At 37.4% G+C, this 576,716-nt stretch overlaps 5 protein-coding genes across 15 annotated transcripts in view; 3 read left to right on the top strand and 2 right to left on the bottom strand.

The window, feature by feature from the left end:
* Positions 1 to 138,224: 138,224 nt before the first annotated feature.
* Positions 138,225 to 140,376, bottom strand: LOC134528923 (uncharacterized). Its single transcript, XM_063362591.1, has 2 exons — positions 140,053 to 140,376; positions 138,225 to 139,959 (listed from the first exon to the last, which is right to left on the bottom strand). The coding sequence occupies exons 1-2, from the start codon at positions 140,175 to 140,177 to the stop codon at positions 138,225 to 138,227; spliced, it is 1,860 nt and encodes a 619-aa protein (XP_063218661.1). The 5' UTR covers positions 140,178 to 140,376.
* Positions 140,377 to 141,138: 762 nt separating this feature from the next.
* Positions 141,139 to 403,279, top strand: LOC134529460 (dedicator of cytokinesis protein 7). The gene is made up of 39 exons (XM_063363592.1): positions 141,139 to 141,375; positions 146,164 to 146,257; positions 148,847 to 149,025; positions 161,865 to 162,084; positions 174,063 to 174,224; positions 193,550 to 193,671; positions 200,921 to 201,200; positions 208,181 to 208,349; positions 213,634 to 213,827; positions 222,810 to 222,990; positions 237,444 to 237,569; positions 241,833 to 241,971; positions 252,725 to 252,866; positions 260,304 to 260,492; positions 261,730 to 261,833; positions 268,265 to 268,433; positions 289,723 to 289,883; positions 292,929 to 293,023; positions 300,126 to 300,249; positions 303,057 to 303,225; positions 303,851 to 304,012; positions 306,591 to 306,847; positions 312,540 to 312,721; positions 330,291 to 330,430; positions 331,768 to 331,944; positions 335,073 to 335,199; positions 337,775 to 337,962; positions 341,562 to 341,696; positions 351,066 to 351,218; positions 356,054 to 356,209; positions 356,300 to 356,476; positions 365,343 to 365,603; positions 373,458 to 373,552; positions 378,546 to 378,717; positions 394,766 to 394,946; positions 395,142 to 395,287; positions 397,840 to 397,966; positions 398,067 to 398,193; positions 400,369 to 403,279. The coding sequence occupies exons 1-39, from the start codon at positions 141,335 to 141,337 to the stop codon at positions 400,520 to 400,522; spliced, it is 6,177 nt and encodes a 2,058-aa protein (XP_063219662.1). The 5' UTR covers positions 141,139 to 141,334; the 3' UTR covers positions 400,523 to 403,279.
* On the top strand, positions 163,771 to 167,390 carry LOC134529462 (uncharacterized). The gene is made up of 2 exons (XM_063363593.1): positions 163,771 to 164,670; positions 164,997 to 167,390. The coding sequence occupies exons 1-2, from the start codon at positions 164,310 to 164,312 to the stop codon at positions 166,406 to 166,408; spliced, it is 1,773 nt and encodes a 590-aa protein (XP_063219663.1). The 5' UTR covers positions 163,771 to 164,309; the 3' UTR covers positions 166,409 to 167,390.
* A 9,437-nt stretch (positions 403,280 to 412,716) lies between the features above and the next one.
* On the bottom strand, positions 412,717 to 451,942 carry LOC134529459 (SPRY domain-containing protein 3-like). Of its 10 annotated transcripts, none has more exons than XM_063363582.1 (10): positions 451,843 to 451,917; positions 448,265 to 448,375; positions 446,631 to 446,879; positions 443,223 to 443,426; positions 438,604 to 438,760; positions 427,476 to 427,661; positions 418,072 to 418,221; positions 414,984 to 415,162; positions 414,325 to 414,469; positions 412,717 to 413,342 (listed from the first exon to the last, which is right to left on the bottom strand). In XM_063363582.1, exons 3-10 carry the CDS (start codon positions 446,765 to 446,767, stop codon positions 413,208 to 413,210), a joined length of 1,293 nt encoding a protein of 430 aa, XP_063219652.1. In that variant the 5' UTR covers positions 446,768 to 446,879; positions 448,265 to 448,375; positions 451,843 to 451,917; the 3' UTR covers positions 412,717 to 413,207. The 10 variants fall into 10 exon arrangements, with proteins under 10 accessions (XP_063219652.1, XP_063219660.1, XP_063219659.1 ...); XM_063363590.1 differs by having other exon boundaries at positions 443,223 to 443,382; positions 451,801 to 451,885; XM_063363589.1 differs by having other exon boundaries at positions 443,223 to 443,382; positions 451,685 to 451,873.
* Positions 451,943 to 537,769: 85,827 nt separating this feature from the next.
* The window catches only part of LOC134529458 (tetratricopeptide repeat protein 39B-like), a 207,871-nt gene continuing 168,924 nt past the window's right edge, over positions 537,770 to 576,716 (top strand). Inside the window, exons 1-2 of one of the 2 annotated variants that reach the window (XM_063363579.1) lie at positions 537,770 to 537,943; positions 558,614 to 558,679. In XM_063363579.1, coding sequence (XP_063219649.1) covers positions 558,653 to 558,679 — 27 coding nt within the window. In that variant the 5' untranslated portion in view covers positions 537,770 to 537,943; positions 558,614 to 558,652. Of the gene's footprint in view, positions 537,944 to 537,972; positions 538,377 to 558,613; positions 558,680 to 576,716 lie in introns of those variants that run through there. The other variant, XM_063363578.1, reaches the window with a different exon arrangement.

Here is a 576,716-nt window from a genome sequence, read left to right as displayed (position 1 = left end):
CTCAGGCAGGGTATATGAGAGTCCAACCATTACAAGAGGCTTCAAAAGGATCCGAGTTGTTGCCGTTCCACCTCAACAATCCGTTTATATTCCTTAAATATGTTACAAATGAAAAGTGTCCGTCAGGAGTCGTAAGGGCATCTTTGTAGGAGACTTGTGTATGAAGTGGTAGATGATGAAGGAAAATCATACGGGTAGCATGTGGACCATTTCTTGCACAGAAAAGAGATGACTACCCCAAAACAAGGACAAGATACAATCCCCAAGCACCCCAGTCTAACTAGGCGGACATTGATGGAGGGCCCAGAAGGTTTTGGGAAGAGTGCCCATGCAAGATTGTTAGAGAGTTAACAAGCAGGGTAAAATACGTCATGGCTTTTCCTTAAATAATTAATAATATTCAGAAAATGGGATTTTTTGAACACTAAAGACGTTCCTCTATTTGGTCTGAAAACAACATTTTCAAAGTTTTACTGGTTCCTGAGACATTATTATTTATAGGTTACATTAGGTAGCCGGTGCAGTGATGTGGCGGCCGCTATTGCGCTTTAGGATAGCAACTTTATCCTGCGGCTCACGATATATAAGTACCTGTAAATTTTGTATTTGGATTTTGTTATGCAGTTGAAGGTAAATAAGCATTAAAAATAATTGTAATACCCTACTGTGCATACAAACTTAAGCGTCACCCTTTGACAGGTTTTTTTTTATAGCAGTATGGAAGCATGAAGCACCAACTTGTTCGTGTGATAGCACGTAACCTGATGTAAAAGAATTCTAATTACGTGTATCAAATGTAATAATTCCTTTTTGTGTTAGGTTAAGTGCTATTCCACGTAGCAAGTCAGCGCTCCGTGCCTCTATACTGTTAAAAAAATCCCTGTCAAGGGTTGACACTTGGGTTTGGATGTTCGGTGGAGATTCACATAATTTTCTTAATTTTTATTTTTCTTCCATTGTGTCACAAAATCCAAAAACAATATATACATGTTCTTACATACGGAGAACCACAGGATTGGCAATACAAAGCAAAAAATGGTGGTGGCCAGGTAAATACATAGAATTTTTAACGTAAACAAATGGTAACTCTGTTTTTAGAGTAAATCAGAGAACGTCTGTAATACTGAAAAACATCATTTTCGGAATATTATTATTTTATTTGCGAAAAGCCACGACGTAAGAATTTTACCACAAGGAGACACACGTTCATCAAGGACCAACGATGATGAACAGCATGGGACAAACAAGGAAGACAATCATGACAGCAGCCAACAGTTCTAGATGAGTTAGTCAAGCCAAGTTGAGTCCAGGATCATGTCCGTACTGAGGATGTGCAAACCCAGATACAGCAGTGGAGGATCAGTGCAGGAAGGTAACATCTCACAGATGCAAACCAACTAGATTTAATGACTGTGTTTTAAATAACTTAAAGAAGGAGGAGATGATATGAACTGTTATACTAGTGTGTCTAAAAACTGTTTGTGTAATTTGGTGGGCATGTTTTGATGATCTCTGGAAACTGTCATGGGCATGAATATAAATGGTGGGAACAAGGGAACAATTCAGCCTAAGTGTAAGTAAAATACAACACTTAGTTTCCACTAAGGATCAAGTTTCAAATTTGTGACAAGCTCGTGTTTGTACTAGTAAACTACTTGAAGTATTGCAACACCAAGTTAGAGAATTATTGGAAAACATGTGCAAAAGTAAGAAAATGCATCTTTTATTTTTAGAAAAAAGTTACGCTGCTACAAAATTACCATTATTTATTGTTAATAGTTACAAAATGTCCTTGTCCACACTTTATACACCTGTCTAATATCCCATATTTGTTAGAAATGTAACCAGCATAAAACATTAGAAAAAAATTCCATCATAACAAATAATTACATTCTTCTAATACAATTAACATATTTATTACTGTTTAGTGGTTTGTGGTGTGATAAGAATATAAGATACTACCCACTGTTTTCTGACTTTGATAGTAAACTTACATAATTCTATATGTTAAAATGTGGCCAATCGATAAAGAAGATGAATTTGACTGTGCAGAAATACAATAATAAATAGAAACTTTTTTCTTGTAGGAAGATGCATAGTCTTTAAAGTATTCTTTGAGAGAGGGAAAGAAAGTAATTTGTAACGAACTGATAGTGGTGATTAAAAAGGGCTAAATAAAACTTGAATACAATTTTTTGAAGACTAACCATGAGAGACTGCTAAACAACCTCAAAAATACGTTCCGTTTCTAAATGATTCATCTGATTTCACATGTATTAAATAGGACCTTCAGGTAACTTTTAATACAGGTATAAAAATACCAGGGTTTTATTTACCTTTCACAAATGTTCAATGAGCCCTCCATCGGAAATAGCGGCTTACGTCTAAACAGTACTCACTCCTCCCACACTCTTGCAGCATTTCAAGTTTTACTGCAGCCATACTTCCATTGCAATGTGACTTTCCAGTTTGCACATAGTTATTTGAAGGGGAGGCACAGAGATGGAATCTTTGACAAAATCCCTACGAGAAAAAATCACATTATGAAATCAGGTGACCTTGGAGTCCAGTGGTGCAATGTGCAATCTATACTCCCATTGATTGAAATGTCTTGCTCAGGCACATGGGGGCATCCTGTGAACTATTCCTTATATAAACAACTGGTTTCTTCAAACCGTGGGAGCGGTAGGAAGTTCACTCCTGTAATATCAACAGTAATCACACTGAGCAGTTGCAACTGATGTGCACTTGTTGAAATGAAGAACCTTAAATGCTTTTTGTTGCTGTGTTATCGCCATCTTGATGCATACTGAATGTGTGTGCAGTCATGGTTATTGCGGCACCAAGGCGACACCTATTTGCAATAAAGTGAATTGCAATATGCGGCATGTGTCTTGGATCACTTGTTGTTTTGATGTGTGGTTTCACATTTGTGACAGAATTCTTTATTTATGTAAAAGCTATAGTGTTGTGAAATCTCATGAATACTTTAGGAACATAGTGTATTATTAGAGGGGATATGCAAATTATATATTTTTTATTTATTTATTTTATTTATTTATTTGTTACATGCCACACCAACAGCACAAGGCTCCAACGGTGGGCACAACATGTAAGACATGTAAAAAAAACAAATACAGTAACAGAACAGAACAATAAATTATAAGAACAACAAAAAGTAGGACAAACAAAGACAAGACAACATAACATACAAATATCCATATGAGTGCTTAACTTCTGAAAAGTACTTAAAATAACAAAAATTTTTCATGAGAGTAATAAATGTATAAATACAGAACATATAATATTATGTGGAAAAATACAGTTGGTATCCTTAGATTAATACATCTGGTATTAAATAATTTAGGTAATAACATTAGAGCATAAAGATAATTAATCTTTGGATGCCGAAATAATAATTTTTTTAACAAGTTTTTTCTCTCTGGTAGGTTGTAAGTGATTAACATACATATTAAAATTGTTAACAAGTCTATATATAATATCATTTGTATTTAAAAGTGTGCACAAAAAAGGTGGGTTACGGCTATTAAAAGAAGGAATTTTAATGCCAGTAACATCAAATATATGAGGACATATAAGATTACCATAATAACAATGGAAGACAAAAATGGCATCTAAGATCTTTCTTCTAGTTGATAATGAACCAAGGAGGGAATTTAAATCTATGTTATTGATGGTATTTAATTTTTTGTTAATATAGTCAGATACTTTAGATTGAATCCTGTCAAGCTTTTCAATATCAGTGTTATTGATGCTGTTCCATATAATAGAACCATATTCAAGTTTTGATCTTATTAGAGCTGTATAGAGGGAGAGAATAGAGTCAATATTGGAGGTGTTAAAGGTGATAAATTTAATTAGACCAAGTATTTTGTTAGATACCGAGATAATGTTTTCAATGTGAAGATGAAAAAATAGTTTTTGATCCAGTAAAATTCCTAGGTCTTTGACATGTTGAGATTTTTTAATAGGTGAGTTAGCAAGTTTGTATTCATATTGCAATGGGTAGGTTTTTCTAGAGAAGGTAATGATAGCAGTTTTTTCCATGTTTAGATTGACCAAATTATTTGTGCACCAATTTGCAATTTCTGTAATATCACATTGTAGAAGATAGCTGTCATGATATGAAGAGATTTTTCTATATATCTTTAAGTCATCGGCAAAAAGAGTGCCAACTGAGTTCTTTAATCCAGATATTATATCATCAATGTAGATATTGAAAAGTAAAGGAGATAGTGTGCCACCTTGCGGGACGCCAGAAGGAGTTGGGTGGAGATCTGAACTTATATTCTGTACTGAAACATAAAAGTTTCTGTTATTTAAATAGCTTGTTAACCATGATAAATATTTATCACTTAGCCCAATTTTGGAACATTTACTTAGTAGTATTTGATGATTAACAGTGTCGAAAGCTTTAGCTAAATCAAAGTAACAAACATCTACTTGACCACGTGTGATGACTTCTGAATAAATAGGATTAAGAAAGGAGACTAAGTTTGTCATGGTTGTTTTACCTGTTCTGAACCCATGCTGTGAATCAGACAATCTATTATTTACGTTAAACGCTAAGTGTTTAAATATTATTTTGTCAAAAATTTTGGCAAATCCATTTAACAGGGATATAGGCCTATAATTTGAAACAATAGAAGTTTTGCCCTTTTTGTGTACAGGAATAACCTTGGCAATTTTCCATTTATCAGGGTAGATGCTATTTAGAATACTGAAATTATATATATATGCTGTAAGAGAGGAGCAAGGATTAAGGAGCAACCTTTGATGATAAAATTTGGTATGTTATCAGGTCCTGTGGACAATGTAGATTTTAAGGTTTTTATACTCCATAGGACTAAACTAATCGAGATATTAGACATTGGAATATTGTATGAACAACAAGGAGATATGTTTTGGTTATTTGTGTTATTTGTAGTAACATAGACACTTGAAAAATATTCAGCAAAGGAATTTGCAATTAAATAATTATTATCCGTAATTGAGTTATTAATTTTAATTGAGGGATGCTGACTATAACCCTTTCTCATTATTTTAACATAATTCCAAAATTTTTTAGGGTTTTGCTTAATTTTATTGTTAATATTACAAAGCCAGTTTGTTTTATCCCTACACATAAGTGATTTAGTTTCCTTACGGTAATCTGAGAATAATAAATAGTAAAAAGGATTCAGATTTCGTTTATATAATTTATGATAGTGCGATTTCTTCTTAAGAGATTTTATTAGTTGGTTGGAATACCATAGGGGATATTTTTTAGCCTTTTTAATAGTAGTAGGTACAAATAAATCTATAAGATCATTCATTGTACACGTTAAGTAGTCAACCATGGTATTTATATTTTTAGAATTGTATAAAATTGACCAGTCATGGTCCCTAAGAGCAATAAAAAGGCCGAGATAGTCACCAATCTTATAGTTTTTATATGAAGACGGTGTATTATCGTTTATTGACATATCAAATTGGAAGTTTATCTCTAATGCAGGATGAAAGCTATCTTCTTTAACTAGTGGTTCCAGAGCTTTGCTAACCAGACATGATTCAATATTAGTGAGACATAGGTCCAAGAGTTGGGCCGAAGGTTGAGTTTGATTAAGCTGAATTAAACCTCTTGCTGATACAAAGTTGATTAATGATCTGGCTTTCGACTTAATATTTGAATGAACTATATTTTGGGTATGTAATTGAGGCCAGACAATGCCTGGAACATTAAAATCACCAATTATTAATAAAGAGACATCAGAATTCACAAACTTATCTTCAAGGGCCTCAAAGTATGAAGTGTAAGCTGAAGGAGTTGTTTGAGGGGGAATATAGATATTCCCAATGATTAAAGGTTTATCATGTGTTCTTATATTTATCCAGACAGCTTCTATTCCTGGATAGTCATATTCATGCGTAGATGTTACATTTTTGAATTTATGTTTATTAACAGCAGTCAGGACACCACCACCTCTACTCTTCAAAGTTAATACAGGGTCCCTATCAGATCTGTAAATAAGGTAATTATTGTTGAAATAATGAGAATTCAGACTATTATCGGTGAACCAAGTTTCAGTTAGACATACTAAATCATTATCACTACGCGAGATGTTTTCAAAAAATTCAATTGCTTTGGTTCTCAAGCCTCTTACATTCTGATAAAATAAAATAAACTCCTCATTTTTAAGTTTCACACTGAACTAGTGAGAAGCCCCTCCAGGCGCTAAGGCAGAAGTAGGAGCAGATGTAGGCTTAGAAATAGCAGTAGAATTAGTTGCGATGTTGCAGGTAGAGGTGTTTAGTTCCTCGGTAGTGGATGAGTTGCTCAAGATTTGTTCTGGGTGTAATTTACCATAGAAGGGGCTTATTAGGCAGCCGCTGGGCCAAAACACAATGTTATTAATTCGACTGAAGTCCTCTTCTAAAACCTGAACATGGAAGGAGGCATATGAATTGAATTTAGTTTTCATCTTCGTTACTTTAATATGATCTAAGTTCAGTTCACTTGAGATGTATTCTACAATTTCTTGTTCTTGTACACTTGGGTCGAAACGAGTCACAAAAAGAGCTTTCATTCTTTTGGGTGCTGGTTTGGGTATCATTTTAAGTGTGGAAATGTTACGAATCCCAATTTTCATAGGAGTTTTCTTCATTTCCGTTGAACGTTTAATGTCACTGGTATCTCTTGTGTTGGACTTGCGCCTATGTTCCACTAACGTGAATGGTGTACTGTCGACACGTTCTTTGTCATCGTGTCTCATGACGCATCGGGATTCCTGCTGACTGGTAAGTAGGTCACGCGGCTGGCTGCGGTTTACCGTGTCCCGTTGAGAAATTACACGTTCCGCTGTCTTGTGAGTGGAAGAATTCTTAATTACTTGACTATAAGTTGCATTATGGTCTTTACCTGATGATAAATGTTCCTTTATTTGTATCATTTCTTGCCTAATTTTGACAGTTTCTTCTCTGGAATCAAGGAGTAGCGTTTTTAACACGAGGTTCTCACTTTTTAGTTCATCAACTTTGACACTTAGAGAATTCACTAGATTATATAGAGCTTCCATATTTATTTGATCTGACTTTAATGGTTCGATACGTAGCTCGTACATAGGTTTATCACATGATCCCGTCGCATTAGTAGGAGTTTTTTTCGTGGGTGATCGAAACATACTCGGATGAGTTAGATCGTGATTAAAAGTACACGCATCATTTAGGGTTGAGGGGAACCCCAAGAAGTCAGACTGATTAAGTAGCGAATTATTAATACTGATTTTGTCACAAAACAACAGATATACACGGAGCGCGATCGCACACACACGACCGTCCGCTTTGAACACACGGCGGCTACTCAACACACGGCGGCTACTTCTTATTACTGTCATAAGTACGTTTTTGGTATCAAAAATATTAATGATATTAAGGTAGTACAAACCACTCAACGATTATGCATACGTTGTCCACGGGGTACCAAACAACATCTAATATAGCCTCTGATTCTGTGAGCAGTGTTGGAGAAACTCACAGTTAGGAATTTAGATATTACATAATATCTCTCAAACATAGGATAAAAACATGCAGCAATACAATTATAAAAAACACTAAAGTGATTCAATCACAAAAAATACAGTGTTTTTATCGCATAATTGTCGCACCGTCATTTTAGGGTGTCAAAATTTGGAGATAAAAAATTCTCGCCTAATAGTTGCATTATGTTTTTGGTCCCGCTGTTAGCTTCCAAGCACTTTGTGTAGGTAGTTTTCACGTATAAAACGACATATTTTAAAGTTGAAATCTAATATTCATTCGGATATTATCGCTTACTTATTTAATTAACAGAAATACAAAATTGTCTGATGTGTAAATTTTCTTTTAATGGCATTTTCAAATGTTATAACCTTTATCTGTTTGTCTTCGTCACTTATAAAAATGTACGTTGATTCCCATATAGAGTGCGCACGTAGTCGAATATCAATATCGATAGCTTGCCGATTGCATACAGTGTGCGTGCTCTTTCTAGTGCCGAGTTAACTACAGTTGATAACCCCCACTATTAAACGGTAGTGTGTACTACAATAGTGATACGTTAGTTCCGGCTCACGTTCGGGTCATGGTTTTTTGTTATTCTGTTTAGAGTTGAAGAAAATGTTTTTGTTGCATGACTTATTAATTTAAATTGTTTGGCGTGCTTTTGTATACACTACTTTTTAAAGAAACGTACTTTACATGAATAGATTTTGTTTTTATGAATAACTTTACCTAACAAACAATGCTTTTTTGCATAAAAGTTGTGCCCCTACTATTCAAACTTGATATTAGTATAAAATGTGCGCCGATTATGTGATAAAACACAATTAGTAATGGCTCCTTGAAAGCAAAATGCATGAAACACTCTTGTAAGTGCAAAGAAAATTAAAACCACGAGGCTCAGACTACATAAAAAAGTTAACATGCCAAGACACAATAACCCAGCACATGGCTAAATTTTACCAACTCTTTACAATAGTTTTAAAGTGATTGCATGCCATAGAGGGGTTAAATTCGACAACACAGAACTCGTACCCTGCCAGACAACTAAGTCGAGAAGAATTACTATCAGGAACAGACTAACAAAATATTACTACAATGTTACACTATCAACAATTCAATTATCATTAAAACAATGAGACAGCTGGGAATTCTCACATAGTGTCCAACACCCCTTAATGGGGACAATCATGGCATCCCGAAGATCTATAAGGGAAAACTTAACACAGTAGACTTGCTTTCTTGAGGTTTTTAGGTCATTAGGACACTTAACAATACATTATTTATTTTATATTTTATTTATTCCATTCTTTAGTATAGGTACTGGTACTGTTAGCTGAAATGCATTTAGAATAATTTACAATATATATTTAACTGAAAAAGGTTTTTTTTAATAGTTAAACATAAAAAAAAAAAATTTTTTAATGCTTAATTTATTAAAGTACTAGAAAATAAATTATAATGCAGTGAAGTAAATAAATTTAGCTATGTCTACTGTCAATATTTCAAATTGACTGTCTATATAAGATTTCTAAGCTAGTTGTATGTGTTCTTGTCATGTTGTTCTGGTCAAAGAAAGTATTTTATGGTTTAGTTTTATATATAATTAAAAATTAATCTTTTTTTAATTATGTTGTGGTGGCATGATATGGTTTATTGTCATAAAGGCATATGACCTTTATGGTAATATAAAACTATAAGTTAGTAGCTTGGCTTCTGGGTTGTAGCCGTGTCCTTGGCAAATAATTCACCAACGTTTCGGTCGACATTGCAGTCGCCATCATCAGGAAGCAGTTACCTACTGAGTAGGTAGGTAGTAGGTAGGTCAGTAGGTAGTAGGTAGGTCAGTAGGTAACTGCTTCCTGATGATGGCGACTGCAATGTTGACCGAAACGTTGGTGAATTATTTGCCAAGGACACAGCTACAACCCAGAAGCCAAGCTACTTCAGACAATGGCCGTGAAAGCCTGCGAACATTATTAAGCTGTAAGTTAGTTAGTTCTGGAAATAGTGACATTATCTGAAACTTAAATGCTTTATGAGCATTAAAATAGTTGTTTTTTTTTTATCGCATTATTTTATGAACATTGTTTTTGATTGATTGATTGATACATCTGTGTTTGGGCCTCCGCCCGGTGGCAAAGTGTTTCTTATTGCAGCTGAAAAAGCTTGCAAAGTCTAGCTAAATAAGTATCTATGTTAGTGGTTTTTGTTACACGTAAAAGGCTTGATAAAGCAAGAACATGAATGACATTAATTTGTTTTCACTATGAGATATTTTGTACATCAGGAGAAATTCAAATGTGCAAGTTTCTTTAGGTTGTTTTTTCTATGAATAAAATCTATCATCTATTATAAATTTAATATAATATCCATAATTAGTAAACATATAACAGATCATGATTTAAATTTTTTCTCTACATAGTAATAGTATTGTCGTTACATAAAAGTCCTTAAATTCCTGTTTGAATATCCTTAAGGATTTAGTTTTACAAAATCCTGTGTTAACCTAGCTCATTTTCACATTGATTACTGTTGGTTTATATAAATCAGTGAAAGAACTTATTAAATCTTATCGCCTCCGGCTAGCTCAAAATTAGTTGATGAGTGAACATACAGGTTGGTAGCAGGTCTCGAAGTAATTCATAAGCAGTGTTTGATATATTACCTGTTTTTTTTTTATTCATGTAAAATCAAAATATCACAGTCAACTGAACAAACACAAAAAAAAAAAAAAACAAGTAGACTCTTCTTACGAATTATGTCCTGTGGTTGTGATAACTCACGGTACATTGCTGAGATAAGTTCCGGGCAGCAACGGCTAGACAAAAGGCTTTTGTCGCCTCGCTGAGGGTTTTGCCTACGACTACGGTCAAAGAAAGAAAGTTCTAATTGATTAAAATGTCTGAAAATAAATTATTTATTAGGCATCGCCCGGACTGTAGCCGTTAAGTTATGTTTTAATAAAATAACATCACTATGTTACTCCAGCCATCGCCCGACCAGCACGGTGCTCGAACAATGACTGCTCGGCACGGTGACCGGACAATGACTAACCATATAGCCTTCCTTTCCTTTGTGTGGGCAGTGTCCTGGGCTCACTAACGTAATTCTCAGCCAATCACGGTGCATGGCATCAGAAACTTCCACGAAATTCTGAAATCTTATTACGTTCTTTGTGTGGCCCAGCTAAGCACACAGAGAAACGTAACAAAAGACAAACAATGTTCTTTAGGAATTTTTCATTACGATGGTTGCGTTCTACTTTTTTTTTTTTTTTTTCAGTTATAATTTTAATTTGGAAATAAAAGAGTTTGTTAAATTACCTTTGTATATTTCTTTCCAAAAAAAAATGTTTTTTTCTCATCGTTACATGGCATCAGTACACAATTTTACACATGAATTTAGTTTGAAAGCTTTGTTACTTGCACAGTTTTTTTGTTTTTTCTTATACAAATTTTTACGAGGTCTTTGAATTTTGATAGGATGAGGTCCAGATACATACCACAGCACCATACATCTTGCCGTTGATGGTCGAGGAGTCTTGTCACTCGCCAAAAAAAAATATTTTAGTAATGTCCCTTGGTTAACTACATAACTCAAGGTACTGTCGATCGTGGACCGGAATCACACGAAGTCGGGCCGATGCCGACGCATAGGGCCTAAATTTCCAATTAAATTGTCCGAAAATCAAGAATTTAGGTTAAGAAAATGCGGCTTGGCCCCAGCCCCTAGGCATAAAGTTGTCCCTTAGTAACTTTCCATAATTTGGCGTGACTTGCCGACGACGTAACCGGGTTCTGCGACGATCAAACGACAAGTGGCTTGGTCGACGAGACTACCTTCCCTTGTAAAGGTGAAGACAAGGGAAGCAACCCCGTGGGCCAACTGACCAATCAGAGTACAGAATTCAGAAACATGACCATATAAGGAAATTCGGACGGGCGCATCACTCCATGCCAGGGCTCGCCCTGATTGGCTGGCTAGTGGTAGCCTCTAGATAACCTTCCCGACGGTCGCTACGGCTGTGCGTCCATGTGATGTGTAAATCCTAAACACGCATTTACAAGGTGAAAAATAACTTTCTGGCGCCAGTGTGTCGCGCCGGTCCGCTCTTCCTTCTGTACCTTCCAGACTATTCTCGAAATATTACACTAGCAATATCCAATAGAATTTAGAATTACCCAACAAATTTAAATACAATGTTCAGAATTTAGTAATTAAAGTTGAAATTCATACTGTATTAGAAATTTTAGTTTAAAAATTAGGTCCTGTAAAATTATAGTCAGTACTGCTTTAAATGAAACAATTACTGCAATTAATTATCAAATATCAAAATTAATTATTATGAACTGGAGTTAACCCAAAAATTAATTAAGTATCTCAAGGAAATAAGTATTTTAAGGCTTTCCATGAAATTTAACCACAGTAATTAATAACAAATCGTAACAGCTCTGAACCATTATCCTTATCTACATATTAAAAAATTATTAACCTTCATATCAAAGTTATTCTTAATCAATATTCTTATGACCCAAAATATATATATAACAAATCCTCATTGTGCAATGCGACAATCTGTTCCCACAACCCTAGCAATTCTCTCTCTCTCTCACAATCCCGTGACCATGACTCAAACGCCTAGCATGTGAAACAAAGACTCAGTCGTGGAAATAACCAAGGAGAATTACGTCAGCACGCCTTCCCACACAAAGAAGCCAGCAAAAAAAACTTAAAAAATAAATTTGTGCATTATAAAAACAAAAGCATTAAACCATGTAAATTCATTCACAATACATGCCATAGTCGGTTCAAAATTACTTCTAAAAGGATAAACTTTACATCGCTTGATAACCTAACCTGTAATATGACAAAAATTTATATCAAATTATTATTACTGGATTGTCATGGGTAAGGCTGTAATCTGGGTTGTTACAAACTGTTCTTATTATGTATATGATTTTCTTTCAGTTTTGTTTTTGTTGGTCACAAATGGCATTACCAAATGAAAAGAATGAACGTACAGAAATGTTTTCAGTTTTTCCACTATAGATGATTAATCAAACCGGTATTCATTTGTCTTGAGTTAACAGCTAAGATTAAATGCAAGTAAATTCTAAACAAATGATATTTGCGTGTACAATTTTGTAAATTATGTAATTTTGTGTTTCAGGTATGGGACCTATGCCATGGACAATAAATTCTGAGATATATCCCACATGGGCACGAAGTTTTTGCAGTAGTGTGGCAACTTCGTTTAACATGTTATTTAACCTCTTTATTTCAATGACATTCCTCACCTTCACTGAATTGCTTACTAAAGAAGGTACAGTAACTTACAATATGCCTGTAAAATCTTTTACTCTTTTGTAATTTACTAAGGTAAAGAAAATTCTTTGAAAAAAAAATTTTCAAGCTTGACAAACACAAAAATGTTTTTTTTTTTTTTAAATTAAGTATTTTTGTTTTATTCCTTATTGCAAACAGACTGTTAATGTGAATGAAATTGCCTGGAGGTTTTTATTGTGTGGATCAAGTATAGAAACCAGTTTTATAGTTGTAACAAAGAAGCCCAGAAGTGAGCTTTAAGTATTTTCTAAATAAATAAGAACAATTGGAAAGAACTAGGCCTGTGCGAATATTCAATTTTTCGAATACGAATATGAATAATAAACTATTTGTATTCAATTCGACCTCAAATACTAACACTGTGAAATAATGAATAGTTATTTTCTAACAAATATTGGCCATAGCATACCTCGTTAGTTTGTCTTATGCCAATGTTCACTGTAGAGGTTGTCATTTCTGCTATATAAATACCCTTTTTTGATGTTTTAATAGGATTTCATTTTCAAAAACATAAACAATAAGCAACATTTTAAACATGCAATAAGTATTTATTATGTTCTGCACATATCTTTATTTATTAGACACAACTCTTAACATTGTAGGTTCCCTTTCACAAACATGGCTATAGTTCAACTGTCACATACATAATACCAACCAGACAACACAACTATCTTAACCCAGATAATGCCAATCTTGTCATACAAAATATCTGCATAATTTTAAAAAAAATTATTTCATGATTTAAATATTATAAAAACTTTTTTTCTTTGAATTATTGTAGCTGACTTAAACTAACCAACCTTTCTCTTTAGTATTATTTGTCTAATTGTCCAGAAGTGAAAAAAAAGATTTCACATGGTGTGAAAAAAACATTTTAGTGATAATTCTATTTCTTATTGTTACTATTGAAATTCAATATTCGTATTCGCAAATAATTTTATTTTCATATTTGATTCAATCCAAAGAAGTTATATTTGCACAGGCCTAGAAATAACTATTCATTAATAATAATAATAATTGTTCTCTACTGTGCTTGTGTATTTTGATTTGCCTCCAAGTCAGTATGTGGAGAAAACATTAATTTGGGTGTACACAGCAGTCAGGTCAGCAGCTGTGCTACAATTATTAGAGGTCATGTAAAAGCATTTGAAGTATATAGCCACAAATAAATGCTGTAAACACGTTTATTGGAGATGAAACGCTTTAATATATCTAATTGGTGAATTTCATTACACATTCATTTCCACGCTTGTTTTCACAGTTGGTCTAATGTTTGTTTATTTGAAAGCCATGGCCATAGATAAAAATAACACGTGAACATAGTTAAATCGATGCTCTCTTCTGTGAACAATATATTGATTGCTGCAGAAAGATGAGGTTTAAAAACATGACATTATAAATTCATGCTGTACTTTTGTGCAGCATGTGCCATGTTGTACAAATCTAACATACGTATATCTATGATGTTTATGTTGCTGCGGAAAGAATGCATGGATTCAGGTTAAGGCTAAATCTACTACAAATTTGGAATATAAAGTTTGTAAGTTTGGCACAATTAAATATTCAACCATTCTTAGCTTGATGAATTTTTTACATAAATTTGTAACCCTACATCACATTTAAAGCTGTGTTTAAAACAATACTAACTTAATGATTGAAATTATTAAATAAATTAATGAAATACACCTGAAATCCAGTGCCAAGGAGTCCTTCCGTACTTTGCTCTCCCATTACATTGAGCTTTCTCCGTAGGTCTTTCACGCCCCTCACTTCTAATATCTTCCTCAAGTCTATTCCGTTCCTGCCCTGTCCTCACCAGGAATGTTTCCCCTCTTTCTGTTCGTCTCCATTCCCTCGGTATCTTCCACTCAGGTCTCCTCTGCCTCTGTACTCACCTCTGCACAGCCTAACTCCCAGCTTACCCCAACCACCCTCGCCCTTGAACACCTTGAATAGTCTGAATAGCCTTTCTACCTGACTCCTCCCCTGTAGTGTTTCCCACCCCAGCTCCTTGATCTTCACTGATGGTCTATGTGTCTCCCCCTCTTGCCTTTCCCTTTTTCTCCACATACTGTTACCCAATCTCACTGCCCTGTGCTGTACCATCTCCAGCTCTCTTATTTCAGTCACCAGATACAGATCCCAAATTGCTGCCGCATACTCCATCAACCTCACCAATGTGGAGTATGCTTTTGCCTTTACCTTCCTTTCTGTTCCCTGTCAGTCAATCCCAGGTGGTTCTGTAGGGTTACCCCCAGGTACTAGTAATTTTTTGGCTGCTGTATTCCTGCCCCTTCCAGCAATAAACTTTCTACCTAATTACCTAGGTCTTGTTTACATTTAATGCCACCCCATTCTTAATTGACCAGCACTTAAGCCTGTTCATCGCTCTTTGTAGGGTGCCCTCCCCCAATTATTCATATATCACTCGGTCCATAAACATCCGCAGCTTACCTCCCATTTTGTCTCTAATATCGTTCATCATCATCAAGCTCCCCTGTGGTATCTGTGATATCAATTCCCCATCTTCTGATCTTTCCTTTCGAGCCCTCACCCAATCTTTACTATCACTAAGGAAGTCGCCTGTCCAATTTACCACCCTGCTTTACGTTACCAACTTTTCCACCTTTTCCATCAGCCTCCTGTGCTGCATCTATTAAATACCTTCTCAATATCAATAATGATAACATCTACCTGTTTTCCCTCATTCATGGCTTCTACCAGGTTCTCTAGTATCTAGTAGCCCATCCATCTGTGTCTTACAAGAGAACCCTCTGTAACGTACGCTGGGCTGCAGGTAAACACTCAAAAAATGAATTAGTAAAAAAATAAGGCCTTGGAAGCGTCAGCCCAGAAACAAAACAACAATTATTATCACAGAGGTGCCCAGACGTCGTACAAAGGAAATTACTTATAACCTACTAGCAACTCTAGGAGGCTATGTGGATCGAGGATGAGTAATAATGAAATAACAAGAATGCTGTTTTGATTTATATAACTGCCCTTTTACTAAAATTATTTACTTAGTCTTTTCTTTTATCTTTATCTTTAAGTACACATGTATTAAGATACATCAATTACAAACAAAATGGAGCCCTGGGGCAACAAAATACATATAAAAGTAAACAACCATATCTCTTAAACTTGACGCTGGTTTTATGTGAGCTCGCAGGCTTAAAAGAAGGACAATAACATTTTGTTTTTAATTTTCTTTTGAAATGAATCTAACCAAATCCTGTGTCCTGAAAACTGGCGGTCCTGGCACTGAAGGTTTTCTGTAGATTAAAGTTCAGAAGAATTCGATTTATGAAGAAACTTGTATGTCGACCGGTGTGGGGAGAAAACTTGTGATTGGATGAGCCCAATCATGGACTGCTAATTTTGGTAGTGAAGTTCCATTCTAATTCTTCTACTTAATTCTTGCACCCCGCCTGTAACCAAAGTCCCAAATTGCTTAGACTGGTTAACAGGCGGCTAAGTCTGGGCAATACTATGCCCAGGGATAGGCAAAAGAAAGGGGGGGGGGGGGGGGGGAATATGACGACCGCTTACCCAAACAGCGGGCTCCAGGAGTAGAGTTGGCAACTCCCGGCGCGGAAGTCCGCGGTAGCCATGACGAGAGAAGAAAGAAAAAATAATTTAGATTAAAAAAAAACTAGTACGGGCAGCCAATATGAAAGATAGGAAAAATAAGGCATCTATGCCTTGATGTTCGAGACTTCATGTCATAGTGTCAAGTATTGGAAATACAACTGAGATGGACTCTCGCGGGCGGACTAAGGTCGCAATCGCACCATGGCTGCTTCCAAAGTCGATTGTGACAAGCTGTCTCTTATGGGAGGGATGAGTAGTGCGCTCTGGCGGCCAAGAAGAGAAACTGCCAGTAGGGTCACAGAAACGTCCGCTAGAGTGCACTGGGCGCACTCGCAACCAGCGGACAGAGCAAAGTTAGGGATTTTTGCCGCCGCTAGGCTTCGCTGATGGCTCTGTTGGACGAGGGCGTATGTCCTTGGAGAGACCATGTAACCTGCGTGGGTCGCTGCTCCGGGTTGAAGTTCCCAAGAAGCCACAGGTGGGAGATGAAGGAAGGGGGGGGTCAAAACTTGCTAAGTCGCCTGGGAAAGGCGTCGTCTGGACCATCCCGAGGCGTCGCTGAGGACTGTGTAATATGCTCCTCGACGTGCTGCCAAACAGCTTACCTATGCTTGCCTCCGAGAAATGAAAGATGCTAGCGCAGGGCCTGGGGTAGCGTTTGCTAGCACGAAAAGTCATACTGTTACAGGGAGAAAATGTGATGGAAACTGCGGCCGAGATGCTGCGATAACCAATCGTCAGCAAAAGTATCTAATTGGGCCTGTGAACAAGCGCAGGTGCACTGGGTTGCACAAGATCACGTCAGAGAGTACATTAATGGAAACAAAATTAAATGAAATTAAAAATGCAACTTTATTTTTTGGTTTCCTTCTTTAAAAAGGAAAAATTAAACATAAAATTCAAAACTTGTGCCCAAAAATTATGATAAACGGCACACCTCTCCTAAAACCATGTTGCCCCTCATCCATTCAACCCAATAGTACATCTATTTCTCTCACCTCATATGTGGTTACCAGTCTTTGCATTTCCTTTCCCACACTAGATGTTAGGTTGACTGGCCTGTATCTTGCAGAATTTGCCTTTTCCCCTCCTCTTTTTAAGATAGGCACCACCACTGCCTTGGCCTCCTTTCCTCCCGAGATTCGGCAAACAACAACTTTAAATATTTCCATACCTCGTTGCATCCTAGCATCAGGCCCAGTTTCCTTCCTCCCACTTAACCTCCTCACCTTCCTTATCATATCTTTCATCCCTATTTTGAACCCTCCCTCTCCCTTTGGCTTTTCTCCTTTCGCCCCATACCATACTTTGCCATACACAAAAGCAGAAATTGTGCCTTCTCCAGGTCCCCCACACACTCCTACACCTCTCTACCCTCAGTACAACTAGTCCCTCCTCTCCCTGCACTTTTCCGACAGATTCCCTTCATTCCTTCCTCCATCAGCCTTTCCATGTAAGCATCTCTTGCCTCCCTTGTTTTCTTCACCAATTTCTTTTCCAGCTCCTTCATCTCTGCTTTTATCCTCTCCCCTTTTAGCTACCTGGCCTTAGCATGAAGCCTGTGGCATGTTTTATACCCATAGTAGGGAACAAAATGCTACACCACCTGCACCACTATGCTTCTCAAGGCTACCAATTTGTCATCTAGTCCCTCAATCCCTTTTCACCTACCATACTCTGCCATTAAGTATGTTTTCGCCCCAACTTTGTCCACTCTATAACACATTTTTACCACTTTCTCCTTCATTTTCTGTTCATTCTGCCACCTCATTTCTATATCAACAGTGGGACCCTATGTTTGCTGATCCCCTCCATCAACGTACAGCTTACCACTGCCTCCGCTTGTCTCACCACCACCAGGTCTAGTAGATTATCATTCTCTCCTCTACCCTGCCTAGTGTACTCCACCCCCTGCTCCAGTCTTATATTTACCATTGGAGATGCCCATCTCTGTTCCCTTGATCACATCTTCACCAATCTCTGTTCTTGCACCACCCCCTGGCATGTTGAGATTGCCAGCTGCAATCACTCAACTCTCCTCTCCCAGTATGTCTAGCCTATCCCAGGATGGTTTCTTCCCCCTTGCCATGGTGGTCTTTACACTGCCAGCAATCTTATGTTCCTTCAATCCTCTAACCATCAACTCTAACACTTCTGCTTGATCCCCCCATCCATTCAACTCTACCATTGTGTCAGTCCTGCAAGCATACCGTCACCTCTCTCCCAGTCCTATTTCTGTCCCTTCTAAATACCTCATAATTAACCCTCCTTAGTTTTCCATCCCCAACTTCCTCGTCCAACCATGTCTTAACTGCTATGACAATATCAGCGCTACTACCCCTCTTCATTCATTAGATAATTTGCCCCCCTCCCCCTGAAAGATTATAGTTCTCACCCACTCCTCCCTCTTCATACTTCTTATTACTTTTGTTAAGCCTCCCAACCACCTTCCTCCTCTGTATGTGCAGTGCATCTCACACCCAGCTCCCTTTAACTCATCTCCCCTCACCATGGGGTCACCTATCATGAAAATGTTTTCTTTCTCCCTTATTACTGCAGTTCTCTCTTTGACATACCTTATGTCCACTGGTATCTTAGTTCTCCCAAACTGCCTTGCTCTCCTCCGTACTTCTGACCATCCTCTTACCGTCCTCTCCACTTCTACTACTTAACTGCCCCTCCCCACTTCTTCTGACCCATAACTAATCTTTGCCCTTGCTTTAAAGCCTCTGTCTGCTACCCCTTTCCCCCCCAATATCTGACTATAGATCAGCCCTCTTCAGTACTTGCTACTCCTCCCCCCTTTTCATATCCTTTCTTACCCAGGTCTCATACCCAGTTTGATTCACCCCTTCTTAATTATGTCCCATTTCTTCCAAACACCTCAATTTTTACTCTAGCTTCACCTGCATTTGCTTGTTCATGTCTTTTTCTGCATTGATCCTCTTAAATTTTTCCCTCTTTTCTTCCTCCAGCAGTTTGCTTATCACTGCTCAAAGTACTCCACTAACATTCTCCCTCAGTTTTTCCTATTCCTCCTCCATTTTTGTACCCCAGCCTTGTTCCAAATTTCAACTGTGCCTTCTTCAGCAATTCCACCATTTGTTTCGGCTTTCTCACTTCCTCCTCCATTGTCTCCTTTCACTTTTTTTTCCAATCCTCAGCAAATCTAAATGTCTGTTGTTTTTTATTTGTCTTGCAAGGTTTTTCTCCCTGTCTGTTAGCTCTTTCTTCCATCTACTCCACTCTTGGCATGTTTCATGTTCCTCTCTCAACAATTTTCCCATAAAAGATTTCCTTTAGCTAGCCCTGCATCTTCATGCCACAGATGGTGAAGATAACACAAACATGGCTACATACGAAACTTGTCCCTGTTTTAGAGTGGTTAGCAGCAAGTCTGTATCTATCTTCTAGAGAGAATATTTAGAGAATTCTCAAGAGGAAGATGGCCCAGCATTGTCCCTGCAATATACAATTATTATCTGTGGCAGGAATGGGGAAAAATTCCTACAGACACATTGACCCGTTTAGTGCCGTTCATGGCTAAACGTCTCAACTGCGATTATTCGCCGAAACGGTTATGTCACCTCTTGGTAATCAAATTGAACAAACATTTTGGACTTGCATCAGTGCAAGGAAATACACCTGGATTTCTTATCATAACTATTTGTTTTTCTGCAAACTAACACAACATACCAGATGTTAATAACATGTTTCTTTTGCATTTACATTTCATTGTGTTTATCAATTCCCTCATTTAAAGTTATTTCATACGTAAACAAACTTTATTGACTTTGACTTTTGGCGGGCCATACAAAACAACGCGGTAGGTCGAATCTGTCCCGCAGGCCACCAGTGGCCATTATTGGTCTACATTATAAGTTTTTATTCTCTATGCTTTCATTATATGTGTAGGAACGGTATTGATATTTTGCTAATGAGTTTTCATTTTGTTGCTAACCAGTTTGATTCTCAATTCTAATAGAGTTTTTTTATTATTCTTCCTATATCTCTTAGGATAAAGTGGTGTAGCTTCAAATTTGTCTGGCAACTATATTGTCTAGTAACTTGGTGGCTTTTTTTATTGGAGTTCTTACGCCTCATCGCCAAGGAACTGCTTAGAGACTGTAATAAACAATGATACACACAAGGCATGTCTGGACAGAAATCATCCTTGGCTTGTTGTAAGGAATCATCTCAGCATTTCTGGAGTGATTTCTGGAAACCATCAAAAACCAAAGTCATGATATTTGGACCCAAATTCGAACTTGGGTCCTCTGGAATACCAGTCCAGTGTCTTACCTTTGCTCCATATCATTCTATAAGCTTTGTTTCGCTAAACCAGAAATGGTAGAAATCATTCAGAGTAGTCTCATGTACGTTTCAGTTGTAAAATGACTTTACTACATCACACACATATTTCTGTAATGTGATGCTGAATTTTCACTCTACCAGGCAGTTGTATATTGGTTTCTTATCAGCTATGTAACTTGAAACTAGGTGGAAGCTACTGGGCTTTATCACAACCTTCAACCAACTATGGCACAGAAGGAAGTTGTTGGCAGTGAAATTGATGATGCACCATTTTTCTTCAGAAATCATCTGTTAAATTTAAAATCCATTGAATAATGTTTTCAGTAGATAGTGACACAGCAATATTAGTGGCTTCTGAACCATTCTTTGGTTAGTTTTGCTGAAAACATTGGACTTTCTCACTCTTCTGCCCAATTCCTCCAAAAAAAGCCCTGAGCAGTCCAGAATGGGTTACTGGGGGTGAGGGAGAAGGCTCAGTTTATGGGTGCCTTTATTTATGTCAGAGATGAAATTGACCATAAAGGTCAAATTAAATGTTCAACACCTGTACACTTACTGTTTTTTTTTTTTGTGTGTGCCTTTGTGCACTTTAATCAGTAGAATTAAACATATATTATTTAGGCTTTTCTACCTTTGGCAGAGTTTCACCTATGAATGAGTAATCATTACTGTCTTATCCACTTTGCTTATAATTTTACCATTTTCTGTATGTGAGTGAAATTTATATATGACTGTTTATAAAATAAATTAAAAGCACTTTAATATATTTTGATTTATTTTTCAGGTGCTTTTTACCTTTATGCTGGTCTTGCAACAGCATGTTTTATTGTTTTACTCCTGATTCTTCCTGAAACAAAAGACAAAACATTGGAGGAGATGGAAGTTTTGTTCACTGGTGCCTGGTGCTCGAGAACCACAACAACAGATGCAAAAAATATTCAGTACGTACATATACGTGGTATGAACTGGGCTGAGCGCCGAGATGTAGATGACAGTGGTGAAAGTGATAGTTAAGGTGGTCATTAGTTGTGAAGGTGGCATTGTGTGCATTTTCATTGTGCACCATGTTAGTATTGACAAAGCAGAGCTAAACAGCAGCAGTTTTATCAAGTGCTTGCTCCTTGCCATTACCATAATAATGGAGTTTTATTTATTCACCTCCTATTTCATATTATTTTAGTAAAGTTTTAGTTTCCCTAGAAATAAAAAAATGACGAGTTGTTTCAGTACCCAAAAATAGCATATAATTGCTCCAGTATTAATTAGTATTATTTTTCAGTTTAGAATGTAGAGCAACTCTCATTTTCTTCTATGCATGAGCATGCCCTTGTGCATATATCTAACATAATATATAGTATTAATGGCTATACATTGTTGTACTTGAATTTGAAAGAATTAATTTTGAAACAGCTCTTTTTTTTAACCACCTTTTAGCAAAATTTTACTTGTTTTAAAGGCATATGTGTTAAAATTATGAGTGGAACAAATGCCATTAATTAAACTACTTTTTTTTATGATTTAATTTTTAATAGTAAATTCATATATTGTTTTATCATCCTTGCAACATGGTTTGAAAAGATAATATAAAAATTATTCTACATAAGTGTGTTTGTTTGTGTGCTCATAAATGTATGTTTATGTTCTAATTTGTGCATGTGGATCTGTGTGTGTGTGTTTGTGTGCACCCATGCATTCTGTTGTGTATGGATTCACAGTTTACATTAAAATTTTTAAAAAAATTTAAAATTCAATTTATTTTTAATAAAAATTTTAACATAAATAACTAAACGATTCTCATTTACAGAGTTTGTTCGAATTAAGATTTCAGAAATAGTTTTTTGTATATGAAGTTTAGTCCAGTATAAAAAGTTTTAATGTAGTTTATATTAATGACAGGTAGAACTACTAAAGGTTTTTTGTTTTTTTTTTTTTTTTGACCAGCATCTGTAGGCAGTAGTTAAAATAAATTTCATAAAGATTCTAGATTTTCATATTTAGGCTTGTATCAAGCATTTTTAAATTTATATTTCTCTGTGTTACACATCCTAGTTTCTATAAGTGATCCCTATTTTGGACTATTTTTCGTAGTTATGTGTTTAAATATTCATTTGGATTTTTTTAAATATATTTTTCTTTCAAATAATTTAAGAACACTATTGAAATCTCCTTAAGAGATAGGAGAACTATAGCCATTAATACGTAAGTTATACATATTACTGTTAAATAGTAATTCACATTATTATATTTTAATAATAAATAAGTGAAACTGATAGTTACTTTTTTTTTAAGAAATGTGATAATTGTTATAATGTGTTCCTTAAGAATTCCACGACAGTACTTATAAGCAACTGTAATACCAGCCCATTCCATGAAAATCTGAACACCATATACGAGTCATGATGCATTTTTGATTCTCATAGAATACATTTGTTAATTAGTACTGGAGAAATAATCAGTATTTGTTTCTCATTCGTACATCATATGCAGAACAAGTTAATAATTGGTATATTCAAGAGACTAATTGATAATTTGGTTGCTTCCGGGGTTTCTCAGATATTGCCGCCTACTTACCTCCTTTATACTTTTAGTACAGTGAAATAACCAATCACTATTACCTCCCCTCCCTTCTTTTCTTGAAATCATGCCCTATGTAAACTTCAGACTTGATGAGAGACAGAAATAGTGTATGAATGATAATTATAACCTGCATTAACATATTAATATACTTAATAACTCAATTATAATATTTAAAAGTACATTGCAAAATAATTTTCCATTAACTCACAGGACATATATGCCTGTTGAATTATCGTAGTTCACTGATTTTTCCACATTAGATTTAATCTCCAGGACTACTCACATATTCAAATCATCATGAGTCATTGCTGACTGAAGAGATTTTTTTAATTTTTAGTTCTTAGCATGGCTGATGAGGATTCTTCTGCTGAGCAGTCATACAAATGATGTAAACCAGTGTGAATCAAGAAGTTGGTGAAAGAGTGGGCTCGTGTTTAGAAACTAATGTTTTTCTCTTTCTCAGTTTTCCCCAAAAAAAAAAGTTACAGAGGCTTTTGCCCAGCCTTGTAAACTATTTTTCCAATAAAAATAAGTGTTTCATTTTTGCCATCTGGTGAATTTGCTGCCCTGACCCCTCCTGTAAACATACCCTTCATACAGCTACGCCTAGCCTGTATAACTTTCCTGCACTACTTAGTGTATCAAATAATGCCTTAATATTGCCTCCAGGAATAGCCATCCATGAACTTTTCATTCATTTGCAGTGTTGACATGTAGATGTTAATGTACAGCCATATTTCAGTATGTATTTGTCATTTGAACATGTCTTGTATCATTTTCGTAGATGAGAATAAGTAATCTTACCAGGCAAGGACACTGCTAGTCCTTTATTTTTAGGGAACGAATTTTGGCGTCCTATTCGTTACCTATCTGTTGCCCATACTTCCGCGCATGCGCAGAGCTAATTTTTTCTGCACTCCATCCGCATCTCATCAGCCTTAATCGCCTATTAAGGCACCCCGATGTCGACGAGAAATCAACCCCCAACTCTTATCTAGTCACTTTTGTACACTTTATTGGTCATGACAAGAAATAATCGCAACATAAAATGTACTTGTGATAATTAGAAAGGCAGTTCCATTTTTGTGCAATGGTGCCTCTCTCTCTAGGATTTTTGCCATAACAATTGTATCAATAGATGCGAAACGTCCACTAGGATATGTTGAAACCAGTTTCTAGCCTTGTGCAGGGTATTGTTTATTAAAACAGTTGCCAATCTTTTACCTTACTGGGATTCGGTTTGGACATGTATTCTGGAATATGGCCCAGTAGTTAGATAACAATTGTAACCCAACAAGGCAGTACTTATTCACTACCTTACCCGAACGTCTTGGAATACTGCCTTAATAGTGTTGAAACAGGCATACTTAATAACATCCCAGACCAATAAATACCCTTAGCTTTGTTACTTATCATAGTGCATCTTATCAGGTTATCGGTAGGTATGAATGTTACTATAAAATTTTCCTAAACATTAGCTTCATTCATCCAAAAGCATTTATCATTTATCACAGCACATCTTTATTTAGTGCACCACTGTATTGTGACATTCCTATGTTGATTTGTCAAAGGAAAGTTCAGGAGTAGCAAGTGGGCTTGGAGCTCAAATGTAAAAAGATTAAGTGTTACAACACACAAGGAAATGATATGTTAGTTTATTGTAATGAATTTTAGTTTATGATAAAGATTATTACTAATTAAAATATCAAATAAAATTTATAGTTTCTTGATATTTTTTTCTGTATGGTAACCTTTTTGTTTGTAACCATACTTTGGTTACATGTTTTGTTTAAAAAAATATATTGTATCCAAAATAAGTTCCAATTTCCTTGTCAAACTCATGTATTTTCTTTCCTGACTATGTGGTTTGATTAATTACTGATTAACCAGCATTAGTAGTTTATTCAAAAATGCTATGATTTTTTTTTTTTTTCGAAAAAAAACTAACTATTTACATGTAATTGGAGATATGGCACCTTAGTGAATGAGAACCAAATGTGACTCATTTCTTCAGCACTTAATAACAAATTTATTGAACGGGGGGGGGGGGGGGGGGGGGGGGGGGGGGAAATTGAGATCATATATTTTTCTGTGTCTTTAATGTAGTTTTAAAATAGCACTTCATAACACAGTCTTTTACTTGGGGAAAAAATTTATTTTCACAGGATTTAATGTTTTTTCTAATAAATTCATTTTTTCCCAAATGTTTTGCGCTATGAAGAAAGCGTAGCACTTTGTATTAGATAGAACTTCAAAATAATATTAGTAAGTACCATAGTATGTTATGTTCATGGATTATTGGATACTGGAAAAGTAATATTGTATTATGTGAACCATTGTGTACGTTCATGCTTTTGCTTTAAATTATTTTTATTGTTCTTTGCTTTATTTATGAGGTGCTATCAAATATGTAAATGTCAAGCTTTTGCGGTGGTTTTGGTTTAAATAGATGTTGATACTGCATTAGAAGTAGGTAGCCTATTTTTTTAACATACTGAACATGAATGGACAGACAGGCTTTAAACTCTTGAATTTTTCACCAACTGTATGTTAACTTTGAAGAACATAAGAATAACTTATGCTGAACGTGATTTTTTTATATATATTTTTTTTTTGTCATTTTAAAGTACTTATATAATGCACAGAGATAATGAAATTGTTTGGCAAAATAACAATTTTGGTTCTTTGAGTACTTGACTCAAGCAAAACGTATTTCAATATTCTTCATTCACAAAATATTTTTTTATTGAAACATTTTAAAAAGGATGTCCACATGACAAGATATAGATTAAAATGTTAATGTGGTACATATTCTGTGTTCTTGCATAATTTACAGTATTTTGCTAGTATTTGATACAGCACTTTAAAACTTAAAATAGACATAGGTCTTCTCTTGTGATTAAGAGTGTACATTGTTTGAAATGTAACATTTTTCAATGAATTTTCTTACCTTATTTTTATTTACATTCTTTAAATGATGCACTTAAATTTCGTTGTTCTTTTCTCAGGAAAACTGGTTATTTACTCTAAGCAGTGGTCTGATTATTTTTTTTTTTTTTCCATTTCAAACATTATCTTTCAGCAGATATTAACTGTTAGCTCCTCATGATTTAAATTTCAATAATGTTCTTATCCTAGTCTGTTGGTTCATGTACCCTCACAATGATACCATGATTCTCCATATGCTTGGTGTGACACTTGATTCTTAATATGCCCCACAAGATGAAATTAAGTTGCTTTAAATTGGGCAGTGTGAGGATTAGCAACATGTTCTCTTACTCTCATGATGGTCAATATACCTGCCAGGTGTTAAACATTGTTTTAAATTGATTTTATTACAGTCATCTCTATAAATTGTTGAGCTATCAACCGCAGAAGTTTGACTCTGTGGTTCATAATCACCTAGGACACTAGGTGCCCAACTGCTGTTTTACTTATTTACTATAGTAGCTTATATTTACATCATTTTGCACATCTAGTTTACAAATTTTGAAGTTTTTTGAGGTACCTTTCATTATTTTTTTTATTTATTCAGATTTACCTGGTGATTAATGTAGCATTACATCATACAACGTACAGTTAATGGCTCAATAACTTGGAATATGTCAGATTTACTATTCATAGTTGTTTCATTTTTTGTTATAAAAACTAGTATGTGGTGTACACATATTTGGTTTTCTTTTTCTGCTTTTGCAAGCATTTGGGTGCACAAATGTTTTTTTTTTTTTTTTTTGTGTTTTTTAACTTTAGACAATGCAATAAAATATGTAAGCCAGTTTTTTTCTAGTAAATATTGTAAGCAGCTGCAGCTCAACAATATGTAATAATTTTTAACTTCAAAAATTACTAATGTTTAAAATGTTTTGATTTCTGTATCCATGTAAAGAGAATGTTTATTAAAGATTTATATTTGTATTAAATATTTAAAGTAATTTATTATTGTGACCAAGCTACATAAACCATTTTCTCTTTTCAATTAATGCAAGAAATTTCCTTTCAGCTATTAGTGATAATTTGCTGCTGTTCTATGTCATGTCATTAGGGTTAATATATATGTACAGTCCGACAAGCAAAATGTGATTTGTTACATTTTCTTTATAGGTCCATAAACTTAGGAATAAAAATGCAGACACTTACAAAACTGAAAATGAAGATAATTTTAAGTTGCATTTCAGTGCTATAACCAAATTTATTATGCATTTTGTATAAGTATTCATTACCATGTACCATGACTTGATAGGTTCTAAATTATTGAAAACTGGGAATTTGTTTATCTAGTGATTTTTAAAGCAACTTCCTTAAAAAATTATATTTTGAAATTATTACTGACCATAAATTATTCTATTGATTAAAATTTTTTGTCACTTGAATATAACATTATAATTAGTCATTTTATTTAGTTATAAGTTTTTAAACAGTGTCCTTTAGACACAGTTTCAATAACTTTCTTGCAATTAATTTTGTGGTTCTTTTTTTTGGTCATGTAACATAAAATCATGTAACATCAATCATTTACAAGTTGCACCACGTTCACTCTGAAACTCAATACTGACATGACAATAAATTGCTTTTGATAATCTCGTTCTAGATGTACCTTCAGCATGACAATCTCATTAGAACTATTTGCTTATCATTCATATTCTTATATCTGTGTGAACAATCTGTTGGTGTGGAGTGTCTGTAATACTAGTCTGTTTATTGTTGGGGTTCACTCTCTGTTTAATGTAGCATTACTCTCGGTATGAAAATGTAACTTACAGCATGCAGCATTTTGAAAATGCACAAGAAAATATATTGCTTTGCCTGTCATAAATGTTGAGTTAATTTTCAAAATATTTTATCAATATTTATTTCCATGCTTACAATATTTCTTTTTGTAAATACATATCAGCGATAACAGAAAAGATATTCTATTTTATTACATATATAAATTGCATGCTATGTAGATTTATAGTTTGTTGCATTACTTATGTATTGAATTATTACTCATTTTTGAGATAGACCAAATTATATGAATGTAAAGAAATTTAATCATATATTATTATTGCATGTGGTTTTAAGCAATATGACAAAGCCTGCATGGTTCACAGAATTAAATTTTTTTGTTACTAATGGAATAATGTGGTTAATGTTTACTTCTCCAATAAGCAATAGGAACTAGTTTATTTATGTGGTTACTGGCTGGAAATAGTATATAAGCTATTTTTGTACTCGTCTGGAGAGAAGGGTGGTTGCAAAAGCAAGGTAACAGACTATTGAAACACGAGAAAGATGCATACGTCCTTTTTAATTTTTAAGAAACGTGATTCATTGTTTGCTTAACTCTTTGTTTTTCTATTAACATTACTATTACAGGCATGAGTCTGCTTGTTCTCCAGAGTGTCTAGTGAGCTGAAAAAAACTTGAAAACTGGTGATTGTGTAGGGCTTTTTCTGCCCAGGAAAAGTACTGAATTGTACGTGATTTTATTTGAATACCGGAAAATGTTTGGGGCTGCTAAATTAAATCAAAGGAGTACACATTCAAAACATCAAAATATAATATACTGTGTAAATTTTTCAGTGCCATGTCTGTGCTTTCAAACCACTGTTCTTGTTATATATATATATATATATATATATATTCCCCCTTGCATTAAAAGAGAATGGAGCAAAAGCCACTCTCTTTTGGGGCTACTGTTTAGTGTTTATGCAAGACTGAAAACGAGAGTTGCAGGAATGTGTCGATGGACTGCCAGCTAGACCCCGGAAGTTTATGCCAGGAGAGAAATTTGGATCTGAAACTGCCTTAGTGAGATGATGTAACTTCTCTTTATATTGGGAGAAAGGAAGCTCACAGCTTCAGTGGTGCATACACCATATTTACGTGGCAACACATTAAGGCTACACAATTTTAGTAATTTTGACATTACATATTTAATCAGTTTATATTTTCCTGAAAAGTTATCTTGAAAAATAAACTGCAAATGTTCACCTACACAAACAAATAGTTACCTCTGTGTAGTAAGTTCTGACTCCACCCTGTTATCATGTAACCATATTACATCATCACCTATTGTGCTTACGCCTAACCCTAGCCCGAAACACCTATGATGATGGCTTGACGTTAGGTGTTAATGGGGCATGTATTACAGTACTTGAACTACAATAGGCAACAAACCAATCTTTCACACATAGCTACGACTAACATATTTCACTGAGTATTTTTTACGTCCTGCTGTAAGAAAGAGGAAAAACTGTAGGTGTCTAAAGTAAATGGTGTTCTTGGAGTGTATCACAATTTTATCACAAGGAGACCTGTGGGGTGTACCCATCACTTTATGAATTATGTCATTTTAGTGTCTTACCTTTTAAAATGGCCCTAGCTTCCAAGATTGTATTCATATTCATACATTTACAAGGTTTTCAAATATCTTCCATTGTAAATGAGGGTATCAGCTTTGATAGAATGTGATTTTTAATTGATGTCAAACTTGTAAAATTTTGTCATTTCATTGCTTTTTAAAACTTGTTTCATTGAAACATGCTATATTTTTTAGACCTGCTGTAGCATTTGGACCAACTAACATCTAATTTCTGCAATTGTGACATAATTTTACATTTATATGTACTTCTGGAATATTTCTTTAATGGTAACCCACCTACATTTTAAAATGTTAATGGTTTGTTAATGAAAATAATATTTTCTCATAAGCACTAATAACTATTTAATTAAATACTCCATTTTAGGTGAATTCTCATTTTTTTAAGTACATTTTGGTATTGATTTCTACACATCTGGATTATCATTTTAACTGGAGCAAGCCTGCATGATATAATATCCCTTCATTAAAAAGTAACTTCTTACATTCTGAAAAACAGTAGAACGGTAACTTATATATTTGGGTGCAATTGAATCAAGCCACAACATGGAACACTAATTGCGATGCTGCATGTTAGACAACCCGTGCTTTACTGTTCAACATGAAAGTAAGACATTAATTTTCTAGAAAAGTTTAGTTGTAAATACTGATAAACGTTCAAAGTAACAAAATACTCAGCTGCAACTGTGTATGTTGAGGTTCCCTGCACATTCCTGTGTTTTACTGTGTAATGAAAAAATCAGATGACATTTATTAATGAAACTTTAATATTTTAAAAGGTAGGAATGTTAAGGTGCAAATTATGTATTGAAAGAGTAGATACAAATAATGATGAACAACCAAATTGGCGAGGGACACATGTTGCAATTCTGTGCACATTGAGTCCTGGGTTTCACTGTGGAATGAGGAAATTAGACTTTTTTTGTTTAAAAAACCTAAATATTTCAATAGGTATGCTCGTTCCAGTTATAAATTAATGTGCAAAATTCACAGTTGCAGCACCGCTCCTGGGCCTCTCAGTCACACACAGTCACATTCATCAGTGAATTTCAATAAAATTCATTGAAGGATAATTTTTTGTATCATCTCAGGGAAATTAGCTACACAATTCAGGCAGCATTTAACAAACACAATTTACCTTTGTTGCCTTTATTTTTGTGTGTTGTGATGACTGTGCTTAATTAAATATACAAAAAGGGGGAAAGGATACACTGATATTTGTCTGTGCTTGCTTATCACTTCATTTACCCGCATATAGCAGTCCAGTTAGTAACTCTAGCCACAGAGAGAGAGAGTAATGTACAATGTCAGGAAAGCAGACAATCCTTTAAACAATAATTTTCATAGATTTTGCCATATTTTTTTCTCACAATTTTCATTTTATCTGTTAAGATAATGGTTTTGCAACTTCAAAAAATATAGGGCCCTTGGCATTGAATCCGTTATTGCATTGCACCATAATTAAAAAGTAAAAGTTAAATAAGAATTTTGACAGAACTGTACAGGAATGTATGGGATTGTACAGGAAACTTTTAGCACTAGATACCTATTTCTGTGCCTTTATTTCTATAACAATTAATGTACTTAAAATATACAGTAATTATTGGCTTACCTGTGAAAAATTTCATTAAAATATAAAGACACTGGTGATTTTTCATTATAATTACTTATTAAATTAACACTATATGGTCACAGTGGTTAGCATATCCTTTTGCTTCATTGTGACCTCTAAAGGAACATTGTGAATAAAAAATATTACACAGATAAAATCTTATAAGTTACTGTGTTTCAATCACTAGCCTCAATGTTGTTTTATGATTATATTGGTACAAAATTGGTTATGAAAATTTTAATTGACCTGGATTATTTCAAACATTTTAAGTATACACATGTTTGACAAATGTCTTGTGAGAGTTAATATTTGGGAGCAGCCCTATGAACATTATCTGTCACTAAATTCATACTTAATTATCCTCAACTTCTTGTTGAGCAATAAACATAAATGGTAAAAAAAATTAATTTTAGTTTTTTATTTATAATCCTTAAGCTATTTATAAATGTTGTAATAACCTATTTTAATCCATGTTTTTGGATTTGGCATAGTCAGCATGTCTGTTACAGGTCATTCACTCGAAATCAGATTCCGTTTTGTTTCAAATGTTTTGGTTTTTTTCTGGAAGATCTTGAAAGCAAGTTTTACAGTACCCAATCACAAAATCCAAATTTTTTTTATCAGCAGCGTGTATAAAGGAACATCTGTGAATGATTCAGAAATTTTAATAGACATTTCGCTGAGGGAGAGACTATTTTCTCTTGGTTTCCTAGAGTATTCATCTTTATTTCTGTAGTTTGCTTTTTGTACCATTGATATGCATTCATTTTCATCTAATAATATGTTCAGTTATCTGTGCCCTTTCACCAGCACCTAGTTAATCTGAATTTTGTGTGCATTCTAGGTGATATTTCAATTTCATTTGTCCATTTGTTTCTTAGGGAGATGTATTTTACTAGGTGTTAAAATTGTTGAAATTAAGTAAAATCTTTAATCTGAATTGACCCAAAAGTTTGGCATGGTAAAAATCAACTTGGCACAATACGTATATATTATATAAAAATCTTATATTGTAGTTTGTCACTTGTGTAATACTTTATCTTTTGAAGCTTCTCAATTTACAGGTGAACATATTTCTGCAAACAGCAGTTTTAAGTTAGAAAATATTTTCCAAACATATTATACATGTATATATATTTTTTCAGATGTTATTTTCAAAGTGAATCACTTTGTTAAAAGATGTTCACAATGATATCCGTGCTGTAGAGTTTTGTATCTGAAATCCAAACAATTCTTAAAACAGTGCTATGGAGATCAATCAGAATGAGTATTTTTAATGATAACTGTTTGTTAACTAGTGAATTGATAATCTTAATTGAGATTTAAAATAAAAATGTATCGTGAAATACTAAGTAGGGTAATTATTCAAGTATAAATTACTTAATGATGAGTTATAGTCCATTTCATGTTACTTCACTAAATTTTTTACAGACATAAAACTATTTCTAAATGTACGAGGGACATTGTAAAAGTACATTAAGTATTTTTTTTTTTTTTTTTTTTAAACCAAATGGTACACTGGGTGAAACAAACAATCGCCATAAGAATCCACGCCCGTTGCTGGTTCAACGATGGAAGTAGCGTCAGCATAGGAGAAATGGCACATGTGCAGAGTGCTGAAGAAGAAAGAGTTTTACCAGAGTGGTTTCTTCAAACTCATTGCATGCTACGACAAATTTCTCAATGTCGGTGGCGACTATGTCGAAAAATAGTGCAAGGTGTATACTTTATGATGCCATGGTTTTTTTTTTTTTTTTTTTTTTTGCAATAAAGATTCCTTGTGGAAAAAAATTACGAAACTTACTTTCGGAATGTCCCTCGTACAAACATGAAACTATTTCTAAATGTATAAATAAAGCCATTTGAAAAGTATTATATCATGTGATGAGTTATAATTCTTGGTTGTATGTTGTTAGGTTGACAGCACTTTCGAAAAAATAGAGCTCAAAAACAAAGTTAGAAACTGTTACAAATTTTATTATAAGTTTGGGTTTTAATATATTCTTTAAAACTAAGATTTACTATTCTGGAAGATAAATTTATAATCTGAAAAATCATAAAAAAAAAACACAAAATGACTACATCATGTTTATTTAAAATGCCTGTTGTTGAGTCTAGAATTTTCAACATTATGGCCTGCGAGTCATATAATAATTTGTAGTATGTGATTGCCGGGGGACGAATGCACAACCATAGACCAGTGACTATAAGCATTGTGTACTATACTGTAAAAGATTATTGTACAGAACATACAACAGTATCTTGACAATTGCAAGTGTTAACTGTTAGATATCATTATGATGTCGTGCAATGACATCCTACGAAACTCGAGTTCCCGACTCCCATTTATTTACACCACTCCCCAACAGCATGTACACAAGTTCCGGCCATTCTAGAACTAACATACACATGATGACAACACTACAGCATACCACCCTATGCTCAGTACACAACATTAACTTAATTCAGTTATTCTTCCTTAGTGATAATGATTCCATTATGGCAACCTAAGTATCACCTGAAAGTTTCACAGTACTACCAAATAGTTACAATTCCCCTAGGCTATGTGGCTCTGCTAGCATGCACACCATAGCTAAATATTTGTTTCCATGCAAGTTTTGTGTCTTCATTTGTCCATCACTTTCAAAATTAAGTTTTACTTTCTTCTTTTTTTTAAAGTAACATGACCACACCAGAGCCATGCATTCTACAGAAACAATGAGTGGCTCATGCAGCATGTTTGATTCACTGGTGACAGCTATAATGAAACGCTACATCACTCCGCACTTCTTTACTACTGAACTTTCAAAATTGAGTGAAGTTACATAATATTGACTTTATAAATGAAGGTTCAGCTCAAGACTTGAGATTTCATACATATTCCTTTTAATAGTTACAACAACGTAATTTGTTGCAAAGCTCAATTGAATGCATATGTTTTTTTTATTATTTTAATCTTGATATGTGCCACTAGGCTTCTTGTAAGTTTAGTATCTATTTTTGTGTATGGGATCTTGTACACGTTTTCCTTCTAGAGTTATCAGAGTGAAGTGAATTTGGAAAGCTGAGACCTTGTTCACAAGTTGGTCATAAAAGTGGATCTCCACACCACAACCCAGCCAGCTTTCTAAGACATATGCGGTGAGGTCATCCCATTAACCAATCTGAAGTATGCTCCAGTATTCTTGTGTGTGGCTCGCATATCTGGATTTTCTTTGGATGGGATTTGGTTGTGCCTTGAGCTATACAAGACTGACCCTTTAACATAAAAAATCCTTATTAATGAACACATGTTGTGGTGCATGATATGTGCTGTATGTTTCTATTCACTGGGCATTGTACTTTGGAGTAGCTATCTAGAATGGTTTTCAGTTGTATTGTTTTTGTAAAATCAGCTCTTATTTGTGTAGGACTTCCCACTTTAATGTATTTTGGTTAACAAATTAAAATTATCTGTTTATATCTCATTGAAGTTATGATGAAATTCAAATCAGTCAAGTTCTTTTTTTAACTGACTACATTTGCTTAGAAAAATTAAATAGATTTATAAAAATCATTAAAAATATTTGTGACAAATTATTATTGCTATATACTGGGGGTATCCACTTGCAAATAGTCCTGAGTTTAACTGTTCAAAATTAATACTTGGTTGATGACAAAAATTGCTTGTGATTTTTATTTTGCCATATATTCACATTCTAAATTATCTTCTTAGTAAAAATTCTGCTCTGGGGAATAATCTAATAAATATCTCTGATAATTCTATTGTGAGAAAAAATAGCTTTGACAGTACCACTGCCTTTAGAAGAATATGAGAGTATCTGGTTGTGCCGGAAATTAGGTTTTTCGACACGTTTTTTCTTAATTTTACTATAATTTTAAATTATTTTTGGAAATTTTATTTGCTATATAATTTAGTTACAAAAGGGTGATTTACACTTTGTTATGCTGGTGTACTCTACGTAGTTAAACTTTGTGCCAGTAGACTCAGGCACCCTTTCTCAGGGACCTATCTGATCTTTTGCAAATCTAAGACTTCATTGGCAGCCCGTTTGACATTTCTCTCGCTTGCAGTCACGTCCCAGGCCTGTAATATTAATTCCCTTCATGACTAAAACTGCATACAACAGCTCTGGACGAGTTGTTACCATTTCTCAGAGACGAGCTTACCATAGCCTTTCCCGTCACGCATACGTCTTAGGTTCTCTCCTCGAAAGTCACGTCATGGACGCTCGTTCCCAGCGTCGTTGCGTTTTTGTCCACCCCCTCCCCTCTCGGTTCTAATAATTTAGCCCAGGACCATTGACCGGTCGTGAACCCGGCCAAGCGTTGGCTGGCGTCAAGGACATTTTGCCATAGAAAAAATATGTGCAGAGATGGACCACACACGACATCTAGCGGCGGACATAGTAACTTCTTCTCGTGTCACGAGCCCATGGAGCTGACCTCCGCAACATCTGGTGACAAACTTGCTAACCTCCCAGCTACCTTCCCCTGTAGGCCGCCAGAGTGCAGCACCAGACTGTGCCATTAGCCCCTGGTTTTAGTAGACGTCTTGGGCGAGTCGATTCTTTTTTATTTCAGACACCCCTCAACAGGTAGCACTAAAGTCGGCCAGTGCTACCAACTTCGAGACATCAAAGTCAGAGTTTTTTATGATGCCCACTCGGGGAACTTAGGAACCTTTCGGTCCGGACGTCCCAGTCTCCCCCTCCACTTTTGTTTGAACATTTACTTTTAATTACGAGATGCGGTTCTTCGCGTCGCGACTGCAGACGGACCGTTTGTGATTATCGGCGGATCGATGAGACGCACTACTGTACTTCCATCCAGCCACAACCGACGATGTAGTCGCTTAAATAAGGGATGCTATCCCTGTAATCTTCTTTAAGTAGTTCAGTCCATCTGCATAGTACAAAGAATATTAGTTATTTACTTTTAAATAATTTTTTTTTTTTTTTTTTAAATAATGAAAACGTCCGTGCCAGCCGCGTATTCGCGGGCTCCAGATCCGGACTGGCGACGCATCAGAATAGAAGCCAACTTCCCTGTCTGGTGAGTTACGATCCGCGACATTCCCCAACCTCCCCTTAACTTTTGCGGGCATTCTCTGCCCAGTTTGTTAACTGTCTGTGTACAAGTTCTGATCAGTTTTGATTCGGACTGTTCGCAGACAGGGTCCGAGAGTCGGACGCCGTATTGACATTTTCACCACCCTTCCTCAACAACACACAGGCGCCCTGGCATCATGTTCCCGATTGATCTCCGGGAAACGAAGCCCCGACCTCCGGTGCTACTGTATCTTTCAACCTTTTTTTGAACTTTCTTAAATCACGCCATCAGACGAAGTTCATCAGATAAACATCATTTCTGGACTTAAGAATATATACTGGGATGGTTTTAACATATTTGTATTTTGTATTGGTTTATGTATTTTTTTTTAATGAAACCTTTTTATAATATAGTTCAGGGCCGGCCCATATTTTTTTCTTATTTCTGAATATACCTCAGAGCTGTTTAAGTACGTAATTGATAGATATTGTATGTTAATATTTTTTTTATATCTGTTATAAGTTTCCTAAGTATAGAGTAATTATATTCAGACGGAATCACACCTTTTTTCTTTTCATTTCTCATATCCTTGTGAAACCTTAAAGATCCCCAGCACATGGTATATTCAGAAATAGCTTGGTTCATGAAATGATACTTGAATCTTGTTTTGTTTGTTTACCTTTTATTTTCTGATACATCATTTGTATTTACACTGTGCTACTGGTTAACAGCTTAACATAAAGATATCCTGACCATACTGGCTTCACCTAACGTCGCCATCTTCACACTGGTTGCATGCCTACGCTCTTTGTAGTACCAACCTATTCATAACACCTTCCCCTCCCAGAACTGTAAACAATTAAACAATGTCCTGGTACAGTATATACTTCCAGACCCACTTAAGACAGTTTGCTAAGCACAATACAAGTATACACACACCTGCACAATAATTACTAAAGAGACACAACCAATGGTTTACTGTCTATTCTGGCTATTCTACTGGAACACAACATTATTTTAACATTATTTTACTTTCCCTTCAAAGCTTACTGAAACTTTAAAGGTTTCCGTATTATTCGACCTGTTTTGGTTACATACACACTCTCGTGAGAACTGTTATTCACACTGTGAGGACCACCACCAGTACTCCACTCCTTATGTCTCATCCTTCCTTGGGTTTCCCCTTTATCGAAACCTTTAAAATCTGGTGATTTATTATTTGTGACAACTAAACTGTTCTCAGATTGAGATGTTTGCCCAACTTCACTGCTACTGTGAGTCACTGGTTTGTCTTTCCTACTGCTATTTGCCTCCGCTGTATTGCCCGTTTCATCCATGTTACCAAGACGGTAATTTACATTTGTTGACCGACAGGAATTATGGGATGGCTTTTAGTGTTTTGTATTGCGACGAAGAACTTTACCTGTCTGATCACAAATAATGTAAGAACGTGGTGCTACATGTTTTTCCAACACGGTAGCTGGTTCCCATACTTGACCCTTTTGCACTACTACTGTTTGACCAGTCACATACTCTGTGGGTTTTCTTTGTGCAGTCCTGTCATAGTAGGTCTTTACCTTACGTTGCTTTGCCATTAACTGTGCTTTTACCTATGGCTGGACTTTTGGAATTAGGTTATTAACAGTTACTGGTATCCTAGTTCTGGCTAATCTACTCATCAAGATCTCTGATGGGGAAACCTCCATACCTGACAAAGGTGTATTTTGATACTCCATCAGTGCCAACCAATATTCCTGGCTATCCTCCTTGCTTTTTCTTAGTATGCTTTTGGCTATTCCCACCCCCTTTTCTGCCATCCCATTTCATTGTGGGTAATATGGACTGGATGTATGAATTTCAAGGTCAAGTGCACGTGCAAAGCTTGCACATTCGTATGACTGAAATGGCATATTGTCAGCAACTATTATTTTCGGTATTCCATGAGTACAGAATATACTTTTTAGGGCCTTTATTACACTACTTGCTTGTTTACTGTGTAACAGTACTATCTCTAGCCACTTTGAGAAGTAATCTACTACAACTAAGTAACTCTTTCCCCCAAACTCAAGGATGTCTGCTGCTACTTTCTCGAAATGGAGTGTTGATACTGCATGTGGATGAAGTGGTTCTTTCCTGTTTGTGGTTCTGTACTTCTCACAAACTCTACATTGTGCCACAAAGAGTTCAATGTCACTTGCCATTCCTGGCAAAAAGAATAACCTCCTAGCTCTAGCTTTAGTCTTACCCACACCAAAATGACCCTCATGAACAGTCTTTAGCATGTCAGATCTCAACATTTTTGGAACTACTAGTTTATCATTTAGGAACAACAAATCATCTTCCACAAAAAGATCATTTTGCACTGACCAATAGGGGAGACAGTGAGGTAATAACTTGGACTTTTTACATGGCCACCCTACTTTCACTAATTTTATGACATCACTCAGCACTGTATCTGAAGCTAGCTCTCTTCTAAATTCTTGTTTGCGAACTTCACTCATTGGGAGGTGCTTGCTGACACTATGCACAATTTCACACATTTCATCATCTTCCACTTTGTCATTGCCATGTGCCCGTGACAACAAATCTGCTATGTGCATCAACTTGCCAGGTAGATATTGCACATCCAAATGATATATGAGTAGTTTGAGTTTCATTCGTTGAAGTCGTGGTGACATGATCTTGGAGACTTGCTTGTTCATAATTGACACCAGAGGTTTATGATCCGTTAGAATCTGCACAGTACGACCGTATATATAATAGTGGAACTTCTTCGTAGCGAAGACAATGGCTAAGAATTCCTTTTAAATTTGTGCCCAGTTCTTTTCTGTGTCTGTAAGGCTACGAGAAGCATATGATATTGGTTGACCGTTTTGGAGTAGACAGCATCCAAGTACCTCTTGTGATGCATCACACTGAATTGTGATAGGCTTTTTATCATCAAATGTACCTAGAGCCGGAGCCTTACTTATAGCTGATTTAATGTCTGTTACACTTTCCGAATGACAGTGAAGCCACTGCCAGGTACTGTCCGAACGCAGTAGTTTTCGCAGTGGTGCGGTAATGGTGGCCATTTGTGGTATGAACGATCGAAGGTAGTTGACCATCCCAAGAAATCTTTTTAGCTCCTTCTTGTTTTGAGGATCAGGTAAGCACTGAATTGCTGCCACTCTTTCTGGATCAGGTCCAATTACACCGTTTGAAAACATATGACCCATGAAACTGACCTTTGATACTCTATACTGGAGTTTGGCTGGATTAAATTTTATATTATGATCTCTTGCCCTTTGTAGAATCTTGTCAATAATTCTGTCATGCTCATCAGGAGACTCTGCTGCCACAAGAATATCGTCAAAGTATACCACAACACCATTAATGTCTCCAAATGCCCGTTCATTTAGCTCTTGAAATTTTTCTGATGCACAGGACATACCAAACGGTAGTCTCAAGAACTTGTAGCACCCTCATGGTGTAGAGAATGAACATAAATCACTTTATTCCTCATCTAGTTCAATTTGCCAAAACCCATCTTTGAGGTCAAACACTGAAAAACATGTTTTTCCTGTCAATTTTTCTGTCAACTGCTCAATTGTGGGTATTTGATAGAACTCTCTTTTAATTTCTACATTTAACTGCTGAGGGTCAAGGCAAACTCATAACATGCCATTTGGTTTCTCAACAACCACCAAGTTGTGGACCCATGAGCTTGGCACTTCTACTTTTTGTATAATTTCTCTTTTAACCAGGGATTGAAAAGTGTCTCAATTTCTTTGTTTTGTATTTGCTTTATTTATTTCATACACTAGCCACATACATTCACAGCTATTGTCTGCCATCATACCTACTGCCTACCCTCTACAGTCCTGCCAACCTGGCCCTCCTTACAGTCTCTCTGCACAGTCACTTTCCCTACACTTATACACTACACTCCATCTTCTCTTAAAACTTTAACAACACAGTACAACACTAATACCAGCAACTCCAATGCAGAACTCACACCTTACCATGTCAAATACCCGACTTATAAATCAAGCCTATCTGGAGCCTTGACCATCCTCCCAGAATGCCTGACTACGCCCCTTTGTGGTAGCTCATGGGAGAATCCTTGGGAAGGTGGAGCAGGTGTGCTACCAGTACCCCATCCTCGGAAGGGCGAAGCAGGCGTACTGCTATCCCTACTACTTGACCTCCTTTCTCTAGTGGGCGAGCTGCTACCACTTCTCTTACTGCTCCATATCTTCTCTAACACACAACTGTGAGGAGGAGAGTGTTTTATCCCAGTACCACAAGTCCCAGCCAAGTCTAGTGTGGGAGGGCCAACCGGGCCTCTAGCTGACGGAGACCCAGGATGACGCTCCTTGGTCAATTGTGACTTCTGCAGTTGTTTCCGGCGCTGTTCTCTATCCTGCAATACTAGGTATGTCATGGGACTTAAGATTTTCACCACCCGACCTGGAAACCAATTTTGTCCCTTTGCTTTACACCTTGTACCCAGACCTTTTCCCCGACACATAGAGTGGTACTGGATGTCGAGATCCCTGTCTACTCAGTTGCCTTTTCGTCTCCTTTGCCGCCGTTTTCCTGTGTGGTTTTAACATCGTAAGCCGTGTGCGAGGTTTATGTTTGAACATGATTTCTGCAGGACTCTGCTTGGTTACGGAACATGAATTATTCCGATATGCAAATAGAAAATTTTGCAATCTGTGTTGCATGTCAACTATTTTACTGCATTTTTTGTTGTCGATGACCTGTTTTTTTAAGTTTTGTTTAAGGGTTTGCACCGCCCTTTCGGCTAACCCGTTAGATTGTGGGTGGTACGGTGGACTTTTCATTTCCCGAATGCCATTTGCTCGACAATAGGTAGTAAATTCTCCCGAATTAAACGGTGGCCCATTGTCAGACACTAGAGTCAATGGTATTCCAAAAATGACGAAGCAAGATCGTAGCCTTTCAATGACACAACCTGCAGTTTTCTGCATTACCCAAGCTTCAATCCATTTGGAAAACTGATCACACAAAATCAGCATTGTTACTCCTTCATGTTCCAGAAAATACACGTGGATCCTTTCCCATGCCTCAGAAGTGTCAGGCCACGCCACTGTTGGAATATAATTCCTCACATTCATCACACACTGACAAGCTTCACATCTCTCCACTGTTTGTTTTATTTCATTGTCTAAAGTGGGCCACCATACCATAGAACGAGCCAGCATTTTCATCCGTACGATACCTGAGTGTTCGGCATGTAGGAGTTTCATAACTTCGTGTTGAAGCCCAAATGGGATAACAACTCGATCACCCCAGGTTAAACATCCCTCTTGACAGCCTAACTCCAGCCTCCTACGAAAAAAGGGCTTCATGTTTATGTCAACAACGCTATTAGGCCAACCTGATCTTGTTGCATTCAATACTCTGGACAGTACTGGGTCTACTTTTGTGGCTTCTGCCACTGCCTGCGCATCAACTGGGCTAGTCAAGGTTACACTGAACGAATACACCCCTTCCTCTGCTGCATTCAACACTGGCAAACGGGACAGAGCATCCGCATTTGCCATCAGAGACCCCCTTCTATACTCTATCACATAGTTATATGATGCTAGTATGACCACCCATCGCTGTAATTTAGTATTGGCTAATGTAGGGATCCCCTGCTCATGACCCAAAAGCCTTCGTAAAGGTTGGTGGTCTGTGAGCAACGTAAATTTATGTCCATACAAATATTTGTGAAATCGTTTTACGGCAAATATAATGGCCAATGCCTCTCTATCTATTTGGGAGTAGTTTTGCTCTGCCTTGAATAAGGTGCTGGAAGAAAAGACTACTGGTTTCTCTTCTCCGTTTACCCGGTGACTCAAGACCGCTCCTACTCCGTAAGGTGAGGCATCACAAGCCACTACTATCGGTAGGGTCGGATCAAAGTGCGTTAGCAATGTTTCAGATGTTAGTGCTTGTTTGGACCACTCAAATGCTGTTTGACACTCAGTCCAATTCCATACCCTGTTTGATTGTGTCAGCTCAAAGAGGGGTTTTAGCTTACTTGACAACATTGGGAAGAATTTGTGGTAGAATTGTATCAGTCCTAGAAATGATCTTAGCTGCTGTACATTTTTAGGCACCACTACCCTTTCCACCACCTCAACCTTCTGAGGGGTTGGATGCACACCATCTTTGTCCAATCTATGCCCTAAATATTCTACTGATTCCTTAAAGAATTGGCACTTTGACATATTGACTATAATGTTAAAGCTACTGATACGCTCTAACACTTGTTCCACCTTATGTTTACAATCTTCATATGACTTACCTATAATCAAGACATCATCAATATAACACATCACCCCCTCCAACCCTTGTAACACCCTATCCATCACAGACTGGAAGATTGCAGGTGCACTTGCAACACAGTATGGTAGACGAGTCCATTGAAAGAGACCCAGGTGTATGTTTATTGTGAGGTATTTCCTAGATTCCTGCCCAACTTCTAGTTGCTGATAGGCATTACTGAGGTCCAGCACAGTAAATATCTGTCCTCCAGCCAACTTTGCAAAAACATCATCTAGCCTTGGCAGTGGATATGAATCTACATTTAAAACTTTGTTTAATGACACCTTGCAATCAACACACAGTCTAAAAGCTCCAGATTTCTTTCTGACCATTACAATTGGACTCGCCCACTCACTGTATTTCACTGGCACAATTTTTCCTAACTTCTGCAGGTCCCTCAGTTGGTCTTCCACTTGCTGTTTCAATGCATAAGGTACTGAGTAGGCCTTATGAAAGACAGGTGTTACATCCTTCTTTAGCACTAGATGCGCCTGGAACTGTTGTATAGCACTCGTCGACTTCTCTTCAAATATTACAGGAAACTTTTCTTGTAGTTCTTGTTCCCAGGACTTCGTTGTTATCCCTACAGTTTTGTTTACACTGGCACTGTTATTCGGAGGTGTCAGTGCTTCCTCCCTAATGATCTTATCTGCACCCATACACAACTGTTTTCTCCAGTGGGGTAATATTTTATCTAGCCAGTCTCTACCTAAAAGTGGGGCCGTTTTTCGGCGCGATGCTGTCACTACAAGAGGCAAACTGTGCTGTTGTCCATTTTCGCCTACCACATTTACTTGGATTTTGCCTACTTCTTTCAAACAATCTCCAGTGACCGCTTTAAGTGTCAAGTCACAGTGCTGCAACTTGACTTTGGGAAACATAGCCTTATATGTTGCTACTGACACAATGGACACACTTGCCCCACTATCGACTTCCATTTCTAACCTATGGTGATCAACCGGGACAACTACTGTGAGCGGATTATTCACAGCATTCATCTGTGCCCCTTTACCACGCACCTGTCTGTGCAGGTGTTTAATTACCACTGATCCCACTGATTCGTCACCGGAGCTGCCTGTTTCGATCACTTTATGAACTTGTTTACTCCGACATACATGCAGTGTTGCCAGATTGCAACATTCCAAAAGTCGTACCGAAGACTAGAAATAGTCGTACATTGGAGCAAATAGTCGTACATACTATAATTTTTAAAATAAAACGTTAATGAGTACCAACTTTTATTTTATCCGGCGATTTTTTTGCTATTCATTTTGGTAGTATTTTATTGGCATGACACAATCGTGAAGGAAAAAAATTACATGGAAACAATTACACTAAGGAAAAAAACTACACCAAAATTAACACATGTTAAGTTAAAAAAAAAAAAAATAAAAAAAAATAAAAAAAAAATTTCTTAACAACTCAGTCATCCTTTTCGAAGAGAATATCCACAATATCGTTTTCTGGTGCACTGGATGCATACAAGTTTGCTGATGTCATGCGCGATAACATTTCAGCTGTAGGGCGAAACAATGCACAGGTACCACTTTCCTTCACACACTCGGAAGCAAGCAAAGCTCCGTTCACTGTTTTTGGAAGGAGGCGATTTCGTACTTTGGTTTTCACTAGATTTACCTGTAAAGTAAATACACATGCTATATTTTTCTAACAATATTGCAGTTAACAAAAACTCAAATTTTAAAATAAGAACAGTAGGTAACAAAATAGTTATTTATGATGCATATATTTTCATACCTGACTGAAGACTCTTTCACAGTCTGCATTAGAGTGCGGGAGACTAAGCACATGAAGTGCAAATGTAGCCAATTCTTTGAAATGAGCTTCTTGTGTGTCACAGCTTGGTTTCAGAAGCATATTCCAGAAAATGTCAGGACTGTTTACATCATCAATATCTTCTGGAAGCCTTGCCCTTGAAAATGGAAGCTCCCTCCACTGATCATCAAGACGCTGTAAAATTGCATCATCATCACAAGAAACAATTCTTGGGACTACTTTTACTAGTGGAAGAAGGGAAGAGCAGTTAACCCTGAATACTGGTGAAAGAGCTGCTTTAGGTTGCAGGTAGCTAAGTTTCGACAGAACCGGATCATTCATATTATATCTTTTTCTTATTTCTTGCGCAGCAACCTGAAAAATTATGACAAACATTTATCATTATTTCAGTTACAAAAATTAAAATTAAATAACAATGAGGCTTGCAAGTGATTCAACTCACCGTGAGGTAGGCATGGTCGGGCAGAGAAATTTGACTTCGGGCGGGCTCGGGCGGATAATTGTCCAAAATTTTCGGGCTCGGGCAATTTCGGTCGGGCATCAAAATCAGTTAATGAAATAAATGAACATAAAATAGTCGTACTTAAGTTTGCATTGACAAACCTGAACTGTTTTTATTTATTTACTATACCGCACTGATATGAAAGTTAAACATTAAACTAAAAAATAGAGTGCATATTAATCTTGGAAATAAAGTGCTTATTAACTAAATTGTGTTTGGGTAGCTGCTTGAAGGTTCATTGTCACTGCTGATTGACCTACACTTCCACTGGTATCCATTTTGGTAAAATAATGACATGAATTAAATAGAAACAATTCACAACCACTTTCTGCAAATGCCACGCAACTACAATGTGTGTAATAAAGTCAGCTTATAATCCTTCTCGCGCACAGCAAGCAGCTCCACCGGCCTCGAACACTACTTTGTGACTATTGAGCAGTGAGCATCGGCCGCGCGAGAGAGAGAGCGCGTGCGAGAGAGAGAGAGCGCGCGAGAGAGAGCGCGTGCGAGAGAGAGAGAGAGCGCGCAAGAGAGAGAGAGAGAGAGCGCGCGAGAGAGAGAGAGAGAGAGCGCGAGAGAGAGAGAGAGAGAGCGCGAGAGAGAGAGAGAGAGAGAGCGCGAGAGAGAGAGAGAGAGAGCGCGAGAGAGAGAGAGAGAGCGCCCGAGAGAGAGAGAGCGCCCGAGAGAGAGAGAGCGCCCGAGAGAGAGAGAGCGCCCGAGAGAGAGAGAGCGCCCGAGAGAGAGAGCGCGCGAGAGAGAGAGAGAGAGAGCGCGAGAGAGAGAGAGAGAGAGCGCGAGATAGAGAGAGAGCGCGCGAGAGAGAGAGAGAGAGCGCGAGATAGAGAGAGAGCGCGCGAGAGAGAGAGAGAGAGAGAGAGAGAGCGCGTGAGAGAGAGAGAGAGAGAGCGCGCGAGAGAGAGAGAGAGAGAGCGCGCGAGAGAGAGAGAGAGAGCGCGCGAGAGAGAGAGAGAACGAGCGCGAGAGAGAGAGAGAACGAGCGCGAGAGAGAGAGAGAACGAGCGCGAGAGAGAGAGAGAACGAGCGCGAGAGAGAGAGAGAACGAGCGCGAGAGAGAGAACGAGCGCGAGAGAGAGAGAGAGAGAGGCGGGCGACCAGCTGAATCGTTAGTCAGCCAGCGAGAGTAACGGTAAATGTTGACCTTGACCACTTCCGCTTGCTGCAGGGCTCGCTCTCTTATATCTGTCTCCCCCTCCCACAAACACACTTGCTGACCGGGCACCTTCTTTATCTTATCTCTCACGCACACTCACTTCACCGGCTGGTGCCGGGACGGCGGCGGCGTGGCATGTTCCTGCAGCTGCCGCGCGTTCCAAAAAAAAGAAGCTTTGTTTACTTGCGCCGTGCGGTATTGCCGTTTTCCAAGGTGCCCGATATTTTCGGGCACTGAAATACCCGCCCGGAATTTCGGGTATACTTGATACCCGAAACACTGCCCGAAATTTCGGGTACCCGACCATCCCTACCGTGAGGAAAGTTCTACACCTGTGAAAGAAATGACAGCGAATATCGGGCTTGGAAGTGATTTCTGGTTTATCAATGTGCTGCAGGACTTTAACTCCTAAATACATCTCAGTGTCTGGAAGATGATACTTCTCCAGGGCAGGATCGACTTCCTCGAGTGGTGTTTTCATGACATAGTCCCTTTTCATGAAACTAAGGAGAATGTCAGTATAGAGATCTCTTAATTGGGTATGTAGTTCTGTAATAACAACATTCTTCGTCTGGAAAAATTCGTTGAATTTTGTGAATTTCGGAAGAACCCATGAAAGGAACATGAAATACAGTTTCAAAAAAGGATCGTGAAGTGCATTGAAGATGTTTTCTGCACTTAAGAGTCTCTGTGACAACCAACAGTCTGTAAAATACAATTTCAAAGCATCCCACTGCTCCAAAATGCGTTGAACAACTGCCACCAAAGACAACCACCTGGTCTGCGAGGGATGAAGCATTTTCAAAGGTTCCATGTCAAGAAATGTTTGAAACTCTTTCAGCTCACTCTGTCGTTTAGCACTGCTCTTCAAGAAATTGTATATTTCACGAGCCATATCTTCACAAGACCGAGGAAGCACTTTACATGCTTCACTAGCACACAGATGTGCCGAATGACAAATGCACTTAACCACCACGATCCCAGGACAAGCTTCTTTGAGACGAGATGATACTGAATTATGTTCACCCATCATCACATTACATCCATCTGCTCCAAATCCGATCACATTTTCCAACGGAATTCCAAACTCTGTGATTGAAGCAACCAAGCCACGAAACAGGTTTTCTGCACTGGCGCACACAACTTTATTTGAAGAGTCAAAAATTTCTCTTAGTTCCCAGAATTTGCTCTCTATCCTTCCAGACTGGAAATCATGGTACCTTACCACTATGCACGACATTTTTATTGTCCCTATGTCTGTTGATTTATCTGTAAGGATGCTGAATTTGGTGTTCTTTAATTTATTCGCCAACTTCTCCTTATGATCGGCAGCTATTACATTATTTACAATACTGCATGTTTTTGTTCGTTTAAGAGTCAATTTCTGTGCAATTTTATGGTCAGAAAAGATATCTTTTATGACAGCTGTGAGATGGTCTGCAACAGAAAAAGCAACATTGTGCTCCGCAATGAATGCCGAAAGTTTTATTTCAGCAGATGCAACTTCTTTGTCTAAATCAACTTTAGGTGCTGCAATAAATCTAGATCGATGTTTGTCTAACAGTAGCAGACATTCTAAGTGCTGTATGTTTCCCACCGGTTGCATGCCGCTTTAAGTTACTTATTTCGGTAACAAGTGTTATCCCACAAAATTTACACTTAGCCTTGTATTCGTCTCCATGTACAGGTAACAGCCACTCTTTAAATTCTGTTTCAGACAACCACTCTTTTCTAAATTTTTGAGCCCTGTGTTTACCTGCACTTTGCTGAATACACACCTTTTTTGGTGGCGAACTTGCCCATCTTCTGCGTCACTCATATTTACCAAACAATGTAAACAACTGTTAAATTCTTAAATTGTTCGTACTGTTCCAAAGATGATAGGTACTTACAGAATATCACACATATTTTAATAATGTATCCAATATGATATTGATTTATGTGCATTCTGTTGTCATTCCTCTCAACTATTATAATGAAGCTATCGATTGTTTCTTGAATTGGATTAACATTCAGATCGATTTCATTACAATTTTCGATTTTGGCTTCTTTAGAACTGCATATATTGTGTTTATGAGACCAAAATATTTAACCATAACATCTTAACCACCAAAATTTCAAAATAGTCGTACAAATAGGTGTACGACCCTATGTTCAGACGTACGTCGTACCGAACTACGAAATAGTCGTACATGTACGACTATAGTCGTACGTCTGGCAACCCTGCATACACGGGCTACGTGTCCTTTTTTTCCACACTGGAAACAACTCCAATTTAATGCTGGGCACCGCTCATGTGCGTGTTCCCAACCACAACATGAGCACCGCGATTTTTCTGTCGATTTTACCTGCCTCGTTGCCTTGCCATGGCCTGAGGCATGGACGTTCGGTTGATAGATGCCTCATGCGTTGTTTTTGTCTGGACGTCTTGTTGATAACTTGTTTACTGCATCTGCCGGTTGCAGTAGTTTCGTTTGTGAAGTCGCTAACTCCATGCTGAGTGCAATAGTACATGCCTTCTTGAAGTTGAGGTTCGGCTCAGTGAACAGTTTCCTTTGTGTCATGTCAAAACTTAACCCACAAACAAGGCGATCACGCAGCGCATTGTCCAGAAACGTTCCAAAATCACATGGCTTTGAACACTTCTTAAGTTCCATGATGTATTGCGACACCGATTCCATTGCCTGCTGGTCACGTTTGTGGAACTTATAGTGTTCAGCGATAATCATCCGCACCGGTGAAAAATGGCGAGTCAGCACTTCCACTAATTCAACGAACGACTTTGATGTCGGAGCTGCCAGAAGAAGCACATTTTTCAAAATTTCGTAGGTTTTTGCACCTACCAAGGTGATGAACAACGGCACTTTGTCAGGGTCTTTTGTGTTGTTAACAAGAAAGAATTGTTCTAGTCGTTCTATGTATGAGCCGAAATCGTCATTATCAGGATCAAATTCCCCGATGTGTCCTATCAACCCCATCGTTTCTGCTCGTTTGTTTTTTGTTGACATTTATATAACGTTTGTTTTTATCCTCGTCGCCAATTTTGTATTTTATTTATTTATTTCATACACTAGCCACATACATTCACAGCTCTTGTCCGCCATCATACCTACTGCCTACTCTCTACAGTCCTGCCAACCTGGCCCTCCTTACAGTCTCTCTGCACAGACACTTTCCCTACACTTATACACTACACTTTGCAACTGTTTGAGGCTGTCTCCTCGGGGGCTGGGCTTGTGGTTGAACATTATCTTTCAAACTAATTTTACATTTGCCAGGAAACTTTCCTAATCCTGTTAATACATCATTGTTGTCCTCAACAAACTTGCTATTGTGTAGGTCTACCTGAACAGGTTCATGACTCAGAATTTTCAGAGTGGGGTCATCAGCACCAATCAGATCGACTCTTTTAACCAACTTCAAATCCACACATGCTTGCAGGCCCAGAATTGGAGTGCTGTCAGCGTCTGCAATCCTAAACTCCATGTATTTCACTATGTTGTTTACTTCACATCGCAAATTAACAATTCCCAATGGCCTAACCTTAAATCCTCCATAACATTGTAGCACCTCACTTGTTTCTCTTACTTTCAGTTGTTTATCAATTTTCTTAAACACCATGTTTGGTATAATGTTTACTTCTGATCCAGTGTCCAGTTTGAAGTTCACCTTCCTCTCTTCAACTACTATAGTTTCATGCCACTTTGTTGTGTTGTTATGCATTCTTACACTTCCAACCTGTTTTAGATTATTTGGCTCACTCTTATACCATTCACAACATAGTATTCCTCATCAGAGCTATCTAGACCCGCATTCTCTAGCATGCTAACATTTTTATCTTTCTTAGGGCCTCTACACATTACTGCAAAGTGATTGTCTTTTCCACAGTTGTAACATCGTTTGCCATATGCAGGACATTTGTTCTTTACATGTGTATAATTACACTGTTTGCACTTTATACCAACGTTCCGTTTGTGTTCTACTTTATGACTAAACTCGTTCTTCTTTGAGGTGTTCACAGTATTTACTAACACTGGGGAGGTTGAAACTGGAACGGTTGAGTCTGGTATCTGGTCCTTTTGGGAGTCCCTCTGCATACACTGAAGCTGTTGCATGCTTGTTTCAGCTACCTTGCCTAACTCACATGCCTTCTCCAAGCTTAAATTCTTCGTTCGCAGCATTTCTTGTTGCAAGGTAGTGTCTCTGATACCCATAAATATGCAGTCCCGCATAGTATCATCCGCCTGTTCGCCAAACTCACAACCGCGCACTAATTTTTTTAGGTCAGTTACAAATTGCTGGAATGGTTCTTGCTCCTTCTGCTTTCTTGAGTACAGTATGAACCGCTCATATGGTACATTTTTTCTTGGCTTACAATATGCTTCAAAAGCTTCAAGCACCTTTTCGTAATTTGTTCTGTCTTTCTCGGATATCTTAAACGTGTTGAAGACCTCCACAGCATCTTCACCTACGAGGTTAAGTATAATCGCCGCTTTAATTTCGGACGACTTTTCAGATTTCCCCGACGCCATCATGTATATTTCAAAGTTTTGTTTGAACTTCCTCCAATTTTCACTTATGTTGCCCATTAATTCCAAACCGCTTGGTCTGTTCATATCCGCCATTATAATGTCGCGATCCCGCGCACACACGCTTAACTTGTTATTTCACTTGAGCCGCGAATTCAGTCCTTGCAGACTGCGCCATGTTTTGTTTACCTTTTATTTTCCGATACATCATTTTTTATTTACACTGTGCTACTGGTTAACAACTTCACATAAAGATATCCTGACCATACTGGCTTCACCTAACGTCACCATCTTCACACTGGTTGCATAAGCTCTTTGTAGTACCAACCTATTCATAGCAAATCTATAAGTATTTTTATGCTAGTTTTAAAAATGTACTTTTTTTTTTCAAAATGGGGAATATTAACTATGAATGAGTTTTTACATTAATTGAAAGCCATTTAATTCCAAAAGTCACTTTCATGCCTTCTATTACAGTTTGTTTAAACTAATTTTATAATTATAAATGGTATCAGATATAAGTTGCTATACAAATTCTTTAGAAATGTAACATGGTTATCTTGGTACTATTACAGGAAAAGCTAGGAAAAAAATGTAAGTAATGGTGTAAAAGATGCAAAGTATTTATTATCTTTGTAAATTGCACACCTTAAATGAGCCACAATGAATAAATAATAGAGATCATTATTTTGTTAAGTTAAAATAAGGGAAAATGGCTCAGAAATATTTGAAAGTTTTATTGAGTGGATATGAATATTATTTTTTTTTTGGAAACACTGCCGTGATGGGTAATATTACCAAAATTATAGTAATAAATCATTGTAGGATTTGTTTAAATTATTATTCCAAAAATTTCAAATGGGCTGAAAACCAGTTTTTAGGCTTTGGTGGGTTTTGGTCTGATTTTGAGATCTGAAATGCCAGGTAAAAGGTATTTAGTTTAAAGCTTACAAACTGAGAAATGCATAGGTGATATTGATGAATAATAGTTTATAAATGCAGTGGCAAGCTACAAGTACAGTGGTTTAGAAGTTAAGTAAGATGTGTCTACCTCTCTCTAGCTTTATGAGTCAACCCATCCCTCTCCCCAATGTTATCACAGTGTAAATAAATTTTCTACATTTTACATAATCTCTTGCTAGGTTACTGGTTCATTTTACAAGTTTGTATCAGGTATCAGCATGCCACTGACAGAAGGCACACATACATACGAAATACTTCAAAACAGTGAATCTTGAGGAGCATTAATTTACACCCATTTGGAAAAGAAAATTAAATCAGGGTTTACCAAGTTCCTAAACTATTTCAATCATTTTTTCTTCACCCTTTCCTTTCCTCCCCCCTTGGTGGGGACCACTGCCAGTCATCAAATAGCCCTTGTAGCACTTTTTAGAAATGATTTTAAAAACGATCTAGAAGAATACATCCAAGCATGTGGCAATAAATGTATATCTCTTTTCCAGTGACAGTTTCCTCTGGGTAAAAATGTAAACAGTAAATTACAACTGAATAAAATCACCAAAAAAAAATTGCAGAAACAGTTTGTTAAAAATGTCAGCAAACACACTTTCAGGAATTTAAGTTCATAGCCACTTAGTTATAATAATTTTATTTTTTTCATTCTTTTGTGAGAGAAATATTTAACGAAATCTTTAATTAGTGAATTTTGATTAACAGTGTTACCTATGTTCTTATATTTCATCTTTTTAAAAGTATTCCATTAACATATGTATATTTTTTCTCATGAGAATGTTGAACATGTTTTTTTAAATAGGTACAACAAAATATATAAACAGTACTTTAAATTACAATCCCACTGTTAAAGATCAAGAGAAAGTTGTGATTATTGACATTAAAATGACTTTGTAATACATTTAAATAGGAAAAATGGGGGAAATTATAACTTTTGAAACTTGGTCGACATTACTAGAACCCAAATATTTATTTTAACTTGGGAGGAAGGTGCCAATGTCTAGTTCTGCCCCTGGCAAGTAAGAAATAATTTTGTGACTCTTCTTGCATTGCAGTCATTCTTTCAGTAAGTAGTATATTTTTGACTAGTTTCCAGAATTTAGATAAACCGAGTTTTGTACAATGTTAATTAATTTTTGGGGAAAAAGTTCTTACAGAAAACCAGTAACAATTATATTTAGCTAGCTGATAATTGTTAGTGATTTACAACTATCTTGTTTAAATAGTTAATAACTTTGATTAAAGCTCTGCTCACTTTGCACTTAGTTTTTGGTACAATATTGTGTATAGTTAACTTGGCTATCCTTGAGTCAAGTTCTGTATAAAGGCTCATTCTCTCTTAGTGTTGCTTGACAGGCATGATAATGACCTGTAAGTGTGCTACCAGAAAAAACTCTGACATGAAAAGAACTAGTTACTGTTAGAAGGCATGGTATTTGTGATCAGATGTACATGTAAATAAATGTAAAACTATTTTATAGCACACATCACTTTTATTACTGACTTTTAATAGCCGAGAAAAACAACACAAAACATGGTTCTTTAAGGATACAACCGACTTCACCATAATAATTAAAAAACACTTCCTGTACCAACATGACAAACATTAACACAAACTAATATAAATGTTAGAACCATACATAATAACAATAATCATGTAAACTAAGTCATACATAATAAATTGTATTGTTTTCAACACCCTCCTCAATTTATCTTCATATCAGACTGATGTATGACTAGCAATTCCCATTATTCCTAAATTTTCCCTATGTTTAATGAAATCTTGACTCGCTAGACCTTTGATCAGTATGTCTGCCTTTTGCTCTGCTGATGGAATGTATACAACATTTATTACATTGTTCTGACACAATTCTTTAATGAAATGGTACTTAACGTCTATATGCTTTAAACTGTTTGGTCCCAATTTCCTACTGCACAAATACATGACTGATTGTCTTCTAACAAAGTTATTGGTTCACAAACTTGAATGCCTAAATCTGCAAGTAATTTTCTACTGTTGCTGAAGCCAGGGCTACAAACTCTGACTCTGTAGTTGACAAAGCAACTATCTGCTGCTTCTTAGTAGCCCAACTGACTACGTCTCCATACATTTCAAAGAGATACCCTGTTACAGATTTTCAATCTGGTCTGTTAACAAAGTAAGCATCAGCATAACCAAGCAATTGAACATCACTGTCCCCCTTAAAACATATCCCTAGATTCAAAGTTCCTTTAAGGTTTCTTAGTATCCTTTTCAAACCTAACCACTGCTTCTCTGAGGCATTGGTCTGAAATTAACTGTAAAAATTTACTGCAATACAAATATCAGGCCTGGTATTCAAGCATGCATACATGACATGAGACTGCCAATAAGTTCTCTATAAGGTTTGATATTAATAATACACTTGTTGCTAACATCATAACTCGGATGTTGCTCCAAGGGTTTTTGGACAGGTTTACAATTTTCCATTTGGAATTTTGACAGCAACTTCTTGAGGTAAGAAGTTTAACTTAGATACATGTTTTTACATTCTCTTGTTATCTGTATACCAAGAAAGTACTGAACATCCTTTAGATCCCTCATCTTAAATTCTAATAAGAACTTTCCCTTCAACTCTTCAAGTTTATGTAATGAATCACACGCAATTAAAAAAATCATCAATATATAACAACATATAAACAGTACAGTCATCATTTTCATACATGTATACACATCTATCAGCATGACACTGATTAAAACCCAAGTGATTTTACAATTACATCAAATCTCGAATTCCATTCTTTTGAAACTTGCTTTAGACCATACAATGTTCTCTTTAGCTTGAGAACTATACCCTCTTTGACGTGAACACCTTCAGGATGTTGCATATAAATAACATTCTTCAGTATTCCATGCAAAAAGGCATTCTTGACATCTAAGTGATGTACATGCAATGACTTACTGTTAGCTAAACTCAAAAATACCCTCGCAGTAGTCAACTTTGCCACGGGGCATAAGTATCAGCAAATCATAACCATTTGTTTGTCCACAACCCTTTAAAACTAATCTAGCCTTATATCTCTCCAAATCTTCATTTTTATCTTGTTTCATTGTAAAAACCCTTCTGCTTTTGAGGAGTTTCTCACCTTTTGGTAATATGACCTCCTCCCATGTCTCACATTCTTTGAGAGCTTTTATTTCTTCATCAATGGCTTTATACCAATTATTTTTGTCACTCCTATCTTTTAGTTCTTCAAAGGTCATAGGCAGCCCTTCGCAATAGCTATTGGCATTCATAGCAAGCTGCACATCATTCACAGAAGACACAGTGACAAAGGCTTCAAAATTCTCAGATTGCCCTGAACTTAACAAGTCTATACAATCACTCACCCCTTCTGCAGATGTCATCCCTCTCTTTACTTTCATTCTCTTTAGAACCCTTTTTCAACCCACTTACTACATAATCTTTAAGATATTCTGGGGTCTTTATAACTCTGCGTCCCTTGCGTTCATCTACATTTACAGGTATTTTCTCAAAACTCCTGAAATTTTCAAGTTCCCCTCCTGAATCAGGGTCCTCATAAACTTCCTTTGGAATGTTTTCTCCTTCTGTCTCCTGCCATTCATAAGTCCCATATTTTCCCTCAAAATTAAATTTGGTTTCTTCAAATTTAACACTTCTAGTTGCCAAAACTCTATTTAAATCTGGACACCACAAATGATACCCATTGTCACAATAACCTAACATAAAACATTTTTGACTATGTGAATCAAGTTTACCCTTTCTTTCACACTTAACTTTATGTGCATATGCAATGCATCCAAAAACCCTAATTATTGTCATATCAGGTTTCCTACCATACCATACCTCTGCTGGTAATTTTCCCTCTGGTAATGCAGATGTGGGACTACGATGAATTAAGTAAACAGCTGTCAATGCTGCTTGTAGCCAAAAGTTATTTTTTTAGATTGGATCCACGTAACATACACCTGGTTTTATCCTAAATGGTCCGATTCATTCTATCTGCTACCCCATTCTGTTCAGGTACCCTAAGGGTGGTGAGTTCATAATGAATACCCTTCTCTGAAAAAAAATCTCTAACACCCTGGTTTACAAATTCCCCTCCATTGTCACATCTAAAATTACAAATCTTTTGTGAAAACCTATTTGAAACCATAGCTTCATACAACTTGATATAATGCAGTACTTCATCTTTTGACTTTAAACCAAAGGCTACTGCAAAGTGAGTAAAATCATCTATTAAGGTTAACAAGCGAGGTAGGATTTATAGGACCACACAAATCACTATGTATTCTTTCTAAAGGTCTCGATGCCCTTACCCTAGTGTGATTATGTGAACTTGCTGTTTGTTTACCTTCCACACAAATCCCACATAAAACAGTTACTCCTCCAACTTTTCCAATATCGGGTACAATCACCGACAGTTTTTGTAAATTCTGATTACCTATGTGACCCAATCTAGCATGCCATAGTGTGGTGTTACCTACAACTGAACAGGCTTCAGTTTTACTATTGACAACCTTTGGTACAATGGGTAGTTTGTACAAAGTCCCATCTCGCTTTCCTATCCCAACAATACAATCACATTTAGTAATAATGCACTTACCTCTTTCAAAGACAATTTTAAAACTTTGCTTTCAAGCCTTGGTACTGATATCAAGTTGTACTTCAAATTCTCTACTAGTAGTACATTTTTGATACAAATATTTTTGGTTTCTCCATTGACCTGTGTTTCTACTAGCACATCACCAACATCTTTAGCAACTAAAAATATTTTAGATTTCGCTACACCTATTTGCACTGGGTCATCTAATTTCTTATTACAGGAACACTTGCCATCGCAAGATGATCAGTTGTACCCGAGTCTATAACCCAAACGCTATCATCACCAAGGTTATCTTCCATCACACAACACTGATTAACTGAAGTTAAGAAACTGTACTTAGGAACTTCTTCTTTCTTTTCTTGTGCAAGGTGAACATTCTTTGATGAATTTACATTACTTGACTGGCCTCTTCCTGTATTTTGTGCTTTTCCACACATCCCACCTCCTGGTCTCCAACTCGTTCTTCTTGTGACCCACTATTCCACAGTTGTGACATTTGAATGGAAATTTAGTCTTCTGGGCTGTGTCCTGTGATCCCTTACTATTTCCTGGTCTGGTACGTGATCTTGCCGGTCATCTTGCTCCTGAAAATGTGACAGGTTGAAAGTTGTGTCTACTTCTGCTCCCTTTTCTTTCCTTTCGAGAATTGTCTTCTTCAATTCTTAGCCTGACGAATTCCAGTGACAATTTATCTGCACCAAGTGTCTGAAGTCCAGATACAACCCCTTCCATTTCTTCTGACATAGTGAGCAGAAATCTTATGACAACCCCTTCTTCATCATGTAGACCTAGCTCTCCTGCTGTCTTGAGTTCTCAAACTAATCTGTCGAACCTCAGGCAGTACTCGAATGTTTCGGCACTGCGCTTGTATTTCATTGTATGCAATCTCTTATTTAGTACCATCCTACTTGCTGCACATTTTTTTCAAATCTTCTTTGGAGTCCAGTCCATACTTCATACGCAGTTTGTTTAACCTTGACATGTTCCAACTGATTATCCTGGATCTGCTGCACGATATAGTTCTTACATTTTCTATCTATGCGCCTGATCTCCAATAATGCCTTCGTTTTCGAATCTTTAGTTTCCTGTTTATCACCATATTCTTAAAGATGTGGTGTTTTCCATTCATACAGTGGTTTAGTTAGATATTTCAACACTTCCCTTTCATCCAGGAAAACTTCCATTCGAAATTTACAATCATCGTAATTCTTCCCACCAAATAACGGTATCCGGAATTTTTCATCTTCCATCTTGTTTCCGCAGTACACAAAGCTATAAACTTATTCTATTTTGCTGCATACTGTCCTTTCCTCTGATCCGTCCCTGGGCCCATAACCTGTTAGAAGGCATGGTATTTGTGATTGGATATACATGTAAATAAATGTAAAACTATTTTATAGCACACATCACTTTTATTACCGACTTTTAATAGCCGAGAAAGACAACACAAAACATGGTTCTGTAAGGATACAACTGACTTCACCATAATAATAAAAAAACTTCCTGTACCAACATGAAAAACTTTAACACAAACTAATATAAATGTTAGAACCATACATAATAACAATAATCATGTGAACTAAGTCATACATAATAATAAATTGTATTGTTTTCAACCGTTACTAGAGAAATGGTAACAAAATTAATAGTTTTGAGCCATTCTTAAATTTTTTTTTAGCTTCATGTATTTTCAAGCACTGCCTTACAACATTATCACAGCCATGGCTGATTTCGTAACATGTATCCTAGTCTATGTATCAGGATATTTGATAAATAATGCAATATGTTTTAAATTTGGAGCTTTAAGTCATTTGTAAAAATGTCCTTTTTATTGTTAAAGTAGCTTTAAACACAGTGTTTGTGTGTTTATTAATTAGCATTCATAATTTGTAGTTAAGAATAAATTATAAGGTGGAATAGTGCTATAAACCTATTTGAGAATCATAATAAATTTCTCACATTGAACACCATTTTTGTGATTGCAGCAAATTGAGATCATGAAGTTCATGTTTGTTGGATTTATTAATGCAACTTCTGGAAAGAATGTAAATATTTTGGCACCCAGTAGTTTGGTCACAATACATAATAGCAGAAGTATTGTTTTGCTTCACATACTTCTTAACAGTAAGTAATTGTTAGGTTGTTTGAAAATGACTAGTGAAATGTGCATGAAGAATGTTTTTTTATGTGAAATATTAGTACAACAGTACAGATGAATGTCTGTATGGAAATGTTAAAAATTACTTAACAAAATGTTATCAGATTATAAAACACTAGAATTGTGTTTCTGGGTATGAACATAACGTGCATCAGAAAGGAAAGTAAATGTTTGTTGCCTGCTGTAGTTTTTTTAATACATTATTCATGCAATGAATATTTATCTCACCAATATCATCATCTTCAGTTGTATCAATAATCTCATGTTTCTTTGCTTCTATTTCTGTTTCTAATACTTTTCATAAACTTGTATATGTTGGTTAATTGCTTACAGAGAAAAAAAAATTATGAATGTTTTGGTTTTGCTGATTTATTTTTTCTGTAAATGTGCTTATTGCGATGTACTTAATGTTGCTTAAAATCTTTGTACGTATTTAGAATATATTTACATACTTTACTAATACTATCAAATTATTTCCATTACAGATTAAAATTATCATCATTGGATTTATATTTCACAAAAAATTTCCTTACTGAAGAACCCTGCAAATTTTTATAATCAAGACAAAGATTGCTGTCTTGGATGCATAAAATTTCCACACTTTTTTAAATAGTTTATGTGTTTACATACACAGACATAATGATGAATTTCCCTACATTCCATTAACAATTAACAGTTAAACTTACTTCTACTGACGTAGTGAAAGAGTCTTAACAAAATTAAAATGCTAGGCTAATGTAGAGTATTTTACAGATATTATCAAGCTTAGATTGTACATTTTTTCAAAAGTATCATGTATTTTGTAAATTTCTATTGCATTCTGTAGATATGTTTATTTAACTATATTTCTATGATTTTCATTGCTGCTACAAGGCTTTATTTTTCAGGGGCCTAAACCACATTTGTAGGATAGCTGAAAAGGTTTGTTAATTAGGTAGCCATCGTCATTTATGTCACCCCACGGATGCACTAATGCACAAATATCTCATAAAAACTAAAAAGCTTTTCTATACATGGAACTAGAAAACCTAACCATATTGCAAATCATCAGAAAACATTATTCTTTACAAACATTTTAAAAGTCTGCTAGGAAGAGGTATGTTTAAACTAAGAGACTGCCATTGTTTTATTTGCCACTAGAATATGCTAATGTACTGGTTGTTGGCACCACATTTAAAAATGTAAAGGGAGCCACATTCAATTTAAAAAAAAACATTAATAGTAAAAGAAGCCACATTTAAATTTTAATAAATGTACTGGAATAGGGCTTCACATTAAATTTCAAAAAATGTAACTTTTAAAGAGTACCACAGTTAAATTTTTAAAAAGTAACTGGTAAATTATGTTCTGGAGGGTGTCAGGTCTGCGTCCTAAGCACACTAATGTGTGTATGTATGTTCATTGCAAAATATTTTTAGCCTGTATCCACAAGGTAATGAACTTCATTATGTGCCACGTTAAAGCTTGTTTGCTGCTGATCTGCATGCGTCTTTCCCTATCCGTGTTTGTAATGATGTGAGATGGATTTTTTTTTCTGAGAAATATTCTATAGCAACTGTAATTTCTATTAATATAAGATTCTTAATAACCAAGCTTGGTGTTAGCAGGGAAGAGTTTGACCTGTTTTCTTTCACTAGCTGTTTGGGAACATGGAATGTGTAGAACCCTCTATAGATCCCCAGTGAACTAAGGGGTAAAGTGTCTCGATGCAATGCGTGTGACGTGGGGCATTGATAGGGTGCTCCAAATGTGTCACTATCTATATCTATTATCTCCTCAAAAATTGTGTCATTGGTTCTCTGCTACAGCTAATTTAATATCAAACATAGCAAAGATAAATAACAAAAACTACCAAATCTCCTAATATTTCCTGACTAAGTTTGTCGTATTACGTGTCCTACCTGCAAATGCTGATCGTTTTTTCCTTAATTTTGGGAAGAAATTAATAAATATATTATAGCTACACTAAATAAATGTTTTCGTATGATTATTCCATTTATAAAAATATTCCCATTGTTTATCTACGAAACATAAAAAAGAAATTAGTTCCACCTTGGAAATAGCGTGTTGCATGCTAACATACTGTTGTTGTTCAGTACATCTGGTATGTTTTGTAATGTTTAAGACTTTGGAGTTGTTTCGGATTGGCTGTGAAGACTCTCAGTTAGTATAAATGTGTGTCTGTCACATGACGTGTACGTGGGTTTGTGTTAGATTTACTGAACGAGTCATCTCTCAAGTGTTTAAAAAAATCATAGTTTTCCCTATGGATTAATAGTTATAATTTGGAACATTTATTTAATATATGCTTATGGTTTGGTACATGAAACCTTGGAATTTTAAACATATTGCAGAAAAATGGATAACATGACATTAGATAAAACACATTTTTTTTAGCTAAAATTAATTATGAAATAAATTTTTCTACCGATTTTTCTATGTATTTTGCATCATATTAAAAATTAGAAATCTGTACGTACAGTATGGATATTGGTTTTTATGATTCTTATACTAAAAATTATTGAATGTATTTTGTTAATTTTACATTAATTATGTTTTAAGCTCTGAAAGATGTGTTTTTTAAAGTTTTGTTTCACTCTCCAAAATGTTCTATTGTGTGTGTGTAATGCAAAAAGAAAACATTTTAAAGGTTTTTTTATTATTCAAAATTCTTGTTTATAATGTTTTCATTATTCTGGCATGGTTTATATCTGATAGGATTTAAAGGATTTATCCTTCAATATAACTAAAGAAATTTCAACTATAAAATAGATGCGATAGCATGTTATAAGCACCGACGAGAGCAAGGCTTCTCAATAAATATTTCTAAGATGGCTAAGTTGAAATGCGTTAACTACATCAATTTTGATTACTATTTTTAATAATCACAATTATCTTTCTATCCTGGTTAGATATAAATATACAAAATAAATTTTAAAAAACAATATATTTTTTTGACAACTTTTGTGATGCATTTTTACGCTTCAAGTAACACTCTGAATACCTGTGATATTATAACTTTTTATTTAAGAAATGTTACTGTAAGCTGATTTTTTAAAGGCGTTAATTGAAATGTTTTACTACGTGTATGAGAATCGTAAACTTTCTTAACGTTTGGGAAAATTTATTCCAGATGGTAATATAAGCTTTGTTCATTCTAACAAGATTATGTTTTTTCTGTCTTAATGTTTGAAAGGATTGTATTTACGTTATTATTATATGACATTTATCTTGCTGGATTATTACGGCCAGCATGGTAGCTGTTCTTACTGGTGTAATTCTTTCTCGTACAGCATTTGTATTTGTGTGTAGTGGGTTGCTCCAGCGCGGGCTGCGAGAGGCTGCACATCAGTTTTAAAAGAGCCCCATCCCACAGGGTGCAGACCATGTATCTGTGCTCGCGTCTCGCACAGCGAGGCTGGCTTGGAATACTGTTACTGTTAACACTAAGTAAACATATATAGTATCTTTATTTCAATTACTAAACAAATTTCTTAATATATTAAAAATACTAAACAACTAATATACTTAACATAGCTATTAAATATTAATTATAAAATATACTATAGCCAACAATATAGAGTATCCCTAAATATAAGTACACCTTTTTACTAACCAAAGTATAGAGGAGAGCGATCCTTACAAACCTATCACTTATTTTAATACAATAATGAACAATAAAATGTATGCCGATATAAGTATACTTACATACAGCCAATCAAAACACTGTAATAGACAATTTAATGGAGTTATTTATAAAATATTTTATGCCTATAACCTACTAACCTTTCATATATTACTATAAACAAATTAAATGTCATACATATTTAATAAATATAGAGTGCCTTAGCTAACCTTGCATGTATTACTAGAAACATCTTTTAAATAAACAAGATAGCGCTATATATTTATTACTAAAATTGTAGAGTATAGGCATACATATTACTATAAGGATATTTTTAATTCATGTCCTTGGGTGCACTATGCCAATCCAAATCGAGTAGGTATACGCCCTATGCGCGACTTTACTACTAGTACATACAAAGTCATTGGCGTCTTTTACTATTTTGAAATCAAAATAGGTATTATCCAGTTACCTTTTTTTTTAAATTGAATTGTGGTAACCATTATTATTACTAAAATGTTTTTAAAATGCATTGTGTCACCCTTAACATTTTTAATGTGGTGCCAACAACTAGTACACTGGCACACACTAGCAGCAAATAAAATGATGGCTGACTCAGAGTTTGAACATAGCTCAGGGGACAACACTCTCGTTGGCATCTTTTGAAATTTAAATATTGCGTGCTCTGAATTTAACTTAAGTGCCTGCGGCCAGTACAAAAATAAAAAAGATGGCATCCTCTGACATTTAAAATCAATAACAGACGACAAACTTGTTGGCGTCTTTTGAAATGTGGCGCACTCTGAATTTGATTTTGGTGCCACCAGTCAGTAAGATATATTCCTTATTTATATCTTCATATCCCAACTAACTTGCTTTCCTGGTGGTTAGCGTCTTGGCCTGCCGAATCGCCAACCCGGGTTCGCGACGCGCCCGCGACAATATATTTTTACTACGATGAACCAAGATGGCCACTGCCAGTAGACGCCTCTTGCCCTGGAGTCCATGGCCGAAGAGGGTTATATTGCTGCAAGCAGCCGAGAATAACACAGTCGACTAGCATCCTCCTTCCCCCGCACCTGCTCCTATGTTTAGCATGGCTCACTCCTGCCTCGCTCCTTCCCCACCCACCACCATCTGAGGGACCTATGTTTAAAATACTGATCATTAGCTCGTCCCCTCTGCAGCACTGTCCTAGAACTCTCGCTACCCCTATTTATATTCAATGTGCTCTGCCTGTTTTTTTTTTCTGCTGGCAAATATATTTTTGTAATGAATCAGTGTTATTGCAGTACACAAACTTGGCCAAACATGCATGATAATAATTTGCTTTCCAATTTGCTAACACAAATAAGGTATGCTTCTACATATGCTTCAAAACATTATGTCATAGTAGCACACAAATAGTGAAAAGAATACATATGAAAATTATATAAGTAATCCTTGTGTTTGTGAGCCTGGTTTTATTAATCATGGCAAAATAAGAAAGAATAAAATTAAGGATTCATTTCTTTACTGAACTAAAATGAAATAGTTGATGTATTAATGATAACTTCATACTATTGCACTTAGTACAGTTTTTAATCTACATATGTTCCTACCATCTTTACTCTGTATAAGTCAGTTATTTAACATTCATGAATTAAAAGTTTTCATTGTAAGAACTGACCAATGCATGGATTAGTAACAACTGTAGTAGAGGATATTCAGATTACACTGTTAATAAGCCAATGTTCAGTTTTATATTGCATGGTTATACATAAGAATTCTTAAGGTGACAATATCATCAAGAATATATTAGGGGTGCAATCACGGAGAGTCAAATCAGTGGCTATTAATTGAGGACAACGTCTGCTGGAGTCTGCTAATCTCGTATAAAAATCACTAAATAATAAAAAAAAACAGTGTATTGAACATGTTTACTAAGACGGACTAAATATTATGCTTAATACAATTATATGTTAAGCCAAAATTGAAGTTTATCTGTAAAAAAGCAAAATTGGTTTCTTCAAAATTCTTACTGAAATCAGTTTTACTCATATCATCCCCATCTCTCCCCAAAAAAACTTTCCCATTTTCTATCTTATACAAACATTCTCATCCTAACTGTGCATGATCTGTTATTTGTTGTTATTTTTATCATTTACCAGCAATAGAGTTATTGCATGCCTTTGCATGTGTGGATTGTAATTTTTTGTGGACATTATTTTTTAAGTTTCATCAAAAAATGTTAAAGCTTTTTTTTAACTAGGCTTCCATTTTAATTACACAATAATAAAATATGTATTCCTATCTTAATTAATAATTAGTTGAATCATATTTTTAGTTCCAAGAAATAGTCATTTTCAGACAATCTGATTATGTGTTCACTGTTAAGAAGTTCCAAGTGTTCTTGAAAAATATATGTGTTAAAGAATATCCTGAATGATTTCTTAACAAAATGCCACAAAATTTCAGGTGGTGCATCCATTGATTTCATTGAAAACTGCTTGATTAAAATTTATATTGTATTTTTTTGTATATTTTGACTTGCTTTTGTAGTTTAATTTGGTATGTATGTATTTTCATTTACTGTGCAACTATCAATATTTGTGGTTATACCAAAGATTGCTTTAGTTGCCTGGAAACTTTTTTGTTTTAGCTATATATGCTTTGGTATGCAGTATTATGTAATGCTGTTTCTAATGCAATGAACTGCATTGTGATAATGTGATTTGTTTGTGGTGATGGGTTATTTGTAATTAATTTAAATAAAAATTATATTTTTATGCTTGAGTTTTGAATCTATAACATCATTGTTTGTGTGTTTAACATTGTGTTTTATGTATAAATTAAAACAAAAGGAATTTGGAACAGAATTTACATCCAGGTAGGTATACTTATACTTTAGTAGGTAAGATAAAGTTTACATTTTTGTTTTATTACTTGTGTGCCAACTAACCTGGAAATGAAACTGTTCTGTCATTTTGTATTACTACTATCATGATAATTAATACATTAATAATTTAATTTTTAAGAAAGTTAATAAAAATATTAAATTTATATTTTCTCTTAAACAGCTGTTTGCCACAGCATTAATTTTATCTTTTTTGATTAAGCTTTAACTGTTTGGCCTATTTCCAAAATCATTCAGAAGGGGCATATCCTTGAAGCATAATCTGTACTAATAATAAAATTGTCCGAGGTAAAAATTCTGTACATTGGATTAAATTATGGGGGAAAAAACTATTGGAAATGACTATTAACATTATTTAGAACTCAAAAATATAGTTTTTGACATTTTTATCTGTTAGTCTCTGCTTGTTTGTTTCTTTGTTTCTTTGTTTGTCTGGTTGTTCCAGCATCAATTGAAAACTTTGTGACAGAGCTTGATGAAAATTTTTTTAATAGTAAGGTAATCGGCTAACTTCCATCCCTAAGGGGGTGAAAATGAATAAATATTGTTTTAAAAAAATTATCTATTAGAAGCTAATCAAGCATAAGAAAAGATATTGCATATTAATAACAAACATATCAAAACTTAGTAACTTTTTTTTACCATTTTGCAAAATTCCACTCATAAGGGAGGTAAAATGAGTATTTTTTATTTTATTGTAAGAAGTAAATGCCTACTTCCTTTAGCCACAAAAACTAGAGATAAGCAACTAATGGAAAACATGCGTGTAAAGTGACGCTTTTTTTTTTCCCCCATTTTTCTAATTTTGTTGGTTATGGGTGAAAATGGGAAAGTTTTGTTTTATTTTAAAAAAAATTGTAAACCTCACAGTATTTTTTACCATTTTATGAGATTTTACCCTTTAGGGGTAAAGGGAGTTAAAAATAAAAATACATACTTCCAAATTTACAAGAACTAGGGGTATGAAACTAAGAATGAACATCATGTATATAGTTTTATATATTATGTATTTAATTTGATTGTTTTTTTAGGGGTATATGAAAATTAGAGTGAATAGAGTTAGTTTCCTTGCATGTTTTTATATTTTCTTAAGATTGGACTGCAAAAGGATTAAAAAAGTGAGAGTTAGTTTTAAAAGCAACAAAAATATATCCAACAAAAATAAAGGATAGGTAAGAAACTGAGCATGAAAGAATTAACATAATGAGTAATGTAGCGTGTTTTATATTTTTATTTTTTTTTGCGAAAATTTAACTGAAAGTGCATGAAAATTATTTTTTATTATAATAAATCATATCTCCTAAACTAATAAAGCAGGAGGAAAGAAACTCAACAATAATGACCTTCATAGTAAGTTGTGAAGCATGGTTTTATTCGTTTTTGCAATTTGACTGCAAAATGGGTGAAAAAGCATTCAGTTTTGTTTTTTTATATAAAAAATATCACAAACTGAACAAGTGGGAGGTGAAGTATTCAGTATGATTTGTTAATATACAAAATCTACCAACTCCTTTTTACCACTTTCTCAGTTTCTGCCTCTAAGATGGTAGTAAGTGTGTGTGTGTGTGTGTGTATGATTTTATTTATTTTTCTTTTCCATCATATCTATTAATGTTGATGTCGACTGCAGCTGTGCCCTTCCTAAGCCCGATGTGCCTCGCCCCACTCCAGACCTCCTCTCCACTTACCAGCACCGTCTATTCAAACCTCCAGCCACCAAGAACCAGTGTTAATGTGCATGTGTTTGGACGTCCCACAAGAGAAGCGCATAGAGCCTGTGCTGCGTAGCCCTATTTTTATATAAAGCAATAAAGTGCTATTTTTTGTATCATTTCCCAGTCCCACAAGCGTAATTATGTTTGCAGGTAGCATGTCAGTACGAAGCAGCACCATGCACAAACTTCAGAACACACCCTTACACGGGCAGTTTATTTTTGAACTTAATGATTATTATTAATACATGTCAATGTTTGTAATGCTTTATAATTAGTTGTAATTCTTTACTAAGAGCTTGGAGGATTTTTTTTTTTGGCGCTAGTTCTCTCATATAAAGTAACCGTCACCTAACTGTAATGCCGTCACTAAATAGGGCTTATAATGCGCTTGTTGTACACTAATTTCATCTATACCAAAATCAGAATGTAATTCACGTTCAGAGCTGAATTATAAATAATTTTTAATAATGTCGCTTGTGAATGATCAGTGATTTTACTTTCTTAGTATAATTATTTTGACTCGTACAGCATTTTAGTGTTGATGAAATCACTTAAATGTTTTTTTTAAATAAAGATGTGAATCAACAAATGATACACTGTCAGGTTGGAGTCCTTGTTTTGTTTAAATCACGCTCGTTAAGAGATCGTTGTGTTTTTCATATGCCTGTCTAATGCTTATATTTAAAAAAAAAAATAGGATGCATATCTATTTAATAATGTAAAGGAATCGGGAGACCTTGGTAATTTTTTTTGTTTAAATACCAATATTTACGTTAATTTTGTGTAACCGTGTGTGTTTGAATTGTCGTCCTGCCGATGTTGATGCGTGGTTGGGTGGTGTCTGAGGGCGCCAACTAACCTTTAACAGGGGGTGGTTGCTGTGGGCTAGTTCACAGCACGAGACTCCGTCTCTCGGTGGTCGTGACGTCGCCACGTGGCAGGCAGGAGTGGTAGGACCACACACACGACTAACGTTGTCGGCACGCACACGACTGTCCGGTCCGCACACGAACACCGATCGCCGAACTCCGCGAGTCGCACACGACTGCTCGCGCCGAGGGGTGAAGGCCAACTGGCGCGTCCTGGCAGGTCCCGTTAGGGCTCGAGTCGATCTCCGCTCTCCATGACAATCGACCTCCACCCGTTCGAGACACTACCACCAACCACACACGCTGACCGGTGAGGCACCGAGGTGGCATAACGACCTGTGCGAGCCACGGGAGCACCTGGGACGACGTCAGAATGTATCAGTTGATTATTGAAGGCACTAGTTAATGGTACATTCCTATTTGCGTATCTGTGTTGATTGTTGCTACCACTTCAAATAAAGCCAATTTGTGTGTATTGCATTAGATGGGCATTAATGTAAATTAATAACATGGTTTTACGAGCCAAAGATGGTTATGTATTGTGAAACAACTAGTTTAACTTAACATTGTTTTAGACCACCAATGAGAACCATCATCTCTAGTAAAATCTTTTTTTAAAATTCCTTAATTTTCATGTCATTAAATATCAAGACACTAAAATACAAAATAAGAAAATATTTAATCAAAAGTGTAAATGTATTATAAAGAACTAGATCCTTGACCCAAGATTGCTAAGGGGAACCTAGATCCTGATTCAGTTCACGACAAATATATATATTTATTTATATATATATATATATATATATATATATATATATATAATATATATATAATGCTTTGAGGTTGTTTGTGAGGCTTCTTGGTCGCCATGACACCCGGACCGCACCCAGTCGCTTTTGTTCCTCGCTCGGAGCTGGACACATCGCCGCACCTTGAGAACATCACCATTTTGCAATATCTGATCAGCTAACATCCATCATTTTCATTATTACTTTAACCTTTCTATTGTTTTCTCACAATTTACATCATCTGGACACAGTTTTCCTCAGAGTACCAAGTAAAATCAAGAGTACCAAGTAAAATCAAGAGTTTTCATTAGACAATGACAACTTGTGTGGTATCAACAGACTGAAATAATTACCAAATATTTAACTAATTTTTGATGATTTTTTGTATTTTTTCTTTATTTAAATAATAAGTGTTAACAAGCCAGCATTTTGTATCTTAATTTCAAAATATATATATAATTTTCTTCTAACAAAACATTCACCCAAAAGTTAATTTGTCCAAATTAGTTTTTAAATAAATATGCATTTTGTTGTTGACAGATTTATCTGTTTGAAAACCTTGGCCTTTACAACGAGTGATAATTAAATTAAACAAAATTACAACAAACTGGAAATGAATTCTCACTTATTAGATCACCTTGAACTGGGTTCTTTGTCTTGATTACAACAAAACTTTAAGCCAGATATAAAATAATTTACTTAGGCATGTGATATATGATCCACTCAAACAAATTATTACTCCCTGTGTATCTGTTCATTTCAAAATTTGTGTGACTTACCCAGGCTCCAACTCTGGACTAGCTATCGTTGAAAAGGTAGTCCATGGTATCAGTATACCTTAGTACCCATATAGGAGCCTCAGAGGATCAGATAACTATGACCCAAAATATTTTATGTAGAATACACTCATTGTTAAAAGTTTAATCATGGTGCTCATGAATGATTTTGAAAGGTTACTTTATGATTACATCATTTCAGACAGAATTTGCAGCACAGGTATACGTACTGCTGGTCCCAAGTCATTAGGATATAGTATAGAATATAGAACCCCTTTGGACCTGAAAACATTTGTTGTTTTGATTAGGTAGTTACACAGCTTTTGTGTCTTCTTCTGAGGCAAGCTGATCCACAGCTGCTGTAATAGGTTCTTTATATCCTGCACTGAATCTGAGATAATATTCGAGCTGTCTCACACATGTTTTGGACATGTTGGAGACAAGTGGAAGTATCTTATCATAACTCTGGCTGTCCATAGAGAAATTTGCTGTGTTTGGATGAATGTTATCTCATTGAAAAATTGTACCTGGTTGCAGCCACATGAGAAATAACATGACGATGTTGGATGTCATTGATGTATCATTCCACCACCAAGGTGAGACCGGTATATGTCTCTATAACATTGGCAGGATTTGCCCTTTCTTCAGCACCACCATATGCATGCATAATGGTTATCTGAAGAAATGCAGAACTGAAAATCATTGGCAAATTTTGATGCCACATCACTCGTTAGTCTGCCTCCTGGCTAGGGCACCACTCCAAATACCCAAGTTTGTGTCCTGGTGTATTTGGCAACCTAAAAATATGATGATAAACTATGGATTGAGGCATGGTGCAGGATTACAGTGTGTTGTAGAGAGTTCAGAAGCTGTGCCCATATGGCAAGCACAGCATCATGGGACTGTGGGATACGTGACAAACAATATTGCAAACCTCTCTTGGTTTTGTATTTGTTGGTTGACATAGACCTTCAAGATCTGTGTATGTGGTATAACATACCCATTGGTTTCAACATCATTGCCATTGTGACTTCTTAATGTCACGCATCTGGCATCTATAAGGCATACTCAATGGTGTTTTTGAACACTACAGACCTTCCTTTATTTACCTTAGAACAGCATTTGAAAATTCCTACTGGATTCTGCCCCATGTGTTAATCTTTTTGTATATCTGTTTTGCTACTACTTGTATCAAGTGTAACATTTTATTAATAATGATAATAGTTTTATATGTAATCCAACAGGTATTTTCATAATTGCATCTATAAAGATGAGTTAATTTAGGTAGCCAGTGCAAGAGTTCCTCTCCTGTGCTTGCTATAATGATGTAATTTATGTTGTGCTTCAATAGAGCTGTGGAGACTGTTTTCCATGAGAGATTGCCCTGATTGTCATTGCTGCCATACTGATTTTTTAAACTAGCTGCAACTTGATCCTGTGGTTCTCAGAAGATCCTTAGGAGTATGGCGTAGCCGAAAATGTTTTCAAAAGACAGGGATTTTAATGTCAGTATGTTACGGCCAGGGCTAAGACTGTTTTCCACCTTAATTTGTTTTCCAATTCAAGTGAATGTTGTCAACATTGTCCAGTTTTGTTACAGCCAGGGACAAGGGCCAAGCCTGTTTTCCATCTGAAGTGAATATTGTCAATATTTTTAATAGTCAGGACCAAAGGTCAAGACTGTTTTCCATCTTGATTTGTTTTCCCAAGTGAATACTTTTTTTTTCCCATTTTGTTTAATATTCAATGTTTAATTATTTGAACTGTAAAACAAATTAAGGTAGAAAATAGTGTTGGCCTCAAGTGTAACATACTGACATTAAAGTCTCTGTATTTTTAACAGTCTCGTCTAAGCTTTATTCCTACGGATTTCTGGAGACCTACAGGATCGATTTGCAGCTAGTATTGAGAAAACAGAAGGGTTGTGACAACAAATAGGACAATCTCTCATAAAAAAAAACAGCTTCAGCTATGCTATTAAAGCACAAGATAAATGTACATCACTATGTTTACATTATAGGATTTGGAAATTGCAGCAAATATCTGTGTTACATCAGTTGATACCTATTGAGACCATTTATTTAAAATAGGCCTACCACACTTGTCACAAATAGTAGCAGAACTGAAACACACACATAATTAACGTGGAACTATTGGTATAGTGATGTGGATACATAGCAAGTATAAATAAATAAAATGTAATAAACTTAGTCTCCTGTCTTAAAGTAAGCCACCACAAAGGTTACAACTAGGAAAAAAAATTGATTTGGGAAGTTTTTTCCCCATCAGCAGTTTAACTAGAAATTTAACACTTTCCGGAACCCAAATACCTCATTAAAGGGCACGTAACCCTTAAGGATTCTTGAAAAGTGGATCTTTAAGGATGTCAAGTCAGCTTTGTTGATTTTACAAATAGTTGCTAGGATACTCACAGAATCGCTGATGCAACCTTTCGTGAAAGGATGAGTTAGGTGCATCTTTTCATGCATCCATGTGGCCTGTAAGAGGTCTGAGGTGGTGTTTCAGGAAAAATAAAATAGTAGCCTGTTGCTTAGTCGGTGCCTTTTTACGATTCATCTATAGGCTAGCTATCAAATAATCAACTTTAAAAAAACAAATTTTTTTTTAAGATTTTTTAGACAATCAACTACTGTATAAATATTTTTTGATACACCATGTTGTCTTAGTATTGAAATATTTTTTTCTGAGCTAGTTTTTAACTGAATGCAGCCTTGAACCAAACGATCCTTTGGTTAAGACTGCATCGGTAAATGACACGTCCTTGCTATTCCAAAACAATAGTTACTTTTTCACTTTTAAAAAAAAAAAAACAAAGCAAAGCCATTGATGAGATATCACGCTGCACTTAAGCATTGCCGCCATGTATTTTATTAGTAAAAACGGACGATACAAGAAAATACTAAAATAATCTAACTTCTTTTTTCAGCACTGGCATCTGCACCCAAAGCAAGTAAAAGCCTACAATAATTAAACTTAAATGTTTCAGTTGAAGGCTGTTTATAAAAGCGTTCGTAACATAAAGTCCACTCTGCTTTATAATAACTTGAAGATGACAATGCACGACTTTAATTAGTGTTCAAAATTCGCGAAACATTAGCAACGTTACAACAAGAAGACTAAATTAATTTCAAGATAGTGACGTCATGTAGTTCCCTAGAGTAAGAAGATAAAGAGAACATTTGTGCAAAATTTTTGGCTCTTACTTTCCCAAATATGGTGCTCGATTGTAGCATAGTACTGCCTATTCTGTGATCAGTTTTATGTAATTCCTGGGAATATAGTCACAAACATTTTAAGGTTATATTTCAAAGTAAGGCTAAGTAGCTATATTACTATCAAATATTTTCGGAGCTATTCTATATGCTGTATGGTCACCTTCTCATGCATTATGCTGTCCGAAGAACATTAAAGTATATTTACACTGTCGAAATAGTTATGATCATGGTCATATAGATAGGTCTGGCAAACTTACTTTCATTCTCCGTCGGCATAGTAAATATCTCGGCGGCCAGCGAACTAACGGCGCTAGTAGTAGTACACCCATTATTTACATTCTATTAAATGGGAGTATCAATTGAAAGTGGGCATTTTTTAAATTTATTTGGGACCTTTTTAGTAATCAAATGCAATCCCATATCTTGTAACTTTGCCGCAGTTGTCAGTTAAAAGTTTTGGTGTTAAGGATGCAGTTCCCAAACTGGGATCTCCCATTATTATGCATGATATAAATGTAAAATGAGTATTTAAATCAAAAATTTTATTTTCGAGAGCTTTAACTCGCTTCCTAAGGCCCACTAAGGCAATATATTTTAGGATGTTGAAAGGTACACCTACCTGCTTCTACTCGCACAGTTTAAGCCAGAATCGGTGAGCCCCGACTCGGACCCTTCCCTAGAAAGAGTTCAATTCTAAATTTTCCTGGTTTTAAAGCTTGTTTATTTTTTCAACCTGATTATTAGGTAGGTACAAAAATGAAAAATAAAAATTGACTTTTTAAAGCCATAGTCTTCATTACAGCCAGGTGCAATACAAAAGCGAGGCATTCTCTCTCACCACTTCAAGTTAAGTAACAAATGAAAAAATACAAAAATTGAGATAAAATTAGGAATAGTATCGTAAATATATGAAACTCGGATGAAATGGTCGTGAAAAGACAAATTCATTCGCTGCTCACTGAACCGCGTGTCGTAAAATTGAAACAATTTTGCAATCATTTGTTTGTGTTTCCATGCTATTTTCAAGCAATGGTTAGTTTTAAACATTCAATATAAATGATTAGCCCTAATAATACAATTAAATTAATTAGACAATATAATAACATATATGATGCCATCTTGTTTAAGCTATAACAATTTTCTATCATTAGATTTTCATAATTTTACTTTCTTATAGAGGTCATGAAATTTTAAAAAAAAACCTGAAAATAAAATTGACTGAATGTCACTGGTATTCAGAATTTAATTCTGGGATTTACTACAACCTTAATAATACCATTTATATTATGCAAAGACAATTCATCATATAATAGTGGCAAACTATCAAAAACAAACAATACAAATAATAGATCCTCAAAAGCAGTTGAAACAAATATGGCATTAATATATTTCTCTCTTTCGTCCTAAAGGCTGTATGCCACAGTTGGCTGGGAAAGCAACAGATTATAGTTACATTTTCACCAAAGGCAGAACCAAAACCACCTAAAGGTCACGAGTTTGCTTGTAAGGATGCGAGATACTCGTCCTTACACGAAAGGCTGTATTGGTGAATCAGGAAGGATCATTCACTATTCGTAAGATCAACAACCTAAAATTGTGTTCGTTATTGAGGTTAAACTAATGGCCAATTTCACCATGAATGATTAAAATATTGTGTTTTGCTTAATGAACAGTTGAATACTGTAACACACTACCCGATGTTTAGTAGGCAATAAAATATTTGATTAAAACAATAAACATAGATCTCTAACTTAACATTGTCAAGCACGATAAAATTATGTAAATATTATAATTATTTTATTATAAAGATTTAAATGTGTGTGTTTTTATAAAACTGAATAAGGAATGTGCCAAATAAAAATAAATATCTTGTTTACATCAAATATAAGTTGCACATAATATTTGTTTTCTTTAAATATTTTCACATATTCTTGAATGCAGTTATAAAATTAAGAAGTGGATTTCCCAATTAAAAATTAGTTCTCTCTCGTGATTAAAATCATTTATAACCAATTAGGTAATACTTGTTGAGGTGACTAAATGGCCATTGAAAGTAATAGAATTATAGTTAACATATAACTATATCGATGGCATGTAAATTTTCCACGCACATTCAAAGACATTTTCATAATTTTCTTGAGCAAGGTCTACGAATTTGTCAAACACTAATAACTTAGATATAAAAATATTTGTTCTTCGACAATTTTTGTTTCTTTAATTTAAAAATGTCCTAAATAATTAAACTAAAATAATGCATATTTCAATTGTCGGAAAAAAATAAATTTTTTAAATTTTTCATAGTTAATAAATGAAAATTCACGAATTGAAATATGCAAATGCATTTTCTTAGTCACCTTATTTCGCTTGTTAAGAATTATAAATAAATAAAATTATTGTTATAAAATTACATAATAAGAAAATAATATATTGAATATTAACTAATTTATTAAATTTTGTTTGTTTCTGAACTATATTAGTTTGCAAACATACCGTAACTAGATTTGACCCCGGAAAAAAAAAGAATCGCCATCACCTTTGGTTTTTCTAACATCAAATATTTTAATAGAGATAATATAGGAAATTGACTAGAAATACGCGAGACAAGTGATGCCAGCTAACCTGGCGGTGTGTAGTGTACTTACATTTTAAGTAGGTACATAAAAATTGGTTTTCAGCAATGGGATCTAGTGGCATGGAATATAAAAATAGCTTTAAAGCATGCTGTTTATTGTCTCGTGTTTCTTCAATGCAAATGATCTAGAATTTCCCATATTGTTCTATTATTATATTTGCTAACACCAATAAAGTTAATCGGGCTGTAACCACATGATATAAGTGGAATATGAGGAATGTCTGGTAAAATTAAAACCTTTAAGCTAAAACTTAAACAGGGCTTAGCTACCTAGACACAAAACTTTTGAAGGTTTTTGTTAATGATTACATATTATTTTATCTTTTTTTTTGTTGTTCGTCTATTCGATTTTTTTTTTAATTTCAAGGCTACTTGTATGTTCCACAAATAAACAAAATTTATGAAAAATATCTTAAGTTTCAACTATATAGAGCGATGTTAATTTGTGCTACATTATCTGCTGCTGTATTAATAAAACAATGTTTGAAGCATTGCATAATTCTTTTTCATACATAATTGCAGAGATTAGGGAAATATACAGATGGAGCATAAGATCCGATTCTTACATAGAGGGGTGAAGCCAAAAGGGGAGGGGGATTTCTGTGTACTATACATACAAATATGGCGGCCATTTGTTTACAAATGTATTCGCTGTACCTACTTGTATTGGTGATTAAATTTGAGAAAAATATCAACTCATATCTTTCTATTTATATTATAAATAATCTTTTTGGACTGTATATAATATATATAAACATTTGAAAGGTAATATTTTTTATCTATTTTTCTTGCGAATAGCTTAACTACAGTCGTTAATAAAAACAGGCTAGAACAGCTGATACAAATATAAACAAACATCCGCCAAAATTGTATGTAAAAAACAGAGAGAAAAAAGGGAAAAGGTTTTCATGTCTGATGGCTATAATGCTCCATCTGTATCATTTACTAATCCCTGCATAATTATGTTATTATAAAAGCTAAACTATTTCATACTATATACTGTTTTCGTTATGAGAGGTTCCATGAATTAATATTTTTATATTTTCCACTTTTTCTTAATGTGATTAATAATAAGAAATGGTTTTTTTTTGTAAATTTGTATAGCTTATGTTTTAGGTTTATTAGTTTATTTATACATAATGCCTGATCTTCTTTAAACATAGTTTCTCTTTATAGTAAACAAGAGCATTCCCTAATTGTCGCAGCATATTTTTCTTTTGTTTCAGGCTTCATAATTTTGAAGAAAGAATCCGATACTAAAGAAAGGAAGATGGGATCTTTTATAGGTATTAATTTTGTTTGGGTAGAGGAAAATAATTTTATTTGTATTGATAATTATAAAATAATGCTGGCCATTATGTAAGATATGAAGCTTTATTTTTTTATCACACAATTGAAATATGACATGTATTGCACACTCGATATATTTGTTATCGTTAGTTTGTTGACTTGTTTTGTTGTTTTTTGGACCTGGCTGTATTCATTGTAATGTTTTAATTAATTAAATCTAGTTTCAGAATGCTTTGATTATTTAGTACGTACCTACAAGAAGCATAATCAAATCGATATGTTCACATTATTGCAGAATATGTAAGTGATTATTTTAAAATTAAATTAAAATATATTTATGGGTGTGTAACTGACACATCGTTAACTGTAGCAGAACAAATGCACACTATTATTATACATATCTATCTAAATAGTGGAATATACGATTCTGAAGGAGATATAGGTACCATAGTTCTGAAGGAGACTTTTTTTTTTTTTTGGTTAATCTGTCCCAATTTTTCCGATATATTATTATGAAACTAGCATCCTTTAAAAGTATATTATCTTAAAGTAATTTTCCTGCTCCTTTGTTCACTAAGGCGGTATTCCAAGATGTTGGGGTAAGGTAGCGAATACTGGATACAACAGCACCGTTGCACAATTTAAATGGTGTTATTTTAATTTTTTCGTGTACGTACTTCTTATGTTGCGATTATTTCTTATGACCATTACAGTGTACACAATGTATTTCAGAATAGTTTCACTACCATAAAGTTTAACTTGGCACACCAATACATTTGGTACATCCCCCGATATTTACATGTTTTACTATATACATGTTAATTTCACCAGAGGCTGGTCTGCCATCTGTACAAAACCAACGAAAATGTGAGCTCTGCGCATGCGCGGTATTTAGACCACAGATCAGCAATGGATGTGACACGAAAATCCGTGTCCTAAAAATAAGGGACTGGCTGTGTCCTATAGTGCATTTGGAATACTGTTAGGGTACATGTATAGCATATTCAACACCTTAACCCTTATTTTTTTGTCTTGGGATACCGGCCTTAAGTGATTGTTTCCTTAAACTCATTTAGTAGAAATCCATGTATTGAATTTTACAACATTACTTAAACCTTCGATCTATATATTTAAAAGTTCAAAATTTGTGGCCATATTTTCTTGTTTATTTACATCAATTTTCACTTATGTGTGCGAAAGTGTAATTCTTAAAACTTGCTTACTGAACTATATCCTAACTGACTAAGCTACTAATAACATACTGCCTCCTTTGCACTTTTATCTATATTTACATATCCACTTTTAATATAATTTTGTTTGGCAGTGATTGAAATTTTTCTTTAAAGAAAATAGCTGTCTTTATTGTAATTTACTAAATACTATAAAAACAATGCAAAAATACCCACAAAATCAGAAGAAAAAACAAGTTAGTTAAAGTTTCCTGACTTCCCTAATTAATAAAACTTAAGTTATTTAGGTACATTTTGGAAACCAATCTTAACATTTCTCAGGCAGAGGAACAAATATGGATTTATTATTCTCGAGATCCTGTGCCCACCAACAACTCAGTTTGTTCGCACAAGTTACATTACTCAGTCGCCAATGCATTTGTATTATCACTCAGCGTAAGTGTGCAATTATGTTAGTACCAAAGGCTATGGAGTTTGGACGAGATCGTAGTGTTGATAATGTGGTTAGATCAATTGTAAAGTGATTTTATTTGTGCCAACATGTAAAATAAACATGTTTAGATAAATTGTGTATTATTAAATATAGAAATCCTACAGTTATTATTCAGTAGCCGACTCACCCATTTACTCTCTTTTATATGGTCTCACTTATCAAAAAATCTCTTTCATAACACAACTTACTCTTTAAATAGGGATGCAACAATTTGGTTGATTGTAGTTGAGTCAAAAAAGGCTTAGGCATCCTCTGTAAAATTCACAAACCCTCTTTAATACTAATATCATCACAACAAAGTATGGATCCCCTGCATCTTCCTGGGGCTTATCTCTTGTATTAAATTCATGTGGTGTAGGAATGAAATGTATTTTCCTATTTGAGATTTTCTTAGAGTAACCCAAAAGAAACATTAATTTTCATTTCGTGGTGCTTTGGCTTGAATAAGCAACAAATTCCCGGGGCACTATTTTGCTTGAAGGGGAAGTATTGTCGTGTCCTGCATTTGGCCTCGGCCCCCTTGTGCGAGTGCTACATGCTCATCCCTGAAACAAACATGGCTGCATCCCGAGATTCAGTAATTAGCATATGATCAGGACAGTCAGTGACATCTTATAGAACATGCTGCAAAGGCTAAATCTGTAAATATTGACTGTAATGATAATGTAACCGATCTGTATATAAGCTTGGCTTGTACTGTACCAGTCGGAGATCCTTACCCCAGACGGGGGGAAACGGGGGAAATATAGCAGGAATCTAGAATTGGGTGTATTACTTTTTGCTCTCCTCTTCTCCCCTCTTATTCCTTCTCTCTCTCTTTCCTCTGGAGCGGCCTTCGGGATTACACTCTGGAATCCTTCGCTGGAGTGGCCTTCTGGATTACGCTCTAGCATCCCTCTTCCCCTGGAGTGGTCTTTCGAGGATTACTCTCTTGGACCCTCCCCCTGGAGCGGCCTTTCGAGGATTACACTCTAGGGCCTTTCCCTCCTTCCTCTTCCTCGTTCCCCATGCCTAGCAAGAGGGCAGGTCGCAGGCATCTCCGACAGCGCCAACATCCAGGAGACAAGGAGGAGCAGCTGCCAACTTACCAGCAGGGCTACTTCACCAGCCAACCTCTTTTGGTCGAGCCGAGCCCTGTCTACCTCCCCAGTCATTCCTACCAGTTCTCCCCTATCCCTTACTCTCCGGACTCTACCCCAACCAGGTCCCCGCGTTTCCCACGCCCCCCCCCCCCAAACCCTTCTTTCGCCCATCAAACCCCACAAGAGTACCCTGATTCTGGTCGAAATTCCCACCTCCCCGGCTTGCCGACCTCCGGCGAAATACTCAGCGAGCGAACCACCTTGCGACCCGAGGCCGCAGCCCCTCTCTGCCCGGCTGACCGCCCGGCTGCAGGAACTGTTCGGCGGTGACGACTGAGGTCGTCCAACCCCGGGGGGTTTTCACCCCCCACCTTATCCACTCCAGCACCGGACGCTGTTGCCGGGACACGTCATATAATGCAGGCATAGGGATGACACCATTCGCCTTCTTATATAGTCGAAACTTCGAATTGCGAAGAAATTACATGGTCCTGCCCATAATACTCAATAAGATTTAAGAAGCTCGCCATCGCCATCGAGATGCCTAGTGGGAAATTGCCATGCCACATCAACAGAGGTATGTTAGTCTTAAATATTTTTTTAAAACGGTATGCTTTGTCGGCCGGAAGAAGGCACTTTTGTTCAATCTTATCACCCCATTGGTGTGATGCCTAAAAAGTGCTATGCCCTTCAGGCGAAATTACTTCCTAGGATAGGAGAAAATGAGAATGTTAAAGTGTAGGAGGATGCATATCAAGAAAATCTGCTAAATTTGGTAATTGGTGAGCAAAATTTATCGGCGGATTGAAAATTAAATTATTAATGTCAATTGTTTCAGTATTCATAAAAATTTACATTAAAGTTACAAGTCATGTATGTTTCTTAGTTTAAAATGTATTCATAATCTCGATTCCAAAAAACAATATTTAATTTTAAAATGGCCACACATTAAAGGAGATTCTAGAGACTGAAAAATATTTCATCTTCATGGTTCTATTCTATTTATCACTAAACTGAACAACTTAAGTATGCAGTATTTATAAATACCTATGTCAAATGAGTGCAGCTATATAACACTTAGCACATTTCTGCAAAATAAAATCACTGGCTATAAAATTTGCTGAGCCATGTCTTGCAGAAAAGTTTATTCACGTATGTGCTGTTTTAAAATAAACAGTAGGTATGTCTGTGCAAAATAATACACTGAAAGACTACTGAATATTGAATATGCTTTTCCAAAAATTTAAATGGAACAGAATAAGAAAGTCAGCAAGTATTTAGTTCTCGCCAGTGATGTGTAAACATTTAACCTCTGTAACAAGCAAATTCGTGTGTTCTCATGTGGCCAATAATCTTATAATACAAAACTCTATAACACAAAATTTAATGTAGAATTCTTTAAAATAATGCCAAGCATGATAGATATACAGAAAAATGTTCATTTAAGGGAAAAACTGCAAAAATTTTTTCTTTGCACACCCATCAGTGTGGTGGCCAGTGCTGTACCTGGTGCATGCCCATCAGCGTGGTTTTTCTCATGGATGTGAACGATGTACTGTTCATTGTGCTGCGACAACCAAATTCAGTTCGGTGTACCCCAACATAAACTGAGCCTACATCCTAAAACACATACAATCTCGGTATATGTATATGTGATATTTTAAGTATTACTATCACACAGGGTGTTGCAGTAGTTGGTACTACTGCTTATGCAGGGGTTGGTATCACATGTAAAGAGGAGCGAGAGTGTATGTGTCATGGCGGAGCTGTAAAGATGTGGTGTTACTTAGAGATGTGATGTTACCTGTAGCACAAGAGTAATAAATAAGTGTCAATTTTGTACTATATTCATTCAGTACTTGTAACATGGCACAGTCGTGTGGAGTATCAGCGCATAGATTACTTCGTGCCTTTGCTAACACTCAGACCACAGTCAGGACAAACCAGCTATGGTGACGGGCGGGAATGTAAAACTACCGCCGGACCTGGATCTTCAAGGACCGACGGTGTATGTGGAGTGGAAACTTTGGGAGACACAGTTTGAAGATTATTTAATCATCACAGGACAAGACCAGTCACATGACAAAGTGAAAGTTTCTCTACTACGAAATATGATGGGAAGTGAGTCTGCTCGAATCATATCAACGGTTCCTATGTCCGACGCAGATCGTGCTGACTACGGTAAGGTCAATGCAGTGATTGAAAAATACGTCAACCCACAGGTTAACGAGGTTTTTGAACACTTTTTGTTCAATCAGATCAGTCAAGAGGATGGGGAGAGATTCGACCATTTCTACACATCTCTCAGACAAGTGATCCGGAATTGTAACTATGACGGGGATCCAGCGTCCTAGGACCAAGAAGACAGCATAGAAAACAAGATGCTACGTAACCGCATAGTCCATGGTGTACGTGATAAGGCGGTGCAGGAAGCGCTGCTCCGAATGGAAAATCTGACTCTTGAAAAGGCAGCGAGTCACTGCCGAGCATGCGAACAAAGCAAGCAGCAGGTTCAGCATATACATAGCAAAAGTGGTGGCTCACCGAGTGAACAGGCGTGTGTTGATGCGGTTTACAAAACCTCACAAACGGTGGGGAAATATGAGCAGCGGAAAAATAATAAATTGGGGGACCTAAAAGAATTTAAGTGTAGTAGGTGCATGCTGACACATGGTTACAGAGCCTGCCCAGCATATGGAAAAAAAATGTGCCAAGTGCGGGAAATATAATCACTTCGCAAAGGCGTGCAAGGTGAAGAAAGTGGGGAGCGTGGAAGGTTGTAAAGATTATAGCTCGGATGACTCTCTGTATTGTGATAGCAGTCAAGTATGTCTAAGTGTTAAGCTTAAGAAAATGAGTAAGAAAAGCTCAGACATCAACAAGACGTACCCCAATGAATGGCATGAAAATATAGTCATTGAACAAAAGGATCTCAGGGTGAAATTGGACACAGGTGCCCAGGTTAGTGTCTTGCCTCTTAAAATTTTTAAAAGGGTAAACAGTCAGTTTAGAGTACACAAAACAAATATAAAGTTGAAAACTCTGAGTGGAATTATCAAGCCATGGTGAAAAGTTAATCTTCAATGCAAGACTAAGGATAAGGAAGCCTACATAGACTTCATGATTGTAGATCTGGATGTCATGCCATTATTGGGGTTGTCAGGTTGCTTGGCCCTCAACTTACTGCATAGAGTAGACTCAGTGACTAGCCAAGAAACGCCTAAGGATAAGTTTGTAGCTAAGAACCATGATATATTTAATGGTCTAGGGTGCTTCCCACAGGAGTGCACCATACATACCAAGCTAGGGGCAGAACATGTGTGTAGGCCCCCTAGAAGGGTCCCTGTGGCTATAAAGAAACAGCTGAAAGAGGAGCTAGACAAACTAGAAAAGAAACATGTAATCGAGAAAGTGAACAAAATAGATATTAAGGCGTGGATTAGTAACCTTGTGGTAACAGATAAACCAAATGGCAAGCTGAGGTTATGTCTGGACCCTTCAGACTTAAACAAAAACATCATACGACAACATCATGTAGTACCCAACATGGGTGAAATCAGTGGGAAAATTATGGGCAAGAGATTCTTTACTGTATTTTATTTAAGAGAGGGATTCCATCAAGTGCTGTTAGATAAGGAATCCTCCTTGAAATGTTGCTTTTCAAGTCCGTATGGAACGTACAGATATCTCAGATTGCCATATGGTATAGCGAGTGCTCCTGAATCATTTCAGCAATTGGTGGAAGAAAACTTTGCAGATATACCCAACACTGTCATTTACTTCGATGATCTGATGTGTATTAGAGATGCAGAATAGTCACGATGAAACAGTCCGCCTGGTAGTAGAGAGGGCAAGAGCACTTAATGTCAAATTCAATAAGGAAAAACTTCAGTATAGGCTGACTGAGGTCAAATATGTTGGCCATTTGTTCTCGTCTCAAGGGATGAAAGTTGATCCTGACAGAGTGAAGACATTAACAGAACTACCCCCACCCACCACCAAAAAAGAATTACAGAGAGTGATTGGTATATTTAACTATGTACGATGCTTTGTACCTGAAATGTCACACAATGTATTTACTCTGTGAATTTTTGAAGATAGGGTTTATGTGGGAGTGGCTGCCAACTCATCAGCAAGCATTTGACAAACTAAAAGGGAAGATGTCGTCAACCCCAGTGCGAACATTGTTTGATCCTAACCTAAAAACCACACTACAGTGTGATGCTTCGCAATATGGGTTAGGTTGCTTCATGTTTCAAAAGAGTACCAAAATTGGTAAACTGCAGTTGGTCACCACTGCATCTCGTACTCTAACCGAAAGTGAAAGAAATTATTCCCAAACAGAGAAAGAGTTATTGGCCATCTATTATGGTGCAAGTAAATTTCATGACTTCATTTATGGGTATGATATTGATGTACAAACTGATCACAAAACATTAGTCGCAATAATGAATAAGAACATTGCAAAAATTGGCTCAATCAGGCTGCAAAGACTCAGATTGAAACTTATGAAGTACACCCTCAATGTATACTATGTGCAGGGTAAACTTTTAAACTTTGCAGATGTACTGTCGCGATCATGTTTGAAAGATACCGGTAATTATACAGAGCTGACAGAAATGGTTCACACAGTTACTGCACATCTACCCATGAGTGAAGAGTAACAACTATTGTTCAGAGAGAAAACAGATAAGGATGATGAGATTGTAGCTGTGAAAAAGTTGTACTATGATGGGTGGTCAGACCGTGTCAGAGTACCAGAGCAATGTAAACAATATTACAATCTTAAAGAGGATCTGTTTGTGCAAAATAGAATTGTATTCTTAGGGCATAAAATAGTTGTACCAAAAGATCTTAGAACATATGTGTTAAGGGTAGTTCATGAAGGTCACTGTGGTGTAGACAAGACACTGGCTAGGGCCAGGCAGTTATTCTATTGGCCCGGAATTACAAAGGACATAGAGGGGATGGTAGTCAGGTGTGGTACCTGTGAGAAATTTAGGTCTGCTAACTATCAACAGACCTTGATTCCTCATGAAATTCCAACACTCCCGTACATAAAAGTAGGAGCAGACATTTTTGACCAGTTGGGTAACAGTTACCTTATACTCATTGACGACTACTCTCATTGGATAGACATATGCCCCTTGAATAATAAGACCTCTAAATCGATCATAGATGCTATGCAAAATGTATTTAACGTTCATGGATTTCCAAAAGATCTAGTAACAGATAACGCACCGTTCCTGTCCTACGAGTGCAAGGAATACTACAAGAGCAAAGGAATTACCGTTACGACCAGCAGCCCTCATTATCACAGTAGTAACGGAATGGCGGATAGAGCGGTAGGCATTAGTAAGAAAATTTTAAAGAAAACTACATTAGAGGGCACAGACTTCAGGGACCTACTAGGAGAGCACAACAATATGCCTGTAACAGGCTTGCAGGCTTCTCCAGCTCAAATATTGTTCAGTGGTCGAATTAGGAACAAGATGCCTATTACCACAGAGGCCCTTAAACCAGTAGTACAAGAGGGCATACATGAGACACTCCAAGCGAAGCAATACAAAGTAAAGGGGAGGTATGATAAGACAGCACGGAGGAAAGACCTTGAACTTAAAGAGGGAGATAGGGTTGTTATTAGGACAGAGAATGAAACCTGCTGGGAACCAGGCGTAGTGGTAAAAAAAGTAAGGAACCTAGGTCATACTGGGTTAGGAAGGACCAGAACGACAGAGTAGTGAGGCGAAATACCAGTCAACTAAAACCAACTAAGACTAGGATTGTAGAACTTCTGGGTAGACAGATTCCTGAAGCTGACATGTCAGCAGAGACAAATAACAAAACACAAATGGGAAACATCACAGTACCGGGGCAGATACATCAGCCTAGGCCTGAGGTGGAGGAAGCTACACTCACAGGTGAGGTGAGGGGCTGTACCAAAACAGCAAATAGAAGGATTAATGACCCTGAAGAGACAAAACATAGTAGGACTAAGGATGGAAATGTAGGACTTCGGGGGCTTGAAAGTGATGACGAGGGGGATGTAGGGTTTCCAGGGTTTGATAGGCCTGAACATGAGGCAAAAAATACAAGAGTAACAACTTCACAAAACTATGTAACGAGAAGTGGACGACATGTTGTTGTAAAGAAACCCTATGACCCATCGGTCAAGTAGTAGTGTATATAAAAAAAAGAAGAAGATGGGGAGGTGTTGCAGTAGTTGGCACTACTGCATAGGCAGGGGTTGATACCACAGGTAAAGAGGAGCGAGAGTGTATGTGTCATTGTGGAGCTGTAAAGATGTGGTGTTACTTAGAGATGTGATGTTACCTGTAGCACAAGAGTAATAAATAATTGAGGGTCAGTTGTGTACTATATTCATTCAGTACTTGTAACACAGGGTCACACAAAATTGTAATATTTTATGTGGGGATAAGTATTAAAAATATTGTATACACTAAGAAGATAACAAAAATCTAGCATCTTAAAGACAGGGATGGAACAATTCAACTGTAACTAATGACAAGTTTCAGAAAATGTGGCAATAGATTTAATCCAGTCTAGATAGTATATGTCGCCCATATCGATGTGTACTGATGACCTGCTGCCTTTTGCCGAGAAGTTGTTGATAAAGATGTTGAGGGTGCCAACTATCATTACAAGTCTGGAAATATGTCCGCAAGTAAAACTGAGACTTTCTGAGGGGAAGCCATCACCATGTGGTCGGCAGATGGTAGGTATTGGCCCAACAAAGGACTCCCGGCTGTTTTAGTCACCGGGGATGCTATAGTAATGAGGTCTGCTAATTACTGAATTACTACCATGGTAGCTCAGGTATGATTGTCTTTATTGGTACATGACCCTCTTACATGTGCTGCCCGAGACATGGACAATCTTAGTCCTGGTGTCTTTGCTGTTGCGACATATACCAGTGGTCAATGGTCGTGACTAATGGTAATGATTCGGCAGGGAAGTCAATGAAGGACTCTCTTGCCTTAAAGCTAGATTGCAAATGGAACTATCGTGGGTGACATGCTGCATACCGTAACACAATTATACAAATTATACAATGGTGGCAGTGATTGCACATGTCTTGACTGAGCATACATAACACCACATATAACACTTAAGCATAGTGGCTATTCCCCAATAGCAACACTACATAAACAATCAACTTAAATAGCATATGTATGGATACACAATAGGCACCACTTAAGGCAAATAGTTATGTATAATGCATTAACTATCCTACCTGGCTTTGAGACTTAAATTAGGCAAAATGCACATGGAATAAAAGGTGGTCCCGGATGACCTTGGAACATATTAAATGAAAGTATGTGTCAGAAAATGTTAACTGGTAAGGGGGATGGTGAGTGACTCCACAGTGTGTGGATGTGGCTAGCCCCGGTAGCAGATGAAGGCGAACTGGCCGGGCTCCTAATCTCGCATGCCACTAGGAGCTGATTTTCTGTGAAAAGGGTTAGTGAACTTTCGATTAGTTAAGGTCATGTTTTGAGTATAATTGTTCTAAGTCAAAATTAGTTACTTCTTAATAAGTGTATGTTGCAGCCAAGGAGGGTGGCAGCATCGGCATTATGTGCCTGTGTGGGCTGTGTCGACAGTCATGTGGGTGGCCGAGGTGGGTGGTGACATCGGTATAGTGATGCCTGTTTGGCCATGTTGGACACCATGGGGGTGGCTGAGGTGGGAGGTGGCTTCATATAATCGTGGTGCCTATGGGCCACACCGGCAATCATGGGGGTGGTTTAGGTGGGTGAAAGTATCGGTGTTGTGGTGAATGTGTGGGCTGCATTGGCAGCCATGAGGGCGGCCGAGATAGGAGGCAGCAATGGTATCGTGGTGGCTGTGTGTGCTGTGGCTGCAGCCACAGGGGTGGGCGAGGTGGGTGGCAACATCGGCATCATTGTGCCTGTGTGGGCCATGCTGGCAACCATGGGGTGGCCGAGGTCGGTGGTGTTATCGATGTCGTTGTGTCTGAAACAAGCTATGTCCTCACTGCATCACCCACTAGCAAGTTGTTAATGGAAGGGATGGTGTCATCGGGGCTGGCAAATCTGGGTGTGGGCCATCAATAACTCAGCAGCCTGCTGGCCAACCATCCAATGTGGCAAACTGGCTGGTTTGAAATGCCACATTGTGCCAGCAGCCTTATCGACAGCTATGGGCAGTGGCATCATCGGGGGTGGTGCATGCCAGCACTGCATCAGGGACCTGGCAGTGCCAGTCAGTGATAGTGATGCAGCATGATATTGCTCCAGTAACATTTAGGGCAGCAAGGGGTGGCAGCATTAGATGTGGTAGGTTGGGCTAGGTGTGGGCCGGCACTGTGTCAGCTTCCTGTTAGCCAACTGGGAAGTGTGGTAAAATAGTGTGGTTGTGACACCACACCAGTAACCTTCTCGGCAGCTGGGGTCAGCAGCAGCTTCAGGAGTGGTTTGTTAGTGATGGAATGGGCTGGCATTGAATAGGCAGCCTACTGTCAGACTTAAAACTGATTTTGGACAGTGGAGTTGCAGCCTGTTGCCTCGCCAGCAGCCTGCAGGACAGCCAGGGGTGGTGGCATCGGCAGTTGTGATATGGTGGAGGTGTGAGGGGGCACTGCATCGGTGGCCTACTGGTCAAATGGAAAGTGCGACCATGTTGCGTTGTTGTGACACAGATGTTAGTAGCCTTCTCTGCAGTTAAGGTTGTGGCACTGGGTTGGCATGTAGGCCACGGAGTGGGCTGGAAATGTTTTGGCGGCATGTTGGCCTGCCAGAAAGTGCAGTAGGGTGGCATTGATGCAGCCCGACGACGCAAAGCAACTTGCAGGGCAGCTGGGGGCAGTGGCATTGGGGGTGGCATGTCTAGGCAGGTGTGGGCTGTCAGTAGATCGGCAGCCAGCTGGACAACTGGGAAGTGCATCAAAACTGTGTTGTTGCAATGCTACTCTGCACCAGTAGGCTTTTCGGCAGGTGGAAGCAGCATCACATGATATGCGATGCATGCCGATACTGCACCATGAACAAGCTGGCTTACCTGGCATTGTGGCTCAGTAATGGTGGTGCAGCCCGATGTCTCGCCAGCAACCAGCAGTGCAGTAGGGGTGGCAGCATTGGGGGCAGCACATGGGTAGTCAAGAGGCCCAGCAATAAATTGGGAGCCTGTTTGCTAGCCAGAAAGTGGGGTGACATTGATGCAGTCCGATGTCATGATGGCAACCTGCAATGTAGAATGGAGCTGCGACATCGCGAATGTATATTTGGGCAAGTGCAGGCCATCACTATGTCAGTGGCATGCTGGTCAACTGGAATGTGTGGTGGGGTGATGGTAATGCAGCTCAAAATCGCGCTAGCAACCTGTGGTGCAACTGGGGGCAGCATTATCGGGGGTGGCATATATTGTTGGCATTGTGACAGGTCCACCCACTCTTTTTGTTCCATTGGTACCAGAGAGCAGGTACAATTGTAGCAGCTTCCCAGGGCATTGATATGTCATCAGTGGATGCCTCAGTCACATGTTGCAGGGGTGGAGTCATTACTGGGGCAGTGACCTGCCAGCCAGCCATGCATTGTGGTAGTCGTGTGAATTGTGCCATAGTGCAATCAGGTGGTGGTAAAGTCATGAAGGTGTTTCGCAGAATTTTGGTGTCGAATGGTGTAAATATTATTTGCGCTGTGAAGGTCGGCATTCCAAACATGAGAGTCGTATGATATGATTCAAATCAGAGAATACTGCAGCAGCAAGTAAAAGTGTGTACTATAAGAGGTAGGTGGGTGATGTAATGTCAACAAGTGCTGTGTTGCTTTTATTAGATACTGCTGATTGTTGGTTACTGGATTGCTTGTATCAGGGATACTCGACTCTGATCTTATGTGCAACCATATATCCACACCTCTTCTAAGTCATCAGGGATTAACACTTTGCACACTGTAAGTCCATGCAGTAATTGCAGCAAATACTAGCAGGCGATGTCCCGACAGAGAATCCCTGTCTGTTGTAGCCACTGGGAATTCTATATAATGAGGGCTGATAATTTATTACTGAATTACTATCATGGTAGCTCGGGTATGATTATCTTTATCGGTACATGCCCCTCGTAAATGCGCTGCCTGAGACATAGTCTTTCTTAGTCCTGTAGCTTTCGATCTTCGCGAAATGGATTGACGTCGACCCAAGTGTCTCCCTGGCTCCTTCAGGCTGTTATGCCTCGTCAGTGCCCTCTCTTGCATCATTAGTGCATCGGGAGTGTGGTGCTGTGCGACGCGCAACATTCTGTCAAGGATTTGACGTTTATTTTTATTGTATACATATTTTGTTTTTAAATTTATTTTATTTATTTTTTCATTTGAAGTTTTATGTATTCTCTAAGTTATATTTGTTCACCAGGCGCCAAGGCCGTGGTCTCCGCCTGTGACCAATCCGCGTGTTCCGCGGGCTCGTGGGAGAGGAGAGAAACGCGGGCGCTCGGGCGTGCCAGGCGGAGGAGAGTAGTTGTCATCTGGATGCGAGAGACAGCGGTCCGGGAGTAGCTTCGCTCCGCGCTAGTGGGAAGGCAGTCGTGGACCCGGCATAAGAGGCAGCGGATGTGTGAGCGGCGTCGCTCTGGGATGGTAAGAGAGGACTCGAACGGGCGCTGTATCATCAGTTGCCTTGAACTGTGTCGTGCAGTAATAATCACAGTTTTGCGGTCGCACAGTTTTCCAATCGCGTCTTAGTCATAGTCATTTTCTCACGCGTGTTCTGAACCCAAGTTTCGCGAGGCGTGGAGTTTTTGCAAACTAGACGTTCGCAGTCACAAGTACTGTTTTCTTACGTGTCCCCCCAGTCAATGTGTTGTACAGTTGGACAGTTACCATATTGAATGCGAGTCATTGCGTATTTAAGTCTTTGCTGCTTGGGTATCTATCGTAACGGGCGGGACGTCTCGTATTCCATTATAATAAAAGTGCGCGGAACCGGGCTACGCCCTGTAGAGATTGTCGAAGGCGGACCCACGGCAGCCCCATGTAAAGTGTTTGCCCTTATGTGTATAAAGGACCTGGAAACTTTATTTGATTTTTTTTAAATTCTGGTGACTAGATCCCTCGGCTACAAGGCCTGAACCCCCCTCTACTGAACCCCTGAGTAGCCGGCAATTCCGAAGCAACTTCAGGGACTAGTCCCCAACATACGACTGTATGAGTGGTCACATTGTCTTGACTGATGGTGATGTACTTATTCCATTGGGGTCAAGTAAGGGCCCTCTGGCCTTGAAGATAGATTGCAAACAGCGACTGGCATCGGCGATGCACTTCGTTGAAGTACTACATATACTCCTTCTTCATTGGTGTAACATAAATGTCCCCTTAAAATAACTTTGTGAGTCTGGTGGAATTTTTAGTTTCAAACACAAAACAATAACACACGTGATTTCTTCTTAATATAAGTGCCTCTACATTTATTTTATGTTTAATTAATTTAACATAAATCAACAAAGCATGAATTCAACAAACAGGTTAAAAGGTAACTTAATTTACATATATGTATTGACAAATATATTAAAATTATAACATTTAATGAATGGGTTGACAAATATATTAAAATTATATTATTTTATGAATGGGTTGGCAAATATATCAAAACTACAACATTTAGAGTATGGGCCGGCCCTAATTAGAATATTACTATTAAGCTTCATTTGCCATAGTAAAACAGAATCATAAGCAATTGTTTAAAATAAACAATCCCAGACTTTTAGATATTAGTGCTTAGAGTTATGAAAGTCCCGTAAGGAAAATTTTTCGGATGTTCCAGTCTCTTTAACGTAGTTATAGAATTGTCACGCTGTATATATCACTAAGAATTTGGAGGACTGGAGATTTGATGTAAGCTGGCCGAAAATGACGTGTTACATGGTACCAGGGCACCTTAGCTGTCCTGGCTCCCCGAGGAAGGAACGCTAGTCATGTCCGCACCTGGCTCTTGAACCCTGTCTGTGAACAACTCCAACCTAACATGATAAGAACTGGTTCACAGACAGTCAGTAAACTGACAGAAAATGCCCACCAAAAATGGTGATGGTCGGGGAATAAATGTTTGGCAAAAACTCACCAGACAGGGAATGACTCCTAGCACTCAGCAAGGTAGCTTTCCAGGATGCGAAGCTCGCGAACACGCGCGGTTGCCACGGATGTTTCCATAAATTAAGATCATTACTAAATTTAGCGAAGTTTAACTATTTTCTACTCGACACGCTGACTGACTAATTACTGGTTAAGAAATGAGTTTAGGGAGATCATCGCTTGACTAGCCGACTACATTTTCGTACGATGACCGGACTGAAGTCTTCCTATACTGTTCGCCGAGGATTCGAGGTGGTCAGTCTGCTGGCGCGGTGTGGAGTGTCTGGATGGTGGTAGCGACTCGTAATTAAAAACAGGCGATGGCTCTCGATAGAAATGGGGGAACTTCGGCTTCCGGACCGAAGGGTTCCGAAGATTTCCGAGGGGGTGGTCGAAAAATACTGAATTCGATATCTCGAAGTTGGTGTTTGTGGCCGATTTCAGCACGACCTACTGAGGGGTGTCCGAAACAAAAATAGATCTACTCGTGCATCTCTAGCACGAGACGACTGCGAACGCATCGAGCTTATGGAGGGGACTAGTGCAGCACTTTGGTGGTTTGGAAATGAATTACGGGGCACTGATGGTTGCTTGAGGTGCCAGGGGGAAGGCGTTTAGCAGGTGTTCTAACACCCAGGGGAAATAACTCGCAAATCCACCATGAGAGGGCAGAGGCGGTTAATTCGAAGATTAGTGTCGAGACCTTGAGACAGGCCAGAGTTGGTGGCCGGTCAGTGCCCAAGGAAATGTTCCCAGGAAAGCCTTGAGAAGGAGGGAGGGGGGGGGGTGGAAATGTGCACTACTGTGGGAAATTAAGCCAGAGATGTGCCAAAATGTTGGTTAAGACGACTCGCGGGTGTGCCTCTAGGTGCTTAATTCAGGAGAGCTCCGAGAAACAGTGCTCTGGGAGAACGCCGAGATAAGCAGTCTTGATCACAGCTCGGCGGAGAATTACAGGCGACGGGCTTGCATCCAAGCGGGGATAAAATGAGCGCACTTGCTAGCTCACAAAGACTCGGCAAAATCAGAAGTAGTGCTGGGAATAGGATTGGGGAGACTGGCCTGACAAAGATTAAATGGGAGTGTACAGAGAGCAGAAAAGTTTAAGTTTTAGCAACAAAATGACTGGTACATTTAATGTTTCAAAATTCAAATTCAAAATTGTGCCCAAAAAAAGGTTAATTGGTGGCACAGAAGTGAACTGATGCATAACACAACACAGTTATACAGTGGTGGCAATGATGACACACAGCTTGACTAATCATAAATAAAACTACATATAACAATTATGCATAGTGGTTAACCCCTAATAGCGACACTACACAAATAAGGTACTTAACTTGTGGGCATATAATTACACTTACTGCCCGACCCAGCATCGCACGGCTATACTAATGGAAAAAAATTAAGCCACATCTCCCATTTACAGTAATGGTAAATTAAAAAAAAATCAGTGAAAATTTATTACAATGCTGTATAATGTACCGGAGAGAAAATGAATATCACTGATGGTTTCCCGACTCGTGCATGCATCGTACAACTGATGTACCCGTACTTCGCTACGGCAGTCTACAGGCAGATCACTCTTGCGCCGCTCATTATTCATGCCCCTCCTTGTGGGTATGCCACTGCCGCGCGATGCCCGTTGCTATGGAGACACAGAAGGCATGAACAATGCAAAATCCTGTTCTCATGCAGACAAAGTACCCACTGTTGCCTGGTTTTAACCACCCATGGGATCTAATTTTCGGAAAATGTCATCCTGCGTAACATAAGGAACATTACTGTGAAGTTTCAAGTCTGTAAAATATATATACTTGAAAAAGAGGGCAATAAAAAACAAATTAAACACAGAGAGAGGAAAAAAAACAATAGTTTAGGTTTGCGTTTTAAAGTGATAAAAAGTATTTAAATACTAATTGAACTCTTATGAGGGTACTGATTGCTTCGTTGTTAATATCACACGGGTGTTTTTTACTTGTATGGGAAAATTAAGAATGATAAGGCATCTTTTGCGTGGCAAAAATGTTAATATGCAATAGCGCATTTGGCATTAACACACACTTCGTACGTGTACTGCATGTTGTATCTAAACCCCTCCAATGCATTTGATTCTAAATTGGACTTTTAGTAAGGATCTCTAATGTTATTGATAATATAATATAGCCTATAGCCTTCCTCGATAAATGTACTATCCAAAACTGAAAGAATTTATCAAATCGGAACAGTGTTTCCTGAGATTAGCGCGTTCAATCAAACAAACTCTTCAGCTATATAATATTAGTATAGATATATAGTACTCCCTCTATAATCCAGCACTTCACTTATCCCTCGCTGCTTGTAATCCGGTGTTTTCATACAAGCAAATACCAAGCAGGTAGCTTGTTAATTTCGAGCATGACTTGGAGAGAAGTGACTGCTTGTCTTTGGATCAATGACTGCTCTGTGCGATGTATGTTTCTAATTTGTCTGCTTTACGCCAGTCTGTTCTGTGTTGTGATCGCTCACTGATGTGCTATAGTTCATCAGAGTTATAATGCGTGTTTGCAGTGCTGTAGGTTGAAAATATATCTACAGTGTAAACATAAACATAAAATATTATCACTTGTGGATAAAAACAAGAGTTTGAAACAACTTGGAAAGGATTAAATGTTAGTCCAACTAAAGAATATGGAGTTGGTCGGACAGCAATTCACTTCATAAGGAAGAACAGTGACACGATAAAGACTTTCTTTGAAAAACATTTTAATGTGAAAAGTGCACAAAAAACACTAAAAACTGGCGAGTTCCTACAAAATGAAGATAGTCTTAATTTTTGGTTTTTACAAGAATGTAATAGGCATACGCCTATTTCTGGATCAATTCGAAAGGTAAAAGCTAAATTTTTCTACTGAAAAATCATGAATAAGAATGACTTTCAGGCCAGTGATGGTTAGTTGGACAAAATTAAAAAAATGTTTTGGTGTATGGCTGATGAGTATGATGGGCGAAAAGTTGCCATGTGAAGTGGATGTGGTCGAGCCATACAAAGAAAATTTCCAAAAAGTGATTGAAGAAATAGTTTTAACTCCTGACCAAGTGGCCAATGTGGAGGAGAGTGGTTTGTTTTGGCAGCTTTTACATTAAAATTTTATGTACACCATGCTGAAGATAGTGCTCCTAGATAAAAACTAGCAAAGGACAGAGTCACTTATATGCTTTGTTCAAATGCAAGTGGTACAAATTAGATAAACATGTTGATTTTTTGACAAAAAAAAAAAAAAACCAAAACAAACCATGGATGACTAAGTCCTTGTTCTTAGAATGGTTTGACAGACAATTACATCATAGAGGCTGTTGAACACAATAGATGATAATGAAGAGGAGAGTGGATGAAGGCAATTGACACCAGCTGTTTAAACAATACCTCACGACACAGCCATTGATTCCTTAGCTACATCTATTACCTGGGCATAATAAAATAGTGTCTCCACGAGTATTATTCTTGTATTGATGTGACCTCGAGAACAAATGTTCAAAATGGTATTTAAAGTGAAAAAGTATATGAAAATAGAAAATTATTTTATGCTTTCCTTTTCAATTGAATAATGTAGACTATTGGACTATTTTAACAAAATTACAGTAGTACTGTGGTATAAATTTAATTTTTTGTTTACTTTAGTTTTAGTTTGCATGTATGTACTCACGAGCATAGCCAGGTTTCAGTATTGGTGGACATTTTTTTTTTAAATAAAAAGACAAAAAAGTGCAATGTTAATAGTCATGTGAAAAAAATGCAAACTAACTATAGAATTATTCGTCTGTTTTTTCTTTTTAAATATATCTACTTCTTCATCCGCATCATTTTCTGTTTCATAGTGTATATTCATAAGAACCAAACCGTTCAATCTGTTTTCACTGGTTGTGTTGCATAAGTAGTTTTTTTAGACTCCTTAGGCTTGAAAAAGTCCTTTTTTTGGGGTAGCAGTGGAAACAGGTATGGTGGCCAAAATGTTTAGCAATGTGTAAACGTTTGGATATAGTTTTTTATCGCACTTATCTAGGCATTCCGAAATATATTTTGGAGTAGGGGTGGTGCTTGTCAACAATGCTTTCCACACATCTAGTTCTGTTTTAACTACCGATGTACTTCTTTAGGGGATCACTGGCGAGTACATACAAATTGCCTCAATTTCAGAACTGGCCGCGAAATTTGAAAGTAACACACCAGAAAGTGCCGTCACTACTTAACAGTGCTTCGTAAACCTTTCATTAAATTGTTGAATTGTATGTTCAAGGAATGGAATGAAGAAGTTAATTTTGTAATGCGAGCATATATCCAATGCAGGAATGTTTGAGCGGTTCAACTGCCTTCCGAAATGCATGGCATCTGCAGTATACCACCATTTTCTTCGAGAAAAACCTTTGGTTCTTCATATAGATGAGGATACTCGTCATCAGAGTTAGTCCTCAGAGGTTGCAAGGCATTCATAACATCATCCACGTGGTTGAATGTTGTGATAAGGTCGGTGTTAGTTGCTTGCAGCTGTTTCGATAGCGACAATGTGTAACTCATGACTTTCTCAAGAATCTCTAAGAACATCACAAAATTCGAATATCGAAGTGTGTTAAGCATTTGGATGGCTTGTTACGATGTTTCCTTATTATGGCTATATTGGAGTTCTTCGAGGGCATTCACAATCGCTGAATAAAGTTCTTTGAATCTCATGACAGCTTCATGCTTGTGGACCCATTGTGTTTCGCACATTGCAAGCAGACATTTTTGGTGATTGGTGGGTAACAGCTCTCGAATTTGCCATTCAAAACAGCAGTGCTTTGAGCATAATGTCTGAAATACGAATTGACAAACTGCACAATCCCAACACTTTTTCGGATATCTGATTTTGAACATGAGTCAGCAGTAGCAAGGTTGAGAGTGTGTGCATTACAGTGCACATTAAGAGCAAGAGCACATTCCTGCCGAACATATGCCTGGGCACCATGCAAATACTCACTCATAGCTGCAGCCTCGTCGTAACCTTGACCAACCACATGAGAACATTCAAGTCCATGCTTTTTCAAAGCTGTAATAATAAGATTTGCTAGGCCAGATCCTGTGATGTCAACACATGGACTGTACTCAAGAATAATATCCTTAACTTTATGATGTTTAGCATATTTTAAATCAACATATCGCAAGCACTTCGAGACTTGCTCCACACGCGCGATGTTAGTCGTTTCGTCAGCAAGAATAGAAAATAATTGGGCTTTCTTTACTTCTTCGATTATCTTAAGTTGAATTATTTCACCACAAATGTCTATTATTTCGTTTTTATCTGAGGGCTTGTGTAAAGAGAATTCTTCTGAGAAGCGGCCAAATGCTTAGAAAGATATTTATCCCCAGACTCATCCCCATACCGCAACAGTGCCCGAAAAGTACCATCATTCTGCAGTGGTTGTTCGGGATCTGGTATAATGTGAATCCACCCCGAATCGGTTTTACCCTTTAATGGGATGCCTTGTTTGCCGCAAAAAGTTATTCTTTTTATCATAGGATTTAATTTCTTTCGATTTTCGTGTTGCTGCCTCTTTCTCTTAGAAGACAACTGCTCAGTTATTAAAACAAAACAAAAAAAGCCTGCGAAGACATTTCTTTAAGGAAGTTATCTGCAAGTTCCGAATTTAGTTTGTGATATCCTGTTTTTGGATGAGTATCAAATATTGCTAGTGTATTTTTTCACTTGCAGAATGGCTCGGTTACGAGCTGGCCAATTTGATGATGGCCGCCTCTACCTTCATCTAATATTTCCAAAAATTCTGGAATGGGTAAAATTCTACAGCAATGCAAAATTATCATGTGGGAACCAATGCACGATGGCTCACAAAAAGTCACTCGAAGCACTTAATCGCACTCTGCAATATTAAAGAAGCAATGATAGCCCATTTAGTGGAGCATTAATTTTACTAGCCGGAGATTTTAGACAAACTCTACTGGTAATACCAAGATCAACACCAGCATATGAACTCAATGCCTGTCTAAAATCATCTAATTTGTGGAGACACATTATGAAGCTAAACTTAACAATCAATATGCGTGTACACATACAAAACGATGCATCTGCCGCAACATTTTCTGAACAGTTGTTAGATATTGGTAATGGAAACATGCCAATCGATAACACTACTAATTGCATAACCATTCCTGAAAACTTTTGTTCCATTGTGCAATCACTTCAAGAATTAATGGACAAGGTTTTTCCACAAATTATACTAAATTACAAAAACCATCAATGGCTTTGTGAACGCGCCATTCTGGCTCCAAAAAAAATGATGTTAATGAAATTAATCATACAATTCTCGTAAAAATTAATCAAGAATCGCACACGTACAAATCATTTGATTCTGTGATGAATAGGGATGAAATTATCAATTATCCTGTATAATTCCTAAAATTATTGGAATTACCTGGCATTCCACCACTCAGCTTAAATTTAAACGTCAAGAGCTCCAATTATTTTTTTAAGAAATATACATCCACCAAATTTATGCAATGGCACACGTCTTTCGATTAAAAAAACTAATGTTAAACTGTATCGAAGCAACTATAATCAATGAAAAATGATTCCAACTGACATGCCATTTGAATTTAAAATATTGCAGTTTCCAGTTCGTTTGGCTTTCGCTATGACAATCAACAAGGCCCAAACTCAATCTCTTCAATTATGTGGAATAAACCTGGAAAATTATTGATTTGCACATGGTCACTTGTATGTCGCGTGTTCCCGCATCGGTAAACCGACAAGTTAATTTGTTTTTGCTATGGATGGCAAAACCAAAAATATTGTATACCCAAGTTCTTTAGAATAACAAAAATCATTTACAATTAATTTTTTTTTTAAATTTACGTATTAAAAATTGTAATTTTTTTTTAGGTGAAGCGAAGTGCACCGGACACCAGCTAGTTGTAAACATAATTCATATTTTTAATTGAAAATGTGTCTTTTAGGTCATTACTAATAATTTAATTCATAAATATTTTTAAAAATTAATAATTAGTGACAGTAAAACACTGTACATTTGTTTATTTATAAATTAATTACGAAATTTTGATGTATCTATTGTATAACCTAAAATATTTGAATTCGATTATCCGTGCTGACCCCTCACCACAATTCAACCAGTTTATCAAGGTTCTACTGTTTGTAAATTTACAGCATAATTCTGAATTCGACTGACAAAATTCAGCTGTAGGTTCATTAAGTCAAAACAAGATGGACATTTTTATACGACTTATGGTATAAAGTGCTTCCTAAAGTTAGTTCAACTTTGAATTTGGGGCTGAACAAAACTTTTATTGTAAATAATATTGCAAATATTCAACATGTAATATGAGTGTCTTAATGTTGTATAAGTGATCGAAGTACTACAGTCACTGCATATTTTGTAGCTGTTGCAAAATTATTTAATTTAATATCTTCCAGATATTTTGTGGTACCTATACTACACTAGCGGAAAATAAAATCCCAACACCGAGAAGATATTATTTTAGAGGATTGCAATTTAGGCTAAGCAATTGTTTAGGTAAAATATTTAATTAAATTTTCCAGGTCACATGTTCAAGTATGCACAAAGACACATGATATGGTGGAACATTAATTACAGTGGTACTTTTCATCACTTCACCTAGCCAGCGTGAATAATAGCCCTCTAATACGAGCTGCATCTAACATATGTGGCACAAACATAAATAGAAAGTGAATGAAAATGTTAAATCCGCATTAATTTTCTGATTTGCTCTCGCACCAAAAAGAGTGCTGGTAAATTCAGAGTAAACAAATTGAATCCTGGGAATACACAGTTCGTGGTGTCAACAAAAATACAAAAAATATATTCCTTAAATTTACTCTTTAAAAAACCCACAAAATCATGCACATTATACAGAGCACATGGTTGTGAGTTTCATTTCACGAGGAAAACAGTAAATTATAATCACCATTAAGTATATAATTTAGGCTCATACTTAATAAAAAAATACATTAAAATAATCTTACTAATATTATAATACAATAATATACCTTTAAGCCCAGGCTCATAATAAAGGTAAATAAATACTTTATCGTCTGTGCTGGATTTTTTTTGAAACTTTTGTAAAATATGTAAAAGAAAGTTTGTCAAGCTTTTCAAAGTCTTTCTAAATAAATCGGTTTTAAAGTTACTAATACATTTGAAGGCGCGCTTATTTTCCACTGTGTGAAAATCAGTCAAATACTGAACATTTGTGTTGCTGTGTCAGTTCCGTGAAGAAAAGTTAATTTCGCTGCTGGTAAAAACAGCTGAGATGTTTCTTGCGTAAAGGGGTAATTGTACAGGACAGGGCCAGACTTACTTGAGTTCCTGCCAGATGTCATGATTTATCCTTTCGATTGTGCACATCCAAACTAGCACAGGCTATGCCGGTGGAAATTCCGTGCCTTCTGGGTAGAGCAAGAAGTTGAAAACATTTGCTCAGATGGTGCACAAACAGCATGGCACTTCGCAGCCCCAAATCACGATGACACAGTTTATCAGCCACAAGACCCGCATTCCGGGGAGACACTCCCATATCCATGTAGCCCGATTTAAGTATGTGGAGCGCTCAAGATCGAGGCGCTCTCGCCTCAGAAATCCGTTCTGTCCGAAGTCGTGTCTCAGTTTTATTTTGTACGGTAAGGAAATTAAAATAAACTAAAGGCAAAAGTAATTAAAACAAACTTTAAAAATATTTACTATTTGGCAACACTGTCACATACTCACCCCGAGTTTGAATGCAAGCATGCAAATCTGCGTGCATTGTGTCATACAGATGCTGTATGTCATTTTGTGGGATGGAGAACTACACATATTGCACTTGGTCAGTCAAATCAGCAATGGTTGATTCTGGTTGCCGTCGTCCGCGGTCTCGTGTTCGAGTCCGGGCGCGAGTTCTAGCGGGGTGGCTGGTCTGACTAACGTTTTATGTTCCGGGAGGGCGCCAGGCTAGCTCGGTGTCTAACCAATGAGGGTTCGTGGTTCGTTGCCCCAGCGTGGTCTGCTAGAACCGTCGGCGGTCTTGCCTGGGAATTTACGTTAAAGAAGAATGCGTGGGATTGCCGTAGTAGCGACGTGCCTTTATTCAAGGGATTGACGTCACACCATACAATTACTGAGTACAGACATGCCCCTGAGGGCTACTTGTCCGTTGCGGGGTGCAGGCCGGTACATGTTCAATGTTTCGGGGCACTGGTTTCTCGGGTAACAGTATGCAGGCCAAGTACACTTGATGCAAGAGAGGCGCGCACAGATGACGTGGCGCAAAGTTACGTTAACAAGTACACTTAATGAAAATTAGGCGCGCACAAATGACGTGGCGCAAAGTTACGTTAACAAGTACACTTAATGAAAATTAGGCGCGCACAAATGACGTGGCACACAGAGGTTGTGGGCGACTGGAGTCGGCCAGTCCCGTAAGCGATTGTTTCTACGCTGGTGCTGTGCCCACTGGGGTGGTACACGCACCGCCACTAAACTTGGCGAAGTTTTCCTTGCGGGTTTGTGGTCAGCGCGAAGGCGCGTGGCCTTAAGAAAAGTTCTGTGGTTTGCGGGAGACGGCCCGTGCCGTATGCTGAAGAGCGACCCTGCGCACCAGGTGTGGTGCGGGACATCTTTACGTTTACGCGGTCGGATTAGGTCCTGAACCGTAAAAAACGGACCGGGCACGCACGGAGAGGTGAATAGAAAAAGGTTTGGTTTATGCTAAATGACTATATTTACCGGACGTTACTTGCGATGAAGACAATGGTTGTGGTCTCTCCGTGGGACGTAGGTCCGTCCCGGTCCGCGAGTCGAGTTGAACTGCGGAACTGGCATGGCGTCCGGTGGCGCGTCGGCCCCTGCCGCGCCAAGCTTGACCTCATTACGTTAAAAACTAAATGACTGCGTCTGGAAGAGACTTTAAGGTCGCAAAATTCGTAATTAATTGTTTGAGGGGGAATGGGTGTGGTTCGTCTCTAGTCCACTCGGATTTAGTGTGCTTTATAATAATAATGTCTGGTTTGGCCGTTCGGCTCGGTGGCTCGCTCGACTCGGGTGGGCCACGACCAGGGGTGCGTTCCGTTAGCGGGAGAGTATACTGGCGGGTGCAGGTCGGGCTTAGGGATGGTCGTCGGTCGGACGACGTCAAACGCCCCCCCCCTCGAGAAGCCCGACCTTGCGCCGCTTATGGTCCCGCCACGTGGTAGCACCCCTAGCTCCGGCAGCCCTGTCCAGTTGCTGTTCGCGGCTCTGCAGCTGATAGGCCCCGCGTTCTGGAGCAGGTGTGCGCGCCCGTGGGTCGGCAGCTGGTAGGGTCGGCGCTCTGGACCTGCTGTGCACGCCACCCCGGCTGCCGCGGTGGTGGACCGGCCGGGGGCGGCGTCGTGGCGCCTGTGGTGGCCAGCGGCTGATAGGGTCAGCGCCCTGGATCTGATGTGCTCGCCACCCCGGCTGCTGCTGTGGCAGGCGGGCCGAGGGGCGACGTCGTGCTGCCTGTGGGGGCGGCGGCTGATAGGGCCAGCGTCCTGGTCCCAGGTTGTCCCACGTCGATTGTCCGGGTGCTGGCCTGTTGACGTAGTCCCTCGGCACCTGGTACGGCGTGGATGGGTACAGCCTCCTCTCCCGTTCCGGTGTGCCGGGCGGGTTTGGAGTAGAGGCCTCCTCGTCCTCGTCGTCCAGTTCCGTCACCATGGGGTGGTGTCGGCGTGGTCTTCTGCGGTTGTGCCCTAAGCACCTCCCCGGACTCGTTCTCGGGGGGTGACAGTGGTTCCGAGTGTGGCTGCGGTGTCTCGCAGCGAGCGGCGGTGCGGTGGTGGCCAGGGTGCCGGCCGGCAGGGGCGGCGACGACCAAGGTCAGGCGGTTCTCGGCAGGCGGGCAGCAAGCGCGGGCGGCACTCGGCATGGCCCGGCTCAGCCTTGCCGACATGTGGGCGTTTCGCGGCCCGTCGTGCCAGACGGATGACAGGTGTCATCGGCCAAGTGACGGTCACGTGCGGTGGTGGGGCGGTCGGGCGTCCAGGTGCTGTGGCGTCGACCTGCATTGCGTCAGGCAGATGCAGGGAGCTCAGGCGACCCGGTAGCCGCGGTGACGTCACGGTGTTGTGGCGCGGCGCCTGTGGCGGCTTGAGCGCGCGTCGCCTCGGCGGCTGCTGTGGCAGGCTGACCGAGGGGCGGCGTCGTGGCGCCTCTGGCGGCTTGAGCGCGCGTCGCCTCGGCAGCTGCTGTGGCAGGCTGTCCGAGGGGCGGCGTCGTGGCGCCTCTGGAGAACAGAGTGCGCGCCGCTTCGGCAGATGCTGTGGCAGACTGTCCGAGGGGCGGCGTCGTGGCGCCTCTGGCGGCTTGAGCGCGCGTCGCCTCGGCTGCTGCTGTGGCAGACTGTCCGAGGGGCGGCGTCGTGGCGCCTGTGGCGGCTTGAGGGCGCGTCGCCTCGGCGGCTGCTGTGGCAGGCTGACCGAGGGGCGGCGTCGTGGCGCCTGTGGCGGCTTGAGCGCGCGTCGCCTCCGCGGCTGCTGTGGCGGGCTGACCGAGGGGCGGCGTCGTGGCGCCTCTGGCGGCTTGAGCGCGCGTTGCCTCGGCAGCTGCTGTGGCAGACTGTCCGAGGGGCGGCGTCGTGGCGCCTGTGGTGGCTTGAGGGCGCGTCGCCTTGGCAGCTGCCGTGGCAGGCTGTCCGAGCGGCGGCGTCGTGGCGCCTGTGGCGGCTTGAGGGCGCGTCGCCTCGGCGGCTGCTGTGGCAGGCCGGCCGAGGGGTGGCGTCGTGGCGCCTGTGGCGGCTTAAGCGTGCGTCGCCTCGGCGGCTGCTGTGGCGGGCTGACCGAGGGGTGGCGTCGTGGCGCCTCTGACGGCTTGAGCGCGCGTCGCCTCGGCAGCTGCTGTGGCAGACTGTCCGAGGGGCGGCGTCGTGGCGACTGGGCCTCGAAGCCAGGCGGGCACCGCGGAACGAATCCAGGCGGCGGGGCCTCGCACAGGCGTCTCGGCGTCGTGGCCCTGGGCGTTGCCTTGTCCAGCGTCCCTTTTGAGACCGCGTACTCATGTGGCAGTGAGGACGGCTGCATGACGTTGAAGCTAGGCGGTGGCGACGGTGTGGCGCGACGTGTCGTTGTCGAGTCTGGTGGCGTCCCGGATGAGGCGGGTGTCGGAGACGATGCGGGTTGCATCGGAATGGTCCTTCACGGCATGGTGACGGTGGTCAGGTGCGGTGGCGAGGTCATCCCGGCGTCGTGAGTTGTCTCCGACACGAGGCGGGTTCGGGACGTCGTGACAGACTGCGGTGGGACGGTCGGCGTCGTGCGTCGTTCGGTCGGCTTCGGTGGGTCAAGCGTCGTCACAGTCATGTTGAGTGGCGTCTGGTCTGCGAGGGGTGTTGAGGCTGGTGGCTTTGGGCCCGGAGGTGGAGGGAGCGGGATTGGCGGCGAGAGGTTGACGAGCGTCGGCGTCGGGACGGAAGGCGTCCTTGGTGAGGCGTAGTGCGTCGGCGTGAGTGGCGTCAGGTCTACGAGGGACGCTGAGGTTGGTGGCTCCGGAACAGGAGGCGACGGGAGCGGGATTTTTGGCTGCAGGATGACGGTCGTCGGCGTTGGGATGGTTGTACGTGACGGTGCGGATGTCGTCGGGGCGTGCGTTTGTGATATGTCATGCGTCTGCGTGAGTGGCGTCTCGATGTCGTGAATCGTCGCGGCGTATCGTAGGGGAGGAATTATTGGCATTGCTTCCGGATACTGCACTTGGGTGGCTCGTTCTGCGGTACATCGCGCGCACGTGAACGTGAAGGACTCGCGCCTCAAAGTCCCTTCACGCTCGTTGGTGCAGTCACGATGCCATAGGCTGGCACACTCGTCGCAGTGGTAGCCCCTGCTACTTCCTCCGGGACACGACAGATTTCCACACATCGTCATCCCGTATGTGCGATACTCTTGACAATAGCCACACTCGTACCCCGCGGCGATCCTGCCGTTTAAGTACCATCTCGGGTAGGGGTGGTAACACCCGCTGCATTCATCTGCATACATCTCTTGTTATCGTGCGTGTTCAGCTGTGTCGATTCGTGTTTTTCACTCGTGGCTCTGTGCGCGCTGTGCAAGTCTGCGCGCGGGGTCGCGCTCGCCGGCTGGGCAGGTGCCCGGACAGCCGCACAAAACAGAGGCCGAGAATGGCCGCGGCGCGGGCGGGGTTGCGGATGGGTGTGCGAGGCGATGGCCGAGAGCGCCCGGACAGCCGCACAAAGCGGACGGGTGGAGGATTGAAGCGCCGGGGGGGGGGGGGGGGGAGGGTGTTCGGTCCTTCACGCGAAAGAGAAAGCGGGATGGTGCGGAAGTGGAGAGGGGTTGGGGGTGGCCGCTGGGCTGTGATGTTCGCCTGCGTCGCACGCTCTGCTGGAATGTCAGCGCTGGGGGTGGGGGTTGATGGATCCTTTGTCCGCCGCTCTTGGTGCGTCCAAGATGGCCGTTTTCTTGCCGTTTGCTCAATTTTCACGTTTTTTTGCTTAAAATTTTGCCACACGCAGGGGCGCCATTTGCCGTCGTCCGCGGTCTCGTGTTCGAGTCCGGGCGCGAGTTCTAGCGGGGTGGCTGGTCTGACTAACGTTTTATGTTCCGGGAGGGCGCCAGGCTAGCTCGGTGTATAACCAATGAGGGTTCGTGGTTCGTTGCCCCAGCGTGGTCCGCTAGAACCGTCGGCGGTCTTGCCTGGGAATTTACGTTAAAGAAGAATGCGTGGGATTGCCGTAGTAGCGACGTGCCTTTATTCAAGGGATTGACGTCACACCATACAATTACTGAGTACAGACATGCCCCTGAGGGCTACTTGTCCGTTGCGGGGTGCAGGCCGGTACATGTTCAATGTTTCGGGGCACTGGTTTCTCGGGTAACAGTATGCAGGCCAAGTACACTTGATGCAAGAGAGGCGCGCACAGATGACGTGGCGCAAAGTTACGTTGACAAAGTACACTTAATGAAAGTTAGGCGCGCACAGATGACGTGGCGCAAAGTTACGTTGACAAAGTACACTTAATGAAAATTAGGCGCGCACAGATGACGTGGCGCAAAGTTACGTTAACAAGTACACTTAATGAAAATTAGGCGCGCACAAATGACGTGGCGCAAAGTTACGTTAACAAGTACACTTAATGAAAATTAGGCGCGCACAAATGACGTGGCACACAGAGGTTGTGGGCGACTGGAGTCGGCCAGTCCCGTAAGCGATTGTTTCTACGCTGGTGCCGTGCCCACTGGGGTGGTACACGCACCGCCACTAAACTTGGCGAAGTTTTCCTTGCGGGTTTGTGGTCAGCGCGAAGGCGCGTGGCCTTAAGAAAAGTTCTGTGGTTTGCGGGAGACGGCCCGTGCCGTATGCTGAAGAGCGACCCTGCGCACCAGGTGTGGTGCGGGACATCTTTACGTTTACGCGGTCGGATTAGGTCCTGAACCGTAAAAAACGGACCGGGCACGCACGGAGAGGTGAATAGAAAAAGGTTTGGTTTATGCTAAATGACTATATTTACCGGACGTTACTTGCGATGAAGACAATGGTTGTGGTCTCTCCGTGGGACGTAGGTCCGTCCCGGTCCGCGAGTCGAGTTGAACTGCGGAACTGGCATGGCGTCCGGTGGCGCGTCGGCCCCTGTCGCGCCAAGCTTGACCTCATTACGTTAAAAACTAAATGACTGCGTCTGGAAGAGACTTTAAGGTCGCAAAATTCGTAATTAATTGTTTGAGGGGGAATGGGTGTGGTTCGTCTCTAGTCCACTCGGATTTAGTGTGCTTTAAAATAATAATGTCTGGTTTGGCCGTTCGGCTCGGTGGCTCGCTCGACTCGGGTGGGCCACGACCAGGGGTGCGTTCCGTTAGCGGGAGAGTATACTGGCGGGTGCAGGTCGGGCTTAGGGATGGTCGTCGGTCGGACGACGTCATGGTATTGATTAACACTGGATTTGGCTTCCCATAATATCACATATGATCTCGATGGATGAAAGATCTTGTAATCTTGCAGGCCAAGGAAACTGGTTGACACTCTGTAGAGCATGTTGGGCGACCGCAGCAGTATGACAACGAGTGTTATTCTGTTGTAAAACAACCTCTTGAATACTGCAAATATTGGTTCAATAACCATTCTGACATACAAATCCACTGCCAAGGTTCTTGGGATAATGATGAGAGTGCTTCTGCAACCAAAGGAAATCGCTCCCCAGATCACAACTCCTGGTGTGGGTCCAGTGTGTCGATGATGCAGATAACTTTTCCAAGCGCTCATCTGGCATCAATCTCGCCAACCTATGGCAATCACTGGAGCCAAGACAGATAATGATCTCATTTGAAAACACAACAGACCTGCACTCCGCACTACAATGAGCTCTAGCTTGACACGACACAAGTCGCTTATGGCAGTGATTCGGAGTTAGTGTCACGAACACTACAGGACACCTGGCTCGGACTGTTTCTCAATAAATCTATTTTTTACCTTTCATTGCCTCTCTGATGATAACTGAAGCTTTAATGGCTTATGATCCACCACAGCAATAATTCAATTAAGGTGGTCTTCTCTCTCCATAGTGGTCAATGTGCAGCTTGACCCTGGTCATCTTGAGAAAGTGCCTTCAGGTGACCTTTTCTGTCAACACCGATTCAATTAGGTAGATCCCTGCCAAGTCTTTCTGCAATATCGTGGGAAGAATACTTACCTTCTCGTTGCCCTATTATACAGCCTTGTTCAAACTTATTAAGCTGCTGATACAGCCTCGTTCAAACTTATTTAGCTGCTGATACAGCCTTCTTCGTCTCCTTACGGCTGTTTAAGAAGCTAAACAATTTCGTAAATACTGCAATTTCCAAATTAGGTCTCTATAATAAGTTATTTACACTTGCCAAAGAATTATCAAATTTGAAATTAAATAAAAAATATAATTTATCCATACATTTTTATTACTGTAACTACATTCAAATAATCAAGAGAATCTACTTAACTGTGGGTAATGCAAAACATAATATAGCTCCAAAATATATTTAAGAATATTTTGGGAAAATTTCAATTCAGGGTGTCCCAAAAGTCCCGCATCATAGGAAGAACACTAACTTGTTACAGTAGTGTGAAACAATTCATAAAATGTGCTCCACATGAGTGCCTGAAAGCTCACAACACAGCTGCAGGTGATCTTTCATGTTTCGCAGAATGTTTTGTACCACAATTGGCGTCATAGCGCGGCATTCGGAAGCAATTCGCTCACACAAATGGTGTATGTCCTTGATCTTCACACAGTACACTTTGGATTTGAGATATCCCCATACAGAAAAGTCCATTGGGTTTAAATCCGGAGATCGAGGAGCCCATTCCACAGTTCCCCTTCGGCCAATCCACTGTGGAATGTTGTCGTCTAACCAATGACGAACCTGCGCGCCATAATGGGGCGGAGCACCATCCTGCATAAACCATTGAGGTTTAGCACCAATTATGTGCAAATCAGGCATCAATGAATTTCCCAACATGTCCAGGTACTTTTCACTTGTGACAGTTCCCTCAAAAACGTAAGGGCCGACGACTTGGTCATTCCATAAAGCACACCACACCATAATCCGGGCAGCTCCTTGTTGTTTGGCATCGGTATTCCAATGTGGATTTGCGTCGGACCAGTAGCGCACATTTTGGCGGTTCACCTCACTATTCACGTAAAAGTTTGCCTCATCGGAGAACATCACTGTGGACAAGAAGTCTTCGTCCTGCTCCAGTTTTTCCAGAAACCAATTGCACATTTCCACACGTCGGTCCGGATCATCTTCCGACATGTGGTGCAACAATTGCAACTTGTAAGGGTGGAAGTTGTGCTTTTTCAGGATTCGCTGAACGGTTGACCGAGGAACACCCAATTCCAAGCTGGTTCGTCGAATGGATTTCTTAGGACTTGCTACAACCCTCGCCAAAACAGTTTCCTGCACCTCTCTTGAAGTGCTTGGTCGTCCAGATCTGGTTGCATCAGCCACACTTCCTGTTTACTTGAATTTTCCAAGCAGGCTGTCGTTCAGGGTACATCTCATTGAAATGTGTTGCCACGTCTCTCTGGGAGTATCCCTCTCTTCCACAGAGCAGGATAATCGCAACACACTCTTCCTTAGTCAGCATGGTTCACCTGCAACATGAAAAAAAAACACTTGCAGTTTAATTGCCTATGATGCGGGACTTTTGGGACACCCTGTAGTATGTAAATGTGGCTCCTGGCTAAGGCTTCAGACTATGGTGCCGACAGCCATCTTGGATTATGATGGCATGGTGGCAATATAGGGTGCCATTGACCTTGACCTTTAAACCTTGACCCCGGCAGCCATCTTGGATCCGCCATATTGGTCTGCGATTTTGTTTTTCAAACTTTCCACCATCTTGGATCTCCTATTTTGTTTACTCGAACTTTCTGACATCTTGGATCCACCATTTTGTTTTCTTAAACTTTCTGACATTTTTACATCTGCCATTTTGTTTTCTAGAACTTTCTGCCATTTTGAATTATGATATAACTATTGTAATTTTTGTTATGGTTCCTATCTTGAAAATCCATAGTTTTTATGCTAGAAATTGTGAAAAAGTTTAAAATTAATAAAAAAATAATTAAACAAATTTTAATCAAATATTATTTAAAAAATGCACTAATGTCATGGAACTCGAAGTCCTCGGTTCGAACCCGGTGAGGGCAAAATAAAAACATTGTGACCGATCCTTCCCCCCTGAATGCTGCTGGCAAACTGACTCCCACCACTAATACTATTGCATATATGAACTACACCCCCACCCCTACCCCAACCATCCTACCTCCTACTCACCCCTTTACTAAAAAATATTTTTTCTTGAAATTTTGCACTGCCACATCTTGCCACCACCCTTACCAATTATTTTTTCTTGCAATTTTCTCTCTCCTCCACCCCTTCTCTAAAAATTATTTTATTTCTCACAATAAACCCCCACCACCACCCCAACAACTCCCCCTACCCTTCTTTCCTCCACGAAATATTCACCACTCCCCCTCCCTCTTCTTACCGACATTCCTACCCAATTATCTAACTCCCCACCCCCTCCCCATCCTTTCAGGCTATAAATACCGACCCGATATCCCGGGAGCCTTCAGTTACCTGCGTTTACTGCATCGACCGAGATCCTTACCTATACCTGTATCACATCAGTATATGCATATAGTCAGTCTTTGACTTGATGCGCACAGTCGGACTTAGCTCAATTCGCACATCAGACAACCGGACTTAGTTCGAATCCCACAACCGACAACCAAAATTAGTTCGATTCTCACAACCAACAGTTTTGACTTCCTGCATTCCGTCGGACCAGTTCGATTCTCACAACATGTCATCCGTTCAAGATACCGATGTAGACTTGGCTACGAAGCAGCTTTTACTCATAATATTAGTCCTTAATGGCGGCAGGCCTAATCCAGCATCCACGCTGGCCTCCGGCCAGGCGCCTAGTTCAGCATAAAGGTCAGGGTCCAGCATCGAGGCCCGTGCAGCACCCACATCATAATCACCCGCTCCATGTATCAACCAACATTTGCCTACAACCAATGGGCCACGTCAGACCTCCTACCAGACACCGACCCCAGTAGAAGGAGCAAGGAGGTTCTGGGACAGTGTAAACATTGGCAAATGTAAACATTGCTCACGCAATGTTGACGCCTTGAAAAGATGTCAACATTACGCAAACACTGTTATTTAAACACTGCGCCAGAACCCCCCCTGAGGCCACCATCTTGCTGGTCTGTAACCTTGACAACCAAACAGCATCTGCTGGAGGCCGCCATCTTAGTTCTACCTTTAGTTACCGGAGCGCGCCACCGTCGCTTCGAAGGCAGGAGTTGTATACAAAAAAATCCTGGGCGGTGTGGGGATTCGATCCGTGGGACGCAAACAACATCGAGATTACAAAGCAGACACCTTACCTACCAGACCACTAGACCATTTGAGTAGTAGAGAATTAAATAAGGAATATAACCTTAAAAGGCGGCATACAACCAATGTTTAAATTTCGAAAAAAGAAATAAAATGTCGCCATGATGTATGCTTAAAGCAAACCCCAACCACTCCAAAAACACCGCCATGTTTAAATTCCTAGTATGCCGAAAGCAAACCCCCACCACTCCACAAACGCCGCCATACTAGCTATGACTTAATACAGCTCCCAGGGAGCAACATAACCTCAAAAACCACACACAAAGAGCGACCACCATGTTGTCGCCGCGAGGACATAATGTAAAGTGAGAACAAAAAAGAAACCTCAAGCCATCTTATAGTACTTGTCCAGAAAGAAAAATGTAATGTAAAATATGCTTTAGTGGTAGCACTTGTGCAACATGCCAAGTAATAAGCATAGTGTAAAATAAAAATGTAATAAGCATAGTTTAAAATGTAGGATCTCTATTGTAGTAGATCACCGTATAATAGTACGGGACCAGAGAGAGATAAAATATGCCATAACAATAGCATGAATAAGCATAGAAATGTATTAAGCATAGTTAGGACAATGACTATTACTTCTCTTCCACTACATCAAGTAAAATAAATACTGTACAAAGGTCGTGTAGTAATTGGCTCTCTACAGGTGTGTTAAGTAATAAGCATAGAAATGTATTAAGCATAGTTAGGACCCCTACAGTTAACACGTAGCGTTAAGTAATAAACATATTTAAAATAAAAAAACCGCACGGAGTGGGCGAAGACACAGAAAAAATAAGAACACTGGCCCGCTCAGCTGCGGCACGACCGCCAGAAACAAATTTACATATGTTACCGAGGTAATAAAAATCATAATAAGTACTAGCCGTCCAAATAGCGCTCTGTGACACGTAGCAAATAAGCATACATTAAATAAAAGACAGTGTAGGAAAAACTCACCGGAATGCAACCCCACCACCCTGGCGACGTGTAACAAATAAATAAAAACGCAGAAAGAAGACATATAAAAAATAGGAACGTTATGTAAGCCTTGTAGAGTGCAACACTTCTACCCAACAGCGTGTAACGATAAGTAAATTTATAAAATATATTACAAAGCGGGAGCTTTAGAAGAACACGTCTGTACGCTGTGTAGGCACTCGAAAGACTGTTGACGTAAGCCAGGAGAAGTCAAAGTTGGATTTTAACACTGCCCCGCAGCGTTCTATAGTATCTTGCAGTAGAGTGACGGAACTCGCCTAAGCGTGGAACACAATAATTAAAAACGTACCTACAGCCCAGTAATACATGTAGGTAATCAAATGCCGAACTATAACTGTGACAAAAAATACCATAAATAAAGTGTAAATAACAATATAAAAAGGTATTAATAAAGAAATTAAAACAAACCACGTAAAATATAACAAAATGCTATAGCAGACACACAAAATCACGAACACAATACAGCGGAATGCAGATAAAATCGCCAATCACAGATTATAAAACATCAGCAGCCTAAACCCCATGAAATAATAGAACACACATCACAAAATAACTCGCTTAATGAGACATCATGATGCAAAGAGTAAAAATCCCTATACATAAATAGGAAAAAATAAAACAACCGCGGAACCACGAGAAAACAACCATAAGACGTAATAAAATAAACAAGCAAAACCATCAAGAGCAGGCCACACCATAATAATATTATTTATATTATAAATGCAAGAAAGGTAATAAAAAATACTAATCCAGTAACATATTGAGGAAATAAATAAGGACGGAAACCCCTATTTCCCCCCAAAAAAATTATACTACTAGGCTAAACACAATACATAAGTAAACACAATAGAGCCCACACAGAAAGCCAATAAACCAAAACCAGACTTTTAAAAAAATCTATCTACGAGAACAATATTATAAAACTACCACACTCTCAAGTCAACACACCAAAAGGCATTGCCCGAGAAATGACAACACAAATAAATATAAATAACCATAAATACCTACATCCTCAAAATATGTTATTAAGCAACCGAAACATAAGAAACATACATACACAACAGGAAAGAACGACCATAACACCAAACCCAGGGAAAGATCCGAAACCAAGAACTGTCGACTGAGACCTCCCACCCCGCAGCACATACCAACTGAAGGAACAAGCTATATCTCTACAATAATTAACGAAGCGCTCATGCGACACGAAAATAGAGAACATAAACACTGCCAAACGAAGACAGAAATAATAAAAAGCTAGCGGAACAAACCAAATCACACATAAGACCTCGCGAACGAATGGCACAACACCAGAGACAAAACATGCTATTCCTTTGTTAAAAAAAAAATAAGACGCACATATGAGTCTTTAGTGCTAGCCCAGCTAGTATACATTCATTAATAAATAAAATCTGTTATAGTATTATGTGTAGGCATACTGTACTATAGTCATCAAATAGGATGTACAAAGCGATATGCCACAAGACGTTGTTAAGTAAAAATATATAGTAAAAAATTGTAAGTATAGCGCATGCTTATAGCCAATAAATAATATATATGTAAGTAAAACGTGTTATACCCATACCGTATTATCTAAATATATGCAGGTTTAAGCTATATAGTCATTAAACCAGATACTTTGTGGGAATATAAACATAAGTTGTTTCTAAATAAAACAGTCTGTGTAATACATATGCATATAGGTAGATCATCAGCTCTGACTAATTTGTCCTTCATATAAGTAAACTAGTTCCCGGATATAAACATAGCATGTTATTCTAATAATAAAATAAACTATGTATCATTGTAGTATAAAGACCGCAATATACTGGTAACTCGTTTGAAATAGTCATACCACCGTTAATAAATAATGATACCTACTATTTATTTATACAAAAAAATATTAACAGCTTTCCATTGACGTCGACCCAAGAGTCTCCTCGGCTCCTTCAGGCCGTTATACCTCGTCAACGTCCTCCCTTGCAATACTAGTGCACCGACTGTGAAGTGCGGCGAGCAGGGACGCGCCCGCATGCGCCCTAGCATGCCAGTGGGCTTCTTTCTGTGTTAACAATGTCTTGTGGCTATATCGCTTTGTACATCCTATTTAATGACTATAGTACAGTATGCCTACACATAATACTATAACAGATTTTATTTATTAATGAATGTATACTAGCTGGGCTAGCAATAAAGACTCATATGTGCATCTTATTTTTTTTTTAACAAAGGTTTAGCATGTTTTGTCTCTGGTGTTGTGCCGTTCGTTCGCGAGGTCTTATGTGTGATTTGGTTTGTTCCGCTTGCTTTTTATTATTTCTGTCTTCGTTTGACAGGGTTTACGTTCTCTATTTTCGTGTCGCATGAGCGCTTCGTTAATTATTGTAGAGATATAGCTTGTTCCTTCAGTTGGTATGTGCTGCGGGGTGGGAGGTCTCAGTCGACAGGTCTTGGTTTCGGATCTTTCCCTGGGTTTGGTGTTATGGTCGTTTTTTCCTGTTGTGTATGTATGTTTCTTATGTTTCGGTTGCTTAATAACATATTTTGAGGATGTAGGTATTTATGGTTATTTATATTTATTTGTGTTGTCATTTCTCGGGCAATGCCTTTTGGTGTGTTGACTTGAGAGTGTGGTAGTTTTATAATATTGTTCTCGTAGATAGATTTTTTTAAAAGTCTGGTTTTGGTTTATTGGCTTTCTGTGTGGGCTCTATTGTGTTTACTTATGTATTGTGTTTAGCCTAGTAGTATAATTTTTTTGGGGGGAAATAGGGGTTTCCGTCCTTATTTATTTCCTCAATGTGTTACTGGATTAGTATTTTTTATTACCTTTCTTGCATTTATATTATGGTGTAGCCTGCTGTCGATGGTTTTGCTTGTTTATTTTATTACGTCTTATGGTTGTTTTCTCGTGGTTCCGCGTTTGTTTTATTTTTTCCTATTTACGTATAGGGATATTTACTCTTTGCATCATGATGTCTCATTAAGCGAGTTATTTTGTGATGTGTGTTCTATTATTTCATGGGGTATAGGCTGCTGACGTTTTATAATCTGTGATTGGTGATTTTATCTGCATTCCGCTGTATTGTGTTTGTGATTTTGTGTGTCTGCTATATCATTTTGTTATATTTTACGTGGTTTGTTTTAATTGGTTTATTAATACCTATTTGAATTTTATTTACACTTGATTTATGGTATTTTTTGTCACAGTTATAGTTCGGCATTTGATTACCTACATGTATTACTGGGCTGTACGTTTTTAATTATTGTGTTCCACGCTTAGGCGAGTTCCGTGACTCTACTGCAAGATACTATAGAACGCTGCGGGGCAGTGTTAAAAACAACTTTCACTTCTCCTGGCTTCCTTCAATAGTCTTTCGAGTGCCTACACAGCATACAGACGTGTTCTTATAAAGCTCCCGCTTTGTAATATATTTTATAAATTTACTTATCGTTACACGCTGTTGGGTAGGCAGGTTGCACTCTACACGGCTTACATAACGTTCTTATTTTTAATATGTCTATTTTCTGCATTTTTATTTATTTGTTACACGTCGCCGGGGTGGGCGGGTTGCATTCCGGAGAGTTTTTACCTACACTGTCTTTTGTTTTATGTATGCTTATTTGCTACGTGTCGCAGAGCGCTATTCGGACGGCTAGTACTTATTATTATTACCTCGGTAACATATGTAAATTTGTTTCTGGTGGTCGTGCAGCAGCTGAGTGGGCCGGTGTTCTTATTTTTTCTGTGTCTTCGCCCACTCCGTGCGGTTTTTTATTTTAAATATGTTTATTACTTAACGCTACGTGTTAACTGTAGGGGTCCTAACTATGCTTAATACATTTCTATGCTTATTACTTAACACACTGGTAGAGAGCCAATTACTACACAACGTTTGTACAGTATTTATTTTACTTGACTTAGTGGAAGAGAAGTAATAGTATTTGTCCTAACTATGCTTAATACATTTCTATGCTTATTCATGCTATCGCTATGGCATATTTTATATCTCTCTGGTCCCGTACTATTATATGGTGATCTACTACAATAGAGTTCCTACATTTTTAATTATGCCTATTACATTTTTATTTTACACTATGCTTATTACTTGGCATGTTGCACAAGTGCTACCACTAAAGCATATTTTTCATTACATTTTTCTTTTTGGACAAGTACTATAAAATGGCTTGAGGTTTCTTTTTTTTTCTCACTTTACATTATGTCCTCGCAGCCACAACATGGTGGTCTCTCTCTTTGTGTGGTTTTTGAGGTTATGTTGCTCCCTGGGAGCTGTATTATTCATAGCTAGTAAGGCGGGGATTTTAAGCATAGCGGCAAATGATTTAGACATAGCTAGTATGGTGGCGTTTGTGGAGTGGTGGGGGTTTGCTTTCGGCATGCTGGGAATTTAAAGATGGCGGTGTTTGTGGAGTGGTGGGGGTTTGCTTTAAGCAACTCAAATGGTCTCGTGGTCTGGTGGGTAAGGTGTCTGCTTTCTAATCTTGACATTGTTTGCGTCCCACGGATCGAATCCCCACACCGCCCAGGATTTTTTGTATACAACTCCTGCCTTCGAAGCAACGGTGGTGCGCTCCGGTAACTAAAGGTAGAACTAAGATGGCGGCCTCCAGCAGACGCTGTTTGGTTGTCAGGGTTACGGACCGGCAAGATGGCGGTCCCCAGTGGCGGCGACGGTGGCGCGCTCTGGTAACCAAAGGTAGAATTACGATGGCCGCCTCCAGCAGACGCTGTTTGGTTGTCAGGGTTACGGGCTGGCAAGATGGTGGCCTCAGGGGGGAGGGGTTTCTGGCGCAGTGTTTACATAACTGTGTTTGTGTAATGTTGACGTCTTTCCCAGGCGTCAACATTGCGTCAGCAATGTTTACATTTGGTAATGTTTACACTGTCCCAGAACCTCCTTGCTCCTCCTACTGACCCCTCCCCTCCGCCATCTCCGATGTAATTGTTCCATGGTGGAGCAGTTCAGATAGTGTCTTGGATTGTTACGAATACATAATCATGGTTGAAGAAAACCCAGTGTCCTTTCAAACTAAGCACATTAGTATTTACAGCGAATTAATTGTCGGTCATAGACAATGGTGTTAAAAAAACTCAGTTTTGTAATAAAAAGGTTCTCATGGTAATTTCCAACGACTCCTTTTATGAGTGTGATATTGTGTACGATAGACCATGTAAGTCAGAAGATTGCTTATATATCACCTCCATCAGAAGAGTGCACTCCCATGTACCTCGAGGACCTGTGCACACAAAGCCGAGAAGAGTCATTGGTGGAAATGCAAAGGCACGACACGTTTTATTACGAACTGCATCGTCCGAATTCAAACAGAGTACTGAGTTGGTCGGAATGATATAATGGTTTGAGTCACCTAACATGCATATGCGGTAGTCAGGTGCAAATCACGAAGTGCATGATGTCCCCATGCATGCTCTTCAAAGAGTCTAGGCCTACTCCAATCACGTACACCACAATGCACAAGCATAACGGACTTTAGCCCATAATGTTCAGCCCATCGCAAGTTTTCCAATGCAACATTTCTATGCTGCATGCAGTGACATACATTTAGGAGCCACCAGGTGGTGAAGAGGCCGTGAATCACGCCGAGAGTTGTACTAGCGACATACATTTCCATATTCAAAACAACCTGTTTGACGAAGGAGATTCAGTTACTGTCAAAGATTGTGTAAGCAGTGCCTGTGCAGTCAATATGTGCCGACCAGAAATGAAGTTTCTGTGTTCGTTGGTTGAAATGAAAAACATAACTTTACACCGGTGCACCATAAAAAAATTCAAAAGTGATACCCTCTCTTTAAAACACAATATTTTTAATCCACAAGATTCGACGCGATGTCTAGAATACTGCGACGGAGCCATGCATATGTTAGAAATAAAACTAAACAACAAGGAATTGACTCATATAGAATCGTGTATGTGTATCTGAGACCTCTGTGACGGGTACTGCAATATGAGACTCTCAGAATGTAACTTTACACAATTGCAGCACCTCAATACTCAAGCTGGTTTTAGTAATAATAAATAAACTCCTAATGTTTAATTTATTATTTTTAAAACTCTTATGTAAATTCTGATGTAACTTTTTCAGGGCAAATGTAATGTAAAAGTTTTGTGAAAAAAATGTAAAATCACACTGTGAAAAATATTATTATAAAGGTTTTGTGGGGAAACAAATATTGTAAATGTTTTGTGAAAAAAAATTGTAAAATCACTTTGTGAAATATTGTAAAAAAAAATTTTAAGAAAAATTGTAAGATCACTGTGCGAAAAAAATATTGTAAAGGTTTTGTGAAGAAAGTAAAATTTAAAATCACTCTAAGTATCGCAAAGGTTTTGTAAAAAATTGTAAAAGTTTGTGAATAAAAATAAATGGTAAAATCATTACTGAAAAATTTTTGTAAAAAAATTGTAAAAGTTTTGTGAAAAAAAAAAATTTAAAATCACTCTGTGAAAAAAACAATGTATTAAATACCCACATATGTAAAATATATTTCAAAAAATAAATTCGTAAAATAAAACAAATTGGAAAAATATAATTTACTGTGTGTGTTATCATTTCAAACAAAAAGAAATTTGTGAATTATTCGTAAGTATGAAAAATAAATTTCCAAGTTGTCTAATAAAAAGGTCTTGTAAAAAAATATTAATACATAAAGAAAAGTTAGGTGAGTAAAAATAAACTTGAAAGTTGAACATGAAATAATTACTTAGCAGAGTAATCTTTCAGTTTACAAAAAAAAAATAATGTAATATTTATCTTTTAAGTTGATAAATGTATTCTTATATTTATAAAAAAATCTCCCAAGTTTTTCAGCACACCTGCACGTGGAGCCGTGATAGAGCGGCCAGTTTGTTGCGCGGTCTAATGGTCCTAGTGAAGCCTGGAGGGTGGCTTGTGCACCCATGGTGGAGAGGAAGAAACTGCAAGCACAGACTGGCATGTGCGATGCGCCAGAGGACAGCTGCTGGTCGACAGGCTCCACCTCTTCTGCGAAAGCGTGGTGGGGGGAAACTGCCGGCACTCCTCTGTTAGACATCACACGGAGCACTGCCATGGGGACGCTGCTCCAGGCATGCAAACAGTTTACAGAAATAAAAAACTTTAAATTGCATTTACACAGAAATTTTATTTACACATATACGAAATACAGACGCACAATTTCTACCGAAACCTGGCCGACAATGCTGCTATCATGTATATATTCGACATGACTCTTCTTCTTGCGAATCTGAGGTACCAGGTGAGACACTTTTCTGCATGCTTTCATCAGCAAGTATAGCTAATGCCATCACGAATTTCTGCCTCTGTGAGTTCTAAGGGGATCCCGTACACCAATCCCTGTCGTTGGATCATAGAAAGAGGGATAGTGCCTCATAGGTTATGTGTTTCAGTATGTCCTGTGTCACAAGCTTGTTAGCAGCCGAGGCCATTATCATAGTAACCTTGAGCCGGTTGGGTCCCGCCCTACGAATGTCAATGATGTCATTAGACAAATTGTGTAATTTTTCCCCAAGGAAATTGGATGTAAATTCCCGACATTTTTGTCGATACTCTCCACAAAAACAACATACGGTCCTAAACTAGCTCGACTGTAGAATGAAACGGGAATATTCGGTGCTTTATTGCGGTCCAAGTCATGTTCATAGTCATTAGCAGGGAATTGCTTAGGCAGTTCCTGCCGTGATGCTAGTGGATTGTCTTGAGCTAGGGGATGCTCTGGTGGAGAAGTCATGCATTCAATGTACTTACATACCGGGACTTCCATGTCGCCTGGTGTATCCCCCATTTTACTGGGGGTTTCAGACCTCTATTGCTAGGTTCCACCTGTCGGATCAACGGTCTCTGGCCGATGTCAATCTGCGTTGTCAGTTAAGACGACGATTTGGTAAATTTATACTCTTGATCACTTGTAGCGAAATTATACACAACTGTAGATCAATAAAGGAGCACCAGACTCGCTGTATCTGTTCATACAAACGTCCGAACCCAATCGCGAACTTCGATGGAATGATGCTGATTCCTGACTGGGTTAGGGAAGTTCACACAATAACATACACAGATTCGGTTTTGCACTGTCGTATACACGTCGCGCACGGAGTGTGCGGAGTGGATGTTTAATTGAATCGAACAGTTACACTTGCAGTTACAGTTACACGATGCACATTGAATTTCCCTACAAAAATTACATTAAATTGACACTGGGCGCTCTGATGCGCCGTCACTAATATTAAATCCTCACGCCAGTCGAGGTTGAGGGGGGAGGTCGATTGGAGGCGGCCAATCCCGAAAATTACAAAACAGCGACACCCGGGTCCACATGTGTGGACCGCGGCCCGTTATTAAATTTATTACAAGTCTTTACGTCGTTTTTGCCGGTGCCTGTGCACTCGGCGATTATCCAAAAGTCCTTGGTGGCAGGAGTCGGCCCGTGCTGTATGCTGCACTGCCCCGCATAATTCTTTGTGCGGGTAGTTTATGTTTAAGTGGCTGGGTTAGACCCTACACAGTAAAAAGGACCGGGTGCACACATGGAGTTTAAATACGAAAAGGATTTGAAGAATGACTATAGTTACCGGTATTGAATTTCAGTGAAAACAAAGGCTGAGGTCTCCCTGTGGGAGGCACGTCCCCTTCAGTCCGCGAGTCGCACGGTACTGGCGTTTTCCCTTGGCGCGAGGGGAGGCCTCAGCGTCCTCTCGCGCCAAAGTTTCTAAAGTTCCGTTATTCGTAAATTATTAAATTAACAAGAGATTGAAAGTGGCTCTAAATTCATACATTAAATAATAAAGATTAACCTAATTTGCAGATACTCTCTAAGAATTAGATTTAACAAGTTTACATTAATTAAGTTTGAATAATACGAGTCACACTGGAGACTGTTCGTCACTTGTTGACTACTCCAGTGGCGAGTTATACACAAAAAATGGGGAGGTCATAATTACATTACACAATACTTTAATTAATTTAGGCTGAAGGCCGCAAGGGGAGCACTCACAAATGTATTAACGTAACTTCACATGTGAGTGACCCGGGCACTCCTACGTCGCACTTCCCTTGGACGGGATTTTTAATAAAAGGTGACGTTGCCATTAAATTGTATTTGATTTATAATGGCTTGGGGTCGAGATGGCTGGTTAATTAGGGCATGGTCTTTGATTCTACCTGTTGTTCCGGTGCTCGCCTGACTCGGGTGGGCCATGGCTAGGGGTGCGTTCCATTAGCGGGGTCGGATACTGGCGGTTGCAGGTCGGGCTTTAGGGTGGCCTTCGGTCGGACGATGTCATGGTTGATTAAGTTAGTTTAGATACACTAAAACTATAATGAAAATGATGTATTAGTTTAGGTTAGCAACATAAATAATATGGTCAAATAGGTTAAACTTGACGTCGTACCTCCTCTTTATTAAACAAAAAACCCGGGTCACAATCCTGTCCGCGGTGCAACACTCCAGCCATGGCCCTGGTAGTGCTACCACTCGTCACCAGATGGCAGTGTAAATATAAAGAGACAATGTATCATAGTTATTTTATATATGTTATTATTGTAAATATTTAGGTAGATTATTATGAAGTGTATACTGGAAGTATGTTTTGTAGATGTGGAAATAATATTGTAAAATGCAAAAGATCATCATCATGCAAAAGAGATAGAAATATGTAAAACTTTAACACAGATGGTTCTAGAAGAAACTTGTATAAATTGTGCGGGCTAACAAGCCTAGACAGCTTTCCTCTCTCCCAGCCTATCTGGGAGAATAAATATTACCTCAGTCAAAAGTTGTATCATTGGCTTGAATTCCTCATCTTCCTTTCCTCAGCTAGCGACTCTTCATGAGACCGCGGGCTTTCCTTCTCTCTTTCCTTCTCTCTCTCATTCTCTCGCACCTATCCGCTAGCGACTCCAATTGAGACCGCGGGCAATCCTCTGCTAGCGACTCTTAGTGAGACCGCGGGCTTCCTTCTCTCTCTCTCTCATTCTACCTCTCTCTGCCCACCCATCCGCTAGCGACTCTTCGTGAGACCGCGGGCAATCCTCTGCTAGCGACTCTTAGTGAGACCGCGGGCATCCCTCTCTCCAACTTCCATCCTTTCCGCTAGCGACTCTTTGTGAGACCGCGGGCATCCTCTCTTCTACACCCAATCTTCCTGCTAGCCACTCCTTGTCAGCACGTCCTCGGTCAGCTGCACTGGGCCGAACGGTCCACTCCCGCCTCAGAGTGTGAGGCTGCTCTACCCAAGAGCTGGCGCCGGGCAAACAACACAACTGAACGACCGAGCGACGTCCACCCCGTCTCCACAGCTTCACCAGAGACGAGGCCGCGACATTTGGCGCCCGAACGTGTGGCACTCCATCATCGAGACTACCAGAGTTCATGAACAGTCAGCAGGATTCGGCGACCCGAAGTGTGTATATTCACTAAACAAGTGTAGAAGAATGTGTGCAGGACAGAACTTGTAGAAATTCGTGACACAATGCTACCACACAGACTGACAACCACAGGCGAAACAGGTCAACCACCAAGTGACTTGGACCTAATGACAGGAGAGGAACAGTGGCACAACACATCTGAGGGCAAACCAGTGAGAGCAGATTTAGCAATGGGTACATTGGTTTGGGATACAATAGCAACACCAAGGCCCACACAGGCACCAACACAGAAGGCAGGGGCAAACCTCATAGACTGGGAGGTACTTGCAAGCCCAGCAGTGCAACCAAACGTGCACATAGGGCGGACAGCTACCGCAACAAGACGCATAGTGCTACCAGAGTTCAGTGGGCTAGCGCATGAGGACCCATGCGAGTTTGTGCAGTGGTGTCAGGGACGGTTTACACAATGCGGGGTGCAGATTGAAGAATGGACACAACGCACGAGTGAGCAATTACGCGGGCAAGCTCGTGAGTGGTGGAACCTGTGGGGACGCTATGACATGCAGTGGCAGGAGTTCGCTACCCGCTTAACACGGCGCTTCGACGACCGCATGGCAGTCATGAGCTGTAAGGCTCGCTTCTACGGCGAGACCCAAAAGGACTCAGAGTCAGTAGAGCAGTTCGTGGCAAACAAGCTGCGGCTGTACCGGCGCATAGCCCCAGGAGAAGACCCCGAGCAAGCTTTGCCAGAAGTTACTGCATTAATGCGAGAAGAATTGCAACCATTCCTCAGGCCATACTGCAATGGAACAATAGAGGACTACGTACGACAGGCAACAGCTACGGAAGGCAACCTACGACACCTCCTGGGACGTCGGACCGGGACAACTATCCCCGAACGAGGACCCAGACATCAGGTTGGAGCACCTGCAGGGACAAGCAGGGCCATACCGCAGGAACGTCCATGGCGGACAGCAACACAGGCGATCGAGGGCCCACCTGGTGGGACAGGCCAGAACACATCTCCAGGATGGCGAAATGCAGGCAATCGGCGCGATGGAGGCCGACCACCACAGTGCCGTCTTGGATGCCCACAGGGCACGTATCACTGGCATCAGGACTGCCAGAGACACCAACAGCAACAACAACCAGCGGGAAAATGGGCAGTAGGGGGTGTAGGACCTACAGACTTAACCCCCGTGCCAGCCAATCCCCTGCCGCAAGCCACAGAGAACAACATTGAACAACTGGGGCAGCTCACCACGCTAGAAAACCGACTGATGCGGATCCCCATCACCCTGAACGGGAGACATACTGCCGCACTTATAGACACAGGGGCGAGCCATGTATTCGTCGCCCAGCACTGTGTACCACCCGCAGATATCACACCCAGACGCTGTGCCCTGCGCCTTGCTACAAACACTGGAACCGGGACAGCCATTGGAGATGCCATCATCACTGTGGGTATACGGGAGATGGTGACCCAAACTTCAGCGGTCGTGGTAGAAGGACTCAGAGAAGATTTGGTACTCGGACAGCCATGGTTGGTAGAGCAGGGTGCCTTGATTTCACCAGCATCAGGCCTGGTAAATTTAGGTAAACGTGAGCGCTTGGCAGTATATACACTAGGAAGCATACCACCTTACCACAGAGCACACGACCACAGGCCAAGAGACATGACCTGTCGCCTGCTCACTGTGGAAGATAATCCACCCCCAGCGGACCTGATCGAACTCAAACAACGAGTTCTCGACGCCCAATGCACCTCCTCAGATGCTGAGCATCGACGAGCAAAGCAAGCAGAAGGACTGGATGAGATACGGACCATGCACGGTGAATGGACGGCCCACGGAATGACAGATGAAGTGGAAGACCCCGAGGATCGCTGTCGGTGGCAAGCGATTGAGCTGACAACAGCGCGAGAACCCCAGAGGGCCTACACTCAGCAGATAACTCCGCAGACCACACGACAACCACCAGAGCTACAGCCAGGTGACCATGTGTATGTCCGCACACATCCCCTATCCAATGCAATTAGGAACTACTGCGCTGGACTGAGCCCCAGGTGGTCGGGACCACACCGCATCCTGAAGCATCTAAGTCAAAGTACGTATTTGGTGCGCCGGGGTAGGCAAAGGCGAAAAGTACACCGGGACCACATCCGGAAAACAGCACTCCCAGAAGGGCGCAATGCCATGGAGGACCCTACTCCAGATGTGATAAGACCAATGCCGGACAACCACCGATCTGTCACACCCCAAGGGATGCAGCATCTGTTCCAGGGAACACCGAGCCCAAGGACAAGAATGGAGAGGCCTGCAGAAACCCCTGCCACGACCCCGAGGCGACAGCACCGGAGGCACCCAGCACGAATTCTGATCCTTGATGTCACGGGGACACCAGAGGCAGGCGTAAACACCACAGAGGAGCAGCCCCTGGTGACAGAACCGGAAGACATTGAGACAACAGAACCACCCTCCCCTACCCGAGGTGGGTGGGGGCATGGAGCCTCCCTCGCCGATGCCGAATTCCGGGTCAACGTGGAGGAACCAGCTGAGGACAACCAGAGACACCGCCGACGACGCCGCCGGCCCCCACTGTACCTGGCAGATTACGTCACAGGCAGCGAACTGGACACACTGGTGAATGGCGACCCAGGGAGTCCGGAACCAGCAGGCCGGCCCTGACGCTCGCAACTACGAGGAGAGAAGGCATCATGTGCCTGCTGGAGGGCGCGCGGACGGCCTAGACCCGGGCTTTTCCAGGGGGGGGCGTCTGACGTCGTACCTCCTCTTTATTAAACAAAAAACCCGGGTCACAATCCTGTCCGCGGCGCAACACTCCAGCCATGGCCCTGGTAGTGCTACCACTCGTCACCAGATGGCAGTGTAAATATAAAGAGACAATGTATCATAGTTATTTTATATATGTTATTATTGTAAATATTTAGGTAGATTATTATGAAGTGTATACTGGAAGTATGTTTTGTAGATGTGGAAATAATATTGTAAAATGCAAAAGATCATCATCATGCAAAAGAGATAGAAATATGTAAAACTTTAACACAGATGGTTCTAGAAGAAACTTGTATAAATTGTGCGGGCTAACAAGCCTAGACAGCTTTCCTCTCTCCCAGCCTATCTGGGAGAATAAATATTACCTCAGTCAAAAGTTGTATCATTGGCTTGAATTCCTCATCTTCCTTTCCTCAGCTAGCGACTCTTCGTGAGACCGCGGGCTTTCCTTCTCTCTCTCATTCTCTCGCACCTATCCGCTAGCGACTCCTTGTGAGACCGCGGGCAATCCTCTGCTAGCGACTCTTAGTGAGACCGCGGGCTTCCTTCTCTCTCTCTCTCATTCTACCTCTCTCTGCCCACCCATCCGCTAGCGACTCTTCGTGAGACCGCGGGCAATCCTCTGCTAGCGACTCTTAGTGAGACCGCGGGCATCCCTCTCTCCAACTTCCATCCTTTCCGCTAGCGACTCTTTGTGAGACCGCGGGCATCCTCTCTTCTACACCCAATCTTCCTGCTAGCCACTCCTTGTCAGCACGTCCTCGGTCAGCTGCACTGGGCCGAACGGTCCACTCCCACCTCAGAGTGTGAGGCTGCTCTACCCAAGAGCTGGCGCCGGGCAAACAACACAACTGAACGACCGAGCGACGTTCACCCCGTCTCCACAGCTTCACCAGAGACGAGGCCGCGACAAACTGTTCCTTACATTTTATTAGCAAAAATAACTGTAAAAATTAAACAGCTATTTTAACAGTTTAACCTATTTTATTGTATTATTTTGAAAATAGAATATTATTTATTTATTAGATACATTATGTCTTCACATTCAACTCAAATCACACATTGAGATGTACTAGAGGTGTGCATCTTTGTGGTCGCAAAAACTTGATTTTCCAGTTGCCATTCAAGAGTTTTAAAACTATAAAAAATCTTCTTAACCTCAATGTACAAACACACATCGAATGAAGTGATATATACTCACAAAAACATGCTACTGTAAATATCCTCAAATTCTAGGGTTTCAGTGCTCTGTGTAAAAAGTAGCAGACATTTTAACGACAAGTCCAGTCGGCAAGGTTCATGTATGCTCGTGTATTTTCGGCTATCTCAAGTAAGTGCTTCGTCAAGCCATATGTACATAAAAGAGCCCTTGCTTGAGCACACAGTATTCATGAAGCTCATCTTATTTATGGACTATGAAACATGGATATTGAAATCGCCGTCTTGAGATACTAAACAGTCTTCACCAATATGGTCTCAAGACATCGCTCAAGACATGACTATGAATACGAGCCTAAGTGCTCATGTGTGTATTAATAAAATATCTTTTAAGCTTAAACTAAGTGTCTTGTCTAACAATCATAATTCATTAGAGTTACTAAGCTTATCAGTAGCATTGCAACTGAGCTTAACAATTACATTTTATATTTGCTAATATTTGGAATAATTCACAATAACATACTAATATCATATTTAAATAACATTTTTGCAATAACTTGCATAAGGTTTTTGTCTTAAGCATAAGATAAACATTAAAATTTTAGTGTGTTTGTCTTTAAAGTGTGTTTTTTTCTTTTTTATCAGCATGAGCGCTTCGCTACGCAGGTGTCTATTCATTGAACTATTTTGTTTTATGCTCCATTTTTTTTTCTTTTTTCACGAGCGCAGGGCTCGGCTTTATTTTACTCATTTTATTTGCTTTCCGTCTGGTTCAAGGATAAAATGACAGAACATCTGTTTCCTTTTCTTGAAGTATCACATGCCTGCGGGGGCTGCTTCAGTTTTCAGCTAATCGGGTCATTGTCCTTCATAGGCTACATTCCAATGATGTACAGTCACTACCACAGTGGCATCACTCATACTTATTGTCCCAGTGGATAGCAGCCACTACTGGTAGCTCACCAAGCTAATGAATCGTTTAGTGATTTGTCATGTCTAAAAATAAACTGCTGTTTGCATTTGCGAAGTTACGAGGCACATCGCGACACTAAATACATTATCTTTCAACATGTCAACTAATCTCCAATAGATTAGACAAAAATAGAAATAGCATCGACCTAGGATCAGGATTTTGTACGAGAATTGAAACCGTACTGCCCTATTAGTACACACAATGGCATGTACCACTTTTAAGATGGTTTAGCTAAGAAGAATTCACAAGAAGAAAGTGTGCGTGTGAATTTTCCCCCCTTCAAAATGCTAAAATATTGTGCAACATAATTAACATAAACCAGGTAACTAATCATCGACTAATTATGCATGCTTCGAGTATATCCTTATTAATCATATGTCATACAAAGTAGAGAGAAATCGCCTTCAGTATAGTGTAATGACTATCTACAGGCTGGGTAAAATAACAATACTTGCATAGAATAGACGCGAGATTCATTGAAGTTATACATGTTGAGGCTTTAAACCACCCCACAGGGTGGGCCTGAAATTAAATATTGGGTGTAGACCAGATGTAATCTCACAAAAAAATCGACCAATCAAACACGCTGTCTACACCCACGCAAACAAGCAGAGTAAAAAAAAACATTAGCGGAGAATATTATGAGAATAATTCGCGCAACGTTAGGCCCTACAGGATGTACAAACAACTTACAATGAATTGTTCTTGGATTCTGACTGTGATACATTTATTTTCAAACAAAAAGCTTGACTTCACAAAAAGCAGCGGATTTACAAGCCTGATATTACACGTCTGAATACAAAATAATTTACAACAGTAACAGAAAAAAAATATTACAGTACGTTCAAAGATAGGGTCCAAGTCCGTGGGTTCCACTCGTGCCAAGATTTTTTATGGAAATGCAAAATCTGAAAGGCTTTTGATTGTCTATTGCAAGTTTACTTGTTGGGTGACATAGCGTAAGGATTTCTCCACAGCGTTTCCCAGTTGAAAAGGTGCGCAGGTTACACGTAGTGACGTCACGAAGCGTGCACAGCAACCGGTGTTAAATGGTTTGAGCTCGTTATTAACGAAAAAAGCTGAAGTGGAGAGATTAAATGATTTAAACAAATCTTCCAGTCTTTAGCATTATGAGTTCTCTTAATTACGTTGTTCGTGAAAGCTAATCTTGCAGTTAATAAACTCTGCAAACGTTAAAGTCAATGTAGAAATATCACTAAATCATTTAAGAGATCAAAGTTCGGGGACCGAATCTTTCAGAGGTGGTGCTCAATCAGCACAGATGAGTATAAAAAAAGGTTCTTCAAAAATCTCAGCGACTCCTTATATTGCATGGGAGTGCATTAAAGACGAGTCGAGGTGTGGGCAAATGGCGACGACCTTATTTGAATGTCTCGTAGTTTGCAGTTGTCGAAAGGCCCCAGCTCAGGTCCCGTTGGGTGTGCTAGCAGCCGTCTGGGTCGCGTGTGCCTTGCACACGACTCCTTCCGCTTTGTCCTCAGCGACCACACACCTTGTCCGGTAACACGCTCCCCTGCTCCCGGGCATTCACTCCCGTCGCGGATCACGCCCAACTCTTAACTGCCGCGCGTCGGCCCACACACTCGTCTCGGTGTCAGTCATTGATGTCACAGCCACCAGTAGCGCACTCGCGCTACGCGTCACACGATACTGCTACCAATTCTTACAAAAAAGTACTGACCACTGCCAACTGTCACGTGTGCTCACTCAGGTACTGACACCCAGCCAAAGTCTCTAATGTGTGGCATGAGTGTAATAAATATTTGCCCCACATCTCTGTGCAAATTAATTTAAATTAAATTAAAAGGAATATAAATAACATATATTTACTGTCCGAAGTGTTCCTTGCTGGGCAGAATCTTCTAGGGCTCTCGGGAGCAGTGGGGGCCTGGTTCCACGGCAGTCGGTCGTGTGAAGGTTTGTCCTGGCGATGGTAGTTAGGGGATTTGCGGTGCTTCCTTATCCTGTCGTACTCGTCATCAGAGTATGACCTCCTCTTCCCCTCCACAGACTTCCAGGGTGGCCATTCTGTGACATGCACTGCCTCTGACGATCTTGTTGCTTCTCGGAGTGATACCTGGTGTTATCATCCTTGTTGCTGTAGTACCCATTTCCACTAGACCTCCAGGTCTTGATTTTGAAGTGGGCTGTATGCTTCGGTGGGTAGCCTGATCACTTGCTGTTGTAGCTGCCGCTAACCTTGTAGTTCAGCTGGTTGCATCGGGGCTCCTCTTCTCGCTCCCATCGCAGTGTGTTAATGACAGCTTGGCCGTCATCTCTCGGTTTCCCGTCGCTCTGTTGCCAATAGTTATGTACTGGCAGTGGTTTGTGGCAGTTCGCTTTCGTCTCTTGTTCTTCTTTGTGCAGCTGTGATCTGTTCAGCTTTTCCAGCCTATCGAGCAATAACAACTGTTTATGAAAATCTATTTTATTCCTGTAATTTCACCTGCTTAGCTACATTTAATATTTTAAAGGAAGATGTGTCGACACCATTGCGATGAACTCTTCATCAGTCATGGCAAGGTCTAAGTATTGTGTCCTTTCGAACATAGTAGAAATATGTGTTTCTAGTGATGTTCCGCACATTGGATCATATTGTTCTGTATGCCGTTGTTCACTAAATTACATTGGATTCTTAAATTCGAATATTGTTGATTAAATTGTTCCTAAAAATTTTCATAGGAGTTTGTCGAACTGGCATGCATCTCCCACAAAAAGTATGCATGGGGCTTGAGTGCATCACTCAGACATCGCAGTCCCTCTGCATCTGACAAGTTTAAAGTTTCTACATACTCCTTGAAATGATTTAGGTATCGTATCTGGTTTTCAGTCAATTTGCCTGCAAAAGACAACATCGACTTTATCCAGTGTTGTGCCGGATGATGTATGATCGTAGCTGGATCCAGGCTTGCTAAGATTATGGGCATTTACAGGGGTCTCTTCTCTGCAACTGGTGTAGCAGGAACAGCCTCTTGATGCCATGCTCTATCGTGTAGCTGCTCCTCTGCACCTCTGTCTGAGTAATTTGTCAAATCGTCGATGAAGATCGCCTCTAATGTAGATGCCGCTCCAGCTCTTGCATGTGGGTTTCCACCTGGTGATGCTAAATAGAATAGATTTTATTGCTGAGTTACAATTTGTGTTTACAATTGCTGGAACCAATCATATTTTTGACTTGGCTGATCCCTGACATGAGTTCTGAAAACATATGATGCAAGCATTCCATAGCACCTTGGTCAAGCATAGAAATAGAACGTTCACTAATACTCGCAGTGCATGGAGGGTCTGTCGCTTCCCCTCCCATGGATAATCTGGCTAAGGGTATTATTACTGGTAGAGATATATTTGATGTACCCGCGACTACCACAGGGATTGCAGTCTCATGAGTAGGTTCGCAGTAGAGAGTATGCTTGAAACTAATGTTCGCTACAAATTGTCACTTATCTGGGTGGGTGAAGTGAGCAGGCTGTCAATTTTTGCCCCACCCTCAGGTGAGCTCATTACTTCTGGTGTGGCTGTGATTGTGTCGCTTACCAAACTCCTAACCTCACTCTCATTGGCAACCTCCATGATTGTATCAGTCCTGTTATGCAGGCAGTAGCTACTAAGAGTCTGTATCCCTGCCATGGGATCCGACTCAGGACTGTTGCCAGAGCAACCAGGAGTCGGGGATGGCTAGTGTAGGTGGCTTGCTAGTGTGACAGTAATGGGGAATTGGTAGCCCGGTCCCAAGATGCCACCGAGTCGCGAGCCGAGATCTCAATACCACTACTCGATGACACATCTGCAGGAACCATGATCAATCCATGCACCAGCCCGCTCGACCCAGACAAACAGGGCTCCAGCCTACCTGCGAGATTACCATTAGGATACTCCCTTTTCGCCACCAGACGACATGCCGGTGGTGAAAGCAGTCAACCCTTCTGAATGGGGTTCGATCCGAAAATGTAGAACACCAGGTAACTTGAGAGACTATAAGTGGGTTTACACACAGGAGCAGCTCCCAAAATCTGGCCTACATTGTAGCATTATGCAATCTTTACCATATTTTGTGTGGTCACATTTCACTAGCACACAGTACATTAGCCTGGAGCCCGCGCTCCTGATCGACGACCCAGTGAAATGACCTGGTGCTCCGATCCAGTTTGTATGATGGGAGGTGTCAATGACATAGCAGCCTCATTGGAGGGTGGTATTTGATGCCAATAGTCGGTGCTCCTCTGTTGCATAGGCCATTATGCCGGATAGACATTTGCCCCTTGAGAATATGTGTGCCACAAATGCACTGGTAGTGTAAGTAAGTGCAACGAAAGGAACAACCCCGAGTCGATAGATTGATAGCTGCCCACATGGTTATCAGGGAGTGCTGATGTATATGTCCACTGCTGTAATGTATATATTCGTCCACTGGATATAGATACCAAACATTGTTATGTAATTATGTAATTAGTATTTCTAATTAAGGTAACTTCATTATTTGTTTTTTTTCTAATTTAAAAGAATATTCTTCTCTATGCTACTACACTGCGAATCCCAATTCGAGTGTTACTCGTACTCTGCATACTTCATGCGGGAAACATGGCCCTCGGCGGTCCAGGTGCTGTCAAGGCCACACTAATCGCTGCTCTTTAGGCACAGGGGTTGGACTCGTCCGCGCATAATTGGGTCTACAACATCTTACCATCACCATCTGTAACATCCATAGTGTAAGTTTTCTAATCCTTTTGTACCTGTCCCGTGGCCGATCCCACTTTCGGTGCGGTTTGAAGGAACCCGTCACATAACTTCATTATTTTGTTCAGAATAATGTGTTTACGAGTCTTATGGTCCTTTCCTTTGTAGTTGATGGGGCTGAGTTCGAGGCCCTATTCTCAGATAGGACGTATTATTTGTGAACTTTCCAACATCGCCCACACTGGGCCGTTTACGGACCAAATGTGTCAACTCGCTACATACAATCTATCTAATTCATTAACCATGGGCATATGTAGTAGGCCACATTCATCATGTGAGAAACATGCTTACGAGGGCCATCCACCCATGCTTAAAGCCAGAGACTACTCTTCTCTTGCGAAACATCACCACCAATCCGATGTGTAACATAAATGAACTGAATTCAACTCCTCGCGAGACATTTTAAGCTGCCTACATCCACACCTAGCAACACTATGCATAAACTCTGTGTGTGTAGTATTAACGTAATTGTGTAATGTTCAATGTTCCATGTTCTTTCGCTCATATAGTGTTTGCCATTTTCTACACCATGGACATGACTTGTTAGCAAGACTGTTTCCTGATATCATAACCTGCTGACCTTCACACAACGTAAAAGGACCCTCGTTATCATCGCCACGCCCCTTCTTAAGTCGTAATTGTGACACTTGGATACCATAAGTACACAGAGACATGCTCTGGCACCAACATTATGCAGGATGAGTGCTGTGGTAGCACCATGCAAAGTATTATCTCTTCTGTATTAAATCATCATAGCTTTGGAGTTACTTCTATCATTCAATCCCTGCTGATTCCCACCAAGTGGCCAGGAAACCCCCTTGACACCTTACCGGGCATAAACTATTAGTTACTTCAACCACGAGACAGCCTACATGACAGCATATAAATATAAGTATTATATGAGTAACAACTACATTAAGGAATTTTGGGTGGTATTCAAGACACAAAAATAAGGATTTAGGTGCTGAATATGCTACACCTGTACCTTAAACATATAGTACACGATAGGAAACGACTGGTGCCTTATTTTTAGGCAACCAATTTTTGTTTTTTATCTGTTGCCATTCTGTTGTCAAAATTATGGCCATGCACAGATCACATTTTCGTTGATTTCATTCTAATGGCTGAATCGCTTCGGGCACCCTTAACTCGTATTTAGTTATTTTTATTATTTTTGGGGGATTTACCAAGTGTGTTGGTGGTGCCAAATGTACCTTTATGATAACGAAACTATTCTGGAATACATTTTGTACTCTTTAATGGTTATAACAAGAAATAATTGCAACTTTAAAAGTACTTGAGAAAATTGAAATTATTATACAATTTAATTTGCACGATAATGCTGCTATCTGCAGGATATTTAGTGTAGCAAATGTATCGTTGGTTGCCAAACATCCTCTAGGATGTATTGAAATCAGTTTCTAGCCTCATGCAGGGCACAGTTTATTAAAACGGTTGCTTTTTCATTACCTAGCAGAGATTGGGTTTGGACCTGTTCTGGGATACGGTTTGCGAGTTTGGTTACAGGTGTATCTCAACATATTTGCTACCTTACCCGAATGTCTTGGAATACCGCCTTTAATTACACAATAAAAAAAATTAAAATATAAAACAAAGCAAATTGTGGCATCCATGTGCAGATAGGTTAAAAACATTTCTTTTAAAATAACACAATGCGAGTTAGGTACTTATTGTGTATCATCCTGATATTAACTTTATAACATTTTAATCACATGGTATCTACTCTCTTTATAGAAATCTTATGGATAACATAATTTATTAAAAAAAAGGAACAGTTTCCACATGTTTGCATGCCTATGTGCAGTAGTCATCGACATCTAATTATAACAAATAAAAAAAGTAATTTAAATTTTTTGTTCGGTTTTTACATTGACAAAAGTATTAATTTTTTTACTTTCTTATGAAAAGTCACTCCCGGATATTTTTAATATTTTTTTTCAAATTGTGCATCCAAACGTTTCACATGCATCCAATTATTCAAACAATGTTTTGGGCGGAACAATGTGGAAATGGTGATGTAACAAGTTGATTCTTTTACGTCATAGCATGCCATCTTCTTATTGTTAGGGATGCAACATCGCTCTTAAAAACATCGATATCACAAACATCGATGTTCAAACGAAAAAGCATCGATGTCAAAAAACATCGTTCTGACAACCGATACATCGATGTTTTAACAGATGTTTTTAAATATCAGGAAAAACATGTCAAAATGATTTAAACTATAGTATGTAGCCAAAAACCATACCTACTACAGATTCCTGACCACAATATCCACATCCTATTTACAGTCGTGTCTCGTGCAGAACAAAAACATGTATTAAAAGCAAATTCTGCTACCAAAAACTTAAAAATCCGCATGAACTACTTGACCAGCTCTCAGTAAACTTCAAAGAGTTGTGGACAAATTTAAATGACTACAACTTCAAAACATTAGCAGAAGTAAAGGTAAATATTAAAACGGCATGTCCGTAATTTAAATGTATGTAAAGCTGGCCATCTGTTCGGGGTTTGTGTGTGTCAGTGAGGCGGGATGATAAGCGCGACGCTTGCTGGTGCTTCTAGCACAGTGTCTCCTCTGGACTGGCGCGCGGTCTTCTCGTCGCCACAGGATAACTGAGAGAACTGATCGGTGACCGTGACATTATATGGCCGAGAAATGAAGATAAAGGTGTACTGCACTGCCCTTAAGTGGTTTCAAGATTCTGTATCGGTTGTTTTATGCCTAAAAATTATTCCGAAAACACACCTTTTAGCCATTTTCACTCTACTATGAACACAGTTTAAAAACTTAATCCGAATTCAAAAGTACCTTTCGGCATTCAGCGAACACTTAAATGCTTTTTGTAAACAGACCCCACTCGGGTATCTTGAGAAGTTTTCAAATCACGTTGGTTTTTCCTGAAGCTCTGCGTACCGTGTGTGTGCCCGGGCAGACTGCAGCCTTAAGACACAGGCTTACTTAAAATAAAATTACCCTTGTTTTTTATGTTTTTAGTTATCATTTCATGAATATATTGTAAATAGTACAGATCATGAGAGATCTATTTATCCAAAAACCATTGCGATACGACATTTAGTTTTCAAGAAACTTTTTTTTAAATTTTCGATACTTATAAAACTTACATTTTTAAGTATAAATAAAAGTAGGTAAATGCTTAACCAGTTTGGTTGGTATCCTTATCATTTTTCCCCAGTATTTTAAGAAGTCCAAAATCGTTTAAAAAATAACTATTTTTTTACAAAATTTATTTTTAATTGAAAAAAAAATAGGGAAAAAGCATAAAGTGTGAGTGCAGGTTTAAAATGTAACATTAATTTTCTCTACAGAGCTAGCGAGACCGTATCGGTACCAATCAATAGCTTGTATGTACAACAGGCTATGAAATTGTCCATAAAGACTCGCTATTTTTTCTCTATATTTTTCAAAATTTTAAAGAAAATTCTTATGTAAACAAATTTTTTAACGGTATTCATTTTTTCCAAATGACTTTACACATCTTAAAGTACTGGGAAAAATTTATACTTAAATCAACCAAATAGTTACCTACCTACTTAAAAATGTAGGTTTTTATAGTAAGTATAGACAGTTAAAAAAATTGTATCTTAAAAACTAAATGTCGTATCGTAATGTTTTTTATATATATATTTAATAAATATTCATGAAATGATAGCCAAAATATTATAAAAAACTAGGGCAATTTTAATGATGAACGTTGTCGATGTTTTTGGACATTTTCGTCGATGCATCATATTAAAAAGTTATTTGCTAAGCAACGATAAATGATTTTACAGTATTTTTAATGTAGCTATACCCTATACCTAACTAAGATAACCAACCATCCAAAATGTTTTAAAGTATTCATAATGTAGCTAACCTATCCTAATCGACCGCAAAATTTAATGCCACACCGGTTTATACAATGAAATAGAACGTCGTATGACGTATGAGTAAGCTACTAGTGATGGGTAGTTCGTGAACGATTCGTTCAAAAAGAACGAATCTTTGAGAGAACGAAATTTTGCGATTCGTTCGCGATGTAAAGAACCGGCTCTTTGAGAGCCGGTACCTTGAAAGATTCGGAAGAACGAAAACGCGGAGAGAACGAGAGAACGAGATGAGAGAACCGGCCACGCGCCCGGTCCGATTCGTTCGTGAAATGATTCATGACGTCAGGAGTCTGAAGAATTAGTAATCACAGCGTGCGCATGTTCACATGAGCAAACGATAACTGATCAAATAAAATAGGGTAACATGAAAAGTATCTATACCTGAAAATGTCAACTGTTAAGTAGTGGTTTAAAATTGTTTTTTCACATTCACATACACAAATTTGGAAATAAAAAACTAAAAAAAAAACAGTATGAATTAAAAATAACAGGGAAAGTAACTACAAATGTTCACACTTACCATTTTTGGGTTAATTAATGTACTTCATTTGTTTCTCTTCATACTGAATCGCAGTAGTAGTATTAAATTTTTGTCTTCTTTTCTCTAAATGTGGTCTACATGTAAACACTTTACTGTCACTAGAGTGTAAATAGCCTATATATTAATATTTGTAACTTAAAAAGTAATAAAATATAAATAATCTTGTTTCATATACGCAACTGTGATTCACTGGCTACGGAAAGCTATGTTCAAATTCAAATACAAAAACACGTATCTAATACTCTAAAGAATGAACGAGTTACGACACCTGATAAAAGAGCCAGATCCCATACACAGAAAAGAACGAATTGACCGAGATGAACGAATCGTTCTGAACGAATCATTTCACGGAACTGATCCAAAAGAACCGACTCGGTCAAAAGAACCGTTCTGCCCATCACTAAGGGCCGGTCTTACCATCCTCTGGGCAAACTTCCAGGTAGCTACCCTGTGGATAAGCTACCCGGACCCTTTACCCGATGGTCCTGTCTTACCATCCCATTTACACCTCCGTGTAGCTAACTGGAACTTGCCCTGTGGATAGCGAGGATGTGTGTTAGGTTGGTATATTTTTGACAGAGATATTGAAGAAACGATGATTGTGATTGGCCCTCAGATTTTTATTTTATCTTGCTAAACATTAGAGTACCGAAGGCTTAGTGTATTTACATTGTGATGAAAATTCGCCCGGTAATTTGGGTATATAAATAAACACTTGTCAAGGAGAAGAGGTTATGGTAGTTTTAATTAGAATTTCCTTTCTCTTTAAAACAATTCTTGTCAAATAAGGCTACAGCTGTAATTCACACTGTGACCATAGTTTCTGTTTACCAAGTGCAACAAAGGGGGCCAGCAAAACGTGCAAAAAACTAAAGCTCATGTATATGCAAACGTATGCCCTATTATAGTGATGAAACATGATTTTTAAAAAATACCCACCTGGGGACTTAAGTCTTACATGTGTGCAATCAATAGCACAAATTACTTTTGGAAACTAGGCCATTTCGTATAAATTTGTCTGAGCATTTCTTATTTCTTGCTCAGTCGATGGCATCCTAATATATGCAGGTCTCAATGAAGCAATTCCAAATGTCACTTGTTTAATTATTCTAGAAGCTGTTGCTTTACTGACACCTACAAAATCTCCAACACTGGATAGCATTGTTCCCAGGGCATAAAACCGCAGTGTCAGCAACAGTTTGTTCAGTGGCGAGACTGCGTGATTTCTGGGGGAAATAAAAGCAACAAGATGACAAACTGTTGTTTACATGTAGGTTAGGACCCTGGGGTAGGAATACAAAAAGGCACTTTGAGAATTCAGAACAGCCAAAATAAAGCACATTCTGAATGTAATTTACAAAATAAAAGCAGGAATATTTTATTGAAGCGATGCTGACAATGTAAACATTATGCACATGTTATGGTCCGATATAACCTATAAACCTATCAGTTTCATTCAATTTTACAGAATATATAGCATAAGAATACATTTGTAATGTAAAAACAAATGCATTTTTTTTGGTAAAAGCAATCGCCTGTCTGTTCGCGATCTAATCAGTGGTTCAAGCTCTTCCAAGTGCAGAACTGTATATTTACTTAGCCTGAATCTCGCTGAAAACTTCTTTATCGTTCCATTAGTTCAAATGGTCTGGTCTTTCTCTAAAAATATGTGGACCTCTTGCTAAAGCATTGATTACTTCAATGATATCTTCATAGTCGTCATCGTCACCAAAAATCTCACCAACATTATTGACGACATCGACGAACCCTGCTTCGGCCAATTAGATAAACGAGGGAAGAAAATTACAGTCCATGCACCACGTTTTGCTAATGAACACAATTCAACACATTGTAATAAACGTGCCACGATGTGACGCACAGATTATATAGTTATCTGCCGGGTAGCGATTTACCCAGAGCTTCAACCTCCCGGTAAAATCGACAATTACCGTCAAACGGGGTGAAATTGTGCCACTTTTTGTGTATTTGTTAGAATAATTCCAAAACGATTGAATTGTCTCGTTAGTAAAATACTGTGTTAGGTAGGCACATTCTTCAGCTTTTATTAGATATTCAAGGAACATTCAATACCTATTTCCATAAAGGCTTAAATGTGAGAAAATTCATGGCACAATCTCACCCCTCCATAGGGGCGAGTTTATGCCAAGTGTTATTTCAGTGTAATTTGCCTAAGAAAATTATTCTGGCATAAACTCGCCCCATTAAAGGGTCACTTTGTTCCACATTTCAAGTGCATAATATAAATAAACGTAAATAATGCTGTAAATTTACCTTCTAATAGCTTTTTGTATACTTATTCAAAAGGAGAAATTTTTGGGTAACACAAATTTTGATAAAACATACATATATTGAAATTATGTTTGCCAATTAACAAACACGGTAAACAAAGCTATTACTACTGCAAAAAAAAACATGTTACACATAAAATACTAGTGCCTAGCGTGACTTTACAAGGATAATTTTCACAAAATTAACATAGGTTTACCAAATCACATTTCTTTACCTACTTGGAAATGATACCATATACCGGTACCTAATTACTTGTGTACATACAGTAGGCAACAAAATTACATTTACATAGGTAAGCATAAACGATTCATTTTTTTAGATCCACCAAGTGATAATTGTTTTGGGTGAGGAAGCATCTTGATAACAGCTGTTTTCTTATACCAGATTTCATCTTTTTTTTCAGGCCACTTCCAGTATTTACCAGTCCTGCTCATAGCACTTATTTTGACATCTGATTCGTCTATCGCTGTAACTGTCCCAGGATAAACTATGTCATCATAAAGAAATGCTACAAAGTCCCCAATACTAAGATCTTTCGACAGAGAATCACACACACTTGATGCCAATGTGTCTGTAACTACCACACGTCCATTTGAATCATTAGATTCAGAGTCTGACTCAATAAGATCTTCTACACTGGCATCAGTATCATCATATTGCACATCATCTTCTATATCACTGCTACTGGTGTCTTGTTGATCTCTGGTTTTCTGTTTCTGATTTTTCCGACCTGTTTTCGGTTGACTGGTACTAGGCTCATTTTCATATGCATTGCTTGACAAATCATTTGCACAAACACTTTTTCCTGGTGGTACAGTTAATTTCCGCCTTCTTGTTTTCCCATGTGTTTTCACTTCTTCGTGCCTTCTTTTCTTCAGTTCCTCTAAAAAACTGTCACTGATCCTTAAGGTTGGAGAGTTATCAGCATCTGTAACTTCTTTCATTACACTGTCACACAGTTTTGCTAGAACTTTATTTCTGTCTAGTGGCACAAGCCCACATTTCTTAAAGCCAGACTTCAAATTTTGTTGTCCTCTTACTGCAAGGTTATCCAACAAGGTCTTCAAAAGATGTGGAAACTGATCTTTTGGTATAGTAGCACATCTGCTTCCATAGGATGTCTCTTTCCACTCACTCAGAATCTTTCGCCACTCACCTTTCATGGAGCGAAAGTATGCTACGTCCAAAGGTTGTAGTAGATGTGTAGCATTTGGAGGTAACAAAATGAACGAAATATTATATTTCTCACAGAGATTTAGAACTTCTATATTCAAATGGGCACTCAAATTATCTCCCATTATAATTTTCTTTCCTGGTTGCTGTTTAAGAATTGGGAGCATAAGTTTTGTGAACCAGTCCTCAAAACACGCAGCATCGAACCATCCGGATCTGGTTCTATTGTAATGAGCCCCGTCTGGTCCCCCCTCTGTCCAAGTCTGCCACAGATTCTCAGCTTTGTAATTAATGTAAATGTGGGCAAGAATCCCTTCTGCATTTCCACATAACATTATAGTGGTACATGCTTTCGTAGCATTTCTAATTTTTTCAGGGTACTTTGTACCTTTCTTAACTATAACCTTTTTACAGCCCGGATCGTCTACCAAGTTACTTTCGTCGAAGTTCCATATATTAGAATGTGGAACTCCTTCCACCTCTTTGGAAAAATTATCAAAAAAAGTATTGATGGTCCCTTCATCAGAACGAGCCCTAGCATGACTGATATTTCTTGCAAGTCTTGTACTTAAATCTTGTTTGTGCCTTTTGAGAAATGATTCTACCCAATCCCGCCCTGGGACATTGTTTTTAAACTTCTTTACATGTCTACCACATTTGTCAAGGTAGTTCTTTACAGTCATCTGCAAATCAAATGCAGTCAGTGGGAACCCATAAGTTGACATAGCAATAATGTACTTCGCAAACAAGCCTTCTTCATCGCTGGAAAATGTTGTCTGCCCACCTGAAGCATTTGGATGTTTACCATGGATTTTTCCAGAAAGTGTGTTTCTGTGAATGCCATATCTGTAACAATATTAACCAAGTATCAGTATAGACACAGGAAATGTTATTGCACAGAAAAAGTGTAAAGAAGTTACAAAATTTTTGGTAACTTACTTTTCAGCAGCTGCACGAACAGAAATCTTCTTTGCACGAACCTCATTCAAAGCTTTTTCCAGATTTTTTTCTGAATAATTTTTATATTGACGACTTCCACGCTTTCTCACATAGTGCCGCACCATTGTTAATGAACCTAAAATGAAAAAACAAAAATACCAACATGCATTACTCTCGTTTTAATAAAAGTAATTCTGCAATGTGTTCTTTCGGAATGGTATTGATGGAAAAAATTGAGCTAGCAGTTTTTTTTATTATTTATTATTGTTGGTGTGAATTATATTTATATAATTGTTGCTTTAACTTTGGTATTTAGGCTAGATTGTTTTTATGTTGATCCAAGATGGCGTCGATTGTTCTACTCAAGGTAATGATTTTATTGTAAATACTACAAACAAAGGGGTGACTTTGTGCCGAATTAATAGGCACAAAGTCGCCCCAATAATTGTTGTGCGAAACAAAAAAAAATTAATTCATAAAAATATTTTTTACCTATCTTACTATACATCACATCAAATTAATCATAATGAAATGCACAACAAATTGGTACTTACAAAGTTTTGTTTCAACCACTTCAGTATTGTGTTCCAGAACAAAGTGTCCAACATAACCTGCAAATGCTACTCAACCTCACAATAAACAAATAGTCACTACTTAGAAAAGGCGGGAAACAGAATTTCCAAAGATATGTACAATAGTAAAGTATCCATAGGAGCATCAATTTTCTGTCATAGAGTCGTCGTAAAACTAACACGAATCGAGGGACATTAAGAAATACGATTTTGAACAATTTCGCCCCCTATGGCACAATTTCACCCCATTTGACGGTATTTATCTTCCGGGTACGCCTACTCATAGGTGGTAAGACACATTTTGTCATTTGCCAAGGAGATAAATTTTACCCGGACCTTGCCAAGGGATGGTAAGACCGGCCCTATAAGCTACATCCCAAATAAAAGCACCTGTTGTGGTACGGAAAAAAAATAGGGGAGCATTATCTTCGTGGAACTTCGGGTGTGGCTTTCTCATCTTTGAAAGGAAGGCTTCCCATACCTTTGCCGCTCTGTGGCGGTGCTCTATGTTCTTTGGAGTTTGATGTTTTGTTTACATCTTTTTATGTCCCATAGCAACCATGCATTGTTTAGTGGTAAACTCCTAGGTGAAACAAAAGTCGTTGTTATTTTATTAATTTTACAATTTTTCCGTCATGAACTGTCCAAAGGACAATGCTTAAAAAAATGTTTGAGTGTTGTGTGACTACAATAAGCTAAGCTGCATCACTATGTCTTCAGTTCAGCGTGCATTCGCTCATAAATTATCTAAGTAAGTTTTATACATACCATATTAATTTTATATTTTTCATTTAAGGCATATCTTGAAGAGCTAGGCTTTCCCTGATATGGTGTGATTTAGTTCTTCTAATTATTCTTGTTAGTTATGTAAAACGGTATTGTGGTGTTTCGAGTAGCTTTTCGGCAGTTAACCTTTTTAATGGTTCGTTAGGTTAGCTTCGTTTAAGTTAGGCCTACTGTAAAATCGTGTGTTGTTGATGGTTGGTTAGGTTAGTTTATGTGAGCCTTTTATGCATCTTGATTCCATTACATTTTATGACGTTTTCATCATGGCGTTGTTTATGTCATTACAACTCCTACTCTCTTAGGCTGGATTTATAAACTTTACGAGGAACACAAGAAAATCATAGTCGTTTATAAAGCATGCAAGTGGCAAGGTGTCACCAACACTTTAATTGAAAATTTTTAAAACATTAGAAAACATAATGGTAATTCCCAGATATCATAGCTTTCTAGAACGGAAAGAAAAACATTGTTTTCACATACCTACTACACACGTCTCTAAATTTACTCTGTGGAGATATTTTTGTAATTCCTACTAGTTTGTGAAAAAATTATATTTTTATATCTTATATTACAATACCTGTGATTTTACACTACCACCGCAATTCATTGTTTTTCATAAAACCTTCAGACTGAAATTACCATTAACACAAGACTCAGTCTCAAGTATCAAACCTAACTCATCGAAAGCCAGAAAATTATCAGAAATAGATATTTTTCTCATGGATGAAGCTTTGATGCTTCCAAAATATGGATTGCAGAACATTGATCAACTTTTGAAATCTATTGGAAATGCTGATCTTCCTTCAGTGGAAAAGTTATAATACTTGGAGGAGATTTTCGCCAATGTCTGCCTGTATGGCCATGAAATAATAAAACTGAGTTATTAGATATTTTTATTAAATGATGTTCCTTATGGTCCCTTTTAAAGACATTTACACTAGAAGAAAACTTGCATCTTTATATAGAGCAATGGGAATTTGTTGATTATTTACTTCAGTTAGGAAACTGGCAAACTGCCATCAAATAGACTACAATGGAAGAAATCAAATTGCCACAAAATATCATTTCAAACAACAATGTAATTGATGTGTTTGGTAACTGCTTTGCCAGTGAAAATTATGAGGGTCTGAAAGACAGAGCAATACTCGTGCCCCTCAATAAAGATGTTGACAGAATTAATGATGACATAGGTGCCAAACTTCCTGGAGAGTACAAAATATATTATAGTAATGACTCAATGAAAGACCAACCTGAAGGAGCACTCAAATTCACAACAGAATTTTTAATACCATCAACATTTCAGACTTGCCACCATACGAACTGAAATTGATAAATAATTAATTAATAATGCTGTTGCATAATTTGGATGTATCAGAAGGTCTGTGTAACGGTGTAAGACTCATTGTGACTAGTCTGTGTAGTAACATACTTAACATCATCAGTTTTTATGCATGGCATGTTGTAGGTATGTGGCATTTTCCCGAGTACAGCGACCAAGTACATTAAAAATACTCCTTCCAAATGAAAATTTGCGACATACCTGCAACATAGTATGAAGGAAAGTATTAGGTTAAGTTCAAAAACTTATAATAAATATTAACTGTGAAGTGAAAATGAATAAAAAAAATAATATAGCAGATTATTTAAAGCACAGTGTTGAACTGTGAGCATTAGTGATTTTTTTTTTATTTATCCGACTGAAGTTCTTATGTAGGTAGATATGAAGTATAGTGTGGATTGGAAAATATTTATTCAATATAGCTTATATGTAATCAATCTCCTCTTATATCCCGTGATCAGAGTAGGCAGAGTTATAGGTAAACTCTAATAGGTAAACTCTACTTATTCTGATCACTGCGTAAAGCATTAAACTTTAAAGTGCTCGTATAAATAAATACTTAAATATTTTTTTTATAAATGTATAAAAACCTAAATCTATCTCTGAAACGGCTCTAATGATTTCAAGGAAAATTTATATTTACTTAATGTTTTGCTTTTTTAGTTTATCTAAATAGGTTTCTTCCCTGAAAAACCACGAATTAAAAAATGCTGAGTAAAGCTCAGTCATCCACGTACTAATCTTTACTAATATTATAAAACTGAAGAGTTTGTTTGTTTGTTTGTTTGAACGCGCTAATCTCAGGAACCACTGTTCCAATTTGAAAAATTCTTTCAGTGTTGGATAGTACATTTATCGAGGAAGGCTATAGGCTATATAATATTATCAATAACATTAGGGTTCCTTACTAAAAGTCCAATAAGGTAACCCAAGGTGTAAAAAATGACGCGAAAAAATCCTTACACTGCGTGCGCTGCGAAACCTATTGATTATAGAACAAAACAATGTACTACCACTTTGAAGAACATATAATTGTCTTCAAAAAATATCACTTAACCATATGTCTAACTATTGTAGTTATCTCACAATTAGTGTTTCTTTTATTTTTTTAAATAATTAAAATGCCGTCACTTCAAAAACTCTGTATTGTGTACCTTGGTATTAATCCTTATAAAAATAAATTACTGCATATTCAAGACGAATTCAATACCTTTCTAGAACTTTTTGAATTATTCAATTCGGACGTTTCATTCAAAAGATATCGCAATATTTAAAATGTAAGTATTAGTGTTGCAGCCAAATAAGTATTAAGTATTGCACGCGCATGTGGTGGTCGGTCATGAGGGGCGAGGGGGCGGTAGCCTCTGCGAGGTACCATGCCGCGCGGCTCACTCGCGCGGTCGGCTCCTTGTGGAACGGTTGTGCTTAACGAACAACATTTTTTAATACTTCTTAGACAAAAAATTTTTTGTTTGGTTACTTTTTTAATTATCTTTTAGGGTTTGATTTTGGTGTATTAGGCAATATCTCATCATCGTATAATACTTTAATTAGAATTTGTAGTATTTAATTATCTTTAGGGTACCTATTGTTTTTTATTTTGTAGTATTAGGTGATATATACTTATAATACTTTCTAGATATAGTAAGTTTTGTTTTAGTTTAGTTATTTTTGTGAATTACAGTGTCTAATTAGACACATAAATTATATTTTGATGTATTTTAGGGTAATTCTTCTACCGTGTCTCATTGTAAAATAATTACTATTTTTTAAGTAATAATTTAATCTATACTATAAAATTATAAAGCTGAAGAGTTTGTTTGTTTGTTTGTTTGAACGCGCTACTCTCAGGAACCACTGGTCCTATTTGAAAAAATCTTTCAGTGTTGGATAGTACATTTATCGAGGAAGGCTATAGGCTATATTATATTATCAATAACATTAGGGATCCTTACTAAAAGTCCAATTTAGAATCAAATGCGTTGGAGGGGGTTAGATACGACATGCAGTACATGTACGAAGTGTGTGTTGACAATGCCGCAGGCGCTAGAAGTTTATTTCCTATTGCCTATTAACATTGTTGCCACGCACTAGATGCCTTATCATTCTTAATTTTCCCATACAAGTAAAAAACACCCGTGTAATATTAACAATGAAGCAATCAGTACCCTCATAAGAGTTCAATTAGTATTTAAATACTTTTTATCACTTTAAATCTTAACCTAAACTATTGTTTTTTTTCCTCTCTCTGTGTTTAATTTGTTTTTTTATTGCCCTTTTTTTCAAGTATATATATTTTACAGACTTGAAACTTCACAGTAATGTTCCTTATGTTACGCAGGATGACATTTTCCGAAAATTAGATCCCATGGATGGTTAAAACCAGGCAACTGTGGGTATTTTGTCTGCATGAGAACAGGATTTTGCATTGTTCATGCCTTCTGCGTCTCCATGGCAACGGGCATCGCGCGGAAGTGGCGTACCCACAAGGAGGGGCATGTATATTGAGCGGCGCAAGAGTGATCTGCCTGTAGACTGCCGTAGCGAAGTACGGGTACATCAGTTGTACGTTGCGTGCACGAGTCGGGAAACCATCGGTGCTATTCATTTTCTCTCCGTTACATTATACACCATTGTAATAAATTTTCACAGAATTTTTTTTAATTTACCATTACTGTAAATGGGAGATGTGGCTTAATTTTTTTCCATTAGTATAGCCATGCGAAGCCGGGTCGGGCAGCTAGTGTTTAATATGTGGTAGTTTTTTTTATATTGGTAAACTTTGTTCTGGGGAAACTACCTATCATCTCTAATAAGAAGAGTACTAGTAAATGTTCTTGACTTTTGTATGTTACATTTTTTATAAAAATGTGCTTGATTTCGATTTTACTTTTTTAATCATTATCTTACAATAGTATGACAGTTACCTTTTAAAAAATCACCTATATATAAGTATCATGGTTATTCTGCCAAATTTAAAACTAGGAATTAATATAAATTTACCACTTTTTGTGTTAATTTTAATTTGAAACCTTCACTCTATACTGATAGCCTTTGCTGTAGGTATTAAATTTACTATGTGGGATTACAATATTCTAGAAATTTTGTTATCATTTCAGGCATTACCTAATGTCTTAGGTAACAATATTAAATTATAAAAATATTAATTTAATTTTTTAATAGTGTTTTGCGTATGGCTTTAAAATTTTCTCTTTCATATAGTGAGAAAAGAGTCAAGAATATACCAAGTACTTACTAAGTTAGTGACCTCTGTTACTATGTACATGAAGAGCTTTGATTACTTTGTGTAGTGCTACTTTGTGTTAACATAACTGCTTTCTTTGTACTCCATGCAGCCCAACAAGGGTATTTTTGTATGCTGTGGCTGAATTAATAATTGTTGTTTGATAATAGGCAACATGCAGCAGACGTTAGAAAGCAAATAGCATCGTCATATTCCCAAGATCTAACAAAAAGTACCACAAATATTTCTGGATTTTCATCATCTGTAAGTAATTCTTGAATGATGTATTATATAAATTAGAAATATTATATTTGATTTATGTTTTGTGCATTGAGCTGAGTATAGGTTGGTATATTTCTGAAGCATGACAACGAACATAAATGATGAACAAAAAGTGAACACAAACTTTTAAAATAACCGTTGTGCATGAAAAATAGTTGACAGTATCCATTATAGAAATTCTACATTTTTTGTTAAAAAAAAATTTAGGCAGGAGTTTTCATTTATCCTGAACTTGATGTTTAATTTATAAAATTTAAATAAAGATCTCCAACATCATTTTAATACTTGCATGTATGTAAATTCATTTGCAATTAAAGTTGATATTGTCTTTTTTATGCATTCATAATTAAGTAAATCATACAAAATATGTCATAATAACTTTTGCTATCTTTGAACAAAACAACACTATTATAATAGCAAAAAGATGTGACAGTGCTTTAAATCTAGTCTCCTAAGGTGAAATTACATTTTAAATGGAGGGAATATGAGCAAAAAATGTTTTTGAAAAATAACTTTTGCAGGCTTGTATTTTTTTTGTTTTTATTTTTTTATTTTTTTTTTAAATTTATCTTTTCTAGGCATTATTGTTACCATGTTAGATTGCTTCTAACTTCTGAAGGTGAATTATTACTATTTTAGAATAGTTTGTTGCTACTGAAGCTTTTTGACAGCTTTATTTACATTCATGCTTTAAAAAAATCACTTAAAAAAGTTTTGTTTAGTTCTTTGTGTAATAACTCAATATTTAATAGGCATTATAATGATACTTTAGTTATTTCAGTATATTGTGAACACGATTCATTGTCTAAGCCTATTATTAAAATACATGCTTTAACTACAAACATCTTTATTAGCCATCTTTACAAATCACTGCTGACAACCTTTCAGCTACATATATCTTCACATCACTACCAACATAATTATAATTCTTTACACTTTGTGTGTTTTATATAGTTTACAAATACCTGAATTATTTCTTTTATGCTTCACTTCCAATTGTTAACTACTTAACATTGAGAAAAACAGAAAGTAATGTTTCAAATGAATGATCAAACATAAATGAATTATTAACACACCTTTTTAAAGTTTCACAAATATTATCTAGATGGTACTTAGTTACCACACAATATATAATTACTCACATCATAGAACTAAAGCATATGTGGTTGGTTGTTTGGGAAAGAGCAATGTTGAGAAGGAAATGTTTTGAATAAAGAGGTTGTGTTCATCAGTTTACATTCTGTTACTGTTTTGGAACAATTTGTAACAGACCCTTAGCTTTATTTCTGACTGCAAACTATGCTCACAACAAAAAATTGTTATTAGATGTACCTAATATAAATTAACTAGTTTAGCCATAGTATGTTTGTTTTAAAATTAAATTTTAAAGCTACCTGAATATTATGTGCTGTCATTTACCTGATGAATACTAAAATAAAATAAAAATTGCTGCTTATCACTTCTTAAAGTGTAATATTATGATTATGTGCACCTTCTTTATTAAAACATTATTTATTTAGTTAACTATGAGTAATTTAGCTTGTTAATTGCCTGTGACATCTGCATCTGAGAAGTGGAAAGGCCCCAAGTGCTAGCATAGTGAGTAGGGGAAATTTCATTAACCATTTTGTGGGTTACGTGTACATGTGTGTGAATGAATTGATGTAACTCGACTTTTAATCAACTAGTGTACCTATGAGGCAAAGGTAACACTGTGCAACAGGTTATGGTCATGTTGCTACTCATTTCCCTCATCTTAGAACTCTCCTTATTGCTGTAAGAAAAGAACAGGTGATAAGTGGTGGAATAGCAGAGAATATGTTACCTTGTTTACATACTTCCCAACTGCACATATCTGGTAGTTGAGCAATAAATATTTTTTCAGTAGCATCCAGAAATGTGGATTTCCTCATTAAAAATTGTGCTGCTTTTTGACTGCTTTAGGAGCTTTAATGTAGGCCTACCATAAGCTACGTCAAAAAAATACTATAGAAAAATTAAAAAAAATATTTTTAGCTTATCATGCAACGGCACATACAGAAACAAGGTCAGTTCTAATGTCAGATGTAGTATGTTTGAAATTGAAAACAAATGCTCTTTACTCTTTACACTGTATCCAGTAATCCAAGATTAAGCCACACTATAGTTTTGAGTATATATGGTGGTCATTCACTAGACACAAATTTAGGTGTACAAGAGGTGTCGAAGGTGTATCCTGGGTGGGGGGGAAAAAAACCCTCATATAAACAAAAAAATTCTGAAATATTTATTAACAGGTTTGTTGTTGGTATTTCAACACTTTTAAAGAAACTTATTACATACTATTGTTCAAATTTTTTTTTTTAGTGAATGATGTTTTTCCTTTTATTGTTGTTTTATTTTATGTCACCATGGACCCTTCTATCGCATGAAAGAGGTTGAATTCTAAAAAATGCCTCTGTTCCCTTCTATTTTGAGCTGGATACATCCTTGCAAGATGTTCACCTTGTTGCCTACTTAAGAAACTTGCATTACTAGGCTTAAGCTTGTAATTAGGTGATAATTTTTTTATTCCTAACATTTATATTGCAGGCATCATTGTATGATGTAGTTGACCCACTGGACTATGAAGAGTTTATACAGCAACATCGCATGTTGCTGGATCATGATGCCTTACAGAATGTTTTGGATTTCCCAGAGAACGACATAGTAGTCCGGATAATACCACGAAAAATCAGGACTCTCTCATCAATACTTCCTGAAGAATCTCTGTAAGTTACATCTATTTCATCTATTACCAGATTTTCATGCCTCACATTTATTAAAAATTCAATAAATTTCTTGTGGAAAAATATTCTTACATCTAAAACACTCAACATTTTAGAAATACTGTGTAAATTGTCCAGTATTAGTACTCTTAGTGGACTAAGTGTTCAAAAATCAATTAGAAATTACATATTGCCATAGATTGGGCATCAGAGCTTTTGGCATGTAATTTTTCGTAAACTTTTTTTTTTATATTAATGCCACTGTTTCTCAAATTGGTTTTTCTTATTTACTTTTTGAGATTTTGGAATTTATAATTTTTTTCATTGTATATAGTACTGACTTAAGGGCATCCTTAAAATAAATGGGCCAGGTGCTTTGAATCGTCAAATTTGAGATATTCAAAAATAAAATTTTAGAGGGATTTGCTATAAACATATCACTCATTGAGGGTGTGTATGTGAATGCTCTGTACAATTGTACAAGTAATTAGGCTCCTCTTAAAGATATGGTTGTTAAGCATTACTACCCTAATTGTCCTCAGAGGCACGTTGGAGATGGAAAGAATGTTTTTTCTACATGGTGTTCAAAAGCATTACTTTACAAGTGTAGTACACTCCGTCAGAAAGTCTTAGCTTGGTTTCTCTTTTCTTAAGAGCTTATCCAGCCTCAGACCAAATAAGAGGTGTTCTGCAGATACCTACCACAGATATCCAGAGTTTTGCCATGGGAAGTCTCAACTGATATTCTTTGGCTGAGTAGAAATTGCTTCAAATGGAGAAGAAAACTATGAAAGTCAGCCATTCATTGTTTACTGGTACAAATTCATGATTCTTAAAAGACTTTTGCAGCACTGGTTCTAAGTATCCTACATTAAGAAAAAATAGTTAAGTAGCACTGTCACTCTAACTTGGCTAAGGCATTGCAAATTTTAAAAGAATGTTTTAATTTTCGTATGTAATGCTGACCAGTGGTCCACCATTAAAATTTGAAATATATCCAGTTCCTATGACAGATGAACTATTGAAAATTTGATGTATAGCTTTTAAAGCCAGCCATGATACAAAGTTGTCAAGATGGCTGACCTGCTTGTGGCAACATAAACACATACATAATGCCTTTTGTGAACATTAGGGGATGTACCAAATGTATTGGTGTGCCAAATGAATCTTTATGATAGTGAAACTATCTTGTAATATATATTGTAAACTTAACTAGTTATAGCAAGAAGTAATCACAACTTATGAAATACGTAAGAAAATGGCATTACTGCATTGATTAATCAAAGTCTCTTCTACTGGTTCATAGAGTCATAATAATGCAGTGGCAGAGTGTGTGACTTTGAAGTAAAAGATATATTATTAATTTGGTTGAAATCTCGCCACTGGGAAAATTTTTTTAAAATGCAGTAGAACACCCCTCAACCGTAATTCCCACAAACGGAACTCCCGATATCCGGAACTAATTTCCAAAAAAAAATTGAAACATTACAAAACATCTCCAAAACATTTCCGCACTGGAACGAGGCATTTTTGCTTTTGCCTGACTGTACATGTCTTGTAGGCGCGCGCGCGCACGTCTGTCAGAGAGCTAATTATAGCCAGTCTTTCCCGTGCATTGCGTAAATACACCGCTGGTTTTTGCGTCGGACGTGAATTACTATGAAGATGTTTATGCTATAAGTAGTTTTATTGTTTCACTATGTCAAGTAAACGGAAAATTCCGGCCGGCCCGAGAGTATGTACACCGACTCCCACTATACTCACTGACACACCTGATAGCGAGTAACATTTACTTCCAACGTGTGATGCTTTCAGTTTGTAGACAATAATTTAGTGTACAAATATGTATTATGTACATATTTATACGTTAATATATGGTTAAACAGTCTACATTTACCTGTATTTCTCTATCTCTGTGTTTTCAAACGAGATGCTTGAAGTGTTATTCTTGTGTATATGAAATGTAAACTGTGCGTGGCAGTGGCTATACACTCTCCAGGAAGTGTGAATCACTAGCACGTCAACACAGAAGTAACACAACACTGTAGCTGTAGTCCTACTACCTCCCCCGAACCCTTTTCATCATCCTCTTCGCTCACGCACGCACCCACCCACAGAGATAAGAAACACGTGCCTGCCAGCTTGCTTAAATGAAGGTCATTCAACCGGCCCGGAGGCCGGCCCTACCGCAACTCCCCTTACCCAGAATTTTCCCATAACCGGAATAGACCTCCCCCCAATGATTCCGGTTGAGGGGTGCTCTACTGTAATATGTTACGGAGTTATACAAATTGTGCTTTTTGCAAAAATTAATTGAAAGTGTATATTTGTTTATCGAATTGCTATAATTGGTTTGGGCATTTCATACCTGGTAGTACTATAACCTTTACCTTTTACTTATAATAAAAATAAATTTAATGATCATAATTAACTGAAAAGAAAAAAAAATAATTTTCTTATTAAACACCTATATTCATCAGAACAATGAATATCCATTAATTATTGATTATTAAATGAACAATTCTTAGGAACTGCACACCTCTTAACCTAAATGAAAATTCAAGATGGTTTTCTTACACTTAGGATTTAAGTTTATCATGGGAACCACTATGATCTTAAACTATGCTTATTTCTTTGTGTTGCTTGGTAAAATATATTCTTAATTACGACTTCTCAAAGTAGTCTAGTAGCTTAGTAATTATTCAATTTATATATTTAAAAAACCTGAATTGGTAGTATTCTGAAATCTTAACGATGAAATTAGGACAATTATTTCTGCGAATTAGTGCTATGAGCTGTCTTATTAATGCAATATTATGAATATATCATAAATAATTTACATTAAATCAAACCTAAATTCTCTTGAATCCTTTACATTTTATATTATTTCCTAGATTTTGAAACTAACCTACCAAGAAAAATTTACTCTTATTAAGTATAAAATTGCACTTTTTTTTAAACCAAGAAAACTTATATTTTTTTACAAGTTAGTATAGAATATAATATTATTTGCCAAGTTACATAATTTTAGAATAAAAAGCGGCTTTCTTTCACATATTTTTAATATTTGGTCAAATTGACAAGTTTATTCCTACCCTGATATGCTTGCTTTAGTCGGCAACTGCATTGTCTGGTTTTCTGCTCGCACACCAAATATTGAGTGTATGGAGTAACACATTCTTTCTCTTCTTATGCTAGAGAAACTGTCAGGCCCATGTTTATACCCATGGGTATAACAGAAGGCATAGCAGAAATGAGGTATTGTCTAGGGTGGACTTATGAGCTGATGTGCTTATTTTGTAGAGGAGATAAGAAGAAAACTCTGAAAATAAAAGGAAAAGCAAAATAAACTGGAACAGAATTTGGAAATTGAGGCAGAAGAGTAAAAACAAAACAAAACAAAAAAATCAAGGAATGAGCATGAAACTGAAGAAAGTGGCTTAAAACTTCTAGATGAAGCAGTTAAAGGCTTATTAAAACCTTTAGAAAACAGATTTCTAAGTACATTCTTGTATTGGCCCAATAAATTATTAATGGAGGCAAAAACATTCAAGCTCAAGCTATTGGAGATAAACTTGTTTTTATTAACTTCTATGAAATTGATTCTACTGTCTGAATGTTTGCAGGCACTATTTTAGGGTTGCTATAGGCATGGAAAACATTAGAGGGTCAGTGAATTCCCATATATAATTAGGAATATAGTTGTATATGCTTATTGATTTAAAAATAAGTATTGCCTTTCCTTGGCGACTCTGGAAATTGACAAAGTGTAAGTTAAACAGTGAATTAAACTTTCCCATAATGATGAGCATTTGAATAAAAATAATAAATGTTATGTTATTATAATTTATTTTAGTTTGCATTTTAACATTATAAAATATTCTATGTTACTGCTTAAGATGGAGATGCAGACTAATACAATTTACACTTTGATACTAAGCAGAAAATTTTAATGAAAATAAATTGAATGTCTTGATTAACTGGGGACAGTGACATGTTGAATGTTTCTTTCTACAATAGAAAATTTCCCACAAGCTAACGCTTGATGAGGTTTTAGGTTGGAACAACTCTCATATTGCAATTTAAATGCTGTAAACCCACTTGCTCTTAAGCTGTTACACATAAAACAATTTCTAGCATATATTAAAATACCTTATATCTTCTGGAAGGGATTACAAAAATTTTGAGCAAATATAACAAATTACCCTGCAAATATACCCACATTGAATCAGGTTTTTTAAAAATAACTATAGAGTAATATTGGTTACTACACCATATGTTTAGGCATACACAAAAGATCCAGACAGGTGATTATTTTAAACACACCTCAAATATTCCCGTCAACATTCAAATTTGATTGCCAAAATAATTGTTAACATTTTCTCATCTGTGAATTTACGAACTTATCATACCACTATGTAATCAAATGGCATGCACAAATATCTAGATTATAAGTGTAAAACTATGGTAAAACATAATTAGTAAATAAAGCATCAAAAATTATTCATTTTCATTTCGTAGTTTGAGATGGGAAGCATAAAACTAGTATCAGGCAAGTAATTATTGAAAAATTGTTGCAAAGTTCACGACGACGACTTGAGAACGACAGAGGGATGCAATATCAGTAACTCCTGGAGTTTAGCTGTGATCTCATTGTTAGTATCAATTGTTTTGTTTAACATTTTTTTGAACATTTACAACCATCAACCTTCCGTTAAATCTCACTATGGGGGCGTTCAAGTATTACGTAACTAAATTTTTGAACATTTTTGACCCTCCCTCCCCCCATGTAACATGCTATAACATTTTTCTGTACCCCCTCCCCCTCCTTAAATGTTACGTAACACCCAAGTGACCATTTTTACCTAAAAGTCATAATTATGTTGCGCAAAGTACTGGAAAGTTGCTAAAATACCTTTGTTAGTGTTTTAATCGAGTTTGCGGTAATAATAAATAAAACAAGCAATTTCTAACTCGCAATAAATGCGTATATTGTTTATTTTATTTATTTATATTGTTATTTAATAAACAATCACACATAATGTAATAAAAAATTTTCCTAAGTTTAAAATATGTTAAAATGGGCTCAAATTTGCCTTAATAAACTTTTACTACAAATTCTATATTTAATTACGCCGTTTTCCTGACTAGGCCCTGTCTTACATACATATTTGGCTTCATCCAGCATTGTTCTTTTCATGCATTCTCCTATTTTACTTTTTTCTACTAATAAACTCTTAAAATAAAATAACTTATTTAGCTTAACCTTTGGCAATGCAATTAGAAACAGAAACCTAACTGAAATAAAACATTTTTACTAAATTAAATTGTATTCTTAATAAAAATTTTTAAATAAAATCTATCATAATTTAAATAAGTAGGTATATAAAAAAAAAAACAATTTTATTGGAGTTACTGCTCCTCTGTCCATGGGTTTGCCAGCCACTCAGACTCTTTCATTACTGGCATCCTGAAAAAAGATGAAGAGGTTTCCGGAATTGTTAAACCACTACCATCAACTTCGTCTTCTTCGAGCCAACCAGCATCCTCCGACAATGTTTCACAGCAGCACACAATGCAGAGAAGCTCATTTGCCCTTCTGGCAGCAAGTCGCTGTGACCTTACTCTACTTTCACGACGGTCTTGGGGAGTCTTGCCATGCATGTAACGACTGTGCATTTGCACACTCTTGTGAGATGTGAAATTGATCCCACAGGTTGCACATATTATGTTCTTGAGATCGAGTTGTATTGATGGTAAAAGAAATCATAAGGCATCTGCTTAAACCCTTCTAGAGGAGGTGACAGATCAACGGACAACCTCACAAGAAGTGGTGAAAACTTGCATGAACCTTTGTCTAGCTGACTAGGTACCACTAGCTTTCTTGGGGTTTGAAGGATTGGGCAGGATGGCGGCAGAAAAGTATCCGGAAAGACAGATTTCAATGCACTCCTCGAGCAGGAACAGCAGGATTCGTCCGCACATTTAATCAATTGCAAGAAATAATGCGATTCATGGACGTGAGCACTATACCATGCTAGATTGAGTTCTGCTGGATCCTGAAAGCTATCTTTGGGCTTTCTATATTCTGCCGAAACATTGTAGTTGTCAATTTTCATTTTCCTCCAGACCTTAGCAAGTGTCTCCCCAGCGTGCTGAAAATTTGGTTTTTTCAAATCATCATCAATAGTAATTCCTTTGTTGTCGAGATGAGAACCAAAATTTTCATGCGGCAGGATGACGCCTGACAGTCGTTTGCTGACGGGGACCATGCGTCGCTCAACTCGGTTTAATGCACTCCGCCCAGGAGCATTAGTTGCTATGAACAGGGCGTCCAGGTTTTATTTTTTGAAGTTTTGTATGGTAAAGTTCTTGACTTTCCGATAATGCGGGCTTTCATCCGGCCCACCATCTACAAAGATGATGTTCACTGGCTTCACGGTGTTCGATTCTGTCATCATTAAGGGTTTGAATGCAGACACTGATAAAAGTGATTCGAAATCATAAGCATGGGTGTTCGCTGTGGAGGATGCAAGTTTCCCACTCATTATGGATATGTGTGTTGGCCCGCTGTAACCAACAGCTTCTTCCTTACCGAAACCATCAAGATCCACGTTGACGCCGGCATATACAGAAGGAATAAGTTTGTGCAGCTTTGCCACGACCCAGTCATGGTCAGGTAAAAGTACTCTGTATTGCATATGCATTAAAAGAGGGCTCTGACTTTTCACTGCGGGTAAACCTATTGGTACACGGGCCTTATCGTCTTGAGACAGAACATATACTTGCTGCGGTCCCAGAAGCATGGCGAGAGATTCCAAGGACCTAATTGTAGCAGTGCAGAATTCCCCATCCTCGTGCTTTTTTTTGTGCATCTCGGACTGTGGTTTTGCTAACTTTACGGGTATGATGCGTACGTGCCTTCTTCCCTCTTGAGTGTTAGAAACATGTGGGAGTAAATGAAGATATGTGCCGCTTCGAGACATTTGGAATCTCATCAACAACAACCTCTCATGCAGGTCGGACAGAGTGAGACAACTCCTAATCATCTCTGTTCGGCGGCGTTCATCAGCAGCGCTGCAATGAATGGCAGTGTTAATTATGGTCTCCAGGAGAGCAGGTTGCGAGTCAACCAAAGGGGGTTGCCCAGGGCCAGATCGAGGTTTTACTGCAGCAGGATTGTTTTTCTGATGTTCAGCTTTCTCAAGTTTTTCTTTGGCTTAGAATTTTTTTTGCACACTTGGCAATGTCTCTTTTTTCTTTAAACATTTTTCTTCTTCTTTCAATTCTTTCCGTAGTTTTTTATTTTTTTATGAACATTATCTTTGGCTATACCAGTGTCCCTTGCTTTAGTAAGAACATTTCGCGGGTGCGCGGGAAAAAGGGGATATGTCAAAATTACTTAAATTAAGATATTAAACATTTAAAGTTCTTCCAAGTATGCAAGATCAGTAATTAATCATTCCAAACGTCCAGTGCCATAGAATAATAACACACAAGGGTGCTAGACTTAACCCATTTGGACCAATTCGTAGAGCTTGTTCTCCTTTATTCATACCGGTACCATAAAAAAAACATTTTTGCCAATATTTGACTTATCCCCTTATTCCCGCGCACCCGCGATTTATTCTCTGTTGAAGTATGTCAATTTTCTTTATAAGAGTTTCTTGAGCTGGTTTGTTTGGACATTTTTAGTGATATCCAAAACAATCAAAGTCGTATGTGCTTCCGCAGACCGGGATGTCCAGGTTGTCCACAGTTTCCTCATCAGTAATCTCACTTCGCTCATCATGGGTATTGCTCATCTTTCGTTTGACGGCAGTACTCTCTCTTCCAGCGACTCCGACAATCGATTTCGTAAGAGATAAACATGTGGATGAAGTTACCACATCCGAATCCTATAAACAAAGTAAAAATAAATTAAGAATAGGTATAATTGAGACATGCAATATAGAACATATACATATATATAAGCAGGATAGTGTGTTAAACAATAAAGCGTATATAAAAACTTTTTCAATGTTAGAAATCTTAATTTTTTTTTATTTAGTAAAATTGACTTAAAATTTTCATAAAAATATTCCCCTACGTTTAATTAATAATGTTTGGGGCGACCACTCATAATGAACATCTAAGTTCATCACATAAATGTTTGCCCCTAGCAGGAATTGAATCCGCTACCTTCAGCTGTTAGCAAGAGTGTTAACCTCTTAGGTTACCGTAAACTGTACTGAAAAAGTGTATTTACGCACCTGTTTTTGTTGAAGTGTACGCAAAGTCGGTGGGACATTAGACTTTGCTGACAATAGTGTTGCTGGCGTGCTTGATGTTTTCGTAGGTAGCTAAAAATACATAATACTTATGACCAGTTCTTTTATAAAAAATCTAGGTTTGGTTTATATATTACATACCTAACCTTGACGTCAACCGGGCCTGCGCCCCAGAAGCCTGATCAGCCTCTGTCACTTTCCCCTTGCCCCTCGTCCCACTTCCCGCACTGGCAGTTGCACCGTCATGAGTACGTAGTCGTGTGTTTAAATAGCGCGCCACTAACTACCTCTAGAGGGCGCTGTAGCGGCAGTGCGACGTTCCCCATAATTTGTAATAATTATATCGTAAAACTTCTTATTTTTTCCCCATTTATTTGTGTCACCACTGACGGACGGGAGGGCTTTTGTTTTGTTTAGTATGTAATTTTAAGTGTGTAAGATACAGACGTTGCCGGGCGGACCCGAACGTGAATGAAGTCGGCATGTATTTAAATATTAGAAACTAATAACTGTATGTTTAATAATAGTAGAGCCGTGAGAGAGCGTGCCTTAAGTTTGGAAGTGTTTTTGTATTTCCGTATGTAAGATTGCAAGGCACCTAATTGGAAGGGCGTAATGGTAATCTGGCAAGGCGGGAAGGCGCCATGTTGTTCCGAGGGTGCCCTTCGCTCTGCCAGTTCTCCGCTGCCAACGACCGAGGTAAGACACTGCCTTCTGCACCCAGGGACTTCACTCTTTGTTCACTGACCATTAGTTCCGTTTTTTCTTAATAAATTCAAATCTCTTTCACGCTATCCCCGGGGCTTGCCTCGGTTGAGGGACTGTTTATTTAAATCATTTTCGACTCTTAACGAGATTTTTTAACGCTGCTTAAGTAATCGCTTGTGTGGCCACGTGCGTGGTCCTTATTCCCATGATCCAATTAAGTGCCTTGGGTCTTGGAACTGTATCGTCGTGAAGCCGTGTATGGGAGTATGCACACACATTAAACACCTTAACTATAACTGTCTTCTTTTATTTTTTCACCAACTACGTGGCAACCTATACCTCGTGAGCAGGCGTGTGGGACGCCTGGAGAACCCACTGTTAATACGTATAGCACAAGTGTGCCGGACGCTGAGAGTGGGCCAGGTCTGGGCATATTACGGTAGGTAACCGAGGGTCTAGTCTAGCCTCACACGGGCGATGTCACGCTCTGAGACGGATCTCAGCCGGGTCAACGTGCCCTTCCACCTGGTGGCGGCCATTATCTATAAGCACCGCAATGACCCTCATGAAACCCGAACCACGACAACCTATATGTAATATTATTACATATTAGGAGTAAACTTATCTGTGTAAAATAATTAAGCATTGTTGCTTTCTTCTTCGTAGCCTTCACCTTGAACTCTTGTATACACCTATCCCTCACTTAACACGTCTTCAGATTGCGCGGATTCATTTAGCGCGATGTGAATTTTACTGCCCCAGTCTTGAATAGCACGTCTGTAAATTTCAGTTAGCACAAAATCTTGGCAGGCAAAAAAAAAATAAAAATGTTGAACACGACGCCACAAAGTCTGTTTCAACTTCTGTAAACAAAAGATGTGCCGTGAGATACAGTTAGCCAAACAAGGGGGGGAGAGATGTGTCCGCGGGTCTGTCTACGCTATCGGCTGTTGTACAAACATCAGCTATGGCAAGTTAAATTGTGGCTATGGAGTGTAAAGGACAAAATGTTTTTACATCCGCGCGTATGCCGCCGTGCCGTACCGTACCGTTGTCGCCTGGCCACAAACCGGGCCGTGAACTCAGTCTAGCCAGTGGCAGAGATTTCACTCAAACAAAAGCAACGTCTGCCCATTCAGCTGCCGGTAACTGTACGTGCTTGATCACTCGTAATGCATCGTGTTCAAGTATTTGAGACAAAACTAGAAGTATTATGGCACGTAAATTGTCATGAAGGCCACGCTTATGTTGGTCGCACTTTAGTTTTAAGCTAGTCTACTGTGCGCATAATCATACGAAATAAGGACTCTTACCAAATTTTATATAAGTCTGATGCTGTTGGTTGTACTAGCGGGAATATATTTGACCGGAACAGAAATGAACAGATGATTCATGTGGAGAAGGTTGTTAAATGAATGTTGCAATGAAAAAAATAATCATTGGCCTGACTGGATTGGTGTGAACCAGGTGGTGATACGCAAATAAGCACTTTAATTTTTGAAAAATTAAAATGTAATTATCCGAACAGTAATATCGGTTTCACTGTCAATAAAGGATGGTTTGGAAAGATACGCGACGTGAGTTGAAGGTCTTGCCCGGGTGGGCAAGTCAGCCAGCCGACTGACGATAAAGTACATAACCACGTTTCTTCAGTTACGCGGTGTCGTATTTATCAAAGTGCGATGGTAGGCATATAAAGATAAAAGGTATGACATATGTATTTATAGTTGAGTGTTATTCAACGCATATATATTACGTAAAGTATATTTTCCTACACAATTTTGGAACACATTAAATAAATTAGCCTTGCTATTTATGGAAACTAATGCTTCAGAATACGTGGTTTTGAATAACACGAGCATTTTTAGGAATGAATTAGTCGTGCTAAGTGAGGGATAGGTGTAACATCATTTATATGTTCTATAAACTTTTCTTTATTTTTTAGTTTTTCTTTAGCCGTTTTCCAAATTTCGTTGGCATTTTTTTGGCCAAGTTGCGCCGGCAAGTCAGCATGTGAGCTTTTATAGGCCAAGAACAGCTGATGATGCAAATCTCCCTCTTTTGAGGACATTACAGTATAAACTCACTTTAACAATACTGACTACAGCAATGTACTTCTGCGTACACACTAACGAATACTGACAACAAAAACAAAATAAAAATGACGTACAATACAATCGAGGGAATCCCCGTAAAACATCAACGAAAAGGGTTGCGAACGTGGGAAATTTTAATTGCCTAGTTTTTTGTTTAAATAAAAAAAAACAATGTTACGTAACACATTGTTCGAACCCCCCTCCCGCCCTTGTAATGCATCGTAACATTTTACAATTGCATTACGTAATACTTGAACGTCCCATATTCTGCTATCACCCTCTCAGACCTAGTAAACCACATTAAAGAATACATATTACTAAACGTCACACTTGTTCCAAACGTAAACCTAACTACTGAGGTTATCTATGTTAAACTGGTTAATGACTGAACGTTTAACACAGTTCACCATAGGCCAAATTAATATGTAATTAAAAATTTTCTTTAATGCAGTGGGTTTCTCATTGTGCTACTGTCCTCTAATATGTTGCCTGATCTTCCAGTGGGTGATGGCCTTATGTTAGTTTCTGTTTAAAAAAAAGCTTAGGTCTCAACTCGCCATTGGCGGTTCTAGTTCACATATCATCTATAACTAATTTGTGAAAACACATGCCAATGATAACTGCGGCCTTATTTAAGAAGTCTACTCACTTGAAAATCCCAGGTACCATTCTCACTCAGCGAGTCTCACAGACATCCTTCCGAGCTGGGTGGAGCAACTTTCTTTCTCGGGAAATGATAACTCGTCCTGAAGATCCAATGACCCCTGTTGGACAGCATGACAGCAATCTCTCTCCACGGCTGCCTCCATTGTGGTGGTGTCAGCAAGCCTGGTAAGAATTTGGTACTTGCCCAGCAAGTTCTCGGTCGTTTTGCGAGCAAAGTATCGGGATGTCATTCCTCCCCATGTTGGGTCCCACAACTACCTCCGCCGTGGTGTGGTGTCAGCGAGTCTCACAATGATTCGTCACTTTCTTCGCAAGCTCTTACTCTCTTGGCAAGTGGAGCGTCAGGACGTCGTTCCTTGTGGCGATAAGCCTTTCTCCCTCGGTTCTCCACCAGCAGCTAATCGTTTGTGACTTGCTCCTGAAATTCACTCAGCAAGTGACTTACTATTGATGGCTAGTAACAGGTGTCTCCTATTTCTCCCCTGAGCCAGATATAATCTTCGTTCACTATGACAGATGGCTCAGCGAGTCTGCTTTGATGCCAGTTTGGCACTCGCTACAGGCATACATCCTGTTACAAAGTGACTATTTTTATACCATCCTGTGTACAAAATCGATCATAATAATAACTGTCTATAATCAAATGTTTTGTCTATACTCTTTGACTCTATTTTTTTTATGCAGAATGCAGTCATTACTATAAAAATTTTTGCACAACAAAATGTTTGGTTTTAATAACCAGTCAGAATCTGCAGTGTCCAATTTTTCATAAAATGATGACAGATTCTGGGCAGTTACCTAGAACATAAAAAAAAATCAGTGGGATGGCACTATTGATAGATAAGGAGTTATCTCTATTTTATGGGCAGTTATCTGTTGGTTTTCCAGGAGAATGGGGCCAGCTGGTGCCTTTTCTGAAGACATAAAGAAAAATGAGTTCCTAAACACATGCACTGCCTTTATATATACAACATGCCCAGGCAGCTCCATCATGATTTTAAGAAACATTATATGGCAAATGCTGCTTATATATGCTTGAGTGTAGATGTGATGGCATTATTTCACAATTGAAAACTTGCAAGTCAGTTTTGCCTTTTCTTAGGAATGATTTACCACCTCATGTTCGGGACTGTGTGCATTGCTACTCAGCTGACTGGATGGTCATCAGTTATCAGTATCGTATACACTCAAGTAGCAGTTGGGTACGCGATCACACTGAAGAAAAGCATTCTTTAGTGAAAACAATCCCTCGCCAAGAATTTGAAGTGGACTATGATGAACTGCTTCCAATGGACAGTTCAATGGACATTAGCGTGTTCAAGGTAAGTGTCTTGGATTGGCAAATGTGATTAAACATGTTAATTAATTTGTTTTACCATATGGTCATAGCACTCTCTAGTCTTGGGGTTAAAGCACTCTTGTGATGTTTAACAAGTTAAAAGAATGGAAATATGTTTGTATATACAGATCTTGACAATCCTCAGCAGGTGATTTCTTAATAGAAAGAAAATGAAGACATTCTTACAATGTGCCATTAAAATGAAATTTCAGAACAGCTAAGCAACAAATTGACAAATATGTTAATTAATTATAACAGAAATCTTACACCTGCACAAAGAAATTTACGGTATCATTTTTCTTCATTAAAAGAACATCTTAGTGCTATAAAATTACAACTGAAATGAGGATGGTGATTATTATTTTGCAGACCCAATAAAATAGTGTCATAACTCAAACAAAGATAGCAGATTTATGACAGTGTTTTAATGTGTGTGCAAATATTTAAGGAAGGGAATGATATTTTTTTTTAGCTATTTTTCCCTCCCTCTTGTTGTACAAGATGCCCATAAAAGAATGTCTCAGTTTCAATGATATATTATAACAGTTCAATTTGGACTATTTACAACAAATCATACATCAAATTGAAGGTAAACTAACTTAGTTTTTCTTACAAATGTTCAATATGTGCACCTTTAGTTATACAGCACACATCCAACCTAAAGTTAACAAGTCTGGAGTAATGGAAGCAATAGCCTCTTCAATTCTGTGTCTCAACTTTGGCTAATCATTAGGTAGTGGCGGAATGTAGACACAATCTTTTATAAAGACCCAAAGGAAAAAAATTGCCTGGCATTATGTGAGGAGAACATGAAGGCCAGTGAAAAAGTGCTCTGTCATCTCGACCATTACCACCAATCCAATGGTCAGGGACTTCGACATTCAACCACTCTCATACAAAGAGATTCCATTGGGGAGGAGCTTCATCCTGTTGTCAAATAAATTATATAGGTTCACCCTCTACTTATTGGGAAAAGAGCCATTCTTTCACATGGGGGGCACTGCAAGCGAGAAAACAACAAAGCAGTATTGCCACATGTGCTTATCTAAAACTGAGTTACTCTTTAATTGTGACCTTGAACCAACACACTAGAATTCTTAAAGTTGATACTATTAAATTTTTTAACTGGGATATTCTTTTATGGACATACTGTATTTGTTTGATCTTGACTCAGAATTTCGAAGAACAAAATTGTTTGCTTTCACGAGAGTTTTCATTGATATATAATCTTGCAACCAGTTTGTGATCTCATCACATTTTTTATTTGATAGTGTTATATTTTTTAAATCAGTGATTAAACAAACAGCCAACTTTCTGAATGGTGACAGCAAAATCTTAAAGGATGTTTTATTTAACTCATATATAATTGTTAGGGACTAGAAAATTTCGCGATCGCGAAATTTTCACGAATTCGCGCGAAATTAAGTGCAAAACGCAAAAAATACCATTTGTTGCGAAAAAACGAAATTTCTACGAATTTTAACAAACTATGCGCGAAAAGGTTTATTTATTATAAATTTAGTATCATAATCATAAAAATAAGTCGCAGTCACACGCATCGACGCAATTCACAAACAATATGTTCGTTTGAATAAAAAAATGTAAGGAAATAAATGTCCTAACCAAAAAAAAAACATGAAGGGTAAAACTTATAATTAATTATTATTATGTATTATAATAATTAGCGATGCTAATCATTGCTAAGTAATTTACGATTTTCTATTTATTAACTAACATCCGCTTTAATATGAAACACTTAACGTGACGTTGATTCATTTTAATTAAATAAAAGTCCGCCGGTGTAAACCATTCCTTTCGCCAGTCATCGCAGCCATTTTTTTTGCTGCTATGGCCTACGGATAACGCTCCTAGCCAGTAACTTAAATTCATGATTAAAATTAACACGCCATTGAGTGGGACTTTGGGACGTAATTACGGAGAACATAATAAAATTACTTAATACATCGGGCAAAAATTGACGGTAAAAAAAGATAAAATTATTTACATGGAGACTGCGGGGGATATAAACACTTTTATTTTTAATTCCTTGGGATCCACGGAAGAAAAAAAAAATTAACTTGAAAGAGAATAGTTTTCACTGGTGTGCAACTGCTGCTGTCGTCATGTTCACTTTGGCTTCTACTCCGACGGGCAAATCGGCAAGTTAACAAGATTATTAATTGGATAGTGACTAGTGAGTGAGTAAAAATGCGGAATAAATTAAGTGCAAGGGATCGAGCATTTCAGTATAAGAAGGAGGGGTTTTACTGTACAGATAATAGCACGGTTATGTGTAAGTTTTGCAACACGAAAGTTTCGTGGGATCGAAAAGACACGATTGAAAAACATTTAAAGTCGGCAAAACACGTGGCGTCATTAGCAGCAACAAAAGAAGAGACTACAAAACTACAAACATCAGTTGCATCATGCTTTAATAAAGTTGTCAAAGACAAAAAATCGGCAGATTATCTTGGAAAACGTGTCACAGAAACATTTGTAAAGGCTAACATACCACTTGAGAAACTTAACAATGAACACATGGTGAACTTCATGAATGAATTTATTGAAGGTAAGTAAAAATTCAGATATAACAGGTCTATTGTAGTTTGCGATACCGGACTGTTTTTAATGTACTTGAACTAACCAATCATCCCCACTACAATTAACTTTTTTTTAAAAGTAGCTGACCTAACCTAACAAACTTTTCATTTTGTTTTCAATACCTGAACGAGTGTAGTACTAACCTAGGAAATAAAACGTTTTCCTGAACTACAAATGTCCAGTATTGTAAATTGCAATTGACCCAATATACAACAACAGTTAACTTGAAGTACATAGTTATGCCAGTAAACTATGCTAATGGTGTTCTTAATTTTGAGGAAATTTTTTTTTCAGGATCTGGCGCATTGCCTTGTGTAAAGACTTTGCGAGAAAAGCACCTTCCCAGATTAAATATGGAAAGGGAAGAAAACATCAAGGAGAAGGTCAAAGGAAAGCACCTTGCGGTATGCTGCGATGAAACAACAGACAAACAAGGTCGGTGTGTTTTCGTTATAATCTTCAAGATTATAGAAGCCAGTCACCAAGTTGAAATCGTAGTAGGTGATGTCCACATTCTTGAAACAGCTGATGCAAAAAGTTGTTCAAGAGCTATTCTTGATTCTTTGAACAAATATAACATTAGCTGTAACAGTGTCCTGGCCTTAGTATCAGACTCAGCCCGATACATGGGGAAGTGTTTTGACACACTTACCAACTTGATGTCGGACAATGTTGTAGTGATTCAGTGTTGGGCGCACAAACTCAATCTGATTTTGAATGTTCTGGGAAAGCACCTTCCTGAACTTCAAAATGCCACTTCCAAAATCAAGAGTGCGTTCCTGAACACTCGAAAGAGAAAGCATCTGTTCCGGCAATTTCTGGATGATAAATATGAAGCTGGAAGGGTTCCACTGTTCCCAATGCCAGTCCTCACGAGATGGTCTTCGTGGTACGAGTCTGTAGCCTATGTATCCGACTACATAGAAGCTATTGTTGAGTTCATGAAGAGTGACGACATAGCATCAGTTAGCAATGTTGGAGTTCAGTATTTGGCAAGTTTGTCACAGGAACAGGTCCTTAATGTTAAGGTGCAGGCTGCCTTCATCAAAGAAACAGCAAAGGGAATTGTTGACTTGACGAAGTTGTTGGAAGGGTCATCATATCCTTGTAGCAACATTTTGTGTGGTAACCTACGCAAAGTTGAGCAAGTTTTGCAGCTTGCTGAAGCAGGAAATTTTGGCGAAGAAACAAGTTTAGCACTGCAGTCGTGTGGAAGAGATGTTGCAAAAGCTCAGGTTAAATCTGCCTTAGTAAAAGCTGCATCACATGGATACACTAAGCTGCTAGCTTTAATTTCAAGTGATCCTGCAAGTCATCTTTATTCTGAACTGAGTGTTTTTGACCCTGCACAGATTTTAATTACGGAAGTAACAAAAGATCTTGGTAAAAAATTGAATAAAATGGCATTGTTCAAGGACTGCGATGAAAGTCAATTGCTTCAAGGCTATAAAGAGCTTCAGTTCTTGGTGAAGAAACAGTTAGGAGACAAAAGTGATGCATCACTGGATTTGATTGCAATATTATTGTCTCTTTCTGTAAATCATCCAGAATTTTCTAAGGGTGCTTTGAAAAGTGTATGGTTGCCATGTGCAAATGCAGACTGCGAACGATTTTTTTCTAAGTACAGTTCTGTTCTAAGTGACCAACGACAGCGCCTTAATGCTGAAAATGTAGCTATTCTCAGTGAAATCTATTTTGAAGGTTGAACACTGTTTTAGTGTGTTAGTTGTATGCCATGTCTATGTGTTTAGTGTTACATATGTATTCAACTTTGCAGCTGTAAATATTATGTATTGTGTTTTATGATCTGTGACAAGCAGGAAACTGTGAATTTTTTTGATAAGAGCATTACTAACAAATATAGAAGCTAAAATTATGTACAGATATTACGATAAGTAAATAATAATTTCCTCATTGTAAAGGCTTTAAGAATGTTTTTACAAGTATCTCTGTATCAATATATAATGTTCATATTAATTTTGACTGTTAATTTTAGGAATCCACAAAAAAATCACATTGGTGAAAACACCGAAATGAAAACACCGCTTTTAAGAATTCAAACCACCGCTTTTTGCACTTTCAAAACGACGACATTTTCCAGTCCCTAATAATTGTACAGTAGAACCCCGATTATCCGTGTTAATGAAGGGGACGAGTGAGTCGGATAATCGAAAATCGCGGTTAGCCGAGTCATGCTTGCCTCAAAGGTCATTAGCCCACAGACAACCATCTGTGGACATTCGGAGATTACATATAAATAACGACCCTAATCTCGGGAACCGTGAGGGGTCGTATCTATTCTCCGTTCACTCTTAGCTGAGTTTTGAAATAAAAAACACCGTCGTATCACTGCGCCGCGTCAGCTAGTGATAGGCTGAATTTATCTTGCGTGCCAAGCACTAGTTGCAACACACACAAACTTCAGTACAGTCGGTGCTAATAAAATAACGGAGAAGTAATATAACAGGAAAATGGTGCCGTGACCTTTCACGACACAAAAGGAAACAATGTTTATTTTTTGAATAATCGATAAAATAGCACCGTAACGTAAGACAACAATATGATAGTGTTACGATTTGGTACTCACCTAATCACTATCTGGCAGTGGTGCTATCCCTTCCAGACTTGAATCAGACCTACCACCACTATCTTCGACACTACTGTCGTCACTGTCAACGAGAGGAATGATTTACTGGCCCCAACAGCGTGACACATTCACAGTGAGGAGTTGAAGTGGAGCGGTTTGCAATTGAAAACAAAGGAATTCGGTACAAACTTTTACAAAAGTTATCTTAAGAACATTATAAAACTAGATGTTTAGAACTTTGAACACATTTTAAGCATTTTAAGGAAAATATGTTAAGTCTTCTACAGTTTTTTAAAGAAGTCTGTTACTTTTTTCTGTCGCGACTTGTTTATTTTTCGTTTGATGTTTAATCTTACTTTTCTTAATGTAAGAATATCTGAGAACTCACTATCTTCTTCCTGTTCCATAAACTGTAAAAGTGTTTCTGTTGACTCTAACGCAGTTTGCAGATTCACACGTTTTGCTGGAGTCAAATCTTCCCCGTCGCCCTCATCACTTGAACTGACATCGGCGGCCGCGCATGTGTTCGAACTGACAATGTCGTCATCACTTTTAATTTCATACCCAGGAAGCAAGACGTCAGTTTGTAGCCATTCCTCTATGTTTTCTTCATCAACATGAGCAAATTGCTCATTGTTTTTTATAGTCGATTGAAGCGACTCAGCAAAGTTTTCCTTCTCAATGTCTTCTTTTTCAAAGCCGTGGAAGTTATCAGCTGAACCTTCAATGTCACAATACAACTTCCTCCAAGATCTGACTATGTTTACTTTCGAGACCATTCCCCACGCCTTAACAACAAGATAAATTGCTTCCTTTAAGTTCATGTTTTTCCAAAACTGAACCATTGCCCTATCTTCCTCCAGCAGTAAGTTTAAGAGTTCTCGTCGGTAATGCCTCTTTAATGTTACAATAACACCTTGATCCATTGGCTGAATGAGCGCAGTCACATTTGGAGGCAAATAGGATACAAAAATATTCCCATCTGCTGATTTCAACTCGTTTTCATTTGGATGAGATGGTGCATTATCTAAGAAAAGCACTGCTTTGACCGGCAAACCTCTTGACTTCAAAAATTCAGAAACATGTGGTATGAATTTGGAATGGAACCACAGTTTAAAAATTTCTCGAGTCATCCAAGCAGATTTATGTGATAGTAATCAGCTGGAAAATATTTCATTTCCGTGCCCTTAAATGATCGTGGCTGTTTTGCTTTCCCGACACACACTAATTTTAGTTTATTTTCTCCACTAGCATTAGCACAACACATGATTGTGATTCTCTCTTTACACGATTTGTGGCCAGGCGCAGACTTTTCTGCTGATGCTGCAAGTGTTTTACTTGGTAAGCACTTCCAGTACAAACCAGTCTCGTCTCCATTATACACTTGGTCTGGAACTAAGTTGTGTCTGTCAATAATCCGCTGGAACTCCTTTTTAAATGCGCTTGCCCCTTCGGTATCGCCGCTAAGTTTTTCACCTTCCAAGGACAATTCTCTTATTCCATGACGATCTTTAAATCTTGCCAACCAACCTCGCGATGCACTGAATTCTTCTGTCAGGCCTAGTTTTTTTTAAAAATTTGAGCCTACTGTGATAAAATTACGCCACTTAGTGGTACACCCTCCGACCTTTTCTGTTGAAACCATTCAAAAAAACAAGCGTCCAAGCTGCTAAATGTGGATTCTTTCATCGTCTTTCGTTTATTTAATCCACTTGAAGTGTCAGCCTGTGAAGCAAACTGAAGGATTTTTTCGCGATTTTTTATGATGTCGCGCACTGTTGTGTTACCGACATCAAACTCAGTCGCAAGTTTTGCAATCGTTTCTCCACTCTGAAATCTTTCTATAATTTTTGTTTTGCTGTCGATTGACAGTACCACTCGCTTTCTTTTCTGTTCATTTGATGACATGATTAAATGTTACGCTCAACACTTCCGCACAACACTACGGTATAATCCATCGGAATGCAGATCACTGTTACAATACATAAAATTATCACCACCTTCACGCTTCAACAACGTACACTAATGGACTGTCTCCATGCGCCGGGTAATCTCTGTGGCACGGCGCCGTGCTGCGCGCGGGAGTGTACAGTCCGGTCATGCGGACATGGAATCGCGCACCGGTGTATAATCTATTCACGTAACACGGAACACAAAAATAGTATGTACATACGTATGTATCGACTAGTATTTTTTTTTAACTTTCTTTGTATATAAACATGACTGAGTCAAAAGTACTTTGCCCAACATACATTTTGCAAAGTATTTTAACATTTACATACATATTGAGTCATTGGTTATATGTAACTAAAAAATTGGACTTGATGGACATAAATCGTGGTTAATCCGCGAATCGGATGATCGAGTTGCGGATAATCGAGGTTCTACTGTATTATTTAAAAATAAAAATAAAAAGTTTTTGAGTCTAAACTATTGTTTCTTTTTGATTGTAGGCTTTGGTGGCCAAATTTTTCAACTACTTTGTTTCTTTGTTACTTTTTCTTTCTTTTTAACTTTCTTTGTTCAACTATTGTTGCGAACCTGTGACTTTAGTTTGATTAATGCAACTACTTGGTTATTGTTAATGTATTACAGTTCAGATATTGATGAGCTGAGATTTTCAGTAGTCTACTGCTGTGGACTGTTGTTTGTACCACAAAATATCATGTCTGCAAACCTTAGAAGAAGGATGAGTGGTATCAAATATTGACAGTAAAATAAGAAGTATAGAAAAGTTTTATTTCAGGAAGAAAACTACGAAACTTGCAGATAAATGTTAAAAATATTTTAGAACACCATTTAAAGTTGTAAATGTAAAATAGTGTAACAATTAATAGGGGCACTGGGGCATTTCGGTATATCATCACAGGTTTTTTTATGTTTTTCTTTAAAAAAAAGCAATACTTTAATTTGAACCGTAACATATCATCAGCATTGATTCTGTATTGTTTTACACAGAGTTGTACGTTTGTCCATCATGATGCTGCCATAAGTTGAAAAAGCATGCTTGCTGTCAATGTTGGAAATTGGTATCAACACACACTATTGCATTAACTGCATATGTTGGAGTATCATTTTACAAAGACAACAGAACTGACAAGATGTCAACTTCGCACTTTTACAGATTACAGATTGACGAATAACCCTCGACAAACTGTTTGAATAGTAGGTCAGACAGTAGTGGTATGGATTTTACTCAGTTTTTAAGATCTGTGGATCTGGTTTTGCCTCTGTGGCTAAGTTTTTTTGATTATTGCACAAATATTCCATGTGTTCGACAAAGGATTTGGCTGGATCAGTTTTCAATAATGAATATAACTAAAGAAATGATTTATGGCCAGTGGTTCTATGTTTTGCCCTGGTAGCTACTTTGAAGCATGCTGTGAACTGTGCAATTAAGAAGTTTCTTCTCTGAAAGATTTGGTCACTTAAAAAACTTGAACCCATTCTTCAGATCCAAAAGCTTGGCACGTAGTTTTTTGTGTATAGAGGTACAATGAACCTTCCAAAGTGTTTAACAGACCTGGTGTTGATTTGCAACGTTCCATAACAAACTTGGCTGTTTACTGTATAATTGTTACCTTGTCAGCACTAAGTTGCTTGAAATACTTGGTAGTAGTAGATAATTACAACCTACCTGTTTGACAGATTCAATGAAAAGAGGTACTGGTCTAGGTATTCCACAGAGATGAGCCACGAGTTCCAGCAAGTTAATACTTGGCATGTGAAAAGCTTCAGGTTCAATAGTGATGCATCTCTCAGGAATTGAATTGTGTTGTGAAGTGTCATTTTGGTTTTAACAACACATTCATTTAGAAAAGCTAGTTCCAATTTTCGAAAACCAGAACTTCAACATTCCTGCATCATGTATCGTGCTGAATCAATTTATCGTGCTGAATCAAGGATGCAGAAGTGATTTATACTTAACAAGAATATCTAGGATAGTTTATGAACACTCCATTTAATTTGCAATTGCAAGAAAAGTTGTACCTGCCACTAACAATGTATCATCCGTATTAAGTGTCAAACTTTGAAAAGTACAACAAACACTCAGACACCTTAAGGTTTGTTTCATCACACATTAACACAGTGTCTCGATCTTGAACAGCAACCTAAATTTTTTGCTTTTCTTCATCTTGTAGAATATGTAAATATATGCTGTGCAATGTAGGAGCATGAGGTATATCACCAGATCCTGGAACAAAATGATTGTAAAGTATCAGTAGAGAAACATTGAAAATAAAGTGAATTATTTTATTACAACTGCATGCTTACTGTACCTATGAATTGGGTTTGCAGCTATGCTCAGTGAAAAAATTACAAGACTGTGAAAACCCTTTAAATGTTTTAGTAACCTTTTATGTACTTGTTTAGCCATTCTCTTGTACTCGGAACATCTAGTTTTTCGCGAGGTATGTTCGTCTTAACAAATTCACAAGTTATTTCTCTTGCAAATTACTCTTTTTTGTTGCTTGTCTGTTTGTTTGTGGTTGCATTATCTTTGAGAGTAATTAGTCTCTTGATGCCCAAACTTGAAGCTGATTTGCAGCTTTGCCTGTAACATGGGCTGCTAAAAATTTACAGGGTTTCTCACAAGTATCCTTTCTTTTTCAATCAACTATTATGTTACAGTATTTGTAAAATGTAATTTTTTCTTTATTTAAAATGTATAATCTTTCTTTTTTGTACTCTATCGCTAGTTCATACACTGAGATTACTTTCAGTATTTTCACTTGCCGTGTTAACGTCTCTGAGAAACAGTCACCAGTAAAAATGGAGAAAAAATTTTTACACCTTCGGGCATCGCTCCAGAAATCAGAAAAAGTATTGAATGATGAAAAAATTTTGAAATAAATTTGTTATTCACATCAAAGTCAGATAAAACAAACTAAAAGTTAATATTTTTGCTTTTTCTTATTAACTGATAACTAAAATATAACATGAAAATTTAAAAGATGGCTAATTATGTTTTTACCGTTGGGCATGGGCTATGGATGGTGCTGTAGATAAAACAAATGAGAGTGGTTTGTTTACATTTGTATGCAACAACAAATCATTTTTAAGTTTGGTTAGTTTGTGGTGGTTTAAAATAAATACTGAGAGGAAAACACTGTAGAACCAGGTACACATTCAAAATAAATTTAGCATTTCACAAGAAAACATATATATCGAGTTATAAATGTTAATTTAGTTTTATAATTTTTTTTTTGCATAGTCACAAATTTTGTGTAGCACACCAAATTTCACAAAAAAAAAATGTTTTTATATTGGATCAGTTACAGATGTTCTAAAGTAATTTGTGTATAAATGACCAAAGTATTACATCGTGTAAAATTTTACGAATTTGTCATAATCTACATTTGCATCATGCCCCTAACAACTAAGCATAGCAGCCAGGACACTTGTCTGAAGAACTTCCTATAGAAAAGGGCAAAGTTGTGCCAATTATTGGTGTGATTATGTAGCAGCAGGCTCAAGAAGAAATAATATTATTGTTAGGTTGGTTCACAAGTTTTTAAACAATCATATATTTTTAGACAGGTTAAAAACAATCACATGATTCAGTAAGGTAATGATATCAAAAGTTTGGCAGTTAAAAAAGAATTTCAGCATGTTAGTGATGGGTACAATCTTGTGTCAGATCATATGTACAATGCAGATGAGATAGGCTGTACTGAAAATGCCTACCCTGAAAAATCCTTGGGTTACTCAAAAGCACTTAAGATTATGCATAGAGGTATCATGACAAGGAAGCATGTTTAAGAAAGACATGGTGTGGAAAGTTTTTATGTACTCTCATTGCATGTATGTAATATAGTTAAGTACTTTTATTAAAAAAATTGGCAACATTTCTCCCATAGTTTTCAAAAGAATCTAGTGAAGAACTATTTTTTTTTTGAAAATAGGTTGTTTTTATTGGGTTATTGTCATATAATGAGGTGAATACAGTTAGATGTGATAGGTTTTTAAGCTACTGCTGATGTGTGTGTGCTTTTTATTTTTGAATTATACTTCTTTAGGCGCGTTAATGAAAAAAATTACAAGAGTGAATTTTTATGATGCCCACACACCATACAACAAATTTTCGCAGGTTGAAAGGCAACATACAAATAAAAATTATATATGTGCTTTTAAATTATATATTTTAGTGATGGATATTAAATACTGGTCTGTACAATAAAAAAAAAAAAAACATTTATTTATTGTGAATATAAGTGATAGAAATTGTTTTTATAAACTTTTTCAAGTGTACTTTCAAGTGTAATTATATAAGTGAGGTTATGTTCCTGTATGTATAATTTATTTGCATTATAAAATATAATATTGTTTGATAAATAATTAAAATTAATAAATTAGAATAAACATTCAGCATATTTATCTTCATTATTTATTAAAATTTATTTTGGTATTTCACTAAATTAAATAGGTAATTAATTTTATACATGTGTTTATTTTAATTTTAAATACAGAGTATTTATTTAAATTTTTTAATTTGATTGAATGTATACTTTACGTACTATATACTTACTGTATTTACAATATCATTTCAGTCCTTTTTTATTTTATTTCTATTAATTATTTGCATGCAAAATTAAAGTTATTTTTTTTACTGCACCAAGTAAGTGTAACTTCTAACGCGACTACATAAGTACACACACTTTTTTTTCCTCAGTTTATGCATGCAGCCTACTTAAAAAGTGTTATAGTTTCTGGTAAACCTCTTAGTGCAGTGTCATAATTTATGGTTTGCTAATTGTCTTGAATTTTTACAGTCAGAGCAGTCCATCAACTCAATTGATGTCCCTCGTGGCAGTTGGGCTAGCTTTGATCTACGTAATTCTGTGAGTGATCAGTTGATCACGACGTTGCTAGAACAAGTCCCACCGGAAACCATGGATCAGTTGAATGAGGCTTGCAGACAGGACCAAAGACAGGTAGGTGCTCGTGTTGACTGTTGGTCTTTACTTGATAATTTGAATTAGTATTTGTATTTAAATGTTATGATTATTTTAAAACTCGCTGTGGGCTGTTATTGTCAAAGAGATCACACTGGCAACACCTCTGTAGAATGTTAAAGGGGCAAAAATGAAAAGGAAGTAGACTGAAATTATTTCAGAAATAAACTAAACACCCTTCCTTGTGGAAATGGTCGACCTAAAAGTTATCAGAGGTAGGATGGCCACAGGTTGCATAAATATTCAGATCCTGGAAAAATAATCAAGTTCAAATAAGTAAATTCTCTTAAAAATGTTATTAAATTAGAAATGGATGCTAGTTAGATTGATATACAAATACCCCTAAATAAAAATCAATTGGAGAAAATGGTATGATCATGCCTAAACAATTTCATTATTATAAATACAATTTCATATTAACTTGAAAACTTAAATATTTTAAAATGAAAATTGTTAATCATATTACTTTCCAAACAAGTAATAAATAAGAAATCATGCTCTTATAGAAAATAATTTGGCTAAAGTATACTAAAAAAATTTGGAACCCCTTATGTGTAGATATTTTTTAAAATTAACTACCTTTATTGAGCTAACTGTTGACACTTTCTTGAATCATTGCAGGGATGGCAACTCATGTAACTTTTTTCTAAGTGTATTGAGGGAGGCGACATTGACATTTCCTTCTTGAAAAATAAATGGGTGCTACATTTGCAGCGAGCCATCGTGTAGTCTATATTCATCAGCAAGATGATGATGTCAAAGTTGCTACCTGGTACCTTGAGTAAACTTCTGAAAAGGCTATTTGTTAAATTGCATTCTTTGAATGGAAATCCAAAATTTAAAGGTGGAAAGTTTGATATTCCTGAGAAATTTACTTTGTTCAACTGTTTCAAAATTTCACTACATTATAACTTACCCTTCAATTTTTTATTACAGACCACATTTATGTGTATTTATTGTGTAGTTTCCTACACTCATTTACATTCAAATTATTCTCCATGTCCCATCTTATATCTCTGCCATAATGTCATACCCACATCTGCCAACCTTACACACTGTGCAATGATTTACGTATACTAAATTCCCATCTTTACAGTATAAAAATTTATATTTATTACACTAAATATCACCGGTTAAATCTCTATGACTACACAACTCTTCACTCAACTTCACAGATTTAATCTCTTTGGCTACAGAACTCCTTGCCCATTTTTTGTCCTATATCTGTCTTCACTTCTTGTTTTAGATGTGTCTTCTCATCTTTGCTTGTCCGCAGAAAATCCTTAAAGGGTGGCTCAGAATGGAGACTGCAAAATTTGATGCCTATCCTGCTTTCTACTGTAACTTGATACGGGGCCGTGGCCTCCGATCTTTAATAAAGCGGGGGTTTTCGTTGAATGCTCGGAATTTAAGGGCGCCACCGTGCAACGGGCACGGACCTATGAGAGACTCTTCGCCAGGGTCGTGACGTCGCCCAAGTGGGACGTGATTTTAATTTCTCCCTGAAGCCAGCCTAGTATTAATATCTGCCCGCTCTCAGCATCGAGCACGCTAGTTCCCTACGCCGTGGGCTCTTAGGCGTCCCACACGCCGTCACACTCGAGATGGTCACACAGGTTTAGAAATTGAATATAGATTTAAATTTACACACCCTTATTTATTTAGCCAACTTCGATTACACACGCACACAATTTAAACTGTAACAAATGCCCGCAGACGAATCGGTTTAGGTGAAGTGACCAACCACGTGGTCACACATCGACTTACGTATAATACTTAGGAAAAAAGACCAGTAATGGTCACAATGTAATTATTAAAGCAGTCCCCCAACCGAGAGGAGCTCCGAGGACTAAACGAAAAAAGATTTAAATAGAATTAGTGACGAACAGAATTACTATGCAGAGATGAACAAGCGGTGAGGTCCCCGGAGTGCTGAAGCGTCTACTCTTGGTCGTTGATGGCTGAAGACTGGGGCGATCTCTCAGCTACAAAAATCCACAATGGCGTACTCCCGCCGAAACAATTGCCGTTAATGTTATTTGCTATTCCGTGCCACGGGGAACTAAAGTAACATGAAAAAAATTCTTAAAAAGTTACGTGACATTTACTGAATATTAAAAAGGGATAATAAAAATTACAATTATTAAGGGATATATTTAAATAGTGTCTGGCTTCGGTTTCCTTCGGTGTGCTTCGTGAATGTCCGGAAACATCCTTATAATTAAATACACAACTCTAAATAAAAGTACATAAAAACCCTCCCGGCCGATCTGCCGTCACGTCACACTCGGGAAACAATAAAAACAATTTACAATGATGCATTTAATTACATATAGGGGTGCAGCACACTGGCTCTACGGCGCCCTCTTGCCGGGCGACCAACACACTCACACATGCACACACTCGTTAGCGGGAGGTTTGAATGGAGGGTTGTGGTGTTTGGGCGGTGGCATATCGGACTCAAAGGGGCCGCAGGCCCGGACGATGTCAAACTAAAAGGTTTCTGTTGGGAGTTTCATTGCAGGTGGGTGATCTGAAGTATTTTGAATCTCACCAAATATTTTCATACCTCAATACCTGGTTCCAGAGGTTCTATTGTTGCATGTCTTGTATCAAAGATACAAGACATGCTTAAGACATGCTTAAGAAGGCTATCATGTTCCTGAATTGTCTACAAAATATGTTCATCTCAATCTGGTCTCAAGGTATTGGATGTTGTCATTCCACATGCGTAGCTGTATAAGCCAGCAAACAAAGATTTGGTCCCTTAATTTAGTCAGGAATATCTTGGTCACCGCTACAGCAATTTCTGCAGAATGGCATAAATATAAATATTGCCAGAACACTCGAGCATCTGAGATATTTCTCATAATATAAATCACTGAACTTTATTAAATGGGCAAAACATTGTTTTTTGATTCATCTCATTAATTTGTTGCATTGTGTTTAATGCTACACAAGTGTTATTGCCATTGTGCGTGCACAAAAATAATATTCACGTAAATGAAAAAAAATTATCTACTTTGAATCTGACTATGCTATTTCAAATTGTGCTGTAATTTATTGGCATCTTTACTTTGGATGAAGGGCGGGTGTACTCTTATAATCTTTTACATGCCCCTACAATCTCAATTTGTGCATAAAACCTCTCTACTGTACTCAAACTCCTTAAAGTACATGCCACTGATTTCAATATTCCTTCATTTCATTGGTTTAGCATGCCACATAACCCAAATGATGAAGCGTCAGCAGATTTGTTTCTAATACTCAGGCGCGTAGGAACCGGGGGGGGCGACCCAGGCGACTGCCCGGCCATAACATTTCATGGCCGGGCAAAGTGATGGTTTTGCCCGGCCATTGCATCAGATGAACAAGAGGCATTGTCTTCATTGCAATGTTAAGTGGTTTTGTGGGTTTTTCTTGTCTGTGCGTTACTTTATTCTTAAAATAAATTAAGACTTTTCGATATGTGTACATGCACAATAAATAAGGCAACTGTTCTTGTTCTATTCTAAATATTCACATTTCACAGTGCTGATAGCGGAAATATTATTGTGGGATATAAGTCCAGTATTTTTTTCCGCTCGTTGCTTACGCTCCGTTTTTGTCCACCCTTGTCTATTGACCTTCATACCCTTGCATTCACCCCGCCTCGTTTCTATCTAACGGTAACGACCTGAAGTGCAGAGCGCTTTCCACATCAGTCATCATTCAACAGCTGTACGTCTTGCTTTTAAGTCCAAGAAACTTTGTGAGCCATACTACAGAACTGTTTAAAATAAACTTAGTTATCTGTAGTATCGTGAGTGAGTAGTGCGGAATGGCAGTGATGAAAAACATTTAGGGTTTAAGGAGAAAATTTATAACAGTATTTTAATTTTTGCGGCGTACAATTACTCAGAAAAGCATCAACTTTTTCTTCAAGAACCGTTCTGCACAGTCCTGCAGTTCATCACAACCACCGCCTAAAAAGCAGTGCACATTAGGCTGTAATGCCTGTGAAGACAAAGATCCTAAAGAAGAGTTGGATTCCTTTAACTCAGGTATTACTTTTGAGCAGTTTAGACAGACGAATTTTTACATGATCCCGAAAACCATATGTAATATACCTATTTAACATTAAAGTTTAGTATGTCGGTACATTATTTTTTTCCGCTCGTCGCTCGTGATATTTCCATCGAGTAATAAAAAAATTTCTTTGAATCTACAAATCATTGAACAAGAATTTATCAAGCAGATTTGCAGTTATTTTTAAGCATCTTCACTCGCCTATTCTGTGGGGTTCGCATTTTAAACTTATTCTTAAGGGGAGTCTTGACAGTAAAAAAATTAAAATATTGACTTTTTTATTTTTTAATACCAAAATAAAATTTCGACTTTCCTAAATAAAATGATATTAAAGTTATTGCGAAAAGCTTTTTTCCATCTTTAATTTTAATTTTTTGAAAGTTGAATTGCATTTTTCGAAAAAAAATTTTTTTTTTAATTTTAAATGCTAAAAAAATTAATTTGAAGGTGCTTGTAATTTATGTACTCTGTGGAGTGGGAAATATCAACAAATTGCCTTTAAAATGAATTCTACGAGGCGAAAACTGAAAAGTGAACACTGTTTTGTGATGCCGAGCCTTAAGTTAATTTGTTATAAAAAATGTTAAAATTTCTGCTAGTAGTACAGTCTATTTTTATGAACGAAAGATGCTTAAATAGCACCATTTTGCTCCTTAATATACAATTTTTTTTCTACCGGGGGAGAGCCCCCGGACACCCCCTTTGTTAAATCCACCACTTATAATGATACTCTCATTTGTCCCCCCATTAAATATTTGCTTCCTACGCGCCTGCTAATACTCTAGTGTAAAGTGCTAGGACAGGCTTTTGTGCTATTTTTTTCTTTCAACTTTCTGACTGCTTGTTGAGCTGCACCCCATACCCATTATGCATCCTAGTGCAGTAGGATCCTCAGTGGTTGCCTTTTCTCTGCCAGTTGTGGAATGAATTATATTAGGTATATGAACAAACCTAATAATCTCCTGAATTCCGATATGTTTGTAGTATATGGCATATTAACTATTACACTAGTTTCTCAGGGTCGTTTTGTACTCTGCCCTCTATGATTGACCCAGAAACTTAATCTTTCTAAAACTGTACATCTCTTAGTTAAGTATGACACCATTTAGCTTCAACTATTCTAGGATTTTCTTCCAACCTGTGGTTATGTTCATCTATAGCGTTATCACTGTCTGGATCACTACTTTTGGCCAACATCTGACAGTCTGTTGCATCTGGCCCTGGTAGTGTTAGGGTCTTTAGTTATTTCAAAAGGCAATCTGTTAAAACTTAACCATCTAAAGGGTGTTATGAATGTGGTGAATAGTATACTGTCCTAGGGGTGGTGTATTTGCCAAAACCCCTTCATGGCATCTAGAACCTTAAACCACCTCTCATTCTGCAACTGGGCCAGCAACTTCTCTACGCATGGTAGTTACAGCCTCTCGCTATTAATCTCTGTGTAGTCCACACAAAATCTGGTTGTGTTGTTTCTCTTGTTAACTACGACTATCGTTGAACACTCTTCTGTTGGAGTAGGGAGTAGGGTAATGATCCTCTCCTCTAACATTTTTTATAGTTTCTCTCTTACCTCCTCTCGAAGGGGCAATACAGCACATAAAGAAGCCACCACAGAAAAAGGAACAGCCCCTTTTTTAAGTAGTGTGATGTGATACATCTGACTAAATTTACTGAGACCCTTAAATACAGTCGTGATTTTGATAATATTTGCTGCACTCGCGTATTCTATTCTGCTACATCCCTCACAGAAACAACATTCAGAGCCTTTATTGCAGGGTGACTCAACAATATGCAATGGACTGATGTTTCACAACGTAAATATCTAGGGTTGACATACTTTTCTTCAAGCGATAGCAGCATGGATACTGTTCCTTCCACATAATAGATGGGATAGATTGGAAAGGTAATCACTATTTCAATATTGCTCGTGCACATGTCAGATCCAAGGCTCAGTGCCTACTTGATTTCATATCTAATTTGGATTTAATTCAGCACAACCTAATACAATCTTCCAATAACCTTCTAGATCTTTGTTTTTCTAATCTATCCCATTGTGTGGTTGAAAAAGCTGTTGAATCTCTGGTCAAAGAGGATATCTATCATCCTACCCTACTTATTAAACTACTTATTGAGGTGACCTCACACAATTTTACTCCAGATTCTATTTTCAGAAACTACAAAGCTGGCGATTACTTAAGCCTATATAACTCTCTAAAAACCCACAATTGGGATGAATATTATAACACCACTGATGTAGATGCTCTTGTAGATCAACTTACATCTTGTATCTGTGATAAAATCAATACTCACATTCCATTATCCACACGTAAGGCCTCTAAACATCCTTATTGGTTCTCTGGTGATTTAATTCATGCCTTAAAATCTAAAAAACACTTTCATAAACTCTATAAAAGAAACAATAATACTCAGTATTACCTTCTTTTCTCTAAATATAGAGCACTAGTTAAAAATCTTATTAAGCGTGATAAAACTAATTGGAATCGTAGTATCAATAATAAGGTTAAGAATAACCCTAAAAAATTCTGGAGATATGTCAATGTTATGAAAAATGGTTATAGTGAATCTCATTCTCTTAATGTCAATGGTGATATCTGTAATGATCCAGGTATTCTATCTAATGTCTTTGCTAAGTACTTTGCTAGTGTATATGTACCATCCACCAACCACCCTCGTATCATTGATCCCGATATTATTCACGATTCAATTCCTGTATCATTCTTATCAGAAAGCCAGGTCTTATGGGGAATTAAATCATTAAAACCAACTATGTCTACTGGTCCTGACGGTATACCAAATTTCATTATTAAAGGCTGCTCTTTTATTCTAATGCCTCTATTGTTGCATCTATTTAATACAAGTCTAAAATCACAAGTATTTCCCACTAAATGGAAAATAGCTAAGGTTATTCCCATACATAAAAAGGGTAGTAAACTCAGTGTATTTAATTATAGGCCTATATCATTATTAAATGGCTTTACTAAAATCTTTGAAAAAATAATATTTAAACATATTAACTTCCCAATAAACAACAGATTAGCTCCTAATCAGCATGGCTTTAGAAATAGTATGACAACTTCTACTTATCTTCTCTCATTTATTAATCCTATATACAATAAAGTTACAACAAGGGGGCAGGTTGATGCATGTTATTTTGATCTGGCTAAAGCCTTTGATACTGTCAATCACTCCATTTTACTAGCTAAACTTTCTAATTTCGGTCTCTGTAATAATTATATAACCTGGTTTACTAGTTACCTTAAAGATAGATGTTTCTTTGTTTCACTTAATAAAAACACTTCTACTTTATATCATGCTACTTCTGGTGTGCCTCAAGGGGGTACTTTATCTCCCTTATTATTCAATATTTATATCAATGATATTTTTAAAGTTCTTCATCATACTACTGGTTTTCTGTTTGCTGACGATCTTAAAATATCCAGAGAAATTTCCTCCTTAAATGACTGTCTGCTTCTTCAATCTGATATTACTGAAATTGATAATTGGTGTAAAATGAATTTAGTTTCACTTAACAAAGATAAAACAAAAATTATTTCTTTCACAAGGAAAATTCATCCAGTTAAATATGATTATTTTCTTGACAACTCAAAAAGTTCCAAAGCTCTTAGTATAAAAGATCTTGGTGTTATTCTTGACTCCAAACTATTCTTTCATCAACATGTTAATTCTTTAGTATCCTTTTCCCGTATAACCTTATTTTTAATAAATTATATAACTTACTATGCATCTAATACTGATTCCATTCTTACTCTTTATTTGTCCTTAGTTAGAAGTAAACTCGAATATTGCTCAGTTATCTGGAACAGTATTAACACCACTGATAGTGACAAAATTGAATCCATACAAAATAAATTTTTCAAAATAATTAGTTCTAGACACCATCAATTACCCAAATTAGAATCTCTTTCAAATCGTCGCATCCATCTGGATGCCCTGTTTGTGTTTAAGTGCTATAGTTCAAAAATTAATTGCTTATACTTACTTGATAACTCTGGTATTCGAGTCCCGCAGTTCAAAAGCCGCCTTCGATCCCTATTATGTTCCTTACACAATAATAATGATTTAATTTACAGACTTATCTCAAATTTCAATAAATATGAAAATTTTACTAAAAACTTTAAATTTTAATTTTTTATGATTACCCTAATATCTTGAGTAATTTTATAATCCTGTTTATTCTTCCCATTCTTGATCATTTAGTTAAGATTATCTCAGTTGCTGTTTTGTTTTGTTTGTTATTGTGTCGTCTTTTATTATCCTGTGTATGTTGTATTTATTCGCTTGTATGTGTCGTCTTTTATTATCCTGTTTATGTTGTATTTATTCGCTTGTATGTGTCGTGTTTTTATTACTTGTTCTGTGCACACCTCCAAAGCTTCGGCTGTTGGTGTGCATGTCACAAATCTAATAAATAAATAAATAAATAAATAAATAAATAAATAAATATGATTTTTATCTGCCCCAAAAAGCTTCTTGCCAGTTTTTTACACTGGTAATTCTAAAGGTGGATTCACCATTGAAAAAATAACATTAACATAGAACATGGGTCATGTGCACAAGATTTGATTGCCATGTTTTCCAGCTTACTGATTCACAACAATGCATAGTGCAGTCATGTGCATGTGAGTGCTTGTGCGCATAGGAGGGAATGAATACATTTTATTTCTGTTATGGATGCATGGGGAAATAGCCAATAAGAGCAGAGTAGGGAATTTTGGTGAGAGTTGGGAACTGTTTTCATTTATTTATCTATCATAAATAGTGGCAAGAAATTTTTGAAATATTATATTTTTCAGGTAATTCCTGCTTTCAAAATAAAGTTTGCCAGTTATTTGCAAACTGTAACTAATAATAAATGTTACTGAAAAAAAAAATTTAAAGATTTATAATTGCTCACTAAAACTTTTATGTAGTACATCATAACCTAAGTTATTTATGTATTGAATAACTTTTTTCATAGTCTGCTGGTTAAATGTGTCAAGATAGTTAAAATATTTATTTACAAACATTACTAATAGATGTTGGATATAACATGAAATTTCATTGGTTATAATTAGTGCATAAGCTATCAATTGTGAACCGATTTCGCACAGGTCGTGCACACAGTCTGCTATGTACTTATGTTTTTTAATTGTGAACTCATCTTAACTTGTTATGTACTCAGTTTGTTGTAGTCACATCCACCCAGTATTTATTTACAATGTTTTAATGCCTTCTAGTTGTACCATTATCACAACCCAGACCACCTCGGCTAGCTCACAACTCGGTCTGGATTGGACATACATAAACACTTGTATTACTATTTCGGGTCCTGAAAAATTACTCAAGTTCCAGAAGAAAATGTTGCTATCTTCAATTAGTTTACTAAAATAATGTCATAAGACACAATTGATGTTAACGTAATTTTATTAATACTTGATTATTCACAGTTAACATGGCAGCCATCTTGGAACCATGAAAGCTAGTACATTTAGGGTATACAACTTTAGCAAATAACCTCTTCCCAGACTTCAACAAAAGAAACACATACGTTGACTTTTTACAAGTATCAAAGAATAGTTATTACTTTAAAAGACAGTTCACAGTTATGTCCCGTGGATACTCACAAACTCACAGTACTGCTAAAAGACTGTCCTTGGAACAACAATTAAAAGCAAAGCTTAAAGTCTCGTTGTGGGCTTCACCGACGACTTTTGTCAAATTTTCTAGCTGAAAAGTCCAAATGATAAAAAAAAATGATTGATCTTACATGGTGACACCCGGACCACAGCCGCAAAATTCTCTCTTCCATTACATAATTTTTATAATTCGTGTGCCCTTGCCCGGCCGCGAACCTATTCAGTACCTCGTCCAGGCAAAGACTAATGATGAGGCTAGGCAGCCGCATCTGCCTAATGTAAGCTGCAGGTGCGTACCTCTCCAGGCAATCACAGCACAGCACTCATCAAACCGTAGCAGAATACAATTTGTTACCCTTCAAAGCGAGGTGTTTTTTTGACAAAGATTACATTAAAAAAAATCTTTAAATTATACTTAAAACCAACCAGCCAATCATGGCACATGGCAACAGCCGCCCGACGCCTTCCAAAGCTTTTTCCCACAGTTACCGAATTTTCCATCCCTCTCTCTCATTTCCTTCTTATGCAACAGGCCAAACTATTGCATCAGCTTTTAGTCAAAGAATCATGGCAAGAAACAAAGTACAAAAAATTACGTTAATCCTCTCATTTAAGTACAAAGAAACACAAGCAATGACAAACAAAATATGTTAAAGCACATAAAATAGTAATTTAACCACCAAACACGTAAAAATATTATCTAGGGGCTTATATACCACAAAGTCAGCAAATCGTTAAAATAATAATTTAAATATTATAAATTGTGATCATAAAACAATTGGTGAACACATAAATGCTCCTTAGAAAAAGAATTAGCTGTTACTTAAATTATATCAAAGATAACTAACCTTAAAATTTACATTAAGATAACATGATAAATTGTAAATTAAACTATTTATCAAGTGGGAAGGGCAGTAACCTGGGTTGCTACACCATGGTTCATACTAGTAACTTTCATTGCTACTTTGCCCATGTAATATTGTTATCTGTAACCTTTCCATCCCCTAATTCATGCACTAGAAAATTTTTACTTTTACAACACCTTCCACAATGACCAACACACTCACACCAAAAAAATGTCACATTTCTTGCTGAATAGTGATGATATATTAGTGCAATTTTTAATTTGGTTTTTGTAAAACATTCTGAGAACCCACCTACAAACACTCGGATGTTTATTAATAAATAATTTATATGATAATTTGGGTTTGAAATTTGCAAGAAAACACTTGAAAATGTCAGTATGCATGGCTTTTTAATTATTGTTTGAGTTTTATCCATTCTTATCATCTGTTGTTTAAAAACATGGAACCATAACTAAAGATAATTCGCTTCTATACTAAAATATGCCAATATAAGAAGCAAGATGCTAACAAATATAAAATGAATAGTTTGGTCAATATTTTCAGTTATCAATGTAGTCGTTTTGTTTATGACCAGCAACCATTTGACTACCAAGTGCTTCTTTATCTATGGTTCAATGGAATCTTTATTCTCATTAAGTTTACATGAAGTGGGTTTACATGTAGAATTTTTGTTATAATTATATATAACTGCAATTTATGTACATTTTTACTGGCATATATAAAAGGAAGCAACTTGCGCAATTTGTTATGCACTACCTGCTGGTGGTTCCTTAATTCTTTTGTAACAGTCCAGACCTTCGGCTAGCTTAATGTAAATGCTTGTGGAAAATTTGCTAGATGCTGCACATGGGAAAGTGTAAGCTCTGAGTGATGTTAATTATTATATTTCTTGATGGGGGATTGACTTTTGATTGTGATAAAATGGTTTTGAAATATATAGGTATTTTGATAATACTGTTTTCTTGATCCAACATAAAACATGGTGCCCTTTTAAAATGAAGAAGCTTTTACATGACAATGTTAAAGTCTGCAGAAAAAACTTTCCTTGCTCAAAAAACTAGTTCATCATTCAGAAATAATATTTACTGAATGACTGATGTTATTTTTCTTATGCTATGTTAAAATCCCCGGGTCGCTGGCAATGCATGGTACAAAGGCTGAGTGGATTTCTAAGCAATGACTAAACAATAACAATCAAGAAGTTCACGCCTTTGCTCTTGTAGGTAAGCAAAGCCGTCGGCCAATCACAAAATCTCTTTAAAAATCAGTCAATCCTTGTACAAGTTACAGCTCATGAAACATTTGTGTGTACATTTACCTGGGGCCTTCTCATTCTCTTTCTAACACATTGGAATTGTCCACGGGAACATGTGTAATCACCATTCTCATTTTTTAGTTACTATTACATCATTCAATTGTTCTAGGACAGGGGTCGGCAACCTTTTGAGTCGGAAGAGCCAAAAATTACAATTTACAAAATTTCAAAGTTTTTAAAGAGCCACAAAAATTTTTCTTGCCAAAAATAAATAGTACTTGCATAAATAGTTTTTTGATAAAAAAAAACTAATCTATTTATTCATAAGAAAAATTTATTCATATATAAGTAGTGTTTTTTCACAACAAATTAGATAATATATAAAGGTCTTATTAGATAATCACTTATTATATTAGTAAAATATTAAAACAATTAAACACTTACTTACAGCACTAACTTGTACTTCAATAACAATTAACTGCGCAAACACATTCAATGGGAGCATTGTCTTGGCATGGTTTTAGAAAGTTTGGATAAATTTGGCTCATAACTTGTTGTTTTAAGTTTCAAACACGACTCTAAACTTTAATTTGTTAGTTGGCGTATCACTTTAATTTTAATTATATTCATGCAAGAGAATGCTTGCTCGCACGAATATGTCGATCCGAAGATAGTCAGCACTCCAAATGCCAACTTCTTCACCTCACTGTAGCAATCAGGAAGACTATTCAATGCGTCGTATATAAGTGCCTCAACTCGCGGCATTTCTTTTAAAGCTGTCCACTTTTGTTGCGTTACGTACATACATTTCTGGACCTCCAACTCTTCCAACTTGCTTTTCAACTCTGTAAATTTTCCACTCCACAAAGCTTTACTTTTTAAATCAATCAATTGCATTTCTAGAGATCCAGTATCAACTCCAAATGGCTCAATGTGGATTTCGTTACCATTTGTGTTGAGAGGATTTACTATGAATGCTAGAGTGGTTTTGTTGGTTTTGAATTGTTGAAATCTGTCAGAAAATTCATCTTTAATTTTTTTATAACTGTGCTGAAGTATTTCGTGTCAACAGTTGCACTGGTTTTATCGCGATATTGCTTAGAAATTGAAAATGAAGTAATTTACCGCTCTGAATATCTTCTGCAAAAATAATTAATCTTTCTTCGAAACTAACCAATTCTTCTACCAAAACATAGGCTGGGTTTCCCTTTCCTTGCAGTTTTAGATTCAGCTCATTTAATTTCGCTGTGATATCCACCATAAAGTAAAATTTTTGCAACCATTTGCCATCCTCTAATTCATGCCTTTTTCATTGAGGAATGAATTTATTTAATTCAAGCACAAAGCAAAACGTTTCAACACCTTACCTTTGGAAAGCCATCGCACTTTATTGTGAAGAAGGAGGTCGGAATACTGAGTCTCCATTTTGTTTAAGAATTCTTTAAACTGACGATGGTAGAGTGCTTTTGACAAGATGCTGTTAACAATCATGATGACCAAATTCATGACCTCAACTATTTTGGCCAGAAATGTTTGGGCACAAAGTGCTTCTTGGTGTATTATGCAGTGAAACATAAGAATTTCGTGGTTTATTTTGCTCTGAAGAATCGTTGTTGTCCCTTTATTTTTCCCGTCATACTTCTGGCTCCATCAGTTGCTATTGAAACGATTTTATTTAAATCGATCTTATTATCTTCGAGGAATTTTTGCACGGCATTCGCTATATCTTCCCCTCTAGTTTGTCCCGAGAGTGGTAGCAATCCTAGAAGTTCTTCTTTTGGACCTTGGGAAGACATATACCTAACAAAAAGGGCAATTTGTGCCGTGTCTTTTATGTCGCAAGACTCATCTATAGCAAGTGATAAGGCAGAAGCCAGTTGAATGTCTTCCACCTGCAAATATGTTACATTTGAAGACATTTTTGCTATTCTGTTTTGTACTGTTTTAGCGGATAGAGGCAAATCTTTGATTTTTTTTTTTTAAGATTACTGGTTTGTTTTTGAAATCACGAAACAGTTCTTCAGATGCACGTATGAAGCAATCTTTGATATACTCACCATCTGTGAATGGTTTGCCTTTTTTTTTGTTGCGATTTCTAGTGATACCGCGAAGCTTGCTAGATTAACATTACTTGTAGATTGCGTCCAGTTACTTAACATGGAACTTGATTGAAAACAGCAATGCATTGGCGTAGCTGTGTTCATAAAGTTGGGGGGGGGGGGGGGGGGGACAAATAATGATTTTGATGTCATGTAAACCCATTCCCCTCTTACTAAGACAGGGTGTCCGGGGGTTCTCCACCGGAAAATTTTGATTTTAAAAGTGCAAAATAGCGCTTGTTAAGCAGTTTTTGTATCTAACCATTGGATACATCGATGTTAAAATTATTATTGTTTCCTTAAGATAAAATTTGAGAGTGAAGAAATTACAAATAAAGTTGGGCAGAATAATATTATAAAATAAAAATATCACGGTCTAGAAAGTTGGGGGGGACAGTCCCCTCCACCCAAAAAGTTCAGGGGGACATGTCCCCCCTGTCCCCCCCGGTTCCTACGCCTCTGGCTGTTTTTGTTTTTTGAGCTCGTCGACAGCTTTTTTTCGTTCTTCACCGACGGACCACAGAACAAGGAGGGAGATATAGAAGTGCGACTGATATGTTGGAAACTGAAACCATGTTTGCGCGTCAAGTGGCGCTATCAGATGGGTAAAACGATTGGTAAAACGAAAACCTCGGGCGGATGGATAGCTTTAAATTGATAATTTAACTGGTTGATGACATATTTTTTTAGTAAAATATAACAAGCGTGGAAAAAAACAGGCTTACTACTAGTTTGTAATAAAAAAAGTATTTTCTGTATAAATGACTTGGTGATGCAGTATTTCTTGTACGGAACTAAAGAGCCGCAGCTTCACATCCAAAGAGTCGCATGTGGCTCGCGAGCCGCAGGTTGCCGACCCCTGTTCTAGGATATTAGAGAACCAATTCAGTACCCAGACTTTGGTTAAACATAGAAAATATAGCAAATAACACCCAAAAATATACAAGAGCACACATGCAAACTTATATCGGTAAGTAAAACTTAGGTAAAAATAACATCCATAGCTTTACGAAATTAAATAAAGTAAATTATTGGAAGTACTTGAAAACATGAACTAAAGTAAAATATGGTCACAAAAACACATTGCTAGAAGTATGAATATTTCCAAAGCAAATAATATGTTATTTACAATATGCCAATAAACTTAATTGAGTTTGGAATCTGATCATAAAGCATAATAAGTCTTAAACATAATGTTTTATAAGTCGGGAGGGTAAAGGCTTGCACCACTACATTGTTATCATCTCTCTGCCTTTAAAAAATGTGAGAACACATGATCAATAGATAAAATTTCATTAAAGTCTTTCAGTACTTGCCAGTGATGTGTAAACATCTAACCTTGGTAACGAGGAGATTAATGTGTTCTCATGTTGCAAATAACTTATAATAGAAAACTCGGACACAAAATTGAATGTAGAATTCTTAAAAATATGAAGAGTATTAATTTGAGGAAAAAAAGGTAAAATGGTTCCCCTTTTTAAAACCTAACTGTAATTCTGTTTAACAAGATGGTAGTAACCTAACCAAACTCAACCCAACCCATCCCAACCCAACCCAACCCAACCCAACCCAACCCAACCCAACCCAACCCAACCCAACCCAACCCAACCCAACCGAGGTTAGGTTAGGCTAATTTTTTTAATTACTCAAAATTTTTCTCAAAGGTGGTGCATTTGCGCTTTGGGTATTTTGGAACAGTTATGATGCAGTTTGTGTGTTGGAGTAGGCAGATTGGCTTAAAAGAACAAAAAATAAATTTAAAGGACTTGTAATAATTTAATTTTTTCCTGAGATATTCTTATTTCATATATACACGTTAACAAGACTGTTGTATTTCATGATGTTATGGTGGCCAAGCGGGTAAAGGCTTATGCTTTAGTTTGGACTATCATCAAAGTTAATCACCATCGAGCATGGCTGGTACTTTGACGGATAACCACAATTTTTATAGAACTATATATGTGTATATACGAATAAATCATGGGGGTCCGCCATCTTTTCAAGGTTTCTGAACTTTTGCACAGATGCAGCACCATGGTTACAAATTTCCATTTCTTATTCATGAAATTACTTCTTCCAAATGCCGTATACTTAGAGCTAAGATGTTTTCATATCGAAACCCAAATGGCAAGTCTCTACACATCATTAATGAACATACCCACCAGTTCACCTTCTTGTTGGCGACATTTGAAAAATCCAGTCCTTTCGTAAACAACATTCTTCTTAACCTTGAAGAACTCACAAAATTTTTGTTTTGACGGGAACTTACTTGCTTTGTTTTGTTGTTGTAAGTGTGAAGGACACTAATAAATTGTCTGATCTGATTCCAAGCCTGTGCAGTCCAGCAACATATTTACCTGGCTGTCTTCTGGCTTCATGGCCAGCTCAGAATCAACTCAATATCACTGAAACCTCTTTTAAGCCATTTGTCCCATTCTTTTGGCCTTTGAAAATCAAAGTTTTTTGGTTGCTTAATCTTTAATTGTGCAGCCATTTTTGCACTAATTATTAACTGTCTGGGAACTATCAAATACGGTTTGCAAATATTGGTTTTTTACACTTACCATATAATTATCAGCTTATCTCTCGACCTGAAATCTGACACCATGTTGTGTGGTTTCCTACACTCATTTACAATAGAAGTGGTTCCCAATGGTCCATCATATTCTGTATCTCTTCAGTACAGCTTTCCTATGTCTGCCAACCTTACACACTGTCCCCTTATTAACTACAACACTATGTATGACACTGCAACAGATTGTCTATAGATTATACTAATGTAGTACTTGGAAAAAGTTTTTCTAATGATTTGGTTTAGATGTTTATTTTTAATATATCCTTTTTTGAAGTGAAAACTTTTTTAGCTGCGTTGAGCAATTTGTGGTAGGGGCAAAACTTAAGGGGGTCACATCACCGATATGCTAGTGACGTGTTGTGCCAGACTGGCAACTTGCAGTGGCCTGTGTACATGTGTATGCATATATACACTTGAGGGCGTACCGGTGTTGAGGTGAGAATATCGGTGGAAATTAATGGGCGCCACCACGTGAGTGGGAACGTGGACCTGGCTGAAAGACTCTAACTCTGGGCATTACGTGGCCCGTGTGCGGCGAGATATTAGCCCTCCAGATGTTATACGCAGCTCCTGTCCCCAACTAAGCCCGCTCTCAGCGTCGGGCACGCTTCTAATTACCGTAGTGGGCTCTCAGGGCGTCCCACACGCCGCTGACCAGGTTAGGGACCCACGTGGCCCCCCGAACACAAAACACGTAACACAGTTAATTGGCTTTTATTTTACTCACAGTACACGCCCTTACACGATCCTCCGTTGATACAGCTTTAAACGCCCGAGGCACAAATTAGATTAGGTGAGGAGGCGAACCACGCACGTGGTCGCCTCAAGGCAGAGACACGTCCGCCCTCGGCCGGCGGGAGAGAGAGACTGGGCTGAGCTCATTGCTTGCAGGTGGCAACATGGCGCCCCTTCGCGCCGAACACAATTACCGTTACACTTTGCTGTAGCGTGCCCCGGGTTACTCTTAGAAAATACATAACTAATTTTACAATAATTATTAAATTACTTCCATGTCCCGACCGTCTGTAATAATTACTTATAAACATAAAACAGGGTTCAAATGAGTTTCATGCTAGTTCCTCCGTCGCCCGCTAGGGAGCGTCCTTGTTCGTGCTTAAGATCATGAAGTTATTAATTAAAAACACATACATGCATAGCCATCGTTACACTGTTTTGGGGCGGAAAGAAAAAGGATTACAATATTAATTAACATATTTTAGGGGTGCGGCGCACTGCATCTAAGCGCCCTCTTGCCGGGCTAGAAACACACGCACACACGCACGAGCGGGAGGTTTGAACAGAGATGGTGGTTGGGCGGTGTCATATCGGGCTCAAAGGGGCTGCAGGCCCGGACGACGTCACACTAATACATTTTATATACTCAACTGTATCATGTGCGTGTTGGACTTTTTTTGGATGGGTAAAATCTTGTGATTTCATGTCACAGACATGTTGTAGTAGCAGTTACTGAAGTTAAATTATTCATGTAAAAAGTTTAGTTTCTGTATATTGTGCATTGCCCAGTGAACACATGACCTGGGTCTGACATCACTGGTAAGTCATACTGTTGTGACTAAAATTTGATGTAATGATAAATGATATCATGCTGACATCATACTGATATAATGCCAATATCATACCAATATCATTTTCTTACGTACATTTGACGTAGAAATTTATTTATTTATTTATTATTAGATTTGTGACATGCACACCAACAGCCGAAGCTTTGGAGGTGTGCACAGAACAAGTAATAAAAACACGACACATACAAGCGAATAAATACAACATAAACAGGATAATAAAAGATGACACATACAAGCGAATAAATACAACATACACAGGATAATAAAAGACGACACAAGAATAAACAGGATTATAAAATTACTCAAGATATTAGGGTAATCATAAAAAATTAAAATTTAAAGTTTTTGATAAAATTTTCATATTTATTGAAATTTGAGATAAGTCTATAAATTAAATCATTATTATTGTGTAAGGAACATAATAGGGATCGAAGGCGGCTTTTGAACTGTGGGACTTGAATACCAGAGTTATCAAGTAAGTATAAGCAATTAATTTTTGAACTATAGCACTTAAACACAAACAGGGCATCCAGATGGATGCGACAATTTGAAAGAGATTCTAATTTGGGTAATTGATGGTGTCTAGAACTAATTATTTTGAAAAATTTATTTTGTATGGATTCAATTTTGTCACTATCAGTGGTGTTAATACTGTTCCAGATAACTGAGCAATATTCGAGTTTACTTCTAACTAAGGACAAATAAAGAGTAAGAATGGAATCAGTATTAGATGCATAGTAAGTTATATAATTTATTAAAAATAAGGTTCTACGGGAAAAGGATACTAAAGAATTAACATGTTGATGAAAGAATAGTTTGGAGTCAAGAATAACACCAAGATCTTTTATATTAAGAGATATGGAAATTTTTGAGTTGTCAAGAAAATAATCATATTTAACTGGATGAATTTTCCTTGTGAAATAAATAATTTTTGTTTTATCTTTGTTAAGTGAAACTAAATTCATTTTACACCAATTATCAAATGGTGTCATATTACACATTTAAAAACAAAGTTTTCACTTATGTCGACTGCCTTTTCGTTTTTTTTTTCCCTTATGAAACTTTTACACTTTTTACTTAATACTCCATACGATGGTTCCATAAAAGTACTTAGTAAGCTCATTGAGGTTATAATAAAATTGCTCATATGATTTTGCATTATAATGTTGTACGTAAAATAAATTATTTTTGATTTCAGGATGTACTGTTTTCCTTGTACCCGGCTCAAGACGACGAAGAGTTTGTGGAAAGACGTATCCCAGCAGATATGCCTTCTGAGCCAATAGCTCATCGTATTCTAGTCAAATGTATTAGTCTGAAGTAAGTTATGTTTTGTGGCACCTTTAATTGATTTTGTGCATGAAGTGTGTGTTCATTTCTGCTGATCTGTCTTGCTGATTGAGCACCAGAACATAAAATAATACTGTATAAAAACAGCTATGGACTACAGTGGTAAGTGGGACAGGAGTATACCGAGAAAATTAAGCAGCCATTGACAATGTCCTCCATCTTTTTCACATGCAAAATAATGACTTTCAATCCACCAAGAATTAACCTGTATCACAATTTTATTAGATTATTTCACCAATTGCAACATATCTTCTTTCTCATTCCCATGATTCATGTAGTCAAATCACTTATAAAATACTTCATCAAGAAAATAAAAAACATATATTTTATCTTAGAATTTTGTAGTCCAAGCTGTTTATATAGTCTTGTTACATTAAAAAAAAAAAATAGAAACCTACATGTTACAAAAAAAGTTAATTAATGTGGCCTTTTTAGAAAGTCACACAATTGAAAATTTGAGAAGCTGCGTAGGTGCTCTTTGGTGATTCTCTCTAATGAAACCATATTATTTGGAAGCTGCATAGTTCCAGCTCTACATGTTTTATGTGAGTTGCTGGCTTAAATTATACACAGTGTTTAGATAGTTGACTATCTAATAATCAGGATGTATATTTTATTGAAACAAACTTTTTTGTCAGATGAAAATGAGGATGATCAAGCGAGCAAAAAATGAAGGTTATTGTTCAGTGATTTCTCATTGAGTATGCATGCAACTGACATAGTGTGAATTTCTCTGCATATACTAGCATGTTAGACAGTGTGCAACTGTTTTTCATTTGAACATGGTGTTGGGGCACTTTGGGGTTACTCAACAACTTAAGTACAAACAAGGGGCATGCTGTGCCAAAAAAATATTTATTACAAATTATTATTACAACACAAATAGGGAACAGAATCAAGCTCACTTTGTGGGTTTTTGGGTGTCACCTGCAGTTTTCAGAATGGCGTCTGCTATCCACTTAAACAACCAATGACAGATATTTAGATTCCTCACATTTCAAAATTATTTTCACAGAGATAGCATGGAAATTCAACATTATGCTTATTATCTGAAATTATATATCATTTAATCATTTAAATAGTTTGTGCTGTAAAATATAAAATGTGAACCCAATTGATAACAGGCAATATTATCACAATAGAAATACACTGGATATTGCTAGCCAGAAAAACAACAAGATAGTGGCAAATAAAATTACTTAACTTCACCCTGATGAACATCCTTTAAACATATATCTTAAATGGTAAATGACATGACTATATATAAAATGCAGAGTTACTGTTGTTTTTAGCAGTTGTTTACTACTGCACACCATCCCCCCAACTGGACGCAAATCAAAAACCTGCCAATATGTAATGCACTGACGAGTTGTCCTGACAAGTCCCTGACTGGTGCTGCAGCGCCCAGTGCCTGAAAACCTGGACTTGTGAGGCACCTCCTGCAGGCTCGTTCCACTTAGTGGAACTTGATCTAGCTACCAAACTTATAACTCAGCACACCAACTATCCCTACGTCCGAAGATACCATGCCGTCCACGTCTCAAGACATATAATCAGGACGAGTTCCACACTCGCTGCCGACCATCTTTCTGAGTGGCAGACTTCGGCATCACTCCCAAGTTGCCACTCGTGAACAAACTTCAACCTAAGTTCGGGTTTAACATCTCCGCAACACCGAACAGGCTTACGATTACTGAAACGAGTACCACTTGTTCTGTCGCATATAGTTCAGAGTACGAGTACCAAGATGTCATTCATATGATGCAACACACTGGCAGTCATCAGTCACATTTGGGGAAAATTTTTCATTACATGGGGATAACAGTTCCAACACCCACTTCGAATAGACCACGTCTCGCCTTACCATGTGCGCCCTCTTATTACAAAGCAGCACCTTCCCCACTTCAATTCGTCTACCCGTCACATGAGCCAACCCAAGTACTCGCTCCCCGAGCATAATTACCAAGACTCCCAACAGTGGCTTGTGTAATCTTAGTCTCTAATGTCGGGAGCGCTGCACCTTACACTGCAGACCAGGGTTTCCGAGTCAAAGTGTGGTACTTATAGGGTTCGATGAAGTCTTCTGCTCCCTCCTTACTGCAGTCAAGGGGGTATATATACCCCTACCTTCCAACGGTTTTTAGCTTCTAAATTAATTGAATAGAGCTTTTGCTAGGAGCACAACACTTCCGTGCCACGTGACTATGAAATGGTCTGGCACCTTCGAAGCAAAGTGAGTTCAAAGCTGGCGGGCTGCCTAGCTTGCAGGGATAAAGCATGCCTAAGGTGGTGTACAACTGGTTGTGGATACTTCAGGGATAAAGAAAGCCTAGGTGGTGTACAACTGGTTGTGGATACTTCAGGGATAAAGAAAGCCTAGGTGGTGTACAACTGGTTGTGGATACTTCAGGGATTAGACACGTCCAGTTTTGGAAACACTTTGTTAGTGTTACTTTCCAGTGTCATGGAACACTGGTAACAATGGTGACCATGATTATAGTAGGTTACATATTCTTACCAAAGAACATTTTGAATTAAGAATGGCAATCACTGTCTGAAATGCAACTACCTACTTGATTTTTGACAAGGCATATGATTCACATGTTGTAACAAATGCTGGCTTGATGTTTACAATTTTTGATGTGTAAACATCTTAGCTCTCCATATACTGCATTTGGTAGGAGTAATTTCGTGAAAATGGAATGGACGTCAAACGGAAATATGAAACAAATATGGCGGATCCACCTGTAGCAACCTAAACCAGTATATAGCCACTTTCTTAAACATTAGGGACATACAAAATGTTTTGGTGTGCCACCTGAAACCTTATGATAGTGAAACTACTCTGGAATATATTTGGTAAAGTAAATTGTAAACTCTCGATTATCCGGGCCTGGATTATCCGGTTTTCGGGTTATCCGTGCTTGATTTTTTTATGAAGTTGTAAAAAAAATGACGGGGTGTAGCTACGCCGCGACTGCGCTGCGCTTTTTTTTTTACTGCTGTGTCAGAAAGCTATTTACCTGACCCTTCAGACCCTCATTCCCCCCGCCCCTTCACCCATCAATTTGTCACACTTTAAACCTAAAAGGAATGCCTTGACTGCTGCTTCCGGCTGAACTCCCCCCCCCCCCCCCCTTTTCGTTTTCTTTTCAAGCGTTCTTTTCACAGCGCCCCGCCACGCTAAAAAAAAGTCCCTCTACCTCTTTTATCTTCTCACACTCCTGACGGCTGGAAGAGGCATTTTTCACGCAGTTATTTAAATCAGTTCTCCCAGGCACATTTGTTTTTGTAGTCATGTCTGGTAAAAGGAAACGTAAAGTGCTGACAATAGCAGAGAAGTTAGACGTTGTGGACAGGTTAAAAAAAGGAGAAACTGCCGTGAAATTAGCACAGGAATATGAAATTGGAATCCAAACCGTGCGAGACATTAGTAAAAGTGAAGAATAACTTTTGCAGTTCGCTAGTAGATCAGACAGTGTGGCAGGGCCTTCTAAACGTAAAAGCATGAAAACATCTACCCTGCAGATGTTGACAATGCTTTGTATGTTTGGTTTAGGTCGTTAAAAGGGTGGAGGGAGATGCTGAGTTGGGACTGCCGCCGCTCTCCCTCCGGTAGCAATAAAGGGGACAGGAGAAGGATGGCGGCAACACAGTGCCAGTATTGTTTACGGTCCAATAAGCTGGGACACGGTATACAAAGCCTTTGCTTGTACTCAAAATTCTACTGAAGAGACACTCTTTTGCCAGTAAATACACCATTTTTAAGTGGTGAAACGGATTATCCGGGTTTTATTATGGGCATTCAATTATCCGGGCATCGGAAGGTCCCAATTAACACGGATAATCGAGAGTTTATTGTAGTTATATTAAAAAATAATCTCAAGTTTTAAAATACCTAAGAGAACTGGCATTACAATGATTATAATACATGTTTTATTTCTAAATTCTCAATTGGCTTAGTAGCAATGCGATAGAGCACATGCTTCTTAACCTCAAAGGACATGTATCAAATCTCGTCATTGTGAAATTTTTATAAATTTTTTAATAACATAATATAATAATGTTCTATAATAATTATGTTGAATAAGCTCAATAAGGTTATGGTTTGTTTGTAGGAAGTATTTACAGACTGATTTCTGTTGTTTAAGCAAAAACAAATAGACATACATTGACTTAGTTTTATATGTGTTTTAAAAGTTTCAGGTTAATATTTTAGTAATGCTGTGGAAGTATAACTTCCATTGTTTGTGGAAACTTTATAGTATTAACAGTTTTGTGAATTTTAACAAGATGGGTAGTATTTTAATAAAATTCCTTGTCGAAATTCATGTTCAAAGCTGGGATTTTATCACAGCCGTTTCTAATAGTTTAATATTTCAGGTTGTTTCATGGTGCTGTTAGAGATGAGCAGCATTTACGATAACTTTTATTTACAACTGTTATGAAACAGTAACCATTGTGTTACGTTGCTGAATGATAACTGGTTATCAAAAAAAAATTTGGTTGTCTGTAAAGTCGGTTATGGACGATAGTTTAACGTGGCAACGTCATAACAAAACATTGATGAAATGATTGCATATGAATAAAATTGAATCATTTTTATTGAATTATCACTATTTTGTATGGATACAAAGAAGGAGTGAAATGAAATCTACAATTTAATTAATAAATTTACTTTTATTTGCACTCATTAATTCAAATATGTTTATTACTTTAACGAAGCGATTATTTTAACTATAACTTTTATACATATTTGCTATTTAACTTCTTCTAATCTGTGTTATTCTGTTAAGGATAGGACGATGATAGGAAAAGTAGGAAACGAATGGGAGTGTTTCAAGTTTAATGTGCCTCGAAAAAGTCAATTCGATGGTTGTTCCAATCGAGTGGAAGAGAGATAGATGCGGCGCAAGCGTACAATGAGCGTAATGGGACACAGCGCAACAGGACAATGTGCGTAACAGGATACTTTTTCGTGAGTGCAGTCGGCATTCATCGATTTATTAGACGTCACGTCAAAAAAGAGAATCTAATTCTCAACTGTGCTTTAGCGTACTTTGCCTGATCTATCGAGCAAATACAATACTAAAACTTCAACTCTTGTGCTGCTGTAAGGTATTGTGATATTTACATTTCATTAGCTAAAGACCAGTTCTTGCTATCAACAGTATTAATTCTCAAACAGCAACATCTATTTTGTGAACAAAATATCTACACTGTGTTTTCCCTTCAAACAGTTCTCGGTTATACAATAATCGTTAAGCAGTTGGTATTTTTTATTTATTCAAGCAATTAAGCTGTTTTTAAGTTCTTCAATTGATAGCAGAACTTCAAAGTAACATTTTATACCAGAGTTCACTGCTCACAATTGAAGTAAATATATCTGTGCTCGCAATTGATAGAAACAGTTCTGTGCTCTTGATCGACAGAAATGATTCTCTGCTTACCATCGACATAAACCATTCTGTACTTGCGATCAAAATTTTAACCAATTCTTAGTTTTTTGACAACTATCAGAGAGTGATAGTTATTCATTATTTTGTATATTGGTTTTAACAGATTAACAGTTTAAGGTGGTTTCATGTGTGCATCAGTTAGCTATAGCATCTGCACGTCAAAGTTAAGTAGAATATAAGCTAAATTATATAAAATGTGTCATTTATTCAGTCAGTAAAAATTTTTTAGTAATTATGTTACTAAATAAGGTTCTTGGATAAAATTATATGTCATCTGCAACCACAACAAAATATTCTTTTATTTTGAATAAAAAAAAAGTAAATTACAATGCCAGTATTAAAATAATGCCATGATTTAATAGCGGTAATTATTTTTTATCCGCTCTTTGGAGTTGGAATAGTGAATGATTGTAAACAGACCTTAATGCCCAATAACTGATAACGTTAACCATCTGAATAACCAGTAATTAAATTGGAACTATAACTACCATAACTGGTATTGGAAAATAACCATTTCACTCATCCCTAGCTTCTATTTACGTTTAATGGTGGAAAGCAATGTTTACGATTGAGGCAGTGAATTCTAGCGGCGAGCACAGAAAGTATGTGTGTGATTCACATCCAGAAATTTTGGTATTTGAAGAGCAAATGTTTTTTTATCAGCTAGTTTATCACGCTCAGAATTATTTTAAAGCATTATCCGTTAAATTTCATGTCTGAGTTTTGTATTATAAGTTTATTTGCAACAAGAACAACATGAGAACACAGTTTGCTTGTTACATAGGTTAGAAGTTTACACATCATTGGTGAGTACTGAAAGACTCTCTTAAATTTTTTTATATTGGTACATATTCTACCATTAAATGCAGCAGACTGTGCTTAACATAATTTGGATAGAGTTTTGCAATCAACCAAATGCCATTCCTTAAATTTGGGGTATTTGTTAAAAAAAAAAAAATTAATATTTGTCAATTACTTTTTAAAGGAATTATTATGAAAAATAATGCTGCTATATAAAAGTAAAATTGTACTGGGTGGCTGAGTGTTTTATATTTAATTCCTAATTGCATGACAGCATCCATTTATTTATGCAAAGAAATGTAACCACAATTTTTGTTGTTTTTTTTGCACACTTGCTGTTGGTTTAGTTTATGTTGTCACAGAATTGTTTAAGTTCAACATGGGCTGACATGAGGCTCATTTGTGCACACTTATTAGATATGTGATGACCTCATGTTTGCAGTGGTTGGCTTAGCAAACTCAAGGGTAGTTTATTGCAATTGAATCAAAACAAGACTGTATCACATGTGCTCTGGGTGATTGATATTAAAGCAAAGTGCAAGGGTGTATCTGGCTCAAAACATTTTTCAGATTTCTGTCTTTACCTTGGGGAAGGGTGCCATACAATAATGAATAATAACAAAAGGAAAAACCTAATTAAATAAAAAAAAAAATACTTTCAACAACAGTTTGTGAGGAATAGTTAAAATTTTCTCTAAATACAGCTCCTTGCTCCTTGTTTTATTTTTATTTTATTTTCCACTTGAGAAAGGTGGGAACTGCCTCCATGGATACACACTTGGCAAAGTGATAGGTTCTCGCTTGAGCCCAAATAACATAGATAGGTTTTTTTGACCAAAAAAAAACTATTTGGCATTTGGTGCTTTTTGATTTTATCAGAAATGATTCTCTTTATTTTTGAGAATAATTTTGTCATTTTAACTTTTGAACATTTCTGAGTTAATTGTTTAATTTTCCAGGTTGGAACTTGAAGTGGAACCTGTTTTTGCATCAATTGCATTATATGATGCCAAAGAGAAGAAGAAAGTGTCTGAAAACTTTTATTTTGATATGAACCCAGAGAACTTGAAGCGTATGTTGACATCTCATATACCATACAGCGATGTCAGCACATTGAGCCGCTCATGTGTATTCAACATTACATATCCGTCTTCTGACATGTTTCTAGTCATTAAATTGGAGAAGATTCTACAAGGGGACATAAATGAATGTGCTGAGCCATACATGAAAGATGACAAGGTAATGTACAGCATTTTACATGAGTGTATCATACAAGAATTAACAGTGTTGCTGATATTGAAATTGTCTGCCTTTAATAAATGTAATCTAATGTTGTCAGCTTCATTGAGTCATTGTGTGCATCCAAGATTATGTTTGAAAATATTTTTGTGCTAGTATAAAGAGGAATGCGTTGCTCCAAGTATTCAGATTAAGTACAGATGCTCTTCAGTAAATTATTAAGTATTTTGTTGTAATCACAGAAAGAGATGTTTTCATTCTCAAATAGTGTATCCATGTGATCTCTTAGATATTCTCCATTGTTTAAAAACACATCTTTTTAAAAACTCCAGGGTTTCAGACAGTGTCTGTAGTGTTATAATTATATATGTATTAGTGGTTATCCTTCCAAATACTCAATGATGAGCTGCATTGCTCTTAATGAATAGATGCTATTAGAGATAAGAGAGACAGAGCACATTTAAAACTTTCTTTGACTGCATGTGATCAAACCTAAAGACCAGTATTAGCCTCACATATTTGTGACTTCCATCTTAACACTGGGCTATAATTTCAAATTAAATATGGAGAGTATATAAATATTTTTTTCATGGGCTCCAGTCACCATAGTTCTCCCCCCTCTAAATAGGTTCCAGGTTATTTGTTTTTTGTGCATACCTACTGTATTTAATGCAATGAAAAACTAAACAATTGCTATAGGATTTTCATGAAAATTAAACCAAAATAAATTCTTTCATTATTGATTATTGCTTGTAAAATTTGCTTGTAGAATTATCAAAAGTACTTTGTTCTTATAAGAATATAAAAAAATGATTTTAAAATAATTTTACTTAAAATATTCCATTTTCACCACTCTTTAAACTTTTGAAATGCCAGTAGAAAAATTACAAAACTTGCAAAGAAATGACATTGTATTCGTGCATAAAAATTATTAAATACAAAATAAAAAATATGAAACTTGTGGGACTTAAATTAAAATAATTTTTTTTTAGGAAAGCTTGAGTTTAGGAAGTTTTACTTGATTAAAAATCATAACATTTTAGTTATTATTTCATAATGTATTGGTTTTGAATATACACTCGTCTACAACTAAATCAGTCCACCCCTCCAGTGTTTACAAAATGGCGTATTTTTTTAAAAATGGGTTAACGGATTTTCACAAAACATTAAATTTTTTGAAAGCCTAATATTTTGTTCAGTATTTTTTAATTTATAATGCATTAAGATTAAAAATTCAAGAAAAATGCAGTATTAGGAAAAAAAATATTTGGAATATTTAAAATTAAATTACAACAAAACAAACAAAACTGCAATGATCGATACTTCATATTACCTCCCCTTGCCAATACAATGGCTCGCATGTGGTTCCTCATAGACCTTACTAAGGTTTTGACAAAGTCTTGAGGGATCCCACTCCACTCCTCCTTCTCCAGAGCAGTCTTGAACTCGTTGATGTTAGATGGTGCCGGATTTCGGGCTCGGATACTTCGTTTGAGCTCGTCTCATAAATGCTCAATCGGATTCATGTCGGGACTGAGGGCTGGCCAATCCATCATCTTGAGACCAACCTCCTAGTTGCGGTATGACACGGGGCATTGTAATGCATCAACATGAAGTCTTCCTCTATATATCCAGCTTAGGGCACATGAACCAGGAGAATGTCCTTGAAGTATCGTTCAGCAGTCAGACTCTCCTCCCCCCCTCCGGCTTCCACCAGGTATGAAAACAAGATCTGTTTTTCCTTCAAGAGATATGCCAGCCCACATCATGCAGGAACTGCTGCCGGACGAGGATGTTTCAGCAAAACAGAACCATGAAAATTGCTCTCCTGGACGCCGGTAGACCTGGCCTCTCCTATCACTTCCTTGGAGACTCATTCTGCTCTCAACAGTGAACAGGATGGGCCGCCATTGCTTGATGCTCCGATTGACTTGTGCCACGGGCGTCTTATACTTCAATATGATCCTTTGCTAGCATGTGCAAGTCATGAAATAACAGTGTGGGCCAGGCAAGGTCAATTGTGAAACCAAATCAAATGAAAAGATTAGAGAAAACTCATACTGAATAAATGAATGGACTTGGATTGATGAATACTAACGTTGAAGTGTCCCATGGTGCATGAATACGTGCGACCTCTTTGAGAGCTGGAAGACAACTGACGGTATCCTGCTGGCCGACATGGCAGCAGGAGCAAGCTTCTTGCTAAGAGTGCAGTAATTGATATTGCATTGGTGTGACTATGTCTGCTGAGCCTTTCATATACGAAATCGAACCCTTAAAATGTTACACAAATAATAAACTGCAAAATGTTTTGGATATCTGCTGTGGAGGAAAACAGGTTGCATTTAATTACTTTTGATGTGTGCAGATCATTTTGGTGCATAGGGCATGTTCCCTAATTACATGGCAGCTCATTATGAGTTTGATCAGACCCAATAGGAAATGGGGGTCAGCAAGTTTAACATAGTGTGGGAAAACGCTTGTATTACTAGAATTATATTCCAACAGTGCTGACTTGAGCTATAATACAGGCTCATCTGATCTTACCCCTGTGCCTGCCTATAATTAGTTTGACTGTATAAGTTGCATTTGAATTTTTACATTTTTCAGAGCCTCAATTACTTCATGCTACCTGCCTATGGTCACTCAACCAAACACACACCTCACAATGTAGGCTTAACATGATAATTTGTACAAGGATTTCTTTTATTATTTTTAATGAATAATATTTAAGAGTGTTCCCAGTATGTTATTTTAAAAACATTCATTTGTAATTGCTGTGTCATGTACCTAATTTAAGTACTAGTAATAGTAAGTGCCCATATATGATAGGGTTTTAGCCAGTGGCCATAGTGTCTCAGGGACAGTTGTAATATTTATTAAATGTAATTGGAAAGTATAATAAATATATTAGGATAAGTTGAATAAGAGACAATTGGACATAAATTTAAATACTCTGAAGTCTAGAAAGTAAAAGTTGTTTTTGTATTAACAACATCTATTTTAAAATGGAAGAAGGAAAGCATGGCTTCGAGAGGTTGTGGCGAGAACGAGCGAGACTGTTAGTCGGAGATGCGCCACTTAGGGCGGCGGACACATGTTGTATGACGGAAGACATTCATAATTTTTCTTAACTCTGGATAGCTGCAATACACTAAATATTTATAAAACCTGTTTCTTTTCTCTCATGAATGTGTGGCCCATTCCGTTCTCCTTTTGGGGGAGGGGGGAGGGGGGAGGGCTTAGGTAAACTATATATATAATTCGGGAGTTGTGTTATGTACGTACATCAAGTGGGTGTAAGTTTCAACCACAAGTAAATCAGTCACCATGAACAGTGAGTATTATTTCAAACCCTGGCTCTTGGCTCTTGTGTAATTAGGGCATGGGTGGAGCCTAATTATCATACAGTGGATAGGTGTTAGAGCAGGCTAGAAGCAGCGGGTCAACAATAGGCCAAGTACTGGAGATGGCCTGGCCAAAAGATCCATGAACCCCGAGATCTCTTCACACTGCTGTACCAGCACCGGAGTTGGAATGGACATATTGATACAAATAATGTTATGATCTAATTTAAACTAAGGGTTTTGTAATATATAGACAGAAATGTTTTTAATTTTTGGGAAAAGTATGAGGTTAATTTATATGTTACTGGATTTGATACATGTATTTGGTCAATGTGGAAGAGTAGTTAAGTACGAGTAATATTTAGCGGTATGTAATAGCACTTAAGGTGAACCAAGTAGGGGCTACTCTATAAAACAGGTGATGATAGTTATCGGTCTGCTGTAGGGCATAGATAAATTATGATATATTACAGATACCAACTACTTTTTGTGTTATTAAGAAATAATCTTTACAAATAAAAAAAATTGTAACATTTACTGGTATTCTACCTATAATATTTTAAAAGTAATCATTACATTTTAGTGATTATTATATTTTTGTTATTTTTTTAGTTTGGCAATGTACTTGCTATGCTATAGTAAAACTTTCCATGCTTTCGTAACAATATTTGCACTTCCACGTACATTTAAGATTTTTTTTATTTGAGTTCTATGATTGCACATAATTTTTTTTTTCTCTAGTGAAGTGTTTCTATTTGGATTCATTGTACTTGGCTCGTGTGCTTATAAAATGGGGGGAAAATGTGTTGGAAGATTGATTATTGAAATGAAATGATAAAATGGAGAAAGAGTATGAAATTAACTATTTATTTACATTGTTACACTCCAAAGACCGCCGGACTAGCTCAGATATTTTACGTTTTGGTCTTCAAAAGTGTAACTCACAAGGTACACTTGCATATTCGGATGCTGAAAAAGTGAGTTTATGTTTCACTCAGGAAAATAGTTATGGGCAATTGTTGAATTCAATTATATCTCTCGTACACAAAATGTTTTTCACTGATTATTTATTTATACCTTACTAATTCACGAGACATTTGCCGCCATCTTGCGACAACATTTACAAGTTGAAACAGTATTTTACTTACTCACAAACAAGCTTCATTAATTTGATTCACACGCTGATTGGCCGAAAATTGAATATTAAAACCGTTCGAAGTTAAGTCCCGCAGTTGCACTCAACTTTCGGTACAGTGCCAAAGGACAATGTCCTCGGAAACAGTGACCAACTTTGGTAAGTCCTGTTTTGGGCGATTACCGACGACTGTAGTCACTAAATTCTAATTGTGTCAGAAAAAACGAAAATAAGGTTGATTATAAAACCGGTGACGCCCGGACCACAGTCGTGAAATTTACTCGTTACATCTTCATAATTAAGTTGTGAGCCACCTACTCAACTAACCACCTCCTCAGTCGCTGTTCAGTAGATGACTGAGGAACCAAAACGACACACTGGTCTCAGGAGAGACCAAGGATTGCACCATGATGTAACTTTCGGCCAATCACAGCACAGTATCCAGCACTCCCTCCAACACCAGCCAATCACAGAACAAATTACAATACATGAAAAAACCCTGTACGCACAGAACTCGGGGCTTCCCTTGATCTGTCTCTTTTCAATTTCACATCAAAATCGGGGACTCCCATTCTCATTCTCTCTCCCACACCGTGAGACAGCAGTTATCACTCAGTTCCCACGCAGTGGGGGAATTACCGTCTTTATCTCGGTTGGCGGGGAAGCACTGTTTCTTTCTCACTCACACTTGCAGACCTCTCATGCCTCTCTTTCTAACCATCACACCAGACACAGTCCCTTGTTCTAGAATTATGCAACACGTTAATTAAAATTAAGAACAGCAATCATTATACAAATTACTTGACAAAATTCAACTTATTGAGAAAAACCTGAAAAAGTAGGCCTGAACAGGCAAAAATCTAGTACAACGGCTCATTTGTGAATAATTACATAAAAAATAGGAATGATTAAAAATGTGTTAAAATACAAAATACCTTTTTAAAACACGTAGTACGAGCAAATAACATATATTAATATTCATAATGTCTGATTATACTGTTTCATAACATATACACCACTCAAAAAACATTGACTTATTAATACTTACATATACAGAAAAGAAGTTTAAAAGAAAATTATTTAGCTAGGAGGGCAGGGTCTTGCAACGTTACAACATTTATTACTTAACTAATGCTTCTGTTTGCACAAGGAATCCACTGAAGAAAATATGGCGGTGAAATAAATGTTACATTTCACATGAGTCTAAGCTAGATGCTGACGGGTGTAGCTATCTCAAGCAACATAAAACTCTCAAAAAGCAATCGTCAAATTCAACCCAGAAATTAAATCGAGCACACCAGTTAAATGCTATTTTAATGAAAAGAAATCTCCTGATTAATAGCTTTGAACATGCAGTTATTTTGTAGACTATATAAAATATGGATATAATATTTCTCTCTACATATGTTAAGTGAATTAGAAATTTTTCTTTGTCAATTATATTGATTTTGTTCACTTTTTGAATGTTCTTTGTTAATGAATTACTTAATGTTTAAATTGTACCGTATTTACCCGAAAATAATATGACTCTGGATATAATGCCACCCAAACATTTTGGTTACGAGTTTATGAAAACTTTACTTTACAGGTAAAAATCACAATTCAAACACACAGAAATTTAAAAATTATTCCATATCTGCTACAGTTTTTCTGTTGCCACTTTGATCAGTAGAGTGATTTACATAGTCTTTTTTGAAACGAAAAAATTGAGTTTTATGATTGTAGTTCAAAAACCATTCGTCAGAAAGCGAATAATGCTGTTATAGATGGTAGTTGCCTGGAAGAGTGAAAGAGAAGGGGAACTTGGCTAGCAGCCACAGTGAACTGACTCTCACTTCCCTTTCATGGCATTCAAAAGTGTTGTTCTGTTTATCTGTCAGGCCAGCTGACATCCCCTTTCATTCTCCCGAGTACCAGAAAGCCATAAACTTGAGGGGACTAAAGTGGGATAAGTGATGTAGTTCACAGGCAGATCGTGTAGTCTTTCAACTAAGCGTAGGTTCAGAAGGCAGTAATTAACAGAAGTCTAAAGTGGCTTAAGTGACACAGTTATGAGTCAGAGTGTGTGGTTTGCAATATCATAATGCGACTCAGTTTTGTTCAAAATCCTCACATATTAGTCAGGTAAATACGGTATGCAAAATGGAAAATAAACTATGAAAATGAAATGTTTGTATGTACATTTTAAAACAGACTGGCAGTTCACATATTTCAGTTGACAAAATATTAGTAAATTTTTCAAGTAATAATGTTTTTTGGAAGGTTATTAGAATTATTATAACTGAGTAGTTATAATCTACTTGTAATTTTAATTAGTTACATTTTAATATCAGTAATTGGTACTTGTAATCAATTACAGAACTACTAAGGTACTTGTAATTGAGCTGAATGACAATTTTCCAGTACTTTCCCCAACACTGTTTATGGTGTAGCTTAGTAAGTTGTGAAAATAATTCTTTAAACATGTTTAAACAACAGGTGATTTGTTATGTTTTCAGAATAGGGAGAAGGTGAAAGCAAATGTGGTTGCCGCAACTGAGAGGTTGGGGAAGTACAGGATGCCTTTTGCTTGGACAGCCATCTACGTTGTGAACATCATCAATGGCGTTAACAGCATGGAACGTGATTCTGCAAGTGACAAGGAAATAACTGGTTCCAACAGTTTAGGTATTTAAAAATGGAATTAGGTACATTTATTTATGCATCATTCCACTATATGAAAAAACATAATCTTCATAGCCAAGTGCCAGTGGTCCAACATTGTCTTCTTGGGTCTATAAATAATAGGTAGAAAAAAATTGGGTTCTATCCAGAAAAAACAATTTTTAAATGATGTGGCAAGAATTTCTGGTTGTTTTATTGCTAAATGAAATACATTGTTCTGTTGTGAATTTTTATGTACTGGATCAATTAAATTACATTAAAATTTTTAATTGTAATATCTCCTTGGCGTAGGTACACCACAAGCTGCTCTTAAGGCTGTAAGATCATGGATAGGTTCTGTTATTTTAAGAGATTTAAGTTAATTTAATTTTAAATAGATCTAAAGGCACATTGCTACTGTCTAAGTTTTGCTGACTAAGATGTTCATCCTTATCTCTATCCACATTACTTAAGTATTATTTTAACCTGAACATGTCTGCCTGATTATGTAATCACCAAACATTGTTTTTTTTTAAATTTTCGACCTTGGGGTGCTTGAAATATATGTTCTGCTGAATTATGATCCTGTTTTAATTTTTTATACTGTGATCTTTATTCGTATTTGCTTTTCTAGAGTATCATTTTAACAAGAATGATCTCAGCTGTTACAATAAAACTGTTTCATAAATAAATAAGTAGTGATTGGTCGGTCCCTGTACTCAGTTCTCGGTTCCGCCGGTTCTCAGCCAATTAACTGGCACAGAGAACTAAATATAATCCCGGTACTGGTACCACGGAAAGTATAACAACTAAACCTTTTTCCAGTGAAAATACAATAGACTTCCGATAAATATGCCATGTGGTATATTGCCGGTGGCCCACACTCACATGTCTTTTAACTTTTCTTCAAGCCCCATGTGACAAGTGAATGGCTTGTAATTCTTTGAATATTGCAGGCGACAATGACAAAGGGCAATTACCCTTCCCTTCCTTCATCGCCTTGCGCTAGCCAGCCCACCTAGATGGCAATATACTTTTAAAAATTATCAAAAAAATAAACTACCATGATTTAAATTTGTCTAATACTAGTTAACTGTAGGTATTACATACATCATTTGCAGCTTTACATCACTTATAACTAGAGACCCAGAAAAATCGCAACTCATGAAGTTGCGAAAAAAATAACAAACTATTAAATAGTAGGAAATATCGTTTAATGAAAGTTAAGTATGTTTTAAAGTGTTTTTGATTTGGAAATCACTCTTGAATTTATTTGTAAATGTTTTTTTTTTTTTTTACAGAATTTTGTATCTATTCATGAGTATCCTCAAATTTTTAGTTACTTGATTTTTTCTTTAATCATAAAATAAATAGGCACAAATGCACTAAAACAATGGTATGCTAAACCATAGATATGGTACACTGTCAGATATTATGGTACACTATATATAATTCAAAATTATGGTATGTTACTGCAGATTATTACTGTAGCACTGCATTGACAGTGGGTGGCAGAACTAGCGTTTGAAAAATTATATATCTCACTTGTGCACTTTTTTTTTAACTTTAAGAAAAAAAATATTTTTATTAACACCTGTTATATAAGTAACGAAACATTTTTAAAGCGTATCAAAATGAACTCCCGTCACTGGTGTACAGAAGCTGCCTTCAAGCAAGAAAGGAAAGATAACCAAATATCTTGGAGGCCCCGTGGTGATTGAGCACTAATAACAAAAACTTACTTTGTTCCGTCCACTCACCTATGCTCAAAAACCCTTTAAGGTCATAAGACTGGTAATTCACACCATCTCTCTCATTCTTTCAATACTGGCTGGCCGTTTTTTAAACACTTCTACCCCCTTCTACAATAGGATGTTTTTCCCTTGTTATTCCCTTCTGACATGCCTGGTAACACCAGCCTCAGCACTTCCACCCCAGTAAACTACATTTTTCCCAGCCACAGATTTTTAAGCCAAACGACCCAATGACAATAATAATTATAGTATTCTGAGGGGTTGGGTTTTGAAAGACAAATTCATTATTTCATTGATATAAATATCTACTCGCTTTAATTCAATAAGTACCAATTAAAATTAACTTCTTTGAAAATATTTTGCTGTAAGTATAATATAAATGGGATTAATTGTTTTACATAAATTATTATGTTATATTCATATAAATTAACATTTCACTTGGTTTTTTATGTATGTATTTTGTAATAATGACATTTATTTTTTACTAGAATATTTTTTTCAGTTTTACCCAAGAATTTTTGGTGTCTGTTATCCAAAATTTTATAAGACTTAGTACTCATGAAATTTCTGGGTCTGTACTTATACTTATAATTCATACACCATATCATGTATTAATATATAATATTACTAGGAATGGGACGAATCCACATTTTGGTCGAATCCGAATCCTTGTTCGAATCCTCAGTGTTTGTCATCGAATCTCGAATCCAGTCCTACACTAAACTTCACCACATGTTTTTTTTAAAAAAAAAATCACACCTTTATTTTAATAAATTACATAGGCCTATGTATTAAAAAAAATCACATGTGTATTTATAAAATTATAAAATAAGTGCATAGTGTATACACCTGATATAAAATAGAGACAAATAACCTCAAAAACCACACACGTAAGTTTGCATCTGTCTAATTCTCTGTTAAATTAATCCTTCCTATGTTTTCAATAAAATACGTTTGTATAACAGACACCATTTAAAAAAAGTTACATTTTTTTCTGAAATGTTATATTATTGAAGGTTGGAAATGATCAAGTAGTTATGCTAACTGACAAAATGCAGCGTAGTTTATCTTATGTTTGTGCTATTTCCGTTACCTTCATAATATAGTTTAGGTATACAATTTTCTAGAGCTGGGCGAACCTCAGTTCTCTGGTTTCGAACCGAACCGAACCGAACCTAACCGAATCGAACCATAGCAAAAAAATTTTGAACCGAGCCGAGCCGAACCGAACCTCATACAGAAATAATTGTTTTGAATTTAAATGAACTGACGACCAGCACACATATGTTTAGGACTGAATCACAGACAGTAGGTGAAGTAGGCAAAAAATGACCCTAGGTACGATGACTGGTGGGGGAAGGGTGGTGCTAAAAACTCACAAAACAGGGTGATGTCTTCCACGGTCTGCCTGATGATTGACCAGGCGAAGCGCGACGTGGATGATCTATGATTCTCAAAACAAAAAAAATCATCTACAATGACTTCTACATTACTACTTCAGCTATATTTACGTGGACTGACTAACGCCTAAACACTACTATGTTGGGAAACATCCCTTGGCTAATCTGATCACATCTTCAGAGAAACGGCGAGGCATCCCGATGACGTTCGTTCTATGCAGTCAGTCCTGAATCGCGGCGCGCAGTACAATAAGTTAGAGATGCTGAGACTCGTAATTAAAAGCGTCGTTAACGGAAGAAAGGGGGTGGCTTCTGCTCTCGAACTGAAAGGTTCCGAACATTACCGAGGTGCTTGTCGAGGAAAGGCAGACTTCGATACCTCGAAGTTGTTGGTACTGCCCGATGTCAGCGCGACCTACCGAGGTGTGGCTGAACTGAGTAGAGATCAACTTGCGCGGGTCAGCTGATAGTAGCATTGAGGCTTATGGGATGGACTAAGCCCGTGCTCTGGCGGCTTGAAGGGTGACTACTTGAACTGGTTCCTGCGGGAGGCGCCAGAGGGCAGGCGTTCCGCGGGCATTCAAACTCTCAGGGGAAGAGATTTGCAAAACTGCCGCTAGATGGCATAAGTATATACTTCATGTACTTCAGTCGTGGCCTTGGGGAGAGGTGGCGCCTGGCCGGGGTTACCGGCCGGTCAATGACCCGGGGCTACGTTCCCAGAAAAACCTGGAGAGGGGGAGGGGTTAAAACTACGGTGCCAGTGGGAAAGTCGGTCTACAAGACCCGTAGGCGTGACTATACTTTGGCGAAGATGATTCGCGATCATGCTAAGGAGTGCCGGCGTCAGGCGAGCTCTTGGAACTGCCCAGTCTTGAGAGTTTGCAGTCCTTAGCAGTTCTCGTCACGAATTGGGGACGAATTACAGGAGACGTCCGTGCGCCAAGGCGGGATTAATGGGATCGTCCTGCTAGCTCATTGAAAAGTAGCTGCTGGGAAAATTAGGGGAGACGAATCTGACAAAGGATGGATTGGAGTGTATAGGAGGAGGAACAAGTTTAAGGTCATGCAGTGGAGGAATACTTGGAAACATTATTTAAGTTGAAAAAAAAAATTCAAATTTGAAATTGCGCCAAAACCACTAGTTGGCGGCACAAATGCTGTTTGTTAGGTTGTGCGCTGTCTTAAACTGAACAAAAAGCATTTTATTACCATAATCCTACCATCTATACAGGAACTGTACATTGAATCAAACTAAAAAGTGAATATTTGGCATAATTATAGTTACTTTTTTGCTAACACATTTAAAATTTTTTTACGTGAACATTAAATAAAATGTCTACAAATATTATCCGGAGTTCCACATCAACGAGGGCTGGATAAACAAGATTTTACTGTATTTATTACTAGATATTGCTGCGCCACAGGATGTCGGTGCAGTGCTGCTCCAACATCTAGTAACACATGAAGCAACTGTGCTACCTAGGAGCTAGGTGACTTGTTTGTGTTCTAATTATGGTAAAGTAGGGTGCTGATAAGTCATGTCAAATAAACACCATTTATTAGGGTCTACTGTATATTTGGTGTGACTTGAAATAGTGTGGAAGCTAACCTAAAACTGAGAACTGAGAACCAGGAACTGATTTTTAAGAACCGGAACAGAACCGAGAACGGAAAAAAAAACAGAACTGACACTTCACTATAAATAACTACATATTTTTATTTGTAAACAGTGAAAAACCACCTCATAAAATGTATTTGTGTAGTTTGTTATCATTGTACTTCTCAGAACATGTTAACATATCAAACAAATTATATTACATTAGTAAAAATTCTAATTGTTCATCAAGAGTCCTGCAAACATTATTTTTGTGCAACCTCGTGATTAAAATAAACTATCTGTATACAATTTTCTCGGTTTAAGTCCAAATGCTGAAAGATATGGTCATATATTTTCTGTTAAAATTAAAATTATGCAACATGCTAAAGAAAATAAAACCATTGTATAAGTAGAGGCATACTTTTATATAATTTTATAAAACCTGATGTCATTGCATTTGTATTTGTTTCAAGGTGTGATGTGTTTCTTTCTTTTTTGACAATAGATGTTAAAATGAAAGTACAAAAAAAGATTTATTTTTTTATGTTTTGCAGACAGAAAGTCTAGTGGCAGCAGCTTTGACCAGTTCAGGAAACGTGCCAGTGATATGGGTTCTCTGACACGGCGAGGTTCTCTTGAAAGGCGCACAAATTCAGAGAAACGACGGAGCTGGTCTCCAGAAGACTGTAGTTTGAGCTTGGATACTTTTCGCCCTGTCACTTTAACTGTTTCAAGCTTCTTCAAACAGGTTAGTCATGACACAGCTGGATATTGCCAGAGTAAAATTTATTTATTTGGTTAAGATGCATCTTAATCTAAGAAATTAAACATTATCTTACAACACTATTTTCATTGTTTGTAAACTGGATATCGTTGGCCCTGGTTTTCTTAGATTATTAAGAGGCATGGAACTGTCGTACCTTTTGAGGCTTTGGAGCAGGCAATAACAAGGATACTGTAAAACCCTTTTTTACAATAATTCAAAAAAAAATTTTTTTTAGTTGGCTGCCATATGATATAAGCAATTTGACTTCAAAACATGTTTTCTATTTAACTTGACCTTGTAACTCGTAGCCGGTGGACATGTGTGTGCATGCTTACCATTATTTATGTTTGTAAAATTAATAAACGTCACTGATAGTGTACCCGAGTCAGTTGTTGATACTTCTATCGCTGATCAACCTGAATTTATGTAGTTTTTGTTGCCCTAGAATAATGAAATAACTTTATACATCATACAAGAAGACTCCATGAATGTCTTTAAATCACCTTCCAAAAAGACAGGATCAAAATAATCGGTAAGTCAAGATCACGTTACCATGGATAATTTAAATTTGATGAACTAATTAAAACTGTAAAATCACTTAGCACAAAAGTCTATGATCTCAAATGTAAGAATTTAGTTCTTGTGTTACTGCTTATTAATGCAAGATCAGAAACTAGAAATTAAGCATGAAATAACCAATATCAAGAAAATTCTTCAAATCAAAAATGGGTCTAGTACATCATAATGCCAAATAATCAAGCAAAACAAAAAATCTGATTGTGTACTGTCTACAGTTGTCGCCGGTATCAGTGGCCTGACCAGTGACTCACTTTCAACATAGAGAAAATGTGTGACATCATCAGTGGTAAGAATAAACAGCGCGTCAACGAAGAAGGTTTCATCTTGGTGCAACACTCGCACAAGTCTACGACCAATGGAAACTCAAAGCCAAAAACAACCACTATGAACTTAAGAAAACTCCCATGAAAGTAGGTATGAGAAATATTTATACGCTGAGAACCATTGCCAAACCAACATATAAAAGAAGAAAAAGCTCTCTTTGTTACTAGTTTCAAGCCATCAGATCAAGAGCAAGAAGTTGTCGGTTACATCACTAACGAACTTAATCTTTCGCACCAAGCGTAATACACATGCGTTGTTCCATATACCAGTTCTGGAAGAGGATTTCAGTAGAATAAACAATATTGTTTTTTGGCCCAACAGCTGTCTAATTAGCTCATTCTACGGGAAATTGCATCAAGATCAAATTGCCATTCTAAACATATCAAAAGATGTCCATGAAAAGCCAGTAATACTAGCCAGATGGCTACCATAATGTTAGAGTATTTAGAACCAAATCCACAGAATTTTATAAATTCCCAATATGACATAATTTGTATTACAGAAACCATTCAATGATTGTAGTATAAACTCTTACTATTTTATGGATACTTATTATATATTTAAAAAATACAGGAATTTGATACTCACTACGATGGAAAGAGGTGGTGGTGTATTGATTGCAGTCAATAAGCACAAATTCTCATCAGTAAAGTCTATTCAGAACTATGATAACCTTGGAATAGAAGTTGTGTGAAACAAAATTAAAACTGCTCGGAACAATTTAATAACTCTAGGCAATATCTATGTCCCCAAAAAACAACTCAACTACTAATACCTATGCAATGCATTTTGAAGCCCTAGGAGAAAAACTTGACAACTATTACGATAATCTGATGATACTAGGTGACTTTAATGTACCTGGTATCAATTGGTTCAATGATCATTCTTTCAATGATCATACTTTCAATGCCAAGGCCCATTATTTTCATGATTATATTTATAACATAGGATTGTTACAGTATAATAGAACCCAGTCTTCCAAAAACCTATTGAACCTCTGTTTTTAAAATCTACCTCAATGTGAAGTGCTGAAAGCAACTGAAATACTTGTCAATGAAGATCTAATCCTTCCTGCTCTGACAATCAAAATCTTCATCAGTGTTAAGTCTACAAATAGTACTACAGACTCCATCTTTAGGAACTATAAAAATGGTGATTCTATTGGTCTATATAATTCTATCAAAAATCATAACTGGTTCAAATTCTACAATATATCTCATGTGAATGCTCTAGTTAAACAGCTAATTTCTTGTGTATTTGACAAAATGAGTTCTTTCATCGCAATATCTAAAAAAAAAAAAAAAAAAAAAAAGGGCTCTCAAAATATTCGTATTGGTTTTCCAGAGAGTTAATTCACCTCTTAAAATGAAAAAAAAAAAAAGAAAAAAATATATATTTTCATAAAAACTACAAAAGAAATAAAAACATAAATGTTATACATATTTTTCATATGATTGAAAATTATTAAAAAATCTAATCAAGCTCGATAATTTACATTGTACGTAGAGGATGAACAATAATGTAAAGAATAATTCAAAAACATTTTGGAGATATGTAAAAATTATGAAAAATGGTTACTGTGAACTTCAGTCTTTAAATTTGAATGGGGATGTCTCAAGTGTTCTGTATTTGCTATCTAATGTCTTTGTTAATTATTTTACAAGTTCTATGTACCTTCCACCAACAAACCTCACTTTGCAGAATTTAATGAAAATTTCAACACTATTCCTGTTTCTTACATTTATGAGAGTCTGGTCCTTTGGGCCATAAAATCTTTAAAATTTATAATGTCAACATTCCCTGATGGCATAGCAATTTACATCTTTAAAGAATGTTCTAGTTTATTAATACCTCTACTTAAACATATTTTTAATACAATTTTAAAAACACAAGTTTTTCCTTCTAAATGACAAATAGCAAAGGTTCTTCCAGTCCACAAAAAGGGAAGTAAATTCATGTTTTAAATTATACATCCATCTCATTACTAAATGGTTTTGCAAAAAACATTTGAAGTAAATTATTTTCAAACAAATTAATTTCCAATAAAAAAATAGATTATCCTCCAATCAGCATGGGTTTAGAACTGATATGACTACCACCACAAATTAGCTCACTTTTCTCAATCCAATGTGCAATACCAGGGAGCTGGTTGATGCCTGTTATAGGCCAGGAAACAAAGATTTCAACCTTGAAAAAATTTGTCCAAAGCTGAATTTTTGCACCATGGTAAAATCTGCTATGCTTAATATCATACCAAAATTTTACCGCTGTAGACCTTGTGCATTTCACGGAAATTGTGCAGTTAAGTCCTAGATGACAGCGACATGCAGCAGTCCATTAAAATTCTTCCCAAATACATAGTTTTTAACGTAGACTCTCCATAATCCTACCAAAATAATCTAGAAACACTGTTATACAAATTCATGTTAAAAAAGGTTCTGAATTTTAATATTAAAGGTAAGATATAAATTGATTAAGTAATGAAATAAGTTTCACCTTCTTAGGGGTAGAGTTCTGTAATTATATATAGTCTAGTGTTTATGCTATGCGCCACATATTTGCGAGCCTGAGAGGCCTCAAGGAAAGGACTTTTAACTGTCAAATTCCACAGTTGTAAGGGCAGAGAGAGAGGGTAGAAACAAGCCTTTGAGATCAGTGGTGAGGTGTGAGGTTTACATGAGGGGAAGCAACAACTCCATTCACATCAAAACATGATTGGGGTGGGGGGGGGGGTCCAGGGGCCCTCCCCCGGGAAAATATGGATTTCAAGGTACAAAATGGTGCTATTTAAGTAGTTTTCTTAACTGAACATTGACTATTCCACAGGTAGAAAAATTGAAATTTTTTTTAAAATAAATTATTTTTGAAAAATAATGTTTGACTTACATTATTCTGATAGTAAAATACCTACTCTACATTACTTATATACTAAGTGGGAGTGTAGTATCATCGATATCTGGTACAAAATATATAAACAGACAACACATGGCAAAGTAAGTACTTAAAGACAACCTCATAAAAATGTACTAGAATAGTAAAAATTAAATCTTGGTATTTTTCGTACCAACACAAAAGAAATTATCTTCATACGTGATCAGAAACTCTGTTAACTGGTACGTATACCAAGAAACTGGCACGTCAATCATTCCTGAAACGCCACGATTTTTTTTCCTATCCTAAATTATTCTAAGTGTGTAAGGGGTGGGTCCAGTTTAGGGGAGGACCTAAGTGTGTCTCAGGCCGAAGCCTATACACTCTACCATGCGGGTTTTTAACCATGCAGGACAAGGGCGCGTGCATCGTGTGCTATTGGGGTTTACTGGCCAGCCATGGCTGCGATTGGCGCCATGACTGACGCCCCATTGGTCGCCTAGCTTAAAAGCTAGCTAATGTGACCCAGGTAAAACCTGCATAGACACAGGGAAAACCCTGGGCCGGCTCATGCGGGGATCAATTAACATGCATTAAGCAAGCAGGTAACTACTGGACAAGAGGGAAGAAGGGTCCAGGTAAGAAGAGTTGGAGGGGCTGAAAAATCAACCATGCTGGAGTTGGGTGCTTGGGCATTGCGGCCCACATTTAAATGTTTGATACTCCTGGGTTATTTTTAACCAGGGGCTTTTAACCAGAGGTTCTTCTCTTTAAGTACTTACTTTGCCATGTGTTGTCTGTTTATATATTTTGTACCAGATATCGATGATACTACACTCCCACTTAGTATATAAGTAATGTAGAGTAGGTATTTTACCCAGGGGCGGGCGACTTCACTCGTCAGCCCAGCCCAGCTGCCCAGGCAGCCACAGTTAAGACAGAAGTGGGCAGACGAGCCAGTAAACCGGCTCGAACTGCGGGCGCACGGGGCTAAAGGCAGCCTGACATTGCGCCATCTTCATCTTCCTTCTTCCAGTCAACAGCCAACAACCTTTCAAGCCAGGGTGGGGGTAAGTCGTTCAGGCGAATTAAGTATCTTGCGAGTCGGACCCTCTTGTCCTCCAAAATCCCGGGACGGTTGAAGGTCGTGCCGCCCAGGCTACCACTGGCTCCAACAGGGCCCCAACTGATAGGCGCCGCCATCTCTTCTTTCAGAGTTACGATGCTGTTCAGTTCCGTTGCGCGCACGGCAGTTCACAGCTCCGCAATTTCCAGCCTTCAGTTCATTGCATCTAGGGCACATCGAGCTCCCCTGCGGTGCCTTCGCCGACGGAACTGCTTTCTGCCACGCGCCGAGCTGCATTCAGGCTACCTTTCACCCCGATAGCCGTAATAACGACTCCACAGGCCGGCCATTGGTCCGCGGACTGCTATTGGTTATTCACAGTCACCCCAGCGAGATTGCAACTCTCGAGCTGGGATCCCGTATCCGCCACCCGCGGGACGCGGTCGGTAGCAGTTGGCACTGCTAGGCCGCCTCCCGTACGCCCACAAATCCCCCACGCACTGCCAGCCAACAGCCCGCGAGAGAGATGTGCGCGCCCCAAGAGACGACCGCCGACTGAAACGCGACCTCGCCACCTGCCCTGCCGAACTGTAGCGGACATAGCCGAAGCAGTTGGCGGAAGAATTCCACCATCTGCTTCGGCCATGTTCGCTTCAGTTCGGCAAGAAAGCGCTACCTTCGTAGCTTCTACCACGTGTTTTTACAGCCAATCCCCTCCCTGAACCTTTGTACCATGCCACCCCCCCTTCCGAAAGGAAACTACTGGGGCAGCCTTCCTGCTGAAAGCGGTCCTACCAGCGCTTCTAAACCTAGCAACATTTCTAAAACAGCATGTTTTGTGTGTCAACGAGTTCTTTTCTTATAGCGCACAGCGCACAGTACTGGGTCCCAAGAATATAGTGTAAAAAATATATACACCTAACGGCATGAGTCAAAGTAAAATACTATTATAAAATACAATGTCTGGAAACTGCCTGGGCAAGCACTGCTTGCCTTGCTTGCCCTGACGAGACGCCACTGTTTGAGATACTGCCACATTATCTCCAGCATAACGGAACACGTTTACAGTGGTGACAAATTTCTTTCTTGTGCTATTCAAGCTTGCAGTTATTTGGCATGCAGCGGCCAGTGACCTTACTAATAGAAAAGTTTAATTAAAATACAAGTAGACAAACAAGTAAACAAACCAACATAGTTAAATAAACTGACAAAAATAAAAAAAAACTTTAATTTTTAGTTCTAAGTAGGCCTGTGCGAACTTTCAAATATTAAAATGAATAGTTCATTACTCATATTCGATTAGATTTAGAATAATAACACTTAGAGAAAAAACGAATATTCATTTGTTTATGAATACGGCTGTGCGAGATCTCTAAAGTCTGGAAAAATTTCTGGATCACAGAAGATTTTCTGATCTGGCAGGCAAAAATTTTGACAGGAGTTTCTTAATGTTTTAGTGTTATTTATGTGGAGTTTTTTTTGCTACATCTGGCCACGTAAATTTTAAGAAGACTAATATATATAGTAAAGGCGGATTTAATTTGATTAGAACTACAGTATACTGATAAGGATAAATACGTGTCCCTAAAAATCAAAACTGCACGGTGTTAAAGTTGACAGTTCTCAGATCAGAGGGTAGAAACATGACATACCAGCTCTATAATCCAGAATGGGGCGGGGAAGAGAAAACACTTGTATAGATCTCGTGGTATAAACATCTGGTTGCACACTCACAGTAAAGACTGCTAAAGCCTAACACCCTACTACAAAATATTTCTGGTATATAATACACAGCGAAGAGGGGGGAAAGGGGGAGGGGAGGTCTGTGACAGCTTGGTGACAGCTCAGGCAATCATCTTCTCCCAGAGTGGCCCAAAAACAAAAAGTCACACAAAGGGAAAAAAAAAAACTTTGCTTCTTTTACCAAGCACACATATACTGGATAGAAAAAGAGAGGAATATTCTAAGCAGCTATTGTGTTCCTACACTTCAATTAAAACAAGCCAAAAAATATAATCCATAAATGTTAATATATGTTAATATAAATAATGAATTGTTTTCACATAGTGAAAAATATAAACAAGTTTTAAATTATTTTAGACTTGCATCATATTGAACTATAGATTAAAACTGCTCACTGTACATTCTTTTTAAACCCTCTCTCTTGAAGTCTTCACACATACTGCAATTGCCTTACATATTCGCTTTGCACTGTTTATTGAAATTTTTTTTTGCAGATCCTAATTTTACTACCATGAAAAATAATTTATATTTTTTCCTTTCAAAATTTGAATATTTCAACAAATAGTAATATAGTAATTGTAGCTGCCGTAACCTTACCAACCTTTCACTTTAGTATTATTTATTGAATTTCCCAGAAGCGTCTACATTACACATTTATTTTTCTTTCAATACGTATTTGTTATATGTGAAAATTTTTTTTAGTCGTATTCTATTTCTTACTATTCGAATTCAATATTTGTATTAAAGAATAATTTGATATTCATATTCAATTCAAACTAAAAAACTGATATTCACATAGGCCTAGTTCTAAGCAGTTTTAATAGCCATTTTGAATAGTTTTTCAAAATTCTATCTAATGTAGAGACTTTTTACTTCATACTGTTTTATTATTAGTATTATTATTACAAAAAAAAATTTGTCCTATTTGATATTTTTGGTTTTTATTATTATCATTTTTAAGAGTTTCATAATCACTTAATATAAAGAAATACATCAGGAAGCACAGGAAAAATTAAGGCTAAATCTAATTTTATAAGGGTACACATAGTGCTACTTTTAGTAGTGCACTTTGTGTGTGGACTTTGCTAGGTATATAACCCTTTGCTTTAATTATAGGTGAGTGATTCGACCACTCAACCATAGTGGTATCTTTGTTAATATAAAAAGTAGATTAAAATTGATATGGCTGTTTAGTATTTAGTTTCACTGAAATTGTTTCGGGAAGAAGTTAAAGTATTTAAAGGGGTTGGGAGAGTATATTACAGACACACAGATGAAAAAAATAGGTGCATGGAGTCCACACTTGACAAAAGTGCTTAGGAATAGATAAAAATAAATTAGTAGAATTTTTTTATTGAAAAAATAGATAATAATTGAGAATAGTAAAGATGCGAGTATTATCTGAAATGAAAAACAATGCCTTTTTCCCCGCCCTATACTCTCGCATCAGTTCACTGGCACTTTTTGGCGCCTCTTTTAGTGGTTTATTCCCACATTGCCTTTGATAATACATCTTTTTTACTTCTGCCTTTTCATAATTTTTAGGCATGATGTTAAATCATGAATTGCAGCTGAATAAAATGAAAGAAGAAAAAAAACTACTCCAACCGAACATAAATTACACTTATAAAGTCTATCTTGCAAGTATGTAAGTCTTTTAGAGTTTTCAAATCATTGGGTTCACATACCAAAAGAAGAAATTACACTTATAAAGCTGACCTCTTAAGTCTTCCTTTTTTTTTTTTTACATTTTCAATCACATAAAAATTAATAATACCTGTAGAGTTAATTGCACGAATCAATAACTGTTTTCCACACAAATAAATTGTAGATACTTGTCAATTGTTAGCAGTTACGAAAACTGAGGAGTAGACAAACACAAGCAGCGTTATGAGATTTCCGTAGCATCACTGCTGCGTCATTTCTAACTTTCCCCTGCCTACTCCCCTTCTGGCTGCTACAACGAGCATATAGCATGCTATGCTACGTACCTATCCCCCCCCCTCCCTTGCTGTCTTCCCATTCCACCGCTAGTGCATGCGTTGGACTGGCGTCGCCATTGACACACTCTTCTCTTCTACTGGTTCCCCCATCACGTACCTGACTATTCCCTTCATGCAATTGGAATTTTTGTAATGCTCGAAAATATTGTAGCCCCCTCAGCAAAGAAGTTTCAATTTAAAAGTGTTTCTTTCATCACTTTTGACCTGTGACAGCTGGTACACCATTTGTAGTGTTTGTAGGTAAAATTTTCTTATACTTATGATAAGGTAATGTAAAAGTCTTAAGGTATAGCATACTGGCTTACTGATTATAGAAAACATGTAATGTAAAAGTAAAGTTAATGGTTGAGAAAATACTGAACACAGTTCTTTTGTCAGGAAAGTGATCGTTTGAGTGACGAAGACCTTTACAAGTTTTTGCAAGACTTGAAGAGACCATGTTCTGTGATGAAGAAACTCAAGTGCATTCCAGGAACTTTAAAGCTGGACATATCACCTTGTCCAGATGAGCTGAAGTATTGTTTAACTCCCGAGTTGTCTCGACTTCATCCATATCCTGGTAAGGAGAATATATGGGTATGTTTTATTTGTTAGTTTCTTGTCTTTGTTAAGAATTGTAGGAATATTATTATTTTCTCTAGTCTTGATTATTGTGGGTAAATATCTATAATATACTATTTTTTTATGCAGTTTAATTTAAAGTTATCAATAGAAAATTCTCAGCTAACGATATATGTGTGGTTTCAGAGCAAGGCTATAAGAGAAGAGGTATAAGTAGGGAAAGGGCAAGAACAGTGCCTGGTTGGTACTGATACATTAATTAATATTTATGTGCCATTACACACTATGAATATATTACATAATGTTGCTATGGTTTTCAAAGTTACCTATATTCAACTCATTATTTTATATTTCTGAAGTCCTGCATACTCTGTTATATTTGTTATAAACCATATGCTAATTTTGAATGCATAAAGCATAGTGCACCTTATTTCTCACATGACTTTGACACACAAATGAACAATTTTGTTGTCTGTTTTGCTTGTAAATATTTCTTTAAACTTATTTAGACTCTTGCAAAAATCAAGGATGAGAATTCTTCCCGCAGTAATTTTTTGGATACAGATGATTGGAGGACTATTATCACCCTTGTGATTGGCTTCTCTTCTCGTCCCCCGCAAATAATAATCTCAGATTGACTGTTAAACCTCTGGCTGCTTATATGTAAGTATTGAAGGACCAAGGCTGGCCCCTCAGCAAGCCATTCATAGCAAAGGAGGCTTTCCATAGTAAAATGGAATATAATCAGTGTAATTTATAATGATGTTTTGTGATAGTAAAGTAATAAATAATGTGTACATGTGCACAATTTGTAGTCTTATAAGTAGTTCAAAATATTTTTAGACAATGCAGTACTTGACAATAAAAAAATTTTTTTATTAGAACCCAGCATTAAAAAAAATCAGGTAATTTGTACACAGATCCCTCACTTAGCATGACTAATGCATTCCTAAAAAGTTAGTGTTATTCAAAATCGCATACTCTAAAGCATTAATCTCCACAAGTAGCAAGGCTAATGTACTTAATGTGTTCCAAAATGTGTAGGGAAATAATCTTTACATAATTTAAATGCGTAGAATAACACTCAATGATAAATATGTTACACCATTTTTCTTTATAAGCCTACCATTGAATTCTTTGTATGGTAAATACAACACTACATAACAGGAGATTGGTGGTTATGTAGGCCTATTTATCGTCAGTCGGCTGGTTGACTTGCCCGCCTGGGCATACCTTTTCAAGAACATTTTAAAACATCCTTTACTGGCAGTGAAACCGATATTACTGTCCTGATATTTACATTTTAATTTTTCAAAAATCAAAGTACTTATTTGCGTATCACAGCTTGGTTCACACCAATCCTGTCAGGCCTGTGATTATTTTTTTATCGCACCATTCATTTAACAACCTTTACCATGTGAATCATCTGTTTATTTCTGTTCTGGTATCTAATGTCAAATATATTCCCACTAGAAAAACCAATACCAACATATTTGTATAAATGCTTGATAGAGTCCTTATTTCGTATGATTGTGCACACAGTTGACTTGCTTAAAATTAAAGTGCGACCAACATAAGTGTGGCCTGCATGACAGTCTGCATGTCATAATACTTCTTTTTTTTTGTCTCAAATACTTGAAAACGATGCATTATGCTCTCACATGGAAGCCATGATTCCAATATGATTCCAACTGCAGGTGCTTTTGCACGTACAGTTACCGGTAGACGAATGGGCATATGTTGCTTTGTGTTGTGTGCTTGCGAGTTACTTGCCACTGGTTGGACTGAAGTTCATCATGGCTGGGTCTGTGGCAAGGCGACAATGGTACGGCTCGGCAGCATACACGTGGATGTACAAACATTTGATCCTTTACACTCCATAGCCGCAACTGAACTTGCAATAGCTGATGTTTGTACAACAGCCAATAGTGTAGTCAGACCTGCACGTACATCTCTTCCCCCCTCGTATGGCTAACTGTATGCCACAGTACATCTGTTGTGTACTGAGTTGAAGCAGTCTTCGTGGCATCATGGCCAACTTTTTTTTGGCCCGTGGCGATTTTATGCTAACTGAAATTTACAGATATGCTATTCAAGACTGGGGCAGTAAAATTAACATAGCGCTAAATGAATTCATGCAATTTGAAGATGTGCTAAGTGAGGGATTGGTGTATTTTTAAATATATTCTTATCAAAAACAATTTTTTGTTATTACATTTTATGTAAGGCAAAAAAAACTTACTATGCAAAATCTGTAAGAATATGCATTATTTTCACCAAACAAATTTATATGACCAATATTTTTTTTCTGATATTCTAAAAATAACCTTAATATTTTATAAAGGATTTAAATGAGTAAACATATTTTTATAAATATTTTTGTTTTAATTTATATATTTTCCTTAGTCTGTAAACTTTAGGTACTTCCCATAGTAACTACATAAATGGTTTTGTAAAATTATTTTTATTTACATGAATAACATTTTGTTTCATTATATTTTAGACCTTTTAATAGACAATTTTAATTAATTAATTTAAGTTGTAACATACCCAAAAACAATGAATGACATACATAACTGTATGAACATAACATAAAATATCATAATAACATAAAACAAAATTTGAATGGTCACTGCATGTGTGTGGATACTCACACAACGTCGCTACCGAGAGCAGCCAAGCAACTACCTGGGATGGGAACCCCAGCAGGTAGGCATCACCGCAAAACGCCTACGTACGGGAGGTAAGTAGCCACACAGAAGCAGTGACAGGTTCCTGGCAAAACAGTTATACATATATAAAATATAAACTAGATACAAGAATAACACAATTAAAGAAATTATATGCCTTAGATTACAACAGAAACATTTTATTATACAATAATGTAAAAAATAAAGTTAATAATAAATAACAGCATAAATATTATGACAAAGAAGTGTATGTGTATATATACAGTAGAGCACCCCTCAACCGGAATCATTGGGGGGTGGTCTATTCCGGTTATGGGAAAATTCCGGGTAAGGGGAGTTGCGGTAGGGCCGACCTCCGGGCCGGTTGAATGACCTTCATTCAAGCAAGCTGGCAGGCACGTGTTTCTTATCTCTGGGTGGGTGCGTGCGTGAGCGAAGAGGCTGTAGAAGAGGGTTCGGGGGAGGAAATAGGACTACAGCTGCAGTGTTGTGTTACTTCTGTGTTGACGTGCTAGTGATTCACACTTCCTGGAGAGTGTATAGTCACTGCCACGCACAGTTTACATTTCACATACACAAGAATAACACTTCAAGCATCTCGTTTAAAAACACAGAGATAGAGAAATATAGGTAAATGTAGACTGTTTAACCATATATTAACGTATAAATATGTACATAATACATATTTGTACACTAAATTATTGTCTACAAACTGAAAGCATCACACGTTGGAAGTAAATGTTACTGGCTATCACGTGTGTCAGCGTGTGTAGTGGGAGTCGGTGTACATACTCTCGGGCCGGCTGGAATTTTCCGTTTGCTTGACATAGTGAAACAATAAAACTACTTACAGCATAAACATCTTTATAGTAATTCACGTCCGACGCGAAAACCAACGGTGTATTTACGCAATGTGCGGGAAAGACTGGCTATAATTAGCTGTCTGACAGACGTGCGTGCTTGCGCCTACAAGACATGTACAGTCAGGCAAAAGAAAAAAAGCCTCGTTCCAGTGCGGAAATGTTTTATTTTTTTATTTTTTTTGGAAAATTAGTTCCGGATATCGGGAGTTCCGTTTGTGGGAATTACGGTTGAGGGGTGCTCTACTGTATAACAAATAAAACAAATAAAATATCATTAAATAAAAGGATGTATTGTAGTTAATGACAAGTCTGTAAATAAGATCATTTTTTTAGCAATGTACATAGGGTAGATTTCAGACGGCTATTGAATTGAGGGATCATTAATCCGGTATTTTCAATCATTTACTGACATTTTAGTTTGAACAGTAGCAATTATTTTCAAATAAAGCTTCTAGGTAATTTCTTTGATCTGAGAGGGAAATCAAAGAAGTTAAATTAAAAATATTTAAGTTGATTAAATCAATAATTTTATTTTGAATGCATTCGTTTATTGCTGTCAGTCAATGAAATATTGTTCCAGACTATGGAGCTATAATCTAATTTTGATCTAATCAGAGCAAAGTAAAGAGAGACAATGGAATCAGAGTTATTTGCAAAAAAGTTATATATTTAATTAAGGCAAGAATTTTACATGATTATGAATACACATGGTCAACAAGTTTGTGAAAGAATAATTTATAATCTAATTAAATACTAAGATCTTTGATGAAATATGTTTTAGAGATTAAGTTAATTTCTAAGGTGTAAACAAATTTAATAGGGTGATATTTCTTGGAGAAGGTTTGTATTTTTAAGTTTAACCAGATTATCTTTACACCACTGATTAACAAAATTAATGCCATTTTTTATTAACAAGCAGTCATTTAAAGTGGTGATTTTCCTATACATTTTTAGATTATCTGCAAGTAGCGAGCCTATTGAGTGATTAAGGACCATTATTATATTGTTGATGAAAATATTAAAAAGCGGGGGTGATAGCTTACCTCCCTGGGAAACATCAGAACTGGCATTAAATAACGAGAAATTATATTATTATTATTTGGGACAAAAAATTTTTATTTTCTAGATAGATGGATAACCAATTAATATAATTATCACATAGACAGATGCTCTATAATTTAATAAGTAGTAGAGAATGGTTTACAGTATCGAAAGCTTTTGCTAGATTGAAATAGCAAACATTGGCTGTTACTATATTGAAGATCGAATAAAGAAAGTTAATTTCGTAGAGGTAGACATACCAGAAAATTAATAATTTTGAATATAATTATTTAAAACAACTTAAAAAAACCATTAAGTGAGGATATTGGTCGATAATTAGCAACATCAAGTTTGCTTCCATATTTATAAATTGGAATAACCATGGCAGTTTTCTAGTTGGTAGGATACACTTGTAATTTCAAACTAGTGTTAAACATAGGTTGTTTTAATAGTGGTGCTAGTAATTGAGAGCAACCCTTGAAAATAAAATTGGGTATACCTTCTGGACCAGTTGATTTGGAAGTTTTAAGGACCTTTATTCCCCAGATTACAAGGCTTTCAGAGATGAATGTTATAGGAATATTCCCAAGGCATAGGTCAGAGACAGGCATCTTAGGTTTAGTACTGGCATGTACATAAACACTAGAAAAAATTGAGAAAATACATGCATTAACACAGCCGGTTCATTAGATACAGAACCATTTACTTTAAGAGATTTTTGTTCATAATAACCATCTTTCAAGAATTTAACATATCTCCAAAATTGTTTAGTGTTCTGCTTGATGTTTTTATTGATCGTCCGAGTCCATTAAATTTTATCATGTTTGATTAGAACTTTCACATTTTTTTTGATGAGAGAATTAAGAGTAGTAAAACCAATTTCTGAATCTTTTATATAATTTTATTTATTTTGTTTTGTTTTAGAGCTTAAATTAACTGATTTGAAAATCATATCGGATATTTAGCGGGCTTTTTCCTTGAAGTTGGTATATAGATGTTAATTTTTTCAAATTATGTAGTTGCTCGGCAATATAATTTACATCAGAAGAGTTATAAAAGTCAGTCCAATCGTGATTTTTAATTGAATTGTAGAGATTGAGATAATTCCCTTTTTGTAATTGCAAAACTCAGTAAATGAATTATTCTTGTGCGAGAAACCGTTAATTGAAATAATAATGTTTAAAGCAGGATGGTACAAGTTTTCTTTGATCAACACATCGTTCGCAAAAGTTACAGAACGTGGAATAATATTAGAGAAGCAGAGATCAAGAAGATTCTTGGATGGTTGGTTATTATTAAACTATATTAGCCATAGGCTAGTTGTAAAATTAAGTAAATGCTGAGTCTTGATTTTAATGTGAGGTTGAACAATGTTATCAGCTGAGTTGTTCGCCCAGTCCACACCAGTAACATTAAAGTCTCCAAATATCAGTAAGTTGTCAGAATAGGTAGAAAGTTTATCTTGCAAGGCCTTAAAGTATTCATAGTAAGCATTGGCAAGTAGTATCAGATGGCAAGTAAATATTTCCAAGAATTAAAAACTTGGAAGATGAGTTTTTAATTCTTATCCACACTGCTTCAACTTCAGAGGAGTCGAATATATGATGAATAGGGTTAGCTGAAAAAATTTCTAAATATTTTATTCTGATTGGTGAAATAATGAGAGTTTTATACTGTATTCATTTAACCATGTTTCTGTAAGACAAATGAAATTCATAAAATTTTCATTTGATTTAGTTCATGACAGTTCATGAGATTATCAAATCTTAAACGCTAGATTGCACTGGATTATAGTAACAATGCTCCTTGTAATGTTGCAGAACCCTGCCCTCCTAATTAAATAATTTTTCTTTTAAACTATTCTCATGAATGTAAATATTTCTTTAAAAAGTCTTTCTAATGATATTTTACCGTTTGTTATATATTTTAGGGTTGATATTTTTCACTTGCTATGTTTTTAAGAAGGTATTTTGTATTTTAACAGACGTTTTTAATCATTATTATTTTTTATGTAATTATTCACAAAGAAGTCGCTGTTCTAGATTTTTACGTGGTTAGGCCTACTTATTCATGTTTTTCTCAATAAGTTTAATTTTGTAAAGTAATTCGTATTATAATTATTGTTCTTAATTTTCATTAACGTGTGGAATAATTATAGAACACGGGACTGTGTCTGATGTGTAGAAAGAGAGAGGCATAAGAGACATGTAAGTGTGAGTGAGAAAGGAACAGTGCTTCCCCGCCAACCGAGATAAAGACGGTAATTTCCCCCCTGCATGGGAACTGAGTGATAACTGCTCTCTCACGGTGTGGGAGAGAGAACGAGAATGGGAGTCCCCGATTTCGATGTGAAATTGAAAAGAGAAAGATCAGGGGAAGCCCAGAGTTCTGTGTGTAAAAGATTTTTTCATGTGTTGTAACTTGTTCTGTGATTGGCTGATATCTGTAGAGTGAATGAAGCGTGCGTGTGATTGGTCGGTGAGGTCATGTGACGTCTACTCCCTGCGTGGAGGAGACGAGTTCATGAGATCACCAGTCGTCTGTCGAACGCTGGACGAGTAGGTCGCGTTCGATGGCTTCTCGCTAAATTATCATGTAATTTACGAAGAGATCATTTCACGTTGGTGGTCGGAGCCAGGCCTATATTTAAATCAACTAATTTTCTTTTTTTTCGTTTTGGATATAACTTAATTAGAAATTGCGGCCACTTTCGTAGGCGTGTTGGCTCGGGGCGGAATTCGTTTTCGCTGGGTGCGGTCCTCTTCGAGGTCGTTCCATTTTCTTGTACTTGCAGTAAAACATTACTGAAGGACTCAATCTACGCGATTATTTTCCGGTAATTTCTCATCACGCGAACTACGAGCATCTGTTCGACGGGCATATGTATGTGGAATGAATGAGTAACCTCTTTTGAAAGTGTTTGGAATCGTCTGTGAAACATTCTATTAAAATAAAATAAAAACATCAAAATTTACAATCTGCGTTGAACTGTTTATTTTGTATATAACGAACCGTTATATTTGGCGCCCAACGTGGGGCTTGAATTTGGACACGACCCTGAGAGCAAGACGGACATTTTCGGCGGTAAACAAAGATGATCTCCCAGAACTTTCGGCACAGCTGAGCGGTGAATGCAGTTTTTCTCCGTGGCGAGAGACAACGGGCCGCTTCAGCGAATGAAGTGTTCCAGAGAAACGGCGAAAAGCAGTACATCGAGGGACAGAGCGACCCAAGGCACCATGGGACTTCAGGCCTGTCTCAACGAGGGACTTCAGGACCTCGACCAGACATCGAGATCGTCACTTCGCGGGACATCGCGGGATGAGTCGCCGAAAATAGCAAGTCGAAAAGTGGAATTAAATTAATTGTTTGCATTGTTTTTCTTTTGTTGTGAGCATTCGAAAAAGATTTGTGGTAAAATTTTTGTAATTTGCATAATTCATTATGACGATTAGTAGCCCAGTTAAGGTTATGGGGGGGTCAGACCAAATCATACAATTACTATTGTCAATGAACCAGAAAATTGAACAATACAATCAGGAATTAAAACAGGATCTTACTAAGATAATTGAACAGGGATATAGGGTCATGACAGAGGAAATAATACAGGAAATGGCTCAGGGACAGAATGAAATCAACAACAAAATAGATCAGGCAATTCACAAAATTGAGGGAAATTCACAAGAGATTGCTAAGTTAAGGAGCGAAATAGGCACACAGTTGCGTCAGGAATTTGGCAGGGTGGAGAACAAACTTGATGACTTTAAAATTAAATTTAATGAACAGGTAGCCACGTGTACAAACAAAGTAGATGAGTGTGCAAATAAAGCAAATGTAGAAACATGTGAAATGGAAATAATAGTGTCAAAAGAAAATGTTGAATTTATTGTGCATGATGTACATGAGCAGGTAAACATTGAGAATGAATGTGAAAAATTCCTAGATGAGGTAAACAGTGAATGTTTGGACAATGTGGTTGAAAAAATTAGTAAATGTAGAGTTAATGGACATGTGAACAGGTTCTTGTGTAAACAGATGGAAAGAGTGGAGAATGAGATGAAAGCATTCTCAAATACACTTAAGGATGAATTTGATGAGGAAGTATTCAGTGAATTGAGTTTTGCAGATTGCAGAGAAATGTTAAAAGGGAGAATTTTTCCAAGTGTAAGCGGTAATGTACCAAGATGTGGGTTGTGTGTACCGAATAGGTTACAAACCAAAACTTTCGCACTGATCTATGTGAGAAAAAATGTGCAACATGATCAGAGGTTTTTTGTGTGGAAGCATGTGTCCAGAACTATCGCCGAGATAGTAAACAGTTTTTTGTTCTGTTCAAAGGCAAAAGAAAGTAATAGTAAATGGACAGGGGTGATGCAACCTCTGGAAACAGTGTGTGTTGACTTGTTTGGCCCACTGCCAAGATGGAAGGGTAGAGTCAAAACCAGTTTTGTGGTGTTTGATGTTTTTTAAATTTTATGCATTTTTTTTGCCAATTTTTGTAAATGTTTTTCAGATTTTTTATTTTTTGAATTGTATACTTTTAATAATGATTGGTATTTTGTAGAGTTTTTGTATTTTTTGAAGAATAGTTATAGTATAATATAGGAATGTATATGTAAGATTTATGACTACAAGTTTTTGAGATGAATAAGGTTTTTTAAAGAGAAGGAAGGTTATACACACAAATTTTTAAGATAAATAACTATTTTTAATGTGAATGTTTTTCTGTTTTAGAAAATAACTATGATAATATATATATATATAAATTCTGAGTACACAGTTACTAAAATGCTTTACATTGTGAGAATTTCATTGCACTTGGGTAATGAATGTTTGGTTTGTTAAATGTTGTGTCATGGGAAGATGTTAACTGAAATTTATTAGGAGTTATTTTTTTTTGGAAAATGATATATGTTTGAAATGGTTAAATATTTTAAATGAAAATACTACACATATTGGTAATACTAAATGTTTGTTTTGGATTGATGACAGGGTGACAACATCCTATATTAAAGGTATGAAGTGTTATGCTAAACGTTAATGAATAACAGTCGTCGAGTTTTGAAGCTGCAGAAGCAGTTGTGTGTTCATGATGGCCAGAGTTTAGGTGAATTTTTTGTATTGCCCTAAATAAGCAGCAGATGTTTTGTTTTGTGTGTGAGGCAGCTGGGGGGTCAGGAGGTTAATTTTAAATATGTTTGCCGGCATGGAGTCCGATGTTTTTTTTTTGCAAGGGTGTGTCCCTTCTCCTTGATCGCTCCCACCCCTCATCAAGGTTAATTTTATGTGCGATTGTTGCTGAAAGGGGAGATATGGTTTGAAACCTAAGGAAGGGCATTAGTTCATGTAATTTGTTTTTGAAGAATAGAAACATACGATTGTATCTTGATGAAGTATTTGTCATGCCATGACTGTAGAATTGTCAACTTGTTGTTTGTGGAAATTTAAGTGAGATATCTAAAGCTTAAAATTTGATGTGTAATGACAAGTGCAGTGTATATTTGTGTATAGCTTTGTATATTTTTTTGTTTTAAATTTGGTAATAGGTTAGCCGAGCTGACTAGCAGCTAAAAGGGTTGTAATTGAGCGCCCCTTACCTTTCGGTTAGCTCAGGAGCTAGGAATGATGGAGGAGGAAGTTGAAGGAAATGTGGATAATTTTTTATGTGTGATAATGATGTTTTTGTGTATTTTTTATACTATGGTTAATGATACTAAAAATATATAAGTGAATAATGTCAACAAAAGGAAATGCAGTGTTGATAAAGAATTAAGTTTGTGTGTATTTTGGTGTAAATATTATAAGGTTATGTAACATTTTAATAAGAAAATATTGAATATAAGTGAAGAGGTAGTGTGTTGTATAAAAGTTTTTGAAGTTTCAAATAACTAATTTAATGTTTTTTAGAGTTGTCTTTGTGGTGGAAAGTTTACTATGTGAGTTTCAGTGTATTAGGAAGTTGATGCATCTGTTCAGAAGTTAGTATTTCTTGGGTTATCAATGTTGAGCAGACTAGTTCTAATTTTGAAATAAGTGTTGTCCAGTGGTTGAAGTTATGATAGAGGTATTGGTGAGATTCTTAAAATGTTAGAAGTTGTTTTTTTTTGATGGAATTTAGGAAAATTTGGTGTCAACAGTTTTGAAGTGATAGTGTTGTCAATGTTTTGTTGGTGCAGATATGAGGAGTGGAGATATTGGTGGATTTGTGAGTTAAAGTGGTTATTTCATGGGATTTGAGGAGTTTGTCAGAAGCAGCAGAGAATCAGAGTAACAGCGGTATTTTAAGGGATTTTAAAGGAGATAATTTGTTTTGAGGTTATTTGTCGTCGTCATTGAGGTTAGAAGTTTTTATCGTCGTTGAGAAGTTTTATCGTCGTCAAGGTGGTCATGGAGACGTAATTCCTGGAGTTGAAGATTTGTTGTCGTCGTCGAGGTTTCTGCCGAGTTGTAAGTTTTTGAAGATGTTGAAGTTTTTGTATTTGTCGTCGTTGAGGTAGTTATGGGGGATATTACAGCTGGTGTTGAGGTTCCACGGTTGTAAAAGTAAGTTGTTCAGAGTTTTTTGTTGTTATTGAAGATTCTTCGTTGACCAGGGGGTGTCTGCTTGAAGCTTATAGAGAGACCAGTTTCAAAGTGATTTGTATTTTGCACTGATGAGAGAGAGATAACCATTTGTTGAGAGTTGTTGACACTTTGTAGTAAGAGATATGTTTTTGAATTTTTGCTTTTTAACAAAGAATTGATGTTATAAGTAACAGTTTTTTGAATTTCTATATAAACAAGGGTAGTAATTACTGGATGCATTTATTTCTCAGGATGTTTTTGTATTTATTTTGTACAAGTTAGTTTTTCACTTTTGTAACTTTTAAATTAAATGTAGTGTTAATTTAATTGAAAAGTTGGGGGGGTAATGTAATGTTGCAGAACCCTGCCCTCCTAATTAAATAATTTTTCTTTTAAACTATTCTCATGAATGTAAATATTTCTTTAAAAAGTCTTTCTAATGATATTTTACCGTTTGTTATATATTTTAGGGTTGATATTTTTCACTTGCTATGTTTTTAAGAAGGTATTTTGTATTTTAACAGACGTTTTTAATCATTATTATTTTTTATGTAATTATTCACAAAGAAGTCGCTGTTCTAGATTTTTACGTGGTTAGGCCTACTTATTCATGTTTTTCTCAATAAGTTTAATTTTGTAAAGTAATTCGTATTATAATTATTGTTCTTAATTTTCATTAACGTGTGGAATAATTCTAGAACACGGGACTGTGTCTGATGTGTAGAAAGAGAGAGGCATAAGAGACATGTAAGTGTGAGTGAGAAAGGAACAGTGCTTCCCCGCCAACCGAGATAAAGACGGTAATTTCCCCCCTGCATGGGAACTGAGTGATAACTGCTCTCTCACGGTGTGGGAGAGAGAAAGAGAATGGAAGTCCCCGATTTCGATGTGAAATTGAAAAGAGAAAGATCAGGGGAAGCCCAGAGTTCTGTGTGTAAAAGATTTTTTCATGTGTTGTAACTTGTTCTGTGATTGGCTGATATCTGTAGAGTGAATGAAGCGTGCGTGTGATTGGTCGGTGAGGTCATGTGACGTCTACTCCCTGCGTGGAGGAGACGAGTTCATGAGATCACCAGTCGTCTGTCGAACGCTGGACGAGTAGGTCGCGTTCGATGGCTTCTCGCTAAATTATCATGTAATTTACGAAGAGATCATTTCACGTTGGTGGTCGGAGCCAGGCCTATATTTAAATCAACTAATTTTCTTGTTTTTCATTTTGGATATAACTTAATTAGAAATTGCGGCCACTTTCGTAGGCGTGTTGGCTCGGGGCGGAATTCGTTTTCGCTGGGTGCGGTCCTCTTCGAGGTCGTCCCATTTTCTTGTACTTGCAGTAAAACATTACTGAAGGACTCAATCTACGCGATTATTTTCCGGTAATTTCTCATCACGCGAACTACGAGCATCTGTTCGACGGGCATATGTATGTGGAATGAATGAGTAACCTCTTTTGAAAGTGTTTGGAATCGTCTGTGAAACATTCTATTAAAATAAAATAAAAACATCAAAATTTACAATCTGCGTTGAACTGTTTATTTTGTATATAACGAACCGTTATATCCTCTTGGCATCTGATTAGAAAAAGACGCACTGTCCATGGAGGTACAAGTTTAAATGTTATTGTCAATTGCCGTATCCGCAAGGGTGGATTCGTTGTTTGCAATTTTCTCAGGATGAAGCTTCCCATAGTAGGGGTAATAAGACAGCCGCTAGGCTTGATAACATGTTGTTAATACGGCTGAAGTCACCTTCAGGAACCGAGACTTGGAAGTAAACATAGGTATTATGTTTTGTTCTCATGTTTGTCACTTTGACTTGTGGTAAGTTTAGTTTATTGGAAAGATAATCGATGATTTCCTGTTCCAGCATGGAGGGTTCAAAGCGTGTGACAAACAAAGCTTTAGACTGGTAGGTTTAGATATGGTTTCAAGAGAGGATGTGTTAATAATACCAACTTTCATTGGTTTTTTTTTTCTGAACTTGGTCATGTTTGGTGTCAGCATTGCTGTTGGTGTGGGACTTGTGCACATATTGCACAATGGTAAAGCCTTCTTGGTCATTAGTTTGATAGTTGGTGTTGTTGGAATTCCTGACGACGTGTGATTCTTGCTGTGTCGGAAGCAGGTCACAAGTCATGTTGCTGTGGCCGGACGTGACTGGCGCTTCAGTGTGGCTTGATAACTTAGTGTTGGAAGAATTTTTCACTGCTTGACTGAAAGATTTTTCGTAGTTTTACTTGATTTTGAGGTTTTGCTTTGACTGGGATATTTCTTATTTTAATTACATAGGTTTCTGCTCTAGAGTCCATGAGCAAAGTTTTTAGAACTGTATTTTCATTCTTTAAATCATCGACTTTTTCACAAAGTCATTTCACAATGCTGATTAATTCTTCCATGCTTGAGAATTCAGGTTTAGAAACTTCACATAAGGAGTGGTTTTCATCGGTTTTTTAAGACCTTTTTTCGACATTGGCCATGATTGGGTGCATGTCCCTCACTAGCTCAAGCTCAAAACTAAAAGCATCATTAAGGGGTGCCAAAAACTTCTGAAAATCAGGCTGATTATGTAACAAATAAATAATTTACACTACACGATCACAATAGAGTAACATATGAATTGCGGAACACACATGAAACACATCCGACAGCTAGGAACTTAATGGCCGCTGTCAAGTGTTGAAATTGGTCGTCCCTAGTACAGTTGCAAAATTTGCAATGTTGATGCAACTTCAGGTAGACATTTTCTAAAATGCTACATGTACATATTTCCAATTTTGTTTGCTTGTCTTCTGAATCCTCGTGATGTTTCATTTATTCACGTACATTATGTAACTATGTACCCTTGATGGTGCTCCGCAGGAATTAATTGGCTGGCTTAAAGTGTGTTGACCTGAGTCAAAGGCAGCATGTTGCTCAAGCATGCTTCATGCCCTGCCTACCTTCTAGGCATGAGGTACTGTTTTTATTCTGATGCCTAGCACTGTGATAAGGTTTGTAAGAATATATTAGAAGGTGATTGCAGTGGTTCAGAAACACTCCGTATTCAGCAAGTAAATGGTTTAGCTTTATTTCACAGGGAATGGAGCCACATTCTGGAGGACTTGGTTTCATTCATACTGATTTTGTTTTTCTGCGGTTTCCCAGAAAATATTCTACACAAATGCTCTGTCGTAGAGTCTTTCTAAGGACCTCTCTCTTGATGAGACGTATAGCCAAAATAAATAAATAAACTGTATATTAGAGAAAGTAATTTTTCAAACTATAAAAGTCACTTGTATGTTTTATATTTCACAGATGATAAAGGACGGCCCACCAAGGAAATTCTGGAGTTTCCTCTTCGAGAAGTTTTTCTGCCACACTACACATACAGAAATCTACTCTATATTTACCCTAAAGAACTCAATTTTTCAAGTAGAGCAGGTACGTACCGTATTGCCTGTGAAAAATTAAAAAGGTACTTATTATCTGTGTTATTATGAACTCCCTTATTCTGTTTTCCCGTATGTTGAAGTTGTTAGTGCAATACAATAATATTATAATGTACGTATTGTCCTTTCTCTGATATTTTAAAGGCCAATTTGATGATGTAATTTTAAAGTCTTTGTTTTAACAACACGGTTGGGGTCACAATGTACATTTAAAATCTTGGTTATCTGACCATATGATATATTTGAACAAATTCTCTAATCTATGAATAGTTTTCAACTGTTTCTCTACTTGCTTGTACCAGTAAGATGTCAGTGTTTCGGATAAATGTGGCAGCAATACAGTGAGGTTTCACAACCTGATTGACCTCATACTATTTTTTTATGTCACTTAACAATATAGTAAATGTCAACACTTGCACTCGTGCAAAATTTCCGTGACCTCAGAAAAACCATTTACATTTCTTATGTGATATTTTATTACATTTATAGTTAACACAAACTATTTTTTTTTCACTTTTCAAGGGATAGTGAAAAATACAAATCCAAACCACAAGAAAGTTTAAGTTCAGGAATTTAAGACCACCAAAAGTATGACAAATTATGAAGAAGTATAAAATTGCAAATGGAGCTGGTGTTATTAAGGGGTTCTATTATATTTAATTTAACATACTTCTGGCATGCTGTAAAATAAAAAAAAAACACTTGGGTGTGTGGCCGCCATGCTGTGATAGGTAAAAACTTTGGATTCATGTTACACATTCTGTTAAGTTTTGGTGTTCATCTGATGCTTATCTGTATTTATGTATATTAGCAAAGAAGGTAATATTCTTCAAGTTGTCTATTGTCTGAGTGACTGCTGCAATCTATGATCAGCCGTGACAATCAAATCTACCATGGTGAGAAAAAATTGTTAATGACTAGTGTTTATTAGGAATTTTACCTAGTGTGAAAATATTTGTATCTAATTCCTAGTCGAAAAGAATGTGGAATGGCAGAGTCTTGTATTTTTCCATTTCATAGTTGACAAACTAGCTAAAATTTATTAGTTAAAAATTATAAGGTTTTTTTTAATATCATTTGTCTAGTTTTCTGTGCAAGAATCTTTTTATGATTAAGTTTAGGTGTGAAATCTCCCAACTATCGTAATTGATTCTGTATTTTGTATTTATTAATATTTGTTGTTTCGCTGCATTGCTTGATGTTAAATATCATGACCGCAATTGCAGTGCAATATAGGTGAAATGGCAGTCTAGTGATGCAGTTATTGTCATATGATCGGGGCAGGATAACGGTAACCAAACATATGAATGCAGAGCTAAAGTAATTGTAATAACTTTTAACAAATGTTATGAAATCTACAAAACATTTTATTAATTTTCTTGTCAAAAATCATATAGTATGCCTCAATCTCTTATTTTTTCATTTTTTACAGATTTTTTTTTTTCTATTTTAATTGTCTGTCTGGCCCCGCACAGTTTTTACTTGCAAGTTAAGTTTTATTTCCAAGGAGCAACTTTGGCAGGATACAGTGTTTTACTATAGCATGCAAAATATCTACTTGACCTTTGCTCAGCTGGATTTTACATACAGGTAATCCATAAAAGAATGTCTCAGTTTCAATGGTATAAGAGTTTAATTTAGAATATTTACAACACATCATACATCAAATTGAAAGAAAACTAACCTATTTTTTCTTACAAATGTCCAATATGTGCACTTTTAGTTATAAGACACACATCCAGCCTTAGTCCAATTGTGCCCACTGTGCTGCCAATTAGCATTTTTTGGCACAATTTTGAATTTGAATTAAACCTATTCCGCTGTCTGCACACTCCCACTTAATCTTTGTCAGGCTAGTCTCCCCAATCCATTCCCAGCACCAGATCTGATTTTTGCCGAGTCTTTGCGAGCCAGCATGCAGACTCGTCTTATCCCCGCTTTGATGCATGCCCGCCGCCTGTAATTCTCCCTGTAGCCGTGGAAAAAACTGCTATGCCCTGCGAGCTATCAGAGCAGCTCGGTTCTAAGAGCCCTCCTGACGCGAGCACTACAATGCATGATCATGAGTCAGTTTCCTCAACGTCCCGTCACGTCTCCGGGCTCTGTAGAGCTAGTTTCCCACTGTCTTTGCAATTTTCACCTCCCCCACCCCTGCAGCCTTATCTGGGAACACTGTCCAGAGCATTGACCGGCCACTAACCCCGGCCTAAGTCAAGGCTAGCCATAGGTCTTTAAAAGTACTGCCTCTGACCTCTAGCGATGGAGGTAGCAACTGCTGTGAGTCTCAGGCAAACTTAGCCTGCCCCCTGGTAACTCACGCCACAAGCAGTGCCCTGTAATTCTTCTACAAGCCACTAGAGCACCCCACTAGTCTCATCCATAAGCCTCATGCTCTCGAAATAGCCTCATGTGAGATATGCACAAGTCGATTTGTTTTCTATTACGGCCACCACCCAAGAGATTGCGCTCCGCTTGGGCAGCTAATGACAACATCGAGAAATCAAGGCAGGTGTTTCTTTGCCACCCACTCGGAAATATTCGGAAGTACGAAGTTCCGAAGTCCCGAAATCCCGTCCCGTCCCCCCCTTTTCTTTCGAAAGCAAGTGCCTGTTTTAATTAAGAGTCGCTCCCGCCACGCAGAGACTTTGCGCCGTGCTTTCAGACTGACCACTTTGCATCCTCGGCCAGCCCACAACAAGACTTCACTTCTGCCATTATACGAGAATGTAGTCGTCTCGTAAAGGGATGTTTTCCCTAAGTTTTTTTAGACCTTAATTAGTCAGTCTGTGTTCCATGTAGAAATAGTCATATTTTGCTAAATTCTAATTTCTATTAATGATGAGTGCGTCTGTGTCAACCGCACTTGTTCGGGACGGTCTTCGCGCACCTCCCAGCGGGCACACGTTCTGAGTGCTACGAGCTACACCCTTTTTTGGTGAGTTTCAACAACCTTTCTCTTCCCCGACCATCACCGTTTTTGTGGGAATTTTTGCCCTTTTAATGACTGTCTGTGAACCAGGTCTAATCATGTCGGATTTGGCTTGTTTACAGACAGGGTTCAAGAGCCGGAGCAAGCATGGCGACTGCACACTTTTTTCCCGTCCTCGGACCCAGGACTGCTATGGTGCCCTGGTAGTCCAACTACAGCGTGAAACATCATCTTCGGCCATCTAGTTCCAAACATCATATTTCCAAATTCTCCGTTAGACCTCCAGCATGCCAAAATGCGATAATTAGAGAACTTTAATTACACAATGTGCCAATCATTAGAATCCTGGGATTGTTTATTCTTATTTTTAATTGTTTATTCTTATTCTTAATTGTTTATTCTTATTGTTCACTATAGTTTAAGTCATCTCGTAATATTTTTACAAAGGGACAACCCTACAAATCAATATTAATCCCAATTTGTGTATTAGCCACCATTGTAATGGCTAACGAATAATGTATTAGTCAAATTATGTATGTCAAGGAACTAACTTCTTTATCATGTTTATTGTTATAAGGTTTTGTTTGCTCAGTTTCCAGTAACTATAAAAGTAAAATAAATAGGTGCACTGATATAGATGAAATTGCATTTGTTATTTATGTATTTGAAACTGAAAGATCCGCCAGTCTCCCAAAGTTTTTCCAATGAGACATTTACGTTACACAAGTTTAGAGAGAAGAGTTTAACACCACACTTTGGTTAACATGTCTAGAGTAATGTAAGCAATAGCCTCTTCAATTCTGTGTCTCAACTCTGCAAACCATTAGGTAGCAGGGGAACGTGGACACAATCTTTTATAAAGCCCCAAAGGAAAAAATTGCATGTGTTATTTCAGGTGAATGTGGAGGCCAGCGAAAAAGATCTCTGCCATCTCAATCATTACTACCAATCCAATGGTGAGGGACTTCGACATTTAACCACTCTTGTACAAAGAGTTTCCAATGGGGAAGGCTGAGATTACAGATTCGCTCATAGCAAAATTGCAGAACACAAAATGCTTTACACTCAGTATTCACCATTTTGCGTAGCTGGCGCTGCAAGCGAGAAAACAAATCAGCCCTAATGCATGTACTTATCTAAAACTGTTTAAGTTACTCTTTGATTGAGACCTAGAACCAAAACTCTACAATGCTTACAATTGATACTATTAAAATTTATAACTGGGACATTCTTTTATGGACATACTGTATTTTATCATAGAATGAAAATGTTTATACTAACCATGTAATGTCTGTGGTTTTAATTTCACATTATTTTTATCTTTAGGCTCTGCAAGAAACATAGCAGTGAAAGTTCAGCTCATGTGTGGTGAAGATGAAACCTCTGCTCTGCCTGTAATTTTTGGTAAATCATCTTGTCCAGAATTCACAACAGAAGCATATACTACTGTTAGTTATCATAATAGGTAAGTTTGAGTAGCAGATGAGAGAGTTTGGCTGTCAATATATGGATATTTAATATCTGTGTTCATTTACAGTCTGTTATAACTTTACTGTACAAAACATTTTCCTGTTTAATAAATTACCTTCATTTGTTCCTCACACATTATTTTCAATGCTATGTAGTGTATCTTGTTATAGAGTTGAAATTCCTTTGTCCCTTTCAAAATGTTTTAATATAGTTGTACTGTATATTTAAAATATTTTCTCTAAATAATTCTTGCAGCCATAATTTTGTGTACTTTATTTGGATACAGATGAATACAAAAACTAATCTGCAAATAAAATTCCATGATACAAATTAGACGCCCAAATTAACATGATTTGGTATACTGCATATTTGGTTATACCGTAGGTAGAATCATGTTTCCCACCAAAAAAAATATGAACAATGCAACAGTGCAAAAGTTTTTAGTACTTACACCAGCAATAATGATCGCTCTTTCAGCTCCTGGCATCTAGATGAGAGCAATGGAGGAATAGTCTGTGTGTTTATGTTGCTGGGAATAGCAGATGTGCACTTTTTATACTTAGTGTTTTATTGATTACCAATATCAAGCAACATAAAATCTTAGTTTTGATGGACTCTAAAAAGAAAGCATACACAAAAGAAAGTACTTGTTATATGTGATGGATGAGTGTTGTAACCGTAAAAGTAAACCGTCTGAGGTTTGATAAAAGAGGAATTTACACATAAAATTAGTTGGTTGACTCAAAGTGTTGTAAGGCGGCAAAAATGGTAGCAAATACCAGCAGTTTATTTGAAGTAGATATTTTTAAACTCCGGTAGTTTATTTTGTGTTGTTTTGTTTTCCAATGTCTACTTTTTGTTTAAATAATCATCCATTTCTCCTAGTGAAAAGAATCACAAAATAAAAAGTTCCCAACCATGGCACAAAAGACCTTTCTGTTTACCAGTTGGTGGAGTAGGAGTGGACAGCACGGGATGTAAAGTTGAGTAAATGCTGTTTAAAGTAAATTTACAAAGATGTGTGCCTGTTACCCGGGCTTCTTGCTCCTGCCAGATACATACAACACTTCCATTCACTTAAATATTCTAATTTTTGGCTGGATGGGATCACTCCCCAATAAAAAACAATCAGTTTTTGTTAGAGGGCGAGTTATGCCCTCAACAACTGAGGAATGTGATCCTTTGGTTGGTGTTAGCCTCAAGACTTGCAAATGTTTTATGCCTTGGTGAAAATTATGTTGTACAAAAACAATATATTTACTATTAATATTTTTGCAGAATTAAAATACCTTTAAAACAAATGACTTGGTACACCTGAAATAAATAACATTGAAATTTCTTTCTTTTAACTGGCTTTTTTCTATGCACAAAGCATTATGATGTAGTTACCGATTAACTCAATAGTAGTGGATCTTGCTTGGTTTATATCACACACTGTTCTTGTGCAGGAAACACACTTGTTGATTGTGGTGCAAGTTTATTTAGTATGTTGAGTATGTTATGTTGAATTTACTTGTGCCATAGAGGTATTGTACAAACTACCTCTTACAGTTGACAAACTGCTCGACTGGAGCTGTTCATGAACACCAGCTGTTTGAGACCCCATACGCCCTTGTACTCGTTGGTGAGCGCATAGCACGAACTGTAGAATTACTACTCGCTTGGCTATACCCTGCTGTCATCAATGTGTAGGATTTTAGTTTTGCGGGACTACTCGAGTCCCGACAATCTACAAAAACTGTTACGATCGATGAGAAAATGCTATAACGTAAAGTTCTGTTACCTTCAATTTACATAGCTGTAATGGTGAGTAGGGAGAGTAAGAGAAATAAAATAAATAAAAAGATAAAGACACATTATATTTCAAAGTATTCAGTAAATGATATGTAATCATTTTCTTTAGATATTCATTCAAGATAAAAACAATTGGCATTCGCTGTGACAAGTGCTTTGAAGCTACACTAAAACTATTTATAATTCTTACAAAGACGTAATCCCTAAGGATGCTTGTAATCATTACGTTAATCAAAATGAACTACGTGAATTAAATTCACCAAGTAAATACAAATGTTACATAAACAATCTTAAGATGAAAACTCAATATTAAATTTTAATTGTGTAGAATCAAATAAATAAAATATATGTATGTATACTTCTGATTACCAACTATACTATGAAATACATACATAAATTTTATTACTAACAATTGGGGATCTAATGCATACATGAAATGCGTGAGAGACAAACGTAAGTTATTACTGGCAAAATTCAATATTATAGAATCCTTCAAATTATAATGCAAAACATGCATTTTAAATTGTATCAATCAACAATAACTGTACCGCAGCACATAAATTACAAAGTTAATTATAAAGAGGCTTAAATGCAAATGCATATATGAGCCAGCCTACCTCCAGGGAAAGAATCTAAATCATGCAAGACACTAATATTTATGACACGCAGTAGCTTCGCAAATGAAAATTTAAATTTAATTTACAGGCATGTCAAATGGACATAACAGTAATCCTTTACCAGGCACAAGAAGCATGTAAGAAATATGACAAACAAGAAAGTAAATTTTTACAAAGCTATTATAAGTTTATGAAAATGAAAGATAAAATAAAACATACCAAAAATTATGGGCATCCAGGACACGCCCACACTTTGAATTGCCTCATGGTTGTTGCCGAATTCAGTGCATAAGAATTACATGACAAGACATGTCCAGAATAATGGTTTGGATTTTAAAAGTGGTGATCTAAACCAAATAGAAAATTGAAAAAGCACTTGAAGTATAAACTACTTTACTCTGGTGAAGCCATCCTGCACAAAAACATACAAACGACAACTTATGAAAATTTACCAACACGTGGCCATGCAAAACCTGACGTTCCTGTCGCCAGAGGTTACTACTGCACCTACGACCTCAACCTAACTAAAACACATTACTGCAGAGACTGACAATGAAAGAGGCGGAGGCCTCGCCAACACCCGTACTTAAGACTAAAGCAGGCGCAGGGTGCATGCGCCAAGGACAAGAGAGACACAAAAAAGAAGACATCATAGCACTAGAGTAGTAGCGGAGGGGCGGACAAGGAGAGGAGGCAACTAGCATCCAAGAACACATCTTCCTAGCGGTTTCCTCTTCAGGTTCATGATGTTCTTGTGTCATTCTTCCCAGACACACACCAGCCATCATCCCGGCAACGTAACTTCAAAGTCTGCTGCCCGTTTCTCCGTGGCCATGCATGCTATGGGCAACTACCTCCTCATAGCTTGGGTCACTCACGAGTTCCTTGTCATTGCCTTGTGCCTCCGCACACTCTGACTACAGCGCTGCAGGCGACTCGTGACGCCATGCGGAGCATGCGGACAGCGAATTAAGAAATTAACCTTCTGTCGTCTCAGTATGCTTCTATACAAAATATAAATAAGTCCCATAGATTATAAAAAATACTAATATTATAATATACAGGATGAATCTGAACTCGACTGACAAACTTAGGCTGCAGATTCACCACGACAAAATAAAATGAAAATACATGCATGACTTATGATCTAAAGTGCTTTCCAAGGCTGGTAATTATATATTTTTGAAGATGGAGGTGAATAATATTTTAATTGTAAATAATAAAAAAAATATTTAAGATTCAACTGTGATTGTCTGGATTATGTTTAATTAACTGAAATTCTACAACCACTACAGAGTTTGCGCTATTGCAAAATTATTGAATCAATATAATTGGGGTAGTAAAATGACCTGATTCTGAATATGACCTCTATTTACTCCCATCACTTAGCATTTTTGAGGGAGGCCTCCCCCACCTATTTTTATCACTTTGATAAATTGGAGTGATGAAAAGGATTATTTTAGCCTTTACATTTCTTCTGAAGGGCTAGAGAGGTGAAACGTTCTAAAACATTAACATTTGCAGCAAGAAGGTAGATATGGGGAGATTCGGCCCCCATAAATTGTAAAACTATCTTTATAATTATCATTTTTCCAGTTTTTCCACAATTTTTCACTTATTTTCTACATATTCCAGTGCTCAGCCCCCTTATCCTCTCCCAAACACCACCAAATAATAAAGATATATAGCAACAATAATAAAAATGTATAGCAACCATAATAGCAACAGTTTGAAAGATCCACTGTACCATGTCGGTGCTGTCAATACCTCGTGTGCACAGGTTTGCACAGAAATGTTCATGTTTTGACAAATTTTAAACTTGCATTGCTCTTGTCACTATAGATCTGCACTGTAATCCTTATCTTCCCTCAGTACATCTATAGCGATCGTAGAGTCAACTTGTCTGTGTTCTAGGCGGGTATTTTTTTGCCAAGTTGGTTTTATTGTGTAAAACAGTAGACATGTTTTTACTTTGGCCTTTTCAAACTGAATTACAGTATGTGAGAGTGAGTTGTGTGGTAAATATGGAGCATTGATTTACTGTTTAGTTATTCCATACAAATGTAAAAATTATCCTGACTGCTTCTGCTATGTTTGTGGGGAATTGACTTTAAAAACGCAACGAAAACCACTTCCCAGCTTCTTAAAATTGCTTATAAATTTAACTTTGATTGCCAAGATGGTGATAAGGGCAAGGATTGGGCTCGAACAGTTTGCTGCAATACTTGTTACAGTAGCTTGTCAAAATGGCTCAAAGGTACCAGTAACTCAAGTCTATTTATTGTTCCCATGGTTTGGCGCAAACCTCACCATCATCTCACAGATTGTTACTTTTGTATGACTTCCACCATCTGGTTCTCTAGCAAAAGTAAGAATACAGTTCAGTATCTTAATATCCCTTCAGCCCCAAGACCAGTTCCTCACAATGAATCTTTGCCAATCTCAGTTCCCCCAAATACCTATACTGTAGAGCCAGAAATGGATTTGAAAGACTCTGAACCACAGCCTGGACCATCAAATGATACATCCACCGATGATGAAGTGTATTCAGCTGATTCACCTCAACAACAACCTCACCTCATTACTCAATTGGAATTGAATAATCTCGTCAAGGATTTGTAGTTAACTAAAAGTAAATCTTGACTTCAGCAGTGGAATCTCTTGGAAAAGAGCATAAAAATCTCTTCTTACAGGTCCATGCAGTCAACCCTGAAATTAACTTTTTTCGGAAGATGAAGGCTTAGTGTTTTGCCCTAATACAAATGAATTGATGATGAAACTGTGGATGCCATGTGACCCAGACCAATGGAGACTGTTTATAGACTCATCAAAGAAAAGTTTTAAAGTTTTCCTGTTGTCCAATAGGAATGAGTTACCATCAGTCTCAGTTGCATACTCTGTGGATATGAGGGAGATGTATGAAAACATCAGCCGAATCCTTGATAAAATCAGTTATCATGATTGTGATTGGAAACTTTGCGCTGACTTAAAAGTTGTTGCTCTTCTCACGGGCCTGCAATAAGGCTTCACAAAATACTGCTGCTTCCTATGGGAATGGACAGCCGAGCCAGTTGTATGGAACTGGCCTTTGGAAGAAACGTTTACTCCCGGGACTTCTCGCAGTCAGAATAATTTCGCTCACGGTCCTCTGGTCCCAAAGGAAAATATTTACTTGCCGCTTTTGCACATCAAACTTGTATTGATCAAACAATGTGTGAAAACAATGGACAAGACAAGTGATGCATTTCAGTTTTTGAAAACTAAATTTCCTCATCTCAGTGAGGGTGAAATCAAGGAAGGAGTTTTCATGGGCCTCCAGAATAAACAACTGATTAGTCAATTTTTTCAAGATTTGACGTTTATTGAACACCTGAATAAAAAATAAAAAAATTGAGCTTGGCTTGCATTCCAAAACGTATGTGAGAACTTTTTTGGTAGCAACAGAAATGGTGATTATGTTGCTCAAGTTTAGGAATTGCTGTCAGCGTTCAAGACCATGGTGTGTATATAGGGATGCAACATCGCTCTTAAAAACATCAATATCACGAACATCGATGTTCAAACGAAAAAGCATCGATGTCAAAAAACATCGTTCTGACAACCGATACATCGATGTTTTAACCGATGTTTTTAAATATCAGGAAAAACATGCCAAAATGATTTAAACTATAGTATGTAGCCAAAAACCATACCTACTACAGATTCCTGACCACAATATCCACATCCTATTTACAGTCGTGTCTCGTGCAGAACAAAAACATGTATTAAAAGCAAATTATGCTACCAAAAACTTAAAAATCCGCATGAACTACTTGACCAGCTCTCAGTAAACTTCAAAGAGTTGTGGACAAATTTAAATGACTACAACTTCACAACATTAGCAGAAGTAAAGGTAAACATTAAAACGGCATGTCCGTAATTTAAATGTATGTAAAGCTGGCCGTCTGTTCGGGGTTTGTGTGTGTCAGTGAGGCGGGATGATAAGCGCGACGCTCGCTGGTGCTTCTAGCGCAGTGTCTCCTCTGGACTGGCGCGCGGTCTTCTCGTCGTCACAGGATAACTGAGAGAACTGATCAGTGACCGTGACATTATATGGTCGAGAAATGAAGATAAAGGTGTACTGCACTGCCCTTAAGTGGTTTCAAGATTCTGTATCGGTTGTTTTATGCCTAAAAATTACTCCGAAAACACACCTTTTAGCCATATTCACTCTACTAAGAACACAGTTTAAAAACTTAATCCGAATTCAAAAGTACCTTTCGGCATTCAGCGAACACTTAAATGCTTTTTGTAAACAGACCCCACTCGGGTATCTTGAGAAGTTTTCAAATCACGTTGGTTTTTCCTGAAGCTCTGCGTACCGTGTGTGTGCCCGGGCAGACTGCAGCCTTAAGACACAGGCTTACTTAAAATAAAATTACCCTTGTTTATTATGTTTTTAGTTATCATCTCATGAATATATTGTAAATAGTACAGATCATGAGAGATCTATTTATCCAAAAACCATTGCGATACGACATTTAGTTTTCAAGAAACTTTTTTTTTAATTTTCGATACTTATAAAACTTACATTTTTAAGTATAAATAAAAGTAGGTAAATGCTAAACCAGTTTGGTTGGTATCCTTATCATTTTTTTCCAGTATTTTAAGAAGTCCAAAATCATTTAAAAAATAACTATTTTTTTACAAAATTTATTTTTAATTGAAAAAAAAAAAGTAGGGAAAAAGCATGAAGTGTGAGTGCAGGTTTAAAATGTAACATTAATTTTCTCTATAGAGCTAGCGAGACCGTATCGGTACCAATCAATAGCTTGTATATACAACAAGCTATGAAATTGTCCATAAAGTCTCGCTATTTTTTCTCTATATTTTTCAAAATTTTTAAGAAAATTCCAATGTAAACAAATTTTTTAACGGTATTCATTTTTTCCAAATGACTTTACACATCTTAAAGTACTGGAAAAAATTTATACTGAAATCAACCAAATAGTTACCTACCTACTTAAAAATGTAGGTTTTTATAGTAAGTATAGACATTTAAAAAAATTGTATCTTAAAAACTAAATGTCGTATCGTAATGTTTTTTATATATATTCAATAAATATTCATGAAATGATAGCCAAAATATTATAAAAAACTAGGGCAATTTTAATGATGAACGATGTCAATGTTTTTGGACATTTTCGTCGATGCATCAGCGATGTATCGCTCTTCAAAACATTGATGCTAACATCGATGTTTCATGAACAATACATCGATGTTTTCAAAACATCGATGTATCGTTTGCATCCCTAGGTGTATGTAACAAGTCTCTTAAAGTGCATTTCCTTCACTCACACCTGGAGCAGTTTCGATGAACACTGGGAACAGTTCCATTGAAACATCACTAAGTTCGAAAAGAGAATTTCAGGAAAGTGGAATCGAGCATTTTAGCAGAATACTGTTTTTTTATGTCTTAAAACTTCTACCTCAGGGTACAAAAGGAAAGAAAGAGCTTAATGAAGCTACTTATCTTCTATAGTTATTATTTTTTACATGTTTTATTTTACTTGTTACATTTATCATAAGAAATATATATTCTAATAAACAAATAATTATTTCATGTTTATTATTTTACTTTTTATTTTTTATTTATTACAAGTGAAAAAATTGCCAAAAAACAGGAAAAATTTATTATTTTTAATGACTGTTTTACAATTTAAGGAGGCAAATCGAGCACCAAATCAACCTCTTTGCTATAAATGTTCATGTTTTAGAACTTTTCACCTCTCTAGCCCCTCAGAAGAAATGTAAAATAATCCTTTTCAACCCTTCAAGTTATCGAAAATTGAAAAAAATTTGGGTTGGGGGGGGGGGGGGGGGTGTTCCCCAGAAAACTGTGAGTGATGGGGGAAATGGGCATCATATTTGGATTCAGTCTTTAATTAAAACTTTTCAGGTTCGTATTACCAACAGCTGTGTGTTTTCCCCCATGGATAAAGCTGTGCTGTTACCATTATAATTGATTATTAGAGCAAGTATTTTGTGTTGATAGTCATACAGATATAGAGAAAATCTATGGAAACATCTTTGAACAGTTGTTGGTTGACATTTTGGTGTGTTTTGTTTTATATTTTGATGCAGTAATGGTGGAAACAATTACAGACATGGGTTAGAACTGGTAAAACCCCCTAAGTTAAGATGGTTACTTTATCTCTAAAAAAAAAATATGAAGAAGTTACCATTTAAATATTATGTTGGCCAGTGAAGTTGAGCATGCAAAAGTGAATGTTTATCATGGTAAAGATAATAAATAATTTAATAAAGAAACACTCATATTCACTTTAATAATATTTTTTGCATGTAACTATTAAAAAATATTTATGGTGAGTTAGAGTTTTTACATTTTGACAGGTATTAAAACTTGGGGGGTCCTCTTACATTAGAGGTCAATATTCTTGTATCAAGATGGATATTAAAATGTGAGGGTCATCTTATATTGGAGGTTAACCTATGTTTGTGGCAAATACGGTACATAAAAAATACTATTTCTGTTAGATTTTAGTAAATCCTTAAACACAGTGAAGGTATTATTTAAATTTTTCTGAAAATACAATGCAGTGTACTACTGTCTGAGTGGTTATCAGCAGTGCATTTTAATAAACAGAGATCAGTCCTAGTGGTGGTCAGTGGGCACTGCGGTGCCGCAGGGTTTAGAAAACTGGCATCAAAGTTATGCAGTGATTACATGTCAACATTTTATGACCTGCTAAGTTAGTTACAATTTCAGGAAAAAAGATTTTTAAATAGCTTGCAACATTCTAAATGTTGTGTTAGCTCACAACTGGCCTTGAGTGCACATTTTCACATTCATGAGCACTTGCAGAAATTAGTTGGGTGGTGAAAAATATTTATTAAAAAAAATAATTGTTAATGTTAATGATTTGTTACTAGAATAATGTCTTTCGGACACAAATTGTTTTTCACAGAGTTTTATTAATACTTGGAAAATTCACAGTCATTTTGGCTGGTATTTTCTGACCACGCGAACACATTCATGTTGAATATACAACCAGGTTGCACGGAACATCTGCACTGATTTCAAAACACTAATTTACTGTTCGTAGGTACCGAAACATGCATGTTAAATATTATTCATTATTAAATCCCTTGGTTGGTGACAACCTACGTTACAAGCCGAAGGACTCGGTCCTCAGAACAATGGCAAAGTTTACTGAATCATTGCTTAGGGCTAATATCTACGATTGTAGTCAAAAACTTCTAGATAAAAGTTTGAAGTGATGAAAAGGTTGATTATAAAAGGTAGAGCTTTGACAACAGTTGCAAAATTCTCCCTTCAAACCATTTATATGTTATTTGTGATCCACTGCCCGACACGTGACCGACCGGAACCTCGTACAGACACTGACTGAAGACACAACTGTCCTAACAATGCGGTGACTCAGATGGTTCGCCAGCAATCAAATTCATGCGCTGCGAGAAGTCCCGTAGCTGTTGGCAGACCTGCTTCTCGAGTCCGTCAAGCCTGTTACTTATTCTTTTGGAAGCATTTTCATTTTATGCGATTATTAGAGTTCACTGGCTTAATACTGAACTGAAAAATATATAAATCAAGTAATATAAGCTGGCTGTGTTAAGAATGTTCAGCCAGCGTAAAGCACGGAGATTCTTGGAGCCTAAACGTATGCTGTCACACCCATGCCCCATCTTTGTCATATCCATGTCTTGAGTTTAGAAGTTATTACTGTTATTAGGCCAAGTATAAAGGAACAAACATATGTTATGAATAAATTATAAAAAACATTTTTCATGTCCTATAAAATTGCTCGTAATATCTGCAGCTAGTAGTAGTGCTGTTGAAATAAGAAGTGTTCATTGGGAAAGGCAGATTTTTTGTGAAGTTAAAATGATAAAAATAGTGTGTACAAAATGGGAATGAAATATGTAAGTTTGATTCTATGTCATCACAAACATGTAAGACCTAGAAAATTAAAAAAATTTTATAGATAAGTTAGAGTAAATATTTAAAAGTATAAGATATGTGAAAAGATGCTTAGGAGGGCAACACTGCAGTGGCCAGGCTTCGAAACATTGAGAAAAGGGAGAAGAAAGGAAACACACAAATTGTGGAAAGAGGGATCGGTAGGAAGTAGGAAGGGGAATGTAGGGTGGAATGCTGGCAGACTTCAAGAGGTCGACGGTGGTGAAGCAATAGTAGTGAGACTGCTCACAAAATTAAATTTTGGTTATTTTCAGAACGTGAAATGTAACTATAGTTGGTCTGCAAAATAATCATAGTTATTTACTGTAAAAATAATTTGTTTGATTTTTTTTTAGGTCCCCAGATTTTTATGATGAAATAAAAATGAAGTTACCAGCAAATTTAAATGAACAACACCATATCTTATTTACCTTCTACCATATCAGTTGCCAACGCAAACTGGACCAAACCAATGTTGAAACACCAGTTGGTTATACGGTGAGAAGAAACAGAAGTTTTTATTAGTTTTAGTTTTTAATCCTTCATTGAAATCTGTGTGTACATAATTTTGAAAATTTCCTACGAAGGTAAGTTATGTTTTTCATTTCAAGATCTAGACATTGCAAATCATGATGAAAACAATGCATTTGTCTGTACCAAGCATGTGCACAAATTTAAAGCATGTTATTCTTTTTGCACCTGTAGATACTGTGACAGGTAAATTGGCCGGGCTAAAAGTGATTATGGGGCACTGCAGATAGTATATTATAAATATTGATGTTAATTTTCTGGACTTGACTTTAAAATGTGTGGCTTAAATAATATATTTTGAAATTAATTTTAGGTTTATTATTTTTCAATGAAAATGCAAAGTGGGAACTATAACTGGCTAAAACACATATTCCTATTCTTCAAACCACGACATTAATAAATTTTTCAGTTCAAAAATAATTTTCTGTTCAATCGTAAACAAAATTGAATAAAATTGTTACTACTGACAAAAGAAAATTCAGCTGTCATTTTATACCACTGGTACGACCACACAACCAAGATTTGATGGGATACTAGCAACAGCTCACCATTGCACTGCCATGGGTTCTCGCTTATGACTGGATGCGAAAATTCCAATTGAAAAAAGTATGAAACATGTGGGGGTTGGCCCTTACCACAGCCACTAAATAACATTATTTATTTTTATTTACAGTAGATTTCCGCTAATCTGAACCCCGTTAATCCGAAAATCCGCCTAATCTGAACATGGCTAGGACAAAAAAATTAATTTTTATAACATTTAATAACTAGGAAAAGTAAACAAAAACAATTTTTTTCAAGTAATGTTGTACGTTTACTAATATGTACATAAGAAACTTATAATTTATCTAAATCTTTGTATAACTGAAAAGAGAAAAAAATAGGATTATGTACATAGTGCTTAAATACATATGTACGTATTGAAAATTTTTGAATTTACTTACATACTATATGTAGATTCATGTTCTGAACAGGATTGACAGAAAACAAAACGTAAAAAAGCAAGCTATTATCTAAGAGACAAAGTAAGTAATATTTCTTTGACGCAGTGCACTAAATTGGCTTGAAGATGCAATGTTTCGCCAACGCCGCATAAACATAACATCTGTTGAGGTTGCATCGGCATTTTGCTTGACGTAGCGCAAAGCCAGATCAAGGGCACTGGCTACGGCAGTGTGAGAAACAACATCAGTCTGCATGTTCCCTTCCTCCTTACTGTCGTCTGCATCGAGATCAGTTGACGTTCCCTACACAGCTGCTACGATATCTTCATCTGTGTATTTCTCGTGGCCACAGTCATCAATGGCCGTCCACTTTTCAATGCACTCTTCTGCATTTTCGCAACCTGGTACAATTTTTTTCACTAGTTGAAGTTCAAACTTTTCTTTTGCCGGGGGGGAGACCGTTTTGACAAACTCTAAATCAGGTCAGAGATTTTTCCATGATTTCTTTAAAGATTCCTTTTGTGTTTTCTCCCAAGCTTCTGCTACCCAGTAAATGACATCTTTGATGGTGATTTTCTTGAGTTTATGTAAGATGGCAAGTTCTTCATTCTCTTCAAGCAGGCTACGAAGAAGCATTTTTCTGTCATTCTGTTTCAAAGCCTGCAAAACTCCTTTGTCCATTGGCTGCAAAATTGAAGTGACGTATGGTGGGAGAAAAATGGTTTGATATCACTGCAAACAAGTTACATTTCTTCAGGATGTGACGGAGCATTGTCTATGAGTAACAAAGCACTAGGAGGCAATCCATTTTCTTTGTTAAAAGCCTTTACTTTTGGCACAAATTGTTTTTCAAACCAGTCTTGGAATAAGACACGATCCATCCAAGCTTTCTTTTGGTTTCTGTAAAATACAGGGAGAGTGTTAATGTTTTTAAAACAGCGTGGTTTTGCCGATTTGCCGATAACCATCAGTGGAAGCTTATTTTTTGCAGAAGCGTTGCAGCAGCCTAACACAGTTAGGCATTGTTTATCCATTTTAAACCCTGGTGCAGATTGTTCCTCTTGTGATGCAAGACTTTTGGTAGGCAATGCTTTAAAGTTAAGTCCCGTCTCATCCGCGTTATAAACTTGCTGTGGCAAGTGGGAAGAAATGATATATTTGAACTCCTCAAGGTATTCAATAGCTGCTTCGTTGTTCACTGACAGTTTCTGCCCAGTTATTGTAAGCTGACTGATTCCATGTCGTTTCTTCCATCGGTCTAAGAAACCGCAACTAGCCGTAAATGATGCGTCACCATCCATGAGCTTGTTCAATTGAAGCACTTTTTCTTGAATCAGAGGGCCAGTGATAGGGATTACTTTTTGTCTTTCTTGGGTAAACCATAAAAAAGTGCTTCGTCCAATTTTTTGTAAGAAGACACTGTCATTTTTCTACGTTTTTCAATAATTTTTTCACTTGTGGTATTATAAAACTGCTCAATTTTACCTCTGTTCTTTTTCCAATCGGAAATAGTTGCTTTGCAGACACCGAATTCTTTCGATAACAGAGTGGCACTTTCACCTTTGTCAACTCTTTTCATCACTTCCAGTTTTTCTTTTAATGTACACGAGTTATGTTTATGCTTGCTTGTCATAATGACCAACTGCAGGGACAAGCACAGAATGTAAAAAACCTCACTACACACCGCTCACAAGGGCTCATAAAAACAGGGTAAGTGCGCAGTAGCAGGTGACACAGCAGTAGCATGTGATGCACTGACTGTCCGACTCATCATAGTTGGGAACGGAAGAGGAGAGGATTGCGTAAGCCTATGGGGGAAGGAGAATGGGGGCTTTGTTTACTCTGGTTGAAGGTCACTGCCCTTCCGCTAATACCATCTCACGAACCGCCCTTCAGTTTGACCTAATATTGTCACGTAATGTAGGCTGTTGGATTTGTTAAATTCGGAATATTTGAAATTGCAGTTTAGGCTATGTGAGTAATTAAAAATATTATATGATACTAAATATGTACGCTAAATAATAAAGGTGTATTTTTTGTCTGACCTTTCATACATATTTGACATATCAGACACTAAATACGCCTCGAAAAGACAATTTATTGCATGATATGACAAAATTCCGCCTAATCCGAATTTTCGCTAATCCGAACAGGGTTCGGTCCCAATTAGTTCGGATTAGCGGGATTCTACTGTATTTACAATTGTCACGAGCACAACAAAACAATGTTAAATTTAAATACATTACACAAAGGACACAACAAACAGTGAACCTAGACACAATTAAACATTCATTAAATCAAACTTATAATGATTCATAAAATTAAAAACCACAAAATTTGACGCTGAGGGTAAATTGTATCAACTGAGAATACACTAATTATGGGAATATCTGCATGTACTAGCTAATTATTTTTATTTCTAAGTTGATTTTATCTGTTATAGTTATTGATTAGTCTAAAAATACATTTTTTCCTGTTATGTGTACATAAAGTAGGTGTTTTACAACTGTAACAGTTAGTGATAAAGAGAAATTGAAGCTAGGCCCGCCAGTCAAAGAAAGAAGTTAATTGAGAAGGAAGGAAAGTTTTTTGAACAGTAAGATTGATACATTTATTTTGAATATCTTCAATTTTATCATTGTCAGAAGAATTATTTGGTGAATTGCTGCCTGGCACAATTTTTCAAAAATAGGACTACCTACTAATGACTAATATGGTCGACCTTCTCCACAAGAAGGAACTCGCCCATGTGATGTAGTCTTATCAGTTACAAGCTCGTAACATCCAGCCAATCACTTAACATTTTACAAACAGAAAAATATCCCATAGTTCCTTGTAACTTCTTTACACTGTCTTATTTCCCCTTTTCTGTTTCTCTTTCACAGTCTGATAACTTTTATGAGAACGGCATGAGTTTATTATTCCCACACTACTATTACTGTTATTATTACATACAGTTAAGTCATTACCTGTCCAAACAGTGTTCAAAAGTATTGGAAAGCCAATAAATACTGCAAATAAAATATTTAAAAAAATTAAAGCCCCTCTAAATGTAGCCAACAAATTGAAAAAAGTAATCATGTTATTACAATCCAGACCTTCAACTAGCTCAAATTGGTCCAAAGAGCACATACATAAAAACACTTGAAAAATTTGTGGCGTTTGAAAATACTTTTAAAATTTTGTGAAAACTTTCCTCTAAATGATTCACGATGAAAATAAAATCTCTTGATAAAATTAACTTATTTTATCTGTTTTCATTATTTATAACTTAAAATTCACACTAGCAAAAGGCTGCCATCTTTCGACCACAACACTGTTCCAGATTGTACACAAAACATCACAAAAAGTGTTTGTTGCTTCAAGAAACAATTATTTTGAAATGGTACTGAAATGACTGACAAACAAAGATTATTTGCGACTGAAATTACATCCCGAGGTTGCTCAAGAACTTCCAATACAAGCCAAGGACTCCGTCCGTTAGACTGTGACTAAAAACGAATTTCAAAGTCTCGTTGTGGGCCAACATCGATGACTGCAGTCAGCGAATTCTAAATAAAATTTACAAAAATGTTTGTAAATTGATGCCGTCCAGACCACAGCAGTGAAATTTGCTTTTACTCATTACATTATTATTTATTTTATAGCCATCACCCAACCACGACCTTTTGGTACCATGACCACGTGACTACTGGATGACCTGACTACCTCTATCTACGAAGGAGGGAGGTTGTCACGTGTCCCTAACGACCAATCACATACAACCTAGCTTAAAACACACTTCCAAAAATCAGCCAATCCTGGCACAAGTTACAATAAATAAATAAAAGTCTACATAGATATAACTAGGGACTTTCCCTTCCCTGTATCTTTCCAATTCTGATGATACATTTGTTCTTGAGTTCCCATGCTCGGTGGGGAACTACCATTTCTCTTTCTCTTGCACTTCAAGGCATCACCTGCCCTCTCTTTTTCACTCTAGAACTGATTCAATTTACCATCATATTGCATCATAATGCTTTCAGACAAAGAATAATAGGAAAGTAAAAAAGAAAAATACATGACCACACTCGAAAACTTAACCAACCGGGTAACAGACATACTTAAAAAAGTGAACTAATGAGAAATATGAGCATAAAAACACATTGCTAACATACGACTTCTCCTGAAACATTTAGTCAGTCTTTATTTACATTGAAACAGAAACCTAACCAAATACTGAAGATAATAAGAAATTATTTATGCTAATATTTTATATGTTGAGAAGGTAAGGGCCTGCAATGCTACAAAGTCAAATGACTTTATAAAAATTAACAAATTAAATTATGAAGAATGATTCTGAGCACTAATACATTCTAAACATACAATCAGTTGTTGTCTATGAAACATCAAAAAATACTTAGTGTTTTATAAAGCCATAAAAAACAATATTCTACTTAAATAATGAGGGGAGAGCCACGTTGGTTATCCAATTTGATTCCTGGCAGGAGTTGACCCAGATATTCTTAAGTGGGAAATGTGGCGTACGTTGCAGTGATTTATTGAGTTTTCTCAGGTTACTTTCCTCACCAATTCTTTCCATCAATGCTCCATTCTCATTTCATCACCCTTCATTGTCTCTAATGGCTTCAACAGTGACTGGACATTAAATTCATTTATTCTTTCTTGTCTCACCCATTGAAATTTGACCTTATAGTCCCAAAACTTCTTTACTTCTAATTTCTATTATCTCTACTAAAGTTACTTTTGGCATTACTTATTTACTTTTGTTTTGCATTAATGGAAGTTAATGTAACCAAAAATCTTCAAAATGGTTAAGTTGGCTTCATTGTCAAAATATATGTTATTGGACAACACAACATTACTCCGAAACTAGCCAATAGCCATTCTGCGATACATTTTCTCACATACTTATTGACAGTGTTGTTCACGTAGCAAGACAGAGCCATTAGACATCACTAGTAGCTTTATCCATTTTGTTATGCCGAAGAGGGAATGGGCACACAGTGAATGGATGTTTTTTGCATATGATGATTGCTGCCATGGGAGACTGAGGACTCGTGAGCTATCTACATTGTGGCACTGATTGTTCACCTGTTCTCAATCAAGGATGACTTACAAACGTATAGTTATCAAAGACTGGGCTACTGAATTTAAGAGTCCTCTTAAAAACAAACAACTTCTGTTGGGTTTGAACTTGGGAACTTAAAAGTGGTGGTAATTTTCTTGCCACATATCATCTGAGGCTTCTAGATTTGAGAAGCCCCTATGAGGAAATAAGTGTTTTGAGGTCAAGATGACCGCGAAGGCAACCGGTCAAAGCCTTCACTACACTGTACACCAAAAATATGTTGGGAATGAATAAATACTTGTGAGCAGTGACACTGTCCCTCTGATACAATGCAAAGGGTTTTCTTTGCACAGCTCAGGTCAAACTGTGCCTAGGAAAACATAATAGTGGTGGGAAATCAGTTGCTTTGATAGTAATGAATGCTAATGCACCTGACTTTTAAATCATTCACCTTAAAAAGTACAGGAGATAGCCTATTATAGTGTTTTTGACTTTGTTAAATTAGTTAATTTGATATGCAATTTATTTCAGTACCATATTGGTTAATTTATATGAAGCAAGTATTAATTATAACAAGCAGGTAAGCCAATCATTAAGGACGTTGCTGTGGAGAGAATTTACAGATATTGGTGAAAGATGTTAATGCTAAGACAGGATTCACGTATTTATACTCACAAGTATCTGACAGAACAATAGATACCAGTGTTTGGACACAGTTCTTCAAAGCTAGCAGTTTATCAGAGGTGTCTATCATAGCAGAACCATGCCATTTACGAGCAATTAAGTTGCAACTTTCTAATAAACAAATTTTTTTTATTTTGCATTCTTGTCACCAGTTCCGCAGGAGGGTCACAAAATGAATATTAGGCAAAAAGGAACAGGATTTTGTGAAGAAAAAAATAAATATAAAAGCTGGAAAATCATCTAGGAAACCTGATTACACCTATGTGCCACTTGCTTGCAGAAATGCTAAAAACAAAATTAAGATCCAATTTTTTTATATCTTTCTTGAATTATAGGTCAATGTGAACATAACCAGTTTACTTTTTAAATATAAAATTATCAACTTAAAAAATCAGTGTGAGGGTTCATTCTTCATATCAGAAGATTCATAGTCTGGAACTAAAAGGATTAGAGTAAGTCCTTTGTTTTCATTAGGGGTAGCTCTAAAAAATTCCACATAAAGTTAATTACACAAATTAATGACTTACAAAGTCTTATAATTACTTAAAGCATGTGGGATATGTCTGTAGTGTCAGGGTGTGACAAAGAATTGAGCAGTCTATTCTTTCTGTTTTAATGTTTTTGGAGACTTCTATCACAATTTTTCCTATTTGTTCTTTGTTAAGAAAAATTATTGCGTTCAAGTTGAAAAATATATTTTTTCAGTGGATGCCATTGTTCTATGAAGCTCGCTTGCAGTCAGGAGAGTTCTGCCTGCCAGTGATGATAGAACATCCACCACCCAGCTACTCATACATGCATCCAGACGTACTGCTTCCAGGCACAAAGTGGGTGGATAACCACAAGGGCATTTTCTCAGTTGTGATTTCAGCTGCATCATCAGTGCACATGCAGGTTTGTGCATTTTAGCTGTTGCATTGTGATATGACAAAGTTTTTTCTTATAAAACTGAAGGTGAAATGGCTGGTAAATTTTTTATTTCATAGTCAATTATTCAGTATGAATTTCTTTCTACCCAAACACTTTTTTATCCACACAATTACTTCACAATTGTTTGAATATGCTGACGACAGCTGTCGTGTCGGCGGCTGGTGTGACAAATAACAGTGTAATCGGACCCGGACCGCGTACTGTCTCCCACGCATCTCGTGCGTCCCCCTCCCCTGCTTCCCCCTCGCCGTGCGCCGGTGCGTGGGAGTCAGTCGTAGCTCGCCTGTCATCCGCGACGGACGCATGTGAGCGCTGCTCCGCGCTTCGCCAGTAGCGACTCGTGAGTGGTTCGCCGTTTTGCAGCCAGTGCTTTAACAACATAGACAGAACTACGGACATACATAGACCGAACTAAATGGCGTCTCGAGTGGCCGACAGCTCGAGGGGTCGCTGTTGTCCTGGCCCCCTGTTGTAAGCCACAAGGTGAGAACCCGTTTACTCCCTCAATTTTAGGCTGGCCGGCGCTCTCGTCACGACAGGGAATCACTCGCAACAGGGGTCAGAGAGCCAGGTGTCGTCAGTGCATGGAAAAAAAAATTAATGTGAATTAATTTGTAAACTTTTTGTTTTCAAAATCAGAAGCAAAGTAACTTGATTATTTTTTATTTTTCTCTTCTCAGTCATTCTTTTTTCCTTCCTTTCCCCTGTCTCTCCCCCTCACCCTTGTGTTTGGGAACATACATGTGCTTGCGTTTCCCTATGTGTTTGTGTGCAGGTGTTTCGGAAACTCATCCTATATATTTCTGGAAGCAATTTATTTGAATTAGAGATAGAATATGTATATACCACTTCTTACAGCCTAGTTCCTAGTTCACTTTTGAAAAAAGTTTAAAAGTGGTATTTGCATGATATTGAAAACTATTCGAAAGTAAACTACAATAATGTGGAAGGTGACTTAAGCTACAAAAATCTTAACCATGTGAACACACTTTTGATTATACTCTCTTCCTTCTATAAAAGTATCAAAGATGGTGAAACACTCATTATTGTAAACAACATTTATGCTTTCCAATGTTGTAGACATCTGATGCCATCTTATTGAAAAGTATAACTTAAATCGTCTAGAAAGCACTGTATATTAGCATAAAACTGCCTTATGTTAACAGAATTACCATAGTTAAGAATAATTTATGTGTTTCAGGATAGATACTTAGACAAGTTTATCAATCTCTGTAATATTTTAGAAGACAATAATATTTCGGCTCGAATGGGTGAAGTAAATTTGGAAAATGAACTTCGTACAAGGTAGGTGGGCAGTATTAATTAACAAAGTGTTGTTTTACAGATTCACTAAACAGTCCAACAAAAAAAAGTGATTCAAAGAAACCTAAACTTGACACATATCAGTAGTTGACTTGATGTAAGTTTTTGGACATACGTCATTGCTAAAACTTACATCAAGTCATGCACTCCCATTGCACAAATCTTTCAAAGATAATATGTATCAGTAGTTGTATGAACGAAAATGTGTAAGTTGTTTCCATCCAAGACAGGATCAAAATGGAAGAGTCATCAGAATTTTTGTAATGGTTGGGCTGGGCAGCCTTTTCGTTTCCATTGTGCTTGAAGAATGGGGGAGATGAAATTGAGGCCTGTTCATTAATTACGTAAGGATGATTTTGGCCAAATTTGAGCCCATCTCCCCTTCTATGCAAGGACACATAAGATTTCTTGGGCTCCCCCCCCTTGTTAGATAAGATTTTACCTAGTGTTTCCCTAGAAAGTATTAAAAAGTTAAATGCCATATGAAAAGGTTCAGTTACACTAAAAAAAAATTATTTAACATAAATCAATGATTTTTTTTAAAAAATAATTATTTAGTCTTTGGAAAGGTCATGTTATAATTAAAGGTAAGATATCTTACAATCTTAAAGTAATGAAACAAATCAGTCAAAAACTACAAATTACTTTGCATCACATAATAAACGACTAGATTTAAAACACTCTTAAAGGAAATCTGTCAAAGAGTAAAAGCTTGTTCAGGGTCATTCCATGTCAAATCAACACACTCATTTTACATCACCATCTCTGGTTTTGATAAAATTTTGCACAATGTTACCTCCATACAGACTAACAAAAATATAAAATTTTAGAATGATATATCCATCCGTTTTGAAAATATTGCTTTGTAAATTTTCAAAAAAACACTCAAAATCGCACGACAGGCATATTTTAAAATTACCATAACTCTTCTCCAAATTAAGTTGGAAAGGTGAGACAGGTTCCATTTTGCAGCATTTGGTATGGCCTTTCATATGATATGTAACACAATAATGTCTAGAAAAAAATTAATTTTCAAAATAATTTTTAAAATTTAAATTAAAAATTTTGGAAAAGTGCATTTTTAAATTTTTTCAAAATTTCTATAAATTTTTTTGTACAAATATTAAACTGTCTACAAAGTTTCAAATTGGAGAGTTAATGGGTTCATAGTAAAATTAATTAAAAACAAAGGCCCTTTTTGTCAAACCTCAGGTTAAATTTTGGCAGCAAAGGAAAGCATAACAGAATACAGTAAAATCTTGTTGTAAAATACACAAAAAAAAATCAGATAATTATATTCTGTACACTGAAAGTATCTTAAACTGAACAATTATTTAATTAAATTTTACAGGGAATTTAATTTAAAATGAGAAATACTTTATGCTGAAGTACAATATATGCAAGATTCCCCTGCACAATAAATTAAAATTAGAAATAAATTGAAGAAAGGAAATTAGCACTCACATGTTTGATTGCAATTTTCAATTACAGTACTTGAAAAATTCCTCATTGGTTTTTAAAGTGTCATTTTCAGATAGCACATAAATTCTTCCAGTTGGTATCACAGGATTTACTGTACATAACACATATATGAGAGGAATCCATAATACATCTGGTTTCCCTGGATAAGAAAAGAATGGTGATGGTCCAGCAGGGTGGAGAAATGTTACTTTCACTTCATCAATTTCTTCGTTTTTCTCCATAACATAAGCTAGCCACCAGTTCTTGTCATATACAACTGCAGTATAGCCCTTTACGTCTCCTATTTGCGGTTTGTCTAGTGATCTTGTAACAGTTACTTGTGATGAATGTGTAGCTCCAGAAAATATTTTCACAGTAATTTTTGATGTGCTTGAGTCAACAGGTATAAATGCATGATATTGCTGAGTTCCTTGGATGGTAATTGCCTGATTGAAACAATCTTTTAAAAATATTTCTGACTCTATGTAATCCTCTTGTGTAGTGAAAGTGAAATTAATACCAGAAATATTTTCTACTGCCTATTCATAAAGCTGGAAAGGGGTCAAGATCTGGTTTTCGTAGGGCCGTTGCAAGCTAGCTATAGCTGCTAATCTCTTAACCGTACCTCCAACTCCATCGCAAGGCCCTTTACCGTGAGCTGTGGCTGAAAAATGCCATTAAGGTGATATGTTGAAGTCTTGCTTGTGAAAACACAAATTGATGAAATTTTTCTTATTTATATATTGGGCAGCAGACCCATCTGAAAAGTAAAAGAACTTATGAGGAATGTTTTTAAATTTTGTAATAAAAAAAGCAACCAAATTACTTTGAAATGTGTAAACAGCAACTGTATTGTGCTCTAGGCAGTCTCAAATGGTCAATTCTTTTTTCTCCTTTATAATATATCACAAACGGGTGAACTGTGGCATGTCCCTTAGTCCAGTGGTAAGTCTGGGCTTCATCTTGTACAAACATACTGTAGTTTTCTGAAAAGTCGAGTGTGATGGCAAATTCAGATTCTTTTAAATTTTCCTTTAAGTGATTCATGAAAGAGGTCTGTTGTTTTGCTATAAAGTCGTGGCGGACTAAGAGTGACAGCTTGTCACAGAGTAAATCTATGAAATCTGCTGATGATTTCTGCAGTGTCTCTAAATTGCAACGGTCAACTGAAATCCACTGCCGAAATGTGATCTTTCGTATCAGGTGCTCTTCAAATGACTTCTCAAGGACGGTCTGTATTGCTGCAGTACCAGGACAATATGTACAATGTCCAATATTGCAATCTATTGTTGGTGGATTACATACCATTTTTGGTAGGCAATGTTTGTAGGTTTTTAATTCTCCATTTGTTAAATCACATAATCTTGCATTTTCAATCATCAATTTGATATTTTGATGGATTGTACATACACACACTGAATGTGTCCCACTAGAACCCGCTAAAATACAATGCTTTGGACGAAGCTCCGCAAATTTTGAAAAACCTATTTTAATATTTGGAAATTTCTCCTTGAATAAAGTGTATCCCTCTTTCAGATTGCACAAAACAAGTCTTTTTGATATTTTTGATTTATTTTTATTAGGTTCAGTGACTGTTATGCAGTCTTTAACACCAGGCATCGCTCTACTGACTTCATCATTTTCATAAAATAAATGGACAGCTTCAACTACATCTTCTGAGAGGTGTTTGCCTGGTTTGGGGTTAGGACTTTCTAACATTCCTTTTTCAGCCAAGAGTTTTTTTGATTGTCGTACCATGTAGTTTGGCGCATCAAACTCTTGCATTATTTTTCTAACTCCCCAATTTGGTCGTAAACAGGTTAATATCATTAACTTCTTGCTCCTACTAGTAGAACTCAAGAAATTGGCTTTGAGGTTTTGCAAAACTGATTCCTCTAAATCTTCACCATCATCCTCAGAGAAATTATCTGGCAACTCAAAAAGTTTCCTGTTGACTGTGGAGTCAATTGTTTTAATCTTTCTGGTTGCATAACTTTTTGATTTGAATTTTTTCCTATTAATAGGAGATACTCCTAGCCCTTGTAGTGAAATATTTAATGAACCAATCACCTCTGAGGATGCAGAAAAACTGGGATCTTTATCAGAATCTGAACTTTATTCATTTCCTGGTGAGTAGAAGAAGAAGAAGCAGCAGCAGTTTCTAATGTTTTTATTTATATTCTACAGCTATCACAAATTTTTGCTCCCTTTGGCAATCCAGAAAACAAACTGCACATCCAACTAGTAACATTCCTTAATTTTCTTTTTTCCCTAATCTTGTGATTGCTTTTTTTTAATGGATTAAAACACTGTAACTTCAAAAATGATTCACTGAGGGCTATTTCTTACCATAAACTGCCCACCTTTTCATAGGGTTTCAGTTACTATCATGATGAACACATTACCTTTTTAAAAATAAATATCTACATTCTCAATTCAGAATGCATAAACTCCACTAATAATATAAATCAAATGGTCACTTTTTGTACTAACAACTTTGATACTACATCAGAACAATACAGACTCCTAGCATAAACTAGCTGAAACCACTACTGTACAGTACTCTGAAAGAGCTAGGGGGGAATCCCAGGGCAAAGCAAGGGTATCACAGAGCTAAGGGAATCCCAAGGCAATGCAAGGAGAATCCCAAAGTAAGGGGAATCCCATTGCTAGGGAAATCCCATTGCTAGGGAAATCCCAAAGCAAATTGAGGGGAACCCCAGTAGCTGGATGCTTGTCTGAACTAATCTTTGAAATCCTATATCAGAGACAATCAAAGTGTAGCACTAGAATATATACAATTGTGTTATTAGTGATTTTTAATCAATTTTATGTGTTTATACTTTCAACATAACTTATTATAATTATAAAAATGGTTAAATATCATAATTGGGTAAAAAGTAAAGTATAAATATGGTTACAATTACCAATTAATTTTACTATGAACCCATTAACTCTCCACTTTGAAACTTTGTAGACATTTAATATTTGTACAAAAAATTTTATAGAATTTTTTTGAAGAAAATTAAAAATGCACTTTTTCCAAAATTTTAAATTTAAGTTTTAAAAATTATTTTGAAAATTATTTTTTTTCTAGACATTATTGTGTTATATATCACATGAAAGGCCATACCAAATGCTGCAAAATGACACCTGTCTCACATTTGTAACTTAATTTGGAGAAGATTTATGGTAATTTTAAAATATGCCTGTCGTGCGTTTTTGAGTGTTTTTTCGAAAATTTACAAAGCAATATTTTCAAAACAGATGAATATATCATTCTAAAATTTTATACTTTTGTTAGTCTGTATGGAGGTAACATCTGTGCAAAATTTCATAAAAATCTGAGATGGTGAGGTAAAATTTTATTAAAAGTGTTGATTTGACATGGAATGACACTTCAGTTAAAATCATCAGTCGTCGTCCGGGCTGAACGGGTTTGCAAGCCATGCTGCCCAGTCAGAGACAATCGGCAACTCATCAGATGCAGCAGCAGATAACACTTGGTCTGGCACGCCCGTCGACACCTCCCCTTCCTCTAGCCACACTCGGTGTCTTCCCTGGCTGTTGGAGGATGGATTGTATGGCACAACACTTCCTAATTCACATTGTCAGCAGAGTCTCGGTTCACACAAGGCTGCAGGTGATAGGCATGGACAGCACAGTAGTGACTGTTTGCAGCCATGATTGATATAAAGTACAGCCCACATGTCTGTGATAAAATGTGAGGAAAATATATATTAAGTCATATACTGATATTTGGATCGTAAACAAATTGGTTGTGTAAATTAAACACACCTTGCATGTCCTGTGCCCAGGCTTGATGTTACCCTGCACTGTTGGACAGGCAAAATCTTTGTGTCTCGCAGAAAGTATGGATTGGCACCTGAACAAGCCTAGCCTAGAAAAGTGACAAAAAATGGGTGCCTGTACATTTTCCAACAGTTGCAACAAGTGAAACCGTCCCGTTTTTGGATCCTGGACAAGCTGCATGTGGGAGAAATCCATTGTTTAGTATTATATTCATATTACTGCGCAGTTCTCCACAGCAATCGGAACTGTCACATTTTGCAACCTGTGAATAATTTGAAATATATTAACATTTATAAAATAACTTTGGTCAAAACAATAAGTACCGTGATTTATCGTATAATCATCGCACATTTTATACTAAAATCTAGTTTGAAAAGTAGGGGTGCAATTTTTATGTAAAAAAAAAGGCTTTTTTGCTAGGTGAAGTTATTCTTAAAAACAAAACCTATTCATGGAGAGTACGTTTATTTAAAAAGTAGAGTATCTAAAAGCATGCAAAACAATTTAAATTAATAAGTCATGTAATGAAAACATTTTGTTCAACTTTAAATAGGTAAATGAAAACCATGACCCAAACATGAGCTGGAACTAACGCATGACTACCGTCGTAGTATACACTTACCACGAAAGAGTGTGGGCTATCAAATGTAGTTAACCCAGCACCAGACAGAGCATGCGCGTTGCATGCAATCGGCGAGCTGTCAATATTGATATTCGACTATGTGCACACTCTCTATATGGGAATCAACATAACCAAACTTGAATGATGCTAACCAGATATTTGTGCTAACTAGCGCTGGCTACATTGTTATAAACACAGAGGCGACCTTACTGGAGCTTGACTCAACTATAACTTTATAAAATCTGGACTCGACTCAACTTGAATCAAAGGTATAAAAATTGAACTCGCCTTGACTCTACTCAAACCAAGAATTTGCAAACTCATCTGTCTATAGCTAATATTTTGCTTAGTAACCACACAATTTTAATTTGGATGCTGTTTTCAGGTGATTAGGCTTTTCTTAAATAGGCACCACCCAAATACCTTCAGCAGTTTTTAATGCAGTTTCAATCACAAAAGTTCAGTTGTTACATTATTGATTTGTTAGTTATAATTTTGCTATGCATTTTTGTTTTAGCATTTTGGAACTTACATATGCCAAGTCTGAACCATTGGTGAAGTTTTTACCATTAATTTTAAACAAGCTGATTTATCTGCTTGTCAAACCACCAACAATACATGGTCAAGTTTTGAATCTTGGTCAGACATCATTTGAGGCAATTACAATGATCATCAGGAATGTTTCAGTAAGTAAATGTATTTAAAAATATGACTGTTGATAATTTTATGCTAGTAACTTTAAAACAGTAATAAAAAAGTATTTATTCAAGTTTTCTGTATGTTAGGAAAGTGTAAATGTTTGTGATGGTTACTTATCTTGCTGTATTTGGTTTGTAGTTTTGTATCAGCCTAATTTTACAAAGAAATTAGAGTAATGAGATCACTTTCTGTCTATGTGTATGTGTGTGTGTGTGTGTGCGTTATTTGAGTTCCCTTTTCAACAGACATATTTATTTTTAACGGAATGATGCCCTGCATGTGCAATGTCCATTTTAATTGTTTGTTCACAGTCAGTGGTTTTATTGAGGACATATTCATTTATTTCAATAGGCTTTTATCTTAAAGAGTAGAATTTGTACCATATAAGGACATAAACAACCTACCATTTTCCCTAAATGAAAGCATAAAACAAGTAACACCTATCATTTACTTGCACAGTGTAAATTATTGTCTCTTTCCTTTAATGTCAGTAATTGCTTAGATGTTGAGATACAACAATACTAAACTATCAGTTTTCCATATCTCATATTATTTTTAATTAAGATACTCTCAATAATTTTTGAAACTGGATACATTTAGAACAGCACAAATATTTAGTATGAATTAATAACACTTGTTTGGTGTGTATAACATGCAGGTGGTTTTAGGTAAAAGAAAATAAAAGGTTCAGCATTGAAGGATTTACAGGAAAATTGCAAATATTGGTTTTTGTAGTGTGTAAATTATAACTTTGTCATCACAATATATATTGTACATTGTATTTACATAGGATTTTATTGCCAACCATAAAAAATCTGTATATTTTATGTTCTTGGAAATATATCTACTTCAAGTGAATTTGAATTAGACTAAATTATACATTTTAAATGCACATTGAACTACAAAAAAAAATTATAATTTCAGGCAATACATAGCAGAATTAATTAAGGTGAAGAAAATAATAGCAATAAAAACTGGAGTTTATTACATACACAACACCTGAAATCAGTAGTGATAATTCCCGTGGTTAGTAGGGATGATGTCACACTAATTAATTGTATAGCATATGGACTAAAGCTAGCAGGTCTGTCACACTAAACTGAGATTTCCTATGTTTTAATTATTTATTTATTTATGATTTGTTACATGCCTACCTACAGCTGGGAGCCTTAAATGGTAGGCATAATACGAAGACATTAATATAAAACATAAAAAAAATAAGAACATGTTTAGAAATTACAACACTAGACAACACATTATATTTATGAAATATTTTTAATACTAAACAAATAAGCTATAGTAAGTTTTTTTACACTTATTAACTAATAAAGGAAAATAACTATCATACTTGAAATTTGTGATGATTCTGTGGAAAAACTTGTTAGTCTTGGGTAATGTACCTAGTGAAGGATGCTCTTGGTTGTTGAATAAAGGAACTTTAACTATAATGTAACCATGTAGATAATTACAGTGTAAGCTATTTTTATAGCAGTTATGTACAAATATTACATCTCAAATTTTTTTCTTGATGACAAAAAGCTAAGTAGGGAGTATAAATCTACATATCTATTAAAATTATTTTTTTGATTAATTTGTTTTGGACTTTATCATGTTTGTTGCTCAGTTTTACTAATTTCTTATATTGGTTTTTCTTATTTTTTGTAATGTAAACACATGTGTTTAAATCCTTGTGGAATTTTGACTGGCTTACGGTCTTATGTTTTTTGAACACTCAGGAGAAGCGAGGTGGTAAACAATAGAGCATAAATACAGGGTATTTATATAAAGTCCGTGAAACATTTCATAAAATCGGTACAGCAAAATGGAAAAGAATAACAAATTATATACCGCGTGAAAGAACAACTCTCAAAGTTTTTTTGAATATAGCGCCAAAAAGCTATTTTAAAAAACAACCGACAGGGGCGCTAGTGCATGTAGTTGCTGAAAATGGCTGCGAACCAGGCAGAGAAAGCCTTTTGTGTGCTTGAATACGCCCGTAGTGAATCGGTAGTGAGTGTCCAAAGAGTTTACCGTAGCAAGTTTAACAAAACATCACCAGTTTACAATATCATAATGAAGTGGTACAAGAAATTTGATGAAGACGGCTGTTTGTGCGATGCAAAACGGTCGGGTCGGCAGGCGTGTCACAACAGACAGTGGATTGCGTACGGTACGTGATGTTGCGGAGTCCCAAGAAAGCAACTTATTGGGCTAGTGCAGAATTGAACATCCCTCAGCCAACAGTGTGGAAAATTCTTCGTAAGCGATTAAGAGTGAAGCTGTACAAATCGCAGCTTCTGCAAGCCATCAGCCATAATGACAAATTGCTCCGACTGCAGTTCTGCATTGCCATGCAGAACCATCTTGAAGACGATGACTTTTCAAGCAAATTAATCTTCAGTGACGAAGCCACTTTTCATCTCTCAGGAAGAGTCAACCGACACAACACACGCATATGGGGGACAGAGAATCCACATGCAACTCTTGAACACGTCCGAGATTCGCCAAAAGTTAACGTGTTCTGTGCCATGTAAAACAAGACATTTTATGGCCCCTTCTTTTTCGCTGAGAGAACTGTCACTGGTATCACCTACCTCGACATGCTGCAATTGTGGCTTATGCCACAACTTGAAGCTGATAGCAGGGACTTTATCTTCCAACAAGATGGTGCTCCACCTCATTACCACAGTGTGGTAGGAGATTATCTGAATGAGACGTTGCCACATCGCTGGATGGGCCGTGGGGCGGCCGCTGACCAAGTGCTACTCCCGTGGCCACCACGATCATCGGACTTGACACCTTGCAATTTTTTCTTGTGGGGATACATCAAGGATAGTGTTTATGTTCCATCTCTACCACAGAACCTTGACGAATTGAGACACCACATCGTAGCAGCTGCTCTTACCATCACTCCTGATATTCTGGGTCGGGTATGGGCAGAATTGGACTATCGATTAGATGTGTGTCGTGTGACGTAAGGTGGACACATAGAACATTTATAACTAGTGAAAAAAAACTTTGAGAGTTTTTCTTTCATGTGGTATATAATTTGTTACATAATTCTTAGCCATTTCACTGTACCAATTTCTTGAAATGTTTCACGGACTTTATAATTACCCTGTACATGAGAATACAGACCGGGAACACAAACTTTGACTGACGTGTTTATAGTGAATGTTTACTATTTGCGTCTCACGAAGTGTGTGCTATGGAAAAATCGTAAGTAACGTGAAGGACGCTGGGTAGTTCCAAATATATTACTTATCTGCAGTTTCTATTAATAGCTACCCATGAAACACTGTATCGCATGTAACGATAGTGTGTGCAGAGACAAATTTGGACTGAAAAAAATGGCCAAGTTTAAATAATGGTACTGTAAATAATGGTTCGCAGCTTGCAAAGGCTCTATGTAATGAATAAAGTTTTGGAGGTGACTAGGAATAGGTAGCAGATGAAGCGAGGTGGCACTGGGATAAGACACCGGACTCACATTCAGAGATTCCATTCCCGGTAAGGCCATCTTGATTTTTACTATCCATAGTTTTTCATTATTTATTTAATAATTGTACCATCCCGTCAAACAGCAAATGATTAGTCTTAATTGATAGGCACAACATTGATACAATAAATAAATTCACAAAGACAAAACAAAACTATACAAACAAGGTTACATAAAACAAAAACAAAAATTCATAGATACAAAAACTCCAAAAAACAGTACACAATGTGAGCCAAAATTAAAACTATACAAAAAAAAATAAGGCAAAGTAGACCAGATAAAAAATAAAAAGTAGCTAGAATAAAGAATTAATGTGATTTATTATTTTCTGAATGGATAATTTTTTATTTATTAAAAGAATTAAAATGTCATACTTAATAAAATTTTTCACTATCCTATAAACTATATCATATGATTTATTTAATGAACATAACAAAGGTTGATACTGACACTTAAAAGAAGGCATTTTAATACCAGTATTTTCAAGAAGATAATTACAAGTTAGATTATTAACATAAGATTTCTTTACAAAACTCCATCTAAAATATCTCTTCTAGATGACAGGGTTTCAAGATGAGAGTGTAAATCTACATTATTATTAAAATTCATATTTTGACTTGTTGTGAGGGGGAGGTTTCAAATAAGCGTACGTGTATACCTTGGGCGTCCCCACGTGGATGGGCACGTGGATCCGGCTACCGACTCTGTCCCAGGGCCGTGACCTGACCCATGTGGAGCTAGGCTCGACTTACCCCCGCTAGCACTGACCGGCCCGCTCTCAGCGGCGGGCACGCTATGTTACTGCTTGTGGGGTCTTGAGGCGCCCCACACACCTCCATCTCTGTGCTGGAAAACTCGTCGTCGGGAATTGAGTGCAATGAGTCGGGTGAATATTGAGTTTTATTGGCGCCAACACGTACACTGACAATGCATACAAAAAACAACACATAATCCAGCTTTCATGCTGACCAGGACACTTCGTGGCCTGGTTCGGAAAGTATAAGTCCGCCAATTAATCCAAAACACTCCGGGGAGCTTTAATTAATTAAGCTACAAAGTGTGCCGCCGGGGTAGGCCTCGAAGGTTGACTAATAAAAGGTTTAAAAGTAGTTACGTTGGCGGATGATAACGGATCAGTTGCGAGCAAAAGTTGAAGTCGACGAGGTGCTGAGATGCGTCCTACCCCGCACGGCGAACAGAAGAGACTGCCTCGGGCCCTGGGTGTCATGGCCGCAGGAAGTGCTGAACTTACCGTTAGTAAATTGATATGACAGACAATTAAACATAACTATTTAAACCTTCTAAAAATTACAAGTTAATTTAGATTTAAGGATTACATTTTATAGATATTTAAGTATTACTTCATTATTTAAAAAAGATGCAGTCTCCACTGCTCCAGTTAGGGTGGGTGCCGAAAGGGTTCGCACAGGGCGACCGAACACACACACACTTGTTGGCGGGAGGTTTGAAATAAACGGTGTCGGTGGGTCGGAGAGGGGTTTAGCAGTGGCGTGAGGCACATCGGGCTTAGGGAGAGCGTAGCCCTGGTCGATGTCAGACTTATAAGCTTAATTAATTTATTTTGAAATTTTTCAGTTTGGTCGCTATTGTTTTGCCAATTGTATTCCATATAATTGATCCATATCCAAGTTTAGTTCTAATTAATGATATATAAAGACTGAGACAGGAATCAATGTCAGAAGCATTGAATGTGATAAATTTAATGAGAGCAAGAGTTCTATTCACATCAGATAACAAAGATTGAATTTGATAATGAAATAGTAATTTAGAGTCTTGCAAAATTCCAATATCTTTAATAACATTAGCTTTCTTTATAGTTTGATTTAACAGTTTGTAATAGAAAATAATTGGATGATATTTTCTAGTGTAAGTTATGGTAGTTGTCATATTGTAGTTAAGTTCAACAAAATTAGTATTAACTATATGACAATTGAATTGATGCAGTAAGTGACAGTCACTAATAGAGGTGATAGATTTAGAAATTCGGAGGTAATCTGCGAATAGAACACCTGAAGAATGGTTGACCATATTAGTGATATCATTATTGATAATATGCACTTTTTCCGCTGTGTGTTAAGTAGGTCATGGGATGGACTGCCGTTGCCCAAGACACCCGGAGTTGCAACACTTTCTGTCTTCTTGTCGCTTGATGCAGTGCTGAGTGCTTGACTATAAGATTGAACATTTAACATTTTACTTAACAGGCTTATGAATAAGTTCCTTTTTTAGTTTCAGCAGTTTCAGATCGCAAATCTAAGTGCAGCATCTTCAAAACTTCATTCTCATTTTTTAATTCATCGACTTTGTCACATACAGACTTAACAATGTTGATTAATTCATCCATGTTGATAGGTTGAAGTATTAACGTATGGCCTTTAGGAAGATCCTGATTTCCAAAAGATTTTGTCTCCATTTTTTTTGTTGGAGATCTAAACATATTTCTATGCACGTCTTGTTCAGAAATCAAAGTGGATCCATTGTTAAGGGGCGAAAACCCTGGGAAATTAAGTTGCTCACTCACTGATGAATTAATAATGATTATTCACAAAACACAAGATGTAACACAATACTAGCGATTGATTAATGCACGCCCCATAAAAACACGAGTAGCGCCTAAGTGAACACGTCCTTCTGGTTCGAGTGCACGGCCGTGACTGAGTGCACGGAAAATGCTTGGATAGTTCCTCTTTACTGTAGGCAATGGCTGATTTTATCCTTAGTTTTCTTGAGTTTATCCATCTTTAATGACCTCACTATCAATGAGACTTAAAAAAAAGGGGGCTGACTGTAAAGTCGGTTTATGAGCGATAATCTTACATGATAACGTCATAAGAAAACATTTAATGAAAAATTGCATACTTTTTAATTTTCAAATATTATTTACAGGTTTTGCAAATTTAATTTAAATAATTTGTTTAAATATAATCACGAACAATTAGTTAAAAAGCCCGCCTTAACCTGTTTGATATTATAGAAGTTTTTCTCGCACGGTGGTTGGCCGGTTCTTGTATGCTCTGCTCAGGCGGAACGTGACAGTGAGTCATGCTTTTTTGTGTGTGCAGCCGGCATTTATCGGTTTATAAGACGTTATCACGTCAAAAACTTAAGCATAATAAAGATACATATAATTTTAATATAAAATATTTAATTTGTTTTAAGTGAAACTTCTTTACAGCCTGAATGATCACAAATTTCAACAACTATGACAGTTATTTTCCTTTATTAGTTAATAAAATAGGTGTAAAAACCGTACTCTCCCTTATTTATTTTATGTTAAAAATATCTTGTAATTATGTAAGTAGTATGTAAATGGGCATCCGGGCACAGGCTTCAGGCTGTGGAGCCGGAAGCCGGTCCGCCATCTTGGATTGTGACGTCATGGTGGCTATCTTGGATGGCCTTGACCATTGATGACCTTGCCCCCGGCGGTCATTTTGGACTCTATTATTCCTCAAAATTACTCAAAAATTACTCAAAATGACTCAAAAATTCTCGTTTTGAGGAAAAATTTCTCGTTTTCTTCCTCAAAAATTCAAAAATTAGGATTTCGTAAAACCTCAGAAGTCATTTTGCCTTAGAAAGAACACCTTGTCCATATAGAGGTTTAAGCATCCATGTCTACAGCCTCCGATAAGCCTCTGACGTCATCATGGATTATGTCATCATGTCATATGACGTCACGGTTGCAATTTGCGTTACGTCCGCCATCTTGAAAATCTTTATTTATTATCCGATTTTAATGAAATTTTTTTTAAAATTTATAAAAAAATTTAATTAATAATATTTTAATAAAAAATATTTAAAAAATATACATTTACGGCATGGAGCTCGGAGTCCTCGGTTCGAACCCAGTGAGGGCAAAAAAATAAAAATGGCGACCGATCCTTCCTCCAACGTAGCCGCCGGCAGACTGACTCCCCCCACCACTTATGTCAAAGTATATATATCATCACCTAGTATGACGTCATGTCCGCCATCTTGAAAATCCGTAATTTTAATGCTAGAAATTTGGGAAAAATTTTAAAAATTAATAAAAAAAAATTAATCATTCGAATTGAATAATAAAAATTTAATAAAATATTACTTAAAATCACTGTTGCACTTATCGTTATGGTTGCCATCTTGGATTATATAAATGTTGCATGTTTCGTTACTTGTCATCTTGGTTGAGTACAATGTCATTGTTACACTTTACGTTACAACCGCCATATTGGATCCTATTAATGTTGCATGTTTTGTAACGGCCACCATCTTGAAAATCCGTAATTTCAATGCTATAAATTCCAAAAAAATTCCAAAAATTTTTTAAAAATTGCCTACTTCAAATGTTTAGTTATTTAAACGATTTCGGTCCTCGGTTCGATTTCCGGCGAGAGTAAACCAGTAAATTATAAATGTATTTAAAAAATTCTCAATAAAAAGTAAAAAAATGTTACTGCCCGAATGCAATCAGTGGTAGCGTGATAAAAGAAGCCATATACGTGGCGAAGAGATAAGCGCGCAGCCGGTTTCAATGCTACACACCGACGTGACGTTACTAGGAAAACATTCTGAGCTGCTAACCATTTCGTATGAAGCACAATAATAGCAGCAAGTGCCAGTCTTTTAGCCTTCCCATAAATATCTACGTGATAAGAAACAAAATCTAGCTCACTAACATTACAACATTTGTACTCAACAGTACTTTATATGCCGAAAAATACGGAATGAATTGTAATGGTAAAACTTTACAGAAAAATTTCTACAGCCACTTAACCTTTGTCCGGTATATACTCTGAATCATCATATTTTTCCGAATCACTGTCACTTTCTTCTAATTCTGAGCCCGAATTCCAAGTAATCTCGTCATAATCTGACAACGCTTCCGACGCGCCATTTCAAACAACTGTGCATTGCAAGAATAAACACTCGAGTGGCACAGTCAGAAAAATGTGGTCATCTCCATTACCTGGCAGTAAACGCCATCGAGTGGATTTTTCGTAACTACTTGGAAGTTGGATGTATACGAGAGATGAGCACTGCTTGTTCTGTAGTGTATAATTCCCACTGAAATGCACTGTGAAAAGGAAAACGAGCGGTGCTCGGGCATAGTGTGCTCAGTGCTTCATGTAAACCCGAGTCGTGCTCGGGCATAGTGTGCAAAGTGTTAAGTTCAAGGTCAAATTTCAAGGTCAAGTTAAAATTTCAAGGTCAAGGTCAAAGTTCAATGCCAACAGTCGAGGTCAAAGGTATGGTGAACAGAAAATTAAACTTACATGGTGCTAGCACACTAGCAGACAAAAACAAGATGGCGGCCTCCAGCGGACAAAGACAAAGTGGCGGACATGACGTCATACCAGTTGATGATATATACCTTGGTATTGGTGGTGTGAGGTCAGTCTAGGTAGCTTCCGTGGAGGAAGGATCTGTTGTTTTTTATTTTTTGCTCTTACCGGTTTCGAACCAAGGACGGGAATCAATCTAATCAATCAGTATTCTAATAAGTTAACTTTTTGATGAATTTTGAACTTTTTTCATTAAAATAGGTTAGTAAATAAAGATTTTTCATGATGGTGTCCGTAACAATAATTTATACAATGGTTACATAATTCAAAATGTTGGGTGTGGTGTAAGATGTTTTTATCAGTTTTTATTGAGAATTTTTTAAATACATTAATAATTTACTGGTTTACTCTCGCCGGAAATCGAACCGAGGACCTAAATCGTTTAAATAACTAAACATTTGAAGTAAACAACTTTTAAAATATTTTTTGGAATTTTTTCGGAATTTCTAGCATTGAAATTACGGATTTTCAAGATGGTGGCCGTTACAAAACATGCAACATTAATAGGATCCAATATGGCGGTTGTAACATAAAGTGTAACAATGACATCGTACTCAACCAAGATGCCGAGTAACGAAACATGCAACATTTATATAATCCTAGATGGCGACCGTAACGATAAGTGCAACAGTGGTTTTTAAGTAATATTTTATTAAATTTTTATTATTCAATTTGATTGATTAATTTTTTTATTAATTTTTAAAATTTTTCCCGAATTTTTAGCATTAAAATTACGGATTTTCATGATGGCGGACATGACGTTATACTAGGTGATGATATATATACTTTGAAATAAGTGGTGGGGGGAGTCAGTCTGCCGGCGGCTACCTTGGAGGAAGGATTATTCGCCATTTTTATTTTTTTGCCCTCACTGGGTTCGAACCGAGGACTCCGATATCCATGCCGTATATGTATGTTTTTAAAATATTTTTTATTAAAATATTATTAATTAATTTTTTTATATTATTTAAAAAAAAATTCATTAAAATCGGATAATAAATAAAAATTTTCAAGATGGCGGACGTAACGCAAATTGCAACGGTGATGTCATATGCCATGATGACATAATCCATGATGACGTCAGAGGCTTATCGGAGGCTGTAGACATGGATGCTTAAACCTCTATATGGACAAGGTGTTCTTTCTAAGGCAAAATGACATTTGATGTTTTTCGAAACCCTAATTTTTGAATTTTTGAGGTAAGAAAACGAGAAATTTTTCCTCAAAACAAGAATTTTTGAGTCATTTTGAGTCATTTTTGAGGATTTTTGAGGAATATTAGAGTCTAAAATGGCCACCGGGGTCAAGGTCCTCAATGGTCAAGGTAAAGGCCATCCAATATGGCTGCCGTGATGTCACAATCCAAGATGGCGGACCGGCTCCCGGCTCTACAGCCTGAAGCTTGTGCCCGGATGCCCATTTACATACTACTTATGTATCGTCTAGTGTTGTCAAGAAATCATATCCTTGTCCTTATTTCTGTTCATGTTTTTATGTTTTTTTTTGTTATGTATTAGTGTCTTTGTATTGTGCCTACCATTTATGGCCATTTATAAATCCCAGCCAAAGGTAGGCACATAATATTCACCAACATCTTGTCACAGTTATACATAATAACAACGTACTTGATGATTATAAATCTGGATTCTGACCTGCACAGCACTTTGAAACATAACTGAAGAAATACGTACAGCTATGCACAAAAAAATGTGAGTGTATTGACACTATTTGACTTTAGTAAAGCGTTCAACACAGTTTAGACACCAACGATCTACCAAGATGTATAAAATAAGCTTGTAAAAAAGAATTGGCTCTCTAAATTCACTGACAAGTAACCAAGGGAATAATCAATGTGTGTGTGTGTGTTTTTAGAGTATGACATCATAATAAGAATATTAATTATATGTTAATATTTTTCTGTTTAAAACTATGAGTAATATGTTTTAGGTAGGTATTTAATTATATTAATTTTTTATATTTAATATGATATTTTATATGGTTTATGTTAGTATTAAACTTGGATGTTAAATTGGTGTTGTTGACTGATAATCTTGAAAAGCATTGATTTAAAAAATATATGGATACCTTTAATTAAAAAATAAACCAATTTACTACACATCTCAGTTGCAAACCAACAACCCTCACAGCAATACATCAGCCAATAATATCGCCCCTTTTGTGCACGACCAATCAAGATAACCCTCACCTGCCATTGGCTGCGCAAGGAGATGAGCTCTAACATATATAAACCCATGGTTTTCCAGTGTCCAATATCAGCCTGTTAGTGCCTGATAATGGGAACAGATGTTAGTTCCCAAAATGTCGCAACTATTCTCATTGGAAACCTTGTTTTTGTCAGTGCTATCATCATTGTGGTGTCCATAGTAGTTGTTTATCTTCATGGCTGTGTTTATATGTATACTGCGTTGTCCACGTTTGTTGTCTGCCTCCATTTAATTTGTCTTGTTGTTGTTGTTAGCCCACTGTGTTCATCTGTGTTGTTTTATTATTTTTTCCATGACTAAGTTCCTTCAAGGGACTTTTTGGTGCTGTGTGATATTTATATTGTCGCGGGTTGAAATTTTGCAGGGTTGTTGAAATCAAATTTAGGGACTTTACTGACGGGACTCTGGGCTGGCTGCTCTGTTCACTCGTCAGCGCAAGTGGCGTGACCATGTAATTGGGGCACGGGGCCGGCGCGGCGCGCTGCGGGCTTGCAGAATTTTGTTTGTTTGTTTGGCCGCGCGCTGGCGCAGCCACGGGCCGCAGTTACTGGGGCGCGCTGTCGTAACAAGCCGCGCGGTGTGGCCTGCACATTGGGGTAGAGGGGGGGTAGCCTTCCCAGATGTTCTAGTTAGTTGTTTAGTAAATTTGACTTCAATAACGAGCTTTTGTTATGGTAGGCGCGGCAGGGCGCGCGAATTTAAGCGCAAGTGAGTGGTGACTCGGGGCTCACTCAGGCGGAGGCTATGCGTCTCACCTGTGGTCACGAGTTGTTAGTTCGTTCGTGATGTAGGAATTCAGGCTCACTCAGGCGGAGGCTATGCGTCTCACCTGTGGTCACGAGTTGTTAGTTCGTTCGTGATGTAGGAATTCAGGCTCACTCAGGCGGAGGCTATGCGTCTCACCTGTGGTCACGAGTTGTTAGTTCGTTCGTGATGTAGGAATTCAAGCTTTCGGGCGGAAGCTATGGCCGACGCCAGAGGCCACGAGTCGTTTAATTTAAGTTAGGTCATAATGTAGTCATCTTCAAGCTTTCGGGCGGAGGCAATGGCCCTTGTCACTAGTCGTTTAGTTATAATTTTTTAAAATGTAATGTTCGTTCGGATTTTAAGGGCAGGAGAGGCCCCTACGTTAGTTTTAAGTAATCGATCAAGAAAGGCTTTTCGGAAAATGTGAGTATGGACTTATCTTTGTTTTAATTTTAAGTATTAATTATGATTTGAGGTATTCGGAAGGACTAGGGAAGTGTTTAGTGAAGTTCTCTCATTCTCTCTCTTGTAAGGTCGTTCAATCGTTAAGGAAGTAAAGAGATTATTGTTTTAAATTGTAATCCCGCTATTTAAATGTTCTTTAAAATGATGTTGAGTATTTGACTTTAAGAATAAAATAATTTTAATTAAGTATTATGTTATTTTGCAAAATCTCCTTAGTTCAGCTCTCACCAGACATCCTGTACGGGATGACGAACCTATGATCCTAGGTACAGTAAAGTATTTTATGAAGTTAAGACTAGTTGATGCCAAGCGAGTTGTTTCTATGTAAAGAGCTACGATTCTCTCCCCCCTCTGAAGGTGGATCGTGACAGAAATGGTGGTGGCACCGGCTAGGTGCCACGTGACAGAAATGGTGGAGGCGCCGGGTAGGTTCTATTTCTGGAGAGAGAGAGAGGTAGATTTTTATGTTTATTATTAAGTTAGTTTCAGCTTCTGATAGCAGGTTATTAAGAGTTTACTTGAGGAGAGGATTACGGAATTTTAGTCTATAGTGGAGGAAGTCTTTGAGATTTTTTTTTTGACGTAACAGATGTTTATTTGAGGATACTTGTAAGGATAAAGTTTATAGTGATAAGTTGTTTTAAGTCGTTGAATTTATTGTAGATTTATATCGGGGATTATTACGTGAGGAGAATACGTTATAAGTTAAATGCTTATTAGAGATAATGCAAGTGGTTTAATTTAATTGAAGTTCATTTTAAGATTGTAGGTTAAGAGAATTATAATTTAAAATAAAGTTTTTTTCGTAAATAGGAATTATTTTCAAGTGAAGTTTGTTTTGCTGTCGTGCGCGTAGGAGACGAGACGTACGAATTAAATCAGTCGAGGGAAGGATAAACGTTAGAAAGGAATTAAAGAGAAAACGAGAGTTTATGTAAAAGAGAGTTATAGAATTTATAGTGATGTTTTGTTTTAATTAGAAAAATGTTGAGAGTTGTTTCAGAACGACACGTCAGTGGACGTGGCAGAGTGAACACGTGACGGGGAGGTGCTGAGACCTAGCGGAGAACGGAGGAACCGCAAGCGAGGGTTGGCGCACCTGATGGAATTCGGTGACGTCACGGGCTCATACGGAGACGTGGACAGGCCGTGACCTTGTTTTGATCAGCTGTACGGTAACTTAGCGATAAGAAAATAGACTATTGGTTAAATAAATTTAAATTTAAGTGTGTTTTAGGAGAAGAGGAACTTTCAGTATGTAAGTAATTTAATTTAAGAAGTGTATGATGTATAGGCTAGAAGTGTTTCGTTGTAAGTTGTTTATGTTTTTGTTAGTTAAATTCTACCTCGGTTTTAAAAATATTTTTTTTGGGATTTGTAAACATTATTAAGGAGGTACACTATAAAATCGATAAGCATTAAGAAAACTGGGAAGGCTAGATTTTGTGTGTAGAGGGAATTTACTCCAAAAGAACAGAGAGACAAAATTAATGTTTTCATTAGGGCGAGGGACCCTAAGGTGAGGCGTTGTGTCCCTGGGAAGAAAGGGAATTGTAGCGCAGACCATAGGAGATGGGCTGGCTACGTGAATTAAGGGTTAGGAGAATCCTGAGAGTTGTTAGTAGTTTGGGGCAGGAGTTCCCCATGGTAGTACCGAAGTGGCTATCCTGTATGGGATAGGGTACCATTTCAATGAAGTTTGTTGGTGGGGTTAGAGCCCCCTGTGTAGTGGGCCTATAGCAGATAGGCACTACAGTGAATTTGGTTATTTTGTGAGGTAAATTCCCTGGAGGTTAAGTAAGATTGGATTCAGTTAGGAAGGAGGGAAATGAGAAACATTGCTGTAGAGAGTTAGTGTACTTGCCTAATGTGAAATTGAATTTTACTAAATTAATTTAGGAGAAAGTTTTGTTCGGTAAATAAATAATAATGGAAGATAGCTAGATAATTAATTAATTTTTTTTGAGTAAGGTGTTTTAAGTAATGAAATAAAATAAGGTGAAGTAATTTGAATAATTGGGGAGGAGTTTCTTTAAGAGTTTAGATAATTGTTTTTGAATTTATTGAGATATTCAGCCAGTGAAGTTTGAGTGTGAGAGATACAGTGAGATTTTAAGGAAATCGGTTGTTTATTAATTAGGACAAATGAGATTTTATGATTAAGAGTCAGTAAGCATAGTTAAAATTTACGACATGATATTTGTTGACAGTTTACAGTTATTAAGGAGAAAACAGAGTAATCTATTTATTTTTATTTTAATGGTTTGAAGATAAGATTATGAATTTTTTTTGGAAGTTTCTTTGGCATGTTGGAATAATTTTTTTTGATTTTTAGAATTTACAGAGAAAATTTAATTGATTTACATTAGTTTGGAAGTATGGAGGTTTAGTGTTCGATTAGCCCTAACTTGATGGTCGGATCCCAAAAGAATGCCGTAAAACCGATAGCCAATTGAGAGGAATGCGGTAGGCGCTTGTGTAGAGAGGGGTTGTGGGAAAACTCCTTGGGACTGATGGCAGATCAGGGGCCCAAAATAGTGTGTGATGCTGTAAAACCAGTGCAGAGAAAGCCTGGTATGCTTAAATTTTTGGGCACAGGTTATGTAAACCTGGGGTTCCATGGGATTTAGTCATGTTAGCTGCTGTGAGACATTAAGATTTCCAGGCTCCATAGTAAATTCAATGTAAATTTTTGTTTTCTTAAAATAATAAATTTGTTTTTAATTTTTTTTGAGATATTTGATTTGTAACAGTGAATACAGACCCCGAGGAATAAGAGTTGTCATGCTGTGAGAGGAGAAGGTGGTAGGCCTAAAAGGGTACAGGCACCACAGAGGTTATGTGCATTGCATAATTTAAATATAAGGAAACTTGAGAATTTGAAATTTTGTTGTTGGGTTGGACACCCATAAGAAGAGTATAGGCAGACTTTTTATTGTTATGAGATGTCTAATTTAATTGAAAAGAAGAAAGTTTAAAGATGCAAGGTAACATTATTATTGTAATAATTGAAAGAGATTAAGAGGTAGAGAGAAATAGGCAGTTTTTGTTTGTAAGTACTAAAGTTTACATATAGAAATTTAGTAACTAAGAATGAATAATAAGTTAAGTCTAGTGTAAAAGTTTTTTTTAAGTTTGTTAAGTTAAGAGTCACAAGTAAATTTTTTTTTTAGAGAGAATGTCTTTGATAGGAAGTATTAGAAACTTATGGGAATTTTAGGGTAACATAAATAATGTAGGTAATGAATAATAAATAGATGGTAGGTCTTAAGTTAGGATTAACATTTGAAGCAGAATTTAATTAAGAAGAAGGAAAATAAATAGGCCTAATGAAAAGAACAAAAAAGGATTTTATGGTAAAGCATTTTTTTTAAGTAATAAACAATGAATAATAATGTTGTTTCAGGGTAATGTGTACTAATAATACAATTTTTTTTTTAGGACCAAAGAACAGGAATTATGTAATTTAAATTAACATGTATTTTTGAAACTGTTACAGATTCCTTAAGATGAGCTGAGCAGCAGTCCAGTTTACAAGATGACAAGAGTTCGAGAGACAAGATACAAGATCACTGAAACAAGAGCCAAGACTGAAGATTCAAGAGAAGAGAAAGCTGGCAGCCATGGACTTACAAGTGGAGATTAATAAGGTTATGTAAAGTTTTATTTTTTTATGGAAGACAGTAACTGGAGTTTTTTTGTTATAAACATTATTTACAGAACTTTTTAGGTTATAGTAATGTAATGGAACTAGTGAGTTGTGGTAGCTGTCAAAAAGAACTAATACCTTAAGTTTAATTTTTAAAGTTAATTTTCTTAATTTACAGAGGGATTAGTAGTTTTTTTAAACCTTATTTAGGTTGGAATTTAAATACAATAGCTTATTATAAATGTGTACGAACAGTTCAAGTTCACAGTACTGATAGGTAGGTCAGATGATCTTATTGATTTTGATGATTTGTTGTTTTGAGTTGATTTTTAAGTGTTGTGAGTTAGACAATGAAATAGTTCTGAAAACTTAAATTATTTCAAGCTAAGAAATAGTAAAGTTAATTGTAACTCGAAGGACACCAGAATTTACTTTTTTTTGAATTAGTAATGTTTGAAAATTTTATACTTTACAAGAAAGGTTATAAACAAACAGATCGGATGGAACAAGGATGCAGTAAATCACAATTTCATTTAGAATTATTGATTAGCTTTTGAGGTTATGAAGTAAAAGTAATTATAGTTTAAAAGTTTGAATAAAAAAATGGTTTTTTTTTAATTTGTTTGAAATAGAAAGTTTAAAAGTTAATTAGTCATGATCTAGGTGGGTGATGGGGTGGGAATTGGCCACTCTTTTTCCCTATAACCTCCCTAACATGGCCTTCTATTACATCTAACAGAAAAAAAAAAAAGAAGAAAAAGAAGACTTATTATTAGTTAGAATGTTTTTTTATGAAGATACCTGATGAACTTTTTTTTATTGTTCGGAAGAATAGTAGCAAGATTAATCAGATGTTTTACTCAGAAGAAGAAGAAGAAGAAGATAAAGCAGTTTTATAACTCGACAAGCCAGAGATTGGTGTTTCCCCTCTGCGCTCCTATTGACTACGTTGTTTACTCTCATGGGATAGCTGGTTCGGCACCATGGAAAGAGATTGGTGGGCATTGTGGTTGCCCCCAGAAGAAAAGAAGAGTAGAAAGGTTATGGGTGGGTCATGTGAAGTGACCTTCAACCCAGTTACTTCGTGGGGACTATTTGCTGTATAGAGAAGATCAAGACACAAGAGTTAGGGAAAATCATTGGAGGTCATGTTTCCCTTCCTTAAGTTTTTCCTATCAAATTATTTGCCTGATTAGATTATGCTAAGGGTGGGATACTTTATGTTAGCAGTTGAATTAATTAATTTTATTTTTTTGTGTGTTTGCATCCTTGCCCATCGATTGCAGTTTAGTAGTTAGTTTTGTATTTGTCAGGCGTGATGGTAATGCCTGTTGATGATGTTTCAGAATTGTAATCTGTTCGTGATGAGGATGGCACAACTCCGAAGCAGATGTGGGGAGAAGTTGTGAGCTGCCCTGGAAGCCAGTCCAGTAGCTGTTGGAGTTGAGTGGTGTTTGCTGATGGCCAGCCCAGGGAGCTACTCTTCTCGACAACACTGACTTCGAGGAGTTGCACCAACCTTCACGAGATAAGAGTTTAATTAATTGAAACACTGTAAGGACACTTAATTTTTTTTGAAGAACGAAAGAAGTATGGTAATAAACGGAAACCGAAAAAAAAAAAAATAATAATAATTATCAAGAATTTGCACATTGTTTAACGAATACTGAGAAACTAAGAACAGTAATTTAATTTGTAAAGAGAGCTTCACTAACAGAACAATTTTTTTAGAATTGAGAACTCGAGCCTCTGAAGGTTCCTGTGAGAACAAACCAGATAAAAGTTTTACATTTAATTTTATGAATACTTGTTGTTTTAAAATAAATCTTATGCAGAATTTAGATGTATGTTCAGACAGCAAGGAACTAAGAAAATTATTATTTTTGTGAAATGAGGAATTTATAGTTATGGTTTAATGGAAAAAGACAATTTGTAATTTTGAGGTAGCTCGATGGGGCTCGAGCTCTGTGAGGGGAGGGTTATGTCGCGGGTTGAAATTTTGCAGGGTTGTTGAAATCAAATTTAGGGACTTTACTGACGGGACTCTGGGCTGGCTGCTCTGTTCACTCGTCAGCGCAAGTGGCGTGACCATGTAATTGGGGCACGGGGCCGGCGCGGCGCGCTGCGGGCTTGCAGAATTTTGTTTGTTTGTTTGGCCGCGCGCTGGCGCAGCCACGGGCCGCAGTTACTGGGGCGCGCTGTCGTAACAAGCCGCGCGGTGTGGCCTGCACATTGGGGTAGAGGGGGGGTAGCCTTCCCAGATGTTCTAGTTAGTTGTTTAGTAAATTTGACTTCAATAACGAGCTTTTGTTATGGTAGGCGCGGCAGGGCGCGCGAATTTAAGCGCAAGTGAGTGGTGACTCGGGGCTCACTCAGGCGGAGGCTATGCGTCTCACCTGTGGTCACGAGTTGTTAGTTCGTTCGTGATGTAGGAATTCAGGCTCACTCAGGCGGAGGCTATGCGTCTCACCTGTGGTCACGAGTTGTTAGTTCGTTCGTGATGTAGGAATTCAAGCTTTCGGGCGGAAGCTATGGCCGACGCCAGAGGCCACGAGTCGTTTAATTTAAGTTAGGTCATAATGTAGTCATCTTCAAGCTTTCGGGCGGAGGCAATGGCCCTTGTCACTAGTCGTTTAGTTATAATTTTTTAAAATGTAATGTTCGTTCGGATTTTAAGGGCAGGAGAGGCCCCTACGTTAGTTTTAAGTAATCGATCAAGAAAGGCTTTTCGGAAAATGTGAGTATGGACTTATCTTTGTTTTAATTTTAAGTATTAATTATGATTTGAGGTATTCGGAAGGACTAGGGAAGTGTTTAGTGAAGTTCTCTCATTCTCTCTCTTGTAAGGTCGTTCAATCGTTAAGGAAGTAAAGAGATTATTGTTTTAAATTGTAATCCCGCTATTTAAATGTTCTTTAAAATGATGTTGAGTATTTGACTTTAAGAATAAAATAATTTTAATTAAGTATTATGTTATTTTGCAAAATCTCCTTAGTTCAGCTCTCACCAGACATCCTGTACGGGATGACGAACCTATGATCCTAGGTACAGTAAAGTATTTTATGAAGTTAAGACTAGTTGATGCCAAGCGAGTTGTTTCTATGTAAAGAGCTACGATTCTCTCCCCCCTCTGAAGGTGGATCGTGACAGAAATGGTGGTGGCACCGGCTAGGTGCCACGTGACAATATATTGAACATTTTTTGTCCGTGCTGTCGTTGCTGTGTTGTCCATAATACTTGTTTAGTTTCATCGTTGGTTCCGTTTCTCCAACATCAGCTGATTCAGTCCTGTTTTCTGTAATTTTTTATCTTCATATTTTATTTATTTTTGATTTTTGGAATTTTTCCATGACAAATACTGCAAAACTGCAATGGCGTATGTCCAAAATACTGCATTAAGCCAAAGTTTTTTGCTATGTTAAATTTTTCTTAAAATCATCAGGAATTGATTTATTTTGTATTACAAAGAATATTATTTTGTCAGTGTTAATATTCATAATGATATCAGTCTTTAATAAGCAGAAAATCCAGACAAATTCAAAATAGCTATGTGTGCACCCTTGCATAGCTATGATATTAGCATTGGCCAGCTGCTGTTGGGTGAGATGACAGTACTGCTTTTGGCTGCTGTAGAGTTGTTACTGTGCAGCAAGAGAATGGATCGTCGTAGAAAGCTGCCGTTTTAACATTTATATTCTTCTCTGTGATATGTCTTTCTTAAGCAGCACTTAATTTTATGTTCACTGGGCCTTTAAGCTTAAAGTAAAAAAGAAAATATAACCCAGCCTAGCAGATCAAATGCTTTTGACTTTAGTAGAAATACATCACATTTGCAAGTTAAAGTTATCCATATTCAATTCCAGATGAGGTCTTCCAATATTTTTGGCTAGTGGAACATATGTCAGGCATAGCTATGAGCTGGTTGGTTTTGTTTAGGTAGGTACTTCAGTTTCTTCTCCTTTCCCCTAAATGCATTCTATCATTGCTTCGTTCTCATCACATCACTCCTCAACTCTGTGGGTCACCGTACTATCTATGTTTTTGTATTTAAGCATTAGTACTGCCAGCTTGGCAACAGAAATTTTGTACTTGTGCATCACAACAATAAATTATTAACTTTTGCTAAATGTTTTGCATAAAACGTAAAACTTGGTGTGATGGAACAGATTTGAAATTAAATAATAAATTTTTGTCATAAAACCAACTAGTATTAAAATTTGTCATATTTAATATTGTAAAAAAACTGTAAGATCCTACAAATTACAGGTATCTTTGCTTCATATGATCCACTGGTATAAGCTAAGAATGGAAAATTAGATATATGTTCAATACTCTCATTAATTAATGCATAGCATGAAGGGTTATCGCAGTGTCAAAGAATCAAATAGCCTACCTTTAATTAGGTGTTATGTTATTCAGTAACATTAAGACTGAACATGGAGTGGTTATATATACTCTCAACCATATCGTAACACTGCAATCAACTGATTCTGCCATTAGCCTTTTTTTGTTCAGCCTGCGTACTAAAACATATACCGTATATACTCGTGTATAGCGCGCCCTTTTTTCCCCTCAAGTAAAGGAAAAAAATAAGGATGCGCGCTATACACGGGGAAAAAAATTTTTTGGGGGGGGGGAGGCGGGGAGGAGTGGAAGTCGTTAACTGCCGGGTGACGGGTGACGTTTCTGGCCAGCCCCCACACATACGCACAAGCAACAAGGCCTCTCTTTCACACACACACACACACGCACACGCACACGCACACGCGCGCGCGCAAGCTCGCACATCATGGTCTCTTGTTTATTTTTAGACCTCCCCCCTTTACAGAAAGCCAGCTCAGAAGCTAGTAAAAAGAGAGAGAGAGAAAGAGAGAATGTTGTCACCAGTTCCCCCCCCCCCCCCTTGCAACTTCTTCGCTTCCTCCATTCCTCACCGGTGAGTCATCAAGTTCTCCGCGCCAGCTTAGCAACGTAGCGCGGCACGCCTCCCTCCCTTCCTTCCTTCCACGTACCAGTTGTGACGATATAGCGCTTCATTATCTTCCGTTTAGACAGCAGAGTTTATGTATTTTCCTGACGCATCACCACACATCAATTTAAATAATCAGGTACCACAAAATGTTAGTAAAATTTATTTATGGGGGAAAAAAAATTTCAATTTTTTTTTTCTTTGGAATTAGTTGCAAAAATCGTGGTGCGCGCTATACACGAGGGCGCGCTATACACGAGTAAATACGGTATTTAAAATTTTTGGCTTCTCTGATAGATTTGGGTTGAAAAATGCTTATGAGTGCAATAATAAAGTGACAATTCATCTTGGGCATTGCATTTTTCATATTTGCCCAGGCACTACAGGAAGGCCAACATGACATCCATGGCCGCCACAGCCTGCTGACATCATACATCACCTACCTGTGCGTCCTGCCACATGCCATGCAGGCCGAGTTCCCGCGCTCGACCAGCAAAGTCTACACCACCATGCCCACAGTCAGGACCAAGCACCAGAGGTGGGCCATATCACCTCTTTTTATTCATATTTATGTACATTTACTCCAACTGATTACTTCATCATTTATTATGCATGGCTTTCCAGTTGACCTGGTTGTGTGTTCACATGGTTACATTTTGTTCTGGTGTGTGTGTTTATATATATATATATATATATATATATATATATATATATATATATATATATATATATATATATATATATATATATATATATATATATATATATATATAGTAGCTTGGCTTCTGGGTTGTAGCCACGTCCTTGGTGAATAATTCATCGACATTTCGGTCGACATTGCAGTCGCCATCATCAGGGAGAAGTTACCTACTGATACACACACACACACACATACACACACACACACACACACACATATCTATCTGTGGGTTTCCTGTCCTTCACTGTGTTTTTGTTTTCTGTTTGTGACTGAAAAATATATTGTTAGAGCAAAATCCTTAGATGCTGTTTTTTTTTAAAGATAATTCAAAGTGTTTTTTCATGGTTTTCGTATTTAATAAAACTGAATTTAAGTAAAGTAATGAATGCTTATGCAGTAAACCCCTGATTATCTGCCATAATATTGTAGTATTTATTATTGTTATTTAGTTTTGTCTTACAAAACCTGTGAACAATTGGTTAATGAAACATGAATGTATTTAGTTTGTGTCTTTCATATAAATTGATACTCATTGCTAAAGGTAGCATAAAATCAGAGTCTTGCCAAATAGTTAGCTAGCAGCAAGCAGGAAGTCCATTCTCGTTAGTGTAATGCAAGAAAAGAACTTATTTTATTGTTTAAATTATAATTTATTTCTTTAGTCACATGTTATGTACTTTCAATGTCTTATTAGCAGCAAGCAGGAAGTCCATTCTCTTTACCTTATTACAAGAAAATAAGTGTTAAAGCTATAATTTATTTGTTTATCCATACATCTTGCAAACAAATTATACCACAGATATGTAATTTTGATATATTGTCACAAGGATCAAAGCATGACCACCGAGCTGTGAATCAATTTTAACAAAATGCTTATGCAAAGTCCATTTTCTGTGACTTATTATGGAAAAGTAAATTTAATTTTAATGTAAATCTGAACATATTGACACAAGTGTGTCATTCATAGAACACCAAAAAAAAAGTGAATTTTTCCAAATGCTTTTCTCATGGAATTTTTTGTTTGAAAAAATTAAATAAATCACTAATAAGCATGCAACTACACCAGAATACTACTGCTTGAATACCTAACCACGTTGCTGGATATTTTACACTGGTATTTTATTCTATCGAGTTATAATTCCTTACTTGAAAATCCTTAACATTTTGTGTGATAATCTTCTCTCTTCCTTAATTTTTTTCCTGTCAGCATTTACAGTTTAAGCATATTTTCTGAGTTTTAAAATAAATTTTTTATCATTTGTCCATAAATGTATGTATGTTAAATTAGATTAAGTATTTGGGCTCCTGACAACATTGAAAGAACAAAGTAATTTCACATGTCAGGTTTATGCATGCTTACCTTAAAAATTGTTGGTTGTTTTTTAAGAATCTAAAAATATTATTTTTAATTTTTACATTAAAAATCAAGACTAATCCAAGATGATAAAAATAAGAGGTTAGTTCCAAGAGTAGCTTGGTTGACACAATAAAGGGCATTAGCAGTTACTTTTTCATAACCGTAAAAGTCCATCTTTATGAGGAATACTCCATGTTTATAGAACTTGAACCCAAGTCCAAGGATATTCACAGACTTTAGACGTGGGTCCATCCTAATAGTTCATTAACACTTGCAGAAATTAATGGGGTTCTGAAAATTATTTAAATTCCAGAAAAAGATGTTACTGTTCTCAATTAGTTAATGAAATAATATCTCTCAGACACTGATATTAATGTATTTTTATTAATACTTGTAATACTTTCTTCTTCATATACTTAAGAGTGCATGAATTGTGTAGTAAGTGTATATAGCGCACATTTCTCTGAAAGAAACATTTGATAAGACTAACAGGCCAGGACACAAATTGTATAGTGTCTTCAATACTTGTCTTCCGTCACGCAAATAATTATAAAGCATAAAGGCCATCCGCCTTTGTGTGTGTATTAATTCATATTTATGTAAGACATTGATGTTAAATTATATAGGTGTGATCTATAAAGTATCATTGAGAGTGTTCAGTCTAAAAACAGTGTTTGACACGTATAAGTATTATTGTTAATTTTTTTATATTTGTTTATTGCGTGTTTTCTTTTAAATCAGTTTAAAATAAAATACCAATAATTGATTATGATTCTGAATCAAGCGTTAATAATTATTTTTTTGTAATATGGTTAAGCGTGAGTCATAGTAAGGTGTACACACTCCCAGCTTCTGATTTCTGTTATAGCACAGGACTTTGTTATAAGTCTGTTTTTTGTTAATAACGTTTGAGTGCACCTTGGAGGTAGTTGGGTTATAGTCCTGCCACGGAATCGAATCCGGCACCCTTCAGATGTATATAAGAAACAGAAAACCACTTTTCTGCATAATATAAATTAGTCACTAGATTGAAAACATGTAAAAAAAATCCTCAAGTATCCCTGAAAACAATTTCAATATTTACGAAAGAAATATTTACCTTTTAAACTAATGCACCATGACCTTGAACTTTTATAATTCAGCTGATTTACATGCATTACTAAAATACATATTATATTTTTCTTATAAAAATTACTTATTGAAGTTGGGAGGGTTGGGCCATGAAATGTTATAATTTTTTAGTAGAAGTATTTTTTTAAATATTTTATTTATTTATTATTCATTTATATTTTGTGACATGCCCACAGACAGTTATGGAACTTTAATGGTGGGCACCAAGTTACTCTTAAAGTCACTCTTGTGTGTATAAATTTTACTTTTTCTTATTGTTTTCCATGATTCAAACCACAATCTAGGATACAGCTAATTCTTCCTTAGAGGCAAGCATTTTATTCATCTACATGTTTGCAGATTAGTTTGTGTTATGAACTGGCCATCATGATAAAATAATGTTTTACATTTTACAGGAGCAATAGCAATCCAGATGTCCATGCTCTTGTGGATGATGAAGAAATAAACAACTTTGTTCGTGGTCTGGATCGTACATCCAGCATGCGAGCAGGTATGCAGATTTACATGAATTTTAATTTTCTAATTTGATCCACCCGTAATGCGATACGAGTTGTGTGAGACATCTCTGCTTTTAAGTATTGAACATTTTTGTAACCCTTTCCTGGCATGAGGAAAAGTTAAAAATATGTCAACAAGAAACGTTTCTGCACAAATGTTATTATATAAACACACTTCAATTTATGTTACAAAGTTTTGTAGCTCTGTGTGTGGTTATATGTAGTATTAGTATAAGAACCAAGTGAAAATTTTTTGCATGCAAGTTTAATGCTTTATAAAATCTTTAGTCTTAACAATAACAACCAATGTTTTTTGTCCTGTTTATGTGGGCTAACTGGAGAATCTTTATCCTCACGATGACAACCAGTGTTATTGGTACTTTGTATATTGGCTAAGAGAGAGGAGACCTTAATGTAGGCTTGTCACTGGCCACTTATACCACAGATATATAGCTATATTAAAAATCTGTAAAATACTAACAGGTGAGTTTAAAATAGCTATCTTTTAAATTCATATTTCACACAGTATTCTTAACTTATGTAACCCACCTAACCAACTTTTTCAAAATTTTGCACTATTTTTCTTGTACCTAATCAATCTGCCCATACATAAATGTTAGGTGTCCGTCATTTTACTAGATAGTCAAAGATATAAAGTTCCGTGGTGTAACACTTTTGTGTTAGTGCCGAACAGCAATACTTTTGATTACTGCTGTAGTAGAAATATAAACGTAAATTTGAGGCACTAAAATATTTCTTTTCATATTTTGTCTTCTGTGTTACAAATCTCTTATGTACAGCAGGCCATTCCAAAATGGTATCTTTTCCAGTGTTTTGAAAAGTAAATAGCGGTGGAAACATTTTTAGTTTTTTGGGCTCTGTAATTGTTTAAAATGAACCGTACTTAAAGAAAACTGTGGAAATATACATAAGAGATTAGGTTCTGACGTGTTTGTAAAATAATGGTCCAAGGTTCTATGCTCTTCGCACATATCCAATGTGTATCAAGTAAAAAAAAAGATTGTTGAGTCTCGTCCTGGCGAGTATAATGAACTCAACTTTCGAGTTGAGTTGAGCTTTAGCTATTTGCTTGACTCTGCTAGATTTTTCGAGTCTCTACCCATCTCTAAAAAATATGTTTACTGCCGTCGACTTTCTAATCCTGTGTCGACTGTAAAGATGGATATGAAAGGAAAGTGGAAATGCGAAAAGTGATAATGAAATAAATATGATGGGTAAAGGGAAAATAAATGGAAGTGAATTTTATGGGTATCAATATATAAACTGATTAATGATATCCCTATGGCCCTACGTGGAGATCAGAATACTGGGGAATGACTACCGGTTGACCTTAAATGATGCTCTCAAAAACGATTCAACATATAAAAAATTTTTTATAACAAAAGTTGTAGGGAATTTAATTTTCTACATAATTCATAATAATTACAAATAGTGAAAAATCCATAGAAAACGAGATATTTGCAAAAAATGTGCAAAAAAACGATTTTTGTGACTTTTGACCTTAGATTTTAATAATCGCGTACACCCTAACATATGTATGTTTTGAGACAACTTTTAGGATGTAAAAATACAAGTTGATACGAGTTTATAGCTGGGTATCTCAAATTCCGTGATACTTACCCAATTTTGACTAAGATGACTGGACTAGTAGGCCTATATGTCTGAAACAAGGCTTTACTCAAATATGTCAGCAAATTTCTTCTTAAAAAAAAAAAAAAAGGAATATTTTAATATTTGGGTATTAGTAAGTTTGTGCACATCAAACTAATTTATACATTCAAACATGTTTGTTTAATTTCCACTACTTTAAGTTAGTATTTTGTATTTTACTTTTATAGTAACAAAAATATCCGTGAATTTGCTTTCCACTTTGTTCTAAATAACATCCAAGAAACATGCGAGTAAGGTTGTTAAGTGGTTTGTATTGAAATATCAATATCAAATTTACATTTAGCAACTTTTTATAACAACTACTCAAATTTGCTTACAATGTGATAAAATTTACTACACAGTAACTTATAATAATGAAAATAATTTTGCTTGTTGTTTGATTAATGGATATAATTTTTAATGTAGCTGTTATTTGGGAGAAAAATGTGTTCTTCTTGAGCCAAGATTTTACTGTCATCATCAATTAAAACTAGCATACTTTAATGTCTAGTGATTTTTGTCTTCCAGACAGCGAACAAAAGTTAAGACTGCCCCACTACTGTCTCATGTCACTGTACAAATTCATTTACAATTCTGCAGTATTATCAGCTGTGCCTGAACTCATATTCTTAGATTTGATGTATTTTTATCTCTGCCTACAAAAGAATATTGCAACACAGCCACCGAAAATCACACTGATATGTCACTAAAAGTTCAGCTGAAGATAAAACAGTAGAATGTATCTAAATGTCACAAAATGGTGCCAGGAACCATGGAACATGTTGAACTGGAAGCACATTGTGATGCTTATGAAGTGACAGGTAATGAAACTATGTCCACTTTGGGAACACTAGGTAATGAAACTATGTCCACTTTAGGAACACTATTAATGACATTTTGGCTTTATTGGCCCCCAAATATTTCATTTCAACTTTTTCTCCCAGCACTTGAAACATCTTGGTGAATATGTTTTTTTAAGTGGCACTTTAAAATTTATTTTTAATTGTATTAGAAAAAGAACATGGATATTGTGAATTTTTTTCAATGTTACCTTTGTAATTTTATAAAAATAATGTAGAGTAATTCTAGCATTATTAGTATTACAGAATTTATATCTTTTACTTTTAAATGTAATTTGTAATTTAGCCCACACGAGTTATCTATGAATTTGTTTAGTAGCAACCATAATGTTAATGATAATTTAGAAAAATTAAATATTACAATTATAACTTTAATGATTATTTAGAAAAATTAAATCTTAAAGAAGAATATAAATTGTATAAACAAGAGGTGAAAATATACTTGGTTTACTTGAGGAATATGACAGACAGTTCTATGCCCAGAGGAAACACTGAGTAAATAGTTCGTGATGAAACAAGCTGTCCACATAAAACTCAGCTGGATATAAAAGTATGATAATTGTCACTGGTGTCGGGCACAGTAGCGGGCCATCTTCAGTTGGAATAAGTACTTACTGCAGCAGAATATATCATGTACTAAATATCTTTCACAAATATTGTTGCCAGATGCTGTTGCATTTTAATTTAACTAGACATAGTAATTATTGCCTTTTTGGCACGCAGACACCTTTAGGTATGAAAGTTGTTAGAATTGAGAGGGATGACAAAATCTGGGAATAAATTATTTCATAAATGTAAGCTTCACCAAACATTTTAATGGTTGAAGTTACATATTTTAAGTGCCAATATACTTTTTACTGTGATGAAAATGTTTAAGTATTTAAGGCTACATCATTAAATCTCACGTGGACTCAAAAGTTCAAGCAAAATCTAATTAATAATAATTTATGCTCTTTGGTGAGGTTTTGGTGAAAAAATTTATAACGATTTCAATTTTCATTCTTTTCACAAAAAATGTAAATGAACAGGTGTAAATTACAACTGTGTTACCAGTTTGTTGTTTCATGTGTGAATTGAGCGAAATTGCACGACCATAAATATATGCGTAAAATGTTTGGAATAATGTAAGAATCATGATGAAATACCAATTTAAATAAATAGGCCCCCCAGTTAAAATGCAATATCATGAAAACTGACATTCTAATAGAGTATAAAATATTTGTGATAATAATGCCTAGTTTTGCCTCACAACTGTTTCAAATTGTATACAAAGACGAATGAGTGAAACACTGCAGTGTATGTGTAGTGTTGGGGCTCATACTGCTTATTAGAGGTGCATGACCTTGGGAAAGGTTTGTCTTTACAAGGGGCTGGAAAGGTGTCGGAAATAACTATATCTCACGAGTGTGGAACAGAATGGATGAGCGTGATAACCAAATATTCTTGTCCTCTTCTTTTGATCTATTTGCAGTATCATTCACACAATTTGGTTGCCAAGTGTTAGGTGAGAACGGTCTATTATTATGCACGCTCTTAACAAATTATTTGCTCATCTTGTTGACTGTGAACATTTGTTCTTACTTTTTAAAAATGTTTTTTTGAGTAACATGAAATCCATTTAATAGTTTATTAATTGCTTATATTAGTTTTGAATACTATTAAAAATATGTGTATGTATATAGCTGAGGTATGATGTGGCAATTAATGTAATTTAAATTTTTTCTTATGATATATGTATAGTAAATTTGTTATGTTTATTTATGTCCATGCTGCTTAAGATGGTGACAATGGCAAGTAGATTTTTTTCTTTTGAGTAGTACATAATTTGTTAAAATTCACTTTACCTCTTGATTTGTATACCTCATTCATATTTATAAATATTTTGCAATTTAATTTTTTTGGTAGGAATGTAAGCTTTTATTTACAAGTATTAGTGACTTTCTTTCAATGACTCGAGATTATTTTGAAACTTTTCTTATATCTGTGAATAAATATATATAAAAAAAATATATTCATAATTTTATTTACTTCTATGCAGGTGCTCATTTGTTGCTCATAATAACTGGATCAGCTTGACTTTTAAACATTCTTGCCTGTAAAAGACTTTCTATTTAGCATCTTGTCTGTGTACATTGGTTCAAGACCCACTATCATCTAGGACAGTGATGAGCAAAGTATGGCCTGCAGGCCCAGACTGGTGTACTCTGACCCTGACAGAGTTCTGAATGACAACTTACCTACACACATTGTTTAACATGTTCCCAGCAGTGTTCAGTTTTGTCAACCAAAAACAAAAATGCATGTATTCTGAACACAAAACAAGGTAATGGAATGGTGTCAGCATTTTCAACAGTAGTCCTAGCCATCTATATTACATACGGCAGTGCAGTAGTACGAGAGCAAGACAGACACGTCACATGTGTGGTTATCCCCACCACTCCGGCTTCCGCCTGCCCTTCTGCGCATCACCATCCTATCTGCACATCACGCCACAGTGGATGAATGATTCTCTCAGTTCAATCACTCTGAGTCAGTGTCTGGTTACACAGTCTTTCTCAATTCAATATTGCAAATTCTTATTAGTTGTTTACTTTTTTTAGTGAATATTTGTGAAACATTTCTGATTTTCCATAATGATAACAAAAGAACATAAAATTTTGATGGAGAATGTCCAGTTTTTAATTATGAGTGGATTTGGAAGTACTGATTCACAGCTTTTATGGATTAATAGTTATGCCTTTTTGGCAACAAAACCATGACCATTTACAAAGTATTGAACATTTCCTGGTATTTCACATCAAAGCATAACAGTGCGTGTTATAAAGCCATGACCAAAGAATAATGGAAACAAAAAAAAAAATTATGTTAGAAGTATCAGGTCAGCAAATCATTTTTAAGAAAGAAGATAGTTCTCAAGTAGCTGTTACACATGCACATGTTAGTACGTATGTTATATCGTACAGTATTGTTAAAAGTAAAAAATCTCTTTCTGATGGCGAGTTTTTGAAACATTATAAGCTCCAAGTTTGTGGAATTTTATGTTGTGGTAAAACAAAGGATTTTGAGACTGTCAGTTTGTCTCAAAAAAACAGTTACATCTAGAATCGAAACAATAGATTAACACCTAGTATGACAGCTAGAATCAAGAATTACTCAGTTTAAATCCTTTTTTCTGTTACAATGGATGAGTGTACTGACATAAATGATACTACTCATTTTACATATTTGTTAGAATAATTGTTGATAACTTTTGTATTACTGAAAAACTAAGATGATGCATGCGATCATGTTATGTTGTTATATTTAACCAAACATATCCTGAAAACAAAGTTTATTTCATTATTGTATTATACATCAAGCCACTCTATGTAAATCTTCCGTAGACATAAAACACATGCTTGATGTCATTATTAAAGTTGGAAATAATATTTGCTCTTAAGCACTTAGTCAATTCGAGAGTTTTTTTTTTAACTAAGTGCAGTCAGAATACACTGATAAACTCTACTACACCAAAGTAAAGTGGCTTAGTGCAAGATGTGTTTTTGAGCGAGTTTGGGAACTGAAAGGTGAAATTATTTTATTGATGCGTGAAAAACAGATGTTTGAAGTCTAAAATTTTGAAAATATTGCACTTTCGGACTTTGCATTTTTCACAGATATTCCGTGTCCTATGAAAAAGTTGCGGTTCAACTACAAGGAAGAAGTAAATTTGTTTACGAGTTTAAAATGCAGCTAGCTCTATTTGAAAAACAGCTAGCTAAGAAAGATCTGTCCCACTTTCTGAAGCTAAAAACAATAGTCCTATTGGTGGAAGTCAGACTTGTGAGCATGAGAAAACCCCAATAATAATTCTTATGCAGGTTTCAGGACTTAAAATATTGAACAAGACTTAACTGTTTTCACGATGCCAATTAATTTGGACTTTGAAATAGTAAAAATAGAAATTAGTCTTGAACAAATTGAGTTATAACGTAACACCTAGTTGAAGCAGTTGTTTCTTAACTTCCCAAAAGTGGATTTTTACAAGTCACTATTGAAAGAAAGTTTTCCAAGTTTGAGATCTCATGCTCAGAAGATACCTGCAAGTATTTTTGCCTTGAAACTTTATAAAAGTACTGTCAGAAACAGATTGTTGGCAGATTACCGCTTAGCTTCACTTCTGAGTGTCAGCTCGTACCAAATTTTGAGACACTTTTAGAAACACAGTTACATTTCCATTCATTGCACACGCCTTCTTGCTCTTTCAATCGTTAATTAAGTTTTGCAACAAAATGTTAATATTCACAATAAGTTTATAATAAAAATATTTTTTGTATGTATTTGATTTTAATAAATTTTGTTGGCAGCCTAAGTAGTTTTCTCTTTCCTCTGGCTATCTCCTACAAAATGTTAGTCCATCACTGATCTAGGAGGTTTTTCTGTGCATAATGTTCCATGTGAAAATCTAGTTTAGACCTTGATTAAAAAAATCACATTTTTTTACTCTAGCAAATCTTAAAATATATGCTTGGTTATGTTTGTCTTTGAATACTGAAATCTATATTTTAATGTGAATGTGTTTAAGGTCCCAGCCAAGAGAATTTCCTGTACTTCACATCGAGGTCTTATAAAATAGTACATGAAGAACTGGTTCTCCAGTGGGTTACATCGAGTGGCAGTGCACGCGAGTATGCTATAGCAAACGCATGGTAATAATTTTTGACATGATCAAAGTGTTGCAGTGGCAGGTGTGTGTAATGAACTGTGAAACATCACTTTGAATGGTCAGGATACAGACGAGGCTAATTAATGGAAATTGTAAATATACAGATACCTGCTTTCATGCCTTTTAGTAATGTGCATAATGGTAATGTTTAATGGTTGGCTTATCATATTAATAATAATTTATCTTTTATTACCAAACATTTGGTTTATAATACTTTGTATATGGCTAAATTAAACACGAAGTAGGTCAGGGTTCCCACAGACATAGAAAATCGGTTTTTCCAATAGAAATACTGCTGTGTGACTAATGAACAAAGTGTACCTTGTTAATGTTTTTTAAAAATTTAATTTCTGATGCCATAATAACTTGTAAGTATTTATTAATGGTAAATGCCTGTCATGTGGGCCTTAAAAATATTAATTTTACTGGGAATGGACTATACTACACTGTGTGGTGTTCTGGCTTTTGACGTGTGCATTTGGGGGGGGGGGGGGGGGGGGGGGAGGGGTTAGGAATTTGACAGTTTCTCACATGTACGAGGAGAGGAAATGTTGGATTGAATAGAGAGGGGAGACATCTCTGGAAGGAATGAGTGCTAGCCTTGAAGAATGTACAACCAGAGGAGGAAGGGGTAAGTCATGATGCTGCCACTGATGCCAGTCTGGCCGGATTAGTTTCGCACGCTCCCACTTACGTTGCAGAAGCTACTGCCACTGCATTTTTAAGGGGAATATCCCTTTTTCTTCTTTTTTTTGTTCTCATAGGAAAATAATTGAGAGTATTAAAACCCGTACAAAACATATTTTGTGTGTAAAAAAATAACATTTTTATAAGCTTTTCATTGTAATTGTTTCAATTTTTTTGTGATTGTATATGTTTTGGTGTCAACGTTTCCAATTTTTTGATAGTTCCTGAGAATATATTCGTAAAATTGCTGATTCGTTTAAATCGGGTTCATTAAATCGGGGTTCTAGTGTACCAATGTTCACTGTTGAAGTAAAGTCAACAAACGTCAACAACCATGGACTAGAACATCACAAAACTCCATTGCGATGTTCATTAAAAGAAGTAAACTTCATAGTTTCAATGGTGTATAAGTAAGATTCCAGATGAAATTAGTAGAAATTGTGTTTATAATATTGCTGAAATAAAATACAACTTACCTGGCTGCCAAAGCAGTTAATGGTCATTGAAACAATTATTTAGAATTAAGTCATAACAAAACATAAAACTACTTTACTTACCTTTTTGGTAACGGACGGGACCTCAAAAAAAGGGTTGCACAAATTTTTCAATATCTCAATTTTGCACGCTTATTTTGTAACCAAGCCTATTACAACATTTGCCACAATTGTTGGTGTTTCCCTCCAAATAAATTTTTTGGTCATGAGACAGTGCTTATTAAAGTACAGGCTAGCCAACACAATCATATTAGATTTAAAAAGTGACTGTAATAAACAACCAACAATTCAGAAGAAAAATAAACATTTATATTATGAAATTATTAAAATAAAATTTATATATAAAAATAATATGGGATTTATTCTGTTACACCAAATAAATTATTTCATGTTGTGTTACATTTTTAGAAATGCTACTCGTGCTCACTTTGGCAGACCCCATGGCTAATATTAATATTGAGCATTCATAAAAGCTAACTGATGGCCACCTTTTCAATTTTTTAATAACGAACTTCATTCAAGCAAAACATTTACGACAAAAATAAATTATAAACTAATCTTAGGCTTCCAGTGTTTTAAAGCTTTGCATCAAATGTGAAGCTTCACATCAGACACAAAGCTTTGCATCACACCTGAAGCTTCAAATAAAATGAATAGCAAATTTCCTGGTGATCTCAAATCGAATTCAAAAATGAGCTTCAATTGATTTGCTTAGTCGAATCTTCGCACAGGCCCGCACTCAATTTCTCTCATCAGATAAGCTTCAAACAATTTTTTTTACCCCTTACACTAAGGATTACAGTTATAAAAGAAGTTTAACACCAAAGATTTCATTATGTTCAGAGTAATTACATTAATGTTTAGGGCCCAATACTGTGTTTTCTGAGTTATTAATTTGTTTGTTCTGTTGCCTAATATTTGTCATCCCTTGCAATAGGGGTTGGTTGTATCAAAAATTGTTTTTTCTGGCAAAGAATTTGATTAAAATTAGAAGGTTTACCAAAACTTTGATTAGATTTGATACCATTTCTATAAGGGTTAAATGATTTTTTTTTGTTCTTCAACATGTAATTTTTTCTCAAACACTTGCTGTAATAGTTGGTCATATCAACAAACCTTTAATCCACAGTTTTTAGAAGTCTAAGTAATTCCAAACAGATGTTTTGTATTCCACAGTAATGGAGTTATAGTGATTTTGTTCTATTTTTCAAAAAAAACTTTCCCTATTATAACCTTTTTAGTAGAATTTTTCCCACTATCTCAACTGAGATTTTCCAGCACTTTATTTTATGTAAGTTATCAGTCTGGAAGAAATTTTTTCTGCAAAATTACAGAAGTTATGTACATAAAAAATTGATTATATATATAAATAAATAATATTTTTGGGGTCTAGGGGACCATGACAACCATGAACCATTGACTTATCAACCGGAAGTCTTGTATTTTTTCTCAAACCATTGTATCTAATGTATTAATGATTTTATTTTTAATTATTATTGTTTAAGTGTTGAGGTAAGGTGCACTTGCTTGTAATGCTGAAATTTGTGAATTTTCAATCAGATTGGTAATGTTTTGGATAAATCTTTTATATAGACTTCCTTGCTTACAGGTTCCTTTTTGATATGATCATACGGAGTATGGTGGAGCATTTGGCAGCTTTAGATAGCTTGGATGCACCACGTAAGTTGCGCTTTCCAGACCAGTTTATAGACGATATAACAACGCTTGTGAATTTCATCACTGGTGAAATAATTTCACGTTGCACCAAGGATGCAAAGGTATTTAAAATTTATCGCTGTTCCATTTTAGGTAATTGCTGTTTGCCTTGTGTAGTGATACAATGAGTATGGAACTAACATGTTTGCCGGAAAACATTTTACTACCAATATGCTATATTAGCTAACACAAGTCCAGCTCATAAATGTTTTGGTTTCTTCTGATTTATGGTTCAGTCTTCCAGCATAACTATTTTTATCTACAAGTATAGTAGTTGTGATTAATCTGTTTGCAAGGTTTTAATGTTAAATATATAATTTATAACTTAATTTATTTTTACTCTTATGCTTACAAGTTATGTAACTGTAGGTGATCTTAACTTTGAGTTTTTTATAGTTTCCTTATTTTTTTCTTTTAATTATTTATTATTTAATTTCATTACTATTGCATTCTCTTCGTATCTTCTTCAGAACCTGTAGTAATATTCTATTATATAATGTATTTTTTGTTTTAAAATTACATAAATAAAATCAAAGAATTTTTTTTTTTACTTTTATGTCAGTGTACATCATTTTACAAACATTTTCTTACATCGTTTTTCCATCTTAAACTTATGGCATTCATAAAGATCAAAAATAGTTTCAGTATTGATAATGATTTTCTTTAAAATAAAATCATTTTTTACAGTTAATTCAGAACTTGAACTCCAGTCTGGCCTTCTTTCTGTTTGACCTTCTCTCTGTGATGGACCGAGGTTTAGTGTTGGCACTTGTCAAAACTTACTACAAGCAGATATCAGAAAAAATCAGCACAGCTGCAGATTCTGCTGCTGCACTCATCAGTTTGAAGGTATATATGTGCTTTGGCTTTGCATTCATCAGCAATTATAATTTAAAGCAATTATTATATATTGTGTGTGTGTGTGTGTGTGTGTGTATATATAAACACACACACACACACAGTAGGACTCCTGATTATCTGGGTGGGGATTATCCGGTTTGTGGGTTAACCATGGCATATTTCACTTCCATAAACCATAAAAACAATTTTTGACTTTTTTATTTTTGTTTCCATTCGCGCATAATACAACAACACTTTTGTGTAGCATTAAATCCAATGTAATTAATTAATGCAATAAATTAATAATGTAATGAAAATCAAACAATATTTTGCTCTTTCCTGAATACCTATTCGCTTCCTTCATTGTATATTTTTTTCCGATGACACCCGAGTTACAGCCAACTTTTATATTCCGCCATCCCGCATGTCAGGTGTGAAAACAGTAACTTTGGAGAGAGAAGCCAGAAGCTTTCAGGGTTAGTTTACCTCGCACCTCCTAGGATGCACTAGTTGCGAATCATGGCAGAAACACATCTAGTAAATAACAGTCAGGAATTACGTTAACAGGTTAAATAATCTTTCTAATAATAGAAAATGTTAAATTTATGCTTTTTTAAATCTTATTACAACCGAAATATATCTCCTATATCTTAAACATTATTACTTATTTTGTAACTCAGAAATGTTGGTAGCGCCTTCATAGGAATTTTATGCCCAATCCTTATTATGTAAATAAAAATGAAGTATGTGAATTATTAAATTTAATTTTAGGTGGGTTAATCTCAAAATGTTATTTCATATTTATTTAAATGTTTGGCTAAAGTATTAAGACATACTTATATTAGTACTGTATAATAATTTTAACGGGAGAAGAGTCTTGAATAAAATGGTAGTCACCAAGCACACTAAAATACTCTCTTATTGAAAAAATGCATTTGACTAGCGCTGTTTTGATTAGCACTCTGTTTTACTGGAACGAATTAGAACGTTACTTTGATGGACATCTGTTACAGTGTTTGTCTAGATAGTCTGGATAAAAAAAAATTTTAGTTTTTTTTTTACTTGCTTTAACCTTGTTTTTTGATTATCGGTGGACCCCTTGCCAGTCTTTACCCCGTATAATCGGAGTCTGCTGTGTGTGTGTATATATATATCAATTATAATTTAAAAACTATACTTACAAAGAAATTGCATTCCTTGTGATCTGATCAACAATCTTCACCTTTGACATTAGCTGAAATAACTAGGAGGTTCTAACTCTTACAATAATCAATTGGTTTGCAAATTAATCTGGTAACATTGAAGTAAGCCAATGTTAAGTTTAACTTGATTGATTATGTCTTCATGTAAGCTGTTAATAAATGTGTTTGAAGTTCAAAAATATAATTTAACGTTAGTAATAGCAATATCCAATTAATTAAATTCTATGGTAGAAGATATTTAAGCTCATACTTTTAAGATGGTCATTTAGTCAAATATCAAAGCATGGATTTTGCAGTTGGGTTTTTGGTTATGAGAGTTTTAGGATGCACGGTTACGCACAGATTGTTAAGGGGACTGGACCTCCAAAATGACAGTGGGCTCAGAACAACTTGGGCGTCGACTCAGAGCTCATTATTAAATCATGCGGGGGTATTGGGTATCAAACACTCTACCTTCGCTGCGTGAGCATGATGTGATAGCAATTATGGCTACAAATTCAAAACTTCCAAAGTTTGTAGACAATGGTGAACTTTTATATAAAAAAAAATTCAATAATGGGTTTCAATGTTCATTCCACTGAAGAATTCGTTTCATAACATGTAGAAGATATCAATCTAGCAGAACAGAACATCTCGATGTTTGGAGACAGTTTAAGAAGTGAGTGATGTATAATGTTGCTAGCATATTTTTGTTGACATAAATGCTTGCTAATTGAAAATTGTGAAATTTTGTTATGAAAAATGGTAAAACTGTTTTTTATTTTAACTAAAAACTTTAAAAAATTCATTAAACTTAATTATGTCTATCAAAATAATTAAAATTGCACGTGCTAGAATTTTTTGCAAAGATGAAAATGAAGAGTTTGTCAAGGATGAATGTAAAGGTTAATAAAAAAATTTATGAGAGGATCATCAGGAAGTATGACAGTGTGTTGGTTGTAACCAAATACTTAATTCTCGACCTGGCAAATTTAGATGCTTACTGTAAACTTAACTCATAAAAATATTACAGTACTCTCATTATTTGGAGTGAGTCTTACACTACTGCATTGACAGTTTTATAATATTTTTTATATTAACTTAATTGCCTCACCCCTTGATGAAGTGAAGGTAATCTTCGACATATTTGTTGACTTGTATCCTGGAACAGCTGCATATATAAAGATTATAATGTAAGGATACTAGTTATCATGCTAAACTTTCTTGATGGAACCAACGTAATGTACTTTATTCCTTTTTTGGCCCAAATTTCAAGCTTCTACTTTTGGATTGGTCTGGTAAGTTTTGTTTGGAGCTGCTGATGTATGAACCATATCCTTGATTGCCTTCACTGGTATAGATGTGAAATATTGTTAAAAGTATGTATACATATTTTTTTGTTGCAGCTGGATTTGTTGCGAATAATCTGCAGTCATGAGCATTTTGTTCCTCTTAATTTACCATTTGGAACTCCGTTCACTCCAAGCTCAACTGTAGTTTCGCCAAGTCTTTCAATTGCTTCATCTACTAGTCAATCTTCATTCATCTCAACTCTTATTGGTGGTGACAAGATTAGTTTTGCTGAACTTTCTCCAGCATTTAAACAACAGCACTTTTTAATTGGTCTTGTCCTTAGTGACCTGGCTTCAGTGCTAGATATTCAGTAAGTTAAATTTTATTATGCTTACTTAGTCAAGGGACATGTATGTGTTTGTGTATGTATGCATTATATGCCTGCATGCATGTTCTTGCTTATTGTTATCAGTTAGTCGTAGCTTTCTCAGATAGATTTGTACATATTTTACCTCTAACACACTGTTTTGGATTCTGTATGACCATTTATCAATTTTTCCACATACAGTTAAGGAAGAGGTGAAACTACCATTGCATTGGCATTAACACTTAGGCCACACTGTGTGTACACATTACATCATTCACAAGTTATCCTTGCTATAACTGCAATATTCAGTGCATTATGCACTGCTATAAAAATTTACATCAATATCTTTAAATTGGACGCAGTTGTTTAACGCACTGCCAGCAGAATTCCATGTTGATCATTTTCAAAAAATTAATTATAAATTAAAAATATTCCCCCCCCCCTCCCCCCCCCCCCCCCATCGCCACACACACACACACAATTTTATGCAACTTATCTGAAGTCTGTGTCAAGCCAGTGATTTTTTCTGTAGCCATTAGGGGAATTTAATTATTGTTCAAATTGTAACATTTACTTTCTTATTGCCAAATTATGTCATTGAGATTACTTCACTACCATCATTCATCCTGCAGAAAAATGTGTAATGTGTTAAAAAACATAATACATATATAGAAAACATTTGATGGGTATTTTTGTAGGTAAGCATTTAATATACATTAGCTTTTTATAGTTTTATATCAAAATTTACTGAGATAATGTCCTCCAGCTTCTTTTGTTGTAACATACTGCTTTGTACCTAGCAGAAAAACAAAAGAATAAGCGCAAAATGTAAGCTTATGCTGTAATATGCAGGCACACAAAAATTAGATATAAACAATGCAGGATAAAGAAGATGATTACATCAAACATTATTTCAGTGTATTAACAAAATAAAAAACTCGTAATGAGAATGGCTCAGAAAAAATCATTGCGTTAACTATAGAAATACAGTATGTCCATAAATAATGTCCCATTTATAAATTTGAATGATATTAACTGTAAGTGTTGTAGAGTTTTGGTTCAAGATCACAATTAAAGAGTAACTTAAACAGTTTTAGATAAGCGCATGCATCTATACAGGATGTTGACTGTGTCAGAGCATCTTACCTGCGTAGTAATAAATCTTTTTGGAAAGCAAGTCTTGAACTTTAGTAGCCGAAGACGACCATGTGGAAGGTTTTAAGAACATGTTTACACATGCATCCATATCGGTTACAGTTGCAATCAAATACAAATATGAATATCATATTATTGTCGAATACGAATAGTAAGAATAAGAAATAGAATCCGACTAAAAATAATTTTTTTCTCGTCATGTAACAACTTTAGAAATATTAGACAAATAATACTAAAGAGAAAGGTTGGTTAAGTTAAGTCAACTACAATAATTATAAGGAAAATGATTTTTAAAATATTTAAATTATAGAAATATATTTTTTTTAAATTATGCAGTTAACTTAACCTAGCCTAACTTAACCCAACCAACCAACCAACCAACCTTTAAATTCAGTTCCTATTCTCCTTATTGTTTACAACCTGCTTCTTTGCATAGTGATCCAAAAAATTGTCATGAACCGCAAAATACTGTGAAACCATTGCAATCTTTTGACGAAAAAAGTTAATTTATTTTACTGCTATATTTCCAAATTGGTGTTTGGATGATTTTATGTTTAAATATTTAAACCCTAGGTATTCACACGTTTTCGATGTTAATGGCCGCCAGGTGAATTGTATTTAGTTCAGCAATATTATGAAAACAATTTTTATTTTGCTAATTTCATCTCAAATCTCAAATCCATTATTTACTTTTTTTTAAATATTGTTACAAAATGCAAGCAGGGCTGCGGCGCGCAGGTGCAGAGCTGGCTGGCGGCTCCACACAGCCACTGACGTCACGCTGCCGCCGCAACATGAGACTTGCCGTGCGCACCTGGTGGATTACGAGGGTCGCAGCTTCCCCTCCCTCCTTCCCTCCGCTCCCCGCGCTACACTTTATCTCAGCGACGTAACTGAAACCTGATAGCTGCCGACATGTGTCTAGAGATTTCTCGCGTCGGGGGTCGGCACGGAATGACGCGACTGGCCCCAACCGCGCTCGTGAATTCTAGAAGGGCGCCTGGGCCTATATAAGTCCAGGACGCCGGCCTCCGAGGGAGTGAGGAGTGAGGAGTCTGGAGTTTTCCCGCGGGGGAGTTTCCGGGCGATAGTGCCGCATGTGCTGCGTAGCGGCGAAATTCCTGGACGAAGGTTCTAGGGCAGAGAGTTCAGTTCCGGTAAGATAGTCCGGGCTTTAGTGTCGCTGGTGCGGCGGAGTTCTGGGGCGAGAGAGTCTGCGCGAGAGTGCCACGAGTGCAGCGAGAGTCCCGAGCAAAGTTCCGAGCGAAGCGTAGAGCGGAACCTCAGCGAAGGGAAGTGTGACGAGTGCGACGAGATTTCGGCGACGGAGGTCCACGAGGGGTGCTGCGGCGAGAGTTGTGCCAGAGGTGTGGCCTAGCGAGGTGTTTGGTGTGTAGAAACTGAGTGACTGGGGAAGCAACATTTTTAAGTACAATTGATTATTTGCCATTTTAGAAGATTATTTGTAAGTGACATAAGTAGTGGCCTTCAATAAAACTGTGTAGTAAAATCATTAACTGGGCTATCTATTTATGAACCTAGTAATTTCCCACGAAGAATTATTATTTTCATAATTTTAATAATTCGTAACAATATATTTGTTTCATTTCTGAGTAGCAACATCTGCTTCATCATAGATATATACAGCAAGTAAGCTGCTACTGAATCACATGGTGTTAGATCGATTGCGACTTTATTAGTGATTTATAAGCCATTGAAACTATGACATTTACTTTTTATAATGCCCATCTCAATGGAGTGTCAGGTTTTGGGGTGTTGTAGTCCATAGTTGTTGATTTTTTTTTATTTTTCTCTCTTTTGATGTGTGTAAGAAAAAGAATATAAATACTAATTTATTTTCAAGTTTAAAGTGACAAAAATGCCATTTTTTGAATTTTTTACACAATTTTTTCTGTTACTGTTTAGCGAGACAGTAGTGAAAAAAACTTTTAGTACTTGTTGCATGTTTAAAACATTGCTTATTGTTCATGTTTTTAATTATGATGTCCCTGTAAACATCAAAAAATGGTTTTTATTTTTATATTGCACAAATGACTTAATCTCACCAGTGAACATTGGTATATGACAAACTCACAAGGTATACTGTGTCAAATATTGTAAGCAAACGAATATTCGTTATTTCAAAGTGTTAGTATTTGAGGTAGAATTCAATATGATTAATTTATTCTTTTTTATTTGTATCTAAAAATATGAATATTCACACAGGCCTAATGTTCAGCGATGAGTCACCATTTCATCTAAGTGAGAAGATTAACACCCACAATGTTCGTATCTGGGGTAGGAACATTGTCATGAACTTGTAGAACACCAAACAGATTCCCCAGAATTAAAAGTTTTCTGCTCTGTGTTTCACTGAAACTACCGTAACAGGGATGGCTTATCTGGATATGTTGAAAGAATGGCTTTTTAACCAATTATTAGAGAGGGAACCTATAAACTTTATTTGGCAACAGAATGGAGCCCCTCCCCTTTAGAATCTCTTTGTATGAGAGTGGTTGAACGTCAAAGTATCTGACTATTGGATTGGTCATAATGGTCGAGATGACAGAGCTCTTTCTCGCTGGATTCCACCTCTCCTGTCATAATGCCATGTGATTTTTTCCTGCGAGGCTTTACAAAAGATCATGTCTGTGTTCCACCTGTACCTAATGATTTTCCGGATTTGAGACACAGAATTTAAGAGGCTATTGCTTCCTTACTCTGGACTTGTTAACCAAAGTTTGGGAATAATTCAACAGAAGTTGGATATGTGCCGTATAACTAAAGGTGCACATTGTAAGAAAAACTAGTTTACCTTCAACTTGCTGTATGATTTGTTGTAAATAGTCTAAATTAAACTGTTATAATATACCATTGAAAGTAGGACAGTCTTTTATGTACACCCTTTATTAGTACACAGTTACATTAGATCTTTGACAGACATCATAAGAATAAAACAACACTTAAAACTAGACAAAATTTAGAAGGTGCTAGCCAGAACAAGAATTTAGATGACATTAAGGAAGTTACAAATTTATGTTACATGGTACGGTTACCACGTACCTCGCAAATGCAAACAAGAACAATTATGCATTTGCAATGACTCACCTTGGTCACCTAGCGGAAGTTAACAACTTTGTTAGTTATGCCCCAGAATCAAGAAAAAACTAGGATCTACAGCCCCTTACATACAAATTCAACATGCTGAATTGGCATGTGCAGACCTAAAAAAGGGGAAGAAAAAGACAGAGAGAAAGACGAGATGTGAGTTGGTTTGGGAGGAGGGGAAATACAAAGAATACGCCGACGCACCCCTGAGGTAATGTCACAATGTCTTCAGTATTTGGCAGTGCCTGGTGCATTATGTTACATTTTAATATCTGTTATTGACCTTTTGTATGATTTGTGATGTATTAGGTTGTCTTGTCTATCATTTTGTCATGGTGCAGATCCCGTATTATCCTTATTGCTGTAGGTATATTTGATGGTGTAATAATCAAACTATAGTACTTTACTTAATTGTGGAGAGTTCTGAAATATCAGCTGTTGTATTTTGGTATGTGTTCTAGGGTCAAGGTGGCCCAGTTTCATAGTTGGCATTGACATTTATTATTAGAAACTTGATAATTTTATTTTTTAAAACCATTGATTGTAATTTTTACCCATTTTATGCCAGTTGACTATGTTAAGGATGTTTGTTTAAAAAATTTTTCTATAATCTTTAAGTTGTATAATAAGAACAATAGTAATACAAGTATGGAAACAAGGGACTCTTAACTTTCTCATGGGCATTATAAGTATGAGAGAGACAGAAAATGTACAATACCTCGTTGTGTGAAAGTCGCAAAGTACTGTGGGAGATTTTCTTTTGTACAAGGTGTTATCCAATTGGCTGGCATGTAAAATATGTGTTATATTGAGCCACATGTTCACCTTTGTCTCATGGAAAGGAAGGTTAATAAGTCGTCCGCCATTGTGTTCATTTCTTCAGTCACTGAGGTGATAGTCAGTTGCCTTTTAGGCCTTAGCTGAAAAGTTAATTTTTTAATGTATTCAAGAGACAAATGTAACTTCTGTGGTCTAGGCTGTGCAGTTTAACTTGTATTTTAGACAATGTTTTATTCGAACAGTTTACCACAGGCAGCTGCGAAAGGGTCCATGTGAAACTTAAGTGTGCTTCAGTTTTCACCAAAGTGAACATTGGAATTTTTGGCCCCGTACCATGAGTTGCAAGTGACTGCAGGATATAACGATTTCTTTAAAAATTTAAATAACGTAAAATATTATTAATCAGGTAACAAGTTGTTGGGGTTCAAGGAAGAATACATACCATCAAACTTAACCAAAAATATTTTATTCAATTTTCAACTTTCTATTCGACATAAATAATGAACATTGTGCCCAACATGGCATTTTTCTTCAAGTGTTCATGAACTATATCAATGGTACAATTTGTAATATAATTTACGGTTGTGCAAGAAGAAACAGACAGTGTTAATGGAATGCTTTTATATCATCCTGGGATTTCATTCCTTTCCAGAAACCCTTACCTGCATGGGAAAGTGGTGAATATGATTCGGAACCTGATGACTTGCCACGACTGTGATTCTCGGTATGCTGAACCAGAGTGCAAAGCTCGTGTGGCAGCATTGTATCTCCCGCTTCTTGGAATTGTAATGGATGCACTGCCTCAGTTATTTGGCTACCATTGGGAACAGCAAGGTAAGCAAGTGTTATTAAAGTTTGGGTTCAAATAGCAAGCTAAGTTTAATAGACCTGTGGTTTCTCAGCAGTTTGTTTGCAGCCTTCCCAGTTATGAGGACCAAGGTTAGAAGTTTTTTCATTTGAATGAATGTGAGGTTTCTCATCTGTCAAACTTTTATTCTCTATTAGGTACTGATATTTCAGTAATTATAATAAAAATATTGATTTCCTTTTGCTAAATACTGATCTTGTTGATCTCAAGTAAAGCATTGGCAGTGGAAACTACAATACACGGGACATTCTTTTGACAAGGTGTTTTCCAGGAGGGGGGGGGGTGTGTGTGGGGGGGGGGGGGGGGTGGTTCAACACAATTCTTAGTGTTTCAAACCATAGGAAGGAAAATTTTAAATTTAAATCAACTCGAACCCAGCCAAGATCTGAACTTGAGACCTTTGGTCATTTGTAAAGGATTGGGGTAAGCCATCTGCTCTCTGAGCTCAGTGCCCTTTGCTGTAATCTCGGCCATCAACAGTCCTTCTTTATACACGTTTAAACACGAGTTGTAACTTAGTAGTACCAACAAGGAAACACCATACATGCAGATGGTAATGGTACGCTGAGGCAAATATGGAATGTACTTTCACATCATCTTTTGATAAACTTTTAGTAACATAGAAACAAAATGCATTATTACATAACATATGAGACAAATTACACATATTTGAAAGTACTGAGGACCTTTGTTTACAACTCAAGATAAACTTGAAGTGAGTTTGCAGAATCATCACACACATTTGAAAGTACTGAGGACCTTTGTTTACAACTCAAGATAAACTTGTAGTGAGTTTGCAGCATCATTACACAGTTTTTTCAAAACACTTAAATCTTAAAAAGCCCTTATTTAATTCTACACATATTCATCCCTGTTTACATAACATATTAGAAGCCAGATATAATGCTGCTTAGCATACTATGGAGTCTGATACAGAGAAATATAAACACAATTCATAAGTAGATGTTTTTTAGCACTGGAAGACATAGTGCAAGGATTCCCCTTTGCCATAGTACCCTATTCCTTTCGGAGGAGGAATCTGATTGGAAGGGAGAGGAAGGTATAGCCATCTCTGGTTGGGTGGGAGGGAGGGATAGTCTATTTACAGGAGCCACGATAAGCATTTGGCAGCAATTAAATGTCCATATTTTCTTTTAATAGTTGATAAAATTAATAAAAGGCAAGAAGCAAGTTTACCTAAGAATACTGAAAATTGATTGTTTACTTGTTTTATTCCTACTGTGGAAATCAATCTGCCTTCATATTTTGTTATATCTAACATTTAATGGTTTTAATGTTATTATTTTTCTGAACTAAAGTATTGGGTTTGGGGGGCTAGAAACTTAGCACGTTCTTTTCATTTTATATCCAATACATGTATGCATGCTTCTGTAAAAGGGTAGAAGTTAATCCCCCTGCAACATTATTTTGAACTTTTTTTGTCAGCCACATGGAAGAAATAATAGTCTGTGCTGTCAATATAACCATTCCCAGCAACAGTGGCTACACTAGGGGATTAAGGATGCGAAAGAAAATGGTAGGGTGCTATTTATACCAGAAAAACATGTCATTGTTAGTTATGCCTGCTGAGTTCTAATGTTGTTCCTTTTGTAGCCAGATGTTTTCCATAATATCTATACAAGTACCCTTTGCTTCACTATGCATTGATTTAAGCTATTTATCAGGCAGGTTCTGCTTACAATTGAGTACGTATTCTGAGATGCTACTTTTTCAACTGTTGAATAGGTAACCATTACAAAATAAAATAAAATTGGATATTAACTAAAGATGACACTAAAAATAGAAATTTTTTACATTTATTTTTTTCAACAATTTTTATTGAAGAGTCTGAAAAATGTCATCTTTTACACTCTCGTGGTGTGCTGTAGTTCAGACACGTACTAACTGTTATCATTGTGCTGACAGAGTTAATCTATTTTGAACCTAATAAAGTTCTTGGTATGAGGTTGCCCTTAAAAATTTTTGAGTTACAGAGTGCTTATTGATGGATGACAACAATTTTTATTAGCAATATATGCATTTTAATTGCTCTGAGAGCAGTTTGCTACATAGCTCTCAGCCATGCTAAGCTTGACTGATAAACGCATACACATATACACACATTGTTTGGAGGGTTGACAACAGCTGGGGTGAAATACAAAGGATGTAGCCACATTGTTTTTCCTGCTGCAGCCTTGCCCTTCCTAGTGTATGCAAAGGGAGGAAGACTAGAGTCTGGGGGTAGGTAGTCCGTCAAGGCATTTTATGCGTGCTGCACAGCTTCCAGCGTCTGTGAACTGTTTGTATGAGAATCAATTATTAGTATATCCTAAAAAAAGGAAGTAATTTTTTTACAAGCAGTCTTATTTTTTACAAAACTCACAGAAAAGAGTGGGGTTATTTTATTTTTATGTGCACTTAATTTGCTGGCAATTAATTAAAAAAAATAAAACCATAACTTATGCTTACAAATAATTTAACAGAAATTATATATTGTTATTGTTTTAACTTATTACATTTAAAACTAAAAATATATATTCAAACTGTAAGTGTTGAATTTAGTCATCAGGTTCTGCCTTCTTTCTATAAAAACTAAGATGTGACTAAGTAACCGTTCACTATCAACATTGTAGATCTACAAACAGCATGCAGAACTGCTATTGCAAACTGATTGTAATTTATACTCAGAGAATTCAGCAATTTCAACACATATATGTGCTTTTCTTTCTTGCAAATCTCTTGCACATCTTCTTTAAGGGCTTCGTAACCCATGACAAGTTTGGTGTTCTTGAAATAATGGAGTTTATGAATAGTTTTCATTAGTGAAAAAACATCTTCTGACTTGTTAATGATGATGTTCTTTGGTTTGAAACACTTAAGTCCTGAATACTGGTGCAGAAGGGTCATTGTCCAACATCATTACCACTAGAGTAATATTGCTTGGCGTTTCACATGTTTGTTACTCTTTACGTGCTTTGCAACGGAATCTTTTCTTTCAAACATAAGTCTGCAGTTGCACTATTTACACATTAGTGTAATGGAATAGGATGCATAAATACAGTTGCTTTTAAACTATCAGCTTGTTGCCTTGCACTAACTACATTTTTTTTTAAATTTTTTGTATGGAACAACTAACATTTAAGACTAGAAATATTGATAATGTTCTTATTTACATGGCCTATGTTAAAACCGCAAGCAGGCAGTTATAAAAAAAATAATGGTTGCTGCATCATAAGAGATGTCGTTTGTAAAGTAAACATATAAACAGTAGTAAAGAGTGTGGGAGATAGACGTGGGTGGCATGTGTAGGTGAATGTGAAGGGGGAGGCTGCTGCCTTCACAGCAGTAACATAGTGAGGAGAGGAAGGGAGAAGGCTCTATTAGCACTCTCTCTCCCCTTGTCCTTTTCAAGGAAATTCTGAAGTGTTTTCCCACATCATCTGACACCTGAAATGACATTTCAAAGCAGTAAAAAAAAAAGGGGGGGGGGGGGGGAATAAGTAATGCAATTCAGACGCAGAGCGTGTAGTTTTTCAACTAAGCTCATCCAGCCCTCTGCTGACATTTCAAAGGCCGTAATAAAAAACAACAGCAGTCAAAACCGGCATAAGTACGCAGTTTAGATACAGAGCATGTAGTTTTTCAACTAAGCTGTTCTAGCCCTCGGCCTGGAATATGACGATACAGTGATGGTTCTGGATGTTGGGGAGAAGAGGTATAAAACAAGCACAGTTTTTTTTGTTTAGGTGTGTATAAATTTGTGTAAAATATAGGAAAAATGAGATAATCATCTTTTTAATTTCTAAACATTACAATTCGTGTTATTTTTTGAGTTTATAGCGATCACGATTTTGTTCAGGTTTCTATAGTTCTGCTGTTTGTGAAAGTGCTCTATTTAGTTATAAGGTATGTTATAGTTCCTGGTCAAAGGAGAATTGGCTGGTTTTTAGAAACATATTGTTACATTTGGGAATACAGATCCAAAAGGATAGCCCAATTAATTAACTAGAGTTGATTTATTAACTAATAAATGACACTGTTTCCAAAATTACAACAGTATGAATGACTATCCACAAACTAGTCACAATTTAATGAGTCTACTATTTATTGTCCCCACTGGATTTCGGCTGAACAGAGGTTCTCTCTACTATTTGCTCTTAGCACGCACCTCGGACCCAACACACTGCTTCGCGTTACTTACTCATCTAGTGTGCCGCAGCACCATCCCGAATGCTCTGATCTTTGCTCATTACTAGTTATTACACCACTTGACTGCTAAAATTGAATTTATTGATCAAGGATGACCTCTTGTTAACTAAAAAAAATAGTAACCAACTTTCATATAGCTGCAACATACATCGCTATGGAAATTTAATTGTGATGATTTATCTAAATTTTTAAGTCAGGCTGCAAGTACATGCTGCGTATTGTTAAAGCCAAGCTTCAACTTATTTAGCATACACATTGGAACTCACTACAGTCACACAGTACATGCACATCAAATAGCATAGGATCAATGCACAGGAAGTTTGACAAACCTATTAATCCTGTGCCATGCATCATCCACCATGCCTAGCCAATCAGTATGAAAATAGTGTAATGGGTAGATACAATATTACAGTTAGGTGTAAAATAAATGATTTAAACTATGTGGTTTCAAATTGTACAATGGTACATTTCAAAACCTTATTATTTTAACTGGAGGGTTTCTCTAAAATTTGACTGAAAAGAATTGACTCTTTGGTAGAAAATTATCAATCTCTTGGCAAATAAACAGAAATCATTAAGAGAGTTGCTGCATAAACAAACACAACAATTCTTAAAAATTACCAGGAATTTTTAAGTATTGTCTCATAAAGTGGCTGTTAGTGGAACGTAGAATCAAAATTCAAAGAACAGAGTTTTTAAATATCTTACCTTAAGATGTAAAAAAAATATTTAAACAGCAACTTTTTATTTGCTAAAATCTCTCAAAAACAACATAAACATGACTTCTTACATTAAAGTTATCAAAACCGAAATAACTTATTTAAAATTACATTAATGAGTGTACTAAATGAGTGGCCTATATTAGTTTGAGGAGATGAAAATCTTTGACCCCAGTTCACTTTAACATTAATGCCAGAAACGACATTATACCTACATACTTATTTCACATGGTACGTATGCATTTGAAGGGTATTCTGTGAAGACCTAGTACTGGCTTTCCATAGCTGCCACGTCCGTCTTCAAGGCTGCTTCGTACCATGAAAGAAATAGGTGCTTTTGCAACATACAAAACCACTAGCACCTGGCAAGATCAACCCTTTAACTTGGGCCTGGAAATTCCTAATCTTAATCGACAGCGACTTAAGATATTTTTGATCAACGCAGTCAGTGATTTTCCCACTCAACTGACCTCACTCTATGTTCTTGTCAGATTTTCTGTTGCCAAGGAGATACCAACTCTCACTTCCTAATCTAGAATTGCTGAGCTTATAATACTTAGCCTTGTGACGCCACAACCTTTTGAAAATAGGCTATAGCGGGTGCCCTTGTGTTTGAATAGCACACCAGCCACCCTGAGGTGGTTGAAGTAGTTAGTACTACACACCTCTATAAATTCTTAAAACATTTATTGAAGCCTTAACAGAGCACCTCAGCTGCTAGGGTACATCAGTCATCATCATGAAAGAGGTAAATATTACAAAAAACAAATACCTCTCAGGCATAGACTAACCATAATCTAACAACAGTTCTGCAGCCAAATTACAAAATTAGTTAGATGCTCTCATGCATGGGAGAAAAACCATATGCCAGAACTACCCTAATTAAAAATGCAAAAACACAGATTACAACCCAACATAGAGCAAATATTACATTCTAGCTAAAGTCATGATACACGGATGTTATTAATGTTATGATACATGAGTGTTATGCTCTAGAGCAGTGATGGCCAACTTTGTTGACTTCAGGGGCCACATAGCACTTCAAAGTACACTCAAGGGCCAAACCACGCACTGACATAATTTTTACAATTTTGCGGAATTCTAAAAAAACACATGTTTTGTATGTTCTGTTCAAAAAATCTGACTAGGCACTTTCCTCGACTAAGCCATCTAACTTCCGTGTGTAATAACAAATCACCATAAACACAATCCAATTCTTCTAAAAAAATTGGTTGTCTGTAAAGTTGGTTTACGGATGATAGTTTAACGTGACAACGTCATAACAAACCACTGATGAAATGATTGATCCAGAAGAAAAGGAAATATCATATTCGGCCTGAGACTGAGCCGTAATAGGTTTTTGCAACCAAACCATTTAGGCATTAAAAATATTATATTCTTTGAGGAAGAATTTTTTTTAATTATTCAATCTTTTGCATGATAAAATCTACCTCTGCATACTTTTATGAATAAATTTGAATAATTTTTATTGAATTATCACTATTTTGTATGGATACAAAGGAGTAAAATGAAATGTGTAATTGAATTAATAAATTTACTTGTATTTGCATTCATTAATTCAAATATATTTATTACTTTTGAAATGTTATGTGCGCCATATTTATTTTTACAAGTATAAAATTTGTTTTTCGCAAATGCCGGGTTTCGAATTGATAACCTTTAGATTAAGAGTTAGGTATGCTAACCACACGCCCACGAGGCCACACTAGGATAATGTAGTTTGAAGTGTTATATATATATATATTTATAAAAACTTTGTTCACGGTAGGGGTATAATATTAACATGATTTTATAACAAATACGCATTCCAAATACACCAAACTTATTTATAATGTGTTACAATATTTTTTAAAACATTGTGCAAAAGATCCCGGGTGTAATTTGAATTATTATGTGTAACTGTAAAACACCATTGTTGGTTCAAAACGTACCTATTTGAATTTTCAACATTACTTTTAAATAACCGTACCGATTGTGCTGAAAATCGGTGGACGATCGTTAAATTACATAATATTAATAATTCAAACGACGAAAATATGATTGAAAAGTCAAATCGATGGTTGTTCCAATCGAATGGAAGAGAGATGCCACGCATGCGTACAATGAGCATGAAGAGAGAGCCACGCATGCATACAATGAGCAAACAGAACACATCCGTAGTGGGACATCCGTAGTGGGACACTTTTTCGTGCGTGCAGCCAGCGTTCATCGATTTATTAGACGTTGTCACGTCAAAATGACTGAAATTTTTTGTGAGTTAAAGAACGGTTCCCACCTATTATCAAATTGGTGATCTTGGCAACAGTAGCCATTGTACCTGACGCACTTACTGATTTGGCACACAATGCCTCCTGATGTATAATGCAATGCAGAGTGGGCAGGGTAGCTTGTTTTTGTTTTAAAAGTCCAACAAAGCCACATGATGTTCCAACCATTGCTTTAGCACCGTCTGTGACAACTGAAGATAGTTTCTCATAACCTCCATGTTCTTCAACTGCATTGTTAACTTCCTTAAAAATATCTAGACCTTTGGTTGTGTTATGCAAAGAACATACTTTTAATAGTTCTTCAGTAATACTGAAATCTTCTTGGATGGCTCTCACAAAATTAACAACTGACTAGTGTCAGTAACATCTGTGCTTTCATTGAGAGCTAATGAAAAATATGAACAGTCAGAAATAGAACCTTTCAGGTTTGTCAGTATTTGATTGCTAATATCTTCAACTCTCCTAGTAACAGTTTGTTTTGACAGAGATACAGAATTATACTCTTTTGCCACCTTACCTTCATTAAATGATTCTGCCATTCTGACTGCACAGTTTTTGATGAATTCCCCATCACTAAGTGGTTTTTTCGCTTTTGCTAGCTCGTAGCTAACAACGTATGAGGCTAAAAGACATGCTTCTTGGTTTCTTGACACACTGGTGAATACACTCTTTTGCTGAGAAATTTGTTTTTTCAGTTGTTCAACAAGATGTTTTCTTGACTCGCCTGAACAATTTTCATATTTGTGTTGATTTGATAAAAAGTGCCGTTTGAGATTGTATTCTTTTAATACAGCTAGCACTGCCAGCACTTGAAGGCAAACTAAACACTGAGGTTTCATGTCCTTATTAGGTATAAACAAATATTTCTGTTCCCATTCTTCTTTGAAAACACGATTTTTACGGTCTACATTCCTAAATTTGGAAAACATTTCAAACTAACTACAACATCAAATAACTTGCGAAAAGTAAACGTAAACAAGTACATAATCTGTGTGCCGCGAGTTACAGTGCTATTCTGATGCCATATGAGTCATGGTGCTGCGCTCTCTCAACATTCGAAATAAATACGTAAGGTCACTGGCTCAGCCGGTAAACCGCTACGCTTCTTTGTCACGCAATATGTCAACCTCTCATATTTACTCGGCAGCTGTGTTCGATAAAAATATTAATTTTTTTGGAGCTATGACATTTGTATAGTTTGTAATGAAATGTAAGCCAATGCAAAGCAGAATGAGTGTAGCGACGTCTGTGTATTTGCCAGTATTTTAAATTAAAATTTTCCAGCTATTGTACAGCTGTTGCATAAGTATGTTTTCGTCTCGACGGATAGTTTTTGCGGGCCACATAAAACGTTACCAAGGGCCGGATCTGGCCCGCGGGCCGCCAGTTGGCCATCACTGCTCTAGAGTATCACTAGACTTGATTCATGGGTATGTCATTTAACATAATACCCTTCCCAACCAGTCACTGAACGTTCCAAGTGCAAGAAGATCTTTCGAAAGTAACTCATCATATGTGACGTTGTAGGACTGCACCCTTGCAACTTAGATAAGTATTTTGTCTGTTTGCCAGAAAGATGTTATTGTGTACCTGTGGTAAATCAGCTAGTTATAAAAAGTCAAGTTTACGATGCCCTAGTTTAATAGTTTTATTTTAATTTTTTAATATTTTGAATCATTTTTAGTACTTGTATTTTCTTTATAAAATCCCCTAAAAGTTACTATCATGTGTTTACAGACAGCTAGCTTGGTTAACATGGGTGTGGAGTTAAATTTTGGTAGCATGCTTTATTTAGAATGTCACTGCAGTTCAATATTTGTTTTAATTCTCTTACAACATTTTGTTAGATTTCTGGCATGTTCAACTAGCACTGAGGGAACTTCCACCGATTCCTACTCAGTGTCTCATTCTTCTTGGAATGGCTGTACTGGAAATGACAGCTAGTAGTCACATAGGCCAGAAATCTGCTGTAAGATATTGCTATGGAAGGTATTGTTTCTTACCATACAAGGCAATGTTTGTTCTGATTGGTTGGCTGGGCCACGTGACCGCCACTCTTAGTAAGGGCAGGTCGTACTGTTCGTCGCATCATCTTAAACTCGCAACAAATATTATGTGAAGTGAACTAGTGAAGAGACATTTACGCCTGCTGATCGGGGCCAGGCTACATTTTTAATTTTTTTTTTTTAGATAAATTGTGAATTTGACTTGAAGTGTTGGCGTAAGCCCAGGGCGACAGCGATCGTCTCTTGAGAAATGGAGTATGGCCACCCAGACCGGGAAAATAGGGAAACCTTGAATTAGCAGTAAATTTTTTTGGTGCCGGAAAATCTGTGAGAAGCCCGTGAATGTTTGAAATCCATTGGGAATTATCTGTTGTCTAGCAAGTTGAAAATCACATATTTGATAAACTGCTTGTCGTAACTACAAACTGAGCAGTGTTTACAGCTTTGTTGAAAAACTGCATGCCGTGCCTACAAACCGTATTAATTATACCATTTTTGAGCGCTGTTTACTGGCGAACCTCAGTAGGCAACGAATGTGAGGAATGCATTATTTGATAACACTTGGGTGGCCTCGGATTAGTTAAGGGGTAGGAAGTCCTTGATCAATTTCTTCCCTTTCTTCTCTCATTTTTATTTTTACTTTTAAATCTGAAGATTTTCACCGGCGGGTGGATTAAATTAGACTAGTGGATGGTGTCATAATAATTTTTTTTGTTAATTGTCTTAGTAATTTAGTTTTTAAGGGCTACACTAAGAAATGAACATATTTCTGTTTATTAATATTTTACCATTACATTTAGTTTTTAAGACTATTTGTTCTACAGAGACTATTATAGTGATTTTCTGATAGTGAAGAGGAAAAAAATAGGATGGACAAGTTGGGAGTTACGTTCTTTTATAACTCAAAATTCATATTGTGCAGATTACTGTGATTTGAACATTCTCTATAAAAAAAATTAAAGCTAGAAACATGTTTTGTAGTGCTCAAATAACAAAATACTAATGACTATTTTATTTCTTTATGCTAGTAATTATCATTGTCATGTGTAAACTGTTTTTTTGGAGGCAGCTGTTGAAGAAATTTTAGTTGTGCCCTTATGGTTTGCTGTATTATTAATACCAATGCTGTCTTTTCATAAAATTTTGCTGTTGATTGCTACTTAAACACACTAATTATACACTGTATGATATAAAGAAAAAAAAAAAAAAAAAAACAGAAAATCCAACAGTTTTCTCAGCACCGAGTAGTTGCACATGCATACACATTATACTGAACTTTCATTTATTTTCATTTTCACGACAGTTTGTTGTAAACATCACTCTCTCTCGTTGTTTTGCATGTGCTATCTTTATTTAAGTTTGTAGGTCTGTGTTATTTGTGTCTTACCATGTGTTGTGCTTCTTGTGTGCAAAAAGAATTGTAGGCCTTAAGATTTGATTTATTTTTTCCTGCATTTTCAATTGATGCAAGTTTCCGCTAATGTGACGGTTGCTGCCTTGACTCTACTTAAGGGTGTATTCATTCAGTGAGTTGTACTGAGGCTGTGTACTATGCTTGTGGATTGGAACACTGTACACTCTGAAGATGTTAATTTCATTCTTTCTTGGTTCCCGTTCCTTGGCTGTAGCTGCCTTGCATTCCCCGGCTGTTTTTTGGCTTGTGGTGTGCATGCACAAGTTGCAGCCCCTCTCCTTTCTTAAGAGCCAGCACATGTCACTCTTATTCTTCCTGTTACAGCTGTGTCAAAGGATGGTTGTGGCTGCTACTTTTCTCTGTGAATGCCTATCCTGTTAGGTTCTGTACACGCCAATTTAGGACAGTAATGATAGTGCAATCTTTTTCTCCAACTTGAACCATGATCTGTACCTAGATGATCTTAATTACTGTAAGATATGTGCTGCGGAACATCTTGAATTCTGTATTGAGTAGCAAGTTGTGGGTACTAATTATTTTAATTTTAATATCTGCCTGGATTTTTTCTTTAATTCTCTGTATTGTGATTGTGAAGCCCCTAATTATTTAATGTATTGAAAATAGTAGACGTGAGGATCACTTGCAATTTACTGTTTATGGCTACGTAATTTTGTCCATGGATGCAGTTAAAATTGTTGAGTGAAGTTTTCTTTATAATATTTTGCATGGTTTGCAATTGTATGTTATTTCATTTTAATTTGTTTAATGAAACACTGTAAATTTACGTGATTTACTGTACTCTGGAAATAGGGATTGTTTGTTGGATTACCCTATAGCAATATATCTACCTGGTTGTTGTCCTAGTATTATGAATCCTTCTAGAGTCAAGTTGGTCACAAAGCAACACAGTTCTTGTTGTCCCGGTATCAGAACTGGGTTCCATTCCAGTCTTTTCTGTGTTTGTCTTATAATGCTCTGTCTACTTTTTTTAGTGTGACATGGCTGGCATGCATGTTAAAGTATTGTATATGTCACTCAAGTATTGTTTTTAAGGAATGTTCATATTGAAAAGTGTGCAATATGTGGTTGATAAATAGAGTAAAGAAAAGCAGCTAACATATATATATATATATATATATATATATATATATATATATATATATATATATAATTTGTTACTTTATAGACATTTTGTAGTTACCACTAAGCATCTACTCTCACCTTGTCCCACTTCCCAAATAAATCTCACCTCTGTCATCTCCTAAGGTGAAGTAATAAAGTATTTATTATATTTAATTGCACAGCTCGGCTAAACTTAAATTCTACAAGATACCATGATTCTTTTTAATGACTTGATTGGTGTACTTTTGACAATGTTGTAATTATTTTGTAGCCTTAAAATTACTATTACTGGCAGTCATCTGTGCACACAAGTCCCTCCTACTTTCTAGACTGAAGTTCATAACGGCCCGTTCTATGGCCGGGTGACATACGTGGACCTAAAAATATTTCGCATTTGTTCTTGAGTAATAACAAAAAAACATTAAACAACAGTACAGGACACGGATATATTTATTAGTGACAATGTGTAACAGTGTTTTTGTTTTTTTGAAGTCAGTTATATAATTTTTCGTTAAGTGTATATGCAAAAGTATGTAACAGTACGTGTCACTTAACAATTTCATAAAAAATAACTACCGCTCTGTGGGAATTATGTAAAGTGATACAATCAAATGAAATTTAAGAATTAGTGTTATGAACAATAAGACACATGCATACAATTCTTTGAACATAACACTATGTCCATTTAATAGCACTGATAAAAGTACTGGAAGGCAAAAATACAAAAGAAAAAAATTTTTAGTATGAATTTTTGAGTTACTAGATTATGCTACGATGGCCCACTTTTTAAATTTGACTGGTTTATAAAAAAACTCAGTAGTCTGAATGTAATTCTGCAATCCATATCCATAAAAATTCAAAAATATACGTTTTAACAACTGGTTAGTTTGGGTACATTAAAAATAGCATTAAATTATGGGATCAGGTGGTTGGAGATGAGATATCTACATAGAAAATACTTAGTTAAGAACTATAAATTTAAAAGTTTAGCTATTTTACCCTGAAAAACTGTCGTTACTAATGTTATAGTATTTTTAAAGTATCTAACATAACCTAACCCAACCACTCATTAAAATGGTGAACAACTGCTAAACTACTTGATGTCTCACAACTCTCTCTTAGAAAGCAATTTGAAAACATGTCAGGAAGTTGAGAAAAAATGCACTCCTTCAGAATTACTATCTAGGAAATATTAAGGTTGAGGGCTGATCGCGCATTGCCGGTGATTTTGAGATGTTAACTATGGGCGCCACCACGTGGAAGGGCACGTGGACCCGGCGGAGTCTCTCGCTCAGGGCGTGACGTAGCCCAAGTGGGGACGAGTTACCAGCCCTTTCTATCCTAGCTACCCAGACCTGGCCCGCTCTAGGCGTCGGGCACGCCACACTCCTAGACTCACTCACCACGTGATTAAATAAATACTCACTTTATATTTATTTTCCAGATTTAATTTCACTAACACGTCTCTCTACACGCCCGTTACACGTTACACATTACACGGTTAAAAAGCCTGAGGCACGAATCGGTTTAGGTGAAGGCATGGTCCGCACACGTGGCCATGCTGCAAAGTTTACTTATTACACGGTGATGAAACAAAACTCGACTGAGACAATTAATTAATTAAACAGTCCGCTGACCGAGAGCTGCCCCGAGGATGACGTACGAAAGAGATTCAGAAATAATTAACGAGACAGAATTACTTGGTCAGTGCTGAACAAAAGTTGAAGTCCCCGGGGTGCTGGCGCGTCTGCTCTCGGTCAGTGATGAAGATGGACTGGGGTGAGCTCATCGCTCGCAGGTGGCAACATGGCGCCCTTCGCGCCAACACAATTACCGTTACTATATTCTACGATTCCGTGCCCCGGCGAAAGTTGGGTAAATTACAGATAAACATTAAAAAATATATAAAAATTACTGACAATGGAAAGTTCGTTACTATTTACTTATTTAATGACAATTTATGTAAAAGCACTCCTACCCTCGTCCAAGTCCGTGCCTGTTCGGGTCCGCCCGGGCAACGTCTATAGTTATTTAAGGTAACCTATTTAAATTAAAGAAAGCACAAGTAAATTGCACAACACTGGGGCAAAGACGAATGAAAACAAAAAGGGTTTACAAATAATATTAAAACGTAGCAAATTAGGGGTGCGGCGCACTGCAGCTAAGCGCCCTCTTGCCGGGCTAGACACACACGCACACACGCACGCACGAGCGGGAGGTTTGAATAGGGATGGTGGTTGGGCGGTGTCGTATCGGGCTCAAAGGGGCCGCAGGCCCGGACGACGTCAAGGTTAAAATCATTTTAAATGAGAAAAACATTATTTAAGTTATATCAATATTTTCTCATTGTTAATTCACTAAACCACAAAATTTTCCTTGACCTCAAAGCCATTCACATCTACTGAGTTTTCCAGAATCCAGTGGGAATAAAATACTCAATTGTAAAATAAATCATATTAGTTGATTGTTATATTTTACTTAATCACTTGACACAAATGACTTAATCGTTGAAGACACCTATCAACTTCAATATAATGCTAATGGTACATTAATATAAACCCCAGGATCGTAAAATACCTCTCTAAATTCTTCAATTGCTCGAACTTTGCTCAATTTTTAAGAACTCAACTTGACTGAAATATTATCAAGTGTGGATTTGACTCGGCCCAACTCGAAGGTATTATTACTGAACTCGGTTCGATTTAACTTGTCCATCTCTATTGAATATATAAGCTATACCGCATAATGTACCAGCAAGAATTGTCTTTAGCAAAGGGCTTCTGTTACACACACACCTGCCACCAGATAAAGCCTTTCAATAAAAAAAAATTATTTTGAAAAGTGTATTGCTACATTAATTACATTTACTAAAAATGTCAACAATAACTTTGCTTACAATGAACATAATTAAAAGAATGGTTATTTTATAATAAAGAACCCTGTTTCAAGAAATTGAGAACAAACCCCTATTCTTGTTGCTCCTGACTACCTCTGAGTATGTAGAAGTGGAGTAGTGTTGGTATTTTGGTTAAGGAGAGGGAGAAAGGAAATCTGAATTATACTAGGAAAATTCACCATCTCAAGGCAATGTCAGTGTCATTTCATTTTTGTAAAAATTAAGTGTCTGGATGTAGCTGAAATCAGACCCTGATCACCTGAGGGTTAATCTGTTGATCATTACAAAAATATTAGCCCGAATCATAGAATTTATACTGATATGGATTTAGTAATGACCTGTTATATATTACTAGCTGCCCGACCCGGCTTCGCACGGCTATACTAATGGAAAAAAATTAAGCCACATCTCCCATTTACAGTAATGGTAAATAAAAAAAAATTCAGTGAAAATTTATTACAATGCTGTATAATGTACCGGAGAGAAAATGAATAGCACCGATGGTTTCCTGACTCGTGCACGCAACGTACAACTGATGTACCCGTACTTCGCTACGGCAGTCTACAGGCAGATCACTCTTGCGCCGCTCATTATACATGCCCCTCCTTGTGGGTATGCCACTGCCGCGCGATGCCCGTTGCCATGGAGACGCAGAAGGCATGAACAATGCAAAATCCTGTTCTCATGCAGACAAAATACCCACAGTTGCCTGGTTTTAACCACCCATGGGATCTAATTTTCGGAAAATGTCATCCTGCGTAAAATAAGGAACATTACTGTGAAGTTTCAAGTCTGTAAAATATATATACTTGAAAAAAAAAGGCAATTTTTGATATTTAAAGTACCCGCAAAATTTCAACGGTGATGAGGACTGCACTAAAAATGAAATAGTCGTTGCCATAGAGACGAATGAAGCATCAACAAAGCAACAGCCGTTGCCATGGTGACTTCCTACCAAAAACTGGAAATTTTGATATATTAGGCCCCCGAAACTCCCCTTAGGATCGGATTTCCGCAGAATCCGTTCTTAGTGAGCGTCTACATCACAAAATGAGTAACTATGCTAAATTTCAAGTCAATTGGGTGTATAGTTTTAGAGATCTCGTGATGAGTGAGTCACTGAGTGGTATTTCGCTTTTATACACACACACACGCACGCGCACACACACACACACACACACACACACGCACACACACACACACACACACACACACACACACACACACACGTCCTTGTCAGAATTTTAATGGGAGAGGAAAATTATTGATGGTCCGAAAAATGAAAATTAATTAAAAATAATAAAAATAATTTTAGTAAAAGAAAAAAAAACTAAACACAGAGAGAGGGAAAAAAACAATAGTTTAGGTTTGCGATTTAAAGTGATAAAAAGTATTTAAATACTAATTGAACTCTTATGAGGGTACTGATTGCTTCGTTGTTAATATCACACAGGTGTTTTTTACTTGTATGGGAAAATTAAGAATGATAAGGCATCTAGTGCGTGGCAACAATGTTAATAGGCAATAGGAACTAAACTTCTAGCGCCTGCGGCATTGTCAACACACACTTAATACGTGTACTGCATGTTGTATCTAACCCCCTCCAATGCATTTGATTCTAAATTGGACTTTTAGTAAGAATCCCTAATGTTATTGATGATATAATATAGCCTATAGCCTTCCTCGATAAATGTACCATCCAACACTGAAATCATTTTTCAAATCGGACCAATGGTTCCTGAGATTAGTGCGTTCAAACAAACAAACAAACTCTTCAGCTTTATAATATTAGTATAGATGTGAAATTATATATTTTTCTTTAGTGGTGCCACACCGAGACATTTGCAAGTGGGAAAAGTGGTGGATGTTGCCGTGAGCCATTGAGTTTTCTATGGGTACTCCAGATTCCTCCACCAATGTAATCTGTCTCTGTTCCAGCCCACCAATTCACTTTTGATCCGTCTTTAATGACCTTAGTGTCTACAAGAAGTTAAACCTTAATATTATTCCAAATTGTATTTGTGGAACAGAAAATAATATTTAATACTCTAAAATAATTAACAGTGAATGTTTAAAGTATATCAGTAAAATCGTAAGTATTTTTAAGAAAAGTTGACACTGTTGCATGTTACTGATACAACATGTACAGTGGGAAAACTGTTGTAAAGAAGAGGAATTGTTTGTGTTTAAACATCTTTAAAAATGCTGCAGTAAACATGAATATATATATATATATATATATATATATATATATATATATATATATATATATATATATATATATATATATATATATATATATATATATATATATATATATATATAGTTCAGTTTTAAGTGGCAATTTTTCTGTTATAAATGTTGCAGTAAGTTTCGCTACAATGTTGTCATGAACACCGTTGTTTTATTATTATTTATATGTGTTTTCGTATTCTGATTTGTTTAAAGTTGGGCAATTGTAACTTATGCTTTCAAAATTATTTTATATAAATGTAGTTTGCATACTTTAATGCAAATGTATGGTGTTTTTGAATGGCTAATAACCCAACCTTTGATTTGACTATTGTTCTAATATTAGTAAATTAAACTTATAAAAAAACTTAATTTAATGTTGTTGAAAATATTTTAAGTAACAGCATTATTATTTTTTTGAATTGGTTAACTGATGTAATACAACCCAAAATTTTAGCAGGACCTCCTTTCTGTACTAATATCCCATGTATAAAATATTTTTTTTATATATATTTTTATTCTGCTACAGTAAGTAACTGTGTTGGCCTTTGCATGCATTTTATGGAGCCAGGGTTTGTTTGGTGTAATGCTTGTATCAGAGTTTTTATTTGAATGGGAATGTTTTTAATTTTGTGTTTGTTCTCTTTAGAAAGTAATCAAGGGTTACTGAAAACAAATATGGGTGACACAGATTCCCTAAGTGGAATAAATCAGTCAGTGGCAATGGCAATTGCAGGAAATGTTGGTTCAAGGATTGCAACAAGTGATCACTACAGTCATTATCAGCAGGTATCCATTCATATTATAGCTTACTAAGAAATTTTTTTTTGCAGCAATATTTTATCTGTTAGTTTTGAATGATATGTGGTAAAGTATCACAAAGGAAGATAAATGAAAAAGCTAGTTACTGACGCTATTATAAATTTCATCAATGTCATTACACTGAATCATCGGCCATAAAATGTATCTGTAGTTTTATGGAAAAAAATTACTTTCTACTCTTTTGTTTCAAATAAAGTTTCTTGCGGTTTGATATAAGAATGCTTCGCAGTGTCATTTTCCTTGTGCTCTGCTTTTTAGCCTCCTAATGCTATTGTGACTTCGTTGGATTTACAATCTCAGTTGTCCGTAAATATTGCAAGTCAGTCACACTTTTAAATTTTTTTTAAGTTCTCCAGCAATCTGCTAGTTGTGAATCATACTCTACGCATATGTTTGCATGCATTGTTAATGTGTGTTTAGTTTGTATGCCCATTTTCACAGAAGAAAATGGTGAGCATGTTGCATTATTGCTGCATTATTTATTGCACGTTGATCATTATCAATCCCACTAGTATACAGTTCTCTATAATCCAATTTATCTAAGTTTTTCATTAAAGTCTTGGGTATGGTAACACTTCAGAGGACTGAAAAGTAAATAATTCAAGTTTCAAATCTCATATGTACTTTTACAATGTGGATCACAATTATTAATGAAGGTAGGGACCCCAAAAAATTATAATTCTACAGGGAACATGGAGTTGCAAATGTTACTTTTAAGTGAAGTAACAGTAGTAGGTAGAATACAAGCATCTGTGCTTCGTGCAAAGGTGTTGATTTTACATCCAGCAACACATGTAGAAAACAAGGAATGTACCAGCAAATACTTAGTGCCTCTTAATAAAATTAGTGAACACATTCAATATAGAAAATATTGCTTGGCTCGTGCACTTATTTTAATTGGAAGAACTTTGAAAATTTTGCTTGTATGTTCCATATTTTAGCCGTAAAATAAGCACCTGTGTGTTTATCATCATAAACCATGATTACAATAAAAATCTGTAATATTCCAGCCATCCAAATTTGTATCATAATAATAGCTACATGATATAGACAAATATTTTTACTATATTAAATTTACAGTTTAAATTATTATTTTCACATTAGGAATTTTTTTGGCTGCAAATTACCCACTTTTAAAAAACTATTTATTATTTTTCTTATGCATCAAACATAGTTAATTGAATGTGTTGTATGTATTTAAAAAAATTTTGTAACAGCCCATATAATATTTAATTAATTAATTAAATTGGTTGTTCTTGAGGTTATAAATGTTTAACCTGAACTGTTTTATCATTTTCCCTCAGAACCGCAAGTATGGATTGAGTAGTGAGACAACACGTAATTTACTAATATGTTTCCTGTGGGTACTGAAAAATGTGGGAAAAAGTATCTTAAAACAGTGGTGGATGGAGCTGTCAGCTCATTCTTTCCACCAACTTTTGGAAGTTCTCGATATCTGCATCTTCTGTTTTGAATATAAGGTAATTATAAATAACTGTAAGTTATTTTCTTTTAATGCTGCTCAGTTTTCAAACAGGATGCTTGCTGGCTAAAATGACTAGTGAATCATATTCACTTATTTCTTCTTCATTAATCCATGCAATGTACTGACTTTTTACCCTCCACAGTTTTATAATGAGTATAGATTTTAATAAAATTTCACATTAATTTTATTGTTTGCTTGACATAATTTGAACAGTTAGACAAAAAAATTATTATAGGGCATAAAATGACAAATATAATACTATGATTAGCATGGACATCAAAGATAAATTCATACTGCAGTCTTCCTTTATAAAGTTTGCTTGCCAGAAGAACTTGCTGATTTGATGGTAAAACTTACAAATAATATGTTAAGTATCATTTGTTACCATGATGAAATATATGGTACAAAACAGTTGTGTTATGACTTTTTTTTTTCAATTAAAAAAAAGTCAAAGATGAACTTCTAAGTCCACGCTGAAGATGAAGTCAAGTCAAAAATCATTTAAATATTTTGCTGCAGTATAGATATAACTTTGAGTGCTGGTGTAGGTGTTTTATTACTATATCCTGCATACCACACAATAAATTAGAACAATTTGAGAAACATTTAGCAAGCTAACAAACTACCGCTGCTTGTAAAAAAATAAAAAGCAAAAATTTTGAAAGCAAAAAATATTTTTGTAATAGCAAGATTAACTAGTGGAACTAAATTTGAAATTTAAACATACTATAATTATTGCCTCTAGCTAAGCATCTTTTCAAAAGGCCTTAAAACAGGTTTTTGTGCAAATTATAAAGCACGTTTACAGGAATATTGCTTTTTCTCTTTTAAACATTAGTTTAAATTGAGGGCGTACCGTTGTTACGTTTTAAACTAGTGGTGTTAATAGTGGGCGCCACCACGTGAGTGGGCACATGGACCCAGCTAGAGGCTCTTACTCAGGGCGTTACGTGACCCGTGTGAGGCGAGGTATTAGCCCTCCTGATCTCGAATTCAACACCTGTTCCTAACCGAGCCCGCTCCCAGCGTCTGGCACACTTCTATCTAACCGCAGTGGGCTCTTAGGGCGTCCCACACGCCACTGACTGGGTTAAGGACCCACGTGGCCCCCCGAACACAAAGACACGTGACTCAATTAAGTTGTATTTTTATTGATACGTTACACGTCCTCCTACAATCCTCCCTTTACATAGTTAAAACGCCAGAGGCACGAATCGGTTTAAGTTGAGGAGGAGGACCACACACGTGGCCACCTCAAGCTTTTACGTAAAACGAAGGTGGTGAAAAACTCCTGAGAGTATAAAAATTAATAATTACACAGCCCCACCGACCGAGAGAGGCTCCGAGGATAAAGAAGAAAACAATTTGAATTATTTAAATTAACAGAACTACTTATCGGTGAGACAACGGTGATGTCCTCTGGGTGTCTGCAGAGACGTCCGCTCTCGGCCAGCTGTAGAAGGAGACTGGGGGGGAGACAAGGGCTCGTGGCAATAACATAGCGCCCTTCGCGCCCACCACAATTACAGTTAACATCTTAGCTATTGCGTGCCCCGGGTTATTATAGAAAATAACATGAACTCTTTATAAAATTATCATACACACATCCACGACCAGACTGTCTGTAATAATTACTTTTGTGGGAAATTAGTTTGAATAAAGTTATATATTAGTTCCGTCGTCACCCGCTAGGGAGCGTCCTTGGCTGTGTTTGCACTTGCTTTATTAAAAAGAATATTACATTAGAAAACAAAAGGCATTCTCTTAACTAATTCATCGTGACACTGTTTTAGGGACGAAAGGAAAAGGTTAACAATATTATTAAATTACATTCAGGGGTGCGGCGCACTGCAGCTAAGCGCCCTCTTGCGGTAGTTTGTGGCGCACAATTCAAATGCTCACACGACTACGTACGTCACAGTACAAATGCCGGGTAGGAAAGGTGTGGGAAAGGGAACAGAGGATGATCAGGCTCATGGGGCAAAGCCCCGACTGACGTCAAAATATATAGCACCAAATACACAAAACAGTCTTAAAATTTGGTATGAATAATCTTGCTGTCACTCTCCCTTTTTATGTACATACAGCTTAAATAAAAAAAAAAAATAAAAAACCTTTTTACAGTTATGGTATAATCTTACTTTATTTTACATATAGTGTAAATGCTGCTTAATTTTAACAGAGTGTGACAGGAAGAAATTGCAGTGCCTCTGGGAGAAACTGTTGTCTGTTTAACAGATAAGCAGCTGGCAGCAATTAATTATCATCTGTTCCGATTCCCAGGTTGCGGAAACTTAAAACTTATTCTGTAGGTGATAAAAAAAAGAACAGACTAAAGCAGTATCATGCATGTGTTTTTGGTTCCTTGTGAGTTAAGACAACATTTATTTTGTCTGTCAGGTGGAGAAGATAATGGATGATTTTAAATAGGGCAGAGCCAAGTAGTTGTGTTATAAGTATCTAATTAGATTCTTCTTTAATTTACTTAGTTTAGTCAACCAATATCTTTTTTTTTTAAATAATCCACCATCTTGATTAAGAAAGCATCAAGGCATGGATGTGGTGGCCTTTTTTTTTTCCTTTAAGGAAAGGAAGGGATGCGTTAAATAAGGAAGGCCAAAAGAGTATTATAGCAAGGGAATAAATAACACAGCCTTTTTTATTTGCGGTAGCCATAAAGGAAAAGGAAGATGATTATAGTCATTACTCGAGGTTAGTATGTTTTTCATTTAGTGGCAATGTGTGTGCTGCAAAACAAAAATTTTTCCATAAATCAACCTTATTTTTGTTTCAAATTACAAATTTGATACAAACCCTGAAAATCAAATTGCTATATTGCTGCTTAGTAGTCATGGTTAACACATTCTTCAGAAAAAAAAGTGGCTACTTAAAATCACTATACCAAATATTTATTCTGAGATGACATACCTTAATAAGCACTAAGTCATTATCTAAGTAGCTTGGAGCCTACCACAATTGTATGTAGTCTGATAAAAGTAATATAATAAGAAAATATATTTACAAAAACATTTTTTGACGTACTTATTAATGATAACAAATCATTTATAGCATTTTTAGTGCATATATGTACTAATTAATATTCTGATTTTAAATTATTTTCAGGGAAAGAAAATAGTGAAGAGAAACAATGTTCAAAATTATTGTAAAACATCTGATATCAAGTCACGGCTAGAAGACGTTATTCTTGGGCAGGGTTCAGCCCGAAGTGAAATGATGATGAGGAGAAAAGGTAAGCAAATTATGTCTAGCTGATAAGGTACTAAGTTCACTGTAAGCCATTTGTCTCAAATACTTAAATATAAAAACAACAGTTTGCTGTCTTTCTAGATTTACTTGTTCACTTCTTAACCATTAATACCAGTTTTCTGAGAGAAAATTATCATTATTTGTATAACCTCATCTATGACTTGGTACTCAAACTAAAGATTTTTGGTTGCTGGTTTTTCCATTAATAGAAACTGAGGAAATATCTTGTGCCAATCTTAATTAATGAATTATTTTAAAAGTTCTGCATATGGTGTCCAAGTTTAATGGCTTGGTAGAATACAGGCAAATGGTATTTTATTGCAATAGGCAACAATCAATATGTGTGTTCAAGATCTAAAGTTTGATTTGACTATTTACTATTATTTTGTAATAACTTTTTAGTTTGTTTGCTTCTTTTAGGATGTTTTACTACTCTAAAGGTATTTATATATTCTTATAAAGTTTGGTCTGAGTTTTGGTATTTTACTTACTCTTAATGGGCTTTGTATACCTATATATTAAAATAATGTAGTAGGCAGGGGCGCAACAACAGGGGGGGGGGGGCAAGGGTATTTTGCCCCCCCCCCCTCTGAAACCTTGAAGTGGGGGCAACGGGGGCAAAGAAAGTGCTGTGTAATCAATTTTTAGATAATAAAACTGCTTAAATAGCACCATTTTCCACCTTGAAATACAAATTTTCCCGGGGGAGGACCCCTGGACCCCCTGCTTCTTTATAAAAAGGTATATTGCCCCCCCTTTGGAAATTTAGTTGTTGCGCCCCTGGTAGTAGGGTTATAAAATTATGATTAAATGTTAGAAAATGTCATTCAGTTTGAAATTTTTTGAAGAGGAGAAGGTAATTTTTGGTGAAATTTGACAAGTTTTAGGTTATTTTTAAAGAAATCCAGTAAATGTAAAAAAAAAATTAAAATTTCAAATTTTGAAACTAATAATAAACTTAACTGTGAGATCAGGGCTAGAGGGCTTGATTTACTTTAATACGAGAATTACTGTTTGAAAGGGCACACAGACCCGGCGGGGACTCCTCTCTGGTTGTGACATTTCCTATGTGGGAGCAAGATTCGGACCCTCTAAATTTCGCACACCAATTGCCAAGACCTGGCCCGCTCTCAGTGTTGGTAACGCTTTAAGAATTAACACAGTGGGCTCTCAGGGCGTCCCACATGCCGCCATGCAGTAGATGTTATACACGTGGACACAAGAAAAAAGGAACACCATTTAAATCACACGTCTAGGTCTATTAAGAAGGTACACGCTCCCATATACATCGTCCCTTAAACACTTAAAAAGCCTGATGCACTAACAAGTTTATGTTGCAGTGTGGTCCACACAAGTGGCCACAGAAGAATTATGTAACAGTGGTTAAATACTTGTGGAGAGTAGCCCTGAGGAGAAACTTAAAGAGATTTAATGACTAATAATATGAGCGGAAAACTTTTTATCAGTGACTACAAGTGGTAAGGTCCCCGGGGTGCTGGTGCATCTTCTCTCGGTCAGTGATGACGAAGGACTAGGGCGAGCAAATTCTCTGCATGGGCTACATGGTGTCTCTCGCGCTGAACCAAACTACCATTATGTTTTTATGATTGCCTGCCAATAGTTATTAAAATCTAGATACACAAAACACTCATACAATTATTGTGCCCTTTTTCACTGCTAGAATGATTAAAACATATAGTAGTTAAAAAATTAATATTAAAACAAAATCTATCTTTGGCCGGACTCAGGTCTGTCTCGGTAATATCCGGTGTCATCTTTATTTTATGCAAAATTTAATTTTACCCTACTGGCCGATCTGCCGTGCCACAGAATTCTTAGTATAAAAAATAAATGTTTACAATTTAATTTATAATTTTGGAGCACTGAGTCTTTGGCGCGCCATTCAAACACACATCATGCAGCATATGCACACGTACATGTCGGCAGTGCAAATGCCAGGAAAGAGTTGTTTGGGATGTCATGGGACCGCAAAGGGAATGGAGTCTGACCAGGCTTAAAGGGGCAAAGCCCCAGTCGATGTCAACTGATATTGGCCAGTTTTTTAACTGGCTTTGGAGATTTAAAAACAAGATCATGTGACAGGAAATCTATTGCTCTTTTGAAAGGTGCAATCTGATTTGTTGTATCCGTAGTGTACCGGTATATATAATTATTAGTTTTTTTATACAGTTGGAAAAACACAAAAAGTGAAATATCACCTGACAAAAAATTTTTCACGCACTATTCTGAGTAAACATAGCAGCTTAGATACAATTATTAATCCTCTCAGCTAGGCTTAAATAAAGATCATTTTGGGTCTGTTAGTTCTTTAGTCATGGGAAAATGTTAGGTACAATCCAGATGTTAGAAATCTACTTTAACTTTTTATTATTTTTTCTCTGTTAATAAATGTGCAATAGCATGTGAGTTAGTAAGTCAATCTCATGAGATACTGATGAGGCATCAATATGCAGTAGTCAAAGTGTTTTTTTTATGTGCATGCATATTTGAGGAATTACAAATGTTATCGCTTGCAAAATTATTTATCTTTCCTTAAGAGAGAAATCCTCCATCACCTGGATGGCCTTGTGACAGACTGCGCTGGCGAAAGGAACAGATGGCCTACCGGCCCAATTTGGAGTTGGGGAGGCCTCGAGTAGAGGTGGAGACAGATGCACACATAGAAGGAAATTTGGCCACAGAAGTGAGCTTCATAATCCTGGACACATTGGAACATATTGTACAGGTGATGAAATTCTATGCAAAAGCACCTTGTTAATGTGAATTGATAATTATATTTTCAGTATATAAAAATTTAAATGACTTTATTTCAAAACCTGTTGTTTAAACCTTAGTTTATCTTAAAGCTGTACTTGGATAGGTATTATTCACTGTAATTATAGTATCAGGGTTGCTATGGTCAAGGAAAACCTGGAAAAGTCAGGTAATTTTGTGTACCCTGGAAAAGCACGGAAAAGTCAGAGGAATCAAAAAATTTGTGGAATTTCTTATACATATTATGAACCAACACACTTTTCCCCCCATGCTGTTAAAATCTTAATTTTTTAAGTTGTTTTAGAAAATGTGTTTGTTTTTCCTGAAATTTTTTATTTAAGCATGATAGACAATACAGCATTCATCAAACAACAGACCTTATTGGCCACATCTACAAATAAATGCAACATGTGTGAGGCTTAGATAATTTATTGAGAAATTTAGATTGGTTCTGCAATAATATTCACACATTGTTTTATATTTAGCAAATAATGATAATGATTAATAATTATTAATAATATTCTAATTTATGTATGTAACTAGTGCAACAAAACAACTCTCAAACTTAAAATTTACCCTTTTAAGAAATGCATTGCCAGTTTTTTTTTTTAAATTTCCTTTATTTACACCTTTTTGTAATGGTTCCATGTATATTACTCTCTTTTTATTTTACTTTTTTTTTTTTTTTATAAATTTTTCTTGTACTCCTGTGAGTGTGATAATTACTATACTGTATGTTAAAATTCAATTAGAAAAATATTAGATGTTTGTGAATATTGTGATATTTTATTTGAAATTTGATTAGAGTGAAAAATAATCATTGACAAGATGCAGTGATAAAATAAGACAAAAGTGGGGCAAAATGTCTGTGAAAAATTTCTTTTTATTTCTAAAATTTGGTACAAAATGTTAATTTTTGCCTTATATTAACTTCAAATTGATGTTCCAGAGCCTATGCATTAAAAATTATAACAGTTCAGATTTTCATCTATCTCTAATTGGCACGACTATTATATACTCATAAAAACTTGAAGAAAGATTTTTGTGGGAACCAAAAATACTGTAATGAAATATTACTAACAGTTATTTTACAGAAAGCAAGTCTCTCAAACCATTCACTGATTTTATTATCCTTGGCTGTGAAATTCTCAGAGCACAATGGCAGCGTTTGCGACCAAAACACTTATTCCTGATTAGCCACAAAAAAAATTTCAAAAACAAAATTCACTGCTTATAAAACAGTTCCTTTCAAATGGTAACAAATTCCATTGGAAACAAAGACTTATTGCCGGTATTCAATCCAGTGGTTACTTATGCTGTATGGTACAAATCAAAGAAAACTCCATCCTTGACACAAATAAAAAGTTAATTATTGCATTGTGATGAGCTCTCACCGACAACTGTGGTCAATGAATTCTTTATGAAACGTTCCAGGAAAGTTTTACTCAGCTGTGAAATTATATTGTCAAAACTACATTTATTATTTATTTTCCGAGCCATCGCCTCATCGCAACCTTTCAGTACGATGACCAGACGACCTGACTGCTATCTCCATCCATGAAGGAAAGAGGTGGTCACGTGACGCCATGACCAATCTCACTCAAGCTTTAAACACACTTAAAAGAATCAGCCAATCCTGTTACACTATACAATACATGAAAAACTTTTGGTTACATATAGTCAGGGACTTTCCCTTGTCTGTCCTTTTCTAATTCTTTATCATTTCAACTTAACTATGTTGATAACACCCACTTGGATCTCTTTCTTAGCAACAACTCTTTCACAAATATGAATGATGACATTAAGAAATGATCAAATAAAATAAAAAATACAAGAAACTTACATTCTGCTACCTCTTAACAAAACCCACATTTTTAAATGGGTAAACTTTTATCACTGCATGTAAAAAAAAAAATTGGTTGTCTGTAAAGTCGGTTTACGGACGATAGTTTAACGTGACGTCATAACAAAACAGTGATGAAATTATTGCATACATTTATGAATAAAATTGAATCATTTTTATTGAATTATCACTATTTTGTATGGATAAAAAGAATCAGTGAAATGAAATCTATAATTTAATTGATAAATTTACTTTTATTTGCACTCATTAATTCAAATATGTTTATTATTTTAACGTACAGATTATTTTAACTATAATTTTTATATATGTTTGCTATTTAACTTCTTCCAATCTGTGTTATTCTGTTAAGGATAGGACGATGATAGGAAAAGTAGGAAACGAATGGGAGTGTTTCAAGTTTAATGTGCCTCGAAAAAGTCAAATCGATGGTGGTTCCAATCGAGTGGAAGAGTGATAGATGCGGCGCAAGTGTACAATGAGTGTAATGGGACAATGATCGTAACGGGACAATGAGTCATCCTTTTTCGTGCATGCAGCCGGCGTTCATAGATTTATTAGACGTTGTCACGTCAAAAATCATTTTTAATGAATCCAGATATCATTAAAAATAACATAATTTTTTAAGTGCCACTAGATAACTGAAGATACTAAGATAAGAGATTTTTAAATTTTATGTTGTATGGACAGCACAAATTGAAACGTATCATGTTTTTTGCTTGCATATGGTGTCTACCACCTTGGCCCTTCGCTGTTGGTAGACATGTAAAAATAAAAATAAAGAAATAAATACTGTTGATTGGCGTTCTTGTAGAAAACATTAAATTTTAGATATCAAACTACTTGTTACTAAAGTTTCTTTCCTTTGTTACGTACCATGTGATGTTTTCAAAAATGGCGTCGTTCAAGTAATGGAAATTGTATTTCCTGCCAAACTTTGTGTGTCTGCAAAACTGTTGAATTTTCATGAAAACTGAAAACAATACAATAAATCTTGTTTCTTTTTGTTTTCTTTTTTTGTTTTCATGAATTCTGCACATCACCATTTTTCGGTGTTCCCAGTTATGTGCCACAATTTGAATATTTTTGTATTCTTATGCACAATGCAAGTGCCATATCTACAACATTTATTAAAACAATAACAAAGAAATCTTAAATTTTTCTTAATAAAATTAGTCAAAATATAAACTATTAAAATCTTTTCTCTGTTAGAAATAATAGTCACAATAAATGGCTGAGGGAGGTCAAGAAACTGATGAGGTTGTAAATTTTGTATTTTCATAGTATTTTTTTAATACTTTTAAACAGCTTTTCTTTCATGTAAAATTTTAAATTTTAATTGGTTATAAAAATATTAAAAACATTAATTTTGCAAACTCAAGTAATTGTTTTTTTCACGTGCACTTTTATTGAAAACTTTTGCAGTAATTAATTCTGTTTATTGTGCATTTGAAAATTTTTTTTTCTGTAGGATATGTAAACTGAATTGGGAAAGATTCTTATTAAATTATTTTTTTAGTTAAATCATACTTAGTGGGCCTGTCCAAATTACAGCATTATATAGTTCTGCTCAGCTCACATTAACTTTATGTTCTTTTAGCACTAATACTGCATCATTTATTATTAAATTAATCATTAAGTGAAGACTGTCCACTTGTGTAATTCTAACTACTGAAGAGCGTCACTAATTTTGTTCTTTTTTTTAACAGATGGCATCTCAGTTGGACAGTTTGCAAGGCCTTTTGGGATCTGTTCTCAAAGTTTTGCTCCATGCGTTAGGCAGAAACCAGAGCACTTGTGTATTGCAGAACATGTTTGCAACTCAACGCTCACTGGTTTTTAAGGTATATATATATATATATAGAGATACAAGGCCTACTCTTATTTTGGATGGTCTTTAATTTTAAGTTTGTTTAAGAGCTTCATCTGTAAGGTATTAAAAATCATGTGCATTCTCATACTTCCATATCATTTTTCCAAGCATAATTTTGTAACTAATTATATAAATTTAGAGCTAATAGCATTATTGATATAGGAAAGTGTGATAGTGTTTGAATTTTAATTATACTATTTAATATATTTATTGAGTTATATCGTTATATGTGGTAAACATATATACAGAGCCAACTTTCCATAATCCAGGGTCACAACTTTAAGAAGTGCAGAGAAACCTGAAAATCATAGTTAAAATGATGGACAAAGTATTTTTACATTAAATTTTATTATTTTAAGCAAACATATCATAAATTTATACCCACTCAGGCGAAACAACTTAATTAAAAAGAAAAATTTTAAATTGCCTTTGGATTAATAAAACAACGAAAATGGAACAAATGAAGTAAAATTATTATTGTAGACCTCATTTAAACTGCAACAATATAGGAATACTTTTAACAAAATCCCTAGCCTCTTAATTGTTCGTCTCTGGTTTTTGCAAGTTTGTGAATGGATCCCACCTTAATATTATTGTGTTCTGGGCACCCGTTGCACAGGTTACTTTGTAGCCGATACTGTTGTCGGTAACGTCACCCGTCTTTGGTCCCCCATTGGACTTTTCCTTGGCGTGACGGTGTCGTGGTGTAACGGTCAGCTCCTTCACAGCAGTTCCGGGCATCGCTCTCTCTCGATGATATGAAACAATATCACGTTCATCGCAGCCACACAGTCCACCCTTATGGTTGTGGACCTGACGACTTAACTGCTGTCTCAGGATCGTTGGATGTGGATAGTTCAGTAACTTGTTTCCTGCCAGCCCAAGCCTGGTCATGGCAACCACCAAGACTCTTCATTGCATACTGGCTCGCCTAAACTGTTACACTCGTCCACCATAACTGCCACAGACCTCCCAATGACCCCCTCAACATGTTGGATATCCCGTGTCCGTCAGTGACCACACATAAATTGTCAGTCCCACATACTTCCACAGCACTCAGCCACCGCCAGAGCGCGTGTGCGCCATGACCACCAGCTACTGGCTCAAGCAGTGCCTGACGTCACTCCACTGGCACTACTTTCAAACGGAGGAATTCATTTCAAATTATTTTACTGTAAACACATGAAATAAAATTACCAAGTATGTTTTCTCAGAATTGTAGATATAAATTAAATTTTTTTATCGCTATGATATGTATACAGGATGTTTATAAATTGGTGGGCATAAATTTAATGGGTGGTAGGGAATGCCCAAATAAACAATTTGTTTTTATTCCGGAAACACAACCCTGCAATGTTACAGACGCAAACCATAGTGCACAAATTTGAATTTCGAGACCAAACTATGGGACACTCCAGTCACTGAGAGGATATGCAATCGCATCGGTTAAAGGTTCCACATGAAGTAGGATGGCTAGCATGTCACAAATGTAGAGTTAATCATACGTCATACGCACTAACAACCAGCAGTCTGGTGTACTGCACAAGGGATGGTTGGTTGAGGCGTATTTACTATGCCCGGCAGTTATCTTGGCGTGTCTCAGCGCGGGGGTGCGGGGACAGCGGGACAGGAGAAAGAAGAGGGGGTAAGCAGGCGCCACGTAGCCGAGAGCCGTGTAGTGGCTGTTAGGAAAACATCGCCCTTCAGTGTTTACCCGAAAATGGAAGGCGAAGGTGGCAGCTCACAGAGGCGCGGTAAAGTTATACATAGCGGAGAGCGGGAAATAATAAAAACCGTGATGCAGTGTTGTGATGAAGAAGCAAAAAATAAATGTCTGCTCGAGCCTTTACAGAGACCGACAGCAAGAGCAGCAAAATACACGGGTGTGAGTGAACGGTCCATAGTCAGGATTCGCAAAGTCAGCAAAGAACAACCACATGACCCACAGACTATGCCAGGAAAAAACAGGTATTTTAAGTATTTAATAAACAATGGAAATATATCTTTACTACGTTACTGTTACGTAGTGTAAAGTGGAGTAAAATATTTGGGCAGTTAGGGTGTGTGTGAGTTGGGCGCTATTAACAAGTAAGGTCTTGACAGCCTATTGTGGATAAATGATGAGTATGAAGCGTTGACGAAATGACAGAACGGGGAAAACGGGAGAACCTAGAGAAAGCCCGCCGACCAGCGACATCGCCCGGCACGATTCCCAGATGCGAAACTGACGACTCCTAGACAACCGCGGCCCCGACAGGAATGTGAAGCATATTTCAGATTTCGTAAATAAGCGGAGAATTACTTTCATTGTGTACTTTTTACAAACCCGACTAATTATTATGTATGTAATAAACCTTGTTTTGTTAACAAACACGTGTAAAGTAGGTAGCACAAACATACACGTTTATACATTTTACTTGGTTACACCAACAATAGGTTTTGTCTGTCCAATTTAACTTATTATTTCTTTAAGTGAAATGCCGCCCTTTGATGAAGAATTCAACAATATCTTGAATTTGTGTTTCGAAGCAGATATCAGAGGCGCGGTGGTTATTTTGACAATTACAACAACGTGTATTATATATTATTCAGTACCTACTAGGCTAAATATATTTCATGTTAAGGTTTGCCTAGGTGCAAATGCAAGGCAAGGGAATAAGCCTGCGAATAAAATTATCTTCAACATGTACCCTTTTCTAAATGTAAATTTTCACCAGAAAATGTTGTTACGCGTAACAGGTGTACTGATTACGGAAACACACACAACTTATATTTTGATAATATTTTTAGCAGTGAAATACTGTGGTAATACCTAAGATAATGTACCTACTTATTCCTCTACCTGTCTTTTGCTATTGACAGGCCTGTTTTAATGTACCCTTAATTTGTACTCACAGTATCGTTAACTTAAAACATGTTTGTTCTTTCGCAGGGAAAGAAAAACAGGAAAGATACAGATTGATGATTTCGACAAACGTGTGATACGCGATACCATCGAAGAATTTTATGTTACAAGAAAGAGTGTTCCAACAATAAGGAAACTTATTCCTGCATTGAGAGAGAAGATCGAGTGGCAGTGGAGCGATAGGTCGCTCAGAAGAGTGCTACACAATATGGCGTTTGTATGGAAAAAATGCAAAAACAAACGTGACGTCCTTATTGAAAGAAGTGACATTGTCATGTGGCGTTCCAAGTACTTGACGGAAGTTCGGAAGTTAAGGTGCGAGGGCAAGGAAATTTTTTATTTGGATGAATCATGGATAGATACCAATTTAACTGTAGACAAATGTTGGCAAAAAGAAGGGGATATCAAAGGTATTTTGAAATGGAGTAGTGCATCCAACAGACTCATAGTTGTGCACATTGGATCAGAAAATGGTTTCCTAGAAAACTGTCTTTTATTGTTTAAGGCTGGAACTTCCACTGGAGATTACCATGGCCAAATGAATTCGGAAAATTTTGAAAAGTGGCTGAGGGAAAGAGTAATGCCGAACTTGCCTCCTTCTTCAGTAATTGTAATGGACAATGCTCCGTACCATTCGAAGCAAGAAGACAAGTGTCCGTCACAGTATGCTACAAAAGGTGAAATCGTAGCTTGGTTGAAACGGAAAGGTGTTGAGTGCGACATTACATCCCGCAAATATGTGCTCATCGAGCTGTTGCTAAAACATAAACCCATAGAAAAAAAATATTCTGTAGACAAACTATTGCAGCATCATGGGCATCAAGTTCTTCGTTTGCCACCCTACATGTGCGATTTAAATGCAATAGAACTTGCATGGGCGAAAATAAAAAAATACATTTGTGAACACAACACCACTGGAGAACTCTCATTACAAGCACTCCAAACTCTGACCACAGAGGCAGTAGAGAAGGTAACAACAGATGATTGGGCAGGTTATGTGAAGCATGTTATCGACATCGAAGAATACTACTGGAAGAAAGATTTCATAATGGAAATTGCTATGGACCAGTTCGTTATTAATACTGGCGACAGCAGCAGTGATGAAGAAGACATGTCAGACGGCTCAGATGTTGACGAGATTGGTGATAATTCTCCTTTGGCAGTGTCGTTGTGAATAAACTTGTCTTAGTTCTACATTCTATATGTGTGACATAAAGTTAGTTTCTCCATGTGAAAGTTCAAGCAATACTAACTGTAGTGGTAATAAATAATATTTATATAAAAATATTTTTCTGCATTAGGTTTAATTTATACAGCACCCCCATCAGGATTTGTTAATTTATTGTATCAGGAACTTTAATACGAATCCAATATTTAAACTGTGCTTAGACATAACTCTTATGGTTAATGTTATGTGTTATATGTTTTTGTGTCATCCTCACTGCATTCATCTCATGTTCTATTAATGTTCCATATTATGTGTTATGTTTCACCTCATTTCATGCACCTCATACTTTAGAGCTTAAAATGGTTACTACATGTCTCACATAATTGAACCTAACCATCCGTCAAGGCTATGCTGTAATATGTGACATGTATTTTGTGTTATGTCTCGTCTCATGTCATGCACCTATTGTTGTGTTGCGTCTCATCTCATTTCATGCACTTCAAAATTTCGGATTAAAATGTGTTATGTATCACTTCCACTTCGTTCACCTCACAAGCCGTTAAGGGTACCAACGTTATGTGATACGTAATTTTGCGTTGTGTCTCATATAATTTCACTTCACTCTCTTATCTTCAGATATCTGTGATATTTGTGAAGTTTTGTGGTTTTTTTTGTTTGTCGGTAATGCACTCTGGGTGATTTTGGGTACATTTCCCAGAATTTATTAAATTATGTAATTATTATACTAATACATTTATTCTATGGTATAAGTTGCTATTACTCCAAAAAAGCGCAAAAGTGGCTTAAATGGAAAGTTTAACATAGTAAGTTATATGTTCTGCATTGTTTGTACACTATCAATGCTGACAATCGAATAGTAGATAATAATAGTAATTAATTTTAACTTTATTTTGTTTTTCATCGCCTAATACAATAAATTATCAAGGAAAGAGAACTGCACACTTATATTAAACAAATCATATAATATATATGAGGTTTTGAAGGTTATAATATGCATTCTAAAGTGGAAGTACAATGCAAATTGTATTTACATTTATAATAAATAATCGATTAAAGTGTACTGCAACTGGGTACATTTCCAGCCCAGATTAATTTAATAATTTATTTTAATTTATATTTCTTCGTGCTGTATATATTTTTATCATTTGAAAACTCTTTGGATTTGTTAATGTATATCTATGTAATTGAAGCTCTATGACTGAAACGAACGTTTGAGAACTAGCAATTGCAAGGACCCCTATAGGAACAATTGAACTTGTAATGGTAAATTGCTAATTTGACCCCTTGTTTATTAATGTAAAATTTTATAACTAAATGTCTTTATTTTAAATGTAACGTAAGATTTTGTATTCCGCGCTATTGTTGCGCGCGGAATTGATGTATTTAATTTAAAAGATTTGTAACTATTATTATTTCTCGGCCAATCAGGAGCCGTATTTTAAATGTGGCACGCATTGTTAAACTACTTAAATTAAGAAGGTTTTAAAAGTGAATATAATGGCCTATCAATGAATCGACACGTATCTGACTTCGTTGAAAACTATCTTGAAGAATAGCAATTTAGAAATAGGCATCCGCACAAAAGGATGAAAGAAACGGATTGTTTAAGTGTCATTGTATATTAATAGGGCTTTATCCAAAAGGATAAAGATTCTAGGAGTGCATAAATACGTGGGTAATATATGACTGTGTTTGTTACTCCATTTCGTTAATACGAAACACGTATCACGCCCATAACGAATTTATTTTGTGGCCTAACTTCAAGAAAGTCATTGAGAAACTTAAATATTGTAATATTAATTACGTGAATTTAATTTGACACTCGTATAACACACAACTTTAATTACCCAGTGGTCTGGGAGAGAGAGCATCAAAGCTCTACCGACTTAAACTATTTTGATCTAGCCGAGGTAAAAACACATGTAAATCATAATTCTAGACTGAATCTGTGTATACGATATTGGACCCGAACAAAAGAGACATTTGATTGCTAAGTAAATGTGCGCATCGTCACTCCAGACATTTTTCCATATATATATATATATATATAGTACGGTTACATTGTACCGCGTACAGACATATAAGCTATTGATTAAGTGTATTATTATTATTTATGTATTCATTTATTATTACTAATGCTATTATATTATTTAATCCTTTTATATAAGTTACATCCTAAATGAACTACTTGACCATCGAACTACGGAACTGTCATGCTACAGCATAGCATATATAAACATTGGACTGAACATAATACCGTCAAACATAACCTGATTTCATATTTCTGTGATTGTTGTAATTTCACTCCTGTTATTTCTAATATTTTCTCGCCGCAGATATTTTTTGTATAATATTTTCACACTGTTTTCGGTGATTGTTAATCACCTTCATTATTTACCTGTTCTTGGCTGCAGTGATTACAGCCGCAGGCTATCTTTGATAACTGCATACCGCCGTGGGCGGAAGTACATCCGGGTAATATGTTATGTGAAAGGAAGTAAGAAACCTATTCATTGTACATCTGCAAAAGAAGTAAATCCGTACAAGAAAGTAGTGATGTTAAGACAATGAATGCTTTGTCAAGTAATGGAGAGGTGTGAAATTAAGTACAGGCAGTAAACATTGATGATCAGTGTGTTTTTCTGTGTGTTTGAACATAGACTATAGCTTGATTTGCTTTCACAAGTATTCGTAATAGTTTATCGAATGTTTTATGTACAGAATGTCACCTATAATTGCTCAAACTTGTATAGTACTCACAAGCAGATAACTAATATATAAACCTCGATTGTATTTTTTCTCATGTGCGTAACCATCTCTTTTCGGGTTGATAATTATGTATATGTTGTCTATTTATAGTAATAAACAATAACACTTGTAACATAGGTCTATAATTTAGTGTGAAATACTAGACTTAAATAGCCATTTACTTGAATTGAGTATTCTGTCACTTACCTGGTTTTTGTTCTCAGCCCCTAGATTTTAAACACATTTTTTTAGATTAAAGGTAAAAATTTCAATAAAGTTTTTAAAATATGCACTACAAAATGTTTTATAGTTACATGACTGCCAACAGTACAAAAATCGTAGATTTTTGCAGAAGCAAAAATTTGCAAAAATAATTTATTTCGGTTAAACACTAAATTAAAAAGTATATGAACTTAGCTCTATGCCACAGTGAGTCTAGTAATAAACAGTTACATTAATATTATGCCTTTACGAATATCAGTTTTTTAGTTTAAATTGAATTCAATACGAATATGAATAACAAATTATCTCAGAATATGAATATTGAATTAGAATAGTTAGAATGAGAATTAGAATCAGTTTAAGAAATGTTTTTCACATCATTAACAACTTCTGGAAAATGTTTGTTTAAATATTTAAATTATTAAATAAAACTGTTTTCAATTATACAGCTAACCTATTTTAACCTAACCTAACCAATCAACCAGTACCTGCTACTCTACATGTTGATCCATAAAATTTTCACAGATGGTAAAATACTGTGAAATCGAATGCAATCCAGTTCACAAAAAAATTGAATTTTTTTAATGCTGAATCCCCAAATAAAATGAGCCATATTTACATACTTAAACCTAGTTATTCACGAGTTTTCATTGTTATCACAGTCGAGTAAATTGTTTTTTGGTTCAGCAATATTATAAACACAATTTGTGCTAATTTCATCTGGAATCTTAAACCATTATTTGCGTGTTTTTTTATATGTATATTTTTGATTCGCAATGTCTGTTTCATCATAGATACAGCAAGGAAGCTGCTACTGTTTCACATGGTGTTAGATTGATTATAACTATTGATTTATGCACCGTTGAAACTATGTTGTTTTCTTATTTTATTGGCCACTGCAATAGAGTGTCCATGTATTGTGGTGTAGTAGTCCATGGTTGTTGTTTATTAATTTTTTTCCTCCAGTTTTGGTGCTTGTTTCCACTATATTTCGTGTGATGAAATCAATACAAATGATATTTGATTTTCAAGTTTGAAATGACAAATATGATTTGTTTTTTATCGTTCACTCAATTTTTTTGTTTAGCAAGACAGTAGTAGTTAAAATTTTTGAATAATTGTTGCATGTTTAAAATGTTGCTTATTGTTCATGTTCTTGAATATGAAGGCCCATTAAAACATTAAAATAGGGTATTTATATCACACAAATGGCTTAACCTCAACAGTGAACGTTGAGGTATGTATAGGGATGGTGATTTTTTGTTTTTGCGAAATAGATGCGAAAATATGCTAAATTATATTTTTTCCGCTATAAAATGCGAAATCTAAAACTATTCCGAGATAAATGAGAAATCAAGGTAACAAACGTAGATTCGTCTTCACTCTACACAATTAATTTACCGATAGTATTTCGTTTCAGTTCAGTATCAAAAGAAACCATCATTTTATGGCGTATTCAGCACAAGTATCTTATTGTCACAACAGTTTCTTTTTTAAAAATATACTTTTCTTCAGTAATGTAAAATGAGAGAATTGGCTAAATCTTGTTTTTAAAAATGCTACAAAATGCTAAATTTCAAATTCAAAATGCTAAATGTTATTATTTTAAATGCTATAAATCACCATCTCTAGGTATGTATGACATGTCAAATATTTGTAAGGAAACAAACATTCGTTGTTTCGAAGTGTTAGTATTCAAGGAGGTTGAATCAAATATGAACAGGTTATTATTCATATTTATATTTGAATATTCACACAGGCATAATTATTATATATATAAAATGCTTTCTTTATCTGTGCCATTATTTTTTTCTGTTCACCAATCATCCAAACATTACTAGGCAATTTATGAAAGTTTGTACCTTAAAAATTGCCAAGTCAGTGATGTTTTTTTTCCCAAGAATTTTAAATTTCATTCTGTTGTTGGCATTCATGAGTACAAACTCTGATGATGTTTTATTGAATCAACGAGGCATTGGATCTATCCCAACAAACTTTGCTGGGCACAGTGATGATACATTGGACACACATTCGGGAAAAGCTGAGTTTGAATCCTGATCTAGCCATCTTAGTTTTAGTTTTCCATAGTTTCTGTAAATTATTCCAGGTCAATACTGGAATGGCTCCTTACCATGAACCATTATTGATCTCAACCATGATTGATTTCTTCCCTATTTTCTGTTCTGTGTGTTATATGTTTTCATCTGTAATGGCTTAATAGACAAGATGTAACACTAAACTGTAATGTGTTAATTAATAACATGAATTGATTCCAGTTCCCCAACCTGCTGTTTGACGAAGAAACAGAGCATTGTGCTGATCTCTGCCTGCGACTGCTCAAGCACTGTAGTTCCAGCATGGCCACGGTTCGCTCTCAAGCATCTGCGTCACTCTACATGCTCATGAGACAAAACTTCGAAATTGGAAATGTGTGTACGCTTATTCTTATGTTTGTAGTTTGTACAGTACATTAGAACTTAAACCATCATTATTGACAGCCATACAGTTCAATTTTCAAAGAGTTAAAAACTGTGTTTCGTTTTATTTTTTGTGTTGGTCCAGTACCCAAATTGTAAGATTCTGCTGCTGTCATAGTTTGTGCATCTCTACTCCAATGTAAATAATTCTTAAATGTTTCATTTGAAGTCCTACTGTACATTTATGTAAATTTTATTTATTTAAAAATACTTTTTGTATTTAAACACAGGTAAATAAGCTCACCAGACAAAAAATTAGGCACCTTAGTATGTATGCTCAGATAAATCATTTTACCTGTACAGATGGCGCAGAGAACGAACGAGTCCTGTACTGAAGCGCACACATGCTGCCTCTATATGAGCATAACGCAGTAGCAATCAGTGAGCCATTGATGTTTCAAGCAGACAGTATACATCAGGGATGCCACCAAGAATGGTTATATAATCCTGTATTAGACCATAAAAAATCCTGTAAAATCCTGTAAGAAGAAAATTTCTGTAAACAGGTTTTTCATTTGCACCAACATTTTTTTTACAGCTAAGACACAGGAGAAAACAAAGTATTATAAGCATATTTCTTCAAAAATCAGCCTTTCCTTCATTCCAGTTGCATAGGCCTACTTTAAAATAATAATAATGAATGTAAATAAAAAACTGATAAGTTTACATGTAAAGAGTTAAGTACCAGTATGAGGTTCTCACAAAAATCACTTTAAAAATATACACGCAGACTATGACGTATTTGCAGGCATTTCTTGCCTGAACACTCCAACTGCTTCACTTCTTCAGGTTCCTAGCTTTTTTTTCTCAGCTCATCAGTGGGTTTGAATTTTAGCCCCAAATTTTTGGTCCTGTTGTGGCAGTGCAACAATGCATTCAACATTGGCATTTCTAAACAACAGCGACCGTTTTACCGGGTTTCAGCCACTTCAATTCTACTTCCCACTCACGTTTTATATCGTTGTTTGTACAGCGTTCAATCTGGAGATGCCTTGCGTTTTCTTTCCATTTCTTTCAATTACAATCTCCACAAAGATGCAAGCCGAATTTTTTGTACGTAACAATTACTTTAAAATTAACAACAAACTGTAAACACTCCGTCAATCCATCATAGAAATCGTGATTGCATGGTATAACAACACAGACTGTAAAAACACCGTCACAGATATCACTTCGCACAAATATTACGGGCGTGTTCCGTTACATGCACGAATGCATCATAGCACAGAAGAGATAAACATAACACGGTGTCTAAAACAACTGTCATAGATATTACGATGCACGGTATACTTTCATTCGTGAAATAAAAAAATGCTTCCAGACATAAAAGGTAGAGCGTGAATTGTTATCATCATAGAAAAAATGAAACGACGTAGCAAAGTGAAGTGTCTCTTGATGACATGTTATCTATGAAGTGGAGCGGGAGCAGTAAGTAATTATTTATGTTTGTGCGTTCGTCAATTAAAATATCCGTGATTCGAAGTCCTTATCCGTTAATCCGGTGTAACTCCAAAATATCAGTGAAAACGGATAAAATCCGTAAAAACTGCAACCCTGGTATACATCAACATGAGTAGATTTAAGGATGTGACAGAGTGGCAAAAAGGGACAATCATGTTTGGCCGTGCATATCTTGTGAATTAAAATTGCTTCCAAACCTGACACAGGAATTGCTGCAGTCAGTGAATGAAAGTCCATCCCAACCTGTTAGCGAGAGAACATTGCAACAGTAACTGCATGCAATGAACAGTTGGAGTCTGTCACCTCACAAGAGGCCATTGCTCAACAGGCATATAAAGTTGCGCATCTTCAAAGGGCTAGAAATCATCGAACATGGACAGTAGCTGACTGGTGGAACATAATGTGGTGTGACGATTCATGTTTTTTGCTTGTATTCCAATGATGCATGTTGTCTAGTACGCCGAAGGCCAAATGTAGTATTTCATCCTGGATGTGAGCAAGGTCAGGTTCAAGCCAAAGGTGGATCTGTGATGTTTTGGGAGTGTTTTTATCATGGATTGGGCCCGCTCACTGCGGTGACCACTAACATGAAACATGTTTATTTAAACATTCTGGATGATCAGGTGTTGCCTTTCAGTCAACATCTGCATGATGAGAATGTAATTGATACCCCGATTTCACAAGGTGACAGCAGCAAAGTCCATCGGGTTGGACGCATATGGTACTGGTTTTATGAACACTCCCCCACCCTATTACATCTCGATTGGCCTGCAAAATCATCTGACTTGAACCCCATTGAATATCTGTGGGATATGTTGGAACAGCGGGTAAAACACTGACCTCAGCATCCCTGCAATTTGGTGGAATTGCACAATCGAATCCTCGGTGAGTGGCTTAACCTGGATGTGATGTACCTACACAGCCTTGTGGACTCACTTCCTAACCAAATCTAGGCTGTTATCAAGTCCAGAGGTGAGATACACTGTATTAAATGATGGTTGTAATGATTTCTCCAGTAGTGACTAATTTTTTGTCCGGTGAACTTAGATACTATTTGAATCATGCCCAGCAAAAACTAAAGTCAAGGACAAACTACTTGTTGTTTCCAGGCTTGAGGCTACATCTGTGAAAAGTTTCTTGTGCTTAATATTTCAGTATTTGTTGCAGTTATTTTCAAGGGCAGTTAGCCAGTTTACAGTTAAACATTGTTAATTCTGGCACACTATTTGTAAGGGGTCATCATTCCCTGGTAGTTGTAATAGGATCCTTTAAGGGCCCCGTCTACCCATCTAACTAGCTTCAGGAAAAACAACTCAATTTGAAAAGTACTCAAGATATCCGAGTGTGGTCTGTTTACAAAAAGCCGTTAAGAATTCGCTGAGGGCCGAAAGGTACTTTTGATTTTGAATTAAGTATTTTTAGAAGAGTTAAAATGTCTAAAAGGCGTGTTTTCAGAGTAATTTTTAGACGTAAAACAACCGGTACAGATTCTTGAAAGCACTTGAGGGACTTGCATTACACCTTTGCCTTCATTTCTATGTTATATAATGTTACATCACTGCTCAAATTTCATATTTGTCCTATGGACGACGAGACGACTGCACTCAAGTTCAAAGCCTTATGCTTAGAGGCAATACCGTGCTAGAAGCACGAGCGAGTGTCTTGCTTATCATCCCGCCTCACTAACACACATATACCCCTGACCAGACAGGCCTCTTCAGAGGAAATGGTTGGAAGTGAGGCTGTTCACTGAGGTTGAGTTTGCTTATTTGATGCAGCAGCATTGACTGTGGCTGATTCTTAAATGGTGAATGTTTATTATTGTGTTAGAATAAATAATTCTTGGTATTGTTTAACCTGTATCAATATTCTCTGTTAAAATATTATTGGTTTGTTTGTTTATTTATATGGCTTCTCTGATTAGTTTGTGCCTAGCTGGAAATACACTACAGGCCATTTAAATTGCAACAAGAAGGATGCACCTGTAGGAGCCCTTTTGGAGCTCAACAGAATGAAATAGCACGTGCGCCATTAACAACAGTGCTGTGTGGCATATAAAGAAGTTTATTGAAGTTTATTGGGTTTCCCTATCATTAACGCACACAGACAGAGTGAGCATGTCATGTTGAAGATCACACCAGCCATATTAAGACGTTTCAGCATTAGACCGCAAAAGAATCTTGGCCTATAAGAATTTTTGATTATTTTAATGCGAAATTGGTTCTGGCCTGGAAAGAAATGTGAGCACAGTAAAGCAGAATATGCAATCAGTGGGTCAAGGAGGGATGCAGGAAGCCAGTGACCCCATCACACCAACGAGTGTAATGACAGACATCTTGTGCGTTTGACCATGACAGATCATACAACCACATCAAAACACACTAGCTGAGAAATTAAGGCATGTGATTTTGTGTGAAACTGAAGGTTATTCAGTCTTTTGGCCATATTAACATGCTGCTTTGGTGTGCATTGGTACTAGGATGTTCCCCAAAATTAGTATGAGTCACTCCAGGGCCAAGGATTGAACCATTAATACTTGTCTGGCATGACTATAGATTACTCTCATAATAATGGTTGATTTTTAATCTCTAAGCGATTAAAAACTAATATTTTAAATTTTATTTATTATTAGTAGAACAGTTATTATTCAAAATGTATTGTTTTTTCAAAAATTTTAATTAACATTTTTATGAATGTAAATCTTTTTGGAATTATAGGAAATCAGAGGAAAAATTAACAGAAACCATTGCATGTAATGAAATCGTGGAAAAATGCTTTTAAAAATCAGTAGTCTGTACCCAGCACAAAATATTTATTCATAGTGCAGAATATTCAGCAAAATAATTTATGAAATAAATAAATTATGAAAATTATAACTAGTCTTGTGTCCAAATTGTTAAAATTCTAGACAGCTAGGGAAAAGAAACATAAGACACAAAATGACCAAAATGGGATTAGTTCAACTATCTGTTGACGTGAAGAGTCTGCTCATGTGGTTTTAGTTGTATAACAGAGCTTTTAACAGTTTTTTTTAAGACATAACTTTGGGTTAATAGAATAAGTCTTAATTTTCCAATGCCTATAGGGAAAAAGTAGTACAAGTTAAAACTTGGCTTATACTATAATTAGGCTATGAATGAAATATTTTGTGACTTTGAATCCTATTTGATTCAACTTTTGAAAGCTTACTTTGCCTATGCGAGTATTCATATTTATACTCATAACAATTTTTTATAGTATTTAAAGATTTTGATTCAAAGTTATATTAAATTTGAAGATTTAAGTACTAACACATGCCCTTGAATGTTTTGATATATTTTTTCCAGAATTTTGCTCGTGTGAAAATGCAGGTTACAATGTCCTTAAGTTCACTTGTTGGCACAAGTTCATCATTCAATGAAGATTCTCTTCGTAGATCATTGAAAACAATACTAGTGTATGCAGAAGAAGACAACTTACAGGGTACTACATTTCCTGAACAAGTACGTTTCACACGACAGTGCCTTTCAAGTAACTTTTTGTGCTATGTTATTTGAACTTACATCATTGTCAATTTGTGGTTTTTTACATAGGTAAAGGATCTAGTTTTTAACCTGCACATGATTCTTTCGGACACAGTGAAGATGAAGGAATTTCAGGAAGATCCAGAAATGCTTCTAGACCTAATGTACAGAATTGCAAAAGGTTACCAGAATTCGCCAGATCTTCGCTTAACGTGGCTTGCAAATATGGCACAGAAAAATGCAGAGGTATGAGTGTTTTTTTTAGTCTTAAATGGAACAATTTGTTTGAATTACATCAAAACCAATAATGGAAGGCTGGAAGCTGAAGTAGAATGAGTGAAACTGGATTATGATTTAACTACAGACCCCAAATTTTTTTCTGTCATCATTGGTCGAGTAGTTCAAATTTATTACTTGTTAATTCATACCCCCACTTGATTCCGTGGCCTCTGCTGTGTAGATTGTGTCGTGACATAATATCTGAGGATATAGGATTACATTTATTCCTGCTACTGTAATTTTTTTCCCAATTTTTTACTTTAATGTTGTTAGTTTTTAATTTATGTAGTTGAGTTGTATGTTGTACTAGATTGTGGTATGGTACATTGAAGTAAAGAATCAAGTTAATACTCTATAAAGTTGCAAATAAATTTCTGAAAAGACATTGTTTTGCTGTAGGAGAAAGTCAGATATGAAACATAGTAAATATATATACAGTAATCTCTCAATATCCAAGTTAATTGGGACCTACCAATGCTCAGATAATTGATATCCCGTAAAAAAAAAACCTGGATAATCTGTGTCCTGGTAAGGGCTGCCCTTGCACCTTATACATATTTGTCTTCAGTAGAATTCAGAGCACAGGTGATTCGAAGCACAGATGAAGTCTTTGTGTACTGTCTCTCAGTTTATTGGAATGTAAACAATATAGCACTGTGTCGCCATGCAATCTTTCTCCGTCTGCTGGAGAGGTGGCAGTCACCCACTTTTCTGCCCCCCCTCCTTTCTTTTATTTTTTTTTTTATCCCTCTACAGCAAGTTATTTCTTCTCATTTCATTTTTCTTTCATAAAACTAGCATGCAGAGAAACTTGTGCAATGCTGGAGGAATATATAAGTAGCACTTCAATACACCAGTTCTCCGAGGTGTGCTTTTCAAAGGCCTAACAAAGTAAAGTTTCAATAAATCAAAGATAGATTCAGCAATACGTACGGATTTTGCAGATCTGTGGATGCAGTGTTCGTCATGTTGCAGTTACAAGCATGGGAAATAAATAACATGATAAAACAATACTGTTTGAGTCATGAAAATGTGTAGTGATAAGATACATGTAGATTACCTTTATGTACATGACGGTCATTTACAATGGCAAAAGAGGAAAAGTTAACTCAACACTGCTCAAGATAAGATCGCAAAAACCATGCACACACAAATTCTGGCTATTTTGTTTTTAGATTTTTATCTGTGTCCCTTCCTCCAGCCGAATGCCAGCCAGACACGTCACACACCGGGCGCCTGCCGGACAGATGGGTGGGCAAAAAGTATTGTAAAGACACGTGAAGCAAACAAAACGGAGACTGGGAACATGAAGCAGCAGTGAGGGCATCCACTTCGGGTTTAGAGTATGATAAGTGTGACAGCTGAGGGGGTGGGAGGTTAAAAGGGTCGGACCAAACAGCTTCCTGACACAGTAACAGGGTGGTTAAAAATATAGAACTGCCAAGCGAATAAATGTGCCAGAGTGATGCCATCATTTTTTTTTAGAGCTTCAGAATACAAAAAACTAATAATTAAACTAAAATTAAGCACTGATAATCCAAAAACCAGATAATCCAGGACCGGATAATTGAAAGTTTACTGTACATTGAAATAAATACGTTATAGACTGGATAAGACAATGAATTCTCACTTGTCTCCACATTTTTCGTTTACTGAACACTGACGTGTAGTAAGACTATTAATTGAGGTAACTCTGCACAGAAATAAGATCTCTCAAATTGGTTTTCATTTTACTGAATGCTTGTATGTTCGTAAACATTATAACATAGTATTTGTTTGCAGCAATTCTTTCTTGACCTCATAATGAATATCTTCATATTTAAACATATCAAAATGTAATAAAAATGTGTGTCATGATTTCTACTTGTCATGAATTGGTTACACGAGGTAATGTTTGACGTTATGATAAATTAGTTATAACATCTTGAATCACGTTAAAAATATAATATTTAGTTCATTGCAAAAAAATATTTAAACCATTTACGAAGAGTTACTTCATGGAATGGATAAAGGTGAAGAGTGTTTTCCGAAAATAGAAAACGTGGATAGTATAATTTTCTGTAAACAAATAAACCCCTCAAATTTTTAAATATTTGGTGATCAAGGTTGTGTGTAACAAATGTTGCGCCATTTTTCTGTGGTTTTAGCTGCTGCAGTACAGTGCATTTGGCAATGCGTAATTACACTATACACCAATCCCTCGCATAGCACGTCTTCAATTAATGCGAATTCAGTTAGCACGATGTAAATTTTACTGCCCTAGTCTCGAATAGCACGTCTGTAAATTTCAGTTAGCACGAAATCGCCACAGGCTAAAAAAAAAATCTCGGAAACGACACGACGTCAGGTATGGAATTCGAGGGGGGAAGAGTGGTTTGGAATGCGAGGGGAAAGAGATGCGCACGCAGATAAACAAACACCGGGCCGCACTGTTGATGCCCGGCCGCAGACCAGGCCGTACCGTTGATGCCCGGCCGCAGACCAGGCCGTGATGAATTGTAGAGGTGTAAAAGTAACGAAAAAAAAGCGTACCCGTATGTATTCGTAACTATAACAATTAGTACTCGTTACTATCGTATCGTTACGTTACTCGTTACTTCTGATACCGCATAACATGCTATGTTATGTTGCAGCAACGAATCGAGTCGTATTGTGTACGCTAACAGTATGACGTCGCGTAAATAATAATAAATAGAATATAAACAATTAACAATATTTCATAATTAACAGTTTTTGTTAACCAAAAACAATTAAATCTCATTAGAGCGGCTTTTTTATATTATCTCTTTTAAGATAAGAACAAAAAACGTGAAAATACGCGATAATAAAAAACAAAAACATAATTACATATTTCTAATTTGTAAACAATACTTTGTTACGTTGTTTCTGTTCCAATCTCAAACTTTTTCTACACACAATTACTTTAATAAACAAACATCGTTCTTTGTAACGTAAATACATCGAATACGCGCGCGCATGCGTAAAACATACGAAAAATGCGAGTAACGAGATGCAGCCGTGTGTAACGTTTCGTTACTCGTTACTATATGGCGCACCCGTTACTCAGTACCGAATACATACGAATTGCTACAGCTCTAAATTGAATTGCGCAGCTGCAGTTGGAATAATGGCTTCCAAGCGAGAGGGTGCATCGTGTTCAACAAGTGTTAAGAAACGTAAAACTATTTGTCTTGAGACAAAACTTGAAGTTATAAGGCGTGCTGAATGTAATGAAGGACATACGTATATTGGTCGTGCTTTAGGTTTAACAGAGTCAACTGTGCGGACAATTGTGCGAAATAAGGACTCTATAAAACGTCTGTGTAAGTCTGATGCTGTTGGTACTAGCGGAAATGTTTTTGATATTAGATATAGGAACCGAAATGAACACATGATTCACATGGAAAGATTGTTGAATGAGTGGTGCAGTGAAAAAAATCATGGGCCTGATAGGATTGGTGTGAATCAAGCTGTGATACGGGAGAAAGCACTTTTAATTTTTGAAAAGTTAAAAAGTAAATATCCGGACAGTAACGTCAGTTTTTCTGCCAGCAAAGGGTGGTTTGAAAAGTTTGTTGAAAGATACAATTTGCACTGCATAAAGAAGAAAGGCGAGGCCGCGAGTGCAGATTCAGAAGCAGCTGAAAACTTTCCAGATGTTCTTGAAGATATTATAACTGAAGGAGGATACAGTGCACAGCAAGTGTATAATGTTGATGAATCTGGAATTTATTGGAAAAAAATTCCAGACCGAACATACATCGCTAAGGATGAAAAAGCCGCACCAGGATTCAAAATATCAAAAGATCGCTTTACACTTTTACTGGGAAGCAATGCAGCTGGTGACCATAAATTAAAACCACTTTTAGTGTATCATTCGGAAAATCCAAGGGCACTGAAAGGATACGCCAAGAGTAATTTACCAGTGATATGAAAAGCTAATCGCAAAGGTTGGATGACTGCCGCCCTTTTCAGTGACTGGTTTCGCAACTTTTTCGTACCAGAAGTAACTGCATACAACAAGAGACACAATCTAGATAACAAAATGTTGTTAATTTTGGATAACGCACCTGGTCATCCAACAGAAATAACTCATTTGTTTGAAAATGTAAAAGTGGTGTTTTTACCAAAGAACACAACATCGCTGTTGCAACCAATGGATCAGGGCGTTATTGCAACATTTAAAGCTTATTATCTTCGACGTACATTCCGCCATCTCATTGCGGCCACGGATGGGGATAATAAACAAACCACTAAAGAATTCTGGAAGTCATACAACATTAAAAATGCCATCGACAACATTGATGAGAGCTGGAAGGAAATATCGATGTCCTGCCTTCAAGGCGTGTGGAAAAAGTTGTGCCCTTCTTTCACAGAGGAATTCCGGGGGTTCGAATCTAACGAAGACCATTTGAAAGATGTGACAGTTGATATCGTGGACATGGGCCATCATCTAGGATTCGACGAACTCGAGTCGCACGATGTGAACCAACTGCTGGACTCGCATTCTCAGGAACTCACAGCTGACGAAATAATTGAACTTGACGAGGAACAGTGTTTAGTTCCAGATGAAGAAAATGCCGAACCTAAGAGAGAACTAAATAAGAAAGATGTCGCCAAATTTTTTTGTTTAATAAACTAAGCATTCTCTATCCTAGAAGAAAATGATCCCGATGATGAACGCAAAAACACTGTGATTAAAGGAATCAAACAAGAATGTGAAGTTTACAAAACTTTTTTGACAGAACAGAAACCAAAGCAGACGAAATTGGACACGTTTTTTAAAAAAAAGCAAGATGATAGTGTTAATTTCACCCCAGATAATATTTAACTAACTTTTATGTTTTGTATATGTACATATTTTACATATTTTAATGTTATGTTTGTGCTCTAGGGAAAATATAAATCTGTTTATCTGTTAACTGATTTGTTTACATAGCCGCATAATAAGAGGTGTGCATAACAAATTAAATGTTTACATATGGCTGTGTGTTTTAAAGTTATATGAAACCGGTTCTTAATTTCATAAAAGTGTTTTAATTTTGTTAAGTTTTAAACGTAAGAACAAAGGATCCAGCTGCTTGCAACAGCAGGCAGACAGACGCACGCGCGTGTTGAAGGTCACGCCTGGGCGGGCAAGCCAACCTGCTGACTGACGGTAAATATGTTACCACTTATCTCCCGTTACACTGTGCCATGTTTTCTTTATCTAACGTATTCGGTGGTAGGCTTAAAAAGATAAATGATATGACATATGCATTTTCAAGTATTATTCTACGCATTTATATTATGTAAAGATTACTTCCCTACACATCTTGGAACACATTAAATAATTTAGCCTTATATTTATGGGGACTAATGCTTCAGAATACGCGATTTCGATTAACACGAACATTTTTAGGAACGAATTAGTCGTGCTAAGTGAGGGATTGGTGTACACTTCGTAAATATACCATCTTATAGCCAAAAGAATAAGAAAAAATATTTTTTCAATAGATTTTCATGTTGGTTCCTTTGTTTTTAACTAAATAATATTTTTATTTCCTGAGGCAAAACAATAAATTTATTTCATAAATTTAAAATTTATATTTTATTTTAAAAAACTTAAGGATGTTTTAAATAAGGTTGTGTACAATATCATTTCTATAATATTTTGGATTTTTTTACCTAGATTCTACTGTAGAATTCCGTTAGTAAGACACATTTTAATGAAACACAGTAAGATGCTGTCATTTAGGATTTAACTATACTTTTTCTGTGTGACCCACAATGTATATGGCGGTAGAACTTCAGTATGTCGTTAGGCACAGCATACTACCACAGTGCAAAAATTCAGCTATGAATAATTTTTGTCACATGTGCATTTTTAGGTTTTCTTTTCCTGTGTGGGCTAAACACAATAATAGTCCAAGAAACAGAGGCACAAACCTGTGAAAAATTTGTTCAAAGCTGAATTTTTACACAGTGTTAGAGTCGACTTTGCATAATAATATACAAAAGGTTATTGTCTTGTGCGTCACACTGAAAACAAGCAGTAAAGTCCGTTATGACAGCATCTTACAGTCATCCATTAAATTGTTTCCCATGAACGTAATTTCTATATTGGACTCTCTGTAAAACTATCAAAATAATGTAGAAACATTGTTCTATAGAACACTGTAAAAAAATTCAAGGTTGAATACTAAAGATGAAATAAAAATCCTAAAGATTTTGATTCTGTTTATTTTAAAATCAGTCATAGAAATAAAATTATTATATACATACAAATGAAGGGTCCAATGTAAAAATTCTCTTTACAAATGTATTTAATATTCATTAGGCTTTAAGACGGTGTGATTATAAAGAGTCTAGCGCAATTAGTTTGAACACTAGAGTAGCCTAGGTGGCGGAGTGTGTACCAGCTCCAGATGCAGCAGGCCTGCGCGACGTGCATTACTTGCAACCTTGGTGGCCAAGTTTAGAAGATAGTGTAGTTATTTTGTTTAGGGAATGCTGTAATATGTTACCTTTATTTGATTTAGTATAATTGAGTTAAATTAATGCAAGTAAGATAATATTTTAATTAAGTTTCTCTTATGAAGGATTTTTGATGTGGCTCCATAAAATTGCAATGAACTTATTTTTTAGAACTTGTTAACAGAACACCCTAAAACCCTATTTTAATAACTATGTTTGTAAATATATATTAAAAACTTCTCATAAAGCATAATTTAAGAATTAATTTTTTTATTTTATTGGAACTCTTTGGAATAGAAAAATGGTATCACTAATGAGGTTTGAAGTCATATACTCTAGAGATCAAATATATAGTGTCACATTTTGAATAGGCATTATATCTTTGAGAATATTTTTTCAGTATGTGAATTATCAAGAAACTAACTACTTAAATCAATACCAATACTAATCAGCAAATAGGTGTAATCTGAAAGTTAATGACTCGTACTATCACTTGAGTAACAAATTAGTTTGTAATTTACCCAAGCTACTTGGACAGTTAGAAAACAAAACACTTACAGTTCTCATAGGGCCAAAGAATGTATGTATTAATTATCATTAGGAAATATTGTTATTCTGGTGTATTGTGATAAAAACTAAGCAGTTTACTAGCAATTTTGACCTATTTAGTCAGATCTTTGTTTCTTGGAATTAAAACACCCCAACCCAAACGACTGTAACTTTGCACCCAATACAAGTACACTCTGCGACTATACTTAATCAATAACTTAATCAATTTAAAGTGTACCGTTAACACTAACACTTGGAACAATTTTCAACATAAATGTTTATAATAGTGTTTCTAGTCTAAGATTAGTTTGGTAGATTTATGGTGAGTCTACTTTAAAAACTGCGTAAATGGGAAGCATTTTAATTGACTGCTCTAAGTCTCTGTCATTTAGGACTTAACTGCATGTTTCGGGTAACAGCTGTAAACTTTCGGTAAGTTATTAAGCATAGTTGACTCTACCACAGTGCAAAAATTCAGCTGTGAACAATTTTTCACAAGTTGTGCATTTTTTTTTATCTTTGTTCCTGCAAGGGCCCAACGCAAGAAAGCCTGGCTTGGACCAGTTGCGGACGGCAAGGATTATAAGCAGGGGGTGGGGAAGAAGGCTTCTCTTTATGGCTCGCTTCCCTCTTGTCCGCTCCCAAGGAAAATTCTGGAGAGAGAGACTGAGAGAGTTTTGTAAGACCTTCCAGCGATTTCCGCTGGTTGGCAGGCCTCAGAGCTACCACCTTCAACAACCCTCCCTCACGGAAGTTGTCTCACCACTAACTTGTTATAGCTTAACCGCTAACTTATATATGTCCCGGCTGACTATATATTATTAATAAGCAAGTATTTATGAAACAGATAAGCCAATTTACAACTTATTGTGACACATGAATGTTTTTTACCTTGCACAAATCCCCTCAAGAAGCGAAAGTTGGTGAGGGATTATTGTATTTAAGTTATTTGTATGTAAATAGTAATTGTTAAAGACTACCTTGTCAGTAATTATTGCTTTTGACTCTCAGACCATCAGTTACTATTTTTTTAAATTAACTTTAATGAATTGATCTTACCTGCTATACATGACATAATGAGTTACACCCTACGGTGGATCCATATTGTGGATTACCTACTTATTTTTTATGTTGTATGTTGATTAAAACTATATTGAAGTTCGATAATCCTGCAAAATTGCTAATCCGGGACAGTCGTAATTCTGAACATGTGAATTAAACATCATTTTTTATTACTTGCAATGAGCAACTGACACTGAAGGCTGGGGGTCTGTTAATGTAGCTAGACTGCTTGAGGTTTTCAGTAGAACCCTGTTATAATGTTTTTCAAGGTGAAGAAAGAAAAAAATTTTATATGCAGGAAAATGTTACTGATAGGAACTAAATTTTCAGGACCTCTAATCTGTTTTCTTAATTTTTTAAATTATAGGTGATCCATGAATAATATCCAAAAGTATTATTACTGTAAGTTATTTATTATGAATGGTTTTTTTTTTCTGGAACCATTAAAGCAAATGTATGCTCAATTTCCAAAAGCAGTCATGTAACAAAATTCACAATAAATTAAGAGCTATTTAAATAAATCTCTTTTAATCCAAACATGATTCTGAAGGTATTCATTTTCAAACAAAGCATTTTTACATAGCTCTTTTTGAATTGAATTTTTTTTTGTCATCGTACAAATTATGAAGTTATAAGCAATTATTAAAATATGAAATTTTACAGAAAATTGATGCCTTATTCAAACAAAGAAAATTTTCTGGGACAATACTAATGGTATGACCGGCAGGAACCTTACAACAGTGTCGTGCTATACTTTGCTCCTCAGAGAAACAACCATACGGAGGCAGCCATGTGCCTGGTGCATAGTGCTGCTCTGGTCATGGAGTACCTACACATGCTAGAAGACCAAGTCCACCTGCCGGTTGGAGCTGTAGGGCTGGAGAAGGTGTCTCCTAATGTCTTGGAGGAAAGTGCCGTATCGGATGATGTCCTCAGCCCAGAGGAGGAAGGGATTTGCCTGGGCAACTACTTTACCGAGACAGGCCTCGTGGGACTACTGGAGCAGGCAGCCAGCTCCTTCCATTCTGTACGTTGACATCTCCTTTTCCATGAATGTTTCGTGATCTATTATAGTATTTCGTATCATCCGATGTGGTTTTAAAGCAGGGCAACATTTACATAACTCTTTACTAACAATGACCTTTCATTAAAGTTAGTTACTACTTAAAGTTGTAGCTGGATAAAACAAAAATGTTAGGTGGAATTTATTTCATTTTATGGGGTGGTGTATTCTTACAATTTAGTGAAAGTAAAGTTTCCTTTGATTAGTTATGATTTTATCATGTACCATTTGGTTATAGCACCAATCAGTTTTTCTGAATGTTTATTCTAAACTTGGTGAAGTTTTCACACTGCCATGTTCAAAAGAGGAGCTTTCTTCTTGTATTTATACAAATAGCACACACAAAGACTTTATGGATGTGATTAATTATTTTGTATTTAGTTACACTAAAATACAATGGCACAGTGCATAAGTTATGATGGAAGCTCTACTTCAAAAGATTTTCAACAAATGTTTGGAAAACATTCTATTAATATCAAAGGAAATTAAATTAATAATATGGAAAATATGTAGAAGTGAAACTTTTTTTTTCTGAGGGGGCAACAATTTTCGAGCGTTACGAAAATTCTGATCACATGAGGGGAATAGTTAGGTACGTGGTGGAGGAACCCGTAGAGCAGGAGAGTGCGTCAGCTGCGACGCCACTCCAACGCATGCTCTAGCGGTCGAATGGGATGAAGGCAAGGGGGTGGGGGATTGGTACGTAGCTGAGCATGTATATGCTAGTTGTAACGAACGGAAGGGGAGATGGCAGGGGAAAGGTAGAAATGTCGCAGCAGTGATTCTACGGAATTCTCGTAACGCTGTTTGTGTTTGTCTACTCCTCAGTTTTCGTAACAGCTGATGATTGATGCTACCATATTTCTTTTATTTAATTTAAAGAATCTACAATTTATTTATTTATTTGTGCGGAAAAGAGTTATTTATTTGTGCAATTAAGTTTATAATTTTTATTCATATTTACATAGATTGTTTGTTCGAAAATGAAAATGATATTTATATCTATCTATACCTAAAAAGCGAGAAGTTTCACTTCTGTCATGCGTGGACTCCATGCGCATGTGGTTTATTTCTTATCATATGTTTCAAGTGCCATTATTCAATTTTCACTTGTGACTTGTGAGTTTTACTAGCCAGCTTGTACTTTTGAACTTCACCGGCTTGCTCTGCAAGAGAGTTTGTTGCAATTCCCATCATGGAATTACCTACATTAACATAAGCTTTTTCTTACCAGTTATGTTTTGTTTCAGTTGATAAATATGTTCCATTGGTTTTTAAATTAACTTCAACCACTAAAATAACTATTTTAATGTCATTTATGCCTGCAAAGGATGTTGTAAGTTTGTTTAATTCATCATACACATGTTTGTTTCTTTTAACAGAAATAGCTGTTATTCTTTTTATGCTTTGCTTATTGTATGTCTATGTTATAGTACTTTCATTTTGTCACTATGTGGTGTCTCTGCCCTCCCCAACTTTGCAGAATATTCTTATGGCATGATTTTTTTCCAGTAAAGCAGTATGTCATCTCATTATTTGATTCAAGGTCATGGTGACTTTTTTCTGTATTTGTATTTTATTGTCTTGAATATTTTTTTATAGTTTCTGATATTCAGTTTTTTATTTAGAAAAGCCATTAAAAAGGTTTTTATCAATGTTATCAAGGTTGACTAAGTTACTGTTTATTTAAGTGTAATTTGCAGTATTTTATTTCAATTATATGTCATTGTTATAACTATATCATTATATGTGTATTTCATAGTGTGTTTGTAATATTTTGAGAACAGTGGATATTGTGTTGGTATAAGAAAGGACCAGAGACAGGTGGGTAATTCAGCGGTGCAGATTTTCTAGGCATTTTATCAGTTACAGTGATGTTCTGGTGCTTTTTGTATGTATTCTTATGATGGGAATAACTGCAGGTGTTAGCTCCCATGAGAAGTTGTAATTTTATCAGGGTTTTGTCACAGTGAATCAGAAATGACTATGTAATTGTGTGTTTGTTCTTTACAGAAATGCCTGGGATGTAATTACAATTTATTTTATTTGATATTGTGTCCTTGTACGAGGAAGCTGTGTTGTGATTGGCTGATGGAGCAAGGCAAACAATTTTTTCCCCTGTGTGGTTAGATGTGGTTAGTAGATAGGTATAGAATGTTCTGGGAAACTGGCTACGGGCCAGAGATTCGGGATTTGACCGTCATCTTGGTTTGACTCTACTGCAACCACCATCCTTGATGGCATTGATCCCGGCCACCATTTTTTATTTTCTAGAACTTTCCGCCATTTTTCAATTAAGTCATTTTTTTGGTTTTCTAGAACACCATTTTGAATTCTGAAATTTTTTTGTTTTCTAGAACTTTCTGCCATTTTGAATTTGCCATTTTTTTTGTTTTATAGAACTTTCTGCCATTTTGAATTCAGCCATTTCTGTTTTCTAGAAAACTCTGCAATCTGAACTGGCATTTGATTGCCGTGGTCAGTTACGTGTCAGTCTGCAGCGCTAGGAGGCAGAGGCAGTTGTGTGTTACAGACAGTCGCTCTACACAGGGCCGGTCCTAGGGCGGTGCGAGCGGTGCGAGCGGTGCGAGCGGTGCGACCGCACCGGGCGCCATCCAGGTGGGGGCGCCGAAATCAACTGACACGTGAGACGAACGACGGCGACGATTAGTCAAGTCTCACGGGAAAATGGACGACTTGAGGTATCCGCCCTCTGACGTCGCGGTGTCACGTCACCAAATTTGAATAAATTCAAATTACTAATGATTTTGTGTACAACAGCTCTTTTAATGTGGCTTATTCGGATTCCATTACTAGCGACTGTTTATTTACATTCTGTGTCCCACAGTTGACAGTGGCGCTTCATCCGGCCGTTACACTTGAACTGCTTGGCTCCTCCCCATTTCAAATCGTCCATTTCGGGGGAGTGGGGCGCGGTAATAAATTTCGCCTGTTACTTGTTTCGCTATGCAAGCATTTCTATTGAATTGTCAAGTTGTTCAAACGCGCGCGAGTGTATGAGTGCATATCTGTGTTGTACAGTGTGTGTGTGGTTAACGGCTGAAAGTTAAGTATTTAGATTATTATAGAAGTATTCGAAATAGGAAACAGAAGTAAGTATTGTTTATATAATTTCCTTTCTAGTGTATTCTGTGGCACTGCGATAAGACATTTTCCACTTATCCATGAACGAAACCGCATGGCGAGATTACACACGTTGGTTTAGACATTTCATGATTACGTGCGTTTGTTGAATACGTTTCTCCTTGCAGCCCGATGTACTGCGCTTTTGTAGGGTATTATAGCGTAGGTATTGTAGCTTTTGTATGGAAGTGATATACCTGTTTAGTAACTATTTTTTAATCTTTGCCAATACTGCATTTTGTATAAAGCGGTAAAGGTGTAGGTACTAGTTTTAACAGATTTTAAATATGTATATCACACCCAAAGAATTGTGACGGCCGTCATTTTTCAAATTTGCATTCTGAAAAAGTAATGCCAAATGGGGAGATTTTTAAAAGAAGATGGCTCGTGTAATATGAATCTGCAGACAAAGAATATTGTTTTTGCTGTCGTTTACTTAAAACAAACCCCAACTCTAATTTGGAAAACGGTTTTGATGACTAGGGGCGCTTATCAATGCGTCTGAAAACACACGAAACATTCTTAGATCACCGACGTGCAATGAACAGTTGGATACAAGCGTCGATTAGGTTGAAGAACTTCAGAGAAATAGACAAACAATTACAAAAAACAGATTGAAGATGAGAAATCGAGATGGGTTTCTACCCTCGAAAAAATGATGTCGATAGTGTTCTTCTTGGCAGGCAATAATTTGGCATTTAGAGGGAGCTCTGAAACGTTATACACCCCTAATAATGGCAACTTCTTGGGTTTGGTGCAATTATTAGAAAAATTTGATAATGTGATGATGGAGCACCTCCACCGTGTTGTAAATAGACAAATGTCCACTATTTCAGCAAACACTTTCAAAACTAATTAATTTGCTTACTTGGAAGTGACGTTCGAAATAATATTGTGAATATGGTAAAGTCAGCTAAATACTTCTCCATCATTATGGACTGCACTCCTGATGTTAGCCATATTGAAAAAATGTCACTAACATTCCGGTTCGTTGATGTTAATGAAGAAGTCGAAGTGCGAGAGTGTTTTGTTGCTTACAATTCAGTAAGTGACTCTTCGGGAGCAGGACTCACTGGCCTCTTTCTTGATACGATTGTACAAGAATTTGATTTAGACATGAACGATTGTAGAGGTCAAGGCTACGATAATGGAGCGAATATGATAGGAGTGAACAAAGGTGTACAAACCAGAATTTTAAACCTATATCCTCGGGCATTTTTTAATCCATGTGACTGCCACAGCTTGAATTTGGTGATAGCAGATGCAGCCAAAAGTTCTGTTAAACCTGTTTCTTTATTTGGATTTCTCCAAAGACTATTTGTTTTATTCTCTGGATGAACCAAGCAATGGGAAGTGATATCCAAGCACATAGATGGATTATCGTTAAAAAATAGTTTGCTTAACTCTCTGGGAGAGTAGAGTTTCTCTTGCTGCTGTTCTCTTTAACTGCACTTCAGTTCGTGAAGCCGTTCAAAATCTTCACGAAGAAACTAATGACTCAGTTGCAGCATCAGAGGCATTGTCGCTAATTCAGAATATGGAGTAATTTGAGTTAATGATTACAATGGTGTATTGGTATGATATATTGTTTCAAGTAAACATTGTAAGTAAAGCTATGCAATCTGAAACTATGAACTTACCAAATGCATCGCAATTACTGAAAAACTGTTCGGAATTCGTGAAACAGTACCGTAGCTTTTCCTTAACTCTAATTACAGCTAAGGAAATAGCGTCTCTAGCCGAAATAATCCAGTTTTTAAGGCAGTCCGATCGCGAAGAATGAAACGGCTATGTGTCAGGAAAGACTGTCCGATCTTGGAATTTTATCTATAGAAAATGCTATTGCCCAAAAGTGAAATTATTCAGACATGGTAAAAAAAAAAAAATTGCAAGCACTAAAGTTAGAATAGTGACTATCTAGGTTTTTTTAAAAATATTTTTACCACATACTCATTTGACTTGATTAATGTTTGCATGGAACACAGAATAAATAAAAGTTGACAATCATTATATTAATTGTTATTATTTTTCATTTGTCCACCACATAACATATAGGTACTCGCACAACCTGGTCAAACAAACGTTTCTACGATTTGACATTTTTGACAGCATAATAATCGGAGGCCGCTGCTTTTTCTGGTGGAATATAAAGCAACTGATATAACAATGTTTTTTTTAATTAGAGGGGCGCCACTTTTAGATCTCGCGCTACCTAAAAATGTTGATCGGACCGGCACTGGCTCTACATGCTTGTCATTGGCTTTTACTTATGCATATTGTATACTTAGTATTAGCAAAGAAGTAATGGTTCGAAACCATTTGATCTATGAGTTTTTAATTGGCTCTCTAGTAAACATAAGGTATGCTGAATACAGCCTCCATTGTAGACATAGTGTTAACAAATATATTCAGCCGGGCACTTATCTTGTATAGAGTCAATTTTTCTTAGTGGACATGATTAATAAAATTGATGAAAGGTAATGGGAAAAATTAATTAACATAATTATTTTAAGCTTTAATTAATCTTAGCACTGACTCAGAATCGAAACAAGGATTGAAATGGATTGAATCAATCATTACATTAGTAGGTGATTTTTTTTAATGAATTTTGGAAGATTTGCTGAATTTTTAGGTTAATAATTACTGATGTTCAAACTGGTGGAAAGTTCTAGAAAAAATGGCTGAATTCAAAATGGCAGAAAGTCCTTTAAAACAAAATATGTTGAATTTCAAAATGGCGGAAAGTTCTAGAAAACAAAAATGACTGATTTCAAAATGGTGGAGAGTACTAGTAAAACAAAATAAAAATACTGAATTCTAAATTGCAGAAAGTTCTTTAAAACAAAATGGCTGAAACCAAGATGGCGGAAGTTTCTAGAAAACAAAAAAATGGTGGGCGGGGTCAAGGTCATTAGATATGGTGGCTATGACAGAGGCCATCCAAGATGGTGGTCAAATCTTGAATCCCTGGCCTGTAGCCAGTGTCCCAGAACATACTATACCTATCCACTGTAGTTTAATTGCTTCTTGTTTTTCTTGGTAGTGCCACGGACATGAAGCGTACTCAGGACTTGATCAAGAAATGTGATTTTTCTGCAAGATTTTCTCCAGTTTGTTTTGGTTTCCTAACCTATGAATTATTTTGCTTTATGAGCGAGGAAATGATTGTGCTTTTTTGTGTGTATCTATGTGGAAATTATGTAATGGCACTCATCGTGTGCATATTTAAGGACAGAAAATTAATTCCAGAAATTTATGCAAATCTTTCCTTCATAATGACAAATATACCTGTATTCGCATCTGGAAAGTTAACCTCAAAAAATTACTAAACTTTTATCCCAAACATTTTCTTTTAAAGCTGAAGGGTTGCAAAAATAATTTTTAAAAGTGTTTTGTCTTGTGCCGATCAGTTTGTCTTTTAGCCAGGTGCAAACTGAGATTTAACTACTGGTAAATTAAAACTTGTTTGTGATTTACATATTTTTTTTCCAATTTTTTGTAATCCACATTTAGTGAAAAATACTGCATGATAATGATAAAGAGAAACTCCTGCTAAAATGTAAAAAAAAAAATATGTATTTTTGTAATTTTTTTATAATAATACCACATAAAATAACATTGTTTACTATGGGAGTTCAGTCTGAGTCATGGAATTTGTCTCAAATTAGACAGTTTTCAAAATTAGTATCATTGGTCCATAATTGTCACCCCAATGCAACACAGTGTTTGTTTACGAGCACTGACAATCATGTGAATTTGTTAATAAACACTGTTGGCAGAACAACAGTAGCAGAAAGAACTGTAAAATTTGAGACAATTTACATGACATATACTATAACTGGACTCACATTAAATGAATTAAAATAATAAAGGGTTAATGGGAATATGTGGTTCTATTTGGAACACAATAAATGATGGTCTATGTGATATCAGACAAAGCTGTTTTTGAGGATGTTTCCAGATTTCAAGAGGTCATGGTGGCCAAGTGGCAAAGAGTGTTCAGGCAGCTCGCCTCCCTACAAGGTGATCTGGGTTTTATTCCCGGCATGGATTTTTTCACGATTGGGAGATGTGGAAGTTGTCATTAGTCAAACAGTTTTCTCCAGGTACTCAGTTTCCTCCTACTATTCGTTCCATCAATGCTTCATTATCATCTGATTATCTTTAGTGACCTCGATTCCGACGTGATATCAAGCCCTAATCATCCATTCGTATTTCAAAATAATAAAAAAATAGTTTACCTTTACAGTTATAATAAAAATTTTGATGAAATGGTTACAGGATTGTTGCCAATATATGAGGAAAATTTTTTTTTTTTCACATTTTGGCATTGTATTTTTCAGTTTAAAAGTTTGCCATGATTAATTTACAGTACCGTTTATATTGGTATGACTTAGAGTGTGAATTTATAGTTTTAAATTGGTTTCAATTATTCCCATTTTTTTAACAGTAAGCCCTGCACCACTATAATCAATCCTTATCTTGTTTTCTTTATTCAACTCATCTTTGAGCACCAACCTAATCAATGTTTGTTTGTAGGCACTATTGAATGATGCTTGAAGAGTTTGGCATCTAATTCTTGCATGTTATAAGGTCCAGAGTAATAGAGAATTTTCTGTGAAGAAGTTGATAGTGTTTCATGTGTGTAATTATATTTGTTTCATTTTTTCCTAGGCTGGCATGTATGAAGCATTAAATGAAGTATATAGAATACTTATACCATTTGCAGAAGCCAGTAGAGACTACAAGAAACTAGCTCATATCCATGGGTCTGTAGATCTTATTTCTTGTAACTATTTTTTTAAATATATTGTAACTCTACTGTTTTGGAAATGTTCTTAACCAATAAATTGGCTACTGACATAATTTTGAAACACTTTAAGAGCCCACAGTGGTTGAGTGTTCAACTAATTTGCCTCAATAAATATTTATGATCTTAGGAGTAAGAGCATCATGAAAAAAATAACCCTTAATAAATACTCAATTTAAGTAAAGTTTCACCTTTAACAGTCATCTTGTTTTAGACAGTGAGTGTCTATTTTATTCTCTACCTTAAAATTATTGCCTGTAAAATATTTAAAATACAAGTGAATTATTCAATAGTAGCAATACTGGTTGAATACTTAGGTAATATTTATACAGTGAAATTTCCCTTACGACACACTTTTTAAACTATCAGCAGAATAATGTGAGCTCTTATGGAGAAATAACTTTCCATTGATGGACAGTCTAAGAAATTGTTACAGGTCACAATGTGCCCGACTAAGATGATGATTGTTCCTTCCACGTACATACACAAAAAACTTGAAGAATATTCCATCTGAAGTTGCAGGTAGTGGGATGTAAAGTTCTGTTTCTGATTGTTGATTCTCTCAAAACTCTTAATGGTTGTTTTTAAATTAATGAGTTTGAAATGAATTTGAGTAATTAATTTATTCTTCTCGCATCGTAAATTTATATGTCATTTACACTCTGTGATGGAAAGAAAACACTTCATTCACTTTTGTCGATCACTCCTTGTGCCTTTATGAAATAATGTTCCTAGTGACCTCATCGTCTTACTAGGTAGGTACCCAATAAACGAGAACTATGTACTGGGCCTGTGCAGCACACCTGGGGCCTAATTTGTAATTGAAATGTCCAAAACTCTTAGCAGCGGCACGGCCCCCGCACCCAGACGTTAAATTGTCTGTCTCTATATGCTCATAATATTTAGTGAGCCACCACCTTGCACGTCCTTTTGGAACAGCACTTGAACAATGGCTGATGGGGATACGCAACTGCATACCACCATGCAGGGAAGAGGCAGGCACATGCATGACCTCACCGACCAATCACAACACATTTTCTCTGTACAAGGACACAACAATATACAAATTACATTAACCTCGCATCGAGGCATTTCTGCAAAAAATAAGCATACAAAACAAAAAGTCTTCTCTGGCTGGCACCAAACCCTGATAATTTCACCACCTCCCATGGGAATGAACACCTGAATTTTTTCCCTTGGTAACTGAAAATATTTCTATAAACATAATGAAAGCTAAATAAAACTAAATGTAATATATAGACATAAAAACAATATTGAAAGTAAATAAAATACTGAAAATGCATTTAAACAAATATTTACCTAGCAAACACTGTTAAAACCGGAAAAAATATTGTTAAAAGTCTTTTTTAAATAAAAATTACTATAAAAAAATTAATATCAATAAAATACAAATACAATACTAGATCACCATGACCTTAAACTATATAATCAGTTGATACACTGCATTACTGAAAAATATTACATTATACGAAATCTTTGCAAAATTGGGGAGGGCAGGGACCCTCAATTTCATAAAGTGGAAATAAATAATGGATGCAAACTATTACAATTTCACTTTGCAAACAGTTTTAAGACAGCTTGACTAACCAGTAAAATTGATATTAGTGTGCAACCCTTCCTAGAACACGTGCCAGGTCATCTTTACACCTCCCGTCTGCCTCTGCAACTGAGCCACCTCATCCCTCCTGTTGCTTGCAAAGGTACAAAGCCTTTTGTCGAGTATGGCTGTTCATATTTTGTTTCCTGCACATCCTGTATATTGTAACAGTTTGGCAAAGGTGTATTCCAGTGTTTACATTAGTTGGATGTGCCTCAGAAATGCAGGTGGTTAAGATGAGTCTCCCCCGCCTTCCTGTTGACTAGGGAAGAGTGTAAAGTTTTTAAAACACAGTGAGGAAGATAAACGTGGGCAGCTTCCTCCCTCTGCATTCTAAGGTGTTATCAGTAGTTCCATCTATCGCATCTGGTGTTGAGATTCAGGTAGTGAACATAACAGTATAAGTGTTGTGGTTTGGATGCAAAGAAATGTAGTTTTGCAACTAAGCTGTTTCCAGAGATGAAAGTGCATTGGTGCTCAACCTCGTGAGAGGATCACCGCTAGAGACATGAAAAATAGTTCAGCAGATTGAGTTCATGGCAAAATTTGTCTTAGTTTTTATCCTGTAAATTTTATCTCTGTGATTCGCTGTTTTAAAGATATGGTGTAAAATTGATAAGATTTTATAAAGTCTGGGAATTGAAATTTGTACTTTTTCAAACTATAATTTGGGATCTACAAGTACTTGTTACGAGACCATCATCTGCATCTGTTGTAGGAGTGAGGTTTCCCTTTACATACCTTCACAGTAGATAAGTAAGTAGTAGGGGTTAATTTTATCTTGTGGTTTTTATATTGTATTTAAATTTTGTGATACATTTTTTATAATAGCAAACACTTCTTAGTAACTGAAATTTTTATTTACTATAGATGTCCATTAGTGGGAATTTTCACTGTAATTTGTTTGGTTACTATATCACCACAAATTCAGAGGAATGGAAAAATTGACTGGTTTCTAAAATGTAGGTAGTTAGTGCACAATTTTTTGGTGAAGGTAGAGTTTTACCATATTCACATGTGTAATGGCGGTGGTGATTTTAAGTACCTATTTAATCATTTTTCTGCTGTTTATAATTTTCATGTATGCTTACTTAAATATCAAACAGAATAATTAATTAAACTCCTATGATATTAATACACTTTAGATAATGTTCAATAAATATAAATAATTATTAATAAAATTAAGTGTTCACAGAATATTGTTTGTTGCTCGCAACCTGAAATTATTACTTTTACTTTACTAACATGACTTCTTACTCCTTACATCATTGACATATCTCTTCTTAGATATCAACTCTAAATGGAGGGTATAAAGTAGTATTACCAATTTTTTGAACTTTCTTTCTGCTAATATTTGTTATGAGCTCACAACTAGGGGTGCACAAGTACTTGAAATGTCAAGTCGAGTTTTAAGTACTCAACTCGAGCCTAATTTTAAAGCTCAAAAAATTTGACTCGTTCACTGTTTGGTCTAGGGAAATAATAAAACATTGAAACATCACTAATAGAAACCTGGAGTAATCTAGTAATTTTTGAAGCTCGTACGATGCAGTTCAATAGGAAACATGATTAGGTTTGCATAACTGGTTAAAAAGGTATTATTTACGATTTAAGTACTTCAGCATGTGACGCTTATATTCTCCCGCCGTTTCATTATTATTAACAATGTAGATAATTAAGTATTGAATTTACTAGCAGTGGTCACTGATTGTACATAATCTCATATTGTTTTGTCGTCCTGCCAATGTTGATGCGTGGCTGGGTGGTGTCTGAGGGCGCCAACTAATCTTTAATAGTGGTGGTTGCTGTGGGCCAGTTCACAGCACGAGACTCCTCTCTCTCGGTGGTCGTGACGTCGCCACGTGGCAGGCAGGAGTGGTTGGACCACACACACGACTAACTCCAAACGTTGTCGGCACGCACACCACTGTCCGGTCCGCACACGAACGCCGATCGCCGAACTCCGCGAGTCGCACACGACTGCTCGCGCCGAGGGGTGGAGGCCAACTAGCGTGTCCTGGCAGGTCCCGTTAGGGCTCGAGTCGATCTCCGCTCTCCATGACAATCGACCTGCACCCGTTCGAGACACTTACCACCAACCACAAACGCCGACCAGTGAGGCACTGAGGTGGCATAACAACCTGTGTGAGCCACGGGAGCACCTGGGACGACGTCAGTTTTTAAGATTTTCATTTTTGTTTGGACTTATTTGTGGTCATTTAGTGCATTTTCATAATAAATATGTTTACCTTAATCTATTATACAGACACAAAAAATATAACTTCTTTGCAAGCATCATACACAAAAATTTGTAGAATTTGCTGCAGTAACAACTGTTTCTTAAAATGGGCTTCGAATATCATTTTCCACATCAATATTATCTATGCCATACATTATTGAAAAGAAATAAATGTACAAAATACACATATAGTTTACCATCCGCTTAGCTGAACGTAATAATGTGCACATAAAATGAAGACAAATGAGCAAGTCACGTATAAGCACGGACAAAAAACCATAGTTACTTCACAAACACAATAATAGTTACCATAAAATAACTACCATAAAAATAACTACAGTTACTACAGAAGCACCATAGTTACCGTAAATAACCTGATATATTTTGGGCAAATTGAATGTTACGGCAGTGCTACTTCACCCACTGAGCATAAGAAAAAAAATGTTGTGCATACACCCTTAATATTCTTGTTCTGGGTGGATAGTGCATAGGGAAATAACGAGCTTGAATATTTAATAGTAATCAAATGATAGTGATTGTGTGAAAAATTGTTTCCATTTTAATGTTCCAAACTAACATCCAAAATTTAAAGTCTTTAACTGCAATTTGTTAGTTTCCTTGTGCTTTATTATATAATTTAAAAGAGTTTATTCAAATTTTTTTTAGTATTAGGTGCTAGCTGCTTATAAGTTTTTTTGTAATAAAAATTCAAATAACTTTATTACATGGAAATATACAACTATAAAATTTTCTTGTAAATATAATTACTGTATGTAGGGACTGTTATGCAGTTAGCACTATGATAGTGATTCAAAAACCATCATGAGGTACTATGTACAGTGTGTATTTTTATGCCACTATTTTCTGTTAGTTGAGCTTAAAAGAAAAATGCAAAAAATAAAATTATGCTGACTACTTGACTCAAAAATACTCAATTTATTTGCAAAACTCTACTTGAGTTTACATTAAAATATGTTACTTGTGCACCCCTACTCACAACTATGTATTACAAATCTCATTTTGAAAATTGTTTGCAGAAAATTTACTTGAGTATGAATATTACTTGAGAATTAATGATGATCATTCTCTGCATAGGAAACTGAAAGAAGCATTCACACGGATAGAGCAGTTACAAGGGAAGCGTGTTTTTGGCACTTATTTCCGTGTTGGGTTTTATGGCACAAAATTTGGTGATCTGAGCGGAGAGGAGTTCATCTACAAAGAACCAACCCTGACAAAGCTGCCAGAAATTTTCAGCCGACTTGAGGTGGGTTAAATGAAACTTTGTCTTTTTTTCTGGCTATCAATGTGTGTTTATTAGTTGCCTTGTTACCAAAATTAACTCCCTGGGGTTTTGCTGTTGATAAAGATTGTGTCATCAACTGCATGAAAACTTGGAAATCCCAGGGATCTTATCTGTATAAGGAGTAAATATTCTTAATCAAAAATTTATTTTAATCTGTTTTCAGATTTTTTAAAAGAGTAAGTTGAAACATAGGATTGTTGCTACCCCAAGCTACTGAGAATATGTTATATTGCTGATGTTTTCTTCATGTTTCATAATTAATTTATACTCATGTTTCTTCTACTATGCATAGGCATTTAAGGTATTTTGGTTGTGCTTAAATATAATTTTTTTTTTAATTTGGTTTAGGTTTTACAAAAAGCAAAATGTAGTTGGTTTTATTTTTATTATTTCTCAATTTTGTATGATCGGTTATAATTATTATGTGTATTAATTATGTACTTACAATTTTAAGGCATCTTCTGATTAGTGAGGCTATAACATTTCTAGAAGGTTTAAAAATAAAGGAAGACAAAGGTAAGTCACGGGTGTGACACCCCGTCACCAGCAAGTTATTTTTCATGCCTCAAGTTAGTGCATTGTTGGGAAAACCCAACACGTAGGCACATAACTGCGCAGCAATGGATCAGAACTTTCTCTAGGCGCTGTCTTGCCAGTCAATCAGGACAAGCAATGCTATGGTGTTATGTTACTTACCAAATTTTAAGGGATCCAATGTTATAAACGCACTTACCTTATATGTTCTTGTACCTGGTTCTGTATTGTGATTGGCCGTTTAACACACAGGGTTGCCTCCCCTTTGTTTTCATCTTTGTAAGAGAAGACAACTTTGTTGTTCAACTAGTTGTCACTCAATTGTCGCAGCGTGTGGCAGCATCATTGGCAGCTCGTGAATTGATTTGAGAATTGCATGAGATAATTTAACTTCAGTTGTTTGGGACCAGGCCAAGTTTTAACCTTTCTTTTTATCTTTGTTTATACTGTTAAAATATAAATTTGACCTCAGGCGTCTCATCGGCCAGGGTGACCTTCATCACCTTCTCAGGATATTTCCGCGGGTTATTGTACTTTAGTTAAAAGTTTAACTAAGGGACTTCCATTTTTGTTTATATTCTAGCGACGAGCTATAGTGAATACGTGCTGTAAATAACCTAGACATTTTAAGTTGTGATGAACATATTGTTTTAAAAATCATAATAAAAAATAAAACGAAAGACTTTGCAAAAATTTCTTTTATTTGAAATTTAAAAAAAAACTACTTTATTGATAGAATATCTTATCCAAACTTTCGTGAAAAGACTAACTTTAAAATAATAATCTGCTAAAAAAATTGAAGTTAAAAAAAAATTCTTAAAGTGTATCATGCACTTGTTAATGTTCGGGATTGCTTAGCCAGGTCAACCTGGAATGTAACAATGTGTTATAAAAATTGTTGGCTCACGTACTGCTTTTTTGCAAGATTGCGCTCTAAGGTTATTGTTGCTAACCTGATACTGTAAAACATAACTTGCTGTTTTGCATCAACATTAAACCATATAGTTCTCTTTCAAGGTATATGTATTAATTTAGTGAATGACTAAAATTTTTCCATGTAAAAAAAAAAACATGTTTATTATGGGAAAGCATAAATTGGAGGAACGTTTTATGTTATTGCTCTAAATTATGCAGTGCATGCAGCTTTAGTATTTAATGGGTTCAAATTATAACTATTTTTATATTTAAATGTTTTTAATGTTTGCACTTTTTAAATAACTTATTTTACCCCCTTTTTTAATGCTGTTCAAAGGATTTCTTAGAAAATTGTGCATGTTATCTTTTTATCTTGAATTCACAACCTTTTAATTTTTTTAATTAAAAATTGTTAATGCCTGCATTTTTTTATGAAAAACATACTACATAAAACTCTTAAATCAATGTATATTCATACATTGAAAAAATTTATAGCTTAAATTTTAAATGACTAAAACCTTTGCATAAACAAACAAAAAGAAAGGTTAACTTTGCATTATTTTTCACAATTTTTTACAGCATTTTCCAGCCTACAAAGACTTTCTACACTGTAAAAATATTAGTACCTAGGCATTTTCAGATATCTTATCACCAACTCGAAAAACAGACATAGAACTGTTCTAATTTCTTCCACAAAATCCTGTGTGCTGTTGACTGCAGTAGAGGTGCTCAGGCCATGCCATGGTTCACTGAGCGCACTGCTGTTTGTTTGCTTGTACTTCCTGTCCCACAAATTCCTAGTTTTCTTTCAAAATGCCAATTTCCGTTTGATAAGTTTCTACGCCAGTTTGAACCCCTTCAATTTGTGATTCACATACCGCGACCTTTTGTGTACATGTATAAATTTGTTTGTTTACATCTGTTTTAATAGTATTAATTTTAGTTTATAATCTAGGCAGCTCCTGTTGTACATATGTTATTAACTCTTCTCTCACTTGCAATATTTCCTGTCAGATTTCATTCTGTCCCTGTTCCAACTTTTGTGGGAGTGTTTGTGTTTTAAGTGAATTTTGATCCAACTTGTTTGTTTGGTGATCTGGTGTCTCAAATCCTTCTGTTCCTGTGACATTTCCTGTTTGGTCTGATCTATTTTGTTTTTTGTTAGTGTGATTTCTCATATCAACAAAAACAACTGGATCATCGGGTTTGACCCCTCCCTAATCCCAACACTATATTACTGGTTGCAGGTTGTTCTATGTTTCCTGACTTTACCTGGGGACATGTAAAATCCTGATCTTCCTTTTTAGTCTGATTTCCATTTCAATTTTCCTATAAATTCTAATTTTCCCATGTGTCTAACAGTTCCATCTGCACATTAGGCATGTCTTCCAGATCTTCTAGGCTTTCAGAAAAACCCATAAAATCTCCATCACTGCTCGCACTGCTCATGTATATGTGTATGTATTTTTAATGTATGTATGTGTGTGTGTATATGTATATCTATGTATATCTCTTTATATACATATATAATTCTTCTGTACGTGTGTATGTGACCGAACTCCTGCTAAACGGCTGGACCGATTTTGATGAAATTTTGTGTGTGTGTTTAAGTTGGTTCGAGTATGGTTTAGATTCACAATTTTACCCAATAGAAAAAATTTTTTAGTTAGTTTATTTATTTATTAATGTTTTGTTTTTTATCTTTGGGTGGTTTAGGTTCACAGTATATGTATGTGTGTGTTGTGTATTTATTTATGTGTTGTTAATCTTTGGATAGTTTAGGTTCACAATTGGATCCGTTAGGCAGCGCTGCAATCACGTTTTAGAATTATATTTTTTTTTAATTTTGGTATATCAGTCAGACCCGATAATTGGTGCTGCAATCGGATTATAGGAATTTTTTTTATTTTGTTGCATTTTCGCATATCTGTTACTTGCGTCGTAGCTTAGTGTTGTTATTACATTAAAATTATAATATAATTGTGAGGTTATTGAGAATATTATATTGTTATTTATTGAAATAATGTTTTAAAGTGTAATTAAAAGTATACATTATGCAAATTTGTTAGGTGCAGTATTGAAGTGAGTATTTTACATGATTTTTTGTGAATTTTAATTATGTATACACGTGCATTCAATACCAGTCAACGTAACCTACAAATTTAAATTGTCAGTTCTCATTTCATTCTATGTTTTAAAGTGTAATTAAAAAATATACATTGTGCAAATATGGATAGTGTGCAGTATTGAAGTGAGTATTTTACACGATTATTAATGACTTTTAATTATGTATACACGTGCATTCAATAACAATCAACTTAACCTACAATTTTAAACTCAGTTCTCATTTTATTCTATGCAACTTATGACGTCTTGAACGCCTCTTTGAAAATAAAAATATAAGTTTGTAAAATAAATTATAACATTTATAAAATAAAAATATTAATTACTTATAATAATTTTGTTTTAAAGTATATATAAAAATTTAAGTTACATATCTTTAGTTTATAGTTCATTTCAAAAAATTTAATTTTTTAATTTAAAACGTTTGAACAGAACAATGTCTGTCGGGTTCGCTAGTATGTATATATACAGCAGCAGATTTTAGACAAAAACATACACCTAACCTGAAAACATACAAAAACAAAAACACTCCCTTGGGATTTATCTATATTATGACCTTGTCGGACCTGCTGTTTTTTTTTTTTCTGTGTTTTGTCACGCATAGTCCTACGACATGACAATCTATAAATTTCTGCGATGTTCAGCAATGTTCCCCTCCCGCGATGTCCTGCGATGCAACGTTCACATAACAAGAAGCGGGACACCTCTGGATCTAACTGGATCTCTGTCTTGCCAACACTGCTCCCTGATGCGTATAAATCTCGTCGACACTCGTATCTCGTCAAAACTGCTTGCAGACACTCGGCAACATAATATCAGACTGCAGTCACACTTTTTCAAAACTTTTTTTCTCATATTTTGCCGAAAAGTTCACTAAATGATTTTGAAGATTTCAGTTCTCAGGGTTTGTGGATTCTCACCAGTCCCACATTGAGCCGCCAATTGTAACAAGTCACAATCGTGCCCGGCTAAGACGACAACTGTTACACTTACACTTACACTTACACTTAATAAAACTTTACATTGTTTAGGTAGTAGTGTGTAAAAATCTGTTTATGACTGGTAACTGACTTGAAACTGCTAACTTTAATTGGCAAATAAAAATGTCTGAAATTAACTTACACTTTTAATATTCTCGACGGAAAAAATTATTACAGGTTCAGTACACGATAAATCCTGCAGAAAACACTCACTTTCGCCAATTATTACTCACTCTGTGCCTACCCGAAATAAAGTCCTTAGTGGCTCCATTGTGTAAGTATGCAGATACATGGGAAATAAATCCCTGTGGGCCTGCAGACCACCGGGGCCTATGCCGCACGTCTGAGGCCTACAAACAGTTAGCTGGCGACTTCCTTATGATTGGCTACAACATTCTTACTATTATTATTTAGTGATTCTTCTCTTTGAGGACTTCCTCTCGCTCGGTCACATGTCTCTGTCCTTCTCCCACACCTTCTATCACTTTTAAATTTCACACAGAATTCTGGGATTTCTTTCAGATATTCTCACGGTCTGAGCTAACGTCTGTCTCTCTCTTACACAGGATACGATTACATTATCGTCTTTGGCGCTGCTGTGTTGCCGCACATCTTTCTTTTTCTCTATTTACAATATGCACTGTCTTAAAACCACTGTAAAACACATACATAATATTATAGTTAAGAGGCTTTTCAAAATAAAATACAAGTATGAAAACTATGTTACTATGACCTTAAAGGCTATAATCAGCTGAAATATTGCATTACTGAGAAAACATAATATTTATTATTTTAAAAAAAATTCTTTTAAAAGCTGAGGAGGGCAGGGGCTAGCAACGTTACAACAGACAACTGTACTTAATGTGGCACCGATTCATATTATTTACACATTTTCCTTTAAAAAAAAAAAATCACACATATACTTGATATCTTGTGAAATCTTCTATGTTACATTTAATTGCTTTTTTTTTCATTTGTTATTGCCAATTCCTCGTGGCTAAAAATTTCAACCTTTCACCTCATTATTAAAAATTCACATGCATTTTTTCGAACTGGCAACTTATTATATGACTATCATAGTTTTGCCATAAGAGCAATTTTACATCTCAAGCATTTTGGATTTGTGTCATATTTTGATACCGACACATTCCATTAAAGAATTTTAAGAGCATAAATAATGTCAAACTTTAAAATTAACAAAAAATCATGAATACTTTTCATTGTAATGATTATATTTTAGAGTTGTGTCAAAGTCTCGAAACCCCATCTGATCTACTGCTGTTCGAATCTGCTTGAAAATTGAGCTAACTTTCACAATTCCATCAAACATTGGATCAATAGTCAAGCCTACTGGCCTGGGGTCACACAAGCTTTCACAGTAATAGGTTTGACATAACATTTATATTTGTGAACACAAAAAAGATGTATTTCTGAAGGATCTTTTACACAAATCATATTTTGCTTTAAATCATATCTATTTTTCATTGAAATACCTCCCTTGAATGGCACCTGACATCACAAATATGTCATAACCGGCCATATTGTCATCTTAGTAATTAAATACTACAATTACTTCAAAGATTTTTTCCTACATTTTTAAATTTTCTTCAATGAGATTTTTCTGTTTTTCTTTTAGTGGCTTGAGTTTTTGCAATAATCTTGTGTGTCCCATAAATAATCTAATTAATTTTGAAAAATGGTTTCAAGCCATTTTTGGCAAAATAAAATTGCAACCTAAAATATTTAAATATATTAAAATGTATTTAATGGTCCATAAGCTGTTATAATGATGTTTCATACTCCAAGAATATAAATAAACCAAAAATAAACAAATTTTGCTCAGAAAATTGTTTTTCTAATAAAACATACACTAGCAGAAAACAAAATCCCAACATTAGGAGAATAAAAAATTTTATTGGAATGCAATTAAGGCTAGGCAACATATTTATTTGATATTTATTTCATTAAAGTTTCCAGGTCACAGGTTTAAGTATGCGCGAATGACATTTGACATGGGGACATGCTGTTGTCACAAGTCACAAAAATTTTAAATGCAAGCATGCAAACAAACGTCCATGCATTGTGTCGTACAGAAAAACCATTTACTGCAAATAAAAGCAGTGAGACTTATTTTATGATGCTTTGGAAATAATAAAAACTCTGGGGTCAAAACCAAACAAATTACAATATTATTTTCGGTTTTTTAAGGGCTAGTGTCACTAAGTCCAAATGCTGTCGCTCACTTCCTACTTTAGAGTGGTGGCTCGCAATTAAAATGCATTTCTGGCACATGCTATGTTCTTCATGCTAACAGCGGAAAGGATGAGTCTCGAAAGGTGGAGTTGGAGATATATCAGGCTGGTCGATTTCAAATGCCACCACCCCACCCACCACCTTCCCCCTCCCCGATAGCAGTCTGCTGTGGCGATACCTGCCTCTGACAGTCTGGTGGATATTATGGTAGGTTTACAACGGCGGTGGGCACTGTTTACAAATATATAGGTTCGGTTTTTAGTTGGGCTCCTCTGCATTCAATGTTTACTTCTCTCTGGTTCATCATGTTGATGTCCATGCTGCTATGGTAATGAAGCATAGTATAATGTGTACATTGAGAAAATGTCATGATATTGTGTACATTTGTCATCCCTCATTTTTCTTTGACAGCATCTTTGTCACACGAGTCCGTAGTTGATATTTCAGCATTCCACTGGTAGTTTTGCACTAGCACTGCAGTACGGCGCACATACTTCTCCCCACAGTTGCAAGTTATACCTCTGCTCTGGCATCCATGAGTCCTCCCTCTGTCCGTCTGCTGACTGTTCTTCTGCTGTGTCCTCCACTGATTCTTCAATTACCACACGGAATGAGACGTCAGTTAATGAATGGTCTAGAGGCCACAAGGGAAACTCACCATCTAGAGATTCAGTCACTTCTGCCCTTCGGGTACTCAGACCATTGGATTGGGTAGGTTCCTCAGCCCCAAGTGGTGTAGTCTTGAGCTCTGTCAGTCCTGCAAAGCCTTGGACAGGTTCGTCGTCCGTGTCTATTTCATTAAATAAGCGTCTCGGTAGTAGTGCGTCAAACGGGATTCAAACAGGTAACCCCGCCTCCTCCTCAGCGAAACTTCAGAACTCTGTTTTCATGCCGTCCACCGACATTGACATTATTGTGTCTGCTTGACATTCCTTTGCCATGTCTGCGGGGGTTTCTAGTTTGCTTCCTGCCACATTGACCTGCTCCTTTCTGTCTTTGTACACAATCCTTATCACGTTACGGTCATACTTTGCAGCTCGGCTGCTCAGTAGTTTTACTATTACCACTGTGGGTCCTGGTACACGTAACACAGATATAAGCCTAATCCATTTAGGCGCTATTTCTGTGCAAAAATTTGTATTTCTGGCCGAGAGCATGTGTACAATATATAACCAGGTGTCAGTGTAACTGGTGGCCGTGTTGTGTCGGGCGTGTGCTGTGCTTGATAAGCCAATTAATTGTCTGTATTGGGCCACATTTTGGATCACTGCAATGTTCTGTACTCTTCCGAGGTTTTCTCCGCGTGTCCGTCTTGCACGTATTGTTTGGCATAAGGAATTTTACGTCCCTGTACGAGTTGGCAGGTGTTTCGCCAATAGCTGGGTTTATGCCAGCCAATAGCTGGGTTTTTCCAGAATGTGCGCTTCACATTTGGTGTGGCATGTGACAGAGCCTCAGCTACGCCTTTATTTTCTGGTTATGTGTTTCTGTGGGATTAGTGCGAGGGTCGTACACCGATATGGTAGTTTCTCCGTGACGTGCCATGTCTGTCCATTTTCGCCTTGAAAATTGTGATACGTCTGTCAAAATGATGCATGAGTAGCCCCATCATGGAGATACTTGGTTTTCAAAGCACGTGCAAACATTACAATATTATTTTGGGTTTTTTAAGGGCTCGTGGCACTTAGTCAACGCCATCGCTCACTTCTTCCAGGATAATATTGTAATGTTTGCGTGCGCTTTGAATACTCAGCAATATGTCAAAGGAAAGTCCTCAACCCAGCGCATGAATCAATTGGTCACAATAAGCAGAAATTTTTTTCCCTTCTTCGATCTCGGGTATGGTCCCATCAAGTCCAAGGCAACATTGTAAAACAGTTTCATGTGCGCCAAAGTTACCTGTTGTTCTTATCCTTCTGGCCTCCTTGTCTTATGTTATTCACAATGCTGATGTACTCACACACCATCTTTCATGGATCTGGTTATTCTAGGCTAAATGAAGAGTTCTCGTACCGCCTGTTTAGTCTGGTCTGTGCCCGGGTGGCCCGTGAGTTGGTTTTACACGTAACATCGTAAATATCAAACGTTGTGTTTTGGTGGGCACAAATGTTTACCAAGCCTGTTGGGTACTTGCGAAGTGCAATTGTAACAGTCCGTCAAGTACATGATATCCCTCATGCTCCGCTTCGCCGCAACATCACATGAGATCTTCTGTTTGCTTAGCAGTGAGTTGGGTCGTGCACACGAACGCAACCAGATCATCAAATTCAGCTCCTGGAGGCAGAATAGGGGAATTTGTTTCATCATTAAGTGCACATAACATCGCCACTTGGCTGAGAGTGTGTTTGCACGGGGTTGGTGTGCCGCTAGTGGATGGGAGGAGTTTGTCCCATCCCGCGTAATCCTAGGCCTCTGTCACGTCATCTGGATTATGTGACAGCTCATCAGCCAACTTGTTTTGTTTACTGGCAATGTATTTGATGCTTAAGTCAAGAGCTTGCAGAACCATGGCCCACCACGTCAACATCGATCTACGCCCCTGAACCATTTCAGACACTGACTGTTGGTCCTCAAGATGAAACTCTGTTCCTCTAAATGTTGCCAGTACCTCCTCAAGGCTCACACTACACCCAAACATTCCTGCTTGTTGACACTATAGTGACTTTCCACGACTCCAAAGATCATGCTCGCATACTCAGTTATGTACAGATCGCCCGTGTGTCCCAGCTGTAGTAACCTCTGGTTCCCTCCTGACTTGCATCAGTTTACACCTCCACTATAACTCTTCTAACACCTAACCCATCTCCACGGTCACGGACTACTGGTAGGGTTTTTTAGGCGACATCTGTTCAGTTATTGGGTACAGAGACAACATAAAATTCCAGGATAAGTGCCCGTAGCCAGTTGGTAGCTAAATAAATCTCTGTAGTAGCTTATGTGTGGTTGGGATTGATATGTTGTCATTCACCACTAGCTGTTCATCCATAGGAGGTTCCCCTTTACGTTCACAACTAGACCTAGGAAATCTAGTTCTGTGTGCCCAGGTGGCATTTTTCCAGGTTGCATGTTAGACTGTAAGAAGCTAACCACTCCAAGATGCAAGGTGGTGTACATGCTCAGGCCATGTTTGTGACCAGATTATGCTATCATCGAGATACAAAGCCGCCAGCTTGCCGGAGTAATCCCCTAGCACCAACGTCAGTATGTTTTGGAAGGTATTGGCGCGGCTTGCAACCAAAACAGGATTGCACAAGACTGGAATCTCCAGCTGTCAAGTGTCGTATATGCGGTTTTAAGACAGTCTTCCGGAAGTATCAGAATCTGCGAATAATCCGATTTCCAGTCTAGCAAGGAGAAGATCTCCATTTCCTAGTCCTGCTATGGTATCAGCCATGTTCAACAATGGCGTGGGCATTTTCTTTAACCTTGTTAATATGTTTAAAGTTAATGTAGAAGTGTAGGGTCCTGTCTTTCTTTTTCGCCAACACAATTTGAAAATTGTACGGACTCTCGCTAGGCTTGATTATACAGTTCCACAACATTTCATGTACTTGATCCAAGCTGATCTGTCTACTCATATGTCTGATGAGTGGGGATGGAATGCTCTGTGACAGTTGTACATCTCAAAGCGTCTGCAGTCGCAAACAATTTACTACATAGAACAGTGACACTCTGGATTGTAGCACTGCGCTCGAATGTGTGAAGACTGACCTGCTGTTTTGATGGCGGCAGTGAACGTCCGAGGCCATACACAGTACGGCGGCCCTGGTTGTAGATGTATGTCCCGGTGATGGCCATTTGAAGTCCGCCTGGGCAGTACTTGATCTCTGTTTAGCGCAACAAGCGGGGCTGCAATACAGTTGTGGCTGGCAGTGATGTTGATGAGGGCACTAACAGCCTGCCAGTTGACTACAACCTTTATGAGTAACATCTCTCCTTCCGCCGTGCTCATGTGACCCAGTAATGTTCCAACTGATGTTCCTCCAGTATTTCTTGCTCTTGGGACAGTAAGCATAGGTGAAGTTGTCGATGGCATGGTACGTCTCAGTGTGTCTGTATGTGGCGGAAAGTCATGGGGAGAAAAGGGGGCTCCAGTCAGGTATTTTGGGTATGGCATCTTGACGGCAGGCGTCTGCAGATCGGGATACATCGGGAGTGTCATGGGGAGGAGTTTGTCAATGGAAATTTCGGCATCGTTGCAGCATTCTGCACCCGGGTGGCTCGGTATGGGATACAACGCAAGCATGTGAAGGTGAAGTACTTGTGCGGTGTAGTCTGTTCATGCTCTTTGATGCAGCCACGATGCCACAGGCGGGCACATTTTTTTCAGTGGTACCCCTCACTCTTTCCTCCAGGACACGAACATGCTCCACACTTAGTTTCTCTGTGCACATGGTACTCAGTACAATAACCACATTCATAACCTGTGCTAATACTGCCTCCAAAGTCCCACTTAGGGTATGGGTAATAACACCCTTTACATTCATCACTATCCATGTTCATGCACATAGTATTATAATTTACATGAAAACTGTCTCTCCTCATGGACTTCTCACAGACTACTCATGACAGTCCTCACAAACTCACAAACATTTCACATACAGTCTTACTCACAGTTGTTACTGCAGGTGTGTTGTACTGCCTTGTGTTAGGGAATTCCAGCACGAATATAGTTACGGCCAAAGTACTATTAGGCTGCATGCACAGTGGTCACCTCACTTCTCACATTCTATGCAACAACCAAATTTAACACACGTTTTCAGATCGCTAGGTGGCTAACTTGTCTCGCCACATGTCATGGGTGACCCTTGATGTCAGAGAGCCTCTACATGTTTGTGCTACATGTGAATGGATGGTAAATGGGAGCCATCTCATGGAAGAGCATGTGAACCCGGCGAAACAATCTTTTCAAGGTCATGACGTCACAAGTGTGTGATGAGACTCGAACTCTGCTCTCTGGTATTTACCTCAATCCTACTGACCTCACCCGCTCCTAGCGTTGGACACGCTAATCAGTTGTTATACCATTGGCTCTCAAGGCATTCCACATGCCTGGTATCAGCAGTCAGGGACATGTAGCCGTAAAACGCAGAAAGAAACATCTCACAGCTAACACAATCTAGTACTTAGCTTTCACAACTCTTGTACGGTTCTATAGTTAACAGGTAAAAGTATCCTGGCTTGAACTATTATACTTTGAAGTTGTTCGCCGACACCTCTTACTTTTTGATGTCAAACATCCCTAACAGAGTTAAGATAATTAAGTACATCAGCTCGCAGCCGAGACAGGCCCTGGATACAAAAAAGAAAACAATTTAAATGATTTAAATACGAAAATAGAATTAATAGGTGAGTCATAGCAAAAAAGGTTCCGGGTGCATTTGCTGCCTGTCTCGTAGGGTGATGATTTTGAACCGAGCCAGATACTGGACAGTGGTGACTGATTAGCACCCCCTCGCCATTACCATTACAAGTATTCAGATTTGTGCTACTTAGAATTAATACATACTTAATTCAGGAAAATTAACTTATGTGCAAATACATTTGGAAGAAAAATTTTTTTTTATTAGGGCTGTGCGGTTCTGGATGTGATTGGTCTGTTCGGTTTTACATCAAAAACCTCATTTCTCGGTTCCAGTTTCGGTCCTTATAAAGAGAAAAGAACTTTGGGTGTTACACTAAATATATATGAATGTTTATTGGGTAAATATTTTCTTATTAAAAACTATTAAAAAACAGAGGTTAAAGGAGTACACTCTTTGCAATAATCTAAATTTTTCAAAATTATTTTTAAGCTAATGTAACATCAAACCTTGAAAAAGGTAGGCCTAATTGATGCTGTCATCAAAATCCTAATGGCAAAGATAAATTCTAATTTCTGGTTCAATGTCAAAATTAAACGTCAAAAAGTGTTCGGGAACCATTGGTTTCCTTTCAGAAATGTTCGAGTTATGGCCTCGTTGCAAAAATATTTATTACAAATAAAAGCAACAGGACATATTTGCATGACCGTCTGGAAATAAACAAAATACTATAGTCAAAAGCAAACACATTACAATATTATTTTAGGTTATTTAAGGTTTCATGGCACTGAGTTTAAATGCTGTTGCTCAATTCCTACTCTGGGCCGATGGCACGCGATTGTTCGTCACACTAACAGAGCGGAAGGATGAGTCTCGAAAGAGGGAGGAGGAGGTGGAAACATAACAGGCTTAAGAGTGTAAACTCTGGTCGATGTCCCACTGTGTTGTACTGATCTAGTTCAGTGTTCATTCCATGATATTGCTACTTTTGTGTGCACCAACTGCAAACATTTACCCATCAGTTCACAAAATGGTAGACAACAGTGCAGTGTTGATAAAAGACAAGAAAATAAACATTACTACTAAATGAGCAGTTTTCTTTTCAACATATCTATGTAATTTGATTTCAGGGTAAATTAAACAACTTGTGTTCATTTATAAATCCATGACATGTTAAGAAATAATACTTTAAGGTTAAATTTAGGCCTGAAAATGATTATAAAATATTTAATGGATAAGAAAACATTTAATTTTGAATTTATCTATTATTTTATAAATGTAGAAGTTAATGTTATGTAGGGTTCGGAAAATTTGGCGACATGCGTTTTGCTGGACTAAAAATATGGTAGAAAGTGAGCTCGGCTCAGCTTGACTTGGCATGAGGGTGAAAATTAAAAGCTGCCTGTATTATAATTATCATAATTTCCTTAACTAAACAAAATATCCTGGGTGCAATTGGTTTAAGTAACATAACTATAATGTATCATCAAGTCTAGCCTGTCTATGTCATATGTCTAATTTGCAAAATGTAAAAATGTATTTAGTAAAGCAATGTTATAAAAAAGATGAAGCGATAGTTACTATTCTTATGATTAATATTGTTGACAGTACTTATTTTACTTTTGTAGTAGGCTTTTCCAAAAATGTTAGTAACATCAATCTTAGTGTGTCTACTGCAGCTATTTGGTCTATAAGAATCGCAGTCCTTCATTGCCATTGTTTGGAGTTGCTTGGTTTCTGGATTCTTGAAAATTCTCCTGCATTTTGAAACACACTCAATTTTCCTTTTGCTAGAAAAAAAAATAAATATTTATATTAAAACTTGGAAGGTTAGTGGAGAATAAAAATTAAAGTTGCGAAACCAGAAGTATAAAATCGAGGTGCAGCCAAAAATTTAGGTAGACCACATCACTAAATGCATATAAAGGTGGATCAGCTTGAAAACCAAATAAATAAGATGTCCGGATATCTGGTTGACTTATATACATTTGAAAGTGAGAGAGTTAAATATGGAAAACAAGACAATTTTTGGTTATTTTGGCTCTAATACAAAAATTCCATGAATAAGAATCTATCACAAATAAATACTTTTGAATAACTACGGGATAGTTAATAACAAAATCTAAGGGCCGGCCGGTGTATAGTATCCTATACAATATGTATCTCTATGGCTCTAAATATTGACAGAAAATTTCAATATGAATTAAAAGCATTTTATTAATTTTATTTTCACCCTGATTACTTTTATTTTTTAAATAGTTAGTGTCCGGACACTGGTATTTTGAAGGTGTATCGATTTTAACTGTAGATTTGTTGGGACTGTAACATTGAACCCCACTTCGAAACAAAGGGTCATGCTGTGATAAAAAGATGTGAAAATTGCATGAGCAAAAAAAAATTACCAGACAGGACTAAAAAAGGTAACGGGGTGAAAGTGGATTGATGGGTTCCACTTACTGCTGTGGGGAAGGAATCCAGAACTACGTCACCAGAGCACTGAAGCAGTCACACCGAAAGCTGATAATAAATGTTTCATAAACCAGAAAAAATAATAAAAATACTAACACCCGCTACATGCTGAGAAAAACTAGAAATTTACAAGGGAGAGTCTCCCTGTGCGCCAGGATTACATACCTTAAATGACTGGGCACTTCAATTCGAAAACTGCACTTGCCAAGTGCTGGTGCAAGATGCGCTGAAGCTAGCATTCAAACTGATGTGGAGGATGAACACTGGTCTGGAAGCCTGGGAGGCGCGTGTAGTTAGCCCTGAGGCGACGACTAGGCAAAAAGATACTAGAAAACACTACTGGCAGGGGTTATTTCTTTGCGCGGAAGAGGCCTGGAGAGAGTGGGGGAAGGTAGCCAAGGAGGAAGCAGATTACCCAGGAAGTGGTGCTTAGGCGTGGGTGAACAGAGTAACTAAGAGGCCCACTTAGTTTGCAAAGGGGCCGGAAGATGGCGGCCTGACCACTAAGTTATGCATAGGAGAGTATGTAGGGTGCCCATGGTATAGCCTAAAGAGAAATGTTCTAAAACAACAGCAAAAAGGTGGTGAAGGGGCATGGGGGAAACTCCTGGCGTGGACTCTGCTAGACACGCTACACCTTACGAACTCTAGGGAGCTGGAAAAGGATACAAGTGCCTGACAATAAATGCCGACTCCTGTTGATACCTAAGCGCACCCATGCTTCGGGTGAGCTTACGGAAGCAAGAGGCATTGAGATAAGAAATGCTGGTGGGGCTAGAGGAGAAAGAAATTACATACCTGTACATGCGTGCAAACGGGAGAAACCGTAAGACACTGCCGAGGCAGCATGGGCAAGAAAGCGGCAAGTGAAAATGTTACAGCTCACCAGCTCAACAGCCTAGCCTCCGAAAATTTAAAATGCTAAATGTAAAATGAAAATTTAAAATGTACAATTGAAAATTAAAGAAACAAAAAATTAAATAAATTAGTATGTCCAACTTTAAAAATTAACGGCATACTTTGAATACTCTTGCCTGAGTGGGGAGTGTTTCCTGATTGGCTACAGCTGTGGGCCAATCAGAGCATTTCTTTCTTCTGGTTGGCTGGTTGGTTTGTCAAATTGGACTAGGCCTCTGTGATCGGTTGACTGGGCTGTCTGACCAATCAGAGGCAATCTGTCTTTTTTTGGATGCAGAGTTTGGTTTTGAGGATTTCTGAAGAGTGGTTCCCGTAGTCTGCTTAATTTGTATCCATCCTCTCTATTTATGTTTGATATAATATTAAATCAAAAAAATATATATCAACACATTATTATTTTGATATAATAATAAATAATTTTTATCTTAACCATTTAAACATAAACACCAAGATGTTTTATAGTCTTTTATTTCAGGAAATGTGGTTTTTATTTTTTGTGTTATTTTATTTCAGAATTTTTATGCTGAGAGATTTGGTGCTGACAATATTGTAATCATCAAAGATTCCAATGCTGTTGACCTCAGTAATCTGGACCATGAGAAAGCATATATTCAGATAACATATGTGGAACCATACTTTGAATATTATGAAGCTAGGCACCGTATCACATGCTTTGAACGGAATTTCAACATAAGTAAGTAATGGTATTCATATATCTTGTTCCATCTATAATTATCTCTGGGGCCTTAGTAGCTATGTTCTTAGTATAAAGTTTGTTTCTCATTGATTAAGTTGTGAGTCCTCATTCCACTTGTATTTCCTATACTGAAATTTTTTATTTGTAAAGAAATCTTCATTCATAATAGTGAAAAAACATCTGGTTTTGCAGAGAAGTTTGTATATGCCACACCATTTACTACAAGTGGGCGTGCTCATGGAGAACTGCACGAGCAATACAAACGCAAAACAATTCTCACCAGTGCCAACCATTTTCCTTATGTCAAGACTCGAATTCAAGTAATTCACAGAAAACAGGTATTTATTTTTAATATGCATACACGTTTTAAATTTAATAATGCTTTTCATGAATTTTAATACTATTTCTGAGTGATGGTTATATTGTTCATTTTGTTAAACATATTTTTTTTTTTTTGCTGGCAAATGTCTATTATGAAATAAAAGTTAATAACTTTTAACTGTTAAAATGCAAGTAGCTAGGCATTTAGAAGCTTGCCCTCTAAACGTAAATGGTTATTTCTATGTTTATGTCATGCTAATCAAGAAAACTGTCATATTTTATATTCATATTTTATTTTATATTATTTTTATTAACCTTAAATTAGTTTTGTAATTTTTTATTTAAAATTTTTAAGCTACAGATACAAATTTTTACAACTATTTTATTACTGTGACAGAATAATTTTTTTACCCATCAACAGTTACATATGTTTAATTACTTTGAGAAAATTCTAATTATGTTGCTTGGCGTGTTACTTTCAGTATTATAGTTCTTTTAATCACACAGCTTGTATTTTTATTTAGGTTAAGTTTTGAATATATGTATGTATATGTGTGTATACACATTTGCATGCATGGTCTCTCAGTCCCTTTGGGCCAAACTATAGGAATTAATTTTACAATTCAAAGGCAACAAATAAATGTATTGGAAAAACTTTTTTTTGGAAAAATCCTTCATTCAGGAGATATTTCACATTTTTGAAATATTTCATTACTTTACCCTGTAAAAAGGCTAATAATTTCAAATTTACTTAGACTACAACCAATCTGATTTCACCATTTAAAAGTGTGTTAGATTTTCTATCAGATAATCTTGTTTTCAAACTTAATTGTAACCTAAAAAAGTTCAAACCTTAAATTTTTAAAAATTTAAATTGTGAAAAAAATTCTACCTTAACTGTATTTACAAATTAAACACCTAGAAATCATTAAATTTCACAAAACTTATTCATCTAATGGATTTTATTTGCATTTGTAAAATAATGTTGTGATAGGGTTAGAAAAGTATATTATAAAATGTGGTTCCAGTTGAAATATTTTAATTTGGAAAGGGAATGATTAAAAATGTGTTAATAAATTCAACAAGGAGTTCTTTTATCTCGCAAGAAAAACAATTTCAAAATGTTTACATTTAAAAATAAAATGGTTCATCTTAATTTCTTAAATCATGATCTTTTTATCAAGAAGCACAGGGAATATCATACCTGTGTACTCCACCCTCATTTTACATTTTCAATGTGCATTATGAATGTCATTTAGCACTTACGCTAATTACAACACAGGAGACTTGCAAGTGGTAATACCATATGATCATATTGGCAACCGCATGCAAGGGTGGTGTATCTTCATGGCATTCTGAATACCACGCATTCTGGTAATTGTAGGTACACTCATTTAGGGCCCCGCTATCTGGGTACACATGCGGTCAGAAGAAACCACACAATTTAAAAACTGTCAAGATACCAGTGTGTCTGTATACAAAAGACCTTTAAGAATTTTTTTTAGTTCTGATTCTTTTTTTTAACACATTTTTAGAAGAGTGAGAAAGGCTTACACATTTGTTTTCTGAAGTTATACGCATGAAACATCAGGTACAGTTTCTTGGAAGCACTCAAAAGACTTGCATTACACCTTTATCTTAATTTCTCTGCCATGTAATGTAATGGTCTTTGCTCAAATCTCATAGCTGCCCTATGCCCTCTCCACAACCTTGCACTTGGAGGTGACCCCACGCTAGAAGCACCAGCGAGCGTCGCACTTATCATTCCGCTTCACCAACACAAATACCTCCCCGACTAGGCAAGCGCCTTAATCCGGCATTCTTTAGTTCGGCACATTCTGTAATCCGGCACCAATCAAGCCACTCACATTCAGATTTCCCAGGGAGATTTGGGCATTTGTTGACCTTAACCACCGGGTCATGCCACTGCGCTGCCCGTGTTTGCCATAGAGCAGCTTATTACATCTTGTTATAAATATTGTTGTATTGTGTTCATTTTGCTTGGTTTTCCTGTAAAAACTGCATAACATTCTGTAGTTCTGCAAAATTGCTGACCCAGCATGGCCATGACCCTCTACGTGCCAGATTAAAAATCTTTCGCTGGAAATTCTACTTGATGAATAGTAGCATTGATTGTTGAGCTATCCTTGTTCCATCATGTTTGATAATTACATATGTTATCTTAAATAACTTTGAAAAAATTCTAATTGTGTTTCTTGCCATGTCATTTTAGTGTTATGGTTCTTTTCATTGCACAACTCTTATTAATGTTCTTATTAGTTCTAGTTCTAGTTTGGGATAATGTGAAAATTATCACTTGACTGTTTCAACACAGTCATTTGAAGTTAAATCAGTTTGAAGTAATATGTATTGATGAATGCATAATAAGGTTCTTGTTTCTCATAATTTTTTATCATTCCTTTTCAAAAACCGCATGATTTAAAAATATATGTATGTATATAAATATTTTATGAGCATATGTGAAATATGCTATTTAAAATTTTAAGAGTAGGGTAAAACCATATTTTCAGAAGTCCATATATTTTTATTTTATTATATTTCATTACAGATTGTGCTTTCTCCCATTGAAGTTGCAATTGAGGATATTGAGAAAAAGACTATGGAGTTGGCACAAGCCACACTACAGGAACCTCCAGATCCAAAAATATTGCAGATGGTTCTCCAAGGTTGTATCGGTGAGTAAAGAAATTCACGTGAATCATAAATTCTATATTTTTAAGTGTTTCATGGTTATTTGTGCTCATTTCTAATTATTATTCATTCTTATATTTGTAGGAACCACTGTGAATCAAGGACCAATGGAAATTGCAAATGTTTTTCTGTCAAATTTATTAGATGGTCAAAAGTCTCCAACCAAACTTCAAAACAAGCTTCGGCTGTGTTTCAAGGACTTTTCTAAAAAGTAAGTCCTTGTAAAAGTACTATGCTCAATTCTTAGTGTTGGAAATTTCACCTTTCAGAAAAATTATCTCTTAGAACACAATTCTAGTTTTATCTTGTATCATTTTTTAAATTTTAGAAATAAAAAAGGTTTTCAGAATATAACTCAGTTTGTATTTTTTTTAGATTACAGAAAATTTTAGTAAATATAATTATATACAGATAAATCTACAAAGTTTGAATGAAACCTGGCCGTTTAAAGTGGGTCAAAATCGCACCCAAAGGAGTCGGTTACAAACATACAAACAAATAAACAAACATGCAGGTGAAGCTAATATAAAGCATGTAAAAAAAGTGGTATAACAAAACGCAACTGAAAGCAAAATGAAAAATTTATCAGTCAAAACATCAGTCTAGCCGTTCATTTGTTAAAAATTGTATAGCAAAACGCAACTGACATGGAATAACAAAACACAACTGACAGCTAAACGTTGAGGGCGTACCGGTGTTAAGGTTTGAATACTGGTGGAAAATAATGGGCGCCACCACGTGAGTGGGCACGTGGACCCGGCTCGAAACTCTAACTCAGGGCGTTACGTGGCCCGTGTGCGGCGAGATATTAGCCCTCCTGATTTTAAATGCAACACCTGTTCCTAACCACACTCACTCTCAGCATCGGGCACGCTTCTAATTAACCACAGTGGGCTCTTAGGGCGTCCCACACGCCGCTGACTGGTTAGGGACCCACGTGGCCCCCCCCCCCCCCCCCCCGAACACAAAGACACGTGGTTCAATTAAGTTGGTTTTATTTACTCACGTTACACGCCCTTATACACTCCTTCCTTGATGCTGTTATAAAACGCCCAAGGCACGAATCGATTTAGGTGAGGAGGCGAACCACGCACGTGGTCGCCTTAAACTGTTACTTAATACACTGATGACCAAAAACTCCGGAGAGTAAAGAATTATTAATTAAGCAGTCTCTCCGACCGAGAGAGGCCCCGAGGATATAAATGAAAACGATTTGAATAAATTACTTAACAGAACTACTTCTCGGTGAAACAACGGTGATGTCCTCGGGGTGTCTGCAGAGACGTCCGCTCTCGGCCGGCTGAAGAAGGAGACTGGGCTGAGACAAGGGCTTGTGGAAGGCAACATGTCGCCCTTCGCGCCATACACAATTACCGTTAACATCCTAGCTATTGCGTGCCCCGGGTTATTATTGAAAATAACATGAACTCTTTATATAAATTTGCACATCACATCCAAGACCAGACCATCTGTAATTATTACTTATGTGGTAAAAAATAGTTTAAATCAAGTTGTATGCTAGTTCCTCCATCGCCCGCTAGGGAGCGTCCTTGTCCGTGCTTGCACGTATTTTATTACAAAACATCATAATTTAATTAAACAAAAGACACTCACATACATAGCCGTCGTGACACTATTTTGGGGCGAAAAGAAAAGGATTACAATAATTATTAATACATACAGGGGTGCGGCGCACTGCAGCTAAGCACCCTCTTGCTGTAGTTCGTGGCGCGCAGTTTGAATCTCACACGGCTACGTACGTCACGATACAAATGCCGGGTAGGAAAGGTGGTGGGAAAGGGAACGGAGGATGATCAGGCTCGTGGGGCGAAGCCCCGGCTGACGTCAACGTAATGTATGCATTATATTGCCATTTGAATATGTACTTAAGTTTGAATTAATATCAGTTGTGTTGTAGCTTAAGTAGTTTGGGATTTTTGAGTACTACAGATGTTTTTCTTTTAGTTGCTTATAAACATGCAGTGAATTTTTAGAGCTAATGCAGAATAGGATAGCATAGGCTCATGAACTGGCCAGATGCTGGGATGAGAGTTTTATGTGTTGTACATATAATTTTATGGAAGAAGTGGTTTTCTAACATCATCTAACATTAATTCATTTAATTTATATACCATACTGTTAAAAATCTAGCACTTCAATATAAATCTTCCTTGTTACTAGCAAGTTACAAAACTAAAAATATTTTAATTTTTTTTCCATACCTGTCTTGAGTTAACTTATTGTGTGCAGTGAACTTCAAAACATTTACAAATATTTAAAAAAAAAAAAAAACTCTAAATCCTAGGTCTGTTATATTACTGTTTGATACAAACTATATGGTTACTATATTGATGCAGAGTATTATATAAAGTATGTAATTTTACAGGTGTTTAGATGCTTTAAAGAAAAATAAAAATTTGATTGGCCCAGACCAGAAGGACTATCAGCGGGAACTGGAGAGAAATCACCAGCGTTTTACAGAACGTTTGCTGCCACTCATCTCGGTGGGCAGTTTCAACAGACCTCAAAATTCTAATTGAAGATTTTTCATTCAGAGTTAATTGTTTATTCCAATTGATGTTTACTTTCATGTTATTAATTTAATATTGTCAACTCTCTATTTTAAAGAAATAATCATTTTTAATGCATATTTTAATTATTTTATTTCAGCTGTTAGATTTTTTTTATCTTCATCAGGAGTGTTTTGTTGTTTTAAATTAACTAAAAGCTTTTACAAAGATGCAAGTATTATAGTTAAGTAATTGTAATTTAGAGTTTAATTTTTATTTTTCAATTATAAACAAGCATTTGATGCTTTTCTTTATGATATAGTGCAATATTTTTTGTGTGAATATTTAATTTCTTAAGTGAGCTAGAATAGATTAATCAGTTACATTTTGAAAGGCTTAAATGATGTAAGTTTTTTGTTGAAGGGATGATGCGTAGGATACATTTACAATTTAAATTTATTTAATTCGTACATTTGCTTATATTTTTCATATTTTCATGAGGCAAATTAAATAAATGCAGGTGGTAATAGTAAGAGTCAAAACATTCATAATCTCTCATGATTACCAGTAACTTGATTACTTGGAGGTAAGTAGTGTAACACAGAATTTTCATCTTATCCAAATCCATAGATCATGTGCAAGAGGTAATCCTTAATCATAAAATCTCATAAACCAGGACAGTGGAATCTACGGGATAGTTGAGTTTCCACCATACACAAAATTTTTCAGATGGTTGTAACTATCCTAAGGGCCTGAATTCATTAAAAAACAACACAAAATTATATCAAAATAAAAATTTATTTAGAAACAAAAAATACATAAAGTTGCAACTAGGCAGTATTTTCAATTTAAATCTCAAATTAAACTTTATGTAAACATAAATTAAATTACCAACTTGACTTCCGACTAAATATAAGTTACTGAAGGGATTGTTAAGAATCTAAATCTGGAACTTATTGATTAGGCTTAAAATTATCTTACAAAACAAAAAGTGTGCTTAGACGTAAACAGAACTCTCAAGGGAGAAATCTCCCGTGAGTAACGAGCAACATATGGTTTACATTGCCACTGACCCAGACTCGTTTCAACTGATCTGCCCATCAACCACACTGTGCCTCGACTCATTTACTGAGTTAAATTGACTGAGCCCTGCCAAAATGCTCATACCCCCTTAAAATCTATTGCTTACTGGCCCTGACGCACAGCTACACCACTTCCTGACCCTAAAATGGTATGTGGGTCGTGCATGCTACCTTGCCCTCATTTCCTGTACAGCCACCAGCCTATTAAACGAACTGATAACCACACCCAGTGTCTGAACAGCAGGTACCAAAAAAAAATTAAAACTTCACTGCACTGGAAAATTTACAAGAGTGACAATATCCACAAAATCTTTTCATCTAGAATAATGTTTACCTCTCATACTGTCAATAAAATGATAGGCAACAACTAAAAGACGGTTACATGCTGTGAACAGTTAAAACACCAAAGTTTTATAGGAAAGTAGTTGTCCCAAAAGAACAAAATCTTGTTACATAATTAAAAACAATTTTGGCATTATAACTATGTTTTTGTTTTCTTTTGGCATAATGTTTAATAATGGATATTGTAGAAAATGAATTAATGCCACTTTTGTGTAGTGCTTGTATCATTAGCTGTCGTGCTTGTATCATTCATTATTTGTCCTTTTATTCGTGTTATTTACGTAATATACATTTACATCTCCCTGGTAAGATTTAATCCATCAAATTATAATATAGAATGGATATAACTTTTGAATAGAAACTTCTTTTGAAACTTTATAAGCTGCAGTAGCATAAGTTTGGTTGATTCATCCCTAAGCAAGAAGCCAAGAATCCACAGCAAGGGAAACATTAAATTTTCATGCTAATGAGTTCTTTTTAACCAACATAGAGACTGTTCAAAGTATTATTAAAACTGAATTCTGCTACTTTCTAGATCAATGGCTTAATAAGTACTCATCCATAACATTTTGCAAATATTCTCTGCACTTTTATGTGAAGATAATTTGCATTTAAGTTGGCCTTGTATTTCACTTACATATTTACATATGTATTATATATTTATTGTTGATAGTTAGAAGCAGAGGTACAAGTTTAAAAATATTATCAATACAAGTACTGAAAAATATTTGTTTTCGCATTTTATGTGTATGGTATTAGGGTTACCATAATAGGTTAAGATGAAATACAGACAGTGAAGATTTGAGGCATCCAGATTCATTTTGAAACAAAAGAAATAATTAAGGCAAGATTTGAAAAAAAAATGCTATGAAAGTCGTACTTGTATTAATTTATTTTACAGCCTTTTAACTCTTCCCAAGTGCTTATATGTGTGCATTTACCTGAGCAGAAATACCACTACGAATACGGTACACAGAAATACTGCCATTATAAATAAAAGTTTGTCGTAAAGTTATTATTTGCTTATCAAATACCATCCCAGTTGATAGTCAAAACAAAAAATTATTTGCTGATTTTATTTTCCCACCCCCAAGTATGGTAGGTGACATATAGCCTCTGAACACCGTCTGTACTTAATACGGGTTTATGTTGACCCTAATTGTATTGACTTTATAGTATTTAAATTATATTTTATCAGTTGTACATAAAATTCAGTATGTGGAAAATTATATTTTGACATTTAGTGTCTTAAGCCTATTTTAAGAAAAATAATTTCTGCATTTGTACGTCTATCAATTCTAGAATCTTGTGTTCATTAGCATTTAAAAGCTGTATGTTTATGAATAAATTTTTATAAACTTGGTCTAACTTGAAGTGCTTTATTTCCTGTTCTTAGAGCTCTGTTTCATACACCAAGTTGTTTCTTTATTTTCTCATCATTACTATTATTTAAGGACTAATTCTGAAATTTTAAAACTCTTCTTCCCTTGCAGTAGTTCTAACACAATTATTTCCAATAGATATGCACTATATGTAATATAATGGGTGTAAAAATTTGCACAAGTGATAATAATTATGAACACATGCATGACCATGCCATAGTGGCATTAAAAAATTAAGCCTATTTTTTATTCTACATTTCGGATGTACTTTATAAACTCATTGTCAATACACAATAGGAAATGTTACTACTTATACTTAAAGGAAAAGAGAAGCATTTTCTATTGGCACCATACAAGGTGCCGTTCTGCAGAACTATTTTGTTGTAACCACCACAAGGAAGGGCGTACATGCGTATTGTTATGAGGGGCTTAGGTCACAGTTCAGTCGCAAAAGTGTGAACGACCTACAAGAAGTGTCGCAGCAATAAGTGCAACACCGCAGACTATCTTGCAAGAGCACGTGGCAACAGTTCTTAATCCAGGAAAGCACCTTGAAAATGCAAGATGTTGTTGATGGTACAATTTCTCTGAGGTTTGAAATAAGCGGGCCTAGGTCAAGACAGGTGTTGTTATCTGCCGGCTGCTATCGCCCGGCACTGTCGCATCGTCGGGCATGGTCGCAGAACACGACGGATCTGCCAGGCATCGAACCCCGGATGGTGACATGTTGTTCACCGCTTGTTCAGAACGTCTCAGCTCCACCGGAAGGTATTTAAAATGGTGTGTGTAGGACAGAAACTCAATGTGGTTCATTGCTCTATCAATAGTTCTTTATAAGTATAGATCTGAAAACTATGAGGTTATTTTTTCATAGAATTCACAACATAAAGCAAGGTTATTTTATTTTCATGTGTTCTTTTATTTGATGGTATTTAATTTTAAAAAATTAAACCATAACCTAATGCTTATAAATAATAACTTTACAGAATTTTTTTTTGTAATTGTTTTAGCTTACTACATTTAAAATTAAGGTGCATATAATTTAAACTGTATTCGTCATTAAAAGACAGCATAGTGAACACTTCAACATTGCTTTCTGTCTGTGACTAAGTAAACATTCACTATCAATATTGTTAGTAGGTCTACAAACAGCACTTGTAACAGCATGTGGTGTGCGGCAAAGGTTTCAACGATCATGTGCAGTACAAATTATTTTGTTATCGTTTGGAAATACGTAAATTTTTAAAAATTAATGATAGAGTTTAAAAGTTTAAAGATAAACATTAATATTTTTTTTTCCACAAACACTGAACGTTATATTCGGGAAAAATCTATTAAAGCAAACAATATGAATGGGCAAGATTAACATAGGGATATATGGAAGTGGTCGAAAGAATAATGTTGTGAACTTAATAAGCGGGTACATCTTATGCGAGTTTTACTGTAGTTAAAGAATTTTTATAATAGCTGTTTTGACTTCAACTGCGCTTTATGTGAGGATTATAAGCCCCATCAATATTATATTGTTTACGTTCATATTTTAACATATACCCTTTAGAGTTTTAGAAGCCTGATTAATATCATGATTCAGTATGATTGGTAATTTGTTAATTGCTTGGTTGGAAGTAGTATTTGCCAATGTATAATTTTGTGAAGGCAGGATCAGTCACATTACATTTATTTGTTACATTGTCATCACCTATAGAGCATCCCACTCTTAAATTGCAGTGTGGAAGTAAATGGGCGCATTCTCTCTCTCTCTATCACACGCCGATTGCCGTTAGCACTGTCCTTGTTTCTTTGTGTGTTGTTGCCAAATATCAAACGAAATTTAAAATTTTAATTTTTGGACCAAGCTTTTTTTCATATTGTATAGAATCAAAATACGCATCAGGCAATGCTTATTTTGAATACTTAACAATATTTTAAGTGTCCGAAAAAATTAAAAAACATAACTTATTCGCTGTGAACTGTTTTGAAGTATTCCGATATGTTTCACATCAAAAAAAGAAAACCTACATGTGTATTTCATTCAGATTGTTTTTATTAGTAAATTAATGCCTTAGGACGCCACCGAACAAATGTTAAGACAAAAACTGTACAGGTTTCACTTAAATAATTTTTTTTAATATATTGAAATGCCTTTTCTCATAAACTGACACATCAAAAAGTCGACCCGCGGAAAATTTTTTTTCTATTAAAGATAGATGGGGGACGAAAGCGAGAAAAATGTTCACAATGAATTGAATTTGTTTTTAAAAGCAGCCCCATCTCAATTTCTTCTACAGTTTCCGTGGAAATAGCTGTTAAAGATGTGTCTTATCAGTACAAGAGCGCGCGCTGCCGTCGTAAGAGGAAACAGGGTCGTGTGTTTAGATAAGTGGGGTTCTGTCCTACAAGCAATTTCAAATACATGGCTTCCTTAGTCAACAAAAAATATTATAATCGATTCTTGAACATAATATGTAAAATGTATGAAATAAATACGAAGGAATTCAATAGCGATCATGGTACAAAATTTTGAATTATTTTTCTATCCTTCTCAACACCAAGCATCTTATCAAACATTGTTTTAGACAAAGTTTTGGAAAATAATTATGATATTATAACAAACAATTTAAACAGATTTGATAAGGTGTCTACTAAGGCAGTTACGTTTTTTTTGTCCGGTGAAAATTTTTTTCGAACCCATGCAGTTATGGCTGGTCGTATAAAAAATGTATTTAGAAAACATTTTTCGGCATTAGGTAATCCGAGACATCAGACGTTAAAACGGATTCAATATTATTCATATTATGGGAGTTGTTGCGATTTTTCTGTTTTTCAAAAAATCTTCCCCATTTCGAACCAATTGTTCGGATTTTTCCCATAACTTACTCGACCGAGAATTTCCATTACCGTATTTTATTTATCATTTTGGACATGACTTGTCCAAAAATACGGCATTTATCGGGCCCATGAAAATGTGATAAATATATATAATTATATGTATGGGATTTTTAGAACAGAAAAGAAAACTATAAGAAATTTTCGTCTACAATAGGTAGTTTTTATTTGAAATTTACATAAAAGTGGCATTATTACAAATTTAATATGAGTAATAGTATAAAATATTATAAATTACGATATGATTTCTTAAAATGCTTCTTGTTCGATCCAAATTACAAAGACACGCATCTCCTGAAATTCATAATATGTTAGAGATTTGGCAACAGCGCGCGCCATAAGCCGTGTACTGCAATCTAAGAGTGGGACGGGCTATAGTAACTGTCAGTATATGCTGATAAATGTTTCAACTGAAGTACATATTGAAGTATTTTTCAATGTCACTCATTACTGTTGTTAATTGGTTAATAATGAATAAATATGTTTCTAGTAACTGCAACCCTCTTCAAGTTATTTCCTGTTATCACGTGCTAACCCAGTGATAACAGTATAATTCTAATCAAAGGAACAGGATTTTTCCTGCAAGAAATATCATGGACTTCAGATTGCAGGAATTTATCCAAAATGTAACTACAGGCTGAGAAATTAAGTCCAAGCACATAAGAAATAACAAAAAATTTTACTATCAACCTGGCTTGGAAAATACTTTATGCAGTGTCCTCTTTATGAAGCTAACTGCAAAGCAGAGGACCTTTTAATTTTTGTTTTAACACATTAATTACAGGGAATTCTTGCTGGTAAAAAAAAACATTCATTGCATTAAAAATAGGAAGTGTACTTTCAATGAACAATTACTGAGTGGCCAATTTGATAAGATGTCAAGGACAGTGCTGTATAAATATGAATGGGTCCAAGGGCATATCCAGGAAGCACTTCCAAAGTGGAAAAAAATAAGACAGAAAAATATACAAACAACAAATTTCTGAAAATTTATTAACAATAGTTGTTCATATTTTAACACTATGAAAGAATCTAAATAATAGAGACCCAGCATCATCTGTGATAAGTCATAAGAACTGCAACCTGTACGATTTCTCATAAGAAAACAACTGTTCTGAATGTGCACTGGCCCCACCACCCCTCTTCATTTTGAGCTAGATATTGCCCTTCAATGGGCATCATTTCATTCCATCCAAATTTTATTTCAATGCTAGGTTTGCACATTCATTGCTCTGTTGTCAGTGTGTTATTCAGTTTATCTGTGTTTACGGTTTATGTTGCAACTCTCTCGTCATCAGCCTGTTGTGTTCATCTGTGCTGTTATATTGTTCTAATTCCTTCCACTGAATTCTCTATGCTGTCTTTACATTTTACCTCTGCTTATTTTGGCTTGTTTTCTGTGTGTTTGTGTAGTCATTAGGGATGGGCCGGTCAAATCCTCGAATCCCACTGAATCTGCAGTATTCAAAAGATTTGAGAGTCAAGGAAAAATATTCAAAGAGAATAATGTAGTGAATTCAAAAATTGAACACTGGCAAACCTGTAAGTTTACTAGGCTTATTTATGTTTATCTTTGTACTTATTTTATTACTGTTTATCAAAAAATTCTACTTTTAATACATGTGTATTAAGTAAATAAAATTACTATACATATCATGTACTGATCTGAAAAACTTAGTTCATTAAACAAATACAGATGGATAGGTTGCCATATTGGAAAATGATGACATTCTGCTGTTTTTAAAGTTTTCACAAAATTTCTCAATATTTTTGTAGAAATACTAAGTTTGGTGTGAAACACAGCTATTTCTGCAAATTGATTGATGCTATTGCTGTAAAGTCACATCAAAGGTGATAGATCTTTAAAACAGGAAACAAATTACAATAACAAAGTTTTTTAACATATCTTGGAGTATTTTTTTCTACTGCAGCGCCCATCAAATTTATTTATGAACGCCATAAACGTGATAATTTGCTTATTGTTGTGCTGTGTGTATAAGACAAAGTTATACATCTTGTATCATCATATCGTTAGTTTTTTAGTGTAAAAGTAGAATGGCTTTGTTTACAGAAGAATGTACTATGCATTATATATTCATACCTAGTTTTACGTAACTTTCTTTTATTACTAGACGTGACAAACAAATGAGAAAAAATACGGTATAAACCTAGCTTTTCTTTTGTTTACACTTAATGTTTTAGACATTTTATGAGTTAGGCCAAGAATTGTCGATTGTTGTTATTACAACTAGGAATGTACACACTGTGCTGGTTGATTCTGAGCTGTTTATGCCAAATGATAAAAGTTGGTGTACTGCTTTATTTAGTGCCTATCATGTTTCTTAATGATTCAACAGTATTTTTTTTTGTTTTTTTGAAAGTTATAGAAATGATTATATGTATATATTTTTTAATAGTTTCAGAAACACAGACATATTTTTTCTAAAAACAATCAGAAAATCTGAAGGAAAAAAAAGGCCTTGTTTCTGGGGGGAGAAAACATTGAAAACATTTTTTAATTTTCTTTCTTAATATCATGGCATGTTTTCCAATCATTCTGTAAGAGGGCAGTGTGATACTTCAAGCAGTTTATCATTTTATCAAATGGTTAAGTTAAGTATAAATATGTGATATTGTGAAATGACTTGGTTGGTTTAGGTTACAGCTACATTTAAAATACTGTAAAATCATTTCAAATTTAACTAACAACCTCACCAACCAACAAGTGCTATGAAGGAGCATTTGATGTCGGTTAAAAATTTTATTTCTTGTACATTAATTATTTAGTGTACATTATTTTATTTCTGTCCCTTCAGACCTAGATTCAGATTTGAGGGGTGGATTCAAGGCACTCTTTGAGATTCGGATTCGAGAAAATTGGGATTTTACCCATAACTAGTATTCATTCATCTTTCTTTGTCCGTTCTTTGTGCTTTCTTTATGACATACAGTGCAAATTAACAATAATGTATGTCCAAAATCAATCTTCCACATCGCAAGAATCATAAAAATGTATTTATAATTTATTAATATAATAAAAATATTACTAGTATTTAATAAACAAAAAAATACTGTTCAAAAAATTTTTTCTTTCAAAAATCTCCAGTCCCAGGGCCTTTTCAAAGAGAAAAATGTTAATAAAAGATAATTTCACTGGAATGAAAATATTTAAAACTTGTGGTCCACACTGCACTATATTGCTTAACTTTTTTTACTATAGGCATTGGTATATTTGGCCAGGACAACCATTGGAATGTACATACAGAAATCAATCACATTCTGTTCTGCGACTAATGTTACCACCAGGAGTATATTGTCACTGGTAAAACTTAAAACCCAAAACACCAAATGACTACCTCCAACCATTTATTTCATCATTTTACTATATTTATTTTTAATTTGTTTCATGGCCACCAACAGCCAAGGGCTTGGACAGTGGGCATGAACAATATACGACAAGGATAGTAGTGATTCATGCTGCTATGTGAACACTCCAAAACCATCGGCACCAACAGTAGTTAAGTGCTGCCTGAGGGGAAACCACAGCAGGTAGGCATATCCATACCTGCCTACACACATAATGCGAGTGGACCACATAGCAGCAGAGACTAAAACAAAACCAAAAACGGACATATACAATAACACAAAAAAATAAGGATATAAGACATCACAATTAGTATAAAAAACACTGAAACAATTAATATGACCTGAATTAGGAAATGAGTGTATAGAATGACATTAACAATATATATATGAACAACAATATACATTAGGAATATTAGTAATATATATAAATCATGCTATAAAACAGATTTTAAATAAACAGTTAAATAAATGTCATGTTTAATTTAATGTAGTTGGAAATAAGTCTATAGATTATGTCATTGTGGTTATGGAGAGTACACAAAGTTGAAAGGAGGAAACTATTGAATTGTGGAACTCAGACTAAACTCAACAAAAGCACAGATATACCATTAATCATGGCTTCCCTCAAAAAAAAAATAAACATTGCCAAAATATTTAACAATTTCCATCCCAACACCTCCAGAAAAGATTTTCTGGCAGTGCCTAGTCGTAACTAATTGTGAAACATTAATTTTGATGGCAACTCATTTTTTTTTGGTACCACTGGTCAATTATTTTTTTATTTGGGGAATCCACATTTTTTTTTATCAAAACTTTGCTGGAATATTTTTGTATGAGTTTGCAATTTAAGTGTTTGGATAAAAAAAAATTAAAAAAAAGTTCAGAAGTTTTGGAACTCGTGTCTTCATCAGCTTTTCTTCATCCTAAGTTCATATGGGGAAAATCTAGCCTAGGTTTCTGCATTTCACACCCGCTTTATTGTTCAAGCATAAGGGAATTTGTACTGTGATCATGTTAGTTATTGTCTTTAGGCAGGACTAATTACGAACAGAAGGGACATAACAAAGCTCTATTATTATACATATAACTATGTCAATAATTTATCAACTCTAAAAGCTTATCAAATGCTGGATTTAAGGCCTCTATTTACTAATTGTGGTCTTACAAATATATTACATTTACATACATCAACGACAGTTAATCATTGTGTTTAAACCTGAAAAAAAAAATTTCAAAAAAAACCAGGCTTAGTGTAAAATAGATACAAATGATGAACTAACATCTACTTTCTTCTTCATGTGCAATATATTTAAATGATGTAGTTGTCTGAAGGATGTAGACGGAAGCAACATTCTGGCTGATGAGGTTAGGTTTGGGTTAAGAGTGGACAGTTTGTGTGCAAGGAAGTTGAAACATTGATGCTTCAGCATTAAACTAGACTAGTCTTTATATGTAAATTATAAAGCTGGAAATGCTAATAAACACAGAATATACATTTTTATATTTTTATGAACTTTAGTTTCAATTTGTTTGCATATTTTATTTACATTCGGGTAAACAATGAATGACGGCAGCAGCATAACAGCACAGGTATTGTAATGCAAGATGTAAAAATTTAATTTTTTCACAAACTAGTTGGAATTACAAAACCATCCCTTCAGAGTTGTAATGTTGCAGAACCCTGCCCTCCTAATTAAATAATTTTCTTTTAAACTTCTTTTTGTATAGGTAAATATAAATAAGTCAATGTTTTTAGAGTGGTGTGTATATTATGAGACAGTATAATCAGATGTTATGGCTTTTAATATATGTTATTTTCACTTGCTATGTGTTTTAAGAATGTACCTTGTATTTTAAGAGACGTTTTCAATCAGTACTATTTTTTATATAATTATGCACAAATGAGCCGCTGTTCTAGATTTTTACCTGTTTAGGCCTACTTATTCAGGTTTTTCTCAATAAGTTTAATTTTGTAAAGCAATTCGTATTATAATTATTGTTCTTAAATTTTATTAACGTATTGTAATATAATTATAAATCACGGGACTGTGTCTGGGCTGGTGTGATGGTTAGAAAGAGAGGCATGAGAGGCCTGTAAGTGGGAGTGAGAAAGGAACAGTGCTTCCCCGCCAACCGAGATAAAGACGGTAATTCCCCCCCTGCATGGGAACTGAGTGATAACTGCTCTCTCACGGTGTGGGAGAGAGAACGAGAATGGAAGTCCCCGATTTCGATGTGAAATTGAAAAGAGACTGATCAGGGGAAGCCCAGAGTTCTGTATGTAAAAGGTTTTTTCATGTGTTGTAACTTGTTCTGTGATTGGCTAATATCTGTAGCGTGAATGAAGAGTGCGTGTGATTGGTCGGTGAGGTCAGGTGACTTCTCCTCCCTGCATGGAGAAGAGAGTGGCCAGACTTCACCAGTCGTCTGTCGATCGCTGCCACAGTAGGTCGCGTTCGGTGGCTTCTCACTAAATTATAATGTAATGTACTAATAGATAATTTCACGTTGGTGGTCGGAGCCAGGCCGAATATTAAAACAACCTAATTTTCTTTTTTTTTTTTTTGTTTCGGGTATAACTGAATTAGAAATTGCGGCCACCTTCGTCGGCAGTTGGCTCGGGGCGAAATTCGTTTTCGCTGGGTGCGGTCCTCTTCGAGGTCGTCCCATTTTCTTGTACTTGCAGTAAAACATTAATGAAGGACTTCATCTACGCTATTATTTTTCGGTAATTTCTCATCATGCGAGCTACCAGCAGTATTTTCGACAGTCAGATATACATGTGGAACGAGTGAATGAACAATTGTAAGTGTTTGGATTCGTCGGGGCATTCTGTTTGGAAAAAAATAAAAAAACAACAAAAATTACAATCGGCGTTGAACTGTTCATTTTGTATATAACGAACCGTTATAGAGTAAATTTAGGAACATATGCAGTGTGTGAAAACAATGTTTTCCAATTTTTTCTTTCCATTCTAAAAGCCCTTTTATCCAAGTATTACCAAAATCTCTAATAAAAATATGAGGTAAATATATGTTCATTAATTTAATAGTTGAATTCAAGTAGTATAAATGTTATTGTAAATGTCCCGATACAAAAAGTCAATTAACACCTCCCAGAAAAAAGGAATCAAAAGTACAAGGTAAAAGATACAATAAAAAGTTCATGGTGGTAAGAAAGCAATTTTAATTAATATAGACAGCAAGTAAAAACAATTTTATATTGTATAATTTTTTAAACAATTAGTATAAAATAGCTGCAATAAAATAAATTTCCACATGTTAGTCATTAGAGCAGTACAAAATATGTATGTGCTAAATTTTCATTAATCACATGTCAATTACATACATAAAGACCATAACATTGCAAGAGAAACTTTTGGAGGGTTAATTGCTTATATATTTCTGTGTAAGCTTTATGCTTATATTATTTTTATTGTTTTTTTTACTCAGACACAATTTTAAGAAAACTACTTAAAAAACCTTTAAAATAAAACTTTATAAACTCAACAACAAACATTCATGTTGACTGACTTGGTAACTTGTCAATGAAAATCCCTAGACACTGTTCCCAAGGTTAAAATCACAGATTTCCATAACAGATAATGTTTGTCTGTTTACTGTTCATTTTATCAGTGGCTGGACTTGAAATTTTTGTTCATCCTGTTAATGGCCGAAGATCAACTCTCACTTTTTCTCTGATGCTCAACATACCAATTGTAGGGAAATAACCTCCTTTAGGAATACACACTTCCCTGTGACCTATTCCACTCCCATTACGTGTGAAGAAAACCTGAAAATTCAATTCAATTGTTAATTAGTAAAAAATAGTATTACAAGTTTAATTTCCACAAGAAAATAGATAGTAAACTCTTAATTTTATAATAAATTATTATTATTTGTACCCATTTGAAAATAATTCTATGGTAAAACAGATTTGCCACAACAAAAAATTTATTCCCTGAAGATTCTTTGTTATTTTCCATGGCCACTGGTAAGGAAAATTCTATGGAAGTTTCAGTTGTCATGTGCAATACTCTGTGGAAGCTTTCCTACGAGGGGTAAATTTTAGCCAACCTAGTGGTAAATGTGTTGTAAGAATGAACTTTTTTTATTTAAAAAAAGGTGATTTGTTTTTAATTTAAATCTTGCTGTGCCACAATTTTTACAAAGTTCTTATGGTTTTGAATAATTAAAAGTGCAAATTACCCCAATATACCAACTTGGCTGCATGCATAAAGGAATGTTGCAAAAGCTATCACTGAAATACTGTGATACATTATTCCAAAGAAACTGCCCAAGGATACAATATCAAGCAACATGTCTTATGAACGATTCTATAGGGGCCTGTATAAAGTCTCTCATTGTGGCCTAAGATCCAATAAAAATAATTGATCAGGTATACAACTCGCAACTAAAATATAGCTTTATCAGCGGTAGATCGGAAAATGAACATGATGAGCTACCTTAAAACAGATCATAAACTGGCAATGGTGACAAGGTGCAGTAATAATTTTCTGAATTTTATTTCTGCTAAAACCTCCTGTACTACAGTTTAGTTTCTCATGACTCCAGTTTAGTTTCTCATGACTCCAATGGGAGTTGAGATATCCAACACTTTTAAAACAAATGCTAAAATTAACACTGTTGTAAGTGGTCCTATGAACAACTAGTCTTCAAAAGAATTCTTTTAGGTGAAACTAAGTCTCAGGTGTCAAATTTTATTTTTGAAGCATTTCAGAGAATAGACAAAAATTTTAACAAAGAATTGATACCTTCACTTTGCCTTCACAGTCGGTACCACAACTGTAACGCCACCAGTCTTCATCTTCACTATCACTACTCTCCAGCATAAGCTCCAGTAAATCATTAGGTTCATTAGGAGATGACAGGCACATTTCATCTGAGAAACCACCATCACTGAAAAAAAAAACTCATTCCACAGATCACCATGCTCAAAACCATTATATTTTGTACAAATACAGTCTAAGATGTCACAACCAAGGTTCACCCAGCAATTATTTCACGTACACAATGTGTTAGCACTCACTAGTAATTCTCAACTTCTGGCTTCCTTTGGAAATCATTTAATATGTTTATTTAAATTACATGAATATTGAGAGGTTGATTTTTGTAGTTTACGGCACTAATGTGATTTGGTAATGCAATATAGTATAAAAATTAAAATCTACAGCACTTATTAACATGCAATTATGAATGTCTTTCAAAAACATTGTAAATAATTCTCAATAAGAATAACTCAAATATGATTCTTAATTAAACATTTTTGAAAGAACAATATCTCAGTGCCACCTTTATTTTAGTTTGGTTATTTCTTGACATGAATTCAAAATCAGTTAATAATTATTTCTTGTATGATATTTTTAAGACAAACTTATAGCAAAATTCCATTCACTCAATAAATTGATCTTACCTATCATATTCACAGACATAATCTCGAGGAAATAGAATACCACAACCCATCCGGTCTCCTTTATGACAACGGGGACCAAAAGGATCGCCGAGGCCACTTCCAATAAATATTTTACCATCATCAGCATGATAGCCAATGGATCCTTTGTCCCATCCAGGATGCCTGTGCTTGGGGTAGTTCTGGAAAAACAAGCATTTTCTGCCTTCCCACCATCACAAAATATATTTGTTACACACTGTCAGACATAGTCCATGCTTACAACTGCTGTGCCCTAGAGACAGTGTGTTCAGATATATGTTTTCATGTTGGTAGCATGGTGGTCACTATAGTGCTACATGAGGGAGAAAAGGTTTTCTCTGGGTTTTCACATTTCCTCCCAGTCTTCACTATCACTGCTAGACCAGATTGAGGCCTATGGCATAATCAGCTCGGAAAAGCTCACATTAATGTACTATAACAGCATTATTCTAGAAGTAGTAACGAAAAATCAAATGTGAAAATCTACCTAAGTAAAATCAATCAGGATAGGACTACCATGACTTTTGAGTTATGCATGCTACTACACGACCAAACATACTTTGCTAAAATAATGGGTAGCATTAAAACAGAAAATTTAATTTAGTCAATTATATATTAACTAATGATAAATCAGGGTGGCCACTCTCCTCACAATATCAAATTCCAGGTTTTTCAAAGGCATATCATTAAATGTTTAGAACTAATAAAACTTAGTGATCAAATTGTACACTGAAAAATTGTAAATTTATAATCAAATTATAATGAAGTATATCTCCTAAAAATAATTTGGTAGCATTTACATGGTGCCTTAACATGAAAACATCAATAAACTAACAGAATAATTTTCGCAAAACCAAACATATTGTATGTTTATAGCAAAGCATATCACTTTGTGGTGGATACAGGAACTTATTTCGGGAGGTGATTTGAAAATAAATTAAGAAATTTTGTAATCAAAAATCTTTCGTCAACAAGGAGTTTGGACAGTTACATTATCTTTCTTAACCTCCATCACTGCCTTTGTGGTTTCTGATTTCAGGTGTTTTAACAGCTCACCCAAAATAACATACTGTATTCATCATAATCTTACATATGTTTAAATAACTTCAAGGAGGATATCCAGTTATCCTCCCTCCTGCATCCATCACTGCTTAGCATGTCGCATGAATTAAACTTTTCAATGACTCAAGTTCATGTGTATCACTCTGGTATCAGTGGCAAAGATATCAAGGTACTTCACTTTTAGCCCTGAGGTCACTGGTTCGAACTTCGAACACTTATCATCTTGAAAGATTTTTTTAATTAGTAATTACTTTTTAAACTGTTTCTCCCTACGCCTCTGGGCAAATGGTATAGATTATATTATTTTTATTTTAAAAAAATAATCAAACATCTTTCTTCTGCTTTGATCAACATTTGTAGGTAGGTATTTGCTAAAAGAGTGGTGTATTTTTCTAGACTGCACGTCTAATGCTAGGGTGGGAGACTTGTCAACAGTTTGTATGTAGGTATCTGCTAAAAGAGTGGTGAATTGTTCTAGACTGCACGTCTACTGCTAGGGTGGGAGACTTGTCAATAGTATGTATGATAAGGCTCAGTCTCACTTTTAAGGGTTTTCCATGAATTGAGTTCCTCAGATTAGGTTCCTCCAAATTTTTATGTGACAAATGATACAACGTTATGTTGCATCTGCAGTTGTTACCATGAAAAATTAGAGGAAGAAAAAAGATATAAAAAGAAAACACATTGAAGCCAGGGCAGGGCAAGCGTGCATTATTTGTTATGTCTGATGATGCTCGGAGGTTGAAGTAACCCTAGAAAACAACACTCAAAATAAAAAGCTTCTATAATGATGCAGTTTGTAGGTATGGCATGGCATGTAGTTTGTCTACTAAGCTACTTCCAATATGCTAGGCAAACAGATAATTCTCAATTGCTTTCAAAAATTCATGGCCTTCTCCAGGATCTCCCGAATTCACAGCTCATTCGAGGTTCCCAGATTTCCCTTGTTGGGTAGCAACCCTGGAAATGTTTACAATAAATATTCACAGTTTTTGGTGTTAACACATATTACGATGAAGATCCCACTACAAATCAATTAAAACTTACCAAAATGTCTAGAAATTGTAGACTGTATCACTAATAGTAAACAATTAATTCAGAAAAAAGACCTTGCACAGAGCCCATTTAAGTTATTCTTGCTAAAAAATTATTTTATTCACCACTTTCTACAGTTGGTCAGAACCAAAGTATTTTTTATTCAGCTGTAGCAAACCTCATTTTTATGCAATAGGCTCAACCTTAATTAAATGACTGGAGGTGGTTTTTACTGGGACGGTTGCAATTACCATTCTACGAATATGCAAGTGCATTTCCTTTATAAATTCACTCTCTATGCTAACGTTCACACACTGGCCTGTGACTGGCTCACATCAGTTAGCCACCAATTACGTTCGTTACTCAAAAGTTCTTTTTATGTATTACAAAAATTGAAGGTAAACTATATAAGATTGCTGCAAAATATTGGCCTTGAAGATAATAGTTATTGGTGTTTGTGGAAGTTTACTTAATATAAGGCTACTTCATTAAACATTAAAACATGAAGAAACTTTGTGGAAATACAGTGCCTCGGATATGCACATAAGTCAGAAAAAGGAAAATATCACACTAAAGTCATTACTTTCATTAATACACAGTTAAATACATAGTAAGATAACACACTGTATTCTTTTCTCAACCTTCAAGGTCATCTGGCTGCCTCTGAACCAAATCGCTATACTTACTAAACAAAAAGAAAGATAGCTAGCTACTATACTGCTCAAGACATGGTATAAATCATGATTCCTCTTTGTTTTTTAGCATTCATACTGCAATATACTCGCCAAAATATTTTGAATGGGTCATCAGTAAAAAGACTTTTTTTTTTTCTTTTCAGTTTACCTCAATAGATATACAAAATAATTCAAAACTTGAGTAATTTAGTTTACCACTAAAACCTGGACTATCTCAGTTAAAAAGAACTATTATAACAAGTGCATAAAACAGCAGCTGATATTTCAAGGTGACATACCCTTTTGGTCAGTCCAATTGCAATGTAGCAATTTTCACCTGGGTCAATAATCTCAATCTCAAAATAATGCATGGTGGTAGTAAGAGGGGCTCGAGCTTGAGCAAACCCAACATCAACAATGCCTTTCCCTCGTCCTACGTACTCCAAAATCTGGGGGGAAAAAAAAGGTTACTTTATGACATCATACTTCATAATAAAATTGCTTTTAGAGCCAACATTCCACTTGATTCTCTAGTTCAAGGCTGCATGGCGAGCACATGACTGATACAAACATAGTCAAGGTAGTGTCTGAAGCAATGTTTAGGTTATAATTAGTAAGCAGCCACTATCTATAGCAACTATCACAAACACTGCTATGATCTATAAATAACACTATGTCAAATGGACAATAAGTTGTTTTAACAATAATATTCTGTTACTACTGGAACCTTTCAATTTGAACCATCTTTTACTATCCATCTGAAGACAATGAAAAACATCACAGAAAATACTTTTACATGAGTCTCATTGCAAGAGTTTGCAGGCTATGTTTTATGATTCCACTCAATTAACTTAACAGGCATAGAGATCTGGGATCTAGCTAGACTTCTATCCCAAGGAGTGATGTAGTCCTCATGCAGACAAGAGAGTTCCCGATGTAGAAACCTCTCTGTTCTCAGCAGAGGAGACACTTTAAAGTTCATTACGAACTGAACTGTTCACAACCTTGTCATTCAGGTGTTACACAAGCTTCACCATTCAGCACTAACAATCCTTTTAAAATAATACTCAATGGTGTTAACAATACTCTATACATAGCATCTACTACTGTAAAAAATACCTACTGACACCTAACTGGCTTAGAGGAGATCCGAACCATGCTACATGGTCGAACTAACACTTTTTACAGTTGATGATTACTAACAATGCAATTAATTAAGCAGTTTGCCTGCTATGCAAAGCTGTGGAAGGTAGGTCCAGGGAAGAAACAAAAAGAAAATGAATTATAGTTAGGGACAAGATTATATAATATATTGTGATAAAACCGAATTAACACCAAAAAGCTTGTCAATACACCAAATAACACTGAAATTCAAGTTAATACATCACAAAGCACTGAAATGCAATTAAAATCATTAAATTTTACAGCATTTTCGATCAAAACTTCACTCTAATGACAAACATGTAATCTTTTAAATATTAAATTCAATGAAAGTAATTTTATTGTTCAGTAATATGCTATATTTTTAATAAACCGAGTACATAAAAAATAAAACCAATAACAATTATATTTATTATTTTAAAAACAAAATTGGCCTAAAAATTAAAACCATAAAATCTTGTCTAATTTAGTTAACAAAAATAAGTCATCAGTTGAACAAAGCAAAGTCCCCAGGCACACTGACACATCCTACCTCTTTCACTCGTAGAATAAGACTTGGGGAGGTATTCGCCAGCCACTACCAGGAAGGAACGTGAGTGCTAGTTAGTGATCATTACGGGCCATGTGATCATGAGTAAACTGAGTTACACTAAAATAGTATGTTCAAAAAACCCCATGATTAAATCACAACCCTGCAATACAATAAATTTGGCTATGTGACCAACCAGGGTGCTGTAAATAATTACGAAACAGAGAAAATGTCCAGGAAATTTAGTTGGCAGCACTTGCTCCCTGATGCTGGTTAATCAATAAGGAATAGAGTTTACCTGTAAAAACAAAACAATGAGCCTTTCTTAAATTGTACAGTGAAAGGTCTTCAAACCAGTATTCTATGGTTTGGTGAATTCTGTTACCCAGCACTAATTAAACCATTTGGTGTTCAGATTTTTTCAGGTGGATTCCGGGGTTGACCTTGGCCGCCAGACCGCATTACTGCACTGCTGGCATTTCATAGAGTTTATTGTTACTGTCCGTTTCAATTTCAGTAGTGTATTTCTTTTTTTCTAGCAGCTTATATTTTACATTTCACGTATACATTTCCATTGGGTAATATGGTCTGAATTGGGTCACAACATGCAAAACAATCAATAAGAACAACAAAATAAAAACTACAAAATATAAATATTAATATTCTTTTTTGATTAGTTTACTACAGTTTACACCCACAAAACATAATTTGTTACAAATATTTTCCAAGCAACGAGGTCATATATCAAACACAGCAAGTGACTCTATTTGCCCAAGGTTAATGGTGAATAGGGTCACTAAATAGGGTGAATTGGGTCACTAAATAGGGTGAACTGGGTCAGCAACAAACACTAGAAAATAAATAAACAAAATTGAAAAAAAAAATTAACCATCATTTGTCTAAACTTTACTTGAACAGATAAATTTACACAAACAAAAATAGAGTTTTAACACAATATTCCCAACACAAACATTTTATAAATAAAAAAAATTCTCCAGTCAGCATTTTAAAAATTAAGCTAATTTCTATGGAGTTAACACTGTTAACATACAATAGTGAAACAAAGAGACGAATAAACTGCGAATACAAAGAACATATTTACATTTCAAACAAAATTTTTAAGTAAATATTGGTACATTATGGGAAAAACAAATCAAATTGCTATATTTTTTTACGGTTTCTATGGAGAAAAAAATTTCTGATGGACAAAATGCTAATTACAACCTTATTTACAAATAAAAATAATCTTATCAATGTAAGACTGGTAATAAAAGTATCATGATTATAACAAAGTTAGCAAATTAAAATTTCCTTTTTTAACTTTGTCAGTTTATGTAAAACATTTACCATAGACAAATGACATTTTCCCATCTGCTCTGATAAAAAGTTTGTGTCTGATACAGGGTGGCTACCAAACTGTAAAGAATAAATTCCCTGACTTTTCCCTGACTTTTCCAGGAAAATCATTTTTATTCCCTGACCATGCCTAACAATCTCATCAATTTTTTTAAGCGTAAAACCTTCTTATTTTCACATATTATAACTAACTTATCAGATAAAATACACAAATATATGTCAAAACAAAATCAGACAAACAATAATAGCTTTTAGAAATTAAAATTTTTCGATTATAGTGTATGTTAAGTGATAATGAACTTGCTAATATTTAGTGAATTATATATAGGTACTAATGATCATACACATTCTTAAGCAATATTAGCAAACAATCTTACTTAAGAGTTTTTATTAGTTTTTCTATGTCTAATTGTAAGGTAACAAATTAAAAGAGTAATGGGTCTTTTTTCTTAATAATGTACGTAATTTTGTTGCCTGTAAATAATAACACATTTTTTGTTGATTATTTCTAAAACTTAAAAAAAAATTAAAATTTGTATATTTATAAAACTGAATTTTATTCACTAAAATAAACACATCTCATAAATAATATTTCTTTAACTAGCTATAAAATAAATCCTTTTATAAATTAAAATTTTTTGATTATATTATATGTTAAGTGAAGATTAAAAACAACTGTTATATACGCCATTTTACCCAATTATGTAAATTATTGATTTATTTACTCATTTGATGTATAATAACCCAAAAAAGGATAATAGTCTAGGCGTTCACAACACTGATCATTATAAAAAAATAACTACTATAACATACAAAGAAGATCGCCTGCAGTAGCGGTAGCAAAGCGAACGAACTATCTGTGACCTGTCTTCTTTGAATTCGAGATGGGAGCGGACGAACTAAAAGAGCGACCTAGTTCGCACGTGTGTGTTTTTTTTTTTTTTTGTTCCCAGTCGTGTAGTACTTCTCTACGTTTTACTTTTCAGATGTACTATTTATTTTATTTTGCTGTCCTCTTTGTGTAAACGTTTTTAATAGGAGCGCTCCCGGTCGCGAACTATTATGCGCAAGTCTAATGATTAGCTACTCTTAATATTTACCTTTCACTTTTCTTATCCTGTATTGGAATTCATTAAAAAAATGTTTTACTCCATAAAAGTAATGGGCTAAAAATTTGAATATAACCGAATAAACACTTTAACTCATTAATCACCTTTACTCTTAGCTTTCAGCAACGGCAATATTCTTCCCAAGCCCACACGTTCATATCTGATCCCGCGCACATTTTTTCCCCCCCATCTTTGTCTACTACTTCTATTCTCTCCTTTTTATCTTCAGAACAAAGCCCGACTAGCTTAATAAATAATACTGAAAACATGTACACGCCACTATTCAAAACGTTTACACAAAGAGGACAGCAAAATAAAATAAATAGTACATCTGAAAAGTAAAACGTAGAGAAGCACTACACAACAAGACTGGCAACAAAAAAAAGCACTCACGTTTTCATCCCAAAACGTTCGTGTACTCGTACCACAGTTGCCAATAATACGAGAAACAAAAATAAAACTATTTCGGTCATCTCGGTGTACTATGAGCTATAAAACTAGTAAGCATAGAACAATTTGGTACACGTACCATGACTATGGTGGCAATACAATGCATGCGCGCGCACGCCAGCCAGCTGTTATCAGCAACGCAGACACAGCAGAGTTTTTCATGGACCCGCGACATCAAAAATGGCTTCATTAAAATGTCAAACTTCGTATAAAATATAGTATTCAGAATTTCAGTTAATAATTCGCTACATACAATTAACAAATTAACAAAGATTATGAATAATATTAAGCTGTAAAATGCTGCAGCAGGAACTTTAGACAAGATTTAATTTTTTCCCTGACTATTTTAAAAATTTCCTGACTTTTCCATGACTTTTCCCTGCTGGCAAAATTCCCTGACTTTTCCCGGTTTTCCCGGTTTTCCCGGTTGGTCGCCACCCTGTGATACCATTCTTTGCCTTCTTGACACTGTATCCAGTCTCCTTTGGTGATGAATCGTGGATCTGAATACTTACAGAAACAGCATGCTGTATCTTCTTCTTCATCTTCGGACTCAGAACCACGCCTGTCACGCCTCTTGGTGTCAGTTTTCTTCGGTTGTTGTTCATTTTGACATGCTTCACTGTGTTCCACAGTTGTCTTTCTGTCCTTACCCTAACTTTCTAGACTTTGTTGCAGCAATGAATTCTGGGGAAGTAAATAATTTGGCTTTTTGTTTCTCAGCTATTCGTTTTCTTACTTGCAATAGTTTCACTGGAGTACGCAAGAGATCATGAAAACTTGTTGTAGGTCTGCTAGGACTACGAAAGCAAACAGGACTATGTATGTTCTATGTTTCTAAGCCTGCACTAGAATTTCCTGGAACTATACACTCATATTAAGGTGCAGGCACACTTTCTATTTGGATTCTGTCAGTTCCACTGATAATATTTCTGTCAGCATTTTTTTCAGGCAGTGAAACTGGCTCGCAGGCTAAAGAAGGCAAATATTCATGTTTCAGAATTGCATCTCTATTTAAAGGATAAATCCTCATAGACATGAAACCACTCTCAGATATCATAGACGTGGCTGCCTGTGACCATGCAATTTTGAAAATCCCCCCAAAGTTAAATTTTGTTATTTACCTTTCCTCACCATGTCTGAACAAATTTGTTGCATGCTTCATTGTAAAATATTTTCTAAGGTTTAAAAAAATACAGGTCCAAAGGGCAATTGTGTGACTGGGCATGCAAATGATGCCAATGGAGTTTCGCTCACAGAATTCCAAAGCTTGAAGGGATTTGTGAGAAGAATACCTATCTATAACTAACAAACATTGGCCAGTAACCCTAAATTTCTGAAAATGATGCAACCATTTTACAAAAGCCTCCTCATTAATCCAACCACTTTCAGTCATGATCACTTCCATGCCATTTGAGAAACCATCTTTATATTCCTTATGATATTGCTTCTCTTTCAAAATTACAAACGCAGGAATATAATTCCCCACTACATGGTACAAGCCACAACGGTAACATTCTCGCCTCTTTCAATACATGTTTTGGCTGACAACCATTGGTTTACCCTTCTGTGCAAGAATTTTACTGGCTGCTTTATTATTGAGAGTAAAACCAGACTCATCGCAATTATAAACTGCTGCCGGACTTGTCATTAATTGTACTTTGTTACGTACCTTTTCCAGCAAGTCTAAATATTTGTTTACTTCGACGTTGTTAAGGCCTTCATAGTGAAAGAAAGAAAGAGCATCTGGTTTACACAGGCTTAATGTCAGGGTGCCTTCCTAGAAATCCAGTCATAAAATCTGGTACTGCCATTTTAATTTTTTTTCAAAATTGGTATGATATTTGTCTTAGTAAACAAAGACACAACTTTTCTTACATGTTGACTTGTCACACCGAAACCACATTTAGAGTCTCTAACAATAGTTCTGTTTTTTAATGCTAATGCCTGTCCATCTGTAAAGTTGTTTAACTTCCTTTTTTTTTTAACTGCACTATTACACCACAAACATAACACCACTGAAGACACAAAAATGGGACGCTGTATGCCTTAGCTGCTGCGCTTTTACTAAGGTATCTGTTATATACTGCAACCGTTGCTTCTCTCAGATTTTTCTCGTTTTCAGTTTGTTCTTGCCCATCTGGCAAAGAAAAAATCCCAGTAATGAAATCGCTCAATAAACATTTAAACGGATAATCTTATTCACCTTATAATTCTTACCCGATTCACCTGATTAATGCTAAAAGTACTAAAAATTAGGTTGGCTGAACTGACTGAAGTTAAAAACTAAACTAAAACAGATAATAAATTGTTACTTGGTGTATTAGTTGCATGCATGACCTGCTGTGCTTCAATACTGATATTGGTAATATTTATCTGAGGAATAAAACAGACACTCATGAATTTTTACCTTCATAAAACTGTAGAAAATGAAACAGCAAATGGGACGGTAAAGTTGCACACACGTTCACAACATTGTTTCAATTATGCTCCATAACATTGTTTCAGTTATGCTCTTCAACACTAGATAGTTGCAGCAGCCTATCTCCTTTTCGTTTACCAGTACTGACACCAAGGAGAAGAATGACCCGATTTGGCCCCTGACCTGATTCAGACCATTTAACCCTAGTGATTTTTTGAAAAAGACCAACGCTCATTTGTACTTCTTTCTAACGAGCAGCTTATTACAACTTGTTTTAAATACCATTGTACTGTAAATTAATTTTTCTTTTGTATTCTAGTTAAAACTATATTGTATTATAATCTCGCAAAATCACTAACCCAGCATGGTCACAGTCATGGGCGTAGATCCCGGGGGGGCCAGGGGGGCCCGGGCCCCCCCTGGAATTAATGGGCCCCTCCTTGGGGGGGGCCCACTTCGTGATTTTAAAGTTAATGGTGTTCACAGCATATATATCAGATTATTATTTACAACGACGACAGACACTTTGACATGCTTTATATTCCTACCTTTGAGTTCCGTAGTTATTTTCCCCTACCCCTTCTGCGAAAGCCATGGTATGGAGTTTTCCAGTGAGAACTTTGAAACCCTTAATTCCTAGAATACGTTCATTCCAAAGGACGAAGCTAGGGTTCCGTTAGCATTTCCTCTCCATTGTTACCGACACTACCTTGTCCTCTGAAACGACAGTATTATAGGTTTCAGGTAGTCTGTTTTTAAAGTGGTTTTGCTCTCGTGTGCGCCAGTCTTCTGCTTTCTTGGCAAACATCAACATGGATAATTTCGTGACGCGGAAGAAACGGAAAACAGAATCTGATTCTCACCTGGTAAGCTTGATTGTTTTATAAGTAGTGACTATTATTTAGGTAATATATTTTATTTAAGTGATTATGTAACGTTATTTTTTCCAGTAAATAAACAACTTAATACTTTAACAGTAATTATAGCAGAATTTAGTTTATTTACGAACTGAAACTTATATACCATTACTGGAATTTTTTTTAGCTCATCTCCATTCTGTAAGGCTAGCTGCTCTGTACGTTACATGTGAATATACAGGGAATAATTTTTTTCCTCGTCAATATGGAATTTAAAATCACTCCCCTTTTATTATCAAACGATAATTTTCACAATTCATGGCCGATAATCACTTTATAACATTTGTTATTTGATAACTGCAACACTGCACGAGTAAACAAAAGTAAGATTGAGAAAGAAGTATTTAAACGTTACACATCCGTATTTAAGTTAATAAGGAAGCAAACGCGTCTCTTTAATAACTAATCAAGCGGTATATTTTAACTAAATAATATTCACTGCCAAAATACTGATTATACTAAAAATAAGCCGAGAAATGTATGTGGTTCAATTAGCTGTAGGATAAATTTCATAATTCTATCTACGAGATTTTTCATTTGTGTCATTAAGTTTTTTTTCTTTTTTACCTGGTTGATGCCTTTACTAAATAAAAGAGTCTTTAAGGGTTTTAATATGATTCGATCGTTCATTTGATGTTGATCCGTTTATTAGCTTTGGAGCTTTGGGTTTTTAGGGCGCATCAAAAACTGTGAACAAAGAATTTCACGAACAGCATTTGAATCGCAGTAATTATGTGATGTGGCATAATAAAACCTGACAAAGTGCGAGTCGAACTCGCGCACGAAGGGTTCCGTACCATTATCTATAAAAACGGCAAAAAAAATCATGTCTGTTGTATGGGATTGGGAGCCCCTCTTAAATATTTATAGAATTTCTTGTTATAGCGGCAACAGAAATACATCATTTGTGAAATTTTATTCTGTTTTCACGTTTGTTGTATGGGAGCCCCCTTAAAAATGTGTTTTATTTTAATTTAATCATTTATTTTAAAGTTAATATATAACTAAATATTCTGTGAATATTTCAAGCGTCTACATGTTGCCGTTTTCAATATCAAGCAAAAACGAACAAAAAAATCACGTTGGTTGCATGGGAGCCTCCTTAAATATTTATTTTACTATGTTTTTAGTATTTGTGTCTAACTATCACGGTTCATGAGATACAGCCTGGTGGCAGACGGACAGACAGACGGACGGACAGCGTTATATTCACGTATATTATTTAAATAGATTTTTTTCATGGATATTTTATGTATTTAGGTTAGCAAATTATACAAACATGTTTGAGAGATCATTTCTTATAGTCTTTAATTAATAATTACTAAAACATATGTTGCTCTGCTTTATTGTTAATATCACTTACGTAAAAATAAAGTGTATAACATACGAGCTTATCATCCAGAGAAGACTTGTTTCGGTTGACCTCTAGCGCAAAATTCTTAAACCACAGAATTCACGGGCCCCCCCTGGAAATCCTACAGATTTGCGCCCATGGTCACAGTCATGGTCCCGAATGTGCATTTGAAAACCCTTCACAGTATTAGTACATGCGAGTTCATAAGAATTATGATGTGGTCGATTATGTCCATTACTCTTCCACTCATATCATCCGCAAGGGTGCAGTGCACAGTTTAAATAACTCGTCACACATGGCACAACACACATGATAGGGCGCTGCAACCAACTCTGGTTCTAGAGTCAAAAGTGTGCAGCCCAGTTATTAACTTTCAAGGCACTCAGAAGTTTAACGTTCACTTACCTGGCCATTCAGTCGAACATCATTCATTCTATACCAGTCATCTTCATTATTATCTACAGACATAAGACTATCTTCCTCTGACAGCCAGCTCAGCCCCACGAACAGTCGCACCACTTCTCCTACAGAGTGCATGCTGACTGCGGGATAGATGCCACCAACAGGCAGGTGGAATAATGTTGTACCTAGCTAAAAAAGAGAAAACATGCTCTGAAAACTACATATAAATCACTTAGGAAACTTAAGAAATTATATACAAGACAACCAGAGAGAAAAATTCACGGTGTTGTGTCAGTCTATCATTACACAAATATGTTTGGCATGTTCAAAGAAAACTCCTAATCACTGAGTTAATGATTCCATGCTCAAATTTTAGGTTGGACTGGCCTCATTACCACATTGACATGAAGCAAAATATTAAAAAAGCCACCAAAAACCCCAAAATTATAAATTTGAGTAAATAATTCAGAGAGAGATAAGTTTTTAGGAATATTAAGTAGTGAGATTAAAAATTTTCCATTGGAGGGAGAGTGTAAGAATTGTGGCTAAGAATGAAAACATAGGGAAGGAAGAAACACACAGACACATCATTTTTCAGCCAATCAAATATAATTAGCCAGATAAAGTTAAGTACGCCTTGGATCGCAGTAGGCAAAGTGTTCCTAAAGCACTAGTAGCTAAAAACTACTTGCAATTTTGCTGCCCAAATATGACTTGCAAGGTTGTAATGATTCCAAAACTCAACTGTGAATTTCACTTCTTTGTTTATGGTTTCCATGCAACATGCACTCGCATTATTGGTTTCAAGCTCCTCCAATAAATTTTCCTGCATAAGTGTTAATATTGCAGGGATACCAACGTCTACAGATTCTCCGTAGTTCCTACGGACAGAGTATGTAAACTACGAATCTCCGGACGGTGTATGGCTGACTACGGATGCGCAGCAAATTAGTTAGTAGTCCTCTTTTTTGGCGTTCAGTAAATTTTTAATCGGCAGACAAACATTATTCTGAGAGCCGTGTTCCTTGTTTTATGTATTTATTAATCACGTTGTATTCATTTGTTAGTGAAGAATGCGGACTACAGGCCAGGCATCGCGAAGATGTTTATTGCGTTCTTTGTTTTGTGTAGTTCACCTTCACAAGGCTGGCGCGCGCGCGTCGCTATCCGTGCAGCGTTGCCATTAAAGTGATGCGTAGACGTACCGATGTTTCGGTACTCGTAGCAGTAGTTTCCAGGATGTTCTGTTACGTGCGTACCTGTCTTACGTGGCGAGCGTACCATCCTCACTAAGCGACTAACTAGCTTGCACTGTTGCCACGCACTTCAGTTCGGGACATTGTTGTTTACACCCGGTTGCCAGTATTAGTTTGCCTTTGCCGGTTGTAGTTTGTGTTTGCGTTATCTGTTGAAATGTGGAACAGTGGTTGTTAAAATAAATTAGTCATGATATAAGGCGAAGTAAATATTCAACAACCATGTCGGGCGATGAATGCACGACCACGAAAAGACAAAAGGTCGCAGCGCAGCGGTTTCGGACTGAGTATGCACGCGAATGGCAATGTTTGAAAACCAGCGAGGTGTCGGAACATAGTGCTTTTTGTACCGTGTGTAATTGTGACTTTTCAGTCAAACATGGAGGCCGTGATGATTGCAGGCGACACATCGCTTCCAAGAAACACATCGAACTTGCGAAGGTTAAGGCGGGAACGAAATCATTAAGTTCGTTTTTTACCAAGACAGAGAATTCTCACAGCATCATGAATGCGGAAATGCTATTTACATGTTTTATAGTAGAACATAATTTACCACTATCATCAGCAGACCACGCCGGAGATTTATTTAGGGCCATGTTTCCAGACTCTACAATTGCTAAGAAATATGCATGTGCGAGTACTAAAACAACTGCAGTTCTCAAGTCGATGGCGCAAGATACAACACGCGATGTTGTTTCCATCCTGCAACATGGTAAGTTTTCCATGGCAACTGATGGCAGTACAGACCAAAATAGTGTTAAACTCTACCCCATTTTGGTCAGTTACTTTGACAGTTCTAAAGGAGAAATAGTAACTGCTTTGCTCTCCATTTTAGAAACAGACGACAACACTGGAAAAGGAATTTTCTCTGTTATTGATTCAGAGATGAAGGCAAAAAATATACCTTGGAAAAATTGTGTGGCATTTGGCAGTGACAATTGTAATACAATGTTAGGGCATTTGCGAGGAGTAGCATCCTTCTTGAAAACAGCAAATCCTAGCATAGTAGTTCAAGGTTGCGTGTGCCATTTATTGCATATTTGTGCCCAGAAGGCTGCAAAACAGTTGGGGAGTGACATCGAAACATTAGTTGTTGACATTTACTATTACCTTGAAAAAAGCTCAAAGAGGAAAAAGGAATTAGTTGCTTGCCAAAAGCTGTGGGGTTTGAAAACACACAAAATTTTGAAATATGTTTCGACCCGCTGGCTGTCATTATTGGATGCTATTAACAGACTTTTGGAACAGTGGGATGCATTGTTAGAGTTGTTTGGTGTCGAAGATGAGTCAGTTAACGATAGCCATAATTCTCGTTTCTTAAGTGTAAGGAACATTTTAAAATCTCCTCTCACCAAGCTGTACTTTTTGTTTCTTAGTAGTGTATTACCCGCTTTCACTTCTTGCAATGTAACGTTGCAATCTGAGGCTCCATCCATACACATTGTTAGCAGAGAACTGTTGGCCTTGTTCACAGATCTGTTGGTTCGTTTCATGAAACCAGATGCAGTTGTTTCAACTAATTCTGACATAACTGAGGTACAGTTAAAAAAAGGCATCAGAAATCAGATGAAAACCTTGTGATTGGAGCCAAAGCAAGAGTTTACTTAAGGGAAAATTAAGAAATACTTTCTACATCACAGTTGAAGTCATTTTATGAGTCTGTCAGAAATTTTTTTGTTGTAGCTTGTGACTATATGATTTCTAAACTGCCCATGAAGGATAAATTTTTGAAACACACTGAGATAGTGGATGTCAATCTTAAGAAAGAGAAGAACTTTTCATCTGTAGAGTATCTTATGTCTCAATTTACTGGGGTTGTCAATGAAAGTGAGATGGATGAAATAGAGCTTGAATTCAGTAGGTACCAGATTGACGAACTAAATCAAGAAATCCTAGGTTCACCAAAAATGGACGTATGTTGGGGAAAAATCTCCAAATTGGTAGATGCGAGTGGCAGTGTTAAGTACAAGGTTCTCCCAAAACTTATGCTGACCATATTATTAGTTCCTCACAGCAATGCTGCGACAGAGCGTATTTTCAGTATAGTAAGGCAAAATGCTACTGACTTTCGTGCAAATCTTGGAACTGAGACATTAAATGCTTTAATGGTTGAAAAAATAAAAATGGGTGCACACGGAGATAAATGTTACAAAAAGAAGTTTTCCAAGAAGCAACTAGAAATGGCTAAGCATGCTACTGTTAACCAGTTGAAGCAAGGAGGGGTGCATAAGGAGGATTTATAAATTAACTTGTTGGCACACTGCTGAAATGAGACGATTTTGTAAATATGTGTGTGCATATAAGTTAAATGTATATAGACATTCCAGAAATGAGTGTACAACTTAAAAAAAAAAATAGTAGGCCTAGGCCTATTTCATAACTTTCGGAAATATGTGATCAGAAATTCCTGTTGAGGTGAGCTTGCAATTTTTTATTTATAATTTAGCCATAAATGAGATATTTTAGTTGTGAGTGCAGGTAAATGTAATGTACCATGTTTTAAGTGTTCTGATTTATTTGGTCTCTCATTGTGTTTGCATGTGCGTTGTATGTATACAAAAAAACAATTTTGGTCATTTGTGAGTTTTAGAGGGCAGATAGCACTTAAGGTGTTCATTGTTTTCTCTCTTTCCCTCAAGGCTACCAATGTGTATAATTTTTAACCTGAAATATTATAAAACAATAGCAAATTTCCAACTGGTAGTATATTTAATATTCAGATACAAAAACTGTGTAAATAGCAGTTTACACCTTGAAATTCAAATTTTTCCGGGGGTGGGTCTCCGGACCCCTCTCTTACAAAGTGTGGTCGATGATCCATTGGCGAGGAGGGGTGACTACTGATGAGACTACTCAGAAGTTGGCATCCCTGATATTGACATTTTAACATTTAGAAAATTAGTTTTTTGTTATGTATTACAATGTTATTGAAATTGTATTGACTAATGAATAAAATAATAACATAATTTTAATACAGTTGTGTATGAACAGTGAGTAACATTATGAACCTATTAGATGAACAGTGTAAATTAAAACAAAAAACTGGTAAAAAATTTAAAACTAGAAAAACAACCATTAAATGCAGCAAAGATTTAGTTACCTACATGTATGTGCTGGTGAATCCTGCAGTCTAACTTGAACTCCTAATGAAATAAAATATTTTAAATATCTGGGAAATCAAATTAATAAAACATAGATGAACTGCCAATTATTAGCCCCTGTCAACTGAAAATAAGGCATTGCAATCAAAAAGAAGAAATGTATCACAATATCCTCAGGAATATCCTAAAAAGCTATTTGACAACATAATACTTTATGTAATTTATCAGAAACATTAGAAAATTAAGGCATTTTTTGTGATTTGGTTTAGTCACAATCAATGGAAACTTTTAAATTGATAGAGCAAAATAGCGATGATGAAAAGACATACTTAAATCCTGTTATGTACCAATATTTACTTCAAAATTTTGTTTGAAATGTAAATATATTCTTTGTATTCGCAGTTTCTTTGTGTCTTTGTTTCACTATTGTACGTTAACAGTGTTAACTCCATAGAAATAACCAAAGCAACTATTTTACCTACCATCACAAATTAAAAACACAACACCCTTCTTACCTTAAAACAACAATAAAATTTACTTAAAACTACAAATCACAAATATTTAAAGGCCATAAAAAACACTTACCTTTCTTAGCATTATGGCACTAATCATTTTATGTCAATATTTCTCTTGTAGATATTAAATTTATATCAAAAACAATTTTCCATTCCTCCTTTTAACTTATTTGATATTGTGAAACACGAACCATCACTTCCTTGGTCACTACTACAAACAAAACCACACAATATCTCTCTAGACTATACCGTTATATTGATACAACATAAATAAACACGACCTGCCTCTTCTCTTGTCAAAACTACACTCACTACCCCACATATCCAACAAATTTCTTATTACAGTAAACTTATAATTATCCGCGGGCAAATGATCCACGGGCAGATGATCTGCGGTGCGGATTATCCGCACATGCTACGAAAAAATACAGCACATATGTAAATCTGTATTTTATTACAAGTGAGCAGATTTGAACTCTACTGATGAGTTTATTGTGTGCAGTATACAGTAAAACGCCACAGGCCTTCTCGGAACTCACGCAGTAGGCTGGCATGCGTTGCTATTTTTGACTCTGTCACGCTTTGTTTCTAGTCGTATGGTTGCTTTGACGAGCAGACAGTCAGCCAAGGTCGCTCCACTCCCCTTCCTCCTCCCTCGCCATCATGGCCTCTTCCTTTCTTTCTCTCTGGTCTATTGCCACGCCCACCTTCTTCTCTCCACTCACTCAGTTGACACTGAGCGTGATTGCTGACCAATCCAAGTTTAGTTTTGCCTAGTTACGTCATGTTTTGGTGTTTAGTGTTTGTGTTTGCCTGGTTTGGTGTTTTTCGTTACGGATTTAAAATGGCAGAAAAGCGAAAGAAGGTCGTGTTGACGATTACGCAAAGACTGGAAATGATCTCTAAAGTAGAAAATGGTGCTTCAAGGAAGCAGATGTGTTTGGATTATAGAGTCGGGGAAACAACAGTGCGTGACATTTTAAAGAAAAAAGACAAACTGGTGAACTTTGCATCAATGTCAGACAATGCTTCTGCGATGAAAAAACTAAAAACTATGAAGAGTTCTACCGTTGAAAAATCTAGACTCGGCATTGGCAGAGTGGTTAGCTCAGGTGCGAAATGAGGGTATCCCTATAAATGGTCCTATCATCGTGGCTAAGGCAAAAACATATTTTGATCTGTTAGGGCTGCAAGGAAATTTTGATGCGTTGTCTGGCTGGTTAACTCATTTTAAGCAATGTCATGGAATTCGTAAGATTGGACTTCACTGAGAAAAACTTGGTGGCGACCAACAAGCAGCTGTCGATTTGCAACATGAATTTGAAGAATTTTTTTTAAAAGAGGAGTTATCCTTTGAACAAATTTACAACGCAGATGAATCGGGACTCTTTTGGAAATGTCTTCCCACTCGCACTTTGGCATTTGAAAGTGAACATCAAGCGGCGGGGCATAAAAGCAGCAAAGAAAAGATAACCATCATGTCTCGCAGTAACGCTACGGGTGGTCATAAGCTTAGACTTCTTGTATTTGGAAAGTCCAAAAAACCGAGATCATTCAAGGGCACAAGAGCAGAAAATTTGCCAGTTGATTATTATAACCAAAAGAAAGGATGGCTGAACCAAAAAATATTTCAAGAATGGTTCAAAACAATTTTTGTTCCTAAAGTGCGTAAACACCTTAAACATGGTGGCCACTCACAGTCACCAAAAACATTCCCTGATTTTTCCCCGATTTCCCTGATTAAAAATTCAAAATTTCACTGATATTTACAATTACAAAAAAAACATACTTTTGATGAAATAATATAATATTATAGAAAGAGATTACTCACATTTTAACACCCTGATGTATTTTCTTCATTATATACATACGGAAGTTCGTTAAATAACATAATACATTTTAAATGTCACTTTACATTATAGCGTCCCCTTTAATGACCTGCAGTCAGTGTTTTGTTTTATGTCTCGAGACCGGAAAAATTCGCGAATTCACTTCGCGATAGGCTAAAATACAAATAGTTATACCTGAGTGCTGCCTCTGCTATTGGCTCACAACTCACCTGGATGACTCTGGGCCAATGAGAAACACCCGACCAAAGCTTTATTGAATCTCAGGCTGCTACGTTGGGACGTCTCAGAAGACAGCAGCCAATGAGTGGGTGGCATTTGACCGAGAGTACGCAGAACTATGGAGTTCATCCTACAGGTCATTGAACCCGCTAATTTTTCCTGTCCCTAGTAATGGGGTATTTCAGTGGCGAGCGCTCAAACATTTTTTCACACAACTTTTGATAACTGTTCTTACATTCACTTTTGAAGTGTAACATTTCTAGTTGTGAAATATTCTTAGCCTTAGTACTCTCAACAAGAGATAACAGTACAGTGAAAATTTTACCTTGTGTTTGATTTAAAAATGAAACAACTAATGGATAAGTCTTCACTGCATTACAATCAGAACTCCCATCTGTAGCTAAAGCAAATGGTCCACTTACTAAAGATTCAACAGTTTCAATTTAGTTTCACCAGCCATATACTCCACTAAGGCAGATGTTTTTGATCTCGCACAGCTGTATTTCTGTGCAACTTTTGAGTCCGGAAACATAGCTCTATACAAATTACCCGAATGATCGGCTACTGCTATCGGTAAATTGTGTTCTACCAAAAAAACTCGTAAACTGCGTTTGTTACTTTCGTTTCTTCAGATGTAGCGAAAAACGACGATATAGATTTATTGCTCGTCACGGCTTTAAAATGTTCTGCATGTTTCTTTGATTCAATATGCCGTCTACAGTCATCCCTTCCACCATGTGCAATCGAAAAGTCACACGTGCATACATTAAAAAACGTGTGGCGTTCCGAAACATTTGAAGATGGCAAGCATGGCCATTCTTTTAAATATTTTGGTCGAAAGTTCTGAAGAATAACTTTTTTTTTGCCCCAGATACACATTGTTCTGTCACACGCTTCATTTCTACAACCGGCACTGAAGAACACAACACCATCGAACAACATAAAAAGGTTTCACGTCTGTAGACACGACAAAAACACTTTGATGAAAAAAAAATGGCTTTCAAGAAAGTAATTAACACAACACAGGTTAGCCAAAGTACCGTACAAAAATTATCGTGATGTAAGTAGCTAACAAACGAAAAGTCCGAGAATATGTACTAGTTGTATCGTACAACGGACGTAATACCGTACCATTTCTATTACAAAACACAAGAATTAATCTACTTATTTCGACAGTACATGCGCACATTTATTAGTTCCGTTATCTGCGCAACCACGTGATGTATTCGAACTGCGTTCACGAAACACGCACATCAGAAACGGAATTTTTTTCCGTTACCACGCAGCACAAAGCCTCGTTTCCGTAATAAACCAGCGATATTCCGTAATTATGTGTTAAATCCGTAATAATTACGGAAAAATCCATAATGGTTGGCAGCTCTACGGAAATATACATAACACAAAAATTCCCGGTTATTAAAAAAATTCCCTGACATTTCCCTGATAATTCCTGATCAACGTGATTTCCCTGATAAATCCCGGTTTTCCCGGTGAGTGGCCACCCTGTTAAAGCAAAAAATTTGCCTGAAAAGGCTGTGCTGTTGATCGACAACGCACCTTCTCATCCAGCTACAAGTGTACTGAAATCTTCTGATGGACAAATTTTTTCAAAGTTATTCCCCCCAAACGTTACCTCGCTAGTGCAACCCATGGACCAAGGGGTCATTGCAACAATGAAAAGAATGTACAGAACCAAGCTGCTAATGTCCAAAATTGAAGAAGGTTGTGATATAAAAGAGTTTTGGAAACACTGCAAAATCCTTGACAGCATCTACGACATTGCATCTGCATGGGACTTAGTGAAACCATCAACTCTGAATAAGTCATAGAGAAAACTCTTGCTAATGTCGAATCAAATGATAATCTAAACCATTTGAGTTGTGAAGAAGAGAATGAAGAGGTTGACACGCCCACGGCAACGCTGGCCGACTTGGTAAAATCAGTTCCAGGTGGTGAGAATGTCGACGATGGGAACATTGCAGAGTGGTTGGATTGTGACGCTAACGAGCTGGGATTCGAGTGCTTGACAGATGAGGAAATCGCTAACAAAGCAAGGGGAGAGGGCGGGAAGGAAGAAGAGCAAAGTGAAAGTGAAGAAGATGAGCCCAGTGCGAAGGTGCGGATGACTCACGAAGTGGCTTTGCAACACATCGTCGGACTGATTCACTATTTAGAGGAACAAGACGACGATGCACAGTTGGCTGAAAAACTTATGTTGCGGAAAATTCAATTAAGAATTACGAAAAGATGTTTCTAAAGCAAGAAACAAAAGCAAGTGACTGATTTTTTTCAAAAAGTTGTAAATTTAAATAGTTGTGCTTTTATAGTGTCTAATGAAGTCTCTGAGTACGTACAGTACCTTATCATTGTTAAGAAGTAGTTACCCAGCACTTTTATGTTTACATTACTGAAATGTATTGTATGTTAATTATTCAGTAAAATACTAAAAATTGTAGCATCATTTAAAAAATTTTACTGTAATTGTAACTTTATTGTACATAAACTTTTATATTTTTAAGTTGAAATTAATGTTTCCTTTTTTGTTTCCCATTTTCAGCTCTTTTGAGGATTATCCGCGATTTTCACTACCCGCGGTGGCCCTGCCACTTAATTTCGCAGATAATCGGAAGTGTACTGTACTTACTTCATGCTTATTGCATACTTATTCATCCAATTTATAACAATATTGAATTAAATTTATTAATTCATTCTTCCTCGTATAAACGACCGCAAATATCACTCCAAAACTCACACTTTCATCTTTTTTTTTCCTTAGTGCTATTTTTTTTTGACGTGACGTCTAATAAATCGATGAACGCCGGCTGCACGCACGAAAAAGTGTCCCACTACGGATGTCCCACTACGGATGTTCCTGTTTGCTCATTGTACGCATGCGTGGCATCTCTCATCCATTCGATTGGAACGACCATCGATTTGACTTTTCAATCATATTTTCGTCGTTTCAATTATTAATACTATGTAATTTAACGATCGTCCACCAATTTTCAGCACAATCAGTACGGTTATTTAAAAGTAATGTTGAATATTCAAATAGGTACGTTTTGAACCAACAATGGTGTTTTACAGTTACACATAATAATTCAAATTACAACCGGGATCTTTTGCACAATGTTTTAATAAATATTGTAACACCTTATAAATAAGTTTGGTGTATTTGGGATGCGTATTTGTTATAAAATAGAGTTATTAAAACGAAATAATATTATTCCCCTACCGTGAACAAAATTTTTATAAAGGTATATATAACATCTGAAACTATCAATTATTAAGTATGGCCTCGTGGCTGAGCGGTCAGTGGCGCTATGTTCTAATCGTAAGGTTGTCGGTTCGATTCCCGGCAGGTGCGGAATTTTTTTTTTTAACTTGTAAAAATAAATACGGTGCACGTAACATTTCAAAAGTAATAAATATATTTGAATAATGAATGCAAATAAAAGTAAATTTATTAATTAAATTGTACATTTCATTTCGCTCATTTGTATCCATACAAAATAGTGATAATTCAATAAAAATGATTCAATTTTATTCATAAAAGTATGCAGAGGTAGATTTTATCATACAAAAGATAGAAAAATTTAAAAAAAATTCTTCCTCAAAGAATATAATATTTTTAATGCCTAAATGGTTTGGTTGCAAAAACCTATTACGGCTCAGTCTCAGGCCGAATATGATATTTCCTTTTCTTCTGGATCAATCATTTCATCAATGTTTTGTTATGACGTCACGTTAAACAATCGTCCGTAAACCGACTTTACAGACAACCAATTTTTTTTTTTTTTTTGCTATTGCCAATACTACATAAAATATTTTCCTTCGTTCCACCATTCAATTTATTATCATTGGCCAACTTCATGACATCATTCTTTTCCCCTACTTTTTTTTACTTGTAATAGGCTTCCGCACTTAGCTGGTATCGTATTCTAGAATTGAGCCAAATTCCCTTATTGCCTGACTTAAATACACAATTAGCCCTAAAACATTTCTAATATCAAATAAATTAAATGGAGGCTTATTACAAGTTGTATCTCAAATCCACTCTAAATTTTTAAAAAAAAATGTTTATTTTGCTGCACCTTAGTTTTTCATTCAGTTTATAATGATGTTCTAACTGCCAGATGCAAGAAATCCAGTCACCATACACTCACTTGATACTCACAAGCACAACTTACCTCCTTACCATTACGCACAAAGAAAACAGGAATCACAGTGTGGAAAGGTTCATCTCCAGAGTCTGACACTTGATCAAACTTTAAACCACAGCCAAAACGATCCCCTTGTTCACACTTCGTTTCAAATTTGGGACCAATCAGTCCATCTTTGCACACCCTAAAAAGATAATAATTTATGTCAAAATTACGACAAAATTACAATTTTTCACACTTGAAATTACTTTTGTTAAAAAAACTTCAATTTCTAACTTCTGCTGAAACGTAGTGGCAGCATTGTGACATCACTTAACGTGATTGTGCTAACTTTCTACTAGTACTGACAGGTGTCCAGGCAACAATGGAACAAAACGTTGCATCAGCACCGCACCAAAATAAAATCATCAACATCATTTTTATAACTCACATGTCCAAAAAATGTATTCTAAAACCTTTTAAAGCAACTTTTCCCCTGAAATGAAGAAAAATTTGTAATTAAAGAGTAATCAGGGGACATTATTTCACCACAATCAGGATGTTACTGCTGAAAAGATTGCTATGTCGTATAAGTATTAGTATACAGTTTGGCAAACTAAAGCCAAGAAAACAAGCGTAAAGTCACTTAACATAGTCAAGTTTAGCCAGGTACTTGAATAAATCACACCTACTAGTTTGTAGTTGAAAAAAGAACAATTTTAGAAAGTATATGTAGGATTATATAATCTTCATAGAAAATTATGACTGCCAATCTGCATTCCAGAATACTACACCTGCACTTGATAGCATATGGCAGTATAATCTTTTAATAAACTATTATTGAAATAAGCAAACCTTTGCAAGCCTTTACATACCTGTTACACTGACACTTTAAGTTGATAAAATAAACACAGCTTGACATTCAAGGAGAAGCTAGTTGAGCTCAATGATTTATAGCCAATTACAAATGATTCTCTCAGAATATTTTAAAATTTCTGAAAATGTTTAATGTTTGGAATCTCTGTAGCAAATATTGTTTTATTTAGTCCAAATCATAAATATAAATGATATACCGGGCACATTCATGTCTTATTAAGTTTAACGAACAAATTTCCATGCCCCTCTGGTCAGTTTGAGGCAGTTAAGTGTAAGTACCGTGTTGTGCATGTGCAGCTAGTACTTACATTGTCTGCACAGAGTATGTGTTAATTTTGAACACCTTTGTTTTTTCAGCACACTTAAAAAACGTCACACCTTTTAGATGATTATGTATTAGGTTTTAAGAGAGTTATTTTGATATGTAAACAACACAGCAAACACAATCAAATACAGTCAAATTACTGCACTTGTGGCAGCATACTACTCCAACAGCCATGTTTGTAGTAGGAGGAAGCCACTTGTATTCCTTAGTCTAAGAAAGTCAGTCTATTTTAAGTTCCCTTAAAAATGTTTGCCTTAGTTTGGTTCCATGGCTGACCTTGCCCTTCAATGATCATCCTCCACTGTTTCTATATTTTCAAGATCCATAATTTAAAAGGTAATGTATTTTTGAGCTTACAAGATGACAGAGTAGATAAACTTTATTCACTGTAATTGGCACCTCACTATGCTCCAGTCATACTTTTTTTTGTTTGAATTCAATATTTATGCTTTTGTTTTGCATCTTGCCAATGCACACTACACATGGATGAATAATGCAGATTTCCAAGTTATGGGACATAGACATATTAATACAATGCAGTACATGTGCAAAACTTTCTGCTTGCGGCCAAAAATAACATATGAATGTATCAACATGTCATACTGAATATAAAGACAGTGTGTAATAAAACACAGTACATAGGAATTGCAGGTTTTACTTTTGTGTACCTATGCTCGTTACAGCCCTGAAGCATCCCTGGAGGCCAACAACCTGGGGAAGATTTCCACAACCCAGTCAATATAAGGTTTTTAGTTCGAATCAAATATAAATACCAAAACCAAGTTATTCTCAAATTTAATAGTAAGAACAAGAATAGTTAGTTGGAATCCTACTTTAACACTTTGTTTTCCACTTTCACATAACAAATAAGCAGTGTTGTTAAAAGTACTCGGAAAAAGTAATTGGGCTCAATTACAATTACTGTGGTGATAATGTAACTAATTACAAGTAAAAATTACTTTATATAGAAGTAATCAGTACAATTACAATTACAATTACTTTCCGCTATCATTTTAAAACTGACCTACGATTCAATTTTTTTACACTTTGTTACATTAATAAACATACATACATATGTTTTGTTAAAAAAATGATTTCATGTAATGATTAAATTTATTATATTTAATTAAATGAATAATATTTGAGAACAAACTTGCTTGAATAACATCAAAAGACTTCATACAAGTAGGTAGCTACCTGTAATAAAAGTAACACTCTTTAAATTTTGGAATTGACCTTACGAAACAATTGCATTTTAAAGTTCTCATCAGATAGATTCCCTCTCTTGATGGCAAAAACATATTTACCAACACTAAAAAGATGCTCAACGCTTGACGGTAGCAATGTGTTAAATTTTAAAAAAGCAGATTTTAGGATAGGGTAATGTTGGAGACACTGCAAGTCACTATGGATCTTCATTTTTGATCATAGATGTTGTGCATACGATCGTAGCACTACAAGCGTAAAATTATAAACTTTACTAATACAAAAGTGTATGATCTTCTTGTTCTTAATTGTATTCATTATACATTCCGAGAATAAAAGTAACGGCAAGTAAATATAAAGTATTGATTACCTTAATGTATCGATTTCAATTAATGTTATGTATTCCGATTACAAGTACGAATTACATTTTTTAAATGTAATTCGTTACAAGTATAAATTACTTGAAAAGTAATTGTTACAAGTAATCCGATTACTTGTAATTCGTTACTTAACAACACTGCAAATAAGGAAGGAAAAGAAGTGATAAATGTGTTGAGTAGCTGCTTCTGGAAAATAAGATGAATAATAACTGAAATTTCTAATAGGTTAGTAAGGTGAAGTCAGCTACAACAGTAACTCATAATATCTTTGATAAAATATTTAATTTATTGAAACAAATGTGTTTTTATGTGGCTAACATAACCCTAACCAACCTTTTATCAGTTATTATTCACATTATTTCCCAAAAGCTGCTACTATACATATTGATCTAGGAAATATTCACAAACTAAAAAATACTGTGAAAACCAAACCATTTCATGAAAAACTTTAATTACAAAAAAAAATCTATATTAACAAAATTTTTAAATATGTATATATTTAAATTCACCCATTTCTGATGTTTATGGCAGTCAGGTAAACTATATTTTAGTTCAGTAATATTATGAACACATTTTATGCCAATTTCCTATGGGATCGGGAACTATAATTTAAGCTTGTTTCTTTTATTTTTAAATTGGACTGTATGTTTTGTCATAAATAAATACAACAAATAAGCTGCTACTGTGTCGCATGTTGGTAGATGGATAGTAACTATAGATTCATACACAGTTACAACTATCACTTTCACTTCTTTTAGAGGACATTGCAAAGAAGTGTCTGTGTTTTTTGCAGTAGTCCACTGTCATAGATGTTTATTTTTTTCTCACTGTTGGAATGCATGTTAAAATGTATATCAATAATAATTTGTTTCTAAGTTTAAATGTTCAAAATAGTCTGTGTTTTCCAATGTCCATGCAATTTTTTTCACTAATGCTCCACGAGACAATAGTGAAAAAACTTTGAATACATGTTCATTTAAAATGCTGAGTATAGATCATGTTTTTCATTATGCTCTCCCATCTTCCACTAAACCATCTAAACTGGGTACTTATAACATACAAATGACTTTATCTCAACAGTAAATGTTATTAACACAAACTCACGAGGTATAATATGTCAAATACAGTAAAACCTTTTTAAGAAAAGCCCACTTAAGAACATTTCCTACACAATAAGTTTAAAAAATGTAGCACTTGATGTGTAAATACATACAATTTTACCCTTTTTATAAATTTTCTCTGGATATAAGTCTAAATTTCCAAGTACCTTGAGAAACTTCTTAACAGGGTTTTACTGTTTTCATAATAAAATTAATATTAGTTACTTTGAAGTTTTAGTATTCATAGTCAAATTCAATTTGAATAATTAACTTTTTGTATTTGTATATTCAAATTCCATAATTTTAATATTCACTCAAACAGGTCTACTGGTAACCAAAACAAAAGTCCACATGGCATGAACCCCACCCTGCCAACCACCTTATGCTCTCCCATTAGTCTGTGTACAGCCAATTATTTTCCTTTAACCCAGGCTGGCACCAGGCATAACTTTCTCTACCTCTCAGCACTGCGTTAACCGCTAAAATTATTTTAACCACACCATTTCCACCACTTCACACCCTCATTCACCCTGAGGTTATGTTAAAAAGTCACTATTCACCCAGTCTGTGAAACACTTTAGGTCATGAGAATAAAATTTGATTAACTAAACTGAAAAAAATTACAAGAAAGTTAATAATTTTTATTTTATTTTTTAAACTAACACAAATATACAAAACCAGAAAATATTTAATTTGTATGTTATCATTTAATTAATAATAATTTCAATAAGCTGAATACAATTTATTTAAAAACCTTTACAGCTTGGGTAGTTAGCATACCTTCCTTCTTCAGTTGACAAACCCACAGATTCAGGCTCAAAACCTATATGTACATCTAATGGATATGCTTTTCCACACACACCAATTGACAGTGTTCCATCCATTCCAGGTTCAACTATTTCCACTTCAAAATAGCAACAACTAGGTGTGAGTTGCTCTTCTGCAATGTACACACCCACTTTATCATGTTCATCACTAGCGTAACTGCAACAAATTAACTTATCAATAAATTAACACACAATACCACAAATTTATATTACATAAAAGCAAAACTGTAAAATTATAACTTAACAAACAGCCATTTTAATTTATCCATAAATTAACAGCAACACACAGACTAAAACAATAATCAATAATTAGAATTGGGTAAACAGTCCACACAATAGTACAAAAAAAATGGCCTCAAATTAATGAAACCCAATCTGGCCCCTTAGTTCTTGCAACATCGCAGATTACATGGGAGGTCAACTACCACCACTGTTACAGAGGCAGTTCAAGGCCTACCTTGCAATTTTCTGTGAGGTAGAGGCTGAATGGATGTCTAAAATTACAGCGTATATGTACCACTAAAATTAAAATCTTTTAAAATAATTTTCAATTATCTAGTCCCTCACATTTAATGACATATCTTTAGTTGCTCATTTCTTTTGAGTGTTTCCGATATAGCCAAATAATATATTTTCTTGTTCTTATATTAATCTTTTGATGTCAAACAGGGTTATGTTCTCCCTACAGCCCAATGTGCCTTGCCTCCTCACACCACAACCCATCTATGACTGCCACATATTTTTAAACCTCCCACAGCAGTGTGTATGCGTATGTTTCGCTCAACCACCGCAAGAGGTGCGTGTAGAGTCTGTGCCACATACCCCATATTTTTTGCCTAATTAATATAATTGTTATTTTTACTTATAATTTCAAGCCTCAAGTGTATATGTTTTCAGTTTATTACAGCAAGGAATGCACCCTCATTTCAGAGGTTTAGTTCATGAACTAAAATACTTAACACACGTAAGTAATATTAATACATGCTAAATAACTGTAATTTAAGTGGAAGAGTTTGAAGGCTTTGATAAGTTTATATCATCTTCACATAACTATTCATGACAAAAATGTAATTTGGAAGCTTCCTTGACCCCTCCCCAGTCTCTCTCTACCACCACCCAGAGAAGGAAGCAACCACAGGACCTCAAGGACTATACGTTTGTTAACTCCGTATCTGATTAACATCTGCAGTTTATAATATCTTAAACTCTTTTTCTTTGAGGCCTACTCCGGGTGGCAGAATGCTTACCTTATTTTAGTCTAGGGATGGACACGACACGACTCGTAATGTTCCAGACCAAGTCACAAGGAGCCCTGGTCTGCATCTAAGCCGATTAGTTTCTGTTTGGCATTTTTTACAGTTACAATTGTGTTACGTGTTTTTGTACTGCATACCTCATGTAACCTTTCTACCAGAAGCCCTTAATTACTTTGCTCGACCACGTGCATACCTGTCCAGGAACTGAGGTGTGTGGAATGCAGAGAGAGCCCACTGACGACCATCGAACAGTATAATAACAGCATGTCCACTCCTCAGAACAAGCTGGTACGGTATGTAAAGGGGAAATCAAGCCTAGCACCCCTACAGCTATGTGGTTGAGTCTTTAGCCGGGTCCACATGCTCATCTACGTGGGAGCGCCCATGTTAACGACAATTAGTTACTCTTGCCAAAGATGTGCATTTCCCCAGACTTCTCTTTGTATATTTTAAGTATGCATTGAAAGATATTTTTATATTGCCAAATGTTTAAGTTATCTAGACTGTTAGGGTACTACATAAATCCTAAATACACAAAAGCTATAAAAATGGAAGGTAATAAAGAACCACGTATTAGGGACACAAAAAAATAAACATTCGAGAATTAACAAATCAAATTTTTTTTATTGATGACACTTTCTCCAAAATTAAATTTTATGTGGAAAAAATTTATTTTTTTGCCAATAGAGTCTACCTAATAAAAAAAATATTTATTACAAACACAAATTGTATAAAAACATAGCGGCACTGTTTACACGTCATTTTGTACGTAACATATGACAAATAACACATTACCAAACATATGGCCTTTCTATAGTGTATGGTGTTTGAGAATAAATTTCCAGGATGGTCAGACTACTTATCACCGTGTCCAGGTATTTACCAAGTGATCATGTTTCCTTTGTTGCATGCTGCCGACTGTCTCCGAGACAGTGTATACTTCCCAGCAATAATTCCTTTCCTCTATTTGTCAACTCCACAGATGCAGCAGTCTCCCCCCCACCCACCAATCACAAGATTTATGGCCACTTTCAGACCAAGCACACAACCTGTTTTACGGTGTTTTATCTAAAGTCTACACATTTGTAACAAAGATGTAGATTTTAATGAAAACTAATAATAATAATAATAAAATACATGAAAGCGTGGTTTAAAATAATCTGAATGGTATACATGTGGCTTTCACGAAGTTGTGAGAAAAAAGTGAATTATTGATTTCAATGAAAAAACTGTGGGCTTTGTTGGCTGTGTTGACTTGTAAAAGTTGCATGTTTAACATCTCACAGTTTTCTTGGAAATCAGTTTTTCACATTTTTCTGACAACTTCCTAAATGGTACCCCGGTATCTTTTTCCACAATAATCCATTAATTAAATTTACATACAAAAAATCAAATAGCTAATTTTATGTAGGGTTTTACTCCAAATACAAATTTTTTCAGGAGGCAAATGTCTTAAACAAACTCTTCAGCATTAAAAGAAACACAATACTATTTTGAAAAGAAAAAAACACAAACTGTAATTGTTCAGTTTCACAAATCATTTCCACTGTGTGACTGGAAATTCACTAATGTTTTTTTCTGATGGTTTCATTTTTTACCTCCTAAAAAATATAGTTTGTTAAAGAACTTATTAAAATGAGCAATACAGTTTTAAAATATCAATGAAGAACTTCTTTGCTTATTAGTTACTCTTTAGGACATTGGACTAGAAATAGTTTCTAATAATGCTGAGAAACTTTAACTATAACCTAATTATTTTAACCCTTTGAACTCCAATTGCTAGTGATACTTGCCATCTTTAAAATCCTATTCCAATTCTTTGTCAAGTCTGGCTCGCCAATACTTTAAATTATGAGACATTGTTCTATGCAGCGGATTCAAAAGATTGGAGAGAGACACTCAACAAAGGACTGAAACAAGGAAATTAACAATGGCATACCTGGCTCAACACAGGAGTTCAAACAGTTAATAAACATAACAGATTAACTCTACTTCCCCATAGTACACAACACACAAACATATTTATAAGTCCCAACACACACTCTCTCTTACTCATCCTACACAAGCAACATAGACAATTTTGAATAACTGCACATGTGGCTTACCTAAGATAATCACCATCTACACTTATTCGTTCCACTTTATGCTTCTTCACATCACCATCTTCTTTCAAACAAAAATATTTCATAGGATAAAAAGCCTCAAAATATGGATGGATATTTTGGGAAACAATGTCTTCCATTTTAGTGTCATTAAAATTTTTCTTTGAAGGTATCAAGATACACACACCAACATAGCTCAGCTTGGACTTCTATGAATACCGTATCAATGAATAGGCAGTCACGTTTGATGACCTGAAAAATAATTGTAATTCAGTGAATCCCTTAAATTGAAAGTTTTTACAAATTTTACAAACATAGCAATTCTACAAATTAAATATTCGAACATTAAAATTTCAATAAAATATTTATTAACTTTTATCATGTCTAGAGTAAATAGAACACTCAACATACATAATAATTAAAAACAATAAATTCTTTGTATGCATTTATGGCATAATTTTTACAACTGGGGTACATTCTTATCACAAACCTTCACATTAGTTCTCTAGACGTACCACAAACTCTTTCTGCTGGTAGAAGGGACTGGGCTGATACAAGTCTTCAACAGGAACCTATGTTAGGAAACATATCATTTAGGTATTTGTTGAAATAGTTCCTTTAACGTGCCGAGGGAAGGCCTACAAAAAGTCAGGGTGCAACACTGCCTTGGATCACCACGTGACCCCGTTGAATGTGAAAAGTATTTGTTTCCTGCAGCTTTGATCAACTACAGTTAAAACTACTTATAATGTCATGTCATAAAGGTGAAAATCAGCTCTCCTAATACTTTCATCTTCACCTACATTAACATCATTACTTGAAGATCTGTATTCTACAATACTTATTGTTAATTCCATGGCAAAGTAGAACACATGTGACACCATGAAATCCTCAATGTAGCCACTTTCCTTTTTGTTAGTATGAGTTGGATACTATACAGGTAACCATGATAGGCCCTACAACTGCTTAGTGTAAACAGTTATTATGATTTAGTTAAGACTATAATTAAATTTAATGATTAAAAGTTCTACTACCTAACTTATATGTCAGAGCTACTACTAACAAAGGACATGGAATCTGCTAAAAATACACATATGCATCAAGTAAGCAATTTTGGTAACTTGTCACAGGCAGAACCTTTCTGTGTTTTACTAAATATTTAGACTGAATTAGTCACCTATGCTGAGTGATTTCAAGGGGAAGTCAAAAGTGTAATGGTATTAGTGCTAGGAAATAGTTTTGAAATAGTCTATGTAATAATAAGAACCACCTATGACAAATTATTCATTTTTTTTATTTGTATTTCCCTTTATATTATAGCTTGTAATAATGGAAAATGCATTTCATAGAATAGTAAATGTGTATCCCCAAGGAAGTTATTAAAAAACAAAACTATAGGATGTGAAAGTATAAGCAACTAATACAAAGTTGGCACATAAAAATAAATAAATATCAAAATTTAAAAAAATCTCATTTCAGCATACCTGCCAAGCATACACAAACTCAAACTCAGTGTTTTAAATGCTAACCCATGCTTTAATGTTTGGAAGCTTATAATATATATTAAAACATGTCACCCCAGAAATAAAGGTGCTTTGTCTCCAAGTTGAACTATACATTTTAAGCACAGGCTTTACCTATAAAGTTTAAAGCTGGTGGTATATTACATTTATTCCCATTATTCAAAGTAAAATGGAATTTCAACTGGTATATAACTCAGCATCATTGGCAATATTCAAAAGGTATCCCTGGAAAAAAAAAAAAGGCAATGTATGTAAATGTTCATGATATGTTTAATATGAGTCTAAATGTTAACACATTTAAATTGTATAACTACACAATGATCAATGAATCAAAGAAATCATTTAAACTAAATATAATTAAATTACATGATTGAAGTCAATGTGTAGAAAAATATGTATCATTCCAATCATAGTGATACATTTCACCTTAAGTACAAAAAATAATTTTCTTGGAGGGGAGAGGGTGTAGTCAACAACAAATTACAAATGACCACAGAAAATGTCACAGTTAAGAAAGTAGGGAAAGTATCTACAATCAATAACATACAAGAAAGGTGATAAGGATAAACAACCAATCACAGACAATCAAACAAGCATGGCAAAGAGGGTTAAGATAAAGGAGAGATGGATTATTTTATGATTACTACTGATAAATGAGGAGAAGATAAAGAGGTGGTGAGGAAATTGCATTTGCATGTCCTACAGCCAATCACAGACAATGAAGCATAATCCCCTCTAACCACCTTCCCCATTCACCCACCAACTTCCCAACTAATGACACAGAACACCTGTCTCGATATAACATCATAGCAATAGACACAATTATCTAAATCAAGAGGGACAGAGATGGAAATGTGAACAAGGATAAGATACGCAAAAGATAGTCATTCCACAATCAAACATGAAAAAATGCACCACACAGATATTTATGACTTCCTGCTTGTCCAGTGCCAATCATTGGGGTGAACAACCCTTAAACACTGTACAGTTGGCACTAATATGTAACTGAATACTTGTAAAAACATAAATTTATAAAAAAAAGTTTCTTTATGAATATGAACCAATAATTGTTAAAAACAAACAGAAAATTTGTTAAGTACTACCTTAATTATTAGGCACAAAATAATACATCCAGATACCTTATCACATGCAGGGAAAAGCTTTAAGCAACCTGTAAAAACTGTGAAGGTTACGACAAGACTTTACAACAGTCAAAAACCCTCACATTCTGAATCACTATTGACAGAGAAATGTTAAGTCTGACTTAAAGGCATATACATAAACATATCAGGAGTAATATGTATAAAATTACTAAAATTTTGTACCACACATACTGTGGTGGATCTTTTATAAAGCAAGTTACTAGGTGGGAACATTTTTCCCTCATAATCTTGACGGAAAGTTTACACTAGATACTATGTCTATTGGTAAGCACCAAGTCAATTTTTCATACTCAAAATAATTTCTTAATTTTTTATGGTGTGGAGGTTACTGACATTGTCTAATTGATGAATGACGTATGCTTTAATGTCTCAGTGAACCAAAAAGTCGGTAACTATTGAGTCAGTTATCTAGGATTAGTTAGCTTTATACGTACCTAAGTGACTTGCCCATCTAGGTTACCTAGAAGCATTCCAGAACCCTGCTTTCCACAACATTTATTTTTAGGGGAATAAACATAGTTGTTTTTTTTAAGTAATTCAGATGGATCAGTGGGTAACACGTATTTTAGGCAATTGTGACCTAGTTTCTCATATTTGTTTTTATCTTTAATATACTTTGAATTTATTTGGATTATTATGTTGTTTTATTCACAAAAAAAACACCATTAACTACATTTTATGAAACTGTTAGTCCTGACTGTTTCATAAAACACCCTATTTAAAATTATTATATAACTATGAACCCATTAGCCTCCCACTTTGAAATTATGAGAACCACTTATCAAAAGTATAAACTATTTATAGAGATTTTTTAAAAAATTTCAAAAATGCACTTATAAGAAAATCAAAATTTTGAATTTGATTTCTCAAAAAAAAAAAAAAAAAAAAAACTTTTTATAACAAAGTATGTTGTGTTGTACATCAAAAGAAAGAGCATTAAAAACTGAGTAAAATGACACCACTCCCATCTCTCTAGCTCAATTAGGAGAAAATCTATGGTGATTTCAAAATATGTTCTGTTACTTTTTTTTAGCTGATTTTGGGAAATATTTACATAGCCGTACTTTTGAAACCGTTTGAGATATTTGAAAAAAAAATTGGCATTTTTCTTAATCTCTATGAAGACAACCTTCATACCAAATTTCATTAAAAACTGAGGTGGTCAAGCAATTTATTTATTTTTGTGTGTTGATTTCATACAGAATGACCCTCTTTAAAATGGTCAGTTACTGGTTAACTACTTGAAGTATCACAACACTCTCATGATAAGAATTGGAAAACATGTCAGAATGTAAAAAAATAGCCTTTTTTGAATTTTGAAGTGAAACTTCTTTTTGTACTCTTGTGCACTTTCATGTGCGCGGCTGTTTCTTGGGGTCAGTCTATCCTCACTCCGGGGCCGTTGGCATGGTCGGTGATCGCTGGAGCAGCCTTGAGTTGGCTCTGGGTGGTGGCATGCGGCTCAGTTAGAACCCTGCCATATGCCATGGGCCATATTCGAAAGAAAATATTGTTCTTTCAAGTATGTATTATTAATATAACTATTTGTGTAAATCAGTATTGTTAAACAGTGTTATGTGAATATTGTTTTAGCTGTGTAACTAAATATTTCTGCTGATATGTTTTTCATGCTTTAGTTTGACATGGGTAAATGTTTGTCACTAATTATTATTTGATTAATTAACTCACACACAGTATTATATTTACGAGCCCACGAGTCTAAATATGTTAATTTCAACTAAGAGGCATGAATATTTCTCAATCGGAGTGTAGCTATGGGTGACTGTGGCTCAAGAAAGTAGCATTGAGCTAGGTCCTATTGGTATACCATGTTGTCACTTTCACGTGCCAGATACCTACCTCAGCTACACACGTCTATTTGGACAATTAGTTATGCTGCATAAACTACCTAATTATCAGCAAACACTATTCTAAATTACTATATCTTGTTCTATTAAAAAATATTAGTAATTTATCTCAATATATAACTAATAAGCAAGAAGTTTCACTTCTGTTGTGCATGGACTCCACGCACACATTTTTTATTATGATTTTTATTGAACAGTGGTTCTCTTTAAGAATTGACAATTTTTTAAAACAAGTTGCCCTTTTTATTAATTACTTCCCGATATTTTGTAACACTAACAGTTACACAGAACTACCTATTCCGCATATTACATCTTACTCCAAACAGTACCTTTCCTAACCTGCAAACTATATGCAATACTGGAAGTCTATAGATACAAAAAATCAAAGCAATTAAGAAGCCCCCATAAATAATCGGATATGAGTTTAGCGAAGCAACACATAATAAAAATAGTATCACGAAAATTCATGAGAACAATTATATTTTACAAACATTAATACAAACCATAAAGACATGTTACACTTTCGGGGACTTTACTAATAAAATAAATGTATGAATTATTATACAACTATTCATTAATGATTTACAATAAAACTTATCACAGCATTCAGAACATTTACTTCAACTTAGAAAATCCTAGGCCCATCAAACAATTTACTCACACGATAAACAAACACATTTGAAAAACACCAGACGACATCAGTGAAGCCAGTAAACCAAAAGAAAAATTCCTTATTTACAAAATATTATTGTAATGACTGGTTGTATATAATTTCTCGAAGTGAATCTTTAAAACGTAAGGTGTACGAAAGAGTGATATAAAATTATAGTTTAATTCTGTAAAACATTTTTTTTTACATACTACTAGGAAATTAAGGTAAATATGTAGTTGGGTGGTAGCTATATGTGAAAAAAATTTTAGAAATCCCAAAATCCTTTTATCATATGCTCTAACTTCCTCTTTTCATTAAACCCGGCGGAGATAAGAAATTCCAAATACTTTAGGAGATATCGCCGTTCTTATTTTGCAATACAAGACCTGTCCAATCATTCGACCACTGCCATTTTTTATTTTGCGGTGTGTTTGTGAATGCCTAATTAATTAAAATGGTCGATTATGTCAGGTCAGGTACATTATAAATACTTTCAAACTAAGCGGACATTAAAAATAGTATGAATTAATTTTAATGGTTGTTTAGTTTTAAAGTATTTATAATGTAACTGACCTGACATAACAAACCGGGACAAAGGATGAACAGTAGGAACTTGACGCCGACCGCCAATGCTCCTCTATGTCGCATAGACCGCTATGCCTCATCAACGTCTCCTAGAAACGTGTGCACCGAACGCGCTCGTGCGCGCAGCAAAGTGCAGTGCGTGCGACGAGGCGAACGCCGTGCAACGAGTGCTGCGCCGGCGGAAGGATCCGGCCAGGTGTGGCATATCCTTCCGCCGCACTACAACAAATTATTTTAATTATGTTTTCCACAGGTTTTTATTAAACATTATTTTTCAGTAATTAATAATTCAGTCTTTGCTAAATCATGTTTCACTGTGCGATTTGTCCCGAACCTGGCCGGTTCAGTTTCCCGCGAAATTCACACGTTTCCGCGGGAGGGCTGGCGGGGGAGGGGGGTCGCGCGCGGCGACACAGGCAGTGTCCTTCGAGAGCTCAACCAGGCCGGCAGCCTACGCGCAACGCGGAACCTTCAAACTTTGCATTCACCGACATGTAGTTTTCCATAGTGTAATTTCTTTTCAACCTTTTGTACAGTTCCGCGGTCGGCCTAAATTTACCATGAGGTACTTAACTTAATTCAATCAGTGCTCCGAGATGAGTGTTCCACGTCATACGTAAGTACTGTGGGGAGAGTATGTGGTTTTACGTCGGCGCTTCACGCCCAACCTAGCCTACAGGCTACTAAGTGTTGGCCCGCACGGGGCAGCCAGCAGGCGACAGGTGCCATCAAACTTAATAACGATTCAGTCCCTGGGACACACCTAGACACCACGTAGAGTCGCCCGAGACACGGGCCTACGTGCTGCTAGCCCAGTTTATCAAGTGTAATATGTTAGTGGAATAGTTGTTCGCATAAGTGTAATTCGTCATGTCAGGGCTTATGTATCACCGTCGTACGGCAGTGCGCCACCAAACTTAATAACGATTCAGTCCCTGGGACACACCTAGACACCACGTAGAGTCGCCGGAGACACGGGCCTACGTGTTGCTAGCCCAGTTTATCCAGAGCTAGGTATTAGTGTAGTGTATTGTGCTTCAAAATATCGTGTGCCATGTCAGAGTGTCTTTTGTAACTTTCGCGTCACGTATACGAGTCTGCCCCTCACGCGCATAAGAATCGTGAGCCGCCACTGAGGAAGTGAGCTGCGCGTGTGACTAGTCGCGTCGGGCAAACCGTTGCGGCCAGAACGGGCAGCACCATGTATTCGGCTGTGCTGTATTAAATTCACCAACTATCTGAAGAAGTTTTGTGTTATTATTCAGGCGTCCCGAGTGGCCTCAACAGCTCGGGGGGCCCTACTGCATTGACCCCTACCTCTAGCCACAAGGCCGAACCTTCCCTGAGAACACGAACCTAACAAAATCGCGTCTAAGTAATCAGGGGTAGTGGGGACGGCGTCAAATTGGCGCCCGACTAGTGTGGCTTTCATTTTCTAAAAATTAATTCCAAATTTTGTTTCAAATTTTTCAAATTTTTTTTTCCTCAAATTTTTCAAATTAGTGTACCAGTAAGGGCTCGCGTAGGAAGTCAGGAATCGCGCGGAAACGGACGCGACGCGCAGACAGCCAAAGAAGCGGGCACCTGGCGATAGGCGCGCGTCAAGTTACACGCCAGACGCGCATCAAGTTACGCGCCAGGCGAGATAACGGCTGTGGGAACGGAAATCCGCGCGCCTCACACACGGATCAGGTGGCGCAGCTGCGCAGCTGCTACGCGCCGAACATGAGCACGAACATGAGTCGTGACGAAGCGGCGAGCATGCATAGTGGAGCAACATCACAAGTCACCATTGGTCACTAGAAATGAACGACTTCCAGGAGGCCTACGAGGCATGGGCAAGCGAGGGCTACCCATGCCCAGGGGACAACTGGGAGTACGAAGAAGAGGACGAATGGAAGGAGGACGACACCGCAGCGGACACCGAGGGGCCGGACGTAATCCGGACACCGCTACGACAGCACATAACGCAGCCCGCATCGCCGCTGCCACACGCGGCCAACCACCACGCCGCGGTAACAGCCATGACGCCGCCCGCGTCACTGACAACCCAGACGTCTGTCCTCAACAGGACTCCGCCTCCGCCGCCGCCCCCGCCATATGGGGTGGTGACGACATCACCGCAGATGGAGGAGGTCACACCCGTCAAACCACTGTGGTACGATTGGCACACGGAGACCCGGTGGACACGTCAGGCCGACGCAGACATGTCGCCCCCTCCGCCTCCGCCGCTGCCCCCGCCATATGGGGTGGTGACGACATCTCCGCAGATGGAGGAGGCCACACCTATCCAGCCACTGTGGTACAATTGGCACGCGGAGACCGGGTGGACACGTCAGGCCGACTCAAACACACCACCTCCAGCACCACCGACGCCACCCCCAGCCGCTGAGAAAGCGACAGGCGCGGCCGTGCACACCGACACAGCCACAGGGAGATGCAGCCTGGCAGGCAGCCAGGTCGCCGATCACACGCAGCGTCACTGCGGATCCACCACGCCACCTCCAGCACCACCGACGCCGCCCCCAGCCGCTGAGACAGCGACAGGCGCGGCCGTGCACACCGACACAGCCACAGGGAGATGCAGCCTGGCAGGCAGCCAGGTCGCCGATCACACGCAGCGTCACTGCGGATCCACCACGCTACCTCCAGCACCACCGACGCCGCCCCCAGCCGCTGAGAAAGCGACAGGCGCAGCCGTGCACACCGACACAGCCACAGGGAGATGCAGCCTGGCAGGCAGCCAGGTCGCTGATCACACGCAGCGTCACTGCGGATCCACCACGCCACCTCCAGCACCACCGACGCCGCCCCCAGCCGCTGAGACAGCGACAGGCGCGGCCGTGCACGCCGACACAGCCACAGGGAGATGCAGCCTGGTAGGCAGCCAGGTCGCCGATCACACGCAGCGTCACTGCGGATCCACCACGCCACCTCCAGCACCACCGACGCCGCCCCCAGCCGCTGAGACAGCGACAGGAGCGGCCGTGCACACCGACACAGCCACAGGGAGATGCAGCCTGGCAGGCAGCCAGGTCGCCGATCACACGCAGCATCACTGCGGATCCACCACGCCACCTCCAGCACCACCGACGACGCCGCCTCCAGCCACTGGGAGAGTGACTGGCACGGCCGCACGTCTCAACGCAGCCACATCGCGACCCAGTCCGGGAGACAACCAGGTTGCCGACGACATACCACAATGCACTGGGGGCATGTCTCCTCCGCCCGCCGCGCACATCACAGTGGGCGTGTCACCTCCGCCCGCCGCGCACGTCAAAGTGGGCGTGTCACCACCCGCCGCGCACGCCACAGGGGGCGTGTCACCACCCGCCGCGCACGTTAAAGGGGGCGTGCAACTTCCGCCCGCCGCGCACGTCAAAGTGGGCGTGTCACATCCGCCCGCCGCGCACGTCACAGGGGGCGTGTCACATCCGCCCGCCGCGCACGTCACAGGGGGCGCGCCGCCGCCACGCACGCCACTGTGGGTGCGTCACTTGCGCATGTCATGCGTGCCGCTGAAGGCGCCGCGTCGCCGTCGCCTGCCACGTGCGCCGCAATGGGAGCGCCGCCGCCTGCCGATGAAGGCGCCGCGACGCCGCCGCCTGCCACGCACGCCGCCATGGGAGCGACGCCGCCTGCCGCTGAAGGCGCCGCGATGCCGCCGCCACCCACCTCGGCCGCCGATGACGCTGACCCACAGGTACCCGACGCCGCCCAATGGACAGCCGCCCCGGGTGTACCAGGTCAGTGTGCCGGCGTATCTTTAAGTGTGTGTGTGTGTGTAGTGAGGCGTTGATGCACATAGCGGTCTCAGAGAAGGGGGGGCATTTGACGCCGACCGCCAATGCTCCTCTATGTCGCATAGACCGCTATGCCTCATCAACGTCTCCTAGAAACGTGTGCACCGAACGCGCTCGTGCGCGCAGCAAAGTGCAGTGCGTGCGACGAGGCGAACGCCGTGCAACGAGTGCTGCGCCGGCGGAAGGATCCGGCCGGGTGTGGCATATCCTTCCGCCGCACTACAACAAATTATTTTAATTATGTTTTCCACAGGTTTTTATTAAACATTATTTTTCAGTAATTAATAATTCAGTCTTTGCTAAATTATGTTTCACTGTGCGATTTGTCCCGAACCTGGCCGGTTCAGTTTCCCGCGAAATTCACACGTTTCCGCGGGAGGGCTGGCGGGGGAGGGGGGTCGCGCGCGGCGACACAGACAGTGTCCTTCGAGAGCTCAACCAGGCCGGCAGCCTACGCGCAACGCGGAACCTTCAAACTTTGCATTCACCGACATGTAGTTTTCCATAGTGTAATTTCTTTTCAACCTTTTGTACAGTTCCGCGGTCGGCCTAAATTTACCATGAGGTACTTAACTTAATTCAATCAGTGCTCCGAGATGAGTGTTCCACGTCATACGTAAGTACTGTGGGGAGAGTATGTGGTTTTATGTCGGCGCTTCACGCCCAACCTAGCCTACAGGCTACTTAGTGTTGGCCCGCACGGGGCAGCCAGCAGGCGACACGTGCCATCAAACTTAATAACGATTCAGTCCCTGGGACACACCTAGACACCACGTAGAGTCGCCGGAGACACGGGCCTACGTGCTGCTAGCCCAGTTTATCAAGTGTAATATGTTAGTGGAATAGTTGTTCGCATAGGTGTAATTCGTCATGTCAGGGCTTATGTATCACCGTCGTACGGCAGTGCGCCACCAAACTTAATAACGATTCAGTCCCTGGGACACACCTAGACACCACGTAGAGTCGCCGGAGACACGGGCCTACGTGTTGCTAGCCCAGTTTATCCAGAGCTAGGTATTAGTGTAGTGTATTGTGCTTCAAAATATCGTGTGCCATGTCAGAGTGTCTTTTGTAACTTTCGCGTCACGTATACGAGTCTGCCCCTCACGCGCATAAGAATCGTGAGCCGCCACTGAGGAAGTGAGCTGCGCGTGTGACTAGTCGCGTCGGGCAAACCGTTGCGGCCAGAACGGGCAGCACCATGTATTGGGCTGTGCTGTATTAAATTCACCAACTATCTGAAGATGTTTTGTGTTATTATTCAGGCGTCCCGAGTGGCCTCAACAGCTCGGGGGGCCCTACTGCATTGACCCCTACCTCTAGCCACAGGCCGAACCTTCCCTGAGAACACGAACCTAACAAAATCGCGTCTAAGTAATCAGGGGTAGTGGGGACGGCGTCAAATTGGCGCCCGACTAGTGTGGCTTTCATTTTCTAAAAATTAATTCCAAATTTTGTTTCAAATTTTTCAAATTTTTTTTTCCTCAAATTTTTCAAATTAGTGTACCAGTAAGGGCTCGCGTAGGAAGTCAGGAATCGCGCGGAAACGGACGCGACGCGCAGACAGCCAAAGAAGCGGGCACCTGGCGATAGTCGCGCGTCAAGTTACACGCCAGACGCCCATCAAGTTACGCGCCAGGCTAATAACGGCTGTGGGAGCGGAAGTCCGCGCGCCTCACACACGGATTAGGTGGCGCAGCTGCGCAGCTGCTATGCGCCGAACATGAGCACGAACATGAGTCGTGACGAAGCGGCGAGCATGCATAGTGGAGCAACGTCACAAGTCACCATTGGTCACTAGAAATGAACGACTTCCAGGAGGCCTACGAGGCATGGGCAAGCGAGGGCTATTCATGCCCAGGGGACAACTGGGAGTACGAAGAAGAGGACGAATGGAAGGAGGACGACACCGCAGCGGACACCGAGGGGCCGGACGTAATCCGGACACCGCTACGACAGCACATAACGCAGCCCGCATCGCCGCTGCCACACGCGGCCAACCACCACGCCGCGGTAACAGCCATGACGCCGCCCGCGTCACTGACAACCCAGACGTCCGTCCTCAACAGGACTCCGCCTCCGCCGCCGCCCCCGCCATATGGGGTGGTAACGACATCACCGCAGATGGAGGAGGTCACACCCGTCCAACCACTGTGGTACGATTGGCACGCGGAGACCCGGTGGACACGTCAGGCCGACGCAGACACGTCGCCCCCTCCGCCTCCGCCGCCGCCCCCGCCATATGGGGTGGTGACGACATCTCCGCAGATGGAGGAGGCCACACCCATCCAGCCACTGTGGTACAATTGGCACGCGGAGACCGGGTGAACACGTCAGGCCGACTCAAACACACCACCTCCAGCACCACCGACGCCGCCCCCAGCCGCTGAGAAAGCGACAGGCGCGGCCGTGCACACCGACACAGCCACAGGGAGATGCAGCCTGGCAGGCAGCCAGGTCGCCGATCACACGCAGCATCACTGCGGATCCACCACGCCACCTCCAGCACCACCGACGCTGCCCCCAGCCGCTGAGAAAGCGACAGGCGCGGCCGTGCACACCGACACAGCCACAGGGAGATGCAGCCTGGCAGGCAGCCAGGTCGCCGATCACACGCAGCGTCACTGCGGATCCACCACGCCACCTCTAGCACCACCGACGCCGCCCCCAGCCGCTGAGACAGCGACAGGCGCGGCCGTGCACGCCGACACAGCCACAGGGAGATGCAGCCTGGCAGGCAGCCAGGTCGCCGATCACACGCAGCATCACTGCGGATCCACCACGCCACCTCCAGCACCACCGACGCCGCCCCCAGCTGCTGAGACAGCGACAGGCGCGGCCGTGCACACCGACACAGCCACAGGGAGATGCAGCCTGGCAGGCAGCCAGGTCGCCGATCACACACAGCATCACTGCGGATCCACCACGCCACCTCCAGCACCACCGACGACGCCGCCTCCAGCCACTGGGAGAGTGACTGGCACGGCCGCACGTCTCAACGCGGCCACATCGCGACCCAGTCCGGGAGACAACCAGGTTGCCGACGACATACCACAATGCACTGGGGGCATGTCTCCTCCGCCCGCCGCGCACATCACAGTGGGCGTGTCACCTCCGCCCGCCGCGCACGTCAAAGTGGGCGTGTCACCACCCGCCGCGCACGTCACAGGGGGCGTGTCACCACCCGCCGCGCACGTTACAGGGGGCGTGCCACTTCCGCCCGCCGCGCACGTCAAAGTGGGCGTGTCACATCCGCCCGCCGCGCACGTCAAAGTGGGCGTGTCACATCCGCCCGCCGCGCACGTCACAGGGGGCGTGTCACATCCGCCCGCCGCGCACGTCACAGGGGGCGCGCCACCGCCACGCGCGCCACTGTGGGTGCGTCACTTGCGCATGTCATGCGTGCCGCTGAAGGCGCCGCGTCGCCGTCGCCTGCCACGTGCACCGCCATGGGAGCGCCGCCGCCTGCCGATGAAGGCGCCGCGCCGCCGCCGCCTGCCACGTGCGCCGCCATGGGAGCGCCGCCGCCTGCCGCTGAAGGCGCCGCGCCGCCGCCGCCTGCCACTGAAGGCGCCGCGACGCCGCCGCCTGCCACGCGCGCCGCCATGGGAGCGACGCCGCCTGCCGCTGAAGGCGCCGCGATGCCGCCGCCGCCCACCTCGGCCGCCGATGACGCTGACCCACAGGTACCCGACGCCGCCCAATGGACAGCCGCCCCGGGTGTACCAGGTCAGTGTGCCGGCGTATCTTTAAGTGTGTGTGTGTGTGTGTAGTGAGGCGTTGATGCACATAGCGGTCTCAGAGAAGGGGGGGCATTTGACGCCGACCGCCAATGCTCCTCTATGTCGCATAGACCGCTATGCCTCATCAACGTCTCCTAGAAACGTGTGCACCGAACGCGCTCGTGCGCGCAGCAAAGTGCAGTGCGTGCGACGAGGCGAACGCCGTGCAACGAGTGCTGCGCCGGCGGAAGGATCCGGCCGGGTGTGGCATATCCTTCCGCCGCACTACAACAAATTATTTTAATTATGTTTTCCACAGGTTTTTATTAAACATTATTTTTCAGTAATTAATAATTCAGTCTTTGCTAAATCATGTTTCACTGTGCGATTTGTCCCGAACCTGGCCGGTTCAGTTTCCCGCGAAATTCACACGTTTCCGCGGGAGGGCTGGCGGGGGAGGGGGGTCGCGCGCGGCGACACAGGCAGTGTCCTTCGAGAGCTCAACCAGGCCGGCAGCCTACGCGCAACGCGGAACCTTCAAACTTTGCATTCACCGACATGTAGTTTTCCATAGTGTAATTTCTTTTCAACCTTTTGTACAGTTCCGCGGTCGGCCTAAATTTACCATGAGGTACTTAACTTAATTCAATCAGTGCTCCGAGATGAGTGTTCCACGTCATACGTAAGTACTGTGGGGAGAGTATGTGGTTTTACGTCGGCGCTTCACGCCCAACCTAGCCTACAGGCTACTTAGTGTTGGCCCGCACGGGGCAGCCAGCAGGCGACACGTGCCATCAAACTTAATAACGATTCAATCCCTGGGACACACCTAGACACCACGTAGAGTCGCCGGAGACACGGGCCTACGTGCTGCTAGCCCAGTTTATCAAGTGTAATATGTTAGTGGAATAGTTGTTCGCATAAGTGTAATTCGTAATGTCAGGGCTTATGTATCACCGTCGTACGGCAGTGCGCCACCAAACTTAATAACAATTCAGTCCCTGGGACACACCTAGACACCACGTAGAGTCGCCGGAGACACGGGCCTACGTGTTGCTAGCCCAGTTTATCCAGAGCTAGGTATTAGTGTAGTGTATTGTGCTTCAAAATATCGTGTGCCATGTCAGAGTGTCTTTTGTAACTTTCGCGTCACGTATACGAGTCTGCCCCTCACGCGCATAAGAATCGTGAGCCGCCACTGAGGAAGTGAGCTGCGCGTGTGACTAGTCGCGTCGGGCAAACCGTTGCGGCCAGAACGGGCAGCACCATGTATTGGGCTGTGCTGTATTAAATTCACCAACTATCTGAAGAAGTTTTGTGTTATTATTCAGGCGTCCCGAGTGGCCTCAACAGCTCGGGGGGCCCTACTGCATTGACCCCTACCTCTAGCCACAAGGCCGAACCTTCCCTGAGAACACGAACCTAACAAAATCGCGTCTAAGTAATCAGGGGTAGTGGGGACGGCGTCAAACTCACATTTTTTTTTTTTACTCATTATTTGCGCAACAATATCCAAATAACAAATTAAACAATAAAATTAGAAACGTTAAAAAAATCATACTCGTAATCAAGAAACAATGGTGAACGCCGCAAGAAAATAAATTTTCATACTCATAAACAATACACAATCATGAATGCTGCATGAATGCACAGGTATTGTGATGAAAATTAAAAAATTCGATATCTCCTAAAGTAGTTTGAATTTCTTATCTTCGCCGGGTTTAATGAAAATAGGAAGTTAAATAGCATAGAAAAAATTATTTTCGGAATTTAAATTTTTTTTTAACAAATATAGACCTACTATGAAAATTAAAAAATTCGATATCTCTTACAGTATTTGGAATTTCTTATCTCCGCCGGGATTAATGAAATGAGGAAGTTAAAGAGCATAGAATAAAAGTATTTTCGGATTTTTAAATGTTTTTTTTTTTTCACAAATACCGCCCAACTACATATTTACCCAAATTATAATTGTTTTCATATATTGTCGACGTTATGGCCGTTCCCGTGGTTCGCAGTCGCTGCCCAGCTGCTCCGGTAGAGAGGGTACGTGCCACGTGGCAAGGGAACTACCCTAACTTGGGTGAAATAAAAGAGTTTATGACGTTAAGCTGGGTTTAATGCACACGTCACACACTGTACATGGGCTGTCACAGCTCCCCTCTGTGACAGTCCATCAGGGCGAGGCCCGGCTCCACGCACTTTGAGCGCGACACGACACTACCAGTGACCTGACTGGCGGTGACACGACAGTGACGCGACTGACAGTGGTGTGAATGACGGTGACGTGACTGGCAGTGACGCGAATGACGATGACACGAAAGACTGACGTAACTGCCGACGCGAACGACGGTCACGTGACTGACGGTGACGTGATTGACGGTGATGTGATTGACGGTGATGTGAAAGACAGTGATGCGAATGACGGTGACGTGAAAGACAGTGATGCGAATGACGATGACACGAACGACTGTGACGTGACTGACGGTGACGTGACTGACAGTGACGCGAATGACGATGACACGAAAGACTATGACGTAACTGCCGACGCGAACGATGGTGACGTGACTGACGGTGACGTGACAACGGTGACACGACTGACAGTGTCCGTTCGACTCTCACTCACAACTTCGCGACCGCACTCTCTCATGCCACTCAGGCGACTGTTCGACCCACGCTCCGCGACGTTTCAGCGGCCTCCCCCCTTGTCGCGCGCACATGAATCCCCCCTCTTCCCTTCGTGTGCGAGTGCGTGGAGCCACATGGTCACAGGCAGGGAGACGCGACTCAGTCGCCCGGGAAACACATCTACAGGTACACAACAAGACAAATAGATATTTACACCCTCATATAATTACATAAACAAAACCTTTGTTACACTTTTGCGCACGGGCGCCGGCGCACACGCAAGCCTGAAGCAGCAACGGGCAATAATGGCCTCAGCTAGCCGGAGGAGCACTTGGGACGACGTCAAAAAAAAATATATATATATATACACACACACACACACACACACAATCTTATTGTTAAATTTATGGTAATACAGCAGTGCGTTTTTCCTCCTCTAACATCGCATATTGCTGACATAACATGGAGGTCTCTACTCGCTCGGACTGGTCGATTAAGTAGACAACAAACAGCAGATTTTGCCGCAAACTATATTGTCTTCATAGCTGTTGTCGGCCTCATGTTCTGTATGCCAGATCTGGTCATTTAACCAAGGGATCACAAAGTGTTATAGATCACATATTTTCGCTCATAACCTCTTGTTGAAAAAATAGAGTTTAACGCAGGCCAGTCTCTGCAAAGGGTAGAAAGATGTGGAGGACCTTGCTTAGGGGTCAATGATGTTCTGGTTTGCTTGGCGCCAGCTCTCAGAGAGCAGTCTCTCTAGGAAGGTGGACTGTGGACCATTAGGTCTGTGACCAATGAAGATATGACTGCTTCAGGAGAGACTCTAGTAGAAGGGGGCAGGCTGTTATACCTAGTTGTTCCACATGTTAGGGTCCGTAGACACATCCTTTCACATGTCTTTAGCACACTAGCACAAAAGTGGACAGGACAAGGAAAACAAAATGGTTGCATCACATCAGAAAAATAATTGATAGTAAATTGACGATGTTACTGGTCCTATATTATAGCACCAAGCAATCTTCAGTGCTGCTACAATCCACACACACAACAAAACACAGAGAAAACTTTAAAACTTATGTGGCACTTGCTTCCAGTCCGAAAGATAGAGGGTTCGGCACATGTCTGTGTTCTATAGTTTGTCTTATCCCTTATTTTGACCTCGGCCAGTAAACACGCCCCTTTTAGGAACAGACCCCCGTCTGAAAGACATTATACATATCTCCTACCTGGCACCTCTATGGGATGTTAGTGCAGCAAGCGCTCATAGATGGCGACAACCGAGGAATGAAAAAACAGACTAAATAATTATTGTGCCTTGGCCGCAATGGAACTCTAGCACTAATTATTCATCATATGTGTTATATAAGGGTTATAAATATTCAGTTAATAATATGCAGGGTGCTGTGATATGATGTATAACCGTATATTATAATGGTTTCTCACTGACCAATTTGTAAAGTTGGGGGACATAATCATTCAGCAATGTTTAACTAGGCTGAGAGAGTCCACCCTTAAGCTATCTGGGCAGTATATACTTCAAATGATTATTGAACTCTATCTTATTCCCTCGACATTGAAGCAGCCCTCCTCTCTCGGGGATTACATTCTAGGCTTCTTCTGACTGGCTTCCCCCACCCCTCCTTCGTTCATGTCGAGCAAGAGGTCAGGTCGGAGACACTCCAAGCAGGGCAAGCATCGGCAGGTCAAGGAAGAAAAGCCCCCACCGGACTATCAACTGGGGTACCTCTCGTCTGGCCCGGCGAAGCCTAGTCCGGTCTACAGCCCCCTGCACTTCTACTCACCAGATCACCTATAGTCTACGGAACTCCTCTTCCCCCATCCTCCAGTGCTAATCTCACCTATCAAGTCAAACCCCCATTCCCTCATCCCCATGGACATTCCTCCCCTCCTCGACCGCCGGCCCCCGGAGCCTTACATCGAGGGAGGTCCGCCCCAAGATCCTCGGCCGCAGCCCGACTCGCCGCTCGACTACGGTAGCTCTTCGGTGACACCTGAGCTCACCACCTCTCGGGGGTTTTCTTCCCCACCTTAAACACTCCATCACAATTGGTCTCTGCCCGGGACACGTCAAGTTAAATTTAATTTACTCTGGAGTCAGCAGGTCCCATTAACACAATGCATGCTAGTGTGCTGGACTATGCAAGACACAACTACTGAAGCACCTTCCGATGTACATGATAAAACTTTTAATTATATTTATGTGAAGTAAATAATGAACTATTGTCATTAAATGTCAGTGATGAACCAAAGCTGCTGGAATTCCATGAATTCCATGGTGTCACTTACATGTGCATGGAGAAGAAGGTATATCATAGATACAATATTTATTTTAAAACTTGACTTTCAGTCTATTTTAAACATATGCTAAAAACACATACAATTTACACTTTATGATCATCTCCATCTTTCTCTGAATTTAAGTGGTTTCAACCAACATAAATTCACTCCATTTATGACATCCATTTACCACACTAGTCAGCTAGTACTGTGGCATGTCGCAAACAGTACTGACAATCAGGCTTCGAATACTGCCCAGGGCAGTATGTTAAGTTTATGTGTGGATGTCTGTGAAAATGATGATGCTGAGTTGTTTTTAAAGTTTTGTAAAATTTGTATATTTGGTGGGTTCGCAGTCTGGACTCGAACTCACGAGTGGGGAGAAAAGTTAGTGAGATTCAGAAAATTGGTTCGAATCCAAGTGTGAGCCATATTAGTTGTACTGCCTTGAAGTGGCCCTTCGCTTCTGTGTCATCACTGCACACAGCCTCCGCCCCCCCTCCAAAAAATTCCTATTTCACTTCCTTGAGTAGTTTTGCCTCCCTTTCGTTTTTGCTTCCCTGCCAATGACGCGCGATGTAAATGCCCTCTGCACAAGACGATAAATATGCTTGACAGCTGTTTCATGGTATTGTCCTCGTCTTGTCTCTTTGATATTGCTTGTACGTCGGTAGTCAGTTGAGCAGTGCCCGTCGGTACAGTCAGGGCGAAGTACCTACTACATTTTCGGACAGTATTGTGTATTTAATTACCTTTGATGCCTAGCCTCGCCATGCACGAGATGACCATGCTATACAGCAACATAAGATTGTCTCCTTTCATTTTAATTGTATCGCTTTAACTATTTCCTGCTTGTTTATCCATAATTTACTTAGCGTGTTTTTCAATTATTTTTGTGAGACGAGTTTATTCTTCCTTCTTTCGGGAGCTTTAGACTTGTGGTTTTCATGTTAAGTAAGATAAGTCATTGGTTAGCATTGCCATGTGGTGGCCTTCTGCCTTTGGTTATTTTTATATAAGATTATTAACTGTTAAGCCACAGCCGTCCTTTGCCTACACTTTTGTGTGTTTTACTTGACCATTAACTGAGCCCTCCTCTTGAGCGGCACCGCGATTCTCCCTATTGTTACGTTTTGTTTATACGTTTTTTTTTCTGTGATTTCAATATGTTTTAAGGGCTGCTGAGTCTGTTAAATGCGGTTATTAAATGTTGGGAGGATCATATCTTCTTGTAAACGCACTTGCATTGAACCGAGGCATGATCACACTCACCATTAAATGGTGTTTAGTTATGTGCTCAATTTCATTTATTTAACGTTTGTATATCTGCTTTGAGAGATGTTAATTTTTTTGGTAACTCTCTTTGTTCTCATGCCCCTTTCGGCATAGTTGATTATGGTTTTTCGTTATTAGTTCTAAAATAAAATATATATATTTGTATAATTGTTTATACCTAGTTTATCCTCGCCCTCACGAATACACACACACACACACAAAATCAACACTGTTAAGGTCTCCCTTATGCAGGATGTAAGTTTTTATCGCTCGTGTGGCCCTTATTTGAACTGTTGTATTTATTCTAGGGGTGCACTATTGTAACCTGGTGGAACTAAGTCATCCCATCACATCGCAGCCTAGTTGGTTGTCTAATTGCCAGAGTTTGCAAATTAGTTGAGCAGGGAGTGTGCACAAGCCTTAGATAATAGCATAATTTGTCATTTTGAATATGGTTTTCAAAGTCGTTGACTACTGGGCTTGTGAAATATGATGATGTTAATGATTGGGTTTTGGCATATGCGAGTGAGAGGCTCAGCACCCTACACGACCAGGAGCCAATGATATTTATTCCAGACCTTGGCCAGGGATAGAAAACACTAGGTTTCCTGAAATTTCCACAAGCAATGTGATTACTTGTGGAGATGCGTGCTTGAATACCAGGCCTGATATTTGTATTGCAGTAAATTTTTACAGTCATTTTCAGACCAATGCCTCAAGAAGCAGTGGGTAGGTTTGGAAAGGATACTAAGATACCTTAAAGGAACTTTGGATCTAGGGATATGTTTTATGGGGGGCAGTGATGTTCAATTGCTTGGTTATGCTGATGCTGATTTTGCTAACCGACCAGATCGAAAATCTGTAACAGGGTATATCTCTTTGAAATGTATGGAGACGTAGTTAGTTGGGCTACTAAGAAGCAGCAGACAGTTACTTTGTTAACTACAGAATCAGAGTTTTTAGCCCTGGCTTCAGCAACAATAGAAATGCTACAGCTTAGGAAATTTCTTGCAGATTTAGGCATTCAAATTTGTGAACCTATAACTTTGGTAGAAGACAATCAGTCATGTATTTGTGCAGTAGGGAATTGGGACCAAAAATGTTTAAAGCATATAGATGTTAAGTACCATTTCATTAAAGAATTGTGTCAGAACAATGTAATTAATGTTGTATACATTCCATCATCAGAGTAAAAGGCAGATATATTTACCAAAGGTTTAGCAAGTCAAGATTTCATTAAACATAGGGAAATTTTAGGAATAATGGGAATTACTAGTCATACATCAGTCTGATATGAAGATAAATTGAGGAGGGGTGTTGAAAACAATACAATTTATTATGTATGACTTACTTTACAAGTTTATTGTTATTATATATAGTTCTAACATTTATATTAATTTGTGTTAATGTTTGTAATGTTGGTACAGGAAGTATTCTTTATCTTTACGTGAAGTCGGTTGTATCCTTACAGAACCATGTTGTGTGTTGGCTTTCTCGGCTATTAAATGAAGGTAATAAAAGTGATGTGTGCTATAAAATAGTTTTACATTCATTCGCATGTATATCTGATCAGAAATACCATGCCTTCTAACAGATGACACACAGCACAGAGCCACATCCCCACGCAATACGGTCCCCTGGGAGCTCTCCTGGCTAGAGGCTGTTACAAGAACTCCGGGAGACTCCAAGAGAGTGTGTTAGCACAGCCAATTCTCTAGCTCCCTGTTTTTATGCACAGTCGGGTGATCTGAATTCCCAGAATAAGAAAACATTGGCACCACAATCCTGCCTCCCACTACACTCATCACGGTCAATGCCAGGGTCGTGTGTTTGTACAATTGTGACTCCGTATGTTTCTTTCTCGCCTCATACTATGGACATTGAGACCCCAGGAGAACTTGTGACTATTGAACTGCGGTGTTTGCAAGTGCCAAAACAGCCACAGCATGATAAGCTCAGTTCCTGTCGGCCTGCATGCATTAATAGGTGCCTTTAATTAATGCATCCTTTTGCCTTTGTCGACCTCCTGTGGCTGCATACTCTTGACCCGCAGTGTGAAGAAACCCAGGTATAATGCACTGAGTGAAGTCCCTGTGAGTCAATGGTGTGGTATCTCCCTCCCCTGTCTTTCATGCATGAGTGCGGGGTCTGTCTCGAAGACTATGGTGTGCAGCTCGACTCCTGCATGAGGTCCCCATGTTATAAAGCTGAGAAGAGCCAGTACACGAGTCCAGACAGCCTCCATGGTGTGCTCAGGGTGCTGCGAGACATGGGTGTTGTCGATTACCTCTGGTTCGTAGTTCCACAGTTAACGAATTAAGGCGTGTCTGTGTGTTCTGACAATGTTGCAGAATGTAATGTTCCTAGCGAGGATGAGCGGTGAGATTAGGTGCATTTAGATCAGAAGTTGATATTCGCCAAGTAAAACTAGGTAGGTACATAAACGAGTACTGAACACATGCTTCTTTGTAAAGTACCAAACTTGGTTATAGTCTTACTTAAAATAAATGTAACAATCTGTCTTAAGCTTTTGATGTGTATTTTTGCCAAAGTAATATTTAGTGTATGTTATTAATTTTTACCTTTTATATTTAAAACATAATGGCAGGATGCAAGTTGATCAGTCTGATAGCACGGTGCGAAGTCTCTGGGTGGCGGGAGCGTCTCTTAATTAAAACAGGTGCTTGTTTTCGAAAGAAAGGGGTGGGGGAGGGGACTTCGGCTTCCGGACCGAAAGGTTACGAAGATTTCCGAGTGGGAGGAAAGAAACACCTGTCTCGATATCTCGACATTGTAGTTAGCTGCCCGATTGGAGCGCAATCTTTTGGGTGGTGGCTGAAATAGAAAAAAAATCGACTTGTGCATATCTCGCACGAGGCTATTCCGAAAGCATGGGGCTTACGGATGAGACTAGTGGTGTGCTCTGGTGGCTCGCAGAAGTATTACAGAGCATTGCTTGTGACTTTAGTCACCAGGGGGCAGGTGTTTAGCGAGCGTTCAAACACCCAGTGGAAATAACTAACAAAACCGCCACTAGAGGTCAGAAGTGGTACTTTTGGAGACATATGGCTAGCCTTGACTTAGGCCGGGGTACGTGGCCGGTCATTGTACTGAGGGCTTCTGGGGAAAGGGGGGGAACTTGGAAACTGCAACGATGGTGGGAAACTAGCTCTACAGACCCGGAGACATGTTGGGACATTGGGGAAACTGACTCGTGATCATGCCATGGAGTGCTCGCGTCAGGAGGACTCTTAGAACCGAACTGATATGATAGCTTGCAGGACATAGCAGTTCTTGTCATGGCTACAGGGAGAATTACATGCGATGGGCGTGCATCAAATTGGGGATAAGACGAGTTTACATGCTGGCTCGCAAAGACTCGGCAAAAGTCTTATCTGGCACTGGGAATGGATTGGGGAGACTAGCCTGACAAAGATTAAGTGGGAGAGTGCAGCGAGTGAAAAAAGGTTAAGTTTAGTTATAAAATTACAGGTAAAATAAGGATTAACAATTCAAATTTAAAATTGTGCCAAAACATGCTAATTGGCGGCACAACGCACAGCTGCCTTAAAATACTGCCACAGCATTCCTGAGGAGCTCTCATCATTCTTGTGGGAGATGGACCTCCCTAAGATGTTGCATAACCTTTTAGCCATCCCTGATTGCCATGTACTCAGTCACAGACCCAACACAGCACAAGATAGCATTCCTGGAGGCTATATCTGAGTACTTGATATAACTCCGTAACAGACACGACTGACAGAACTGACGAAATTTTCAACATACTATATTGGAATGCTAATGATCTGAGATCACAAATACACCAGTTCAAACAAGGGTTAATAACTTATGAAATTTCAATCGCACTTATTAACGAAATGGTTCAATCATCCAGGCAGTGCCTGAGCATTCCTGAATATATATTTTTACAGGGATGAATCAGGCAGAGGCTATGCTATAAAGCACCAACTGCTACATTATCCCATTACATTTACAAATTACCAAACACTAGAAAGCCTCGTGATTGTGTTAGTACTTGTGAAATGTATCAACAAAATATATTTCAAGTGACATGGATGTGCACCGAGTATTGTCGCCTGGAAGCAGGCTAGCCACCTGCTTACCACCTGGTGGCAGGCTGCCCACCTGCCATTGCCCCCCCCCCCCTTCCTGTGGCGGGCCACCCGCCTACTTAAACCATCACTGTGCGGGCTCATCGCCACTTAAAAAATTTGGCTGCCTGCACCGACCATGACATCATCGCCATGTGACCAAGTGGCGACTACAGTATAGGAAATTCTGGAAATACATGTTCGTTACTTGCTAGTATAAATAGGGGACCACAGCAAGCCAGCAGGAGATAGGATGCAACACACCTACGTGAGAGAACCACGACTGATCAGGTTTCACAACACACCGACTGCCTCCCGAATCACTGCCATGCAACATCATGCTGACCTTCGAAAGAGAAATAAAAATTCAGCTGGACTTCCAAATCAACGAGTGCTAAGTGAACTACATGTAGTCGCCAAAATTGCCGGATGCGTCGGCATTCGAGGAGCAGCTCAGGAAAATGGAGGCAGGCATCTGGATGTGCTGCAGCGACGAGAGTGAGCACGGCAGCGGTGACATTACCGAGCGAGTACGGGAAGCCAACGAGTGGTCTGCTCGCTGAGGGGACTTGTCTGCGCACCCACACAAATGTGACATTGGAACTGAAGGCTAGTGACAGCTTATTTAAATGCTTTATTGCGAGCGAGTTTCAACTAGTAAAAGACACGTATAAACTATTGAATGTTTTCACAAATTTCAAGTTATATATATATATATTGCAATTGTAAAAAACATGTTAATTATAGTAGTATGTAAATGGGGACCCTGGCACAGGGTCCAGGGTGAGGAGCTGAGTGTACGCCCGCCATCTTGGATTTGTGACGTCACGGCGGCCATTTTGGATGATTGTGACCTTGACCTTTGACCTTGACCTTTGACCATAACATTTGCCAAAAATAGCCAAAATTTAGCCCAAATTTGCCCAAAATTAACCTAAAATCGTAAAAATTTCAATTCTTTTGGAAACAAATTCGTCCAAAAAATCTCAAAAATTTGATAACTCAAAAATTATAATTTCGAAAAACCTCAAAAGTCTTTTTGCCCTAGAAAAAACTCAAAAACCTTAAAGCGGCTTAAAAGACCTCAGAGCTAGCCGCTTTAAGCCCCCGAGGACATAACCTTGAAAATTAGGATGCCATGACAGCGATTTTGAATTATGACGTCACTGTTGCAGTTTCTGTTACGGCCACCATCTTGAAAATTTTTATTTATTATCCGACTATAATAAATAAAATTATAAAAAATTAGATTAATAAAATTTTAATAAAAAATATAAAAAAAAATACATTTACGACATGGAGCTCGGACTCCTCGGTTCGAACCCGACGAGGCGAAAACTAAAAAAAAAAAAATGACATAAGGTCCTTCCTCCACAGAACCCGCTGGCAGACTGACCCCCCCCCCCTTCCCAAATGTCAAAGTATATATATATTGTCATCTAGTATGACATGTCCGCCATCTTGGTAATTTGTAATTATTTAGCTAGAAATAAAGGAAAAATTCCAAAATTCATCAAAAAGTTCACTCATTAAAGTAATGATTGATTATATCAATTCCTGTTCTTGGTTCGATCCTTGGACGAAGCAAAAAACAATTAATTTTATGTAAAAAATAATAATTTCAATAAATCATGTTCAAAATCCTAAAAGAGGCTTAAAATTAACAACTACTATCATCCTTTAAGCCATTGTAACTGGCATCTTGAAATTTGGGCACCATATTGAAATCATGTAATTATTTAGCTAGAGATTCGGGAAAAATTCCAAAAGTCACCGAAAAAATCACTTATTAATTTACATATAGAATCAATGGATTCCTGTCCTCGGTTCGATACTTGACCAGTCACAGGTGTAACTAAATATTAATTATATTTCATATTTTGTTTTCAATTACCTTTCGTGGAATTAATTAATCATTCACTCTACGAAAACAACTCAAGTCAATATACCTTACCAACTAAATAAATACAGTGCCGCTATGCCTTACATGAAAGTCTAGTTTTTGATACTTAGAATAACCTTTAAAATGTCAATGTACAAAACCATCTATACATATACACCAAGCGTGTTCGGACCGCAGACTGTGTCATGGAAATGTCAGACATATAGACCATGAACACAGTACACACAGGAAAACAGAATGTGCACACAGTACAACAGGAAAACGGAATGTACACACAGGAAACGAAATGTTAACACAGTACACACAGGAAACGGAATGAACACACAATACACACATGAAACCAAATGTACACACAGTACACACAGGAAACAGAATGTACACACAGTACACACAGGAAAACGGAATGTACACACAGTACACACAGGAAACGGAATGAGCACACAGGGCACACAGGGAACGGAACGAACACACAGAAAACGGAATGAACACACACAGTAGCGGAAACACACAGGCTTAGTTAGAAATCATAATACAAGAAATGAAACATTAAATTTTTACTTTCAATATTTAATTTATTTCTCAACATTATACAAATGCAGGTAAAACAAATCATTATTGTATGTAGCCAGCCTCCTTCAGTTCTTTGAGTATGATGGATATTTCTTTGATGCTCGAATAGTTTCCTGCACAAAGCGAACCGGTCAACCAATATGTTTGGATCTTTCCATGATGTGTAATCAATCTCTTCTACCACCATCTTCCTTGCATGCTCATTATAAATTAATATCACAATCGTCCCAGTGATCATAATAAGCTTTATCAGATTTATTTATTTTAACACGTCGTTTCCATCGTTTTGGTCTCAGGACACCATCACAGTCTTCGATCTTGCCTTTTTTTTTAGGTGCTTCAGCACAGTCTTTGATCACGTCGCCAGCTTCAGAGCAGTGGCGTAGCCAGGATTTGTGTATGGGGGGTGTTAAGAAGCATGCCCCCCCCCCCCCCCCCCGTATTAAAGCGTGGGGTCCGGGGGTCCTCCCCCGGGAAAATTTGGATTTTAAGGTGTAAAATAGTGCTATTTTAGCAGTTTTCGGTACTTAAATTTAAATATTGTAATGGTAAAATTTTATTAATTTTAATATGAAATTTGTTTGAGTGATGAATAAGAAATTAATTAAATATTTGGTGCTAAGGGGGGAGCTTGAACCCATAACACCCCCCCCCCCCCCCTCCCCCGGCTTCACCACTGCTTCAGAGTCACTGTAGCAGTCATCGTAGAAGGCATCGTCTTCACCCAGATTACCGTAAGAATTCTATATCGTTGATGTCGAAGTGTCTTCATCGTCTTCATGATTCCTTTTTAGGAGTCCATCATTTTTACAAAGTATGGAGGATCTACTGAATAAATGCTTGAATGTATTCTCACTTTTCACGTTGTTGATACTTCCATTAGTTTCAGTCTTCCTGAAGCCATCAGCATCCTTCAATTTATGTTCTTTGTCACGATCGGGTGAGCTAATACCATCACGCTCAGGACAAGGGAAATTATTGTCGTAACGCAGATCACTCTTCTTTAGTCTAGTAGATCCATCGATGTCCTCTATGCCGTAAGTGGGCTTGTCTTTACATGTACTACCATGTCTTTTTAAGCTGTCAATTAAGGGTGGGTCGCAGAGTATCAACATGATACTTTGTCACTGATACGCGCCTGTATCAGGAACGGCAAACGAGTACACAATTCAAGTATCAAGTACTTTAGTATCAGTGTAGAATTCGCCTTGAACAACACCACGGCCAATGTGCGTAGAACCCGATCGCAGATGAAGGTCACTTAGGCGGAGCTTGTAAAAAGGGGAGGGAGCGGCACGACGAATAAGGGATAAAGAAGGGAAAGAATGTATGGGAGGAAGCGCAGGGGAAGGCGTTGAAGGAGAGGGGCAGAGCGAAATTGTTACAAGTCGTTTTGTTTATTCTGCCCTCCTAAGAAAGAAAGCCTTAACTCCATTTTTTTCGATTTTTTTTTTTTACATATTCTGAAGCTTTGTAACAGAATACACCGTTCTACGCGACAAAAACAGTGTCATAACGAATTTTTGCCGGTTTAATTCGCTAGTGAAAAAAGCCATAAGTCCAAAAGTTAGGGCAAAACTAAGGAAGAAGGCCTTACGTTGACTATTTTAAGGAAAAAAGCCTTAAGTGCACCAGTCTTTGTACTTAAGGCTTTCTTTCTTACGGTTTTCAATAGTTGACAAAGGTGTACAGGATGCCTTAGGTGCTTCTAAGTAAATTAAAAGTGAGTCTCTTGTCATTTACACATTAAATAAAGATTCGCCACATCATATTTTTTTGGAAAACATGTAATTAATTGTTACTTGTAGAGACTCTGTTAGCCTCTGTGCTGCCATCTCTGTTCGGGAGTAATTATAATATTTCTCCAGGACAGAGATGGCAGCACTGTGTGGAACACAAAATCTGCAGGCAATATTATGTGCCACTGCGTTGGTACATATGAGTCTATGGAATGGCTATGTTGATTGTTACTTTCGTTGTCAACATTAAGTACTGTTTATTGTCATGTTTGTGGTTTATTTATCCATCAGATGTACCCAAAGTGCAACAATTTAAGTCAAAATAATTTATTTAATTTAATTTATGTGAGGCATTTAATAACCATAATTCAGACCACAGCAAAGATAATTTGGTACTAGACTGTGAACAATGAACAGAATGGAAACACCACATTGACCAAAGTATCGCAGCCAGAACTTTGTAAAGTAAACATGGAGATGAAGAACCATATGGGAACAAAGTTTATTTTACATCTGATTTACAAAAAGTCATTATGTTACCAAGAATGGAAGGTTTCAAGTCTGCAATGTTTACAAAGCGCATCATTGCATTCAATGAGAGTTTTCTTCCTGTTGGTGGCAAACAAAAATCTTTGAAACCTCTAGCTGTCATATGGCATGAAGGCATATCTGGCAGAAAGAAAGAGGACATAGTTATTGCACACAATGCTTTTTTCCTACACTGCAGAGACATATACCACATAGTTTTATGGCTGGACAACTGTTCTGGACAGAATAAGAATTGGTGCTTTCTTACGTATCTTGTGCATATTGTTAATTCTGAGTATGTATCCACACACGTAATTGAGTTGTATTTCTTTGAGCCAGGCCATACGTTTATGGCTGCTGATTCTTTCCACCATCAAGTAGAGCAATCCCTACACTGCCATGGTAACGTGTATGACTTCAAGGATTTTCAAGACTCTGTTGCAAAGGCTAACTCTGGAAAAACTGAAGTCAAATATATGAGGTATGACAACTTTGCTGACTGGCCAAACTGTGTTTCATTTCACAAACTTAAGAAGGATAAAAAAAAGTCCTCTTTTAAGTGACATAGTCTACATCAAGGCAGAAAAAGGAAACAACAATCTACAATATAAGTCATGTTATGATGAATTTTCCCCAACAATAAACTTTGATTTCATGACCATGAAAGGCCTGTCCACTGCTTTGAAACCTCCAACATTCAAAACATCTGCAAGTGGTGTCTGCCCAGATAAAAAACAAGATACACTGAAAAAACTTATACCACTCATGCCAGAGAGTCGCAGACAATTTTGGAAAGACCTGCCTGTAAACAATGTTCCAGATCTGTGTATCTCTGACGATATGTAATGGATGAGAAATGTACATAACACAGTTAGTTCTTATACCATAACTTTTGACTTTATATCACATTGCAATGACTGTGCAGCATGCTGTAATTAATAGTTTGCTGTAGTTTTTGCTATAAATTATTGATAATAAACACCAGTATTAGTTGTTAATATTGCCTACATTTAAATTATTATTTTTTATTTGTATTGTTAATGTAATTGTATTGCTGCTTACACATGTTCACAGTAAATTTAGATTTCTTTTTCGTTCTGTTAGTGAGACAATAAGTTTTGTTGGAGACAAGGTTTTCTTCCTTAAAAGCACATATCTGTATAACAATTTTTTCTAGGTATGAACACCTTAACTCCATTTTTAATACATTCCGTATATAAAATATGTTTAAAAACCATATCATAATACTTTTACATACTAACAATTACATATAAATGTAATAAATTGTGCAAATATAAATTAGTATAGTCTGGCCAAGAAACAATGTTCTTTTTGCTCTCCTGTAAAATTTGGTTTATTGGAGTTAAGGCTTTCTTGCTTAGGAGGGCAGTATTCTCCTACTACAAAGTACGCTCAGTGCGCAGTGCGTGCTTCTTGCGAAGACTGAAGACTCTAGTTAGTACGCTAATAGCGATACAAGACCAAGGACACTGGTTCTAGATCCATCATCCTTAGGTGATAGATAAGTGGATCCACGATCTAGGGAGCAAAGCTAAAACACGTCTCGTTCAATAATAAAACTAATGAAATTTTAATATTAAAAAGTACATTATTAAAAGATATAATATTTATATTTGTGCACTTAACAACTATGAAAATGCAAATAAATTCTCAGTTGACCCTAATAACAGATGTAATCAACATATGGACTTTCTTTTTTTGAAACAATTAGTAACTAGTGTTTTCATAGATTAAAAATTTACGATTTTATCAAAAATTAAAAATTAAAAAAACAGATTGGTACATTAGTGAGCATACTATATCAATAGACATTTGAGTTACATCAGGCAGATAGCAGTGCCAATATCGATAAAAAAAAAACACTTTGCAAGTTCAGTCACTATTTAACAAATAGTATTGCATTATAACTCAGTTTTTGTTTACACAAATTACACTTAGCAAACTCATTATTTTCCGTGAATAAATTCCACACAAATGAAGTCTTTTTCCTGCACTTATCCATTCCTTATTTCACTACAATGATACTAACTACAGAGCATGACAGCCCGCAACAATGTACGTGGTAATAGACGGCCAGGACGAACTGCAGTGAATGTTGAACTGATTGATACTGGCTGTATTTAGGCGGGCATGAGCGTAAAAGGTAGAGAATTACCGGGCGTGATAAATAATGTATCAGAGACACCGATACCTTTTTACGCTGGTGATGACGGCCACGGCACGGAGGATGTGTAACCTGTAACGAGAATGCTGATACCTTGTTGCTTCCTGGGACCGCTACTGCTCTATCTGATACAGAAGTATCAGATACTTGTAACTAGTACATTACTGTATCAGTATCAGGTTAGAACAGATACCGAAAATTGCTGTAACAACCCACCTCTACTGTCAATTGTTAACAACCTGTTACACCGATTACAGCTTAACATTTTGCGTAGTGGGTTTTTAACACAATCATTCTTTTCATGACAAAATCCTTGCTACAGCATCTACAGCGGCTTCCTTCCGATTCAGCTGCAGATAACAAACCATGATCCATGGTTGCTTCTTTGACTAATGTTAGATACAAACTGACAGTTTTCCAATGGGAACCATTACTTAATAGAATTTTTTAAATAGTTCATCAGCGAGAGTTAAGTTATCTAATGCAAAGCAAATTGATGTAAGTAGTTCTGCTTGTCAACAACAGATGACGACACATTTTGCTTGCAGGTAAATATTATTTATTTTATGTGGGATGCGGGATGCTCACGATCAATCGCTAGACAACATGGAGAAGGAAGTTCGTCCTTCGTGATAGTGTTTCTCATCCATCTTATCACATATTTTTGGACTGAGTAATGTTTATTTAATCCACCTTATAAAAATATTGTCAGTTCTGATTTAGTAGCAGAAATTCACAATTTAATTGCATCACAGGATAAAATGACATAACTCATTAAGTAAAAAATCCTTCATGCGGAAATCAATTTCTCATCTGTAACCAGAAGCACCAGACCCCCCACATTATTCTGTGGGCCCCGTTGCTAGAAGTCATGGTGCCCCCCCCCCCCCCCACCCTCCTTTTTTTCTAACAGAGATAAATATTTATATATATTGTTTTAGTTATATTTTTTTAACCTTTTCACAATTATTTTTAAAACACATTAAAACTAGTTTTAAGTCAGTGTTTCGATTGTCAACATAAATTTATTTTGAATAATGGCAAATAAATGAGTGTAAGTGTTATGCATTGTCAACATGGTATCAGGTAAATGATGGTGGTTTTGTTACTCACAGTTGTAGATTCAGACACGTTTGTACCCACAGCATATTCCGAATAAAATTACTCTGGTGTAATATTTCATCGGTAACTAAATTTAGGCCTTACTGTGTAATTGTTTTCTATGATTTATTTAAAATTGTCTACTTTTTTGTTTTAAGTTTTTTTTCTTTCCTTCGCAGGTCCCCTAGACCCATGGGCCCAGTTGCCATAGCAACGGTAGCACCGGCCATGTGGGGGCCCTGAGAAGCACTCGGAGAAAACCATCACAAGTCTAGTCAGAAATAATCAGAAGCACTAAGAGAAAACCATCAAAATATTGTCAAGAATAATCGGAAGCACTTGGAGAAAAACATCAAAATATTAAAAAGAATAATCAAGAGCACACGGAGAAAACCACCATAATATTGACAAGAATAATCAGGAGCACACGGAGAAAACCACCATAATATTGACAAGAATAATCGGAAGCACACGGAGAAAACCGTCACAAGTTTTCTTTGATATCATAAAATTACTGTGCACTGTGTGAACATTCCGTTTCCTTTGTGCACTGTGTGTACATTCAGTTTTCCTGTGTGTACTGTGTGTACATTCCGTTTTCCTGTGTGTACTGTGTTCATGGACTATATGTCTGACATTGTTCATGACCTGGTCTGCGGTCCGAAAACGCTTGGTGTATATGTATAGATGTTTTTGTACATGGACATTTAATGGTTATTCTAAGTATCTAAAACTAGACTTTCATGTAAGGCATAGCGATGCTTGGTGTATATGTATAGATGTTTTGTACATGGACTTTTTAAAGGTTATTCTAAGTATCAAAAACTAGACTTTCATGTAAGGCAAAGCGGCACTGTATTTATTTAGTTGGTAAGGTATATTGACTTGAGTTGTTTTCGTAGAGTGAATGATTAATAAATTCCACGAAAGGTAATGGAAAACTAAATATGAAATATATTTAATCCTTATTTACACCTATGACTGGCCAATAATCTGAGGACAGGAGTCCATCGATTCAATATGTAAATTAATAAATGATTTTTTCGGTGACTTTTGGAATTTTTACCGAATCTCTAGCTAAATAATTACATGATTTCATTATGGTACCCAAATTTCAAGATGCCAGTCGTAATGGCTTATAGGATGATGGTAGTAGATGAATTTAAGCCTCTTTTAGGATTTTGAACATGATTTATTAAAATTATTTTTTTTACATAAAATTAATTTTTTTTCCTTGTTCAAGGATCGAACCCAGAACAGTAATCGATATAATCAATCGTTACTTTAATGAGTTAAACTTTTTGATGAATTTTGGATTTTTTCCCCTTAAGGCCTTTTCACAATACCACGATGCGACGCGATCTGGCGACGCGATGTAGCGAAGGCAGCGACGTAAATATATGTCGCCAGCTAGTGCACTTCATAATAGCGCGACACTATCGTCATACAGCTGGCGAAAAAAACCGAACCAGCCTGCACTCTGCTGGGGATATTTTACAACATGGTTGTAAACAAAAGTTTTTGTCGGTAATATTCAGATTGTTGTTATTATATTTGTACACTGACTGACTGGTAGAAGCATTTATTTATGGATAGGAATCGCGAAGCCCATAATATATTTCTAACCAAGCATTATTTTTCTCCGTCTGATTAAAATATTTGTTACTAGAAACATCGTACAAACACGGCTTTTTCTGAACATCATCAATCAGACGCTCTTCAAAACTCATTTCAATTGAACAAAATCCACGTGTTGTTTACTACAGGGGCGGCTCCAGGAAGGCTTTTCGGTGGGGGCTATCGTAGCAATACAAATGAAGTTGTAAAAAATTATTTTTAACATACCACATTAAATATTTACAAATTTATAGTCTCAAATATTGAACTTAACATACTTTTATACACATTTTCAAACAAGTAAATGTAACACAGGGCACATGAATGTAAATGTTGGTGATATGACATACTCTAAAATAAAGAATATAAAAAGGACACAAACAAATAAATATTTACAAATATCTACCTATGTGATAACATTGAAACAACAAGGAAACTGAATAAGTAATTCATTTACATTAGACGACAAAATCTAATCTTCTTTTACCTTTCTTGGCAAATCTTTCAATAATATTATCAATATTTATCGAAATGTCTCTGTGTATATGAAGAAGGCATAGTCCATTAAGTCTTTCTTCTAGAATTCTTGATCTCAGCCATGTTTTTGACCTTCGAAGTGTTGAGAACGACCTTTCTGCAGTAGCTACACTAATTGGTAATGTCACTAAAATTTTTAGTAGCTTAAATATTGTAGGAAACATTTCCTCTTCACACTTCAAAATAGCTTCCATTGCAGTTTTCGGTACTTCTACTTCGTCTGATGCCTTAAGCTCACGAAACCACTTGGCCTCCCATACACAGACTTCACCTTCAAGCTTCGCAAACAAAACACTTTCTTGATTATCCTGAATAAAAGAAAAACGAGAAGCAATAGCTTTTAGTCGCTCTATGAAATCAACATCTTTACTTCTATTGAGAAGAATATGTGGTACCAGCAAACGAATGTCAAATGATTTCAAACAGTCTTCTGAAAAACGGGACTTCATATCGATGAGTATAAAATCCAACATGGAATTATAAATGGCTCTGTAGTAACATTCTGCATCATCAGTATCATAGTTCTCTCTATGTATCTGTTTTGCAGTTGTCCGAGGTTTTCTTATTTCTACATCGAGTTTTGAAGCCAAGGTTTTTTCTTCAGAAAACACTACATGAAAAGTATTGTCACTGTTTTCTCTCCTAGTCTTGAGAACAGATAAAGTATCCCTAACAGCATTTGAAGCTTCGTGCATATCAAGTGATTCTGCTTGAAGGAGGGTACTCAATGGAATTGTAATCTTCAAAACATCCAGGAGAGAGAGCATTGCTAGGATAAATTCACTGGTTAGTAAGGAATTAAGTAGAGTTAATGCTTTTGAGGCCGATTTCGAGTCTTGCCATGATGTTATAGCAGAGAGTGCCTTCACAATACTAGGTAAATGCTCGCGAAACTGGAGTAACGAAGTGTGTCTTTCAACCCACCTGGTCTCACATAAGCTGGCAATATTTGAGGACGAAAATTTCCTTAAAACCTTGTGTCTTTTGGCAGATTGGTTGAAGAAAGAAATGCATGTTTTTATTATGGAAACAGTATTGCGAATTGATGACACTTTGGATGATTGGGAAATTGAGTTGTTTAGACAATGGTTTTGACACGAACATCTGGTGGCATTTTTCGTAACTCCCATTATTTCTGTAACTGCACCTGAACTTTCAGAAACCATTACACTGCAACTGTCTGTAGAAATACCAACACAAAGACGTGGATCTAGATCGCTATCTGATAGCATCTGTACGACAATTTTTCCTATAGATTTGCCTGTTAGACGTGGTTCAAGTATAACCTCACTTTCACAATCAGAACCAATTTCTTTGTTTTCTCCTATGTGTTGACAATTTCCATCTATTGCTTTATAGGCATCAATAAACATTATAAAGTCTTCAATGATTGTCATTTCATAAAAATACCTGACACTAAGACTTAGTTGCTCAATGTGTGCTACATCTGTAGTTTCATCAAATATAATTGCATAGAACCCAGCTTTTTTTATTCTGCCTAAAATAATTGATTGAATTTCATCACCACAACATTCTATCAGCTCATTCTGAGTATTTTTCCCAATGTAAGTTGCTCTAGATGATGCACAAGAGAGATGGTTCTCCAACTCTTTGTCACCTGATGCTACTTTGAATCTTAATAATTCCCTGAAATTACCCTCATTGTTTGCTGGTGTACAATCATCCAGTAGGACACCATCATCTCTGTGCCCTCGTAGGGGTATATTCTGGCGACCACAAAAGATTATGGTTTCAATAATAGGTCGCAATCTAGCTCGATTTTCATTTACTTGTTGAAGACGTTGAGAATTAATCAGGTTAATGACTTCAAACTCAGGATTATGGTAGGATTGTAGGAATCGTTTACCCGCAATGACATTCTGGTTATGATATTCAGTTTTATCATGAACTTCCAAATCACCATCTTTTCCAGTCAGCTTTGAAAATTTGGTAAGTGGCTCCGTCACCAACTTCCCTAGTTTCATACCGTTATTGTGACCAGCAGCATGGGCAGAGAAGAGAGAACAGTACACACAAAATAGTCCTTTCTTTGCATGTGAGAAAACCACCCAATGAAACATATCAATATGTTTTTTGGACAAATACCTCTTATATTCTCTACATTTCTCTTTTTTAACCGAAAAAGGAAATGAGTAGTCGCAAGGTGGAGTCCAATGATTTTCCAGCAACTGGCATTTTGTGTAGTCACTTATAAGGGTTCCTACCCCTATGTGTAGCCCTACATCATTTTGGTGGGAAGGATGATTAACTGAATTATAATTTACTGAACCTGATTCACTCGCACCTACATTGCAGTCAACAGCTTCAGCACAATCCACTGAAGACCCATTGAATCGTGCAATGGCTCCTTGTTGCTCTTGAGCATCCATGGCATCTCTTTGCTCACTTCCTGAATTAGCTGCTGCTTGTGTTGATAATTCTTGTGGTTGTTGACTCGTTGAAGATGAGGCTCTTGAAAAATATGACTCAATATTTTTGGTAAAGCCCAATGAGCCAAGCTTAGGCCTTTTTGGTACTTTTGCCTGTGAAAAAAATGTATAAATTAATTTAAATATTTTATGCTTTCAAAAGAAAGTTAAAACATGTTAAATACAGAACATTTGCTAATTATTGCGGGACAGAAATTTAATGGGTAGCAGGGAATGGAAATACAAGTAAATTTTCAAAGAAGAATAAAAAAGGAAATGCAACTTTACAATTTTTTAAGCGCGAATAGTAGAATGCAAACTTGATTTTCATACGAATATGGGCACTACATCTACATCATTGGCTGAGAGGGAGCGCAGACGCAGCGCAGTGACGTCACACGCTCTGCGGGAAGCACACGACAAGCGGAGTGCAGACGTTTAGAGTTAGTTAGACATGTGTACTAGCAATCAGCGGTCACTCTTCGTGGTGTGGACAGTCGCTAATGAAGCCGTATTCCTATTCGGAATACTTCTTTTGTGAAAACGCTCTTTGTAAATGCGCTGCAATATTTTTTTTTCGCCTCTACATACCTCTAGCCCATTAGCATTATCAGCCACCTCTGTGAATGAAAGTTCGCCATGTTATTACTGTTACCCGAATATGTAAGCGCAACACCGTATTCACTAACAGTCAAAACTGCGCTCTTCGCCCAAAGCCGAATGTTTAAACCTACTACGTTACTTAACAAAAACTGCTTGTTTTGGCATACCCTAACGTACATTAAATTTGTGCCCTGCATAAACCGAACACGCTATATAAGTTTTCAAAAAATATATAAATTTTCTAAAATTGAGGTTTTATGGCAGTTGTGAACTCGAAATAGATACACCAATTTTTGTAGTTTCTTAATTAATATATTACTCTTATTTTTCTCTAAGGGGAGCTTTGAGGGGTGACAATCTGGCTATTTTCACGTGTTTTATCGTCCAAGGGGTCCTATTGTTACTACTCTAAGAGCGGCGCTAAGTTTTACGTTTGTGCCTTGTGCCCGACCATGCATAACATAATGCCTTTGACGATTCGATTTATTCTGTAAGTTGATGTTCGTGCTGTGCGTTAAAATGTTCTCGAGCAGACAGTCTTCGCGCCACAGTCGCAACTCGGCAGTTGGCCGGACTGTCACTAAAAGTATTTATAAACAAACGATGTAATCAGTTATTTTGGTTTATTAAGGGGTATCCACCTACTTCATTTTTGTGGTTTAATTTACGATCTGTCATTAAATATTTGCTACCTTTTATAAGTAAATTATATAATTAATTCTTAAGAAAAGAAATAACAATAGTGTTTTCCTAAAAGTGATGATGGATATAAGTATGACCAATTTTTAAGAGCAATAAATAACAAATGTCTGAGTCGGAAAATATAATTTTCAAATATATAAAAATGCAATTGCTCAGAGAGGGAAGGGGCTAATTAATGTCACGATCCTTCCAGTTTCAAGAGGAATAAAACAACTCATTTATAATAAAATTTGAAAGACGACTTTCATGGTCGATACAGTTTGGACGTTATTATTTTCTTATCACTATTTATAGTTCTAAAGACCTGGTAATCATTGGTCATTTAGGTTTGGCTTTGAAAAAAATTACGATAAATTACAGCTACTAAAACTAGGACTTATTTACATTAAGTAGACCACAGTTATTAATGCTTGAGAAATTAAAATGGCAAAAAACACAATCTCTTTCCTGATCTTCTCGTATGTGCCGGCTTTATAACCACACACAATAAAAGTAGTCTAAATTGTTACTTTCATCTAATATTTTATTGATTATATATTTCACTAAAGAAAAGCTTTACAATTCAAGTAATTTGGTAGCTACTAATAAATAGAATTTTTCCTTTTCCAAAATTTATCAAGTCAGATATTAAAACAACATTTTCACACCACGGTGGGAAAACTTATCTTAAATTAGGAAAATATTTGTGAGTCCCTCAGCATACATACAAATGACACAAATGTCAGGAAACTGTGAATCGTCTTACATTTGATTATTTGAGTTTTTAATTTTTTTTACCAAATATTTAAAATCCATATCATGCCATTAAATTATTTTCTCGAAATTATCTTTGTCGTCTTGCTTGTTTTGGTTGTACATTTTCGTCAGACTTGCATGTAAAAAGAAGGAAAAAAGGCAGCTTCTGAGCTTATCTCAAACAATTCTCAGTCTTTATAGAATATATTTAGCAAAATTTAAATTTAATATGTGGGGGGAAAAAAGCAAAAAAATCATTCAGTGTTTCAAAAACTCTTTTTTAAACCTATATTTTTATTTATTATTTATGACCTTGTTTTGCGCTTTATATTCACCTCATAATAATTGCAAATATAAATTTTGTTTTCAACGGTATTACAAACTGGAAAAAGAGTTTCCGTTTGAAACAGTGAATTCTACGAAAATATAACAGTAAACTTTAATAGATAACACGATTTTAGGTAGATTTCGAAGACAGACTACCTCTTGTAGCCGTTACCATGGTGCGAATAATAATAATAAAATATTTTTTTTTTACTTGTGTTCATGTGTAATTCGCTTACAATAAAATACACTAACCACCTCATGTTGACTTTGGATTATAATACTTACAACTGTATAGCGTTACTTCGCAGTAAAGGACAAAGTTGTCTTATGAGAGTCAATTTAAAAGTACTTGTCAAATTGTCAAAACACGAAGCAAGAATGAGGTGTGAAGCGATGAGAATGAAGAGACTTACGTCGCACAGCTATGCAGAGAGTCTTCACGACTTGGCTGCCAAAATTTTACTCATAAATTGACACATTTCGGGGGTTGGAATCGATCCCATGACCATCACCACATAAGTGTGAACTTTAACGATTACGGCAACCAAGTACGATTGGATGGAGAAGTGATAAAATGGGAGTAACTCGAGAAAACTCGTTGGCTTACGGCAATGTGAACCTTTCAAACTTGAGAAAATACGTGTTTAACCTTGTGGCAACCAAATTTAAATATTTAGGGTAAGAGGCATGTCATTTGATCACACTCAAAATCCTTGAACTCTTAACACTGAAGCCAAATGCTGTTGCTGGCAATATTTGATTTTTAACATTTACAAGATGCCACCAAACATAGTCCTGAAATTTAACACAGCAATGTTTTATAGCAGATATATAAATAAGTACTCACCATTTCGTAGAAAATATCAAATGATTAAGTGAGAGAAATTCATTGTTGTTAGTTCTTGATCGACCACAAGCACACCAGTTCTGTAAAAAAACTAGATAGTTTGTCACGGTCCGCAGCACAGCAAGGCACAGCTTGGACAATACTGAGTACTGAGAAGTTCTGGCAACAACTGAACAAAGTGTGCCACTGTAGCGAGTGCCCCTACTTCCCCTTCACGAAGGTTTGGCCCTTCCCGTGCGGGTGCAATAAAACTGTCAGCTTCAGGCCATTTATGGACCCCCCCCCCCCCCCCCTCCATTGTAGTAAATGCCTTCCCACTCCAGACCAAAATTCCACTGCATTTTCAGCTTTCTGTCACATTTCAGGGGCTCTTTGTGCCCTCTGCGACCGCGTGGGTTGAGACTTCCTGCTACCTGCTACCTACTAGGCTTGCTAGCCTACACGCTGACAGTGAAGTGGTACCCTATATTTACTAGGGTAATTCAAATTTCCAAGACCAACTTCTAGATTGGTTTGTTTTAATATATTGAGAAAGTTATAATGAAAGGGAATAAAAGTAAACACTCTTAAACAAAAATAATGTCTCGGGTCTCGGGGGGGGCTATCACCCCCTGAGCCCCCCCTCTGGAGCCGCGCCTGGTTTACTAACATTACTTAGATGCATCAATACATCGTTTCCTACCTCTTGTTTTCAGTTATTCTTCTTCTTTACCACAATCTTGTTTCTGATTGGTTGTTATTTCTGACGTCATTAGTGACATCGCCGAAGCGACGAAACAGCCTTGTCGCCAAGTGAGCTGTCGCGCATCGCGAGCGATGTAGTTGTGATTGGCTGGTTTGGTATGACGTCACGTCACATCGCGTCGCGTCGCGTCGCGGTATTGTGAAAAGGGCTTTATTTCTAGCTAAATAATTACAAATTACCAAGATGGCACACAAATACCAAGATGGTGGGCACCTTAGTAATAATAAATTATTACTGTACTCTAGCAGGTAAAATTTAAATAAGTATGATGGTAATTTACTCTATAAGACGAGTACACACACAAGATGGAGTCTTCCAGCAGACGAAACCAAGATGGTGCCAATGACCTCTAGCAGGTGGTAGCTCCTGGTAGGATGTACTGATAACAAAATTTCGGATCCATGATGGTCGTCAAGATCAAAGTCAAATTTCAAGGTCAAGGTCGAATTTCAAGGTGAAGGTCAAATTTCAAGGTCAGGGTCAAAGTTCAAGTTCAAGGTCAAAGTTCAAGGTCAAGGTCAAAGTTCAGTGCCAACAGTCGAGGTTAAAGGTATGGTGAACAGAAAAATATACTAACATGGTGCTAGCACACTCTGGTAGACGAAAACAAGATGGCGGCCTCCAGCAGACGAAGACAAGGTGGCAGACATGACATACCAGTTGACGATATATATATATATATATATATATACCTTGGTATTGGTGGTGTGAGGTCAGTCTAGGTAGCTTCCATGGAGGAAGGATCTGTTGTTTTTTTGCTCTTACCAGTTTCGAACCAAGGACGAGAATCGATCTAATCAATCAGTACATTGTATATTGATTACAAATTTATTTAATGAATTTTGGAATTTTTCCAGAATCTCTATCATAAAAATCACGGATTTTAAAGATGACAGACATGACATCATACTAGGTGACGATATATATGCTATGAAAAAAGTGGTGGGGGTCAGTCTGTCGGTGGCTTCTTTCGAAGAAAGATCGGTCACCATTTTTAATTTTTTTGCCCTCGCTGGGTTCGAACCGATGACTCCGAGCTCCATGTCATAAAAGTAGATTTTTAAGTATTTTTATTAAAATTTAATTAATTAATTATTTTTTATAAATTAAAAAAAATTCTTTAAAATCGGATAATAAATAATGATTTTCAAGATGGCGGCCGTAACAGGAATTACAATGGTGATGTCATTATCCTGAAAGAGGCTTATCGGAGGCTGTAGACAAGGATGCTTAAGCCTCTTTTAGGATATTGTGTTCTTTCTATTGCAAAAGTATTTTGAAGTTCTTCTAAATCCTAATTTTTGAATTTTTGTGGAAGAAAAGGAGAACATTTTCCTCAAAACGGTAATTTTTGAGTCATTTTGAGTCATTTTTGAGGAATTTTGAGGAATATTTGAGTTCAAGATGGCCGCCGTGACGTCACAACCCAAGATGGCGGTCAGCTCCTCTGGCTCCTCACACTGGACCCTGTGCCAGGGGCCCCATTTACATACTCCTAATTATTTATATCAAGTAGCGAATCGTTAACTGATAAATTTTAAATTATTTTGAAGAAACCTTTGTAAGTCTTTTAAATAATTAATTGTGCTGTCATTATCTTGTTATGTGTACATTTTATGACAGCTGATCCATGAAATTAAAATTCATTCATAATTAATGTTCAAATTAATTGGAGCCTAATATTGTAAGGCCGTGTTTAGTTTTAGAGAAAATGTACAAATAATAATTATAAGCAGAGGCCTTTTTTATAATTTGCATAATTTTATATTACCAGCTGTGTAATCACGTGATGTTTGTGTTTACAGAAACTTTCTCATACCAGTACCACTGTAAAAACAAGTACTAGTGTACGAACCTGAGAACATGGTCAATGTTTATGTTTGTTTGAAATTTAATTTGAAATTAAAATTACAAGTATGTAAAGCACTTCTCTCGCTCGTTATTAAAAACTACCATCTAGTGTTGTACATCATGGACAAGGCAAAAGCAGAAGTTATTGTTAAATCACTTAAGTGCCAGTTCGAGCAGAATGAAGATTCTCAGGATGACGACTTCACGGATGAGGTAGAGTACACAGTGTACCAACAGTCGCATCTGAACTTAACCTCAAGAGCATGTCACGGACACCGAAGTTAGGCGTTTAATAATTTTACTGCATCGAGAGCCTTTGGTGCAGAACAAGTGTCCAGCCAGATTCCAAATAACCTGCTACTTTGTGTGGTGGAGTTCTTGGTTCGAGTTTAAAATGTGGCTCATTGGGGTTTTCCCACATCATTTAACTGCCTAAACTAAGCAATAATTCAAACTTCCCACAAATTCGTAATCGCGTCAGCTTTCTGAGCTCGATCAGTAAGCTTGCTGAAGAGGTAATTTTGAATCGGCTCATGGTTCTTGCCACTACCCTCGGGATGCTTTCAGACTTACAATATGATGTCCAGTAGGCCCACTCTACAACACTCCTTCGGGCATGGATCGTAGAATTGGCCACAGGTGCCTTCAATGCCCGGGAACTCATGATGGGCATGTTCCTGAATGTTTAAAATGCATTTGACAAGGACTGGCATGATGGACTCATTTACAAGCTCATTTCAATTCATTACATGCCTCGCTAAACTCTCCTCGTGTCCATATTTCTGGCCAGCATTACTTTCTGTGTAAAGTTGGAGGGAAATCTGTCCTCAACACAATGTCTTATCCCTTATTTTGACCTCGGCCAGTAAACCCGCCCCTTTTAGGAACAGATCCCTTTTGAAAGACATTATATATATCTCCTACCTGGCACCTCTATGGGACGTTAGTGCAGCAAGCGCCCATAGATGGCAATAACCGAGGAATAAAAAACAGACTAAATAATTATTGTGCCTTTGCCGCAATGGAACTGTAGCACTAATTATTCGTCATATGTATTATATAAGGGTTATAAATATTCAGTGAATAATATGCAGGGTGCTGTGATATGATGTATAACCATATATTATAATGGTTTTTTCTCACTGACCAATTGGTAAAGCTGGGGTCATAATCATCCAGCAATGTTTGACCAGGGAGAGATCCTTACCCCAGAGTAATCTGGGGGAAGTAACACAGAATACTAAATCTTGTAATAGTGCTTTCTGCTCTCCCCTCTCACTCTCTTTTCCTACTCTCTCTCCTTCTTCCGGAGCGGCCTTCGGGATTACACTCTGGAATCCCTCTTCCCCTGGAGTGGCCTCTTGAGGATTATGGTCTAGGACATTCCTCCTGGAGCGGCCCCTTGGGGATTACGCTCTAGGCTCCTTCTTGCTCATCTGTACCTCCCCCTTTTTGCCATTACCCTCCCCCTTTTTGCCATTACCCTCCCCTTTCCTGCTTCAAGACCCTCGCCAGCAGCCCGACACGCCGTTCGACTACAGGAGCTCTTCGGCTGCACCAGAGCTAACCACATCTCGGGGATTTTCACCCCACTTCAAGCCTCTCCAGCACGGGATGCTGTTGCCGGGACACGTTAACAACACGTGCTGCTATCTGTCAGTGGAAATAGGAACTATTTGCAATAAGATACTTTTATGAGATAAATTAACTCTCACTGATGAATAATTAAAAAAATTCTATTTAAGTAATGGTTCCAATTTAAAACTCTCAGTAAGCATCTACTATTATTCTCAGTAACTAATATGGATGCCTGTTCAATGTCTGCAGCTGTATCGAAAGGACACTTGTGTAGGTTTAGCAGCAAGTAATTGATTTTGAGAAATAATGATTGTGTTTAAAATCCGATACGCAAACTGATAAGTTGTGTTCGTTGTAGCAATGTCGTTTATGCTAGGAGAGAGCTTAAAAAGATACAGCAGAACGTAACATCAAGCTTGCTAACTATCTAGAGGACAATGATGAAGCTACTTTTCTAAAGAAGGGTGTTCTGTTTTACATCAGTAATATTTCTTGTTGTAAACGAGATTATGTTCATAGCTTTTCCGATCACGGAAAAATACTTAAATTGAAAGACGTTGATAATTATAGAATAATGAAGACAATGGAAGTATCTTTAACATGAAAAGTGAGAATACATTAAAGCCGAATTCAGGTATATTCTCCATACTTTGTAAAAACGATAGACTCTTAAAAAGGAAGCTTGAAGAAGATGAAGAAGCTTTGACGTCAACGATTTCGAATTCTTACAGTAATCTGGTTGAAGACCTTGACATCTACGATGATGGCGAAGTGACTCTGAGACTGGTGACAAAACCAAAGACTGTGATGAAGCACCTAAAGTTGGTAAGATCGATAGCTGTGATTAAGCCCTGAGACCGAATTGATGGAAACAGCATCATTAAATAAATAATTCTGATGAAGCTTACGATAGACACAGGGACGATAGTGATCTTAAATATATTAATAACAGACTTTCCAAGAAGATTATGTGAGCAGAATAGATTGATTATATGTCATGGCAAGATACTAAAGTATTGGTTGATCGCCCAGCACTGTTGGTGACATCGGTTCACAGAGAAAACTACTCGCACATCAACGAAGAAGCCTCCATGATTAAAGAACTGAGGAAAGTTGTCTACATACAAAAATCATTTGTTTAACTTGCATGTGTATAATTTAAAAAAAATAAATCAATAATTTTGATTTCAAAAATGTAATGTTTCATTTCTTGTATTCTTGTTTGTAACTAATACAGCTTCCTTTATGATTTTGTTTTCTAATTGTGCTTCCTTTTCGTTGATTGTGCTTCCTTTTCATTGATTGTGCTTCCTTTTCGTTATTTGTGCTTCCGATTATGCTTCCGCTTATGCTTCCTTTTTATTGATTATGCTGCCTTTTCGTTGATTTTGCTTCTTTTTTGTTGATTGAGCTTCCAATTGTGCTACCTTTCCATTGATTGTGCTTCCTTTACGTTGATTGTGCTTCCTCTTTGTCGGATGTGCTTCCGATTGTGCTTCTTTTTATGAATGTGCTTCCAATTGTGCTTCCTTCTCGTTTGTTGTGCTTCCAATTTGCTTCCTTTTTTGATTGTGCTTCCAAATGTGCTTCCTTTTCATTGATTGTGGATCATTAAGACTGTACTTAGGGAATGATTTGTCTCATGGATCGGAGATGTCTGGTCTAAACTCCTGATATTGGACATTGCCTGTTTAAATGGTTTTTTGAGTAGCATCGGAAAATGCCTCTTGGTTCGGAGATGCTTTGTGTATACACCTAACATTAAACATTACCTGGTTGGAATGTATTATAAGTATCTGTAACGGCTGATCTTCGCTGCCGTTGACGGGTCCTGGTCACTGTGCCTCGGCACAGTGCTACCGCTCCTGGTGTACCACCCGCCCTCAACGGACAAGGGGAGGGGGTGTGCAGTTTATCGGAAATTACCGAATACGAGTTAATAATAATGCACATAACGTGCTTTTGAACCCTTAATTAAGATTACTCCTACACATAAACACCGCATGTCGTGCGACTGTGGGTCCACCAGCGAGCAAGGCGTCATGAGCGCAGGTCCGTCCTCTCTCCGTGGCTGCCTCCGCCTGACTCCCCCCAGCACCTCACCGACGCCACAGTTTTCTGTCGCGCGGCGACCACTAGCCAATGGCATGCAGGGAGCTACCGGGTAAGGCTACACGAACGACCCACTGGGTGCACCTAAGACCTTACAATCACTCTCCCCCTCGAAGAGTGGAGCCCACAGCGACACTCACGCCAACATACTAATAATCGACATACAGTACAAGTACCACATATGAACAATGGTTCTATTGTTCTGCCACACTTGGCTCTCTGGCATGGGGCCAAACAACCTTGACTTCAGACGCAGTCACTTCTTTTAAGTCTGTGGAACAATCTTTCACTAGTTTAGCCAAGTAGAACCTTTTAAACACCACAAACAGGATAACTACCATAATATTAATTAAACCCACTAAGCATACACTGATAATACTGAGGGTACTAACTACACTGTACTCAGGCTTACGTACTAGATGCATGATACGACTATACGGTACACTATATTCATTACTCTGTAAATACTCGTCAATTTCTGACAGCAAGTTTTTGTCTTCTGAGAAATCTGTTGGTAACCAACCAAATATTTTTTTCTGATGTGACCTCTAGCCTGAGGTCTGGTATATGCAAAACAGGATAAGTGATATTCCAATGCATTACATCTGTTATCGTGGCAAGAGCTTTAAAACGGTTAGACATCAAATCAGGTGAACCTATTAACTTCTGCTTTGAAATAATCATAGGCACCACACAACTGGGACAATGCAATATAAAAATTATTGTCATAACTACTATCATTATTCCGGGACTCATTTTGGTGTATACTATAAACTAGGTCTAACATGTCACCTAACAGCTTACACTCCTGAGATAAGGCAGAAATATTAAAATTAACTACAACTAGGTACTCACTGTCTGACATGATAATATCACTATGACGTTCAAACACAATACCCACATTAGACTGACGCACTTGGATTTCCACTGCTAAGACAAAACAAAAGATAAAGATGTTACACAGCACAGCACACACAGATATCATTTCACGGACATCTTCGCAGGTTGTAGGGAATGGACGGTCTCACTGGTGACGGTGGTGGCTTACGGGAGGGCACCTTCGATGTTGCTTGGCGTTGCCTTGGCACAGCAATGGCATCTGCAGCAGGAGGTTGCGACTTCTTGACTGCAGGTACTGCTGGTGGTTGTTTCCGAGGTCTTCCTCTCGGACGGTCGTGGTCGACAGACGCAGAAGGTGGAATGGCTGTACCCGTGTACGGCTTCACTCGATTAACGTGAACGGTGATAGAGCGGAAAGGCAGCTGCAGCTTGAGGGTCACTGGCGAACACACCTCAATAACTGGATACGGGCCTTTCCACGCTTACTGAAATTTCTTCACTTGGTTCTTCTTTAATACAGGGTTGCTCAGGAACACGAGATCGCCAATCCTGTACTTCACTGGCACAGCCATCTTGTTGTACTGCGTAGTTTGCTGTAAGAATGAGGTGTGGTTGCGCTGCTTCACTGCTTTCCACACGTCGCGCAGTTTTCTTGCGAACTCGGTGACATGGCTGTTGCCAACCGACGGAGGTACAGTCAGGTGCTCATAAGGGGTGGACTACTTCATGCCATGGACTACCTCGTATGGGCTTAACTGAGTGCTGGTGTGCACTTGGTTGTTGTATGCTGCACACACATATGGCAAATAGATATCCCAGTAATTATGATGGTTACTGACATAATGGATAATCATTTTAGCAATGGTCCTATGTACACATTCTGTTCTCCCATTTCCTTGTGGATGGCCTGGAGTGGTTCTCAACTTCTTTACATGCAGCAACTGGCATAATTGTGTCATTAGGTCTGAAAGGAAATTAGTTCCTTGATCCGTGATAATGGCATCTGGCACACCAAATTTCAAAATCTAGTTGAACACAAAAGTTTTTTCTATGGTTTCTGCTGTTTCATCAGGAAGAGCTCGCATTACCAAATATCTGGAAAAGTGATCAAGTATTGTCAAAATGTAGCGGTTACCATTGGCAGTTTTGGGCATTGGTCCCACAATATCTAGACCTAACCTATGGAAAGGTCTCCCAGTTTTCGGAAGTTCCACTATATTAGCACGGTTTTTCCCGTGGTTAATACGGTGATTACAAGGTATACAGGATGTTACATAATTGTCTACCATTTGTTTTATATCTTTCCACCAATATCATTCAGCAACTTTTCTGTTGGTAGATTTATTACCTCGATGACCAGCATACATGGAGTCATGAGACTCTTGTAAGATCTTGTTTTGTTGGAACTTCGGGACAACTAACCTTAACCCCAAACAAGTCTCTCTAAATAGACCATTTCGTTCGACAAATTTTGGCTGCTGCCTGTATCCCTGGCATCCCTCATCTTGTAGTTGCTCAGCCCCCATACTCTCTTCTGCACTAGCATCTACATTGCGCACTCGTCGGCTCATACAGTCTGCATTACTGTGTTTTCTACTTGGGCGATACTGTACTTTGTAATTATACTCACTTAGCTGAAGAGACCACCTCATTAATCTTCCACTAGGGTCCTTAAGACCTAACATCCAAGTAATTGCAGCATGGTCCGTGAATATTGTGAATTCGCTTCCAACCAAATAACAACGAAAATGCTTAACACTCCAGACAACAGCTAAAAGCTCTTTCTCAGTGACAGAGTAGTTCATCTCAGCTCTGTTTAGCTGTCGAGATGCATAGGCCACTGGGTGTTCCTCCCCATCTACCACCTGTGACAAAACACTACCAATGGCGAATTGACTTGCATCGGTGGCCAATATGAAAGGCTTACTAAAATCAGGGTAAGTAAGAACTGGGGATGATATGAGCATCTGTTTCAGGGCTAAAAAAGATTGTTCACACTCTTGTGTCCAGGTAAACTTCATACCCTTTTTGAGTAAACAGGTCAGAGTTTTCGCTAGGACAGCAAAATTCTTCATAAATCGCCGGTAATAATTACATGAACCTAGCAAACTCTGTAGCTCCTTCACGTTGGTGGGACAGGGGTAACTCTGTACTGCCTTTACAAGTTTCGGATCAGGTCTCACCCTTGAGGAACTTATCACATGACTTAAGTAACTAACTTCCTTTACTGCAAATTGGCATTTTCCTAATGACAGTGACAAATTGGCTCGGTCTAATCTGTTAAAAACTGAGTCCAGGTGTTCCACGTGTTGCTTCATGTCTTTGCTGAAAATTATCACATCGTCAATGTACACCATACACTGTGAAGGTGTAAAGCCTCGTAAAACACTGTCCATGAGCTTCCGGAATGTAGCAAGGCCATTAATCAACCCATATGGCAACTGGATGTATTTGTACACACCTGTTGTCGTAATGAAAGAGGTCTTGGCTTGATCATCAGGATGCACCCCTATCTGGTAGTATCCGCTGGTGTGATCCACAACTGAGAAACTTTTGCACTGTCCTAAGTTATCTAGGGTCTCCACAATGTTGGGCAATGGATATACATCTTGGATAGTCAGTGAGTTCAGGGAACGATAGTCAACACAACACATAAATTTAGGCTGGCCAGTTTCGATTTCTTCTTAACAATGACAATAGGAAAAGCCCAAGGAGGGTCCCCAGACTTAAATCCAGACTGCCACTGTTCTTCCACCATGTTCTGCACTAACTATTGCTGTTGAAAAGGTACATGGTAAGGTTTCAAGGAAATAGGCTTGTGGTTCCCTGTATTAATACGATGTTGTACCAAAGGTGTTACTGGCAGATTCTTTCTCTCTCTAAAATATGTTGGTACATCTGTAATAATGGCTTTAGGATCTGTGCATCTTCACCTGACAAATGACTTAACTTACTGGAAAAAACTATTTCTGCTTCGTGAGCATTAAATCGACCACATAATTTCAAATCTTGCGAAAACATCGACTGATTTATGTCTTCTCTGGCGACTGACTTGTAATTTATTCAGCAGCTCTACTACTGCTACCTGGGTACCTCGAGGAATTTCTACCTCAGCACGACTCATGTTCACCATGTTCACTAGCGCTTTTACTTTTCCTTCCTGGGCATTAACTGTAGTAGGTAATGCTTCTGCCACATAGCAATGCTGATTATTCAACACATCGCAACACTGAACAGGTTCTGATAACAGGGTACAGTTATCTCCTCTACGAACATTAGGGAGCGGGATCATGATACGGACAAGTTTTCCTGTAACTGGCGGTAATTTCTCGGCAGCTGCTAGATGTACTGGGGACTGTGTAAGTAGTTCTGGACCAGATTGGTTGATCACTACCAAGTAACAGTCCTTTACACGTACTGTCTGCCCATCAGAATGCTGACCCAGGGAGTACAATTTGTTTCCCCAGCGTCAGACTCTGTTTTGCTACATCTATAGTTGCTTGGTGAAGTGTCAAGAAATCTAGCCTGATAATCCCATCATAACATTTGCAGTTGTTCTGGACGACTTGTACAATCATCTCATAGGCTAGTTCACCCAACTGTACAGTAACAGTCGTGACTCCCAAGTTCTTCAGCTTGCGACCCGAAAGGCCTGAAATACAAAATTTAGGCTTCCCAAGATTCGTCAAAGCTGCATCTCCAACGACATGTTGCCACATAAGTGATACTTGAGCGCCAGTATCTATTAACAACTTGAGTGGTCTACCTCCATAACTCACAACTACTGTCAAATCCTCTAAGTCATTGTCAGACACTGTCACGGGTATACACTTCACTGAGGACTGGGACACGTGGCTAGTCCAGTCCTGTAAGTGTTTAACTTACCCTTTTCATGCACAAGATATTTTGGCTTAGGGGCCATCATCCCTTTGTTAGGACACTCCCTCACCAGGTGTCCTGACTTCCCGCAACCAAAGCATGCTTTCGCCCTCTTGCGGCAATCTTTCAGCTTGTGACCTACCTTGTTGCAGAAGAAGCATTTCCCCCCTACTCGGTTCAAGGCAAGTACCGACTTACCGGTGTTCTCATGCTCTTTAACCATTAATCGCGGACTCAACTGCCTCTTTAAATGTTTGTGGGCGAGAAATACGTGTAAACTTGTTTTTCTCACCCTTTAAACCATTCAGGAAAGCATCCAGAGCTCTCTGGTCAGCCTCGTGTTTAATGGCTTCATTTCCTTCGTCATAAGGACCTAATTCATGTGTGTTAGCATTTATTTTGCGTATCCGGTCAGCAAACATTTCAATGGATTCATCGTCGGAGATTTTGAGACGGCTCAATTGTTCGCGATAGAAACGAGTCGTGTGCTTCCTGCCAAAACGTTCCAAAAATTGTTTTTTAAGCTCTTCAAAAGCGGCAGCTTCTTAACACGCACTGTCAGCAAGAACAAAATATAAAGCTTCACCTGCGAGCCTGAGGTTCACGAAGACGAGCATCTCACTTTCCAACCAGCCACACACCTTGGCAGCTTGCTTGATTTTAATGAAAAATATTTTAACATTATCTTCCGGCAAACCACTGAATATTGGGATCGTGGGCAATAGAGTGAAGTTTCGTACAGGTGCAGAAACAGATTGAGAAATTTCTTGGTTATTTTCACTTACAGTCACGGGTGTACTTGCGGAATTTCTCCTCAGTTCCGAATTTTCGCGCTCTAGGTGTTTAAGGCGGTAAGTTAACAAATTCAGGGCGGCTTGTAGATCAAGTTCGCGGCCTTCCAGCTGCACAGTCGATGCTATGGTAACTAGATTGTAGAGAATATCAGGAAATTATACCTCGCCTCATTCCAGCGATGTCGAAATCCAAACTGCATGAATTGGTCATGGTGTTCGCGGATGCACCGCACGTGGTGAAGCCGGGCGCGGTTGGACTCTAGCTCCGCAGCGCGGCGAGCCTCGCGTAGCGCGGCAGGCTGCAACCCGAGCACGCGCGTGATAGCCAGCTTGCACGGCGGCCGGCTGGATGCAGACGCGGCGCGACAGCCAGAGACGGCCGGCGACGGCTGTCTCGCGGCACAGTAACGTAGGCTCTTGCACGGCCACGTCCACGCTCGCATACAGTACTTGCATTCACTAGTAACTGCGACAACAGTACCTGAACCGAAACACGGACATCTTCCTTATACAGCGTGGCGCGGATGCGCGTGACACAACTTCCTGTAACCCGATAAACGATAGCACGAGGTGGTGGTATACCACCTCTGACACCAAATTGTAATGGCTGATCTTCGCTGCTGTTGACGGGTCCTGGTCACTGTGCCTTGGCACAGTGCTACCGCCCCTGGTGTACCGCCCGCCCCCAATGGACAAGGGGAGGGGGTGTGCCGTTTATCGGAAATTACCGAATACGAGTTAATAATAATACACATAATGTGCTTTTGAACCCTTTATTGTGATTACTCCTACACATAAACACCGCGTGTCGTGCGACTGTGGGTCCACCAGCGAGCGAGGCGTCATGAGCGCAGGTCCGTCCTCTCTCCGTGGCTGCCTCTTCCCGACTCCCCCCCCCCCCCCCCGGCATCTCGCCGAAGCCGGAGTTTTCCGTCGCGCGGCGACCACTAGCCAATGGCGTGCAGGGAGCTACCGGGTGGGGCTACACGAACGACCCACTGGGTGCTCCCAAGACCTTACATATCGAAAAATTAGACTTCCATGGTATGCACGACAATGTGTTTATTTCGTCGGACAGGTGTCTTGTAAAATGTTGTTTTTTTGTAGAGTGAATGATTAATAAACTCCAAGAAAGGTAATGAGAAATAGAATTAAAAATTTATTTTAAGCTTAGTTACTATTATCACTGGTATAGTATCAAAACAAGGTTTGGGAATCTATGGAGTCAACTTTACATTAAAAGCCGATTTTATGTCGTTTTTTAGAATGTTTTCCGAATTTAAAGGTCAAATATTATGGATTTCCAAGATGGCGACCAATATGTCATCATCGGCTTACTGGAGGCTAGTAGTAAATGAATTTAAGCCTATTTTAGAACTTTCCACAAAATTTTTTATTAAATGAGAGTTTTTTTACTTAATTTTTTTTTTGCATTGACCAAGGATCTAACTAAGGAAGGTTATCGATCGAATAAATTAGAATGTCGCGGGTTTTACTAAGGACACAGGAAAACCTTAACAAGGAGGAAAAAGGGACGTTTGCGGGTGGTTATGAAATTAGTTGCTAAGTTAAATTCGATCCAATAACAATTTATTGACAAACTTAATGACACCAAAAGGAATTGCATTGATTCTCAAACTGACATAACACTTATACAAGTCGGGTTCTCGTAGAGACGAACTGCTGTGGCAAGTTCCCACTAGAACACAAAACGCACGAATTAACGCTACGTGCTCGATTCCTGAACAATTAAAACAAAACAAAACAATACCCTTAATTGTGGCGAGCCGTCCGCTCGTCAAAGCTAACGATCAAAACGCCGTCAATTTCAACTGCTTAGGCTATACCATTTACAAAGTTACAAGGACCATACCTAATCTTAATATTACTGAATGTTACACGTAACACAAATACAGATAGTTACAGCCAGAGGTTACAATTATATACACGCAACTAGTCGTGTAATGCTGTCCAAGTTTATAGGTTGATTTTAGTTACTCTTCCCCCGGTACCATGTGAAGTTCTCTCCGCATTCTCGTAGTAACGCGTAAGTCCGTTATCTTGTTCACTGTCTCTTGTGGCTACTATTCTTCGTTACCGGCGGTAGAGTTAGAGTCCAAACTGTGTAGCGATCTGGTCGCGATAGTGTCCTGATAGTGTCGTGATTGTGTCAATACTTCCGCTCGCTCGGCCCTCACTGAAGTTTGCTAATCCACGCCCTCTTGGCCTTGTGGCCGGACCTTCGTTTTTATTTAATGTTCTTACTGAAAAATTTTATGCCTCATCCAGCGACGCTTCCACAAGAACTGTCCATATACTGGGTTACCACTCGGAGAGGTCTCACCCAGTCGATGTCTTGTCGGTCCTCGGGCGGCAGTAACTCCGCGGCGATTGACGGTGTAGGCCGGCGAGCGGTGTCGGAGCAGCGAGGCAGCCTCCTGGCTGGATGTCCCAGTTGTTCTGCATATTGATAGTCTGGGCGCATGCCCTTTTATACTCGCAGGCTTCCCTGACGAGCTGGAAGAAGAATAGTCTCGTCTATTCGGGGGAAGCCCGCCCAGCTCACTGTGTTGCTGGTGGTATGCCGTGAAAGGTCAGGGGTACAATACTTCGCAAGTGTACGCAGGTACACACGTTACAAGAACATTAATAAGTGATTTGTTGATAATTTTTTTTGAATTTTTCCTGAATTTATAGCTAAATAAATACAATTTTCCAAGATGGCAGTCAAATTTCATTGCCGACTTACTGGAAACTGGTAGACTAGGAACCAAAGCTGCTTTTATTAAATAAAATTTGTTTGCACAAAGTTATTATCTTTTGCATCTATTAAGTATTGTACAAATGAAAGGAATCGATCGAATCAATTAGTATATTATTTGCAAATGTTTTTGTTGAATTATGGAATTTTTCCCGAATTTATAGCTAAATAATTAAGAATTTCAAGATGGCAACCAAAATTCATGATGGTAGGTGGGTCAGTAATAATAAATGATTACTGCAATCTAGTGGGTAAAAATTAAACTAACATGTTGGCAGTGCACTCTAGCAGACGAAATCAAGATGGCGGATGTGATGTCATACTACCTTGTCATTGGTGGTGGGAGGTTAGTCTGTTGGTGGCTTCTGTGGAAGAAATACATTTTTAATCAAATGACTTTGCCGAGTTCCATCAAGGACTCTAATATCCAAGTGCGTTTTAAAAATTATATTTTATTTAAATTTGATGAATTATATATTTTGTAAATTTTAATTGTTTTTTCCAATTTTTTGGTTAATTTTCAAGCGCCCTTAAAATGTTAGCCAAAGATAGCAGGATTTTTTTATTAGAAGTGTTATAATTTTTTATAATTTTGAATTTTTTTACCGATTTCCTAGCAAGAAAAAATTTGGTTTTACAATGTCGCAAGCATAAATAAAATACAACATTCAGAAATCGAAGATGGTGGCCATAACTAAATATGAAATGATGATGTAATGCACATCCAAGACGGTGTGTATAACAAAACATGCAACATTTCTAGAATACAAGTTGGCATCTATAATGAAATTTGTAATGGTGTTGTCTTAATTCAAAATGGCAGAATTTTTTATTAAAATTTAGTTAGCTTTTTTAAACATTTTAATTTTTTAAAAATATTGTGTTAATAATTACGGATTTTCAAGATGGCAGCCGCAACAAAACTTGAAATGGTGACATCATAATTTAAAATAGTGGAAAGTTCTAGAAAACAAAATGGTGGATTTCAAAATGACAGAAAGTTCCAGAAAACAAAAGGCATAATCCAAGATGGTGGATCCAAGATGGCCACTGGGGTAAATGTTAAGGTCATACAAGATGTAAACCATGATGTCACAATACAAGATGATGGATTTCAGATCTGGCTCCACAGCCTGATGCCTGGGCTCGGAGGAACTATCATATTGTCGCGGGTTGAAATTTTGCAGGGTTGTTGAAATCAAATTTAGGGACTTTACTGACGGGACTCTGGGCTGGCTGCTCTGTACACTCGTCAGCGCAAGTGGCGTGACCATGTAATTGGGGCACGGGGCCGGCGCGGCGCGCTGCGGGCTTGCAGAATTTTGTTTGTTTGTTTGGCCGCGCGCTGGCGCAGCCACGGGCCGCAGTTACTGGGGCGCGCTGTCGTAACAAGCCGCGCGGTGTGGCCTGCACATCGGGGTAGAGGGGGGGTAGTCTTCCCAGATGTTCTAGTTAGTTGTTTAGTAAATTTGACTTCAATAACGAGCTTTTGTTATGCTAGGCGCGGCAGGGCGCGCGAATTTAAGCGCAAGTGATTGGTGACTCGGGGCTCACTCAGGCGGAGGCTATGCGTCTCACCTGTGGTCACGAGTTGTTAGTTCGTTCGTGATGTAGGAATTCAGGCTCACTCAGGCGGAGGCTATGCGTCTCACCTGTGGTCACGAGTTGTTAGTTCGTTCGTGATGTAGGAATTCAAGCTTTCGGGCAGAAGCTATGGCCGACGCCAGAGGCCACGAGTCGTTTAATTTAAGTTAGGTCATAATGTAGTCGTCAAGCTTTCGGGCGGAGGCTATGGCCCTCGTCAGGGGTCACGCGTCATAGTTTTTAAAATGTAATGTTCGTTCGGGATTTCAAGGGCAGGAGAGGCCCCTACGTTATTTTTTTAAAGTAATCGATCAAGAAAGGCTTTTCGGAAAATGTGAGTATGGACTTATCTTTGTTTTAATTTTAAGTATTAATTATGATTTGAGGTATTCGGAAGGACTAGGGAAGTGTTTAGTGAAGTTCTCTCATTCTCTCTCTTGTAAGATCGTTCAGTAGTTAAGGAAGTAAAAAAAGAGATTATTGTTTTAAATTGTAATCCCGCTATTTAAATGTTCTTTAAAATGATGTTGAGTATTTGACTTTAAGAATAAAATAATTTTAATTAAGTATTATGTTATTTTGCAAAATCTCCTTAGTTCAGCTCTCACCAGACATCCTGTACGGGATGACGAACCTATGATCCTAGGTACAGTAAAGTATTTTATGAAGTTAAGACTAGTTGATGCCAAGCGAGTTGTTTCTATGTAAAGAGCTACGATTCTCTCCCCCCTCTGAAAGTGAGACGTGACAGAAATGGCGGTGGCACCGGCTAGGTGCCACGTGACAGAAATGGTGGAGGCGCCGGGTAGGTTCTATTTCTGGAGAGAGAGAGAGGTAGATTTTTATGTTTATTATTAAGTTAGTTTCAGCTTCTGATAGCAGGTTATTAAAAGTTTACTTGAGGAGAGGATTACGGAATTTAATCTAAGTGGAGGAAGTCTTTGAGATTTTTTTTGACGTAACAGATGTTTATTTGAGTATACTTGTAAGGATAAAGTTTATACTTAGTGATAAGTTGTTTTAAGTCGTTGAGTTTATCAGGGATTTTTACGTGAGGAGAATACGTTATAATTTAAATGCTTATTAGAGATAATGCAAGTGGTTTAATTTAATTGAAGTTCATTTTAAGATTGTAGGTTAAGAGAATTATAATTTAAAATAAAGTTTTTTGTCGTAAATAGGAATTATTTTCAAGAGAAGTTTGTTTTGTTTTCGTGCGCGTAGGAGACGAGACGTACGAATTAAATCAGTCGAGGGAAGGATAAACGTTAGAAAGGAATTAAAAAGAAAACGAGAGTTTATGTAAAAGAGAGTTATAGAATTTATAGTGATGTTTTGTTTTAATTAGAAAAATGTTGAGAGTTGTTTCAGAACGACACGTCAGTGGACGTGGCAGAGTGAACACGTGACGGGGAGGTGCTGAGACCTAGCGGAGAACGGAGGAACCGCAAGCGAGGGTTGGCGCACCTGATGGAATTCGGTGACGTCACGGGCTCATACGGAGACGTGGACAGGCCGTGACCTTGTTTTGATCAGCTGTACGGTAACTTAGCGATAAGAAAATATACTATTGGTTAAATAAATTTAAATTTAAGTGTGTTTTAGAAGAAGAGGAACTTTCAGTATGTAAGTAATTTATTTTAAGAAGTGTATGATGTATAGGCTAGAAGTGTTTCGTTGTAAGTTGTTTATGTTTTTGTTAGTTAAATTCTACCTCGGTTTTAAAAATATTTTTTTGGGATTTGTAAACAGTAATAAGGAGGTACACTATAAAATCGATAAGCATTGAGAAAAGTGGGAAGGATAGTTTTTGTGTGTAGAGGGAATTTACTCCAAGGGAACAGAGAGACAAAATTAATGTTTTCTTTAGGGCGAGGGACCCTAAGGTGAGGTGTTGTGTCCCTGGGAAGTAGGGATTGTAGAGCAGACCCATAGGAGATGGGCTGGCTACGTGAATTAAGGGTTAGGAGAATCCTGAGAGTTGTGAGTAGTTTGGGGCAGGAGTTCCCCATGGTAGTACCGAAGTGGCTATCCTGTATGGGATAGGGTACCATTTCAATGAAGTTTGTTGGTGGGGTTAGAGCCCCCTGTGTAGTGGGCCTATAGCAGATAGGCACTACAGTGAAATTTTTGGTTATTTTGTGAGGTAAATTCCCTGGAGGTTAAGTAAGATTGGATTCAGTTAGGAAGGAGGGAAATGAGAAACATTGCTGTAGAGAGTTAGTGTACTTGCCTAATGTGAAATTGAATTTTACTAAATTAATTTAGGAGAAAGTTTTGTTCGGTAAATAAATAATAATGGAAGATAGCTAGATAATTAATTAATTTTTTTTGAGTAAGGTGTTTTAAGTAATGAAATAAAATAAGGTGAAGTAATTTGAATAATTGGGGAGGAGTTTCTTTAAGAGTTTAGATAATTGTTTTTGAATTTATTGAGATATTCAGCCAGTGAAGTTTGAGTGTGAGAGATACAGTGAGATTTTAAGGAAATCGGTTGTTTATTAATTAGGACAAATGAGATTTTATGATTAAGAGTCAGTAAGCCTAGTTAAAAATTTACGACATGATATTTGTTGACAGTTTACAGTTATTAAGGAGAAAACAGAGTAATCTATTTATTTTTATTTTAATGGTTTGAAGATAAGATTATGAATTTTTTTTGGAAGTTTCTTTGGCATGTTGGAATAATTTTTTTTGATTTTTAGAATTTACAGAGAAAATTTAATTGATTTACATTAGTTTGAAAGTATGGAGGTTTAATGTTCGATTAGCCCTAACTTGATGGTCGGATCCCAAAAGAATGCCGTAAAACCGATAGCCAATTGAGAGGAATGCGGTAGGCGCTTGTGTAGAGAGGGGTTGTGGGAAAACTCCTTGGGACTGATGGCAGATCAGGGGCCCTAAATAGTGTGTGATGCTGTAAAACCAGTGCAGGGAAAGCCTGGTATGCTTAAATTTTTGGGCACAGGTTATGTAAACCTGGGGTTCCATGGGATTTAGTCATGTTAGCTGCTGTGAGACATTAAGATTTCCAGGCTCCATAGTAAATTCAATGTAAATTTTTGTTTTCTTAAAATAATAAATTTGTTTTTAATTTATTTGAGATATTTGATTTGGAACAGTGAATACAGACCCCGAGGAATAAGAGTTGTCATGCTGTGAGAGGAGAAGGTGGTAGGCCTAAAAGGGTACAGGCACCACAGAGGTTATGTGCATTGCATAATTTAAATATAAGGAAACTTGAGAATTTGAAATTTTGTTGTTGGTTTGTACACCCATAAGAAGAGTATAGGCAGAATTTTTATTGTTATGAGATGTCTAATTTAATTGAAAAGAAGAAAGTTTAAAGATGCAAGGTAACATTATTATTGTAATAATTGAAAGAGATTAAGAGGTAGAGAGAAATAGGCAGTTTTTGTTTGTAAGTACTAAAGTTTACATATAGAAATTTAGTAACTAAGAATGAATAATAAGTTAAGTCTAGTGTAAAAGTTTTTTTTAAGTTTGTTAAGTTAAGAGTCATAAGTAAATTTTTTTTTAGAGAGAATGTCTTTGATAGGAAGTATTAGAAACTTATGGGAATTTTAGGGTAACATAAATAATGTAGGTAATGAATAATAAATAGATGGTAGGTCTTAAGTTAGGATTAACATTTGAAGCAGAATTTAATTAAGAAGAAGGAAAATAAATAGGCCTAATGAAAAGAACAAAAAAGGATTTTATGGTAAAGCATTTTTTTTAAGTAATAAACAATGAATAATAATGTTGTTTCAGGGTAATGTGTACTAATAATACAATTTTTTTTTAGGACCAAAGAACAGGAATTATGTAATTTAAATTAACATGTATTTGAAACTGTTACAGATACCATAAGATGAGCTGAGCAGCAATACAGTATACAAGATGACAAGAGTTCGAGAGACAAGATACAAGATCACTGAAACAAGAGCCAAGACTGAAGATTCAAGAGAAGAGAAAGCTGGCAGCCATGGACTTACAAGTGGAGATTAATAAGGTCATGTAAAGTTTTATTTTTTTATGGAAGACAGTAACTGGAGTTTTTTTGTTATAAACATTATTTACAGAACTTTTTAGGTTATAGTAATGTAATGGAACTAGTGAGTTGTGGTAGCTGTCAAAAAGAACTAATACCTTAAGTTTAATTTTTAAAGTTAATTTTCTTAATTTACAGAGGGATTAGTAGTTTTTTTTAAAACCTTATTTAGGTTGGAATTTAAAGATAATAGTTTATTATAAATGTGTACGAACAGTTCAAGTTCACAGTACTGATAGGTAGGTCAGATGATCTTATTGATTTTGATGATTTGTTGTTTTGAGTTGATTTTTAAGTGTTGTGAATTAGACAATGAAATAGTTCTGAAAACTTAAATTATTTCAAGCTAAGAAATAGTAAATTTAATTGTAACTCGAAGGACACCAGAATTTACTTTTTTTTGAATTAGTAATGTTTGAAAATTTTATACTTTACAAGAAAGGTTATAAACAAACAGATCGGATGGAACAAGGATGCAGTAAATCACAATTTCATTTAGAATTATTGATTAGCTTTTGAGGTTATGAAGTAAAAGTAATTATAGTTTAAAAGTTTGAATAAAAAAATGGTTTTTTTTTAATTTGTTTGAAATAGAAAGTTTAAAAGTTAATTAGTCATGATCTAGGTGGGTGATGGGGTGGGAATTGGCCACTCTTTTTCCCTATAACCTCCCTAACATGGCCTTCTATTACATCTAACAGAAAAAAAAAGAAGAAAAAGAAGACTTATTATTAGTTAGAATGTTTTTTTATGAAGATACCTGATGAACTTTTTTTTTATTGTTGGGAAGAATAGTAGCAAGATTAATCAGATGTTTTACTCAGAAGAAGAAGAAGAAGAAGATAAAGCAGTTTTATGACTCGACAAGCCAGAGATTGGTGTTTCCCCTCTGCGCTCCTATTGACTACGTTGTTTACTCTCATGGAATAGCTGGTTCGGCACCATGGAGAGAGATTGGTGGGCATTGTGGTTGCCCCCAGAAGAAAAGAAGAGTAGAAAGGTTATGGGTGGGTCATGTGAAGTGACCTTCAACCCAGTTACTTCGTGGGGACTATTTGCTGTATAGAGAAGATCAAGACTCAAGAGGTAGGGAAAATCATTGGAGGTCATGTTTCCCTTCCTTAAGTTTTTCCTATCAAATTATTTGCCTGATTAGATTATGCTAAGGGTGGGATACTTTATGTTAGCAGTTGAATTAATTAATTTTATTTTTTTTGTGTGTTTGCATCCTTGCCCATCGATTGCAGTTTAGTAGTTAGTTTTGTATTTGTCAGGCGTGATGGTAATGCCTGTTGATGATGTTTCAGAATTGTAATCTGTTCGTGATGAGGATGGCACAACTCCGAAGCAGATGTGGGGAGAAGTTGTGAGCTGCCCTGGAAGCCAGTCCAGTAGCTGTTGGAGTTGAGTGGTGTTTGCTGATGGCCAGCCCAGGGAGCTACTCTTCTCGACAACACTGACTTCGAGGAGTTGCACCAACCTTCACGAGATAAGAGTTTAATTAATTGAAACACTGTAAGGACACTTAATTTTTTTTGAAGAACGAAAGAAGTATGGTAATAAACGGAAACTGAAAAAAAAAAATAATAATTATCAAGAATTTGCACATTGTTTAACGAATACTGAGAAACTAAGAACAGTAATTTAATTTGTAAAGAGAGCTTCACTAACAGAACAATTTTTTTTAGAATTGAGAACTCGAGCCTCTGAAGGTTCCTGTGAGAACAAACCAGATAAAAGTTTTACATTTAATTTTATGAATACTTGTTTTAAAATAAATCTTATGCAGAATCTAGATGTATGTTCAGACAGCAAGGAACTAAGAAAATTATTATTTTTGTGAAATGAGGAATTTATAGTTATGGTTTAATGGAAAAAGACAATTTGTAATTTTGAGGTAGCTCGATGGGGCTCGAGCTCTGTGAGGGGAGGGTTATGTCGCGGGTTGAAATTTTGCAGGGTTGTTGAAATCAAATTTAGGGACTTTACTGACGGGACTCTGGGCTGGCTGCTCTGTACACTCGTCAGCGCAAGTGGCGTGACCATGTAATTGGGGCACGGGGCCGGCGCGGCGCGCTGCGGGCTTGCAGAATTTTGTTTGTTTGTTTGGCCGCGCGCTGGCGCAGCCACGGGCCGCAGTTACTGGGGCGCGCTGTCGTAACAAGCCGCGCGGTGTGGCCTGCACATCGGGGTAGAGGGGGGCTAGTCTTCCCAGATGTTCTAGTTAGTTGTTTAGTAAATTTGACTTCAATAACGAGCTTTTGTTATGCTAGGCGCGGCAGGGCGCGCGAATTTAAGCGCAAGTGATTGGTGACTCGGGGCTCACTCAGGCGGAGGCTATGCGTCTCACCTGTGGTCACGAGTTGTTAGTTCGTTCGTGATGTAGGAATTCAGGCTCACTCAGGCGGAGGCTATGCGTCTCACCTGTGGTCACGAGTTGTTAGTTCGTTCGTGATGTAGGAATTCAAGCTTTCGGGCAGAAGCTATGGCCGACGCCAGAGGCCACGAGTCGTTTAATTTAAGTTAGGTCATAATGTAGTCGTCAAGCTTTCGGGCGGAGGCTATGGCCCTCGTCAGGGGTCACGCGTCATAGTTTTTAAAATGTAATGTTCGTTCGGGATTTCAAGGGCAGGAGAGGCCCCTACGTTATTTTTTTAAAGTAATCGATCAAGAAAGGCTTTTCGGAAAATGTGAGTATGGACTTATCTTTGTTTTAATTTTAAGTATTAATTATGATTTGAGGTATTCGGAAGGACTAGGGAAGTGTTTAGTGAAGTTCTCTCATTCTCTCTCTTGTAAGATCGTTCAGTAGTTAAGGAAGTAAAAAAAGAGATTATTGTTTTAAATTGTAATCCCGCTATTTAAATGTTCTTTAAAATGATGTTGAGTATTTGACTTTAAGAATAAAATAATTTTAATTAAGTATTATGTTATTTTGCAAAATCTCCTTAGTTCAGCTCTCACCAGACATCCTGTACGGGATGACGAACCTATGATCCTAGGTACAGTAAAGTATTTTATGAAGTTAAGACTAGTTGATGCCAAGCGAGTTGTTTCTATGTAAAGAGCTACGATTCTCTCCCCCCTCTGAAAGTGAGACGTGACAGAAATGGCGGTGGCACCGGCTAGGTGCCACGTGACAATATACTATTGTCCTAAGAATGCCAATTCTGTTCTGAGAAATACCAATTATTTTTTATTTTACCGCCATTCCAGTATCTCTTAATTTAAATAACTATATATATATATATATATATATATATATATATATATATATATATATGTGTGTGTGTGTATATATATATATATATATATATATATATATGTGTGTGTATATATATATATATATATATATATATATATATATATATATATATATTGACATCCCTCGGCCGATGGACCCTAATTTCCTGTCTGCGAAATGTCCTGCTTTGCCCATGTAGCTCTCGTCGGTGATGGAGTGAGTTCAGGCCAACGTGGCCGGGACCGGAAAGTAAGGGGCCAGGAGGGAACTTGCGTATGTGGAAGGAATGGTAGATGGTAACAAGGATAATGCGATGATGTCCGTTTTCACGAGCTCCTTTTATTCCGTGAAGACTCCTGTCGCAGCCTGGCCGGCACGTCGCGAAACGAGCGTCCTCCTCTGCCGCGACCCGGACTCCCGGAAATAAGCACTTGGAGACAAAATGAGAACCGGCGTAAAAGCGAATGCGGTCCCGTAGCGAATCGTACCGGTTACGAAAAGTTCGGCGGTGCTTCGTAGCACGTACGCGACTCGTGACGTATGTGTAGACGACTCTATAACGATATATACAGATTAAGAGAGTAGGAAAGTCCAGACGTGCACTGCGTGCGTCTCGAGCGGAATGAGTTGCAGAGTTACGATGACGCGATCTTGTTAACGAGGCTTATCGCGAGGAATCCTGTCACAGCCCGGACGACCACGTCGTTAGACGAACGTTTCATCCACGCTGCGACCCGGACCCCGTACTACCTCTCGCGGAGCGGAGTGAAGGAGGTCCGCTCCGTGCGACTCCCAGTTGGCAACTGACTAGAGCTGTAGCAAACCGCATGTATTCATTACTGAGTAACGGGTGCGGCATCTAGTAACGAGTAACGAAACGTTTCACACGAATGCATTTCGTTACTCGCATCTTTCGTATGTTTCACGCATGCGCGCGCGTATTCGTTACAAAGAACGATGTTTGTTTATTAATAAAAGTATAATTTGGAAATTCGTCGTCCAAGTTTTTTACTGTTTATTAAAGGTATTGTGTGTGTAGACAAAGTTTTAGATTCGAACAGAAACAACGTAAGAAAGTATTTTTTACAAATTATAAATATGTATGTTTTTGTTTTTTTATAATCGCGTATTTTCACGTTTTATGTTCTTATCTTAAAAGATATATTATAATAAAGCCGCTCTAATGAGAGTTAATTGTTTCTTGGTTAACAAAAGCTGTTAATTATCAAATATTTGTAATTGTTTATATTCGATTTATTTTTATTTACGCGACGTCATACTGTACGCGTACGAAATACGACTCGATTCGATGCTGTTACATAACATAGCATGTGCCATGTCATGCGGTATCAGAAGTAACGAGTAACGATACGAAAGTAACGAGTACTAATTGTTATAGTAACGAATACATACGGGTACACATTTTTTCGTTACTTTTACACCTCTACAACTGACTGACGCTCCACCGCCCGCCCGCGCGGCTGCAGAGGGGCGGAAGGGGAAACGGGCCGGCGGGGAAGACGCGACTAGCGCGGCGGGCCAGGCTTGCCGATCTACATGATATGATACAGCACTTGGATGAGTTAAAGAATTAATACAAAAGAAGTATTTACACAACATTTACACACTCGTGGAGACTCGTGGTCACTTAAATAAAAGGCATAAAAACATAACTATTTATACACTGTGACGTGTGCTGACGTACCAGGGCGCACGCGGGTGCGTCCCTGCTCGTAGCACTGCACTTAGGTTGCACTGGTATTGCAAGAGAGGACGTTGACGAGGCATAACGGCCTGAAGGAGCCGAGTAGACACTTGGGTGTCTCGTCATAAAAATAAAATTTATACAAAACATTTAGACTAATTAAATTACATAAGCAGGTAGCAGCAAGTTTGAGCAGAATTTGAGACTCATTGACATTTAGAACACTACCTAAGTATTAATGTACCTATTGTGTGCTTGTCCTCAATGTGCGACTACACACTACCTAAAAAGAGGAAATTCTGTAGGGCATGAAAACAAAATGCTCATAACTATTTTAATTACACAAAACTTTTATTTTTTTTTAGTTTTAATAATTTACACATACCTACTTTCGTCAAGCGGAAACTTAAAGTAAAGTTAATTAGGTATTATTATCTCTTCTCTTGTTGTAGCAGCAATGGCGTAGCCAGTATTTGTGTATGGGGGGTGTTAAGAAATATCCCCCCCCCCCCCCCGACCGTATTAAAAGGGGGGGGGGGTCCGGGGGTCCTCCCCCGGGAAAATTTGGATTTTAAGGTGTAAAATAGTGCTATTTTAGCAGTTTTCGGTACTTAAATTTAAATATTGTAATAGAAATTTTTTTATTAATTTTAATATGAAATTTGTTTGAGTGATGAATAAGAAATTAATTTAAGATTTGTGCTAAGGGGGGGGAGGGTTTGAACCCCTAACCCCCCCCCCCCCACCTGGCTACGCCCCTGTGTAGCAGTAGTTACACAACACGTAGCCGAATCAGGCATGTTTCATAACAGTGATTTATAAAGTAGTTTATGAAATCATTGATATTATTTAACGAGATTACTATTTCAACATGATTGAAACAAAATTTCCTTAGAAGATTTTTATTAAACCTAATATTGCTTAATTCAACGCCGACGCCATTAATTATGGTGTTGTTGGATAAACAAGTGGTTCAACATGCCAACGAAAACTTGTTTATTTTCTTTTAAGTAAATATATTATTTTCATTTCAACAATACCAATTTATGCTATAAATTGGATAAAATGTTAAAACAAATGTAATAATTATTTAATCAACGTGGTATTTAAATATAATTTTTGTGCTCATATGTTGATTAAACTGTATAGCAACTAGAAAAATACGATTGCTATGCCCTATGAAGTGTCCCCCCCCCCCCCTTTTGATTAAAATATTGTCTACATAAGCTCTTAAATTCCTTTGTATTGTAGGACTAAATTTTGATCTAAACCACTACTAATTCGACAATGGCATTGCACAACTCCAATGGCTTTATGTGAAACTAATATTGGAAACTTCTAGATAATAATACGATATGTTTTCGTTAATTCTCACACATCAATATTTGCCAATATCTGGCTGATAGATTAGTGCAGCAAGATAGCGTGCACCATGATAAAATCTAAAAATATCGCTAGAGCTCGTTAAATTTCTCAGTCAATTACTCTAATTCTATTTATACTTTTCGCATCCAAACATAAACATACCGATCCATCTTTTTTCTTATACTCAAAATGGGATTCGCACACGAATTTGGCACTGTAATGATTTCTTTCTATTTTATCATTAGGTTCATATATTTTCTGTCACTTTCAAAATTTTTTCGGGAGTAGTATGTAACAGTTCCTCGTGCGGCAGGGTTCACGGTACCTATTGTATTGAACTTTCTCCGAACAGGTAAAATTTCCATAATGTCTATTTTTGCTTGATACAGATTGTGTTATGCTGATTTAAGGGAAAACAATCTTTTGACGATTTATTAACATTTCCAAAATTTGCTACATTAATTCTTAGCTGATAGTGTTAATTAACTGCATTGAAAATGTACTCTTTTTTGTACTTGTTACATTTTCTACAGAGTTCACCAAAACTTAAAATATCTGTGTTCTACTGTTTTAGTCATTGATACAAAACAATCAGATAAGTTCCATTTGGTTATAGTTGTACACATATTCTCTTGATCAAAAGTGGTCACTAACTATACTTCGATGTCTTATACTACCTTGAAATCTCGTAAAGAAGTCATTTTTTATAACTACTGGGTTTGCCAATCCTTTTACAATAAATACTGTCATAAGTTTAATACTAACCAGGCCATCGATACTAAGCATTGTTTGTCTATTATTTTATCATTGAACTGGCATGTGACGTTATTCCAAGTATCTTCAAATATGACACAGGGAGTTTTGACAGTGTTACAACAGTTCCCTCAATTTGTTTAATGAACTCGTAACTGATGAAACAAATTACGGCCCTGCTATCTAATAATACCGGTATTCGTAACCTATTTATCTCTAGGCAAAGATCTGGACATAAGGCTTCTGCCGATTACTTTGAATCAATAATCTCAGAAAAAAAGTATAAATCTCGCTCTTTTTCGTCTGACACTACCATACATGAACTCTTGTGTTTTTTTTATTACTTTCGTTAGTGTTGTTTATACTCTCCTGTGTGGTTTCCGCTCCTCCACAAGCTTCTTGGATTGCCATTAGGAGCAGTGTCAGTCGATACCATTTGGTTTAACAAACTTGGTCGAGGTTCTTCAATAGATTTACCTAACTTTGATGTCGATGGAACATTTTCATGAGTTCATTCAGGATGTGTATTCTTGCCTGGCAACATGCAGTTATTCTGCATTTTCAGCTATGGTGTCCCTTTATATTTACTATCATTCCTGTTGATTCACCGATAAGCATCTACATTCGGGTTTCACTGAAGTTGATGTTATTCTATATTAGAAACAGTATATTTGTCTGAACTGTAAAATTATTGTACAGGAATTTTTTTTATCTCAAAACTAGTGTCTTATCCCATATTCTGACCTCGGCCAGTAAACCCACCCCTTTTAGGAACAGACCCCCGTCTGAAAGACATTATATATATCTCCTACCTGGCACCTCTATGGGATGTTAGTGCAGCAAGCGCCCATAGATGGCGACAACCGATTTATGAACAAACAGACTAAATCATTATTGTACCTTTGCCACAATGGATCTCTGGCACTAATTATCTGTCATATGTATTATATAAGGGTTGTAAATATTTAATTAATAATATGCAGTGTGCTGTGATATGTATAACAGTGTATTATAATGGTTTCTCACTGACTAATCTATAAAGCTGGAGGACATAACCATCCAGCAATGACCGGACAGAGAGTTCTTACCCTTGAGCAATCTAGGCAATAATTACTTCAAGTGGTAACTGAGCTCTATATTTACTATTATTTATATTACTGTTCCTTTACTCTCTCTCTCTCTCTCTCTCTCTCTCTCTCTCTCTCTCTCTCTCTCTCTCATTCCTTCCTTCCCTCGTCACTGAAGCGACCTTATTTTTCCTGGAGTGGCCCTCTGGGGATTATGAACTAGACTTCCTCCTCTCCCTGGAGCAGCCTCTCGGGGATTAAGTTCTAGTATCCTTCTCACTCACCTCCCCCCCTTTTTAGCCATCTCCCTCTCCTTGCAACGTTCATGCCGAGCAGGGTAAGTATCGGCAGGTCAAGGAAGAAAAAAAGCCCCCACTGGACTATCAACTGGGGTACTTCTCGTCTGGCCCGGTGGAGCCTAGTCCGGCCTACAGCCCCCACCACTCTTACAACTTTCCCCCTGTCCCCTACTCACCAGATCACCTACAGTCTATGGAACTCCTCTTCCCCCATCCTCCAGTGCAATCTCCCCTATCAAGTCAATTCCCTCATCCCCATCGACATTCCTCCCCGACCACCGGCCCCCGGAGCATTACATCGAGGGAGGTCCGCCCAAGATCCTTGGCCCGACTCGCTGCTCGACTACGGGAGCTCTTCGGTGACACCTGAGCTCACCACCTTAAACACTCCATCACCATCGGTCTCTGCCCGGGACACGTCACTAGCTTGAAGTTGTCCTGCTCTTTGTTCTGATTTTGGTGGAGTCTATCTTTGTCCTCAACATATTCCTTCACCATGTACAATTATTTGTCACGCATGGGATGTTTTTCATGATAATCATCCTGATTTTCTTTATTTTCCCAATGCCTATGATTGTTTCTATATATACGTCTACCCTGGCAACCTCCTTGATACCTGTGTTGTTTACTATATTGAAATAGAAACATATTTGCCTGGGTAATTTATTTTCCATATTTTCCTTGTTCCGATTTTTCCAGGGTTATTATATAGAGGATCTGGCTAGTTATTATGTTCCGTAAATTGCTTAGGGTAGTACGGCCTGTCTAAATGCTCTAGTCTTTCATAGTTTAACAGTGTTCTTTATATTCCACTATATTCAAATATATGCCTCCATTTGGTTTAAATTGTTTTCATCTGTAATTGCGCTAAAATGAAAGATTTATATTCTTCGTCCTCGATATGTTAGTCCATGTATCGGGTGATCATACATTTCACTAATTTGTGATTCTTTACTTTTACTTCTCTTTGTATCGAACCTTTCAGTGTGTAAATGTGCTCTTATGTTTCTCTATATCCTACTAAATAATTGTTGTGTAAATAGTTTTTGGAACATACTATTGTCTAGTAAATTATCTTCTATTTATTTGCACCAGTAAAAGGCCATTCTATTTAAACAACTACACATGATTAATAACTTTTCAATATAGCATATCTTAAATCATTTTCACTATTAATAAACTGTTGTATGAACATTTTCGGATTTACTTGAGTCTTTCCTGGAAATGTCTGTATATCTAACCATTACTTTGTTGGGTGATGTAAAGCAATGAATGGACCATGCATATTTGGTGTCATCGTAATTGATATTAGGGGAGCCCAAAAGGGGATTTTGGGATATACTCAAGCGCGTCAGATGAACATAAGGGAGAGGATACCTTGGATTTTGTTGAGTGACTCAACCATATATAAGCCCTTTATATAGGAACGTGCGTCTCTAGGGCAACCTATCAGAATAAAAAAAATCGACAGTCAGAAATACTTAAGCATGTCAGATTAAGGTAAGGTGGGTTAATTAGGTATTAGCTGAAAAGTATGCATTTCAATAATCTGACGATTTGAGCATAACGTAAGGAAGTGGCAGGGTCACAAACTTGCAAAAAAAAATCGTCTTGACATTCTCGAGTGTGGTTGATTTTTTTTTATTTTGAAGGAAATAATTTAAAAAATAACGGGAAAAATATAATCAACTGATTTCCACAAGCCAAAGTAACAAAAATCGCCTAAAAAAATAAGTGTGTGCAGCTTGGGTAAAGCATGTATTCCCGACTCTACGCCTCACTTTCACTTTCACTTTTTCCCTCTCTCTGACTCTTTCGCACCTAGTTCGTTGGTAATCACCTATCAGAAGCCTGTGAAGATGTCATAACATCAGTTATTCTATGAGATACTTCTGATTTAGGTATATTTCTTTTAAATATTTAAATTGCATGCTTTTCATGGAATAAATAAAACATTGTTAAGTGTTGTATTGAATTCTGGTTACAATTATGGAAACCACAGTTAATATCGACGACCTAATTGAATCAGAAGATTTGCAGTACGACGATAATTCCTCGGATGACGATGGAGATAGAAAAAAACAAAATAGTTTCAACAATTATATTTTATTAAAATTTGTTCTAAATGAATTATATTTCTAAATATATACCTAATTTTTCGTTCTTTTATTTGACACATTTCATGGTTATTGAAAATAAAAAAAAACTAAATTCATAAAAAAAAAATTCCTAGCCATCAGATTAAGAATTTCCCTTCAAATAATAGTTAGATTTTTGGTTAGCTTGACTGGGACATCTAGCTGAACCATTTGTATACAAATCTGACATGCTCGGTTATTTCAATATGGCTATATTTTTGCATTTATAAATATTCGCTACGAGCTTGTGTCACTTAAGAATCGTCAGTCTTTTGAATGGGAGCGTTTTTAGGGTTCACTTAACATCCCCTCTAAGGGCCGATATTATGACCTCCGGCTAAATCCTCAGGTTAGCTAGCCTCTAGGTAAGGCTAGCCTACGGTTAACGAACGAGGGGTGTATTATGACCCATACTTAGCCTGCGGTTGGCTAACCGGAACCTGACGAAGCGTGTGGTGTAATAATGGTTGTGTTGGTAATGAAATAAAACAGAATTTGGTAACTTTTGTTGCAAGACAGTAATTTTTTCTGGTAGAATGTTAGTCAGCTGTTTGTTTGTATTGTGATTCGGAATGTTTACAGCTGCAGTAAAGAAATATGCCGCGAACTTTATCTTGCAACAGATATAATTAAATTAACCAAAAACTACTTTGATGTCAAACCTGCTTTGTATTAAACCATAAAATTACAATTTACGATTCAAAACCGTGTGTTTTCAACTCTACTCTTGTATTGAAACACATGATTTTGTTAGGTTATATATTAAGCCAAAACTAACGAAGTAATTCTATACCAACAAATAAATAGGGATAACATTTTTGCTAGAGAACACATTTCTTTCATAAATTTATTTCATAATCAAATAATATAGACCCCGTTTGGGGAAAATACTTGTCGATTTTCATTTCACTGGTGTAGGTTTCATTTTTGTACTACCTAATAGTTTCGTATCACGTATCCAAATTAATCCGATCCTGATGGAATTAGTTTGTGGTATAGGATGCTTGCTGTTTTAATTTAGTAGGTCGAGAGATCCTAGATATATTTACTGGGGAAATAATTATGATTGTAAAATGTATACGAAAGAAATATATTTTTACAAGACCTGACATAATTTGTTTGCATCGTGATATGTTAGGTATTTTGTGTTATGTACAGGATTTTTCAACATTCTAAATTAAAACAAGACCAACATATAAAGGGTCGTGCCGATAGGATCAAGGGATAAACTTGGATATGGTAAACAGAATAATTCCAGTGCTGTTTTCGTTTTGCACTTGCGTGGCAGGTAGATAATAAGTACCTAATGGTTTGTAAGATAGGGAAGGGATAATTGGGTAACATTTATTTTCACATTCAATTGTATTCATTGAATTAGAACCACGTCTAAGTCGTATGAAGTACATTTCATTCCCGGCATATGTCCAATGTATTACGAATAAAAATTCACAGATACAACTTCCACGAAAACACGCATTTTATAGGTAATAATAACCCTCGTTTTGCAATTTTAAAATTCACTTATTTACACATATTCTAAAGCAGGAACATTTAAGTTTATATACATAGCATACGTTTATGTACTTCGTGATCAATTAATGTCAAATAATAATACACGACTCGACGAGAATAGAAAAGCGTGACTACACTTTCATGCCATGTAATTTTTAATAAAACTTTGACGAATACGGCGAAGAATTTTACATTTAGTAATAAATTATTCCATCGCATCCTGCAAATATTCAATAGAATTCCTCAAATAGTCATCATCACTATCAACAACTAACCTCGCCTGATACATCGCCATTTTATTTTCTGTTGCTTAGCCTCCGGTTAAGCAGCTAGCGGCTGGTTCATCCACCCGCTAGGTTAGCCGGGACTTTAACTGGAAGGTAAACGTTAACAGGGAGTCATAAAACCGAAATAAGAGCTAGCCTGCGGTTAAATTTTAGCCGGAACTTTAGCCTGAGGTCATAAAACCGGCCCTAAATATCTGACGTGCTTGAATAATATATATATATTTTCAATTTTCTACCTTTCTGGGTGGCCATCCCCACCATGCAAGCTGGCAGATTAGTATATTTTTATATCAGAGATATGTTGGAGCACCTAAACTATCAATATCTGACATGCCCAGTATTTCTATGTGATGGTTTATTTTTACATTTTTGAAAACCTGTAAATGCTTCCCCCACCGCTGAAAGAGAAAACATTATATAACCTTTTATTCTTCCTATCATCTTAATCTTCTAAATCCAAGAGGTTCCTGAGATGCTCGAGCAAATCCCCATTTAGCCCCATGTGCTCCCCAACTATGATACTTGTCTGTTAGCAAAAATGCTTGCTGCCAATTGTACAGTTGCGTAGTTCTCTGATGCAACATTTCATCACTCTGTTATAATGGTATGTTCTTGCCTGGTAGAAAGCCATAATTCCTTTATATCTCATTTAATCAATTGTCTACTACAGTTATACTGCTTAATAAATCTTTGTGTGAATTTCTTTTTCATTGATTGTTTTGAGCCAGTGACACAGTTGTCGTTAGAAGACTTCAAACTTCATTCCGATGCTCCAGATAGCTCCGCCTGATAAATGTTCCTTCCCCTTTCCCCTTACCATTTGTCGATTTAGTTTGCATGGAAATGCGCAGTTAAATGGCCTAGCTGAAGTTATGATAGCAGGGGATTTTATGGTTCTTCTTACACTTAGTGAGAACTGGACAATATGTTAGGTTAGCACTTGGGGCTTCTGACTTAAGGCACTTTCACACGGACGACTTACTTTCGTAGCGACAGTTTCTTGACCTTGCAGTATTAAGATGGATTTCGTAGAGTTAGTAGGCCTTCGTTTATTATTTGTTCAGAATGCACATGCTAATAAAAAAAAAATACAATTGAAGACAGCATTTGCATCCGCAACTAGAGCTCGAATGTGCCACTCCAGTTTTTATGAAGTCAAATTAGGAAACAGTGATGTCATAAGGATAAATTGGCCCTATATTTGCAGTCCTGAAGGGAGGATGAGTCGACAATATTGCATTTTGCACAGTAGTCCAGATGACTATTTATAGTTATCAAATAGATACTTTAACATATGCAATAGATAAGCCTTACTAAATACTGTCTAAAACTAGTCAATTGCTTCATTGAAGTATTATATGCATATACATATACAAATATGATACTACTTAACATTACACGAGAATACCTGTAACATGCTTTGTGGTATAATAAGTGCCTCAAAATATTTTAGGTTAATGTTGTTTTTAATGAATTTATTGCCCTGCAACTTTTAGTTTCAACTGTCATCACCCGGGGTCTTGAACTCGATACCCGGGGTGAGCCTAGTAGTTGCTGGTGTTTCTGCTGAGGTGTTTGTTCTCCGGGAGGGCGCCAGGCTAGTCTTAAGCGTCTAGCCGTTGTTGTGGTGGGTCGTCGGCCCCAGCGTGCACTACTAAGCTCCTAGGCTATATGGTGGCTGAACACAATGAACACACGCACGTTTTTGAACGGATGGAAAACGCGGGGAACGGCACGTCCGTCTTAGTTGATGACCCGTTGTCGACTGCCGTTGACCGCGGCCGGCCTAGGAGGGGGAGCGGCAGCGTCAGCCTGCATAGGCTAGGCTAGGGGTGCAGTCTCGCAGCGGGGTAAGGTACTAGCGGGGTGGAGACCGGGCTTCACTGTCACAGGCGGTACAACGTCAAACGCCCCCCCCCCCCTGAAGAAGCCCGGTCTTTCCCTGCAATTGGTACCCCGCAGCATGGTTGCACCCCTAGCATTGGCAGCAGGTCCACGCTGGAGGCACTTGGAGTGGCAGCAGCTGGTAGGGCCCGCGCTCTGCTCACAGGTCATCCCGCTGTGTGAACACGGGGGCTTCGTCAGCATACCGGGCGCCCCGGATTGTTCCCAAGTGATAGTCTGCGAGGTATCTCGGTGGCCGTCTAACCCGCTGGGGCCGTCCGGTCAGGTTGTCATGTTGGCGGAGGTCAGTTTGGGTAGCCGATGTGGTCTCTTCACTTTCTGGAATCCCGGGTGCTGCCAGACCACTCGAGTTCTGGTTGGTTCGGTCCTCCTCTGGTTCCATTGCGGATGGTGACAGCGCGTGGTCGCTGCTCCTATCAGGTGTGGTGTCTGCGCCTGTGAACAGCCTTGTTCGCATTTTTCGATGCATTTGTCGCTGTGGGGTCATTGGCTCATTGAGGCCATTATCATCCAGGTGACACGGGTGCTGGGATGGCCAGTGGGGCTGTTCGTTAGCCTCGTCGTTCGGCTCGATCACATGGACAGTGAAGTGGGCATCCTCCAGGGATGCCAGGTGGCCCCAGGCACCCCGGGTCAGTGACACAGGTGCATCGGGGTCAGTCTCGTACGGTTCGGTCACGACCGGTGGTGTACTTGGTGCCTCGTCTGCATCGAATGTCGTTTCATCCGCCGAGACATCAGTGATAATTACTCGTGGTAATCGTTTGCGTCTGAACCGTCGGCGTGAGACTTGCCCACCATTCTGGTCCTCGTCCCCCTCACCCTCAGGGGTGGTCGGATCGTCCAGTTCTCTCCTGGGTGCTGGGTGTTCTGGTGGAGTCAGTGTTACAGGCGTTTCTGGGAGCCTGTCTCCCGGGAGTTTGGCAAGGCGCAGGTCATCACAATGGATCTTTTTCACCCGCCGTCCACCTAGGCGCACGAGGTATGTGGTCTGGCCCAGGTGTCTCTGTACCGTGTAGGGGCCTCCCCAGTGGGGGGCCAATCCTGCGCAGTAATTACGTGGTGTGGCCGACAGGGGATGGACATGCACAAACACTTGGTCTCCTGCCTGTACGGTGGGTGGCATGTGGTTCGTCGTTGGTGTTATTTCCATCGCGTAGACTTTTTGCCGTTGGCGTGCTTCTTCGTGTGTGGCTGTGCGGTGGCGGTCTCGCTCTTCCGGTCATTCTGTCGGGTGTGGTACTCCATGCGTGGCCCATTCACCGGGCAGGGGTAGATTGTGTCCCTGAACCATCTCGGTGGGTGTTCTACCAGTTGCCGCATTCACCCGACGGCGCGTGCAGAACAGGGCATCTGAAATGTGCCTGTCCCACTGCGCATGGTCTGAGCTGAGGCGTATGCGCATCTGTGCCTTCAGCTCCTGGTTGTGGCGTTCGGTGGGGTTTGCCCGCGAGTGGTATGCGGGTGTGGTGTGGTGCTGTATTTGGTGGTCGTCGCACCAGGTCCTCCACTGTCGGCCCAAGAACTGGCTGCCATTGTCGGAGAGGGCTGACTGCGGGTAGCCCCAGCGCGGCAAGAACTCTTGTGCCAGGATCTTGGGATGGTGGCGGCTCGCACATTTCGACAGGGATAGGCCTCCGTCCACCGGGTGAAAAGGTCAGTTACTACAAGCAATAACCTGTTCATCCTCGGTGTTCGTGGATATGGGCCCATCACATCCAGTGCTATTGTCTGGAAGGCTGTGGTGGGTTCCCGTGGCTGCTGCTGCTCCTCCCCATCTCGCCGTCGTGCCTTCCGTGATTGACAGACTTGATATTCGCGCACGTACTCGCGTACATCGCTGGCGACTCCGGGCCAGTAGCAATATTGGCAAACAGCCCGCTTCGTCTGGTCGGTGCCGGGATGGCCGGCTAGGTCGTGGTCATGGTAGAACCGTAGTACAGCTTCCCGGGCTTCAGGTGGTACGTACGTCTTCCAGTCCACTTGGTGTCCAGGTGTACGGCAACACACGGTCCCGTTTTATACACACCAGGTGTCATGTTCCCCCATCGTCACCTGTTGGCGCCGTCGATCGGCCTCTGGTGACGTCCCTTGGGCTTCCAAAACTCGGCGGTGGACGTCGGCTGCTGTACTCGGTGGTACGTTGTCTTCCTGGGCATCGGCTGTAATCCGCGTGCATGTTGCATCTGGTTGGGCTTGCCTGTTTTGGTGGCTGGGTGGCAGCATATACTCCCAGTCTTCATGGTCGGCTAGCTCGCTGTTCTAATCTGGCTCGCGAGACAGAAGGTCGGGCAGCTGGTTGTCTGTTCCAGGGACATGTTCGACTTCAAAGTCAAAAGATTGCAGGAACAATGCCCACCGGATCAGCTTGCCCTTCCTCCCCTGCATGGTGTGCAGCCAGGTCAGGCACCTGTTGTCGGTGCGGAGCGGGAATGGTTTTCCTTCCAGGTGCGGGCGGTACTTCTTCACGGCCCACACGACAGCCAGGCACTCCTGCTCGTTACTGTGGTAACGACACTCTGCTGAGCTGAACTTCGCACTCCCATAGTCGATGACTTGTCAGTCTCCATTTTGGTCCAAATGGAACAGCACAGCTCCCACCCCTAGGGCACTGGCAAAGGTTTGCAGGTACAGGCGGTGCTCTGGGTCCACCGGTGCCAATGTGTGGCAGCTCGTGAATGCAGCCTTGATGTGGTCAAAGGCATTTTGTGCGATTGCATCCCACCTGTAGCGCAACTGTGGTGATAAAAGGTCTGTGAGTGGAACAATGATACTTGAAAAGTTGGGTATATAGCTCCTTAACCAGTTAACGAGTCCCACGAAACGTTGTAGCTGTTTGCAGGTCTTCGGCACCTCAGCCTCCGCGATTTTCCGCAGGTGGACTGGTTGTGGGCTGTTGCCTGCCGCATCCACCAAGTGCCCTAAGAACTCGACTTTGAACGCCCCGACATGACACTTGGCTGGGGCTGCTGTTAGGTGATGTGTCGACAGCCGCTCTAGGACGAGGGCAAGGTGGCGGATGTGGTCCTCCCATGTCTCGGAAAACACAATGACATCATCGAGGTAGGCTATGGCAATCTGTCCCACATACCCCTCTAGCACCCGCGTCATCATCTCCTGGAAGGTGACTGGCGCGCACTTTAAGCCGAATGGCATGGCCCTGAATTGGAAGCGCCGCCCATCTGGTGTTGTAAAAGCAGTTTTACCTCTGTCCCTAGGCCGTATGGGCACCTGCCAATAGCCAGCCTTGAGGTCAAGCGTGCTAAACACTTTGGCTCGTCCTAAGCCTGCGATGGCGGCCTCGACACTGATCTGGGGCAGAGGTGAGCTGATGGTGATGGCATTCAGGGGCCGGAAGTCCACACAAAAACGCAGCGAGCCGTCCTTTTTCGGGGCCAACACCACACATGAATTATAATGGCTATTGTAGGGCTCGGTGACGCCATCCCGTAAAATTTCTGATACCTGCTCTCTGATGGCGCTCTGCTCTCGGAAGCCATATCCCCTGGGTGGTTCATGAATTGGTTGATCATGCATGGTTGGGATCTGATGCTCTGCCACTGTGGTGCGTTGCAGGGGGTTGGCAAGTGCAAACACATCCTGCCTCTCTTGCAGCACCTTTTCCACAGCTGCCTGATACTGCGGGGGTACATCATGATGCAGTTGCGCCAGTGTAAGCGGTTTGCCAGGTGGTTCGGGTGCGAGCCCCGTGGCATACACTGTGTATCGCTCCCGGGTTCCCATGTGGACTCGTGCAGCCTTCAGCTCCACCACAGCATTATGCTCTGCCAGCCAGAGCTGTCCTAATACGAGGTCTTCATGCAGGTCCTCCACAACAAGGGCAAGAACTGTGGTCGACATTTGCTGAAGGTTTACCTGGAGTTCGGCTTGGCCCACTGTCATCCCTGGCCGTGTAGTGGTCGCGAGGCGCAGCTCGGCACGGTAGGGTTGGAGTGCTCCCGGGGATACCAGGCTTGGGGCGACAAACACATGGCTCGCACCTGTGTCGACCAGTGCCGCCGTCGGCTGGCCATTCACCTCCACTGGGATGCGCAGCAGGTGGTCGTGTGGCCGGAACAGTTGGCCCAGCGTTGGTGTGGTACCTGGAATCATCCTGATAGGTGGTGGTGCCGGTGGCATTGAGGGCATTGGTCCTGTGGCCAGTGATGCCGTTGGTAAGGATGGTGCCAGTAGCACTGCTGGTGGTGTGGCTGGTGGTGCCAAGAGTGAGGTTGCAGCAGGTGGTGCCCTGGCTGAGGTCATGGCAGGTGGTGCCGAGAAGGGAGTTGCGGCAGGTGGTGCCGAGAAGGGAGTTGCGGCAGGTGGTGCCGAGAAGGGAGTTGTGGCAGGTGGTGCCGAGAAGGGAGTTGCGGCAGGTGGTGCCGAGAAGGAAGTTGCGGCAGGTGATGCCGAGAAGGGAGTTGCGGCAGGTGGTGCCGAGAAGGGAGTTGCGGCAGGTGGTGCCGAGGAGGGAGTTGCGGCAGGTGGTTCAGAGGAGGGAGTTGCGGAAGGTGGTGCCAAGGAGGGAGTTGCGGCAGGTGGTGCCGAGAAGGGAGTTGCGGCAGGTAGTGCCGAGAAGGTTGTGGCAGATGGCGCCATTCTCGCGGGGGGTGGGCCCCTCAGTCCCGCACCCCCGGGGGTCCATTTCCCGACTGCGGCACTGTCTGCTGCTGGCGTAGTGGTGAGGGAAGTGGGCATTCACTGTGCCAGTGATATGCCCCAGTGGCGCAACCCCGTTGGCACTGAGGTGGCCGCTCATGGTTGCATTGCGACTGGTTGTCCCGGCGGCCTGGCTGCGTGGTGATCTGGTGTGACGCCAGTGCATCCTCGATGGCCCGCTGCCGCCTGGGTGATGATTGAGGCTCACTCGGCCTGGCTTGGTGGTTGGTCACTGGTGCGCCCGGTAATGGTAGGCTGTGGTACCCCCGGTCTGTCATTGATGGGTTTCGGCGCCACACCATCTGGAGGTTTCTTTCAATGGCCAATGCCTGTTGCACATAGCCTTCTACCGAGGTGTGTCGGTAGCAGCGGAGGAAGGGCTGAAGCTCATCACGCAGCAGGGTGGTGACAGTCGGCAGTACTGCCATTGGTTCTATGTTCGGCATGATCCGCTGAAACAGCTGCAGTTTGTGGGCGACAAACTGCTCCACTGGTTCCCCGTCTCGCTGCTGTCTCCCGTAGAATTGGGAGGTACACTGTACCACCGCCTCTCCTGTGTCAAAACGCTGCATGAACTTGGTGGTGAACTCCGGCCACAGCATTCCGAACTGGCCCCAGAGACTCCACCAGTGACATGCCACGCCCCGCAGCTGCTCACTCGCACGTTCTGCCCATTCGTCAGATGGTATTCCCGCCCTCGCTAGGCGCACCTCGCATTGCCGTAGAAACTCGCCCGGGTTCTCCTGCGGCAGTCCACTGAACTCCGGTAGTGTTGCTCTACCCGTGTTCGTCACCATTCGCGGTGCCCCCCATGTGGCGCTCAGGTCGGTCAGTGATGTGTGTTCCCGTGCCTGCCTTGGTTTCTGCTCGCGCTGTGCGCAGTTTGCACACTCTGTTGTTTCTAATTTAACTGATGGGTTTCCCGTGGCAGTGTGCGTGATTGGTGCTGTGGTCACTAGTGCAGGCTGTGCAGTTGGTGGTAGCCCCGCTTCGTCCTTCCCTGGCCACACAGGATTCTATTGCATTTCCCATGTAGACTTTACTGTTTCCCGCTTGATCGGGAATTTTAAGGTGTCGGGTGCGCATCGGCATGTGTTATGCCACGGTAGTATCCCTGTTAATAGGTCCATGCCCTTAGGTAGGTAGCAGTTTGCACAGACTGTGGTTGAAATGTGTGGTAACATTTTACTGGTGAGCAATTGTGTTGTTGACGTCACTGGTAGGTTTCAGTTGATTTGGTGTAGCTAATATAATTTAGAAGGATTCGGTCGCGTAACAATTTTTACCAATATAAAAGAAATTCACACACAATGTCCGGTGCTGTTTGGTGTAGTCGGGGTGCGGACTTGTGCGCGCGCACTGGAGGGAGGGGTGGCGCGGTAGGCCACTGCCCAGACGACCGCACAAAGAGTAGAGCGATAACTTCGGCTGGTGGGAGAAGCAGGTTGGGCCGTAACGGAGTTCTCGGGGTGCGGGGGGAGGGGTGTGGGCCGCTGCCCGGACGGTCGCACAAAGAGAAGAGCGTTAGCTCTGGCTGGTGGAAGGGGGATGTCGATCTCGCTCCTTTGGAATGTCCAGAAGTGAAATGGTGGGGGGGGGGGGGCCCCTTTGTCCGCTGTCCTGGTCGCGCCTGTCTGTCTAACCCCAATTCCTTCACACGCACGAGATGGCCGTTTCACGCGCACTGGTTTCCTTGGTGTTGGCGGATCGCGGAAAAACACTGGAATTATTAATTTTTGTCACATGCATGGGCGCCAAATGCCATCACCCGGGGTCTTGAACTCGATACCCGGGGTGAGCCTAGTAGTTGCTGGTGTTTCTGCTGAGGTGTTTGTTCTCCGGGAGGGCGCCAGGCTAGTCTTAAGCGTCTAGCCGTTGTTGTGGTGGGTCGTCGGCCCCAGCGTGCACTACTAAGCTCCTAGGCTATATGGTGGCTGAACACAATGAACACACGTATGTTTTTGAACGGATGGGAAACTTGGGGAACGGCACGTCCGTCTTAGTTGATGACCCGTTGTCGACTGCTGTTGACCGCGGCCGGCCTAGGAGGGGGGGCGGCAGAGTCAGCCTGCATAGTTTAGGCTATGGTTGTGGTCTCGCAGCGGGGTAAGGTACTGGCGGGGTGGAGACCGGGCTTCACTGCCACAGGTGTTACAACATCACAACAATACTTAAAATAATGAGCGATTATCATTAGGTATCCTTTAGAGAACCAAATAAATGTTAATATATTTGACTACATGTTTGTTCCAATACTATTTTCCTTGGTAGTATATGAACAATATTTTTAAAGGTTCGATTACATATTGTTATGTCTATTCAAGGTAAAAAATTCTTGGATATTTTCATCGATACTAATGGACATGTACCAGGTATTGCCCCGACACCATGCAGATGAGAACACAATCGGTATAGCACCAGCCACCAAGCTAATGGGTGTGCGACATGTTTAGCCCTGGCCATCATGCTGATAGGCATGCAACATTTATAGGCTCTGCCACCACACTGATGGGCATGCATCAGGTTTAATGCTGGCCACCTTCCTAACGGGTGCCTAAATGTATAGTCCCATCCACCATGCTGATGGGCATGCAATAGGTGTAGTCTCAGCCACTATACTGATGTGCATGTACCAGGAAATATTTTTGAATTTCTTCCTTTGAATTAATACTTGTCCTATATTTATCAATCTAGCTTTATTTTAAAGAATTATTTTTTTCCGAGTTTCATATTATAAGTTAATTTGCAGCATGAGATCGCATGAATTCGCTTTTTACCAAGGTTAAATGTTTACAGATCAATGGCGATTACTAAAGGATTCTATCGCTTTATTTTCTTTTTGCACCATAACTAGGATATAGCTTTTGTAAAATACAAATCGACCAAACATAAGTGGTGCGATCACCCATGCTCTCGTACCTGAAACCCGGGTTAGCTCTAGTGAATGCTGGAGTGAACTGAAGGTGTTAGTTATCCAGAAGGGCACCAGACTAGCCCATTAATTTTACCGATGAAGTTTCTTGGGTCATTGGCCACAGCATGGGACACTAGAATTGTAGTGTACAAATTAATTATACTGAATAAACTACCTATCTGATACATTGCTCCACTCTCCTCACCCAGCATAATGCACTGATTCTTAGCTAGATAAATTGATATATAGGCTAACCAATAAATAAGACATTTTGACATGTGTATTTTATTGACAAGTAGCACTGATTTATTTGAATGTAGCATACTATGCCAACAAACTATACTGTTGCACTTCAGACACACTATAATTTACATTTAATCACGATTTATTTTAGACTGCAGTATTGTTTGGAGGATTGTTGATTGGAGGCGGCCAACTAATGGTGTAACTGTGGATCGGGGTCTACTGCATGAGCTATGATTCTTGAGTGAAACAATATTACCTGAGATGCTGGTAGACATATACACAGCTAAGCTAATTTAAGCGAAGTTCTGTTCTGGAGTTGGCTAGTGCCATAAGTTTGAAACAATGTGGCGAAAAGGTCACACAGCAGTTGGAGCTAATGACGGCAGGGTTATGTGTGGGGACGCGCAGAGACAACAAGCAAAATGGTTTAGGTTAATGAGTTATAATTACTAGTAGTACTGTGATCAATTAAACAACAGTGATGGCTTGCCACAGGACAATACGTCCACCCTGGACCGTAGACTGTTGATGACTGCCGGAGTAGTGTCGACCCGAGGAGGAGGAAACAGTGCTGCCTTGCACCAAACTCATAAATGAAACATAAATATTTTTGTATGTTTAACTTACAAACTTAATATCGCACCCTGAGTACAAGACTATCGTAACTCAAAAATCAGTGCAATACTATCACAACTCATTTGCCATAGTATTGCGCATATTCTTATATAATGTTTTCCAGAGTGTAACACATTATTTGCCATAAGTCCCGTAGAAGTAAATATAATATTGCGATAGTCTTGCAGTGCCTAGATAATGATATTTTCCTGCTTATGGTAAAAATATCTCACAAACTCAATTTTTTGAGTTACATACGATAGTCTTGTACTCTGGGTGCGATATATAGCAATTATCTTCATCAATTTTTGTGGGTGAAAAACAAAAGGCAGTATGCCTAAAAATATTGTCGTTAAATTGTAATGTAAAAAATTAGTTTAAAACATAAGTGGAAATGGAGAGTGTCGGTCTCCTGCTGTTGACGTCGACCCAGGTGTCTCCCCGGCTCCTTCAGGCCGTTATGCCTCGCCAGCGCCATCTCTTGAGTGTGTTGTGCGACGCAAGTGTTGGAGACGTGCGACGTATGTTTGTTTTACAGGATATGACTTATTATTTTATTTTAAATATATTTTTGTTTTACGTTTTTGTACATATTTTTGCTTATATTTTATTTTAATTAATTTTGTATTGAAGGGTTTGTATTTTGAAAGTTTTTAATTGTTCACCGGGCGCCAGGCCGCGGCTTCCGCCTGTGACCAATCAGCGTGTTCCGCGGGCTCGCGGAGAAGGGGGGAGACGCGGGCGCTCAGGCGCGGCAGGAGAGTGGGAGGGCAGTCGTGGACCTGGCACGAGAGGTGACGGATGTCTTGAGGACGTCGCTCCGGGACGGTGAGGCAAGCGGGCGCGGTATTTGCAGAACCACTAGACTTTTGCCGTGCGAAGACGTTTTCATATATTTTGCAGTCGAACTTGTCGTTGAGCAGTTACGGTCGCGAGTTTTCGTTTTACTTTTCGCACACGCGTGCTCTGTTGTCAATTCGAATTGCAGTCAGACAGACATCCTATCACGCGCGGGTCTTAAGGAGGATATTCTTTACCGTGGGAGTGATAGTCATCACGGGCGGGACGTCCCGTAATTTTCTTAACTGGATCAGTGCGCGGAACCGGGTCTCGACCCACCTCGAATTAGTCACAGGCGGAAACGTGGCAGCCCCATGTAAAGTGTTCGGAGTCTTGTGCATAAAGGACCATCAAACTTTATTAGAATTTTTTTCATTTCATCTCTGGAGACTAAGTTCCTCGGCCACGCGGCCTGAACCCCCTCTCTACCGAACCCTGAGTAGCCGGCAGTACAGCAGCATTGTCAGGAACTAGTCGACCAGACCACGACATGTGGCGCCCAACGTGGGGCCTAGCCAAAATACGTTTTCGAATTTGGTCTATGTTGACTAAGCATGCGGAACATTGAACAGTGGTAAAAGTCGTAGTGCGCGGGACATTGGACATAGTTTTTTCGGACATTGAATGCGGGGCGAGACGAGACGCTGAGATAGTGGTGAGACGTGGGAGCAGCTGCGCAGGAAACGGGCGCGACACAGCGGCGCGGAAGCGAGATAACGCGGGGCGTCTCACGCCGGCATCGTATTTCGCTGGCCGCGCGGATCAGGTATCTCGCGACGAGAAGAGATCGCCGACCTGGGGGAGATAAAGTCGCGGGAAGATACGAGATAAGGCGGAGATTGAATACGCCGGGAAGACGAGTAACGGATAATGGCAGATAACTACGAGCAATGCGAGTGGTGCGGATTACCGCGAACGGGACTTATCTGTGTGGTAACTTGCTCGTGCCCTTTGGGTAGCACGATGAAGTCGGAAAAAATGACAGTGCAACACGAAAACACGGACACGGACAGTGCGGGAAACAGTCGCGGACAGCAACTGGCAGAGTCAGACACAGCTAGCCAGGGGAAAGTGCGGCGCGGAGCAGGCGGACAGGTGACTGAGTGCGGGCAATGCGGGCACGGACAATTACCGGTGGTCATGCGTGTAGTGGAGGTGCCGGAACTGTTACCGAGTTTTTCAGGGGAGGCATATGAGGACCCGCGGATTTTTTTTCAAACATGCAAGGACAGATTGAAGGATTTATCGCGGGACAGATGGGTGTCGAGAGTGAGTGAACAGTTAAGAGGAAATGCGCAGGCATGGTGGGCGGAGGTCGGACATTTTCTCGCAGAGTGGGAGGAGTTTGAACGTACATTGTTGAGACGTTACGACGGACCAATGGCGCGCGCCAGTTGTGAACGACAGCTTTACTGTATGCCGCAGGCGGAAGGGGAAAGCGCGGAGGCATTTATTCATAGAAAAGTGTGCCTGTACCGACGTTTAGGCACAAATGGACCGTTGGGTGCAGTGTTGCCAATGATCTGCGAACAGTTGCATCCCACTTTGAGGCCGTTTTTGCGCAGTGCGATCGGACTAGATTTGTGGGAGTTTGTGGAGCTCGCGCGCAGTGTAGAAGGGGACTTACAGGCAATTAGGTGCGGGAATGCTGCGAAAGACATTGCACAGAGATCTGGTGTCGCGGAACAGGAAAATCGGGAAGAGACCTGGGCAGTTGTCCCTTACGTGGCCCCACCCCCTCCGCGTCAATCACAGGCAAGATCGGTGGCTAGACACGACCCGGCGACACGTCAGGAGGAGCGTCGCGTCGACCGGCGCACGACTGGCAACCGCCACCTAGGTGTCTGTACTGTGCTGCGGAAGAATATCATTGGCACGTAGATTGCCCGACCAGAAACCGTGTGTGGAAGAAAATGGCAGACGAGGGGCACCAGCCGGGAAACTTCCAGTAGGGAACAGTGATACAGTCAACCACTGTTCCCGGAGTTTCAGCTTGACTGAGTCACGAGAGTCACCACAGGGAACAGCAGCACGGCGGCGCAGGGAATGCGAACAGCGGGAGGGCAGGACAGAAGTGCGGGGAAGAGGCACACGGACAGTTAGGCCCCGGACAACTGTCACTTCGACACCAGAGTGCCCGGACAACTCAGCACAACCGGACGGGCGGAAGCAGCGGGGCAGGACTACGCCGACACGGACCAATCTGCATGAGGAATCGCCGAGGGAGGACCTGGACACCACCACTAGAGTCTCCGAGGAGGCGACGCCGATCATCACACCCAGAGCTACTAGCACACCGAGGGCACCAGCCGTCAACGCCGGATCAGCTGATGTCGCCGACGAGCAGCCCGGTCAACCGGACGTCCCGGCCGTTCCTGGCAGACGCGGGGCCGCGTCTCCGCGTCTCGGACAGCTGGGGGACGACGCAGCCGAGCTCCTCCGGGTGCCAGTCCACTTGAACGGGCGCCCTGTTCGAGCCCTGGTGGACACGGCGGCCAGCCAGACATTTGTTGCCGCTCACCTGGTGCCGGAGGGGGACGTGGAGCCATACGAGGGGAACGTCCAGCTGGCAACGCAGGGAGTTTGCGCACCCACGTCTGGGTGCGCCAAGGTAATCATCGGTGTTCGTGATAAATCAAGTCAGACCACAGCTTTGGTGATTCCGGGACTGAGAGAGGACCTGATACTCGGCCTACCTTGGTTGATACAGGAAGACGCGGCAATAGACGTCAGCGAAGGTAAGGTGCATGTGGGTCGGCAGGGCAGGCGTACTCTGTACCGAATCGGCGTGCGAGCTGCACCCCAGTCCTCCCCGCCCATTAGTCTAGGGGACATTCACAATAGCGTGCCTCCAGAGTTTGTGTCGCTGTTTGAGGAAGTGCTCGTGCAGCAACCACGGGTGTTTGCGGCAACGGACATGCTGCGCCGCACCACCTATGCCGAACACACCATACCCACCAGGCCCCACACACCCGTCTTCGTGAAGCCACATGACACTGAGCACGGGGCACGGCAGGTAATTGAGGAACAGATTAGTGAAATGTTAAGAAACGGAGTAATTGAACCCAGTGACTCACCCTACAACAGTCGGGTAGTGTTGGCAAAGAAAAAAGACGGGACCCTGAGGTTTTGTGTGAACTTTAAACCGGTGAACTCGGTCACAATTCCCGCCCCTCCACCCTTGATAAACATCACAGACGCTTTAGCCGGTCTGGGCAAGGCCAAGATTTTCTCCTCCTTAGATCTGAAGTCCGGGTACTGGCAGGTGCCGGTGCGCCTGGAGGATCGACCAAAGACTGCCTTCACCGCCCCCGATGGCCGCAGATTTCAGTTCTGCGCCATGCCGTTCGGGCTGATGGACGCCCCCGCGACGTTCCAGACGATGATGGTCAGAGTCCTTGACGGGTATGTGGGAAAGTTTGTGACTGCCTACTTGGACGATGTCATCATCTGGTCGGACACGTGGGAGGACCATGCGCAACACCTCGCCATGGTTCTCGAGCGGCTGGCCAGACATGGTCTGACCTGCGCGCCAAAGAAATGCCACATCGGGGCGGAGGAAATCCAGTTCCTCGGCCACATCGTTGACGGGGATGGGTGCCGCCCCCTCCCCGAGCACCTAGATCTCATCGAGGCCAAGCCAGTACCCCGGACGAGGAAGCAGCTCCAGCGATTGATGGGGCTCTTAAATTGGCTCAGGACATTTATTCCAAATTTTTCCACAGTAACTGCACCACTGACTGATCTGTTGTCCCCCAAAACCAAGTACCAATGGACAGAAGCTGCGGACCAGGCGCTGACTGCTGTCAAGGCCCTGTTTCGTGAGTGTCATACGCTGGCCAGGCTGAGGCCGGAGGAGCCCCTGTACCTCCAGACAGACGCTAGTCAGGTGGGCATGGGGGCCGTGCTCTACCAGCTTGGGCCTGAGGGCGAGCGACGGGTCCTGGAGTATGCAAGTGCTAAGTTCGGGCCTACTGCTCGCAAGTATGATGTCAACGAACAAGAGTGCCTGGCAGTGGTGTGGGCGGTAGGCAGGTACCGTCACCACTTAGAGGGGAGGTCGTTTGTGCTTCGCACGGACAATCAATGCCTGAAATGGTTAAACTCGATGCAAGGGAGGAAGTCTAAATTCACACGCTGGGCCATGACGCTTCAAAACTTCGATTTTCAGGTCGAACATGTGCCAGGGAAGACAAATCAATTGGCAGACGAGTTGTCTAGGCATCCTGATCCAGCCGTGGTGTTCGAGGACGAGGGCAGCTGGGATGACTTGGTGCCACCCCAGGGGGATGTCTCATCCACGACAGAGGGGCCGTCACCCGCGGCCCTTTATCTGACCACGCAGGCCGCCCCTAACACTGACTCGGGCTATGTGAATACACTCTCAGACTTGGTACAGGCAGTGCAGCAGGCGCAACTGGGAGACGCGGCGACCGTGGCGCAGGTGGAGGAGTGCCGTGCGGGAGACCTACCTTTCAGGCGCTGCAGAGGGGAAACACTGCAGGTCCGAGTCCCAGGGGACATGGAGTCCTGGAGTATTTACGTGTCGGAGGGGGCGCGGATGGCAGTCATGTCCTTCTTCCATGACCATTCTCTTGCAGGACACCCGGGAGCGGAGCAAACGTTGAGAGCCGCGAGGGAGACTTTCTGTTGGCCAGGCATCACGAGGGACGTCCGGGAATATGCCCGCCGTTGTCCACTCTGTCAGCATAGGAAGGTGCGGAGATCAGATGGGGAGGAGCAACAACGGCCCCGTCGGCCCCAGCAACCTTTCCACACCGTGGCATTAGACATAATGGGGCCATACCCACGTAGCAAAAAAGGGAAGCGGTTCCTGGTCGTAGTTACAGATCTGTTCACAAGGTGGGTTGAAGCATATCCAGTGTCCAACGTACGTTCAGGAACTGTGGTGGCATTGTTGGAGGGGGAGGTGTTCCCGCGATTCGGTTACCCAGCAGTGCTACTAAGTGATAATGGCGGGCAGTTCAAGGGAGCCAGGTGGAAGACGGCTTGTCGGAGGTGGGGCGTCGAACATCATACGACCCCCACTTACCACCCACGCGCCAACCCAACCGAGAGGCGGAACCAGGAGATCAAGGCTCAGCTCCGCCTCCGGTTGGGAGAGGACCATTCAAAATGGGACGTCCACATTCCTAATCTGTTATATTGCCTGCGGCGGCGGACGAGCGCCGTCACCGGCTACTCCCCCGCGGAACTGGTGCAGGGACAAAAGTTGGCCCTCCCGGGAGAGTGCCGCGTGGCTGCGGCGGCAACGGAGGGGGGAAGGGGGGAGAACCCCCGCGTCGAACTCTCTGAAATGAGAGAGCAGGCACGTCAGCGGCAGGAGCAATACCTGCAGAATAACACTCCACTGACAACTCGCCCTCCCAAACCTCTTGAGCCAGGCGACCTAGTATACGTGCGACAGCACCATCTGTCATCGGGCGCCAACAAGTTCAGCGCGGGGCTGGCCCCGAAGTGGGATGGGCCCCGGATGGTGTTACGACGTTCAGGCGAGACATCCTACTACATCCAGACACCTAGTGGACGGCCATCGAAAATACACCGGGACGACTTGAGACGAGTTAACGACAAAGACAGGGAGGAGAGGACGGGTCCCCGTCAGACAACGCGAGGGGACGCAACACACGACGCCGGCCGCGCGAGGGGCGTTCCTCACGGGCCGCGGGACGAACGGGACTCTGACGACAGACGAGAAGAGCGGGCGAATAACCCGGTGGAAGGACAAGACACGAGACAGAACGGTGAGGAGAGGCATGACCAGCCACAGGCGGTGGAGCAGACAGGACTTGGTGAGTGGGGGAGGCAGGAAGACACGGTCATCGAGGTATCCGGGTGGTCAACGAGGGACAGCCAGACAGACGTGACTCTTCCTGGGCTGATTGAAGAGCCGGACGAAGGGCAGACGCAGGAGCCTCCGACAGACGAGCCGACGCTGACGGACGACAGCCCTCAGGTCACAACGAGGATGGTAGTATGGTTCGAGAGTCTGGCCGGGAGACACCAGGAGCCACAGAGGCTTGGGGGGGCCCTGTGGCCTTTAGACTTCAGTCTTACTGACTCTGACTTTTCGGTCCATATTACGGAGCCTGAGACAGACAATGACGAGGAGCAAGATGACGGGAGGGGTTCGCCGCCCTTGCCGACGGACGAGTCACGTTCAGACGGGCCTGCGGACATGACGGAGGCGGAGACGTCATCGGACAAGGAGGCGGAACAGTTCGTGGGGGATGTTTCTGCCCCACCTTCACCCAACACATCCCTTGACACGTCACCCGTCCAACTGACACGTCCCACTAGGACACGACGGGCACCTGGGTACCTGCGGGACTTTGTTTGCTCACAGATGGGCACAGTCAGTCTTGTCGTGCCATCGAAGCCCCGAGATAGTGTTATGAACCTATTGCCTTATTTTGTCACTAAGGGGGTATGTCATTCACGACCCACAGCACCAGACGTCACACACACCACCACACCCAGTGCTACGCAGTGCGCGGCTACGAAAACTCGTGCATAAATGAGAGGCGTTGACGGGCATAGCGACCTCGTCGGAGGGGGGGGGGCATTTGACGTCGACCCAGGTGTCTCCCCGGCTCCTTCAGGCCGTTATGCCTCGCCAGCGCCATCTCTTGAGTGTGTTGTGCGACGCAAGTGTTGGAGACGTGCGACATATGTTTGTTTTACAGGATATGACTTATTATTTTATTTTAAATATATTTTTGTTTTACGTTTTTGTACATATTTTTGCTTATATTTTATTTTAATTAATTTTGTATTGAAGGGTTTGTATTTTGAAAGTTTTTAATTGTTCACCGGGCGCCAGGCCGCGGCTTCCGCCTGTGACCAATCAGCGTGTTCCGCGGGCTCGCGGAGAAGGGGGGAGACGCGGGCGCTCAGGCGCGGCAGGAGAGTGGGAGGGCAGTCGTGGACCTGGCACGAGAGGTGACGGATGTCTTGAGGACGTCGCTCCGGGACGGTGAGGCAAGCGGGCGCGGTATTTGCAGAACCACTAGACTTTTGCCGTGCGAAGACGTTTTCATATATTTTGCAGTCGAACTTGTCGTTGAGCAGTTACGGTCGCGAGTTTTCGTTTTACTTTTCGCACACGCGTGCTCTGTTGTCAATTCGGATTGCAGTCAGACAGACATCCTATCACGCGCGGGTCTTAAGGAGGATATTCTTTACCGTGGGAGTGATAGTCATCACGGGCGGGACGTCCCGTAATTTTCTTAACTGGATCAGTGCGCGGAACCGGGTCTCGACCCACCTCGAATTAGCCACAGGCGGAAACGTGGCAGCCCCATGTAAAGTGTTCGGAGTCTTGTGCATAAAGGACCATCAAACTTTATTAGAATTTTTTTCATTTCATCTCTGGAGACTAAGTTCCTCGGCCACGCGGCCTGAACCCCCTCTCTACCGAACCCTGAGTAGCCGGCAGTACAGCAGCATTGTCAGGAACTAGTCGACCAGACCACGACACTGTGACTACTCAAATGACTATTTTGACCTTAGGAAACATAATAGACAGTAAGTGTTAACTTTAGAAATTAAAAGAAGAATATGGGTAAACACACATATAAACACACATGGCACTTATAAGTTATTTGCGTGTTTACACTATCGTTTCTCTAACTTGTGCTGTCTGGTTCTAATGTGAATTCTGACAGAGGGAATAGGTACTGGCGAGTTGGGGATTAGGCTTAACTGCCATAGGCAGTCCAATTTTTAAATCACTATTTAATTTCCGGTGTTTAAAAATACTAAGAAAAAACAAAAATCGGCGCAGAAAATAAAAATTGCTCGAAAATAATGAAAATTATGATTTCTTGCAGAACCCCAAAATTTTTTTTTTTTCAATTTTCTAACGACGTTCGCAAAAGGCTAAATAGAAAGTTACAAGCGCAAGCGTTCAAAACATCAAAAAGCGTAAAAAAGGGCCGACAACGCGATCAAATAATGCATGACGGTTGTAAACAATTGTAATTGTTTGTACCATGGGTTCTACTTCTGAAGTGCTTCGCGGGTGATTAGAAATATGCTAGTTACATAATAACTTGTTCCAATACGAAAGAGAGAAATATTGGAGTGAGGTAAGTAGCACATATATAATTTCTAAGGTGATTATATATATTATGTTTGAAATTAAAATGTATGACATACGGCAAACATTTGTCAAAGAGAATAACACGTGTAGTGTAGTACATGTTTTCTTTGATACATATGTTAGAAATTATTTCGTAAGCAAAGGAATAACGTTGATGTGTGTTATTATTGTAGTACGTTAAATGTGCTTATGCCAAGTTCTGTTTTCTATGGTGTACGGGCTATTTTGATTTATGTTGATTACTAAAGAACCGTATACCTATACAACCCATTCCACCCCCAAAGAAGCAAAAGTTTTTAAGGAAACTCAGAAACTAAAAAAAATTGTCAGACTGTATCGGGATTAAATACATAGTTCCGAATTTTGTAACTGTTGACTATTACTAATTCTTTTCTTGAAATATTTTTAAAAAATTTCAGGTACTTTCTTTGTAACATGTCGTCTGTCATTTGTAAGAAGGGGCTAACCTACAAAACATAAACTTTTCAGGAGAGCAGAAAAACAAAATGAGCACATTGTAATGCATCACTGTATTTTAATTATTTATGGTTAGCCCCTGTCATATCTTAAAAACTATTAGAGATACAGTTATCCCCTTCTTACAGACCATGAAGGATGAAAGAAAACATGTATTTCTGCAGTTAACTCATTTTCAACAAAAATGTAAGATGGCCCCTTCTTACAAATGACAGACGATGTTTTCTAATCATTATGTCAAAAGTCCACTGCATTACAGCAAGTTTGTTTGCCTGTAATAATTATTTTAAGTAGAGGTTATGTTGGGGGTTTCCACATGCGATAATAATATTTTGAGATTAATGTTTGATGTAAAATTATTGTAAATGGTACTAGCTGTGTGCACAGTGGGATTTCTCATCTTCATTTTTGATTACTTTTAAAAAATGCTAATACAACTGACTTTTATTTATAAACAGATGGCTAAACACCAATTTCCATTGTTCTAACTTTAAAAATGACAAACTTCTTATCAAAATGTAGGAATAAGGAGGCACTGTAAATATGTAGTTGAGCGGTATTTGCGAAAAAAATGTTAAAAATCCGAAAATACCTTTATTAGACGTTCTTCAACTTCCTCTTTTCATTAAAATTGGCGGAGGTAATAAATTCCAAATACTTTAGGAGATATAGAATTTTTAAATTTCATCATATGTAGAGCGGTATTTGCGAGAAAAAAAATGTTAAAAGTCCAAAAATACCTTTATTAGATGCTCTTCAACTTCCTCTTTTCATTAAAAGCGGCGGAGATAAGAAATTCCAAATACTTTAGGAGATATCGCCGTTCTTATTTTGCATACAAGACCTGTGTTTATCATTCGACCGCCGCCATTTTTTTATTTTGCCGTGTGTTTGTGAATGCCTAATTAATGAAAATGGTCAATTAGGTCAGGTCAGTTACATTATAAATAATTTGAAACTAAGCGTACATTAGAAATAATATGAAATTATTTCAATGGTTCTTTAGTTTTAAAGTATTTATAATGTAACTGACCTGACCTAACAAACCGGGACAAAGGATGAACAGTAACAACTCATGTAAAATTTTTTTGTTACTTATTACTTGCGCAACAATAAAAAATAAGACTTTAAAATTAGAAACGTTAAAAACTCGCCTAAGTTGGAGACTGTAATTAAACACCATTTTAAAACAATAAATGAACTAAATAATCACGTATTGGTTCATTTGAATTCTGGCCTATCACGATCAATCACGTGACATCATTATCCAATAAAAAAATTGATACTCGTAAACAAGAAACAATGCGGAATGCCACATGAATGCACTAGTATAATTGTGATTAAATTTAAAAATTCGATATCTCCTAAAGTATTTGGAATTTCTTATCTCCACCGCTTTTAATGAAAAGAGGAAGTTGAAGAGCATCTACTAAAGGTATTTTCGGATTTTTAACATTTTTTTCTCGCAAATACCGCTCAACTACATATGATGAAATTTAAAAATTCGATATCTCCTAAAGTATTTGGAATTTCTTACCTCCACCGCTTTTAATGAAAAGAGGAAGTTAAAGAGCATAGAATAAAAGTATTTTCGGATTTTTAACATTTTTTTTCGCAAATACCACCCAACTACATATTTACTGGAGGCACACAAATCACAAAGCAATCTCAGTAAATTTGTTTCTACAAGCCAAGAATTTTAATATAAATAAATCGTATCAAAAAAGGCAATTTAATTTTGTAAAGTTTCTAATATTAAGAAAACAAAGTGAAATCAGTAAATCTGTTTATCCTAGCAAAATGAATTCAATGTTAGTTTGTATTCGTATATTGGCTTAATTCTGTTACTGATGTAAAATTATGAAAATACTAATGTTACTGAGATAAAAAAACTAACAACTTTGGTGTATCACGCCATGATGATTGTGTTTACCGAGGTAAACATTCTATGAGTGCCTTTTAAAAATCATCTAATGAAGCTTCATCTTTTGTTTTTTCCACAAACTGTACTTAGCTGAGAAGACTACTAAAACCTTATATTAAGTTATATTTTTTTCGTAGCCTATTTTGATAAAATAGAGCCTATATCTTGCCCCAAGCTAGGCGCAAGTTAGGTACCTGTAAAAAACCCCATGAAAATTCTTTTAGTAGTTTTGTAGATTAACATGTTCACACAGCCAGACAGACAGACAAAAAAAAAAGATAGAAAAACAAAAGTTTTTAAAAATGATCTTATTATATTCTGTTAAGACTCCCTATATCACCCGCCAAATTTTTTGCCAAATATTTTCAGTTTACAGACACGACGGTTGTACAGTTTTAGTATAGTATATATTACCTGTAATGTAAATATAGCAACGTTAATTTGTGTTGCACCTTAAATGTCAGTTTGTTACGGCCGGAGTCAAGACTGTTTTCTACCCTAATTTGTTTTCCATTTCAATTGAATAATTTTCAGTATTGTTCAATATTCTTCAATACCTATAAACTTGAAATGGAAAACTAATAAGAAATTAGTTTTATCATAATTAAGGACTAGTTTATTAATTCTAAACCTATCTATTAAAATGCTAAATACTTTATTTGCCTTTAATTCAAGTTCAGTTTGTGATTTTGCATTACTAAGAATACTCGTATCATCTGCAAACAAAACTGATGAAGTACCATCATCCAGATATGCTGGTAAGTCATTTATATATCGTCCCCCATATGCCAGAACCACGAATGTGCATTTTACAAGTTTTGAGATATTTAGATTTGAAACTTTAAACCCACTTTAAAACTAGGAAATATTAATCTGATGTAATGTGTTTATTCACGTGATACAGTGACAAACTAAACAAATAGAATAAGTATTTTGTTGAATGTTAATAATGTCCTCTACCCTGACATTTAAAATTTTTAAAAATTAAGTATAACACATTCGTGCTTTTGGCATATAAAATCCAATTAAAAGACACAATTTTAATTTTAAATGTAAATATATTCATCAACTTTATTGGTTGGTTATCATTATCAGCTCTTTAGAAGGGTTTATTCAGCACACAGTATGAAAACACTTGGAATAAAATAAATTTACAATGGAAAAAAATGGGTACCAGGTATAAATTCTGTCGATATTCTTCAAAGCACTCTAAAAAAATCATTTCAGTACAACTTAACAATACAATCTGAAAACAAAAAACCATAGAGTTCTAGAATATTATGAAATATAAATTTCAATACTACTTAACAATACAAACTGAAAATGAAAAAAACACAAAATTTAGTGCCGGTAGTAAATCACATCAACTCTTCATCTGGCTCATCATTGTCTGGTTATGGAAGTGCATCACGTACACCTTCTAGTTTTCAATACTCGGTAATATGCATGATGTTCTCTTGAAATTATCAACTTGTCACACATTGTACATAGATATTTGTACTTGGGCGCAGAGATTGAGAATGTCTCGTTGTGTGCCTTTGTGACTCCTTGTGTTTTGAGGGCCGTCCTGCTGTCCTCTTTATTTGTATTGCCTGAAAAAGGTTTGTTGAAATCAGTTTGTAGCATTGCAAAATGGGTCATAATAATATTAAGAATAAGTTTGAGGTGAAGGATAATTTTTTTTGTTGATATAGAAAACAGTTCAGATATGTTAAGAATTGTTATTAATTACTTTGGTTAAATTTCATGGAAAGCCTTAAAATACTTATTTCCTTGAGATACTTAATTATTAATTTGAGGGTTAACTCTAGTTCATAATAATTAATGTTGACATTTGATAATTAATGTCAGTAATTAAAGCAGTATATATTATAATTTTACAGGACATCATTTTTAAACAAAAGTTTTTATATGAATTTCAACTTTGTTTACTAAATTTTTAACATTGTATTTGAATTTTTTGGGTAATTTTATATTCTATTGGATATTGCTAGTGTAATATTTTGAGAATAGTCTGGAAAGTACAGAAGGAAGAGCGGACAGGCGCGACACTCTGGCGCCAGAAAGCTATTTTTCACTTTGTAAATGCGTGTTTGGGATTTACGCGTCACGTTGTACGCACAGCTGTAGCGACCGTCTGGAAGGGTCTCTGGAGGCTACCACTAGCCAGCCAATCAGGGCGAGTCCTGGCGTGGTGTGATGCGCTCGGCCGAAATTCCTTATTTGGGCATGTTGATGAATGCTGTACTGTGATTGGTCGGTTGGCCCACGGGGTTGCTTCCCTTGTCTTCACCTATACAAGGGAGGTAATCTCGTCTACCAACTCAGTTGTCGCTCGATTGTCGTCCAGTCCGGTCGCGTCGTCGGCAACTCGCACAATATTATGGAGTTGCACTAAGGGACAATTTAACGCCTAGGGGCTGGGGCCAGGCCGTAATTTTTTAAACTAAGTTCATTTTTTTTTTCGGAATAATGTATTAGAAATTTAGGCCCTAGGCGTCGGCAACGGCCCAACTTCGCGCGACTTCGGTCAGTGCGCGACCGTACCTTGAGTTACATCGCTAACCAAGGGACAGTAATAAATTCTATTTTATTTGTGAGCGACAAGACTCAACGACCATCAACAGAAAAATGTCTGGTATGGTATGTATTTGGACCTCATCCTATCAAAATTCAAAGACGTCGTTAAAATTTGAATAAGTAAAGACAAAAACTGTATAAGTAACGAAGTTTTTCTAATTAAATTCATTTGTAAAATTGTGTATTGAAGCCATGTAACGATGAGAAAAAACATTTTTTTTAAAGAAATAAACAAAGATAATTTAATAAACTCTTTTATTTCCAAATAAAGCAGAACCTCAGGAACATTGTTTGTTTTGTATTGTTACGTTTCTATGTGTGGTTAGCCGGGCAAAAACATACAACGTAATAACATGGCGCCCAACGTGGGGCACGAATTTAGACACTGCCTGATGATAAAATAAACATTCGGAAAAACAGTAAAAACTTATCAAGTAAATGCTAATCATGACTAAATTAACTGTGGCAAAACCTTTTAGAACATCGGCAAAATTATAACTTGTGAACGAGTGATTCGAGAGTGGATTGTGTGATTTTCGCGTCGTACTTGTAAACATCAACAAACGAAAACGAGCGGGAGAAGCCAGCATTCACCGTATAAGAACATCGCGGGACATCGTGGGAAAGGAATGCGACGAGAACTACATTTTAGAACATCGTAGAACAGCGCTTCGCAGAACATCGTGGGACACGATTCCAGCAACATAGATCATCTCGGTACTTCGCGGGACAACGAGGGATGAATCGCCGGAAACAGCAAGTCTAAATTGGACAGAAACTTACATTTTTATGGTCTAAATTTTGTATTTGTGGTTATCATTGTTAAAGTTTTTTTTTTAATGTGTTTTTAAAGGGTTGTTTACGTTTTTTGGTCATTTATAATTGTAAAACCAAAAGAAAAATGAGTACAGACAGTCAGGATGACCTTGCGGGTTTTCCTGAAACTTCAGGAATGTCCGATCCTAATTTGAATATTGAAAACATGGAACAGCCTGCAAATGGTAGTCCAGTAGAGGTTATGGGGGGGTCAGGTATGTCTAATCAAATGTTAGAAAAATTAATGATAATGATGGATAACATGTCACAAGGTCAGACTGAATTCAGGTATATAATGGAACAAAAATTTGATGCCACGGAAAAAATATTAGATGCCACTGAACAAAAATTAGATGCCACTGAAAAAAAATTAACCAATACATTTGAGAGCCGATTTGATGCACTTAGGAATGATCTTAATGAACAGATCTCTTCCTGTATATGCAAAGTAAATAATTGTGAAGTGCAGATAGAGGCGGTACAGTCTAGGTTAAACACTTGTGAAAATATAGTGGGCCAAGTTCAGGAAAATTTGACGCAAACAGGTAACACAGTTCAGGAACATAGTAATAAAATTTCAGAACTCGTACAACATAATGAAAGTATACAAAACAAAATAACCAAAAATCAAGGGGATATCACAAATTTGCAGTTAAAAGTAACTGAGAATTCCCAAAATATCTATTACAATGAAAAGAAAATTCGGGAAGTCAAGGAGAATTTTGAGGCTAATGTTGAACAAATATTTACAGAAAATTCAAAAATAAATAACCAGTTAGAGAATTTCAGGGATGATGTGGGTAGAGAGTGTTTACAAAAAATGGAGGAAAAGTTGAGTAAGATTCGAGGGGATGGACAGGGTAATATTAGAAGTTCAGTTTTAACTGTAGACGAAGTAAACACTTTCGAAAAAACAGTTCCTAAATTTTTTGGGGATGATCGAGGGGCTACTCCAATACAATTTATAACCAAATGTGAGAAAGTATTTAGCTATCTTAGGGGTTCAGATGATCAACAGGTAGAATTGTTTATCACTAAATTGGATGGGGCTGCATTGCAATGGGCAATGCATAAGGAGAATGAATGGAAAACATTTAAAGAGGCAAAGGTAGCATTTTTGAACAAATATTGGGGTATATACGTTCAAGATGATTTCCTACAATATTTATTTTCAGGAAAACACCGAGCAAGAGACGGCCCCATGGCCCCTTATGTTCAAAGGTTGTATTTACAGTCAAAGTTTTTGAATAATCCAATTACTGATGAAAGATTTATTTCCCACATTGTTCACCATTTTTACCAGCAAGTTCAAAACTGCATTTTGGGGGCTAGGACTAAGAGTGTTGAAGAGGTCATTGCATTGCTTGAAACATTGGACAGGAGAAACGAGCGAGAGGAAGGACTGAGGGGAAGGGAAACAGAGCTCCCAGGAAGGCAGCGAGGACAACCCAGAGAGAGATTTCATCCTCCAGAGGGCATGCCGAGGGAACAGGTCCAGCGACCCCATCGACAAGAGTTGCAAGGTAACGTAAGGCCACAATGGGAGGGACAGAGACCTCAGCAGGAACATCCAAGGGAAGAGAGGGTCAGGGAAAGACAGGATAGGCAGAGACATGATGAGCAAGGGAATGCAAGGAATTTAAACTCTTAGATAGGGAAGATATAGCCTCTGATACTTTCCCTATTCATTTCGCAGAGGCAGGAGGGTCATGTAAGGTGTTGAAAAAACAGGGCTGTAATGAACCCACTATTACACACGAAGGGAAGGATCTTTTGCAAAATGTCAATGAAAAATCAAAATTCATTCAAGGCAAGTTGGGGTTATGTCCAGTAATACAGGGTGAAATTGTTGGTACCGAAACAAAAGTTAAATTATTAATTGATTCAGGGAGTGAAGTAACCGCAATGTCTGAAGAATATTTTAATTCACTAGGAAGTAAAGCAATGGAAGCAGTTGCAGTGCTACCAGTTTCAAATATTACGATCATAGGAGCAACTGGAGTAAGAAATAAAAATGTGAAAAAACAAGTTTTAATGGAAATCAAAATAGGTGAAGTAATTATGTGGGTGGTTTTTCTAATAGTTAAAGGACTTAATGTTGATGGACTATTGGGAGCTGATTGGTTGCAATCAAATGAGGTTATCATTGATTATTCAAAGCAGTATATACATGTAAAAGAGACACAAATTACTTTTGCTGAAACTGATGCTAGAAACAACTCATTTAATTTACGAATTATAATGGGAAATGATTTTGAAATGGGTTTTGAAGTAGAATGTAATTTTTTAGAAAGGGAACATATTTTAGAAACTGAAGTAGAACAAATAATATTACATAGTGGTAACACAGAACAGCAGTATGAATTTAAACAAATTTTGCAAAAAGAATGTAAAGCATTTGCCAATTTCCCTGGGCTCAATAATAAATACGAATGTCGCCTGAAGCTGAAAGAACACCAACCTTTTGTACAGAAACCTTACCCAGTTGCATATAGTTTGAGGCTAGCCGTTGAAAACGAAATACAGAATATGATTGATGGGGACATAATTGAAAGGTGCAGTTCCGAATATTTGAATCCACTCGTTGTGGTTAACAAGAAAAATGGGGGGGTAAGGTTATGTGTAGACGCTAGAAAACTAAATCAGTTAATTGTTCCTGATAGAGAATCAACAGAACCTATGGATGAACTTTTACAGAAATTTGAAGGCTGTGCCTATTTTTCAAAAATTGATCTAGTAGCTTCTTATTGGCAAATCCCTTTAAATGTGGAATCTAGACCTTGCACTGCTTTTTCATATCAAGGAAAAACATATTGTTTTAAAAGGATGCCTTTCGGATTAAATGTATCAGTGAGCCATTTCATTAGAGGGCTTGAACAGGTTTTGGGAACGGAAGTATTAAATTTGGTAACTGTGTATGTAGACGATATTTTGATTGCAACTAAAACTTTCGAGGAACATTGTAAAGTTGTACAGTTAGTGTTGAGAAAATTACAAGAAGGAGGCATGACTGCAAATTTAAAGAAATCTGAGTTTTTGAAAGATGAAATTAACTTTTTGGGTAATATTGTAAATGCTAAGGGAATTTATATCGATCCTGAAAAATTAAAAGCAGTTAGGGAATACCCATCACCTACAAACAGAAAACAATTAGAAAGGCTGATAGGATTTTTCAACTTTTTTCGGAAATATATTCCAAATTTTAGCAATATTTGTAGTCCATTGAGAAAATTGTTACAAAAAAACCAGTGTTGGGAATGGAGACAGGAACAGGAGCGAGCAGTAGAACTACTAAAACAAGAATTAGAAAAGGAAATTTTATTGCACCACCCAAAATTAGATCAGGAATTTTATATTACTTGTGATGCATCAGGTGAGGCAGTTGGTGCCATGCTTTTCCAAGTGAATAGGGAAGGAGATCAAATTCCAATAAGTTTTGCCAGTAGAGCTCTGAATTCTGCCGAAATAAACTACACTACTACAGAGAAAGAACTGCTAAGTATTGTATTTGCTTGCTCAAAATTTCGAATCTATATTTATGGTAAGAAAACCACGGTGCAAACGGATCATAAGGCCTTATGCCACATGGATTCGTGTAAACTATTGCATGGCAGAATCACTAGATGGATTTTATCCTTACAAGAATATAATTTAGATATACAATATGTACCAGGAAAAGAACAAGTTGTTGCAGACACACTGTCTAGAGTTGTAACAGATTCACAATCGGCCCGAACGAAAGAATTCCAAATTCGTAATTTAAGAAAACAAATGTAAGAGGTAGAAAAGGGAATAGAGGAGTTTTCTAAGAAATTGACAGAAGAAATAAGTAAAGATCCCAGACTACAGAAAGTGATACACGAATTAGGATCTCCAAATTGTAGGGATGTGATAAAAGAAACTTTTGTAATGGAGGGTGAATATTTATTCCAAAATGTATCCGGCAGAGTACCCAAGTGGGTACTATGCATCCCCAATACTCTGAGAAATGATATATGTACTTTGATGCATATAGAATGTGGACACTTTGGAGTTACCAAAACTATTAAATACATTCAAGAGTTTTGTGTTTTTAAAGATATGAACAGGATGGTAGCTGTTAATATCAAATCATGTTTACTATGTGCACAAACCAAAGTAATGAATCGGAAATGCCAAGGATACATGGGAAATGTTTTAGCTACCAAGCCTTTAGAAATTGTGTGTGTTGACCTATTTGGACCTTTACCAAGCGGCAGGGGTGGTACCAAAAACATACTGGTAGTTTTAGACATTTTTTCTAAGTATGTTAAACTGTATCCGATTAAAAAGGCTTCAGCTCAGGTTGTTACAAATAAAATAATGGATGTTTATGTAAAAGAAATAGGTATCCCTAACAAAATAATCTCTGATAATGGTCCCCAATTTCGGAGTGAAGTTTGGAAAACCTTATCTAGTATTTTAGGTATCGAACTAGGATACACTGCTGTATATCACCCAGCAGCCAACCCTGCTGAAAGAGTAATGAGAGAATTGGGGCGTTTGTTTAGGGTTTACTGTAATGAGAAACATAACACATGGGCCAGCATTGTAGGCCAGATAGAGAAATTGATCAACAATTGTTGGCATGAGAGTACAGGGTTTACACCTATCGAGTTGATGCTACAAAAGTTACCAACCACCAAACTCCAAAATAGAATTAACTTTCCTAAAAATGATGCTGTAGATTTGAAAGAAAAGTTAGATAAGGCAAAAGAAAAACTAATGCATAAGGCTAATTCAAGGAAGGCCAGATTTGATAGAACTGTCAGACAAATAAGTTTTAAGGAAGGGGATGAAGTATTAATTGCTTCACATAAGTTGTCATCCCTTATAGATAATAAGATATCCAAGTTTTTCAAATTATATGATGGGCCATATGAAATAAAGGCTGTGGTAGGCCATAATGTTTACAGAGTAAACGATGCTAATTGGCACGTCTCTTTACTCAGACCATGGAAAATTAATTAAGTATAAAATAAAAAGGGTACATTTTAAGCAAGTTGAGTATGTACTTTTTTAGTATGAGTCAATGAAACAATGTGGACATCAATGAAACATTATTATGGACAATCAGCTATGCAATGTTTGATTATTGTGTAAAGTATGTTTATGTTGATATTGTAAACAAATTGTGATCAAGAATTTTATCAGGTTGGACTAAAGACACTTCACTATAGTGAATATTTAGCATATTTTTTAAATGACAAATGGAACATGACATTCCAATGAAATGTTTTTGTAATGTCAGTATAACCTGTTAAAGGTTATGTTTTATCTATAATCAAGTGTTGTGTTTTTTAGTAAAGATTGATTGGTCACTTTAATTTGGTATGGAGAATTGAAATAATTTTATGTATGTAATTTTTCAATGTTTGAGTTATAATTTTATAAATTTGTTTTAAGGAGTTATAATAATATCAAAAGTAATGGTATGTTGTTGTTCTGTTAAAAAGATATTGCAATACTCATGGTCAGGTTAATTTGTTGCATTTGTTTACACTTTGTTGATTTGTTATAGTATCTCTTTTGTTTCAATTGACACTTGTGTACTTTTTGATTTAATTTTTTATAAATTCAATCAAAAAGTAGAGGAAAAGCTGAGTTATATTAGAGGGAATGGACAGGGTAACATTAGAAGTTGTTTCTTTGGGATGAAATATAGGAAAATTTTGTGTCAACAGTTTTGAAGTGATAGTGTTGTCAATGTTTTGTTGGTGCAGATATGAGGAGTGGAGATATTGGTGAATTTGTGAGTTAAAGTGGTTATTTCATGGGATTTGAGGAGTTTATCATAAGCAGCAGAGAATTAGAGTAACAACGGTTTTTAAGGGATTTTAAAGGAAATAATTTGTTTTGAGGTTATTTGTCGTCGTCGAAGTTGAAGTTTTTGTATTTGTCGTCGTTTAAGGTGGTCGTGGAGACGTAATTCCTGGAGTTGAAGTTTTTATCGTCGTTAAGGTGGTCATAGAGACGTAATTCCTGGAGTTGAAGATTTGTTGTCGTCGTCGGCTGAGGTGTAAGTTTTTGAAGATGTTGAAGTTTTTGTGTTTAAGTAAGTTGTTCAGAGTTTTTTGCTGTTATTGAGGATTCTTCGTTGACCAGGGGGTGTCTGCTTGAAGCTTGTAGAGAAACCAATTTCAAAGTTATTTGTATTTTGCACTGATAAGAGGGAGATAACCATTTGTGGAGAGTTGTTGACCCTTTGTAGTAAGAGAGATGTTTTCAAATTTTTGGCTTTTTGACAAGGAATTAACATTGCAATATTTAAGAAACAGTTTTTTGAATTTATATATAAACAAATGCTTCAATGTTTGACTTATATTGTTTGCGTTTTAAAGATTTGTAATAATATGAAAAGTCGTGGTTTGCTATTATTGTGTCAAGATTTGCATTTCTAATGTTGATGTTAATTTGTTACATTTGTTTACACTTTTGTTATGGTATGTTATTTCTTTTGTTTCAACAATTTACACTTTTGTACTTTTTGATTTAATTTTGCAAATTCAATCAAAAAGTAGGGGGGGTTATGTAGCATTGCAAAATGGGTCATAATAATATTAAGAATAAGTTTGAGGTGAAGGATAATTTTTTTTGTTGATATAGAAAACAGTTCAGATATGTTAAGAATTGTTATTAATTACTTTGGTTAAATTTCATGGAAAGCCTTAAAATACTTATTTCCTTGAGATACTTAATTATTAATTTGAGGGTTAACTCTAGTTCATAATAATTAATGTTGACATTTGATAATTAATGTCAGTAATTAAAGCAGTATATATTATAATTTTACAGGACATCATTTTTAAACAAAAGTTTTTATATGAATTTCAACTTTGTTTACTAAATTTTTAACATTGTATTTGAATTTTTTGGGTAATTTTATATTCTATTGGATATTGCTAGTGTAATATTTTGAGAATAGTCTGGAAAGTACAGAAGGAAGAGCGGACAGGCGCGACACTCTGGCGCCAGAAAGCTATTTTTCACTTTGTAAATGCGTGTTTGGGATTTACGCGTCACGTTGTACGCACAGCTGTAGCGACCGTCTGGAAGGGTCTCTGGAGGCTACCACTAGCCAGCCAATCAGGGCGAGTCCTGGCGTGGTGTGATGCGCTCGGCCGAAATTCCTTATTTGGGCATGTTGATGAATGCTGTACTGTGATTGGTCGGTTGGCCCACGGGGTTGCTTCCCTTGTCTTCACCTATACAAGGGAGGTAATCTCGTCTACCAACTCAGTTGTCGCTCGATTGTCGTCCAGTCCGGTCGCGTCGTCGGCAACTCGCACAATATTATGGAGTTGCACTAAGGGACAATTTAACGCCTAGGGGCTGGGGCCAGGCCGTAATTTTTTAAACTAAGTTCATTTTTTTTTTCGGAATAATGTATTAGAAATTTAGGCCCTAGGCGTCGGCAACGGCCCAACTTCGCGCGACTTCGGTCAGTGCGCGACCGTACCTTGAGTTACATCGCTAACCAAGGGACAGTAATAAATTCTATTTTTTTTGTGAGCGACAAGACTCAACGACCATCAACAGAAAAATGTCTGGTATGGTATGTATTTGGACCTCATCCTATCAAAATTCAAAGACGTCGTTAAAATTTGAATAAGTAAAGACAAAAACTGTATAAGTAACGAAGTTTTTCTAATTAAATTCATTTGTAAAATTGTGTATTGAAGCCATGTAACGATGAGAAAAAACATTTTTTTTAAAGAAATAAACAAAGATAATTTAATAAACTCTTTTATTTCCAAATAAAGCAGAACCTCAGGAACATTGTTTGTTTTGTATTGTTACGTTTCTATGTGTGGTTAGCCGGGCAAAAACATACAACGTAATAAGTTTTAAAGAACAGCGATTGAGGTTTCTCTTTCTCGTAATGTAGCCAACATATGGATCTGGTGGGAATTTTCGGAACTCTTTTTGAGTATGTTTTAAAGTCAAGAAAATCGTCGTGCAACATTGTTCTCACTACAAGTGGGCGAGGATTATTCCTGTTTGTTCAAATTATCTGCGCCCACCTTTCAGGAACATAAACAGGAAAATTCTTGGATTTATTTTCTATCTTCGAATGTATTGAATCACACTCCATTTCAGTATGTCCTGTTTCGAAGAATTTATGATCAATGGTTTTGAGCCCTGGATGAGTCTGACAAAGTGTCATGCACATTGATATAAAAATTACATTCTTTTGCTGTCCACCACAACTATCCGACATCATTCGAACTTCTTCGATGTTCTGTTGACTCATTATATAAGCATAAACGCAACTTTCTATTTCAATAGCTCCTCGCTTGCCTAAGTTCATTCCAAAAATAACATGTTCCATCTTGATTTCCCAAGTTGTAAAATGTAAGGTTATATACTGCTAACTTTCGTAAGTAAAATATTTGCCCACACAGTCCTTTGGGAGTATTTAAAAGAGCCTTCAAATCAAAGTTAAAGGCCAAAATATGTTGATAATATTTTGCAGCTAATTTGTCTGTGTTACGTTCTTGGCGGGCCATTTATGCTTTTCTTTTATGTCTATCATACTCTTCTGTTTCCTTTTGCTTATCTCCTTCTGTAAGTGAATCATAAGCCAGGCATTTGCAGCATTGGTCTTTCTTTGGGAAAAAAACCCAAATTATACTCTTTAAAAATTGCTCTATACTTAGCAAGGGACACAGAAGGTAACTTATTATCTCTGCATTCTGCCTGGAATTCAGGGTGCATTATGAAAATATTCAAACTGGAATCTAAATACTTTTTTGTGCTCTTCTGTCTGCAGTAATGGGATTCAACACAAGGATAACACAAAATATGCTTTCGGATACGGTTCTCGTCTTCTTCCGAAAACTTATTATGAGGGGTATGTTTATATGTTGCATGTCCTTCGAAATGCCAAAATCGCGAATGTGCCACATTCGTGATTTTAGCTAAGGAATAATTTTATATTTCAAGACAATTTCATGAATGTACCACATTCACTATTTTGGCATAACAAAAAATGCAAATATTCCACTTTCGTGTAAAAAGAACTTGCGATTATTGCTACAGGAATAGAGATACAACATTCGTGTTTATGGCAAAACATAGATATTTAAAAATACTTTCTACCTATGTACATATCAAAAAAAGTGATTTTTGCACATTCGTGGTTCTGGCATAAGGGGGACGATATAACAAAAAAAGTAATGGACCAAGAATAGATACCTGAGGTACTCCTTGTTTGATATCGCCAAAACTTGACTCCACTTCTCTACCAGTCTGTGGATCATATATTAGTACTTTCTGTTACTATCCAATAGATATTATTTAATCAACAACAATAAATTATTTTCAATACCGTATAATTGCAATTTCTTTAATAAAATGTCATGGTTAACACAGTCAAAGGCTTTTGTTCACAAAAGATAGCTAAAGCATACTCTTTATTATTTAATATGTTTAATATATTAGTTAATAAGTGGTACACTGCATTTACAGTAGACAAACCTTTTCTAAAGCCAAATTGGAAAGGAGAAAATATATTATTTAGTTCCAAATGTTTAATCAATCTTACATAAGTAGCTTTCTCAAAAATTTTACTGAAAACTGAAAGATGAGAAATTGGTCTATAATTAACTTCTCTCTCTCTATCCCCCTTCTTATACAAAGGTTTAACAATGGCAGTCTTTAATCTATTGGGAAATATACCAGTGGCTATCATACAATTGCAAATTTCACCCAAGGGATGGCTAATTATGTCGGCAGAATTTTGTAATATAATACTAGACATACCATCAATACCACGTGAATGTTTGATAATATTATCAATTTCATATTTTGAGGTAGGTACGTATTGTATATCTGCTAAATCTCTATTTACACTGTCAAGGCAAAATTTATCAGACTTATCCAGTAATTCAGGTGTTAACAAGGAATCTACTACAGAAATAAAATATTTATTGAACTGTTCCGCTACTAATTTTGGCCGAATAATTTTTTGAGTATCATTACCCGACTTCAAAATTATTGAATTATTACTACCACAAGAGGATATTTTACATAATTCTGTCTTTATAACATACCAGGCAGTTTTAACTTTATTTTTTGATTTTTGCTTTAATGAATCAATTTCCATTCGTTTAGCCTGAAATATTACTTTATTAAGAATATTACAATATCTTTATAATAGTCTGTTAGATCAGAATCGTTACTAACACTGCTACTCAGAAACAATTCCCTTTTCCTTTTGCAAGAATTCCTTATACCTGCGGTTATCCAAAACATTACTTTTTTTGTTTATATACTAACAGATTTAAAAGGAAAACACATTTAAAATAATCTTATAAAGATTGAATGAAATAAATTAAATTTAATGTTACAGTTTGATTCTTGTACAACTTGATCCCAGTTTTGTACTAACAAACACTGCCTAAAATATATATTATTTTCCTTAGACATATCCCTTATCTTTTTACTCCTTATACCTTGCAGAATATGTTTACTTAAGTATAGTAAGTTTAAAATTTGACCATCATGGTCAGATGGTCCATTTATAAAATTTAAAGTTTCAGTCTTATCTAAAATATCTTTGTTAGCAAAAAAAATATCAATTTTTGTTATATAATTAATTGTAATACGAGTTGGAAACGTAACAGTCTGTACTAAATTAAAAGTGCTCAACATATTTACTAAATTTAACTTATCATTCCTATCCAATAAAAAATTAATATTAAAATCTCCACAAAGTACCTACTATCTTATCAGAAACTTTATTCAAATAAAAAAGAACCCTCTCTAGCATACCAACAGATGTATTATTAAAATGAGATGGGGATCTATACACACAAACAATTATAATTTTTAGATTCTCAAGATCAATTCGACAAGCACAACATTCAAAAACCTTTTCAATACAAAAGGATTCTAAACAAACAGGGACTGTAGTTATGTCATTAGAAGTAAAAATACATACTCCACCCATTTTGATTTTAGTTCTACAATATGATGAGCACAAGTTAAATCCTTTAATATTCAACTGACCTATTTCCATCGACCTAAGATGATGTTCAGATAAACATATTGCAACAATTTTACTTTGAAACGTACCATTTAAAATTTAAGGTTAATTGCTAGTTCTCTATACTTTAGTTGTAGGCCTCTAATATTCTGGTGTATAATACTAACCAAATTTCCCATAGAATTTTGCTTACTAATGAAATTATTAGCTCCTCTACAATTTACATTTAATGATTCAGGTAGAGATACTGGAGCATTTACATTTAGTTTTTTGATTCACTATGTACCTGCATTATTAAACTGTAATGGTATAGGAACAGTCTTCTTTACCCTAGGCCTAGTAACAATAATGTCATAGATCCTTTTACTTAATACTTCTTTACCGGAGTTATTTAAGTGATATCCATGCCTAGTAAAATACTTTCTATCGAAATCGTCTACATCAACAAACACAGAATTAACAAAATACTTACAAAGACCTTTCATTTTGTGGTTTGTTTTACGAACTTCTTCATTTACACAAGACCACATTGGCAACTGATGTTGCTGTGGTATATCCACAACAACAACATTTGTAAAGGTTAACTTAGACAACTTGTTCTTTAATTCATTAAACACATGGGAACTCTCGTTGCATATAATATCATTGCTTCCCCCTACTATAATTACAGTGTCTGAACGATTGAAATTTTCACACTTATTCTCACAGTCCTTTATTACTGTAGCACACCTCGACCCCGGCTTCACAAATCCTATAACTGAATGTTTTGGAATAAGGTTACTAATTTCCCCTGCTAAACCACGGCCATGGCTATCGGAAAACAAAGTGACTTTACCTGCATTTTTTTTGGTTTTAACATTTCCCAATTTCTTCCGACTTGGAAAACCATCAAGACTATCGTTGTAAACATCGTTTTCCAAAATACTGAACCTATTTTCCACAGGTATAGTAGTTGTTCCTCCTTGATTTCTTGAGAACTTTGTACATTTCTTGTGTACCACTTCTGCCCACGTAGATTTGCTGGTAGAACTAATTATGTATCTCTGTTGTATATCTGTATCTCTTCTTGCGAAATTTTTATTATTTCTTGAAGGGATGCAATTTCTTGTAAAAGATGCTTTACATCGTCTGCACTTACTGATGTTTCTTTTAAAAGTTCAGCTGCACTGTTTTTAGCACGAAATACTAATGTTTCTTCTTGAAGAACTTATACTTTTTTTTAAGGAAATATTTTCCTCCATTAAAAGATTAACTGCAAACACTAATTTATCAAAATTATTTTGAATGTCTTCAGTCTCAAAGTTTACAGTACCGCTAACCTCACTGACGCCATTACTGGTATTAATACACATGTTGCATTGCCACTCAGTTTCAGGTATTTAATTTGGTCAACATCACAGCATTTCACAAAATGAAACCATTTATCACAATAATCGCAAAATATACCATTTCTTACTTTTTTACAACATTTACCACAATGATCGTCAGTAACTATCTTTATTCTTTTGCAGCTACTGATGTTTGGAACCTTATTCGGCGCCATAACAACTCGTATAAATCCTCGCAATATGGTGTTTTTTTTACGAGTGATCGGCAAACTTAGAAATTCGGTACTATTCTGGTTTGGCTCTCATCCGTGCGAAGTATGGGTTTGGCTCTCATCCCTGCGAAATATAGGCGGGGGAAATGAAAATTCCAAAATGTTTTTTTTGTTTTAATTTCCTGACGTAATTTTAATTCATTCTATAAGAGGGTGTTGTGATACTCCAAGTAGTTTACCAATACCTAGTGTACCATTTTAACAATTGGTTAGTTTCGTTACATTTAAAATAGCATAGAATGGTTTGCTATGTAAGGTTAGCTACATTATAAATAAAATTGTTGAACAGTTAGTTGGTCAGGTTATCTATGTTAAAAATACTACATAATAGTAAGTACCTATATTTAGTTAGTGTAGGTTACGTGCATTTTAATTTGGTGAGTTGTGACTAACTATTCAAACAATTTTACAGTATTTTTAATATATTTAACTTAACAAACCATCCACACTTAACCAACAGTCACACTATTTTAAAGTATTTTAAATGTTGACAACCCAACCCAAACAACCTTTTTTAAATATCACAGTAGTATTTGTAATATATAAGTGTAACCTTACTTTTTGTTAAAATGGGATATTACTGGTAAACTACTTGGGGTATCACCACAGCCTCTAAGAGAATGATTTAAAAACATATCAAGAAGTAAGAGAAAGCATTATGTAATTTTTAATTTGTTAAAGAGGCTCTCCTTTAGAATTACCAAGATACTTTACCTTAAATTGATTATAAATATACATATATATAATAGGTACCTTTATTTGAATGTGATACCTGATAAGTTAATTTTTATAATTTCTAGGCATTTAGGTAATGAGGCGACATTGAAAAACTTAAAAAAAAAAACCCTGAAGTTTGATTGTTTTAGGAGCGTGGCCATCTTGTACATGTTTTGTAAATGATGCTGAAGACTTTTTGCAGGTGGTAACTGTGTTTTTTGGTAACGCTTGCTGTGACTACCTATTGAGACATGCAAAGGTTAGACCACTCTTTTGCTGGATATAACATTGTGGTGTTAACATTAGTGTTTTTTTTTAACAGAAGGAAGATTTTTTTTATGAAATGTTTTAATGCTTTTTATTAGTTTGTTGAAGTGAGAAGTTTTGGTTGGAATTTCAATTAAAAGTTTTTTTTGTGAAAAAAAGTTTTGTGCAAGCATAAAACCTGAAAAATAATTTTAGTTAGTAACAAAAAAAGTTAGTACAATGGAATGATATAGTAATAAGTTTTATATAGTAATAAGTTTTTATTGCTGGTTTCCCATTGGTTTAGAACCCACTACTAATTATCTTGGTTCTCGTCACTTTAAGGCTCTGTATAACCATATGACATGAAACCCAATTTTACCTTCACATATCACCATGCTCATCCTCAAGGCAACCACAAAACTGACACTTATTACAACCAAAATTTTGTGATTAAAAGTTGAATTTTTATCATAAAGAAAAGTTAAATAACATTTTTCAAATAAATAATTTTAATTTTTTTACTTTTGTGTTATTTTTGGATGCCTAGTGGTTACCTAGGTGAGTAGATAATCTAGTACGTATATAACATCATACAATGTGAAGTAAAAAGTGGTGTGCTTAAGTATAAATTTAATTTGAAATTTTTACATATAATCTAATTAAGCTAAAATTGATTCTCATGTCTTAATATGATTTATTAATGCTTTTTCAAGTAACCAAGCTGTATAATAATTTAAATGTAACCATTGTAACTTATAAAGTGATAATTTAATCAGCATTCATTATTTAATGAATGAACTAGTAAAGAATTTCTTTGCCACTAAAATCAAAAGATTTTGAATTTTGAATAGATTCCCCAGCAGTAGTCCTAAGTTCTTTACACATTAAGAGTTACACATTAGTACCTTTTTGAAAAAGTACTTCAAAGATATCAGCTCTTCTTTTGTAGTAAATGAGTTGGTTATAGATTTGACAAAATCATGGCCCAAATAAGATTATTGTCACACCAATTAGTAAAATTAAATGGATCTGGAAGAGTTGAGCGTCATGTATAGAATATATATATTCTTGAAGATTTTGAAATCGTATTTACAGAACTCCACTCTATTAATGCATGTACTTTTTTTTATTATCTGATCTGTGCTAAGATGAATAGATAAGTAAATAGATATTTGCTGTAGACTGCTAGTGCATTACAATCCTTGACATTTTATTGATTTTTCTTCCGTTGAATAAAAAACTGAATTTTTTTCACTTCTTTAACTAACTGTGATTATTTTTCCAGTCACTCCTGAAGGAAATCTAATTGATACTGGCTGCCAAAATGGACAGTGCAGACACTGAAGACGATGTAAGTAATATGAATCATTTTATGTTTTTGTAGCATTGATATATATGCTAGTTTACTTGAAAGTTAGATCAATTTGCTATTAATCAAACATAATTTTAATTTATTTATATTTATAACATGCCCACTGTCTGAAGGAGCTCAATGGGTTGGGCATGACATAAAGACAGTCAAACAAATACTTATACATATACAGAACACAAATACACAGTGTACAGTGCAGGTGCTACAAGAGGCAGGCACTGCATGCAGGTAGGCATTACATACAGGGAAAGCTCTGCATGTAGGTAGGCACCACACATGTTCTGTTATGTTCCAGGGTTTAAATGTTTGCATTATATTGGGTATTATTTTAATGAAGATGACTGTACAAAAGAAAAAAAAAATATTACTGTATAATTACTGCATATCAATAGCCAGTATACATTGGATTTGTTAAGTAATAGAATGTACCAGTTGTTAATACTGTATGTGTGATTAATTAAATATACCAGGTGTTAATACTGTACTGGTGTTGGGACTAGTGCATTTTACGATTCCATAACAATACTAATGACGTCACAAAGATGGTATCGCTTACATCATTACCACCCCTACATTCTTACAGGACAAGTGCAGGAACATGGGAGTTTTGGGAGGATAACATTTAACTCACTTTTCTCATTTATTGCATTTTTTGAATAATATGTTTCATTGGTATCTTAACACTTTGAGTGCTATGGACGTAATTTTACGTCCTGCGATTTATTTTGAGAAATGCGACTGACGTACTGGTACGTACATGATCTAAAAATACTTTCTTTTGGCTAGTAGTAGTATTACGTCCGTTTTACCAGTAAAAGTTCTTTGATCATTTTAGTTTATAATGCCACCGCTAGACCGCATAGGAATCGAAAATGTGGGCTGATAGAATCAATTGTTTTGCTTCGGCCAACCTGAACGCCCTGATATGAAAGACCACTGGAGCTCTACACCAGTGGTTTCCTGCAACTTTTGCCCTAATTTGATGTCAAGGGATATGTTTTTATCACTGTTAGCAAATTTTCATTTGAATTACAATGAGCACATTCAACAGTAAGGCGAACCTGGGTTTGATCCTTTGCACAAAGTGCGCCCACTCCTTGAACTATTGCGTCAGAAATGTAGAACATCATTTCAAGTTACAGAAGACATTACAATAGATGAAGGAATGTGTGCCTACAGAGGCAGACTGTACTTCAAACAATACATGCCACAAAAACCCAGTCATTATGGGATAAAGGTGTACATGCTATCCGACTCAAAGACAGGGTATGTTTGGAACTACAATATGTTTTGTGGCAAAGACAATGTAGTCACTGATGTTGTCATGCGACTACTGGATGACTTGGCAGGAAAAGGTCACACTTTATTTACTGACCGGTATTACACAAGCTCTTCCCTAGCTGTGCAGCTAGAAAAAGTGCAGACAGGCCGCTAAAGGTGACAATAGCCCGAGGTGGGACGTGCGCGGGGAGCAGTGGAGGTGGGTAGCAAAGATTCTTGTAATCCAGTGAGGCACTCATGGCATGCCGTACGTCAATGGGCAGTGCGTGACGTCAGTTGCAGTGCGGGGCCAACAACCCGCTCCGAACCTGGTATGCGTCATCCTGTTAACGTTGGTAACACTGCTCCCTCCTTACACATGTTCTTCCCGAACAGGTAACACATCCCTTCCGGCATATCCCCTTAATTGGTCCAAATGTACCACTTTCATTCGTCCCCTCTTTTCTCTCTGGAGCGGTAGACCACATCATTTAGCCACTTCAAGACCTCATTTGGGCCTTCCCTCACTGCTTAAAGCTTAGGGCACCTTCCCTTCCTTTGTTGTGGGTTTTACAGCCACACCAAATCGCACTCCTTACATCCGGTTGAGTTAGCCTTCATGTCGTACCTCGTCTTTATTCAATTCGTCGCTAATCGAAGATTTTTGCGGCTTCTTGTTTAAGCACCATTTGTTCCTCTAGACCATTCACATAATCAGTGAAAAGAAGCTTCTGAAGTTTTGAGTGACTAGTTGGTTCCATCAATGACTTGGTACTATCTTCGTATATATAATAATATTAGTATATACTAATAATATTTGTATAACATATTTGTATAATATAATTATATTTGTATTATATAATATTTTTGTAATTTAATAAAAAGAATTTCATTTTTAATTATCAGATTTGATTAATGGATTTAACCTAAAATAATGTAAAACATTATATCTTAGAAATTTGACCTCCTAGGCAAAAACTAATGCCATATTTCAATTTAGGGCACCAAATTCATAGTGTTATGAATGCAAACAGGACCGTGACACGCGCCAGGTTCGGAGCTGGCTGGCGGCCCTGCCAAGCCACTGGCGTCATGCGCGTATCACGTGGCCGCCACTGACATAAGGCATGGCACGTGTGCCTGGCCGGATTACAAGGGTCGTCGCTACCCTTTCCCCCCCTCTACAGCATTCGCATCATCCTGCCTTGGTGCCGTTATCTATCACTGAGCGGCTTTGGGGATTTTGCGGGCCGCCGCACGAAGTGGCGAAAATGGATGCCACCCTTCTTGACTGTTTGGGCGTCGGGTCAGCCCGGGATGACGTGACTCGTCAGGGCTGCTTTCGTCGGTTCAAAAAGGATGCCACACACTACTTAAGCAGCAATGCCGACCTATGCAACAGTTCCGAGTGGATTCCGAGCGAAGGGAAGTGCGACATCGTAGAAGAGGGTGAGAGACTCCTCCTGAGAGTTTCACGTAGCGGAGTTTGACTGAATCGGGAGAGTGCTGCGACTGAGTGATGTGAGACTGTGTTTGTGGACTGGCGCGAGGTAAGTGGCGAACCACTGTTGAGCCTAGCTCCAGTTAGGAGTGTGAACTGCAGAACTTGACAGAGATTGAGTTACTTGAGGATAAACATTTTTAAGTGCCAGTGATTTGAGATTGGACATTTTTAAGTACAATTATTTATTATCAAAGTAAATATTAGTAATCAATAAAACTGTAATTTGAAAACTTAATTGGGCTATCCCTTACGAACCCAGTTCTCCCTATATATTAAAATCGTAACATTTTGGGGTCAGAAGTTACATAGCCCTAATTAAATAATTTACGAATAGTTCATAGAGATTAAAAAAATTAATTAGAATTTAGATTTTTAGTATTAAAATTAGTGTTAGGAACTTTAGTTGGTTTTGAGTGTAGTAGTAGTAAAGTTAGTGTTAGTTTTGAGTAGGAATTTAGGTTAGCTCTTTGATGAAATTATAGCATAGTATAGGACAGTAGTGATATGGACAGATTAATAGTGCATGTTAACAAGGAAGATGGCTGCCGACGAACTTAAAAACATAATGGCTTTCTTGGCCAAAATGAATAATAATAAAGAGAAGGGACAAGAAGAGATGAAGAATAAAATTGATAATAGCCAAGAAGAGATGAAGAATGAAATGGAGTGAAATGAAGTAGGTACTGACAAGAAGAGCTGAAAAATGCTATGTAACCAAGATAGAGGACATCAAGAAGAACCAAGAAGAAATGAAGAAGATGGATGAAACCAGCACTCAGTTGAAAGGCAAAGTGCAGAGTTTGGAGCAGCACCTTGCACATTAAGAACAGTAACTTGCCTGACAGGAACAGCAGTTAATTCAACTTGAACAGGCAACTGAACAGCAAGTAGCAGCTTTAACTGAAGAGTGCTGTTGGATGATCAAGGAAGCTACAACTGCTACGAAACAGAGTAGTTATTCCAGAGACCTGAAGGTGAAAGGTGCAACTGGTCACCCAAAATTCAAGCCACCCACCTTCGATGGCTAATCGTTGTGGGCTATATACAAGCGACAGTTCTAGGCAGCTGCTGAAGTGAATGGTTGGGATGAGGAAGAAAAGGCTACTGCACTGGTCTTGGCCCTGTGAGGATCTCTACTAGAGCTGCTGCAGACCATATCAGTTCAAGACCAGAAAGACTATGAAGTATTAGTAGAGGCCCTTGAGCTGAGGTATGGTGACCAACACATAGGCGAGGTGTATAGAACAGCCCTGAAGAAACGTCAACAGAGATCTTCAGAAACCCTCCAAGAATTCGAAGCCGACATTGAGCGGCTCGTGCACCTCGCCTACCCAGAAGCACCAACAGAGTTCTGCCAGAAGCTAGCCACTAGTGCTTTTATAGACGGACTCAGAGATGCGGAGGTTCAGCAAACTCTTCGTTTGGCCCGGCACAAGAAGAGCTGCGAGGCCTTGGTCCGCCCTGGAAATTGAGTCAGCACGCAGTGCCTCAAGAAACACAAGCATTAGGACATGGAGAGCTGGACTGGAACCCTACAATGCAGCGAATGCTAGAAACCCCACTAATGAAGTAGATATTCTCAGGGTATTGAAGAAGCTCCCGAATGATACTCCAGGTAACCAGATCAGAAGAGCAGGAGGACGCCCGCGGTGCTTCGTCTGCAATGAACAAGGCAGGACACATTCAGTGTTACTGTCCGACACGCAGTAAGACATTGCAGCAGGAAGAGAAACAGGAAGATCCACACGGAAATGAACAGTAACTGGTGTGAGGGGGCACATGCTAGCTCTACAGGAAATGGTAGCTCCTAGGGTTTTTCCTGTATCTGTACTTCATATAGGCCATGACAGTTTGTTGCTTAATTGATGGGTCAATGGCAGACAGTGTTTCCTTACTGTTGACACATGGGCATCTGCATCCATAGTTCGCACAGACATTGTAAGTAGGGAAAAGCTGAAGAGAACACCTATTTCATACAGATTCAAAACAGCCAAAGGAAAAACACTTAACCTGTGCATGGACAGCTGGATTTGGAGGTAAGGATTGTAACTTGGACATCATACAGACCTTTCTTGTTGCTGATATCACCGATGAGGTGAGTCTAGAAGTGGACATCATGAACCAATACAGATTCGTTATTGACATGGAAGGGCAGGTACTGTGAATTAAGGATGAAGAGGTGGTCTTGTTTACCCCCGACCAATTGGAAGATCCTGTAATGCAAGTGGTAGTTAACGAATCTGTTTCAATCCCAGTAAACCATTAGCAGATAATAGCAGCTAGGATTATCGAATACCCTAAGGGCAACATGAGCTACCTGATATAGCCAGATATGAAGTTAGGAGTAAAGACACTCCTGGTCGCTCAAAGAATTGCAAGGGTCGGCGAGGTTGTACCGGTCAGGGTGGCCAACCTCGATTCTAGAACAATGGTTCTTAAACAGGGAGACCCAATAGCTAGCTGCAAACCAGTCTCTTGGGTAGGCCAGTGTGAGTCTTCCTCACCTATTAGACGTGACACCCAACCACTGAACCCAAATCTAGATCATCTACTAAGGCAATGGCAAAATAATCTTAACAGATGGAGAAATAGAAGAAGTCAAAGCTTTTCTGGTAAGCAACCAGGATGTATTTTCCTTAGGGGATACTGACCTTGGGAGAACAAGCCTGGTCTACCATCGCATCAACACAGGTGATGCAGAGCCAATCCGACGGGAACCACGGCGGCTGCCTCTAGTAAAACAGGAAGAAGCAGAGAAGTTGAGCGCTGGTATGATGGAGGGTGGTGCAATAAAACCATCAGCGAGTCCTTTGGTTTACCCAGTTATTTAAGTGGTGTAGAAGGTTGGCCAACTGAGGTTCTGTGAGGACTACCGTAAGGTGAATGACATCACCAAGAAGGACAGCTACCCCCTCCCACATATCAATGACACACTGGATACACTCTATGACACCAGATGGTTCTCTACACTGGACCTTAAGAATGTTTACTGGCAAGTGAAGCTGCACCCCAAGGATAAGGAGAAAACTGCTTTCATGACAGGTAGTGGACTGTTCCAGTTCACTGTGTTACCAATTGGGTTATATTATGCTCCTGCAACTTTTGAGAGATTGATGGAACTTGTCCTGCATGGCTTGACTTGGAAAACATGCCTAGTATATCTGGACTACATTATTATGGTAGGGAATACAGTGAAGGAGCATTTGCAAAATCTCGAGGATGTATTCGACAGGCTTCGCCATTGCCAACTTAAGTTAAAGTCCTTAGAAGTGTTTCTTGTTCCAGCATGAGGTAACATTCCTGGGGCATATTGTATCACAGGATGGAGTGCGAACAAAATAAGATGAGAACTCTTTGCTATAGTGAAGTCTCTGCGACATTTACAAAAATATTAATATGGTAGAAAATTCGTTTTACACACTGACCATGCCACACTTAAGTGGCTACTATTGTTCAAGAGTACAAAGGGACAACATGTTAGGTGGATTGAAGAGATACAGCAATATGATTGTCAGATAGAACACAGGAAAGGCCGAATTCACAGCAATGCCAATGCCCCCTCCCGAAGACCTTGCAAAGTATACTGCAACTATTGAAATAGGGCGGAGAAAAATGAGGAGAACAACGATAACTAGCGGGGAAGAAAAATTGGCTAGTGCCAGTTTTAAGCTGTGCAGCGCAAGATCCTGACCTGGCACCTATTATAAGCTGGCTGGAGAGTGGTACTGGATGTCCAATATGGCATGATATCTCCAGTGATTGAAGGACTGTTAAAGCTTACTGGGCACAGTGGGATTCCTTGAGGATGATGAATGGGCTACTAATCAGGGCATGAGAGAGTCCAAATGGAAAGGTATTACAATGCATCTTCTCCTTCCAAAAAGTTTAGTGGCAGAGGTGTTGAAAGAAATCCATAATGGTACCTCTGGTGGTCATGTAGGTGTGAAAAAAACTCTAGCCAAGACCTGTCAATGCTACTACTATTGGTTGAGGTGTCGCCAGGATGTGGAGGCTTGGTGTAGACAATGCGAAGCATGCTTGGCTAAAAAAGGGCCACAACACCGGAGTTGTGGGAAAATGAGGGCCTACATTGTAGGGGCCCCCTTTGAGACGATGGCTATTTCCGAAGATTAAACAGGGTGTCCAGCGACCTGGAAAACCTGGAAAAACGGGAATTGTCAGGGAATTTCGTGTGTCAGGGAAAAGTCGGGGAAATGTCAGGGATTTTTTTAAAAATCGTCTGGAAATTTTGGCCGTGTTTGTTCTTCACGCAGCAGCACGATACAATATGCATATCGATTGTTCAATTCGCCGCGTACACAATGATCGACGTATCAATTATAATCGGCACATGGCTGTACACATTGCGGCCTGTTAGGCTGGCCAAAATGGCGCGCATTTGTGTACTCTTGTTGATTTTGGTTATCGTTTTTGTTGATGGATAAGTGAATTATTATATCATCAGCCAAACAAAGGTAAGAAACAAAATGTATGTATACTCTACTATAGTTGCTCTATGGGCAAGTCGCAAACTGTTGCCTAATTTGTTTCGTTCGCTCGGCAACGGTTCGTGATGTTCTTGGTTTGTAAACTCCGCAAGCACGCATGTCTGAGTAAAGCAAAAAGTAGAACACTCACTTTTTTTCACGTTCCGGTTTATAAACTGTTTATAAACCGGAACATTAAGAAGGTGAGAGTTCAACTTTTTGGTTCGGACATGCGTGCTTGCAGAGTTTATAAATCGGGTCAAACACAAGTCATGTTGTAACGTACTATATTATTTATTTTTTGAATTTTACGTTAGTTAGGCATTTTTCTTGCTTCGAAGTAGGCCAGGCCAGACAATGCAAATTTTTTAAAATACATGAACACACAGCAATTTTGTAAATAAAATGTGACTATTTCCTGAAACAAGCTATTGTTGCTGGAACATATCCTATATTTTTTCAGATTTATTTTCAGTTCATAAGTTTACATTAGGCCTAGGCCTATCTTATAAAAGATGCTTGAAGTTGAAGCTGACGGTTACTTTGTATAGAAAATATGTGCTGATAGGCCTATGTACTTGCATTGATTTTATCTGTGTTTGTGGTGCCTGAAACGTTTATTTGCTAATTAATGAAAAATAGGTTAATTTTCTCACAAGAATATTATTTTAAAGATTAGTGTGATAAAGGTAAAAAATTATTTTATTTTAACAGGTCACAACATGGCTTCAAAACTCAGATAAACTACATTCAGGGATGAATGGAACCAGAACCCATCCCTCTCATGGGCTCAGGCTATTGATGGCAGCCCATATGCAGCTTGGTGCAAACTTTGCAATCACAGGATTGAACTGAGTAATATGGGGAAGCAGGCTCTTACCAGTCATGCATCTGGAGTGAAACACAGCAGAAGAGTGCAAGGATTTCACATGAGTTCATCCATAGCAGTGTACTGTAAAACAACTAGGCCTATATCAGCAGCGTCACAAAATAATTCTGCTTCAGAGTCTTCTTCACCTTTGTCTGAATCTTCAAAATTGTTTAGTTCTGATGTACCCAGCTCACCTCAAGTATCTTCCCCTCCGTTGTTCCAAACAGATCCAGTCAGCAGTTCTAAATCTCTGCCTGATACTTCCTCGAATGCTGATAATTCTTATCTAAACCCATCCGCAACATGTTCTTGCACGTGCACATGTGGCAGTGCTAGAAAGGAATCAAAATCATTGACAAATTACTTATTAAATGATTCTGTAACACGTGCCGAAATACTTTGGTGTTTGTATTGTGTTATGGCTCATAATTCCTTAAGGAATGCAGAAAATAGTGTAGCAATGCATCGTAAGATGTATCACGACAGCAAAATTGCAGCTAAATTGCAGTTGGGAAAATCGAAAGTATCCTATACAATAGTTCACGGATTGGCTCCAGAATTTCAAAAGGAACTGCATGCTGATATATCAAAATCTTCTCATCTTGTAGTTGGCTTTGATGAAAGTTTAAATAAAATTGCCCAGAAACAGCAAATGGACATTTCTGTCCGTTACTGGAATGAAGATGATTCAATTACTTGCACTCGATATCTTACATCAGCATTTCTCGGCCATTCGACTGCAGCAGACCTGTTAAGTGCTTTTAAAAACTCTTTGCCTGTGAATACATTACACAAAATTATACAGGTGTCGATGGATGGCCCCAATGTAAATTTGCGGTTTTTAAAAGACTTGAAGCAAGATTTGAAGGAAGGTCGTACTGATGAGGGGGTAATATTGGATATCGGCACTTGTGGCTTACATTCATTACACTGTGCCTTCAAAGGCGCAATGAAGGAAACTGGTTGGGAAACTGTTAAATTCTTGCGTGCTATTTACAACCTGTTTCATAACATCCCCACTCGTCGTGCAGACTACATTAGAATAACTGGTTCCAGCTTGTTTCCTCTAAAATTTTGTCCAGTTCGTTGGTTAGACAACGTTCCTGTAGCAGACAGAGCATTGAAAATTTTGCCAAATCTTCGGAACTATGTTGCTGGTCTAAAGTCAAATACAGAACCTACGTGTGCTAGTTTTGTTATAGTGAAAAGTGCTATTAAAGATGTGTTACTTGGACCTAAACTTGCTTTTTTTTCATCTGTTGCTGCTGAAGTTGAACCACTTCTCAAAGAATATCAAACAAATGACCCCATGGCGCCGTACCTCTTTTCCGACTTTTCTTCAGTCATCAAGAATTTTATGACTAGATTTGTCAAAGCAGACGTAATGGCAAATACTACCCTGAGCAAAATAGATTTATCTGCAAATAATCTTTTGTCAAGTAAAAAAATTGACTTACGTTTTGGGACACGAGCTGCATTACGTTCAGAAAATGCAAGTCAGAAGGATATGGAATTATTTAGAGCAGACTGTCTAAAATGCCTGCAGGAATGTGTGAAAAGGATTTTAAAGCGCTCACCTCTTACATTCAGCTTGACAAGAGGCATTTCATTTGCTGATCCTTCTGTAGCCCTTATTCCCGATTTGGCCATCAAGAGGCTGTCATGTGCCTTAGATATATTTGTTAGTCATAATTGGCTCTCTGGAATTCAAGGTGACAAAATATCGAAGGAATTCAAAAGATTGTGTTCATTGACTGCAGTGCAGGAACATTTGAAACTCCATGTCCGATCCAAAGTACGCCTGGATAAGTTTTGGTTTGACCTTTTAAATGTTTACTGTAGTGAAAACACAGGGCATTTAGCATCTTTTTTGAAAATGATATTTATTATGTCTCATGGCAACGCAGCAGTAGAAAGGGGATTTTCAATAAACAAGCAGTGCTTGAAAATCAGCTGGACATTTCACTGATTGCTCAGCGTACAATGCATGATGGTATTTTGTCAGCTGGAGGTCTGGATAATTTTGTCGTATCTAAAAGATTTATTCATGCTGCTCGTAATGCATATTTAAAATACAAGGAATACACGGAACAACAGAAGAAGTTATTACAGGAAAAGGAAGAACAAGACACAAGAAAAAGAAAAGCAGCTGCTGAACTCTCTGCTTTGGAAGCTAAGAAAAAGAAAATCTTGGAAGATGCTGAAAAAGAAGCTGCTGTATTAAGCTTCCAGATAGAAGCTTTAAAAAAGTAGTGCTGCTAAGAAAAACCTTTGTTAAAATTTTAATTTGTGATTGGACTTAAAAGGTTTTTTTAAAGTTTTAAGTTTGGAACTATTGCATACTTAGCTAATTTGAATACTATATATATTATTTTTAAATATGAAGTGGAACTGACTTATGTTTTCAAAACCATCTAGTGAGTAACTCTTGAAGAAATTGAGGAACATGGTGATATGTGAGTACAATAAACATATTTCATATATTTTTTTTCACATTTTGTATTTTAGTATTAGACCTATTTACACAGTTGCTGTTGCTGAAAATTTTGCAGTATATTTTTACATATATTATAGTGTAAAAAATATTGACAAAGTTTATAAGAATTTAAATGGGAACGAGCATAGTGTCAGGGAAAATCCTAATTTTGTCAGGGAAAACAGGGAAATGTCAGGGATTTTTGAAATCCATTTTCACTGGACACCCTGTTAAAGATGGTAACCAGTATGTTATGGTAGCAATGGATTACTTCAGTAAGTGGCCAGAGGCTTATGCACTTCCTAACCAAGAAGCCACTACCATTGAGGATGCAATAGTCAACAACTTCATTTCCAGATTTGGAGCTACACTCAGACGAAGGCTGCAATTTAGAGTCAACAATATTTTAGGAGGTGTGTCGGTTGCTAGGAATAAATAAAATCCAGGACTACAGCCTTGCATCCTCAGTCCGATTGCATGGTGGAGAGGTTCAACAGAACTCTCGAGAAACACCTTGCCAAGGTTGTGGCTGTGCATGAACAGGATTGGGATCAACACATCCAGTTGTTCCTAATGGCATATAGGTTTGCAATCCATGACTCCACTGGGCAGACTCCTGCGAGTATTGTGTTGGGACAGGGAGCCGAAAAGCATCACTCATTGTATAAAACATCTAGAGGAGCGAATGGTGCTTATACACGAAGAAGCCCGCAAAAATCTTTGATTAGCAATGAATTGAATGAAGATGAGGTACAACCTGAAGGCTAACTCAACTGGATTTCAGGAGGGTGATTTGGTGTCGCTGTACAACCCGCAACGAAGGAAGGGAAGGTGCCCTAAACTTCAAGCTGCATGGGAAGGCCCGTATGAAGTCTTTAAGTGGCTAAATGATGTGGTCTACCGGATCCAGAGAGGAAAGAGAGGACGATGAAAGTGGTACATTTGGACTGGTTGAGGGAATATGCTGGAAGGGATGCGTTACCCATTCGGGATGAACAGATTTAATGTGTTTTCCTTCATCTTGAACTGTGCCTGTTCTCACAGCATTTCAACTTTAACAGTCTACATGAACATGAGTTTTCCCACTACGGTAACTTAAGGGCCCATCTAGTCATCCGTTTAGCACTATGAGTATTAAATTTCAATTGATCAAAGTAACATGAACTTTGATGATCTGTAACAATTTTTAAGGGTTTTAGGTAAATGTAATGTCAAAATTGGTCTAAAGCATAAATCAGAGCTAAAAATTCAAGGTGAGTAATAGGGTCTCTTGTTTCGATTGAAGTCAGCAAGTATGACTGACATAGGCAGTAGGCTGCAACTTTATGTCTATCCTTTGTATCAGGGTGGCTTCTATCCCTAGAGAATTAGCATCTGTATGAACTTCAATAGGCTTATTATTTTGGAAATGGGCTAAAACAGGAGCTGGAGTGAGTTTTTGTTTTAATGTTTGAAAGGCTTGTTCTTGCACTTCAACCCAAACAAATTTTTCCTTTTTTCTTTGACAAGATGGACAAAGGTTTCGCTGTTTGAGAAAAATTTGCCATAAATTTACAATAGAAAGAGATAAGGCCTAAAATCCTTGTTCTCCACGTTGATCTTTCGGTGCAGGGAATTCTCTGACTGCAATGAGTTTTTCAGGATGAGGCCTAATTTCCTCACTATTGACCAAGTGTCTCAGATCATCTTTCTTGAAATATCCGAAGGTGCACTTATAGGTTTTCAATGTCAGATTAGCTTCTTGCATTATTTTCAAAACTTGTTCTAACTGATCTAGGTGTTGATTGAAAGTCTTTCCAACAAAGAGAATGTCATCTAAATAGACCAAGCACAAGCCCCACTTTAACCCAGCCAAAGTCTTGCCACTAGACCTTTGCAAATTGAAGGGTCTGGTTTCAAACTAAAAGAAAGTGTTTTAATACAAAAGGTACCATCAGTGGTAACGAATGCAATCTTTCTGTCTTTCTCTGCCACTCTTAATTGGTGATAGCGTGAGTTCACGTCCAAGTGGGTAAAATATAGTGCTCCTGCCAAGTGAGTTAGAATATCATCAATCCTAGGAAAGGGGTACTTATTGTTTTATTGTTCATAATTCCGTTTTTGTTATGCTCCTGGTCTATGTTGTTAATTATCTCTGCTCCCCAGGAGAGACTCAATAAGGCACCAATGAAATTGGGGAACTGTTCCCTGTATCTAGAAATAAAACTTTTTCCTTGGTTTGTCCAATTTGTCTAGTATCCCAGCTAAAAACTCCCTTATATTTATGTAGTAACCTTATCAACTTATCTTTTGATCCTCCATTAACTTAAGATTAATTTTTAATTTGTTAGATCAAAATCAACTTGAACTTTAGCCTTAGAAAACCGTAGTTAGTTCCTGATACTCTACAGTAGGTATTTCCTCAAACTCATGCAAATACCCTAATTTCATTCCCTTATGAAGTTTGACTTGCTGGTTAGTTTTATTGGTAACCCAAATGTGGGTATGTTCATTTCAGTGTACAATGCTCATAGGTACTAATAATGAGTTCGATCTGAGACATCTTCTTTGGGTTCTAACTACCTCAACAGGTAAGTTATCTCCCTCAAAATTGACTGAAATTAGCTTATGCATCCTAGGAGCTAGCTGTAAATGGTCTTGTATTGAAACCCATCCTACTTTTGAAACATTTTCTGGTTCACTCTGTCCAAATTTGTGCTTTTCAAATTGTACTTTCTTTCTATCAAAATGTTTTAGAAATGGGGATAGCTTACTTCCTTGTGCGAGTCCCTTGTCTTGGTTAGGTACATCTTTTTAGCCTCTCTATCTTATTTGTCTTTTGTTCTCAAACAAAAATCAGAATGCTTTATAGTTAACGATAATTGGCGGTCATTTTGACATGAAATTATTACTCAGAATTTTGTTAGAAATATCACATTCAAAAATTTTTCCTCTGATCAGGCTTCCACAAGTCCCACAGCATGAAAATTAACAAATTTTCCTAGTTTCAAACGCAACTTAGTCATGTATTCTAAATTTTGAATTTGACCTGATACTTCTGTAAACCCCCTAGTTTCAGCAGGTTTCCAAAAATCTCTAGGTAGAGTCATTGTGTGTGAAATTATCTAATTTTAAAATTAATAGTTGCTTGACCATTTTAGAAAAATTAAAATTTTTACCCAAGAAAGTCTTATCAGTAAATAGCTCAAAACTATTTTTATTTAATTTTTATCTGCCACCATTTTGAATCAGGGCTCGATTATCTTCGCTACTGTGTGCAAAAATAAGGCCTTGTAGAGGTTTTGTTAAAGGTTTTTTGTTGGCTTTGACTAAAAGATAGAAGTTTCTTGTCTTTACAGATAAAAAGAGAACATTATAGGCTTACATAAAATGTATAAAAATACATTAAATACATTTAGAAAACATAAAAAAAATGACCTAGAAATATGCCAGAATATTGAACATTTTCAGCAATTTTCGTGACCTATTAAGGTGACTTGGGTTTGGAACCAAAATACCAAATTTTCTGTATAATAACTACGGCTAGAGTACTTTCCAGCTGTGTTGAGTTAAAGTAATGGTTTTAAGCCCTTCCTGCTTTTTTTTAGCATCAAAATTTCAAAATTTTCAACTTTTACTAATTTCAAGGTCAAATATCTTAAAAGGGGGACCGGATAAAATTTTTCTGTTCATGCCAAAAATTACATCTATTAGTGATTATCAAAATGTACAAGTTTCATTTTGTGGTTCAAACTGGTTTAAAAGTTAGAGTTGTTTGAAACATGTGTTAAATTGCTATACACGTAAGTACTTATAATTCAACAGTTGTTCATGTTTTCATATTATTTTTAAAAATGTCTTTGTCATTAAAATTAAATTACACTTATACATCATATGTACAAAAAGGTTTAGTAAAGAAACTCACAATAACATTCTTTACTCAGTTTGATATTCACTTGTACACTTTAGATACCCACGTGTGTGTAAGGAGACATGGATGTGCATGTTCTAACAAGCAAGGCTAGTTTAATCATACGCCTGGCAAGTTGTAACATGTCTACAGACAGTGCCAACCAGTTCAGTCTTGTGTGTGTTCTCAAAGAATGAAGATGTGTTTCTGTTTTTTTTATTCTAAGCAGCTACGTATGTTTTTTCGTTTGTTATTTGCAGTTGTGTGAAGTTCTGCTTTGAAGTAGCTTTCTTGAATGTCAACTAGGTTTTCTTACTGGTTTCTAAATACAGTAAACTCTCGATTATCCGTGTTAATTGGGACATTCCGATGCCCGGATAATTGAATGCCCATAAAAAAACCCGGATAATCCGTTTCACCGCTTAAAAATGGTGTAATTACTGGCAAAAGAGTGTCTCTTCAGTAGAATTCTGAGTACAAGCAAAGGCTTTGTATACCGTGTCCCAGCTTATTGGACCGTAAACAATACTGGCACTGTGTTGCCGCCATCCTTCTCCTGACCCCTTTATTGCTACCGGAGGGAGAGCGGCGGCAGTCCCAACTCAGCATCTCCCTCCACCCTTTTAACAACCTAAACCAACCAAACATACAAAGCATTGTCAACATCTGCGTGGGTAGATGTTTTCATGCTTTTACGTTTAGAAGGCCCTGCCACACTGTCTGATCTACTAGCAAACTGCAAAAGTTTTTCTTCACTTTTACTAATGTCTCGCATGGTTTGGATTCCAATTTCATATTCCTGTGCTAAATTCGCGGCAGTTTCTCCTTTTTTTAACCTGTCCACAACATCTAACTTCTCTGCTATTGTCAGCACTTTACGTTTCCTTTTACCAGACATGATTACAAAAACAAATGTGCCTGGGAGAACTGATGTAAATAACTGCGTGAAAAATGCCTCTTCCAGCCGTCAGGAGTGTGAGAAGATAAAAGAGGTAAAGGGACTTTTTTTTTTTAGCGTGGCGGGGCGCTGTGAAAAGAACGCTTGAAAAGAAAATGAAAAAAAGGGGGGGGGGGGGGGGTTGAGCCGGAAGCAGCAGTCAAGGCATTCCTTTTAGGTTTAAAGTGTGACAAATTGATGGGTGAAGGGGGGGGGGGGGGGGACCGAGGGTCTGAAGGGTCAGGTAAATAGCTTTCTGACACAGCAGTAAAAAAAAAAAGCGCAGCGCAGTCGCGGCCGGCGTAGCTACACCCCGTCATTTTTTTCACAACTTCATAAATAATTCAAGCACGGATAACCCGAAAACCGGATAATCCAGGCCCGGATAATCGAGAGTTTACTGTACATACTTTTAAAATGAATATATAGCAACAATATTACAAGAAACATGAAGTTCTCTGTTGGAACAGTTACAAACGAATGCTGTGAAAATCAGTCCTATGGAAAGTCAGAATTAAAGGCTGCATCACAATTAAATGAATCACAACGTTACCTTCTCAGAAAAAGAGTTAAAATAGATTGTTTAGCTAGTGTGTGTACTTATCACGAAAAGAAATATTTGGAGAAATACCATCATTTGTTTGGAAATTCGTGTTGTGATCCATTTTCATGCCATAAAAAAGTTATTAAAAAACAGTTGAGGGAAATAACCCTAGCATTGTCTGAAAGATGGCCCACACTGATTCATGGTAAATCTGTTTGTTGCTCTTGCCATAAAAAACTCTCAACACCTTCAAGTAGTGATTATGAGAAGTTTGATGTTGGAAAAAGTGTTGATGAAGAACCATTCCTTTCACCTGAAATTGTCGTGGAATCTATCAAAGACGCAGGCTCGGTTTTAGGAGTTTCGCCTACTAAAATAATGAAACTTAGTGCTGAAAATAAACACCTAGAAGTAAAGCGAACTGTAAGCAAATTTTCTGGTGCGATGCAGAAAAAATTAAGTGACACTTAACATCAGCTGTGAATTGTAAGATAAGGAAGAAGAATTAAAACTGAAGATTGTTGATACTGCCACAAAAGACTTACAACATCTTGTTGAAGATCTAAAGCGAAGAATAATGACCAGCACATCCAACAATGAGAAGATACAAGTTATAAGTGTAGTACCAAAGAGCTTGACAATAAAAAAAACTACACAATAGTTAAGTGTGAGTGAATACCTAGCTAGAAAAACCCACAAAATAGTTCAGGAACATGGTGTCATTCCACAGCTTACATCTAAGAAATCAGGGAAAAAATTGTCCAAAGAAACAAGAGAGTTGGCTGTTGAATTTTATGAAAGTGATGAAGTTAGCAGAATGTGTCCTGGAATGACGGATACTAAATTAGCTCGTCTTGAAAATGGAAAGAAAGAACTAAAGCAAGAACGTTTAATCCTATGCAATTTAAAAGAACTATACAGAAAGTTTAAAGAAGAACATCCATCAGTAAAGATGGGATTTTCAACATTCTGTTCTCTACGCCCCAAGTGGTGCATCCTGGCTGGAGCGAGTGGCACTCATTCTGTTTGTGTGTGTTCAATTCACCAAAATTTCAAACTAATGACAATAGCAGCTAAAATAGATGACTGGAAGATCCTTCTTGAAAAAATTGTGTGTTATCTGAACAGTGAAGACTATTTTTGGGGGAATGTGCAAAGTGTCCCGGAATAGCATCCTTGAATTTAGATGAAACATTGAACTGTTACTGTGATGAAGATGATGATATAACATATCAACAGTGGATGATAAGTGACCATTGCAGTCTTGTTACTATTATTGAAACATATGCTGAATTCAAAGAAACATTTGCTAGTAAACTAATTGTGTTGAAAAAACATCATTTTATCTCACATAGTCAATCACAGTTTTTGAAAACACAGAAAGAAAATCTTAAAAGTAATGAATGTGTAGTGATTGGTGATTTCTCTGAAAACTTCACATTTATCATACAAGATGAGATCCAGAGTTATCACTGGATCAACTCTCAGGCCACACTTCATCCTTTCTGTGTGTACTACAGAGATGAGACCAGGAATTTATGTATTCGAAACTTTTGTGTTATAAGTGTCTGTATGAATCATAATACATCGGCTGTGTACACATTCCAAACAAAGTTGATACCATTCATTAAGTCCTTTGTTCACAATTCAAATAAAGTTGTTTATTTCTCAGATGGAGCAGGAGGTCAGTACAAGAACGGGTTCAATTTTACTAACCTGTGCAAACATAAAGAAGACTTTGGAGTTGATGCTAAGTGGCATTTTTTTTTGCAACAAGTCACGGTAAGGGACCTTGTGATGGGGTAGATGGGACTGTAAAGCGACTTGTGGCTAAGGCAAGTCTGCAACGACCGGTAGAAGGCCACATTACAACACCAATCAGCATGTTCAATTTTTGCGTGGAAAACATTAAAGGAATCGACTTTGTCTTTGTAGAGGAAAGTGAAGTTCGAAAGGTAGAGCTTCGTTTAAAAAGTCGGTTTGATGAAGCTAAAAGAATTGTAAATACTAGAAACCATCATTGTTATGTACCAAAGGATAGGTCAACA

This window comes from Bacillus rossius, chromosome 2 (genome assembly GCF_032445375.1).
Source record: "Bacillus rossius redtenbacheri isolate Brsri chromosome 2, Brsri_v3, whole genome shotgun sequence".
NCBI classification, from domain to species: Eukaryota; Metazoa; Arthropoda; class Insecta; order Phasmatodea; family Bacillidae; genus Bacillus; species Bacillus rossius.
Note: the sequence above shows the minus strand (reverse complement) of the source record. Positions and strands in the feature narration are given on the sequence as shown.

Excerpts from the sequence above, each read along its gene's own strand:
- LOC134529460 (XM_063363592.1), top strand. The coding sequence starts at position 141,335 with ATGTCTTCAGTTCAGCGTGCATTCGCTCATAAATTATCTAA. Across the intron at positions 213,828-222,809 it reads TTTCAAGCTTCTTCAAACAG|GAAAGTGATCGTTTGAGTGA; the intron begins GTTAGTCATGAC and ends TTCTTTTGTCAG. Across the intron at positions 356,210-356,299 it reads GTACTACATTTCCTGAACAA|GTAAAGGATCTAGTTTTTAA; the intron begins GTACGTTTCACA and ends TTTTTTACATAG.
- LOC134529462 (XM_063363593.1), top strand. The coding sequence starts at position 164,310 with ATGCGGAATAAATTAAGTGCAAGGGATCGAGCATTTCAGTATAAGAAG. Across the intron at positions 164,671-164,996 it reads CATGAATGAATTTATTGAAG|GATCTGGCGCATTGCCTTGT; the intron begins GTAAGTAAAAAT and ends TTTTTTTTTCAG.
- LOC134528923 (XM_063362591.1), bottom strand. The coding sequence starts at position 140,177 with ATGGTGCGGCACTATGTGAGAAAGCGTGGAAGTCGTCAATATAAAAAT. Across the intron at positions 139,960-140,052 it reads GTTCGTGCAGCTGCTGAAAA|ATATGGCATTCACAGAAACA; the intron begins GTAAGTTACCAA and ends ATATTGTTACAG.
- LOC134529459 (XM_063363586.1), bottom strand. The coding sequence starts at position 446,767 with ATGGAAGACATTGTTTCCCAAAATATCCATCCATATTTTGAGGCTTTT. Across the intron at positions 443,427-446,630 it reads GTAGATGGTGATTATCTTAG|TTACGCTAGTGATGAACATG; the intron begins GTAAGCCACATG and ends AATTTGTTGCAG. Across the intron at positions 427,662-438,603 it reads TTGTGCGTAATGGTAAGGAG|CTAGGTACAACATTATTCCA; the intron begins GTAAGTTGTGCT and ends TCTCTTTTTTAG.